This window comes from Chiloscyllium punctatum, chromosome 10, assembly GCF_047496795.1.
Source record: "Chiloscyllium punctatum isolate Juve2018m chromosome 10, sChiPun1.3, whole genome shotgun sequence".
In the NCBI taxonomy this organism is placed as follows: domain Eukaryota; kingdom Metazoa; phylum Chordata; class Chondrichthyes; order Orectolobiformes; family Hemiscylliidae; genus Chiloscyllium; species Chiloscyllium punctatum.
In genome coordinates, this window is record NC_092748.1 from 37,559,780 (window position 1) to 38,050,237 (window position 490,458).

Sequence of the window (490,458 nt, forward strand, 5' to 3'; positions counted from 1 at the left end):
CATTCTCTTCAATGGTAAAGGACAAACATCATATCTAAAATGTTTTTGTGATGGTTTATTGGGTAATCCAGGAATATTTTATACATTATTCTTTTATTCAACAATTTTTCTTTTTCTTTAGCTTTCCTGAAACATGTTTTTGTTTCACCATGCAATCTCTACATCCAGAGAAACTGGACATTAGTTTAAAAAGCTGCTTTGCTGAATATTTCTATCTACAAGAGCAACTTGAACTTCCTGTAACTGGCCACTTGTTAATTCTCCATTCCACTTTGACTCTGGTTCTGAACTATCTATACTTTACTCAAAGCTCAGCAACTCATCTCTCCATTCAACCATTCTATTTCCTTCATTCGCTTTAGACTCTAATTTGAAAGCAATTACTGGTCAAATGAAGATGATTTTCATCACACGTAGGGAAGAGACAGGGAGCAGATTGGTTATTGAGATGCTGATTCTAATTTGGTACAATGTTAGCAGGGGACCAAGGCATCTGATCTTGACCTGTCATTTTTTTTTCCACAATCCCTTGGCCTACTGGAGTCTATTCTCTGTTTCCAACCTAAGGGAACTTGCTTTAATTATTCACATTGATGTCGTGTTTCATATAAATCTTTCATTTCTCTAATGTATCTTCTCATGCCTCCTGCTACTATTTGCTGTTTTTACTTTAAATCACTTTAAAACTGCTCAATCATTTTTCTGCTCTTGTGTTTTCATTATCAAGCCCAAGTTGCCTTCAGACTCAACTATTTCAATGCTTGCCTGGCCAGTCTCCCATATTCTACCCTTTGTAAACTTGAATTGATCTCAAACTCAACTCTCAGACCCAAATCCTGATCACCCATCAACTCTGTTAGCTGACTAATATCAGCTTTGGGCTACATCCTTGTATTAATACCAATTACCTAACCCTACTCTATCATTGTTATCTGCTCCAGCCAGATAAACTTTTATGATCTCTGTGCACCTTCAGTTATGGCTTCCTGCACATCCTTGATACTCATGCCTAACAATTGATGGTGTGCCTACAATGGATAGTCCCCATTCTCTGAAATTCTCTCCAACGTCTTTCTTGATCTTTACCTTTCTTACATCACTTGTTAATATCTTAATTACTTTAAAGAAACATTTACAGTTACCCTAAAATCTCTCTCTGGTTCAGTGTCTTATTTTAATTATTAACTCATACAATAGTTTAGGAATTTTTGTGACATCAAAACACTATGTTATTGCAAATAGTTATTCTGTTTCTCTTCCTGATTTGCCTTGCTTTATTTCTCCTCAGTAATTTATTTGTAACATCTTCGAGTTCTGATGATGGGTTATGCTTGAAACATTGTCTTTGATTTTTTTTATCATGGCTACAAAGATTTCAGCAAACTATACCAATGGTCTTCTCCTTCCCAAATACACACAGTATTTGTGTAGATGATTTGCTTGGATGAAAATATCAAGTAAATAACTTATGACTGAGATGGCAGAATAGTATTCTGAAATGCAATGTGATGCATGTGTGGCAAAAATATATGGACAGTATCTAGTGATCTATACCATAATGTGCAACATATTTGAAGAGTATACCAGTTATGAGCTGGATATAATCTTAAAAATTTTAAAATTAAGATGAAAGATTGTTACAATACAGAAAAGTGAAACTGATGTGAGCACCAGAGGGAGCAACTGTGCAAAACTGTTAATAGTACAAGGATTATGCATCTAATTCGCTGTACAAAGACTGCATTGTATCACTGTTTATGCATGAAACATGCTCTGCATCTGACACTGAACCAATAACTTTGCATGTTCATATTTCTGCTGATCTTTTATAATCTGCCACTATGGATTGCATCTTGATGTGGTGAAAAAGCTGGGTTGCTTTGATGGTACTGAGCTGTGTTGTCATCAATCTCCTGGATCTCCTGGTGAGGAATTGTATCATGGGACAAACCCTGAGGTAAGTTTATTTTGGACTTGGAAACTTAAGCACCAATGAGGATAATTTTGGTCTTCTGAGACACTAAATAATGAATTGACTGGTGATTTCTAAGTCCAAAGCGAAATGCTAGAAATGTTTCACATGCTGGAAATCTAAAAAAAAATGTTAAAAACTATGAAAGTACTCAACAGGTCTGGCATGACCTACCTGAAGCATCAACTTAATATCACTCAGTAAAACAGAAGATGTTGAAATAGTCAACAGGTCAAACTTCATGTGCAGAGAGTGATACTGACTTGATGTTTCACATTGATGATACCAGACCTGTTGAGTATTTTGACATCTTCTGTTTTATTTCTGATAACCTATGAATCCTATTGTAACTGTGTTTTGTTTCTGTATTGGTCCTGTATTTACAGAGAATCTACCAACCATGCATTGTGATCCATTATGTACTGTGTCTGTGTGTAACTGATAATCACAGGATTCACCTCCTATGGTGATTGGTTCATGATGATCATTAATTATGTCTTAAAGTTATCTTCTAAGGGTGTTCAACCCATAAGAAGTATTATAGAGTCAGTGGGTGAATGGTTATAGCAATAACATTAGATTAGATTAGACTTACAGTGTGGAAACAGGCCCTTCGGCCCAACAAGTCCACACCGACCCGCCAAAGCGCAGCCCACCCATTCCCCTACATTTACCCCTTACCTAACACTACGGGCAATTTAGCATGGCCAATTCACCTGACCCTGCACATCTTTTGGACTGTGGGAGGAAACCGGAGCACCTGGAGGAAACCCACGGAGACACGGGGAGAACGTGCAAACTCCACACAGTCAGTCGCCTGAGGCGGGAACTGAACCCGGGTCTCTGACGCTGTGAGGCAGCAGTGCTAACCACTGTGCCACCGTGCCGCCCTAAAGTATTCTTTTTTGTGTGTGGATGTTGGCATGCAGTGCTGAACATAAGACACAAATAAATTATCTTAACAATGATTAGATGAGGGGAATCCAAGATGGCGGCGTCCTGTTAGGAATGCGTTTAGAGTCATAGAGTCATAGAGATGTACAGCATGGAAACAGACCCTTCGGTCCAACCTGTCCATGCTGACCAGATATCCAAACCCAATCTAGTCCCACCTGGCAGCATCCGGCCCATATCCCTCCAAACCCTTCCTATTCATATACCCATCCAAATGCCTCTTAAATCTTGCAATTGTACCAGCCTCCACCACATCCCCTGGCAGCTCATTCCATACACATATCACCCTCTGCGTGAAAAAGCTGCCTCTTAGGTCCCTTTTATATCTTTCCCCTCTCACCCTAAACCTATGCCCTCTAGTTCTGGACTCTATGACCCCAGGGAAAAGACTTTGTCTATTTATTCTATCCATGCCCCTCAAAATTTTGTAAACCTCTATCAGGTCACCCCTTAGCCTCCGATGCTCCAGGGAAAACAGCCCCAGCCTGTTCAGCCTCTCCCCAATGCTCAAATCCTCCAACCCTGACAACATCCTTGTAAATCGTTTCTGAACCCTTTCAAGTTTCACAACATATTTCCAATAGAAAGGAGACTAGAATTGCACTCATTATTCCAACAGTGGCCTAACCAATGTCCTGTACAGCCGCAACATGACCTCCCAACTCCTGTACTCAATACTCTGACCAATAAAGGAAAGCATACCAAACGCCTTCTTCACTATCCTATCTACCTGCGACTCTACTTTCAAGGAGCTATGAACCTGCACTCCAAGGTCTCTTTGTTCAGCATCACTCCCTAGGACCTTACCATTAAGTGTATAAGTCCTGCTAAGATTTGCTTTCCCAAAATTCAGCACCTCGCATTTATCCATCTGCCACTTCTCAGCCCATTGGCCCATCTGGTCCAGATCCTGTTGTAATCTGAGGTAACCCTCTTCACTGTCCACTACACCTCCAATTTTGGTGTCATCTGCAAACTTACTACCTGTAGCTCTTATGCTCGCATCCAAATCATTTATGTAAATGACAAAAAGTAGAGGGCCCAGCACCGATCCTTGTGGCACTCCACTGGTCACAGGCCTCTAGTCGGAAAAACAACCCTCCACCACCACCCTCTGTCTTCTACTTTTGAGCCAGTTCAGTATCCAAATGGCTAGTTCTCCCTGTATTCCGTGAGATCTAACCTTGCTAATCAGTCTCCCATGGGGAACCTTGTCGAATGCCTTACTGAAGTCCATATCGATCACATCTACTGCTCTGCCCTCATCAATCGTCTTTGTTACTTCTTTGAAAAACTCAATTAAGTTTGTGAGACATGATTTCCCACGCACAAAGCCATGTTGACTATCCCGAATCAGGCCTTGCCTTTCCAAATACATGTACATCCTCTTCCTCAGAATTCCCTCCAACAACTTGCCCACCACCGAGGTCAGGCTCACTGGTCTATAGTTTCCTGGCTTTTCTTTACTGCCCTTCTTAAACAGTGGCACCACGTTTGCCAACCTCCAGTCTTCCGGCACCTCACCTGTGACTATCGATGATACAAATATCTCAGCAAGAGGCCTAGCAATCACTTCTCTAGCTTCCCACAGAGTTCTCGGGTACACCTGATTAGGTCCTGGGGATTTATCCACCATTAACCTTTCCAAGACATCCAGCACTTCCTTCTTTGTAATCTGGACATTTTGCAAGATGTCACCATCTATTTCCCTACAGTCTATATCTTCCATATCCTTTTCCGCAGTAAATACTGATGCAAAATATTCATTTAGTATCTCCCCTTGCTGATCTTTGAGGAGCCATATTCTCTCCCTAGTTACCCTTTTGTCCTTAATATATTTGTAAAAACCCTTTGGATTCTTCTTAATTCTATTTGCTAAAGCTACCTCATGTCCCAGTTTTGCCCTCCTGATTTCCCTCTTAAGTATACTTCTACTTTCTTTATACTCTTCTAAGGATTCACTCGATCTATCCTGTCTCTACCTGACATATGCTTCCTTCTTTTTCTTAACCAAACCCTCAATTTCTTTAGTCATCCAACATTCCCTATACCTACCAGCCTTCCCTTTCACCCTGACAGGAATATACTTTCTCTGGATTCTTGCTCTCTCATCTCTGAAGGCTTCCCGTTTTCCAGCCATCCCTTTACCTGTGAACATCTGCCTCCAATCAGCTTTCAAAAGTTCTTGCTTAATACCATCAAAATTGGCCTTTCTTCAATTTAGGACTTCAACTTTTAGATCTGGTCTATCCTTTTCCATCACTATTTTAAAATGAATAGAATTATGGTCGCTGGTCCCAAAGTGCTCCGCCACTGACACCTCAGTCACCTGCCCTGCCTTATTTACTAAGAGTAGCTCAAGTTTTGCACCTTCTCTAGTAGGTATATCCACATACTGAATCAGAAAATTGTCTTGTACATACTTAAGAAATTCCTCTCCGTCTAAACCTTTAACACTATGGCAGTCCCAGTTGATGTTTGGAAAGTTAAAATCCCCTACCATACCTATTATTCTTACAGATAGCTGAGATCTCTTTACAAGTTTGTTTCTCAATTGCTGGGCGCCACGCTACAACACCGACCCAACATAGCTAGAATCTGTCCCATACACTTTACTGTGAATAAAAATACAGTAAAGGAGCTAGAAACCCCTCCAAAATTGACTTATCTCTGCCCTTGCAGCTGGAGAATGCTGAAAAAAGGAGAAAGCTTGCCCAGGACTGGGGCCACGGTGCAGCCCACTGAAGCAGCCGGATTGCTTACTCACCAGACCTTGGTTGAAGAGGTGGCCAAATCTTGTGAGGTCCTGGGGAAACGGATCGAGGAAAAAATTGAAGAGAAGCTGGCTCCTGTGTCTGCTATGCTACAAAACCTGGGAAAAGTGACCGATGAACTCGAGCACCGTGCTGCAGAGGTAGAGACAGAGACTGACTCCTCAAACAGTCGGATTGAAGCCCTGCGAACACAGGTCTGTGGTCTGTTGGATTTGGTAGACAATCTTGAAAACAGGGGCAGAAGAAAGAACCTGCGCGTTGTTGGCATACTGGAGGGGACGGAAGGTGAGCGGCCGGTGGAGTTCTTTGAGAAGTGGTTCCCCGAATCCCTTGGTTCGGAGGCTGAGAAGGGAAGAATAACAATTGAAAGAGCCCATTGGATTGGGCACAAAAGCCAGACATGGATCAGAACCCATGCCTGTCCTGGTGAGGTTCCATCATTATAAAGACAAGCAGAGGGTTTTGGAAGCCTCAAGAGCCCAGGGAAGGGACCCAAGGGTGTTGGTATGTTTTTTTCAAGACTTCTCGGCAGCATTGGTCTGGAAAAGGAAGTTAGGACGATAGCGTCAAGAAGAGATTGAGAGAGCTTGGGATCCAGTATTCTCTGAGGTATCCAGCATTGCTTTCAGGGCTAATCATAATGGATCCATACATTCGTCCGACTCACCAGAAAAAGTGAAGAACTTTGTGGACATGTTGACTTAGGTTGAACAGCCAAATAGGCACAGAGGACAGAGCAGTTCGGGTTTGTTCTTCATTAACAAGGACTTGCTGGAGTCTCCTGTTTGTAATAAGTTGTGTGAAATGATGTCCATGATGGATAGAGTATTTATCTTTAATCTCTAAGTTATGTTAAGGGATGGGTGACATACTTATTTTTAGTTGACTTGTTTATAGTACTAACCTTGCTCTTGGTGATTTTTTTCTCTACCAGGTGGTCAGTGTATGTGGCGTGAGCCTGGCTGGTATGGGGTTGAGAGGGCGGTTGGGTTGGTTAGTAGGGTTGTAGGATATGTAGGTGTCCCCCTTGAATGGGGGTAACTTCGTCCAATCAATGCCTTTGGTGATTTTTTTTGTTTTTCTGTTTTTGCTATATATTGTTTTGATAAGTTTTGTAGATTTGTTGGTTGTAGTTATTTTAGTCTGTGTTGATTTTGGGTTTTGTGGATTATTTTGTACTAAAGCTCAGCAATCTGTAGTTTGGGTTCTTCCTGTCTGGAGTCGAAATGGTGCTGCGGAAGGTTATGGCTAAGGATGTGTTTAAGTGATGGACCTGGAATATTAAGGGGAGTCATTCGTCTGTCAAGAGGAAGAAGGTACTTTCCAGCCTTAAAAGGGAGAGGGTGGATGTTGCCTTATTACAAGAAACACACTTAGATTATGCGGAGCATTTGAAGCTGCAATAGAATGGGTCTGACTGGGTTCATTTTTCATCTTTCAATATGAGGGGTGGAGGGGCGGCCAGTTTAGTTCAAAAGAATCCCCCATTTAAGTTATTAGAGGGTATTAAAGGCACACAGGAGATTTGTAATCCTTAAAGCTTTGATACATGGGGAAGAATACAAGATTTTAAATGTTCACTGTCCCTGGCCCACCCACTTAAATTCTAGACAAACGCACTTTCTAGACTGGTTAACCTTGCATCTCGACATATTATCAGAGAAGAGGATTTCAATTGTCTCATAGTCCCTATGGTAGACAGATTGCCCAATGATATCTTCTTTGTGATCTAAACATTTAAGAGATTTGTGTGCTGAATTGGGGTTGGTAGAAGTTTGGAGACAACTTCACCCTATTGACAGGGATTTCACCTTCTTCTCGAACCCACATAAATGCCATACCAGGATTGATCTTTTTCTGACCCCCACAGAACATTCAGGCTCGGTGGCATCGTGTACAATTGGCAAGTCACTATTTTTGATCATGCCCCAGTGTATTTAATGGTTAAGAGTTAGGATACTGTGGTAGGCTCGAGGCACTGGTGACTAGACCCTTTCATCCTCAAGGATAGCAGGTTTATTGAATTTTTTTCTACTGAGTTCAGGGACTTTTTAGATATTAATTCAGGCTTGGCCAGTAGCCCATCCAGTCTATGGGAAACACCTAAAGCTTATGCTAGGGGGTTGCTTATTTCCTATTCAGCCAGTAAGAAGCGACGGACGGATGAGAGCAGCAACGCTTGCTCAAGACACATTTGAACTTTGCTGAAAAGGCATATTTTGACAGGCCCTCACTGGTTAAACTGCAGAGAATCACGGCGCTTCAGTCTATGTTGAACTCCATGATCACACGGACCGTAAAGAGGGAGCTTACATTTGCAAGTCAAAGGCTGTTTGAGCATGGGGATAAGCTGGGCAAGTACTTCGTGTACTTTGCTAGGTAAAGGAATGCCCCCTCAAGCCATTACCTTGATCAGAGAGAACACTGGAAATGTAACCTACAATTCTAAAAAGATTAATGCAACATTTCAGAAAGTTTACTCTGAATTATACTAATCTGAAAGCTGTGGGAGTATGCAGTTTAGGATAGAGTCTTTTTTTAAGAACTTGGACCTTCCGGGAGTGATCCCTCAACAAGAGTCTTTCCTCAATGCCCCACTGCCAGAGCAAGAGGTGCAGAAGGCTGTGAGGCAGCTCCAGAATGGAAAGGCTCTAGGTCCTGATGGGCTCCCTAGTAAGTTCTATAAGGAACTTAAAAGTATGTTGTCAGGGCCAATGTTTAGTATGCTTAATGACTCACATAAACATGGCCTTCTCCCACCATCTCTAAGAGCGGTGAATATCTCTCTCATTGTTAAAAAAGGAAGGCTCCAGAGGACTGTGCTTCCTATAGACCCATTACACTCCTGAATGTTGACTTCAAAATCTTATCCAAGACTCTGACATGAAGGTTAGAATCTGTACTGCCCTCCATCAAAAGGTCACAGATCGATGATAATGTCAGGAAATTACTTAACATGATCCAAGTATGTCAACAGCAATCGGTACAGGGATTGGTGATCTCCTTAGATGTGGAAAAGGTATTTGACAGGGTTGAGTGCCCATAATGCTTTCATACTTTGAAGCGGTTTGGCCTGGGAGAGACCTTCATCAGGTGGGTGGAGGTTTTGTATAGTGATCCTCTTGCCGCAGTCCTCACCAATGATGTATGGTCAAACCATTTTAATATTTGTAGGGGCAGTTGACAGGGCTGTCCCTTGTCACCATTGCTTTTCACATTGATGATCGAATCCACGGCAGAGGCAATACGCTGGGATCTCAATATAACTGTTTCAGGGTGAGGATGAAGTGACATAAGGTTGCATTGTATGTGGATGACATTCTTGTCTTCTTATCAAACTCAATAGTGTCAGTGCCACATCTGATACAATGCATCAATTTATTTGGTGGCTTCTCTGGTTATAAGATCAATTTTGTGAAATCAGAGGCCATGCCTATGGGTGGTCACCTCAGAGTGCCTGATCCTGAGGGTAGATCTCGGTTCTCCTTTAGATGGTCACAGGAGGGCTTTCCCTATTTAGGTATATTTATTATTCCCATTTTTGATCGGCTATTTAAAGCCAATTTTTCCCATTTATTCGACAGAATCAAGCAGGACCTTTGTAGATGGGAAGCACTTATGATCTCTTGGTTAGGTCGGATAGCTCTCATTAAAATGATCATTCTGCCCTGCCTGTTGTATCCTATGCGAACGCTTTCTCTACTTGTTACTAAGCAAATATTTAGAAGACTGAACAGCTGGTTTAGTTCTTTTATCTGGTCCCGCAAGCAGTCCCTAATTAAATTGACATAAATTGCAGCTACCTTACAGACTGGGAGGAGTGGGCCTCCCAGATATCAAAAACTATCAGTTAAACTTGTTGCTATCTTACTTGAATGATTGGGCCCAGAGGGACTCACTCACTTTGGTTGGACATCAAAGCATCTCAGGCAAGATAACCCCTTATTAGTCTGCTGTTCTTAGACAAACTTAGAACAGTTAAGGAATATTATCATAGCTCAATAGTCATCAATACTGTCAAAGTGTGGAGGGCAATGCGTCAGGAGGAGGGCAATATTGCGAAAACATCATATTTGACACCCATAGTTGGTATTGCTGGTCTTTCAGGATGATGGACTCTGGGTTTAAACTATGGGCAGCTAGGATTGTGCCATCCTGAGTGATTTAATTGAAGGGGACATATTGATGGGTCTTTTGACCAGTTGGCTCGGAAGTATGAATTGCCCAGTAGGGACCTCTTTCATTTCCTTCAATTAGAAATTTCATAGAAAAAGAGACCACATTTCTAACTGATGCTTATAAGTCTGACATTGAGGAGAGGGTGTTGAGTGCTGAGGATATATTATCTGTCAGCAACGCTTGTCATCTATTGGGATAGGGTCCCTCGGACAAGACCAAACGGCTGTGTAAAGTATAGGAGAGGGAACAGGACGTTGAGATCTCTTCTGAAATATGGGAGGATATCTGGGAAAATGCATGAAGGATCTCGATTTGCAAGAGGACCCGTGCCTTGCAATTCAAGATTCTTCACAGGGTCCATTTAGCCCAGACTGCCTCGCTAGACTTAAAGCAGGAGCATCTCCAAAGTGTCCTAAATGTAAAGTGAGCATGGGCACGCTTACTCATTGTCTTTGGTCCAGCCACAGACTGCGGGCATACAGGAGCGCTATGGTTGGCGAAATAGAGAAGGCCTTGAGGATGGAGGTGGAAATGGATCAGATATCTCTTCTTCTTGGCTTTGTTAATTCACTTTCATTAGATGTACACAAAAAAAAGGCTTTTCAGTATCCTCACTTTTTGTGCAAGAAAGAACATTCTATTAGGGTGGGTGTCGGAAAATCCCCCAGGGCTGGTGTAAGCTAGTCATGGAGTACATCCCCTTGGAGTTTCTTATGGTGCACCATACTGAGAATTTCTTTAATACGTGCAGCCTTTTTTGGACTACCTGGATACAGATTTGTCCACCATATTAATAAGATCCTTTATGTAGCCATGGCAATTCTATGAAATGAATTTGGTATCCACAGAGGGGGATCTACGAACATATGAATATATAAACTTCTGCGCTCCATGATTGAGGGCTATTGCTTTGTTTTGCTGAGTTGTGTTATGGTTATTATTGTTAAGATTTTTCTTCTTTAGCTTAGTTATTCATTATTATTTATTTATGTAATTAGTGGGTTTGTTTTTTAACATTGGTTTGAATTGCTTGGTTTTCTATTTGTTGTAATATTCAAAAGAAAAAAATCCCTTTTTAAAATAAAAATATATTTTAAAAATTGTTAGTTTTTTTATGGGAAGCACATAAATATATTTGCATTGCTTGACTTATCTGGTTGGAAATTGTGTGTTCAGTTAGAAAGTTCTTTGCATGCCTGGACATTAGTTTGTGCATGAGTATAACTCTCAATTTGTAAAATCGAATATTTAGAAGCAATTTGAATTAAGAAACTTTAAAGTGAAGCCTTAATCAGGGAAGATAGATGATTAGTGTCTTCCGTAATTACAGGAAGTGTAGTTTCCAAAGCGCTTTACATTTGATTGATTTTACTTCAAAGATATTCAATGCTTTTATGTATGTAATCATGATCATGCTTTTCTCAGCAAAAATACAATTAATATCTTGGGCAGCTTAGAATGTTGTGAATTAGGTTGCAGTCCTGGACCTCCAGCCAGTTCAGAATCAGTACAAAGGTGCAATCTCTCTGCAACTATGCTGAACGTCATTTAATGATGTGTTGTTTTGAAACATGGTCTAACGTTACCGAACAATTAGCTTAATTAAAATAAAACAAAGAACTGTGGATGCTGGAAATCTGAAACAATAATAGAAATTGCAGGAGAAACTCAAGCAGGTCTGACAACATCTGTGGGGAGGGAACAGTTAATGTTTTGAGTTCAATGACCCTTCTTGGAGAATCACAGTCCTTCTTGTTGAGTTTCTCCAGCAATTTCTGCTGTTGTATTTTAAGAATTAACGTAGTTTTCTTGCACGGATGCCAACTTCTAGCTAACCGTTTGACTGATAATGTTAGTTTACTCATAACAAAATAAAATCTTGAATTTGAAATTTGAACTCTTGTTTTTCATGTTCCCATTATCAGTTGCAGTGAATATTATTTGTTATGCCAGAATTGGCCAGTTTTTTTTATTACAATGGGAAGAATGTTGGCAAAGGCAAAACACGAAGAGTCACAATTTATTTCCCTTGCAGTATCTTAATTTCCTTCCATCCTTCAACATTTTAAAAGCAGCGAATGGTCCAATCAAATGGGTTGCTCTGGAACTACAGCCATTCAACTGTGATTACCAGGAATCTAAAAGCAGATCACTGTTTCGTGTCTCTTTTCCTGCGAAAATGTGATGTATGTCTTTTCAGAGTCCTTCAAATGACTCTAAAGTCGTACAAAAGCTTTTGTCATTTAAAATAAACCTATTTGCCAACATTTGCTCAGGGACTTCACTCGACACACGAAAGATTGTTCCTCTTGGAGTGAAGAAGACCGAGGGGATATTTTTGTCTTCAAAATAAATGTTTCAATAAAGAAAGCAAGGAGAACCCACGTCAACTGGTAGGAGGGCAAGGAACTACAGGAAGATTCACAATAAAGGTTTTTGGTACAGAGAGCGAGGAAAAATTACGAATTTAACCACAATGAGTTGTTCTAATCTAGACAGCATGACCTAGGTGGTGGAAACAGATTCAATTGTAACTTTCAAAAGGGTGTTACACGTTTGGAACAGGAAACTTGCAGTACGATGGGGAAAGAGTAGGGGAGTGGGAATAATTTCATAGAGCCTGCATAGGCACGACAGGCCGAATGGTCTGATCACGTGCAATCTGACTCCAAAAGTTTTTTTAAAAATTGTCTATGTCGGTGCCATTAAGATAATGTACTGCAGCTCGTCCGACTCCCTCCACGAACAGTCCCCCACCCCCCCCAGCCAATATCTGTTGTACTGTCAGCCTTTAGGGCGCTTTGTTTGCAGCCCGTGCATTTTAAGAGATGCAGCTCGGACGGGCTGCCTGCCGGCCGGGATCCTTCAAAGCGGATTGCGGGGGAAGGGATGGGGACAAGAGACAGAGGAATGCGCGGAGCCCGCAAACAACTGAATGGGCAAGGGCTTAGCAAGAACCAAGGTCTGGACCAGCAGCTAGTCCCACACAACGCAGCCCCGCGCCGCCGGGTGCAGGGACCAAAGGGGTAGCAGCGCTCGCGTTCGGATGACATCAGCTGATGGAATCCTATCGGGTCTGGACTGCTCGCGCGACTTCCGCTCGAGGTGGGGTAGGGAGGGGGGGGAGGAGGCAAGAACGAGCGGCGCGCGCTGGGGGCGGGCGCGCGGGCGGCCGTTACTTCGCTGTCGGGGTATTTTCTTTTTTGAAACCGTGTTTTTTTTCTCTCTCTCTCTTGACCGTCCGCCGGGGAGGGATAGAAGTAAATCGAGAGAGAGAGAAAAAAATTTACAAAATCCACAACCGTCAGCGGAGCAGCTGCGGGTGGATTGGTACATATTATATATATATAATATATAATATATATGTGAACGGCGGAGGAATGGGTGCCCTCAAGCTGACGGAGCAGGTAAGAAACACCCGGGGGGGGGGGGGGAAAGACTAGGGGAAGATGGAGGGGAGTGAAGGAGGAATGAGGGAGAGGAGGAGGAGAGGGAAGGGGAAGGGGAAGGGGGGGGCATTGACCCGAGAGGGAATTTTGGGAGGTTCCAGCCGGCCTCTGGAACGGTGCTGCCAGAAGGAGCTGTGTTGACTGTCGTGCTTTAAAACTAAAATCTGCTCCAGAGCTGGGCTGGCCGGTGGAACAAGCTTAGCCAGTGATGGGGTTTTTTTTCCCTTCTGCATTTTTAAAATATTTATAATTTTAATGTGGAGCAATGCTGTGTTTTTTTTTCCCTCTTGCAAGGGGCAGGAGTCCGTCAATGTTGCTGTTTTGAGAACTGCACGGACCCGCTGGGGAATATTTAAAAATACTTTTCACGTATTTTTTTTTCATTTTATGTTCATCACCTAGACTGGAACAATATCGTAAGATTATGCTTTTGCAGCAGTTAAGTTAGATTTTTTTATCTCTCTGTCATAAAAGCTTCACAAGAAATCAGATGTTGAATCCGAAAGATGGGGGCGATGGAGGATGTAGGCAACATGAGTTGATTATGTTTTTTCTTGATTATTATGTCTGATTAAAAATGTTTTCCGTGATATAATTGCATTCTGAGGCATGGCAATATCAGGTGCTTTTCAGAGTTTGGGAGAAGGCAATTAGGAAAAAACTTGAAGATTTCAAGCCCCCTTTGTCTTACTATAAAATGTCAGTTACGTGTTGGATAAAGCTTGTACAGTAATTTACTTAATCTTGACTTCCTCTTTTGAAACGTTGAGAAGAGTGAGATGCATAGTTTAGTGTTTCAGTCCAGGCAAGCGGAAGGAACTGCAAGTAGGGGATTATAGAATTGAGACATAATTTAAAACGATTTATACATATTTCAGTTTTTTTGAAATTTATTTTAAACTGGTATTACGTTTTACTTTAAGTCTTTGCAAAATGACTGGAATTGCAAAGACTCAAGTAATGTACTTCTAATTTGATATTTTCGCTGTTAGAACGGTATGGATTGTTTTATTTTGGTAGCAAATTGCAGGAGATTTCTTATGAAAATAAGTAGTATTCTGCAAACTATTTTCTGTATTACATTCTTGCAGTTGAAGCAGATTATGCTGAAGAAAATACTATAGAACAAGAATATTTTGTGAGCAGAAATGTAAAATTTATTTTAGCAAAGTTGAAGTATATTGTTTAAAAATGTATCACCACAAAAATGCTGTTCATTTTTGGAAAAATTCTAAACATTAACACCTCATGATTTGAATGACACAATGACTATGATAGAGATGGAAAAAAACTGCAGATGCTGATATACAAAGAGCAGGAGGCTGGAAGTGCACAGGATTCCTGAAGAAAGGTTATACCTGAAAGGTTTGATTTCTCCACCTCCTGATGCTGCCTGGCTTGCTCTGCTCTCTCAGCCTCCTTGTCTATATTGATTATAATATAAAATTTGAACAATTTGTACTTGTTTTGCCCTTGTACAATACTCTGTGGCGCGAAGTGCATGGATTAATGTTTTGGATGTGAATGAATGAAAAAATCTTTTTGTGAAGGGTCCACTTCTGTGATATTAACCTCCTCTCTTTCCCTACAGAATGTTTAATCTAAGTGTTTCCACTACATTATTTGTTTCCGTTTTGGTATAGACATAAAGTAGATATCTGCAAGCTATCTCTCATACCATTAAAGGAAAAAAATGCATTTAAAGAACAATTTTCTGTATCCCAGCATGTGCCAAAGAGCTTCACAATCAATGAAGTACTTTGAAGCATAGCCATTATTTTACTGCATGGAACTGTGGCAGCAGGTTATGCAAAACAAGGTTCTACAAACAGCAATGAGATGTGTCCGGATCACACTTTTTAGGAACAGGTTTATTAGTTTTGACTCTTCTGTTTTAGCTACTTGCCTATTCATATAATTGAATATAGTAGCATGTAGTCTGCCTTCTAAAGTCAGTCTTTTGAAAATGATGACATGATTTCTGATAGCTTTTAGTATTCCACGTTTTGCATGGTAAATTCAAATTGCACGTATTCCAAAATTTCATGTTATAAATTACTTCATATTTCCTCAATTCACTTCTGTAGGCTTCTCTAATTCAACTAAGGGGATGCAGAATGATCAATTCTCGATTACACTTACTGAGATGAACTATGTTGATTTTGCAGTTGTCTATTAAACCTGCCCCATATAAGTACTTTATTCGCGGTTGCTTTTATTGTTAGTAAGGGTATCTTTCTGATATAACTTTGGGATGGGAATCCAAAACTCCAGAAGATTAAGTAATCCGAAGTAGAGTTGCCACTTTGGCACAATTGGCAATCCAAATGCAAATTGCCCTAACTTTATTAATCAAGTTTGAGTTAAGCATTTTAACTTAAGTTACCAGTTAGTGCTGTTGGTTGGAGTAAGTGCAGGCTTAGGTGAACACTGGGCTCCAGTGAGTAAGGCAAGCAAATTAAGATTATTTTATCTTTTTGTGTAAAGGGGCAGAGATGGTGTTCAGGGCAGTGGTGAGCTCTCCCCAGATATGAGAGATAAAGGAACAGTCTACCGTCCCTAATGACTCTGTCTGCAGGAAGTGTGGCCGGAGACTTCAACTGTATTATTGATGCAGTTGGACGATCCGGCGGGGGGGGGAGAACAGTAAACTAGACACCAATCCAGGGTGCTGATGGAAATGGTCAAAGATGCCAAGCTGCACGATGTCTTCAGCACCCCTGCAGACGGAGCGCAGCATAGATACACCTGGTCACAGGCAGACAGGTCTATCCGCTCAAGGATAGATTACCTGTTTGTGTCCCGAACGTTCTCGTTCAGATCCACCGACGTCAAGCCGGTGTTCTTTTCTGACCTATGCCTCCTGTTGGCCGACTGTCACCTATAGGACGAGCAACGGGCTGGCAAGGGAATGTGGAAGCTGAACACCAAGCTGTTGACCCCGGGAAACATTGAGGAGCTCAAGAGGGATTATGCAGGTTGGAGAACTGAGAAGCCCCTGTTTGAGACTCCAGCAGACTGGTGGGAAACAGTAAAAGGGAACATCAAGAGGTTCTTCACCCTCAAAGGTGTTCAGGAGGCGAGAGGCGGGGAAAACTGCCCCAACTCCAGGAAAGTCGCAGAGCCTGCTCCTGCTGCAACGATGAGAGTCGATGTCATGGCGGACCTCCAGTAGGTGAAGGGCCAGCAAGCCTCGCTCTTTGCCTCTGAGGCCTCCAAGATAATCTTCTGTTCTAGGGTCCGCTCTGTGGAGCAGGATGAGACATTCTCACGTTTCTTCTTCCAGAAGGTGCACAAAGAGAGCTCTGTGCTCAGCAGCCTGAAGGAAGAAGATAGCTCGATAACGTCATCTCAGGCTGATGTCATGAGGATCAGCAAATCCTTCTATGCCAGTCTGTAAGACGCAAAGCCAACTGAGAGTGCGGCTTCCCAGTTGTTCCTGTCCTCTATCACGGAGGTCTTAGATGACAGAACACTGGAGAGGCTGGACCAGCCACTATCTTTGGATGAGCTGACCAAGGCCCTCGAGTCCTTCAAAAAGAATAAAACTCCCGGAAGCGATGGCTTACCGGTCAAGCTCTATTCTGCTCTGTGTGAATCGATTGGCCTGGACCTGCTGGAGGTGTATGTCAGTATGCTTCTGGCAGGTACCATGAGTGAATCCATGAGGAAAGGCATCATCACCCTCATCTACAAGCAGAAGGGGGCGAGGGAGGAAATCAGAAATTGGAGACCAATCTCACTATTGAATGCAGATTACAAAATCTTGGCAAAGGTCATCGCCAATTGGGCCAGGCCTGCGCTGGGATCAGTGATCAACCGTGACCAAACCTGTGCTGTTCCAGGCAGGAAGATCACTGAAAGTCTCGCACTCCTCAGGGATATGTGCAGGTTAGGGGGTTAGGCACCTGCCTCATCAGCCTGGACCAGGAGAAAGCCTTTGACAGGATATCACGTATGCATATGAGAGATGTTCTCTCCAAAATGGGCTTTTGGGAGGGCATCTGCAATTGGATCAGACTGCTCTACACCAACATTCAATGCAGTCTCCATCAATGGGTGGGAATCAGATAGCTTCCCAGTCAGATCTGGAATCAGGCAGGGCTGCGCGCTCTCTCCTGCCTTGTTTGTGTGCTGCATAGAGCCATTTGACGAGTCCATTAGGAAGGATGTCAGCCTGAGAGGGGTGACTACTCCTGGCAGCGGGGGCCTGCAGGTTAAGGCCTCCCTGTACATGGATGATGTTGCTGTTTTCCGCTCTGATCCGTTGTCTCTTGTGCATATGTGACCAGTTCGAGCAGACCTTGGGGGCCAAGGTCAACCGAGGTAAGTACGAGGCCATGCTCTTCGGGAACTGAGCCGACTGATCCTTCATCCCCTTCACAGTCAGGACTGACCACCTGAAGGTGCTGGGTATTTGGTTCAGAGGGGCTGGGGCGTGTGCCATGACTTGGAGGGAGTGTATCAAGAAAGTGAGGCAAAAACTGGGCAGATGGAAGCTACGGTCACTCTCCATCGCGGGTAGAAAAAACCTGGTCATCAGGTGTGAGGCACTGTCCGTGTTGTTATATGCGGCACAGGTCTGGCCTATTCCCAGAACCTGTGCAGTCGCAGTCATCTGGGCCATCCTCCATTTTATATGGAGCTCAAAGATGGCCAGGGTCCGAAGGGACTCTATGTACAAAGCTCTGTGCAACGGGTGAAAAAACACCGAATGCCACCCTCCCCCTGATGGCCACCTTTGTGTGTGGCTGCATCAAGCTGTGCGTGGATCCCTAGTATGCAAACACCAAGTGTCACTACGTACTTAGGTTCTACCTGTCCCAGGTGTTGCGAAGGATGGGCCTGGCCTTGCTGCCGAGGAACGCTCCGAGTAGTTGGACCGTTCCGTATCATCTGTCCTTTGTGGAGAAATTTATGAAGAAAAACACCTTTGACCACAAGTCCATCAGGAAGTGGTCAGCATGTAGTGTCCTTGAGACCCTTTGGGAAAAGGAGAGGGCGGATCCTGTTGAGCGGTTCCCTAAGCAGACTGTCAAAGTCATTTGGCAGAATGCCTTATTACCAGAACTTTCCAACAAGCACCAAGACATGGCTTGGTTGGTGGTGAGAAGGCCTCTGCCTGTGAGATCCTTTATGCAGGCCCGGACTCTCTGCTGCACCACATGCTGTCCTTGAGGCTGCTGCGTAGGGGACGAGACTGTCACGCACCTCCTTCTGGAATGTGCCTACACAAAAGAAGTCTGGAGACAAATGCAGTGGTGTTTGTAGAAGTTTATTCTGGCTATTGAGGGAGTGCAGCGTAGGTTCACGAGGTCAATTCCTGGAATGGCAGGATTGCCTTACACGGAAAGACTGAAGCGACTGGGCTTGTATACCCTTGAGTTTAGAAGACTGAGAGGGGATCTGATTGAAACGTATAGGCTTATGAAAGGATTGGACACTCTGGCAGGAGGGAACATATTTCCGTTGATGGGGGAGTGCCGAACCAGAGGACACAACTTAAAAATACGGGGTAGACCATTTAGGACAGAGATGAGGAGAAACTACTTCACCCAGAGAGTGGTGGCTGTGTGGAATGCTCTGCCCCAGAGGGCAGTGGAGGCCCAGTCTCTGGATTCTTTTAAGAAAGAATTGGATAGAGCTCTTAAAGATAGTGGAGTCAAGGGGTACGGAGATAAGGCTGGAACAGGATACTAATTAGGAATGATCAGCCATGATCATATTGAATGGCGGTGCAGGCTCGAAGGGCAGAATGGCCTACTCCTGCATCTATTGTCTATTGTCTATTGTCTATTGTCTATTTGTCCCGAGCAGCTCCGTGACGTGGGACTCTGTGCTGTATGGTCTGTTCCCTGGGACGCACACTGAGACGGAAATCAACTGTGCCTGGAGGATCATCAATTCAGTGAAAGATGCTCTTTGGTCTGAAACCTGTTGCTCTTCCAGCTGAAGGGGCTGACCCTGACTGAATGTTGCGGACTAGCACATTCCAAGGTCCAGGACTGTGTGTTGAGGGATGCATTAAAGCTTGGGGCAGCTGTCGCCAAGGCGCGGTGGGGAAAGACCACTGTGTAATGTCTGCCTGCCAAAGAACAGGGGGCCCACACAGTAAGTGGGCTCCACTGATGCCTCAGCTAAACATATGGATATATGATTGGTAAATGAACAGACTGTATATATAAATAATAAATTCTGATCTCTGTATGCAAAGAAATGGAATGTTTACGTATGTATGGCATGACCAATTGTACAGATCATCATAATATTTCATGAATAAAGTATATTTTTGAAGTAAAAAAAAGTCTGCAAGAAGTGTGACTGGCTGCAGCTCCTCACAGACCACATTGTTTGGTTGTAGCGGCAGTTAGCCATACTGAGGAGCATTCAGGGAGCAGAGTGTATGGTAGACATTAGTTACAGGGAGCTGGTCATACCACAGGATCAATCAGGTAGATGGGTGACTGCCAAGAGAGGCAGGCAGGTGGTGCAGGGTTCTCCTGTGGCCATTCCCCTCTCTAACAGGTATACAGTTTTGGATATTGTTGCAGTTTGGCAGTGGAATAATCTCTCAGGGGAATATAACAGCAGCAGCCACGTGTGTAGCACCAAAACTGGCTCTGCTGTAAAGAAGGTTTGGCCAAGATCCAAGCTTACAATACTGACAGAAGACTTGCTAGTTAGGGACAAAGACAGGCATTTTTGTGGATACGTTCGAGACTCCAGGATGGGGTGCTGCCTCCCTGGTCAAGGACGTCTGAGTGTTTGCACGAAATTCTTAAGGGCTAGGGTGAGTAGCCGGAGGTTGTTGTGCACATTGGTACCAATGATATAAGTAGAAAGAGGAATGAGATCCTGCGGAGTACATGGAGTTAGGAAAGAGGCTGAAAAGCATGATCTTGAGGTAGTAATCTCTATTACTACCAGTGCTACATGTTAACGAGGCATGGCATAAAAAAAAAGGACAGATGAATGCGTGGCTAAGGAGCTGGTGCAAGGGGCAAGGTTTCAGGTTCATCAATCATTGGGACCTCTTCTGGGACAGGGGTTACCTGTACAAGAGGGATGGGTTGCAACTAAACTGGAGGGGAAGCAATATCCTTGCAGAGAGCTTTACTAGTGCTATAAACTAGAGTGGCAGGGGGCTGGGAACAAGAGCAGCAGGTCAGCAAGCGAATGGATTGGGGGAAGCTACATGTTAGGACCATAAGTCGGAAAAAAAGGACAGGTAGTGACAGGTAAATGAACAATATGGTACTTGTGGGCTGAAGTGTGTTTATTTCAATGCAAGGAGTATTATTGGTAAGGCAGATGAACTAAGAGCCTGGATTAGTACGTAGGACTATGATGTTGTGGCCATTTCAGAGACTTGGTTGAGAGTGTGACAAGGCTGGCTGCTCAACATTCCAGGGTTTTGTTGTTTTAGATGAGATGGAGAGGAAGGTAAAAGAGGTGGAGGAGTTGCATTACTAATTGGGGAGAATGTTACATCTGCACTCAGAAGGGATATACTAGTGGATGAGTCCTCTAGTATGTCCCTTCTGAGGCAATATGGGTAGAGCTCCAAAATAAGATGGGTGCAATTACTCTAAGTTTAAACTATAGACCCCTCAACAGCCACTGAGTCATATGAGGAACAAATATGTAGGCAGATGCAATAAAAACAGTTGTCATAATGAGTGACTTTAACTTCCCCCATATTGACTGGGACTCCTTTCGAGCAAGAGGCTTAGACAGGGCAGAATTTAAATGCATCCAAGAGGGTTTCCTGAAACGGTGGATAGTGTAGAGAAGGGGCCATACTGGACCTTGTACTGGCTAATGAGCATGGCCAGGTGACTGACTTTTCAGTGGGAGAGCATTTTGGAGACTGATTGCAACAACTTAAGTTTTAAGACAACTGTGAATAAGGATAAATCAGGACCTTGTGGCAAGGTACTCCAATAGGGGAGGGCAAATTATGTCAGTATTAGGCAGGAGCTAGGGAGTGTTAATTGAAAGAAGCTGTTATCAGACAACTCCACATTTGACATATGGGAATTGTTTAAAGATCTGCTGAGGTCAGGACTGGTATGTTCCGGAAGGAGGAAAGACAAAAATGGCAAGGTGAGGGACTCTTTGAGAATGAGAGGTGTTATGAATTTCGTCAAAAGTAAAAAAGAAGTGCATATAAGTTTGAGGATCTGTCCAATTTTAGCACCTTTTGAGGAATATGAAGAAAACAGGAATGAACTTGAGCAGGCAATTAGAGTAAGAAGGGGCCATGAAAGGACTTTGGCAAGGAGAGTTAAATAGAATGTCTTGGGATTCTATCTAGAAATTTTAAAAAACCAGAGAACAATTAGGAAGAAGATAGGGTCAGTCAAGGGTAAAGAAGGGAACTTGGAGGCAGAGGATGTGGGTGATATCCTAAATGAGTACTTTGCATCAGCATTGACTCAGGAGAGTGAGATTTGTGTGGAGCATGCTAATATGCTAAGGCATTTTGAGATCAAGTAAGTAAGTTTACCCAGAGGATAATGATGCATGGGATCCACAGTGACCTGGCTGCACCTCACACTTACCCGTGTTAAAGCATGAGAAGTAATTTCCCTTCTACTGTTTTCCCAGGCAGCATATTCCAGATCATCACAACTGTCTGGGTAAATAATGTCTCCCTTTCCCACCCCCACCCCAAACAAACCTTCTGCCCTTCACCTTAAACGGCGTCCCCTTGTGACTGATCCATTAACTAAACGGAACAGCTGCTACTTATCCACTCTGTCTGTGCCTATTCTAATCTTGTACACTTGGAAGGAGTAATTTGACAAGAAGTGATTCCATGAAAGGCATGATACTAGGAAGCTGTGTGGAACAGAGATCACATCGCCCCTCAGTCATCTCTACTCAAAATAAAATCCCACAGCTATCCAACCTTTCCTCAAACTTTTAAGTTTTCCATCCCGGGCAGCATCCTGGTGAAACTGGTGTGCATGCCCTCCAGTGCAACCAAATCTTTCCAGTAATGTGACCAGAACTGCAGATGGTACTCTGTAGGTTTCACCAAAGTCCTATACAGCTCCAACATGACTTCCTGCTTTTGTAATCTGCACCTTTTTAGTTGATAAAAGCAAATGTCCCATGTACCTTTTTTCACCACTACACTGACGTGTCCTTCTGAGATCTATAGACAGATACGCCCAGTTCCCTTTGTTCCACTGAGCTTCCTTGTATCATGCTTTTTAATTGAGTAATTTCTTGTCAAATTACTCCTTTCATGTGTAATGCCCCTCACTTTTCAGGGTTAAATTCCATTTGCCACTTATCTGTCCATTTGACCTATCTTTTAGCCCAAAGACAATCAACCTCACTGTTAACTACTTGAACAATTTTTGTCATCTGGCAATTTATTAATCCCTCCCTGCTAACACACATTTATATAAATGACCCATCACTGATTTGTGTGTTACATCACTGCATGTTGGCCTCTAGTCACTAAAGCAGCTTTTGTTATCACCCTTTGTCTCCTACAACTGAGCCAATTTTGAATCCATTTTATCAAATTATCCGGTATCCCATGTGCACTTGGCTTCTTGATAAGCCTCCTATGTGGGACCTTGTCATAGGCTTTGCTGAAATCCATATAAACTATATCAACTGCACTACCTTCGTCTACACACCTGGTCACCTCAAAAAAATTCAATCAAATTTGTTGGGGCATAACATTCCTCTGACTTTCCCTGATCAATCCTTGCCTCTCCAAGTGGGGATAGATGCTTTCCTTCAGAATTTTCACGAGTTTCCCTACTGCTTACTGGTCTGTAACTATCTGGCTTATTTCTACAATCACTCATTGGCTGTTCTTCAGTCCTCTGGTACCTCCCCCTTGGCCAGAGGGGAATTAAAAGTTTGGCTTCGTGCCCCTGCAATCTCCTCCCTTAACTCCCACAGGAACTGGGGACGTAATTAATCTGGATCAGGACATTTGTCCACTTTCAAACCTGCCACAACCTCCAATGCCATGTTCTTCCCTCTGTCAATTTGCTTAAGTAACTTGCAGCGCAGATTCCATAACTTCATCCTCATTCGCTTGGTTGAAAACAGATGAAAAGTATTATCCTTATGTTCTCAGTGTAATATTTTGATTTTCCTGTGAAGTGCCTTTGATGTTTTCTTATATTAAAAGTGAAATATTCAAAATAAGTTACTTTTAAGACCATACTTAAGGGCCAACAAATAGTTGAAATTAGCATAAACTGCCTATAATTATTTTTAATTTATGGTTGAGTTCAGTTTTGTTGCCAGGACCACCTTCCAGTGTAACTTTTTTTTTAACCCAGTGCTAAAGTTTGTAGTAATTTACTTTGTGCTATGTAGAATTAACACTTGAAATTCCTAGGTCTTTCACACTTGTTTAGCTAATGTCTCTTGACTTCTACTGAAAAGAAAACCTAGATGAAACTATAAAAGTGCTGAGAGAGCTCTGCTAGGTTCATGGTATAGAATCCTGACAGCGTGGAAGCAGACCATTTGACCCATCGAGTCCACACTAACCCTCCGAAGAGCCAGACATCTTTTCTCCCCCACCCCCTGCAACCTAACCCCTGTAACCCTCTTTCCCATGGCTGACCCACCTAACCTGCACATTCCCTGGACACTATGGGCAATTTAGCATGGCCATTCCCAGCGAACCTGCACATCTTCAGACAATGGGAGGAAACTGGAGTACCTGGAGGGAAAAGTGGGTGTAGACATGGGGAGAATGTGCAATTCCACACAGTTGTTGCCCAAGGGTAGAATTGAACCTGGGCCCCTGGTGCTGTGAGGCAGGAGTGTTAGCCACTGTAGTGCCATATTTCTACGAGAAATTAGGCTGAAGTTCTGTTTAACCCTGCTAATGTAAACAATAAAAGATGCTGCAGCACTATTGGACGAGTGGGGCTCTTCTTTCAATATATTGGTCAAAACGTAACTCCAAATCAGCATCGTTGAACTAGAATATCTGCTCACTTCATGGTTGCTTGTGGAGGTTCCATATTCAAACTGGCTATGAAGTTTCCTTACATTGGAGCAGCAAGACCATTTAAAAGTACTTCATTGGCAGAAGAAAGATCTCTTGAAGTTATGAAAGGAACTATGTAAATAGAGTTTAATAATGAAAGTAATTAACATTATTAAACACTGTTTTAGCAAAATACTCGGGTGATGTATGAAAATAAATGAAGTCTTGTTCTGACCTATGATCATTATTAATTTGATTTATATTTCCTTAGGGCTGTTAGACACTGAAAGATGCATACATATAAAATACAGAAATCAATAACAAAGCACCAACTCATTTTAAAAAATCACCAGTCAATGCTACAAAATATTGGATTCCCTATGTCTCCCTATTCTCGAACCATGACAGAATTGCAACAATGTCAAATGGTGTATTCCACTTTTTCCAATCCTCTGGGTTCACTTGCCAGAATTTGGATAATCCCCTAGTTCTTACTATGCAGCAAAGACAAATTCGGAGACTTTTTATTCTCCTCGCCTCTCCATTTTGACAGTCCCAGGCCTTTTAAGTTTCTTTTTAAACAAAAATTGCTTGCATTTAAACATTGGCCATTTGGAAAACATTGCACTGCAATATATGAATTCTGGACTGGTGTTTTTAGAGCAGATATCCTTGGTTGTGTCGTGAATAGGCTATCCAAGCATTTAACCAGTGTCTTTTCCAATTGCTGTACATGGGTTGAGTTTTCAAAATTAGGGTTATTGAAGTACTAACTAAGTGATTTAAGTACTAATACTTTTCATCCTTTTTCCTTCTCATCTGTCCCAAATAAAAACTCAATTCCTTTAAAATCAGAAACTCAGACCTTTCCCCATTCCTACCTTGCTCCAAGGAAATCCTTCACACCTTTGGGGATCAGTGCTGAAGGAGGGTGGACTATTTTTTTTCCTCCAACAGCCAAGCTTGAATTGGTATTCCTTCAAAATAATCTATTTTATAGCTCAATGATCCTATGTGGACTTAATTAGCCAAGTGCTGCAATTTGTCTCAATTATCAAAATTGTTTCATAGTAATGTATGAATTGCTCCAAGAATTGAGAGTGAGGCTGTTGAAAAGAAAATGATTGCTAAAAATTGTTCTGTACCCTTGAAATGTTTATATGCATTCTACACAGAAGCAATTTACAAATGTGGTTAGAATTTGTATGGTATAACTAGATTTCCTCATTCTACTGAATGTGTAAATTTTCAGTTTTATTTTCCTTTTATTTAGAAGCAATCTGTTCCAATTTTTCATGTTCAGTGAAGCTAGTGTCTGACATTTACAATAAAGCCTTCCTCTTGTGCCAGACACTGATCAAACCATGTGGCTATAGTGGTAAAAGCAAACTAGATATTTAATTGTGGTTTAAAAGTTTTCTTGTCAGTTGAGAAAAATGTATGCATTCTAATATTCTTAATTGTTTTGTTCATGCTTTTAAAAAAATGGGAAGCAGATAGGCTTCAGGGGGTTCCATCACAATGCATAATAATTCATGATAAATTTGAGTATATATGTTAAGAATCTGGATTTTAAAAAGCTATTGGTATGCAACATTTCCATTGGCACCTGAAAAGAAGGAAGACATTGGCCTGGATTTTAACATAAGTAATAGCTGAGACTAACTGTCCTTGTTGTAGGAATGGATGAAATCTGGCATCTAAACTCTGTGTTGCATACAGAAATATGATAGTTGCTTTTAGAGATGCTCTGCTCTTCCACAGGATATTGTATAACAGTCCTCATCAATAATTTCAGTGTGGAGCTCAATGTGAAGGTGGGTTCTTCACTCTACCCCACTAAAAGTGCCAAAAAACAAGTTAGGGTGGCACATTTGAGGAGTATTAACATTTTTAACGAAACAGTACTCGATGATAACTGCCTAACGATGTTGCCCTTGTAAACTTTTCAAGGCTATTGTGTTTCATTTCTTCTGTGCATTATTAGTGGGAATTTAGTAAAAATTTAATTCGATTTTGAACTTCGACCTTGCAAGCCTAGCTGTCACCATCTTTTCTCTATACTTCTTACTCTTGTACTTACTCTATCAATCTCTGTCTGCAAAAGCTTCCCCATACTGCCACCCACTCCAACCTCTGACATCTGTAATTCCACATGCCCTCAACTCTATTGGTTTGCCTCCCTGTCAAAAATAACAGCTTGTCACCCACTTTCATCTCCCTTTAACGCCTGCTTCTCTCTCATTCCAGAATGGAGAAAGTCCACAGTAAGTCAGAAAGAGTGGACAAGCAACATTCAACTTGTTCCCTTAATGAAGAGAGGATCCTGCCTCTGAAAACATATACTTGATTTTTCAAATAACAAAGCTGTCTTGCATGTGCTTTACAATAGAATGCTGAATATGCTGATAGATTATTGATTGGAACGCAATTTTCAACTGACTGCTTCGTTCAAATGTGAGCTGAGTGTGTCTTTGACCTGTACCTGTCACATTGTCATCATCCTAGTGCTCAAGCCAATGTGTTACTCTATGACTCAGAATTAATGTTTTGATTTTAATCATTTCACACTTACAACAATTTGAATTTATATTGGACATTTAATGTAATAAAAGGTTCACCAGTGTTTCACAGGAATATTATAAAGCAAAATATGACAAATTGGTATTGGGGCTGATGATGAAAAACTTGCTCCAAGCTTGAAGGAGTCTGTTTTGGATAAACAAAAGGGGTGGCAAAGCATTTGGCGGGAATTTTTAAGTTTAAGGCTTAGGCACCTGAAAGCCCAGCTACTAAAAATACAACACTTAAAGCTTGGAATCCTTGAGGCCTGAATTAGATCAGGATACATATTTCATCGTTGTGTGGAGCTGGCTGGGGATTATGGATATCACGGAGAGATCGAGATTTTCAAATCTCAGTCTTGGTCGTGTGTTGCCTGAGAGTGGGCAGATTATGGTCAGTGACTACAAATGTGAGTTGCGCAGAATTGGTTAAAGTAAGGACATGTATAGAAGTGTTTGGACGGTCTCAAACATAGAGGGTGAGGCTAGCCAAATATGTGTAACAAATCACTCTGTATGTGAGTCTGGAAGTAACAAAGGCGTGACTGACTGACTGTTTCAGCAGTGGATGAGTACAGGGTGAACTGAGGTGGGCACAGGCAATTTGATGATGGTTTTGGATTGGTGGTGCTGGAAGAACACAGCAGTTCAGGCAGCATCCGAGGAGGAGCAGTAAAATCGACGTTTCGGGCAAAAGCCCTTCATCAGGAATAAAGGCAGAGAGCCTGAAGTGTGGAGAGATAAGCTAGAGGAGGGTGAGGGTGTGGAGAAAGTAGCATGGAGTACAATAGGTGAGTAGGGGAGGGGATGAAGGTGATAGGTCAGGGAGGAGAGTGGAGCGGATAGGTGGAAAAGGAGATAGGCAGGTAGGACAAGTCATGGGGACAGTGCTGAGCTGGAAGTTTGGAACTAGCTCATGACTCCACCCCCATTACCCCCACCATCACACCCACTCCAGTTACTGGCTCCGCCCCCACTCCCAGCTCCACACCCACACCAGATCCCAGCTCCCAGCCCTGCCGAGTTTTCACCATCCCTCCAGACCTTCCCCTCACTGAGGACGAACGATCAGTCCTCAGCAAAGGACTCGCCTTCATCCCCCTCCGTCCACGCATCAATGAATTTAATATACGCTGTGACGTCGAACACTTCCTCCGCCTCCAAGCTTACTTTCACAATCAGGACTCCCGCCCACCTTCCGAGGATCCCTTCGCCCACCTCCAATACACTGCATCCACCTGGACACCCCGCGCTGGCCTATTACCCGCCCTCGACCTCTTCATTTCCAACTGGCACCAGGACATTAACCACCTCAACCTGTCTACCCCCCTCCCCCACTCCAACCGCTCATCCTCACAACGCGCAGCCCTCGAATCCATCTGCTCCAATCCCAACCTCGCCGTCAAGCTAGCAGATAAAGGGGGTGCAGTGGTAGTCTGGCGCACTGACCTCTACACCGCTGAAGCCAAACGCCAACTCGAGGACACCTCTTCCTACCGCCCCCTTGACCATGACCCCACCCCCCATCACCAAACCATCATCTCCCAGACCATACAGAGCCTCATCACCTCAGGAGATCTCCCACCCATAGCTTCCAACCTCATAGTCCGGGAACCCCGCATTGCCCGGTTCTACCCCCTTCCCAAGATCCACAAGCCTGATCACCCTGGCGGACCCATTGTCTCAGCATGCTCCTGCCCCATTGAACTCATCTCTACCGACCTCGACACTGTCCTATCCCCCCAGACCAGGAACTCCCCACATATGTTTGAAACACCACCCATGCCCTCCACCTCCTCCAAGACTTCCGTTTCCCCAGCCCCCAACGCCTCATCTTTACCTGGATATCCAATTCCTCTACACCTCTATCCGCCATGACCAAGGCCTCCAAGCCCTCCGTTTTTTTCCTCTCCCGACGTCCCCAACAGTACCCTTCCACCGACACTCTCATTCGTTTGGCCAAACTGGTCCTCACCCTTAACATTTCTCCTTCGAATCCTTCCACTTCCTCCAGACCAAAGGGGTAGCAATGGGCACCCGTATGGGCCCCAGCTATGCCTGTCTCTTTGTTGGCTACATAAAACAGTTGATCTTCCGTAATTACACCGGCACCACTCCCCACCTTTTCTTCCGCTACATACTGCATTGGTGCCACCTCATGCTCCTGCGAAGAGGTTAAGCAATTCATCAACTTCACCAACACATTCTACCCTGACCTTTAAATTTACCTGGACCATCTCTGACACCTCCCTCCCCTTCCTAGACCCCTCCATCTCCATTAATGATGACCGACTTGACACTGACATTTTTTACAAACCCACCGACTCCCACAGCTACCTGGATTACACCTCTTCCCACCCTATCTCTTGCAAAAATGCCATCCTGTATTCCCAATTCCTCCGTCTCCGCCGTATCTGCTCCCAGGAGGACCAGTTCCACCACAGAACACACCAGGTGGCCTCCTTCTTTAGAGACCGCAATTTCCCTTCCCACATGGTTAAAGATGCCCTCCAACACATCTCGTCCACATCCTGCACCTCCGCCCTCAGACCCCACCCCTCCAACCGTAACAAGGACAGAACGCCCTGGTGCTCACCTTCCACCCTACCAACCTTTGCATAAACCAAATCATCTGCGGATATTTCCGCCACCTCCAAAAAGACCCTACCACCAGGGATATAATTCCCTCCCAACCCTTTCCACCTTCCGCAAAGACCATTCCCTCCGTGACTACCTGGTCAGGTCCATGCCCCCCCTACAACCCACCCTCCCATCCTGGCACCTTCCCCTGCCACTGCAGGAACTGCAAAACCTGTGCCCACACCACCTCCCTCACCTCCATCCAAGGCCCTAAAGGAGTCTTCCACATCCATCAAAGTTTTACCTGCACATGCACTAATATCATTTATTGTATCCGTTGCTCCCGATGCGGTCTCCTCTACATTTGGGAGACTAGATGCCTCCTAGCAGAGCGCTTTAGGGAGCATCTCCGGGGCACCTGCACCAATCAACCGCACTGCCCTGTGGCCCAACATTTCAACTTCCCCTCCCATTCTGCCGAGCACATGGAGGTCCTGGGCCTCCTTCACCGCTGCTCCCTCACCACCAGATGCCTGGAGGAAGAACTGCCTCATCTTCCGCCTTGGAACACTTCAACCCCAGGGCAAAAATGTGGACTTCAAAAGTTTCCTCATTTCCCCTTCCCCCACCTCACCCTAGATCCAAACTTCCAGCTCAGCACTGTCTCCATGACTTGTCCTACCTGCCTGTCTTTTTTTCCACCTATCCACTTCACCCTTTACCCCCCCGACCTATCACCTTCACCCCCTCCCCCACTCACCTATTGTACTCTATACTACTTTCTCCCCACCCCCACCCTCCTCTAACTTATCTCTCCACGCTTCAGGCTCTCTGCCTGTATTCCTGATGAAGGGCTTTTGCCCGCAATGTCGATTTTGCTGCTCCTCGGATGCTGCCTGACCTGCTGTACTCTTTCAGCACCACCAATCCAAAATCTGGTTTCCAGCATCTGCAGTCATTGTTTTTACCCAATTTGATGATGGTGTAGGCCTGAACTTGGGAATACCTCTGTCACAGCTGACAAAGGTTGTAAAAACATCTACTCTGAAGAGGATAGAGTTAATATATGAGGAATTGATTTTGGAATAGAACTGAAGAAAGTAAATTAACTGTTTTTTTTCCCCCGATATTTAATTTGAGGAAATTTCTGCACCTATATTACTGAATATGAATAAGCAGTATCACCATTACACATGCATTGTTGCTTAATGTAATAACCACATCTTAAAACAAAATGAAGTCCAAAGATCACCTGTGTGTTTTGGGAATCATAAGTTCCTGTTCTGATGTTTCTCCATTTTGTTTGGTTTGCTAAAATGATAGGTCTCCTTAAAACCTGTCATCAAATTTATAGTTAAGTTGGGTGAAAACAAAGTTCAGGGCCGATTCTTTTTTTTTAATGGACATTTTCAAAGTATTAACTTGCATTCTTGAGCACATTGCATCAAATACTGGCGCAGGAATGTTTGTTTACCTGATTTGTCAATTTGCCAATGCCACACTTCTATATTGCACTTTCACACATTTTGTCTCATATTGACTCTGTTGTGGCCTCCTTCATATATTGACCATGTGTTCATGGAATGTTCTGCTCATGATGAATCTGATGCAAAAATCATGTGGCCTAAAACGTTGCACACTTCACTCACCCGGCTATTTCCAATCACAAGATTTAGCGAGCAATAAACTTGATTTGCTAAAGGATTTTGTTTCCCTTATGAAAAGATCTAGAGAAGGAGGAAGTGGTTCCTGAATTGAATGAAGTCTTGCAAGCAGCAAAGATGCAAAAGCTTCCTGTTGTTGAGCCTTGTGGTTCATTGCTGATGCTGAACGAAACTGATGTCTCATAACCTATAGGAACCCGAAGAAGGCATTTCATTTTAAAATAGATCACGATAAGAATCTTTTTTTTGTTCCTTTTTTACATAATAAATTTTCTTTAATTTTGTGAAGGGCAACTTTTAGGCATAAGGTTTTAAATTTGTTTAATGTGCTCTTAAATATTTATAATTTTTTTCTTTTTAGAATCCTTTATTGGCTATTTGGAGTTTTGGTAACTCAGGAAAAGTAGTGGTCTCATTGCAGGAAATGTTTGCTATATTCAGTATGTTGTGCAGTATATCTATGTTAATAATTGCAGAGGTATACTTGAGAGGGAAATCAGGAGGGCAAGAAGAGGACATGAGATAGCTTTCGCCAATAGGGTTAAGGAGAATCCGAAGGGGTTTTTACAAATACACAAAGGACAGAAGGGTAAATAGGGAGAGAATAGGGCCCTTCAGAGATCAAGGTAAAAACAATGACTGCAGATGCTGAAAACCAAATACTGGATTAGTGGTGCTGGAAGAGCACAGCAGTTCAGGCAGCATCCACCGAGCAGCGAAATCGACGTTTCGGGCAAAAGTCCTTCATCAGGAATAAAGGCAGTGAGCCTGAAGCGTGGAGAGATAAGCTAGAGGAGGGTGGGGGTGGGGAGAAAGTAGCATAGAGTACAATGGGTGAGTGGGGGAGGAGATGAAGGTGATAGGTCAAGGAGGAGAGGGTGGAGTGGATAGGTGGAAAAGAAGATAGGCAGGTCGGACAAGTACGGACAAGTCAAGGAGACAGTTACTGAGCTGGAAGTTTGAAACTAGGATGAGGTGGGGGAAGGGGAAATGAGGAAGCTGTTGAAGTCCACATTGATGCCCTGGGGTTGAAGTGTTCCGAGGCGGAAGATGAGGCGTTCTTCCTCCAGGCGTCTGGTGGTGAGGGAGCGGTGGTGAAGAAGGCCCAGGACCTCCATGTCCTCGGCAGAGTGGGAGGGGGAGTTGAAATGTTGGGCCACGGGGCGGTTTGGTTGATTGGTGCGGGTGTCTCGGAGATGTTCCCTAAAGCGCTCTGCTAGGAGGCGCCCAGTCTCCCTTCAGAGATCAGCAAGGCGGCCTTTTTGTAGAGCTGCAGGAGATGGAGGAGATATGAAGTAAGTATTTTGCATCAGTGTTTACTGTGGAGAAGGACATGGAAGATGTAGAATGTAGGGAATAGATGGTGACATCTTGAAGAATGTCAATATTACCAAGGAGGAAGTGCTGGATATCTTGAAACGCGTAAAAGGGGATAATTCCCCAGGTCCTGATCAAGTGTACCCTAGAGCTCTGGGAAGCTAGGGAAGTGATTGCTGGCCCACTTGCTGAGATTTGTTTCATTGATAGTCACAGGTGAGGTGCTGGAAGACTGGAGGTTGGCTAACGTGGTGCCACTGTTTAAGAAAGATGGTAAGGACAAGCCAGGGAACAATAGACCAGTGAGCCTGACATCGGTGGTGGGCAAGTTGTTGGAGGGAATCCTGAGGGTAAGGATGTACATGTATTTGGAAAGGCAAGGACTATTAGGGATAGTCAACATGGCTTTGTGCATGGGAAATCATGTCTCACGAACTTGATTGAGTTTTTTGAAGAAGTGACAAAGAAGATTGATGAGGGCAGAGCAGTAGACTATGATCTACATGGACTTCAGTAAGTCATTCAATAAGGTTCCCCACGGGAGACTGGTTAGCAAGGTTAAATGTCATGGAATACAGGGAGAACTAGCCATTTGGAATCAAAACTGTCTTAAAGGTGGAAGAGAGGGTGGAGATGGAGAGTTGTTTTTCAGACTGGAGGCCTGTGACCAGTGGAGTGCCACAAGGATTGGTGCTGGGTCCATTACTTTCCGTCATTTATATAAATGACTTGGATGTGTGTAAAAGAGGTACGTTTGCAGATGACACCAAAATTGGAGATGTAGTGGACAGCGAAGGTGGTTATGTCCGATTACAACTTGACCTTGATCAGATGGGCCAGTGGGCTGAGGAGTGTCAGATGGAGTTTAATTTTAGATAAATGTGAGGTGCTGCATTTTGGGAAAGCAAATCTCCGCTGGACTTCTACACTTAATGGTAAGGTCCTAGGGAGTGTTGCTGTGCAGAGAGACCTTGGAGTGCATAGCTCCTTGAAAGTGGAGTTGCAGGTAGATAGGATGGTGAAGCAGGTATTTGGTATGCTTTCCTTTATTGGTCAGAGCATTGAGTACAGGAGTTGGGTCATGCTATGGCTGTACAGGACATTGGTCAGGCCAGTTTTGGAATGTTGCTTGCAGGAAGGTTTTAGGAGAATTAGTAAGGAGATCATGGATTATGATAAGGCCATTTAACCCATCAGGTTTGATCCACCATTTGATCATGGCTGATTATGTTTCTCAACCCCATTTTGCTGCCTTCTCCCAGCAACCCTTGATCCCATTAATAATTAAGAACCCCTCTATCTTTGTCTTAAAGACACTCAATGACTTGACCACCACAGCCTTCAACTACAGAGTCCCACCGATTGACCATCCTCTGGATGCAGAAATTCCTCTGCATCTATAAAATACAATCAGACCACTACCACCTCACCTCCACCCCCACCCCCCCCAAACCCCTTCTAAACTCCATAGATTATTCTTAACTGCTCATCCCCTTCATCCCCAGGACTAGGAAACAAGGGGACTGCAGCATCTGCAGATTTAATTCCCCCCCCAAATTTTTACATCTTCATCCAGTCCTGAAGAAGGGTCCTGCCCAAAATGTGGATGCCCTTGTTCCTCGGATGCTGCCTGACCACCTATGCTTTTTCAGTGCCATTGGTTCATCAACTCTACCTCCTTTGGGCCCACTGCAATCCCAACATATCATTGCTTCAGTATGGGCCCCAAAATTGCTTTCAGTATTCCAAATGCAGTCTGAGTGGAGTCTTACACAGCCTCAGCAGGTTCATCCTTGCTCTTGTATTCGAACCCTCTTGAAATGAATGCTGACGTTGCATTTGCCTTCCTATCTGCCAGCTGAACATGCATGTTAACCTTAAGTGAATCCTGAACTAGGACTCCCTCGTCCCTTTTATGCTCCAAGTTTCTGCAACCTTTCCCATTTAGAAAATAGTCTACACCTCAATACTTACTATCAAAGTACACAGCCTGACTTTCCCACACCATATTCACTCTGCAAAGAAGCTTCTGTAACCTCCCACTTTCTCATTATTACCTGTCCCTCCACCTACCTTTGTCTCATCTGTTAACTTAGCAACAATGCCCTCAGTTCCTTTGCCCATGTCATTAATGTACTGCGTGAATAGTTGTAGTCCCAACACTGACCTGAGCTCAACTACTCAGCAGCTCCCATTCTGAAAAAGACCCCTTTTGACACCACTCTGTTTTCTGCCAGTCAGCCCATCCTTTTATCCATACTAGTACTTTGCTCCTAACACCACAGGCTCTTATATTATTTAATACCCTGTTGTGTGGCACCATGTCAAAGGCCTTTTGGAAATCCAAGTATATCACATTCACTGATTCTCTGTTGTCTAACTTGCTCATTAGCTTAGAATTCTAAAAGATTTATCAGGCATGACCTGCTCTTGAAGTCATACTGACTCAGCCCTATTTACCACGCACTTCCACAGTCTCAACTTTGGACTTTAATATCATACCAATTATCAAAGCCAGGCTAACTGGCCTATAATTTCCTGATGTCTGCCTCCTGCGCTCCTTTTTTAACAGGGGTACTGTATTACATTAGTCATTTACAATCCTCTGGAGCCCTCCCTGGCTCCAGTGGGTCCTGAATGATCGCTGCCATTCCTTAATAATTGTCTTGACTATCTCCTTCAAAGCTCTGCAGAGAGATCCATCTGATCCAGGTGACCTATCCACTTTCAGCTTCCTAAGCACCTTCTCATTAGTGATAGCCACTATACTAACCTCTACTCCCTGACTCTGTTGAAGTTCTGATATGCTACTGGTGTCATCTGCCCTGAAGATTGATGCAAAGTACCTCTTCAGTTCCTCTGCCATTTCTTTGTTCCCTATTATTACTTCTCTAGCCTAAATTTGATTTTTTTTAATATAATCTAAAAAAAACCCTTAGAATGTTCTTTACTGATACTAGCTAGTTTACCTCATACATCATTTTGTTCCCTCCTAGTTAGTAAGTTTGCAGATGACACCAAAATTGGAGGTGTGGTGGACAGCGAAGAGGGTTACCTCTGATTACAACAGGATCTTGTCCAGATGGGCCAATGGGCTGAGAAGTGGCAGATGAAGTTTAATTCTGGTAAATGCGAGGTGCTGCATTTCGGGAAAGCAAATCTTAGCAGGACTTATACACTTAATGGTAAGGTCCTCGGGAGTGTTGCTGAATAAAGAGACCTTGGAGTGCAGGTTCATAGCTCCTTGAAAGTGGAGTTGCAGGTAGATAGGATAGTGAAGAAGGCGTTTGGAATGCTTTCCTTTATTGGTCAGATTATTGAGTACAGGAGTTGGGAGGTCATGTTACGGCTGTACAGGACATTGGTTAGGCCACTGTTGAAATATTGCTTGCAGTTCTGGTCACCTTCCTATCGGAAAGATGCTGTGAAACTTGAAAGGGTTCAGAAAAGACTTACAAGGATGTTGCCAGGGTTGGAGGATTTGAGCTACAGGGAGAGGCTGAACATGCTCAGGCTGTTTTCCCTGGAGCGTCGGAGGCTGAGGGGTGACCTTATAGAGGTTTACAAAATTATGAGGGGCATGGATAGGATAAATAGACAAAGTCTTTTCCCTGGGGTGGGGGAGTCCAGAACTAGAGGGCATAGGTTTAGGGTGAGAGGGGAAAGATATAAAAGGGACCTAAGGGGCAACATTTTCACGCAGAGGGTGGTATGTGTATGGAATGAGTTGCCAGAGGAAGTGGTGGAGGCTGGTACAATTGCAAGATTTAAGAGGCATTTGGATGGGTATATGAATAGGAAGGATTTGGAGGGATATGGGCCGGATGCTGGCAGGTGGACTAGATTGGGTTGGGATATCTGGTCGGCATGAACGGGTTGGACCGAAGGGTCTTTTCCATGCTGTACATCTCTATGACTCTAATCTTCACCACATTGTACACGTTTCCTTTGTACTTATGTTGTCTCTGACCTGCCTTGTCAGTCATGGGTGCTTGGTCCACTCTCTTAATACGTTGCTTCTTGCTTGGGTTGAATTTCTGTTGTGCCTCCCAAATTACCTCTCAGAAACACCTGCCAAGACTCCACTGTCTTCCCTGCTCGGCTCCCCTTCCAAGCAACTCTGCCCAGTTTGCCCCTCATCATTGCTGTTAACTTCACTCAATAGTGATACTGTTGTAAAGGTAAAACCCCGTGGCCCAACATTTCAACTCTTTTCCCCCCCCCACTCTGCCGAGGACATGGAGGTCCTGGGCCTCCTTCACCGCTGCTCCCTCACCACCAGACGCCTGGAGGAAGAACGCCTCATCTTCCGCCTCGGAACACTTCAACCCCAGGGCATCTATGTGGACTTCAACAGCTTCCTCATTTTCCCTTCCCCCACCTCATCCTAGTTTCGGACTTCCAGCTCAGTAATTGTCTCCTTGACTTGTTCGTACTTGTCCGACCTGCCTATCTTCTTTTCCACCTATCCACTCCACCCTCTCCTCCTTGACCTATCACTTCATCTCCTCCTCCACTCACCCATTGTATTCTATGCTACTCTCTCCCCACCCTCACCCTCCTTTAGCTTATCTCTCCACGCTTCAGACTCACTGCCTTTATTCCTGATGAAGGGCTTTTGCCCGAAACGTCGATTTCGCTGCTCGGTGGATGCTGCCTGAACTGCTGTGCTCTTCCAGCACCACTAATCCAGTGATACTGTTGTGTCTGATTCCATTTCTTCCTTTCAAGTTGCTGGGTGAGTTCTATCATATTGTGGTCACTGCCACTTAAGCTTCCTAATCAAGTCTGCCCTGTTATGCATCAAAATCCAGAATTGCCTGTTCCTTATTGGGCTCTGCCACAAGCTACTCTCCTAAGATATCTCAAATGTTCCACAGATTCCTTTTTTTGGGATCTACTACTAACCTGATGTTCCTAATCTACCTGCATATTGACGTGCCTTTTCTGTCTGCTGATTTACTTTTTTTCCCCCACATTCTGACTACAGCTCAAAGGCCTGTATCTCACTCCCATCAGTGTTGTCTTTTCTTTTGAGATTCCTCAACTCTGCCCACACATATTCTGTGTCGTCTGACTCTATTTATTTCTTGTTCGTAATTAATTTAGTTTCTTACAAACGAGGCAACTTGTTCGCCTTTGCCCATTTGCTTGTCCTTTTGATTGAATGTTTAGTTCAGGCACAGTCTGCTTGCAGGCATGTCTCTGTGATGTCCACGCATTGTACTGCTAGTTTCAATCTGCTACAGGCTTATTTACCTTGTCTCATATACTTTATGCATTTAAGTACAACAATCTGAGTCCTGCATTGGCTACTCCAACACTCCCCATAGTTGTCCCCTTTATCTGCTGTGCTTGAAGTTAGATTCCTATCCTATTTTTTTTTCTGGAGACGCTAATAATCTCTGCTAAGCAGCCCCTTAATTTTTTTGCATAATTTTCCATGCAACTGACCCTACCTCCACTGTTTAGATTAAAGCCATGTTCACAGCCCTCTTTAAGCAATTTGCCAGGACCCTGGTCCCAGTGTGATTTAATAGGTCATGAAAGCACAGATAAGAATTTTAAAGGTGAGCTGCTGAGAATCTATGAAAATGAAGATTTGTGAATATGGGAGATGTGTGAGCAGGTTCGGTCATGGAACACAGAAATTTGAATGACTCAATTTACAGAGAGTAGAATGTGGAAGATCATTGAGGATTGCACTGGAACAGAGACATGAGAGGAGATTTCAAAGTGGTGGTATGTTGGCTGAGTGGGTAGCACTGCTGCCTCACAGTGCCAGGGACCCTGGTTTCATTCCATCCTTGGTAATGGTCTGTGTGGAGTTTGCATGTAGTCCTTTTGTCTGTGGGTTTCCTCTAGGTGCCCTGGTTTCCTTTTCACAGTCCAAAAGTGTGCAGGTTATGTGGATTGGCTATGCTAAATTACCCATAGTGTTCAGGGATGTGCCGTTTAGGTGGGTTAGCCATGAGAAATGCAGGGTTACAGGGATAAGGTAGAGGCATGAGTCTGAGTGGGTGTTATGGACCAGGCCAGACCCCTGAACATTTTAAGAAGGTAGTTCAGACCTGAACCTTTAGACAGGTATAAAGTGGATCTTTGAGGATTGATGCAACTAGTCAAACCACTCAACTTCAAACAAAACAAAATTATTTCATCATTATGGATGCAACACTAACACAAAAGAAAACAGAATTCAGAATAACTTATTATTGGGTTATCAGATATTGCAATTTCACAAAGCTGTTCCAATCCCTGAAATGTCCCATAAACGCACCCCTTGGCAAAAAGTAAATTCAAACACAGGTTGATGTAGGCCGGAGTTTTCAGAGACAAAGTTCAGGCAAGACCTCTTGAAACATGGAACCTCTTTTCACTGTAGCTGCTTCTCTTGGTTCCCAGCAGTTTTCTGACTCCCTGCTAAAACCTAAACCAAACTAGAAAAAAAAAATCTGAACTGCCACTCCCCTGCTATTGTTTTTAAAGTAGATTCTTCTAGACCTGTCGGAACCTCTGCCTTTAGGACTTCTCTTGGGGAGAAAAAAAACAACGATAACATAACCTTATTAAAAGAGCAGTATTGTCATAGTAGCATGCTCTTCGGAGGATTGATGTGGACTTGATGGGCCAAATGGCCTGCTTATACATTGTAGGCATTCTAATAAGACAGTTGGATATAGATATTCTTACTGGTGGCATGGATGTCCAGTACAAAGCTCTTGGGTCAAGTCTGAAGCCAAGGTTACAAACTGTGACAACCAAAGAATTGTTCAGCCCTGCATAGTTGCCAGCGAGAAGGATGGAGTCAGTAGATAGGAAATTGAGTTCTGACAGTGACTCAAAGCTCCTTTTTTTCCCCAGTTTTTTTTTCCCAAAGAATCCCTTCAGTGTTGCAACAGCATGGCTAATCCACCTAGCTTCACATCTTTGGAAATGTCTTCTCATCAAACATTGGATATCAGACAGATAGTCTTTGTGAAGACAGAAGTAGTAAAGAAAGGTGAGGAAAAGTAGACTTTGATATTAGCATATGGATATGGAAACTGACACCCATGAATTAAGATCAGCTTGTTGGTGAGGAGTATTCTAAGGATGTATTCCAGGGCAATCCCAGAAGTAAACCCAAGTGAGAATAGTAGCCATTTTAACAGATTGTTTGTTGCAAAACTGTCATAAGTAGACATTGTCATGAATGGTGAAGGTAATGAAAGAACTGACAGGAAGGAATTTGGTAAAAATTACCATCTTTTAATAGCAAAACTGAAATCATGAGTACAAAACACAAGCCTGAAAAAGTTTCCAATTATCTTCAGCCAGAAATGCTGAGCGTATGTCAGCCTTTATCCAGCTTTATTCACTTTGTGTTGCATCAAGAAATGGCTGAAGGCAGTGGATGTAGCAAAGGATTTGGGCCTGACACTGCCCCAAGACAAACTGTTCTGGTATTTTAACACTGCGGAAAGTTGCCCAGATATAAGTGGTCTACAAAGAAACAAGACATCCACTTTGGCTAATCACTATCTCTTCAGTCTAGTCTCAAGTATCAGCAAGGTTATGATAGCACTGTTAATGACATTATCTATCAAGTAGCATTTAATCACCGGTAGCCTACTCATGCACTGTTTTGAGTCCTCAGTGCCACATCCCTTCAGAACTCATTAGTGTTGGATGAAAAAGAGCTGATTTGTCGATGTGATGTGAGAATTACTGGCTTTGACATCAAGATTAACATTTAACCCAGTATGCCATCTTCACCTTCAACAACAAAACCTATAGACAAACCAATGAAACACCCATGGGATCTCTGATATCAGGGTTCTTAGAGGCAGTAATGCAGAGACTTGAACAAACAGCTCTGCCAACCATCCGACCCAAACTTTGGGTCCGCTATGTGGGTGACACCTTTGTCATCACTAAATGAAACAAATTAGAGGAAACCTTCAAGACCTTACTGGCATAAACTTCACTGAAGAGGAGGAAAACAACAACAAACTGCAATCCCTAGATCTCTCAGTAGAGCGAACAGCCAATGGGGAACTTCAAACCAGCGTCAATATTTGGTCCGTATATGTTGTTTTCCTATTGACGCTGGTTCTGTAGTTCTGAAGCAATCACCCCAACATCCACAAACGAAGCTACATCAGAACATTATTTCAATGAGCCAACACACTGCTGCCTAGAGGAACTATGCAGAGCAGAGGAAAATCACCTATACAGAGTATTCAAAAAGAATGGGTACCCAATGAACACAGTCTGCTGATTTCTCAGCAACAAACCCAAACAAGCAGACAAAACACGTCCAGAAACCCTAGCCACTCTCCCCTATATCAGACATCTTAGAAATGACTATCAGACTACTCCGACCCCTTGGTATCATGGCAGCCCACAAACCCACCAAGAAACTGAAACAGCAGCTAATGAACTTGAAAGACCCTATACAGACGACAAGTAAAACTGTCATTTACAAAATACCGTGCAAGAACTGTAACAAGCACTACATTGGACAAACAGGCAGAAAACTAGTGACCAGGATACATGAACATCAACTAGCTGCAAAATGATGTAACCTTCTCTCACTAGTATCCTTACATACAGATAAGGAAGGACACCACTTCGACTGGGACAACACATCCATCCTAGGACAAGCCAAACAGAGAGAGACACGCGAATTCCTAGAAGCATGGCATTCCAACCAAAACTCTATCAACAAATACATCAAGTTAGACCCCATCTACCACCCCCTGAGAAAAAGGATGGAGAGTTACATCGCCAACCCGAAGAAACCCAAACACACAAATAGAAAGCAGGAATCATCAGTGTTTTGCTGGGAGGCCCACTGAAGATGTTACCTAGTAGGGTGATGAAATGTTTGGAAATGAGCCTTCAAGCTCAGCGAGCAAACCTACATCCAAAATTGCCCTTGTTAGAAGCCCATTATCAAGATTATTATTGCATGAGTTCTTCAGGCAAGTTTCCTGTGATCAAATAATTTAAACTCCTTTTATCAAATACCATTCTTGCATAAAATCAGGTAACTGCATCTTTTCAGTTCCATTCATGCATCTGATACTGAAAAGATTTGTGCCTGTGCAAGTGAACCTTTGGACAACATTTTGGGCTAAGCCTGATAAATGCCAAGTCACATTTGTACTGAAGTACTAGGCAAAGATCATCTCCAATTAGAAAGATATTAAATGTCTTTGCTTAACATTCAGCAGAATTATCATGGCCTTAACTATCCATTATAATTTGCTAGAAACTTAGAGCTAGAGCAGGAGCGTAAATAGTGCGACTGCAATGGCAGATTGGAGGCTAGTAATTATGCAGCTAGTTACTGCATCCTGACTCCATAAATTCTGCCACCCTGTCAGCACAGTACATCAGTGTGGTAGCCTACATCCCACTTGCTTGGATGATGCAGCTGCAACAATACTTGAACTCAACCATCCAGAAGAACCATACAATCCTGTCACGATAGGCGCTGCAAGACGTGTCAGAGTGTGGACATGGATACCACTATTACACATGGGGACACCTCTCACCTTGAACGTGGTAGGTCCTCATGTGACGCAGCAAACGTTGTCTGTCTTATACGTTGCAGGCAAGGATGCCCTGAGGCATGGTACATTGGGGAAACCAAGCAAAGGCTACAGCAACGGATGAATGGACACCGCACAACAATCAACAGACAGGAGTGTTCCCTCCCAGTCAGGGAACACTTCAGCGGTCCAGAACATTTGACCTCGGACCTTCGGATGACCATCCTCCAAGGTGGACTTCGAGACAGGCAGCAGCGTAAAGTGGCCAAGCAGAGACTGACAGCTAAGATCCATACCCATAAGGAGAGCCTCAACTGGGACCTTGGGTTCATGTCACACTACAAGTGACCACCATTGCACTATATATATACGCCCACACACACTCCCATCCTCACTTTCTCCCTTGCACCCCCTAAGACACTCTACACTCATTCCACACACATCTCTCTCACACTCACAACCCCGAACCCAGACAGACACAGACACAAAGACCCACATATGCGCACTCATTTTGTGGGGTGAATTTGTACTTGCAGAGTTACATTGTACTTTGCTCAAAAACTGCATGAATTCATATAAAACTCTTGATATCTCACTTTTTAGATTCGAATCAATCTAAACATCATGGCATAGACAGAGAACACAGTTGGCTAACACCTTCAACATATTGTCTAGCTAACACCAATTGTTGCAGCTAACCTGAGAATGCAACTTTTTAAAAAAAATGTTTTTGTGATTTACACATGAAAAAAGTGAAACTATCATGGTATTCAAACAGATGAAAGACTCAAACCAAGAAGGTATTTTCCAATGCATAATTTCAGTTACATCACACTGTAAATTTTTGCTATAAATTCTGTGCCTTACAATTGTGTCCTCCACAATCACCTGATGAAGGAGTGGCACTCCGAAAGCTCGTGTGCTTCCAATTAAACCTGTTGGACTATAACCTGGTGTTGTGATTTTTTTTTAACTTTGTGCACCCCAGTCCAACACTGGCATCTCCAAATCAGCAGATTGGCATCAGGCAGGGATGCATCAGGGCCAAATAACTGGTGCCTAGGTGTCATAGAGATGTATAGCACAGAAAGAGGCACTTTGGTACAATTCGTCCGTGCCGACCAGATATCCTAAAATAACCTAGTTCATTTGCCAGCACTTGCCCATATCTCCCTCAACTCTTCCTATTCATGCACCCATCCAGATGCCTTTTAAATGCTGTAATTATACCTATCTCCACCACTTCCTCTGGCAGCTCATTCAATACATGCACCACCCTCTATGTGAAAAGGTTGCCTCTTAGGCCCCTTTTACATCTTTCCCCCCTCACCCCAAACCTATGCCACGTAGTTTTGTACTCTCTCATCCTAAGTAAAAGACCTTGTCTATTTACCCGATTCCACGCCCATCATGATTTTATAAACTTCTACAAGGTGATCCCTCTGCCTCCGATGCTCCAGGGAAAATAGCCCTAGCTCATTCAGCCAGTCCCTATAGCTCAAACCCTCCAACACTGGTAACATTCTTTTCTGAACCCTTTTAAGTTTCACAACATCCTTCCTATAGTAGGGAGAGCTATTGCGCACAATATTCCAAAAGTGGCCGAACCAATGTTCTGAACAGCTGCAACATGACCTCCCAATGCAAGCGTTCTGGTGTTTTGGTCAGAACAGGCACAGAGTCAATGATTTTTGAGCCTGTCCCGATCTTATTATCAAATTTGTTTATTCATTCATGGGGCATGGATGTCACTGGATCAGACAGAATTTATTGCCTGTGCTAAGTTGCTCTCCAGAAGATGGTGATAAGCTGTGCCTTGAATTGCTACAGTCCATTCACTGTAGTTACATACTCAATGCTGTTATGGAGGGAGTTGCAGAACTTTTGAACCAAAAACACTGAAGTAATAGCAATATATTTCCAAATCAGGATGATGAGTGGCTTGTCAGGAAATTTGCGGGTGGTGATGTTTCCACATATCTGACGTCCTTGTCCTTCTATATGGTAATTGTGAGTTTGTAAGGTGCTGTCTAAGCAGGCTTGGTGAATTTGTAGATGGTAAACTTAGCTGCTACCGAACATCAGTGGTGGAGGGAGTGGATGTGGCAATCAGCAGGCTGCTTTGTCCTGGGTGATAAGCTTCTTGAGTATTGTTGGATCTAAATTCATCCTGGCAAGTATTCCATCACACACGTGATTTCTGCCTTGTAGATGGGAGACCAGCTTTGCGGAGTCAGGAAGTAAGTTATTCATACTCACTGACCTGCATATTTAGCCGCTGTATTTACATGGCTAGTCTAGTTCAGTTTCTGGTCAGTGTTAGTCCCAGGATGTTGATAATGGGGGGGGGGGATTCAGTGATAGTAACACTACTGAATGTCAAGAGGTGTGTTAAATTTGTTTCTATTTGTGATGATCATTGCCTGGCATTTATGGGACATGAATATTACTTGTTAGCCCAAGCATGGATGTTGTCAGTTTGGAAATCCACTTTGTTGGGTATTTTATGGTTGAAGATGCATATCTTTTTGTGCTCCTGTAATTCACCAAAACCCTTTGGCAATACCTTGCAAACCCATGCAAACGATCAGGAGGAATATATCCCGGATACACCATCCCTTGCAAATTCTCCTCCTAATTCTACACCATTCAGTGTTAGAAATATTCAGTGTTAGAAACTTCTCTTCATTAAGGAGTTAAAATCCTGGATCTCAGCCTAGTAGCAATGTGCAGTTAAACCTCCATCATACAGTCTGCAGAGGCTTAGAAAGGTGAATCTCTACCATCTTCCAAAGTGAAATTTGAATGATCGATAAATGTTGACCTTGGTAAAGAGGCTTAGCCTTTATGAAAAGTTAAGGGGAAGTTAAGTCATCAGTAGTTGGAGAAGAAAGCGAGGTGGTGTTGGGCCCCATAAATTAAAGCTTGGAGACATCATGAGCAGGAGTTGGGAGACAATCTAGAGCAGGGTACAAATTGAAGTTCTGATTGTCAAGATAAACTGGTTACATGGGTATTATTTGGTTTGATTGTGCAAGGGTTTCACTCTGTTGTTGCACCTTGGCCTCTAGTAATTTCCTGAGGTGACCATTTTGCATTCATGGACCCCCTGAATACTGGTGGGCTGATTTTGAGCATTGCAGCTGTGATTAATTATTTGTTCATGTCATCATATATGCAGTAATGCGATCAGCACTGGTTTCCTGGCTGACTTTCATTTTCTGTCCCCCCCGCTCCCTTTTATGGTCAAGAACAGAGAGCAATTATAGTGAAGGTCATATTTTAGGATTTTAATCCGTAACAACATATATTTAAAAAATGAGGGATTTTTGTTAAATAGAAGTAGGAGTTTTCAATTAAAGTGGTAGTATTATGAATTTGTGATGAGATGCTAAATTGCATTGATTAAATTTCAATTACACTTAATCTGGATTTACTTGATGTAAAACAAAGCATCTTAATTATTATCAAACATTAACTCAACAACTAATCTATTTGCAGCAGGAGTGAAGAAATATCAAAGATGTGGATATTTGGTTTGGGTCACAACGGAATATGATTCAGATTTAAAGGAACAACTGCTGTTAGTAAACCCTTTTTGGGTATACAAAGTTTAAAAATCACAACACCAGTTTTATTGTACAAAAGGTTTATTTGGAAGCACTAGCTTTCAGAGTGCTCCCAAACAAATCTTTTGGACTATAACCTGGTGTTATGATTTTTAACTTTGTACACCCCAATCCAACACTGGCATCTCTAAATCTAGAGGGTATGGTAGACTTGAATGCTACCTTGGGTAAACTGAGCCAGGTTGGAACAGGCCATGACTTTTGAAACATTTTTCGTGACAGCTGTCTTTGGATTTTGAATTCTTCTTTTGTCATTCATTTCATCTCTCCAACTCTCACCACCTTAAAAATACTTCATTTCTTCTTTATCAGTGGGTCAAAATCCTGGAACTCACTTCCAAACCTCTGTCTTGGAATGTCATCACTGCACAGATTGCAGCAGTACCAAGTAGTTGCTCAACTTTACATGCTTGAGCAGAATAAGGAACAAGCAACAAATGTTGACCTTCCTGATCACCTCCAATGTTCCCTCTAAATTTTGTGATGCCTGTGCAGGTTTCTGTCTAGTCTGATTGGTATGTTTGAATCTGAGCATTCAACTAGCGGAAGTCATATGGCAATTCTTTTGCAGTGCATTTATTAGCATGCATGGAGGGTGATGTGGTTGTGTGTGGATTATTTTTTTAACCTACTGCATCTCATCATTGAGCAATTTTCGAAAAATGTAATCACCACTAGCAGTTGGCATGCATCGTTGTTAAAATCTTTACCGTTGCCATTAAGATTGGCCAGTTTGTTTTGATTCCCATTTACTGGTAAATGCTTTGTGTCAAGTGTTGAGTTCAGTTAAGCTAGTGATGGCTGTTTCAGTTTCACTTGAGAATGTATGTTTTGCATAGGGATGGTTGCCAGCCTTATAATTCCAAGGATAACTATGCCAGTTGCATGAATATTTAATAGAGTTTAAGTCTCAATGTAAGGATGCATTGGAAACTTATTCCTGAGAGTTTCAACTTAATTTTTAAAATAATGAATTAGTCAGCAGTTAAATTATTATTCCTTTCTGAAATATTTGAAATGTGAAAGTAAAGACTAGGAGACCTTAGTTTGAATTGCAAATTGTTTTGAGACCAGGCACAAACATCCTGATAGCTGTGAAAATACAGTAAACTGAAAACATAATGGCATCCAGTTGCTGTAATACATACAATGAAATAGTTACATGACTGGTATAAGGTGCAAGTATCACTCATCCTAGTGGTACTGAAACTTAAATATATTTGGTTATATTTGTCATATTTGTGTATTAATTAAAAAAAAATGTATAAAGCTCACCTGCATTTCCTGTCTAATTTGTTACCTTCCACTTCAGATGCAAGTAATACCTTCTATTTCTATCCCCCACAAAAATTACTTTTCTAATTGTAAAATGTACTTATTTTGACTTCTCTGCCTGTCCTCTTTAGACTTGAAGCCCAAAACAAAATTGATATGTGCAGTTGTTAATTTACTAGTGAGGAGTATTTTGTTAAGTGGGTCATTTGACATGATTCCTGGCTGACTAACTGATTCTGGCTGCATTATCTGAATTCGGTATTTATGATATTTATGCTCCTAAATATTGGTTGTTTCCATTTGGTTCTGGTACCAACATTAGACACTTCTTTTTGTGCCCAAAAGGTAGCCATTTCAAACTACATGTATCAGTTGCTGTTCATATCTCTGTTATTTGTAAACTTTCTGCCTGACACATGATGAATGCTGTCACATTTGTACTCTGAAATTCTGGCAGTTTGAGTGAGTGTTGAGCATACGTTCTTTCTACCTTTATCATTTTTGATAGTTAAGGAAAAGCTGCTAATCATCAAGAGCTATTAGGAAATATAAAACATCTTGTTAATACAAATGATCAATTTACACTCACTCATTACAAAAAAATCATTATAAATACTAATTATAAAAAAAATCAACTCCCATTCAGGTTGAGTATCCTTAATTTTGTCTTTTTGGTATCATTTCAAATTTGAGGCATGTTCAACACTCAGCTTTGATGTTTCTAATGTTCTCGTCTCCCTCACATTATTTCTATTTACTGCTATCAACTTGCATCCAATATGCGTTACCCCTCTGATTCTTAGCTTCCTAGCATGCTAGTTGGAACCAACTCTGACAGCACTAGGAAATTTCTTTGCAAAGAAAGATTGTTAAGATATTAGTCATCCAACTTGCACAGGACCCACATGCCTCAGAAATCTGAGCATCTCTCCAACATCCTGAGATTACTGTACTTCAGATACTCCTTTTTTAAATTCCTTACTAATTCCAAGTTCTGATTTCGGGACCATATCCTCTTCAATCTATAGTGAACCATGACTTCTGGCAGTTCCCACTGCTCCCTGGCAGGTGCTCTACAATCACTCCATGACATACTTAGAAACAACTTTCTAATAAATCTAATCCTAATTCCTTGACTATAAGAGTCCTCTATCACTATTGCCTAATATTATTCTTTGTGCAAGTACCTGCACTCCCCTGCTCCCCCCATCCCACCACCCCACCACCATGTACAGTTGAGACATCCTTGGTGCTATGGACTTGCCTCTGGCTTGCATTTCCCTGAAGAACCATCGCCTTCACTAGTTTCCAAAATAAAGTACTGATTGGCAGTCTAGAGGGACTCATGCCCTATCTGCCTGGTTTTCTTAAGCGCCTCGTTGTCAGCCATTCCCAACTCTGCCTGTATGCTTTTTACTAGAGGGAAGAGATCTCATAGAGTCCTATGTTTAGTAGAACAAATCAACCTTTATTCTGAGGTCTTTGCCATGCTGCATGGCAAAGATTCCTCTCGAACACTCTCTGGTTCCTTCAACTAAGTGCGCATTTTTATACATTTCCACATTAAAACAATTACATGCAGCATTGATGTTGTTATTGGCCACATCCCCCTAACCTCTACATCTAAACTTGTAAACGTACAAACAATGATGGGCAATTCTATGGACAGCCCTAGCTTCTCCCATAATTTTATGATATTTACCATAAAACTCCATCTGTTTTTGGGATCTTACAAATGTATCTGACAATTATACTCCTCCTCAGACATTTGCCAGATGTATCACATTAATTGCTAATACTTATCATTTAAGAACTCTTCCAAATTCCCTAAAAACCTTACAGTAAATAGTACAAAAGGATAGAATCATAGTTCAGTGTTGGGCAAATGTTATTTTTGTATTATTTGAAGTAACTGCCATTCAATGAGATCTGATATTCTACTTTCCTGCCTTTTTTTCCCCATTTCATTTAATTCTCTTACTGATTAAAAATTTATCTATCGTCCCAGGCTTTTCAGTTCTCTGTGGTAAAGAATTCCACAGGTGCATAACAACAGTCTGAGAGAAAAGAGCTCTTCCTCATGCCCAAATTAAAATCCATTATTCTGAGACCATGCCTTTGATCCTAGACAAGTGGAAGCAACTTTTCCACATACCCTGAAGAATCTTATCTGTTTCAATAAGGTTGCTTCTCATTCTTCTAAACTCCAGTAACAACAGGCCTAACCTACTCAACCTCAGATAAGGCATTCTCTCTGTAGCCAGAATCAACCTTCTGAGCCTGTCCTGGATTGCCTCCAACGTCAGTACATCTTTGCTTAAATAAGGGGCCCAAAACTGTTCACAGTATTTCTGCTGTGGTCTGACTAGTGCCTTGAACAGTTTTGGTAAGTCCTCCCTATTTTTATGCTCCGTTCCCTTTGTAATAAAGTCCAATATTTCACTTACATTCTATTTGATCTGCTGAACTTGGAAGCTAGTTTTTTTGTGATTTATACATGAGAACTCCAAAATCTCTGTGCCTTGGCTTTCTGCAGTTTTGCTCTATTTAAGTAATATTTAATTTTTCTATTCTTCCTGCCAAAATGCATAACCTCAAATTTTCACATTACATTCCACCTGGCAAATTTTTCCCCCACCTGCTCAATCTATCAATAGCCCTTGCAAACTCTCTGTCATCACCACATACCATTCTATCTCAGTGTCATCTGCCAACTTGGCTGTATTAATACACATCTCTCGTCTCAGAAATTAATATATGTTGTAAATTATTGTGGGACCAACATTGATATATGTTGTACCCCATTACTTAAAGGTTGCAGTGCTGAAAATGTTTCCCTTATCCTGATTCTCTGCCTTCTATTAGTTAGCCAATTCTCTCTCCATGCTAATACTCTGCATCAAATGCTCTTACCTCAGTAGCCTAAATTGCCACATGCCTTCTGAAGACCCAAATATGTTTTCCCCTGGATTTATCCTTGTTAATTCCTTCCACTCAGACATGGTTAAGACAGTGTAAATCAGTTTGGATAAAAGTGAGAATCTCTTAGATGAGGTATTTTAGGTGTTGGAGGTGATTTCCTCGAATTCCAGGAACAGCAATTACTGTTGCATTGTTTTGGAACTTTGGGAAAAAGTAAGTCAAAACAACAGCAGTTTTAAAAAGGGAGAAGGACAGACAAAGGAAGCACATGGTGAGGTCTGTGCAGGAGAGAGAGAAATAAACCCACATTGCTGACTGACAGAGTTAGCAGTTACTGCCTTTGCTGTTGAATTCATGTATTGCTGGACATCGGAGTGCATCTGGGAAAGTTTTTTAAAAAAGTGAAATTTACAACTGATCTTGGAGGAACCTGTTGGGAGATGTCACACCACAGAAACATAAGTAGATGTTTTAAGCGTGGCCTTGAAATAAGTCTGCAGCATTGAGTAGAATGGGTTCTTTCTTGATCATATATTTTATTGAGCTATGTCTCTTGACTAAATTTAAAATATAAGCCATAAGTATTAATTTAACCTGGAGCAGTGTTTGTGGAAGAATAAGACAGAGCTATTTTCTGGTTCTGTAGATTGAAAGAAGCAAAAATGGCCTTTACTACATGCTCCTCTTGTCAGATGTGGGAGTTTAGGGAGAGTTTATGGGTTACTGAGGAGTATATCTGCAATAAATGCTGTTGGTTGCAAATCCCATCAGATCAAATGGATCAGTTGGAGAGACAGGCAATGGAGAATTTACAAGAGCAAAGGGATGTGATGGATGACAGAGGGGGGTAATGTCTCAGATACAGTCACATAGATGGGTTAACTCTAGGTAAGAGTGGTAGGCACGTAGTGCAGGAGTCTTCTGTGGCTAAATCCATTTCAAACAAGTATGCTGTTTTGGAAAATGTAGCACGAACGGCCAAGTTTCTGATATTGAGACTGGCTCTAATGTAATGAGAGGTACGTCAGGTTCCAAGCGATCGATTGTCTTAGGGGACTCACTAGTCTGATGTACAGAATGACGTTTCTGTGGCCAGCAGTGAAAAATTAGAATGGTGTTGTTTCCCTGGTGCCAGTATCAAGGAAGTCTCAGAGAGGGTGCAGAATGTTCTCAAAGGAGAGAGGGGCCAGCAGGAGGCCATTGTACACATTGGAACCAACTACATAAGGGAAAAGGTTGAGATTTTGAAGGGTGATTACAGAGAGTTAGGCAGGAATTTAAAAAGGAGATCCTCGAGAGTAGTAATATATGGATTATTGCTGGTGCTACGAGCTCATGAGGGTAGGAATAGAAAAATAGAGCAGATGAATGCATGGCTGAGGAGCTGGTGTATGGGAGAAGGATTCACATTTTTGGATCATTAGAAGCTGTTCTGGATAGAAATGACCTGTACAAGAAGAACGGATTGCACCTAAATTGGAAGGGGACTCATATACTGGCAGGGAGATTTGCTAGAGCTGCTTGGGAGGATTTAAACTAGTAAGGTGGGGGGGGGGGCTGGGACCCAGGGAGATGGTGAGGAAAGCTTTCATCTGAGACTGGTACAGTTGGGGAAAAATGAGCGAGTCAAACAGTCAGGGCAGGCAGGAACAAAGCAGAGAGAACAAGGTAGGACTGATCATTTAAACTGCGTTTATTTCAATGCAAGAGGCCGAACAGGGAAGACAGATGAACTCGGTACATGGTTAGGAACATGGGACTGGGATATCATTGCAATTACAGAAACGTGGCTCAGTGATGGACAGGACTGGTAGCTTAATGTTCCAGGATACAAATGCTACAGGAAGGATAGAAAGGGAGGCGAGAGAGGAGGGTGAGTGGCATTTTTGATATGGGATAGCATTACAGCTGTACTGAGGGAGGATATTGCCTGACATACATCCAGGGAAGTTATTTGGGTTGAACGGAGAAATAAGGAAGGGATGATTACCTGATTTGGATTGTATTATAAACTCCCTAATAGTCAGGGAAATTGAGATCTGTTATTTGTAGGAATAATAGGGTGGTTATGGTAGGGATTTTAACTTCTCAAGCATAAACTGGGACTGCCATAGTGTTAAGGGTTTAGATGGAGAGTGTGTACAAGAAAATTTTCTGATTCAGTATGTGGATGTACCTACCACAGAAGGTGCAAAACTTGACCTACTCTTGGGAAATAAGGCAGGGCAGGTGACTGAGGTGTCAATGGGTGAGCGCTTTTGGGGCCAGCGACCATAATTCTATTCGTTTTAAAATAGTGATGGAAAAGGATAGACTAGATCAAAAAGTTGAAGTTCCAAATTGGAGGAAGGCAAATTTTGACTGTGTTAGGCAAAAACTTTCAAAAGCTGATGTTCGCAGGTAAAGGGGCAGTTGGAAAATGGGAAGCCTTCAGAAATGAGATAATGAGAGTTCAGACAAAGTATATTCCTGTTAGGGAGAAAGGAAACGCTGGTAGGTACAGGGAAAACTGGATGACGAAAGAAATTGAGGTTTTGGTTAAGAAAAAGAAGGCGGCACATGTCAGTTATAGACAGGATAGATCGAGTGAATCCTTAGAGTATAAAGGCAGGAGGAGTATACGTAAGGGAGAAATCAGGAGGGCAAAAAGAGGACATGAGATAACTTTGGCAAATAGAGTTAAGGAGAATGCACAGGGTTTATACAAGTTTATTAAGGACAAAAGGGTAACTAGGGAGAGAATAGGGCCCCTCAAAGATAGGCAAGGTGACCTTTGTGTGGAGCCGCAAGAGATGTGGGAAGATACTAAACGACTATTTTGCATCAGTATTTACTGTGTCAAAGGACATAGAAGCTATAGAATGTAGGGAAATAGATGGTGACATCTTGAAAAAATGTTCATATTACAGAGGAGGAAGTGCATGATGTCTTAAAATGCATAAAAGTGGATAAATCCCCAGGGCCTGATCAGGTGTACCCTGGAACTCTGTGGGAAGCTAGGGAAGTGATTGCTGGGCCTCTTCCTGAGATATTTGTATCATCGATAGTCACAGGTGAGGTGGCGGAAGACTGGAGGTTGGCTAATATGGTGCCACTGTTTAAGAAAGGTGGTAAGGACATGCCAGGGAACTATAGACCAGTGAGCCTGATGTCGTTGGTGGGCAAGTTGTTGGAGGGAATCCTGAGGGGCTGGGTGTACATGTATTTGGAAAGGCAAGGACTGATTAGGAATAGTCAACATGGCTTTGTGCGTCAAAACTCATGTCTCATAAACTTGATTGAGTTTTTTGAAGAAGTAACAAAAAGGATTGATGAGGGCAGAATGGTGGTCGTGATCTATAAGGACTTCAGTAACGTGTTCAACGAGGTTCCCTATGGGAGACTGGTTAGCAAGGTTAGATGTCAAGGAATATAGAGAGAACTAGCCATTTTGATACACAACTGGCTGAAAAGGTAGAAGACGGAGGGTGGTGGTGGAGGGTTGTTTTTCAGACTGGAGGCCTGTGGTCAGTGGGGTGCCACAAGGATCGGTGCTGGGTCCATTACTTTTCATCACTTAGATAAGTGATTTGGATGTGAGCATCAGAGGTATAATTAGTAAGTTTACAGATGATACCAAAATGGGAGGTGTAGTTGACAGAGAAGAAGGTTACCTCTGATTACAATGGGATCTTGGTCAGATGGGCCAATGGGCAGGGAAGTGGCAGATGGAGTTTAATTTAGATAAATGCAAGGTGCTGCATTTTGGAAAGCAAATCTTAGCAGGACTTATACTCTTAATAGTAAGGTCCTAGGGAGTGTTGCTGAACAAAAAGACCGTGGAGTGCAGGTTCATAGTTCCTTGAAAGTGGAGTTGCTGGTAGATAGGATAGTGAAGAAGGCGTTTGGTATGGTTTCCTTTATTGGTCAGAGTATTGAGTACAGGAGTTGGGAGGTCATGTTGCGGCTGTACAGGATATTGGTTAGGCCACTGTTGGAATGTTGCATGCAATTCTGGTCGTCTTCCTGTCAGAAAGATTTGTGAAACTTGAAAGGGTTCAGAAAAGATTTACAAGGATATCTGGTTGGCATGGTCGAGTTGGACCGAAGGGTCTGTTTCCGTGCTGTACATCTCTGACTCATGGGTAACATTTGTGCTGGATCTTCCTTTTTGATTGGAGGGTGCTTTTAATAGGCACACAATCGATTCTGCTGTAAAGTATGTTTCTTTAATGCAGTTGAACAATTTAGATCATTATTTGTGGAATGTGAGCTTTCCTTACCTGTGTTGGCTGTAAATGGTGTAGCCATTGCGTGATTTTCATATAACACAAGATTGCGTGAGAATTGGAATATCTATTATTTTTAACCCTCTGCTGTTTCCTTGATCATGGTTTAACTAGATTATCTGCAGCTTTTTGTAACTGCTCAACTGTAGGATAGCATGTTTTCATGCCATAGAATGTGCACTTAACCTATTTTTCTTGGTATATTTCTCCATTTTGAGTTGTTCTGAACTGTCAAAGGTTTGTTCCACCAACCCTGGTTTGCATGATGATTGGTTTCAGACAACCTTTCTTCTGAGTAACCATTTTCTGTTATAATATCAGCTGGTTGATGTCATTGTTCTTTCTGGTATTGAGCTGTAGCTTCAAATTTATGGTTGTGCACTTATTTTCACTATCTTCCTCATTTGAACAAATATCTTGGACTGTATTTGCAAACTGCCACATCTGGAGATTTCATTGACATCTTTCAGGAAATGGATATTTTGGTTTTATTTCTTTCTGGTTTGCCCTGTTGGTCTGGTAACTCATTTACCATCACCTTTCTTTGCTCTACCCGTCTTTTGTCAGTGAACTTTCTACAGATTCGGTAATTTGATCAAACTGGTAACTATGATTGGTAGCTGCACTGGTGTTGTTTGTCATTGATACAGTTGGGAATACTTATCCGTAACTATGGTACACATCTTTATTCAGTTCTCATTTTGTTGCATTATTTTATTGACTATTGAATTTTACATCAGATTTATTCTATGCCTAAATTAATGTGCACTAAAGTACAAAGCCCCTTTGCTGCAATTTTGACAGGACATTTCTTAAGATATAAAAGAATGGAGTGCAAAAAATGGAGTGTGTTGTGCATCCACACCTGGCTGAGCATGCAGGAAAACTAGCGACCTGTTGTATCTCGGGATTGAAAGATATTAGTGTATATCTTGCAGTGTAACTATGCAAATTAAAGTTACGGTGTGTGTACCTATGATCCTCCAATCTGTATTAAAGCAGATATAGTTTTAGTGCATAGAAGTCTTGTGCTCCGAAAGAGTACTGCTGTGGGTAAGTGGTAGAGTGTGCATTAGGGCCATTATTGTTGTGTGTCAGAATTGTATTACTAATTTGTATCCAGAATTGTTCCAGCATTCAGCTCCTTTATTATTTTTTTTCTACAGTACTTAAATCATTCTTGTTGTATTATTTCATCACCTGTTAACCTGATTCTTGAACCACAGTAACTGACTGTAGTTGGTCGGTTTATTTACTGAGACTGTCATCTTAAATTGGCAATCAATTTTCAACAAAAGGGAAAAATCACTAATCCAGGGAACCAGAGACCAGATTCCTGTTGCAAAGAATGGAACTCTTTGTAGAAGATGATCAAAATTTGTGGGCACAGTGGTTAGCACTGCTACCTCACAGCACCAGAGACCCGGGTTCATTTCCCTGCTCAGGCAACTGACTGTGTGGAGTTTGCACCTGTTTCCCGTGTCTGCGTGGGTTTCCTCCGGGTGCTCCGGTTTCCTCCCACAGTCCAAAGATGTGCAGGTCAGGTGAATTGGCCATGCTAAACTGCCCGTAGTGTTAGGTAAGGGGTAAATGTAGGGGTACGGGTGGGTTGTGCTTCGGCGGGGCGGTGTGGACTTGTTGGGCCAAAGGGCCTGTTTCCACACTGTAAGTAATCTAATCTAATCTAAAAATTTATTTAGGAGGCAAATATATGACATTAAACTGACAATAAATATGTTATGCAGAAACCTAAAACCTAGGCATTGGAGTAGGCCATTCAACCCATCGAATCTTCTCCACCACTCAATATGATCATGGTTGATTATCCAACTCAGTATTCTATTCCCACTTTATCCCAATAGCGTTTGATCCCTTTAGCCCTAAGAACAATATCTAACTTTCTTGAAAACATGCAATGTTTTGATCTCAGCTAATTTCTGTGGTGCAGAATTCTACAGGCTCGCTACTGTCTGGGGGAAGAAATTTCTTCTCATCTCAGTCCTAAATAGCCTCTCCCTTATCTGTAAACAGTGACTCAGGCTCTGGATTTGCCAGTAATCAGGAACAACCTTTATGCATTTGCTCTGTGTTGCTGTGTTAGAATTGGATTCATTTGTATGATATAATAGAGAAATTACACAAAATGCAAATAAATAGGAGGCAGTTAAAAAAATTGGCATCAGTCAGGATAAAACAAAAATGTCACCTGAAATCAAGGGGAGTAGTGGTGGAAATTGCACTGGTTTTGACCACAACCTGTCTTAAATATTAGGTGATGCTAAAGGTAAGAACTGCACCTTTTTCTTTTGAGGTATTTCAGGTGTTGGAAGTGATTTCCTTGAATTCCAGGAGCAGCAGTTACTGTTTTATATGCTGTTACATTGCTTTGGAACTTTGGGAAAAAAAGTCAAAACAACAGCAGTTTAAAAGGGAGAAGAGCAGACAAAGGAAGCACATGGTGAGGACCATGCAGAAGAGAGAGAGAGAACCTGTACAGTTACTGCCTTTGCTGTTGTATTCATGTATCGCTGGACATCGGAGTGCATCTGGGAAAATTAATAAACAGTGAAATTCACAACTAATCTTGGAGGAACTGTTGGGCGAAGTTCACAGCACAGAATCAGAGAAATTAATTGTTTAAGTCTGTCCAAGAGAGAGGCTGCAGTAGTGAGTATAGTGGATTCTTTCTTGGTTATATGTTTTTGGAGATAATTTAAGTTTAATCAAGAGACTTAATAGCTATGGCTTATATTTTAACCTGGGGCAGTGTTTGTAGATGAATAAGACGGTGTTATTTTCTGGGTCTGTAGATTGTGAAGGAGCAAAAATGGCCTTTGCAGTGAGATGTACTTCTTGTCAGATGTGGGAGTTTAACGAGAGTTTGAGTTACTGCGGATTATATCTGCCATAATGCTATTGGATGCGAATCTTATCAGATAGAGTGGATCAGTTGGAGAGACAGGTAGAAGCGATGAGGAATTTGCAACAGCAACGGGATGTGATGGATGGCAGTTATAGGAAGAGGTGGGGGGGGGGGGTGGGGGGGAGTCTCAAATACAGTCACACAGGTGGGTTAACTCCAGGAAGGGTAAGAGAGGTAGGCAGCTAGTGCAGGAGTCTTTTGTGGATATACCCATTTCAAACAGGTATGCTGTTTTGGAAAATGTAAGGGGTGATGGATTCTCAGGGGAACGTAGCACTAACAGCCAAGTTTCTGGTATTGAGACTGGCTCTAATGCAATAAGGGGTATGTCAACTTCCAAGAGATCAATTGTGATAGGGGATTCTGTAGTCAGAGGTACAGACAGATTTTTCTGTGGCCAGCAGAGAAAAAGCAGAATGGTGTGTTGTTTCCCTGGTGCCAGGATCAAGGATGTCTGAGAGGGTGCAGAATGTTCTCATGGAGGAGGGACCAGCAGGAAGTCATTGTCCGCATTGGAACTAACAACATTGGAAGGGAAAATGTTGAGACTCTGAAGGGAGATTACAGAGAGTTAGGCAGAAATTTAAAAAGGAGGTCCTCAAGGGTAGTAATATCTGGATTACTCCCAGTGCTACGAGCTAGTGAGGGCAGGAATAGGAGGTTGGAGCTGATGAATGCATGGCTGAGGAACTGGTGTATGAAAGAAGGATTCACATTTTTGGATCATTGGAATCTCTTTTAGGGTAGAAGTGACCTGTACAAGAAGGACGGATTGCACCTAAATTGGAAGGGGACTGATATACCGGCAGGGAGATTTGCTAGAACTGCTTGGGAGGATTTAAACTAGTAAGGTGGGGGTATGGGACCAAGGGAGATAGCGAGGAAAGAGATAGATCGATCTGAGATGGGTACAGCTGAAAACACAAGTGAGTCTAACAGTCAGGGACAAGGTAGGACTAATAAATTAAACTGCATTTATTTCAATGCAAGGGGCCTAACAGGGAAGGCAGATGAACTCAGGGCATGGTTAGGAACATGGGACTGGGATATCATAGCACTTACGGAAACATGGCTCAGAGATGGGCAGGACTGGCAGCTTAATGTTCCAGGATACAAATGCTACAGGAAGGATAGAAAGGGAGGCGAGAGAGGAGGGTGAGTGGCATTTTTGCTAAGGGATAGCATTATAGCTGTGCTGAGGGAGGATATTCCCAGAAATACATCCAGGGAAGTTATTTGGGTGGAACTGAGAAATAAGAAAGGGACGATCACCTTATTAGGATTCATTATAGACCCCCGAATAGTCAGAGGGAAATTGAGAAACAAACTTGTAAGGAGATCTCAACTATCTGTAAGAATAATAGGGTCGTTATGGTAGGGGATTTTAACTTTCTAAACATTGACTGGGGCTGCCAGAGTGTTAAAGGTTTACATGGAGAGGAATTTGTGAAGTGTGTACAAGAAAATTTTCTGATTCAGTATGTGGATGTATCTACTAGAGAAGGTGCAAAACTTGACCTGCTCTTGGGAAATAAGGCAGGGCAGGTGACTGAGTTGTCAGTGGGGGAGCACTTTTGGGGCCAGTGACCATAATTCTATTCGTTTTAAAATAGTGACGGAAAACGATAGACCAGATCTAAAAGTTGAAGTTCTAAATTGGAGAAAGGCCGATTTTGACGGTGTTAGGCAAGAACCTTTTGAAAGCTGATTGGAGGCAGATGTTTACAGGTAAAGGGACGGCTGGAAAATGGGAAGCCTTCAGAAATGAGAGAACAAGAATCCAGAGAAAGTATATTCCTGTCAGGGTGAAAGGGAAAGCTGGTAGGTATAGGGAATGTTGGATGACTAAAGAAATTGATGGTTTGGTTAAGAAAAAGAAGGAAGCATATGTCAGGTAGAGACAGGATAGATCGAGTGAATCCTTAGAGTATAAAGAAAGTAGGAGTATACTTAAGAGGGAAATCAGGAGGGCAAAACGGGGACGTGAGGTAGCTTTGGCAAATAAAATTAAGGAGAATCCAAAGTGATTTTACAAATATATTAAGGACAAAAGGGTAACTAGGGAGAGAATAGGGCCCCTCAAAGATCAGCAAAGCGGCCTTTGTGTGAGGCCACAGAAAATGGGGGAGATACTAAATGAATGTTTTGCATCAGTATTTACTGTGGAAAAAGATATGGAAGGTATAGACTGTAGGGAAATAGATGGTGACATCTTGCAAAATGTCCAGATTACAGAGGGGGAAGTGCTGGATGTCTTGAAATGTTTAAAGGTGGATAAATCCCCAGGACCTGATCAGGTATACCCTGGAACTCTGTGAGAAGCTAGAGAACTGATTGTTGGGCCTCTTGCTGAGATATTTGTATCATCGATAGTCACAGGTGAGGTGCTGGAAGACTGAAGGTTGGCAAACATGGTACCACTATTTAAGAAGGGCGGTAAAGACAAGCCAGGGAACTATAGACCAGTGAGCCTGACCTTGGTGCTACGCAAGTTGTTGGAGAGAATCCTGAGGGATAGGATGTGCATGAATTTGGAAGGCAAGGACTGACTAGGGATAGTCAACATGGCTTTGTGTGTGGGAAACCATGTCTCACAAACTTGATTGAGTTTATTGAAGAAGTAACAAAGAATATTGAAGAGGGCAGAGCGGTAGATGTGATCTATAAGGACTTCAGTAAGGCGTTCGACAAGGTTCCCATGGGAGACTGATTAGCAAGGTTAGACCTCGTGGAATACAGGGAGAACTAGCCACTTGGATACAGAACTGGCTCAAAGGTAGAAGACAGAGGGTGGTGGTGGAGGGTTGTTTTTCAGACTGGAGGCCTGTGACCAGTGGAGTGCCACAAGGATCAGTGTTGGGTCCTCTACTTTTTGTCATTTACATAAATGATTTGTATGCAAGCATAAGAGGTACAGTTAGTAAGTTTGCAGATGACACCAAAATTGCAGGTGTAGTGGATGGCGAAGAGGGTTACCTCAGATTACAACAGGATCTGGACCAGATGAGCCAATGGGCTGAGAAATGGCAGATGGAGTTTAATTCAGATAAATGCCAGATGCTGCATTTTGGGAAAGCAAATCTTATCAGGACTTATGCTTAATGAAGTAGGAGAAAGTGAGGACTGCAGATGCTGAAGATCAGAGCTGAAAAATGTGTTGCTGGAAAAGCTCAGCATCCAAGGAGCAGGAGAATCGACGTTTCGGGCAGCCCGAAACGTCGATTCTCCTGCTCCTTGGATGCTGCCTAACCTGCTGTGCTTTTCCAGTAACACATTTTTCATCTCTTATACACTTAATGGTAAGGTCCTAGGGAGTGTTGCTGAACAAAGAGACCTTGGAGTATAGGTTCATAGCTCCTTGAAAGTGGAGTTGCAGGTAGATAGGATAGTGAAGAAGGCATTTGGTATGGTTTCTTTTATTGGTCAGAGTTTTGAGTACAGGAGTTGGGAGGTCATGTTACGGCTCTACAGGATATTCGTTAGGCCACTGTTGAAATATTGTGCCATTCTGTTCTCCTTCCTATCGGAACGATGTTGTGAAACTTGAAAGGGTTCAGAAAAGATTTACAAGGATGCTGCCAGGATTGGAGGATCTGAGCTACAGGGAGAGGCTGAACAGGCTGGGGCTGTTTTCCCTGGAGCGTCGGAGGCTGAGGGGTGACCTTCCAGAGGTTTGCAAAATTTATGAGGGGCACAGATAGGGTAAATAGGCAAAGTCTTTTTCCCTGTGGCCAGGGAGTCCAGAACTAGAGAGCATGGGTTTAGAGTGAGAGGGGAAAGATATAAAAGAGAGTTAAGGGGCAACGTTTTCAGCAGAGGGTGGTACGTGAATGGAATGAACTGCTGGGGATGTGGTGGAGGCTGGTACCATTACAAGATTTAAGAGGCATTTGGATGGGTATATGAATAGCAAGGGTTTGGAGGGATATGGGCTGGGTGCTGGCAGGTGGGACTAGATTGGGTTGGGATATCTGGGCAGGTTGGACAGAAGAGTCTGTTTCCATACTGTACATCTCTATGACTCTTTGACTCTATGATTAGAGGATTGAAATTGTCCCATCTCTGTTTAGAGAAGAAATAAACCTACCACCTACATTCAGTTATTGTGGTTTATATGTCAAATGCTCAATCAGTTTAGAAAATCTGATCAGCATGGATAAGTTAGATTAAAGGGTCTGTTTCTATGCTGTATGACTCTGACTGATAGTCCATGCAGTTGGCCACCCTTTGAATAAGCATTGAGGGCCAAAGGGCCTGTACTGTGCAGTAATGTTCTGATGACATCAATATGGCGGAAATATTGCACGTAGAGTATAGGAATGTAAGTGGAGGAGCAGCCTTGAGTCATTAGCCCATCGAGTCAGTTCTGCCATTCACTCATGGCTGATGTTTCTCGGCCCAATTCTCCTGCATTCTCCCTATAAACTGATTTCCCCCAACCAATCAAGCACCTATCTTTCTCTGTCTTAAACACACTCAATGGCTTGGTCTCCACAGCTCTCTGCAGCAATGGCTTCCACAGATTCACTATCCTCTGGCTGAAGCTTTTCCTCAATCTCAGTTCCCAAGGGTTTTCCCATTACTATCAGGCTGTGTCCTCTGGTCCTAGTCTCTCCTACAAGTGGACACATCATCTCCACGTCCACTCCATCTAGACCTCTCACATCTGTAAATTCTTGATCAGATTTCCTCTCCTTGTCCATCTGAACTCCAACTAGTACAGACCTAAGATCCCTCAACTGCCTCTTGAAATGACGAGACCTTCATCTGGGCATCATTCTTGTAAACTTCTTTTGGATCCTCTCCAAGGCAGCACATCCATCCTTCGATTAGGAGCCTAAAAACTGCTCTCAATATTCCAAATGCAGTCTGACCAGAGCTTTTATGTAGCCTCAGCAGGTCATCCCTGCTCTTGTATTCTAGCCCTCTTGAAGTGAATGCTTCCTATCTGTCAACTGAACCTGCATGTTAACCTTGGGAGAATCCTGAAATCAGACTCCAAAGTCTCTTTTTACTTCAGATTTTGCAGCTGTCCCTGTTTTGAAAATAGTCCTGCCAAAATGCTTAACCTTGCATTTTCCCATGTTGTGTTCCGTCTGCCACTTCTTTGTCCACTTCCTAGCCTAGACAAATTCTTCTGCAGCCTCTCACTTCCTCAACATTACTTGGGATGTCGCCAGGGTTGGAGGGTTTGAAGTATAGGGAGAGGCAGAATAAGCTCGGGCTGTTTTCCCTGGAGCATTGGAGACTGAGGGTTGACCTTATAGAGGTTTATAAAATAATGAGAGGTGTGGATAGGGTAAATAGACAAGGTCTTTTCTCTGTGGTGCTGGAGTCTAGAAATAAAGGGCATAGGTTTAGGGTGAAAGGGGAAAGATATAAAAGGGACCTAAGGGGCAGCCATTTAAGGCAGAAGGTAGTGTGTGTTTGGAATGAGCTGCCTGAGAAAGTAGTGGAGGTTAGTGCAGTTACAACATTTAACAGGCATCTGGATGGGTAAAGGAATAGGAAGGGTTTAGAGGGATATGGGCCAAGTGTTGGCAAACAGGCCTAGATCTGGTTAGCATTAACTTGGACTGACTGGTCTGTCTCTGTGTTGTACATCTGACTGACTCTTTGTTTCAACTGGAAACTTTGCTATAATGTCTTCAGTTCCTTTGTCCAGATAGTTAATGTATAATCTAAATCGTTGTGGTCCCAACATAGAACTCCATTGTTTACATCCTGAAGCAGGCACCTTTTTATCTTGTTTACACACATTTGTAAGGCGTGACCTCCCATGGACAAAGGCAGAAGTAGGTACTGCAGATGCTGGAGATCAGAGTCAAGATTAGAGTGATGCTGGAAAAGCACAGCAGGTCAGGCAGCATCTGAGGAGCAGGAAACTCGACGTTTCGGGCAAAAGCCCTTCATCATGAATCTTTTGCCCGAAACTTTGATTTTTCTGCTCCACGGATGCTGCCTGACCTGTGCTTTTCCAGCAGCGCTCTAATCTTGACTCCCATGGACAAAGCCATGCTGACTCAGCCCTGTTTTATACAGCATTTCCAATTACTCTGCAATCTCATCCTTAATCATGGATTCTAAAATCTTGGCAATGCCTGGCTAATCGGCCTATAATTTCCTGTCTTCTGCCACTTCTGGGGTGCTACCTGACTCTGTTTCCTAAGGATCAGAACCATTGCCTCCGATCTCCTCAGTTGTACCTTTCAGAACTCAGGTGTAGTCCATCTGGGCTGGTTGGTTGATCTACCTTCAGGCTTTGCAGCTTCCCTACCAACAGTTCCTTAGTGATGGACACTATACTCCCCTCTACCTCTGCCTCCCTTCCACTGTGAAGACTGATGCAAAGTACTTATTTACTTCCTCTGCCATTTGTTTATTCCTCATTCTGACTTCTGCAGCCTAATTTTCCAACTGTCCAATATCCACTCTTTCCTCCTTTTTTTTTAATATCCAAAAACTTTTGCTATTTTTGAAAAAAACCATTACTAGCTACATTACCCTTATATTCCATCTTCGCCCTCACTACTGCTATTTTAGTTGTTTACTGGTTTTTAAAAGCTTCTCAATCCTTTTGCAAAGCAAATCTGGAGAGAGATGCAGTGATTTTTGTTGAGGTTCTTCCTGAGCAGCTCCCTGATGCAAGACGCTGTAGTCTATGGGCTATTCCTCATGGTCTACACAGTGATAAACATTGACTGTGCTTGGAAGACATTAACTCGATGAAAGATGCTCTTTGGTCTGACCAAAACTTGTTGGTCTTCCAGTGTAAAGAATTGACCTTGAAGTGTTGCAGACTTGCACATTCCATGGTCCTTGATTACATGCTGAGGGACCATTACATGCTGGGGCAGCTGCCACCAAGGCCCAGTGTGGAAGGTCTACTGTCTAAGGTTTTTCTGCCAAAGTATAATGAAGGTCCGTTCAGTTATCAGACCCTCTTGTTGCCTTAAAATTAATGTAAATAGTTTCCTGCATGAGTAGAAATTGCCTTTTTTTCAACTGCAGGGAAAGTGAGGGAAATAAAACAAAACACTGGAATTGTGACATTTTTCAAAGACTGTATAGACTGTACAAATTCTTTGGATGTACTTTGCTCCCTGCCTAGACTGACCTTGACATACAATGGATGATTTTATGAATTAAGTATATTTTTGCAATAGAAATTACAAACAAACTTTGCTGAATACTTTCTGTATTTGCCTCCAGCTTGTATGATGCATTCTCCTCCAGCTGAGTAGTGCTTGGAGTGTTTTATGTTTTCTGACGCAACTTCCACTGTTGTTCATGCCTTCAGCTGCTCTTGTCTGCATATATTTGGTGCCTCTGACATGAGAAGGCAGTAGTCCTTTAGCTGAACACCAACTGTTTTTCGAAAGAAGGCATTTTTGGTTTTCGGATACATTTACCTTGCTGCCCAACCTCTAATCCTACCACAGTCAAAAACGAAATACTAATTTTAATTTGAGCTCATTGTACCCTAGTCTGTTGGGGGATGTGGTCAAATGATCACAAATTGAATGTTGTTTTTAATTTTTAGAAGTTCCCTGTACTACTATTTATTCTTAGTCTCTATTTGTTGCTGCACTTACTATTTAAGATCATTCATGTTTGTTAGGGTCCGTTTGCTTTTAGTTTTGTTTGGGTCAAATGTTTCCGAAGGACCTGAACTCACTGTGTATGAGCATCTGTTTGGGTCTGCTTTTCTAAAAACCGAAGGTCTATGTGTCCTTTTGGTTTTTGGACACAACTAAAGGATATGTTCCCTGTAATAATGCAACTTATTTGCCTTGCTGGTCCCACTGAAATGACAGTAACTGACACAATGTATTATCTTTAGTGCGAGCCCTATGATGGTGCATCCTAAAAGAGGTTGACCTCCTCTAATAGGTTAGCAGTGATGTCTGTGACAGTCACCTGGGATTACAACCAATGCACACATTCATTTCACCTGGGAGATGAATGAGAAAAGATTGGAAAATAATTTTTTTCAATCAACCAGTTGAGAGATGATGTTACAGGCTTCTGGAACAGGTGGGACTTGAGCTCCAATCTCCTGGCTCAGAGGTAGGGATGCTATCATTGTGCCACAAGATCCCCATATGAATGAGTATTGTCCTGGTAATTTTTAAAGTTAATAGGAATTATTGTTTTGTATCAATATGACTGGGCATTGTGGATATTTGATAATAATTCTATGATTAGGCAGCTGAGAGATTCCTGTTAAATGGCCAGACAAATTGAGGTTCTCCTGATTATTGGCATCTGCTTCTCAGCATTTGTTAGATGGCTGGAGGGTCATAGCTTGTTTTCAGTGTCTCCAGTTTATTTTGCCTTGAACAGTTGCTGGAAGCTTTTGATTTTTAATTAGTAAGTTAGAAACCTTTTTATAAATACTAAGGGTTGTGTGTCTTGCAAACTGGTGAAAGCCGCTTTCCTGTCTCTGTGTAAAAGGAGTAGTTTGTAAGGGGATAAGGATTTTAATTAAGTTATATGTGGATAGTTCATTACTGTTTATCTGTAGCTGGTGTATTTTTTTTTGTTTCTGATAAGTAGTATCCCTTGTTAAGGGCACGAACCTCGTCTGTGCTTTATGAACCTGGGTCTGAAAGTCAGGTAAGTTAGGGAGTTCTTGCATAAGTTTAAAAATCTTTGATGTTTTTGACTCTGGGAATAACAGGGTTTGATTCTTTTTATCAGGCTTCAGAGAGGTGTAACAGTAAACCCTGAAATGCTGCTTTTTTAAAAAAAACAAACTGGACGAAAATGTAAAATCTCTAATTACAGGGTGCAAAAATATGATGAGTAGACTAGCCACTCAAGCAGAAATTGCTGTTCACTGCTGTGTTATGGATGGTCTCCAGCCTAACTTTTATTACATACTGCATATCCTTTCTATTTAGTTAATAAAAACCTAATTTAAAATTTAATGAATTTTTACTGCATTACTTGCCATTTAAGCATGAATATTCCAAACTTCTCCCATCCTTCTTATGCAGACATGTTTCCCAGTTTCACTGCTGAAAGGTCAGATTTTAATTTTTGAGGCTGAATTGCCTGGTCCTAAATTCTGCAAGTAGAAATAGCTTATCTTCTAGCTTTTAATTACTCTCAAAATACTGTGTTCTATCTTGATCAAATTTAAAATATTCCAGAAGAGTTGTGAAGCATAATTTCCCTTTCGTAAACCCATGCTGACTCTATTCGATCCTGTCGCTGTTTCCCATGTGCTCTGCTATTAACTCTTTTGTAATGGACTCTAACATTATCCCCACTATCAGCGTCATGTTAACCAATCTATAATTCCCTTTTTTCTCTCTACCTCCTCGTTTAAAATAATGTGTTTACAGTAACTACTGTCTAATCCATAGGAACTGTCCCAGAGTCGACTGAACATTGAGAGAAGACCACCAATGCATGTACTATTTAAGATCATAATAAATTAGAGCAGGAGTCTGTTGTTCAGTCCTTGAGCTTGCTCCACCATTCAATAGAATAATGATTGATATAACATTCCTCATGTCCACTTTTCTGCCCCTTTCCTGTAACTCTTGATTCCCCTACTGCTCAAGAATCTATCCTCCTTGTCTTCCCAAAAGGACTGTGTCCCCACAGCTCTCTGTGGCAAGAAGTTCCAAAGAGACACAACCTTCTGAGAGAAGAAACTCCTCATCTCAGTTTTAAATTGGCACCCCTTTATTCTGAGACTGTGCCCTCTGATCATAGACTATCCCACGAGGGGAAACATTCTCTCAGCATTTACCCTGTCAAACCATTAAGAATCTGTATGCTTCAATAAGATCACCTCTCATTCTTCTAAACTCCTAGTGAGTAGAGTTGCTACCTATTTAGTCTTTTTCTGAATTGCCTCCAAATGACATCTTTCCTGAAATAAGGGGACCAAAACAGCCCGTGGTGCTCCAGAGGTAGACTCACCAACACCTTGGACATGACTTCTCTGCTCTTATACTCTAAGCCCATTGAAATAAGGGCTAGCGTTCCATTAGCCTCCTTGACTATCTGCTGCATCTGTGTGCTAGCTTTTTGTGTTTTATGTACAAATGCCCCCAAGTCCCTTTTTTTTTATGTTTCAGCTTTCTGCAGTGTTTCTCCATTTAAACAATACTTCGTTCTGCTGTGCTCCCTTCCAAAATGAGCAACTTCACATTTTCCTACATTATACTTTATTTGTCAAAGTTTTTTACACGTTTATTTAACCTATCAATATTTCACTATAAACTGTTCGTATCCCTTTTTCAACCTGCCTTTCCACCTGCTTTTTTTTTTTCTGTTGTCTGTTTCTAGGGCTACTTCCTGAAATATTTTGGCATGGTTAAATTACCAGGTCTTGAGGATTTATCTGCCTTTGGTGTCATGAATTTCCCGAACATTCTTTCCATATAAATACTGATTTCCTTCAGTTTCTCCCTCTCATGAGAACTGCGTTCCCCAACATTTTTGGGATGTTATTTCTGTGCTCCTTTGTGAAAATATGTACATAATTGGTTTTCCATCTCTTTATTCCCTATTATAGTTCCCCCGTTTCTGATTGTAAGGGACCTATATGTGACTTCACAAACTTATCTCTTCAGATGTGTGTCCACGGTTTGACAATCAGTTTGTCCTCTATAAGCTTACACTCGTACTTTCTTGATCAAATGTCTTTGTCGTCCTTTTGCTGAAATGTAAACTGTTCAGGTCTGCTTTTTTGGGGCCAATTTGTATGTCCCTTTTATGGGTGTTTAAAATATTGTTTTACAACTGCATTGTATAACTAGATAACTTCCTTTGTGTTTTTTGTTTTGTGTAATAAATGTCTGTTCTGTTAAAGAAACAGCAACCTCATAGAATTATACTTCAGTGAATGACCACCATGTTAAATGATTTATTAGGCTCAACTATATTCTGGTATTTGACTTGCACAGGACTACAGTTAACAGGATTGTAACACCATCTGCTCCAAATATCTCTATGGCTTGGTGTCAAATTTTGTTTGATGCTGTTAGAAATGCATCCCGAGGGACTTCCTATGTTAAATGCATTGGATCAGATTTTCCAGTGAGTGGGAAAAAGGTTACTAATCCAACCTCCCCTTTTTAACAAGGGAGCTTTGCATTTCTCAGGGGAGGTTCTGCTCAGGGCTCCCTCAAAAATGCTAAGGCATACATCCATTCTGATAGTTCTTTCATAGTGTGGAACTGTCAGAGGATGGCGGGCTATGCCCCCTTTCACAGGCGTCAGCTTCTGTGTTCTGAAATTTATTGGTCCTGACAGCACTTTGACAGCTCTTGTCAAAAAATAAGTACGTAAGATAAGTGATTGGATGCTAGGAGGATTGAGTTGCCAGATCTGTTTGGGGGTGGTGGGTGCTGGCTAAAGATGAGTTAGGAGGCCTGATATGGAGAAGTAGGGGTAAGTAAGTATGTTGTGAACTAGATAGGCTGCCAACTGGGGAAGAGGTAGAATGACAACTAGGTAGGTACAAGAGAGCAATTAAGTATTTACATAAGTCAGAATGGTTTGGAGGAGAAAGGTTTTGAGTCTGGGGATGGTTGGCTCAGCAGTGGGAGTCATTTGCATCAGCACTGGTGGGTTGTAGGCGTTCAGGTCGAGGCCAGCCTGGGCAGAGAGCAATGGGTGATTGGTTGAGCTGAGTGGGGGGGAAGAGGACTGAATGTCAGTCCAGTTGCAGTGGCATGGGATTTTTGGAGTTCTGTGGTTCTGGCGACCATTGAAGAGGTTGGGGATCAGGTTCATTATGTGGGAGGGGTTTGAGAGAGGGGTTCTAGTAATCTCCTCCAGTGTGATGGTTATGGGGGTTTGAGTTGCAAATTGGGTGAGGTCGTCACCCGAGGGGGTGTAAAAGATCTGTGGGTTGTGACTGAGATATGTGTGAGGTCAGTTTTTTTTTAAGTTACTCAGGAGTTAGGTCAACTCATTAAATATATAGTCTTTTTCCTAAGTAACTATTTAATTTAGTTGGGACCTTCCAAAGTGTCTGCTCTTAATGGAGACTTCCATAGCGTTCTAGATTTTAGGAATTGGCCAGGGGAACATTCAATTTGTGGGCAATTCCTTCAGAAATAGCTACAGTGGGATCTTTATTGGGTCCCCATTCACAACTACAAATTATGCCCACACAATGACTGTCTTGAAAAATCTGTCTCTTCTTTCAAGAGTCACTGGAGTCAGGAAAGGTCCCGGACGATTGGAAGATGGCTGTAGTAACCCCCTTGTTCAAGAAAGGATCAAGGCAAAAGATGGAAAATTATAGGCCAATCAGCTTAACCTCGGTTGTTGGTAAAATTCTAGAATCCATCATTAAGGATGAGGTTTCTAAATTCTTGGAAGAGCAGAGTCTGATTAGAACAAGTCAACATGGATTTAGTAAAGGGAGGTCATGCCTGACAAACCTGTTGGAATTTTTTGAAGAGGTAACAAGTAGGTTAGACCAGGGGAACCCAGTGGATGTGGTCTATCTGGACTTTCAAAAGGCCTTTGATAAGGTGCCACACGGGAGACTGCTGAGCAAGGTGAGGGCCCATGGTGTTCGAGGTGAGCTGCTGGGATGGATTGAGGATTGGCTATCTAACAGAAGGCAGAGAGTTGGGATAAAAGGTTCTTTTTCAGAATGGCAGCCGGTGACGAGCGGTGTCCCGCAGGGTTCGGTGCTGGGGCCACAGCTGTTCGCATTATATATTAATGATTTGGATGAGGGAACCGGGGGCATTCTAGCGAAGTTTGCCGATGATACAAAGTTAGGTAGACAGGCAGGTAGTACTGAGGAAGTGGGGAGGCTACAGAAGGATCTAGACAGGTTGGGAGAGTGGTCCAGGAAATGGCTGATGGAATTTAACGTGAGCAAGTGCGAGGTCTTGCACTTTGGCAAAAAGAATATAGGAATGGACTACTTTCTAAATGGTGAGAAACTTAATAAAGCCAAAGCACAAAGGGATCTGGGAGTGCTAGTCGAGGATTCTCTAAAGGTAAACATGCAGGTTGAGTCTGTGATTAAGAAAGCGAATGCAATGTTGTCTCTTATCTCAAGAGGGTTGGAATATAAAAGCAGAGATGTACTACTAAGACTTTATAAAGCTCTGGTTAGGCCCCATTTGGAGTACTGTGTCCAGTTTTGGTCCCCACACCTCAGGAAGGACATACTGGCACTGGAACGTGTCCAGCGGAGATTCACACGGATGATCCCTGGAATGACAGGTCTAGCATATGAGGAACGGCTGAGGATACTGGGGTTGTATTCGTTGGAGTTTAGAAGATTAAGGGGAGATCTAATAGAGACGTACAAAATAATACATGGCTTTGAAAAGGTGGATGCTAGAAAATTGTTTCTGTTAGGCGAGGAGACTAGGACCCGTGGACACAGCCTTAGAATTAGAGGGGGTCATTTCAGAACGGAAATGCGGAGACATTTCTTCAGCCAGAGAGTGGTGGGCCTGTGGAATTCATTGCCACGGAGTGCAGTGGAAGCCGGGACGCTAAATGTCTTCAAGGCCGAGATTGATAGGTTCTTGTTGTCTAGAGGAATTAAGGGCTACGGGGAGAACGCTGGCAAGTGGAGCTGAAATGCGCATCAGCCATGATTGAATGGCGGAGTGGACTCGATGGGCCGAATGGCCTTACTTCCACTCCAATGTCTTATGGTCTTATGGTCCTATTATAAGTTGTTGTGGAAGGCATTGAATAGTACCAGATTATTTCCATGAAAACAATGCAGTACTTCACCCATAGAAGATGCCAATTTTCCCAAATACTAATTGTATTCCAGTGGGTTTGTTCTAACCACACTATTTTTTTGAACTTCATCCGACCATGTTGATTTCACTAGTTCTGCATTACTTTTATTATTTTGATGCCTCGGTTGTTTTTTAGGCTTTGAAACTGAAGATCAAATACTTTACATGACCGTTCTCTTTTAAAAGAAAAATAACATTTTACTAATTGTGAAGTGATAGCAATCCATTTATTATGGGAAATGAAATATCTTTACATTAGCAGTGATTTTGGAATAGCTGGTTGAGTTAATTATGTTTGTTGTTGTCCATTCTTCTTCTTTTGGTATTGAATTTCCTCCATGTTTGATTCTGAATGTTGTAATTAACAGGACATTGCTGGGTTCAATATTCATTGTTTTACCGCTTCTAATTTTTATTTTGAAAACAAATCAGGATGGAGAGATCACGTTCAAAATATCCTAATGATTTCAGATGTGGCATAATATCTAGGGATTGTGAAAGTTTGTTTTGCCGATATTTGCTTTTATAATCCATAAAGTTCCCTTGTAAATTGAAGGCACCAAAAGTCTACGTTAATTTACTGTTTTCCTGATTGTTTATGATTTACATGAAAAGCTTGTGTTCAAATTAATATGGTAAACCCCTAAAATATATAAAGTTCACTTTACCAAAAAGACGTTCCATTAATGTATGGGAAAAATGATTCAGACCACTGTGCTCATACAATATCAACTTATTACATTTTGAATTTTGTCTTGCTGTAACTGAGGATTGATAATGACTTGTTATTTTAAACATGTTACTTGGCTAACTAAGAATGTAGTTCATTGGGGCACAGGCTGCACATAGATAAATCCCAACAATTTAAGTGAGTGGGCCACAAGATGACAAAGTATAGAAAGTGTGAAATTATTCGCTTGGGTATTAAGCATAGCGAAGCAGAATTTTTTCAAGTTCGAAGCTTGAAGTATTGATCAGAAACTTGTGTGATCATACCAAGCAATGTGACAAGTTGGCAGGTGGGTAAGGAGAAATTAGGGAGGTATTTGGCCTTTAATCGCAGTGATTAGAGTACAGTGATTTAGAAAGTCTAGCTACAATTGTACAGTATTTTGATAACAGCATGGTATTGGCCAAACACAGACAAATGGGACTATTTTAGTTTGGGAAACTTGTTCAGCCTGGAATGAGTTGGACCAAACGATCTGTTTTTGTGCAGTATGACTCTGACTGTATAATTCTGTGTGCAATTTTGGTCTCCCTATTTAAAAGATGTACAGTTTTAACTGGTCCCATATCAGTCAGCATTCTTGGTAAACTGGTGAAAATTAGCTACCTCAAATACTGTGATCTACTATGATGCCCAAGTAGTTATGCTATAAGTAAGGTATAATAGTGATGTATATACCCCCATGTTACACTTCTATTACTTGCTGCGTGATTTTAGATGGCGTTGATGTTTTTACGTAAATGATTTGAGGGATTTTGATGTCTCAAAGCTTCACTTGGTTAGGGTTTACTGCAGTTATGTGTACCTTTTTTATTATCTGGAATGTGTCATCAATCGGCGCACTCGTGGTCTTTTAGGTGATGATTAATAAAACGTTTTTTTGTATTTACATTGGAGTTGTGCAATGAGGATTTTGTAAATTGGCTGCCTAAATTCTGAAGGGAAAGGCAAAGTCGAAATCATGATTCACAAAGGGGCCAACAACAGGTAGAAAGGAGGATGAAGTCCTGCAATAAGAATATAGTGAGCTAAGTAGCAGATTGAAAAGCAGGATTTTAAAGGTTTTAATATTTAAGTTATTCCCAGTGCCACGTGCTAGTTGGTATGGGACTAGCTGGATAGAACTGATGCATGTGGCAGTAGAGCTGGAGCAAAAAGGAGGGCTTCAGATTTCTGAATTACTGGGCTCATTTCTGGGGAAGGTAGGACCCGTGCAAGCCCAATAAGTTGCAACCGAATTGGAACAGGGCTAACATCCTAGTGGGGAGGTTTGCTAATGTCGTTGGTCGGATTTTAAACTAATTTGGCAGGGGATGAACGACAGAATAGAAGTATAGCAAGTGATGATGTACAGACATGTATAGAAGAACCACCAATAATGTTGAGAAGGCAGTGGGAACATAGTCAAGTCAATGCACAAGGGAACATGGCAAAGCTGGATGACATTCATTTTTACGTAAGGAGTCTTGCAGGTTAGGCAGACGAGTTGAGGATATTGATTTAATGCATGGGGATGTCATATAATTTCTATCATGGAGACATAGTTGAGGGAGTGTCAGGAGTAGAGGCTCAATATTCTGGGTTTAAAATCTTTTGGTGAAATGGCATTGCAGTATTGATCAAGGAGTCAAGCAGTAAGGAGCAAATATATCTTTCGTTCCTCAAATGAAGCCATGTGTAGAATTTAAGAATAAAATTGGATCAATTATTTTGGGAGACCCCCAAACAGTTGGGATGAAACAGTAAAACAGTATGCAAATCTCAGAAGTGTACAAATAATAGGGTAATAGTGTGGGAGTTTCACCTTCCATAATACTAAACTGGAATAGACCAAGTGTGAAAGTCTAAAGGAGGGGAAAGGGATTGAGAAAATATTCTTAATGTGTACAGGAGAAAGTCCTACAAGAGATGGGGTGGTGCTGATGTTTAAATTTAAAGAGATGAGGCTGAACAAATGGTAAATGTGGCAGTGCGGGCTGCATTTTGTTAGTGACTGTTATTCAGTAAGATTTAAAGTAATTATGGATGAGGACAAGGATGAACCTTAAAGAATTGGAGGTAGGCTGATCTTTAATAATGTAAGACCGGATCTGGCCAAAGTTTGCTGGAAAGAGCAAATTGTAAGTAAATCCACATTAGAGTAGTGGGAGAAATTTTAAAGGGAAATAATGCCGGTTTAACTTCTACCTGTAAAGGTGAAGAGTGGGATCAACAAGAGAACCTTGGATGTCAAAGAACATACAGGACTGGATAATGTTGGAACCCTCACTAATTTTACATGTCAATTTTTCTGTTTTAGCATTTTTGGTTTGGAGTTGTGAGCTAAGCTGAGAGCTGAAGATGCCCTTTGGCATGTGAGCAGCAGCTCCTGTTTAATTAAAAGAAAACAATACACTTTTATAATTGCTTGTGAGGCCAGGTCTAAACGTTAATTGTCGGTAGTTTCTTGTTTAGATGTGTCATAGCGTCATTCAGAGAGAAACCTTTTGGCCCAACTCATCTATACTGACCCAGTTTTCTAAACTAAACCAGTTCCATTTGCCTGTTTGACCCATATCCGTGTAAGCCTTCCTATCCACGTACCTATCTAAATGTCTTTTAAAAGTTGCAGCTCATTCCATATATGTACCACCCTCTTTGGAAAAACGTTGTCCTTTCAGAGGCAATGATAATGGGAGCAAGAATTAGAGGATTGAGTTTAAATTTTGGACTCTCCACAGCCAGTTGCACAAAGCAGGAGTGATGATCACTGTGCTGCCCCTACTGGTCCTGTGTCTCTCTGTCAGCCCAGATAAGATGTATCCCAGGCTGCTACAGGATGCAAGGGAAGAGATTGAAAGAGCCGCGACATTAATTTTCAAACTTCACTGGCCACAAAAAGGAAGCCAGAACCCTGGAGGACAGCAGACTTGGTACCATAATTCAAAGTTGAGATAAACCTGGAAATTGCAGGCCAGTACATCTAACATGTGTGATTAGGAAACTGTTGTTTAAAAACAAAATTCCGAGGAGCAGTATTGGAGAGCTGAGGATAGTCAGCGGACTTTGTAAGGGGAAGATCGGATCGAACAAATTTGATTGAATTTTTCAAAGAGGTGACAGGATATGTAGATGAGGGTAATACAGTTAATATAGTTGTGCTTTTGACAAGGTCTCACATGGCAAACTGGTTAAGAAACTCTGAACCCACAGAATCCAGGGCAGTTTGGTAAATTGCATCCAGATTTGAGTGGCAGAAACAGAGGGTCATGGTCACTAGCTGTTTTGTGACTGGAACCCCTTTTGTCCAGTGGTGTTCCACAGGGTTTGGTGCTGTTTCTCTCGCTGCATGTTGTGAACATTAATGATCAAGACATGAATGTAAGAGATATGGTCAGAGAGTTTGCAAATAACGAAGAATGCCTTCGACTATGGGACAATATGAACATAGAGAATGCTGGAAAAACTCTGGCAGCATCTGAGGATTGACCTACTCTTGGAAAATAAGGCAAGGCTAGTGACTGAGGTGTCGGGGGGTGGGGAAGTAATTTGGGGCCAGCGACTATAATTCTATTAGATTTAAAATAGTAATGGAAAAGGATAGACCAGATCTAAAAATTGAAGTTCTAAATTGGAGGAAGGCCAATTTTGACAGTATTAGACAAGAACTTTCAAAAGCTGAGTGGGTGCAGATGTTTGCAGGTAAAGGGATGGCTGAAAGATGGGAAGCCTTCAGAAATTAAATAACTAGAGTTCAGACCAAGTATAGTTCTGTTAGGATGAAAGGAAACGCTGGTAGGGATAGGGAAAGCTGGATGACTAAAGAAGTTGAAGTTTTGTTTAAGAAAAAGAAGGAAGCATATGTCAGGTATAGATAGGATAGATCGAGTGAATCCTTAGAGTATAAAGGAAGTAGGAGTATACTTAAATCAGGAGGGCAAAAAGGGGACATGAGATAGCTTTGCCAAAGTTGAATTATGGAGAATGTAAAAGATTTTTACAAGTATATTAAGCACAAAACGGAGAGAATAGGGCCCCTCTAAGATCAGCAAAGGTGTTTGTGTGGAGCTGCAGGAGATGGGGGAGATACTAAACTAGTATTTTGCATCAGTATTTACTGTGGAAAAGGACATGGAAGATATAGAATATAGGGAAATAAATGGTGACATCTTGAAAAAATGTTCATATTACAGAGGAGGAAGTGTATGATGTCTTAATGCATAAAAGTGGATAATTCCATATAACCTGATCAGGTGTACCCTAGACCTCTGTGGGAAGCTAGGAAAGTGATTGCTGGGCTTCCTGCTGAGATATTTGTATCATAGTCACAGATGAGGTGCCGGAAGACTAGAGGTTGGGTAACGTGGTGCCACTGTTTAAGAAAGGTAGTAAGGACAAGCCAGGGAACTATAGATGAGTGAGCCTGTCATCAGTGGTGGGCAAGTTGTTGGAGAGAATCCTGAGGGATAGGATGTGCATGAATTTGGAAGGCAAGGACTGACTAGGGATAGTCAACATGGCTTTGTGTGTGGGAAACCATGTCTCACAAACTTGATTGAGTTTATTGAAGAAGTAACAAAGAATATTGAAGAGGGCAGAGCGGTAGATGTGATCTATAAGGACTTCAGTAAGGCGTTCGACAAGGTTCCCATGGGAGACTGATTAGCAAGGTTAGACCTCGTGGAATACAGGGAGAACTAGCCATTTGGATACAGAACTGGCTCAAAGGTGGTGGTGGAGGGTTGTTTTTCAGACTGGAGGCCTGTGACCAGTGGAGTGCCACAAGGATCAGTGTTGGGTCCTCTACTTTTTGTCATTTATATAAATGATTTGGACATGAGCATCAGAGATATAGTTAGTAAGTTTGCAGATGACAACAAAATTGGAGGTGTAGTGGACAGAGAAGAAGGTTACCTCAGATTACAACAGGATCTTGGTCAGATGGGCCAATGGGCTGAGAAGTGGCAGATGGCTTTTTAGATAAATGCCAGGTGCTGCATTTTGGGAAAGCAAATCTTAGAAGAAATTATACACTTGATGGTAAGGTCCTAGGGAATGTTGCTGAACAAAGAGACCTTGTAGTGCAAGTTTATATCTCCTCGAAAGGTAGATAGGATCGTGAAGAAGACATTTGGTATGGTTTCCTTTCTTGGTCACAGTATTGAGTACAGGAGTTTGGGAGGTCATGTTGCGGCTGTACAGGACATTGGTTAGGCCATGTTTGGAATATTGCGTGCAATTCTAGTCTCCTTCTATCGGAAACATGTTGTGAAATTTGAAAGGGTTCAGAAAAGGTTTACAAGGATGTTGCCAGGGTTGGAGGATTTGAGCATTGGGGAGGCTGAACAGGCTGGGGCTGTTTTCCCTGGAGCGTCGGAGGCTGAGGGGTGACCTTATAGAGGTTTACAAAATTGAAGGGCATAGATAGGGTAAATAGGCAAAGTCTTTTCCCTCTGGTGAGGAATCCAGAACGAGAGGGTATAGGTTTAGGAGAAAAGATATAAAAGGGACCGAAGGGGCAACTTTTTCGTGCAGAAGGTGGTATGTGTATGGAGTGAGCTGCCAGAGTAAGTGGTGGAGGCTGGTACAGTTGCAACATTTAAAAGGCATCTGGATGGGTATATGAATAGGAAGGGTTTGGAGGGATATGGGCCGGGTGCTTGAAGGTGTGACTAGATTGGGTTCCAATATCTGGTTGGCATGGACAAGTTGGACCGCAGGTTCTGATCTGTACTGTACATCTCTGACTCTAACTGGTGAGCTGTGTAGAATTCTGGTCACCACACTCTTGAAAGGATGTGAGGGGGCAGAAGAAATTCATCAGATTTTACCTCAGCTGAAGTGATTCATCTAAGAGGATCGAATTATTTTCCCTATGGCAGGGAAGGTAGAGCTGTTAGGATGAAATATTTCCCATTAGTAGAGGGAATCAGTAACGAGGGAACACCGTTTTGAGATGAGCAGGAGGTTTAGAAGGGATTTGCAGAGAAGTTTATACATTCAAAGGATTATTGGTATCTGGAAGACTCTGCCTGAAAGGATAGTAGAAATGGGAATCCTCTGACATTTAAGAACTATTTAGATGAAAACTTTAAACACTATAGCTTACAAGACTAAGGGCCAAATGCTGAAAAATGAGGTTAGAATTTGTGGATATTTGATGGCCAGCACAGACATGATAGGCTGAAGGGCCTCTTTCCATGCTGTAAACATTCTATGTATCTCAGTGGCCTCTAGGATAGCCAAGGTGTCCTTTGAGTGTATAAATTGGTCTGATATTCTCTGGAGGTTAGAATGACTTCACGCAAAAGTTTATTGAATCTTTGGAATTCTGTAGCCCAGGGCTGTGGATGCTCCATCATTGAATAAATTTTAAAGCTTGAATTGACAGATTTTTGCTATCTCTGGGAATTTGATACAGGGAACAGGTGGGCAGGCAGGTTTGAAGCCCAAGATTGCTATGATGATGTTGAATGATGGCATGGGTTCAATGAGTCATATAGTCTTCTTCTGCTCCTACTACTTGTGTTCTTTTAAGGAAGAAAGTAATTGTGTAATCACAGAAAAAATTTATTACCGTTGAATTATTTGCTTTGGTAGTTTACCTTTTATCTCTACTGTTTTGATTTTGCATTAACAGATTTTGCAGTATTTATCGGCACCGTATTGACTTTCTTAGTTTTCTTTCAGACTGTTGAGGTACTTTTTTAATTACTATAAATGGGGAAGAAAGGGCTGTTATTGAGAAGCTTGCTGAAATTTGAAATGTGTTGTATTAGTTTAATGCTGAAATGTGTGTTGTCGTTTTCTGAGCTTTTTTTTATTCATACGAACCTGCCTACATATTTTTAAAATTCTGTAAAATGATCAACACAAGAAATTATTTTCTTTCTCTCCTAGCCTCCATTGGTCCAGGCAATATTTAACGGAGATCCTGATGAGGTGCGAATATTGATTTATAAAACCGAAGATGTCAATGCTTTGGTAGGTTATTGTTTTTAGTAAGCAAGAAATTTGTTTCCAGAACATTTATTTTTAACTGATTAGTTTGCAAAACTGAACAGTCATAGCTGGATTGTTCTGCTGCATAATGCTCAACTTCAATTGACTGGAGACTAAAGTGAAGTGTTTCAGTTTGTGTCCAAGAGCGTGTTGCCAAGACGAGGATGTTTTTCAGTACTTCTCTTTATCTGACATTCATAAGAAAATACCATTGAAAGTGTATTCCTTTCTAGACTGAAAGAGGCTTTCAGTTTGAAATCCAGTAGAAACTTAAAAGCATTGAATATAGTAGCAGGATTAGGCCATTTACCCTTCGAATCTGCTCTACCTTTCAATATGATTATGACTGAACTTCCAACTCAGTAAGGTAAAAACAATAACTGCAGATGCTGGAAACCAAATTCTGGATTAGTGGTGCTGGAAGAGCACAGCAGTTCAGGCAGCATCCAACGAGCAGTGAAATCGACGTTTCGGGCAAGAGCCCTTATTCCTGATGAAGGGCTCTTGCCTGAAACATCGATTTCGTTGCTCGTTGGATGCTGCCTGAACTGCTGTGCTCTTCCAGCACCACTAATCCAGAATTCCAACTCAGTACACTGTTCCCATTATTTTCCCATACCCTTTGATCCCTTTAGTCCTAAGAACTACACCATATCTTTCTTGATAGTCTTCAGTATATTGGCCTCAATACTTTCTGTGGCAGAGAATTCCACAGTCTCACCGTTCTCTATATGGAGAAATTTCTCCTCTTCTCTGTCGTAAAAGGTCCACCTCTTGACCTTTAGATTACAACCCTTGGTTCTGGACTCCATGATAATCGAGAACATCCTTCCTGTGTCTATCTTGTTTGAATTTGACAGCTCCCCACCCCCCAATCTATTGTCATTCGTATAATTATCTGCCTGCTGGTTTTGCTACCAAAGTGGATAGGCTCACATTTATCCAGATTGTACTGCATCTGTCATGTATTTGCCTACGTTCTTTACTTGTCCATATCACACTGAAGCTTCTATGCATTCTCCTCACCGCATACTCTCCTGTCGAGGTTGGTGTCATCTGCAAATTTGAAGATAGGACAAGTGGTTCCCTCATTTAAATCATTAATAGTGTTATGTTAAAAATAACTGAGGTACAAGCATCAATCCCTGTGGTACTCCAATAGAGACTGCCTGCCACAATACAATATTTGTAGTTTTGTTTCCTGTTTGTCAGTCAATTCTCAATCCATTTCAGTACACTATCTCCAGTCTCATGTGCTTCAACCTTCCATGCTAATCTCTTACTGGGACCTCATCAAAAGCCTCAGAGTCCAAGTAAACAGGATCCACTGGCTTCCCCGTATCCACTGTATTAGTAACATCTTCAAAAAATTCCAGATTTGTCAAGCACAGCTTCCCCTTCATACATCCATGCTGATTGTCCAATTCTGTCATTAATTTCCAAGTGTTCCGTTGTTGCATTCTTGTATAATGAGCTTTAGAACTTTTCTGACTACAAATCTCAAGCTAATCAGTCTGTAATTAACTCTTTTCTATCTGCCTCCCTTAAAAAAAATGAGGTTACATTAGCTACTGTCCAATCCCTAGGGACTGTTTCAAAGTCTATAGAGATTTAGAAAATGACCAGCACCTTTGCTACTTCTTGGGCTTGTTCCTTTACATACTGAGATGAAGCTTATCCGGCCCTGGGAATGTATCGAATTTTAATCCATCTGGTTTGCCCAGCAGCATTTCCCTGCAGTGTTTGTTTTTTTGTTTGCATGGAGGAGAGCAAGCCCCTACTTTCAGTGGTGAACATGGGACTCCGGAATCGGCAGTGTCAGTGAGGTAGGCCAGTGGCAAAAGATGGCACCTGAGGGTTGTTGATTTCATCGTTGGTTTGGCCTGGTGACAGTGAAGCAGTGGTGCAAGGGCATCACAGTGACATCGACAAGGTGAGCCTTGGCAAGAGACGTGATTTGAAGTTGGTCCTGCGCAGGTGGCAACGAGGTGGTAGTGGTTCTAAGCTGGCTCAGAATTTCGGTGGACTTCTCTTTAAGCTATACCTTTTCATGTTCGTCTTGTTCTTAAAACTATCGCGATGGTGCCATAATGTTGAGACAAATAAAAGTTTTTCTCTATTTATTGTATTTTGCAATGCAATATTTTGCAATACAGTATTTTGAAACTGTAAAATACATGTGGCAATAAAATCATTTTTTCATTTGTCGAGCGTCCTGGTCACACGGCATGGAAACAGACCCTTTGGTCCAAGTTGACCATGTTGGCCTAGTTTCTCAACCTAAACTAGTCCCACTTGCCTGTGTTTGGCCCATATCCTTCTAACTCTTTCCTATTCATGTACCTGTCCAAATGTATCTTAAATGTTGTAGCTGTATCTGCGTCAATCACTTCCTCTAATTTATTCTGCATATGAACCACCCTCTGTGTGGGGGAAAAAGTTGGCCCTTGGGTCCCTTTTTAAATCTTTCTCTTTCAACCGTAACAGTATGCGCCGTAGGGTGTGGGTAGCAATTGAAACTAAGCAAAAGGCATTTGCTATTCACCTTATCTATGCCCCTCATGATTTTATAAACCTCTAAGGTCACACTGAACTTAATGAAAGCACCACTAACTCCAGTCCAGCTAAGACCAATGCTCAAACCTAAAATCTGGCTCAGTGATACATTATAGAACAAGGGAATCAGGTGGTTTGATGGCTGGTTTGTGTTGCAGTAATGCCAATAGTGTGGGTTAATTTCCTTTACCAGATGATGTTACTGTGAAGGACTCTCCTTCGCAACTTCTCCCTTGTCTGAGGTGTGGCAACCCTCAGGTTAACCACCACCACTCTTCTCGCTAATGAGAAGAGAGCAGCCCCATAGTCTGAGGGGACTCTGGCGACTTTACCTTTTATTTACACCAACCACATGAACTGCAGCAATTCAAGAATGCAGCTCACAGTAACCACCTGAAGAGCAGTAAGGAATGGGCATTAGAAATATAAGACATAGGAGTATAATTTGTAGATTGGAGATTAAAGTGTGAAGTGCAAGATGAAAGGAAAGGAATTTGAAATGCTTTGTTAACAAAGTCAGGCTTGGAATTGAGAGAACTTAACCAGTGCACAACCTATCTATTAAGCTTGAGATTAGAGCCAGCAGGTCTACCCTTATCTCATTAAAATGTTTCAATTATTTATGTAATTCTCAGGTGAAAAACAAAAATCAGCTTGTCAGCAACAGAATTCTATGGTGATATCATCAAATTTGCCAAAAGGTTTGTTAACTTCATTAGAAAGAGAAATAGGTCAGCTCATCAAAAGGGTGTTTTCATGTGCAGCAACAATCATATTTCCTAAAACTATGAAATCTTGTGATTCTTTTAGTTAAATACTGGTTGTTTGGACTTAACTTTTAAGTGTTTGTTGTCTCTGGGAATCTTAACACAGCCTAAAAACACCAAATGCAGAACAATACTGTATAGTACAATTCCAGATTGATCAGTGCGTATTTACTTTGGAGTCTAATAAGAATTTTTAGTTTGATAATACAAACATAAATTAGTTTCATAGAATATTAAGTCTGTATGTCAAAGTTTGCTGGAAGACATGAAATACAGAATACTTATGTATTTATTTCCTCTTTTTATGGAAATGAATAAAGTTGTTCCTAGTGTTTGAACAAATGGTGTCGGAGAATTGAGTGATTTAATGCACTTTGTGTTGTAAATTGATCGTTCCCTGGCAATCTTTAATGAGTCATTTGACCCTGTTGGCTCACATGTCTAGTCAATGATTGGCATGGTCAGTTTTTAATCCATACTATTCATCTTCACATTCAAATTTAATTCACTAATGACACGGAGAATAGATTATTTATGTATATCGTTTTAACATGCTCAATTATGATTTTTTTTCAAAAGGATCCTGAAAAGCGGACACCACTACATGCAGCTGCCTTTCTTGGAGATGCTGAAATCATCGAGCTTCTTATCTTGTCAGGTAAGTCCAGCGCTGACATTCCTGTTTTGTGCTAGTTAATTCTGAACAGAAAAGATTGGCATTAAGTTTTTGCTTTAATTTTTTTATCTGTGATGATACAGACAAGATTTTGTGGAATTAAACATTGTGTTCGTTAAACATTCAGGAAATCTTTATTTGATTCACAATGTAGTTCACACTACTTTATTTCTCCCCTTTTAATAGAGACTTAAAACAAAATATGACACCAGGAGATATGAGGGTTGATTTAACAAAAGCTTCATCGAAGAGTTAGGTCTTAGAGTGCCTGAGAAGAGCAAGATGAGGTACAGTTACAAAGCCTGGCACATAGGTAGTTGAAGGAGCAGGTACTAATTGTGGAGCCATCAAGAAACTGGAATGAGGAGTGCAATTAACTTGAAACTGGAATGAGGAGTGCAATTAACTTGACCTAGAGGAAATTAGAGTTAGGGAAAAGCCAAATCATACAAGAATTGAAAGCAAGAATGACAACTTGAAAATCTAGGCGCTGTTTAATCAGGAGTCGTGTAGGTCGACAACTATAGAATTAATAGGCCAAAAGTATTTCCTTAAGTTTAGATGCAGGCAATCAGAGTTTTGGGCAATCTCATGTTTATAGGGTGCAGAATATGGGAGACCATTCAGATGTATGTCAGAACAGAAAAGCCTAGAGATAACATGAATGAAAGTTTCAGCAGCAGAAGAGCTGAGGCAGAGATTGTCCAGGAAATGATCGAGATTTAAGTAAGCAATATCCATCTGTGTGATCACAAAGCTAATTTTGGTACCAAATATGATGCTAAATCCGCAGTTTGATTCAGCCTCTGACACTTGCCAGTGAGAGGAATGGAAGACAATAGCTTCAATCTTCCTATTTAATTGTAGAAATGGTTGCTCAACCAATGCTGGATGTCAGACAAGAAATCTGACACATGAGTGATACTATGGGGTAGTTTGTTAAAGATGGATGCCATCACTGTACATGATGTATTTTCTGATGATGTTGAGGGCAGCTTGTAAATCAAAAATAGCAATCCAAGTTTAGAACTTTGGGCGATGCCAAACCAACTATCTAGAGTACAACGAGAGGCCAATAATGGTGATTATATAAATGATCATAGAAGCATGAGACTGTAGTGTCTCCCAGCTGGGAAACTGTGGGGAAGCATAGGAGCAAGACTGAGTGATCAGCTATGTCCAAGGCTGCAGATGGGTTGTAAAGCTGAAGGGAGACCATTTGCCTTCCTCATTGTCATGTGGGAAACCATTTATGGTTTGGGCTAAAATTGTTTGGATTAACACAGAAGGGTATTTAACTATGGACTTCTGGAAAAATGGGCACTGATGTGCAAGGCAAAAATGAAAAACTTGAGAGAAGAAGGATATTATTAAATCAGAGCAAGTTTAGAAACTATTTACCAGGATATTGCTAAGAATTGAAGGTTTGCCTTATAAAAATCAGGTGGACAAGCTGGGACCTTTTTCCATTGGAGTGTAGGAGGTTGAGCAGTGACCTTAGAGGTTTGTAAAATAATGAGGGGCATACATAAGGTGAATAGCAAGGGTCTTTTCCCTAAGGTGTGGGAGTTCAAAACTAGTGGGCATATTTTCATGGTGAGAGGAGAAAGTTTTTAGAAAGGACATGAGGGGCTGCATTTTTACACAGTGGTTTATGTGTGGAATGAACTACCAGAGGAAGTGGTGGATGTAGGCAAGTTACAAAATTTAAAAGACATTTGGATAAGTTCATGAATAGGAAAGGTTTGGAGGGATATGGGCCAAACATAGGCAAGTCGGACGCGTTTATTTGGGAACATTGTCAGTGTGGACTAGTTGGACCAAAAGGTTTGTGTCCATGCTGTATAATTCTGACTCTAGGAAAATGAGTATTGTGTTGTACTTCTGCTGTTTTCAGAGGAGCCTTTAGACCAGGACCCACCTGTCTCCTTGGGTGGAAATGCAAGATCTGATGACACTTTATCTTGGCCAGCATTTATCTTTGTTCAAGCATTAGTGAAAATAAGTTATCCGGTCATTTCCCTTTTTTGTGGACGTTCACTGTTGTATTTGTTTACATTTTTACAATTGATTACACTTCTAAAGTATTTAATTGGGTGTAAACTAGTTTTCGATATCCCAAAGGAAATGAAAGGTGCTTCTGAAGTTTCTGAAAGGCAACTTGTACCTCGTTCAGGAATCTTAGCCATTCATCTCCTTGTTTCCATATAATAACTTTGTGCTCATCTTGGTAGATTAAGAATTCAATTAGAAATTTCCACATCAATTCAAACAAATCTCCCTGCTAGAATATGCAGGCAGTCAGGAAGGCAAATGGAACGTAAGACCCTATTTCAAGATGTTTGGAATAAGTAGGGGAGTCTTACTGCATCTCTAAAGGTGCCTTATTTGGAATACTGTGAGCAGTTTTAGTCCCATTAGTTAAAGAAAAATAAACATGGAGGCAGTTCAGAGAAAGTTCACTAGGATGATCCCTGATATGAAGGGAATTTCTTATGAGTAAAGGCTTTTGGTAGTGGTGACTCTACTCACTGGAGGTCAGGGTAATGCAAGGTAACTTATTAAAACTTAAAGGATTCTTAAGGGGCTTGACAGGGTAAACACTGAGAGGATGTTTCCCCTTATGGCATAGAATTGGGTCAGAGGGCATAGTGTTAAAATAAAGGGGTATCAATTTTACAGAGAGATGAGGGCTAGTTTCTTCTGAGGGTTGACTGCCTTTGGCACTGTCCCACAGAGCTGTGTGCAGAGTCATTGCATATATTTAAGACTGTGATAGACAGATTCTTGATCAGTAGGGGAGTAAAGGATTATGGGGCAAAGGCAGAAAACGTGGACGTGAGGAATTTCAGGTCAACCATGATCCTATTAAATGGCAGAGCAGGGTCGAGGTGCTAAACCGCCTATTCCTGTTCTTGCCCCTTATGGTCATAGTCATATAGCACCGTTTAACACTGAACAAAACTTGTATTTGCATGTAGGGACATTCACTCAAAAGCTCTACTATACTGATCGGTTATAAGTAATAATGTGAGAGGTGGAGAAGGTGAAGAAACTGAGGGCTTCAGGGAGGGAAGGCACAGTCGGCAATCATAGAATAAAAAGAAATCGGGAATGAGCTAAAGACCACAATTGGAGAAATGCAGGCCAAAGGGGAGGAAGATCCTGGTGGGATTTGAAAATAATGATGAGAATTCTAAAATTTGAGGCTGACCAGGGCCACTTTGGAATAATTTTTGAAGAGGTTGTCTGATCATTACAGATTGTATACGATCCTCAACAATGATAAATTGGTTTAGTGATAGCATTTTGTAACTTGCATTTGTACCAATTTGAATTATGTATTTATGAACCCATGTTGCTACTTGCTCAACTTAAGTAACTTCAAAATGTTTTACGTTGCGGTATCCTTAATCTGAGGTACTAAAGAAGACTCTATTGCATGTTTATTTTCAATGCACAGGGCACAATTACTCTATTTGTGATTTTTATTTTACAGGTGCACGTGTCAATGCTAAAGATAATATGTGGTTAACCCCACTTCATCGTGCCATTGCTTCTCGGAGTGATGTAAGTTTGCCAACCTGGTTCTTTGGAATTGATTGATCTATTGTCGCTTGTACCGCGATACAATGAAAAGTATTGCTTTGCCTGCTATTCAGGCAGGTTGTAACATACAAAATGCAAAATACAGTTTACATCTGCAGGAAGGTGCAGAGAGAGATCAGAATTAACATTTGAGAGATCTGTTCAAAAGTTCAATAATAGCACGGAAGAAGCTGTTCTTGAATCTATTCATATGTGCATTCAAACTTGTATATCTTCTGCCTGAAGGAAGATGGTGGAGGAGAGTAACTGGGGTGGAAGGTGTCCTTGATTATGTTGGTTGCATTCTCGAGGCAGTAGGAATTATAGATGGAGCCAGTGGATGGAAGGCTGCTTTGTGTGATGGATTGGGCTGTATTTACGACACTCCGTAATTTCTTGCAGTCTAGAGAAGACCAGTTGCTGTACCATCCTGTGATGTATCCAGATAGGATGCTTTTTTTTTTGGTAAATATATTTATTAGCAAATGTTTAACTTTACAAACATATAAAATTATTGAAAAATGCAATCAATAACAAATATCAGTATAATAAAAACACAAATTACAATACAACTACTGCCTACTAACTACTAACCTACCCTATAATACAACACAAACCCTAACACTGTGCAAAGCAACACCAATACATAAGTAAATAACTAATAGATCAAAAAAAAGAAAAGCAAAGAGATCACAAAATACAGAACAGCTGTGCTCGGCGCAAAGCTCCCAAACAAAGGAACGGAAGCATTGTATATTTACCCATATTAACTCAGGAGACCCCCTCCAGGGCCCAGGGCTTGACAAACCTAACTGTCCAATTGACAAATCTATATCCAAATAACTCAAGGAGGGCTGCCATGTCTTATAAAAATGGTCTGTTGTGTGGTGCACCATGTTTGTAAAAATGTCCAAAGGAATGTGCTCCATAATTAATTTCTGCCATCCCAGCAAGCCTGGAGGGTTCTCAGACTCCCAGGTCATCAGAATATTCTTTCGTGCACAGTGTGCAAGAATATTAAATAGTTTCTTCCCATGTCCGTCTAAAGATGGTAAATTCGGTAGACCTAAAAGGAGAGATATCTGGTCTACTTTGACTTCAGTCCTCAATACCCTCCCTATCTCTCCCCCCACAGCGCTTCAATAAACACGGAGCCTGTGGCATGTCCAGAAGCAATGGGTAAGAGTATCTACACTTATTTTACATTTGGGGTACACTGAAGATGCCCCTTTTTTAAACTTTGCCAGATGGTCTGGTGCCCGATGAGCCCTGTGCAGAAATTTTAACTACGAAGCGCATGTCCTATTACAGATTAAGATCTTTTGAGCATTCTCCCCTATGTTCTCTCATGTTTCAGAAGAGATCTCCACTCCTTGCTTCCAGACCCCTCATAACCGGTTAATATCCTGCCAGGCCCTGCCACCCAGCAGCTGATAGAGGGCACTAACTGAAAGGGTGTTTGTCGAACGTTGAAACAACCTCTCTGTATCGGGCTTATAGGGCTTAGTGAGAAGCATAGTCTTCTTCTGGATGAAATCCCTAACCTGAAAAAACAGAAAAGATCTCTGCTAAACAACCCGCATTTGCGGCTCAGTTGCTCAAAAGACATCATAACCTCACCCTCAAATGAGTCTCCCAAGCTAGAAACTCCTCATGCCCATAGTTTGAACCCTGAGTCCATCATCCCTGGTCGGAACCCTGGCATGCCAACTATAGGCGTGGGTGACGAAGTCTTGGAGAAGCAACCCTCACTCTGATGCATCGCACTCTATGCCTTGACTGTACTCATGACAACAGGATTCTGGCAGTGGTCCATAACTACCCTCATCTTATCCATGCACAACAGGTTAATAAGAGGGCACTTTGCCTGGGAGGCCTCAATATCCAGCCATATTGAGCTTGGATCGTTACCTACCCAAGCACAAAGGACAGCAGGGAACTCAATTGGTCCTTCCTGATGTCTGGGAAATCAACTCCTCCCCCTCCTTGAGGCAACTGCAATTTAGTAAGTTTGATGAGGGGCCACCCACGATGCCAGACAAAGGAACCAAACCATCCCATAAGCTTCCGCAGCGTTGACCTGGGAAATATTGTAGGGAGCATACTCATGGGATAAAGCAAACAAGTTGGAACAAATAAATTGGAAGAGCCTCCCATCTCTGGAGATCTCGCCTAATATTGTTGACCAAAGTGAGCAAATTTAGTCCAAAATAACAGATCAAACTTGGGTAATAAAAATGTCTAGGTATTGGAACCCTGCCCGTTACCACTTAAAAGGGAACTTGGGGCCACCTTCAACTTCTGGCACATCCTTAAGGTTCCCCAAAGGCATAGCCTCGATTTTGCAAAATTAATCTTATATCCTGAAGTAACCCCAAATGAATTGATACATTGTATCAAATGAGGTATGGAGGTCATCAGGTTTGATTAAAAACAGATGGACATCATTCGCATACAGTGTAATCTTGTGTGCCCTCAATCCCACTTCCGGAGCGGTTATGTGGAAGGTCTGATGAAAGAGCCGCTGGCAGAGGCCAATCACCAACGCAAACAACAATCCTAAAATTCCCAGACTTCACCCAGTTGGTAACGACTGTGGCGCCAGAGGGTGGCGATATAAAACCTCCACCCACCTAGCAAAGACCCACCCAACCCAAACTGTTCTAAGACATAAAATAGATATGGCCATTCCACCCAGTTAAATGCTTTTCCTGCATCTAAGGAAATCACCAACCCCGAATCGATTGTTGCTGACAAACTTGGACCATATTCAGCAACCTTCTAATATTATTAGAGGACCTATAGCCCCTTATAAAGCCTGCCTGGTCCTCTTTAACAATATGGGGCAACATCTTTTCCAATCTCAGTGCCAGAATCTTGGACAGAATATTGAAATCTGAATTTAATAGAGAGATGGGCCTGAATGAGGCACAATCCTCAGGAACCTTCCCCTTCTTAAGAATTCAGGAAATATTAGCTTCTCTCAAAGATGGTGATAGGCATTCATGCATATTAGGAGTGATTGTACATCTCCAACATCGGCCCTCAGAATCCCTATAAACTCCTTATAAAACTCACTCGGGAGACCATCAGGGCCAGGAGCTTTCCCACTCTGAAGTTGCCTAGCTGCCTTCCGTATTTCCTGAATTGTCAAGGGGGTATTAAGGAGAGAGGCCTGTTCCAAGGTTACCTCCTGCGAGGTCCAGGTTCTTAAAAAAATGTCTCCATTTTAGCCCTCCTGTCCTCGTAACTTTCAGACCAATACAATTCAGAGTAAAAGCTTGAAAAAGCCTAATTAATCTTTTTAGCATCGTATGTAAGGACCCCAGCGCTGTCTCTGATTGCAGTAATGGATTGGGGTGTACACTTTTTCCGAGTCAGGTATGCTAAATACTTCCCTGGCCTATCCCCATATTTTAACAGCCATTGTCTAGCAAAAGCAAGTTCTTCCTTTGCGTTTTGTGTCGGTATTGAATTCAAGGCAGCCGGGAGGGCAGTGACCCACTGTAGCTTAGTCACCGAAGGCCACGCAAAATATGCCACCTTGGCGGCTTTCAACCGGATCTCAAGTAGATGCTGCTGTTCCTTCTTCTGTCTTTTCCGGCTAGCCAAATAGGAAATAGTTAATCCCCTAGCAAAGGCCTTAGCAGTCTCCCTTGGCCTAGACGGGCTACTAGCCATGCCTGAGTTGATAGTCAAGAATTCATGAAACTCCTTCAAAAAGTATTTCACAAATTTGGAATCCTGAAGGAGAAAAGGGTCCAAACGCCTGTGCCGCAAACCTAGCCCTTTACTCTTTGCCTTAACCTCCAAATATACTGCTGCGTGATCAGAGATAGCTATATTCTCAATTTTACAACCCATAATCGAATCCAGAAGGGCTGAGGGAGCCAGGAAGAGGTCAATCCTCGTGTGACATTCATGTGGGTTTGAAAAAAAGGTGAAGTCCCTGCTGGTAGGGTGAAGACCTCTCCAAATATCCACCAGCTCCAACTCCTCGTATAAGTCAATCACCTTGGCCTGCGAAGAAATAGTTGGGGGCCCACAAGGCATCCTGTCCACTGTCAGACCCAAAAGACAATAAAACTTCCTCCCCCCCCCTTATAATAATGTGCCGTGTTCTAAAAGCACTCAACTTAGAGAAAGCACTAATCAAAATTTGAGGGGATGCGCCGGAGGACAGTAGACATTTAAAATGCCATATTCCTCCCCCATGTATCAGGGCTTTAAGTATCACAAACTGTCCCTGGTCATCTTTCACCTGCTCTAATAATGTGAACGGAAGATTTTTCTGGATAAGTACCACCACTTCCCTACTTTTAGTAGTAAAGGATGTAAAAAATCCCAGTCAGAGCCCACCTCCCCCCCGTTGTAATTTCAGGTGCTCCCCATCATCAAGATGGGTTTCCTGCAACAAAGTAATATCAACCCTTTCCCTGTTAGTGCTAGAAAGCACTTTTTTCCTTTTAACAGGCAAATGACTTCCCTTAATGTTCTAGGTGCATCATTTAAGAAGACACTTCGCCATATCTCCTTTCAGAGACCCTTGAAGAAGGGAGGAAGAACCCTGCTTACAAAGCGCTGAACACAAGTAAATAAAGACTCAGAGTTAAAGAACTATAGATACAAAACTACTCTATCATAACTATAAACAACTATTACAACAAAAAAAACTACAAAGAAAACCAACTATAAAACCTTGAATGGAAGACACTTCCCCCTGCCCATAGGGGGCTCTCACCCTACCCATCCCCTCCTTCACAGCTCCCTCAAACCTGGACTGTGCCCCAGCCTTAGGCCAGAAAAAAAACAAGGCAATGATCCTTAAATCAACAGAAAAAAGACAAATTCAGGATGAGAACTCCACCCATCCTGGCTGCTTGTCACCCCTACTTGTGACTAAAAGATAAACAGCACAAGCACAAAAAAGAGGAGGGGGGGGGGGGGACACAACAAAGAACAGCCACAAAATTTCCTTTCAGAAAATCCAGTTATTTAAAAAAAATACCTTTTTCCAAGGCTTTCCCCCCCTTTCCAAAAAAGAAATTATTAGGGAGAAAGAAAGGAATAAAAAAAACAGGGAAAACATGCGGAAAGAAGGAAAAGAGAACAAACATTAACTATATTGTTCAGGCCAATTTATCTATTTTAAAGTGTCTACAAAGTTTTTAGCTTTATCCGCTGAGTCAGATGTATAAACTGAGTCCTTGTGGCTGAAATGGGCCACTGCGGGATATCTCATGGCGTACTGGATACCCAGGTTCCTCAGCCTCTCTTTAACTTCATCGAAGGACTTCCTCTTACAAATTAAAGCTGCAGAGAATTCCAGGAAAAACGTTATTTTTGACCCCTTGTACAGCAGTGCCTGTGGATCATTTCCCAGTAATCTGGGAGCTCCAATGACTTTTTGCTTGTCCTTGTATGAGTGGAAGTGCACTAGGACCGAGTGGAGGCACTGTACCGGCCCTAACCTGTGCACTGTAACCTGATAAGCCCCTTCAATCTGCAGCCTGCTGGACTCGATGTGAAGGCCCAAAAACTTCGGCAGCCAGCTTTCAAAGAAGCTGACTGGTTGCTCACCTTCAAGGAGCCTGACAATTCGAAGATTTATCCTCCGACCTCAATTTTTGAAGTCGTCAATATGGTCTCGCAAGGCCTGCACCTCACTCCAGCACCTGGATCTGACTGGATGAGGACTCCATCGCAGCTTCCGAGGCCTTAGTTTGACCCTCCACCTCCTCTAGCTGCTCCCCGAGGCCCTGGATCTCCTGCTCGTGCTTCTGCAGCATGGATGTGATAGGTTGGACCTGGGTACAAGTCTCCCCACTGATCTCCTCAATTGCAGCCCCAACTTTCGAGGTAAGTCTCTCCATCACCACAGCCAATTCCTGTGAGTCTGTCAGGTCCCCAGGGGATTCAGGAGAGGCAGCTGTTGCTGCTGTCTCTAGTATGCCTGGTACTGCAGTGGAGTGTCCTCCCTGCTAACTGCTTGCTTGCTCCTTTGCCCTTTGGCATCCTTCCCACTCCCAAATGTTAACAAATATGTGTTCTGTAAGGCTTTAAACTAATAATTCCACCACATAAGTTTGCCAGGGATGGCAAAAAGCACAAGTTTACCTTGGCTGTTAGGCAGAGCTATCCAGAGCTATTGACAGAATCGCCGCCATCTTGCTGAGTCAGATCGGATGCTTTTTATGATGCATTAGTAAAAGTTTGTGCAAGTCCTTGTGGAAATTCCCAATTTTGTTAGCCTCCTAAGGAAGTAGGGACAATGATGTGCTTTTTTTGACAGTTGCAACAATGTGGTGGACCAGGGCAGATTGTTGGTGGTCATCACTCCCAAGAACTTGATGCTGTTGACCATCTCCACCTCAGCACCTTTGATACAGACAGGTGCGTGCCCACCACTCCACTTCCTGAAGTCAATGACCAACTGCTTCATTTTGCTGATGATGGAGAGATTGTTGTGTTTGCACCATGCTGCTAAGCACTCAATTTCTTTGCTGTACTCTGTTTCCTACAGCAATGGTGTCATCAGCAAATTTGTAAATGGTGTTGGGGTGGAATTCGGGAGTACATAAGGAGTGTAGTAGGGAGCTGAGTGCGCAACCTCGCAGGGTGCTGGTGTTGAGGATTATGAACTGTTATCCCCTATTCTTAGACAGTCTATGATTGCTGTCTATGGGTCAGTAAGTTGAGGATCCGGTTTCGGAGTGGAGAGCTGAGACCTAGGTCTCTGAGTTCAGAGATGAGTTTGTTTGGAATAATGGTGTTGAAAGCGGAACTGTAGTCAATAAGTAGGAGCCTGACGTAGGTATCCTTTCTATCCAGAATACTGTTTGGAGAATATTTTGGAAGCACGTGTTAGGGACTCTTTTTAAAAATATCAAATTAAACAAATTTAAATCATGGAACTTTGGTTGCTATGATTGCACACTGCTTTACCATATCAACTAAAACCATTTACTTTTCTCTTGCTCTACTCCTGATATGTTTAAAAACTTCAAATAAACTAATTCATGCAGTTACAAGTTAATTAGTTTGGACTCTCCTTTATACACCTGAGAGCCAAACCAGGAAAAAGCCTCTTGTTCTGATGTCTCACACAGGTGAATGCAAACTGAATAATTGATATAATTTACCTTTTGCTTTAAAGCTGGAAACAATTCAACTGAAGCATGAGGGGATATGCTTCATATTTGCAGGAAATATTCCAACTACAATTTGTTTTATATTGACATGATACCATCTAGAAAATATATTTCTATTAAAAAAATAACATTTTCTGAAGCTATATAAGGATCTACTCCCATTAGCGTCTCCTTTTGTTTTGACGTTCCCTGTAATGCAATCATCAAGGTCGATTTCAAATTGGAGTTGTTTATTCTGCTACTGCAAATACAAGTTCCATAATGCTGCAATATAATTCCATCTGCCATGTATCTTCGTATTTCACAATTCCTCCAAGTTTTGTGTCTTTGTATGTTTTTAAATTGTGCCCTGCACTCTGAAGTCTAGATCATTAGTATAGATCAGTAATTCTGTTGCAGTGATTAACCCTTTGGAAACCCCCCATGATTTCTCTTGCCCCAGTCTAAAATAAATAAAATTCTCACAATTATTCTCTGCTTCCTATCACTCAGCCAACTTTGTTTTTGCCACTGTCCATTTTATTCTGTAAGCTTTAACTTTATTGATAAAACTATTACAAGGCAATTTATCAAATTATCTTTTCAAATTTCTAAACCAGTTTATAATTGTTGAGGATCTTTTTCGATCTGTTATGATCAGATGACCTCTTCAAAGATGATTCTGAAGCACTCCTGGTCGGCCTCTCACTATTGACCCTGTGTGATACTGAGCTCATCTGAAATGCTGTTACTTGTATAATAACATGTAAAGTATCACCCACTAATGAAGTCTGTGCTTGCTGGCCTACATTGATTCCCAGACAAATAACACCTCAATTTTAGAATTCTCATCCTTATTTTCAAATCCCACTAAGACCTTAGCCCTTCTTTCTGGCCTGCATTACTTCAAGTCTGGCCTCTTGCTTATTCCTGATTTCTTTTGTTCTATGATTGCTGACTGTACCTTTTTTGTCCCATACATGAAATCAACCATATTACCTTCACCAATCCTCTATTACTTCACCAACTTGTTTTCAAACACTTTCCCTTCACCCACGTTAGATTATCTAACCTGTCTTGCCCTCTTATTCTTTTTTCAAAGATGTCACATTTGCTGCTGTTCATCTCACTGACACGACAGTGCTTAAGGAAGATTGGAGGATTATGGTCTGTGCCTACACTACAATTTTTATCCTCTTCTCTCTCCCCAATTATCCTGTTCTGGTGGTTTTGTAATCTTTAAGTAGAGCCATAATTTTTATAATATCTCTATTATTTTTGACTTGTCCAGTGACTTTAGTACTCCCCTTTCAGAGGGCCACAATGGATATGATTTTCACCATGACAGCTGCAGGAGAAATGTAGATAAAAGAACCTGTCCCCGTGCAAGGCCACCTTTGACGCCATCAATTGGGAAGCATTATGGAGTGTTCTTCTCCGATTTGGTTGAACCATGAAGTTTGTCATCATCCTTTGTCTGCTCCATGATGCCATGGAAGTCATGGTAATGGCACCACCATTGATACTTTCCCCATTTGGACACATGTCAAGCAGGACTGCGTCATTGCCCCAATACTGTTCTCAATCTACGTCCCTGCAGTGCTTAACTTCATCGCTGACAAGCTCCCCACTGGAATGGAGCAAACTTAGACAACCTGTGGGGAAACTATTCAACCTCCACTGCCTTCAATCCAAAACCAAAGTCACCCCAACCGGTGTCATCGAGCTGCAATATGCAGATGATACTTGTGTATGTGCAATCTCAGGATGTGCTCCAGATCATCAGCACTTTTATGGAGACAAGCAGGAGTCTGGAAGAACACAGTAAGCCAGGCAGCATCAGGATGTGGAAAAGCCAACATTTTGGATGTAACCCTTCTTTAGGATCCTCCTGAGGCTGCCTGGCTTGCTGTGTTCTTCCAACCTCCTGCCTGCCTCCTTCTCTACCAGAGAGCATTCTGGACTTGAGCAATTACCTTTGCTTAAGGATAGAATTGGTCCAAGTGGACTAGGCAAGAAGACTAAAACATAGAATAGTTGATGAAAAGTGGCAGGTGTTTAAGGAGATGCTTAATTGCTTCCAGCTAAATTTATATTCCAGAATGGAAGAAAGATTTGGAAGCACTAGCTTTCAGAGCGCTGCTCCTTCATCAGGTAATTGTGGAGAATAAGATTGTAAGACACAGAATTTATAGCAAAAGTTTCCAGTGTGATGTAACTGAAATTATGTATTGAAAAAGACCTGAGTTGTTAAGCCGCTCATCTTTTAGAATGACCATGCTGGTTTCAGTTCTTTAATATGTATATCGCAAAACTTTTTAAAAGTTACATTCTCAAGTGAACTTTAGCAATTGGAGTCATGTCGGCCCAGGTAATGTATTGAAGGTGTGAGCTTCCCTCTGAGGTTGTCTGTGCTACAATGGTCAGACCGATTCTAATCTAAAAAAATGGATTTACAGAATCTTAGATGGATTTATGCAGTTTTTGAGCAAAGTAAAATGTAATTCTGCAAGTAGAAATTCACCCACAAATTTATATATGCACGTATGCAAGTGGGTGTGCGCGTGTGTGTGTGCATGTGTGTAAAGTGGTATAAGTCTGTGAGAGGGTATGTGGGAATGCATGTGAACATGTATGAGAGAGGGTCTGCGTGAGTGTGTGTAGGAGTGACAATTTAGAGAGATATTATTAATAGATTAAGTCATCGCACACAGCCAATGTATGACTGATATGAGAAGGAATTTCTTCTCTCAGAATATTGAGAATTTTTGGACCACTGTCCGTTAGGCCGAGAAGGATGGATTCTTATGCTTGAAAGTCGTAACTTGGAATGTCTGAATAGCCACACAGATGATTCTGGTATAATGGGGGTTGCGTTGACACTAATTGGCTGTAATGCAATTGATGAATTGGGGATGTTGTTTGGATAAAGTGAACTTTCTACTGAACAGTATTATGAAGTTGAATACATGTATGGTCACTTTCTATTTGAGTGTTTTTCTGAATTTAAAGTACAGCTACAACTGCCAGCTAAAGGCTGGGCTGTTCAAAATGTAACAATTGGCTGTTAAATGGATAACTGAGTTTTGATCGTTTTGATGACAATTCAAATTTAACCAATTATTTTAAATTCCTACCAGAAGCCAATGGAATTTGCATTTTATTATTCTTGACACCTGGAAACCAATCAAGTTATAAGAATTTAATGTGTCATGGGGGTCTATATAAACTTGGTATTTTGAAATGAGAGAGAGAGAGCAACTGCCATTGAACAGCAGAGCAACTGCTGGAGAGCTAGCAGCCCAACTAAAATATTGCTCTGAAACAAATTAGAAAATGCACTCTATCAAAGGTATTTTTTTCATGTAAAACATGCTTGCACCAAAAAGAAGATAGACGACCCAGGGAGATCAGAAGATTGAAGACAGACACTTTGTGGTCTTGAGATTAAATTAGTGTAATGTTTAATAATTGTGTTATTGGAACAGCGTATTTTTTATAGAGTTGGTGTCAGATAGTAAGTAGTTAAGAAAAGGGGGGCTTACCTTTGTGAATCGTGTTGTTTAGTGTTCGTCATTAGAATTTGGAAATTTTTTAAAAATACTGTAAGTTATGAGTTCTGTCACTCACTCACATTTGAATAGATGGCGAGGCAAGCTTTTCTGGATGTTTGGTTTTAACTAACAGAGGGGTTTTACCTCTGTTGTAACAATGGGTATAGTGATTTTCTATAGCCACCTCCTACAGTGAGATTTTTCTGAAGCACAAGGTCGCAGAGAAACACCACTGTTGCATTATACAGAACAACCTGTCAACCTTGAGCAGGCTCGAGGAACCAAGCAGCCCAATCTCGTTCCTATTTTCGTATGGTCTTATAACATATATGTATTTACTGAATTATTCTTAAATTGCTAAAATGCAATGTTATGGTACGAGCTTTGAAAAGAATAGCCTGCATTTTAATTTCCCTGGTCTACTGAAAATGATTTCCTCTTGACATGTAATTTTTTTTGCCAAGTACTTGTTCCTTACCATACTGCAAGTTCATTGAAGTGAATTGATAAATTGATCACAATTCTTTGTTTATCTAGTCACATGTGTTTCCTGGTTGAGTTGCTGGGTAGGGAGTGAAACATGAATATACACCTATTAATGTCTTGGTTGAGGTGAGCGAGCACAGCACTGAGAGCAGTTTTCTGAATTTTGCTTTGATTCAATTCGAGTCATAGTGTCAGAGAGATGTACACCACGGAAACAGACCCTTCTGTCCAACTCATCCATGCTGACCAGATATCTCTACCCAATCTAGTCCCACCTGTCAGCATCCAGCCCATATACCTCCAAACCCTTCCTATTCATATACCTATCCAGATGCCTTTTAAATGTTGCAATTATACTAGCCTCCACCACGTCCTCTGGCAGCTCATTCCATACACGTACCACCCTCTGCGTGAAAACGTTGCCCCTTAGGTCTCTTTTATATCTTCCCCTCTCACATTAAACGTATGCCCTCTAACTCTGGACTCCCCCACCTCAGGGGAAAAAAAACTTTGTCTATTTATCATATCCATACCCCTCATGATTTTGTAAACCTCTATAAGCTCACCTCTCAAAGCGAAACAGCCCTAGCCTATTCAACCTCTCCCTATAGCTCAAATCCTCCAACCCTGGCAACATCTTTGTAAATCTTTTCTGAACCCTTTCAAGTTTCACAACATCTTTCTGATAGCAAGGAGATCCGAATCCTATGCAATATTCCAACAGTGGCCTAACCAATGTCCTGTACAGGCACAACATAACCTCCCAACTCCTGTACTCAAAACTCTGACAATTAAACAAAATTGAAATTAATTATGTAATATTGTCTATTGATGCTTCGAATTGCCCTTGACCTCACTGGCTCCAATGACCTTAAGTGCCCTAAGGGTGTGTGGCATTGTTATATCACTAGATCATAATTCAAAAGTATTGATAGTCAGCAAACATGAGTTGAAGTTCTGTTTGTTAAGTAAGTGTGGAATAAAGAAGCCGGTATCATTAATGGCAACCATTAAACTTGCAGATTATTCTAAAGATTCGCCTAGTTCACTGGTATCCTTGTCGTACAAAATCCTCTGTCGATACCTGTTTGTCCTGTATTTGACTTGAGAACTATGCGAAGGTGTTTGGTTCTAAATTGTATTTTGAAATTACTTGACAGTTTACTATAATTCAGTGATTGGCTACTACGAAAGTGTGCTGAGAACAAAACTAGGACTGTCACCTAGCATTTGATTCAGGCTCCAGACAGGAAATATGCATGCCAGGCCAAGGTGACTTTGCTAAGTCCCCTTGACTGACATCTGAGTACTTGTGCCAAGCATTGGGAGAGTGGCCACACAGTCACTTCATTATTCCTTTTAGCTAACGTTTCCACTCCTATATCACTATCTCTGGGTATGTCCCTTTCCATCAGTATGATAGACACTCAAAGGTGGCAGCAAAGTGATAGGTTGTCTAGAAAGATGACCCAGGAGCTTCTGAATGTTGATTCTAGACATTATAAAATCTCATGGTGTCAGATCAAGAATAGGGAAGGAAAACTACTACTGATTGTGACCCATTATGTTAAAGAAACGGTACTTCTTTTGAATATCGTTTGGAAGAAACACAGAGGGTGGTAAAAGTTAAATGTAACTACCCATTTTTCTTAATTCAATCATCATCAATATAGTGGTAAGTATTATCAACAATGCTGTCAAGCAGTACCTACCTGTTCACCAAAGCTCATTTTGGGTTATATAAGGATCACTTTGCTCCAGTCCTCACTAGATTTTTAGTCCAAATGTGGTCAAAAATGTTGAATTCAAGAAATGAGGTAAGGTCAACTGTCCTTTACATCAAAGCAACATTTGCAAGAGTATGACATCAAGAAGACCTATAAAATGGAACACAATTGGAGCTGTTCACTGATTAAAACTATACCTAGCACAAAGAAGAATGGCTGTTCAGTAATGTGTATATGGACTTCCGTAAGGCTTTCGACAAGGTTCCCTATGGGAGACTAGTTAGCCAGATTAGATCTCAAGTACAAGGAGAACTAGTCATTTGTATACAGAACTAGCTCAAAGGTAGAGTGTGGTGGTGGAGGGTTGCTTTTCAGACGGGAGGCCTATGACCAGTGGAGTGCCACAAGGATCGGTGCTGGATCTGTTACTTTACGTCATTTATATAAATGACTTGGCTGTGAGCATAAGAGGTGTGGTTGGCAAGTTTGCAGATGAGACCAAAATCGGAGGTATAGTGGACAGCAAAGAAGGTTACCTCTGAGTACCACAGGATCTTGATCAGATGGGCCAATGGGCTGAGGAGTGGCAGATGGAGTTTAATTTAGATATATGTGAGGTGCTGCATTTTGGGAAAGCAAATCAGAGTAGGACTTATACACTTAATGGTAAGGTCCTCGGGAGTGTTGCTGAACAAAGAGACCTTGGAATGCAAGTTTATATCTCTTTGAAAGTGGAGTTGCAGGTAGATAGGATAGTGAAGGTGGTATTTAATATGCTTTCCTTTACTGGTCAGAGTATTAAGTACAGGAGTTGAGTCATGTTGCGGTTGTACAGGACATTAGACCACGTTTGGAATATTGCGTGCAATTCTAGTCTCCTTCCTATTGGAAAGATGTCGTGAAACTTGAAAGGGTTCAGGAAATATTTACAAGGATGTTGCCAGGGTTGAAGAATTTGAGCTATAGGCCGAAGTTGGACAGGCTGGGGCTGTTTTCCCTGGAACGTTGGAAGCTGAGGGGTGACCTTATAGAGGTTTATGAAATCATGAGGGGTGTGGATAGGATAAATAGGCAAAGTCTTTTCCCTGGGGTGGGGGAGCCCAGAACTAGAGGGGACAAGTTTAGGGTAAGAGGGGAAAGATATAAATAGACCTAAACGGCAACTTTTTCACACAGAGGGTGGTGCATATATGGAATGAGCTGCCAGACGAAGTGGTGAAGGCTAGTACAATTGCAATGTTTAAAAGGCATTTGGATGGGTATATGAATAGGAAGGGTTTGGAGGAATATGGGCCGGGTGTTGGCAGGTGGGACTAGATTGGGTTGGGATATCTGGTCAGCATGGACAAGTTGGACCGAAGGGTCTGTTTTTGTGCTGTATATCTCTGATTATGACACTTTGTCTCCCCCAGGAAATTGCTGCTGGAGTCTTCAGTCCAATGTCTGAGACCCTCAAAGCATCTTTGGCTTCTTCATCAAAGCCATGCTATCCATCATTAGGTCAGAAGTAGGGCCATTTGCTGTTAATTGCATAATGTTAAGTTCAGTTTTGCCACTCGTAATATAAAATAGTAGTCTGTGATCAAGGAAAGCAGGACAAATAACAAGTACCACTGACTAAATGCCAGACTTTGACATTTGCCAACAAATGAGTCTAAACACCTCCTCATGACTTTGAGTAATATAGTTTGTAATTTTCTGCCATCAATATTTACAGAGTTACCATTGAGCAGAACATGAACAGGACAAAGTATATAAATAATTTGGTAAGAAACTTACTACCTGACTGCCCAGCGTCTCTGCAGCAGTTAGAAAATACATCAGGAGTGTGATGGGACATTTTCAATTTGCTTGGAAAGGTGCAGCTTTTTATACTCAATACATTAACACTCTGGAAGTTTGACGTCATCCGGAATAAAGGAGTCAGCATGACTTATCATAGAGTCATAGAGATGTACAGCATGGAAACAGACCCTTCGGTCCAACCTGTCCATGCCGACCAGATATCCCAACCCAATCTAGTCCCACCTGCCAGCACCCGGCCCATTTCCCTCCAAACCCTTCCTATTCATATACCCATCCAAATGCCTCTTAAATGTTGCAATTGTACCAGCCTCCACCACATCCTCTGGCAGCTCATTCCATACACATACCATCTTCTGTATGAAAAAGTTGCCCCTTAGGTCTCTCTCATATCTTTCCCCCCCTCACCCTAAACCTCAGCCCTCTAGTTATGGACTCCCTGACCACAGGGAAAAAAACTTTGTCTATTTATCCTATTCATGCCTCTCATAATTTTGTAAGCCTCTATAAGGTCACCCCTCAGCCTTTGATGGTCCAGGGAAAACAGCCCCAACCTGTTCAGCCTTTCCACAATGCTTAAATCCTCCAACCCGGGCAACATCCTTGTAAATCTTTTCTCAACCGTTTCAAGTTTCACAACATCTTTCCAATAGGAAGGAGACCAGAACTGCATGCAATATTCCAACAGTGTAAAAACAATGACTGCAGATGCTGAAAATCAAATACTGGATTAGTGGTGCTGGAAGAGCACAGCAGTTCAGGCAGCATCCAACGAGCAGCGAAATCAACGTTTCGGGCAAAAGCCCTTCATCAGGAATAAAGGCAGTGAGCCTGAAGCATGGAGAGATAAGCTAGAGGAGGATGGGGGTGGGGAGAGAGTAGCATAGAGTACAATGGGTGAGTGGGGGAGGAGATGAAGGTGATAGGTCAAGGAGGAGAGGGTGGAGTGGATAGGTGGAAAAGAAGATAGGCAGGTCGGACAAGTCAAGGAGACAGTAACTGAGCTGGAAGTTTGAAACTAGGATGAGGTGGGGGAAGGGGAAATGAGGAAGCTGTTGAAGTCCACATTGATGCCCTGGGGTTGAAGTGTTCCGAGGCGGAAGATGAGGCGTTCTTCCTCCAGGCGTCTGGTGGTGAGGGAGCGGCGGTGAAGGGGGCCCAGGACCTCCATGTCCTCGGCAGAGTGGGAGGGGGAGTTGAAATGTTGGGCCACGGGGCGGTGTGGTTGATTGGTGCGGGTGTCTCGGAGATGTTCCCTAAAGCGCTCTGCTAGGAGGCGCCCAGTCTCCCCAATGTAGAGGAGACCACATCGGGAGCAACGGATACAATAAATGATATTGGTGGATGTGCAGGTGAAACTATGGATGTGGAAGGCTCCTTTAGGGCCTTGGATAGAGGTGAGGGAGGAGGTGTGGGCACAGGTTTTACAGTTCCTGCGGTGGCAGGGGAAAGTGCCAGAATGGGAGGGTGGGTCGTAGGGCGGTGTGGACCTGACCAGGTAGTCACGGAGGGAACGGTCTTTGCGGAAGGCGGAAAGGGGTGGGGAGGGAAATATATCCCTGGTGGTGGGGTCTTTTTGGAGGTGGCGGAAATGTCGGCGGATGATTTGGTTGATGCGAAGGTTTGTAGGGTGGAAGGTGAGCACCGGGGCGTTCTGTCCTTGTTAAGGTTGGAGGGGTGGGGTCTGAGGGCGAAGGTGCGGGATGTGTACGAGATGCGTTGGAGGGCATCTTTAACCACGTGGGAAGGGAAATTGAGGTCTCTAAAGAAGGAGGCCATCTGGTGTGTCCTATGGTGGAACTGGTCCTCCTGGGAGCAGATACGGCGGAGGCGGAGAAATTGGGAATACGGGATGGCATTTTTGCAAGAGATAGGGTGGGAAGAGGTGTAATCCAGGTAGCTATGGGAGTCAGTGGGTTTGTAAAAAATGTCAGTGTCAAGTCGGTCGTCACTAATGGAGATGGAGAGGTCCAGGAAGGGGAGCGAGGTGTCAGAGATAGTCCAGGTAAATTTAAGGTCAGGGTGGAATGTGTTGGTGAAGTTGATGAATTGCTCAACCTCCTCGCGGGAGCATGAGGTGGCGCCAATGCAGTCATCAATGTAGCGGAGGAAGAGGTGGGGAGTGGTTTCAAACTTCCAGCTCAGTTACTGTCTCCTTGACTTGTCCGACCTGCCTATCTTCTTTTCCACCTATCCACTCCACCCTCTCCTCCTTGACCTATCACCTTCATCTCCTCCCCCACTCACCCATTGTACTCTATGCTACTCTCTCCCCACCCCCACCCTCCTCTAGCTTATCTCTCCACGCTTCAGGCTCACTGCCTTTATTCCTGATGAAGGGCTTTTGCCAGAAACGTTGATTTCGCTGCTCGTTGGATGCTGCCTGAACTGCTGTGCTCTTCCAGCACCACTAATCCAGTATATATTCCAACAGTGGCCTAACCAATGTCCTGTACAGCCATAACATGACCTCCCAAATCCTGTACTCAATACTCTGACCAATAAAGGAAAGCATACCAAACGCCGCCTTCACTATCCTATCTACCTGCGACTCTACTTTCAAGGAGTTATGAACCTGCACTTCTGAAGGTCTCCTTGCCATTAGTGTATAAGTCCTGCTAAGATTTGCTTTCCCAAAATGCAGCACCTCTCATTTATCTGAATTAAACTCCATCGGCCCATTGGCCCATCTGATCAAGATCCTGTTTTTGTTGCCTCATTTGCAACCTACATCACTCATGCACTCCATCACCATACCGTGGCTGCAGGACAAACTACTTTCAATGGTGCCCTTCAAGTGTACAAGAGTCAAGTTTTTCAAATGTTTTCTTATAACTCATCCTTTGACATAATTAACCTGCCCCATAACTCTTCTCTATATTGCTTCTGAGTGTGTATGTTGTGCTTTAACTTGTTTGTGTGATCTCACTACTAGTTGAGGAGAAAGCAAAGTCAAGGGCTGTCTTCAGCCTTTAACTTAACAAATGGTATTATTTTTATACATTACCATGAATTGCAGTATTTAGTATTAATTTTAGATGAGCCAGGCTCTGACTTGGTTACAATAATCAGTGAGTAATCTATGCATGTGTTCATAATCTATTAGCTCTCTGTTTCTTCCAGAGAGCAGAATGTTCTGACGTAGTCTGGTCTCATGTTCTTCCAGGGAGTTCATTCTCATCTCAAACTTCCTGCAGTCTTTGTAGTCTGTTCTAACTTTGCCACACTGTGACAATTATACACAGTGGTATGTAGCTTTGTGACTTCATGGTAAGTTTGCTCCAGGGTCCTAATTTCCTTACACAACAGTGACTTTAACTAAATGTTGCATTTAGAGGTCGCCTGACAAAAATATCAAATAATTCATTGTGCCAATGCGATTTCAATTCTCCTGAATTGGTATTAGTACATTTCTGAAAGTACAGCAGCTATAGTTGCACTTCCCAATCCTCAATTTTTTTTCTTCTAAGCAAAAATGATCTGAAGGTGATAGAAGTACAGTACAAAGTAAAATCTAAATGATCATGCTAATATATTAAAATTGAGTCCATACTTGTTAATAGGACTGAAGATTGATTTGTACAGGAGGAAAATTACCAAGTTTGGAGATTGAGAAAACTGCTTTAGATCTTTTAGCCCTTCGTTGCAGCCTTCTAAAAGCTATGATATTTCCGTTTTACTTGGATTTAGTTTTCATTTGAGAGCCTTCACCAATGAACAGGTGAATTTATTTAATAACATGAGTGCACTTAAAGCTGAAGTGGCTTTGTGATATCCTTCATATACGTGTTGAAAACTGATAATATTTTGAATTGGTCGTGGCTTTTGAATATAAATTTTACTTCCATAATTTTTGCCTTGTGTCTGCATCACCAATGATGACTTCAGAACTAATTTAAATTGACTTTTAAAACTCCCTGATCCAAAAGGTGTTTTTTATGTAGTATCTGGTTAGAGATTATGCTTAACATTAATTTGAGAATAATGTAGGAGCAGGTGTTGATCAGTTAGCCCCTTTAGCCATTTCTGCTTTCTTACAAGTTCTTATGCAGTAGTAGTTTATCTTCCTTTTGGACCAGGTGAGTTCAAGTCCAGGTTGATTAAAAAAATATCTATTACGCTATACCAAGCTGTTTTAACTAATCTCTGACCTAACTATCTTTTGTCCCTTGATTTTTTTTTAAATCAAAAGTATTAATCTCAGATTTAAGTTAACATTGATCTCTCAACAATTGCATTTCTAAGTGTTCCAAACTTTGACTACCCTTTTGCATTATCCTTTCCAGGAGCAAAATTAAAAACTTTTAGACTCTAGTGTTGAACACCCAACCTGAGAAATCTTTCTCTATCTATTCATCTGTTTCCCATAAGCTTTGATCGAGACCTTTCTTAAACATTTCAGTTACAAGAAATATTCAGTTTGTGGAATCTCTTTTAATTTAACCCTTAGAATTCAGTTTGTTCTGGAAAATCTACACTGTACTCCAGCCGACTTTATATATATTCTTTCAAAGGGGTGGTAGCCAGAATGGGTCATGTTATCCTGGTGATCCAACTAGCACATTGGATGATGTAATGCAAGGCTACCTGCATCTCAATACAACCAGCATTTATTGCCTATAACTAGTTGTTCTTGAGAAGGTGAACTACCTCTTGAACTGCTGCAGTTCATTTAATGTAGGTAGTCGCGCAATGTCATTCGAAAGTTAACCCAGCAGCCCAGAGGTAATGGTGACATATTTCTAAGTCAGGATGGTGAATGGTTTGTTGGTAAACCTGCAGGTGGTGATGGTTCATGAATCTGCTGCTCTGTTCCTTCTAGATGGTAATGGTTACACGTTTGAAAGGTGTTTTCTAAGGAGTCTTGATGAATTTCTGCAGTGTGTCTTGTAGATGGTAAACATTACTGTAACTGAGCATCAGTGGAGTGAGTTAAGGATTGTGGGTGAGGTGTCAATTAGGCAAGCTGTTTTGTCCTGGATGGGGTCAAGCTTCTTAAATGTTGTTGGAGTTGCACCCATGTATAATATTCCATTAGACTCTTGACAGTCCCTTGTAGGTGATGGACAGGCTTTGGGGAGACATGAAATGCAGTTATTTGCTGGAGGATTTGTAGTCTCTGACCCGTTCTTGTAGTCATAATGTTTATATGGTTGGTCTAGTTTGGCTTCTGGTCTGCTCAGAGTACTCTACTCTCTGTGGCATAGCTTAGTTTTTATACAGTTACATTATAACCTCCCTGTGTGTGAAGCCTGAGGATGTGGTCTTAAATGAATACAGAAGAACCTCCAATTATTTGGGAATTTTGGACTATCCGAAGAAGATCCAGTCTGGCTGCCCCAGAGAGGGAGTGGGGGGTGGGGTGGCGGTGTGGTTGGATGGTGGCGGGGTTGGACGGGGAGTGTTGGGGGTGCAGGGGAGGTGCTTCAGCAATGCTGCAGGTCCCTTACACACAAGTATGTCTGTTCAGAAACCCTGAGACAGAGGGAGCAAGGCAGATAGAGCAAGGAAAAAGGAAACTTCAATTAACCAAATAATCAATTACTTGAACGAAGTAATGCCTGCCCATCTCGTTCTGATAATCAAGGTTCCTCTGTACTTCACATCTGTATTCAATGAAAGACAAGCTAGCTGGGAATTTCAGTGGGATGGTTAAGGTTTGAGAGAATGTCAAGATTAATGAGGAAGTATTAGATATTTTAGCAGGCATAAAGGTGCATAAATTCTGAGGGTTTGATGAGATGGATTTCAAGCTGCTGTGAGAGACCAGGGAGGAGATAGTTGGTGCCATGTCAGAGCTATTTAATATTTTGGCCACAGGTAAAATGCAAGATGACTGGAGGATAGCTAATGTGGTTCCTTTGTTCAAGAAGGGTAACATGGATAGACTCCCTAATTACACACCAGTTGGTCTGATCTCAATGATAGGGAAATTGCTCGAAAAAAAAATCTGATTTATCAACACTTGGAAAGGCAGGGTTTGATCAGGAGTAGCATGGATTTGTAAAGGGGAGATCCTGTCTGACAAATTTAATTGAGTTTTTTTTGGAAGGGTGACTATATATTAATAAAACCTTTATATAGATAGATAGATAAAGGTAGAGCAGTTAATGTGGTTTACCTGGTCTTCAGTATGGCATTCCTTCAAGGTCTCACATGGGAGGTTGATCCAAAATCTAACAGCCCACGGGATCCAATGTAAATTGTCAAACTGGATTCAAAATTGGTTTGCAAATAGGAGGCAAATGATGGTGGAGGAATGCTTTTGGTAATTGGAATTCTGTGACTAGTGGTGTACTACAGGAGTCAGGGCTGTGTCCTTGATGATGTTTATGTAAACTTATGGCTTGGTTGTGAATATAGAAGGTTTAATCACTGGGTGCCACAAAAATTGGTCATTATGTTGACAGTATGGAGGAAGGTTTCAGTCTGTAGTCTGATACTGATCAACAGATAAATTGGGCACAGCAGTGCTAAATGGAACTTAATCCTGATATGTGGTAGGTGTTGCATTTTGGGCGATCCAGGAAAGGAAGGATATACACAATGGTTGGTCCCTAGTGAGTGCTGAAGAGGAAAGAGACCTTTAGTATACAAATCCACAGATACTTGAAGGTGTTGACACAGGTAGATAGGTTGGTGAAGAAGGCATATGAGATGCTTGCCTTCATCAGCCAGGGCAAAGAATGAAGTAGCATGGAAATCTTGTTCCATCTTCACAAAACATCAGAACACAGATGGAATACCGGTGCAGTTCTGGTTGCCACACTATCAGAAGGATGTAATTGTACTGGAGAGGGTGCAGAGGAGATTTACCAGAATGTTGCTTGGGATGAAAAGTCAGTTATGAGGAGTGATTAGATCGTCTATCTTTTTTCTTGGAGCAGAGGAGACTGAGGGATGCTCCAACTGAGGTATACAAAATTGAGAGGCAAAGACAGTGTGAGAATCTTTTTCCCATGGCAGACATGTCTTTAGCCAAGAAGGCATAAGTTTAAGATGAGCAGTAAATGGTCTAAAGGAGATCTGTGCTAAATCCCCTTGACACCTTTGAAAAGAAAATTCATGGCACTTTTCTGTACAATTCTTATATATTCCTTTTAAATCACAGTAATCTATAATTGAACATTTTGATGAAGAATGTGTATTAAAAACATCCAGGTTAGAAAGTGTTGTTCAAAGGGGAAGTTCTCAGACTGTGCTAGCATAGTTCTAACTAGTTGCAGAAGACATATTCATAAAATATATCATGACTTGAATTAGAAGGGGTTGTAGAAATATGGAACCTATGGCCTGAGAGGGTAGTGGAGACAGGTACTCCTGCAACATTAAAGAAGTGTTTCAATGCCAGGGCATAATAGGCTATGGCCAAGTGCAGGTACATGGGATTAGTGTAGTTTGGTGTCTATTGATTGGCATAGAATGGTGGGCTGAAAGACCTGTTTCTGCATTGTATGATTTTATGACTGTATAAGGACAATGCATTTGTCATTATCAGTTTGGACCAATGCTTTTGATAAGGTCCTGCATGGGTGACTGATAGCAAGGTTGTGCCTTTTAGATTTAAGAAAATTTGGCTAATTAGATCCAGAATTGACCTTGGATCATCAGGAGGGAAATGCTTGAATTGATTGGTGAACCTTGGGATAAATCAACACTTGGTTGACAATGATCTGATTGGGAATAATTGGCATGGATTTGTACATGGTAAATCATGACAAACTTGTAGTTTTTGAAGATGATCCCAACAAAATTGATAGAGAACCACAAATAGATGTAGTATACTTAAATTTCAGAACGCTTTTGATACAGACCATCAGAGGAAGCTGGTTAGAGAAATTAAAGCACGTGAGAAAGGAGGTAACGTTTATGACTGGATGAATGATAGTCCAACTGACAGAAAACCGAGAATAGGAATAAATGGATCATAGTTTAGTTGGCAGGCTGCGACTATTGGGGTACTACACGGATCAGTATTTGGGGCCACACCTGTTCACAAATATATCAGTGATTTGGAGATGTTGTCCAAATGTAATCTTTCCAAATTTGCAGATGATAGAAAGCTAAGTGGAAATGTACATTGTGAGGAGCATCTTAAGTGGCTTCAGCAGGATTTAGACAGACTTAGTGAATAGACTAGAAAATGGAAGATGGGATATAATAATGATCTGTGAACAAAGTATTTGTTAAATGGTAAGAATTTGAAAAGAATAGATGTACAAAATGACCTATGTGTCCTTGTTGCTAAGTCACGGAAAGCTTAATGCATACGTAGCCAGCTATCAGAAAGGCTAATGGAATGTTAGCCTTAATTGCAAGAGGACTTGAGTCTCTTTCTTTCAGGAAAGATATTTTTGTCATAGAGGGAGTACAGTGAAGGTTTACCAGTCTTGTTCTGGGATGATAGGACTGTCCAGTGAAGAGATATTTAGCAAACTGGGCTTATATTCTTCATAGTTTTGAAGAAAGAGGTGGTCATATTTAAACTTTATAAAATATTTAAATGGTAAACAAGGTAGATGTAGGTAAGATGTTTCTTCTGGTCAAAGTGCCTCGACTCAAGGGGCACAATTTAATAAAGGGGAGATCGAGCATGGATTTGTGATGAGAATTTCTTTTTCCTCGAGGGTTGTAAACCTTTGGAATTCTGTACAACAGAGGGCTGTGGCAGCTCAGTTTTAGAATATGTTTAAATTAGAGATTGATTGATAGATTTCTGATTACCATTGGTGTATAGTGTTATGAAAGGGATTCGAAGTATCGATCAGTCATGATAGTACTGAATTGTGGCATAAGCTCAATGGACTGAATGGCCTACTCCTGTTCCTATGTTCCCTAAGCCAGTACCGCTTGATAGTGCTGTTAATTTCACCTTCCATCACCTTACGGTTGATTGTAGATTGGGGCATTTGGCTGGTTAGATTCAACCTTTTTTTTGTATGGGATACACTTTGGCAAATTTTTACTAGTGGTGAGATGAATATTGTAGCTGAAGTAGAACATCTTTGGCAAGTCCAGGAGTGCACTTTTCAGTTTAATTGCTAAATGTTACAGGACCATTAAATTTTGCTATTTAATATTCAGTGCCTCCTGCTTGATGTGTGGATTGAATTCAGTTCGCTAAAGACTGGCATCTTTGATGCTGGGGACCTCTGCAGGAGTCTAGGATGGATCCAGTTTGCTGGGTGAAGATTGTTATTAGTGCTTTGACCTTCTGTTTTGCACTGTTGTGGTGAGCTTCCCTGTTAATAAGAGTGATATTTGTGGAACTTCATCCTCTTCAGGTATTTACCTGTCCACCACTGTTAATGACTGGATGTGGCAGGACTGCAGAGCTTGGGTCTGATCCATTGGTTGTGGTGTTGCTTAGCGCTGTCAACCACTTGCTATTTATGCTGTTCAGCAAGCTAGTCGTCCTGTTATGTACCTTCACCACACTGATACCTCCGTTTTGGATGCTGCTCCTGGCACGTCATCCTGCAGTTTTTATTGAGGGTTGATCCCTTGACTATAATTGTATCAGTATATCGGAATGGGGAATTGTTCGGCCATGAGGTTGCAGGTTGTGAATTGGAGGAGTTACTGATTTATCAGCTGGGGTTTGGAGGATGGCAGAAGTGGTAATCAGCAGGAGATTTCCTTGCCAATATTTCATCTGACATGATGAGGCTTCATGGAATCCAGAATCAATGTTGAGGACTGTAATGATATTATTCTGTGTGTAAGATATTATTCTGAGAATCTGGCTTTTGCTTGACCAGTCTGAGATTTTAGAACAAGCCCCAGATGTTGATGAGGAATTTGAAGGGTTGACAGGTCTCTGTTTGTCTTAGCCAATGAAAACTACATCAGCAATGTCAGCTGGCACCTCCTAGTTTTATTACTTTTGAGATTTCATAAACAGTTGATACAATTAGATTTATTATTGTCACATGCACGGAGACACTGAAAAGTATTGTTTTGCGTGCTATCCAGGAAAATCATACCTTACATAAGGACATCAGGGTAATAAAACAGAACGTAGGATATATGTTACAGCTGCAGAGAAGGTGCAAGGAAAGATCAACTTTAATGTAAGAGAGATCTGTTCAGAAGTCTAATAAGTGGGGAAGAATCTCCTGGTACGCGTTTTCAAATTTTTGTTTCGTCTGCCTGATACAAGATGATGGAAAAGAATGTAACTGATGTGAAGGGTGTTTGATTATGTTAGCTGCTTTCCCGAGGCAGCAGGAAGTATAGATAGTTAATGGATGGGAAACTGGTTTGCATGATGGACTGGACTGTATTCAAAATTCTAATTTCTTGCAGTCTTGGGCAGAGCAGTTGCCATACTGAGTGAATTACGTGCAGTTATGAGTCAACCATATTTCTGTTGGTCTGGAGTCACATGTAAGGATGGTCATTTTACTTCCGTAAAGGACATCAGTGAACCAGATGGGTTGTTGCAACAATTGACTACGGTTTTATGGTCACTATTAATTTTTTAATTTCAGATTTTTATTAAATTTAAATTCCACTATTTGCTGTGATGAGATTCAAATCTAGGTTTCCAGAACATTTCTTGGGTTTTTGGATTATTATTCCAGGAACAATACCATTAGGTATCATGTCTGATCTCTTTGCATGTGGCATGTCATAATCCTGAGGTACATAAACCTAAGGACCTGTTTTTTACTTCAGTTCCTGATTCTTTGTATTTGCTGAACAGTGCTTTCAGAGGAGTCTTGATAATTTGACTGGAGCATCGCTGTTGCAGTCACAAAAAGAACTGATCCCATAGTGCTAAGATTTGTTTAAATTTTATGTAAAACCTATTGAAAGTATTGCATAGTCCTAAAACCTGTCATAGTTCTATGAAATGCATTTTCTGTTCAGTTTTCTTGTTTTGTTTTAACCTGGTGAAAGTCCTTTTTCTATGTGGAGGTGAGTTGCAAATGCTGGCTCTTAGTGGTATTAAATCTTTGGCTGCAATTCAGTCACCAGTTGACAATTAATATTCTGGAAGAAGAAGTCTTTTACATACATAGTTTTGTCGTCTTTTTAATGTCATGTGTCTTAAACTAGTTAACCCAAGTTTTTACCAACAATCCTTTTACTTTTTTGTTTGAATAACTGATTATGATGGATGAAAAAGAAAAAAGAAACAATGAGCACTGCTATTGATACTCAACGTGTCTGGCAGCATCTATGAAGAGAGAAACAGAATTTACACTGCAGATCAATGGTTCTTTTCAGAACTGGGAGTACTTGGCATTGAATCAGTTTGTAGGTTTTAAAACAAGGTAAGACAAGAAGTGGACAGGTGGTTAAGATGTTCAGAACGATAAATGGAAAGCTGGATAATAGGGTGTAAAGCAGAACAGTGTAAATGACAAAAGGAAAGGCAAAATGTGATCATGGGACAAGTAATGAAGCAAAGGTGTATCTCAATGAACAAAGGTGAAAAGCAGAATAAGACCAGAGCTACCATCCAACAACAAAGGGGCAAAAATATAAAATTACATTCAATCTTGAATCCAGAATGTTTCAGTGCTGCTTTTATTTTCAAAGTCTCATTCCTATTAAGTGTTTCCACGTCCCCGATTCTGATGCCAGTAATCTTGTCTAGCTCCACAACCCTCTGAGATATCTGCGTTCCTTTAATTTTGGCCGCTGGAGAATCCCAGCTTTAATCATGATTGGTGGGCATGCCTTCAATTGATTAGGACCTGTACTGCTTCGCTTCTTTGCACATTTCTTTCTTTTAAGATACTCAGTGATACCTGCTGATTTGGCCAAGGTTTTAATCATCTGTCTCCTTTTATGTGAAATAACTCCACAAAAAGGGTTTTTACAAATACATTTAGGGCAAAAGGGTAACTAGGGAGAGAAAAGGTCCCCTCAAAGATCAGCAAGGTGGCCTTTGTGTGGAGCCACAGAAAATGGGGGAGGTACTAAATGAATATTTTGTGTCAGTATTTACTGTGGAAAAGGATATGGAAGATATAGAGAGTAACAAAGTGGATGGTGACACCTTGCAAAATGTCCATATTACAGAGGAGGAAGTGCTGGATGTCTTGAAACGCACAAAGGTGAATAAATCCCTAGGACCTGATCAGGTGTACCCGAGAACTCTGGGAAGCTAGAGATGTGATTGCTGGGCCTCTTGCTGAGATATTTGTATCATCGATAGTCACAGATGAGGTGCCGGAAGACTGGAGGTTGGCTGACGTGGTGCCACTCTTTAAGATGGGTATGAAGGGCAAACCAGGGAACTATAGACTGGTGAGCCTGACCTTGGTGGTGGGCAAGTTGTTGGAGGGAATCCTGAGGGACAGGATGTACATGTATTTGGAAAGGCAAGGACTGATTCGGGATAGTCAACATGGCTTTGTACATGGGAAATCATGTCTCACAAACTTAATTGAGTTTTTTGGGGAAGTAACAAAGAGGATTGATGAGGGCAGAGCGGTAGTTGTGACCTATATGGACTTCAGTAAAGCGTTCGACAAGGTTCCCCATGGGGAACTAGTTAGCAAGGTTAGATCTCACTGAATACAGGGAGAACTAGCCATTTGGATACAGAACTGGCTCAAAGGTAGAAGACAGAGGGTGGTGGTGGAGGGTTGTTTTTCAGATTGGAGGCGTATGACCAGTGGAGTGCCATAAGGCTCGGTGCTGGGCCCTCTACTTTTTGTCATTTACATAAATGATTTGGATGCAAACATAAGAGGTACAGTTAGTAAGTTTGCAGATGACACTAAAATTGGAGTTGTAGTGGACAGCGAAGGTTACCTCCGGTTACAAGAGGATCTTGATCAGATGGGCCAATGGGCGGAGAAGTGGCAAATGGAGTTTAATTCAGATAATGCGAGGTGCTGCATTTTGGGAAAGCAAGTCTTAGCAGGACTTACACATTTAATGGTAAGGTCCTAGGGAGCGTTGCTGAATAAAGAGACCTTGGAATGCAGGTTCATAGCTCCTTGAAAGTGGAGTCGCAGTTAGGTAGGATAGTGAAGAAGGCGTTTGGTATGCTTTCTTTTATTGGTCAGAGTATTGAGTACAGGAATTGGGAGGTCATGTTGCGGCTGTACAGGACATTGGTTAGGCCACTGTTGGAATAATGCGTGCAATTCTGGTCTCCTTTCTATTGGAAATATGTTGTGAAACTTGAAAGGGTTCAGAAAAGATTTACAAGGATGTTTTCAGGGTTGGAGGATTTGAGCATTGGGGAGAGGCTGAACAGGCTCAGGCTGTTTTCCCTGGAGCGTCAGAGGCTGAGGGGTGACCTTAGAGGTTTACAAAATTGAGGAGCATGGATAGGATAAATAGACAGTCTTTTCCCTGTGGTCGGGGAATCCAGAACTAGAGGGCATAGGTTTAGAGTGAGAGGGGAAAGATATAAAAGAGACCCAAGGGGACTAGCTGCCAGAGGAAGTGGTGGAGACTGGTACATTTGCAAGATTTCAGAGGCATTTGGATGGATATATGAATAGGAAGGGTTGAGAGGGATATGGGCCAGGTGCTGGCAGGTGGGACTAGATTGGGTTGGGATATCTGTTCGGGTTGGACTGAAGGGTCTGTTTCCATACTGTATATCTCTATGACTCTAAAAGCTGATATCCTGTCACCAAGTCACCCTTTATTTATATAGTTAAAAATCTCACAACACCGGGTTATAGTCCAACAGGTTTAATTGTAAGCACACTAGCTTTCGGAGCAACGCTCCTTCATCAGATGGTAGTCTATTTACATATGCATAGTACATGACACTGACCCAGCTAGCACAGAGCTGGCTCCTAGAGTGAGCAGAACTTATTTTTTTTTCTTTTGTCCAGCTCCCTCAGAGCCAGCTTTCAGTGAACAGAACCTCTGATACTCTTGTTTTATTTTGAACCTCTGACTCTCCTGTTTATTAATATTTTTTTTTTGTTTTTTTATTCATTACCCCCACACTACACCAAACTGCGGTAGTGCTTATTTTTTCCCCCAGCACCCATATTGTGTGTGTGCAGGTGTGAGGCACAGTGAGCGACACAAGGTGCACAAATCTTTATTCAATTTCCACCAACAGGAAGAAAAGAAACACCCGAGTGGCCAGTGACAAGCAGTGTCCTTAATATCAAAGGGCAATGCTGCGTGATCAAACAGTGAAGGGGAGGGCAGGGATTAAATCAAAATAGAATTAGAGAGGGAAATAATGCAATGCATTCCACTCCACTCCACTCCACTCCCTGTGGCGCCACCTCTCCCTGAACAGCTCAAGGGTGTTGGTGGGCACCACGTGCTCCTTCTCCAGAGACACCCGGGCTTGAATGTAACTGCGGAAGAGGGGCAGGTAGTCGGCCCTAACGACCCCCTCTACGGCCCGCTGCCTTGACCTGGTTATGGCCAGTTTGGCCAGGCTCAGAACTTGTTTTTCTTTTTTATTAAAGCAAACCCACACTTTTTTTTAGTTTTGAACTTAAATACACCAGTGTTTAACACGCTGCAGCATTGCAGTTGACCACAGAAATGATGGCAGTGGGATTCGATGTCTCGCCTCATTAGAAAGTGGAAGCTGGCTCCCACGCCTTTGACACTCGGCCACTCTTCCAATCAGGGAACTCATTCTGAGAGATCCACCTGGCTGACCTGTTCCAATCACTGCAATATGACTCTGGTTTTGTAAAATGGCTTGAGATCTTGTACTAAATGAAATGTGTTATATTAATATGTAACCTATTGAATTGAAGGAGTACGTATCTTAATACTGAGATATTTGTTTGTGTTTCTAGCATCTCTGGTACATAGGTCTTGAAAAAGATGTAAAATTAGATTTGCTGAATTAGTGCAGTAACTTGTATTTTAACAACTTTGTGTCTTCAACACTGATTCTTTCAGGAAGCAGTTCACGTTTTGATCAAACACTCAGCAGATGTCAATGCTCGTGACAAAAACTGGCAGACCCCATTGCATGTAGCTGCTGCTAACAAGGCAGTGAAGTGTGCAGAAGCAATCATTCCATTGCTTAGCAGTGTCAACGTTTCTGATCGAGGAGGCAGGACAGCCTTGCATCATGCTGCACTCAATGGGCATATAGAGGTAAGAGGTACATAAAATATTCCTGCTATTGTACGTGTTTGCAGATTTGTGCTTTGACCTAAGTGTATGCTACAATCAATAAAACAGGTTTTCAACTCCGTTGCAGATAAAATGCTGACCGCTTTGTCAACTCTTAAGGATCAGTGTAGTTAGCTAAGAATGAAGGGTGCACTGGTTGATGCTATTGCAGTGTAAATTGAAAATCCAGTTGCATGGAGGATTACACTAACAATGGCATTAGAAGAAGGGAATGGGGAAAAATAGTAATGAATAAGAAACTAAGCGCAAAAGTCTTTACAATTTTGAAAATGAAAGAAAAGTCAGTTGTAGGTTCAACTATAATGAATAATCTGCAATTTGTTACGGTAAATCCGTAATTAATTACAATTGCCAATGACTTGTACCTTAATTTCCTGATTTACACTATGCCCAACATTAGCATTACTGATTGGCAACCTATAAGGATTTCCACCGATATTTGCTACCTCTTGCCATTTCTTAGCTTCATCTGAACTGATTCTACATCATGATCCTGCAATCTAGGATTCTCTTTCACGAGCATATTGATTTCATCCCTTATTAGCAGTGCCACACATCACTTCCTTTTTGCCAGTCCTTGCGAAATGACAAAAATCCTTGAATGTTCAGTTCCCAGTCTTAATCATGCTGTAACCACATCTTTATAATGCCAATTAAACGATGCCCATTTACTTTTTTGTGCCTTCAAACCATTTACCTTGTAAATGCTGTGTTCGCTCAGATGAAGTGCCCTTCACTTTGTCCTTCTAAGATTATTCCATGTTATGATCCTATTTAATACTTACCTTATATTGTTTGCCTTCTAATTTTGCTTGCTACTTTTCTATTTTTAATTACTTCTGTCCAATGTGAGTTCCCTGTCAGATTCCCACCCACCTATTAGTTTAGCTCAAACTCTCCCAACTACTGTGCACACTGGCATATTGTGCTTGTAGTAATCTTGAAATTACTACTTCAAGGTCACACTTTTTGATCTCTTTGATAACTCTGTCAAATCTGCTTTCAGGACCTCATTCCTTTTCCTTACTATATTATTGGTTCCAGTGTGGGCCATGCTTTCTGGATGTTGTCTCTTCCCAGAAGAATGTCCTACAGTTGATCTGTGATATTCTTGATCCTGGCCCACAGAGGCAACACCCTAGGGTCCTGTCTACAGTTGCAGAAATGTTTACATTAGCTGAAGGATTATGAATCCCCTATCACTGTTGTTCTTCCATTTTCCTCTCTCCTTCCTCCCTCTCCTGTGCATTTCGACCTACTGTGGTGCCATAGACTTGACTCTGGCTGTGCTGCTCTAAGGAACCCATGCTGGTATCCAATAAAAAGTTAGGTAGCAAGATCATCACAGGGGGCATCGACATCACCTTAATGGTGCTTGTTGACTACCTGCTGGTTACCTATTTCCCTTCTGGTAATTTTGTAACAAAAGGTAGCCCTGGAGAAAATCTCTGAGCCCTTCGAGACAATGGACAGATACTTGATTGACAGGATGTGATTAGTGGTACCCTGCAAACATCTTGGGGCTTGAGATGTTCAATGTATTTACTAATAACTGAAATGATCAGTTAAAAAGCCACATATTCAGATTTCCTGGTGGAACAAAGGTTTGGTGTTGTAAGCAGTGTAAACAAACGCATAAAATTATGAACTGATATTGGTAAATTAAGTGATAAAAAATGTTTAAAAATGAATTTTATTGTTGGCAAATGTATTGCCATTTGAAATTAATAGTACAAATTACAATGAACTGAGCAAAAGCTTACAATGATTGCTATCCAACGATGCTTTTAGGTTTCCACATAGATCATTAAACTGTCATGGGCAAATACAGAAAGTAATCAAAAGTGAAAACTAGTTTCTATATCTGGTTGTATTTCCTGAAATTTAGAAGATTAAGATGTTCTATTAATACGTAAGCTGTTGAATTAAAGGAGTACCCTATGTCAATACTCTCAGAAGTATTTGTTTGTATTTCTAGTGTCTCTGGTACTTCAGTCTTGAAAGAGATGTAAAATTAGATTTGACTTAAGGTGTCAGGGTGTTATTGCGAACAGTATAGATTGGAAGAAACTATTTCTTCTGCTTGCTGTGTCTGGGTGCAATAGCTGAATGTCGCTGAACTTCTCACTGCTTAGTGTGTTGCTAGTTGTCATTAAGCTATGTGACCAAAATAATGCACACATATTTTGCATACAAAATTCTGCTGCTGATAAACCACTGAAAATAGAGTAGTTAAATAATATTTAATTAAATCCTTTGCATATAGTTTTGCATTGATATATTAATTTGTGTTAATGCATCATGTGTGCCATTTTGGAGGAAAATTTTGTAGAAGTTGATAGTTTTGTAGCATTGAGGTTGTGATGCAAATCATGGTACAGTGGCATTTCCACGTTTTCACTTTCTGCATTTTCATAATATTTCACACTTGCAGTGAATTCTTTTTTATCCTCATTCCCCTTTCAAATTTGAACTGTCTATTGTGCCAGTTGTTACTTTGAAAAGTTTCTGTTCATTAGATCAACGTTGTGCTGATATTTAGATCTATGTGATGAATGAATTTTGAATTTTTATGGAGCACTTATTTTCCTTCCTCTCCCCTTTCCCCTTCAAGATGGTAAATCTTCTATTAGCAAAAGGGGCCAATATTAATGCTTTTGATAAGAAGGACAGAAGGGCCTTGCACTGGGCAGCTTACATGGGTAAGTCACATTACGCTCCTAGTTTCTCATTGAATGGTTAGATTGATTATACAATACTTCTCCTACAAATGGGTTGATAATGTAATATCATCTGTCGGTCAAAGATATAAATACTTTCTGATCTGGTTTGATGCCTTCCCATTAAATTTTGTCCTTTTATGAATGTTTCCATGAATTCTGTTTTTTGTTTGACTATCTGGATTGAAGTGCAGTAATGTGAAGCACATTTCCAGAATTGTATTTCGTTTTCAGGGGAGGCACATATTTAAAATATAACTTAAGTAATTGTGATGTTTATATAAATATTCAAATGTGTTTTATGTCATGTGCAGAACTTCACTTGGAACGTTAAGTCTTGTTAAATATTCCTTTTCACAATACATGATTAACAGCCTAAATAATATGACATCATGCATTTGCTTATTGTAATCTATAGCAGTGGTTCCCAACTGTTTTTTGGGCACGGCCCCCAGGAATTCTTCTCAGGTTGCAGGGCTTTCCCTTACAAACAAGGATACAACATGAACAGATAGTCAGAAAATCATTTATTATTGAACACCAAGAAAACTTTGAATGTTCCGCCATGCTAGACGAACTTTTAAAAAAAAACTGTATGAAATTAAACCTCTATTAGGCCTTTAGCTTGGTGCTTTTCTGCATGTTTCGTGATATCGAGCTCAAAATTAGGTTAGTGTTGGGTATTTCATCAGTTCAGTTACCAGGGCCCCCATAAACCTTTGGGGCTCCCCTTCTCTCAGTTTTCAGTCTGTGGCCCCCTTCAAATGTGCCAGGGCTCCTGAGGGGGCCTATGGCCACCCCCCCTTAAAAATGGCTGATCTATAGTCACAATTCTTAACAGTATTGTGGGAATGAATTGACTCCTGATTTCAAAAGCCATACTACTAACTTTTTAAACCTGAAATGCACAATTCGGGGCTATAATGGCACGCTCGCCATCACATAGATGGATGTACACCCAGCTACATGAACAAGCAACTCGACACCAGTTGGGATTAAGCAGTTCACTTAATCAACACCTTCATCCTTTTGCCTAAACATTTCACCTTCAGAGCTCGTGTACCATGATTACCAGGTGAATTATCTCTCATTATCATGCACCAACACAATTTGCTTTGGATTTGGGAGGTTGAAAATATCCTAAGCCTTCACATTAGAATGACCAGGGCAAAACATCACCTCCAATTGCCAGACAATTTTGGTATGCTTATGTTCAGTCATTGATCAAGGGATCAAAATTCTGAAACTCCCTCCCTGATAAAATTATCAACTTGTCTACACCCATGGGCTGCAGTAATTCTTCAAACTCCTTTACTGTTTACTAAGGCCAGTTATGGATGCTAGAAGTACCAGAAGTACCAAAACTGACTGTCTCCAAAAATTATCAAAATGAAACAAAAACTAATACTTCATCTTTGTATCCAATGGATTTGATTTATAGTTCAAAAAGGGGAGTAGAGACAAACCCTGGTAATTATAGACCAGTGAGCCTTCCTTCAGTTGTCGGTGAAGTGTTGGAAAGGATTAGAAGAGAATTTCTAATCATCTGGAAAGGAATAAGTTGATTGGGGATAGACAACATGATTTTGTGAAGGGTAGATCGTGCCTCATAAATCTGATTGAGTTCTTTTGAGGAGGTGACCAAATAGGTGGATGAAGGTAAAGCGGTTGATGTGATGTATATAAATTTCAGGAGAGTGTTTGATAAAGTACCCCGCGGTAGGCTATTGCAGAAAATATAGAGGTATGGGATTGAGGGCGATTGAGCAGTTTGGATCAGAAAGTGGCTAGCTGAAAGAAGACAGGTGATGTTGGTTAATGGGAATGTTCTTCCTGGAGTTCAGTTACGAGTGGTGTACCCCAAGGATCTGCTTTGGGGCCACTGCTGTTTGTCATTTTTACAGATGACCTGGATGAGGGCATAGATAAATGGGTTAGTAAATTTGCGAGTAACATTAAGGTCAGTGGAGTTGTGGACAGTGCCGAAAGATGATGTAGGTTACAAAGTGGCATAGATAAGCTGCAGAGCTGGGCAAAAAGTTGGCAGGTGGAGTTTAACGCAGAAAAGTGTGAAGTGATTCATTTTGGAAAGAGTTACAGGAATACAGAGTACTGGGCTAATAGTAAGATTCTTAGCAGTTGGATGAGCGGAGAGATTTAAGTGTCCTTGTACATAGATCACTGAGAGTTGCCACCCAGATTGATAGAGTTGATAAGAATGCACACGATGTGTTAGCTTTTATTTGTAGAGGGATTGAGTTTTGGAGCCATGAGGTCATGTTGCAGCCGGACAAAACTCTGGCTGCACTTGGAATATTGCATGCATTTCTGGTCCTCACATTTTAGGAAGGATGTGGAAGCTTTGGAAAGTGTGCAAAGGTGATTTACTAGGATGTAATCTGGTATGGAGGGAAAGTCTTATAAGGAAAGGCTGAGGGACTTGAGGCTGTTCTCATTAAAGAGAAGGTTGAGAGGTGACTTGGAGACAAATTAAATAATTGGAGGAGTGGATAGGGGGGACAGTGAGAGCCATTTTCCTCTAATGGCAATGGCTAGCACGAGGGGACGTAGCTTTAAATTGAGGGATGATAGATATAGGACAGATATCAGACATAGTTTCTTTACTCAGAGTAATAGGGGTGTGGAATGCACTGCCTGCAACAGTAGTAGACTCTCCAACTTTAAGGGCATTTAAATGGTCATTGGATAACAAGATGGATGAAAATAGAATAGTTTAGATTAGCTGAGCTTCAGATTGGTATCACCGGTCGGTGCAACATTAAGGGTCGCTGGGCCTGTACTGTACTGTAATATTCTATGTTCTCTATATGTAAAATCAAAAATTCAAAATAAAACTGATGTTGGAAAGGCTTGACTACTTAATGGGTGTTGAGGGTTCACCATATTATTTATTCTCCATCTAAAAGCTACATGTTAATATTATGTATTTCAATCAACATATAATGTTGGATTTTTTTTTATTGTAGGTCATGTTGAAGTAGTTTCTTTGTTGTTGAGTCATGGAGCAGAAGTTAGTTCCAAGGATAAGAAAGGTTATACCTCACTCCATGCAGCTGCCTCTAATGGACAAATTAATGTGGTGAAACTACTGATTAGTCTTGCTGTAGAGGTAAGTGTTGCTTTCTTGCAAAATGAATGAAGAAAATATGGTTTTTTTCTCCTCAAATAGTTTAAAAAAATGTACATTTCAAACAGGTCAGGAGCCAACAGGTGAACGCAAACCGAAGATGACATACATTTCTAGTTCTGGTATACGTTTTATTTCCAAAAACATTCTAGAGCCGTAGAGATGTACGGCATGGAAACAGACCCTTTAGTCCAACACATCTATGCTGACCAGGTATCTTAACCTAATCTACTCTCACCTGCTAGCACGTGGCCCATATCCCTTTAAACCCTTCCTATTCATATCCCTTCCAAAAGCATTAGCATGGTTCAGTGGTAATAAATTGAGAAGTGTATTGGTTTGGAGGTTTGAGCAAAAGATCCTGACTTAAATTTCAGTATAGTGTTGAAGAAGCGTTGCCTGACCAGAAGTGTTGTCTTTGGCATGAGTTGTTAAACTGAGGGTCCCACTTTCCTGTTTCGATGGATGCAAACAAAAATATCTGGTACTATTGGAGAAACAACAGTGATGTTGTCTCATGTCTATTCTAATAGTTATCTGTAAACCAGAATTAGTATCTTACCACCGTGTGAAATTGTTTGCCAAATGCAGAGAATGAACTTCAAAAGTAAATAAGTGTCTGTGGAGCACTTTGATAGGTCCTGAGGATATGGAAAGGTCTCCATAATTTCTTTTATAAAAAGCCTTTTAAACTAGTTTATTGTTGTAGAACTGTAGTTACAGTTTTTCAGTGAATGAAGTAAAATCAAACTGATGTGCCATTCAGAAGAAGCATTGTCATATGTCATGACTTACTGGAGTAGAGTGTTAGAAATCTTAAGATTAAGATTGACAGAATGCACAGATTAGGCTTTTGTACTGAACAAGAATAACTAATTGTTACAGTTAAATAGACTGTAGCTACATATAAGCGTTTATAAAGTTGGTATATAACGCTTCTGATTTTAAAATGCTAATCCCCTTGTGAACTCCCCCCACCCCATACATAGACCGGTGTACAAACGTAAAAATGCACAAGGATGAATGGAAAAATAAACTAGAAAGACTGTAATTTTTGTCCACCAATTCTATTGAGCTGGTTCTTGCAGACCTGAAACACTCTCTGGTTCCCATTTCTAAATGTTTCTACTGGTTTGCAAGTTGCTCAGAGTGACTGGGTTCTGATGTGTCAATTAAAAGTCAAAGCTTGCAGCGATTGCTGAAACGAAGATGACCTGGTTTTCTTCAGATTTAAGGTGAGTTTTGGCTGCATGGGACAGTAAGACATCATGTGAAGTCATGGAGATCAAAAGCCCTTTTTATCTTGTTCCCTGCTCCATGCTGTTCACTTGCCTGATAACCAGTCACATATGGGTTATGAGAACCTCCCCATGGGTTCTTTTGTCATTGATAACTAGTCGCTTGTCCATATATCAATCAACTTCTAATTGCCAACCAGAGCTTCATCTGAATACAGAGCCTCTTGGCTCCTGTTAGTCTACAGCCACTTCAGTTACTGCTTGTTTACTGAGGAACCTCAATTATCCGAACGAGATGGATGGGCAGTATTTCGTTTGGATAATTGATTATTAAGTTAATTGATTTCCTCTGGGGCTCTGTTTTTTGTGAAGTCTGCTACCCGTTCAGGACACTAGACAGCAGCATGCTGCTCATGAGACCGTGCCCTCCCATCTGCTCCCAACCCCGTCCGCCCCGACCCCGCACCCCCCCACACACCCCGGGGCAGCCAGACTGGATACCAACAGTAAGACTTCTGCTGCCTTTGCGGGGTGAGTCTCCAAATAGCACGTGTGCCCATTTTGACAGGTTCCGCCTTTGTCCTGTACAGGACAGTGTTGGAGAGATTATCTGGGGAAGGGGGGGGTGGAATTTAGGGTTGACGGTTCACCAATGTGTAGAACTCCAGGGAAAGTGTGGGGACAGAGAAAGGGCAGGAGGTTATTTAGAGACTGTTCTCAGCAGCATTTCACTGAGCAGAGTTTGTTTTTCATCATTGTATCTGTAAACAAAAGATGCGATCAGGATTGAAGCAGTTCTTTGATGTAACGTTTCTATCGGGATCTTGATCACCTTTGGATAACCTGTTAATTGGATAATTGAGGTTCCTCTCTACGTTGCTTGCCATGGGTCTCCAGTTACTTGCTTTGCACAGCATGCAGCTATCCTTTCAGAACACTGGTATTAAAACAGTTTTTCCTGTTTTCAGTCCACAACTTTGAAACAGTAATGCAAAAATGCAGTGTCATATTCTTAAACATACAAATAAGATGGTATTGAAAGTGGAAAATTAACCGCAATGGATCTGGAAGATGCTGTTGCCTACTCTTTATTCATCTGGCTCCCAGTGATGAATTTGACACACACTAATATGAATTTAAAATCACATGTTCACAACTTCAGTGAAGATATTTCATTCATGCATATTAAGAACCCTTATTATCTTGGTCATAATTAATCATCAAAAAAAAGACCCTAGCTGAAAATGAAAATTTTGTTGAGGGACTAAATATTTTTCAAAATATCTGGCAGCGATTTCACATTCCGGTCTTCGAAACTGGCTGTTTTTAAATCTTTCAGTCATTGTGGTTCAGGTTTGGGAATGTTCATAAAACTTTGAGCTATTGATAATGAGTACTTTTAGAGGTAAAATAATTGGTTAGTTTTACATCATTAGTTTCCTAGTGATGATATTAGGGTTACCCACTTTTTTTATTGTTGTCAATAAAGACACAAGGTAGTAACAACTTATTTTAACAAAAACACCCCACAGATTTAAAAAAATCTAATTAGTGAACCTGATTTTAAATATTGATTCACTAATAGGTTGCGCACATCAAAGATAAATAACCATCTGTGTCTGAAGGAAAACATTTATGTAAAAATAAGTTTGAGTTGCAGTTGTACAATTTCAAGTTGTCTTCCTTTTAATGTGCCATTATGTTAAAATAAATCAAGACCTGGTCTGAATCTAATCAGGCGTACTATCAATACCACATTGTGACTATTTACTGAGTGGCAAAATTAATATTGTGACTTATTTCTTTATTATTCATTGATATTGTCTTGGATGTTAATTTCAACTTATGCATATTGAGCTATTTCTCCAAATTAGACATTTTGTATAAATGTAAAGTTAATTTAAGATTTAAAATGCCACATCATTTCTGTTTGAGACAATTATGGTTTAGATTTATTGTACATACAATGCCAAACCTATTTTTCACATTTGTGTCCAATTCACTTTCCATGGCAGATTGATGAACCGAATTTATATGGGAATACAGCTCTTCACATTGCATGTTACAATGGACAAGATACTGTAGTCAATGAACTTATTGACTATGGTGCTAATGTGAATCAACCCAACAACAAGGGATTTACACCTTTGCACTTTGCTGCTGCTTCAACCCATGGTGCTTTGTGTCTTGAACTATTAGTAAATAATGGAGCTGATGTCAACTTCCAGGTAAATGTCACTTTTTATAACTTTTAAAGGGAATAATTTAAAAATGATATTTACTTATAGGGATAAATAAAATTGTCCCATAGAGAGACAGTCTGTTAATCACTTAATACTCGTAATAACTCCCACCCTAACCTATCGTGGCTCCTATATGTCTCCGCCAGTTGTTGAAGACTGATAATTACACAACACTACATACTCATGAAGACTGGTGCTCTCCTTTACATAGTGGTATTTACAAAGAACTTTGAGTGTATTTGAATTTTGTTTTAACTTTTCTCAAAAGAACTATAATTTACAAGACTGTATTGATGTCTTAGTTGGTCAAGTCTGTATGTAGCTGAGTTGTACAGACTAGGTTTGCTTCTCCATGAATTAATTCAGTTGACCTCTACATCATGCCTAATTTTACTTTTGATGTTTTGATATGGTTAGGGACAATTAACATTCCAAGAGGAATTCAAAAACTTCATTGTAAATAGTTATGCCATTTATTTTAAACAAAACACAAATTTTTCATATATATATAAAGAAATTAACTAAAACATCCAGTATTAACTTTATCAAGTTTATAACACCCCTGGTTTACTACTTCTCCTAAGAATTCGCTTAAATTTTTTTTGACATGTTATGACATACCTCAGTTACAGGCAGGACTTGAACCTGACTCTACTGATTAAGAGGAAGGGACAAGCCCTCTGTACCACAAGACCCTCAGAATTCTCTCATAAGGTGAACAAATCATAGTAATGTTTTTCTTTCGGGATCACCCACAATATTGTCACAGATTTCTGGAAGATTTTCCTCAGCTTCATTACTTGCAGAGGATAAATTTTCATATGCCATCTTATTGTGGATGCCTCAATGTCTTTTTCTGCTTAGAGTCACTGCCTTTGAAATTAAGACCAAATTTGACCAAGTGTGCCATTAAGGAGCTCTTTCGGAACTGAAGCCAATGTGAATTGTGAAAAACTCTGTTCTGGTTGGAGTCATACCTGACACAAAGGGAGTTCCTCAGGTAATATCCCAGGCTCAACTATCTTCAGTTGCTTTATCAATGACCTTCCCTCCGTCCTAAGGTCAGGGGAGGATGTTCGCTGATTGCGCAATGTTCAGCACCATTTGTAAGTCCTCAAATACTAAAACCATGCCCAAATACAGCAAGACCAAGACAATATCCAGGTTTGGGCTGACAACTGGCAAGTAATATTGAGGTCACAATCATCCACAACAAAAGAGAATTTAACCATTTGCCTATTGACATTCAGTGGCATTGCCATCACTAAATCCCCTGCTGTTGCCACCCTGGCATTACCATTTACCAGAAACTGAAATGGACTTGTCATGTGACTACAAGTGGAGGTCAGAGGCAAGGAGTCTTGCACCAAGTAACTTAACTCGTGTTACCCCAAAATCTGTCCACTCTTTATCAGACACAAATCAGGAATCTGATGAAATACTCCCCAGTTGCCTGAATGAATGAAGCTGCACAACACTCAAGAAACTTGACACCATCCAGGACAAAGTAACTGGCTTGATTGTTACCTTGCCTTCAAAATCCACTCATTCCATCATCAACGCTCTGTCGCCTCCGTACGTACCATCTATAAGATGCCATGCAGAAATTCACGAAGGCGGTTTCCAAGCCATGACCTCAACTATCTAGAAGGATAAAGGCAGCAGATGCATGAAAAAAATCTCCATCTGCAAGTTTATCTCTAAGCCATCAAGACTTGGAAATATATCGCTAGTATTGTAGGGTCAAAATACCCAAGCTCTCCCTCCAACAGCATTGTGAGTTTACTGACAGGAGAAGACCTGCAGCAGTTCAAGGAGCTATTCATCACCTTGTTTTAAAGGGCGACTAGGCAATAAATGCTTGCCCAACCAGCTTTGTCAGCAAGAATGAACAGAGAAGAAGTGTCCGAGCTAACTTGTTTGTTACTTTATTTATCATAAATTCTGTGGAGGCACACCATAGATTCTTCCACTCTTTTCAAACTGGACAACATTCCAGCTTCCGTTCCCTCCCCAAAATTAAATTGAGATTAAGTCTCATGTGCAAATTAACTGTTAACACAACATTATTTTTCAGCACAAGCTTTAAGCTGTTGTTTATTTTGGCTATCTCTTGATGAGCTACAAACCACACCAACTCGAGATTGCTATTAACTCTCAGCAAATAATCAGATAAATTGAGTCAGTTTTACAGTATGGTAAGAGGCCCTGCAGTCCATTTTCTCTGCACCAGTCATCAAGCTCCTTTAAGCACTTGGCCAATAGTCTTGTGCTATGGTGCTTCAAGTGATTGTCCAAATACTTTTTAAATGTTGTGATGGTTCCTGGCTTTATCACCTCTTCCAGATATCCAGAATTCCCTGACAATAAAATTTGTTCCAATATCTGTCACCCTCTGGGTGAAAAAAATCTTGGTTAAATTCTTCTGAACTTCCTGCACTTTACCTTCAATCAATGTCCCCAGTTGTTGATCTCTTTTCTAAGGGGGAACATTTCTCTTGTCTGTCTATGCTGCTCAATTTTCCATATGTTGCCTTAACTTTATCTACTGGTTCTGTTGTTTTCAAGGATCTGTAGGGATGCGCACCATTTCTGTGGTGGTGTAACCTGCTTCTGGGCTGTCTTCTCACCAGCCTTTTTGATTACATAATCTGAATCCATTGATGAAAGCCTTGGTGCAAGATTGGAGAACTTGAACTCTTTGATAAACCTTTTTGTTTTGCGGGTATCCTGTGTGACAACTGATGAGTTCTTGAACTGAATTAGCAGCTTCCTGAAGAGAAGCAAGAATCAGGCTGAAGGAGAGTCCCTCATGGAAGGGTGACTTGTCCCCATTTTGTTTCTAACCAATGTTTTATCATTTCAAATTCTATGAAGCTGCACTTTCTAACTAAGACAAGAGCATTTTTGTATTTGCGCATGGTGTTTATCAGGTTATCTGTGATCAGGTTCAGTAATATGATTACTGTGAAAAGTTGATGAAATATATTCTTTGTTATCTTTCAGAGTAAAGATGGCAAGAATCCATTGCATATGACTGCTGTCCATGGTCGATTCACACGATCACAAACACTCATTCAAAATGGTATGCTTAATTTTCTCTCATTGATTTATGGAAGTTCTAAAACCTTGTGCGTGTGTGACTTTTTTTGACTAAAATACAAATTTGAATATTGAATCTTGGAATTGTTTTCATTCTTTTTATTTTTGGAGGGAAACAAATTGTGATTTTAAATTGTTATACACAGCATTTGAGGACAGCAATGTTCTCTTATTTACAGCTTATATCTTAGAACATTATGAACAACAAAATTCAATTTTTTTTGCTCTATATATAAATTTTCAGTAGGGATAAACATTTATCACTACGCATACTTTGGAGTTTTCATTATTCCAAAGTAAAAAGCATGTATAATGGTGACCAAAATATGTTGAAGAATATCCCAAAGAGAAGTTCTCAAACAGATCAAAAACCACTTTATGCTATTGAGTGTAGTGTCCCAAAAATAAGGTATATGGTTAAGACTGTTCACACATGCAAGGCAGATAATAAATTTGTGTTTGGAAAACAAAATTTATGGTTAGAAAACTACATTTCTGTTGTGTTCGTGTCTTTGGCTTGACATTCTGACTAGAAAAATAATCATTAAGATTTCATTACAACCTATTACTGGACTACGAGCCCAAACCTTCCAATGTGGGTAGAAGCCTCCAGTACAGTTCCCCCTCCCATGCCCAAAAAAAAATGTTTTGACAGCACAGTTCAATTTTGATACCATTGATAAATTTGCAGTGTCCTCATTGGTGTTGCTATTATTTGTTTCATGCAGATACTGAGCACATGCAGCCTATTTCTAAAACAACTGCCACTACTCTATTTCCATTACATATTTGCACATGCTGCTTTCCTCTCTGAACCTTATGCTTGCTACCTGTACTGAATGTCGCCAAATGCCTTTCTCCTCTTATGTCTCCTATTCACCCTGCCATTCTTTCACAATCCCCTCCCCTATTATTCGGGAGGGGGGAATAGTGAGTGGGAGGATTGGGGGGTGAGGTAGCAAGGTGGATGTAAATTGAAAGGATTAGTACTGTAATTTATTAAGAGTTGAGAGAATTTTTGGGATCATTAGATTGAAGGCAGTGAACAGGTTTTTCATGTAAAAGTTTCCATCAGCATCATTACTCACCTGTATTTTGTTAAATAGGAAAGGAATTTTTGTTTGCCTTCTTTGTTCGGCATGTTTTTTGAGGGACATGTTCAGTATGCTAAAAATGTATGTTTGCGTACTTACGTGAAATTTGAAAGTGTTCAAGATTATTCTAGTGAAATAATCTTCCAGAAAACAACCAACTCATAGCTGGAGAGAATGCACTTGTATCTAACAAATAGAATCACCTTTGGTTGACTGCTATTGCAGTGGTAGAAGTTCCTATCCCTTTCAATTGTTGATCAACTTTAGGGTATACTGAGTTTAGATTAGGTTCACCTGACCACTTTTTTTTGAGGAATGACTAAAACTACCTTGTCTCATTTCAAGGTCTCTGGAGGCTGATTGGAACAGGGAAAGATGAAAAATTTTCAATCATTTTTGACAGTATTGGTAGGAACTTTCAAAAGCTGATTGGGGCAGATGTTTGCAGGTAAAGGACGGCTGGAAAATGGGAACCTTCAAAAATGAGATAACTGAGTCCACAGACAGTGTATTTCTGTTTGGATGAAAGGCAAGGCTGGTAGGTGCAGGGAAAGCTGGATGACTGGAGAAATTGAGTTTTTAGTTAAGAAAAAGAAGGAAGCATATGTCAGGTATAGACAGCAGAGATCAAGTGAATCCTTATAGTATAAAGGCAGTAGGAGTATTCGCGATGTTTGAGAAGATTTGTAGTTCTGGTTGAGGTTCTGGGTGTAGGTTTGCTCGCTGAGCTGGAAGGTTCATTTTCAGATGTTTTGTCACCATACAAGATAACATCAGTGAGCCTCCGGATGAAACACTGGTGGTATGGCCCACTTTCTATTTGTGTTTGGGTTTTCTTGGGTTGGTGACATAATTTCCCGTGCTTTTTCTCAGGGGGTGGTAAATGGAATCCAAGTCAGTGTGTTGTTGGTAAGTTCCAGTTGGAATGCCTTGCTCCTAAGAATTCTTATGCGTGTCTCTATTTGGCTTATCCTAGGATGGATGTGTTGTCCCATTCAAAGTGGTGCCCTTCCACATTTGTATGTAGAGGTACTAATGAGAGTAGGTCATGTCTTTTTGTGGCTAGTTGATGTTCGTGTATCCTGGTGACTAGTTTTCTGCCTGTTTGTCCAATGTAGTGTTTGTTTACAGTTCTTGCAAGGTATTTTGTAAATGACATTAGTTTTGCTTATTGTCTGTATAGGGTCTGACAAGTTCATTAGCTGCTGTTTTAGTGTATTGGTGGGTTTGTGGGCTACCATGATGCTAAGAGACCTGAGTAGTCTGACAGTCATTCCCAAGACATTTTTGTAGGGGGGAGAGTGGCTAGAGTTTGTCTGTTTCACTAACCCAAGGAAACCCAAACAAATAAATAGAAAACATACCATACCACCAGTGCTTCATGTGGAGGCTCACTGATGTTACCTTGTATAGTGTCGAAATGTCTGAAAACAAACCTTCCAGCTCAGTGAGCAAATCTACATCCAGCAGTAGGAGTATAATTAAGAGGGAAATCAGGAGGGCAAAAAGGGGACAATAAGATAGCTTTGGCAAATAGGGTGAAGGAGAATCCAAAGGGATTTTATAAATACATGAAGGACAAAATGATAACAATGGAGAGAATAGACTGCCTTGCTGATCTTTGAAGGGCCTGATGTGTGGAGCTGGGGGAAGATACTTAATGAGTATTTTGCATCACTGCTGAGGGTGGAGAAGGACATATAGAATGTGGGAAATAGATAATGATATCTTGAAAAATGCCCATATTACAGAGGAGGTGGTGTTGGTTGTCTTGAAACACACAAAAATGGATAAATCTCCAGGACTTGATCAGGTCTACTCTAGGAACTCTGTGGGAAGCTGGGGAGGAGATTGTTGCATCCCTTGCTGAGATACTTGTATCATCGATAGTCACAGGTGAGGTGCCAGAAGACTGGAGGTTGACTAATGTGGTGCCACAATTTAAGAAGGGTGGTAAGGACAGGTCAGGGACTTGTAGACTGGTGAGCCTGACGTCGGTGAAGGGCATGTTGAGGGAATTCTGACGGACAAGAATCTCATCCTTTTATTTTCCGATGTCGTTAGTTCCAATGTGTACAATGACCTCCTGCTGGTCTCTCTCCTCTTTTGAGAATATTCTGCATCCTCTGTGATATCCTTGATCCTGGCACCAGGGAGGCAACATACCATTCTGATTTTTTTCACTACTGGCTGCAGCAACCTCTCTCTCCAAAATCGGTGATGTAGTGGACAGCAAAGAGGGTTACCTCTGATTACAACAGGATCTTTACCAATGGGCCAGTGGGCTGAGGGGTGGCAGATGGAGTTTAATTCAGATAAATGCGAGGTGCTGCATTTTGGGAAAGCAAATCTTAGCAGGACTTATACACTTAATGGTAAGGTCCTAGGGAGTGTTGCTGAACAAAGAGACCTTGGAGTGCAGGTTCATAGCTCCTTGAAAGTGGACTTGCAGGTAGATAGGATAGTGAAGAAGGCGTTTGGAATGCTTTCCTTTATTGGTCAGAGTATTGGGTACAGGAGTTGGGAGGTCATGTTGGAATATTGTGACCACTGTTGTGTGCAATTCTGGTCTCCTTCCTATTGGAAAGATGTTGTGAAACTTGAAAGGGTTGAGAAAAGATTTACAAGGGTGTTGCCAGGATTGGAGGATTTGAGCTATAGGGAGAGGCTGAACAGGTTGGGGCTGTTTTCTCTGGAGCGTCAGAGGCTGAGGGGTGACCTTATAGAGGTTTACAAAATTATGAGGGGCATGGATAGGATAAATAGACAAAGTCTTTTCCCTGGGGTGGGGGAATCCAGAACTAGAGGGCATATGTTTAGGGTGAGAGGGGAAAGATATAAAAGAGATCTAAGAGGCAACTTTTTCTCGCAGAGGGCAGTATGTGTATGGAATGAGCTACCAGAGGAAGTGGTGGAGGCTGGTACCATTACAAGATTTAAGAGGCATTTGGATGGGTATATGAATAGGAAGCGTTTGGAGGGATATGGGCCGGGTGCTGGCAGGTGGGACTAGATTGGGTTGGGATATCTGGTCAGCATAGACGGGTTGGACTGAAGCTGTACTTCTCTATGATTCTCTGACTCTATGACTCTGCCTCTGACTTGAGAGTACCCTATCACACTCGATTGCTTGGAACCTGATATACCCCTCATTACATTAGAGCCTGTCTGATACCAGAAACTTGGCTGTTCGTGCTACATTCCCTTGAGAGTCTATCACCCCTTCCATTTTCCAAAACAGCGTACATGTTTGAAATGGGGATAGTCATAGAAGACTTCTGCACTGCCTGCCTTCACTTACCTTTCCTGTCGTTAACCCATTTCCCTGACTCTATCTGTAGCTTTTCTCCCTTCCTATTACTGCCATTCATCACACCCCTGAACTCTTGTAAATTTCTCATTGCCTCTAACTGCTGATCCAACTGATCCATTTGATCTGATTTGATTTGCAACCAAAGACACTTCCTGCAGACATAATCGCAATAATATGGAAACTGTACGTAAACTCCCACATCCAACAGGAAGAGCATATCACTCTATTAAAGGCCATCTTTGCTCCCTCGCAATCTACAGACCTAGAAAATAGCACCATCCTTTTGCTTTTAAAAAGTGCTCCAGGCTAACTTAGTTCTTATGGTTTATATTTTTAAAATTTAATTGAGTCAGATCTCAATAAAACATTTCAAGAAAGAACCCACTGTACTCACTCCTATAGATTTACAGCAAGGTTACACTTAGACTATGTACTTATCTGTTCTTGTGCTGTGAGCTCACCCACATTGGTTCCTCCAAGATCAGCTGTGAATTTCGCTGTTTGGTAATTTTTCCTAGACACACTTAGATGTCCAGAGATACATGAACTCAAGCAACAAAGGCAGTAACTGTGCAGATTCACTGCTGTCAGTTAGCAGTGTACGTTTCTCTCTCTCTGTCGCTCTCTCTGTCTCTTTCTCTCTGTGATCATGTGGTCACTGCCTTTTGTCTGTCTTCCTCCTTTTAACAAGGCTGTTGTTTTGACAACACAGCAGCTTATAAAACAGTAATTGCTGCTCCTGGAATGAGGAAATCACCTCTAACACCTAAATTACCTCAAAAAAAGGAGCGGCTTTTACAGCCACAATTTTTTCCTGTCAAACTGTTCTTGTGCCAAGAATCTGAGCAGCATTCTCTCAGTTGACACAGTTTCCTGTGATTAATCTGATATGCCAGTGTGAGTTTTTTTCCCCCTTCAGCTGCTCTCTGGGGATTCAGTAGTTTTCCCCGAGAATTATTCCTCACCCCAGGTACAGTTCAAGTATGATATGGAATAGAGTGCATTTGAACATGAGGGAGAGGCAGCAAGGCAGTGAAGGTTGGATATAAATTTTTGTTTTCATGGTATATTGATTATAGGTCTCAACTATTTGTTGAGGAAAGTGGGGATATGTTGTGGGTCAGAACTAAAAAATTGGAGGGGCTTGCTATAATAAAACAATGAGTCAGATTTACTGAGGTAGAGGGATAGGGCGACGGATGAATTTGAAAATGAGAACCGGCATTTCTACATTAACACAGTTGAGAAAAGATAACCATTGGAGGTTGTCATGTGTACAGATGCAGGATTAACTGCACTGAAAATTACATGGAAACAGTGAACCTAGAAATTATCGAGCTATAGATGGCGGTAATGGAATGAATATTAGCAGGTGATCTTTGCAAGAGGGAAGACGTTCATTTTAAAATAACCTGTATAATGGTACAGTACCAATACATTTGGTGCAGGTTATCTATATAATGTGCAAATTACATCTTTTTTTTAATTATTTTTTTCCCCTTGAAGGTGGTGAGATAGATTGTGTTGATAAAGATGGCAATACCCCTTTGCATGTGGCTGCCAGATATGGACATGAACTTTTGATTAATACCTTGATAACCAGTGGAGCCAAAACTGCGAAGTAAGTTTATGAATGGTTGATTGCATTCCTCTTCAGATTGCTGTTAATATCTCAATATTAACAACTGGTCATCATTTTTCTGCTTGTTAACTTGGCATGTATGTTTACTGCAGTATCAACCTCAAAAAAAAAGTGCCAGTTTATTTCTCTCCCCAACTCTCAAGTAAGTCATCATTGTTAGAATTATAAGACTTAAAGACTATATTGTTTCTTTTTGCCTGATTTTGTTTTCTTGAGAGAAAGCAACTTTCGCTTTTGTCCAAAATCATATAATTATTTGATTCAGGAAGTTCACATAAGCTTCATGAAGTATTTCAATTTAATTTGACGCACCCATATACCAAATTCACTCCATTATTTTTTGCTACCAGGATCTATCTATCTTTTGAATGAAGAGTTAAGTATATTTTCATTGAGACCTGAAATATGAAATAGTCTGTAGTTTTGTAGCTGTGGGTATGTTTGCCAATTTGGGAAGTTGATTTGCAGCTGTTTTGTCCCCTGTCTAGGTAACGTATTCGGTGCTTTGGAGCCTCATGTGAAACGCTACTGTACAATCTCCTCTTCAGTTTATTTGGTTCATTTCCTGCTGCTTCTGGTTGTCAGTTCCAGTTGTTCATTATAGTGGCTGTGTATTGGGTCTAGATCTGTGCTTGTTGATTGGAGTCTGTGGATAAGTGCCATGCTTCTAGAAATTCTCTGGCTATCCTCTGTTTGACTTGTCCTATGATTGTTGTGTTGTCCTTGTCATCTGTGTGTGCTGTTACTAGGGACAGCTGGTCATAGTGTTTAGTGGCTAATTGGTGTTTGTGGATGTGGATTGTTAGTTGTCTGCCTGTTTCTCCTGTATTGTGTTGCATGCAGTCTTTGCATGGAATCTTGTAAATTTACTTTTGTCTTGCACATGATAGGTATAGAGCCTTTTGTCCTGGTGAGTTGTTGTCTGAGTGTGGCTGCCATGAATCCCAGTGGCTGCAGAAGTCTGGCAGTCAGTTTAGAGATGAAAATGTGTTGCTGGAAAAGTGCAGCAGGTCAGGCAGCATCCAAGAAACAGGAGAATCGACGTTTCGGGCATAAGCCCTTCTTCAGGAATGAGGAAAGTGTGTCCAGCAGGCTAAGATAAAAGGTAGGGAGGAGGGACTTGGGGGAGGAGCGTTGGGAATGCGATAGGTGGAGGGAGGTCAAGGTGAGGGTGATAGGCCGGAGTGGGGTGGGGACAGAGAGGTCAGGAAGAAGATTGCAGGTTAGGAAGGCGGTGCTGAGTTCGAGGGATTTGACTGAGACAAGGTAGGGGGAGGGGAAATGAGGAAACTGGAGAAATCTGAGTTCATCACTTGTGGTTGGAGGGTTCCCAGGCGGAAGATGAGGCGCTCTTTTTCCAACCGTCATGTTGCCATGGTCTGGCGATGGAGGAGTCCAAGGACCTGCATGTCCTTGGTGGAGTGGGAGGGGGAGTTGAAGTGTTGGGCTGGTTGGTTGAAGTGTTGGGCTCTTCGAGGAGAAAGTGAGGACTGCAGATGCTGGTTGCGGAACGTTTTAGAGAACACCTCTGGGACACCCGGACCAACCAACCCAACCACCCCGTAGCCCAACACTTCAACTCCCCCTCCCACTCCACCAAGGACTCCTCCATCGCTGGTTGGAGAAAGAGCGCCTCATCTTCCGCCTGGGAACCCTCCAACCACAAGGGATGAACTCAGATTTCTCCAGTTTCCTCATTTCCCCTCCCCCCACCTTGTCTCAGTCAAATCCCTCTAACTCAGCACCTTCTTCCTGACCTCTCCACCCCCACCCCACTCTGGCCTATCACCCTCACCTTGACCTCCCTCTACCTATCGTATTCCCAACGCCCCTCCCCCAAGTCCCTCCTCCCTACCTTTTATCTTAGCCTGCTGGACACACTTTCCTCATTCCTGAGGAAGGGCTTATGCCTGAAACGTCGATTCTCCTGTTCTTTGGATGCTGCCTGACCTGCGCTTTTCCAGCAACACATTTTCAGCTCTGATCTCCAGCATCTGCAGTCCTCACCTTCTCCTGTCAGTTCAGAGATGTTTTTAATGTAAGGTAGCATGGCTAGTGAGTTAGTTTGTGGCATGTCCTCATCATGTTGTTTGTCTGTTTGGCATCTGCAGATGAAGTTGTGGGGATATCCGTTCTTTGTTAATACTCTGGAGGGGTGTTCTTCTTCCCTTCGCAGGTTGGCAGTGCTCCAGTGTATTGTAGCCCTTTTGAACAGAGGCCCAAAGCAGCTTCTCTTGTGTGTGTTCGGTTGATTGCTATTGTGATTCAGGATCTGGTTGGTATGTGTTTTTCCTGTTCACTTTGCATTCAGCATTCTGTGTCCTTTCCACCATCACATCTAGGAATGGGAGTTGAATTGTTGGTTTCCTCCTCTCGTAAATCTGATCCCCATGAGTACTGTGTTGGTAATTTGGTGTGCGTTCTCTTAACAATCACAAGAGTGTCATCTATGTATCTGATCCAGAGTTTGGGTTGGATTTGTGGGGAGGGCTGTTTGTTCCAGTCTCTGCATCACTTCTGCCATGAGCCCATAGGTGTTCCATCGATCCGTTCATCTATTCGGTTGTTGAATGTGAAGTGTGTTGTCAGGCACAGGTCTAGTAGTTTGAGTATGCAGTTCTTGTTGATCGGTTCCCCATTGTGTTGTCTGTTTTGTTTGTCCAGGAGGTTAGCTATTGTCTCTCTGGCTAGACTTTTGTCAATTGAAGTGAACAGTGTTGTTACATGAAATGAGCCCATCGCTTTGTCGTTGTCTGTGAAATATATGAACAAATCAATAGGATACCTATAGGCTTACCCTTCTCTGGGCTCATAGCAGAAGCAGTGATACAAAGACTGGAACAAACAGCCCTCCCCACAAATCCAACCCAAAGTCTGGATCAAATACATGGCTGACACCTTTGTTATAATTGAGAACAGAAATTGAGATCACACACTGGATTATCAATACCGAGCTCTCAGGGATGAGATTTACAAGAGGAAGAAACCAACAATTCAACTCCATTTCCTAAATGTGTTGGCAGAAAGAACCGAATGCACCACAAAAGTGTACAGGATAGCCCCACACACTAACCAGGTCCTGGACTACAACAGCAATCACCTGAACTCTCGGTAAAGAAGCTGCATTAGAACCCTGCTTAAAAGGGCTACAACACACTGCAGCACTCCTGACCCAAAAAGGGAAGAAGAAGAACACCTCTCTAGAGAATGGATATCCCCACAACTTCACCTGCAGATGCCTAACAGACAACACGACAAAGACATGCCACAACCTAACTTGTTCGCCACATTAAAACAAATCTCTGAACTGACAGCCAGATCTCTCTGACTGGGATTCATGACAACCACGCTCAGACGGAACTCTCCAGGACACAAGACACTATACTCTCCATTTGCAAGACAAATGTAATTTACAAAATTCCATGCAAAGACAGCACAACTCTATATTGGACGAACAGGCAGACAATTAGCAATCCGCATCCACGAACACCAACTAGCCACTAAGTGCCACGACCAGCTGTCCCCAGTAGTCCAACACACATGACTAGGACCAAAAATTCAACTGGGGCAATGTAATGATCATATATCAAGCCAAACAGAGGACAGCCAGCGAATTTCTAGATGTATGGCACTCATCCACTGACTCCATTAATAAGCATGTAGACTTATTATATATATTGGGCACTGCAACAAGCAACCGGAAGCAGTAGAAACAGAACAAAATAAATTCCAGAAGAGACAATACAGCAGCAGCGCTTCATAAAAGGCTCCAAAGCACCTAGACTGGGAACAAAATGTCTGCAAATCAACTTCCCAGCTCAGCAGTAGTTTTAAAGCAATATTCATTCTAGCTAAAAGTTGTTCCATTTAATGGATTCTTAGAAGAAACCTGGTTGTGTCAAAATATTTTACTGGTAGGCATTCTCTGAAATGTAAATGTATGAATTCTCCCATTTTCTCCCTATGTTTTCTGGTGAAGAGCATTCTCAGTTCAAAATTGGCACAAGATTGTTGGCAAAATGAAGTTTAAATGCTATAATTTTGTATTATTTATGTAATTAGTAAAATACTAACAACAATTGGCAACATAAATTGAAATGAATTGTTTGCTGGCCTGTTTGCAATTTAAATGGTGATTTCAGCAATTTTCTGTGGGACTCATCCAGGGTGCAGCAGTTTGATTGAGTTGAATAACCTTTTCAATGATGTTAGCATCCATGGGGTAAGCTCAGTTTGTGTGATGAACAATGGTATCATATTTGTATGACTCTTTTTATTTTAAATTACTATGGGAAATATAAATCCATACTACAATAGTACCTGAAAAGTGACTGTACATCATATTTGGTATTCATTTAAGATTTAGATGTTATCATTTCCACTTTGGCTAGTTTATATTGTGGGTTGAACAAACTCCTGTTTAGATTAACATTATATCCTGAACAGGATTTTAACCTTTCACTATACTTTTATGGGAGATGTTTTCATTGTCTTGTCTATTTTGGGTATTCTGAAAGTTCGATGAAATGTGACTTGCTTACATGAGAAATGATGAATATAAACTTGTATTTTTGTTGAGGATCAAACTTATTTTCCTACTAATATTGATGTTGAACTTTGTAGTAATGGATCACCATGGGATATTTTGACGAATTGAACTTACTTAAATTGTATGTTTGATATAAGTTGTGGCATATGTTGAACTGTTAGCAAATGTTGTGAAACATTTGTCCCATTTCATTGACTTCTTTTTGGTATACAGAGAAACCTCTATTATCCAAACAAGATGGGTGTGCAATATTTCATTTGGCTAATTGATTATTTGGTTAATTTATTCCTCTGGGGCTTGGAGTTTTCTATGAAGTCTGCTCCCCATTCAGGAGACGAGGGAAAAGCGCACTGCACACGAGCCCCCGCCTGCCCCCAACCCCCTCCGCTCCCATCCGCCCTCAACACTGTGCCCCAATCCTGGTCCCCCAACCCCGCAACCCTGTCCATCCCACAGCCATAGTCCGTGCCTCCACCCCCCTCAGGGGTAGCCGGACTGTACACCAGCAGTAACACTGCTGCTGCCTTTGTGGGGTAAGTCTCCAAATAGCATGCACACGCGCACCTTTTCGACAGGTTCTACTGTACCAGACAATGTTAGAGAGAATATCTGGGAAAGTTGCGTTTAGGGTTCACCTCTGTGTAGAACTCCAGGGAAAGTGTGGGCGAGGGGGTGTTGTTGGGGATGGGGGAAGAGGGCAGGAGGACAGTCATTTAGAGATTCTGCCTGGTCTGTTCAGGACTGTTCTTTGTGCAGCATTTTAGTGAGCAGAGTTCATTTTTAATCATTGTGCCTGTGAACAAAAGACTCGATCAGGGTTGAAACAGCTCTTTGACGTAACGTTTCTATCGGCACCTAGAGATTCCCTTCAGATAATTGATATTCAGATAATCAAGGTTCCTCTGTATTCCGTCTTCTCAAGAAAATTAAATGTATTGTGATACTCTTCGAAAATCAACTTTAGTCCTTATTTAAAGTTCCCAGACTTTAAAAATAAATTTTAGATATAGCATATGATCGTAATTTATTTGTTTTATTGTTCAAAATGATTGAATATATTGTTTTAGCATGCTTTATTGCTCACTTAGCAAATTTATGTGGATGTCTTGTTGAAGTTTGTGCATTTAACAGGAGCACCTAGAAACTTAACAAAACCTAAAAATATTTTCAGTTATATGACACAACTGTGATGTTTGTTTCTTAGATGTGGCATCCATGGTATGTTTCCCTTGCATTTAGCAGCATTAAACGCACATGCAGACTGCTGCCGGAAGTTATTGTCGTCAGGCAAGTATATTAAAAACAATTTAGGAACACTTAAATTTTATCAGTGATTGTAGTTTTGTTCACTTGGTTTACTGTTCAATGACTTCCTGTTCTCTTCATTCTTTAATAATTGTCTCATTATGATTGTAATCTTGTGTAACATACAGTTTTCCTGAGTGGTAGTGTCATTACTTGGATATCCTGTATTGTTTTAGAAATCAATGGCTCATTTGTTTATCTTGGCACATGTTGAAACAATGCTAAATACTGGTAGCTGGCAATATCAGTTTCCAAATGATACTTAAAAAGCAACTTTTGTGCTCATGATTAATTGCGAGTTGACTGACTCAAATACATAAATAAAGCATTTTGCTAATCACGCATTAATTTCATAAGTAATATGTACTGCTATTCCATCTAACTCTAGTCAAGGAGCAGGAAATCTAGCCTGTCACTAAATATGACAGGATTTTTAGCCACACTTCTCCTTGGAGCCAGAAAAACTGATTATGTACTTTCACTATGAAATGTTTATGTTCCTAATACATGTAGCATGGAGCAGGAATTGAATACAAATAATTGAAATTTAATTATATGCATCCAAATTATTTAATACTTCAATTTTTTTCCTGGTGTAACATCTTGGCTTTGAGGTTTAGGATCCTTTTTTGAAGGAACCGTTTGCTTGGGTAGCTTATAAACCGTTGCCTATGCTAATTGATTTCTGTCTTTGCAACATTTCTTGCGGTCTACTAGGACAAAAATATAGCATAGTGTCATCATTTAATAACGAGCACGTGCTGTCTGCAGGCTTTGAGATAGACACCCCTGATAATTTTGGAAGGACTTGCCTTCATGCTGCTGCTGCAGGAGGGTGAGTTTGAACAAGCATGCATTCCTCAAGTGTAATTTAATATTCTTTTTTGTCATTGTTTTATTCAATATACATTTAAATCCCAAATGTAATTTATATATTTTTTCATGGAATTTCTCAGATCTTTGAAGTAGTTAATTTTACTATTTATAGCTGTTTTACTAAACCTTCTTCCAGCTCAAGTAATGTTTGTTCCCATTATCTTGCTGGTTAGTTTGTAATTTAGTTTGGATTTTGACCTTATTGAAAGAATGGTTTGTTGTACACCATCACACTCTAACATACCATATATTTCATCTCACAGCAATGTTGATTGCATAAAACTGCTACTGAGTAGTGGAGCGGATTTCAATAACAAGGACAAATGTGGGAGGTGTGTAACTTATGCTCAACTTTTGTATTAAGTCCAGCGAATACAGTTAATGTTAGTTTATGGCTGTGCTGAGCACAGAAGCCAGCAACATAATTTTTTTTACTCGTTTGCTTTCTCAACTCTTTAAAAGGTTTCTATAGAGGAGCATTTCAAAAACTGAATTTGAAAGTCAAGGATACGCACATACATGTATGTTAATGATTCGCTGACAGCAAATCATTAATGTGATCAAGTCTGAATGTTGCAACTGAGATGTTTCATTCTATTTCCAATGTTCCTGCAAAAGCAGATTGATATGCTTAGGTCACAGTATATATTTATAAAAAACAATTCTTGTGGTTTGGGCATTCCTGAAATTGTCAAAAATGCATATTTCTGATGTTTTGCAGGACTCCATTGCACTATGCAGCTGCGAATTGTAACTACCAGTCTATTATGACGCTGGTGTCAACAGGGGCCAATATTAATGAAACAGATGAACGAGGTTGCACAGCTTTGCACTATGCTGCAGCATCTGATGTGGACAGAAAGTAAGAACATCTCATGTGGTCTGGAATTGAATTTATAACTATAGTGCTCGTGATTTCTGCACTGTTGTCATGACAAATTAAGACTTTAGTTGTTGCTTAACAGTCATGAACTGACTTTGAAAGCCTATTAGTTTTTACATTTCATGGATGCCAGAAAAGCCCTTGTGATAAATTTTCAAAGTAAAATGCGGCACGGTGGCACAGTGGTTAGCACTGCTGCCTCACAGTGCCAGAGACCTGGGTTCAATTCCCGACTCAGGCGACTGACTGTGTGGAGTTTGCATGTTCTCCTTGTGTCTGCGTGGATTTCCTCTGGGTGCTCCGGTTTCCTCCCACAGTCCAAAAATGTGCCGGTTAGGTGAATTGGCCTTGCTAAATTGCCCGTAGTGTTAGGTGAAAGGGTAAATGTAGGGGAATGGGTCTAGGTGGGTTGTGCTTCAGCGGGTCAGTGTGGACTTGTTGGGCCAAAGCGCCTGTTTCCACACTGTAGGTAATCTAATCTAAAAAAAAATTACTTAATTTGTTCAATTAGGTTTTGATATTTTATGATAATTATGGAATTGATTTGTAAAGATCAAATATTATGAGTAGACTAAGGAATTGCAATTGAAAACACTTTAGAAATCCTCAAAAATCTTTTTCTAACAACAGAAAAAGTAAGTTAACAATGGCTTTATTTTGAAATTTTGTTCATTAAGTAATCCAAATCTCCCTGAATGTTTGATTCCTTCACCAAGGAGAAAAAGTATCTTGGCGAATTCAGATGCAAATAGTGAAGAACCTGATGACTCAAATGAGAAAAAAGAGAAAGAGGCCTCCTTGTAAGTTGAAATTTTCCAGACATAAAAGATGAACTAAAATTTCTAAGATAGTTCTTACTGCTTCTTTGGCCTTCAGTGCTACAAGTTTTAGTTTTTAACTAGCACCTGCTGTAAATCGGAATGGAATAGTTTGCTTTGAACTTTAACAGTGAAAGGTTTCCTTTGTATCTGAAATGTTCTATGCTGTGATAATCTGCTGGTTGCTCATGTTTATCCGAAATGGGTGCACTGCCAAATTGAGCAGGTTTATAAAGTTACTGCAGTAAATACTGACTTAAGTTTGACTCATTTACCATTATTTTGTTTAAAAACATTTAAGTGAAACAGTGATATATTTATTGTGTTGAGTTTCAGTTGAACGTTGTTTGTCAGACTTGTTCCCTGGCTAACCAGTTTTCAAGTCCTTGCCTTCTGCCCTCACATTCTGGACAGTTGGCCCTCAGTCTGTTTGTGCACTGCCCCTCGTTCCTCTTTTCCATGTTCATCCCATTCATGCCCGAATTTGTTACCTTTTGAAGTTTCTGGTGTCTTTCTGTTCTGCTTCATATTTTGCCTTCTGTACTGACTTCCGGGCTGCACCTAGTGACAGAAGCCACCTGCTCCAACCAAATTCTGTCACTAGATGGAGCCTGGTCAATTCAAACTTCATGGGGTGAGTAGAATTTTAACATGTAGTTGAATTTACAATACCTGTACTTGCCTTTCATATTGTATTTTGTCTTTATTTTTGAATGTATTTTATTTTAGACGTTATCTTATTTACAATGCAAGTATTTAAGAATTTAGATTAGATTACTTCGTGTGGAAACAGGCCCTTCGGCCCAACAAGTCCACACCGCCCTGCCGAAGCGCAACACCCATACCCCGACATCTACCCCTTACCTAACACTACCGGCAATTTAGCATAGCCAATTCACCTGACCTGCACATCTTTGGACTGTGGGAGGAAACCAGAGCACCCGGAGGAAACCCACGCAGACACTGGGAGAATGTGCAAACTCCACACAGTCAATCGACTGAGGTGGGAATTGAACCCGGGTCTCTGGCATTGTGAGGCAGCAGTGCTAGCCACCGTGCCGCCCACCATTTAAGTTTAATGTTAAGTTGTTTCTTACAGAGATCTTGAACTACGTAACTACATAGCAGTATGCAGGTTGAAAGACAGTACCATGTTTGTGCATTCGCTGAAATAACAAATCAAATCACAAAATGTAACCAAAACACATTTTGTGATTTAGTTTGTTATTTCAGCTAGGAGTATACACATATGGTCCTGTGTCTTTCAACCTATGTGCTATTTCCAAACAAAAAAACATCTACAGGAATCTAACTCGGGCTTGAACATTACTTCCTCTAAGAAAGCATGCTTCATTCAAAGTTATGATTTTTATTAGTGCAAGCATGACTTTGTGAGGACTTGCTGTACCTTTTAATTGCCTCATTTTAGATTTTTTAAAACATTTTAAGTGAGGATACCTTTAGATGCATTCGTGTATCCATGCACACAGTATTATTGGTTAAAATACAGCTTTTCTTCTTTTTAAATTGAGTTCAGTGAAAATAACAGGAGTCTTCCTGCATCTGACTTAAAGTGATTGACCATTTACCCTTCTGTAATATTAAACGATTCCTTTCTGACCACTACTCATCTGCTGAAATGTTCATTGATACCTTTCTTTATTCCTCCTTTACTATTTTAATACAGTTGTGTCTGGCCTCCCAAATTCTCTCTCTATTAATGAAGTTATCCAAAACTCTGTTGTCCGCATTCTAATTTGTAGCAATTTGCCTCAGATTTCAAATTCTCATCCTTACTTTAAGATCTGTTTATGCCCTGGCCCATCATTATCTGTAACCACCTGCAGCTCTATATTCCTCCAAAATAATTGCACTCTAATTCTGGCCTACGAATGTCTCCAGTTTTAATTGTTTTATAATTGGTCACATCTTTGGCTGTCTAAACCCTAACTTCTGGAATTTCTTCCTAAAATCCCTCTGCCTTTCTACCTGGCTTTCCTGTACCTTGGAGAATAGCTGGAATGCTGAGGGGAAAATCACGTAACTTCTAAAGGTTTGCGGGATACTTTCTGATTAGTTCCAGAAGGAGTAAGTGAATCTTCAAGAGCCTTTGAACAAATAAGGGAGTTCTTTAGGGAGGATGTTTGTAATTCTTTTGAGTTGATTGTTTATTTGGATTTCTCCTGAAATGTTTTATCTTTTTGGTAGGGGTCATTAAGGTGGTGTTAAGTGAAACAAATAATGTGCAGACTAAACTTTTCTTGGTTATGGAGCTGCCCATATTTGGGAGACAAAATGGCTGACAAGTGATTGAACAGAATTAAAACCTTGTTCTAGCATTTAAGTCAGACAGTGGTACCTTTAAGAAAGGATTATGCCGAGGTAAAAGAGAGCATTAAGTGAACGACAGCTGCAAGAACTGTTGGTAGAGGTGGTCCTGATAAGAAAGGTTCAAGGATAGACTGTTTGAAGATTTGCAAAAAATTGAGGGTAGGTTGTGGCTGTTTTTTTTAAAAACAAACTGAAGGATCAAACCAGTTCATTAAGCTCATCATGCAGCTGTGAAAATAGCAGCTGAAGTTATTTTGTAATAATGCTTTTTAAAATTAATCTCAATATTAAGAACTAGGATCTAGTTAAAATTTTTTCAGATAATCATCGATTCCAAAGTAATTATTGATATAATTATACAGCAAATTAAATTGTTAACTAAAAATTATTAAGGGAAAGATTCAAACGTAGATGTGAAAGTTAGTCTCACCTGGCATATCCTGTAAGAAACAAGTTGCTTGCAACTCATTAGCGAAAGAGTGCTAACAGTAGAGATAATTATAATACTTTAAATGTAACTGATTTCATAATAGAAATTAACATTATGAATGTTATAATTATTTTGGTCAGTGGGAAAATGATGAGTAATGGAATTTGTTAGAGATAGTAAAAGGAATACAGCAAATGAATTTAAGCAGTCCTTAGAGATGAGCAAGATTGTGGCATGACTGTAGTAGTACAGCCAGTAACTTTGGAATGTAAATTAATAAGATGCATAGAAAAATTCCAAAACCTGGAGATTACAATGTCTGTTAAACACAATGCGATCATGGGAAGGAGTGTCCATCATTGATTAGGTGTTTCAATAGATTGGATGTACAGAATAAGGGGAAAGGCACAGTAACCACATTGTATGTGATTAATGTAGCACAAGTTATATAAAAATGTTGGTATTTCACTGGAAAAACCAGAACATTAATCTTTCTTCCAAACTGAACCAAAGGTTAAGGGAACAATTGAGCCCTCATGTCAAGCTAGATACAGAGGGGGGAAATCTTTAGCCCTCTCCCTGCATGATCTGGTTATTGCTTGAATAAGAATAAAGACTGCCCACATGCCTGAATTCTGCCTGCCTCCTGAGTCTTTGTCTTTAGTTGGGGATTTCAATCCTACAATGGGTTCAGAGCATTTAACTAATGGGATTGCACTATGTTGGAAATTAAAAATTTCCATCGATGTAATACAGGTACCATTCTAATGTTTCAGTTGGCTGGACAGCTGTTTTGCAATGCAGAGCGATGCCAACAGCTTGTGTTCAATTCTTGCACTGGCTGAGGTTACCATAAAGGTCCCACCTCCTCAACCTCCCCCTCAAGGCCTGGTTATCCTCAGGTTGAACCACCATTAGTCATCTCTCCCTAATGAGACAGTAGCCCCTAATGAGATTATGGTGATGTTACATTACTGATCTGATATTGGAAGTTAGGGTGTGTTGGAAAATGGTACTCTGGAACTTCTTGGTCATTTTGTATTTGCATGGAAATTTGTGCTGATGGCATGGATTACAAAGTGTGCAACAGAACTAACTTCCCTTGCCATTACCATGGTCCAAAGTGTCTATTTCCAACGTTAAATATGGGAAAAGAACAGTATAATTTCATATGAACATCTGAGCAGGCAAAATACAAGCCCATATTGACACTTTATCAAGAAACCCATTCCCATTGATTCTTGAATCCAATCATCCACAGTCATCCTCAAAGCAAAAAGAACAAATCAGACATAATTGAAGTCATCACTTGAAATTATTTAGTTGCATGCACTCTAAAGGCTCTGAATATTTGCTGACAGCCTGCTTTAAAACAACTTGTTGCACTTTGTTCTCTCAGTTCAAACCCTGACTTTATTATGAAACCTGCTGACAAGAATGGTGCTGTTGCTGTCTGTGGTATGCCTTGCAGAAGCTGAGCACTCGCTTTCAGACACTTCCTCCTACTGGATTATGACCATCAAGCTACTGCTTCTCATAGTGTCTCTGACCTGACCTCCTCTGGAAATCTCTCCTCCACAGCTTCCTATCTCAGCCACCCTCTCCAAGCTCCCTTCTATCTTCTTCCCAAGTATCTACAAATAAAATTATTCTAAAAGACCTATCATTTCTGTTTGTTGCTGCCCATTAAAATTTATTTATTCCTACGTTAACTCAATTTTGTATATGAGGAGAAATTTACTGAAATTTTCTGATTTTCTGGCTAGTTCCATAATTCCCAGTTTTCTGGTTTCATTCGCCATCACTTCACCATGGACATTCAATTCCCCTGCATGTGCTCCTCCTCCAGGATGGTATGACAATCCTGTTTCTTCATTGGAAAAAGGCCTGAACCGTTCCCATCCATCACTATCCTCCTTCACCTGCACTTTGAGCAGTTCCTTCTTTGATTCAAATGTGAAATACCGCAGATAAGAGTCATAGAGATAAACAATATGGAAACAGAGCCTTCAGTCTAACTCGTCCACGCCGACCAGATATCCCAACCCAATCTAGTCCCACCTGCCAGCACCTGGCCTATATACCTCCAAACCCTTCCTATTCATATATCCATCCAGATGCCTTTTAAATGTTGCAATTGTACTAGCCTCCACCACTTCCTCTGGCAGCTCATTCCATACACGTACCACCCAATGAGTGAAAAAGTTGCCTCTTAAGTCTCTTTTATATCTATCCTCTCTCACCCTAAACCAATGTCCTCTAGTTCTGGACTCCCCAACCCAGGGAAAAGAATTTGTTTATTTATCCTATCAATGCCCCTCATGATTTTATAAACCTCTATAAGATCACCCCTCAGCCTCTGACTCTCCAGGGAAAGCAGCCCTGTCCTATTGAACTTGTCCCAATAGCTCCAACCCTGGCAACATCCTTGTAAATCTTTTCTGAACCCTGTCAAGTTTCGCAGCATCTTTCCGATAGAAAGGAGACCAGAATTGCACGCAATGTTCCAACAGTGGCCTAGCCAATGTCCTGTACAGCCGCAACATGACCTCCCAACTCCTGTACTCCATACTCTGACCAATAAAGGAAAACATACCAAATGCCTTCTTCACTATCCTATCTACCTGCGACTCTACTTTCAAGCAGCTATGAACCTACATTCCAAGGTCTCTTTGTTCAGCAACACTCCCGAGGACCTTACCATTAAGTGTATAAGTCCTGCTAATAGCTTTCTCAAAATGCAGCACCTCGCATTTATCTAACTTCATCTGCCACTTCTCAGCCCGTTGGCCCATCTCATCAAGATGTTGGAAATCTGAAACAAAGTGCTGGAGAATTCAAGTCTGGCATTTGTGGAGAGAGGGGTTCTGAAGAAGTGTCATGTCAGGCTTGAAATGTTAATTCTGTTTCTCTGGCATTTTGTTTTTCTCCTCTTTAACTTGCTCCACTTTTTCCAAGTTATGTGTGACTGTCTCTTTGAGAGTTATATGGAACATTCTTAACTTGCTTCATTTCAGTGCCTCAATTTCTGAGGATAGGCTGTTCTCTAATATTCATTACTGACTCCCACAACTGCCTTGAGTACTTTTCCTCATGCACTGTTTCCTGTAAGGACTCCATTCCACCTTCCTAGTTTTGTCATCTCTGTTGCATCTGTTTGCACATGCAGTTCTTTCTTTCCTGTAGTAGGAGCTGGAGAAATGGATAACAACTTATTGACTGACAGGTGGCTACTTTATACTTTAGTTTTGTCATAAGAAAGCTCAACTCTTTGTCTCAAAATTTTTCTTTTGCCCTTTCATCATAATCATTTAAAGTTAATTCATAAAATGTGCACTTTAGTCTGTTAATGCTTTTTAGTTTAAACAATCCACAAGTTGTTATTACATGAGAGTTGCAATGTCATTTTGGAATAGCACATTGCATGCCAATTCAATAATGACTTTCGAGGGTTTGGTCACCTGAACTTGGCTGACGTCCCGCCTGAATAAACTGGACTTTAGCACCACTACCATGATATGGGATGAATGTTGGTGAGGATAGATAGGTCAGATGGATCTGTTTACTGAATTTTTGCAATACAGCCAGGTCTTCAGAAAATATTAGCTTAGGCTGGAAGAGGTGAATGTATCTGCCAATTGGAAATTGTATTAATGTTGAGCAGGAGTGATGCGGTAAAGTGTGGATGGAAGAAGGGATGGGATAAGAGAGGGAAAAATAGAACACTGCTTAATTCTAAATCTTTTGTCAAATGTGTTACAGCTGTTTGCAATATTTACTTCACAATGATGCCAATCCAGCAATACGAGACAAGCAAGGTTATAATGCAGTTCACTATGCAGCTGCATATGGGCATAAGCAATGTCTGGAACTGGTAAGTGATACAATTCATATCCCATGTAGTCTCTTCATCAAAAGAATTATGAAATTTATTGCAACCTGAAATTATCATTTTGCTAAAGTTATTATGGATTGTTTGACGAAGTTAACAGCAATGCAATGCATTTATGATGGATACAAATAAATGTGTGATGTTTATCTATAATTTCAAATTGAAGCTTCTTTCAATGAGTTTTTTAAAACATTTCTCAAGAACAATTGCTATCAAAGCATTTTGGGGCAAGTGATCATAATTCTATTAATTTTAAAATAGTTATGAAGTGGGATAGAATTGATCAAAAGGTTAAAGCTCTAAGTTGGAGTAAGGCCAATTTTGATGCTATTAGGCAGAAACTTTTAAAAGTTGATTTGGAGCATGCTATTTGCAGGTAAAGGAAGATTTTGGAAATGGGAGGTCTTTAAAAATGATATAACAAAAGTTCAGAGACAGTATATTCCTGTTCGCGTAAAGGGCAAGGCTAATGGGTATGGGGAATGCTGGTTGAGTGGAGAATTTGAGGCTCTTGTCAAGAAAAATAGAGGCATGTGTCAGGTATAGATGATTGGCATAAAGTGAATCCCTACGGGAGTATAAGGGCAGTAGGACCAAACAGAAGATGTAAATCAGGATGGCAAATAGTAAATGTAGATAGCTTTAGCAAACAGAGTTAAGGATACTGCAAAGAGGTTCTATGACTGTATTAAAGGCAAAAGGGTAACTAAGGAGAGAATAGGGCCCCTGAAAGATTGACGTGGCCATCTATGTATGGTATCACAGGAGATGGGTGGGATACTAACCACATATTTTGCATCAGTACTGAATGTGGAGACCCACATGGAAACTAGGATACTTGGGGAAGTAAATAATGATGTCTTGAAAAAGTTCATATAACAAGAGGTGGTGCTTGAGGTCTTAAAACATAAAGGGAGGTAGATCCCCAGGACCTGATTACATGTTTGCCAGGACTTTGTGGGAAGCTCAAGAAGAGATTGCTTTGCCTCTTGCTGAGATAGGGTTGGCTAATATGGTACCATTACTTCAGAGAGGCTGTAAGGAAAAGCCAAAGAACTATAGATTGTTGAGCCTTAAATCAGTGGTGGGTAAGTTGTTTTGGGGGGGTGGGGAGTTTCCTGAAGGACAAGATTTACATGCATTTGGAAAGACCAGGACTGATTAAGGATAGTAAACATGGCCTTGTGCATGAGAAGTAGAATCTCACTAACTTGATTATGTTTTTTGAAGAGATTACAAAGAAGATTGAAGGTAGAATGATAGACATCTATACAGTCCTCATTAAAGTGTTTGACAAAGTTCCTCATGGCAGACTGATTACTAAGGTTAGGATTTAGGGGGAGCTAGCCAATTGGATACAAAATTGGCTTGAAGTTAGGAGACAGAGGGTGATGGTGGATGGATGCTTTCTGGACTAGAGGCCTGTGACCAGCGCTGTGCCACAAGGTTCGTTGCTGGGTGCACTGCTTTTCATTTCTATAAATGATTTGGATATGAATAAAGGAAGTATAGTTAGTAAGTCTGCAAATGATGCCAAAATAGGTCATGTAGTGGACAGTAAAGAATATTATCTCACTATGGGACCTTGATCAGATGGACTGGTGGCCCGAGGTGTTGTATTTTGGTAAGACAAGCCAGAATAGGATTTATACAGTTGATAGTAGGGCCTGAGGGAGTATTGCCAGTGAGAGGTTTGGTAGTGCAGGTTCGTAGTTCCTTGAAAGTGGGGGTCACAGGTTGGCAAGGTGGTGAAGGCAGAATTTGGCATCCTAGCCTTCGTTGATCAGAACACGGAGTATAGGAGTGGGATGTTCAGGGCATTGGTGAGGCCACTTCTAGAATACTGCGTACAATTCTAGTCACCCTTCTATATGAAAGATGTTAAATTTGAAGGTGTGCAGGCAAGATTTACAAGGATATTGCTGGGACTGGAGAGTTTGAGTTGTAGGGTGGAGCATTGGAGCTGAAGGGTGACCATATAGAAGTTTATAAAATCTTGAGGGGTATGGGTAGTGAATAGCCTGGCTTTTTCTTTCCTAGGATAAGGGAGTCCAAAACTAGAGAGCATAGGTTTAAGGTGAGAGTGTTCAGATTTAAAAGGGACCTGAGGGGTAACTTATTCATGCAATGGGTGGTGTGTATGGAATGAGCTGCCAGAGGGAATAGTGGAGGTGGGGTACAATTACAACATTTTAAAAGGTATTTGGATGGGTATATGAATAGAAAAGGTTGAGGGATATGAACCAAATGCTGACAAATGAGACTTGGTCAGATTAGGATTTCTGGTTGGTGTGGATGAGTTGGACCAAAGGGTCTGTTTTTGAATTGTATGACTCCATAAAATCAAACCATTAGTCTACATTATACGCTTGATATTGCTTCATTTCATTGTCATAGCTGAGATTTTTTATTTAAACTTTATTTTTCTTGAACTGGTCAAAGTTTGCCAAGGACAAAGGAGGAATATATGTTTATTTTTAATGTGCAAATATGGTCCACTGGCCATTAACTTACAATAATCATATTAATCATTGGTTACACGTTACCAATTTCTCATGAAATGTAAAGTCTTCCTTTTAACTAGTGATTCAAGATTTTAAAGTTTTAAAAATTCTCTTAACAAGTAAAACATCTAAAAATGCTTTTGATTAGCACTTTTCAAAGTGTTAAAAATTACATTGTGTGTCTTCTCTTGATCTTCCCAAATGCCACAGAAGTTAGTTCATAAGAAAATCTCTCAACCACAAAAATGTTTTTTAAATTTGTTAGGCACCTTCACTCACCCCAAAAAGGATCAGTAAAATTAACCATTTTTGTAGAAACCCTTGTTATCCCCTGCATTGCTATCTTTTGAGAAACAATGACATATAATTGACAAATAGAGAATGTGCACATTTTGTCAGGGTATATTGAAAATTTTATATTTCAAAGCTTAGATATTTGATAAATTCTCAATCTCAGCCATTTCATGTTGATCATGTGCATTCTTGCCATATGTTGCAGTTACAAAAGTACTGAATTGAAATTCAATTGAGCTCTTCTGTGAGCCTGATTTGAAAACGCTCAACTATTCAGCAATATTCAGAGAGCAATAAAAGTTCCAGATTTCTTGTGTGTGAGTTTCTCTTTTTAGAACCTGCTGCAACTTGATTTAAAAATATAGTAAAGGAGCTAATTCAATACATTGTAGGTGTGTAAAGTTATTTGGCATTCTGCGGTTGAGAAATTCATGTGGAACTATGTATGGAATGGAATACAAGATTAGCTTTTATATTTTGCACTGCTGAACAGCTGAAAAACAGCTGTTAGTAGCAGGAGTATATTGGAAATTAATACATAGTTCTTAATAACTCCGTATCAAATTGCACAGCAATCCTTGCCAAGAATGCATGAAGAGCAATATGCAGTATCTGTACACTACTTTGTTCTATTCTAAACAAATCAATGAATGTTTGTATTATTAAAATGCATTTTTTGTGTATTACCACATGGAATTAACTTTATTATAAATGTCTGGAATGCACATTTTAAGATTTTTATAATTGCTAAAGGTACCTTGTAAATATTACATGGAATTGACTCTTTCGTATCAAGCTTGTCTTTCGAAAATTCCATGACCTGTTTGAACTGAAGAACATGACTCCTGAAACTGTTGGATTCCCAGAGAGATTTAAGAAAAGCCATGATTATACTCACTCATAATGTCAACAACCCACTGTTGTAGGGAACTCCAAAGTACTACTCCGCTCTGACTGAAGAGATGTTTCATCAGAGAAACACAATTGAGAGCAAGAGAAGGCCATTCAGCCCTTCAAGCTCCACCTTTCGATATGATCATGGCTGATTCAATTTAGTATCCTATTCCCATTCTTGCCTCACCACCTTTGATCCTTTTTAGCCCCAAGAACTACATCTAGCACCTTGAAAACATTTCAGTGTATTGACCTCAACCGCTTTTTTTTTTGTGCAGAGAATTCCACAGGCTTACCATTCTTTGTTTCTCAGCTCTGTTGTAAATGGCTGACTCCATAACCTTAAACTGTGACCCTAGTTCTGGACTCCCCTGATTCAGTGTGAATCCCTCCCTGTGTGAATGTGCAGGCCTAGTTACCTGTTAACAGCCACATATAGGTGGAGGATGGTGAGATGGGGGTAGGAGGTTGTCTCTATATAACGTCATTGTGAATTTAATAAGAGCTGTTTTGGTAGGATAGTGTACTAAAGGTGTGGAACCCACTTTGGAGATATTCAGGTACGATGTTCATGGAAAGATGAGTACAGATTTGGCTCATGTCAACATATTAAAGGACAATATAAAGGAACGAGGTTAGGAATGGGGCAGTAATTTGCAAGGAGTTGAGGGTTGTTGTTTGACAAGAGGTGTACTGACAAAATTAGGAACTTGGGGACAGGAATAGACAAATTAGCTTGTTACATCTTTCAACATGCAGTGAGACAGTGTACCAAAATTCCAAAACCTACCTTTGTCCCTTATCCTTTATATGTTTGGTGAACAAAAATCTTGTCAAGTCTGTTTTAAACTTAATAGATCTTGTATGAAATATGTTTGTGGATGAGAATTCCAAACGTTTCCCACACTTTGAATGAAGAATTTTTCCTAATTACACAATGTTTTATACAATGTTGTCCAGTCCTGGACTTTCCAACTGGACAAAATGGTGTCTTTCAATCTACCCCATCTATTCCACTTAAAATCTTGGGGAAAAAAAAATCAACTCTAACCCTTGTAAAATCCAGGGAATGCAATCCAGATCAGGATTATGCATCCAGATTTTTCTCTGTGGGGTGACTTTGGAAGCCCTTTAAAAAGGGCAGGCAGGTCCTGGTTGTGGGATTCTCAACCCCATTCCTGATTTTCAGGTATGCTTTTTAAGAGTAGGGATTGGCGTGGATAGCAAGAATCCCTTGCTGACTCCATTTTGAGGATGGTTGTGCCTTAGTCCTCTTCAATTTTCTTTGAGTCAGATCTGCTTTTAAAGAATTTGTGGTTCATGGCAGCTCAAAGCTGTGACGAACCATAATTTGTTTGCAGAAACCTTTTTGAAAGGTAAATTCAAATGTTTCTTCAAATTTTAGTCTATTTCCTTGCCCCCACCTCTTATGCCTACCCCAAGCTAAACATTCCCATTCACGTGTACTGAATAAAAGTTTAGGAACTATGGTGACAATGTTTTCAAAATAAAAACATTAGAACTCAATAAGTAAAAAGCTTTTAAATGTTTTTAAAACTTTTTCCACAAGTCAATATCAATCACCTAAATTCTTTGTAGTATCAATAGAGTACCAGCTCTTGAAGTCTCTTAACCTTGAGTAAGTAAACATTGTGAAAAGTAAAGCAGAAGAGGAGTCCATAGAATGCTTTTGGAATAGTTTCTTGCGGCAGCATGTTTTAGAGCGGATCTGGAAGCGTGCTCCATCAGACCTGGTTTTTCTCAAGAATGAACTAATAGCCTCTTAGTGAAAGAGTTAGGTGGCAATAGTCATAATATGATTGGAATTTAGAGAATGGGTAAAAAGGTTGGCTTGGGAGAATGAATAGCTGCTAATGTGAACCGTTTGCTGATGGTGGAGTGTTTGTGGTAGCAGCCAATGTGATGACAGTGTCTAGTGGATGGGGGTTGGGTAAGGACATGGGAAAAGATGCTCAGACCCTAAAATTATTGAACTCAGTATTGAATGCAGAAGGTTGCAGGGTTCTCAAGTGGAAAATGAGATGTTGTTCTTCCAATTTGCCCTGAGTTTTGTCCTGGAACACTGCAACAGGCCCAAGACAGATGTTAGCCAGGAATCACCGGTGGTGTGTTGAAATGGCAGGCAACGAGAAGCTCTGGGCCAATTTTACAGACAGAATGCAAGTGTTCTGCATAGCAGTTGGCCTGTCTGCGCTTCACCTTTCCAATGTAGAGAAAATGCATTGTAAGCAGCTAATGCAGTAGACTAGGTAAAGTGAAATTGCTGTTTCAACTGGAAGGTGTGTCTGCGGTCTTGGATAGTGAGGAGAGAGAAAGTAAGTGGCAGGTATTAACAGCTTTTGCAATTGCGTAGGGTGGTGCCGTGGTTTGTGAGGGGGGACGTTGACAGTGGAGGAACTGGACCAAGGTGTCCTGGAAGGAACGGTCTGTGTGGAAGGCTCACCATGGAGGGGAGGGGAATCAGCAATTCCCAGGTAAGGCCATGCTTGACTGGCAAGTGGGAGCCTTTCAAAAGTGAGATAATGAGAATTCAGAGACAGTATGATCCTGTTAGTGTGAAGGGCAAGGCCGGTAGGAGTTAAGGAACACTAAGTAGAGATATTGAGGCTCTGGTCAAGAAGGAGGAGTGCAGACAGGTATAAACAACTGGGATCAAGTGAATCCTTTGAGAAGTATAAGGGGAGTAGAAATACGCTTAAGAGAGAAATCAAGAGGGCATAAAGAGGACACGAGAGCTTTGGCAGATAAGGTTAAGGAGAATCCAAAGGCATTCTACAAGTATATTAAGGACAAAAGAGTAACTAGGGAGAGAATAGGGCTACATAAAGACCAATGTAGCTGTCTATGTGTGAAACCACAAGAGATGGGTGAGATGCTAAACAAATATTTTGCGTCTGTCTTTACTGTGGAGAAAGACATGGAAGCTGGGGAACTTGGTAAATACATAGTGATGCCTTGAAAAGGATCCACATTACGAAGAGGAGATGCGAGAGTTCTTAAAACGCATAAAGTTAGATAAATCCCAGGGCCTGATCAGGTGAATCCCTGGACATTGTGGGAAGCTAGTTAAGATATTGCACGGCTCCTAGCAGAAATATTTTTTTCATCGACAGCCACAGGTGAGGTGTTGGAAGACGTGGAGTTTGGTTAATGTGCCATTATTTAAGAAAGGTCGCAAGGAAAAGTGAAGAAACTGTAGACCATAGAGCCTGATGTCAGTGGTGGGTAAGTTGTTGGAGGGGTTTCTGAGAGACAGGATTTGCATGCATTTGGAGAGGCAAGGGATAGTCAGCATGGTTTTGTGGGTGGGAAGTCATGTCTCAAACTTGTTTGAATTTTTTGAAGAGCTGATCAAAAAGATAGATGAAGGCAAAGTGGTAGATGTTATCTGTTGTCTACAGGGACTTTAGCAAGGCCTTTGACAAGGTTCTGCATGGTTGACTGGTAAGGTTAATTCCTATGGGATCCAGGGAGAACTAGTCAATTGGATACAAAATTGACTTAAAGGTAGGAGACAGAAGTGATAGTCGAGGATTGTTGTTTGGACTGGAAGTCTATGACCAGCAATGTGCCGCAAGGATCGGGCCTGAGTCCTCTGTTGATTGGCATTTATATAAAACAATTTGGGTGAGACTATAGGAAGCATGGTTAGTAAGTTTGCAGATGACACCAAAATATAGTGGATGGTGAAGAAGGTTATGTAATAGTATAATGAAATCGTAATCAGCCGAGTCAATGGGCTAAGGAGTGGCAGATGGAGTTTAAATTAGGTTATTATGGGGTGTTACATTTTGATAAGACAAACCAGAGCAGGACTTGCCCAGTGAATGGTAGAGCCTGGGAAGTTGTTGAACAGAGAGACTTAAGGGTTCAGGTACATAGTTCCTTGAAAGTGACGTCTCGGGTAGACTATGCTGAAGGTGGTGTTTGGCATGCTTGCTATCACTAGTCAGAACGTTGAGTATGAGAGTTTGATATCATGTTGTGGTTGTACAAGGCATTGTTGATGCCACATTTGGAGTATTACATAAAATTCTGGTCACCCTGCTATAGGAAGGATTTTATTAAACTAGAAAAGGTACAGAAAAATTTACAAATATGTTACAAAAACTGGATGGTTTGAATTATGAGGAGGTGCTGGGATAGGCTGGGATTTCTTTCCCTGGAGTGAAGGAGTCTGAAGGTTGACTTTACAGATGTTTATAAAAATCATGAGAAGCATAGGTGAGGTAAATAGCCAAGGTTTTTTCCTCAAAGGAAATAACGGCACAGTATTCAATCATATTCCTAATTTGTGCAGTGTGAAAGTAGTTTGGAGAGGCAGGAATTCAATTACTTATTGCAGAATAGCCAGTGTTTGACTGACTGCTGTACCTATAAACAAATGTGCTCAGTACAGATTATTTTCTGCTCAGTGTTAACCCTGCAGGGTAACAATGGTGCAGGATTTCATGATGATAATGCCATTGAGTGCCGAGAGGATACAGTTAGATTATGTTGAGTTGCAAATTGTCATTGTCTGGTATATGGACTTGAATGTTATTTACCACTTGTTTGCCCCAGCCTAATTATTGCCTCGGTTTTGTTGCATGTAGAAATTGACTCCTTCAGTATCTGAGGAATTGTGGGTTGCACTAAACATTATACAATCATCAGCTAAACTACAAGAAGAGAATGGTGGATAAGCCACAAATGACAAAAATATAGTTTAGAAAAAAAGTCGACAAAGGAAGACCTGGAAAATGTGCGCAATCTATTGAAGCTTGTATGGCATAAATTATCAATAAAGCATAGTGTGCACTGAGTTTCATACACAGTGAGATAAAATGCAAACAAAAGTAAGATGAATCTTTGTTAAACATAAGTTGAATCTTAACATGAGTGTTCAATTTTGGACACTACATATTGGGAGTATGTCGAGTGTTCAGAGGGTACAGAAATTATTTGTGAGAATTTTTCTAAGAATGGGAGACTTTAGTTGCATGTTCAGAATCATTAGTCTGGACAGAGCAAATGGTGAATTCGCCCCTAACAGAAAAGGGGATTGAGTACTAAAGGACACCAATTTAAGTTGAATAATAAAATAATTGACAGTGACATGTGGAAAAGCTGTTAATGCGCTTTGTGGTTACAATCTTGAATATACCGCCTGAACGTAATTTTCGTAAATTTTTAATTGTGGCTTTCAAAAATAAATTTAAACCACGTGGAGAGAAAATTTATAGGGCTGCGAAGAAAAAAATGGAAATTACATGAAATAGTTGCTGTTTCAATTAGTGTGGACACAAAGGACCAGATGCACTTTTTTTGTAAAGATTGCATTTTATTGTGTGCGACTGAGGTAATCTTGGCCTTTGATGTGAAGACCCACTTGGTGTTAACATGTACGTATTGATTTCAATGCTGCTTCCAAGTTTTATGTTCAACTTCGAGAAGGGTTTTCAGGCCAATTTGATTACAGCGAACAGATACTGCCTCAGGCAAAAGGTTTTCAAGTTTCTAAAAATAAACACTTTGTACAATGAAAAGACAGTGGCCAATTCTCCCAGCTCAGCTTTTCTCTGGTTTAATTTTGGTTTTTTGGCAGTCTGGCTATTCACTGAAAGCAGTCAGGCAGTTAGTGAGGTTGCTGATCCAAGAAACAGCGACATGAAAGAAGCAGATCCGTGTTGATCCCTCTCTCTGATTTCTCACCTGTAAGACCTTGTGTTTGATTTTACCTTTTTATGCCAAAGGGTATTTGTGGGGATTGTTGTAAGTATTTGGAACAGCATCGTTAACAGTATTCTGTTCTCTTTTGTCTGTGTTTTATTTATTAATCTTGTAAATAAATTCTGTTTTGTTTAAAACTACATGGTTTGACCAATTGCATCCTTCCTGGAATATCCACGTTACACCTGCTTAAAATAACTACTGAAGTTAGGATCTGGGCTCCTTTCTTGAAATGTTTTGAAGGAGTCTGGCTTGGTCCATAACAATGGGGGTAAAGATTTTGCCCTGTGACAGAACGTAAAAAAATGGTATTTCTGACAGTTCTGTAGTGCAGTTCATAATCCGGTCCATAATTGCTCTGATTTAGAATATAACACTTCTGAGAATTAAAGTTTTAATTAAAGGTAAATGGAGTTGTCTAGGTGAGAGACTGGTCAACGTAACTCTGATGTAAGTGCACTTCAGAAAAGCCAGGTAATCGGCTTATTCAGTAAGGGTGGAGTTAACCATGCGAACACTGGAAGCAATGTATGACCTGTGATTGTTGTAGAGCTGGATGCTTTCCACTTGATTCAAGAAAATATTTAAATATGTATGGTTCCCAAATGAAAAGAGTTGACCAGCAAGTGGGTTCACTGGTAACTGAAATTCTGGCAAAAGATACATAAACTCCACGAGCAATTTAAAAAGAAATTATATTGGTTTGCTTAGATTTTTGTTCAAAACATCCAAAAGTGTGCCAGATTGTCTTAGGAATGGATCATGTATGAATAAGGTTCTTTTTATCTAGGTGTTTGCTCAAGAAAAGCAGGCAATTGTGATGATGTATTGATGAAAACTACATTTCACTGGATTGAGTGAGCCAATAGGAAATGACCATTAGTCAAGTTTGCACTTCAAGCAGAAAAAGTGTAAACATTATCACTTAGTCCACCCAGTTTTTGTATGCTGAAACTTCACAAGGGCAAAAGAAGCTGAAAGATTTTTCCAGCCAGCAGTTAAAGGAAGAAAGCTACACTGTCCTCAGACAGTTGGATAGCAGTCAGCAGACTTAGTTTAAAAGCTGTGAGAAGACAGATGACTTATATCAGTTGGGAACCAGAGCAAAGAGTAGACGTAGCACAATCATGAAATATTAAAAAAAAGTGTAGCTTACCTTAAATTCCCAAAAAAATAACTGAAACGCTACAGAGAATTAAAGTAAATGCCTTATGGCATATCTTGGATTAGTCAGTACAGAAATTAATGTTTTTTTGTGTAAGAGAATGCTTTGAAATAAAAGGTAGAACTATATTCATTCTTACTGTGAAATCTAATGACCATTCTGGAAAAAGATAATAGTTGGTTGTTTTTGACCAGAGTGGATACATTGGCTGAAGGGTCATTTTCTATGCCTAATATCTCTGATTCTTAATAATTTTATCCACTTTTCATATTTGAAAATTGGCACTGATTGTTGAACTTAGAATGTTATAATGTGAAACCAACTATCATTTGGTACTGTTCTAATTTAGTTGGAGGTTGCACTAGCCTAACTTTAATGCAGTAGTCACATGATTAAAGATGTGATGAGTAATTTGAGGAAGAATTGTTATTGTATGTTTAAAGAACATTTTTCAAAATAGTTCATGGTTTTATGTAAGGACACAGACAGCCAAATCAAATTGGCTTCACTATCCCCGTAACTTTAAAATTACCTTCAAACTTGATCCCAGTCATTCCTAACCAGACTTTTTGAATAGCCAGTACCAGATTTTGTGAATAGCCAATATCAGACACCAGATTTATAGCTTCAACAAAAGATTTAATTTACTAAATTACAGTATAGTCAGTTCTGATACAACACGACATTCTGCTCCTGTGCGATCCGGTGTTAGAAGACAATCGTGTAATAGCATCGCCATTTCAACAAATGGGGTCAGAATTGTGTTGTAGCCAATACAGCTAAGTTCTAAATGGTCTAAATTCTTCAGTCATGTTAATGCCAATCTGAGTTGAAGAAACACGTGTTATAGCAGAACCAACTGCACCTTTAGCAGAGCAAAGCTAAACTGTAAGGTAATCTAGTAAATGTGTATGATTTAAATCCAAATTTCTGTGTCTCCAGATCCTCAGAAATGTGGTTGACTTTTAATTGTCATTAGGAAAAGCCTTGCAAGCCACTCAGTTCAAAGGTAATTGGGGATGCATAACAAATTGCCTTGCAAGCATCACCCACATCCCATGAAAGAATAAATTAGCCAAGCATCTCACTTGAAATTGTTTGCATGGCTCATGTGCATTGGTTGGATAAATTTACACAGGCTAGTGTTCCTATTCATTTTAGAGAACATTCAAAGATGGTTGCAATCTCAAGGTTAATTCAATTTCCGAAGACCAGTTATGGTAATTGCTGTTCACTCTTGTTAATCATCTTTCAGCAGAAATAGTAGGACTAATGTAAATTCCATTTAGTTTAATATCAAAAATAAGACTGACCTGGAAATCTTTTGCTTTGCTTTTTTAAAAAAGATCCTAGCTGAAAGTGCTAATTAAAGTCAATGACTTGCAGAGGTAATATTTTTATTGTTCAAACTGATGAGCTGAAATTCATTTCCATACTGTCATTGTCACTTTTTAATGTATGTTATCACATATTAACATTTACTTTTTTAATTAGATTGCCAGCAAAAACTCCTTGGAGTTTGTAAGTAATTGTTAAGTGACTGCATGATGCTTTTACTCTATTTTTCATGAGAATGAATTTAATCATTCGTGGAACATCTTCTATGCAGTTTTCATGCAGTTCACAATGCATGCTGTGATTTTCTGCTGCATTAAGCTACTAAACCTCAAATTTCATAAGTGTTTTGAGTGTAATTCCTTCATTTTCTTTTTCTCTTGAAGAATAGTGTAGACAAAACTGCAAAAACTAAACAGATTTTCAGCATTCCCACAGATGTTTTTGTTACATGTAATTCTGACACCAAGACAATAATATCATATATAGAATTCTTGTAATTTGCTGCAAAAGGAATAGACATTGGTGGTAAATTTAACACAGTGCTTCACTTCCTGCAAATAATTAAATTTTAAAAAGTACCAATTGGAGATGGTCTACGATGTTGTAACTGCAACTCATGCACTCTGAACATGGCTGCCTGCAGTGTGAAAGAATACATTATTTGTAGCAGGATAAGTGAACTAGTTCCAGAAAATGTTGAATGTACTTCTTTAAATGATACCATTAGGTTTTTATACAAAAAAGCAAAATATGACATTTACAAATGTTGGTGCAATTTAGTTCCGATAAAATTGACATTAATGTCTGTTACAATTAAGTATTTGGAATTAAAGTTTATTTTTTTTTAAAATTGAGATTCATGTTTTGGACAGTTCTTTATTAAATCTGAATGTATATCTGTTTTTTAGTGTTTACTTCCAACAAGAATTTTCCAAAAATGTTACTTTGATACACTGCAATATTGGTGATATTATCACAGGTCATTTTTTTATGATTTGGAGGTGCCAGATTTGGACTGGGTGTGCAAAGTTAAAAATCACACAACACCAGGTTATAGTCCAGAGGTTTATTTGGAAGTACTAGCTTTCGGAGTGCTGCCCCTTCATCAGGTGGTTGTGCATTTTCTTATTGCATTCATTTAGATTCCATAACATGTTCAAATATCCGTAGATTCTGTTTGAACAGTAGAAGCACTACCTTAAATGTTTGATTGGACATGTCTAAAATTGCTCAACTTCCTAAGAAACTTAGTGGCAGCAATCAAGTAACCTGCAATTTCAAGATTTTTTCCCATGTCTGCATTGACAATTTTTCTGCTTTTTAGATTATCTAATTAAACTGAGCTTCCAAATTTCTATTGTTTTGCATGATTATATATTTCTGGGTTTAAATTAACTATTAAGTTTTCTCTAGGCATTAATATTGATGTATTAGTGATGTGAGCAAATCATTTACATGAGGAATTTCACGAGCATATGAAGAACTGTAATTTTTAAATGCTATTTTTCGTTGAGTTCAGCAATCTGTATGCCCTTGCAGGAATGTCAACTGTCTATTTTTATGTAATGCCTTTATTGTGTTTGAATCTTTAAAAAAAATCAGAAACGTGTGTTATTGGTGTGGTAGTTTGTTTTAGCAAGACCATTTTTATTTTACAGCTTATAGAGGCTACTGGACACAATTTTGATGACTCTGAATCAGCAACTCCAAAGAGCCCTTTGCATTTGGCTGTAAGTTTATTATTGTGATTTTGTGGACATTGTAAAACATGGGTGTTCAGTATGATATATTACTCCACTTGAAAATTGTTCAATTATGTTTTTTCTCTGCTTTTGATTTATTTTTTTCTTAGGCCTACAACGGTCATCACCAAGCGCTTGAAGTACTTACTCATTCCATTATTGACCTTGATGTAAAAGACGCAAATGGACGGACAGCCTTAGATTTATCTTCCTTCAGAGGTCACACTGAATGTGTGGAAGCCCTTATTAACCAAGGTGCATCTATCTTAGTGAAAGACAATGTGGCTAAGAGAACCCCACTTCATGCAGCAGGTACATCTGATAACTTGTAGCCTCTGCCATCTTCGCTGCTTGCTTTCTAACCTATTTTTGTGTCATCCAGAAACTTGACTCCTCCAAGTCATTAATATATATTGTAAATAATTGTGACCCCAGCATTGAGCCCTGTGGCACTCTACTGCTTATAGGTTGCCATCTTGAAAATAACCCCTTATCCCAACTCTGTCTTCTATAGCTGGCTGATTCTCTATCTGACCAACACTTTTCTTAGCTAAGAGATCATATAGCTCTGCTGGAGAAAGAAAATCACAGAACAGTGGTAATTTATAAATTTGGACAGATTCTGGAATTTAGCTTCGTCATCTTTGAGTGACATCGGGAAAGAATTGATATTTATGAACATTGGTTATTAGATGATTTTGAGGTGGTTTAAATTTCTTAGCTGTTCTGGATTAATTCTGGCACTTTACTGTTGTGCAAATGTTATGCTAGGAATTGGTCTTGGAACCAGTCATGAGACTTTGTGGATTTGAGAGAGGTAAGCTGGGAATAAACACCTAGATCTTACTGTTTTCGTATTTCAGGGTAGAAAAGTTTTATCTTGGCACGATTACAGCACGAAAATATTGAAAATTATATTAGGTCAAACATTGTCTTGGCAGGATATGATCAGTGATCCCACAAGGATCTGTGTTAGGGCCATGTTTATATTGTTTATTAACAACTTGGATAATGGCATAGAAAGTCATAACTAAATTTTCTGAAGACACAAAGTTTGCAGGTAGTGTTGATAGTCTATCAATGTTCCTTTGTAATTTTATGCTGCGTGTGGGCAAAACTGCTGCAGATAGCATTTGATGTAAGCGAGTGTGAGGTCCATTTTCAGTCGCTAAAGTATGGATCAGGGTACTTTTTTTAATTGATCAAGATTTTTATTCTTTACAAAATTATAAAATTACTAAAAAAAACAATCTGATCGTATAACAATTAACCACTACACTACAAGACACATTTAAAAAACTACTCATACTGCAATTCAATAAATAATTAAAATAAATTAAATTGCACCACTCAGCGCAACCCTACCAGAGCCCTCCATCATCGAGGGCATCAGTTAGCATGCCCGTATTTATTCGGGAATCTTCCTCTCGGGGCACCTGGCCCATCAGATCCAGGTCTCGTGGCTAATTAAAGGTCCTAGTTAATATAGCTGACAAGTCTGTTTCTACATGGTTCAGAAAGGGTGCCACATATTACAAAAAAGTTTCATTTTCTGGTGCACCATACTTGTCAGGAAGTCTCGGGGGATATGTTCCGTAACTAACCTATACCATCCCAATAGGCCCAAAGGATTTGCTGAAATACAACTCATCAGAATGTTCTTCCTCATGCAATAAGTAAGAATATTAAACAGCTTCTTCTCATGCTCATGTAAAGAATGCAGATTTGGTAGGCCTAAGAGGAGAGATACCGGATCTACTTTGACTTTAGTCCCCAGGACCCTCTCCAGTACACTTGCTATAGCACCCCAGTACTGCAGAGCTTGTGGCATGAACACAAACAATAGATAAGAGTGCCAATACCTACTTTGAACTTGGGGCACATTGGAAATGCTCCCTTTTTAAATTTCACAGTGTGTTCTGGGGCTCAGTAGACCCTGTGAAGAACCTTCAGCTGCATAGCCTGTGTTCTATTACAAATAGAGATCTTTCTCTCATTATTCCAAATGTCATCCTCCTATACCTCTGAAGAGATCTCCACTCCAATTCTTGCACCCAGATCCCACAGAACCATTCAATATCTTTTGAGGTGCCACCTCCCAGTAAGGGTAAAAGGTGCTAATAGAGAGAGAGAGTACCTGTAGTTTGAAGCACTGTCCTCTCTGCATCAAACCTAATAAGGATCAACTAACAGTGTGTTCTTTTTTTCCTGATCTGAAAATAATGAAAGAGGCCCCTACTGGGCAATTCATATTACGGATTCAGTTGATCAAGGTACTTTCTAAATGATACAACATGAAATACAGTGGATGTCAAAGAGACTTGGGGGACCAGGTGCACAGATCTTTCAAATGTCACAAGCAGATGCAGAAAATAATCAGAAAACTAATGCAGTGGTGGACGTGATATCAAGAGAACTGAAGTACAAGGATGTAGAAGTTATCCTGCAAATATTACAAAAGCCTGGTCATATCCTGCTAAGAGTACTGTGAGCAGATCTGGGAACCCCACCTTAGGAAGGATGTATTGAACTTGAAGGGAGTATAATATAGGTAAATAAGAGTGAAACTGGGACTTATGGGGTTAATTTATGAGCAGTGTTTACACAACCTAGGCCTGTTTTCTCTGGAATTTAGAAGCTTAAAGGATGATATGATCCAAATTTTTAAGATATTAACAGATAAAGACAGGGTGTTTTTTTTAAAAAAAAACTTTCCTGTGATCAGAAATTCTAAAACTTGGGAGCATAGGCTAAAAGTTAGAGCTAGATTGTTAAGAGATATTAGTGAGCACTTCTACACCTAAAGGGTGGTAAAGATTTGGAACTTTCTTCTACAAACAGCAATTCATGCTACATTGGGTGTTAGTTTTAAATCTGAGATAAATTTTTATTAAGCAAAAGTATTGAGGAATGTCAGTCAAAGACAAGTACATCATCTTATTGAATGGCAGAACAAGCTTATAGGGCAGAATGGGCTGCGCCTCTTCCTATGAAAATGATTCAATCTCAAGTAAGTTACTAATTTGTATGTAACTGGTTTGAAAGATCTGTGCACCTGATCCCTCAAGTCTCTTTGCACATCCACTGTATTTCATGTTGTATCATTTAGAAAGTACCTTGATCAACTGAGTCGTAAATATGAATTGCCCAGTAGGGACCTCCTTTCATTATTTTCAGATCAGGATATTGTGCATGTATTGAGCCTCCTATGATTTTGAATAACTTTGAGTTGTCCACTAAATGTTACATATCAAATATTTAGTGTATGCAGTATACCATTGTTGATTCATTTACATCTTTTTTTTCATCCCTTCATAATTAACAGTTAGAGACCAGAATTCGCACTAGTTTGGCAGCTTCAAATGACTCAAATATCAGTCAATTTGCATAAACTTAAATGGTAGTTTCGCAAATATTTCGGGTGTGTATAAAATCAATAAAACATTCAATGTTTACTTGGATTTAAATTTTATTTCTTACCAAAATGTTGCGATATGCTCCATTGTTACCATCCATGTTGATGCTTGCATTTAAGGTTAAGCAAGAATAAAATGGTGAATAGGTTGTCATGACTTGGGTATCAAATTCCCTGGCTAAGTGATTAGACTATTTAGTAAATGGAAGGAGTAGACTGATGTTTGTGGAAAGAGTCTTGTAAAACATGACTCTTGTAATATGCTACTGCACTATTCATCTTTTAGCCATTGTTTTCTCAAACTCTGATGCATTCATGCTGTTTACATTGGTGTGAACAGATTGGCATAGCAAAGGGTGATATTTGTCACTTTTGTTTGTTGTATAGTTTCCAATGGTCATACGACATGCCTGCGCATGTTAATAGAAGCTGCAGGTGGCTTGGATGCAGTTGATGTGACAGATGGCAATGGACAGTAAGTAGATATAATTTTATTTGAAATGATTTTGTGTAACACTTTGAAGCCATTTAGTTCTTGAAAAAATTTTTCAATAATGTTTAACATAACTGGGATTTCTCCTGTCCTCCTTCAGAACTTCCATTTGCCCATTGAACCTGTGCTAGGTCCTTTGAAGAGTAATCCAATTCATCCCACTTTCCTGCTCTTTCCCTGGATCCCTGCAATTATTTTCTCCTTTAGTACAGCATATTTTTTTTGAGACCTTTGTTTTAGGCCAGAAGTCATGGGGCGCCTTTGTATTTTCAAGAGATTTAGCTTCAACTGAAAGAGAATTGAGAGGCCATTGCTGTGATGAATGGAAACACCTGATCAGCACGCTCGTTTGGGTATGGACAGCCCCAAATAGTGGAACTTGCTATTGTTCTCAAATGTGATGCCAGGTCTCAGGGCTTAATTGATCCATGGAGATAATTTTTTCTCATCCAATGAACTTTAATCTGGACAAGGAGCTTCCAATCATTCAGGCAGCATGGCACTCATTCCCAGACTGTTCCACTTTTGTTGTGCTCATCAGATGTTAAGTGTAATGACCACACAACATGGTGTCCCACCAAAATCCCATATGAATATCAAGCTCAGTCCCAATCCTTGATAGGTTTTCATCTGGCTGTTCTTCAAATTTCCCACGGCCCAGGAGAGATCAATCCCCAGCTATCATGGGACCGTAATAGGAAAACAAAATACTGTAAATACTGTAAATCTTTAAAAAAACTTGGAAAACTCAGCTCAGGAAACCTCAATGAGACAATAATAGTTAATATTTTGGGTCAATAACACAGTCATTGTTAAGGTTGCTGAGTTTTTTCCAAGGTGGTGTATTTATTTCATGTAACTGTAAACCTTTATTCTTAGAATCATTCCAGAAAATGTCTCTGTAACCATCCCAAAGCTTTTGCACTTATTCCTCAAGTATGGTACCCAGAATCAGACATAAACTTTCGCAGAACTGAACTAATAATCAGCATAACTTTTGGCATTGTTTGTAAATTTTGGGATCCAATCTGCTTTATTACCTACTTGATTAATCTGTCCAGCTGTCTTAAAGGACTCATGTACAAAAACCTAAGGTGTCTCTTCTCTTCCACCCTCTTAGAAATTGTACCATTTTGTGTAAGTATTGTGTCTCTCCATTCTTCCTAACAAAATCAGTCACTTCAAACTTCTCTGTTAAATTTCATATTTGTCCAAGCATTTCACCAGCCTATATCCTCTTGAAACCAATTACTATTTTCCTCACATTGACAAACAAGTTTAGTGTAATCTACAAATTTTGAAGTGTAGCCCTGTATCTCCAGCTTCAAATCAGTAATGTATATCAGAAGTAGCAGTGGTCATAGTACCTGATCTTGGGTAATTCTACTCCTCTTTCCTCAAATCTGAAAAGAGCATTCATTACAACTTCCTTTCTATCCCTTATTGATCCTTTATCCCCAAGGGTTCAATCTGTCAAACATTTTTGCAAAATGCATATTGGCAGCATCAACAGTGCTGCTTTTATTTACCTTCATTAATTTCATTAAGCTCAAATCAAGTGAGCCAAATGTGATTTGTCCCTAACAAGTCTGGCTCTATTTTGTCAATTAATAAATGTCCAAATGGTTGCTAATTTTTTTTCAGATTCCTTTTCTAAACATCAATGGCATGCAAGCAAATGTCTGTAGCCATCTAGCAAATGGCAAGGAGGTAATTAATCTAATGGGTAGTTCTTCTGCAACACAATGGTTGCATTCTTATTCAACCCTGCATTATAGAAAATTTGTGCTTTGCTAACACTAAGCCCTGTTTCTAATGTAATCACGTTACAGCTAACACACTTTTTAAAACGTTTGCACTTTAGAAACAGTGTCCCCCATTCATCAATTGTGTTACAGTGAATTCGAGTTAATGAAACTTGTTATGGCAGAACTAGCTATGTCTTTGCAGTGCTTTTGATAGAGCTGTAGATAAAGCAGATGGGTGAATCTTCCAAGCTTTCCTAAACAGTGTGAATTTGTAAAATCTCAGATATTGAATTTGGTTGGATGTGTCCGTATGACGATCTGCTCTGTGAAGCTTTGCAACTCATAATGCAATCAAAATTCAGTTGATTTCACAGAAGTCGTTTGTGCGTCATGTAGAACTGCATATGTGCAGGTAGCTCCAAGTCGTTATTCCTGAATTGGGAGCACTTTTTTTTCTAAAAGCTTCCTATCACTGATTTGGAGATGCTGGTGTTGGACTGGAGTGTACAAAGTTAAAAATGACACAACACAGGTTATAGTCTAACAGGTTTAATTGGAAGCACACTGGCTTTTAACCTCCTATCACTGAGGCTAACTTGACTTGTAATTGCCAGGTTTATCCTTTTTTGTTTGGAGCAAGGATGTAGCGTTTGCAATTGTGACAATGCTCCTCCTTTAACAAGGTTATGTTGTCTTTTTGTTTCAAAGGGGGTTGTAAAAGGCAGAGGTTTCAATTTGATTGGGCCACTTCGATTGTTGCCTCAGGCTGTATCGGTTAGCCATAATCGGGGAAAAAGGCTTTTAGGTTTCTTTTAAAAACATTTGTACAGTGAAAGGGATGTGGCCAGTTCCCCCACTTCAGGGATTTTTCTAGGTTGCTTTAGTTTTTAGGTGCGGGCCCAAAAAAACAGCTACAGTGAAAAGAGGTGCCATGCTGATTCTCTGACATCTCTCTTGTGCGTTTATGGGGATGTTGTAGGAAATTGGAACAGCGTCATTAAGTTGCACTTGAGTCAGTTGGGTTTTCAGATAGGTTAGGTTATTCCGAATTCTCTTTTATTCGTGTTTCATTGAGTAGTTAGTAAATAAATTGTTTCGTTTAAAACTGAGTGGAGGGAGCGGTTTGACCAGCTGAATCACTCCTGGAATATCCACCTTAAAACAACTAGGAAGGTAGGGTCTGGGCTACCTTATTGAAATGTTTTGAGCGGATCTGGCCTGGTCCGTAACACAAACCTCTAGTTTTTTTGGCACCATATCTTTCATCTTAAGGAGGATTCTAATATCATGACCAGCATACCTTGTAATTTCTGTTTTTATTTGCAACAGATGCACGTTTCATCCAGATCCATACACTTCATGTATTACCAGCTGCCTTGGTGCCACTAATTATTATTGTAGCTCATCAATTATCACCGTTGTCAAATTTTGGTTACTATTTCAGTTTCTATATATTAACTCTTTTGACGTACTGCTGTAACTTCAATGTTATGCAATTGCATGTTAACTTGTTTCATAATAATCTTCACTAGGACTCCAATGATGCTTGCAGTTGCTAATGGACACATTGATGCTGTCATTCTATTACTTGAAAAAGGTGCAAATATAGATGCAGCAGATAAACGAGGCTGTACAGCCTTGCATCGTGGGGTGAGGCATGCATTCAAAACTTAAATACAGAATGTTAATTAAACTTAACTGTATTTCAAAATGCATATTCGCTTGCAGATTTTTCAAACGTAAATCTACTCCAAATCTGAAGAGCTAAAGGAAATTAAAATTCTCATCTTACTTCCTCATATTTTTTTTTGCATTAAAATTGTTTTCATTGGTTTTAAATGTGCATATTTTCAATGTCACTGGAAACATATTATTTGATTCTTTGATGATTGATTGTTATTAGATGTAAAATAGTTTAACTTCTGAATTGTGAACATTTCTGTTGGGATGGCTCTAGTATGTCTTCCATTTCAGAACAAATTTCATAGTGGCACTCATCCTTGCAGCAAGATTTTAATATGTTCTGTGTGGATTTTGGTAGAAGTGGGATTGTGGAAAGTGGAGCTGGGAAAATAGTAGAAATTGCTATAGGGTCGCTATCCTGATTTCTTCTTGCCGCCTCCAGTTTTCCTAGGGGCAGGTTGAAACTGAAGTTGGAAATTTTGTGGCTGAAGTGACCATCCAATGAATGCAACTAATTCTGCAGTCAAAAGCCAACTCTCACTTGCCCTGCCTCTTTCCCAATGGTACATGTGCCACATTCTGCACTGGTGTTTGGAAGATCAGAGCAGGCAAGTGCACATGAGGAAAAAGTGAGGCTTGAAACCAAAGTTAATTCCCAAGTATAAAGGTGGAAAGTGGCAAGCTTTAGTCCAGCAAACAATTCATGGGAATTTCTATCAGCGTGTCTGCAAGAGGAGCAATTCTGTTGACATGAACTTTGGTGAACTGTATAACCAGGACCATGCAAATGTGATAGATTCCATTGTTTCTGTTTGCAATTTGTGCTTTAAGTCAGTACACAGTGAATATTGCAACTTTTTAGGCTGGAATTGCTTCCAAGGGATTTTACTGTTGAGTTCTGGTTAACAATAGTTCTGGCCTCTTGTGATAGGTCGCTCAAAACATTTCAAGGATTACTCAGCACATCAGAGATTATAGGCAGTTAGTTGAGGACAGAGACTCCATGCAAAAAATACATGAAGTGCTGAAATGGTAGCTGAACTAAATTTTCTAGCGATTCATTGAGAGTTTGAGAACAGTTGAATCTGTCTGTACTTTTAGAATATAGGGTCATAGAGTTATACAGCATGGCAACAGACCATTTGATATAACTCATCCATGTTGACCAGGCTTCCCAAATGCCTGTCATTTGGGAAGCCTGTGTTCACCCATAATTATATAAACCTTTCTTATTCATGTACCTGTCTAAATGTCTTTAAAATGTTGTAACTGTACTTGCCGCTACCGCTCCCTCTGTTAAAGCCAAAAAACTACAGATGCTGGAATCCAAAGTAGACAAGCAGGAGGCTGGAAGAACACAGCAAGCCAGGCAGCATCAGGAGGTGGAGAAGTTGAAGATTTGGTATAACTCTCCTTCAGGAATGATTCTTGAAGGGTTATATCCGAAACGTCAGCTTCTCCACCTCCCAATGCTGCCTGACTTGTTGTGTTCTTCTAACTTGCTGCTTGTCTGCTTGTCTACTCCACCACTCCCTCTGGCAATTCATTCCATTAACACAGTGAAACAGTTGCCCCTCACATCCCTTTTAAATCTTAAATCTCACCTTAAACCTGTGCCCCTGGTTCTGAACTCTGCAGTTAGTTTTGCATTGTCTCCCTTTTCTGAAACTATTTGCTTTTTCAGTAAGGATGCAATAACTCTGTTCTCTTTCATTCAATTTTTTTTCCCAAGAAATCACATTAACCAACCCAGTAACATCCAAACAGTTCAATTTTCCAATTCTCATGATCCATAACAATATGTGCTTCTAATATGCCTTCCATGTTTGGGAAAATGAAATGTCATTTCAACTGTGATTCATTACAATGTAAACATGACGCAAGTAACAAAATGCAAATAAAGTTACATTTATTCATCCTCGTTCACTCTTTACTTAGGTTTTATTCAACTTGTGATTCACCCTTTGTGAATCTTGAAACTATTTAGGCATCTTTATATTCTTGATAGTGTGCCTGCAGTTCAATCAACGTGTCCAGTGATATGTCTCTAGTTGTTCAGTGCTGCAGAAAGTCGGGGTTGAAAACTCACAATCAGTAATTGCTTGATGCAGCTGAACCATATTAGTGCTCAGGAAAAGCCTTCAGTGATGCAATGGTTGTGTCCTTAACCCTGGAACAAGAGCCCAGGTTTGAGTCTGAGGTACGTAATTACATGTATGAATGGGTTGATTATAAGAATAGATTATTTTCTTTTAAAAAATCAGGGGGCAGTAATCACATTGTGAAGCTAGCTGTTTGTGAAAAGCTAAAGTTGTGCCTGACAGTAAGTGAAGTGAAGTGCCCAAGAATTCAGGGGCGCATAGTCCCAGGAAAGGAACGTGGACCACCAGAATGTGAACAGTCCATGATGTAGTGGCTTTTGCAGGAGTTGCGTAGATAGGCCTTAAAAAGAAAGGTAATTGTAGTCTCTTGTAAAGTTTTCATGGCCCACAACAATTAATATCAGGATGGAGTTTGCTGAGAAATCCGTGGGATCTGTTATGACTGCACTTACTAACTTTTTTTCTTTCTCAAATAATTATTGTTTCCTAGCCAGAACCTTACCAAACATTTGGTGACTTGATTCAGATCATCATAACAGGTTAGGGAATGGTTTGGAAAAGACAAGACATTAGTTCATTGATTTGGGTAAAGACCACGAGAGTGGGACAGGAAGGAACAGAGATATTTAATGGTGGTAGTACAATCAGATGAAGTAAAGGCACAAATAGTGATAAGTTGTTTAGATCTACTTTAAGCTTTAGAGACCAGGGGTTCCATTAAAGGGCAGCAAAGTTTGGGAAATAAGTGTTACAATGTACCCAACATTTCAAAGTTAGGCACAATGGAAAAGGAGGGGTGATAGGTAGGGGGTAAAGGATGATGTAAGGGCACTACTGAGAAAGCATTTTGGCTCAAAAGTCAGGAAGTAGAATCAGTATGGGTGGGGATTAGGAATTCCAAAAGTCAGAAAATACTGGCATTTTTACATGCCAAAAATGGAAAATACCCAGTATAGTGATTGTAATGAGGTCAGCCAGGCACTCTAACCACCACCCCTTGACATTCAACGGTATCACCTTTACTGAACCCCCACTGTTAACATCCTTGGGGTTACCATTGACCAGAAGCTCAACTGGAGTGGCTACAGGAGCAGGTCAGAGACTACGGATACTGTGGCAAGTAACTCACCTCCTGACACCCAAAGTCTGTCCATCATCTACAAGGCGCAAGTCAGAAGTGTGATGGAATACTCCACACTTGTCTGGATAGGTGCAGCTCCAACAACATTAAAGAAGGTTGACACCACCTCGGACAAAACAACCTGCTAGATTGGCATCACATCTACAATCTCTCCACCACCAGTGCTCAGTAGCAGCAGTGTATACTATCTACAAGATGCACTGCAGAAATTCACCAAAGATCTTTAGCACCTTCAGAACCCACAACCACTTCCATCCAGAAGGACAAGGGCAGCAGGTACTTGGGAATATCATCACCTACAAGTTCCCTTCCAAGTCACTCACCACCCTGACTTGGAAATATATCTCCGTCCCTTCACAGTCATTGGGTCAAAACACTGGAATTCCCTCCCTCACTGCAAGTGGACTACAGCGATTCAAGAAGGCAGCTCACCACCTTCTCAAGGCAAATAGGGATGGGCTATCAATGCTAGCCAGCCAGCGATGCCCAAGACCCACAAAAGAATTTTTTAAAAAGTGCCATGCACATGTAAACAAAGTGACAGGATACTGGCCTCATGATTCGGCAATTATGATGCGATAAGGCAAGATTTAGGATGCATAAGATGGGGAAGAAAACTGCAGGGACTGGGCACAATTGAAATGTGGAGATTATTCAAGTAACAGCTACTGCATGTCCTTTGATAAGTATGTACCTATCAGGCAGGGAGGAAGTGGTCGAGCAAGGGAGCCATGGTTTACTAAAGGAGTTGAATCTCTTGTCAAGAGGAAGAAGGAGGCTTATGTTAGGATGAGATGTGAAGGCTCAGTTCGGGTGCTTGAGAATTGCAAGTTAGCCAAGAAAGACCCAAAAAGAGAGCTAAGAGGAGCCAGGAGGAGACTTGAAAAGTCATTGGCACCTATGATCAAAGAATACCCTAAAGCTTTTTATAGGTATACCAGGAATAAAAGAATGATTAGAGAAAAATAGGGCCAATCAAGGGCAGTAGTGGGAAGTTGTGCGTGGAGTCTGAGGAGATAGGGAAAGTGCTAAATAGATATTTTTCATCAGTATTCACACTGGATAAAGACCATATTGTCAAGGAGAATACTGAGAAACAGGCTACTAGACTAGACGGGATTGAGGTTCACTAGGAGGACGTGTTAGCAATCTGAAAAGTGTGAAAATAGTTAAGTCCCCTGATCTGGATAGGATTTATCCTAGGGTTCTTTGGGAAGTCAGGGAGGAGATTGCAGAGCCCTTTGCTTTGATCTTTATGTCATCATTATCTACAGGAGTAGTGGCAGAAGACTGGAGGATAGCAAAGGTTGTTCAAGAAGGGGAGTAGAGACAACCCTGATAATTGTAGACAAGTGAGGCTTACTTCCACTGTGGATAAAGTGTTGGAAAAGCTTATGAGACAGGATTTTTAATGATCTAGAGAGGAATAAGTTGATTAGGAATAGTCAACATGGTTTTGTGAAGGGTAGGTTGTGCCTCAAGACCTTATTGAGTTCCTTTTGAGATGGTGGCCAAACAGGTGGATGAGGGCAATGCAGTTGATGTGATGTATATGGATTTTAGTAAGGTGTTTGATAAGGTTCCCCACGGTAGGCTATTGCACAAAATATGGAGGCATGGGATTGAGGATGAATTAGCGCTTTGCATAAGAAATTGGCTAGCTGAAAGAAGACAGAGGGTGGTGGTTGACGGGAAATATTCATCCTGGAGTTGACTATTGGTGCACCGAAAGATCTGTTTTGGGGCCACTGCTGTTGGTAATTTTTTTATAGTGAGGCCATAGAAGGATGGGTTAGTAAATTTGCAGATGACACTAAGGTCAGTGGAAGTGCGGATGCTTCTGAAGGCTGTTGCAGGTTACAGAGGGACATAGATAAGCTGTAGAGCTGGGCTGAGAGGTGGCAAATGGAGTTTAATGTGGAAAATCTGAGGTGATTCACTTTGGAAGGAGTAACAGGAATAAAGTGTGCTGGGCTAATGGTAGGATTCTCGGTAGTGTGGATGAACAGAGATTTTGGTGTCCAAGTACATAGATCCCTGAAAGTTACCACCCAGGCTGATAGGCTTGTAAAGAACTGAAAATGTGTTGCTGATAAAGCGCAGCAGGTCAGGCAGTATCCAAGGAACAGGAGAATCGACGTTTCGGGCATAAGCCCTTCTTCAGGAATGAGGAAAGTGTGTCCAGCAGGCTAAGATAAAAGGTAAGGGGGAGGGACGTTGGGAATGCGATAGGTGGAGGGAGGTCAAGGTGAGGGTGATAGGCCGGAGTGGGGTGGGGGCAGAGAGGTCAGGAAGAAGATTGCAGGTTAGGAAGGCGGTGCTGAGTTTGAGGGATTTGACTGAGACAAGGTGGGGGGAGGGGAAATGAGGAAACTGGAGAAATCTGAGTTCATCCCTTGTGGTTGGAGGGTTCCCAGGCAGAAGTTGAGGCGCTCTTCATCCAACCGTCATGTTGCCATGGTCTGGCGATGGAGGAGTCCAAGGACCTGCATGTCCTTGGTAGAGTGGGTGGGGAGTTGAGGTGTTGGGCTACGGGATGGTTGGGTTGGTTGGTCCAGGTGTCCCAGAGGTGTTCTCTGAAACGTTCCGCAAGTAAGCGGCCTGTCTCCCCAATATAGAGGAGGCCACATCGGGTCCAGCGGATGCAATAGATAATGTGTGTGGAGGTGCAGGTGAATTTGTGGCGGATATGGAAGTGTCCCTTGGGGCCTTGGAGGGAAGTAAGGGGGGAGGTGTGGGCGCAAATTTTGCATTTCTTGCGGTTGCAGGGGAAGGTGCCGGGAGTGGGGGTTGGGTTGGTGGGGGGTGTGGACTTGACGAGGGAGTCACGGAGGGAGTGGTTTTTTCGGAACGCTGATAGGTGAGGGGAGGGAAATATGTCCCTGGTGGTGGGGTCCGTTTGGAGGTGGGGGAAATGATGGCGGATGATACGCTGGACATGGAGGTTGGTGGGGTGGTAGGTGAGGACCAGTGGGGTTCTGTCCTGGTGGCGGTTGGAGGGGCGGAGCTCAAGGGCGGAGGAGCGGGAAGTGGAAGAGATGCAGTGGAGGGTATCGTTGACTACGTCTGGGTGGAAATTGCGGTCCTTGAAGAAGGAGGCCATCTGGGTGGTACGGTTTTGGGCTGGTCCTCCTGGGAGCAGATGCGGTGGAGACTAAGGAATTGGGAATATGGGATGGCGTTTTTACAGGGGGCAGGGTGGGAGCAGGTGTAGTCTAGGTAGCTGTGGGAGTCGGTCGGTTTATAGTAAATCTCTGTGTCGATTCGGTCACCCGAGATAGAAATGGAAAGGTCTAGGAAGGGGAGGGAGGAGTCTGAGACGGTCCAGGTGAATTTGAGGTCGGGGTGAAAAGTGTTGGTAAAGTGGATGAACTGTTCAACCTCCTCATGGGAGCACGAGGCAGCGCCGATACAGTCATCTATGTAGCGGAGGAAAAGGTGGGGGGTGGTGCCAGTGTAGCTGCGGAAGATGGACTGTTCCACATATCCTACGAAGAGGCAGGCATAGCTGGGGCCCATGCGGGTGCCCATGGCTACTCCTTTGGTTTGGAGGAAGTGGGAGGATTGGAAAGAGAAGTTGTTCAGGGTGAGGACCAGTTCAGTCAGTCGAAGGAGGGTGTCGGTGGAAGGGTACTGGTTGGTACGGCGGGAAAGGAAGAAGCAGAGGGCTTTAAGTCCTTTGTGATGGGGGATGGAGGTGTACAGGGACTGGATGTCCACGGTGAAGATAAGGCGTTGGGGACCGGGGAAGCAAATCATGGCGAAGGTGGAAGGCGTGGGTGGTGTCCTGAACGTAGGTGGGGAGTTCTTGGACGAAGGGGGACAGGACCGTGTCAAGGTATGCAGAGATGAGTTCGGTGGAGCAGGAGCAGGCTGAGACAATAGGTCGACCGGGGCAGTCAGGTTTGTGGATTTTGGGCAGTAGGTAGAAACGGGCGGTGCGGGGTTGTGGGACTATGAGGTTGGAGGCGGTGGATGGGAGATCCCCTGTGGTGATGAGGTTCTGGATGGTCTGGGAGATGATGGTTTGGTGGTGGGAGGTGGGGTCATGGTCAAGGGGGCAGTAGGAGGAGGTGTCTGCGAGCTGGTGTTTAGCCTCAGCGGTGTAAAGGTCGGTGCACCAAACTACTACCGCGCCTCCCTTGTCTGCTAGTTTGATGGTGAGGTTGGGGTTGGAGTGGAGGGCTGTGCATTCCGAGGGTGAGAGGTTGGAGTGGGTGAGAGGGGTGGAGAGGTTGAGGCAGTTAATGTCGCAGCGGCATTTGGCTATGAAGCGATCGAGGGCGGGTAAGAGGCCAGCACGGGGTGTCCAGGTGGATGGGGTGTGTTGGAGGTGGGAGAAAGGGTCGTCAGAGGGTGGGCGAGAATCTTGGTTGGAGAAGTAGGCACGGAGGCGAAGGCGGCGGAAGAATTGTTCGATGTCACGCCGCGTGTTGAACCTGTTAATCCGAGAGCGTAGGGGAATGAAGGTGAGGCCTCTGCTGAGGACTGATCTTTCATCCTCAGAGAGGGGTGGATCTGGAGGGATGGTGAAAACACGGCACGGCTGGGAGCTAGGACCTTGTGTGGGATCTCCAGCATCTGCAGTCCTCACTTTCTCCTCAAAGGCTTGTTAAGAAGGCATATGGTGTGTTAGCTTTTATTGGGAGAGGATTTGAGTTTCAGAGCCACGAGATCATGCTGTAGCCGTACAAACTCTAGTGCTGCTGCTTTCGGAGTAAGTTCTGGCACTGCATTATAGGAAGGATGTGGAAGCTTTGGAAACTGTTCAGAGAAGATTTACTAGGATGTTGCCTGGTATGGAGGGAAGGTCACATGAGGAAAGGCTGAGGAACTTTGAGACTGTATCATTAGAAAGAAGAAAGTTGAGAGGTGACTTAATTGAAACGTAAGATAATCGGACGATTAGATAGGGTGAACAGTGAGACCCTTTTTCCTCACATGGTGAATGCTAACATGAGGGGGCATAGCTTTAAATTGAGGGGTGATAGATGTAGGACAGATGTCAGAGGTAGTTTCTTTACGTAGAGTAGTAGGGGTGTGGAATGTCCTGTCTGCAACAATAGTAGACTCGCCAACTTTAAGGGCATTTAAACGGTCATTGGATAAACATATGGGTGAAAATGGAATAGTTCAGGTTGGATGGGCTTCAGATTGGTTCCACATGTTGGCGCAACATTGAGGGCTGAAGGGCCTGTACTGCCCTGATACGTTCTATGAGAGTTATTGAACCCAGATACTAAAAAGTTAGCAAATTTTTTAAAAAATCAGCAGACAAGAGCCAGTGGAGAAACTTGAGGGACTAAAACCCAATAAATCCCCAGAAGCAGAAGGTCTACATCCTAGTGTTATATTCTTTAAAAAGACAGCTGCTACTGAGAGTGCTGCTGGTGTCCCTTCAAAGACAGATCTTTTGTGTTTATGTACTTCATTTTGCTTGCTTACCCTCATTGGACAGAAATCTCTGAAGCAGGATGCCATCCAGTTTTAAGAGTATCTGGAAGATCAATTACTCAAAAGATTTGGTTTCTGACCCAAAAATGGTCCCACAATAAATCAGTTGGGTTTTGCCCTTACACTTTGTTTTCAGTCAACACCTTTGTCTGAAGGTACAATGAGTTGTATCTGGTGGCTTCATATCACTGTTACTTAAGATATTTGCACGTGGTTTCAAAACTTCACAGTTGTATTTATGTTAGTGCTGCAAGATACTGGATTTATTATTGTGAGCCTGGCAGAGTCAAACTCGGAACATGTGTTTACTTTGTTTTAGACTTCTATGGAAATACACTATTAAAATGTTGGTTCTTTTTTTATATAGGTTGTTACTGGCCACGAAGAATGCGTGGAAACATTATTGGACCATGATGCATTTATTTTGTGTCGTGATTCCAAAGGAAGGACCCCGTTGCATTTTGCAGCAGCTTGTGGTCATGCAACATTATTGTGCAATTTATTGCCGTCAGCACTTTCTATAAGTTCCCTCTCAAATCTTGTAGATAATTATGGCTATACACCATTGCACTGGGCTTGTTATAATGGTAAATAACCAAATATTTATTATAATAAATGTGAGCTTCAACTTTTCATAAAACACTTCAGTAATTTTGAAACTCTCTTGTAATGCACAACACATTTCACCTAAAATGTAGACTAGCCGATTAAATTTAATGGTGAAGTATTTGCCATGGAGGAACAAGATAATGTCCATTTAATTCTCCAAAAATGATTTTTGTATTCTGGCCATGTCATCGTATAGGACCAGAAAGTGAAGTTTAGGACTTTGTCAGAGGGAAGAATGGAGACATTGAAGGGACACTGATCCTCAGCATTTCAATAATGCTTGGTGATTGTCAATGAAAAGGCATTCGCTAAGTTAAAGGAGCAATTTGGCTCCTCCTGTCCCAGCATAAATCTCATGCAGTGTAAGGAATGTCCAAAAATAGAAAATAAATGGTTTGCCAAAACATCATAGTAGAAAAATGGAGAGTAATTAAATTGCGTTTTTAAATTGCTTTTCAAGAAGAAAATTTACAACTGTATCTCTCAGAACCCTGAATAATCTGGGAGTGATTTACCAGTTTGCTAGCTAATCTTGGAGTTCAAGTGCTGAATTTCACAATTAGGTTCAAACCTTTTATTCTCTTATCTATTATTTTATAGGTATTAAAGTAATACAAATTGCATGCAGGTATCAAAAATGTTTGACTTAAAAGTTGGTTTTGTTAATGATCCTTGATCACATTTTTGAGCAAAAATGTCAAATTCCGAGGATACTGATGTGATATTGAAGGATGCACCTGCGACAGGTTTATCTGAAAATAGTTTGCATTATTTTGCTGAGAAGATCCTCAGTAAATACTATACTTTAATTCTGGAAATCATTTTGTCATACAGTTTTTACAATTCAGAAATCTTTGTTTTGTTAGGTCATGAAACCTGTTTGGAGGTCCTACTGGAACAAAAAGAATTTATCAAATTTGGGGGTGCTCCTTTTACTCCTTTGCATTGTGCAATGTAAGTCAATTGTGAGGCAGTTTATTCTCAGTAAAACAAATGTAAATATTTGAAAGTTTTCTGGAGAAAGTAAATCCTATTCCAGAGTTAAGTAGCAAATGCATCAAAATGCATTTCTGACCAAATCCTCTAATATTCTCATGTTTGAATAATCAAGACCCATTGTTAAATCTTTAAACAAGCGTACAATCCAATTAACGTATATTCTGTTGAACACATTGTTCTACAATATGTTTGCGACCTTAGTGAAGAGAATGGTACAGAGACCTTAAGGGGAGAGAACAAGTTGAATGGTCATTAGTTTGAACCAGTATTCCACAGCTGGAGTTCTGTTGAAACAATACTTAGCAACATCATTATATGTTACAGATTTAGATGGTCTAGTGGATCATTTCCTGTTTGACCATTATTTTGTGTATTCCTGAATCAGTCTTGAACTTTACAAGGATGTCGCCAGCGTTGAAGGATTTGAGCTACAGGGAGAGGCCGAATTGGCTGGGGCTGTTTCCCTGGAGTGTCGGAGGCTGAGTGGAGACCTTAAAGAGGTTTATAAAATCATGATCGGCCTAGATAGGGTAAATAGACAAGGTTCTTCCCCAAGGGTGGTGCATGTAGGGTAAATAGACGAGGTTCTTCCCCAGGGGTGGGGCAGTCCAGAACCAGAGGACATAAGTCCCTTTTAAATCTTTTCCCTCTCACAGTTAGTGTTTAATACATGGTCTAACTCGTGAGTAACTATTCAACACACCTCATACTTATCTACACCTCCCCCAGACAAGTGTTAATTAAATCTCCCTGTTCTCACTCTCCTATACATCTTTTGTGAATGCATTTTGTTTCTATCTTTCATTACCTTTGTGAGGTTCAAAGGGATCTGTTACAGAACTTCAAAGCATCTTGACTTTGTATTTCTAATGCATTTGTTTTTCTAACATGTTTGGATTAAGCCATGTAATGTATTATTCTTTTGAAATTTTATTTTGAATGAGGGTCAGTCTGACTGCAAAGTCTTGCAAGTTATCTGTTGGTTGTAAGATTTGGTGATAAAGTAAATTTGAACAAAATACAATAACAAAAAATTGTCTGAAATTCGCACACTGATTCCAGATTTCACAAAGACATTAACTCAGTTGTTCTGTAAGTATTCGTTGCTGTCATTCGTTTTTAAACTGCTAGCAATGACATCCGATATTTGAGCAAAAAGAAATTCTTAAACTGTCTTCCATGCGTAGAGGAGATTTTAACTATTTAAAGTATGTAGAATTAGAGCCATATGGAAATACATCCGTGCCAAAACACATGAGACATCTGGCACCATCCATCTATATTGGGATTGATCCTTGTTGGTAAATAACTTTTTCCCCTCAAATGCTAAATCTCAAAATTAATTTCAGAGATCTTCAGTCATTTCTGTGTGAAGGAAGTTCTCCTCCCTATCCTAATTCTCATGATTTTAACTTTATATCTCTGGCTTCATTCTGATACACTAAGCGACTGCATGGCATTTGTTTCGATCTACCCAGTCCCTTTTTATAATTAAGGATGATGTTGATCTTTAGATGTTTCTTGTTTCACGTGATTATGTGGCATTTGAAAAAAAACTGTTAATATGGTCAGTCAGCTACATTTTATTCCGGAGAGCAGCATAAGACACTGATTAAAGTTGTTCAGCAACAGAATTTTGCAGTTTGTGGTTAATTACACAAAATGAGTTCAGTACATTATTACGTGACTGTAATACTGAATTGTTTTAGCCTAACATTGACACTACATTAAATCGTTTGCTTTTCAGTGGTCTAAATATTAAAAATTTGCACAATAAAATTGTTACACTTCAGGTTTCCTTTTTCCTTCCATTGTGTAGGCATGTGTAATTTTATTTTACAGTTATTGTTTTGTTGTAGAATGCCCCCTCATGGTGATTCAAAAATTAGTTTTTCCAGATGAGTTTATTCTTTCTAAAAATAAACTTAAGTGCTGATATAAATCACCTTTGTAATTCTGAATCTTGCATCTGTTACATGCCAGTACCCCACAGAAAAGTATTTGATGCATTTGTAGAATGTGAGAAATGCTACTTCATCTCAGATTTCATATCCACCTAAAAAAGCTGTTGATCTAACGTGTACTGATCTACTGGCTGCATTATTTACGGGGACGGAGAGATGCAATGAAGCTGAGAAGGGCTAACAGTTGCATTGAATTTGGGCTGCAGAGGTCTTGGTGCATTTCATATCTGGACTTCACCACATATCTGTTTTTGTGGTTTTCAACTTCTCAGCATTTCCCAATTAGGGGCAACCCTGCCAACTCTGAAGGAGTGAGAGATCAGTACTTGACTGGAGTGGGTCAAGACCAGCCCCAGTTGTGGCATATACCAGACATAGGTATTTTAGGATGCAGATGGAAAGAAAGTGCTTATGATCAGGATACAGAATGCCAAAGGTCCATTTGACTGATTGGGGGAGCATTCCAACTTTTCCTATGTGAACTGTTGTAAAATCCTTGCCTTCTGGATGTCCCCTCCACAAAAGAAACAACGGGGACATACATATCAGGTTAGGGATGCAGTACCCATTTTAAATTTGAAATAAGAGATCTTGTTGCATGTTTTGAGGAAAGGTGATTAAATAGCAAGATTATTGAACACTTGATTTGTTCATTTTTGAGAAGTACAACATTTCCAAGTCATTTCAGTGGATATCTTCACTCTAGTCCATGCTCCTAAAGACCCTAATATGCAAAGTTGAACAGAGAGACCGAGGCATTCAGGCACATTGTTCTTTGAAAGTCAACAGGATGGTGAAGATGGTGTTTAACACACTTCCCTTCATTGCACAGACCATTGAGTATAGGGGTTGGGATGTCATGTTGAGCTTGAAGAAGACATTGGTGAGGCCACTTTTGGAGTACTGTGTACAGTTCTGGTTGCCCTTCTGTAGGAAGGATATTTTTAATTTGGAAAAGATTTACCAAGATGTTGCTGGGACTGGAGGCTTTGACTTATATGGAGAGGCTGGATAAGTTGGGACTTTTTTCACTGGTGCATAGGAGGTTGAGGGGTGACTTTATAGGAGGGGTATAAAATGAGGACAATTATGTTCTGTCCCTCCAGCATTAGTCAGGAGAGGCAAAATTATGGGGGTGGGGGGGGTGGGTGGTTGTGGGAATTGTGGGCATGAACAATGAATAGGGGATGCAGGCTTGAGGTTCCAGAGGGTTTGGGGGAGGTGGGAGGTGGGTGGGACTGTAAAAGATGGGTGAGGTGAATTTTTTTTCTACAAAGCGTAGTGAGTGACTGGACCGTGCTGCTGGAAGAGGTGCTCGAAGCAGATACAATAGCAGCATTCAGCAAAAACCTGGATAAATACATGAATAGGAAGGAATGGAAGGATACGGATTCTGTAAGTGAAGACTGTTTGAGTATAGCAGGACAAAATAACTGCGCAGGCTTGGAGAGCTGAAGGTCCTATATCTGTGCTGTATTGTTCTTTGTTCATCAGGGGCATAACTAAGGTGAATAGCCAAGTTTTTTCCCTAGGGTGGGGAGTTGAAAACCAGGGGGCATATTTTTAAGGTGAGAGAAGAAAGATTTGAAAGGGACCTGAGGGGCAAGTTTTTTCAGAGTGGATTGTATGTGGAATGAGCTGCCAAAGGAAGTGGTACATGCAGGTTTAGTTATTTATGAATTTTTCCATGAAAAGGAAAGGTTTAGAGGGAAATGGGCCGGCCAACGCAAGCGAGTGGTTTAGTTTGGGAAACTTTGTCAGCGTGGACAAGTTGGATGGAAGTATCTGTTTCTATGTTGTGACTTTATGAATAATTAATAATTAAATCTTTCTGAATTGATTTCACACTCAAAGCTTCCAAAAATGTTATTTTGCCAAGAGCCAACTTGACTCCACAACCATTTATTCCCTTCATTCCATGCCTGTTTTTAATTCTCTCCCACTCAAATGTTTATTCTTTATCTGTAACCTAGTTAGTCCTGAAGGTTGCACGTAGTCTTGACAGTCTCTGTGTAGCATTGAATTGACTGGCAACTAATATTTACTGGGTTATTCTCTCATAATTGTAGATACATTTGTTCTGAATTGCTAATTTGCTAAATTAACATGATCTTATTTAATTCCAATCTTTATTTGAGCAGAAACAGCTTACATTTGTGTTTTCTTGACCATGGTATTCAACGTTGAAACCGATAAATAGGTGCAGATGACCTCAGTTAGTGACAATATCATCTTGCAATGTCCTCTCAGGAAGAAATCTTTTACACATGTTTGGACTAACTTGTCAACTGCATTAGAAATATAAAGAGGGATTTTCAAAGTATAGTTGGATGTTGTGACGAACAGTAAAGTATGAGTAAGATGAGATTTGATAGACCAAGAGCTTTTGCTCTTCCTGCATGACCCAAGACTTTTCCTTTGCTTACAGAATAAATGACCATGAAAATTGTGCAGAAATGTTAATTGAAGCTTTAGGTGCTAAAGTTGTTGATTCCAGAGATGCCCAAGGAAGGTATGAAAATTTTTTTTATTTAATCATTGCACAACCCTGCTTGGGGGCGAAAAAAAAAGTGTTTCAAAAATTGCTTGTATTTTTGCTTGAGATGTTAAAGTCAAATTGAAACTTAATGTGCTGCTCGAAAGATGTTACTTAAGCTATTACATCACACAATTGGAACTCCATTCCTTAATTATTATGGAATTCTTTTGTGATCTTGACAGTTAAGATTATAAAGGTACAGACTTCTGGGAGAAAGAGGGAACTTCACTTAGTGGATTTTTTTATACCTTAAACAAATTTTGCCTTCTCAATATAAATATGACTTAAAAAGGTGATATTCATCTTTATTTCTTGTCATTGTGCTGTTCAGCTATGTAATTTTCTTTTGGGAATATGGAATATTTTTGAATGTTGCTTTTGAAATTGTGATTTGTACTGTAACTCTGTTCTGGTGTTTCCAAGCATCGATCTAAACCTCTGAAAATGACGTAAAAGCTTTGAGATGGGAACTGGGTAGCATTAATCTTGTACCTGTAGAATTTGATGCTGAAGCAGTCCAGACCAATGGGCAATATCTTCTGTTTTCTAGCAAAAGAGTTATTTCTAAAATGAGTTTGAGTTTCAGTCAAGTTCCTTGTGGGCATTACCACAACAAATAAGCCAATTCAAGCAAAGAACCCTTCGATTGATGTTAGCGATAAGAAAAACGTTGTCATCCTGCTGTGGTAAATGTTACTACTTAGGTAAGTTTGCAGCTGAGGCATCTTGTAGGTCCAGGTCAGAAGTTTTATATTACATCTGTCTGAGATATCCATAGCTTTAGATTGATTAACGCTGACATTGTGTCTTAAACTAGTAATCTCTCTTATTAACTGCTTTTTTAAGTGAAATGAACAATTGTGAGGAAAAAGTCTGGTCAATTATAAAATTGAGAAGTGAATGACGATGGTGTCAGTTTTCAGCCTTCAGTCCAGGCAAACTGACATTGTCCAAAACATTAACTGACATATAAGTTTGGATAAGATGAAGTCTGTCTGGCACTTTGTGTGATTCAGTAAATTATTTTGTGCATTGGTACTTTTGGAGTTAAATAACTTGGTCTTAAATTGTATTTTTAGAACTCCTCTTCATGCAGCTGCTTTTACAGACCATGTAGAGTGTTTGCAATTGCTGCTAAGTCATGGTGCGCAAGTGAATCCTGTTGATAAGTCAGGGAAAACTCCATTAATGATGGCAGCTGAAAATGGACAATGTGGAGCTGTAGGTATGTAGCCTTGAATTTTGTTTGCTTTCCAAACCAGTTTCACTGGTAAAGCAGAAAATAGTTATTTTTCCCTTCTCTCAAAACACTTGTAGCCAAATATTTTCTTGAATAGTCAGGACTGCAATTATGTTCCATAGTCCAAGTAAGTTGCAGGTTTCTGCCAAGTCAAGACACATGAGTTGCAGGTTGTTCTGCTATAACACGGCAGTTGTGTTCCTCTGCAACCTCGTGTTATAGAAAAATGGAACTGTGGAAAACTGTAATAGAGAATCGTGCCTATTGAAGATTGCTAATAGAAAATCACTGTACCCCTTCAGTAGGAAGTTCATGTTATCCAAACAACGACCACAATTCATCAATTGCATTTTCGCCAATTCACGCAGACGAAACATATGTTATAGCAGAACAACCTGTAGTGTACACGAAGTCAGCATTTTGTTAAGCTTTTCTTCTCTATCTTTTTGTAAGAAAATGTTGACACTATGTAAGATTTTATTTAAAATCAAATGTTATACTATCCACTGTGTGTTGTCTTTTTCAAACTACTTGTTATCATATTATTTATGCATAAATAATGTATTATTTTTAGTGATTAGTTCCAATTGCTTTAAAATATGACATGGATTCGGTATGGATTTTTGATCCTTATCTCATATTAAGATGGGTTGCGAACTGAAGATAAAATGTTCCCCAAAATGAGGAAAAGAAAATTTTAAGCTGTGGTAAGAGTGACATTGAATGAAGATGTGGAATGCTGTGTATTGTGCAGAGTGGAAAACAAATGTCCTGATCAGATATTTTAAAAATGTCAGCAATAAAAATAGAATATTCTCAAACCACTCGGGTCAGTTAGTATCTATGAAGGGAGGAAGCAACAGGCTGAAATTTTACCTACCATGGTGATCTGGTATTACTGCATTTGGCAGGTTAAAGAAGCTACATTGTGCCTCGGGAAGCTGATTGGAGCCTAGCAACATTGGCAGCTAAGTAATTTGCATATGTTAGCATATAGGAAGCCTCAAGAGTCAGGCAGGTCTGCAATTTTACATATTAGATTAGATTCCCTAGATTAGATTAGATTCCCTACAGCGTGGAAACAGGCCCTTCGGCCCAACGAGTCCACACCGACCCTCTGAAGAGCAACCCACCCAGACCCATTCCTCTACATTTACCCGTTCACCTAACACTACGGGCAATTTTTGGACTGTGGGAGGAAACCGGAGCACCTGGAGGAGAATGTGCAAACTCCACACAGACAGTTGCCTGAGGCAGGAATTGAACCCGTGTCTCTGGCGCTGTGAGGCAGCAGTGCTAACCACTGTGCCACCGTGCCACCCTAAGAGGTAATTAATTGCATCTTCAACCCTTATTTCTGGCATTAATTGTCTGAACGCAGGATAGGGTTGAAAGTGAGCGTGTGAAGGTTGATGGACTGGCATTTACTATTGTTCATTTAAATGAAAAGCTTTGCTCACACAGCTTGTTCTGAGACTGTACTTTAACTGCTTCAGATAGGACTTCCCAAACTTTGCTACCTTTTTCCTCCGCTATCTACATTTCACAGGACAAAGGGATAAACTCAGAATTCTAGCTCACAGGCGCCAATGCCCCCAATAAAGGGTATAAAGGCAGAAGGTGAGCTTCCTGGTCATGGGAATCACTAGTTTGTAACCAAATCTCAGCCTGTATGTCAGGTCATTGCTGACACTTTCAGTCTGGAACAATACCTGCCTAGAGACCAGTTGGGCTTGAATCTTGGTAGTCAAGGTCACTGCAATCCTGAATTTCTTAACCTTCATCTCCTTCTAGAGATTTGTTAGTAACATCTGCAGAGTCTTACAATCTTCTATATATAAGTGCTCATCTAAGATGGCCGATACCAATGGCAGTGGCAATCATTGGCTAATGCGTACAGTTTTCCACCTAGGAAATTCCACGTCCCTGGTCATACGTTCTATGGATCCAAAGATGCCAATGAACCCAATTCTCGAGCCACATCTCTGACCACTTGTGACAGATATTTCTGGGAGATGGAAATAGTTCTTGGCCTTAGGATAATTGGTATTCTGTTTTTATGTTTCTTTTCTGTACTTCCTCTTGCTGACAGGAGTTCTAGAAGAATTATGTCCCCTCATGCAGGAGTTTCCTTGAGCTCAGTTTCTTCTAAGTGATGGTTGCCACACGTTGACATCTATGTTGCATATCTTAAGGGAAGCCTCCAGGAGACTTTTGAAATGGTTCTTTTGTCTTCCTCTTGATCAAGTGCCTTCCTTGATGATTCGAGTTGGCATTCGGAACTCTGGCATCCTAAGCACGTGGCCAGCTCATTGGAGTGGGTCTCGGATGGTTGTGGCCTCAATGCTGAAATTTAGTGCATCAAGGGTACTGATGTTAGTACACCTCCATCCCAGCTGATGTGGAGAACTCATCTTAAACATCATTGACAACACTTCTCCAGGGTCTCAGATGGCATCTATATGTAGTCCAATACTGTTTGAGTCACCATGTATGTGCATTTTGCTTCTGATGAGGTCGTTGCGGAGGAATGATTACTCAGATTTTCTGCTTTGACTGGATTGCCAAATTGCAGGGAGCTATAAAGTGCACACATTTGACACTAGTGGCACCATCAATTCAACCAAATGTATTTCTTGGTACAAAGGGGTTTCACTCCACTAACATTCAGCTACGATGTAATCACTGCAGTATTATTATACATTTCGACTCAAGACACCGAGGAATGCTTTCATTGTGCAGTTGTCATTTCTGTCTTTGAACTTTGTGTTTACAGTTGCATTTAAAAGAGAGGAAGGCTCAGCAGAGGTCATTAAAGCTTCCAGAACAAATAAAATTTGTGCGCGCCAAGGTGGCACAGTGGTTAGCACTGCTGCCTCACAGCGTCAGAGACCAGGGTTCAATTCCCACCTCAGGCGACTGACTGTGTGGAGTTTGCACATTCTCCCCGTGTCTGCGTGGCCCCCCTCCGGGTGCTCCGGTTTCCTCCTACAATCAAAAAATGTGCAGGTTAGGTGAATTGGCCATGCTAAATTGCCCGTAGTGTTCAATGCAGGGGTAAATGTAGGGTAATAGGTACAGGTGGGCGCGCTTCAGCGGGTCAGTATGGACTTGTTGGGCTGAAGGGCATGTTTCCACATTGTAAGTAATCTGTAAATCTGTAAAAGGGCAGAGTTTGGAAATGGTCAGAAATCGAACTTCTGGTTTTCTCAAGCAGATGAGGGAACAACTATGCAAAGGGGGGGCAGTCAATGTGAGTAAGAATGTTAAATACGTGCATTATACAAAATAGGGTAACTAAGTTTGTAGCACAGATGGAAATTGGCTGGTATGATGTTATGGGTATCACAGAGCTGCCAGGGGATCAGGGCAGGGAATTAAATACCCAAGAGTACACATCCTTTCGAAAAGGTGGGCAGAGGCGGCCAAGTTATCTTGTTAGTAAGAGCTTAAATTGATAGTAAGAAGTGATTGAGTTGGAAGGCGTAGAATCTGCAATGGTGGAGTTGAGGAACTGTAAAGGAAGGGAAACCCTAAGAAGAGTTAAGAACCCTAAATCAGGAGATAGAAAGGCATGTAAGAAAGGCACTATTACAGAAATGGTGCATGCTTTCAATATTTAAGAGTGCTGGGAAAGTCAGGTTGGTCAGGGATTTCAAAGGATTTAATTTGTGGAATATCTAAGAGATGGGTTTTTTTGTGAACAGCTTGCAGTAGAGCCCACTGGATTCTGTGATGTGTGTATTGAGGAAGATATTATGGTCACTGTCCCCGAGGGGTTCTTCCTCCTTAAGCTCATTTTGAAGAATTCATCCTGCAGTTTGAGAGGGGGAAGTGGGAATCAAATGAAACAATATTACAGCTAAGGAAGGGTAACTACAAAGACATGAGGGAGGAGTTGGCTAGAGTTGTTTAGAAAGAGAGCCTTGCAGTGAAGATGGTAGAGCAGCAATGGCAAAAGTTTTTTTGCGGTAATTTGGGAGGCACAGCAGAAATTCTTAAGAAAGAAGAAACATTAGGGAAGGCAAGGCAACCACAGCTGACAAGGGAGGTCAGGGACAGCATAAAAGCAAAAGAGAAAGCATACAGGTGGTGATGATTAGTGGGAAGCCAGAAGATTGGGAAGCCTTTAAATACTAGCACAGAATAACTAAAAAGCAATAAGTGGAGAGAAGATGCAGTCTGAGAGTGAGCTAGCTAATAATAAGATTTCAAGATTTTTTAAATGTCTGAAAGATGCCAGGAAGGTAAGAGTGGACTTTGGACTGTTGGCAAATGAAGCTGGGGTAGTAATGGGGAGCAAAGAATAGCAGAGAAACTGAATAGGCATTTTGCATCAATCTTCACAGTGGAAAAAACCTGTAGCAGACCAGAACTCAACAATTGTGGGGCAGACGTGAGTGTAGTGGCCAACACCAAATAGAATGTGCTGGGGAAGCTGAAAGGCTGAAGGTGGATAAAACACGTGACCAGATGGACTCACCCCAGGGTTCTGCACAAAGTGGCTGAATGTACTATAATTATTTTTTTTGTTGTATGGTGCCCATGATTTGAAGATGCTATAATCTCTGTAAAGACCAATAACTACCAAAAAGTTTCAGATTTCCATTTAATAGCTGAATGGGTGACACACAAAGATTTCATTGTTTTAAGATGTCTACTATAACAAAGACTAAATGAACCATAGAACATCAGTTTTAACAAAACTGAAAAAAAACTTCTCATATGCATTATATAATACTTAAATAGACATTTCAGTTCTTCCAGAAGCTGTCAAAAATGATTCTTGACTCCTGGAGGTTGACTTTATTTACTCAATCTGGTAATCTTCAACCCTGGAACTGACTTTCATGGTGAGCATTTTAGTGGAGATCCACCAGCAAAAGCTAGTTGAATTTCTTGGTTTTAATTCAGATTCTTATGTATTTGGTCTTTTCAATTTGAGCATGAGCTCAAAATGGCACATACTGGCATGATGGACCATGAATATTTTTAATCTTCAGCTGCACACTTTTTTTGGACCCTGGGCGACTAACTAACCTATACTTGGTATATTTTAGGAAAGCTTGTCAATCAGGCTTTACAATGGCTTCCATTGTACCCTTCCCATCTCAAAGCCCATCAGTACAATGTGAATCACATGGACTTTGTATTCTTGTCAAGTTACTAATTTAGCTATTCTTGACAGCCCAATGGGAACTTAATGGGCATTTTAAGGTATAGTTCTTTACAAGCTGACATCTGTAACTCTCCTGATTCTCTGGATAGTTTGTCTGTACACTATTAGCACATGGCTGTTATCATGATTTCTAGGGGGAAAAGAATTACACCTCATTTCTCAAAACACTCTGGGCCCCTTTAATCTCTACAACCACAAAAAAAACTGGCTTGCTATCTGGCAGATTTCAGAACTGATCATTTGGCACCCTTGCTTTAGGTTAACCTAATGAGACAGCCACAAAGCAATGGGACATATGAATCAGAGCCACTTAGCCCACTGAGCCTTCCCCACCATTCAATATGATATGGCTGATCAGACATTTTAGTGCCTTTTTACTCATCACTTCCCCATAACCACGTACGCCACTGGTAATCAGAAATCTATCAACCTTATCTTAAACAATCTTTAACTCAAAGAGTCAGCATCCATAGACCTCTATGGTGAAGAACTCCAAAGGTTCACAATCCTTTTGAGTAAAATAACTCCTCCTCTTTTCAGACTGAAGTGGCATTCCCCCTTATTTTTAGATTGTGTCCCCCCCAGTTCTAGACTCCTTAACTGGGGAAACCTCCTGCCTATAATTACCCTGCTCACCCCTTCAAATATTTCATGAGTTTCAATAAAATGACCACTCATTCTTTGAAACTGTTCAGAATGCACACTTTATTTGTCCAATATCTCCCTTCAAAGGACAGTCTCACTATCCCGAGATGACCATACCACCTGCAAATTTAGTAATGTTATATTTGATCCCCATCTTCAAAACATTCATTATAAACTGCTGTTGGAGAAATTTGCCCAATAGATTAGAGATCACAAAACACAGCTCAGTGAAATTGACAAAACAGTTTAGTGCAAGTGATATCGCTGGAAGAGAAAACAGGCCAGCTACCACAGAACTGACAGTCTGTACAAGTAGATCAGATTTCTCCTCCCAGAGCTGAGGATGAGAACAGTTTTATAGTAATACTGCGCAATGACACTGATTAAAAAATGGGAAATTACAATGTATCTGGAAATGGAGTAATCTAGTTACAAGGATGCTAATTGGAAAACAAATATCGGATGAATGTCCTGTTCCTTCACACAATGCAACATCCTAACTACCAACGGTTCCATTCCTCTTCACAGGTAGGTGTTAATGTCTCTTCTGAAGTGGTGAGGTGCTTCCATTGTCCTGTGCCTGGAGCATGTTCTTGCTGGTGCCTCTCTGTCTGACCTACTCTTTGTGTGGCTTTGGTATTGCTGGGTTGTGTAACTGCCCTTGGGGCTTTGAGATATCTGTGGTGCTCTGTCATTGTCCATGGGAGCTTAGTGTTTCCCTTGTCTGCGTGCTGTCTGATTTGGCTTGAGTTGCTTGGGAATTCTGGGTGTTCTGGTACAGTTTGGTCAATCTTGCTTTTGTGGGCCTATTGTGGGTTAGCAAATCTTTTCCCACAGACTCCAAGTACTAATCCTTGTAGGACTCCACTCGTCACAGCCTGGTGACTGACTCAGAAACAGAAAACAGTCATGAATCCTTGTCAGTACGTTACCTCTGATCCCATGTGTTTCAATCTTTCTGATCAGCCTCCTGTGGAGATTTTATCAGCAACTTTCCGAAAGTGACTGTATGCTCTGCTCACTGCCTCCTTAATCAGTTTGGCTCATGGCATGTTTAAAAAAAAAATTCAAACTATTCAATGTGACTACCCACTCCTAAATCATGCTCATTTAGATCACTATCAGTCAGGTATTTGTCTATCCCATTCTTTATATTAGATTCTAGTATTTTCTCTCCTGATGCAAGGTTAGTGGGTCTATCATTCCTTGTTTTCTCTCTCGCTTTTTTCTTGACTAGTGGGGTGACATCTGCTACTTTCCAATCCATAGGAATAATTCCAGTATCTACAGAATTTTCAAAGATAGCCACCAATGCATCAACTATCTTTACAACCACCTTCCTCAACTGTCTGGGCCTTTTCAACTTTCACTGTTAATTTCTCCAGTACAATCATCTTACTAATTAATGCTAATTTCCTTCAAGTCCTCATTCTCCCTAGCTACATAGATCTCTACTTTAGGGATATTTCTTGTATTTTCTTCAGAAAAAGCCAACACAAAGTAATAAGTTGGCTTCTCTGCCATTTGTGTATATCTAATTATGAATTTTCCTGACTCTGCCTTTGATGGACTCACATTTGTTTTGGCCAACTACTTCATTTTTCTGCACCTGTAGAAACATTTAGTCTATTTTTGTTTTTGCTAGATTATATTGATATCTGTTTTGTTGTCCTCTGTTGTATTCTATAAACCTCCCAATTCTCAGAATTAAGTGCTATTTCTAGCAACTCTTGGCCATTTCAAATTAACGCACTCCTGAACTTACTTTATTTGCCAGGTTGGCCATTTTTGATTTTTGCATTTTGAATATACTTCCTGAGAGTCATGAAATAGACAATGGACAGCTTTTTAAAAAAACTGTGTAGTCGCACCTTTTAATGTATCCTCCCAATCCACCTCAGTCCAGTTGTACCTCATGCCTTCATAATTTCCTTTATTCAAACGTAACACTCTTGCTTCAGAATGAACTACCTCACTTTCAAACATAATGCAAAATTCAAACATGTTGTGGTCACTCATCCCTGAAGTTTGTTGCATCAAGATGGTTAATTAGCCTTTTTAAATGACACAATACTACATTTAAAAAAAAACACATCCTCTGCTTGGTTTCTTAATATACTGCTCTGGAAAACCATTTGGAATGCATTGCTGAAATTAGTCATCCACAGATCTTGTGCTCAATTGGTTTCTCTAATCCATATGCAGATTTAAGTCACAGCTGATAACTGTGTTGCCCATGCTACATTCTTCTCTCACCTCTAGATTAATACCATACCATCACTATTTGATGGTCTGTAAATAAGTTTAACCAATGTCTGCTGCCTCTTGTTTCTTAGCTCTGGCCAATCAGATTCCACATTGTTCTTTCAGTCTGAGGTCTCCATTACTAATGTACTGATTCCATTTCTTATAATCAGTGCAACTCCAGTGATTTCCTTATCGTCCGTCTGTTCATCAAGTATCCTTAAATATTCAGTTTCTGGACTTGGTCACTGTGTGGCCATATTTCGGTAATGACCATTGTATCATGGAAAGATAGAAACTAAGAACAGGAGTATGCCATTTGGTCCTTCAAGGCTGCTCCACAAGGCTGTTCAGTATGATCATGGCTAATCATCTAACACTACTATGTTTCCTCTTTCACCCCATATCCTTTGATTAACTCTAAAACTTTATTTACCTCCTCTTTGTAAACACTAGATGTTTTGGCCTCAACCACTTTGTGTCACAATGGATGAAGAAATTGATCCTCATCTTAGTCTTAAATGTACACTCCATATGTTTAAACAATTACTCCTGTTTCTGGACTTTCTGGTCTTTGAAACATGCTGTGCTTACTTTGTCTAGTCCTGTTAGAATTTCAAACGTTTCTATCTTTATTTGTGCCTTTAGATCTTCTGCATTGTTGGGAATGCTGTGTGTAGTCAGTACTGTGCCTTTTTGACATCATTTCGATTTCAAAACATCAGTCTCATTTGTAACAAGAGCTATCCCATGTTCTTGCTAGATAGAAATAGTGTGCAAGGATGTGGGGAAAAGGCTGGCAATTGGAACTAGGTAATGATTGTTTGAAGAGCTGGTGCAGGCCTTAGGCTGCATGGCCTCCTTTTGCTCGGTAATTCTATTCTCTACCCTAGTTTTTCTGCACTCTTATTCTGTAAGGAGGTAAAGATTTAACTGTCAGAAATGGAATGTGTTAAGACAATGCAGTGCAAGCGTTTGATGATTATTGTGAGATATGAGGTAGCATTAAGTTGAAGATGACTGTCGAAAGTGGCTGACGTGATGGGATATTGGAGTTGCCTTCAGAGAGGAATGATACTTGTTGGTCTGAGAAGTGACGTGCAGTAGGAGACTGAAGAACTCAGTGAGTACTTAATGTGGTTTTCTGGTCACCCTTCCTGTCTTGAAAACTTATTTAACTTATTTGGCACGGTATCTAATATAACTAACCACTTACAGCTCTGCACCACAGCCATGTTGATTTGGTTTCAGAGCCAGGATTTTCTGTAGTCTGCTGGATCAGTGTTATCTGCAGGCCTTATAAGCCACTGTGTCAGAGATGTTTCAGAGAACACAGGAGACTGACTTCTGTCCTTGAGACTGCATCACCCCAGTTGTGTCTCAGTTACCACCTTGTAGTTTGTTTGCATTCAGCCCCACATCAGAATCCTCTCAACTATTTGGATTTGGACCGTCCACCAGCAGATGGGTTTCTGATTACTGCTAAGCAAACTCACTACAAACTAGTCTAGATACTAAAATTCTATCGAGAATTTCTGGACATTTATCATTTTTGGTGGTGTGTATGCTGATGAAATGCTGTTTGGGAGCTTTAAATTACAGCCGATATGTATTTAAATTAAATTTGTAATCTTTTCATGTTTAAACAATTAAGAGATAACAATTATAAAGAATAGTGATTATATTCTGGTGCAATGAGAAATTCATATAATGAGGAAATATAGTATGAGATCTGATGACAAGTTTGTTAATCATATTTTATAAATTCCAACAATTTTAAGTTCAAACTCCGCATGTGCAATCAATTTTGTGACTGGATTTTTATCAATTCATCCTTATGTGCAGACAACTGCACTTTTTTGAGCCAAATGTACTCTTAAATATTTCATGTCAGTGGTGAATAGGAACAGCAGAAAAAAGCAATAGCTTGTTTCTATTATAAGTTGATGAAGCACAGTACTTGCAGATATTAAGAAAAAGTGTGGAGTTACAAAAGTTTTAAAAAGGTAACATTGCCATTGTAGAAATTTATTTTCGGCTGGAGAAAGGCTTGTCATGGGACTCCCCTGAAGTTTGTAATAGGACCCTTCATTTTCCTTTTTCCAAAAGGACATTAAAAAGTTGAATGGTTGGATAGATGGCAGTTGAGTGAGATGATGCACTTTGTCTTTCAAGATTCTTCCAACCAATGTAGGGGACATAATTGTCACAAGAATACAAGTTGTTTCTGTCCATAAAAGAAAAAAGAATGAAAGGGCATAAGTCTAAAGTGATGTGCAAATGAAGCAAGGGTGATGTAAGAATAATTAGTTGGATTATGTAATGCACTACCAGGAAACATGTTGGAAGCAGGTTCATTTGAGATATTCAAGAGTACATTGATGATTACTTGGATAGAAATTATATTAAGGGATATGAAGAAAAGGCAGGGGATTGGCATTAGGTAATAAATCGGTGCAGGTCAAGGGAGATGCAGATGAGTTCTTTGGTTGAGCGGGGATGTGGGCAGCGGGGGAGAGAGAGTTGGAGACTGCAGACTGATGGGGACATTCGTGCCTGTGTAGAATGAAGCGCGCGAACCGATCCCCATGGAATCGCGCTATTGCCAACGGAGGTAAACGTTTCTCAAAAATACCATTCTCTAATTCTTCAGCGATGTTATAGCCAAATCATGCTACCATTATCCCAGACCTACATGTCATCTGAAAAGCCCACACATGGGATGCAGGATGAAAAGCCAAATTCTGAGAAGTCTTGGAAAATCCAGGTTGTCTGGTCACCCTGGAGGAGTCTGCTTCTTGCCTATCTGATTCCCTGTCAATTAGGTCAGGGGTTGAGAAGGTTAAGATCTGTCTTCTCACTCATAGATGAATTGAGGCCCTTGAGACATCCAATAACAGGTCAACAATTAACTGGTCAAGCACTCCCTGCTTCACAGATGTCCACAACAGCAGCACGGTGGCACAGTGGTTAGCACTGCTGCCTCACAGCGCCAGAGACCCGGGTTCAATTCCTGCCTCAGGCGACTGACTCTGTGGAGTTTACACGTTCTCCCCGTGTCTGTGTGGGTTTCCTCCGGGTGCTCCGGTTTCCTCCCACAGTCCAAAGATGTGCAGGTCAGGTGAATTGGCCATACTAAATTGCCCGTAGTGTTAGGTAAGGGGTAAATGTAGGGGTATGGATGGGTTGCGCTTCGGCGGGTCAGTGTGGACTTGTTGGTCTGAAGGGCCTGTTTCCACACTGTAATGTAATGTAATCTAATCTAATCTAAAAAAAATCCTGCCAGTGAAAACTCCCTCCCCCAGATTAATCTGCATCAAATCAAAGCAAATAAAGGATTCTCACAAGCTTGACCACAGATGTTGAACGGATGATTCCTCTTGTGTTGGAATCTGGAACAGCAGCAGGAAGAGGATGGGTTTGTTCTCAGTGGGTCCATTAGTCCTTGGAATTTTGTTGTAAAGTGCACTGGATATCAAGCTCCATGAATTGACAAGTTGTCTCAAATGTGTAAAAGACCATTCCATCACCAAGGTTAATTTGTTTGACTTTGTTCGCTATCTGACATGAAGCTCACACCAGATTTCATCAACAAGCTTATGTGATGTAAAAAAATGTATCTGTTAGTAAAGGCAAAACCGTTTGTTAGGGACTAATATGCAAACTTAAACTAAAAGCCCTTTAAATCCAAATGTGCACGTTGATTCATAAGTAGGGCAGGTAAGACTGACAGAGTTTTGCAGATATCAGAGGTAGGGGACATAGCCAATAAAAGGAAGAATTCCGTTGATCAGAAGTCCAGACCACAAAGGTAGAATAAGGTGATGTTTACGTAGTTCTTTTTTTTTGTCTTATGTCACATTATTGTTGATTTTGAACCATAATTTGGTAGCTGATCAGTTGAACCTGTTTTTGTTAGTGATAAAATTGTTTTTTTAAATCTTTTTACTGAGAAACTTTTTCTTTACAAAATAAAAATATAACAATTTAAAATTGTAACAACAATTACAATGAACCAACTACTACCCTACTCTAAAAACAAATCGAAAGTACACTCACTACAAATCTATAAACAAATAACACCACTCAGTGCAGCTACACCAAAGCTCCCAACCTTGGGGAGCATTAATTATTACACCCATATTTTTTGGGATTCTTCCTCCCAGGCACAAGGCTCACTAAACCTAACCATCATAGCTAAACAAATGCCCTAAGTAAAATGGCAGACAAATCTGCTTCCAGATAAATCAAAAAGGGCTGCTGTCTCTTACAAAAATGTTCTGTTTTCTGGTCCACCATGTTTATGAGGAAATCCAAAAGGATGTGTTCCATAATTAACCTAAGCCACCCCAACAGGCCTGGAGGGTGTTCAGACACCCAGCTCATCAAAATGTTCTTCCTCGCACAGTAAGTGACAAGGTTAAATAGCTTTTTCCCATGTATGTCTAAGGAAGATAAATCCAGCAAGCCCAAGAGAAGAGAGATTGGGTCTACCTTAACTTTGATCCCCAGGGTCGCCTCTATTACTCCTGCCACAGCACTGTGGTACCTATGAAGGTTGTGGCGTGACCACAAACAATGAGTGAGGCTACCAATGCTTATTTTGCACTAGGGCGCATTGGAGATGCTCCCTTTTTGAATTTCGCAAAATGATCTGGGGCCAAATGAATCCCATGAAGAGCCTTGAACTACATGGTGTGTTCTGTTACATGATTTGGAGATGCTGGTGTTGGACTGGGGTGTACAAAGTTAAAAATCACACAACACCAGGTTATAATCCAACAGGTTTAATCGGAAGCACACTAGCTTCCTGATGAAGGAGCGGTGCTCCGAAAGCTAGTGTGCTTCCAATTAAACCTGTTGGACTATAACCTGGTCTTGTGTGATTTTTAACTTTGTTCTGTTACAGAGTGAGATCTATCTTGTGTTTACCCAAATGTCCTCCCATGTCTCTGAAGGGATCTCTACTCCCAACTCTTGCTCTCAGACCTCTCTCAATTATTCAATATCATTCGAGGCACAGCACCCAGTAGGTGGTAGTGAGTACTAACTGACAGAGTGCTTGCAGCATGAAGGGCTCGCTTCTCTGTATCAGACCAATAGGGGTTGGTCAAAAGTGAAGTCTTTATTTTCTGGTGAGGGAATTTATACATAATGAAAAAGATCCCTGCTAGGCAATCCATACTTGTAGTTCATTTCGTCGAAGGACATCATGACATCTCCCAAATAGGACACTCCCCTAGTTGCCCACATTTTGAATCCATGGTGCATCATTCCTGGCCGGAATCCTGGCATACCAACTATCTGGGAAAGAAAGGAGGTTTTAGATAAACTGCTCTTGCTCTGTCGCATTACTGTCCCTGCTTTGACCGTATTAATAATAATTGAATTCCGACAGTATTCCATAACTGTACTCACCTTATCCATAAACAGAGCTGAAAATGTGTTGCTGGAAAGGCGCAGCAGGTCAGGCAGCATCCATTGAGCAGGAGAATCGATGTTTCGGGCATAAGCCCTTCTTCAGGGACACACCATGTAGTTCAAGGCTTTTCATGGAATTCATTTGGCCCCAGATCATTTTGTGAAATTCCTGAAGAAGGGCTCATGCCTGAAGTGTCGATTCTCCTGCTTCTTGGATGCTGCCTGACCTACTGCGCTTTTCCAGCAACACATTTTCAGCTCTGATCTCCAGCATCTGCAGTCCTCACTTTCTCCTTATCCATAAACAACAGACTAGTAAGGGGGCATTTTGCCTGAGAGGCCTCAAAATCCAACCATCTTGATCTCGGGTCCTCACAACCCCAGTCACTCACTCAGAACAGAAGGGAGCCTAGTTGGTATCACTTACTATCTGGAAAGTCTATTCTCCCCAACCCTTGGGGTAACTGTAATTTGGTAAGCTTAATGTGGGGCTGCCTGTGACACTAAACAAAAGAACTCAGCCAACCAGTGAGTCTCCACAACGTTTGCCTGGAAAACATCAGAGGGAGAATTTGCATGGAATATAACAGATGAGGAAGGGCATTCATTTTGATAAGGGCTATTCAACCTAACCAGGAGATTGGAAGGGCCTCCCATCTTTGAAAGTCTCGTCTAATCTTGTCAAGGAAATTAGCAAAATTAGCCTTAAATAACTGATCAAAGGTGAGAGTAACAAAAGTAAAGAAAACCACCCTGTGACCATTTAAAGGGAAATCTTACTTCACCTTTGATATCAGGAATCCCCTTAAGATCTCTCCTCCTCCACCCCCCCCCCCCCCCCCCCCCTCAAACAGGCTAAGCCTCTAACTTTGCAAAATCGATCATATCCTGAAAAAGAGCCAAATAAATTGTATTAAATGGGGTATAGAAACTGCTGGGTTTGATAAGAAGAGAACATCATCTGTATATAATGTAACCTTACACGCCCTTGATCCCACTTCTGGGGCAATTATGTTAGGATCCTTATGGATAGCTTCTGCCAGCGGCTCAATGACCAGCATGAACAGTAGTGGTGAGGGGGACAACCTTGCCAACTGCCCCTACCAATACTGAAATTACTGGATCTGACAGTATTGGTGAGAAACACAGCCAGAGGGTCACTATACAGGATCTCCATCCATCTGATAAAGACCTTACCTAGACCAAACTTTTCCAGAGTATAAGTAAGATATGGCCACATCACCTGATCGAATGCTTCCTCTGCATTTAAAGAGGTCAGCAAACCCTCAACTGATTGTTGCTGACACTTGGACCATATTCAATAATCTTCTAATATTATTGGAGGACCTGTGGCCCTTTATAAAACCCGTCTAGTCCTCCTTAACAGTATAGGGCAACACCTTCTCCAATCTCAACGCAAGTGTCTTGGATAAAATGTTAAAGTTCAAATTTAACAACGAGATGGACTTTTATGAAGCACAGTCATCTGGGGTCTTCCTTTTCTTGAGAATGAGAGAGATCTTAACCCCTCTCAGGGATGGCGTGATGCACTCATGACTGTACGAGTACATGTCTGGAATGGCCACGACAGGATATTTATAAATTCTTTATAGAATTCACTTGGGAGACCATCAGAGCCGGGCGCCTTCCCACTTGGAGCTGGCTTACTGCCTCCTGTATCTCTTGCACTGTCAAAGGGCCATTAAGAAGAGATGTCTGTTCCGAAGTCACACCTGGAAGGTCCAGTTTCTTTTTTTAAAAAAGAGACTCCATCTTAGCCCATCTATCCTCACAGCATTCTGACTGATATAGTTCAGAGTAAAAGCTCCAAAATGCCACATTGATCTTTTTGAGTCACATGTAAGAATCCCATTACCTTCTCTGAGTGATGTAATGGATTGGAGGGTGTTTTTTTTACTGGCCAGATATGCCAAGTATTTGTCGAGCCTGCTGTCATACTCAAACAATTTTTGTTTCGTGAAAGAGTTTTCTCTTCGCTGTCTGAGTGAGTGTAGAGTTCAAAGCGACGTGGAGAGCCGTGACCCGCTGCGATTTAGTCACAGGCCTCTCAAAATATGCTGTCTCAGCTGCCTTTAACCATGCCACGAGCAAACGTTGCTGCTCTCCCTTCTGTTGCTTCCAGCTGGCCGAATAAACGATAACTATCCCCCTAGCATAGGCATTAGCAGTCTCCCAGAGTACAGACGGGTTGCTCGCTGTGTTCGAATTGATAGCCAAGAACACTTTAAACTCACTCGAAGTACTCGACAAATTTACTGTCCTTAAAGATAAAAGGATCCATTCGCCAATGCCACAAACTTCTTCCATTGCCCTTAATGTCAACCTCCAAATACACTGCCGCATGGTCGGAAATGGCTCTGTTTTCAATTTTACAGAACATCACTGACTCCACAAAGACAGTGGGAGCTTAAAAAAGGTCAATCCTGGTATGACACTTGTGTGGATCAGAGAAAGAGGTGAAGTTCCTACCCATAGAGTGGAGACATCTCCACCAGCCCCAATTCTATGTATAAGTCAACCAGTCGCTTGGATTGCGGAGAGATATTTGGGGAACTTTTGAGCATTCTATCCAGTGTGGGGTCCATGAGGTGATTAGAATCTCCCCTATGATAGTGTGTTGCGTTCTGAGGGCAATTAACTTAGTGCATCAATCAGCAATTTGAGGGGGTGTGCCACAGTACAGTAAAGATTTAGGATGCCATACTCCTCTTCACCATGTATTAAAGCTTTAAGGATTAAAAACTGCCCATATTCACCATTAAGTTGCTCGAAGAACTTAAATGGGAGACTCTTCTGGGCAAGTATGGCCACTCCCCTGCTCTTAGTGTTAAACGACAAAAAAACACCCAATCAAACCCATCTTTCTGTACCTTTTAAGTGCTCCTTATCATCAAGATGAGTTTCTTGCAAAAGGGCCATATCAACCATCTCCTTCCTGAGACTTATAGGTACTTTTTTTCCCTCTTGACTGGCAAGTGACTTCCCTTAATATTCCAAGTGCACCATTAAAGCAGACACTTAGCCATATCCCTCTCGAACTGCCCTTGAACCTCTGAGAGGAAGAACCCTACTCACAATGTGCCACGTGTAAACAAATGGAGATTCATGGAGTCTTAAAATATACACACACCAAAACTACATTAACAAAACTTTCAAAAACGACCTTGGCTAAAAACCAACAAACTAAAGCAATTACAACATACAAAAAAAACACTTGATGGGAGACCCACCCTGCCTGCAGGCTCGCTTAACACTTCTCGCATACACCCCCATAACTCCTCCTGGCTTGAGTGTGTCCCACACTCCGAAGGATTAAAAGAAAGGTATCATGGACAAAGAAATCAAAAGTGGGCACTTCACCCTTCCCCAACCCACATTGACCTCCATTATCACCAGGAAGAAAAAATCAACAATGCTTTCTGAAACAAAATAATAAAGAAAAAGAGGTACACGAGGTAGAGGGGAAAAAAAAAGGGAAAAGGAAAGCGACCATTATTGTCCATGTTCTTTGGACCATCTAGTCAATTTCATAGTGTCTAGAAAGTCATTTGCTTTTTCTGACGAGTCAAATGCATGCATGGACCCTTTGTGGTTAAAATGGAGCATTGTCGGACACCTGATAGAATATTGAATATCCAGATCCCTCGGTCTCCTCTTTACCTCATCAAAGGATCATGGCTGTAGAGCAGTCTTGGAAAACATAATCATTGATCCTTCATAAATCAGGGCCTGTGGATCCTTTCCCAGCAACCTGGAGCCTTCCATTACCTTTTGTTTGTCCCTATTGGACTGGAATCACAGTAGGACTGGGAGGGGGCGCCGGTCCATATTGGGCCTGCACACCACCACCTGGTGAACTCTTTCAATTCACATCCAGCCTGCCTCTGCTTCACAGCCTAAAAATCACAGCTGCCATTCTTCGAAAAACTGGCTGGCTGCTCGCCTTACACTCACTCCAGCAGGCCGACCACATGGATGTTTTTCCTTTGGCTTTGAACCTCCAGGTCATTGATCTGTTCTCCTAAGGCCTGTTCCTGCAGAGCCTGATACGTCCCATCGAGAACTCAACTGCGGTCTCTGACGTCGCGGTCCACCGGTCAACCTCCTCCACTTGCTTCCTAAGACTCTGTAGCTCCTGCTTATCCTTTTACAGCATGGTGCAATTCTCTTCAATCGATGCTGTGATCTTCTTCTGGAGTTTCACGAACACTCCAGCCAGGCCTTGAGCAGGTGACTCCATCAGGATTTTGGGGGAGGCAGTAGCTGCGGCTGCGGGCATGTCTGATGCTGCAGGGGAGTGTCCCGTCTGTTGCGATTTGTTTGGTCCTTTGCCTTTAGTCATCGTCCCTTGCTAAAAAAAGATGTGTAGCAATTCTACTGATATTAAACTATCTATTTTTCTTCAAAATAGCTAGACGAGGAGGGTAAAAGCACTCCTTTGCCTGAGTTATGATGCAGAGCTCAGCAATACAGACCTGTTAGATTGCTGTCATCTTGGAACGCCCCACAAGTTGTTTTTAAAGTGTTTGCAATTTTTTTTGCCACTATCAGAAGAGAGAGATGGACCTGTCTTGGATTTCTAAGAAACGTGAAAGCAAAGTGCAACTGCCTCTTCTGAGGTCTGTGCCAAACTACAGATTACCTATTGATGTTGTCAGGTATTTTTTAAAAGTATATTTTTATTTGAAAAAAGGACTTTTTGGATATTACAACAAATACAAAGCAATACAAAGAAACCCACTCGTTACATAATTAATAAAAACTAACAACTAATGAATCATGACACTAATAATAATAATACAGCTCAATGAAACAAAGTAATAGCCCTTGACCATCGAGAGCATACATTCATACACATGTTCATAATTTCTTGTCTCTGAATATCCGATTCATTAAACAGAATCATCATGGCTATATAAAGGCCCTTATTAATATAGCAGACAAATCTGTATCCAAGTAGCCTTAAAAAGGGTTGCCACGTCTTATTAATATTCTCAGTTTTATGGTGCACCATACATGTAAGAAAGTCCAAAGGGATGTGTTCTATGACGAGTTTACAACAGCCCAACAGTCCGGGGAGGTTTTCTCTATGCATAGCAGAATGTTATTTTTGTACAAAAAAGTACTGAAAACCTTATTTTTTTATGCGCATCTAATGGAAGTGGGTTATCAAGGCCAAGAAGAAGAGATACAGGGTCTATCTCCACCTCTATCCCCAAGACCCCTTCTATTTCTCATATCACAATGCTCCAGTATGCCCGCAGCCTGCGGCAGGGTCAGAGACAATGAATGAGCATACCCATACTCCTTTTGCATTTATGACACATTAGAGATACCCACACTTCAATTTTCAAAGGCAGTCTGGAGCCAAGCGGACTCTGTGGAGAATATTCAATTGCAAGGCATGGGTCCTATTGCAAATCGAGATCTTTCTTGCATTTTCCCAGATATCCTCCCATATTTCAGAAGAGATCTCAATGTTCAGCTGTCTCTCCCATAACTTCCAGAGCCATTTCGACTTGTCCAAGGGGCCCCCTTGCAATATGTGATAGACATTGCTGACAGCAAGTGTGTTCTCAGCACTCGGCACTCTCTTCTCCGTGTCAGATTTATAAGAATCCGTTAGATGTGTGGTGTCTTTTTGTATGAATTTCTAATTTGGAAAAAAAAGGAAAAGGTCAGGTCCCTCATCAGGTCCACACCCCCCCACCAACCCAACCTCCACTCCCGGCACCTTCCCCTGCAACTGCAAGAAATGCAAAACTTGCGCCACACCTCCCCCCTTACTTCCCTCCAAGGCCCCAAGGGATACTTCCATATCTGCCACAAATTCACCTGCACCTCCACACACATCATCTATTGCATCCGCTGCACCCGATGTGGCCTCCTGTATATTGGGGAGACAGGCTGCCTACTTGCGGAACGTTTCAGAGAACACCTCTGGGACACCCAGACCAACCAACACAACCACCCCGTAGCTCAACACTTCAACTCCCCCTCCCACTCCACCAAGGACATGCAGGTCCTTGGACCCCTCCATCGCCAGACCATAGCAACACGATGGTTGGAGGAAGGGCGCCTCATCTTCCGCCTAGGAACCCTCCAACCACAATGGATGAACTCAGATTTCTCCAGTTTCCTCATTTCCCCTCCCCTCACCTTGTCTCAGTCAAATCCCTCGAACTCAGCACCGCCTTCCTAACCTTGACTCTTCTTCCTGACCTCTCCGCCCCCACCCCACTCCGGCCTATCACCCTCACCTTGACCTCCTTCCACCAATCGCATTTCCACCGCCACTCCCCCAAGTCCCTCCTCCCTATCTTTTATCTTAGTCTGCTGGACACACTTTCCTCATTCCTGAAGAAGGGCTTATGCCCGAAACGTTGATTCTCCTGTTCCTTGGATGCTGCCTGACCTGCTGCGCTTTTCCAGCAACACATTTTCAGCTCATATTTACGAGCCAACTGGTGAACAGATGTTAGTATATCCCCTTCGAATAAGTCACCCAGGCAAGACACACCCATGGCTGCCCATAGTTTAAACCCCGAGTCCATCGATCCCAGCTGAAAACCCAACATACCAACTATCGATATAAAAAAATGACGTTTTGGCAATGTTGCCCTCACTCTGATGCATTGTCCTCCATGCTTTAACATTGCCATAATCCAATAGCTATTAACAATGTTCCTTAACTGTCCTCATTTTGTCCAAGAACAGCAAACTAGTAAGGGGGCATCTTGTCTGAGATGCTTCAATGTTCAACTATAGTGAGTGAGGGTCCTGCCAGGCCCAGTCATTCACATAAAATAGCAACGAGCTTAACTGATAGTTTTTGATATCTGGGAGGTCTATTTCTCCCAGAGTGGGGTAGCTGCAGCTTAGTTTAATAAGCAATCGCTTGCGATACAAGATAAAGGAACTGAACCAGCAATTCAGTCTTCTAAATGTTTGCTTAGTGAAAAAAACAGAGGAAACATTTGTATTGGATACGCAAGGCAGGGGAGAATGCTCAGTTTAATGAGGGCTATCCGACCTAGCCAAGAAATCGGGAGTGTCTCCAATCTTCGAAGATCTTGTTTGATTCTGTCGAATAAATGGGCAAAATTGGTTTTAAATAGCCAATCAAAGACTGGAGTAATAGAACATAGAAGAACATAGAACAGTACAGCACAGAACAGGCCCTTCAGCCCACAATGTTGTGCCGACCATTGATCCTCATGTAAGGTAAACCTAATGTACGAACCCTCAAATTTCTGTGACCATATGCATGTCCAGCAGTGTCTTAAATATCCCCAATGACCTCGCTTCCACAACTGCTGCTGCCAACGCATTCCATGCTCTCGCAACTCTGTGTAAAGAACCCGCCTCTGACATCCCCTCTATACTTTCCGCGAAACAGCTTAAAACAATGACCCCTCGTGTTAACAATTTCTGCCCTGGGAAAAAGTTTCTGGCTATCAACTCTATCTATGCCTCTCATTATCTTGTACACCTCAATTAGGTCTCCTCTCTTCCTTCCTTTTTCCAATGAAAAAAGGCCAAGCTCAGTCAACATCTCTTTGTAAGATAAGCCCTCAATTCCAGGTAGCATCCTGGTAAACCTCCTCTGAACCCTCTCCAAAGCTTTCACATCTTGCCTATAATAGGGCGACCAGAACTGGACACAGTATTCTAAGTGTGGTCTAACCAAAGTTTTATAGAGCTGCAACAAGATCTCACGGCTCTTAAACTCAATCCCCCTGTTAATGAAAGCCAAAACACCATATGCTTTCTTAACAACCCTATTCACTTGGGTGGCAATTTTAAGGGATCTATGTACCTGCACACCAAGATCCCGCTGTTCCTCCACACTGCCAAGAATCCTGTCTTTAATCCTGTACTCAAATTTCAAGTTCGACCTTCCAAAATGCATCACTTCGCATTTATCCATCTGCCACCTCTCAGCCCATCTCTGCATCCTATCAATGTCACGCTGCAGCCTACAACAGTCCTCTATACTGTCAATGACACCTCCAACCTTTGTGTCATCTGCAAACTGCTAACCCATCCTTCAATCTCCTCATCCAAGTCATTAATAAAAATTACAGAGTAGAGGCCCAAGAACAGAGCCTTGTGGAACACCACTCACCACTGACTTCCAGGCAGAATACTTTCCTTCCACTACCACTCGCTGTCTTCTGTCGACCAGCCAATTCTGTATCCAGACAGCTAAATTTCCCTGTATCCCATTCCTCCAGACCTTCTGAACGAGCCTACCATGGGGAACCTTATCAAATGCCTTGCTGAAGTACATCTACACCACATCCACCACTCGACCCTCATCAACCTGTCTAGTAACATCCTCAAAGAACTCAATAAGATTTGTCAGGCATGACCTGCCCCCCTCAAAGCTGTGCTGACTGCATTTAATCAAGCCATGCTCTTCCAGATGGTCATAAATCCTATCCTTCAGAATCCTTTCTAACACCTTGCAGACGACAGACGTGAGACTGACTGACTGGTTTGTAATTGCCGGGGATTTTCCCTATATCCTTGCTTGAAGAGAGGAACTACATTTGCCTCCCTCCAGTCCTCAGGTACGACTCCGGTGGAGAGCGAGAATGCAAAGCTCTTGCAATCACTTTTCTCGCTTCCCAAAGCAGCCGAGGACAAATCTGGTCTGGCCCTGGTGACTTGTCAATCTTAATGTTTGTCAAAATTTTCAGCACATCAGTTTCCTCAATCTCTATCTGTTCCAGTATGCTTACCTGGTTTCCTCAATGGTTTCATTCACTACAAGGTCCTTTTCTTTAGTAAAGACAGAAGCAAAAAACTCATTTAGGGCTTCCCCTACCACCTCAGACTCTATACGCAAGTTCCCTATCCATCCCTGATCGGCCCTACTTTTTCTTTGATCACTCTCTTATTCCTCACATACGTGTAAAATGCCTTTGGATTCTCCCTAATCCTTCCTGCCAAGTCTTTTTCGTGCCCCCTCCTGGCTCTCCTCAGACCATTTTTGAGCTCCTTCCTCGCCTGCCTGTAATCCTGTAGAGCTGAGCAAGACCCTTGCTTCCTCCACCTTACGTAAGCTGCCTTCTTTCTTTTGACGAGAAGCTCCTCCGCTCTTGTCATCCAAGGTTCCTTTATCTTACCCCTTCTTGTCTGTCTCAGGGGAACACATTTATGCATCATTCACAACAACTGTTCCTTAAACAGCCTCCACATGTCTATAGTGCCCTTTCCATGGAACAATTGCTCCCAGTCCATGCTTCCCAACTCACATCTGATAGCATCATAGTTTCCTTTTCCCCAATTAAATATTCTCCCATTGTGCCTGTTTCTCTCCTTCCCCATAGCTATGTAGAATGTGAGGCAATTGTGGTCACTATCACCAAAATGCTGTCCCACTGCAAGATCTGACACTTGCCCCGGCTCATTGCCGAGCACCAAATCCAAAATGGCCTCTCCCCTCGTCGGCCTGTCAACGTACTGAGTTAGGAAACCCTCCTAAACACACCTTACAAAAACAGCTCCTTCCAAACCGTCTGCTCGAAGGAGGTTCCAATCAATATTGGGAAAGTTAAAGTCAAAGTTAAAGTCACCCATTACAACAACTCGACTACATTCACACTTTTCCAAAATCTGCCAACCTATGCTTTCTTCAGCATCCCTGCTACTACTGGGGGACCTGTAGTAAACCCCTAATGAGGTGACTGCTCCCATCCAGCAACCATTCCTGCCCCTGAGAAACCCACGTCTCTGTTATGGCCACAACATCATAGCACCAGCTACTGATCCATGCTCTAAGCTCATCACTTTTATTCCTGATGCTCCTTGCATTAAAGCAAACACACTTTTTAACCGATCTCTTGGTTCCTTTCCAGGAAATTCCTTCCCACTGGCTGCGCTACCTCTTGCTATTGCCTCATCTCCATCAACTCTCACCACCGGTATATAGCTCAGGTTCCCACCCCCTGCCATACTGGTTTAAACCCTCCTGAACCACTTGAGCAAACCTTCCACCCAGGACATTGGTCCTCTTCCAGTTCAGGTGAAACCCGTCCTTCATGTACAGATCCCACCTTCCACAGAAGGCATCCCAATTATCTACATATCTGAAGCCCTCCCTCCTACACCAGCTGTGCAGCCACGTGTTAAGCTGCGCATGCTCCCTGTTCCTTGCCTCTCTGTCTCGTGGCACCGGTAATAAACCCGAGAACACTACTCTGTTCGTCCTGCTCTGCAGCTTCCACCCTAACTCCCTGAAATCACCTTTTATATCCTCGCTTCTTTTCCTGGTTATATCATTGGTGCCAATATGTAACACGCTTTCTGGCTGTTCGCCCTCCCCTTTCAGAATCTTATAGACCTGATCGGAGACGTCACGGACCCTGGCACCAGGGAGGCAACATATCTTCCGGGAATCCCAATCCTGACTACAAAATCTCCTGTCAATTCTAACAATCGAGTCTCCTACCTCTAGCGTTTTCTATTCTGCTGCCTTCCCTTCTGGGCCACAGTGTCAGGCTCCGTGCTAGAGAACTGACCACTATGGCTTTCCTCTGGTAGGTCATCCCCCCCCCCCAGCAGTATCCAAAACGATACACTTATTGCTGAGGGGAATGTCCACAGGTGATCTCTGCACTGTCTGTCTGTCCCCTTTCCTCCCCCTGACTGTAACCCATCTATCATTATCCTGAGCCTCAGGAGTGACCAACTGCCGGTAACTCCTCTCAATTACCCCCGCAGCCTCCGGAATGATCCGCAGTTCATCTAGCTCCAGCTCCAATTCCCTAACACGGTTTTCAAGGACCTGGAGTTGGGTGCATTTCCCACAGATGCAGCCAACGGAGATGTGTCATGTCTCTCACCTGCCACATTCTGCAGGAGGAGCAAGCAACTGTCCTAGCATCCATACCCCACTTATCTGAACGCCCACACAATACTAAACAAGAAAGCTTAATTCAATTGCTATAAAATCCTGCAATAAACTTATATTCAATAAAGGAAGTTTAGAAATGAACCGTACCTTATTAACTTGTTTAGAGGAGGAGGGGAGACACTACAGTTGTAGTGCCTCGGGTTTAGCTATATACCTAAGAAGAGAGAGCCCTCCTGTGACCATTTAAAGGGAAATCAAGATTTGTCCTCAGGCATTTTCAGGAGACCACGCATGGGCATGGCCTCTGATTTTGCAAAGTTGATCTTGTAACCCGAAAAGCCGACAAACAAATTAATGCACTGTATCAGATAAACCACTGAAACTGTTGATAAAAAGGCAAGAACATCATCTGCATACATTGCAATTTTATATAAATTTGTTTGCACTTCTGGAGCAGATTTATTGGGATCCCGACCTATTGTCTCACCAATGTGAAAAGCAGCAGTGATAAGGGACAGTCCTGTCGACTGCCCCTAAGAATATTGAAATTGCTTGATCGCACACCATTGGTGAGAACCGTGTCAAGAGGCTTACTATACAAAGCCTTTACCCATCTGATAAAGACCTTGCCCAGGCCAAACCACTTTAAAGTAGAAAAAAGGTATGGCCACTCGACCCAGTCAAATGTTGTCTCGAGAGATTACTAATCCCTGTACCAGTGGTGGTTGACATACTTGGATCATAGGAGAAAGTGAGGACTGCAGGTGCTGGAGATCAGAGCTGAAAATGTGTTGCTGGAATAGCGCAGCAGGTCAGGCAGCATCCAAGGAGCAGGAGAATTGACGTTTCGGGCATGAGCCCTTCTTCAGGAGTCTTCTTTCTTGAAGAAGGGCTCATGCCAGAAACATCGATTCTTCTGCTCCTTGGATGCTGCCTGACCCGCTGCGCTTTTCCAGCAACACATTTTCAGCATACTTGGATCATATTAAGTAATCACCTGACATTATTCAATTATAAAATCTGCCTGATCTTCCTCAATGATGGCAGGCAGCACAGTTTCTAGACTTAGTGCAAGAGTCTTAGGATTTTGAAATTGACATTAGAAGTGAGATGGGCCTATAGGAAGCAAAGTCCTCCAGGACTCTCCCTTTTTAAGGATAAGAGAAATGTTTGCCTTTCTCAAAGATGGCAGGAGGAGGCCACGATTATGTGAATCATTAAACATGCTAAACATATGTCCTGACAATGTATTTATAAATTCCTTATAAAACTCACTGGGAAGTCCATCAGGACCAGGCGCTTTTCCATCCTGAAGCTGCCTCATCGCCTCCTGCACCTCTTGCAATGACAGTGCGGTGTTAAGGAGAAACACTTGCTCAGGGGTCACTCCTAGGAGGTCCAAATTCTTCCAAAAAGACTCCATCCTAGCCCACTCATCCTCTCAACTTTCAGACTGGTATAGTTCGGAGTAAAATTTCCAAAATGCACCATTAATCCTTGAGGAACCATGGGTTAAATTTCCAGTATCTTCTCTGATTGAAGTAATGGCTTGGGGAGCACTCCTTTTCCTGGTAAAATATGCTGAGTACTTGCCCGGTTTATCCCCATGCTCAAACAACCTTTGTTTTGCAAATGTAAGCTCCCTCTTCGCTGTCTGTGTGAGCATGGAGTTTGATGTGGATCAAAGCACTGTGTGATCCTCTGTAGTTTAGCCAGTGAAGGCCTATCAAAGTATGCCTTTTCAGCTGTCTTCAGACATGTCTCGAGCAAGCGTTGCTGCTCATCCCTCTGCCATTTCTTACTGGCAAAATAGGAAATAACTAACCCCTTAGCATAGGCTTTAGCAGTTTCCCAGAGAACGGATCGATTACTGGCCAAACCTGAATTAATGTCTAAAAAAGCCCTGAATTCATAGAAAAGAATTCTGTATATGTGCTATCCTTAAGGATGAAGGGATTCAATTGCCACTGCCTCAAACCTACCATAATATCCTCAATCTTGACCATTAAATGCACTGGAGCATGATCAGAAGCAGTGATGTTTCCAATTGTACATGACACCACCGAGCCCAAATGTGCTACAGAGGTCAAAAAGAGATCAATCCTGGTATAGCATTTGTGCAGATTCAAGAAAAACATAAAATCCCTAACAGTAGGGTAAAGGTGCCTACAAACTTCTACCAATCTTAGTTCAACACACAAATCCCTTAATTGCTTAGATTCCGAAGAATATATCAGGGTGGGGGGGGGCCCTTTGGGCAATCTGTGTATAGTAGGATCTATTAAAATCCCCCCACAATAATATGTTGAGATGCGAGGTTAACTAGTTTAGAAAGTGCATATATCAAGAACCTGAAGGGGTGGGCTGGGGAACAATGAACATTTAAGATCCCGCAATCTTACCCATTTATCAAATCTTTACGGATTACCAATCTCCTGTGTGTGTCTTTAATACACTGTAACAACTTAAGTGGCAGATTCTTCCTAACAAGTATACCCCCCACCTCCACCCCCAACTCCTAGTTTTGACAGATCAGAATTAAACTTGGTCATGCCCACTCTGTTGCAGTTTCAAATATTCTGCATCATCTTGCAATAAGGCAACTTCCACCCCCTCCCTTTAAGACTGGAGCCTACCTTCTTCCTCATGACCTGTGAGTGACTCCCCTTAATGTTCCAGGTACATCACTTGAACACATCCTTGGCCATAACCTTCTATAACACAATTTCGATTCCAGAGAGGAAGAACTTGAATTGCGAATCGTCGAGTTTCAGTACAAGAAAGTCCACAAAACAAAAGCTATAACCAACAAACCTACAAAACTTGCAAAAGCTATGTACACCAAAAAACAGAAAAGCAATAAAAAGTGCCTAAGGTACTGATTAGAGGAATTTACCCACCATTCAAAGGAAGCACCTACACATCCCAAAATCCTATTAACCATCCCAATCGTCCTCTTAACTCCTACTTGTTAGAATTGCACCACAAACATAGGCAATGCAGGATAAAATAGCAAAAAAAGTAAGAAAAAAATATTAGTAATATACACAAGTAAGTTAAAAGTAAATACGTCACCCATCCCTTGATATAGCTTAACTTAGAAAGGAAAGGTAAATACTCTATCCATTTGGAGCATAATTTAATTTAATTGTCAACAAAAGGAGACTCCACCAAGTCCTATCTGAAGAAGGACAAACCCAAATTACTGTTACCTGTGCCTATTCAATCATCTGGCTTAGGTCAGCGTGTCCGTAAAGTTCCTCATTTTGTCTGGCGAGTCAAATAAATGTACCATCCATTATGATTAATCCAAAGCGGCGCTAGATATCTTTGAGTACTGGATCCCAAGTTCTCTCAAATCTCTTCTTGATGCTGTTGTAGGACTTCCTCTTCTGGATCACATCCGCTGAAAAGTCTTGGAAAACCATAATCCTGGAGTCCTCGCACACCAACTCCCTCTGATCCCTCCCCTGGTTTCTGGAAGCTTCCATGAGTCTGTTTGTCTTTATAATGATGGAACAGGGCGAGGGAGCCTGTCCATTTCTGGCCTCAGTGGCGCGACCCAGTGGGCGCTCTCGATCTTTATCCTTCCCCTTTCCGCCTCCCTTCCCCCTTTGAGCCTGTTCCCAAAGAATTCCACTGGCTGCTCACCTTTCATCCCCTCTGGCAAGCCAACAACGCACAGATTCTTCTGCCCCTGTTTTCAAGGTCATCCAGCAAACTATGGACCTGTGTTTCTAGGGCTTCAGTCTGACTCTTGGATGAATCAGCCTCTGCTTCCACCCCTGTGACCCAGCATTCGGGGGCATCAGTCCTTTTCCCCAGGTCTTCCAGCTGCTGTTCGTGCTTTTGCAGCATGGCAGAGCCAGCTTTTCCTCTTTTTTTTTTCTTTTCCCTTTAATCTGCTTCCCCAGGACGTCTTGAGATTTGGTGAGCTCCTCAACCAAAGCCTGGTGAGTAAGCAAGCCCGCCACCTCAGTGGATTGAACTGCAGCCATGGCTCCAGGTGAACTCCCTCCTTTCTTTGTTTTTGCTGCAGGAGAATGCCAAAGGTAAATGAAATTTTCAGGTTCTGTAGCTCTTTTACTGTTTTTCATTTTTTTGTTCACAGTGACATGGATGGGACTATTTCTAGTTGTGTCTAGCAATGTGATCCTTCTAGGTTGCCGCTGTCTTGGATTCCCCCATCGGACATTATTTTAACCCAAAGATGTATGGTACAAGCATGTCTCTCAAATCAGTTTCTCTGAATGTTAGAGGTCCTCATATAACAAAGAAATTTATGTCACACAGTTCCACACTTCTTTTGAATTGTTTAAAACGAACTAATTCATTCCTTATAACACAGTATCTAAAACTCCATTTTTTATAGTTTATATTTCCAAAATGAAAGGCTGCCTTTACAATATACTCATGGCTGGGTTAGATTTTCAGACTTCAAGGAAGCCTAGGATAAAGGGGAATAAACATGAGAGAAAGTAGAGTTAAGGACAAGAGGCCAAATAGTTGATTTCTCCTGTTTCTATTCTCCTGGAAACAGCCATGATGGCATTGTCACTGGCTGTCCAGCTGGTGGACAAGGCTGCTGCCTCAGTCACTAACTTCAACCTATTGCCTTTTATCAAACAAAATCACAATTTTTCTTGAAGGAAAATGTCATTATAAACACCATCTGTGGCATGTATTCTTTTGAGCACCTTTTGTGCGTTTACTTGTTAAAAACAAATTCTCAATGTCCATAGTTTATACTAAGCAGTGACTAGTGAACCAAAGAGTTAGTGAGGCATCTGACAAATGTATTATTAATATTGTTTCACATATTACAATAATAGACAAATTTTTGGTTGATACTGAAACCAAAAAAGGACATGGGTGTCTTGAATACTGGTTCCATTGACCTAAGCAGCTTAATGTGAAAATAATGCAGCAATTGGACTTTGATCATTCCTTTGAAAATCATTTTTTAAAAATATTTTTTCATTTCAGAGATCTTGGTAAACAGTGCGAACGCTGACTTAACTTCCAAAGACACCAACAAGAATACAGCTCTTCACTTGGCATGTAGCAAAGTAAGAACAAAAAAAAGACTATTTGATAGTATATCCAAACTTTAATATGGATTATATCCAGAACATTTCATCTTCAGAGGTGGGAAACCACTATAAAACGTCCAAGTGAATTATTTTCTTCCTAAACCCAGTGTATTGATTAGTAAAAATCTACAATGTGTATATGCATCACTATGATCCATGCTATTTAAAACTGATGTCTTTGCATTCCACAGATTACACTTCTGTGGCCCAGTGTAATAGCATTCATTGTATTGCAAATCATTTGGCTATCTCTATTATTGTTGTTCACACTGAATTTTTCAAATCATTCTTGAGTGGACACTACTATGATGATTAAGGAAGAACAGTGATGCATGTTTCATTAATCTGATCTCTGAAATACACTTCCAATGGGAAGTTTATGTTCAGTTTAGCTAGCTTAGAGGGATGGAGTTTAAAAGTAAGGAAATACACAGGTCCTTATTGAGTGCACACCAAGAGAATTGTGTGCAGTTTTTGTGGTCTCATTTAAGCAGGGATATACTTTCATTGGAGGTAGTTTCGAGAAGGTACATTAGTTTGATTCTTCAAATGAATGGATTTTCTCAGTGGTTAGCACTGCTGCCTGACAATGCCGGGGACCCGGGCTTGATTCCAGCCTTGGGTGAATGCCTTTATGGAGTCATAGAGTCATAGAAATGTACACCTTTCGGTTTAACTCATCCATAAGGACCAGATATGTCAAACTAATCTAATCCCATTTGCCAGCATTTGGCACATAACGCTCTAAACCCTTCCTATTCATGTACCCATCCAGATGCTTTTAAAATGTTGTAATTGTGCCAGCCTCCTCCACCACCTTTGGTAGCTTATTCCATACCCGCACCACACTCTATGTGGAAAAAATTGACCCTCCAGTCCCTTTTAAATCTTTCTCTTCTCACCTTAAGCATGGAGTTTGCACATTCTCTCTATCTCTGTGGGTTTCCTCCGGATGCTCCAGTTTCTTCCCATACTCCAAAGATATGCGGGTTAAGTGAATTGGCCATGTCAAACTGTCCCATTGTGTCCAAGGATGCAGGGTAGGTGAATTAGTGGGATTATGGGGATAGGGTTGGGGACTAGATCTAGATTGGATGCTCTTCAGAGGGTTAGTGCAGACTTGATGAGCTGAATGGCCTCTTTCCACAGGTTTGACTTTTTCTTCTAAACTCCAAAGTGGATGAGAGATGACCTTACTGAGTCAAATAAAATACTGAAGGGCTTGACAGACTAGATGGTTTGAGGATCTCCTTTCTCATGAAGAAGGTGCAAAAGTTATGGAAGACCATGATAGAATGCAATCATAAAAAAGGTTTAAAATGATCAAATCACATGAACTATGGAGCTAAATTGTCATCTTGGGCCAAATGTACAGATTCATTCCACCACCTGAATTTGCATAAACTGTGAAAGTGTTGGCAAAACCCAGCAGGACCGGAAGCTTCTGTGAAGAGAGAAATGGAGTTGATGTTTTGAGTTCCATGACTCCTCTTTGGAACTCTTTATGGAAGAGTATCAAATCTTTTTCTCCACAAAGGCTGCCTGACCTTTTGTGTTTCTTCAGCACTTACATTTCTTTCAGATCTTCTTCATCTTTGTTTTTATTTTAAGAATTTACATAACTATTATCATCTGTCAGAAATAGAGGCCAACCTGTCATTTTACTCCTATTTTAGATTAGATTACTTAGTGTGGAAACAGGCCCTTTGGCCCAACAAGTCCCCACCAACCCGCCGAAGCACAACCCACCCAAACCCATTACCCTACATTTTACCCTTCACCTAACACTATGGGCAATTTAGCATGGCCAATCCACCTAATCTGCACCTTTTTTTGGACTGTGGAAGGAAACCGGAGCACCCGGAGGAAACCCACGCAGACATGGGGAGAATGTGCAAACTCCACACAGTCAGTCGCCAGAGGTGGGAATTGAACCTGGGTCTCTGGAGCTGTGAGGCAGCAGTGCTAACCACTGTGCCACCCACAAAATCAATCTACATTTGTCATTGAATTATTTTATCTGTTTACACCAATCTGGTTCACTAATGCCCTATAGGGAAGGAAACTGCCATCCTTATCTCGTCTACCTGTGAAGTAATTTTATCAAATCTCCATGCGAATGAGGGCCTAGATTTGTATTCATGACATCCTAAAGCAAATGACACTACCAGGACCAGGAAGAATCCCACTTTTGTCTGTGAAGAATTATGTACAATGAAACAAGTTCTGGATAAACTGTATTCAGCCATAATTAATCAAAATAAACTGCACAGGGCGGGGTACCACTATTTCAGAAAGGTGGTAAGGAAAAGCCTGGGAACTATAGACCAGGTGAGCCTGACATTGGTGGGCAAGTTGTTTGAGAGAATCCTGAAGGACAGGATTTACATCAATTTGGAAAGGCAAGGGCGGATTAGTGCTTGTGCGTGGGAAATCGTGTCTAACAAACTTGATTACGTTTTTCGAAGAAGAACAAAGAGGATTGATGAGGGCAGAGTGGTGGATGTGATCTATATGTGCCCATCTAGATGCCTTTAAAATGTTGCAATTGTGCCAGCCTTCACCACCACCTCTGGCTGAACAGAGAGATCTTGGAGTGCAGGTTCATAGTTCCTTGAAAGTGGAGTCTCAGGTAGATAGGATAGTGAAGAGGTTGTTTGGTATGCTTTCCTTTATTGGTAAGAGCTGGGAGGTCCTGTTGCAGCTGTACAGGCCACAATTGGAATACTGCATGCAATTTTTTAATGTTAGATTCCCTACAGTATGGAAACAGGCCCTTCGGCTGGTCTCCCTGTTATAGAAAGAATGTGTGAAACTGGAAAGGGTTTAGAAAAGACTTAGAGTCATAGAGATGCATAGCATGGAAACTTCGATCCAACCCGTCCATGCCGACCAGATATCCCAACCCAATCTAGTTCCACCTGATAGCACCCGGCCTATATCGCTCCAAACCCTTCCTATTCATATACCCATTCAAATACCTCTTAAATGTTGCAATTGTACCAGCCTCCTCCACTTTCTCTGGCAGCTCGTTCCATACACATACCACCCTCTGCGTGAAAAAGTTGCCCCTTAGATCCCTTTTATATCTTTTCCCCTCTCACCCTGAACCTATACCCTCCTAGATCTGTACTCACCCACCCCAGGGAAAAGACTTTTGTCTATTTATCCTATCCATGCCCCTCAATTTTGTAAACCTCTATAGGGTCACCCCATAACCTCCGACGCTCTAGGGAAAACAGCCCCAGCCTGTTCAGCATCTCCCTATAGCTCAAATCCTCCAACCCTGGCAACATCCTTGTAAATCTTTTCTGAACCCTTTCAAGTTTCACAACCTCTTTCTGAAAGGAAGGAGACCAGAATTGCACGCAGTATTCCAACAGTGGCCTAACTAATGTCCTGTACAGCCGCAACATGACCTCCCAACTCCTGTACACAATACTCTGACCAATAAAGGAAAGCATACCAAACATAGTCTTCACTATCTATCTACCTGCGACTCCACTTTCAAGGAGCTATGAACCTGCACTCCAAGGTCTCTTTGTTCAGCAACACTCACTAGGACCTGACCATTAAGTGTATAAGTCCTGCTAAGGTTTGCTTTCCCAAAATGCAGCACCTCGCAATTATCTGAATTAAACTCCATCTACCATTTCTCAGCCCATTGGCCCATATGATCAAGATCCTGTTGTAATCTGAGATAACCTTCTTCGCTATCAATGCATCTCCAATTTTGGTGCCATCTGCAAACTTACTAACTGTACCTCTTATGCTCTCATCCAAATCATTTATGTAAATTACAAAAGGTGGATGACCCAGCACTGATCCTTGTGGCACTCCACTGGTCACAGGCCTCCAGTCTGTAAAACAACCCTCCACCACCACCTCTGTCTTCTACCTTCAAGCGAGTTCTATATCCAAATGGCTAGTTCTCCCTGTATTCCATGAGGTCTAACCTTGCTAACCAGTCCCCCATGGGGAACCTTGTTGAATGCCTTACTGAAGTCCATATAGATCACACCTGCTCTGCCCTCATCAATCCTCTTTGTTACTTCCGCAAAAAACTCAATCAAGTTTGTGAGACATGATTTCTCACGCACAAAACCATGTTGACTATCCCTAATCAGTCCTTGTCTTTCCAAATACATGTACATCCTGCCCCTCAGGATTACAAGGATATTGTAGTTTTGGAGGATTTGAGCTATAGGTAGAGGCTGACTAGACTGGAGCTACTTTCTGTGGAGGCTGAGGTGTGACCTTAGAGGTTTACAAAATCATGAATGGCACAGATAGGGTGAATAGCCAAGGTCTTTTCCCTGGGGAGGGAAGTCCAAAACTAGAGGGCATAGGTTCAAAGTGAGAGGGAAAATATTTAAAAGGGACCGAAGGGGCAACCTTTCCTCTGGCAACTCATTGCATACATGCACCGCCCTCTGCCTGAACGTGGTGGAGTCTGATAGAATTACTACATTTAAAAGGCATCTGAATGGATATATGAATAAGAAGGGTTTAGTGGGATGACAACCAAATACTGGTAAATGGGGCTAGATTTATTCGGGGTATCTGGTCAGCATGGACAAGTTGGACCCAAGGGTTTGTTTCTATGCTATATATCTCTATGACTCAAAAAATGATTTTTTATATATTGCAAAAATATCTAGCATTCTATCTTTATTTTACTCTAGAATATCATAGCTTCTCCTTATCTTCAATATTTTTATCCTTGCATATTTCTTCTAAATGTGTTCCTTCATCATGTGATGAGTTATAGGACAATTGTATTCTGCAGTTTCTTACCAAAAATGTACTTTATTCATGTCTGAATTTGAATAGAGAGTTGAGTTTGACTTTGACTGAATAATGGCCAAGTCTGATCTTTTCCTCTCCAATTTCCAAACACACAATTGTTAGCCAGAGTCACTATTGAGAAGGTTTAATGGCAATCTATCTGACTTTGTGCTTTTCAAGAGGAGGAGTGTGGATGTAATGCCCACAAATACTGTCCCTGTCAAAAATCAGCTGATTCTCTATATACATTGATTCCAGAGCTTTCTAGTGCTAGATATTGCGGCTTTTGGGAGAGTATTGACTATCTTAATTGCTACTCCTGTGGGAAATAAAATATTAGATGTAATGGCTGGTGCATACAAGAAATAATTTGTTAGCAGGGCTATGTTATATCAAATTTTGTTTTCTGGTCTGGTGGAGTTTCAAAGCTTTTGATTCAACTGTAATTTGAACTGCATCATAAGAACTGAACATCTGGAACTGGAATTTATTTGGGATGTGGAACAGGAAGAGAACAGACAGTTCAAAACCAACAAATAAGTGGGGAAAAAACTTTAAGTGAATAAAGCTTAAATGCATGATTATGGTGCACGCAGAGTTTGTATAGCTTAATGTTATGAATTGTGTTTGTTTCTGGCAGGGTCATGAAAAATGTGCCTTGTTCATTCTTGAGAAGATGGATAGTGCAAGCCTTATTAATGCAACAAACAATGCATTGCAAACGTAAGTCAGAATATTTCAGTAAGTCTTTGAAAAAATATTTCAAAGTGATTGTTTTCGAGGGAAAGTACTTTATTGGGTCGAGGGACCAGGATGGTTTTCAGAATGCAGGTAAGTGTTTAAAGCATGTGGGAAATCTTCCACGTTCGACAAAGTTAACAAGAAAGTGGCAATCTTACAGCTATTTTTAATTGGTCTGTTGAGTGATGATATCGTACACCTCTGGAGCAAGTGCAACTTGTACCTGTGCCTTCTGACCCAGAGGTGGAGACACTACTGCTGTGCCACAAGAGCATGAAGTGCCAAGTTCTGGACTGTAAGATTTGCACACCCCATGAGGCAGATTTTCCACTGGCCAGCGTAGATTGAGGGTGCACATTGGGATCCTGCAGGATGTCCTTCTCAGCAGAAACTGAAGAAATTGCTTGGGAAATTGAATAGCCGTCTGGGTAATTCCTCTCTGTCGCGATCCTTCTGAAAGGAGTCCTAAAAATTGGACGCTTCAATTAATTCTCTGAAATTAAGTAAAATGGTTACTTTGGCAAAACTGGAGTATTAAATAAGTAGTCTAAATCCTGAATAATTATTAAACTGACCCCTTACTTCACCTGACCCCCAATTACATCACCTTTACATCCCCTTGACCCTGACATCACGCGCACCTAATTATCCTCCAAATCGAAAAACATCAATTCCCCCTCTAACCTTCTCAGCCTTTCTACCTCTTTTCCCTCCTTTTAATATATTTCTTACTACTTAAAACCAAGCTAATGGTCTTACCTAGCCCAGTGTCCAACTTTATTTAACTATATTCCCATGAAGCGCTTTGGGACATTTTCCTACATTGAAGGTACTGTATTCATAAAAGTTGTTTGCTAATTTTCTGGTAAATGAATTTCTTTCTTTTAGAACATTGTTGCCTTTTATAGGTTTTTTTGAAAAATTTTCATCAGGCTATTGTAAATATGGAGATTGAGAATGAGGTGAAAAACAAAATCATTGTGCAGTGATGATATTGATTTGAATGCCGCAGTTTAAAAAAAATTGATTTTCAGCACATTGTGTTGATGGCACAGTCAGCATTTCATGTTCATCTATAATTCCCCTGAAAAAGTGGTGAAGACCCACATTCTTAAATTGTTAACTATTTAGGCGAAAGGGATTCCCAATTTCTCTGCGACATCTGCTCCCAGAAGGACCAGTTCCACCACAGAACATATATGATGGTCTCCTTCATTAAAGACTGCAATTTCTCCTTCCACGTAGTTGAGGATGCCCTCCCGTGCATCTCATATGTTTCCCGCACCTCTGCCCTCGAGTCCTACCCCTCCTATCGCAACAAGGACAGAACCCCCTTGGTCCTCACCTTCCATTCCACCAACGTCCATGTACATCACATCATCCTTTGCCATTTCCGCCACCCAAGAATGGATCCCACCACCTTTTCCTTCCCCACCCTATCTGCTTTCTGTAAAGACCATTCCCTCCATGACTCCCTTGTTAGGTCCATGTTCCCAACCAACTCATCCTCCCCTCTCGGCACCTTCACCTGCCACCACAGGAATTGCAAAGCCTGCACCCATAAGTCCCCCCTCCTCCCCTCCGTCCAAGGCCTCAAAGGAGCCTTCCATGCCCATCAGAGTTTTTCCTGCACTTCCATACACGTCATTTACTGTATCCATTGCTCCCGATGCGGTCTCCTCTATCTTGGGGAGACAGGATTCCTACTTGCAGAGTGCTTCAGGGAACATCTCTGGGATGCGTGCACCAACCAACCCCACCTTCCTGTGGCCGAACACTTCAACTCCCCCTCCCATATCGCCAAGGACATGCAGGTCCTAGGCCACCTCAATTGCCACTCCCTAACCAACCAACGCCTTGGGACCCTCCAACTACAAAGGATTTCACCAGTTCCCTCATTTCCCCAGCCCCCAACTTATTCCAGATCCAACCTTCCAACTTGGCACTACCCTCATGACCTGTCCTACATGTCCATCTTCCTTCCCACCTATCACCATTACCCCACCCCCATCTATCTATCGCACTCTCAGCTATCTTCTCCACAGCCCCACCCCCCTCCCATTTATGTCTCCACCTCCTCGGTACTCAGCCTCATTCCTGATGAAGGCTTCTACCCGAAACGTCGATTCATCTGCTCCTCGGATGCTGCCTGACCTGCTTTTTTTTTCCCAGCACCACACACTCGACTGTTAAGTTTGTCTGGTGAAGTTGTATCCATATTGCTGTTTCTGGAAAGTCTCAGGACATCAACACACAGCTGAAGAAAGAATGGTGAAATAGGTTCAAATCAGGATAGTGGGTGGAGAGGAAACATGGATAGTGATAGGGTTACTATGTATTGGCTGCCATTGTCCTTCTAAGAGGTAGAGGTTATGATATTTTGAACTCTGGAAGAAGCCTTAAAATCCTGGAAATGATATGTAATGCATTCAAGTTGATAGTGAAGAAGGCTACTATTTAATGTGGTGTATGAATTACTGATTAAGTTTATTAATTTGACCTGAATGGTGATGAGCTTGAATGTTGTTGCCTGGGAATACCACAATCTGTAAGTTGTCCTCCAAGTTGCACACAATTCTGACTTGGAGCTGTGTTGCATCTCCTCTGTTATCGTTCGCTAAGTCAAAACTGGAACCACTTCCCAAACAGGACTGCGGGTGCACTTAGCCATCGCATTAACTGTGATGGTTCAAGAATATGGCTGTCATTCACTTTCTTGGGAGTAATTCAAGAAGATCTATACATGTTGGTCTGGCCGGGAATGCCACATCTTCAAAATAATATTTGAAAAGTTGGAGAACTTTGCAAGTTCACTCTGTTGGATGTCATGCACTGATTCGCTGTCGGCTCGAAGGGGCAAATGGCCCACTTCCACATGAGAGATTTAATGATTCTAAGTAGGCTTTTGTGCAGTGGTGGTGTGCCTTACCACTCCTACAGGAGGCCTGGATTCAAGTTCCACTTGCTTCAAAGATGTGTAATAAAGTTTGTAATCTGTTTACCAACACCATCTATTAGAGACTGAAACCCTGTGAAACATCATTCCTAGCTCATCATTTTAAATTCTTTACTTATGCTTTCCAGCTTCTTTTCCTTGGACTGTCAAGACCTTTTTTTTTTAACAACATTTTTTTCTGAATCAGCTGGTATGAACATCCTAATTTTCATCATATATTTGCTCAGTTCTAACAACTTGCAGATTTGTCTGAGCTTTCCCAGTTTGGAAACTCTAGAGACGAGAAGCTGTTTCAGCTAGGATGTCTGACTACCCTGAACTGAACTTGGTTCTCCTACTCAATTTTATTGTTGCTTTGCTGATCAAGGTTGTTTAAATGCACATTTTTACCCAAATTCATCTGTGGGTTGACATGGCACTTAAATAAGCGATTATCTGAACCTTTTGTTAAATCAAATGTGGCTTTTTATCACTGTGATATGAGCACCACCCAGCTATGAGGTTGGATAAATATAAAGTTGGCCACTCCTTATTGGTAACTCTGTTAATTTTTGAGTCAATGGTAACTTGTATTTTAAATGTGTACTTTCAGACCACTTCACATAGCCGCACGGAATGGACTTAAAAAGGTTGTGCATAATTTGCTAAGCAAAGGTGCAAGTGTTCTTGCTGTGGATGAAAATGGTATGTATCAGTTACTGCTCTCGGTTTATTCAATACCCTACCAGAAGTAACAATTGAATACCACAATACTTCTAAAAGTCTAACTAAAAGCACTCAACTTTGGCATGACTTAAACAATAGAAACATATCTTTTGAAAAGAACTGTCTTAACTCCTTTTTTGTTTCTGCAAAAGACTCATATACTAACCATTCCCTTGTCTGCTTTTGTGCCCAGGTCACACCCCAGCCTTGGCTTGTGCTCCTAACAAAGATGTGGCTGACTGTCTGGCACTCATTTTGGCTACCATGATGCCTTTCTGTCCTACCAGCACAATGACGTCCTTCAGCATCAGTCTAACAAAAAATGATAGTCTGAACACCCCTCTATCCTATGATTCCCCTAATACGGGTAGCAACATAAATTCTTTCAACAAACAGTTGTATAACTGTGTAGGAAAAATGGATAGAGGTCAGGAAGATGATGAAAATGATTCTGACTCTGAGACATTCTGATTGATTTTAGAAAGCTTGACATCCACAGGAAAAGTCTTAATTTGTTGTTCAATAGAAGATTACAGATGATCACTCAATCACTGCTTATTCAAAAAGCACTTATTTGAAGGCACTTTTCTTACAGGATTTAAGAGGAAAGCAGAATCTTGGAGTATTGATTCATTGAGGACTATTGAGTAGGGCACATGATTTGCTAATGCTCAAATCTGCCAGAGGTTGGCATTTTCACGGTCTCTGGGACATTGTATGCAAATTTGTGGTACATGCAGTACCTGTGGAAATTTTTGGGCTTTGTCATGACTATGTTGTTCCATGCCAAATTGCTTGCCCTACAATGAGATAGTATAACTTTGACAAATTAGCACAAGCATGCATTTTGCACTTCCAGTTTAAAAACTTGTGATAAGAGTTGTTAGAAATAAACCAGACACCTGAGCCATTAACTACTGATAAACTATGAATGACCTGTCCAAGGTTGCAGTGTCGAGTATTCATAAGTTAGAAGAAAACTTGATGGCACCCTTTTATTTTAAATGTACCGGTGATTTTAGGTGACTGTTCTGATAGCAGAAATGTAGTATTTCATACCTTTTTTTATACAGCCTCCTTTGGCAGCCTTTAAAAATGTATAGCAATTTTGTTTAAATCTACCCATCTGTAGGATGAAGAGAGTAACTGCCACAAAGAACATTTCTGATGAAATCTGCTTCATCTGCCAAAGCTTAATATGTTAAATGGACACGTTCTTTTACCTGTGACAGGAACACAGCAGGTGGAATGACAAGTTCTTTTTGTGTCTGGCCAGTGATGTCAAATGGACCAAACATGCTACAGATTGGGACTGACTGTTTTCATTCTTTTAAACTTAAAAGCCTTTTTTTCGTCATAATATTTTCACAGCTACATTGAAGTAGCCTGTTTCAGTAAACAATGCAGTATTCGAAATACAAAAAATGCATTTCACTTAAGTGAGATCAGATATTGTTCAATTAGAAATCAGCAAAATAAAGCTTCAGAAATTACAAAACCTCATTTGAAAACAATTACATTGCTCTATGAGGTGGCTGAGCATTTAATGCAACCTTGCTATTTTGACTAAAAGCACTGAAAAACTTATAAGAAACCTAAATTGTCTTGTTACAGTAGTACTGTATATAACTGTCCATGCAGATAAATTTCAAGAGACCTCTGATATGAAATTGCTTTAACGCAATTAAGTACCATATCATATTAAAGCACTGAAATTGAAGGAAAATGCCAAAAGTGATAGCCATGTCTCGAGAAGACTGGTGTTTTGTTAACTAACTTTAGTAAAAGCTTACAGCCACAGTATCATTTTTGAACCCATCTGCTTCTCTATTTTATTTACTGAAATGAAATCAGCTGGTGACTTCTGTACTGTGGTTGTTTTATAAATATATTTTTGTTTGTGTATTTCGAGTTGACTTGTTTGAATCAGTGGGATATAAAATTAATACATTTTTAAGTGCACAATTTGAGCAATTAATTATGTACTTTTGAACTTTTTATAGTTTTTAATATAAACATAGAAAAAGACCTGACAAAATAAATACTGGAACTTTGAGATCCATTACATTGTGATTGGCAATCTTTGTAGCAAATGCTTTCACTTGAGTTGATATCAAATACTATTTTGTTTTTGTTGCTTTATAAAATAGTCAGTGCCTTTCTCCCCATGAGTACTTTCCAGATGGTTTCCAAATAACTTCTAGAACTTTGCTAATTAATATCCAAGCAATAATGTTAATTAAATTTTGAATTTACAATGAATGTAAAATTTTCTTTTTAAAGGTTCAAAACATCTGAATGAAGAGTGCTTTGTTCATTAAACCATCATGGATTGTTTTTGCAGTGTTGTAGATTGCTTGTAGGTCTTGCTGAAGACTTAGCTTCTAAATTGATTCTATTTGGAAAAGGGCATTTACAAATTTGACCATCTGTGTATTTTAAAACCATAAAAACAATTATTTTGGGAAGCTGATGCAGTGGTCCATCCATTTAAAGCACCTATAATCTTCCATTTGGTAATCTTGTTGACTTATATGCTTTAGCATGTGCAATATGTCTTGTTATGGTATAGTATGGTATCATGATACAGTGACAGTGTTATATTTTGTTTTATGCAGTGAATGTGTAACAATCTAGTGAAAATGAAAATGTATGGTGGAAGCAGCTGTCTATGGAAATTTTATGTATTTGGTCATATTTCTACAGTATAGAGGGTATAAATTTAAATTTTTTTTTGATGTACTTAAAGACTGTCAAAGTGTACGAAGTAAATCCAAATCAATTTAAATCCAGCCTGGACCTCAAGCATACTTTGATTTTAGACTTTTGTGAACTACTGAATGCTTCAGTGATGTATAGAAGTACTTAATTGTAAACTACTTTTTTTTTTAATTAAAAGCATTCAGATGCTGTATATTTTTGTGAAAATAAAGGGTACAGATGCTGATGCAGCAAGTTGATTTACTTTCTTTCTTGATATGCTTTCTGCATTTAACACCTGAATAATTATAAACTGCAATGTTTAATAATTGATCCTTTCTCCATTTCATTGAGAAGCATGCTGAGACTGTCTTAACATTAATTTCTATTTAGTGCTTATTAATTTAAAAATAAATTATTTGGGGTCAATTTTGGTTCTCTTACCAATGTTAATGGGGTGGTAATAGCTTTTAAGTGAGGTCATGCCTTACCCAGTCTCATCACCAGTGATTCCTGTTGATATAAAAATTAGGACTTTTTGACATGAGTCTGGTATCTAACTTCAGTTAGACCCGTGGGTGAAGAATAAGTTTGCTAACAATGAGTCTTGATTTTTTTTTTGTGGGTCCTAGAAAAGAGAGTCCTCCCGGCCCATAGGAATAATCTGAGCCCCTGCTGTCTGGAGGCCCATGATTGTGAATCCTTTGTTGGTGAGCTGCATCGTGACACCTGTTCTATCTTGCAGCTTGAGTAGAAAATGTAAGTAAGGTTGAATCATAATCTTACAACCAATTTGCTGCCAGAATGAATGATTCAACATAGGTTGAATCTACATTTTTTTTATTTTAACTGTCTGAGTCCATGTTTTTCCTTTACTTTGAAGAGAAAACGTTATTGCACTAAACACTTTCTTCTCTCCTGAAAGTGATTTATGTTAAAGTGTCATGAGAGCCAATAACCTGAGTAGTGAGTGTAAGGAAACTCTGTTTGGATTCAGAGTTGATTAGGTTTAAACAGCAAGTTTCGTGAAACAGACTAATGTTTGCACTACATTAAATAGTAAGCAATTAATACAATGTACATTTCCATTGTCATGTTCAAGTTGATCAAGCTTGAAATCTTTCACACATGAACTTTCAACTAGCCTGACAGCTTGTTCGTATGTCAAATAAAACAGAGACTCTAGAGACAATTTTGGCTCTATAGTGGGGGGCACAGTGACTCAGCAGTTAACACTGATATCTCTCAGCGCCTGGGACTTGGGATCAATTCCCGGTGCTCCTAGTTCCTCCTACAGTCCAAAAATGTGTAGGAAAGGTGAATTGACCATGGGAAATGCGGGTTACAGGGATGGAGTAAGGGTCTGGGTCTGGTTGGGGGTAATCTTCAGAGGGTCGGTGTGGGCTGAATGGCCTGCTTTCACATTGTAGGGATTCTATGCATATTAGGTAATAAAGATGTATCTTAAGTAAACAACTCTAGATGGAGGTTTGAAGAGGATTTTTGAAATATATTAGAAAACTTTGGACCACTGCTATTTATTCCAGAAGGTCTCTGAGGACTTTATCTAAAAACAGTAGGGAAATGATGCTCCACCTTTTTGAGCATGATATATTAGATTAGATTAGATTAGATTACTTACAGTGTGGAAACAGGCCCTTCGGCCCAACAAGTCCACACCGACCCGCCGAAGCGCACCCACCCCAAACCCATTCCCCTACATTTAACACTACGGACAATTTAGATTAGATTAGATTAGATTAGATTACTTACAGTGTGGAAACAGGCCCTTCGGCCCAACAAGTCCACACCACCCCGCCGAAGCGCAACCCACCCATACCCCTACATCTACCCCTTACCTAACACTACGGGCAATTTAGCATGGCCAATTCACCTAACCTGCACACTTTTGGACTGTGGGAGGAAACTGGGGCACCCGGAGGAAACCCACGCAGACACGGGAAGAATGTGCAAACTCCACACAGTCAGTCGCCTGAGGTAGGAATTGAACCCGGGTCATATGCAAAATACAAAGTCTGGAATTGAGTCAAATGATAACATGAAACTTGTCAATCGTTGCAAAAACCCTCATCTGGTTCACTAATGCCCTGTGGGGAACAATACTACTGTCTTTATTTGGTCTAGTCTACGTGGTCCAGACCCACAAAACTGTGGTTGAATTTTAACTGCCCTCTGAAAAAAGGGATGGGCAATAAATGGTGAACAGCCCATGAATAAATGAATAAATAAACGTTGCCAGGAGAAAGGGAGGGTTTTGTCATATGCATCTTTCCATGGGTCCCTCTTTGTAGGATGGATGGCAGGTTAAAATATGACCAGGCAGAATAGCACTACCTGCTGCAGATGATGAGCAAGAAGGGCAATACGGACTTCTTTCTGTTTGCAAGTAAAGGAAATCTTTTCTGTGGATCTCTTCCATCAGATCCCTCCAAGGCCATGTCTTATAACCTTTACATTCAAATCCAAATTATAATAATTGGTAATTAGGATAAAAATTTTTCTCTAAAACTAGACTTTCAAACAGACCTTTCTCATTAGCACAGCACTCATTTAGTATCTGTTTCTCCCCTTTCCACCAAAACATTATTCAATTTAAGTTTATAAGAAGAAACCAGAGAGATGTTTGAAGAGAAGGAATATAAAATGAACCGTCTGCTATTCACCATCCCATTTTGACTTAGGAAGTCGAAGTATTTTGACATCGTCCAACCCAATCCAATGCCAGCACCTCCACACCAAGATTCCAGTTAGAGTTATCGCCTTCATGTGGATCAGATGTGTAAATCAACATCTGAGGTGTTTGAAAGAGGAGGCTGTATGTATTATGATGTAGAGACTGGGGACATTCCTACTTTGTGAAGTGGTGGGGCTTTTTGGATATTGTTCAAGTGAATTATAGAACAATGACATTCAAGGTGGTGTTATGATTTTGTTAAGAGACCATATGGTTCGCTGTCTAAGCCAAATTACACTAAAGCATAAATATGAATACACTTTTTAATGGAAGTTACTTTACAAGATAAAGTAAACTTAACATTGTTGCCTATATTTTAAATTGAGCTTCTTAAATTTCCTCCTTCTCCCAAGTACTCCACCTTCTCAAAAAACTCAGAAATTTAACAATTTGGGAGATTAACAACTTGGTCTGAATACTGTTTCAAAGATTCATAACCAAAATTGAGAATCTTGGATGTTCTAATTACTTAAAGTTGTCCCATCACACCTCTATCAACTATCTCCCAATTAAAACTGTCACTAGCATCTGAAGTGCAGTCATTCAAATTTGGTCTTGCAGTTTCCATCAATCTAGTTCTCATCACTTCGTGCCCACCCCTTCCCTATCTTTACTCCCTCCCTCCTGTCATCTCTCCCTGCCACCTTCTCCTGTCCATACCTTTTCTCCCTCTACTTTCTTTACGTCAGTCCTGCTTTCTTTAAGATGTTTACAGCACAGAAGGAGGCCACTCAGCCCCTCATGTTCATTTTGGTAACAAAGATCTGGTACACAAATACCATTTTCCACCTCATGGCCCAAAGCCCTGGAGCAATAGCAATGCAATATCAAAAAGCTGCTTAAGTATTCTAAGTAATTTTGACAAAATCACCCAGATGGGCAGAGTTCCAGATTCCTATCACTTTCTGGGTGAAAACATTTCTCCTTGACTCATGTCTTTAGCCTTCCAGCTCTTTAAATTTATGGTTCCTGGTCACTGATCCCTCTCCTAATGGAAAAAGTGCCTTCCTAACCACCTTAACTACGTCCCTCATAATCCTCCACATTTCCAGCTTTCACCACTGCAGAGATCACAAACAATACAATCTTTCCTCCTGGAGCAGTCCCTTCAGCCCACTCAGCATCCTAGAAAATCTATGATAATTTGACCTGAACTGTAGCAGTTCTCCAGTTGTGGCCGAGCCACAACTATTCCAGCATAATTACCCTGCTCTTCTACGTCTTAGCTAATAAAAGCAAGTTTTCTATATGCCACCTTAATCACCTTATCTACCTATCCTACTACAATGATCTATGAATACGCACATCAAGGCTGCTCTGACTTTAGTCCTTTCCAGGGTCTTACCATTCACTGTGTAATCTTGCTTTGATGGCTGTCTTTAATTGCATTACCTCACACTTTTATCTATTTTCCATTTTAGAATTCCCTTTGCAACTGCTCTGCCCACCTGACCAGTCTATTGATATCCTTATGTAGTGTACAGCTATTCTAATAATTTTTGTGTCATCTATAATTGTCTTGATCATCCCCCAAAATTTAAGTTCCAATCATTAGTGTCCACCATAAATAGCAAAGCACCAGCACTGCGCCCTGTGGAAACCAACTAGAAAAAGACATTGTCACACAAATGTTCATCTACCATCACCCTCTGCTTTCAGCCCTCTAGTCAATTTTGGATCCCATGGTCCCTTACTTTTTAACCAGTCTGTCATAAGGGATGTAATCTAAAGCCTTGCTGAAGTCTAGGTAGACCACATAAAAGCATTATTCTAATCACACTTTTGGATACCTTAAAAACAAACCCAAATTTGTCACGCACAACGTTAACAAATCCATCTTGACCACCCCAATTAATCCATGCCTTGCTGCGTGTGGATATATTCTCCTGTCAAAATTCTTGCTAATAACCTTCTTACTACTGTACTGAGGTTAGACTGACTTGCCTATAATCGTCTAATGTATCCTTCGCTTTTTTAAAAAATAATTGGCAGCATTAGCAGTTTATACAGTCCTCTGGCAGACACCTGTGGCCAGACAGGATTTGAGAAATACTGCCAGCAACCCCCAAATTCCCTCATGTTATCTCCTCCCTTGTCTTCCTCAGTAGCCTGAGGATACATCTCGACTCGGTCTATCGGTTTATCCACTTAAAACTGTGGAACCCACTAGTTGCTCCTCTCTGTTAATTTACTCTAATATTTTACAGACCTCCACTCTGATGTCTGTACCTGTGTTGCCCTCTTGAAGACTGATGCTAAGTATTCATTGAGGACAGTGCTCACATCTTCCAGGTTCTCTCTGTCATTACTTCTATGGTCCCTAAGAGACCTTACTCTCATTTTTTATGTATCTAAATCTCCCCTTTTGGGTTTCCTTTTATTCAATCTGCCATGCTTTCTCATGTATTCTCTTAACTAAATTAATTTACTTTTTAAGACACTGCATTTTACATTGCAAGAAACTCTATGCATTGAGCCCTCAGAATCTGCAATACCTGAGGGCTTTCTCGCGCCCCTCCCCCTCGTTTTCTCTCTCTCTCTCTTGCACGCGCATGCGCAGACACCTCTCTCTCTCTAGATGACTCTTCATCAGAGCTGATGTGAAGTGTGGTGGTGGCAACATTTATGCAATGGTGGGGGGTTGGAGTGCTGGGGGAGAAAGGATGTTGATTGTATATATGTGGAGGTGCCACTGTTGGACTGGGGTGGACAAAGTTAAAAATCACACAACACCAGGTTATAGTTCCTGATGAAGGGCTTTTGCCCAAAACATTGATTTTCCTGCTCCTCGGATGCTGCCTGACCTGCTGTGCTTTTCCAGTACCACTAATCCAAAAGATGACAGTGCAACAGGCCAGTTGCTCTGTACAAAATAATTGCCAGCACCACTCTAATCTAGACTATAGTCCAACAGGTTTATTTGGAAGTATGAGCTTTCAGAGCGCTGCTCCTTCATCAGGTAACTAATGGGGCAGGATCATTACCTGATGAAGGAATAGGGAGAGAGGACATGGTGACAGAAAATGTAACAAGTAAAGCTAAAAGAAAGGAAGGAATGGAAGTGGTTTCACAATATGAAAGTGTTGAACTCTGTATTAAGTCCAGAAGGTTGTAAAGTGCCTACCTGAAGATGGGCTGTTGATCCTTCAATTTGCACTGTGATTTGTTGGAGCATTGCAGCATGCTGAGAACAGACAAGTGAGCATGCGAGCAGGATGCTGTGATAAAGTGACCAGCAACAGGAAGATCGGGATCATGCTTGCACATGGGCTGGAGGTGTTCTGCAAAATGGTCACCCAGTCTGCATTTGGTTTTTCCAATGTAGAATAGGCTACATTGCAGCAAATGTAATACACAAGGTTACAGAATGTACAGATGAAATGTTGCTTCACCTGGAAAGACTGATGATAAGCAGGAAAGACATGAAGGGGCAGATGTTGCGGTGGTGTTCTGCTGGAGTTGTCTGAAATAGGAGAGAATGATCCTTTGAATGTGGAGGCTGGTGGGGTGAAAAGTGAGGACAAGGGGGACCTGATCGTGCTGTTGTGAATGATGGGAAAGGGTAAAGCCGGAAGTACGGGTGATAGGTCGGATGTGGTTTGAGGGTCTTGTTAACCACAGTGGGCAGGAAATCTCTGTTACAGAAGAAGGAAGCTGTGTCAGCGGCACTGTTTTGGGAGGAGGCATCATCTGAATAAACACAACATAAATGAAGGAACTGGAAGAATGGAATGGAATCCTCAAAGGATGTGGGGTGTGAAGAGCTGTAGTGAAGGTAGTGACGGGAGTCAGTGGTTTTGTCGTGGTTGACAGTGGAAAGTTTATTCTCCACAAAATGGAGACTTAGAGGTCAAGATAAGAAAGGCAAATGTCAGAGGTGGACCATGTGAAAGTTGTAGAGGGGTAGAAATTGGAAGCAAAACAAACAAATTTTTCAAGGTCCTTTCCAGGGAGGAAAGGATATGGTGGGAAATTTGTTTACCCATTTCCAGGCATATTTGACTGGATTACATAAAGCAGTATTGGGTCCTGCTCTCTGTCCTGAGATTGCACACTATTCCAGGATGATCCTGGAATGCAGAGATATCTCTTAGTTATTTATTTTCCATTGAAATAATCAGAATAAAACTGTTTCCTGTCCCATCCACCCTCCTCTCCAAACATAATTGCAAGAAACTCATGGACCTCTTCATCTCTAAGATTGGAAACATTTGACTATCTGCCTCTGTAGTATCTTCCTTTCCAATAGCTCAGAGGAGTTTAGCCTGCTAACGTTTCTTCTGCTTAAGTTCTGAACACCCGTCTTTGCCTAATTTCTCTATCTTCACTCATGCTCTTTCTGAATTTATCCATGAGATTCACCTCCTATTCCATTGCCCCTAATCCTATTAAACTGCCAATCAACCAACTCCTGGTCTGCAAGTTACATGTTTCCCTGAAGGGGTACTGTCTTTCTCCTTTAAATCTGCTGGCAGCACTTCAAGCCATGGTCCTACTGTCTCTGGAAACTACCACCCAAGCTGTTGCCTCCCAAATCTATTCCAATCTTTTCTCGAATTCCACGTTTGAATCGAAATTGAACTTACCAAGTATTAATGACGTCCTTTATGACTGACCAATGTAAGGTTCCTCTCCTCATCCTTCTTGATCATCTGTAGCCTTTGACATGGTTGACAACACCCAACGTGGTCAACTGTTCTGTTTTTACAGGGTTGTTCTGCAATTTTGCTCATTGTTTCAAGTCCCATATTGCTTATTCCTGTGGACTATGTTTTTCATAAATTGCGCAGGCACACTATTCATATTGACCACTAAGGTGATGGTGAATTCTCTTTGTAGCAGACAATATGGAGACCAGTACGTGCATGGCTCCCAACTTTAAAAGGGGTAGTGTTCAGTAGGGCACATATCCAGCCATTCTGGATCAGGAAACTGATCTAAGGGCCTTCAGTGGGTTTTCTGTCATGCTGTCATACAGTACAGACACAGACCCTTCGATCCAACCAGTCCATGGTAAACATAATCCCAAACTAAACTAGTCCCACGTGCCTGGTCCTGTTCCAATGTAAACTCCCTGGTATCAACTCTGTGCATCACATTCTTATCCACTTTATCTATGTGGCCTGCTACATTAAGTGACCAATGGATACGCACTGTAAGATCCCTCTAATCCTTGCCTATGCACTCATCTGCTGCAGCCAAAGTGTCCCTTATAGGAGTTGCTCGTCCTGCTGTAGCATTTCCAGATAGGGCAAACAGAATATAAGTTTAGCTTATCAGGTGGTTGTAAACTTATCTATGGCACAGAAGGACAGGGGGGTTATCTCCTATGTCTTGGACAATATTTTAATCCATCATTGAGTCATAGAGATGCACAACACCTTTAGTCCAACTTGTCTATGTTGACCAGATATCCTAACCTAATCTAGTCCCATTTGCCAGCATTTGGCCCATATCCCTTTAACCCCTTCCTGTTCATAGAATTCTAGAATCCCTACACTGTGTTGAGAGTAGTCCATGGTGAGTTTGATGGTGGGATGAAACTTGTTAATATCACTGTGTCGTTTTATCAGTGACTCCTTGCCATGGGTCCAGAGGAAGAAAATGTCGTCAATGTACCTGGTGTATAATGTTGGTTAGACGTCCTGTGGAGAGAAGAAGTCTTGTTCGAATCTTTGCATGAAGATGTTGGCATATTAGTGTGCAAATTTGGTCCCCATAGCTGTTCCAAGTGTCTGGATGAAAAACTGGTTGTCCACCCAAAACATATTAAAACAGCCGTCCCCTATGGACAAGCCCTACGCATACACCAGATCTGTTTGGATGAGGAGGAACATGACTGGCACCTGGAAGTACTCAGGGATGCCCTCAGGAGAACGGGGTACGATGCTCATCATCGACCGCCAGTTCCACGTGCCACAGCAAGGAACCATAATGACCTCCTCAGGAGACAGACACGTGCTGCAACCAACAGGGTACCCTTCATTGTTCAGTACTTCCCAGGAGCTGAAAAACTATGCCATGTTCTTTGTGACCTGCAACACATTATCAATGAGGATGAGCACCTCGCCAAGACCTTCCCCATAATACTCCACTGCTTGCCATTAAACAACCGCCAAATCTCAAACAAATCATTGTTCGTAGCAAGCTGCCCAGCTTTCAGGACCACTCCATACAACCCTGTCACGGTAGGCGCTGCACGATGTGTCAGAGTGTGGACATGGAAACCACCATTACATGTGGGGACACCTCCCACCATGTACGTGGCAGGTACTCATGTGACTCAGCCAACATTGTCTATCTTAAACATTGCAAGCAAGGATGCCCTGAGACCTGGTATATTGAGGAACACTTCAGCGGTTGAGGACATTCGACCTCGGACCTTCGGGTGACCATCCTCCAAGACAGACTTCGGGACAGGCAGCTGCGAAAAGTGGTCGAGCAGAGGCTGATAGCTAAGTTCCGTACCCATAGGGAGGGCCTCAACCAGGACTTTGGATTCATGTCACACTATACAGGTGACCACCATTGCACTATATCCGCGCACACAGGCAACCCTAAACACACACACACATATGTATACACACTCGCACACACTGCCACACTCAAACATGCATCCTCTCACAGACGTAGACCACTCTACACTCTCACACACACACATACACACACTCTCACAGACACTCAACCCCCCCCACCCCAGACATACACACACTACTGCAGACACACACGCTCCCACACTAACACATGCACCCCCTAACAGACTTAGACAATCTACACAAATACACTCCCTCACACTCCCAACCCTCACCCACACCAGACAGAGAGAGAGAGACACACACACATATATATATATGTTTGTGGGGTGAATTTGTACTTGAAGAATTACATTGTAGTTTGCTCAAAAACTGCATGAATTCATGTAAGACTGTGTTATCTCACTTTTTAGATTAGAATCAGACTAAACATTATGGCACAGACAGAACACAGGGGGCTAACACCTTCAACATATTAGGTAAAAACAATGACTGCAGATGCTGAAAACCAAATACTAGATTAGTGGTGCTGGAAGAGCACAGCAGTTCAGGCAGCATCCAACGAGCAGCGAAATCGACGTTTCGGGCAAAAGCCCTTCATCAGGAATAAAGGCAGTGAGCCTGAAGCGTGGAGAGATAAGCTAGAGGAGGGTGGGGGTGGGGAGAGAGTAGCATAGAGTACAATGGGTGAGTGGGGGAGGAGATGAAGGTGATAGGTCAAGGAGGAGAGGGTGGAGTGGATAGGTGGAAAAGAAGATGGGCAGGTCGGACAAGTCCGGGCAAGTCAAGGTGACAGTTACTGAGCTGAAAGTTTAGAACTAGGGTGAGGTGGGGGAAGGGGAAATGAGGAAGCTGTTGAAGTCGACATTGATGCCCTGGGGTTGAAGTGTTCCGAGGCGGAAGATGAGGCGTTCTTCCTCCAGGCGTCTGGTGGTGAGGGAGCGGCGGTGAAGGAGGCCCAGGACCTCCAAGTCCTCGGCAGAGTGGGAGGGGGAGTTGAAATGTTGGGCCACGGGGCGGTTTGGTTGATTGGTGCGGGTGTCTCGGAGATGTTCCCTAAAGCGCTCTGCTAGGAGGCACCCAGTCTCCCCAATGTAGAGGAGACCGCATCGGGAGCAACGGATACAATAAATGATATTGGTGGATGTGCAGGTGAAACTTTGATGGATGTGGAAGGCCCTTTAGGGCCTTGGATAGAGGTGAGGGAGGAGGTGTGGGCACAGGTTTTACAGTTCCTGCGGTGGCAGGGGAAAGTGCCAGAATGGGAGGGTGGGTTGTAGGGGGGCGTGGACCTGACCAGGTAGTCACGGAGGGAACGGTCTTTGCAGAAGGCGGAAAGGGGTGGGGAGGGAAATATATCCCTGGTGGTGGGGTCTTTTTGGAGGTGGCGGAAATGTCGGCGGATGATTTGGTTGATGCGAAGGTTTGTAGGGTGGAAGGTGAGCACCAGGGGCGTTCTGTCCTTGTTACGGTTGGAGGGGTGGGGTCTGAGGGCGGAGGTGCAGGATGTGGACGAGATGCGTTGGAGGGCATCTTTAACCACGTGGGAAGGGAAATTGCGGTCTCTAAAGAAGGAGGCCATCTTGTGTGTCCTATGGTGGAACTGGTCCTCCTGGGAGCAGATACGGCGGAGGTGGAGAAATTGGAAATACGGGAATTGCAAAGGCGCCGTCACCTAACCTCTCTCCAGTCAGCCCTGCCTCAGCTGAGGGCCACACTCTCAGAATTGCAAAGGATTCCAGCACCTTCAACATATTGTCTGGCTAACAGCAATTGTTACAGCTAACCTGAGAATGTAACTTTGTTTAAAAGTTTTGTGATTTACATATTAAAGAAGTGAAACTAACATGGCAACAGATGAAAGACTTAACAAACAATCAAGGTATTTTTCAATGTATAATTTCAGTTACATCACACTGTAAACTTTTGCTATAAATTCTGTGTCTGACAATTGTGTCCTTCACAACCACCTGATGAAGGAGCAGCAAGTGCTTCCAATTAAACCTGTTGGACTATAACCTGGTGTTGTGTGATTTTTAACTTTGAACTGCACATGAACAGTGTTAGTCGATTAAGGCACACTGTCAAATCTTCAAACACACATTCGTGTTATCAATGCCAAAGCCATCTGATTGGTTAAATTTGAGGCAGTATAACACTTGTCGGAAATCCCATCACGTTAACCCCTCGAAACCAGCAGCGAACTGAACAAAACAACTGCCCAAAGGGATGGGTCATGCCCTCTCTGACGTCACGACGCCCATGACGTCTTCACGCCGTCCTGTGAAGTCAACCTAGCGTGATAACCGTCTCCGTCTCCGTCTCCTGATTCGGCGCCGCGCACCTGATTGACAGTACCTTTCGCCAATCAGCCGAGGCGCCGGCGGGCAGTGCGGTCAGCAGGTTAGGTCGCCCCGGCGGTGTCGGGAGCGCGGCGATGGCGGGCGCGAGGATGCGATGGTTGTCTGCAATACTTCAGGGCTTTCTATTGGCTTTAGTGGGTCTCGGAATATGGGACGTGTTGTTTGTGTACGAAGAGAACAGGTGCAGCATGACCTACATGTTCGAGTACCCAGAATATATTGTAAGTTACTCCAGCCCCGATATTCGGGTGAACGAGGCTGGAGACTCCCAGTCTGTACAGAGAATAAACATGCAAGTAGTTGCCTTGACTGACAGTGCAACAGGCCACTGCTTGTGTAAGTTTGCTCTGTACAAAATAACTGCCAAAGCTTTTATTATTTTGATAATATTTCGAGAGCGGAATCTAATAAACTTTATGCTTTGATTGTGCTTTTTTAGAAAGTCAACCATAAAATTCAGTGTTACCTATGCCCAGGTTCTGTTTGACACTTGGCCACATTTGCTAGGATCATTCAAGAATAATCTTTTCCACAATGCCACTTTGATGTGATTGATACAATTGAAATCATGGACATTTACAGCAGATGAATGGACCAATTGGATCATCAGCCGGTCTGGCTTCCTTTTTTCCATACCCATCTAAATACTATTGTAGATTTTATTTCCACCATACCGTTTTTGAAGGGTTGCCCATATCCCACCAGATCAGCATTTGAAGCAAACGAAAATGTATTTTTGTCTTTTGATGATTTTCTACGTTTTAGATTATCTTACACATTGTCCAATTTGCAACATCTTTCATCAGGTATTATCTTAATTTGTTTCAATGAAATTAGCGCTATTTTCTCTTTTTCTGCCAATTTTAAAATATTGCATTCCTGGCATTTTACTGAGTTTCTTCTATGTGATCTCCATGCCCTTAATGTTCTCCCTAAACTGATAGCTTCAGCTTATCAAAATACGACCTCTCGTCTTGCTAACCATTTCCGTCAATTTTTACTATTGTAACTGGTCTATTTTCTCTAAAACCTAGGGCCCTATATCTGAAGTGAGCTGCTGTCTCGCATCTAAGAAAGAATTAATTTTTTTGTGTTGCACCTTTCATCTAAGGGAATCTAAGGGAAGCCCAAAGTAATACTCTGCCTATTAAGCACTTTTAAGCTGGAACACTTGAAGGAAATATGGCTGGCCATTTGTGCAGAGGATGCTCTCACGAATAGCATTTGATAGTGACCAAATGATCTGTTTTTAACTTGTCGATTTAGTCACTTTGGGTAGTTTCCTTGATCTTCTCAAAATAGTGCCATGGGATTCGTTATGTCAATTTTAAAGATGCAACAACTAAACTAATAATTCTTTCTTTGGTTTCTTCCTTTTAATGAGCTGAACTGGGTCAGGATTTGATCACAATTGGAGTTCTGATGATTGCTAATGAATATTAACAATTAATGCCTCTACTATATGCAAGAATAAAAAAAAGCTTTCTTATTTATAAATCACATCTTTAATATTATACTATATTTTCATTTTTAAGAGCCCCTTCAAATTTGGATTGGTTTGTCAAAACTGAAACCAACAGTGCAGATTCAATTCTTGTAGCAACTGTGGTCGTTCAAAAAAGCCTACCTCCTCGCCTCCTGCTTGATGCTAACTGATGCACTTCAAGGTGTAGGTTTTAGAAGCAAGATGAGACCATTTTGACCTTTGAGCCTGTTCCATCATTCAGTAAAATCATTGCTGATCTACATAACTTGTCTCTCTTTCTTTCAACAGCCTATTGTTCCTCCTGGACTGCAACTAATAATGTATTTATTAAAATATGAATGGCAATCTAGTCCGAAATTGAAACCTATTTATTTCCCTTTATGAGGAAAAAAACTTTGAATCAATATGCCAGACCTAGTTTTCTCTAGTGTAGCAGATGTCTTCAGATGTTACCTTTCTACATAACACAAGAATATATACCCTATATATAATGCAAGAAGGAAAATGGAGAAACTGAGACGGTTAACATGAATATAAATATGCAACATTTTAAGAAGGTTTATGATGGGAAAATAATTATTTCAATTGAGTGAAAAATTAACTCACACCAAAAGAAGGAAATTTAGAATTTTTACCAGTGATACGTATTGAAGGCATATAGATCACTATCTTTGAGAGGAAAAATATAACTATTTGAAGCAGGAGGAAAATGGAGTTGGGTTATTGACATGTAACATACAACTAACAATTGGCACAGATGGTCAACTAAACAAACTGGTTAAAGGTAACATTTCATTGTTGGTGTTCATAGTTCAAGTGATTGTGTCCTTTCTTCGTTCTCATTCATGGTCCATTTACTTCAGTCAAAGTTGAAGGAAAAAATGTGCCAGTGGGAGCAGGATCAGGAAAGACTGAATTTCATATTAATAGCACATTTTTGTGTAGTATATCTTTCAAATAACACATTTAAAAGTCAACCCCCAGTCAATTTTAACATGCATTTTCCTTCAGCCAAGCCCTTCAAATGTATTGTCACTTTTTAATCCTCTTAAGGCGGCTTTAATTCATCAAATGAAAATTAAAGACTGTGATATTGAAAGCGGGAGAAGCACAGAAAGGCTGGCTTAAGGCTATAGGGAGACAGATTGGAAAGTGTAGCAGCTGGTTTGTGAATGATCTCTGATAGATCATCCATTGTTCTTGACTTAATCATGAACTCAAAGGGAATATTATTACAGTTTGTTTGTAAGACAAAGTATGAGAATGTGATGTACTAGCTGCATGGGACAGGATGGATTTAAAGAGAATTGGCAGTTTTTTGTCATGCACAATTAAACACATACTGAAATAAATACATTCTGGAAAAAGTAAAGACAAAATGACAGCGCTAATTAGTAACATTCTCTGCAGAGTGGAGAAACGGCAGGTTCTGGTTCTAACTCTTTTCCTATTTGTCCAGAAGGTTCCTGCTACTTTTCCCCTTGTGGGAGATTTTGGGGAAAGGCTGGGAACCACTTATTTTGGGACACTCTTTTGGCATGGTAATAGTGTCCCTACTCCTGGACCAAGAGGCCCGAGTTCAAATCTCATGTGCACCAGAAGTGTGTAGTAATATCTCTGAAGAAGTTAGTTAGAAAAGAAAAGGTAAAATAAACAAAAAGGCAAAAATTTCATCTGTAACAGAGGCAAGTGAAATTCAGGATTTACATAGTATTGGATACAAAATAAGGTAATTCCTAAATCTTATAAATTAGTATATTACAGTTGAAGTAGATTGTAAGTTTATGGTTACGGGTTATTTTAAAAATATTGAAGATGTTAAAAGCTGCAGGACGAGGAACTTAGGAAATTTATTTGTGTTCAGTGGAGCTGAAAAGGTTAATGGGAATATAGATGTTGAAATTATGGGATGTGAGAGAAAGATTGATTATTTCCATTAATAATTAGGCCTAAATTTAGGATTAGTATCAAAATGGAGAAATCTGGTCTTGTTTGCAGTGATATTTAATGAAACCAGTGGATCATAATCTTTGAGAGGGGAAAACATGAATAATTGAAGGGGGCGGGAGTGGAGTGGAAATGATACATAAAATATGCAGTTAGCAGCTAGCAAATGCACAATGGACCACACAACCTGTGCTAACGTAAATCAACAACTTGCAATTACATCGAGCCTTTAATGTGGTAAAACATTGCAAGATGGTTCATAGGAGTGTTATTAAGCAAAACTATGACACTGAGCCATAACAAGAAATTAGGTCACATAACTAAAGTCATGGTCAAAGACATAGGTTTTAAGGAGTGTCTTAAAGGAGGAAAGAAAGATTACAAGAAGGAACAACAGTGGGAAGGAATCCTGGAGTTTAAGTCCAAAAGCAGCTGAATGCATAGTCACCAGTGATGGAATGATTAAAATGCACAAGAAATCAGAATTATAGAAGCCAAGGGTTGAAGTGCTGAAGGGTAAACAGGTGATAGAAGGGAAAGGCTATGGAGGAATTTGAAAGCAAGAATAAACATTTTAAAATTGTATTTTACTCTCGGACCTAAAGTCGGTTAGTGGGCATAAAGATACTAGGTGATCGGGACTTAAACACAATTAATCTGTATAGGATAAAACACTCTGAATTTAAATTTTACGCTGATTGTGAATTAAATTTCTACTTCAGATGATAAGATCATCACTTCTTGGGCATAAAATTACAATCTACTTTTCTTCAAACAATTGATTAGAAGGTTTTGATTCTCATAGAATCCCTACAGTATGGAAACAAGCCATTTGGCCCAACAATTCCACACAGACCCTCCAAAGAGTATCCCACCCAGACACATTCCCCTGACTAATGCACCTAGCCTACTCATCCTTGAACATTACGGGCACTTCAGCATGGCCAATTCACCTAACCTGCATATCTTTGAATTGTGAGAGGAAACCGGAGTGTCCGGAGAAAATCCACGCAGACACAGGCACAATGTGCAAACTCCACACAGATAGTTACCTGAGGCTGGAATTGAACCCAGGTCCCTGGCGCTAAGAGGCAGACGTGCTAACTTCTGAGCCATCGTTTCTTGAATTTACTGCATTAGTGTGCTTGAAGTTCAAATTAACTGTTTTGGATTGGCCATTTATTGCATTTTCTCCTCTCATCAATATGCAGAAAACAAAGCATTTAACCGATTATGTTTACTGTGATATGAATTCATCATTTGTCATCAGTCCTATCACTCTGTTCAATCTTGCTTAGTGAAGGAAGCTGATTCAACCTTGTCTATGTAAAAATGTAAACATTTTGTTTAGATGTTCCATGTCCCTGTCATGATTAATTTCACTTAATCACTTTTTAAAAATCAACAGATCTACCAGACAGTGAATAGTTTTGCTAATGTGTTATTTCAAGCAATAACAATAATAATAATGCAGTAATATAGCTTGAAGATTATGTCAGGCTTCTTATCACATTTGCATTCCCAATCTTTTACCTGCTTTTATCAAGGCCTTAATACAATTGTATTTAAAGTAATATTTTTGTTTCTGCAGTTGGGTTAGTATCTCCGAGAAAATTTATCAGAATTTCAGATTCTAACTGTGATTCATTACTGAAACTGCATTCAAATGTGGATATCTATTGAAAGTCAGATCAGGCTTGCCTTGGTGGTGCCTGTAATTTATTGACAGTCTTCATGTGAGCATTTAAAACTGACGAGTATCAGAGATCTTATTGAGTTATTTAATTCAATAGAAGATGTTAAGTGTAGAAACAAATCTTGCTTCTGCTGATTGTCAGCAGACCACCCATTTATTAACTTAATTCAGTTTAAATATTGTATTTATAATGTAAATGTTGCATATTGCAGCTTTTTAGTATTGCAGAAAAACATTCTATTTAATTTCTGCGTGGCTATTTTATGTCCGCCTGAGATGAATCCTTAAACTGTTGATATTTTCATTCTTGTGATATTGACTTTTGTGTTGCATATGTTTATATGGATATGGCAAAAAATTTGGTTACTAAACTTTGAAATTATTGTTGTTTGAAGAAATGTAACATTCCTGGAAAAGAAGAGGTATTATCACAGTTAATATTTGTCTCTTTTGTGTGAACAGAAGATCAAGCTTCCATATAAAGTTTCCAGTAAGTACCAAAATTATGACCTGTATCTTTATGGAGAGGGGGACTCTGCTGAAGCACACAATCTGAAAACCACAGGAATCCCTGTTCTATTTCTTCCTGGAAATGCTGGAAGTTACAGACAAGGTACTTTTTACACTTGTTAAAGTTGTTTTTAATCATTCCTATCCTGGTGATTGGCACTCAAGGAAGGTTCAAAGATCAATTTTGAAGAAGAGTCAATGGACTTGAAATGTTAGCTTTGTTTTTCCCTCTGTGGATCAACTAGATCTGTTGAGTTTCTCCAGCATTTTGTTTATTAGAGTCATAGAGATGTACAGCATGGAAACAGACCCTTTGATCCAACCCATCCATGCCGATCAGACATCCCAACCCAATCTAGTCCCACCTGCCAGTACCCGGCCCATATCCTTCCAAATCCTTCCTATTCATATACCCATCCAAATGCCTCTTAAATGTTGCAATTGTACCAGTCTCCACCACATCCTCTGGCAGCTCATTCCATTGCAAGGTTTGTGAAGGTTTGTACACGTATCATTCCATACACGTACCACCCTCTGCATGAAAAAGTTGCCCCTTAGCTCTCTTTTATATCTTTCCCCTCTCACCCTAAACCTATGCCCTCTCGTTCTGGACTCCCAACCCCAGGGAAAAGACTTTGTCTATTTATTCTATCCATGCCCCTCATAATTTTGTATACCTCTATAAGGTCACCCTCAGCCTTCGACGCTCCAGGGAAAACAGCCCCAACCAGTTCAGCCTCTCCCTGATCCTCCAACCCTGGCAACATCCTTGTAAATCTTTTCTGAACCCTTTCAAGTTTCACAACATCTTTCCAATAGGAAGGAGACCAGAATTGCACGCAGTATTCCAACAGTGGCCTAACCAATGTCCTATACAGCTGCAACATGACCTCCCAACTCCTGTACTCAATACTCTGACCAATAAAGGAAAGCATACCAAATGCCGCCTTCACTATCCTATCTACCTGTGACTCCACTTTCAAGAAACTATGAACCTGCACTCCAAGGTCTCTTTGTTCAGCAACACTCCCTAGGACCTTACCATTAACTGTATAAGTCCTGCTAAGATTTGCTTTCCCAAAATGCAGCACCTCGCATTTATCTGAATTAAACTCCATCTGCCACTTCTCAGCCCATTGGCCCATCTGATCCAGATCCTGTTGTAATCTGAGGTAACCCTCTTCGCTGTCCACTACACCTCCAATTTTGGTGTCATCTGCAAACTTACTAACTGTACCTCTTATGCTGGCATCCAAATCATTTATGTAAATGACAAAAAGTAGAGAGCCCAGCACCGATCCTTGTGGCACTCCACTGGTCACAGGCCTTCAGTCGGAAAAACAACCCTCTACCACCACCCTCTGTCTTCTACCTTTGAGCCAGTTCAGTATCCAAATGGCTAGTTCTCCCTGTATTCCGTGACATCTAACCTTGCTAATCAGTCTCCCACGGGGAACCTTGTCGAACGCCCTACTGAAGTCCATATAGATCACATCTACAACTCTGCCCTCATCAATCATCTTTGTTACTTCTTCAAAAAATTCAATCAAGTTTGTGAGAAATGATTTCCCACACACAAAGCCATGTTGACTATCCCGAATCAGTCCCTGCCTTTCCAAATACATGTACATCCTGTCCCTCAGGATTCCCTCCAACAACTTGCCCACCACCGAGGTCAGGCTCACCGGTCTATAGTTCCATGGCTTGTCTTTATCGCTCTTCTTAAACAGTGGCACCATGTTTTCCAACCTCCAGTCTTCTGGCACCTCACCTGTGACTATCGATGATACAAATATCTCAGCAAGAGGCCCAGCAATCGCTTCTCTAGCTAACCGTTTCAAGACATCCAGCACTTTCTCCTCTGTAATCTGGACATTTTGCAAGATGTCATCATCTATTTCCCTACTGTCTATATCTTCCATATCCTTTTCCACAGTAAATACTGTTGCAAAATATTCATTTAGTATCTCCCCCATTTTCTGTGGCTCCACACAAAAGCCACCTTGCTGATCTTTGAGGAGCCCTATTCTCTTCCTAGTTACCCTTTTGTCCTTAATATATTTGTAAAAACTCTTTGGATTCTCCTTAATTCTATTTGCCAAAGCTATCTCATGTCCCAGTTTTGCCCTCCTGATTTCCCTCTTAAGTATACTTCTACTTTCTTTATACTCTTCTAAGGATTCACTCGATCTATCCTGTCTATACCTGACATATGCTTCCTTCTTTTTCTTAACCAAACCCTCAATTTCGTTAGTCATCCAGCATTCCCTATACCTACCAGCCTTCCCTTTCACCCTGACAGGAATATACTTTCTCTGGATTCTTGTTATCTCATTTCTGAAGGCTTCCCATTTTCCAGCCGTCCCTTTACCTGTGAACATCTGCCTCCAATCAGCTTTCGAAAGTTCTTGCCTAATACCGTCAAAATTGGCCTTTCTCCAATTTAGGACTTCAACTTTTAGATCTGGTCTATCCTTTTCCATCACTATTTTAAAGCAAATGGGATTATGGTCGCTGGCCCCAAAGTGCTCCCCCACTGACAACTCAGTCACCTGCCCTGCCTTACTTCCCAAGATTAGGTCAAGTTTTGCACCTTCTCTAGTAGGTACCTCCACATACTGAATCAGAAAATTGTCTTGTACACACTTAAGAAATTCCTCTCCTTTGATAAGTTCTTTATTTTGTCTGAATATTTACAAATCCTTTTGATTTGGTCTTGTGTTTCAGTTCGCTCCCTGGGCTCTGTTGCACTAAGGAAAGCTGAGAACATACATAACAAATTCCACTTCGATTTTTTTAGCATTGATTTTAATGAGGAGCTTGTTGCACTTTATGGTGGAAGCCTTGAAAAGCAAACGAAGTTTGTACATGCATGTATAAAAGTAATTCTTAAACTTTACAAGGTAAGATCTGAACAAGCTATTTTCTTTCAAAAATCCTTGCTGATAAAAAAAACTAAACTGTTTTGGCATTACTCAATGTGAAACTTACTTCTAACTTGTTCTTACTCAAAATGCTAGTGTTAAATAAAATCATACAGCATAGAAACAGACCCTTTATCAGATGCTATCAGGTGCATGTGAATGTTTTCTTCACATGAACTACCAGACCTAAACTCATTCCTCTGACACTTCCAAGCTATTTAATATTTGTCATTTTCAATGAGCAATTTAATTGTCTTTTAAAGAATTAAAACTGTACTGATTCTTCTTCAACAAAATTTGGAACAGAGAATTCACATCCTCATCACTCATTATAAAATAAGATGGCAGTAAAATGGATCAATGCCAGAAATGCAAGACAGACTGACAGGAATCAGCATTTAGTGTAAAGAAAATCAAACTCATTGTAAAGTAGGCTGTTAGTTCGTGACAAATCTGTTTAGCTATACTGACCTTGACAGATTGCATTCCCTTTGCTTTCAACGCTTTTCTCTAAGCCTTTTTGTGATTTTCTTAAATTTGTGCATGTTTGCCACCTTCTTATTGACCAATTGAAACAGTCTGTCACTATTAGAACTCTAATCTTGGAGATTTCCATCAGTTCAGGTTTTTCTTCTCACATTCGAGGGAAGTGGCAGTGGCAACATTTATTATCCATCCTGAGTTATGTTGAGGCCAATAAAAATCAGCCACTTTTGGTGGGCAGAGTCACAATTTGACCAGATAAGTTCCAGGTGGTATGTTCCCTCTCCTGAAGGACATACGTGAAACTCTTGGGGTGCAATTTCTTCTCCCTAGAGGTAGCAAGAAGGGTACCTAATTGGGTGAGTAGGCCCTGGAGAGGCATTCATCCCCTTCATACCACCTCAGTATTTAAGTCCTAATCATAAGATGCACTGTTGACTTTCTTCACTAGAAAGCAATTAAAACCCTTAAATTGTCAATTCATGGCCATTTAAGCGTCTCAACTTACTATTGATGCCATTATTTGCCTTCCCAGCAGTGAAAAAAGTAGCTGAAACCAGAGTGACCTGCTACCAGATTTCAACGGAAGGGGGTGCCATTTACTCTAACTTGGAGCCAACTGGGACAAGGGATGGCTGCAGAGGGGGCAGCTGACCTCCTCTCACTATGACCCCTACACCGCAGTACCTGAAGAAATAAATCTTTCTTCTTTTAGTTGCCCTGAAGTTCTGGGCCATCAGTACTGATCTGTGGGTGCAAGAAGATATTTGCTTCTGATTGACTGTTAGGACTTCACCATTGAGGCCTGTAATCATGAAGCTCATTGGTCAGCTGTTAACTGGCTGAGGAAGCTCAATCCTGTGAGCTTTCTCCATGGAGGCAGAGAGTCAGTCATTACTAAACACATGTTCCCATGTGTCTACCTAAATTTAAGATTTTTTTTCTACTTTGCTCGACGTAATTGCTTCACATTTTGTTGCGCTGCACTACACTACATCTGCCACCTTACTGTCCATTCTGCTAGCCTGCCTGTGCACTGCAAACCTTAGTCCTTATCACAACGAACAAATGTCATCAATAAACAAATGCCATTCTTGCTCCCTCAATTCTAAATCTGAGTTACTTATTATAGGTTTGAAAAGCACAGAGTGTCTCAGTGGAATATCAAACCACACTTTTTGAGTCTGAGAAATGTATTTTTATTTTAAGCCTTTTTCTGCCATCTAATTCTTCAATCTGTGTGATCATATTCCATAAAATACTGCACATCTTGTGATACTGTGTCTATGAATGCTTTTTAAAAGTTGTGTAAAATGCAGTTGGATTATCTATTGTAACCACCATCATTATCCCTGGATATGACCTGTCCCACCAACAGGACAGATCCAACATAGGGGGCAGCATAGTGCTGTACACTCAGGAGGAGCTGCTGAAGGAGCTCTCAACATTGTCTCTGGACTCCATGAAGTCTCATGGCATCAGGTTAAATGTGGGCAAGGAAGCTTCCTGCTGGTTACCATATGCTAGCCCCAGTTAATTTGATTAATCAGTACTCCTCTATGTTGAATACCAGTTGGAGGAAGTGCTGAGAGTGGAAAGAGTGCAGCATGTACTATGGGGAGGCGATTTTCAATGTTATTGACCAGGAGTAGCTTGGTGACACCACTACTGATCATGTTGCTCAAGTCCTAAAGGACAAAGCGGTTAGACTGGGTCTGCAACATTTGGTGAGGATAAAACATACTCAATCTTGCCTTCACCAATCTGCTTGCTACAGCTGCATCTGTCTGTGACAGTATCCATAACAGTGACAGCACATGGACCTTGTGGAGACATAGTTCTGTGTTCATACTGTGGATATCCATCTTGTGTTGTGGCATTATCACCATACTAAATTGAACAGATCTAGCAACTCAGGACTGGGCATCCCTGAAGTACTGTAGGCCATCAGCAGCACAATTGTACTCAAACATGATCTGTGACCAAATAGCCCAGCTTGTTCCTCACTTTAACATTACCATCAAACTGAGGAGTCAATTCTAGCTCAATAAAAAGTGAGGAAAGGCATGCTAGGAGCAGCACAAAAATGAGGTGGCACCTGAAACCACAGCATAGAATTACTTAAATGCTAAATAGTATAGGCAGTGAATGATAAACAGAGTTAAGCAATTCTACAACTAACTGATTAGATCTAAGCTCTCCAATCCTGCCACAAGGGTGGCACGGTGGCACAGTGGTTAGCATTGCTGCCTCACAGCACCAGAGACCCGGGTTCAATTCCCGCCTCAGGCAACTGTCTCTATGGAGTTTGCACATTCTCCCCGTGTCTGCGTGGGTTTCCTCCGGGTGCTCCGGTTTCCTCCCACAGTCCAAAAATGTGCAGGTTAGGTGAATTGGCTGTGCTAAGTTGCCCATAGTGTTAGGTGAAAGGGTAAATGTAGGGGAATGGGTCTGGGTGGGTTGATCTTCAGAGGGTCTGTGTGGACTTGTTGGGCCGAAGGGCCTATTTCCACACTGTAAGTAATCTAATCTAATCAAATCTAATCTAATCCAGTGTTGGATAGCGGTGAACAATTAAATAACTCACTAGAGGAAGAGACTCCACTGGAGGAGCCCTGCACTATAGAGTGAAATATGAGGCTGAGTAGATGCTTCACTTCAGCCTTCATCAGAGGTAGCATCACAAATGCTTGTCTTGGCCAATTTGATTCATCCACCTGATATTAAAAACTGACTAAAGACACTGGATACTCCAAAGACTGTGGGCCCTTTCAATATTTCAACAATAGTACTGTAGAGTTGTGGTCCAGAAATTGCTTAACCTGTATTCAAGCTGTTCCAGCACATCTGCAACACTGGCAACCGGTGCCCAACAAAGTGGAAAATTGCTCAAATATGTCGAAACCACAAAAAAATGGGAGAAATCCAACTTGGCCAATAATTGCCCGATCAATTTACCCTCAGTCATCAATAAAGTGATGATGTTGGTCATCAAAAGTGCTGTCATGCTGAACTTGGTTCGCAATAATATGCACACTGATAGTCAGGGCTTCTCAGCGCTTGATTTTGTTATAGCCTTGGTTGAAATATTGACACAAGAGATGACCTCGAGAGGAAAGGTGAGAGTGACTGTCTGTGATATCAAGGTCATATTTGACCATGTTTGTCATCACGAACCTGAGCAAAATTAGAGTCAAGGGAAATTGGATGGAAACATTGCTGTTCGGAGTCAAGTCAAGATGGTGTTAGTTATAGGATGAGACAAAAAAAACTGCAGCTGCTGGAATCCAAGGTAGACAAGCAGGAGGCAAGAAGAACACAGCAAGCCAGGCAGCATCAGGAGGTGGGGAAGTCAACGTTTCAGGTGTAACCCTTCTTCAGATATAGGATGTCCACCATCTCAGCAGCAGGATTTCATCATTGCTGTGTCCTATGTCCAACCTTCTTCAACTGAACTTTCCTGTATTGAAATCAGAAGTGGGGGTGTTTGCTGATTACTGTAGTGTTCAGTACTAATTATGATGCCTGAGATATTGAAGCAAGTATTGTTAATCAGGCCTGAAGTCAGAAGTGGCAAGTGTCACGCAAGTGCCCAGGTAAAGGCCGTCTCCAACAAGAGTGAATCTGATCATCACCTCTTGAACTTCAGTGGCATTCGCATCACTGACTATCCTTCTATCGATAACCTGGGGGTACCATTGCCCAGAAACTGAACTGGACTTGCTGCATAAATACTGCAGCTATAAGAACAGGTCAGAGGCCAGGAATCCTGCAGTGAGTAATTCCCCTCAGTGCTCTCTAAAGCCTGTTTACCATGTGCAAGGCAAAAGTCAAGTGTGTGAAGGAATACTCCTCACTTGCCTGGAGAGTGCAAATCCAACTACACTCGAGAAGCTTGATATCTCCTCAGTTGGTCAAAACAATACAAAATAATTGGGGACTGTTAAACTTAATGAGGACTGCATATGCTGGAGGTCAGAGTCGAGGGTGGTGCTGGAAAAGCACAGCAGGTCGGGCAGCATTCAAGGAGCAGGAGAATTGACATTTTGGGCATAAACCTAATTTCTGATGAAGGGCTTATGCCCCGAAACATCAATTCTCCTGCTCCTTGGATGCTGCCTGACCTGCTGTGCTTTTCCAGCACCACAATCTCGACCCCAAATGTTAAACTTAAGTATGACATGGCCAAATTTCACTCATTTTTTGATTTACATAGGTTCTAGTTGGCATATCTTAAAACTTTCTTTCATACCAAATAGTATTCAATTTGTTAAGAAAACGAACACCAAATTAAACTGTTGAAAGCTCATGTCGTTTATTTTAAGTAATTTTCAGAGATTTAAATTCAAGTTAAAGTTTACATTAAGTTGATTGAGATGGCTCACTTAAAGTAATTTTACTGATTTCATAATACTGATTCACCAACAAATCTTCCTTATGTTGTCCTATGTAACTTGTAGCATATTGTTAATACTAACTGTTTCTTTTAGAGGTACTTGATTGAAATAGTAAGTTTTGTAATGTTTTATATTGCACAAAATCAACTTTTTACTCATCTGCTTGATTGTAAGTTTACCAAAACTACAATGATCTTTGCTTGTGACAGCTAATCTGTTTGTTGTATTGTAGACCACAAAATAGTTTCCACTAGGCCTCTTAGTTTGTTATTAATTAGCTGAATTGCAGTTGATTTCTCCAAGCTGGAATAATATGCATATATGTGACATTGAAAGTATAGCATGTGCCACATATCTAGATTTCAGATGATGTAATAATTTTACTGGGTGTGGACTATTCCACTTACCAACCATTCCTGACAACATTGCTATCTACCTTTGATTGTTTGGCCAAACAGTGTTGTTGACACTGAAAGGCTTGGTGACTTGGGCAAAAATTGGGAGAGCAAACATCCTGACATAATCATAATCAAAGAGTCAAACCTAATGTGTCACATCACATGCGTGCCTTACATTTGGACATAGCCATCACCATCCCTGGGATACGTCCGTTTCCCCCAGAAGGACAAATCTACCATAAGTAATTGCCCAGTGGTATACAGTCAGGAGGGAGTTGTGGTTGACTCTAGACTCCACAAAGTCTCAGTTTGTTGTAAAACGTCTATGTCTCATCCCATTAACATCAGCCTTATCTGAATCTAGAACTCTAGTAGATGATTCATGCTTTTTACTTTCAAATGCTTTATTGAACCTGATCATGTTATGGTCATTATTTCATAAAGTATCATGCTTAATGAGGTCACTAATTAAATCTGGCTTACTACGCATTACTAAATGCAATTTTGCTTGTCCTCTTGCTGCATCCAGGACATCCTCCACCTTTCTGACACATGCTTGGCTGCTTCTCCCAATCTATTTTAACGTTAAAATCCCCCGTGAATGCTGCTCTGGCTTTGCTATACACTTGCCTAATTTCTGCATTTATACAATCTAGCAGTTAAGAGTTGCGCCTGGGAGGTCTCTACACAACACTTATTACAGATTTAGGTCGTTTACTGCTCCTCAGTTCCACCCATGTGGCCTCAACTGAATGCTTTCCCCTCATCATATCCTCCCTCACCATTGAAGCAATTTTGTTCCTAATCAGTAAGTCTACTGCACCCCCTCTGCCATTATCCCTGTCTGACCTATAAACCTTATAATCCAGCACATCCAGCAGCTATGTCTCAGTCCAATTTGGATTTGTGCTTGCAGCTCATTTAATTGATTCCTTATGCTCTGTGCATTGCTATAGAGAACTCTTATTTGGGTCACACACTCTAACCTGACCTTGAGTATTGATGATTTATACACCTGTTTATTATTTCTCTCCAGGTTTAATCAACACATTATCGTTTTGCCATTATCTGCCATACCTGAAAAAAGTAGGGTTCCTGGCTGTTTATGTATTCTCTGTCCTGTTATTGATTTTGAAACTGTATTGATTTCCCCTTCCCTCTCTCTAATCTCTCCCTCTTTCTTCGCCCCCTCCTTTCCGCATTGATCACTGCACAGTGTAGAAAAGAAATTATGTCTTCACATTGAGGACACCTTCGAGTGTTTTGTGTGATGCTGTCATTTACATTTGCATGGACATTTAAGCAACTAACAGAGGAAGTTATGTAAATTTCCCATTGTCCAGAAATTGTTCCAGCAATACAAATACACTTGACTAAAGCAACAGTTCATAGTCTAGGAATTCTGCGTTGACTATTGTTACAAAGTTGAAAGCATGTATGTTCAGTTTAAAATAGAAAGTGTTTTCTGAATTTTGAAGAAAACTTAAAGTGCAGGCTCAGCTGCCCAAATGGAAAGGCTGGGAGATGAGCTTTCCCAAACTGGAAACATGTAACAAATGGCTGTTAAATGGATACCTGAGATTTGGTTGTTGTTTTGACAACAATTTGAATTTAACCAATTAGTCTAAATTATACCCAGGATACTAAAACCTAAGTTTGAATTTATTGTTTTGACAACGTTGGACCAATGCAACAATACAATGCTGAGGGGATATAAAAATGCAGGCATTTTGAAAATTGATCAGAGAGCAACTGCCACCGATCAGCCGAGCAACTGTTATAGAGCTGGAGAGCTAACTGCCTATCTAACATCATGCTCTCAAAGAAATTAGAAAACACTCTTTATCAAAGGTACCTTTTCATGTAAAACATACTTGCAGCAAAAAGGAGACCCAGGAAGATCAGCAGACAGAAGATTGAGGACCGCAGAGAAGACAAAGACTATGTGGTCTTGAGACTAAGTTAATATAATGTTTAATAAGTATTATTGGAACAGCATTTTTTATAGAGTTGGGGTCAGACAGTAAGTAGTTAAGGACAAGGTAGGCTTGGATTTGTTAGTAGTTAGTATTTAGTACTCACTATTTGAATTCAGAAAATAACTTGTTATTTTTTCCAAATAGTGGAAATTAGGAGTTCTTTTTACTCACATTTGAACAGATTATGAGGCGAGGTGAGCTTTTCTGGGTGTTTGGCTTAATTAACAGAGGGGTTTGACCTCCACGTCGTAATGGTATTTATGGGCAGCATGGTAGCTAAGTGATTAGCACTGCTGCTTCACAGTGCCAGGAACCTGGGTTCAATTCCACCCTTGGGTGACTATCTCCCCGTATCTGTGTTGATTTCCTCCAGGTGCTCCAGTTTTCTACCACAGACTAAAGATGTACAGATTAGGTGGATAGGCCATGCTAAATTGCCCGTAGCATTCAGGGATGTATAGCTAAGGTGGATTAGCCATCGGAAATGCAGCGTTGCAGGGATAGAATAGGAGGCTGGGCTCAATGGGCTAATGGCTTGCTTACACACTGTAGGGATTTCATGATTCTATCTCACCCCTTGTCTTTCCAATAACTGACCTCCATCTGCAAGGCACAAGATGGGATAGTTCTGGAACACTGCCCATTTGCCAGGATGTGTGCAGCTCCAAGAACACACAAGAAGTTTGACACAATTCGGAACACAGCATCCCACTTGATTTGAACCTTCTCTGCCACCTTCATTGTTTACTTCCAACACCAGTGTGCACCATTGATAAATGCAATAAATTAATTGACTAAGCTTTTTTTGACAGAACCTTTCAAAGTTGCCTTCTTTAACTGCTGTAGTCTCTGAAGTACAGGGACACCTAATTTACTGTTAAGGAAGGGAGCTCTATGACAGTGAAGCGATGATGATATAGTTCAAATTCAGAAGTGCAAGAGCAGCAGATGCATTTTTAAAAAAAGCATTTTCTCTAAACCACTTATCGTCCCAAATTTGAACTATAGCATCATTGCTTCACTGTCATAGGGCTCCCTTCCTAACAGTAAATTAGGTGTCCCTGTACTTCAGAGACTACAGCAGTTAAAGAAGGCAACTCATCACCTTCTCCTTCTCTTAGGGCAATAAATGATGGCCAAACCAGTAATGTGCATATCCCATGAGTAAATTTTGAAAAAAGGAAGAATTTTAGAAAAAGTACTTGCTAACAGAAAGAAGCCAATTATTTCCTGACATGTTCCATCTCTACATGTTTTCTGAAAAGATTGCTGAAGTAACAAATAAAGGAACTTGGCAAATTTAATCGAGAAAATTTTGCACAGCAATAATTAGTCTATAATTATCAAAGGGCTATTTGGATCATGCCCCAACAGGGGATACACAAGCAATGCCCATAATGGACAACATTAAGTTTGCAGCCAAATGTTAAACCCAGGTTGCAAACTTCAGTCTCCTCAGGGGCAATATATTAAACATTATAATCTGTTTACTAAAACAATAGCTCAGTATATTGTACTGATACACATGCAAAGCAATTAGAAAAAGCTGCAGCCCAAAACTACATGATTCAATTAGTAAGGTTTCCTACTTGCCAGTTAAACGGAGTGTCTGTGTTTATCTTGTATGCAATATTTCTGTCTTTAAAATGCAGAGATCAGTTTAAACCAAATTTCTCCAAAGCAGTAGAAAAATAAATTGTGTTCATACATAAACACAGCATGTTTTCTGATTTACCGTGAGCTTTGCTAATATATATGTGAAACAATATTGCATGCCCAGTGCCACATCTTAAATGTTCTTATGTAAATAACAGCACACTTTCCTTAATGATCCAGATTTCTCTTGTTTACCAATCAAGAAACACTTATATTTCTGATTTTCTACTTCTTTCCCTTTCAATCCGTCACTCTCGAACTATTTCCTTATGAGCACCATCATAGGAAATCCACCAGTTCCCGTACAAATGTGTAGCAGAATATTTAAAGAATATAATCTGAAATAAGCGTGGAAACAATCTTCAGAGATCAAAATATGTGTGCTTCTGTTTTCTTGTTAGCTTTGTAGTAATTGTCTTTTTATTTGCATTTCTGCAGTTTTAGCATTATTCTAAATGTTCAAAAATCAAGAGGCCAATAATAAGCTAGTTACAATCAGCAGTATTGAGCAGTAAACCTACTCCTCCCCATCCCCACTTTAAATGTAAACTTTTAAATTTTTGTGTGGGTTCCAGAAAGTTGGCTTGCAAAAAACAGATTTTATATATTAACTTGTGCCTGAACAATTGTTGAAACAGTGAAATGTCAGATATCCATCACACTAGAATGTGCTTAATCTATTTAATGTCATTGCTTTCAGCTTTCTCAAAACCATTTACTCAAAATATTTACTAGCAATTTAACTTTGATTTGTTTGTATTCATAGGATCAAAAGGATGCACCCTGCAGTGTCGCCATTGTGGGCCATTCAATGGGTGGCATTATTGCTAGAGCACTATTCACTTTACCCAACTTCAAACCAACACTGATAAGTCTTATTATAACTCAAGCAACACCTCATGTTGCACCAGTCCTACCAGTGGACAGCTACCTCATAGGTATGTCCAGCGTTATCTCGTTAATAAAGTTTTTGTTGTTTCACATTGATTTCATTTATTCCAGGGCTCCCCTGCAACAAACCTGGGCATGGAGGGTTTATTGAATCAGTTTCTCTTTGATTGTCTTGCTAAGTAAAGAGATATGTTGTCGAAGCTTTCCATCTTATCAGGACAGAATTGTAAGGATATCAGTTATCAAAGGACATAACAACTTGTGCGACATAAGAGGTTGCTGATTGGTTGACAGTTGGACTGTGGTCAAGGTATTGCCATGGAGAATGCAGTGGAATTATTAACTGCAAAGCTTCTATTTAAATTCAAGCCAGGCAATTTGACCCTGATTCGTCATGACACAAATGAGTACTTTGCTACTTGATTTTTGGTACTAATGTAATGCCAGGTATGGAGCTGTACAGCTCAGGGACTGATGGATCATATGCAACAACACATCTCTTGGGTTGTATCAGTTCCACAGTGAAGATAGATGTTTCAGCAAAGCTAAACTGGCTAAACTCTGGATTTCTCAGATCATAAACCTTTCTCAGCTGCACCAAGCAATATTGCTTTTGGTCTTCCTGACCTCCGCTCTCAACTCCTGTCAACTATCAGCTGGACCCATGCTTTCTGTTAGCCCTAACCTCACGGAGTTAACAGCAGCAGTTTAGCTGCAGAGAGCCTCTTTCTTTGTTCCTGATTAAAACTAGCTGATTCTTGACTACTATTCTCTTACCCTTGAACTGGACTGAATGACCTATTAAAAACCTTTCAAAAAGCCTCACCATTGTTCCTAGGTAGGATCAAATGTAAAAACTATTGGGACACTTTCTGTCTTGAATGATGCAACATCATAGATGCCAGATTTCACAGCATATTGGAATACAAAACAAAATAGATGTTATTACATACTTAAGATTTGGTATTCTTGTAGTTGTTTCTTAATGACTGCAAGCTTAAAATGCAACTCAATTTTCAGCTCTACATAAATTCTATGCTATCAAGTGACTATTTAGTCTTGTTTGGTTACAACATTATTTATGTTATGTATTCATTATGTACAAATAATAATAGACATAGTGAGTTTTAGTTATATTAAATGACTGGAGTTGTGCTAATTTGCTGAATCAGCACTTGACAGTTACCTGGTTTAGATGGGATGGAGTAGACATGCTACAGATGCTAGACTTGCTGTATGTCAGGAATCTGCTTTTGATATCTCAATTAATAGCTGGCTGGCGGCCAAAAGTAGATATGTATTAACCTGAGGCAGCAAGTGCAATTCTGATCTCCCTATCAGAAGGATGTTGTGAAACTTGAAAGGGTTCACAAGGATGTTGCTATGGTTGGAGGATTTGAGCTATAGAGGCTGAATAGGCTGGGGCTGTTTTCCCTGGAGCATCAGAGGTTGAGGGGTTTTATAAACCTTATAAAGGTTTATAAAATCATGAGGGGCATGGATAGGGTAAATAGGTAAGGTCTTTTCCCTGGGTTGGAAGAATCCAGAACTAGAGGGCACAAGTTTAGGGTGAGAGGAAAAAAATTTAAAAGGGACATTAGGGGCAACGTTTTCACACAGAGGGTGATGCAATGAGCTGCCAGAGGTAGTGGTGGAGGGTGGTACAATTACAGCATTTAAAAGGCATCTGGATGGATATATGAATAGGAAGGGTTTAGAGGGGTATGAGCCGAGTGCTGGCCAATGGGATGAGATTAGGTTTGAATATCTGGTCAGCACGGACGAGTTGGATCGAAGGGTTTGTGTCCGTGCTGTACGTCTCTATGACTAATCGTCTTCAGTGCTCCCATCGAGTGCATGATCATAAATTGCTTTATTACAGCTTCTGAGCAATATAACATTAACTGCGATCGTTGAAATGAAAGCAGATGCAAAGTAAGATAGCAATCATAGTTTTGATAATCTTGAATTGTTATTCTGTATGCAAATAAATTACTTTCTGGAAATGTTAATGATTCCATTATTTTCAGCCATTTTGTTGTTGTGATTTCCCTCCTAGATATCAAGAAAAACAAATGAGCAAAAATAGAAGATAAATACTATAATAGAACATGAGCCATTGTTACTTGTAGTAAAAACAAAACATAGTTTTCTACATATTTGCAAAACTTATGCCAGTCAAATTTGTTTAATTAGTGCTAACACCCACGTTTATACAGGATAATAAATATAGACAAAATATGTAGGCAAATTTGCTTTCAGAATGTTTATGAATACAATTCTATGTATTTTTTGGTTTTAACTTGCAAAACAATATGTTTATTAATACATTCAGGCCTGTAATTTTTTTTTGTAAATATGTTTATTAGCAATTTTTAAAAATTTTACAAACGTATAAAATTATTGAAAAAACAATCAAACACAAATATCAGTATAATAAAAAGAAAAAAACACAAATTACAATACAACTACTATCTACTAAATTACTCTATAATACAAAACAAACCTTAACACTGTAAAGCAACACCAAAAAAAAGCAAAGAAAAACAAAAAAACCCACAAAATATAGAACAGCTGTGCTCGGCGCAAGGTTCCCAAACAAAGGAACAGGAGCATTGTATACATACCCGTATTAACTCGGGAGACCCCCTCCAGGGCCCAGGGCTTGACAAATCTAATCATCCTCATTAAACAAATGCCCTAGTTAAGATAACTGATAAATCTATATCCAAATAACTCAAGTAGGGCTGCTATGTCTTATAAAAATTGTCTGTTGTGTGGTGCACCATGTTTGTGAAAAAGTCCAAGGGAATGTGCTCCATAATTAATTTCTGCCATTCCAGCAAGCCCGGCGGGTTCTCAGACCCCCAATTCATCAGAATATTCTTCCATGCACAGTATGCAAGAATATTAAATAGTTTCTTCCCATGCCCGTCTAAAGATGGTAAATTCGGTAGACCTAAGAGGAGCAATATTGAGTCTACTTTAACTTCAGTTCTCAATACCCTCCCTATCTCTCCCGCCACAGCGCTCCAATAAACACGGAGCCTGTGGCATGTCCAGAAGCAATGGGTAAGAGTACCTGCACTTATTTTACATTTGGAGCACACTGAAGATGCCCCTTTTTTAAACTTCGCCAGACGGTCTGGTGCCAGATGAGCACTGTGCAGAACTTTTAACTGCATAGCGCATGTCTGTTTCGGATTGAGATCTTTTGAATATTCTCCCATATGTTCTCCCATGTTTCAGAAGAGATCTCCACTCCCAGCTCTTGCTCCCAGACCTCACATAACCGGTTAACATCCTGCCAGGCCCTGCCACCCAGCAGGCGATAGAGGGCATGAACCGAAAGGGTGCATGTGGAGCGTAGCAACAACCTCTCTGTATCGGGCTTATAGGGCTTAGTGAGAAGTGTAGTCTTCTTCTGGATGAAATCCCTAACCTGAAAATAAAACAGAAAAGCTCTGTGCTGGACAACCGTATTTGCTCAAAAGACATCATAACTTCCCCCTCAAACAAGTCTCCCAAACTAGAAACTCCTCCCACTGCCCATAGTTTGAACCCTGAGTCCATCATCCCTAGTCGGAACCCTGGCATGCCAAGGCCTGTTATTGTTTAAAGTAGCAATGCTACATGGCTGTAGGATTAGGAGAGAAAATGTTGAATAAGAAGTCAGAGAGAAAGGGAGTACTTGTGGATTTTGACTGAATAGGATGTAGAGTACAAAGTAACCATGTGAAGTAGAGCAGGTAACAAGGAAGAACTTGCATTGACAAAATTCATGACCGCTGTATGCTCCATATTGTTTCAGTGAATTATCTTCAAAATGTAGCTCAACGATGAAACTCTTACATCTGAGTCTCAGGGACATGGGTTCAAGGTCCATTCCAGAAAATGGTCATGTTATGCACACTGACCCTTCCATACAGTAATCCAGGTGTGTGTTATTAACGGTGAAATGAAATGAAACATTAAACTGGGGCCCAGTGTGCCCACAGAATGGATCCTTTAATGAAACCCCCCTCCCCACCCCCGTCCTCAGAGTTTACAACATTCAAGAGTATCTTGGAATAGACAATATTTACAGGTATTGTACAATAGCAACAACATGTCTAAGTTAACCAATATTAGCACACAGAATCCTAAATTAAGAGTCCTAGGATATAGTTAATTGTGGAATTAAGCGTGAGGCAACTTCTATATATATTTATGAATTTTTGTTACCGGAATCAATTCTGGGTTACATTATAATATTAAGCACCATATCACAGAGTATATAGTAAATTAAAAATAGTCAATTAGCTTATGTACAGACTGACTATTATAATATTCCAAGCTATCTCCTTAAAAGGAGCATCAACTATAGGGTCAATCAAAGTTGGATTTTACATAACAATTTAACTTTAAATTTACATACATTTTTAAAAGTAGCCTTAAGAAATTGAATATTCAAACAAATTTATTTATGTTATACTTAAATGCCAGTATAATTTTTTAAGAGGACAAAATGTCTTCATCCCAGTTTTCTTTAAGAGCAGTTTACATACAAATTAGGAGCAGGGAAAGTGGCGGGACCATAAGACATGGGAGCAGAAATTAGGCCATTCAGCCCATTGAGTCTGCACTGCCATTCAAACATGGCTGATAGATTTCTCAACCCCATGCTCCCGCTTTCTCCCCGTAACCCTTGATCCCCAAGAATCTATCTATCTCTGCCCATCGAGTCAAAGAAGAGATCCATAATGACTTTTTCAAGAGCTCTAGCTTTGCCCACAAGTTGTCTGAGTAGTTCTTTATCAAATTCTTTTTAGTTTTCCATATACAGTATATGAACTCAATTTATCTGATCCAAAAATCTAATCAGGTTAGTTAAGTATGATTTTGTTTAACATATATGCTGGCTTTTCTCACTTAACCTGCATTTGTCCAAGCATCTGTTAATTTTGTCCTAAATTATCATCTCGAAAAGCTTTCCCATCATCGAGGTTAAACTGGCTGATCTCTAGTTGTTTGGTGGAAGGAAGTTCTTTTTGCTGATTTGTAGAATTTGCTATTTTGTGTGTCAATTATTGTTTCGCTGTTTATTTTGTGATTTATTATGGATTAAATGTAGAATCAATATTGAGCTTTGGATGTCACAAATCACTAGTTAGCATGCTGCCTTTTCCAAAGGTAATACTGCACCTCTAAAAACCTCAGGTACAGTATCATGTAACCTTGTTAAGGAAAAATGTATCAAGTGCTTTAAGTAGACATTTAATTAATTAAACCATTTATTCTTGTAGACTTTTACAATACTGTGAACAACTACTGGATTCTCAAGGAAAAAGACTTAAGAAATATCACTGTTCTCTCGATGGGCGGTGGTTTCCGTGATTATCAAGTCCGGTCTGGTCTAACAATTTTGCCAAGTCTGGGCCTTTACAATAATACTCTAAATGTTGTGGTAATGTACATATTTTTTTTAAAAAGTTCTATATTGGTTGCTGTTGGTAACAGTAATATATTCATATTTATGTCATGTGCATCTATGTCTGAGCAATCCGTTTACAACAATCTAGGTTACACTAACAATGCTACGTTGACTTATAAGGAAAATGCAAATTTTGAGTAGCAGTCAGTATTCTTACTGTTACTTTACATTGATGTGTGTATTTCAGTTCTGCACTCATTTGAATGTGCTGTTGCTCAAAATTATATGTTGCTTTGCTGTAAATATGATAAGTTTACGTATGTATCTTTCTTCAAGCACAACATTAGAAATTAATCTAAAATTATCACAGTAAAGTTAAATTTCATCATCTTTGGGCTTTTTGAGCATATTTTCTAATAATAGTGAGCAAAAGCAATTCTTGTCGGGTAAGTAGAAGAGATTCATATCTGCATAAAATATTTGAAAAGCCAACCAGTAATACTTTGGAGATGACTGAAGGATCTGAATAGGAGTGAGTTTGTTTCTTTTCTTTAATCCCCATTGTCCTCAAAGGATGTTGTTTTGTGGAAAATATAGAACACTGTAGAGTTTAGTATTAAGTCTAGTCACCAATAGTCCTTTTCAAACCCATTGAAAAGAAGTTATTGGCAAATTCTACATCTTTCTAACAATGTGTTCTGTGTTTGACTTAACAAAGCTCTTCTAAACTTTCCTGGTTAGAAGTTCTCCTTATGACATCTAGCTTAGTAGATTTCCCATGTTATTTTGGCATTGTCCCCATTTGAATTTCACCAATTTATCACAGACTGGCGAGTTGGAGCAATTTTATCTTAATGGGTTTTATTTTACAATTCCAGTGCATTTATTGAATTTTGTTTCTATTGATCTAATTTCTACTTTCTGTATATAACCATGATCAACTTATTTTCCTAAATTCTGGAAGTGTGTTCTGATCTAATTTTAAGACTTACAACTCCCCTATCAAAGAACAGAAACTAAGGAAGTCTCTGGTTTATTGTTGATCAGGTAAATACAAAGAATTTTATTTTTCAAGGGTGATAGGACTTTTAAAATTTCATACATTCATACAAAGTGGGCATCACTGGCTAGACCACCATTCATTGTCTATCCTTAATTGCCCAGAGGACATTCCAGAAACAACCACATTGTTGTTGGTCTGGAGTCACACACAGGCCAGACCAAGTAAGAATAGCAGATTTCCTTCCTCAAGTGACATTAGTGAACCACATGTGCTTTTATAACAATCAGCAGTGGTTACATTAGGCTAGCTTTTTATATAAGCTTTTTTCTGAATTCACATTTTATCATTTGTCGTGGTGGGATTTGAACCCATATTCCCAGAACTCGATCCTTGGACTCTAAATTACTATTCCGCGGTCTCCCTCTACCCTAAATATATATTGAAGCAGAAATTAGGGCATCATTAGAAAAAGAATTGAAGTAGTCTGTAAGCGAATACAGAGAAAGGGCATAGGAAAATGAGATTCATGTCAGTGATTGATGTTGAAGATCTAACAGTTTCTGTACTGTATCTTGTTTTGATGATACAGTCAACTATTTTAGCTGTGATCGACTGGAGATATGGTTCTCTGACAGAAGGTAATTTCATTTTAAAATCCAGAAACTTGAGAAAGTATGTGAAGGCTTGCACATTCTAAACGGCATGTTTGCGGTTTTGACACAAGTCATGAGTTCCATTATTTTGACTAACTGAAATAAGCAAGTTTTTTTGAAGCATCTGAGATGAGTTTCTTTCTACAAGTTAGGATTATGTTCACTCATGGAGAGAGATCCGTCTGTTAGCAGTGTCACTTTTTTAGTAGTCTGAAGATGTCTGGACTGAAAATATAAAAAATGTTTGTGTTTTGGGAAGGGTTTCTACAAACCATTTTTCCATTGGAAGGTAGAACAGTCTTTTTAGTTTCACACAGTACTTTAAAAATGGGAGCTGTTTTGGCTAGGGCTGTATGATCCAAGCAAATGTTTAGGCACTACTACATCATCATCCTTCCATAAGCACATTGATTGTAATGGGAGATTGAAGGGAGACTTCTAACTGATTTTGTGCACAAGTAAAGTAATGTAGACTTCAATTATATTGATTTCTGACTGCCAGTAATGTGCGTTAGGGTAAAGGTTTACTGCTGGTGTTACTTGAGAATAACTAAACTGGACTTTGGCTATATATTAGCTTGAGCCTGTTGCTTACTATTATTAAAATGCTACAGTGTAGTACGATGTTGCATTTTCCTTTCCGACAATATAGTTTCTTGAGCTTAGCTTTGCTATCAGGAGAACGCTCCAAATGAATGTTTGGTATTACTTTAGGGCAATTGTATGTATGCTTTTGTTAAAGTCTTCAAATATGCCCTGAATAAACTTGCCAATGCTTTTTACTTCATAGACATCAGCGGTCCCAAGAGCATGGCTCTCAACTGATCACCTTTGCATAGTTTGGTAAGTATAAAAGAAAGACCATCTATCGGCAAAGTTTTTATTATATATAGAATGTATAATATTGTATGTTATTATATATAGAAAGAAAGGTTACAAGCAATCCAAGTATATCACTCCAGCCAGTATTAAGGTTATAGTATGATTGCTAGCAGCATCCTTCCATGTATGTAAGAAGATGGACATGCAACAAATCCATTGGGAATGGATTAGCTTCATACGGTACACTTTCGTTGATGATTGAGGCAACCATCCATGAAAGGTAGTTTCTGCTACAAATAGCATATATGAAGTATTTGTCAGCTGCTTTTTGGAGGTGTTGTTTTTGGTGTTAGTGTCTTTGCTAAGTCACTGCAACCACTGATGGTCATGGTGTTGCATACTGGACCAAAGCTGATGTCACTGTTATCAACATTGTTGGTAATGCCAACAATTAATGTTTAAGGCCTACAAATCGCACAGTGTCAAAAGCGTTTTTGCAATGTAGAAAAAGGCCCTTTGGTCTATTGTGTTCAGGACAGTCATCAAGCATCTATCATTATCTTTGAAGTGGCTAAACATTCTTGAAATGGACCTTTGGGTTTTCGACATGTCTTTTGATTTAGTTAACTCGCCATGCAAAAATCCTTCAGTATGTCACCAGCTTTTATCCTGCAAATGTGATTGAGCTAGCAAAGACACTTTGCTCGATGAATGCCAACAAACTGGGAAATATAATGAGGGGATTACATTACTCATGGGTATGTCCTTCCATGAGATTCTTATAATGGGCCACAAACAGTTAAGATGGAATTTGTTGGTCTTGCTTTATTGATAACTGAAAATAATCAATTTATCATAACCATATATCAAGGTGCTAAAAAGACAAATTTCACAGAACAACGATGTGGCCTAAGAATCAGTCTGATATTTTTCTGTGTATGTTGTGAATCATCCCAAGGTGGTGGCTGCTTTGTTTATGCATTCCCATTTCCCTCACCTGGAGAAAATTTGTCTGTCGCCATGAATACAATGTGGCAGGATTGTAAACCACTTTAAGCAAGATTATTCATTGTGACCATAGGCAGAGATAAGCTGCCCTGAACAATAACTAGGGATTTGTTGTACTTGCGTATAGTCAGGGAAAGCAAGTTACAGGCACTGGTTAGATGATCCACGAATATTTGTAGCCGAGTTTCTGCGTGAATAGTTGGTATAGCATTGACAGAGTACAGGAGTCTCTTTATTGAGGTGTGCTGTACTTTTGTCTTCACTTTTAGTCTGGACAAATTATGGAGCTTGTTGTCTGGTTTAGTATGCAAGTAAACTCCTTCCATATTGGCAGAGTGGCCGAGGTCAGGGACATTGAGCCTGTAAGCATGGCCCTGGTGAAGGCCTTCCTTGTGATAATAAAGAGTGAAGTGTCCCTGTAGTTGTCTCCCCCTCTCTGCTGCCTTTACTTTGTATCACACATTTCGTGTGGAACCAATCTGATCTTCAGAAGAAGGAGGAGATCATGAAGGTAGGGCATCAGATAAAACTTCTTGTGCTTGAGCAGTTTGGATGGAAATCCAGCCATGCCGTGTGTATTTCTGCTTGCTAAGCAATCAGTGACCTTTTTGAGCTCACAGCAGTACCCAACTCAAGAAGGCATCAGTTTGCTTCTAAGATTCCTTTAGCCCTATTGATTTTTTGAGCAACTTTAGTGATGGTAGGTGCCCTCTTGTTCCATCATACATAATGTGTAGGTTCTGTTGTTACAGGCAGTTTGGATTTCTTGACACAAGTGAATCCAGTAGTTATTTGCCTTGTATCTGGGCAAATAACCACTGGATCAGCTATGTCTTCTGCACAACCATCCTGGATAATTTCGAGTGATGCAGTTTCTAGCTGATGAATGTCGTGTATGGCATGCTTATCTTCAATGAGTATAGGAGTTTGGATGTCATTTTGCAGTTGTATAGGACATTGCTGAGGCCACATTCAGAATATTGCATTCGATTCTGGTCTCTCTGCTGTAGGAAAGATATTGTTAAATTTGAAAGATTCAGAAAAGATTTACAAGGATGTTGCCAGGATTGGAGGGTTTGGGCTATGGGGAAAGGCTGAATAGGGTGGGGCTGGTTTCCCTGGAGTATCGGAGGCTAAGGGGTGACCTTATAGGTGTTTATAAAATCATGAGGAGCATGTGTAGGATGAATAGCCAAGGTCTTTTTCCCTGGATAGTGAAATCCAAACTAGAGGGTATAGGGTATGGGTGAGAAGGGAAAGTTTTAAAAGGGACCTAAGGGACAACTTTTTCACACAGAGGGTGATGCATGTTGTAGAGAAAGTGGTGGACGATGGTACAATTACATTATTTAAAAGGCACCAGGATGCATATAGGAATAGAAAGGGTTTAGAGGGATATGGGCCACATGCTGGAAAATGGGACCAGATCAGTTTAGGATATCTGGTTGGCATGGACATGTTGGACCTAAGGGGATGTTTCCGTGCTGTATAACTCTATGACTCTATACTTTGATTTTATTGTATCAGGTAGTCTTTGATTTTTTGTTTCGTTGATGAACATCATCACTGCCCAATAAGTCTCAAATCAGTCCTTGTTTGATTTCCACTTTTATCAAATCTTGCTACCGCAGTCAGAAATCATTGAACTCATGACTCCCAAGCTTCTTCACTATCAACATTGGCATTTTGCTGGCCCTTGAATCAGCATCTCAAAGGTCAACTCCATCACTTGCTGCATGATATTCTGAGGCACATTGTAAATAGGTATATATTACTCATCCTGCATGATTTCCATGTAATGGTTAGGCAGAATTTGATGCTTTGATCATTATGAAGTGTTTGAGGTCAATGACAACATACAAATTCTTTTTGAGCTGTATGCCCTGAATGAGCTTCACCAGCACTTTTCTTTAGAATTTGCTATAAGGTATCAAGGTCTGGCCATCATTATCAACTTGACCAGATTATCAACAGATGGTACAACCTGCCTGGCTTCTTCCAAATCTGCACCCTCTACATCACTAATTGTAGCATCTAATCCCTGAGCATTAGTATGAAGGTGTCACCCAAAGGTTTCACAGCTCCAAATTCAGTGGCCTACTAATTCAGTACTAATTTCTGCCAAATACTAGTAATTGTAACAGAAGAAATAAAATTTTAAGGAAAATTAATTTAAGAAAAGCTGTGGAAAATTCTTTATCACCCAGCTAATGTTGCAAGTGTGCACCGGCAAGCCAGAAGGTGGTTTGAAGTGTGTCTACTTCAATGCCAGGAGCATTCGGAATAAGATAGCTGAACATGCAGCATGGATTGGTACCTGGGACTTCGATGTTGTGGCCATTTTGGAAACATGGATAGAGCAGGGACAGGAATGGTTGTTACAGGCTCTAGGGTTTAGATGTTTCAGTAAGAACAGAGATGGTGGTAAAAGAGGGGGAGTGTGGCATTGTTCGTCAAGGACAATATTATGGTGGCAGAAAGGATGTTGAAAGACTTATTTACTGAGGTAATATGGGCTGAGGTTAGAAACAGGAAAGCAGAAGTTATCCTGTTGGGAGTTTTCTACAAGCTTCTGAATAGATGTAGAGGAAAGGATAGCAAAGATGATTCTTGATAGGAGCGATAGTAACAGGGTAGTTGTTATGGGGTATTTGAACTTTCCAAATATTGACTGGAAATACTATATTTTGAGTATTTTATATGGTTCAGTTTTTGTCCAATGTGTGCAGGAGGGTTTCCCGACACAGTATGTCGACAGGCCAACAAGGGGCGAGGCCACATTGGATTTAGTATTGGGTAATCAACCAGGCTAGGTGTTAAATTTGGAGGTAGGTGAGCACTTTGGTGATAGTGGCCACAATTCAGTTATATTTACTTTAGTGATGGAAAGGGATCAGTATGTAACGCAGGGCCAGACGCATAGCTGGGAGAAAGGCAATTATGATGCAATTAGGCAAGATTTAGGATGCATAAGATGGGAAGGAAACTGCAAGGGATGGGCACGATTGAAATGTGGAGTCTATTCAAGGAACAGCTACTGCATGTCCATGATAAGTATGTACCTGTCAGGCAGGGAGGAAGTGATCGAGAAAGGGAGTCATGGTTTACTAAAGAAGTTGAATCTTGTGTCAAGAGGAAGAAGAAGGCTTATGTAAGGACGAGATGTGAAGGCTCGGTTAAGGCACTTGAGAGGTACAAGTTAGCCAGAAAGGATCCAAAGAGAGAGCTAAGAAGAGCCAGGAGAGTACGAGAAGTCATTGGCAGCTAAGATCAGGGAATACCCTAAAGCTTTCTATAGGTATGTCAGGAATAAAAGAATGACGACAGTACGATTAAGGCCAATGAATGACAGTATGGGAAATTATATGTGGAGTCAGAGGAAATAGGCGAGGTACTAAATGAATATTTTTCATTAGTATTCACACTGGAAAAAGACATTTTTGTTGAGAAGAATACTGAGATACAGGCTACTAGACTAGACGACGTTGAGTTCACAAAGAGGAAGTGTTAGCAATTCTGGAAGGTGTGAATATAGATAAGTTTCCTGGGCTGAATGGGATTTATCCTAGTATTCTCTGGGAAGCCAGGGAGGCGATTGCAGAGACTTTGGCTTTAATCTTTATGTTGTCATTGTCTACAGGAATAGTGCCAGAAGACTGGAGGATAGCAAATGTTGCCCCATTGTTCAAGAAGAGGGGGTAGAGACATCCCTGGCCAATTGTAGACTAGTGAGCTTTACTTTGGTTGTGGGTAAAGTGTTGGAAAAGGTTATAGGAGATAGGATTTATAATTATCTAGACATGAATAAGTTGTTGTGGTTCTGTTTGCCGAGTTGGGAATTTGTGTTGCAGATGTTTTGTCCCCTGTCTAGGTGACATCCTCAGTGCTTGGGATCCTCCTGTGAAGCGCTTCTGTGATGTTTCCTCCGGCACCCGAGCTACAAATCTTCTCCCAAACTTTGAAGGAATAAGTTGATTAGGGATAGTCAGTGTAGTTTTGTGAAGGGTTGGTCATGCCTCACAAACCTTCCTGAGTTCTTTGAGAAGGTGAACAAACATGTGGATGAGGGTAAAGCAATTAATGTGGCGTAGATGGCTTTCAGTAAGGCATTTGATAAGGTTCCCCATGGTAGCTATTGCACAAAATAGGAGGCATGGGATTGAGGGTGATTTAGCGGTTTGGATCAGAAATTGACTAGCTGGAAGAAGACAGAGGGTGGCAGTAGATGGGAAATGTTCATCCTGGAGTTCAGATGCTAGTGGTGTACTGCAAGGATCTGTTTTGGGGCCATTGCTGTTTGTCAAAATTTATAAATTACCTGGATGAGGGCTTTGAAGAATGGATTAGTAAATTTGTGGATGACACTAAGGTTGGTGGAGTTGTGGATAGTGCCAAAGGATGTTGAGGTTACAGAGAGACATAGATAAGCTGCAGAGCTGGGTTGAGAGGTGGCAAATGAGTTTAATGTGGAAAAGTGTGAGGTGATTCACTTTGGAAGGAGCAACAGGAATAAAGAGTGCTGGGCTAATGGTAAGATTCTTGGTAGTGTAGATGAACAGAGAAATTTTGGTGTCCATGTACACAGATCCTTGAAAGTTGTCACCCAGGTTGATAAGGTTGTTAAGAAGGCATATGGTGTATTAGCTTTTATTGATAGAGGGATTAAATTTTGGAAGCATGAGGTCATGTTACAGCAGTACAAAACTCTGATGCACTTGGAGTGTTGTGTGCAGTTCTGGTCACCACATCATAGAAAAGATGTGGAAGCTTTGGAAAAGGTTTAGAGGAGATTTACTAGGACATTGCCTGGTATGGAGGGAAGGTCTTATGAAGAAAGGCTGAGGGATTTGAGGCTGTTTTCATTACAGAGAAAGTTGAGAGGTGACTTAATTGAGACATATAATCGGAGGGTTAGATAGGATGGACAGTGAGAGACCTTTTCCTCGGATGGTGATGGCCAATATGAGGGGGCATAGCTTCAAATTGAGGGTTGAGAGATATAGGACAAATGTCAGAGGTTGTTTCTTTACTCAGAGTATTAGGGGTGTGGAAGGCCCTGCCTGCGATAGACTCACCAACTTTAAGAGCATTTAATGATCATTGGATAAACATTTGGATGAAAATGGAATAGTTTAGGTTGGTTAGACTTCAGATTGGTTACAAAGGACTGCACAATATTGAGGCCGTGTAATGCTCTGTGTTATCAAGGTGTCGGTATTGCCATAAGGCTGATAATGTAAGGATTAATCTGAACTTAGTTGACTCCTGTATTGCCCCACACTGTTGGAGAAATAACATGACTACAGAGTTGCAATTCTCTATGATCTAATCAAAACTGACAACTGAGTTTTATGTTCATACATTGCTTGGTTTAAACTATCAAATTTTAAAAACATATTTTCTTCCTTTTGTAAGGCAAAATAAGTGATAAAAAAGATCTATACATCACTAAGTGAATCCACTTTGAATATTTAATCTTATTTTAGATTGTTCACCTTTTGTCTATAAATGTACAGATATTCTGTACTGTAAGTCTTTTTAGGATAATGAGAGTGACTCTAGTTAGAGTTCTAAGTATAGCACAATACTTAACTGCATTTTCTTGTTTTCTCAGGTGTAAAGAGCTGGTCCTAGCCACTGTTAGAGCTTTTTTTGATCTTGTTGATCATCAGACCAATCAGGTAGACTTAATTTTGTGTATTTTTTCATTATTAATAATTGTAGCATGAATTTTATTGGTAAATTTCATAGCTCTGGATAATTACTGTTATGGTATAAATAGAGCCATTTAAAACTTCTTATTTAGTGCTCCATACTATGTTAAAAATTGTTTGTTAAGGTATTTGTTACCATGTATTTTATTTAAAGGCAATGCCTATGTTTTTACTGGAGGATTTTGTATTTTGCCATTTTGTTTGTGGGTAAATTCCTAGCCTTCATATTGGATTTTTCAAGAAGAATGTTCATAATGAATAAAGAGTCATGAAACTGAGAGTCAACAGATTTTGATTCTTCTATTTGAGGGAGCAAAACTAACAGAATTTCCTTCCTTTTGAATACTGTCAAGTCATTATTAAATGTTATTTAAAGGACTGTAACAAAATGGCAAAGCTTTGGTTTAACTGATACAATGGTAGACAAGTCCTTGGTTTGATCTTGCATCAAAAGACAGGGCATCATACTTAGAATTGCGGAATAAAGTTGTAAGTAATTTACTGGAAGTGAGAAGAAGTGTAATATTGATATGAGCTTTTGCAGCAGAGAAAATAGTATGTTTTGTATTCCCATAATTTTGCTGTTAGTGGTATACCTGAGAAAAGAGAAGCCTGAAGTTTCAGTTGCCCATGGTGGCATGTTTGGAGGTAAGGTGACCCGCAAACAATACAGAATCCAGTCCAGCTGCCTCCATTGCACATTCCCACCTCCATGGGATTCTGAAAGAGAAAGATTAATGATGGGAATAATTATGTGTAAGAGTGCAGTGAGTAACCAATTAAGTACCTTAAAAGCTTAATTAATGACATTCTTCTGACATTGACTGAATTTTTGATTATGGATGCAGAACACTTATGGTGTTAAGAATGCTGTCATGAAACTCTGATGACCTCTCAGCTCCAGAGCATACAACAATTAAAGCCAGAGACTCCAATCTGTTTGGATCTTTTAGCCACAACTGCAACAGTGCTAATTATTTTGGTGGGATTGTCCTCATTATTCCCGTAAGCCCTCACCTTGCTGGTCGTGTAACATTCCTGATTTGTAGCCAGCAACTGGGTGCCTATGTCCTTGCATGCTTCAGCCTGCCTATTTTTGCAGTAGATCTTTGAATGCTGCAAGACCTGCTGTTCACCCTCTAAACTGAGTTCTTGGAAGCAACCACTTAATTAGCCATTTCCTTAAAAATCAGCCCCTGGGCCAGCATGTATGGCTTCCCAACCTGCATATCATATGGACTGTGGAAGTCGGAAGAAAAATTCAGTTCCCAGTATCTCTGTTATTGTTTCCTGATATCTAATGCCATTTAATAGGTTAAGAGCGGTTAGTTTATAGTGTTAAAGTATTCGTGAAGAATTCTTTAGTTTTAATTCATAGTAATTGTGATGATATTATTCATGGAAATTCAGGTGGTTAAAAGTTTTTTTTAAGAAGTGTAATTAGCCTCATGGGAAGGATCACAGAATTAGCTCAGCATGTAAAGATTCTCTTTTCTTCAAAAGATAATTTCTTGCTCTAACTGCCAGTTCAATAATAAAAGAGCTTCCTCTGCAGGCAAACTGTAAACTTTACCAGGGCTGTGTGTAGTGTCTATAGTAGACTGGGACCCTTTTGCAAAATCTTGTACCTTCCATGATTTTCCTCGAGTGATTGTCTGGATGAGGTTCACCTTGACTGGTGTTAATGGAACTAGGCTGTAGAATTGATATTGATATAAGCCACAGTTACTATTCATTCAGCTGATATCAGCCACCTATCCGATGCCTGGAACCATGCGATACATGTAGTTAGAGAGCCAACATCTCCTCATAGATCAACAGAGATCCCTAGCTTTGAAATCTTTCAAAGACAGTGAACAGTGCTCAACCAAATCCATATTAGATATAAATAATGAAGCCGTCTGCTCTATAATTTGAAGATGAGCAGCAAAACTAGGTGCAATTGTGATCGTGTGTCCCAGATCATAGATCTGATCACATCAATCTGCTCACAAAAGTCAGATACCTTATTTCTCCATTCTGCATGCCAGGCAGCCATTGATTTATTCTGCAAATTAGATGCACCTGTCATATAAAAGTAGTTGTAGGGTCTTGAGAGTGTGAGGTGTGATTCTTGTGTAGCCTTTGATAGAATATTTGCACAATAAAGTAAGGTCTTACAATTGATCTGACATTTGAAAATAATGTAAACTATGGATTTACTAGGATTTTGTTACTTCAGTAACAAATGAATTTTAAATATGCTACTCTTCATGCCTATGGAGCTGACATTATAAGATTATACTGCATTATTGTAGATCAAAGTCAAAATTCAGATTTTTCAAAAACTTAGTTGGGCCTTATTGATGGTTTGTTTTTAAGATAACATCAGATCTAGAGAAGAGGATATCTGTTCTCCATCATCATTTTGTCAACTATTCAGAAAAGTACTCTGAGGATAATCTTGAGTCTTCAGTCGAATTCTCAGGTTTGAAGTGGTACATTGTTTAAAATCAGTAATTTAGCTAAATGTGTATATTATGTTTAACATATGTGTTTATTTTAGATTCATCTGCAACATGGAGTGTAATTAACACATACACTTGGACTTATAGCAGTCCAGAGGTACTATCTTTATAAAACTTTTAAGCTGCTGCCAATATAAACTTTCTTCATATATTCTGAATGAACTTTCAATTTTGAAATTATATATTTGCCAAAAATATCTTTCAGTTTTCTGCATGGGAACCCAAGGCAGCATATTTTCTTTTACCGCTTCCAAGTGAGGGGGAACCCCACAATAATTTATATTGTCGAACTACTAATTTGGTAAGGAAACACTCCTTTATAGTCGTAATATTGCAGTTGTAACAACTTTTACTTAAGCATTTATTACCATACATAGTAAATCACATTAATATTTTTAGATATATTATTGGAAAGGAACAATGGGTGGCCTATGCATCACAAATGGAAAGATCTGCACCATTGAGAAACAATTTCCATAAGACCGTAAGATACAGGAGCAGATTTAGGACATTTAGCCTTCTGAGTCCACTCCACCATTCAATCAATGACTGAAATGTTTCTTAATCCCATTTTCTGTCCCTAACTCTTGATCAACTATCTAACTGTCTTAAAGATACTCAATGATTTGGCCTCCACAGCTTTCTGTGGAAATGAGTTCCACCATTTAACCATCATCCGGGTGAAGAAATTCCTCTTCGTCTCAGTTCCATAGGGCCATCCTTTCACTCTGAGGCCATGCCTTTGGGTCCTCGTCTCTCCCAGGAGTGGAAACATCTTTTCCATGTCAGTTCTATCCAGGCCACTTGATGTTCTGTTTCAATGAGATCCCCCCCCTCATCTTTCTAAACTCCATTGAGTACAGACCAAGAGTCCTCAGCTTCTATATGACAAGACCTTCATCCCCAGAATCATTCTAGTAAACCCTTCCAATATTAGCAAATCCTTCCTTAGATATGGAGCCCAAAACTGCTCCCAATATTACAAATGCGGTTTAACTAGAGCATTATATAGATCAGCAGCGCATCCCTGCTTTTGAGGTCTAGTCACGCAATGAATAAATGCAAATATTGCATTTGCCTTCTTAACTGCCAACTGATCCTGTATGTTAACTAGAAGAGAATCCTCAACTAAACATTTTGTGCTTCAGATTTCCAAAATTATTTCCTATTTAGAAAATAGATTGTGCCTCTATCCTTCCTACCAAAGTACATAACCTCACACTTTCCAATCTGTCACATTTTTGCCCATTGTCTTATCTTGTCCAAGACCATCTGCAGCCTCCCCACTTCCTCAACGTTACCTGTTCTTCCACCTCTCTTTGTGTCATCTGTCAACTTAGCAATAATGTCCTTAGTTCCTTCATTCAGATCATTAATGTATAATATGAATAATTGTTGTCACAACACTGATCCCTGCGGAAGAAGATCCCTTTATCCCCACTCTCTATAAGTCAGCCAAACCTCTATCTATGCCAAGTACCTTGCCTTTAACACAATGGGCTCTTGTCTTATTTAGCAGCCTCTTGTGTGGCACCTTGTTGAAGGCCTTCTGAAAATCCAAATAGATTACATCCCCTGACTCTCTTTTGTCTAACTTGCATGTTACCTCCTCAATGTGTTCTAACAGATTTATCTGGCATGCTGTCCCTTTGACAAAGCTATGCTAATTCCACCCTTTTTTGCCTTGCTCTTCCAAGTACTCCACAATCTCATCCCACAAATAAACTCTAAAATCTTACCAACGACTGGGGTCTAGCTAACGGGCCTTAAATTTCCTGTCTTCTGCCACCCTCCTTTCTGAAACAGGTGTTATATTAATCATTTTCCAAGCTTCTGGGATTATCACTGATTGCTGTATTTACTGAAAGATCACCTGCAATGCCTCCACAATCTCCACATCTGTCTCCTTCAGAACTTCCTCTGGTCTGGGTGATTTATCCACCTTCAGACTTTTCAGCTTCTCTATCACCTTCTCCTTAATGATGACCACAATACCTACCTTTGTCCCTTGACTCCCTTGAAACTCCCTTGAAGTTCTGGAATGCTGCTAATATTTTCTATTTTAATACAGATATAAAGTATCACTACTCTGGTTCCTCCACTTTTTCTTTGTTCCCTGTTACTACTAGCCTCATTTTCCAGTGGTCCAATGTCCACTCTTGCCTCTCTCTTACTTTTTAGATATGTTAAAAAAAACGTTTGCAATATTCTTTCGACTAGCTTACTCACCTCATATTTCAGCTTCTCCCTTTCTTTATTGCTCTTTTCGTTGTCCTCTGCTGGTTTTTAAAAGGCTTTCCAATCCTCTTTCCCTCACTAATCTTCTCTACATATGCTGTCCCTGACTTCTCTTATCAACCACAGTTGCCTTATCCTCCTTAGCATGTTTCTTTTTCGTTGGGATGAATTTCTGCTTTGCCTCCCAAATTACCCCAGAAACTCCTGCTAGTGCTGCTCAGCTTTCTTCCCTGTTAGGCTCCCCTTCCGATCAACTTTGGACAACAACTCTCTCATGTCCTTGTAGTCATTTTTTACTAAATTGTAATATTGTTACATCTGATTCTCAAATTGCAGGTGAATTCTAACATATTGTGGTCACTGCCATCAAGGGTTCCTTCTCATAGCTCCCTAATAAACACTGTCTTATTAAACAGTGGCACCGTGGCTCAGTGGTTAGCACTGCTGCCTCACATTGCTTGGGACCTGCGTTCGTTTCCAGCCTCAGGTGACTTTCTGTGTGAAGTTTGCACATTCTCCCTGTGTCTGTGTGGGTTTCCTACCACAATCCAAAGATGTGCAGGTTAGGTGAACTGGCCATGCTAAATTGCCCATAGTGTTCAGGGATGTGTAGCATGGGTGCATTAGTCAGAGGTGAATGTAGAGTAATAGGGTAGGGGAATGAGTCTGCGTGGGTTACTCTTTGGAGGGTCAGTGTGGACTCATTGGGCCAAATGGCCTGTTTCCACAATACGGGATTCTATGATTGTATACACATCATCAAATTCAAAATTGCCTGTTCTGTAGTGAGCTCTATCACAAATGGCTTGCAAAAAACCATCTCATAAACATTCCAGAAATTGCTTTCCTTGGGATCTGCTACCAATCTGATTTTCCCAGTCCACCTGTATATTGAAGTCCCCCTTGGTTATTGTAACAGTGCTATCCTTACATATCTTTTCTATTTCCTGCTTTATTATCTACCCCAAATCCTGACTGCTGCAAGGAGACCTATACATAACTCCCAGCAGGGTCTTTTTTACCTTTGCATTCTACTTGATTGTTTACAAACCAATCTTAACATTCTTTTACAACAAAACAAAATATACTTCTTTGACTGGCCTAGTTGTACGCTTGTGTCTCGGTTCACTAACTCACACCTCAGTTTGCATTTTGAATTACTTTGACACAACCTCAAATGCATCTGGATTTTTGAATTGACAGGAGCCAAGTACTTGGATCTATGGCTGTATGAAGGTTGACCAGTCTGTTTGGTAAGTTATTCTTAACAACTGTTATTTCTTTGTGAAACTGTGGACACAATTATGTTAAGATACTAGTACATTTTTTGGTGTTTATAAAAAAGAGTTGAGAACTTTAGATGGATAGGATCCTATGTTGTTACTTTTACGGTTTCTTCTTGAATAGCTTGCATTATAGGAAACATTTTCAGTCAGAACCTCATGCTTGGCAAATGTCACCTAGTTGGCATGTTACTAGTATAAAAATGGTTTTGTCTGTATGTACAGGTCTTTTGTGACTAATAAGTTGCATCTCAATGGAATGAATGAGATCTGGATACTGCTAAGTACTAACATCAGATTCTGACAAGCCCACAAGCTGATAGTTGTGTAAGCTTTAGGCTGATGTGTGATAAAACTGAAGAGAAACAAATGTTGTGGCAGTGAGACTAATCAAAGACTGCAGCATTAATTCATACCTGAAATATATATGCTAAAATCAAATTTTGAATAGAAACAAAAATGTTTAATAATTGTGCTCACAATTTTGTTGCATTTTTAAACTTCCATGCAAGATTTTGTATTGCAGTCTGTGTTGTTGACTGCTCTTGTTTAACGAGATACGTGTAGTGAACATAGCCAGGGGCTATGATGGGGAGTCTGTGGCAGGGATGAAGGCTGTTTTTTTCTTCTATTTTTTTAAGAGCTGCCATGAAGGATCATGACATCAAGACAGGCTTTTTAAACCAGCTTATCTCAGCACTTGGCAGCCACTCTGCCTCCAAACTATTTCCAGAGGTGACAAATGCAATTCCAATCACTACCTGCCCCCCAACTGTTTGACACACTTTCTCCTGAATTGGGTTTGCAGATCCGGATGTTTTACCACCTGTGCATGTTTGACTATGGAGTGGACGTTCAGGCCTAGATTCTTGTTTGCTGTGTGATAGTCTACTATTCTGGAGCGTTCGGACTACATTTGTGTCCCCAATTGTTCCAGTTTGAGTTATTTTTGCATCCAAAAAATACATCTCGAGGTTCTTGATGATATCACAGATCAGAAGGAGCTGAGATGTATTTGAATTATTTATTTAAAACCTAGCTATTCAAAGGCTGCAGATTAAATTAGATTACTTGCAGTGTGGAAACAGGCCCTTCGGCCCAACAAGTTCACACTGACCCTCCGAAGAGCAACCCACCCAGACCCATTCCCCTACATTTACCGCTTCACCTAACACTAAGGGCAATTTAGCATGGCCAATTCACCTAACCTGCACATTTTTGGACTGTGGGAAGAAACCGGAGCACCCAGAGGAAACCCATGCAGACATGGGGAGAATGTGCAAATTCCATAGAGACAGTTGTCTGAGGCGGGATTGAACCTGGGTCTCTGCCGCTGTGAGGTAGCAGTGCTAACCACTGTGCCACCGTGCTGCCCAGTAATGTGTGCCACAAGAATACAACCACCAAATATTTACGTAATGTATGAGATAACCATTGAACAGTTTGAACACTTGAAAGACTTGTTAGACAAGGTGCTAACAGTAGTAATATGAAAATGGCAGAAATCAACATCAGTTTTCCAAGCTTTTCAGAATAACATTTTGTAAATATACTTGTTTAGACATGTGATGATGCACCTCCATTGGTCAGTGGGAACTGGAACCTGGGCCCACTGGCCCAAAGGTAGAGACACAACGATTGTGCTACAAGATCCCCCCCTTTTTAGAATAAGTTTGTGGCTTGACCTGGGATGTGGACATCAGCCAGTCTTAGCTCAATATCGTCTGCATCTGTAGCAATCTCTATTGGAAGCATTTTCGATTATCTGGGTGGTGTGACAAACAAAAACAAAACTACAGATAATCTGTAATTGCAGAAACACTATTTCGTCAAACTTGGTCATCCATTTTTTCCTCTCCTTAAAAAAAACTCACCTCCTCCATGCCTTCCCAGGAAATGATAGGTAAGTAAATACATCCATGACAACATTTTAAATTGTACTTCATTTGAGTTTACGAACACCAATTCAAATCCGATTGTGATAATCAGTGCCATTTTCATCAGGAAACTGTGAAGTATATTGAGGATATCTACTTTCCCTCACTTATTGTGTTACATACTGTTAAAGTATTCAGAATTGAAAAAGATACCAATATTTGCATGCATTTCCATAGTTTCCTTTTATAGTCAATATGGATCATGTTTTCATCAAGCTAATTGCATAGTCAGTAAAGTATTAAACTAACCAGCAGACTTACAAATTTTACATTTGGTAACCTTTCAGTTTTAGTAAATGTAAAAGTTATTTTCCAAGCCTTTCAGAATAAAGTTTTGTAAATCTACTTGTTCAGACAAGTAGGTTTACAAAAATTTACAAATAATTTGAAAATATTGGATTAGATCTATGCAATTAAAGACCAGATTTGTTATGCTGGATTGTCCTGTGATACCCAGTGCCATTTATTCGTTTTAGGTCAGTAGCAAATATGAGGATTTCTCCTTACCCTTGAATGATTGGTATAGATTTAAGAAAAAGTGCAAGAAAATGCCTCCAGAGGGCAGTGTATAGTAGTGCCTGACTTGACAAAGCTACAATATGCTGAGAGGAATGTTCTCTCCCTTCATTTTCCTGGATAGAGTTTTTGGTTTCAGTTAATTTGTTTTTAGGGCTGCTGTCCCTAAAGACACAAGATGTTGAGCCTCAATAAGCCGGAGATGTTCCTAGCAATATATGAAGGAGTGACCTGAGTAGTACTTTGTGATCAAGTTGCTTTTGTGCTAATTCTGATGTTTTTATAATACCTTTTTTGTACTCTAGTCTGAGGAAAATGACCTGGTGCTGCTCTACCCTTTATTTATTACAACTTTATTCCAGGCTGTACCAGGACCAGTTCAAGTATAGGATTGAAAATGTAAGAGTTGCTATTTCTAGTTATGCTGAAGGATCAATAATGTCAATTGAATATCCTGAAATTGAATATGATGAATGATTCATATGCTGATTAATTTCATTATGGTCTGAACTGGTGCCTCCCCTTAGGTTTTCTTCAGCCATTTTATTCATATTGAGCATCTGCTTTTCTAGTGTCGATTTGTTCAGTTATAGATTTTTTAAGACACTGCCTTGGTCACTTCTTCAATGCAGAGTACTGTAATGCATGAAGTTCAGTCTGCTAAATTAATTTAACACAGGAGGCAAGATTGTTGCCCAAAGGTTGGGCATGTTAAATTTTTCCATGGTGGCAAGTGCACTGAGAGTCAGTCCCTCTGTCAATCTTGTTGCATCTTGACCTAGTTTTGTTTTGAAAGGTAAACCCTTGGTATTACTAAATTGCTATCTACACTGAAAAGATCAGTGGGGGAGCTGGTTGTTTAGTAAATTGAAACAATCGCAGCAGAAACTCTCTCTGTGTTGGTCTCAAAGAAGGGATGGCATAGTTGGCAGTGAAGAAGTTTTTCTAAAATTACAAAGGAATCTTTATCAAATGAGTCAATTGGTTGAAAATGGCAGATGGAGTTCCAACTGGATAAATGCAAGTTATTGCATTTTGGTACAAAAACAAGGGTGGGGCTTATTAATTAATGGTAGGGCTCTGGGTGGTGTTGTATAACAGAGGGACCTAGGGGTGCAGGTACATAATTCTTTAAAGTTTGTGTCACATAGACAGGATGGTTAAAAAGGCATTTGGCATGCTTGCCTTCATTGCTCAGTCCTTTGAGTATAGGAGTTGGGATGTTATGTTGAAGTTGTATAGGACTTTGTGAGGCTTCTCTGTGTCCACTTCTGGTTGCCCAGTTATAGGAAGGATATTATCAACCTGGAGAGGGTTCAGAAGAGATTTACCAGGAAGTTGCCAGGTATGGAAAGTTTTGAGTTATAAAGAAAGGTGAGGTAGACTGGGACTTTTTTCACAGGAGGGTGCAAGGTTGAGAGGTGACCTGATAATGGTTTATAAAGTAATGAGAGGTATAGATAGAGTCAATGGCAGTTGTCTTTTCTAAGATAGGGTGTTTTAAGACCACGGGCACATTTTTAAGGTGAGAAGAGGGAGATTAAAAAAAGACATACAATGCAACTTTTTTACACAGAGGGTGGCTCAAGTGTGGAATGAACTTCCTGAGGAAGTGGTGGATGGGGATACAATTACAACATTTAAAAGAGATTTAGATGGATACATGAATAAGAAACATTTGGAGGGATATGGGCCAGGAGCAGATAGTTGGGACTAGTTTAGTTTGGGATTATTGTTTGGCGTGGACTGGTTAGACCGAAGGGTCTATTTCCACACTTTATAACTATAAAAGCAATTCCATATTGGCTAGTCAAGTCTTTTGGACATCTCCAAGTGTTTTTCAGCAATTTAGGTTAATCGTTATATGTTGGGAACGTGTTAACCAATTTGCCCACAAGATCACAATGTGATCATGACCAGATAACTTGTTTTAATGATAGTGGTTAAGGAATAAATGTTAGCCAGGACCCTAGAAAAGATAGCACTGCTGTTGTCCAAATAATGGGATTGAATCTTTTATATGCCCATGGATGTTTAGTTATGGTTCATTAGCCATGGAAAATGCAGGGTTACAGGGATAGGGTAAGACTGCTGGGTGGGCTGCTCTTCAAAGGCTTTGTGTGGACTCAATGGGCTAAATGGCCTGCTTCCACATTGTAGGAATTCTATGATTTTATGTGTAATTGAGAGGGAAGACCATGCTTCAGTTTAGTATTGCATCCAGTATAGTTGCCCTGTTACTGGATGCAGCCTGGATTTTGTGCAAGAGTCTCTGAAATGGAACTTAAACACAAACTTCTGATTGAGAACCAGTAGTGCTATCACTGAGACCATAGATGTGTTTAGATATTCCCAAATGTAATTGAAGGGAAGAAATCCAAATTTTGCCTTTTGTTGACTTCTATATTTTCAGTTAAAGAATGTGCAAATCAGATATAATTTACCAAATAAGAACACAAGGCAGAAATAAAAGCAAAAGTGAGGACTGCAGATGCTGGAGATCAGAGCTGAAAAATGTGTTGCTGGAAAAGTGCAGCTGGTCAGGCAGCATCCAAGGAGCAGGAGAATCGATGTTTCAGGCATGATTTTAACCTACTGCGAATCCTCTTTTTTCCTGTCTCCTCTCAGTCTCTACTTCTTTTGACCTCCTGGGCTTTGTCATCTCATGACTTTCATCTGGCATTATTTGGCCTAACTTTTCGTGTCTGATCCCTGAAGAAGGGCTTATGCCCGAAACGTCGATTCTCCTGCTCCTTGGATGCTGCCTGACCTGCTGTGCTTTTCCAGCAACACATTTTCAGCAGAAATAAAAGTGCCAACATTTAATTGTTATAGAAATGTTTACAAAAGACTAATTTGTATTAGGACTAGTTTGTTGCATGTGTGTTAAATAGAATCTTGGTATCCCAAGGATGACTGTGATCTATTGACTTGTTTTTCTTTTCTCCATATTTTTCATTGGAATCCTGTGAGCAGATATTTAATTTATACATGGAAAGAGCAGAATCAGAATTGATGGTACTAAGAAGAAGGAATATTTCCATGTTATGACCTTTTGATGTAGTTATTATGGAATTTAAGGTACCTCCATAACTGTTGGCACCTGTCAGTAAGGCTCGCACTCAGTGTAATCCTTGTTATTTTCTGACTTATATTTTGTTTGTTTTCTTTATGATAGTGCTGGGAAATGGAATCCTTTCCCTTTTTATGCTCTCAGTCACCACTTGAAGTACTTCACTGTTAGGTATGACATGGACTGGTTGCATTGCAGGTTTTGTGCCTGTGTTTCTCATGTAGATGATTCCTGATGCCAGAAAGGCACCCCTACTTGCACCAGTGCATGTTCAACACAGTGTAAACTCCTTCCTTTTCTTTTCTCTTCTCCCTTCCAACCCTAATTTTACATATGACTGAAATCAGAGATTTGCAATAATGCACCATTGGAAGATTTTTAAGCATGTAATTTTTTTGATTGCCCTTGTGCACTTGTAGATGTGATGATGCTTCCAATTATCTATACAGTTTTTAAAAACTGGTCTATGCTATGTTTTTCAGGACTATCATTTTAAATTTTCAAGAAGTTCTCAAGTGTTAAATTTGCATTATACATATTCATACATATTTTCTTAATGCCACTTATTTCTGATACTCTTCAAATTTAATGAAAATCTGAGTGGGAAGGGCATATTTAGAATGCAAGCATAATTCTTTTAGATGACAACAGATCTATTAGAAAAACAGATTCATGATGTGGCTGGATACTTTAAATTGCCTTGAGATAATGCTAGTTTCTGTCAGGATTACTGAGGGTGAAAGAAATGTTGCATATCTCACCCAGTTAATAACCATTGTCAATGTGAAAAATTGTTGCCTTGTTGAGTCACTGTGTTAGACTATCATCTATAATGGCTTTGTTTTCTTGCTGCTTGGTTGTGTCACCTGAGCCATGTGGCATGTATAACAAGTGAATCACAGTGGGATAGTTTTATGTATCTTGTGATCAGCCTGAAAAATATAATGTCAATAGCTGGAAGCAAGTCACTTGCCTACATTGCAAGTGGCTATTTGGTGCAAAGGCCGAAATATCCCGAGATCTAGATACAAAGAAACCTTAAAAACTGAGTGAAAGAAAATACAGCAATTTATTTTAACAAGTGTTGTAAATTTGAAAGTTGGAAAATTAGACTTTGAAGTGGTGAAAGTAATAGTCCTTAATTAAAGAATTAGTCTCTATTGAACATGCCAAGTTCAAAATGCTACTTCTGAATGTAATTTGCAATTGTATTCCCTTCGAAGTTAGTTGCAATAACTCTTCCTGAAAGCAGAGAGGAATAAGAAAAGCCTGCACTGCTGATGTAATGTCACCAATTTCTGGAAAAGATACATGGATATTCAACAGTTCCTCCCAGCAAGAATAATGTGAATTGGGATGGAGGGAATCCTAATTTGTAATCAGAATGTTATGTAGATACTTAAGAAAAGCTTCTATGATCTGTCTCTAAATAACTTGCGAGTTGAAATAAGTGATATATAAATAAATTGGGAATGAGAAGATTGAGTTCAAAGTACAGAATTAAGGAAAGCTGTTCCCACTTTGTTGTAACTGACACTTAGCACTTAAGAAGGAATAACAATATGAGAAACGAAATTAATTTGAAGGAACTAGCATTTTAGCTTATTGGGTCAAAGTAATTAATTGAATGATTCAGCCCCTGCTTTACTTGAATTAATCAAAATGTTTGATACTAATTCATATAATGTGGTGTATTTGTAAGGAAGATCAAAGAATATCATTGCAAAATCATAAATGATTGCTAAATTACATTTGCTCTTTCTTTATAAGCCTATTGTCATTTTGGTCCTGTACTTATAAATTATTGGCTAAATGCACCGGACTTGTTTTTACATCTTATGATTGATGGTATTTTTTATGTAAGATGGTTGTTCAGGTTTAACATTTTTTTGCAGTTTATCTTCATTGTTGTTACAGATTGGCAGTAAGTCTAGTTTTACCAAGCACACGTTCTTGAAGTATCTCCCCCACCATCAGGATATCATGGCACTTTTCTCATTGTACAGTATATTAGTGATTTTTTTTGTTATTCATGGGAAAAGTTAACCATGGCCAATGCGCGCACTGAAATATTTCCCCTATAGTCTAGTGAAATAAAGGCACTGATAAGGTTCAAAAACCAGTAGAAAGTGGAAAGTTTGATTGATTTTCTGAAGATTAGAAAAGATACATAATTTCAGACTGATCAGGTTAATTTGATATGGTTGTCTGCAACTAGATTAAAAACATAATCATCATTCATGGCCAGAAATTAATTATATTTTCAAAGGCTACAGAAATTGGCTGAGATAAAGGCAGAATAGGTACCAAGAAGTAATGAATTCAAGAATTCATGATTTAGAAAAATAGAAGTAATGTTCAAGCTCTTTTTATGTTCCATTTACATTCTTAATCTTTGTGTAGTGCACTCTCTTTCTTTATGTTTGACATTTAATCTTGATGTGAATGTAGTGAATTATATAATGTGCATGATTATGGTTGGCTTTGGCTACCCTCTTCTTTGCAATTTGCATATTTTTAAAGATTACTTTACCTTTTAATATTTGCTTGGGAATGTGGCATGAGTTCTTTGATCCACTGCAGTGAATGTCAACAGTTTCTAATTTTGATTTTATCATAAACACTTGGCCTGCAATTCAATTTTTCATGCAGCCAGGAAGGCATTGACTTGACTGGGGAAGCAGAATTGTTGAAAATGTACAAGGTAAGATTAGAATTTCCATTCTAATGGTACTGCATACAGTTCTGAAGCTATTTTGCCTGATTAGAACTCTTGTTTTTTTTTGGCTTTCCTGTCCAGACTGTTATCCTTCATTATGTTGTCTGCATACATGTTTCAGTTCACTTTGGTTTTCCCACTGGTTCAATCAAACATGACTATCTTCCCACGTAATCTATAAAAGTAAATTACTCTTGGTGAAGCATTATGATTTTAGGATGAAGGTTAAACATATGTATGGATTGCTAATGGCAATTCAAGCATGCAGTGTAAGTAGTATGTTCAGTCTATGTGTATCTTACTTAAGCATAGAAGGAGACAACAGCATTGTTTGAAGAGTGGAGATTCTGACCAAAGAACCATCTTGGAGTTTGGAACAGCATTGTTTTGATTCTCTGTACCCAGATTATTCTGTCCTTCTAATTCTGAAGTATCATTATAAATATATGACCAAAGTTTAAGCCTAAAAATATTTCAGTATTTGAATTTAAAACTTTTGTGTTAATTTACAAATATGAGAGTTCTATTTGTCAGAAGTATCAGTTGGAATACAATTTTAATTATTTTTCTATCAACTATTAGAATACATTGATATCCAGCACCAGTTTCTGTGAGTTAATTATCTGGTCAATGAATCAGGACTAATCGTTTAATTAATTGGCAGTACCTTCAACTACGATTATCATCCTGGATTTTCTAAGATTGCTAGTTTAATTTAGTACATATTTTCTAAATCCTAATCTGCTGTTTGTTTTTCAGATAGTAAACTTCAATCTGGATGATTACCGTTCTTTCTCTCATTTTATCATTCATATATCTAAGGCTAATGTCAATAAACGGGTAAGTGAAAACACAATATGACATTCACACAGTCCTATCTGCTTCCATTTACAAAATATTCTATTTTACCTCCTCCTCTGCTGAAATATTTGCAATTATTGCTTTTTATTTATAATTAGTGATAAACGCATGTATTTGTATAAAAGGAACAAAGAACTAACTCTGGCACTAGAGAGTTGAACATTAATTTAATACATCAGATTTCAGATCCCATCTCTGTTAGTCTTATCCAGATTATCTGGGGGAGGGAAAGTGTTTCGGGAGCATTTGCCTCCCACTTGCTTAAAATGAGGTTCTCAACATTTTAAGAAGCCAGTGATATTGATACCAACTGCACTTTGAAAAGTTCATAATATTTAGCTTTGATTGTCTTATCTGAAAAACTATCCTAGATATAGCTGTTTACCTGAAGCTAATACTTTCTAATATCTATTTGAAAAATGTATATTGCTATTATAAATTTTTGTTGGGCTAGTCCAACTAACTTGTTTGACCCTTAAGTAATATTCTGCTTTTACCCTATCCAAACTATTTACTACTTTGTATGTCTTAATGAAGACTGCATTTACTTCCTGTTGACTGCAGTATACCTGCTGGATTGGCTACAACTGTTAAACTTATTTCTTCCATTGCTGGAAGAACTTAATCTGTTTTTTGAATCATGGCTTACTTTAAAATCTAACAAATCTTTTAACACTGCTGGACTCAGCTTTACGTGGTGTAGAGCATGATGAGAGGCTAGCTATATCTTTATATCTTGGACAGGTGTCCCTGTTACCATTAGGTGCTGAATTCACATTGATACCTTCTGTATGACTATACCGTAATGTTTGTGAATTCACAGACTTTCTACTAATATATAGTTCTATTAAACTTGGTTATCTTTTGGTCCTTTCCGAGTAGTGACCATTTGTTATATGGGAACCTAGCCAGTGAATGACAGCAGGCTATTAAATTGTGTGGAGCATCTTATCAGATTCAATTCAGTCCTTGCCAGTGCTAGCTTATGCACACTTCCAGCAACAGTTGCTGGAGCAGGAGATGGCTGACACAATTTTGAGAACAGGAGTAGACTATTCAGCTCTTGAACCAGTTCTAAATTCCAACTATATTATAGTTGATCTTTACCTTAACTTGACCTACCCATCTGGTTCCATAGTCTTAAATACCCTTGTTTAAATAGTGCATAGTTGAGTCAGGTGTGTTGTCGTCACCACTAACTCTGTACCGACTGACTGAGAGAGAAACATCTTGTCTGTGTGGATCATTTACTTACTACGTAAATTTGCTGATTCGTAGGGATACTTCATGGCATTTTTCTTTCAGCTGAACTGAAAATGAAATTTGAATATTTAATTTGGTGTATAATGTGTCATAATCTTTTGACAGTTTTATTTCTATTTCATTGAACAAAAACAAGTAACAAAGACCACAACTGTCCTCATAAGGCATAATTTGCAGAATCCTCAATTCACGAGTCCTAAAGAGAAATAAATAAACTTATACAGTAAAATTGTCAGGCACTTCATTCGTTATTTTTGTTGCTGCTGTTGAGGAAAAAGATATTGTACTAAAAATTGACAGATGCAAAACAATATAAAATTTTGATGTGGCATGTTGCTAAAAATCTTTGAACCTGTGTGTATTTAATTCATGAGACTTGTCATTATTGAAGCAGGTATTGGATCATGTTAGGGTTGTCACGAGTTGGTAAAAAAATTATATATGCCGAATCAACAGTTTATACTGCAAAACAACGACATGTTATCCTTATTTTAACCTGTGTCTTATTTCAAGAATAGAAGTCCTAGAACAAATGCCCTGATTGTTTAGTAAATTTTCCAAAGGTGGCCTTTGATTTCTGTTTATGTAAGATCTCTGGGTATTCATACTAGTCAAAAGAGCTTGACCTTAAACTGAGTTTTTTTTAATCCCCATATTGCAAAGGTGAACCATATTATTTTTATATGTTGTTGTATAAATATAAAAGCAGTAAAGGTGCTTCACATAGAGTTTGAATGGTTACATTTCTACTTTGTTCTGCAACGGCAAAAGGAACAACTACAATTTAAAGAATAGTTTTGAATAATGTAATTTTATCATGAAGTAGTTAAATTGCTAACTATTTATTTGTTATATGTACCACATATCCCGTTATTTAGTACTTTGGGACCGGCTGGAAAAGTGTTTCATATAACCCTCTGCAATTAAAGGGCTGATTCCTGGAACCTTCAGCATAGGTCTCCCCCACCCACACTGACACTTCAGGGAACCCCTAACCCTCATATTATTTTTCTGATTGCCAGTCACTGATGTCAGATTGAGGGAAGTCAGACTGCTAGCCAAACTAGTCTCACTTGATGTACATGTTGTGGCCAGGATTTCGCTTCTTTATCCTGGGGCTTTGATCATGATAGCGGCAGTGTAGGTGGAGCAGAATCCTATAGCCACTCACTGTCTTTCTTGCACATTTTGCATGTGTCTAGCTTAGATGGCAAAGCCAAGGGGTTAATCAGGAGCCTAACATTCAAACTTGCGTCACCACCATTGCATCTGGAGCTACTGAGGCTCACGAAGAGTTTGATGGCCTCCAACACAATGCAGAAGGAAAAGGTTGGGGCTGCGAAATTGCCTAATAACAGAACAAGTATCCAAGATCAGAATGCTTTCTAACAGTTGATACAATTCTTTCATACTATGGTCAGCCCCAGGGCTGTGACCGGAGGCCTTTTCAGGGTCAGTTCATTGTGAACAGAGTTTCAATTTTGGCATGTTATAGAGCATGAAAACAAAGCCTGTTCTCTTTGGCTCTTTATTCCAAGATCATGGCTTACCACTCCAAAGGGGCACCTTGGCTATCCAAACAAATTTGTAGAGTTCAGATCTGTTTTTAACTAGGTCTAATCTGTATACCATCTATTACATTCCAAATGTACCAACATCCCATTTCATTGGAGGCAGCTGATGATTTAAGTGACCAGCTACTGCTGCAAAACATGCATTTGTGAAACATGCTGCACCCCCAATTGCACCCCGGTGAAGATGGGAATTATCATGTTCAGGATTTTTAGTTTTTGTACAGTTCTCTGATTTTCATCAGAAGGGTCTCCATTGTGTTAAAAACCTGGGCCTGAAATTGTCCTTTAAGAATAGTTTGAGAAAGTTTCTATTAGACACAAAGAGGTAAAAGTATGAAGACATTCTAATTTGTAAATACACAAGTAAGCTTATAAATTCTGTAACTATCCTGTTACATATTCTTTCACAGTTCAACATAGAATGTGAATTCTTGAGGGCAGAGTCCAGAATGATGACCACCCAAGTGACAAATATCCTGTCTTTTGGTACACAAATTTTTTTCCTCATCTTTTACATTTATTACAGAAAGCCTAATTAATTAGCTATGCTCATAAATTGCTTTGAGAAATTAAATTTATTCCTTCTGTTTAGGTACCTCTAGCAACAGAGTTGTTATAAACTCTGCTGGTCTGATTCACAAAGTGAAGCTTCAGAACTTTAATCAGGTACACTGCTATGTTACAGGTGGACTTGTATAGCATTAAAACTTACTTCAACGAGAGATTAACAAGCTTTTACAATTCTATTATTTGTCTCTGTTCCATTTAGATATATCAGGCTTTTAAAATCCATGTAAGGAGTAACTGCCAGTTTACCCATGGTAAGTTATCATTTTAAAACAAGGTGTTTCAGCATGTATCCTTGTTACTTCTTTTTAAAACAAAGTCATACTGAGGCCCTTTGGCCCATCATCTTCACACCATTCATCAAGCAACTATCTACCCTGCCTATTTTCCAGCACTTGACATGAAGCTTTGTGTGCTATGGTATTTAACCAGTTACCATTGTGCAGCATCTGAGACAGGAAAAGTTATGTATTCAGCCAAAGGCCATTTGAAATAGGGTCATAAAGATCCAAGTGCTGCTCCTGGAACACTTAAACATCATCTCAACTCAGAAGGCATTCTACATGTGCCCAGCTAAGCTGTCTTTTACAGATAATGATTAAAATTGGAGACTACTCTGAGCATTTCCTTACTTCAGTTTTGGGTCTAACATTACACCATTGTATACATGGAACCTTTTGAATAGAATAGAAAGATATCTGGTATCAAGGACACATGGTTTCCTTTCTTGTCAGATTTTCATACTTCGCATTTCAGAGCAAACTAGAAGAGTAGAGAACATATTTTCACTGAAGAAACCAAACTTTTGTTTTCATGGAGATCTTCTTACTGTTTCATATAATTTTTGAAAATATTTTCAGTTGGTTAAAGGCTGATGATACTTTATCTATTCTCAATTGAGGCATTTGTCTGTTTCTCCCTGCATATGTACAGATAAGTGAAGTCCTCTTTTGAAGTCAACATTATTTTGATGGATTTATGTGTTTCCTTGTTAATAATGCCACTGATAATCTCCCTTCTTCTGGAATTATAGCTGGGTTGAAGTCTTCCTTTAAAATTCTTTTTGCAACAAGGTGGTATGTTTTCAAGCAGCAAACAGGACTCAAAGCTTTTAAAAGAAATTCGAGAGAGAAAGGTGGGTAGGCTGTTGCACCCGAAGTCCTTTACCAGTTTCTGCCTGCAAGTTTGGGCCACGTGATCTCTCCAACCATTCATTACATTTTTATCTTGCTGAGAGAGGAAGGAGTCATACCATGCATCCAGAAGGCCTTTATTTCCATAGAAGTCTCCATCTCAATGCCAAGGAGATATATGTAGCCATGAAATGAAATAAATTAGTTTGTGTCCATCTTAGGTTTCAATATCCTTTTGTTTCAGGTAAAAACTGCTATTTTAAAAGCCTAACATATGGAAAGAGCTGATGCAATTCATAGAATCATGCAGTACAGATGAGGCCTTTTGGCCTATCAGGTCTTTGCCACCAAACAAAGCTGCCACCTACACTTTCCCACACGAGGCACATAACTCTGAATGTGATGACACTTCAGATGCAGATGCAAATACCTTTTTAAAGATTGTGAAGTTTCCTGCCTTAACTCTCCTCCTGGGCAGTGCATTCCAGACCTCTCATCACTCTCTGGGTGAAAAGGTTTAACCTCAAATCTGCTCTAAAATTTCTGCCTTCCACTTTGAAATTATGTCCCTTTTTAATTGACCCTTCAACTAGGAAGAACAGCTGTTTTCTATTCACGGTGGCTCAGTGGTTAGCACCGCTGTATCACAGTTCCAGGAACTCCGGTTCGATTCCACTCTCAGGTGACCATCTGTCTGGAGTTTGCACATTCTCACTGTGTCTGTGTGGGTTTTCTCTGGGTGCACCGGTTTCCTCCCACAATTCAAAGATGTGCAGGTTAGGTGAATTAGCCATGCTAACTTGCCCATAGTATGCAGGGATGTGTACGTTAGGTGCATTAGTCAGGGGTAAATGTAGACTAAAGGGGAATGGGTTTGGTGGGATACTCTTCGGAGGGTCAGTGTGGACTTGTTGGGCTGAAGGGCCTGTTTCCACACCAAAGGGATTCTATGATTCATCCTGTCTAACTGTAAGGATTCTATGCTTCATTCTGTCTATGCCCCTCATAATTTTATACGTCTCTATCAGGTGCCCCCTTCCCCTTACACTTCACTGATGCAAAAAAAAGAACTTATTCAGCCTCACTTCATAGTTGAAATGCACCATCCTAAGCAACATCCCAGTGGATCTCCCTTGCATCCTTTCCACCTCAATCACATCCTTCTTATAGTGTGGTGATGAGAACTGCATGCAGTGCTACAACTATGGTCAAACCTAAGGTCAGTACAGCTCTGCATGACCTCCCTGCTCTTATAATCTGTGCTGTGACTGATAAAGGCAAGCATTCCATATACCTTAACTACCCTGTTCACCTGTCCTGCAACCTTCAGGGATCTGTGAACAAGCACCCCAAGATCCCTCTGAGGTTTCTAGTGTCTTACCATTCCTTGATTACTCCTTTGTCTTGTTCCTTCCAAAATGCATTGCTTCACATTTAGAAGAGTTAAATTGCATCTGCTCATCTGATCAATCTACTTATATCCTCCTGTAACTTAACACGTTCTTTCTCACTAGACAAAAAAAACCCCAAAGAATTGCGGATGCTGGGAATGAGAAACAAAATGCTGGAAAAACTCAGGAGGTGTGGCAGAATCCGTGCTGGGACAGCAGAATTAATATTTCAGGTCCAGTGACCCTGCTCCGGACCTCCTCGCTGTCAATCACGTGTCATCCACAAACTTATTCAAACCCCCATCCTCAGTATTTTCATCTACATCATTTATGAATATCACAAACAATAAGGGACTCGGAGCTGATCTCTACGGCATGCCACTGCACACTGGGCTGCAGTCACACAAACAGCCTCCAACCACTAACCTCTGTCTCCTGTCACCAAGCCAATTTTGGATCTATTTTGTCAAGTTCCCCTGGATCCCATGTCCTTTATCAGTTTCCCATGTGGGACCTTGTCATAGGCCTTGCTGAAATCCAGAAACTGTACTAACTACCGTACCCAAACACTTGGTCACTCCTTGAAAAATTCCACCAGATTCGTAAGGCATGATCTCCCTTTGACAAAGCCATTCTGACTATCCCTGATCAAATCTTGCCTCACTAAATGGAGATGAACTTTCTCCTTCACTATTGTAGTTTAGCATTTGAAATTGCATTTTCGGAACAAGCATCATTTAATATCTGGACTGTAAACTTTTATTTTCAAACAGAACTATAAACAATCATCTAGTCGCACTGAAGTTGAATTTAAATCCTAAATCTGCTGCGTGATGACATCGGTGGCTATTTTCACTGTTTTGTTCCCACTGTTGTTCACAGAATTTTTTGAATGATTTCAGTTTTGATTTTAAAATCACTGACACTTTGATAAAGCACTCTTTTACATTTTCATCCATGAACAGTTTTCTTGTAACAAAGCCTCTTGAACTGCTATAAAACTATCAGAAGTTGAGTTTTCTTGGTGATCCCACCCGCAACATATTCCTGGGTTTCTCTGTCTTTTCATTTCTTTCACCCCTTTCTTTGTGTTGCTCCAGTGGGATAGCTTTCAGCTAAGCCGCTGTGCTTTTGATATTTCTGTTGGCAAATTTCTCGTTGTAAATGAGACATAGGGAGGCCAGACAAATTTGGGATCAATCAAAAATAAATTAGTCCATTCATCTTCGAATTCCCGATTTTTAATTCTTTTCTTTTTTGCACCCATTTTCAAAGTCGCTTCAATACAAGAGCCAAATTTTGTTTTCTTCAGTGATATGTCTGCTTTCACGTGACACGTGTTCACCATCACAGCTTAAAAATGTGTTGCTGGAAAAGTGCAGCAGGTCAGGCAGCATCAAAGGAGAAGGCGAATCGACGTTTCAGGCATAAGCCCTTCTTCAGGAATGAGCAGGGTGTGCCAAGCAGGCTAAGATAAAAGGTAGGGAGGAGGGACTTGGGGGAGAGGCGTTGGGGGAGAGGGTTCCTAGGCGGAAGATGAGTCACTTTTCCTCCAGTGGTCGTGTTGCCATAGTCTGGCGATGAAGGAGGCCAAGGACCTGCATGCCCTTGGCTGAGTGGGAGGGGGAGTTAAAGTGTTCAGCCACGGGGCGGTTGAGTTGGTTGGTGCGGGTGTCCCAGAGGTGTTCTCTGAAACTTTCCGCAAGTAGGCGGCCTGTCTCCCCAATTTTTAGGAGGCCACATCGGGTGCAGTGGATGCAGTAAATGATGTGTGTGGAGGTGCAGGTGAATTTCTGATGGATATTGAAGGATTCTTGGGCCCTTGGACGGAAGTGAGGGGGGAGGTGTGGGCGCAAGTTTTGCATTTTTTGCGGTTGCAGGGGAAGGCGCCGGGAGTGGAGGTTGGGTTAGTGGGGGGGTGTGGATCTGACAAGGGAGTCGCGGAGGGAATAGGTCCTGGTGGCGATTGAAGGGGCGGGGTTCAAGGGTGGAGGAGCGGGAAGTGGAGGAGATGCGGTGGAGAGCATCGGCAATTGGAGGGGCGGGGTTCTAGGGCGGAGGAGCGGGAAGTGGAGGAGATGCGGTGGAGAGCATCGTCAACCACGTCTGAGGGGAAATTCCCTCCAATCGCCTCCCCACCCCTATCAGCGTTCCGGAAAGACCACTCCCTCCGCGACCCCCTTGTCAGATCCACGCCCCCCCCCACCAACCCAACCTCCACTCCCGGCACCTTCCCCTGCAACCGCAAAAAATGCAAAACTTGCAACCACACCTCTCCCCTCACTTCCCTCCAAGGCACCAAGGGATCCTTCAGTATCCATCAGAAATTCACCTGCACCTCCACACACGTCATTTACTGCATCCGCTGCACCCGATGTGACCTCCTATACATTGGGGAGACAGGCCGCCTACTTGCGGAAAGTTTCAGAGAACACCTCTGGGACACCCGCACCAACCAACCCAACCGCCCCGTGGCTGAACACTTTAACTCCCCCTCCCACTCTGCCAAGGACATGCAGGTCCTTGGCCTCCTCCATCGCCAGACCATGGCAACACGACACCTGGAGGAAGAGCGACTCATCTTCCGCCTAGGAACCCTCCAGCCGCAGGGGATGAATGCAGATTTCTCCAGTTTCCTCATTTCCCCTCCTCCCACCTTTTCTCAGTCCCAGCCCTCAGACTCAGCACCGCCTTCTTGACCTGCAATCTTCTTCCCAACCTCTCCGCCCCCACCCCCTCTCCGCCCTATCACCTTCACCTTAACCTCCTTCCACCTATCACATTCCCAACGCCCCTCCCACAAGTTCCTCCTCCCTACCTTTTATCTTAGCCTGCTTGGCACGCCCTGCTCATTCCTGAAGAAGGGCTTATGCCTGAAACGTCGATTCTCCTTCTCCTTTGATGCTGCCTGACCTGCTGCGCTTTTCCAGCAACACATTTTTAAGCTCTGATCTCCAGCATCTACAGTCCTCACTTTCTCCTATTTCATCATCACAGCATCAGCACCAGGGCTAGAGTGAGTGCATTTATTGATTTAAAGTCTTCAAGCATGTGAACAGCATCAAGGGTACTCTGATGTGCTAAACTAATCAACTTCCAGCTCAGTCCTGTCCCCATGACTTGTCCTACCTGCCTATCTTCTTTTCCATCTATCCACTCCACCCTCCTTCCTGACCTATCACCTTCATCCCCTCCCCCACTCACCTATTGTACTCCATGCTACTTTCTCCCCACCCTCACCCTCCTCTAGTTTATCTCTCCACGTTTCAGGCTCTCTGCCTTTATTTCTGATGAAGGGCTTTTGCCCGAAATGTCAATTTTGCTGCTCCTCGGCTGCTGCCTGAACTGCTGTGCTCTTCCAGCACCACTCATCCAAAATCCATAAACTAATCAACGCCCTACTTCTGCATCTACCTAATTTTAGTGCACTTATTCATTCATACCAATCAATTAGCTTTTGATTGCAGCAATTAATCAGTTTACATAATTTTTGGCCAACGTTTCAGTGCAGCCAGAGTGAATGCAATATTTTATTGATTAAGTCCTTTTCACAACTCTTGATTAGATGTGGGCGAAGTGCAGGCTGCCATTTTTCCTGGTGAAGCATTCAACACATAATTTTTTTACAGCTGCTTTTTTAAAAAAAGTTTTCAATGGCAGCACGTTGTCGGAGGAAGTCACGGAAAACTGAAAGCATTTAAAATTTGATAGATGCCAGTTTGGTGGCTGCATGGTCCTGGCCCCATCCTGAGCCTAGAACTATGAAACTTGCAATGTAGATATGTGTTTCACAGCACCTCCCTCAACCCACTCCCATTTCTGGAAAAAGGTGTTTAGCTGCAGCTGAAATGGCACCTTGTTGAAAATCCATGATCTTCCAAAAGTAGATCTCTTTGTTTTCACAACTACTTCCATGCTGAGGTATCAAAAAACTTTTTTTTAATAAGTTAACACAAGATAGGCCACTTTCTTCCATACTTACTGTAATTTGGTAGCAAAGTTTGATCCCTGAGCAAAATGACAATACCATAAGGTAAGTCTTCTAAAAGTGGGAAGGAAACAAAAACACTACGGTAGAGCTGTGGTTGTTCATGAGGGACTTCAGAAAATCATTGGATATTTGAGTACTCAGCATTCAATTCTAAGTTTTAATACCACCACTCCTATGTAATGATGTTAATTTTAATGACTTGAGGGACAGCTGATTAAAAAGTCCTGAAGAGATTTAATTTTTTCAACTTTGAATAGTTTTCACTATTTTTAAGGTGTTATTTTACCAAGTAACATCTTCAAACTGGTTATTGTTAATGTTCAAGGTCAATGTAAATGCTTCCTTAATGTGTTAGTTACATAAGTCTCTTTTTTAATTTGACAGGGAAGACAGAGGATGTGTACAGGTTTCATGTACCATGGTCACATGAAGATTTTGTTGTGACAACAAGGCCAGTATTTTATAACTTGATAGACTTGACTATCTTAAAGTTTAATCTTCATGTTTTCATATGTAATATTTATGACAATCTGGTTTTACTTTCATTCCTTCTCCTTTTTCTCTGTTACTTTTTGTACTATTTTTGTCCCTTCCTATCCAAGGAGAATTGGAACCAAGTGGACTCTGACCTTCTGACTGTGGGAGAAATTGTCTTAATACCTCTGTCTGCATGCAAAAGAGGAAATAGAGTTCAGGGTGGGAGGGAAAGCAGATTTAAGCAGGGGCTCACTTTGGGACAAATCAATGAGTGCCAGGGCATCAGAATTAAAAAGGGCAAGAATCTGAGATCTGGTTTAGGTGAAAGAGCAGAGTCTCAGCAAAAGACAAAGGGATGAGTATCTGAGTTTTGTTAAACCTCTCCCTTAGACAGAATGGATGTCTTACTGATGCAAATGCATTTATTTCGGAGTTCCAGCCAAGCCAGAACGGTGTTCCCAGAGTTAACTACAAAGTGTACAAATAAGAAAGAAAATCTAAGGGCCTTAATTGGGAAGGCCATGACCTTGATAGTTTTGAGAGGAAGAAATGATAAAACAGTGAAGTCTAGAGGAGGAGTTGAAGGATTTGACAAGACAGAGTGTGAATGCTGGGGTAGGAAAGTCAGAATTGGTGTCAGTTAATAGTAGGAATGACCGCGTGTCAACAATCTCAAGTTCAGCATGGACAAGTCATTGGTGAGATTTGGCTTGCACTGATTAATAAGTTTCTGAACACATATAACTAATAATCAATGTCAGATACTTTACACACATCGAAGTGTAACATTAAGTAGATTAATACAGCATTTTAGATATAGAATCATAGAGATATACAGCATGGAAAGAGATCCTTTGGTCCAACTTATTCATGCCGACCAGATATTCTCAATGAACGTAGTCCCATTTGACAGCATTTGGCCCAAATCTCTTTTAAACCCTTCCTATTCATTTAACCAACCAAATGCCTTTTAAATGTTGTAATTGTACCAGCCTTCACCACTTCCTCTGGCAGCTCATTCCTTATATGCATCACCCCCTGCATGAAAAGTTGCCCCTTAGGTCTGTTTTAAATCTTTCTCCTCTCACCTTAAATGTATGACTTCGAGTTTTGGACTCCCCACCCCAGGGAAAAGACTTAGTCTATTTACCCTACCCATGTCCTTATGATTGTATAAACCTCTATAAGGTCACCTCTCGGCCTCTGAAATTCTGGGAAAATAGTCCCAGCCTATTCATCCTCTTCCTTAGCTCAAGCCCTCCAACCCTGGCAACATCCTTGTCAATTTTTTCTGAACCCTTTCACATTTCACAACATCCTTCCTATAGTAGCGAGACCAGAATTTCACACAGTATTCCAAAAGTGGCCAAACTATTGACCTGTACAGCTGCAACATGGCCTCCCAACTCCTCCCCTTACTCAATGCACTGACCAATAAAAGAAAGCATACCAAACAACTTCTTCACTATCCTATCTACCTGTGACTCCATTTTCAAGGAACTATGAACCTGCACTCCAAGGTTTCTTTGTTCAGCAACACTCCCCAGGAGCTTACCAGTAAGTGTATAAGTCCTGCTAAGATTTGCTTTCCCCAAATGCAGCACCTCACATTTATCTAAGTTAAATTCTATCTGCTCGGCCCATTGGCCCATCTGATCAAGATACCATGAGCATGCTAAAATCTGAATTTTTCTCATAAGGTACAAAACTAAATATTAAGTCTTCTGTGTGATAATATCATTTCTTGTGGGCATTACTGATTTTAAAATAATCAAGCAATATACATGTAATGATGCAATTGCATTTGATCACTTTCTAAAAATATCCAAGTGACCATTATATAACAAGGTGGAACAAAAGCTCACAATTAGTGTATGATTTTCTGTCACTGACCTTCTAAACATTTCAACTTGATTTTATTGACAGTGTTGCAGAATGAAGGGGTGTAAAGTACTTACATGGCATATCTATAGATTTTTTTTTGCCAACTAAGAAGGTGGAGAGCAGTTGTTTTGAGTTAATGATGATGACTGATGCAGCAGGAATTTGGCATTTATCGATCTTGACAGCCTGTAAAATGGAATGTATGGGCGAATCACTTGGACCTAATTGGGACTGAAAGTGTGGGAAGTCAAGTTTGCTAAGCTTTCAAACAGTTCCTAGACTGCTGTTTGTGTTTGAGAGAGATTGGTGAACCAATTTCATCTGTTTTTGTTTTTGCTAAGATTGTTTATTTGAAGACACCCCACATTGACATGCATCTGAATCATATTTAAAGCAGTTTTGTTCAGTATGATTTCGATGCTCATTAAACTTGTAGCGATCAGATCATCATAATCCCCACATGATCTAAAACACGTATGATTTAACAAAGCAGAAGCACAATCTATTGACAATATATTTTAGTTTTTAAACCATCAGCAACATCAGGATAAGAGCTACGAAAGGGTTTTACAAACTAACTATTGGCAAAGCAGATTCTGCTGTACACACTCTCAAAGACTGGTGCTACTCTGTTATCTGAAACAGTATATCCTGACCATCTGCTCCTGTTTATTTTTTAAAAACTCTTCAGAAGTACTTTTTTCTAAATTTGTACATTTTGAGATTTGGGGAGGTCAGAATCAGAAGTCAAAATAGAATTGAATCAGTATATCTGTCTGCAGTAATTTCTGCACTCTAACTCTTGCTTTGCTATGTTCAGTCGCCTGCTATTTCAACAGTGTCTGTCATTTAATATGCCCTTTGCTCACATTTGACTTGCTGTAATCTTACCTTTTTGACTCAGTGGTATCCCGTTCCTGTCAATCGCTCATTTCAACAGAGTTGTTAAGATGAAGGTTGGATGCATTGAATTGGTGCTGCATCATCCATTTTGCCAAAATTATACTTGGCAACCTTCGGTGGCAGTCATTCAGCACTCTCTGTTGCTCACACACCTCAACTGTTTTGAGAAAACTGCCAACTACCATTTAAAGCAAACCATATTCATAAAGTAGCATCCCCAGTTTCATTAATTTCCCTTGTTTATGGTTTGGTGATAATAGAATTTTTCAGTTGCAGACTTAATGAATTTGGAGAATCATTGGCTTCCTCAGTGTCGGCTGGGTACTGATGGCTAGCATGATGAGAATGCTGATAATCCATTGTTTAATCCAACGTGCTGAAAAGTAACAACTGCAGACCTGAGAGAATGTTCACCAGGAACAACCCCTCATCATGGCTTGTTGACCCTTATTTGATGTCCCATAGTGACAGGATCCTTTTTAGCCATTTAGGAACTGCCCAAGGCCCCTCTCAGCTCTCAACATAAATGGATCATCAAGATCGTCTAGGCTACAACTAAGGTGTAGTCCAAACAATGACTATGTAATGCTAAACAAAATAACTAGACTCCCCAGTAAAACTTATAGAGCAGTCACACTGCTGTTCTTCCAAAGGCTGGCCCTGCTTTCAGTGTTTCATACATACTCATTTACAAGCAGCCACTGAGAACAGGCAGAAAAAAGATAATGGATGGCAGCTTGCATGACACTAGAAACCTGACAACTGAACTAGATTATGATTAGTGAATTCTGGTCTGACCAATATACAATTCCTGTCTAACAGCAACATGGTTGATTTGTGCTTGCTCAGTTAGGGATGGGCAACAAATAACAGCTGAGTAAGTGAGATCCAAACTCATAACTCATCATTGCAACTTTAACTCAATTTAGTATTATGTGGCATCAGTTCCTTACACATGGGATATGACACAATACTGGTTTAAAAAATTTCTTTCCCTTGTATACATAAAGCAATACTTCATCACTTTAAAAGGAGCTTTATAATTTGGATAAAAAGTGATCGACCAGAAACCGTGCAATGAATTTTCCTATTGGATCATAATCCCAATATGAGGCTCAGTTCTGGGTCTGGAACCTAGAAGCTGCTACAGCAGGAGGTTCCTTGCACTCTTCCCACATGTCCTTTGTGCTCTTCCCACACATAACCAATTAAGATCTGTCTCTTGCAGCCAAATTCAATTAAGGACTGCATTTGGCCCAGTAAAGTGGGAGGCCCAATCAGAAGACCTTTTGCCATGTATAAAATGGAAATATTCTTAACCATATTGTTAAAAAATGAAGAACTTCTCATGACCTCAGCTATCAGGCCACTGCTGTGGAGAGGGGTTCCGTTTGCTTACATCCCAGTGGAGTATTGGTATGATGGAAATAAGATATTTCCTGGAAGGCTGCATTAAGCTCATTTCTCGGCTTTGGCCTCTACAGGAACGTTGCAGTAGGGTTGGCATCTTTCCTCTAATTGGCCAAATAATGGACCTATTTGGCTACCCGCTGTTGCTAGGCAGATAACCACAGCCAAGCCCAGTCTCTTCCAGCAACACCATTCGGAATCAGGAACATATTGACTAGTCTATTCAATTTATTCTTTCCTACTTTTGTTCCAATTCCTGCCTGTTAATATTGCTTTCAGAGGTGCAACTAGACTTGCTGAGTGTTTTCAGAATTATCTGTTCATATTTCAGATTTCTATTATCTGTGGATTCATACTTTTTAAAATGTGCCTCATCAGATTCTGTTTCTGTTTCAAAGAGCACACAGATCCATATTTACTGTGTAGGAAGCTCTAATATTGACAAGATGCTGTTATGTCTCCAGTGATTTGAAAGTTACTAATGGAATAGTGTCTGAGGCAAAGTATTGGTTCTTAGCAATAGATAAAGTTGCTGCAGAATTTATTTTAGTTAAATTGGTTTGCTGTATTGAATTCTAATATTCTGATATTTTAATTTCAGTGTGCCTTCTTCTACTGTGATCTTTGCTAAACTTCACAGTGCAAGACCTGAAAATGATAGCTCTGTACCAGAGTTGCAACTTCACACGGCTAGAAGTTGTCAATATGAGGTAGATCACAGTCTTGTTTACTCTTCTGTAAATAATTTTGCCCATCTAGCACGATAATTTGTATCAGAGTTGAGAGTGAGTGCTAGAGAAGCACAGTATGTCAGGCAGCATCCGAGGAGCAGGAGAATCAGCGTTTCGGGCATAAACCCTTCAACAGGAATCCTGATCCAGCACTACACCCTCGACTCTGAGCTCCAGCAGATTAAAGAGGCTGCATAAATGAGTCAATGTTGACCGTGAGCATGGTTATATGAGTTCTTGTGTATGGGACCAATAACTTATCTATGAATCTCAAGCATGTGCTTTCATCTCCGGTGCATTAAATTTTCCTTGTTGATTTCAAATTTTAAGATTTATGTCTCCAAGTTAAACATATTTCCTAAGATTCCCAAGAACACAATCTGAACATACAACAACTTCAGGTCAAACAGATTTTTAGTAATTAAAAATGTTGCTAAAAATTGAGGCTTTTCACCTTCCACTCATCAGCTTAAATTCAGAAATGCTAAATTTCAAACTATTATAAGAATTCATACTACAAAAAAAGGTTATAATTGGTTGGCAGGTTGAATGTTATTGGCTGGGGCTTTGTCATGGAGAAAACAATATGGGCTTGTAGGCTGTTCAGGCTCCCAGGCAATTCAATAATCTTCCCATTGCTTGCCTTCATTGGTCAGTGCATTGAGTGTAGGAGTTAAGCTGTCATGTTGCGGCTGTACAAGAAATTGATGAGGTCACTTCTAGAATAATGCGTTCAATTCTTGTCTCCCTGCTACAGGAAAGATGTCATTAAACTTGAAAGAGTTCAGAAAAGATTTATAAGGATGTTCCCGGGATTGGTGTGTTTGAGCTATGGGGAGAGGCTAATTAGGCTGTGGCATTTTTCCCTGGAGCATCAGACTGAGGGCTGATCTTACTGATGTTTTCAAGGTTTGTGAGAAGGTTTGTAGCTCAGGTGCTCGTTGTTGTGGTTCTGTTCGCTGAGCTGGGAATTTGTGTTACAGACGTTTCGCCCCCTGTCTAGGTGACATCCTCAGTGCTTGGGAGCCTCCTGTGAAGCGCTCCTGTGAAGAGCCTCCGGCATTTATAGTGGTTTGTCTCTGCTGCTTCCGGTTGTCAGTTCCAGCTGTCCGCTGCAGTGGTCGGTATATTGGGTCCAGGTCGATGTGCTTATTGATTGAATCTGTGGATGACTGCCATGCCTCTAGGAATTCCCTGGCTGTTCTCTGTTTGGCTTGTCCTATAATAGTAGTGTTATCCCAGTCGAACTCATGTTGCTTATCATCTGCGTGTGTGGCTACTAAGGATAGCTGGTCGTGCCGTTTCGTGGCTAGTTGGTGTTCATGGATACGGATCATTAGCTGTCTTCCTGTTTGTGCTATGTAGTGTTTTGTGCAGTCCTTGCATGGGATTTTGTACACTACATTGGTTTTGCTCATGCTGGGTATCGGGTCCTTCGTTCTGGTGAGTTGTGGCAAATATGACTAGATCAGTTTAGGTCAGCATGGACAAGTTGGACCGGAGTGTCTGTTTCTGTGCTGTATACCTCTATGATTTGATTTGATTCAATTTATTATTGTCACATATACCTAGGAACAGTGAACAGTTTTGTTTTTCATGCAGATCATACCATACAAAGTGCAGTAGAGTAATAGAACAAAGTGAAAAATACAATGTTACAGCTGCAGAGAGAAGTTGCACAGAGAGTGAGATCCGCATTAAAATTTGAGAAGTCCATTCGGAAGTCTAATAATAATGGGAAAGAAGCTGTTCTTGAAACTATTCATACATGTATACAAACTTTTATATGTTCTGCCCGATGGAAGAGGAGGGATGAAATTATAACCAGGGTGGGAGGGATGTATGATTATGTTGGTTGCTTTCCCAAGGCAGTGGGAAGTAAAGATGGCTCTGACTCAAAGTCTTGAACACATTCCTTTGTTTGCAGAGAATGGGTCCCTACATAAGAATGTATGTCACTTCTAGCAACTTTAATTTGGTTGTTATGCTTCTTACTAGGGTAGTTTATTCTGTAAGTGCCCCATCACCAAATCGTATCTAACAATGGATGATTTGTTTTACGTTTTATGAGTGCAGGCTGCTTGAGTACAGTCTGTATCATGCTTACTACAAAGTACCAAAAAGTCATGATGCCATTTAATTCCATCAGCCAATTGCTGAAGCATACCTGGCATTACAGCAGTGCTGAAATTCATATGCAACATTGCTCAATTGTGTGACAGGCCAAATGTCCTTTTGAACTGATGGCAACATTTTCTTCCTGGAAAATACCACTTATGCAGTCACTGCATTTTGCAGGATGAAACAGCTTGCTTAACCTGTTGTTCAAGTGTTTACTTAGAAATGAATTTCAGTTTCAATGTGATGTCATTATGGTGGCACATTGGCTCAGTGGTTAGCACTGCTGCCTCACAGCACCAGGGATCCGGGTTTGATTCCAGCCTCGGGCAACTGTCTGTGTGGAGTTTGCACGTTCTCCCCATGTCTGCGTGGGTTTCCTCCGGGTGCTCCAGTTTCCTCCCACAATCCAAAGATGTGCAGGTGAGGTGAAATGGCCAAATTAAATTGCCTATAGTTTCAGGCCTGTGTAGATTAGGTGAATTGTTCAGGGTAAAAAAAGATGAATTGGGAATGTGTTTGGGTGGGATACTGTTCGGAGGGTCGGTGTGGATTTGTTGGGCCGAAGGGCCTGTTTCCACACTAAGGATTCTAATCACAGATGTACACTGTATGGCTCTAAAGGGTACCTCACTGGTCATAGACTGCCATTTGGAAAAAGACTGATTTATTCCAACTCATTGTTTCCTGTCTGCCTACTAGTTTTCTATCTGTTTCAATATATTACCCCCAATCCCATGTGCTTTAATTTTACATGTTAATCTCTTATGCGGGATTGTGTTGAAAGTTTTCTAAAATAAACCATATCGACTGATTTACTTTCATCATTTCTACTGGTTACATTTCTCAATTCCAGTAGATGTATCAAGTATGAGTTTCCTTTCATAAATCCATTTTAAGGTCCCCCACCCAGAGTTAATTCTCTGCTCTGCCACCCTCAGTACTTCCTCCCTTTTGAATTAGAAACCCATTTTTCATCACTTTTTAGTCAGTTTTCCATGGATATCACTGTCTCATACTTCTGACATTCTATTTGTGCAACTGAAATCAATTGTTTCCTCCTCATTTCAATTTCTCGTTACATCAGTCAGATAATGTTGAGTGTTAGCAAAAGATATCCCCACTTTGGCATCTTCATCTGGTGTTGTAGATTATTGAGCTACTTTGAAAGGGAATGAGTATTGGACGTTAAAGAAATTATCTCACTTTTTCTGATGAGAAAAATCTATTCCATAAGATTCAAAATATTTGTTGAATCAAACGATGCTGTATGAAGGCATACTAAAACATTACATTAACTTTACCCTATGTTTGAAATTTTTGGTATTATCCAAACAGAAATATCCAATATTGGTATTTTGCTGAATATCCTATAAAATAGTTTTAAATCCAGTCAGACGAGAGGAAATATTTGAACTCAAAATCTAAACTGTTGCTTCACCTCTGGCAAAAGTATATACCCACTTTGACAAATGGAGGGGGGGTGGGTTCCTAGATTAGTTTTGCCTATTGAATCTACTTGTCAGATCCAAAGGATTTATTAAGATGGAGTTTTAAGGAAGATGAATGCAAATCTTTTGTACTGCAATGACAATTAAATTAATTACTGAAGATTAGGGACTTCAGCAAATAATGCATATTTCTATTTATACCAAACACGCAGGAATTGAAAGGGAGAGGATAGGAGTTGATATTTCAGTTCATTTAGTTCTGCTGCAATTAGTTAATGGTTTAATGAGAGCTATTACGGCATTAGGTTATAATTGAGCAACTCGAGATTATGTTCACAGATGGTGAAACCTTTGCAGTGTGCACTTGCCTTCATTGTATTTTGCTGAGCATTTCTGTTGGAATCAACATTACCCCTATCCATTAAAATTTTTTCAGCAGTGGTGTTTCTCATTTTCTTGTTAAAACCTTTATTGGAGTGAAGCTAATGATTTTACTGGTCATGAATTTGTACATTGTGTAGATGACCATAACATAATTGCTGTTTATGCTCTACATCAGTTCTTTCTTAAAAGCAAGATCTTGTGGAAATTGATAAAGCCCTTCAGGGCTTTAATTAAATAATTCTAGCAGAATCAAATGACTAAACAAATTATTTTGAAAGACTGTTCAGTTGTGCTCCTTTTATTAACTGAAATATACAGCATTTAATAAAGGCTCTTATTATAGTCATTTTAAATGTACAAAACATACATTTTTGTCTTTCCTAAAATTATGTCTTCTTGGATTGGTCCACAGAACTTCATGTGAGTGAGTAACATAGGAGTGAAGTAGCGTTATTCAGTCTCTTCAGCCTGCTCAGCTAATCAGATAGATCATGGCTGATTGTCTACTGCATTGCTATTTTCCCATGCTATCCCCATGTCCCTTGATGTCATTAGTATCTCGGAATCTAATCTTCTCTGTTAAGCTTTGAGCTTTCAAACCTCCTGGAGTAATGAGTTCTAAGGATTCCATTTCCTCTGAGTGAAAAAAATTCCTCCTCATCTCACCTCATAAATGGTATGTCTCTTATTCTGAGACTGTGTCCCCTGGTTCTACACCCGCCAAGCCTGGGGACATATCTTTTCTGCATCTACGTTCTCTAGCCCTTTAAGATTTTTTAAAGTTTCAATTAGATCACCTTTAATTTTTCTAAACTCTGAAGGATACAGGCTCAGTTTCCTCATGGGAATTCCAATCATCCCAGTAATTAATCTGCTCAACCTCCATGCCAATCCTTCTCTGGTATGTAAATCCTTTCTTGGGTCAGGGGAGTAAACCTGCACATAATACTCCAGGTGTGTTCTCACTAAAGTTGTATACAATTGAAGCAAGTCATCTTCACTTCATACTTAAATCCTCATGTGATGAAGACAAACATTCCATTTGTCTTCCTAACTCTTGCACCCGAATGCTTTCTCTTAGTGACTTAAAAGCAGGGACATGAATCCCTTTGCATCTGAGACTTGCCAGTTTCTCATAATTGAAGAAATACAGTACACCTTCAATTCCTCCTCACAATTAACAACTTTAAATTTTATAAGCCATGTTCTTGCCCACTTATTGGAACTGTCCAAATCCCCTTGAAACCCCTTACAATATACATTCTCACCTAGTTTTACGTTAACTGCAAATTTGGAAATATTATGTTTGATCCCAAAGCCAAAGCATTCTTGATAGATTGGGCCTCAAGCATTGATCCTTGAAGTTCTCCAGTAGTCATAGCCTACCACTCTGAGAATGACCTGGTTATCCCTGCTGTCTGTTTTCTTTCTGTTAATCAGTCCTTAATCCATGTCAGTAAATATCCCTATCCCACGCGCTTTAAATTACTTTGGACAATAAGTAGTTATTTTAAGCCAGTCTGCTGAATAGTGTTACAGATAAACATAATTATTTCAGAGATGGATAAAGAGGAAACGTTGTCGTCAATCGTTCATCTTTTAAGTTCTTTTTAGAAGAATCCTAATTAGTAAGATAGATATTTAGATAGAGTTTTCCAGTTTTCACTGCAGTCTGTGGTTCAAGAATTCTGTTAAATTATAATAACTACGAACACAGCTGCACGACATTCTTTGGAAATGAATGTGTGTTGACTGATAGCTGAATCCCATTAAATATTAACATTAAACAGCAACTGAGAGACCTACTCCGTGCTTAAAGTATGAATAAAACCATGAACATTTTGAATAAAAGTAATTTCTACAGGTACTAAATCATTTTAAAAATAGTGACATTACTTTATGTCTTGTTATGTCAGAAATTCTTTTTCATTTCTACAACAGGGCCAGCATAGTGACTCAGTTGTTAGCACGGCTACCTCACAGCACCAGGGACCCAGGTTCGATTCCGGTCTCAGGCGACTCTTTGTGTGGCATTTGCACATTCTCCCCATGTCTCTGTGGGTTTCTTCCAGGTACTCCAGTTTCCTCCCACAGCCCAAAGATGTGCAGGTTAGGTGGATTGGCCATGGTAGATGTGAGTTTAAGGGATACGATGACGGTCTGGGTCTGGATGGGATGCTCTTCAGAGGGTTTGAGTGGACTCGATGGGCTGAATAGCCTCTTTCTGCACAGTAGGGATTCGATGATTCTATCTAAAATCAGAATTTTGTATGCTTTGTTTCAGATAACCATCAGGACTTCTTTCCTTGAAGTACTTGGGCAGGTAAAGTGAATCTGTTTTAATTTACATTTTGTCTGTTTCTTTAGGGCATTGCAAACACCACTTGAATAATTAGGAATCTTTAATGTTCAACATTTGTGAAAAATCTCAGCTTCTCTATCATTTTCCTCCACACTTGTCCTGAATAATATTGCTGCAGAGTTTGTTGAATGGCTAGTCAGTTATATTTAATCCTGCTGGACGTAAATTTCGTGCGAATAAATCCTATAGACCTGTGCAGGCAGCTATCAAGGACTGGATTTTCATGGAAGAGTGAGAAACATGTACAGCAAAGTTGCTAACTCCACAAACCCATCTCTGATAAGGAGGCTCCCACTGGCTAAACTTTCATTCTAGGATGGCAACAGCAGGTTGGGATTTGGCTAGCTGTCTCCAGTAGGCCTGAGATGGTAGCACAGGCTATTAGCTGTATAAATAACAAGGTAAAAGCCCTGCTCCTGTTGACTAGAAAATTAGTAAGTTGTAATCATGACTGTCAGGAATTCAGGCCCTAGGTATGCCTCAAGCACTCTCATTTCTGCAGACTCTTTCCACTGCTCCCATGTTCCTTGCATGCCAAGATACCATTTTCATTGCCCACATGACCCCACGTAAAATCTTGCACATTCATTTTCCCAATATGCAATATGTTCAGAACTAGTAACTCATTAGCAAATCTTTGATAGACCTTGAAACTGATGGTGTAAGTGGAGGTTTTGACAAAGCTAGGTGGGATGCTGATAGGTGGGCAAAGGTAGGAGGTGATTGTCATAGGTCAGTGGGAAGTGTGGAATGGATACCTGGGAAGGAAGATGGACATCTGGGTCAGGTTAAGAGGGTTATGCCGAGTCGGAGGGTTGGATCTTGGATGGGGGTGGGGGAATAGAGATTTGGAAGCTGGTGAATTCAATGTTGAGGGTGTGTGGTTGTAGGCTCCTGAGGTGGAAAATGAGGTGTTCTTCCTTCAGTTTGTGGGTGGCCTTATTTAGGCAATGAAGGAGGCTCAGAATGGGAATATTATCAGGGAGTTGAAATAGATGGCCATAGGAAGGTGGGGTTGGTTGGTGCATATAGACCAGAGATATTCCCTGAATCCTTCCATGAATTTACACTCGGTCTCCCCGATGTAGAAGAGATCACATTGAGAGCAACTGGTGCAATTGGAATGATCCTTTGGAGCCCTGGATGGAGGTGGGGAAAGAGGTGTGGGTGTAAGTTTGCACCTCTTACGGCAGCAAAGGAAGGTGCCAGGTGTGGAGAGGGGTTAGTGGGGAGTGTGGACCTAACAAAGGAGTAAGAGAGATAATGGTCCCTACAGAACACTGATAGAAGTGGGATGGGAAATATATTTTTGGTGGTGGGGTCTGTCTGTAGGTGGCGGAGAATGATGCAGTGGATTTCACGATTAGTGCGGTGGAAGGTGAGGACTGGGGGATTCTATCTTTGTGATTAGGGGAGGTGGGGTTCGAGAGCAGAGGTGTGGGAAATGGAGGAGATGCAAATGAGGGTATTGTTGATCACAGGAGAGGGAAGTTATGGTCCTTGAAGTAGGACAACATCTGGGATGTCCTGGAGTGGAATTGCTCATTGTGGGAGCAAATACAATGGAGGCAGAGGAATTAGGAGTAAGGGATCATATCTTTACAGGAGGTGTGAGACGAGATATAGTCAAGGTATCTGTCTGAGTCGATGAATTTGGAATAGATGTCAGAGACGGACAAGGCCAGTAAGGGGAGGGAGGTGTCAGAGATGGTCTAGCTGAATCTGAGGTCTGGGTCGAAGGTTTTGATGTAGTGGATGAACTGTTCAAACTCCTCATGGGAGCATGAGGCAATGTCGATGCAGTCATTGATGTCGCAGAGGAAAATGTGGGAATGATGCCAGTGTAGCCATGGAAGCAAGCAGGGCTGCCAAGATTAGAACATCTGGTGAGAGACCATGTGGGTTTGGGGGCAGACTATTGTAAGGGCAGGAAATGTGAGTGGTGAAGCCAGAGCCTGGAGTGACAAGCAGTCAGAGTTAGCAGGGATTGGTCGGAGATGGTCTTGCTTGGGAAGGGGGCTGAGCCTAGGGGTCATTGGGAGACAAACCTGGAAGTAGAGGAAAAGACAGACTATTAATGGGAGAAAGAAGAGCTCCAAAGCATGGAGAGGGGCTGCAAAGGGGAGAGAATAACTACAAATGAGAAAGAGCAGATTTAAGTCTTTCAGCAATGGAATACTCAGCTGAGAAGCAGGAAAATTTGAAGACATCAAGATAATGAATTTCTTGAAAATGAATGTGTCTGTAGCTTAAGGCTGCAAGAGGTGCTGGAGCTAATATATGTGGGAAAGCTATATTTGCTGAAATTGGAATGAACACTATCAATTGGATAATTTAGTACTGAGCAGCTTTACTTAATGAAGGTTTGCAATAACATTGTATTGGTTCTCAAAGTATCTTGCATCCTGTGAATTATTTAATACATTGACTGCGTTAGCTTCAAATAAGCGCAGGGGGTGGGGGTTATAAAAATGGAGAAGTCTAGCAACAGTGTTGCAGGATATTAGTCAGACCAGTTGACAGTTTGATCCTGACTTAAGTGGAAAGTTTTGAGGTTCATTCAAACAAGGAACAAGAATAAATGACTTGGCCCTTTGAGCCTGCTTTGCCATTTAACATGATCATGGCTGATCTGATTTTAACCTCAACTATACATTATTCTATACCCTGATAATCTTTCATCCTCTTGGCAATTTAAGAATCTATCTACTTTTACTTTAAAAATATTTAAAGATTCTGTATCCACTGCCTTTTGAGGAAGGGAATTCCAAAAACATGAACTGTCTGAAAGAGAGAAAAAGATATTCATATCTGTCTTAAATGGGTGACCTCTTCTATTTAACCTATGACCCCTGGTTCTGGATTGTCCCACAGAAGGAAACATCTTTTCCATATCCACCTAGCCAAGATTCTCTCAGGATCTGAAATACTTCACCTCCCTCTTCTACACTCCAGAGCCTGGCTGGCCCTTATAAGGCAATGTACTTATTCACTTAAATTGTAAGATCTAAGTCAGTTACAATTATCAGCTGAGTTGAGAGGGCCAGTTTACTGGTCCTGATTATTTGCAAGACCATTTCAGATACAAAAATGTTTTCATAAATACTCAATCAATGGTTTTCAGTTGATCTACTTTTAGGACATTACCTCTGTCTGACTGGGCACATACATTTTTTCTGCTCTGTTGACTGAAGCTGTCTTTCTGTCTTTGGTCTGAGTGATGGTCAGCTTGCTTATCTTACTTCCCACTATCTCTTGATTTTATCCTAAAAATGGTAATCACGTGCCTTTTATGACAGTTTGTTCTTCTTAAGATTGCTAATTTCACAGATCTTTACCAAGACAATGTGGCATCGGTAATTTATGAGCCTGCATAGAGTATATAAATGCACCCCCTCCCCCCGCCCCGGTGGTTTATTATTATCCCAAGTAATGCATTTTAAATGTTTCACCATTCTGAAAAGTTCCAAAGCCTATCAATATCTTGTAACGAAAAGAACCACATTTGACTCCACAATAACTGTTGATGCGTGAAACATGTTCAAGCTGAAAATAGCCATACAAAAGGCGAGCATTTATCTTACCAGCAGCATCATTTTAAACTAGCTTGTACATACAAACATCTCCCCAAGCTGTAAATTGGCTGCTGTGTTTGCCTGAATTGCAATAACAAGGACATTTCAAAGGTTGGCTGTGAGACGTATGGTGATGGGCTAAAAATATGAAAGACATTGTTTAAATGTATTACAAAGCATACTATATTTTGGATTGTGCCTACTTTCCCTTTGTGAAGAGCCAGAGTAGGGGTGAAGGGTATATTTTGCTATGTTAAATCCACTTTATAAGAGAAGGTTATTCTCTTGAAAAATCTGTAAATGCCGAGTGTCTATTCTCTGCCTGATTGCTGTGAATTATTTAAAATTATAAACTTGACTAATCAATGACCAGAAATTTCTGATGGTTAACATGCTCAGAGTTCTTTTGTAGATGGGCCAATCCCAGGTTACAATTTTTATTTCAAGTAGTCATTTCAATCCACATCAAGGCTACCTTCATGATGATAATATCTGCATTTATATGGCAGCTGCTAGACCTGGACTCAACTCCAGATTTGTTTCTGCCAGGTTTTACTCTATTTATATTGCTCAGCTACTATCTGAGTGGAATTTCAGTTATGCTGCCTGGATTGTCGTCTTTGCATTTGTGTAAACAAATGTGCTTAAGCCTTCTTTTCGCATTGAAATGCAAGTACTGAGGGAGGAATCCCCAATCGTAAAGCTTTTAAATTGATCTTAGGTTAGTTTAAAAGTGTTCACCAAGTTTATTGAGATCTGGACAAACCATTTATTAGGACAAAACACTGTATGCTTTACTATTTTTTTTCTCAAGCAGCCAAAACCACATTTGCAATTTAGCATTGTTCCTAACAACACTAAAAACTTCAACAAACCAGTAGAAACTGGGTTGTAAATAACATAGTCAGTCATTGTTATAGTTCTGGGATGGTGACTTACAATTAGATTTAAGAGCTGGAATCTATAGCAGATCAGTAGAAAGAATGTTTTGATTGTATTTTCTTTAAAGTGTAAATCTTTCATGAATGGGTTTTTGTCCAGCTGAAGTACAGTTAGTTGTATTTAAAATAGCAGCTACATAAAATGCTGTAGCACATAATATGTAAATAGAAGCATTGTTTCTGAAGTAAACTCATGTTCTGAATGTGTAGTTCTGCTACTTTGTATGGTTGTATTAATTTGCATTTCTTTCAGTTCTGAACTTATAAATTATTTTTACTGTTAACACTTTACAATATAATCATCCTTTTAATACTTTTGGCAGTAACTTAACACACTTAAGTTTAATTAGTTTATTTAAAAAAGAAAGTGATTGAAATACTGGATCCTAGCCCTGCGATACTTTAAATAAAACTAATACTTGGTGTAGAGTTAAAGAGTAAGCAATGGCGATTAGCTACTGTTTTAAATTGTGGGAGTGTATGGCTCAGAATAGCTTTTCCAGATTGGTTGGTTTTCTGTTTGTAAATGCACAACGTTGGACTAATGATTTAAAAGGGTTTTGTCAACAATAGTTCACAGCGTAACCAAGACTGCAGCTGGTTCATTCTGACATTTGTGGTATTCATTACTGGCTGAGATTTTGAAGTGTGAAAATTCCCTTTCCTCAATAAATGAACGATAATACTTTGTGGAAGAGATGGCTTTGCATGACGCGGCACACATCTTTTCTGAAGAAAATGTACAGAAGCACACAGCATTGTTCCAGGAACAGGACTACCAGTGCAATCGATTTATCAAAGAAAGCATAATGCCAAGGGAAAAGTGCTGCAGGTATCTTACACCTTTGAAATTGCTGGAGATAGAAATGTGGAAACTCACTGTGATCGCAGAAAATGAGGTGGCATTGATGAGAACAAAAGTCCCTAAGTATAAAATGGCAAGAGAGCTGATATCAAAGGAGACTTCTGAATTTCATATCTCTCCTGTGCATGCATGGCCAGGTGAAAGGAATCGGAGTATCATGTTTCAAGAGGACAAACATACGAGTTTACATGAAGATAACTCTAAGCAACTTAAAACCTCTTTAACAGCATCTGGTTTGCCACTACAATTACCAAAGGTGCCATTCTTGTCCCAGAGGAAAAAATACACTGTTTCTTCATGCATTATCCAGAGCATATTAGAAAATCGATTTTATAAAGTTGGCAATTGCAGCTCTTGTCTGCGAAAATCCTTTTGCATACCGGTAAAAAGTGATGTCTCTTTACCTGAAATACCCAGGCAAATGAGAATGCCTTATTCTGCATCTACAATGAAGTAGCTTGTAACATAATTCCTAGAAATTCCTAAATACAAACTTAGACCTCGAATAGTGTGATCCAAATGTTTTGATGTTCAATTTTCAAGTTCATTAAATGTTTTCTTTATAATATTAGCTGTACTTAGTTCAAGAAAGTAAGATTGCTCATTTGAAAATGTGTTGTTTTTGCAATGTATATGATCTTTTAATAGTTTTTTGGAACTGCACTCAATAGTTGTTGGAACTGCACTCATCCGCACAAGTTGGGAGTATTCCTTCACATTCCTGACCTGTGCCTTGTAGATGGTGGATAAGGTTTAGGGAGTCAGGAGGTGAATTATCTGCAGCAATAATTTTTTTTGACTTTTAAATTTGACTTTTATATATTGTGGCAATAAACTGCAGCATTCCAAGGTTGGAGTTTCTTGAGTTTTCATTGAACATGAGAGTCCACAATTACATTTGTTCTAAACATTTGAGCCAAAATTAAGCTTGGGACTGCATTTTGCTGTTGACTAAATTTTTATTTTTTCCTGTTAATATTTCACATCCTGCCAGTGAATTTTCAATTTTATAGAAAACGGTTTTACAGTTCTGACTGCTTATAGATTTTTTTTATTCTCTTGTGGACCATGGGCATCACTGACTAGCCAGCATTTATTGCCTATCTTGAGATGTCCTTGAGAAGGTGATGGTGAACTGCCTTCTTGAACCACAGCAGTCCATATCCTTTAGGTACACCCGCAATACCCTTAGGAGGGGAGTTCCAGCATTTTGACTCAACAGCACTGAAGGAACCATGATTTCTTTCCAAGTCAGGATGGGTAGCTTGGAGGGGAACATACAGGTGACAACATTCCCAAGTATCTGCTTTCCTTAACCACCTTCATGAAAGTCGTTGTGGGTTTGGAAGGTGCTCTATGCGGATCTTTGGTGAATTTCTGCCGTGCATTTTGTAGATAATACACACAGCTGCTGCTGAGCATCGGTGGTGGAACGAGTAGATGTTTGTGGTTTTGATGCCAAACAAGCGGGCTGCTTTGTCCTGGATGTGAGTGTTGTTGGAACTGCACTCATCCACACAAGTTGGGAGTATTCCTTCACATTCCTGACCTGTGCCTTGTAGATGGTGGACAGGGTTTGGGGAGTCAGGAGGTGAATTATCTGCAGCAATATTCTAGTCTCTGACCTGATCTTGTAGCCATTCTGTTTGTATGGTGAGTCCAGTTGAGTTACTGTTCAATTGTGACCCCCAGGATGTTGATTGTGAGGGATTCAGTGATGGTAGCACCATTGAATGTCAAGGGCAGTGGTTATAGTGTCTTTTATTAGAGATCGTCATTGCCTGATGTTTGTATGACACAAATGTTACTTGGCAGCGCAGATCTTGTTGCATTTGGACTGCTTCAGTATCTGATGAGTTGCAAATGGTGCTGAATATTGGTAGACATCCCCATTTCTGACCTTATGATGAAGGGAAGATCATTGATGAAGCAGCTGAAGATGGTTGGACCTAGCCCCCTAGGACATTACCCTGAGGAACTCCTCAAGCTGAGATGACTGCCATAACCATATTCCTGAGTGTCAGGTATGACTCCAACCAGCAGAAAGTTTGCTCTCTTGGTCAAATGCGGGCATGATGTCAAGGGCTGTCACAGTTATCTCACCTTTGGAATTCAGATCTTTTGTCCATGTTTGAACCAAGGCTGGAATGAAGTTAGGAGCTGAATGGCTCTGGCAGAACCCAAACAGGATGTCACTGAGCAGGTTGTTGCTGAACAGGTGCGACTTGATAGCACTGTTGATGACACCTTCCATCCATTTTATTGATGTTCGAGAGTAGACTGATTGGACAGTAATTGGTCAAGTTGAATTTGTTCTGCTTTTTGTGTCCTGGACATGCCTAGGCAATTTTCTGCTTTGTCAGGTAGGTGCCAATGTTGTACCCATGCTAGAAGAGCTTGGCTAGGGGAACAGCAAGTTCTAGAGCACAGGTCTTCAGTACAATTGCTTGAATGTTGTCATGACCTTTTGGCTTTTGCACTATCTATTGCCTCCAACCATTTCTTGACTCCACATTTAGTGAAGTGAATTGGCTGAAGATTGGCATCTGTGAACTATTGGAGGAGGCCAAGGTGGATCATCCACATGGCACTTTTGGCTGAAGATTGTTGCAAATGCTTCAGTCTTATCTTTTGCACTGATGTATTGGACTCTTCCACCATGGAGGATGAGAATATTTGTGAAGCCTTCTCCTCCAGTGAGTTGTTTAATTGTCACCATCATGCATGTGGATGTCGCAGGACCACAGAGCTTAGATCTGATCTGTTAGTTGTGGGAACGCTCAGCTCTGTGTATCGCAAGCTGCTTCTGTAGTTTGACATGCAAACTGTCCTGTTTGCTAGATTCACCAGGTTGACATCTCATTTTTAGGGATGGCAAATACTGCTATTGCACTCTCCATTGAGCCAGAGTTGATCCCCGAGCCTGATGATAGTTGAATGGGGGATGTGCAGGGTCAAGAGGTTACAGGTTATGCTGGAGTACAATTCTGCTGCTGTTGATGACCCACAGCATCTCATGGATGCTCAGTCTTGAGTTAGGAGATCTATTTGAAGTATTTAGCACAGTAGCCAACTGCCACACTAGAGGATATTCCTAATATGAAAGCAGGACGTCATCTCCACAAAGACTGTGCAGTGGTCAGTCTTACTGATGAATAGATGCATCTGTAGCTGGCAAATTGGTAAGGATGTGGTCAAGAATGTTTTTCCCTCTTGCTGATTTCCACAACACCTGCCACAGACTCAGGCTAACATCTATGTCCTTTAGGACCTGACCAGCTCAATCACTAGTGCTGCTGCCGAGCCAATCTCACTGGAGGACATTAAAATCACCCACCCGGAGTACATTTTGTGCCCTTATGACCTTCATTTCCTCCTCCAAGTATTGCTCAACACGGAGGAGTGTTAATTCATCAGCCGAGGGAGGATGGTACATAGCAATCAAGGAAGTTTCCTTGCCCATGTTTAACATGAGGCCATAAAGCATCATGAGTCCAGAGTCAATGTTGAGGATGGGAGTCAGCTCCCTCCCAATTGTGTACCACCATGCTACCACCTCTGCAAGCTCTATCCAGTTGGCTGGGATGGAACATATCTAAGGACAGTGGTGGTATGTGGGATATTGTCTGTAAGTTATGATTCTGTGAGTGTAACTATGTCAGGCTATTGTTTGACTAGTCTTTGAGATGGCTCTCCCAAATTTGATACAAGGCTCCAGACGTTTGTAAGGAGAATTTTGTTGTTTTTTCCACTGCCAAAGTCAATGCTAGGTTCTGGTGCCTAGGTCAATACCAAGGGGTTAGTCTGCTTTCATTTTTTTGTTGATACTTTGAAGCAATTGGTACAACCAAACAGCTTGCTAGGCCATTTCAGAGGGAAGTTGAGGGCACTTTGTTGTGGCTGTGGAGTCATTGTAGGCCAGACCAGGTGAGGATGGCAGATTTCCTTCCCTGAAGGACATTCGTTAGCCAGATGGGTTTTTCTGGCAATCAACAATGAATAAAAATTGCTGGAACAAAAACAGAACAGAACTGTTTGTGATTTCCTCGTCTACAGTTATTTGGACAATTAGTTTATGGTCATCAGTAAGTTTCTTAATGCCAGATTTTTTTTTTATTGAATCCAAATTCCACTATCTGCTGTAGTGAGGGTGGAACCCAGGTCCCGAGAGCACTTGCTGAGTTTCTGGGTTAATATTCTAGCAATAATACCACTAGGTCATCACCTTCCCCAAGTTAGTGGTGATGATCATGTGAGTGTGATTTGTCATTTTAGAAGGGAGATCTAAAGAAAAGAATATTATTTAAATGGAGAAAAAATGCAGATAGCTGCACACAAACATACTTATTGTACTTGTGCACAAAACACAGAAAGCCAGCAGACAGGTGTAGCAAGTTACATAACTATACTTCCTGTGGTATAGTATTGAGTAGTAGAATTGCCTCAGTAGATAAACAGTTGAGCAAATCACGAGACTGGTTAAATTTCAATTCTGTAATTCACAGAATTCACCAAAATGTAATTGGATATACTCTGTGTGTATTTGAAATACAATACCAGAATCACTGTGGATAGGAGAGATGATTCATGCAATTGTCAGACACTCTATTACAACAGCTTCGACCCAGAATAAACATTATACGTAGGATACTACAATCTGCGATAGATGTTCAAGCAAAAACGTGTTTATTATCACCTATTGGAGATACAAGTAACATCCGGTTGTAAACATGGATGTTCTTAAATGATGAGTCTTCATCAAATGGAGTAAGCAAATAAGTAGACTAGGTTAAGTGTCAGGATATTATTATGTGGAAACATGAAGACAGTGAGACTGGCCTGAATATCTGTATCTGAGGCAAAAGAGTCTGCATTCAGTCACTTTGGCTTGCAGTCTTGATGTTAATATCAAGTATTAGGATTAAAAGGGACACAGCTGATTAATAAACTTATTTTTCTAATCAACTTGTTTAGAAATGTTATTACATGTCTCTGGCCCAGGGATAAGGACACTACCACTGTACCACAAGAGGGCCCCTAGATGATTAATTCATTCCTTGTATAAAAATGGACACAGGTGGGACTGGGTGTTGAACTGTGAAACTTGGAATTAAGACCATAAGACATAGGAGTGGAAGTAAGGCCATTCGGCCCATTGAGTCCACTCAGCCATTCAATCATGGCTGATGGGCATTTCAACTCCACTTATCCGCATTCTCCCCGTAGCCCTTAATTCCTCGAGACAACAAGCATCTATCAATCTCTGCCTTGAAGACATTTAGCGTCCCAGCCTCCACTGCACTCTGCGGCAATGAATTCCACAGGCCCACCACTCTCTGGCTGAAGAACTGTCTTTGCATCTCTGTTCTGAATTGACCCCCTCTAATTTTAAGGCTGTGTCCACGGGTCCTAGTCTCCTCACCTAACAGAAACAATTTCCTAGCGTCCACCCTTTCCAAGCCATGTATTATCTTGTACGTCTCTATTAAGTCTCCCCTTAATCTTCTAAACTCCAATGAATACAACTCCAATGAATTAGTCAATAATTAGTCCAGGAGAAGTCCTATGCTTTTGTTTCTAATTTACCGACAAACTTGTGTAAAACTGGAGTGTGAGTTAGAAACACAAAGAGGCTTTTTTGTACGGTTCTGAACTGAACTGCACCTGGGTCACAGCACAGAGGAAAGTACAACTTGAGGATTGTGGTAGTGTTACAGTCAGGGAGATAGATAGCCAAAATTCATAAGAGTTTGAGAGTGTTTGCTCAGGGTGTCCCTGAGGAAAAAAAATCAAAATATAGTCAGTACCTGTGAGAACTTGGATAAAAATTGCAGGAAACAGTAACAACACAGAACAAAGCACTGTGGCTTAGAAGGCTAAGAGGAGTCTGGAAAAGCTAGGATGTGATGTTGACGTAGTGAACATGGACTTTCAAAAGGCGATTGATAAAGTGTCATACAACATGGGTTAAAGCTCATAGAATAAATGGGGCAGTAGCAACCTGGATACAAAATTGACAGAGGGATTGGAAACAAAGTAAAATTTATGAGGGCAGACGTGGAGGTCTGTAGTGGAGTTCTCCAGGGTTCGTTTTGGGACCCTTGCTTTTCCTAATGTATATCAACTATCTCGATCTTGATATGCTGTGAATTGTCTTTATGTTTCCAGATGATATAAAACTTGGAAGCATTTAGAGGAGAGAAAGTGAAACTACAAAAGGACATTGATAAGTTGGTGGAGTAGGCAAATGAAGTGAGGTGATACATTCTGGCAGAAATAACATGGACATGCAGTACAAAATAAAAGGGTGCAATCTCTATGCAGGAGCAGAGAGACCTCAGTGTACATGTGCGTGAGCCATCACAGCTGGTAGACTAAGCAGTTATATGAGATGCATATCAATAGGATTTATTAATAAGAGCATAGAGTTCAGAAACAAGGAAATTATGCTGAACATGTCTAAACACTAGTTGGACATCAGCTAGAGTACTGTGCCTATTTCTGGGTACCACACTTTAGAAAGCATATGAATGCATTGGACAGAGTGTAGAAGAGATTGAGAAGAATGGTTTCGGATTTCAGTTACAAAGGTAGATTGGAGAATTTGGGTTTGTTTTCTGTCATCATCTGCTAGGATTTGGGAGGCATACCTGAGACCAAATGGAACTAGGAAACAGTTGAATCTTCTATGTCAATTAAGGTATAATTGGGTGAGCACTTGACTGCATACAGAGGGCTCTGATAGTGTCTTTATGTCTGAGTCACAAAGACCTGGGTTCAAGTCCCACCTGCTCCAGAGGTGTGTCATAACATCCCTGGACAGGTTGGTTGATAATACTCGGGGGAAAACAATCAGTGTGGCTGGAGTTGTGTTATGTGAGTATGGGCCCCAGCTATGCCAGTCTCTTTGTTGGCTACGTAGCACAGTTGATCTTCCGTAATTACACCGGCACCACTCCCCACCTCTTCCTCCGCTACATTGATGACTGCATTGGCGCCACCTCGTGCTCCCGCGAGGAGGTTGAGCAATTCATCAACTTCACCAACACATTCCACCCTGACCTTAAATTTACCTGGACCATCTCTGACACCTCCCTCCCCTTCCTGGACCTCTCCATCTCCATTAATGACGACCGACTTGACACTGACATTTTTTACAAACCCACCGACTCCCACAGCTACCTGGATTACACCTCTTCCCACCCTACCTCTTGCAAAAATGCCATCCCGTATTCCCAATTCTTCCGCCTCAGCCGGATCTGCTCCCAGGAGGACCAGTTCCACCACAGAAGACACCAGATGGCCTCCTTCTTTAGAGACCTCAATTTCCCTTCCCACGTGGTTAAAGATGCCCTCCAACGCATCTCGTCTACATCCCGCACCTCTGCCCTCAGACCCTACCCCTCCAACCGTAACAAGGACAGAATGCCCCTGGTGCTCACCTTCCATCCTACCAACCTTCGCATAAATCCACCAACATTTCCGCCACCTCCAAACAGACCCCACTACCAGGGATATATTTCCCTCTCCACCCCTTTCCGTCTTCTGCAAAGACCATTCCCTCCGCGACTACCTGATCAGGTCCATGCCCCCAAACAACCCAACCTCCAATCCTGGCACTTTCCCCTGCCACCGCAGGAACTGTAAAACCTGCACCCACACCTCCTCCCTCACCTCTATCCAAGGCCCTAAAGGAGCCTTCCACATCCATCAAAGTTTTACTTGCACATCCACTAATATCATTTATTGTATCAGTTGCTCCCGATGCGGTCTCCTCTACATTGGGGAGACTGGGCGTCTCCTAGCAGAGCGCTTTAGGGAACATCTCCGGGACACCCGCACCAATCAACCACACCGCCCCGTGGCCCAACATTTCAACTCCCCCTCCCACTCTGCAGAGGACATGGAGGTCCTGGGCCTCCTTCACCGCCGCTCCCTCACCACCAGACGCCTGGAGGAAGAACGCCTCATCTTCCGCCTCGGAACACTTCAACCCCAGGGCATCAATGTGGACTTCAACAGTTTCCTCATTTCCCCTTCCCCTACCTCACCCTAGTTCTAAACTCCCAGCTCAGTAACTGTCCCCATGACATGTCCGGACTTGTCCTACCTGCCTATCTTCTTTTCCACCTATCCACTCCACCCTCTGCTCCTTGACCTATCACCTTCATCCCCTCCCCCACTCACCCATTGTACTCTATGCTACTTTCTCCCCACCCCCACCCTCCTCTAGCTTATCTCTCCACGCTTCAGGCTCACTGCCTTTATTCCTGATGAAGGGCTTTTGCCCGAAACGTTGATTTCGAAGCTGCCTGAACTGCTGTGTTCTTCCAGCACCACTAATCCAGAATAAGAAAAGCGTATGCCTGGACTCAGTCCAATCTGCAGTTAACTCTGGTGTTGAATTTTTTTTTCTCAAAGGAGAGAAGAAGGCCAAGAGGATATTGGATAGGAGTTTTCAAAAGCATGAGGGTCTGTGCAGAATAGATAGGGAGAAACCATTCCACCTCTCAGCAAGCCACAAATATTGGAGATCTCAGCAGGGCCGACAGCATCCGTGGAGAAAGAGTGAGCTAACATTTCGAGTTAAATGAGTCTTCATCAGAGCTGAAGTGAAGTGTGGAGGTGGTAGCATTTATGCTATATTTTGGCGGAGGGTGGTCGTAGGATATAGAGTGCTGGTGGATAAAAGATGTTGATCGTTCAGATTATGTAATCGCAAAGTGAGAATGACAGAACAATGGCATGTCTAACTGCCAGACTTGAAAGAGCATACAGTCTTCAGACCAGGCACTTTACAGCCTTCTGGACTTGAGTTCAACACCTTCAACTTGTGAACCGATTCCCATTTCATCCTTTCTTTTAGATTGTTACATTCCCTGTCACCCTGTCATCTCTGCCCTCCCCCCACTCCAGTGGGACTGTCTGCTGTCTTTCAAAGTCTGGCAGTTGACACACCATCATTCTGCCTTTCTCACATTCTGATCACATAATCTGAACTATCAACATCTTTTCTCCACCAACGCTGTACGTTCATGACCCCCAACCCCCTACTATAACAGAAATGTTGCCCACTCCACTTCAATTTTGATGAAGAGTCATGTGGACTTGAAATGTTAGCTTGCTTCCTGTCCATGGGTGCTGTCTGACCAGCTGTGATCTCCAGCATTTTTTTTCAGTGCAGATTCCAACATCTGCAGTAATTTGCTCTCACAGAAGTTTGGAAAGCAAGATATAAGGTAATTTGCAAAAGAAGGAAATGTGATGTAAGAAAACACTTTTTCGTTAAGTGGGTGGTTCAAATAGGAACACGTTGCTTGGTGGAGACATGTTCAATTGCAGTATTCAAAGAGCATTATATGATTATTTAAATAGAAACAAGTTTCAGAATAATGGAAAAATTGCTGTTCTCCTGCCTAAGACATAATGGTTATTCAGGGACATGATTGGCCATATGACCTCTTTCTGTACCATAACAATTCTGTGATTCTCTGAATCCAGTTGTCCTGTTTCATGTTTGAGGTGAAAGGGAATGTGACTATTTTGGAGCCAAATGAAAAGCATGACCTCAAGAGTAATGATCTGTGGATTAACATCAAAATTATGTGCAAATTGACATAGAGGTAGATAAGTCAGAAGCATTAGGCTGATGTGGATAAGAAGAATTATTTTTTGGAGAACATAAGTACAGTAGCAGGATAGGAAGGAACTAGACTTGAATGGAATTAAGACCAGTGTCAAAAGGATGTAAAACTAGGAGCTGGAGTAGGCAATTCACTCCCACAAGCCTGCCCTGCCATTTAATATGACCATAGCTAATCTCATATCAGCCTGAACTCCACTTTCATCTCCCTTTAACCCATTACTAATTAATAATCTGTCTGCCTCCTCAAATTCAGTCAGTGTCCTCACATCCACCACACTCTTGGGGTAGTGAATTCCACAGATTCAGAACCTTTTCAGAGAAGTAATCCCTCCTTTTTGTCACCTTTACACCGAAAACTTTGAGTTCTCATTCTAGATTGCCCAGAGGGAAATATCTCTTCTACATCTACTTTGCCAATCCCGATAGAATCATATATACCTTAATTAGATCTCCTCTTATCTTCTGAACCCTAGCAAATATAGGCCTGAACTTTCCTCATAAAATGAGCATTTCTCCTCTAGAATTAATCACATGAACCTTCCCTGAACTGCCTCCAATGCAATTACATCCTTCCTCAAGTAAGGGGACCAAAACTGTATGCTGTACTTCAGATATGATTTCACTAGTGCCTTTGTACATTTGTAACAACACTTCCCTACTTTCATACTCCATTCCTTCAGCAATAAATGCTAAAATTCCATTTATTATTATTCTTGCTACTCTTTCTGTGAATGAGCTTTCTGACGTTCTGCAATTTGCAAGTTTCCCAACAGGAAGTATATTTAGAGAGGTGGCAAAGGCTTCAAACGGTTAAGACCATGGTAGGTGAAATCTGTAAGAGATGAAATGTCTGACTAGGTGGGCCTTGAATAGTGTGAATTGATAGACATAAGTGACCAGGTATTACAGACCAGTTATAGAAATGTGAAAGCGTTAGTTAAAAATAAACTGAAAAAAACTGCAATTAAAAATAATTTAAACTATCTGTATTGCAGTACACCCAAGATCCCTAATAATACAGAAGAACTGAAGATAGTTTGATGTGAAGTTCCAGATATAGTCGTCATTACTGAGAAATGGCACGAAAAATCAAGACTGGATATTAATCATTGTAGATTATCCTTTATTTAGAAAAGGTAAAGAGAGGTCAGCAGGTAGGAGGAGTAGCTGTATAATGGCAGTGGAATAACCAGACAACTTGAGGTAGAAATAGAATCTATGTAAATAGAGATTAAAAAAGAAATCAATTACACTAATCAGGATACTTATAGTGGAAGAGAGGAGGCAGATGAAATATGCAAACAAATTAGGAAAATAAATAAAAGGATATGAGCAATAACCTTGGTAAATTTGTTAATTGGTCAGTTGAGTTGGAAAAAGGAAATAAGGAAGGGAGTTCCTTCGATGTGTACAGGGCTGATTTTAACCTGTGATGTAAAAAGTCAAACAAGGCAGGATCTACTACTGAATCAAGTAAAAACGAAAGAACTAGAGAAGATAAAAAAAATGGAACATTGAGTAATAATGGCTGTAATACTCTACAATTTATGATCATTGAGAAGAATATGACCAAGTTTAAGGAATTAAAATGAAGAAAAACTAATTTTATGAAGCTGAAGGAGCAGTGCAGGAGTATAACAAAGGAGACGACGGAGGGAACCTAAAAGAACTACAGATGCAGTAACTCAGAAACATAAACAGAAATTGGTGCGAAAGCTCAGCAGGTGTGGCAACATTTGTGGAGAAAATTCAGAGTTAATGTTCCAGTTCCGAGGAAGGGTCATTCGACCCAGAATTTCTGTTCATGTTTCTGAGAATACAAAGAGATTAGGAGTGTGGAACTCGCACCAAAGGGAATGGTGTTGATGGATTTAAGGGGAGACCAGAAAAGCATGTGAGAGGGAATTAAAGAAAGAGAGTTTATGATGATAGAGTAGGACAAACAAGGTTGAGGAAGACATATATGAACCATAAACTTGACTGCTGGGCCAAATGGCCTGTTTTTATAGTTGCATGTTCTACTTTGATTAGGCCATAACTTGACTACTATGTTCATTTTTGATCAGGCAATGTTTCAAGACAAAATTGCACACAAAGGGAACAGGTACAGTGTTTTCAAAGTAAATTCAGAACTAATATAAGGTGACAGTTCATGCAGAGTGATTAACATTTGGTGCAGTCTTCTGGATAAGATATTGGAGGCAAAGTTTCTGGGTGTGTTGAAGACTGAATTTGATGATATGGTAAAGATACTGTAATTTAGTTGGAAAGGATAAATTTACAACATTTAAGAGGCATCTGGATAGACAACTGAATAGGAAGGTTTTAGAGGATATGGGCCAAATGCTGGTGAATGCAACTAATTCAGTATAGGATAGCTGGTCAGTGTGGACGAGTTGCGCTGCAGGGTCTGTTTCCATGCTCTGGAGCTCTATGACTTGATGAGCTCTATGATAGACGAAGTATGTTTCTTATCAGGGTGATGCATGCCTTGCATTCACTGCCCAAAAGGGTGGCAGAAGAGGGAACCCTCAAGACATTAATGAAGTATTTAGATGAACACTCGAAATGCTGTAACATACAAGGGTGTGGGGCAAGTGTTGGAAAATGGGATTAGAATGAGTGTATGCTTGATGACTGGTGTGGACACAATGAGCCAAAGGGCCATTTTCTATGCTGCAAAAGCTCTTTGACTCAATGTACTGACCTTTGCGATATATACCATACTATTCTCAGATTTAGTAATTATTTAATAGCAAGATTGTGTTAGCACCGAAGCCATTTTGCTTTGTGAAAGTTGCTATTTAAATGCAATCTATCAATTAGTTTTGTTTCTTCGCTTAAAGAATCCTTCTGAATTTGTAAGATTGGTGACACCTCAAAATCACTGCCTGTTTAAAGTATTTCACTCATGAAGTTACAACAAATACAGCACTACATAATATTTTTTGAGCATATATTGTTGAAACCAGCTATAAAATATTTGTGAGGCTCAATTGACTGCTGTGATCAAATGTAACAATAATACAAATACTTCCCAGTAAGCTTACAAATGGTAGGATCTCATGCACTTCCCGAGAAACAAAGCAATGAGGTAGTATGAGTGAGAAGGAGAAATGACAGTTTCCTCATGGCAGATTGAAAATAAGGAAGCAAATTGGTAGTTCTTGATGTCGAGCAGCGAGAGCTACAATTATTGCATTAACATGTATACTTATTAAACCACTTGTTGACCAGATAATTTATAACTTTATGGTGAGATCGAGAGCAAGTGAAAACCATGTGGCTTCAGATTCATGACTAGCTAAAGATAGCGTGCAACAGGCAGGATAATAGTCTTCCTGATTTATTTGGAGTGAATAGGAGCTGCTTTTCTTGCAGAGGGAAATTTATTGGACCCTGGATGAAGAGACTGAGCAGTTGATTTGAGCTCATGTGGTTACTGAAAAGAGGGTTAAGATCAACTAGGAGAAAGTGAGGACTGCAGATGCTGGAGACCAGAGCTGAAAAATGTGATGCTGGAAAGAGGGACTGTGTGTAGCTATTCATGGGAGGGGTGGGAGGGCAGGTGACAGAGCAGGTGACAGATATTTAGAAATTAGGGGCGTGGTTTTGTGAGAAAGAAGGTTGGAAGAATTTGAAAAGTCCTGGCTGCCCTAAGAAGGGTTGCAGGGAGCAGAGAGGGAGGGAATGAATATGAATAGCAGAGGCAAAAGAAACTTGAACAAAGCTATTCCATTGTTTCATTTTAGCATTTCATCCACAGAAGAAGTTTTAATTTCTCTCAGGATATGCTTGGAACCATTTTGAAAATTTTGAACTGTAACTTACGATGGATTTCATTGTTTTAAAAGTACTTAAAAATAATTGCACTCAGGAACAGAAGTGAAGCTGCTATCTTTCTACTTTGTGAAAAACAGTAATTAGTTACGTAATTCCAGTGGTTGTTTAAATTTTTGCTTACAAGGCTAATTTCACAATTTTACTTCAGCTGATGTTTATTGGTGTTCTGCACTGCTCCAAGCCCGTGCTTCAATAATACGCGTGGCTTGTGTGAATAACAACATTCATTGATCTGCTGTGCCAAGAGGTCAGGAGCAGTGATCAACATCCTACCATCTTAAAGTTCAGCTCTATTTTTACAAAGAATATTTGATTTATGAGCCAGTCTCACATCGAATCAAAAAATTGTCTCTCCAAAAATGTATTTATTTTGCAGGAGGAGAATATGAAACAACAATGTATTCCATCCACTTCAATGTGTATGGAGCCTTGTTTAAATGTATATTGGCTTCAAAAATATGTAACTGTGTTCTTTTTTTCTGTTGGACCCATCAATTTTAAATGCATTTTTATAAAGAACTGGGTTAAATGATTCATAAAATGATACAATGCAGAAGGAAGCCATTCAATCCAATTCAGACAAGACATGTTGGTTGCAGGGTGGTAGTTTTTGGCATGAATACTGACAATGTCTTTGGCAAATCTCATTGCTAAAAGACCCACCTTTTTAAAGTGCCTCGTAAATGGGTTGAATGGATGACCAATGAAGATGATCCATATCTCTATAAAAGATTAACATGGTCACTGATGTCTTCTCAGGGCATGGTACCTGAGGTGAGAGAGAGCTTTGCACAATCTCAAACTCTTCACTCAGCATCCTGCCTGCAGAAGGAATCAGTGCATGTTATCCCACATGATGATCCTTACCCCCATTTTCAGACCTTGTGCAATTTCTTACATTCCATATCCACCTGATAACGATTCAGCACTTACTCAGCCACAGTGTACTGCATTTACTGAAGTATACAAAACTGCCATTGTGAAGTGCAATAATAAGATTCAAACTCTGCTCGAGTTTAACACCTCAATTTTTCTATTTTCTGTCACCAGCTCCTTTTACATACACCTCCCAACAAGAGAATCAGCAATCACATGATTATGTTTGAAAATAGCTCTGCTGAAGGTTAACATGTCCTTTGAGACATTTTCAGTATTCATGTCAAAATCCACCACTGAAACCAACCTGTCTTTTCTGAATTGCTTTGCTGATTGTCCAACATTCACTTCATTGTGCTTATTTAATGCACAAAGCTAGTATTTTGTTCAGGACCTGAACAAGGCAATATTGGCACATTACAAAATCACAGGTATAATCTTTTCCAGAGGACCATGTTTTCTGTTGTGACTGAAGTCCTTGCACGGTAAAAATTGCATCTTTATATTTTTGTCCTTTTTAGAACTGTTGTCTGAAATGTAAAAGAACTGTTTTAAAACCAGTGACCTCGAAGGGTAGCTACATCTTTTGAATGCAAGGAATTTGATACTTATTTTAAATCCTGTTTGTATAGCTGTGAGTAGTAATGTGCAGATAAACTGGAACAGAGAGGTTATTTATGAATGAAGCTTTTAAGTGTGAACCAGGGGCCAGTTATCAATGGTAAAGATCCTCTGTCTGCCAACAACTATGTGATTCGTTGTCTTGTAGAGTTTACTTAATTTAGTTTGAACCTAATTACCTGTAATAAGTGTTAAGTACAGACACCGTCCCTACTTTCTATCAGTCAAAATCAGAAACTCAGGTTGAGGGGGGATTTTGCATTTTTCTTTTCAGAGTTTTAACTATTGAGGTATCTCCAGGAATAGCAGGGCTTGATTTCCAGTAAGTTACCCCATTAAATCAAGATTGTACACTCAGTTAGAAAGTGGAGATGGATACTATTATTTGCTGTGGTATGACAAGCAACTAGCATTCCAATTGTACTATGGCTTATTTTTGGTAGGTTGTTGGTGTTGTCTCCTGATGTACAGGCCCATGGCACCATATATCAAAACATGTTTAATTGGTGAGAGGTGATTTCCTTGTGCTCGTGAATCAATTAGTGCCTGAACAATGAACACTGCATTGGAATGCTAGCCACTCATCTTTTATCTCCATTTTTCACATGTAGCAATGCCCTTAAGTTTTCTGCTTGTTTGCTCTGGTTTTTCACATGCTTGTATGTAAAAAAAAGAGGCAACAAAACAAATTTCATGAAAATAAACATAGGCATCTTCTCCATATGCGTTTTCTGCTGCATAAAAATGCCAGGTTAAGCTCAAATGTAGAGTATTCTCAGAAAAACCTGGTGTTTCTGCTGCTTGGATACTGAGGCCAGACTCAAAGGACAGGGAAGAGTATTTTTATTAGGGCTTTCTTCTTTTTGGCTTGTTAATAAAATATGTTTTACAACTTGAGGTTATTGGCCAATGTGCAATAATCATTTCTGTCACAGATAACCATGGTGACAGAGGAGTGCCAGTGAGTGTTGCGTATTTGGATTTCAAAGAGGCATTTAATAAATATTACATAAAAGCTTAATGCACAGAATAGGAGCTCCTGGTTTGGAGATGATAACATACCACGAATAAAGAATTGGCTAAATAATAGGAAATAGAGATGCGATAGATGGACTATTTTCAGGTTTGCAACCTGTACTAAGTGGATTTCAACAAGAATTGGGTGTGGCCTCTGCTGTTTATGATCTGTATTAATGATTTGGATGAAGGGACTCAAAGTATAGAGTCCAAGTTTGCAGATGATTCAGATGAATAGAGAGGAGTTAGAAAACAATTTGTGAGGAAGATACAAAGTGTTTGCAAAGGGATATAGGTTATGCAATTGGACAAAAAGAAACTGGCAGGTGGGGTATAGTATATGGGAAAATGTGAGGTTGTCCATTTTGATAGGAAGAATAGAAAATAATATTATTAAAATGGAGAGAAACTTCTGAATGCAGAGTTGATAGAAATCTCACAAATATTCTCGCAAATGAATCACAAAAAGTTAGTACAGTAGTCCCCCCGTACTCACGGGGGATACAGTCCAGGACCTACTGCAGAAAGGAGCGGCCCCATTCATTTCAATGGGAAATGTACCTTCCTGGCAGCCGCCTAATCCTTGGTTCCCTGTAATATATTTGAGGCGCGATAATCATTTTCCATGGATATGGCGGAGGGGGTGGAGTCGTCCTGTATTATGATGGAAGATGTTACATACATCCATATATATTAATTTATTTTTGAAATTAGATTTTGCACCGGTGGAATTTGGATTTAGTCTATGTATGTGAAGTGTTTATGATTAACTTGTAATTATTTCTGTAGCCATGATAATTTCTGATATAAAACAGCGTTACAGCGAGAGATTTGCAAAGTCGTAACGGGAGTTTATTTACATTGGGAGAGTTTATAAGTGAACAAAGCATACAGTATACTGCGTTAAACTAGGAGATTTTAGAGTGGCTTTTCAGCTTGGGGAAAACACCCATAACTTGACAAAAAGCCTTTGAGTCCCAATAGGCAGTTTACAGAAGTCTTACTGAAGCTGAATAAGTGCCCCTGAGAGAGAGAAGTGGTTTAGGGACAGTTTAAGAAAGTATTTACCTTAGTGTAGTGAATTTAATTTGAAATTTCAAGGCCCAGAAATGTGTGATTAAAACCCTGAAGGGGTTACATAAAACTAAGAAAATCTTAGCTCAGTCACATGACACACCAAAGTAAAATCTATCTGATTCTCATGACTGGAAATTCAAACCACAATTAAGTCAAATCCTATGTGGGAAAGAGAACATAACTCTGTCTGGTGGTGTGTACTATAATAGTGTTTTTCAACTGGTGTGTTATGGCATACTAAGTGAAAAGTATGCCTTGAAATTTTTGGGAAGCAGTACCACTTGAGTGTTGAGGTTGCGTCCATGTTTCCGATCTCCTCCACAGTTTCAGTGTCTATTATTGAAGGCAATATCAGCTGACACCAGGTGCCCCCATCAAATATGGCTGCGCAAGCCTCCAGAGCCACACACGCATAGACTTCTGATACCGGAAACAAATTAGGTATGCCATGGAATTGTTTACGTCATTGAAGTATACCTTACTGCTGTAAAGGTTGGGAACTACTACTCTAATAGGATCCTGTTGGGAATAATGGGATTAAGATTTTACCATATGTATGGAAATGTTTAAACACATGTGTAAACAATTTGATTTATTTTCTCTTAGTTTATTTTACATAATAAACTTTTGTTTTATTGTTAAAACCAAATCTGCTGCATTGCATGCTTGTGTTTCACTGAAGGACTCTTAAAAACAAAACAAGACCTATCAAGCCAGGTTTCAGTTTAGGATCAGATATGTTGAGTAATAACATTAACTGCAATCATAACATCATGCAGTTGCAGCAAGTAATTAGGATGACAAATGGAATGTTGGCCTTTATTGTGAGCAGAATAGTTGAGAATTCTTGCTATAGCAGTACAGGACATTGGTGAGATGACGCCAAGAGTATTGTATGACATTTTAACTCCTTATTTAAAGAAGGTTATGTTTGCATTGGAAGCAGTTCAGAGAAAGTTCACTAGACAGGTTCCTAAGATGGAAAGGTTGTCTTGTAAAGAAAATTTGAATGGCTTGGGCCTACTTATACTTCATGGAATTTTTAAAAATGAAAGGTGATCATATTGCAACATTTAGCTATCTCAGAATGCTTGGCAATGCAGATGTTGGGAGAATGTTTCCCCTCAAGAGGGAATTTACAACAAGGAACACAATTTAAAAATACATCAGATAGGTATAAGAGCAGGAATTTCTTCTCAGAGTCAATAATCTTTAGAATTCTATTCCCAGAAAGCAGTGGAAGCTGAGTTAGACAGATGTTTGATCAACAGAGAAGTCCAGAATTATTGGATATCAGGGCAGCAGGAAGCAAAGTGCAGTTGGGGCACAATCAGATCAGCCATGATTTGATTGAGTGGCAGAGTAAGTTTTTATGGGGTGAAATGTTCCAGTCATGCTCCTAATTCTTATGTGGGGTGTGTTTGATAGGGTGGTTGGTTCTTGTGTCAGATGGCTTATTTCAGAACATATGAGAAACAATAACCCTAGTTACACATTGCATGCACCATTGTAGAATAGCAGTGAAATACTATGATTTCCACTTCAGCTCTCATTGAAGATTCAATTAAACTGCAGGTCATATGATTGTTGCTCCATACCCTTGAGTCAGTATCAGTTAGATTTGATGATATATAAACTATATTGGTGTTGTCATGATGCAGATCCTGATGATATCCTGTTATCAATTTTTAGCTACAGCATCTTTGCTGGAACTCTGCTCTCTCTTTCCTCTCTTGCACCTCCCATGTATATAATCATCCGTTGTACCTCCTAATAACTTAAAACAAAAATGTTATAATCAAGTGGACAATAAAGTTTGAAGATTTGAGACATGTTTGAACTGTTATGTTATGAGCATCAAGCCTGGCAGAAAAGCCATATTTTAATATTAATAATGGAAAGGTACTAGTGTACTTGTTTTTATGTTGGCAGATTGCAAAGCTAACGCACAACAACAGAACCTGAACTCATGAAGCTATTAGGAAGATGAGGGGGCCTTTTAGCACTTTGTGTCTGTCCCTACAAGTAACCCTTGACTTATCTGTTCTTCATTTCATTCACTATTACTGACTTTGATATGCATCTGTTAACACCCAGCAAAAACCTACTGACTTCAGACTTCAAAGTTTTAATTGAGCAAACATGCATATTCTTTTTGGAGGCAAGCGTAGTAGATTTTCACCATTGTTTGGATGTAAAATATTAAATGTTGCCAGTTCAGAACTTTCTGTGCTTTATGTTGTCGCTGATTATTGGAACCAACTTCATAATGAGATTGTAAGTAGATCTAAGTGATGGTAAACTTTTAGCAGTAATTGTTTTGAAAAGTTCAACTGTTTATAATAATAGGTTATTTACATGTTTGGGGGGAAGGTTTTTTTCAGATATTGAATATGCGTAAAGAAGTTACAGCAGTCGTATTTAGAGTCATAGAGATGTACAGCACGGAAACACACCCTTCGGTCCAACCCGTCCATGCCGACCAGATATCCCAACCCAATCTAGTCCCACCTGCCAGCACTCAGCCCATATCCCTCCAAACCCTTCCTATTCGTATACCCATTCAGATGCCTTTTAAATGTTGCAATTGTACCAGCCTCCACCACTTTCTCTGGCACCCCATTCCACACACACACCACCCTCTGCATGAAAAAGTTGCCCCTTATTTATCTTTCCCCTCTCAGCCTAAACCTATGCCCTCTAGTTCTCGTCTGCCCCACCTCAGGAAAATGACCTTGTCTGTTTACCCTATCAATGTCCCTCATGATTGTATACACCTTGATAAGGTCACTCCTCAGCCTCTGATGCTCTGGGGAAAACAACCCTAGCCTATTCAACCTCTCCCTATAACTCAAATCCTCCAACCCTGGCACCATTCTTGTAAATCTTTTCTGAACCCTTTCAAGTTTCACAGCATCCTTCTGATAGGAAGGAGACCAGAATTACATGCAGTATTTCAAACGTGGCCTAACCAATGTCCTGTACAGCCGCAACATGACCTCCCAACTCCTGTACTCAATACTCTGACCAATAAAGGAAAGCATACCAAACACCACCTTCACTATCCTATCTACCTATGACTCTACTTTCAAGGAGCTATGAACCTGCACTCCAAGGTCTCTTTGTTCAGCAACACTCCCTAGGACTTTATCATTAAGTGTATAAGCCCTGCTAAGATTTGTTTTCCGAAAATGCAGCACTTCGCATTTATCTAAATTAAATTCCATCTGCCACTCCTCAGCCCATTGGCTCATCTGATCAAGATCCCGTTGTACTCTGAAGTAACCTTCTTCGCTGTCCACTACACCTCCAATTTTGGTGTAATCTGCAAACTTACTAACTGTGTACCTCTTATGCTCACACCCAAATCGTTTATATAAAAAACGGAAAGTAGTGGACCTAACACTGATCCTTGTGGCACTCCAGTCTGCAAAACCACCCGACACCACAACCCTGTGTCTTCTACCTTTGAACCAGTTCTGTATCCAAGTGGCTAGTTCTCCCTGTATTCCATGAATTCTAACCTTGCTAACCAATCTCCCATGGGGAACCTTGTCGAATGCCTTACTGAAGTCACGAGATCAGATACAATATTAGGATATTCTAAACAAAGCATGTGTACGTCATTTCAAAGAAAGCATAAGTTTCAAAACAGTCACATTTGCTCATATCTCGTTCATGAGGTTTTTAAGTGAGATTTCATTTGCATATATTAACTCTAAATCTCCGCTCTCCCTATGAAATCTCTTCCTCAAAAGGCAAGGGAATTAGAATCTTTAAATACCTTTAAGGTAGATATCGATGGCTTCTTAATGAGCAAGGGGTTAAAATACTTTCAACTGTGAGAGGGACTGGTAGCCTAATCAGCTTAGTCATGATCTTATTGAATGACGGAGCAGCTAACAGAGACAAGAAATAAATGCTGCCAGCCAGTGACCCACAAGTGAATCAATTTTTTAAAATGGCTCAGGGGACTAATGACCTACTCCTGTTTCTAATTTGTGTTCCTCTGCTCGTTCAAGAACTATAGGTTATTTTGGATATTAGCAAGAAATTTGAAAATTTTGAGAACCTCATAGAACATACTATTGTTTAAAGTAATGGTTCTGAAGGAGTTATTCATGTTACCTTGGCTCCACCCATCCTACTGACATCACACAAAGTCTGCAAGTGGAAATGACAGGGAGCAGATGGATTTGTTTCAACTCTGTTAGATCCTGCATACTCTGGTCTCAATATATGACCAAATGAAGTTGAAACATTTGCTGTCCATGATCTCTCTGCTGCTGTGTCCAGGTCACTGACAGGGTTATTCATGATTGCTTCCTGATATAACTTATCATTGCTTACTTCTGAAACTAGGTTGGAAATTAAAATCAAATAAGTTATTTAATAATGCAATAAACCTTCTCGTCATCTAAGGATAGTGCTTCTATTTATTGCCAGTTCTCTAAGGTGGTGCATCCTCTATCATTGACACTATAGGCAAAGACAAACTGAAGACCAAGGAAGGTTGATGCCAAGGTATCTCAGGCAACCCTTATCCTGTACCACATACTGCTAGAAGTAGCAAATAGTACAAGCTACCAGGTATGATCACCTTGGAGAATGTCACTGGTGACTTACCTTTAAAAACTTTCTTGTTTCTTCTCCCAAATCCTGACTACCTTCTCCAGCTTATTTTCCTTTTATTACTTTGTTTCTCAACCTTGTTGATTTTAATCTTTTCACCTCTCTTTAAGTAATACTGGACAAATTTATGCTCTCTTGCCCTCCTCACATTTCTGCCAACAGAGAAACTATTTTAAGCACATCACAATAACCCCAACAATCTTAACCACTTCCTTGATCTCTGTACAGTTGTGTCTAGATCACTGACAAGGTCATCCACAATTGCTTCCTGATATAACTCAGTATTGCTCGCTCATCACTGCTTCTGTCTGAAACTAGGCTGGAAATTAAAATCAATGAAGTTATTTAACAATGCAGTTCAGTCCATGTAGCACAACTTGTATGCCATTTACAAGTTCACTGATGGCACCACCATAGTTGGTCAAATCTCAAATGGCGATGAAACAGACTACAGGTGGGAGGTGAAAGATCTGGAAAAATGGTCCACTGAGAACAACTTGCTTTCAATGCCGGCAAAACCAAGGAACTCATTATTGACTTTCGGCGGGATGTTACTCATGTCTCCCTGCACATCAACAGCACAGAGGTGGAACGAATGGAGAGTGGTCATTCACAGCAAGTTTCCTTGGACTCTTCATGTGGATGCACTGGTTACAACGGCCCAGCAACATCTCTTCTTCCTCAGGCAGCTGAGGAAATTTGGCATGACGGCAAATACACTTGCCAACTTTTATAGGTGCGCCATTGAGAGTATTCTTTCTGCATGTGTCACAACCTGGTATGGCAACTGTACCATTTAAGATCAGAGATGGTTACGGAGAATGGTGAACTTGGCCTGGAGAATCACAAAGGCCAACCTCCCGTCTATAGAATCCATCTGCCAGGCCCACTGTCAAGGAAAGGCTGCCAGTATGTTCAAAGATCCATCCCACCCTGGCAATGTTTTTCTAGAACCAAGGAGAAGGTTCAGAAGCCTGAACAAATGCACCAGCCAATTTCGAAACAGTTTCTACCCTACTGTTGTTAGAATACTGAATGGACTCACAAAAACTTAACATTCACCTGTACATGTGTTTTTGTTTTTGCCGCTGTTTACCTATAATTTACTTATGTATGCTACTTAATTATTTGATCTGCCTGTATTGCTTGCAAGACAAAGCTTTTCATTGTGCCTCGGTACATGTGACAATAAATTCAATTCAATTCAACTTCATAGTTTATGACAACACTTTCGTTATTGTTCAAAATGTTGACGGAGGTTATGAACTCTTAGTTCACTACACAGTCTATTTAATAAAGGCTTTGGAAACCTATACTTATAGATAAGTAGTTCAAGCATTGTACTGTACTTTGGCACAAACTGTAAGGTACTTTGAACAAGGGGACAGAATACCATTTTTGAACATTTTATATTGTTAATCAAGCCACAGCTGCCCATATTGTGAAATAATCACATACGCTGACAAATTGCAGTCCCAGCAGCAAGCCTAGGCATTAGACTTGCTTTTTTTTTCAGATTTTCCTCTTTGAATATCTTGACTTTGGTCTATATGGATAGATTTAGATAAAGAATATATTTATTTTAAGAAATTTACTCACTGAGATTTCTTGGCCATAGCTATGTCTTTATCATCAGCTATAAACCACAGTGACCCCTTTCTGGGAAGGGCATTGAAAAGAAGTTTCAGGTAATGATCTGAGTTCCACTATAATGTCACAATGACACCTGGACTAAGGCCCATCAATATAAAGCTTTGCATCACTGCAGTTCCAACAAAACTGAGCTTTTAAACAAGTAAGCAAAGGAAACGGTTTACTCGGAAATCACAAAGTAGACTCTGCTTATACTCTGATGCTCCCTCTTTCCCAAACATTCTGTTGATGGTCCCAGAGTATCACCAGACATTTTTGTTTCTAAAAATCATTCATCAACTATTCTCAAAACTACAGGAGAGTCTCATTCCTCATGAGAATCAGACTGTTCGATAATAGAACTCCGACATTTGAGACAGAAAGTTGTGGGTTCAAGTCATGGAGAGTACAGAATCTAGGCAGGGATTACAGCTTGTTAGCAAGAGAATGCTGCACTGTTGTGGCGATATTGTTCTTTGACATCCATAATTAAACATAGTCCATGAGGGGCTGTAGGCATCTTCTCTGTTCACTACAATTCTGCATACCACTGTCATGCCTCCTGTCTGATGTTGTTCACCTAGCCATTTTCCAACCTGGCCAGTCCTTTCCTCATGGTCAAACTTCCACAACATGTGACAACATTTAGCCCACTTGGTCCAAAGGTTGTACTTACTTAATTTCTTGCCTCCAGCTAAAATCCTGAAAGATATTGGGATTCTGATTTCCCAAGGACAGATTCCTTGGTTCTTCACTCTGGTCAGCTGAATCTAAAAGCCAGAGCCACATTTCAGTACCTGCAATCCACTTCTCATCAGCCTTATTCAAGATCCAGTTCTCACACTCACTCATTTTAATGACCCACACCAGGATTTTACAAATTGCTTTTTCAAGTCCACGTGCACTTTGAACAAGTTGTTAACTTATCTACTCAACTGGATGTGGCACATTCTGTCGCACTATTTTCAGCAAGAGCAGAGGCCTTCATTTTGTTGCCATGCCAATATTATCCCCAACAGTCATTTCTAAAATAGATTAGCTGGTAATTATTTTGTTGCAATTGGTTAGAGCTTTCTCTACACAAATTGAACAGTGGCTTGAAATTGGCAATAAAGTGCTTTTGGACATCATGAGCATGTAAAAAAACACTGTATAGATACAGTTTCTTTGATTTTTTTGATCTATGGTTTTTCATTAGAAGTTGCTGTTTTCTTCTATTGTTCTTGCTGCTGCTGCTTTAGTATTATTATAACTACTACATTTTCAGGTAAGTACAAATTTCAAGGCACTGGTTCAAAGCCACTTTTTAGTGTTATTTTAGCAACTTAAGTGTTTGCTTTGTGCTTTATGCCAGTTCAGGACAGTTGTTTCCTGAAGCTATTTGAGTACTCACATTCACCTAAACTAACCACCAATTTAAGATAATGAGTTGAACTCATAGCATGGCTCATTTACCTTTGTTAGAATCTACATGTATTTGTGCACAAGGATCTATTCTGTGCAAACAAAAGGAATATTTTCAAGCTGCGTGTCTGTTTTGAGTTACCCAGCAACTTAGGGGGGCCTATAGTTCTGTGTTTTCTCCATGGTAATGTCTCAGCCAATCATAGTCAACATGCCAACCAATCAGTACCCTTTTCTCCGGCGTATAAATTGTGATGGTTTGAATCTTGATGTTCTTGCATTTGCCCTTATCAGTGCAAGACTGACAGCTTTGACAATATCTTTTCTCAATGATATTCAAGTTCAGAAAACTGCATGAGCTAATTTCTTAGTTTTCTGCTGTTTGCTTAAAAATAAAAATGATTTTAAGTTTTGTGAACTTAATTTAGCTAACCAGTTTTTTTTTGCTCTTTGCACTCATTTTTTAAATGCATGGAAGATGGATTGTCTGATTTTGGAGATATTTTGAAATACTGCAATCTGAAAATATCTAACATTGTCAGGAACTATATTTTACTAAATCATTGAAAAAGATGCTTTTTTTGAAACAAATGGTTTTACAATTATTACAATTATCCGTCAAGTATCTGCATGATTGCTATGAATATTCTTTTAGTATTTAATCTATATTCAGGCTTGATTATCAATCTCCCAGAGATTTACATGGGATCAAGAGTATGACAGCTTTCAAAACCCTTGTGGATATGTACATTTGGTTCCTGGCTGCTTTCTTCCCTCAGCCACTACACAGTGCCACTCTCATCCACAAAGCTGTCAACCTCCAGCTCAATTCATCACCCTCTCTGTTCTGCGTTCATTGTCCTCTCCCTTAGTCTCTCCCTCTATTTAAACTGCTTAATCCATATTCAAAGCCACCTTCTTAGTGTTGCCATTTTATGTGACTTAGCTAGTCCAATATTTGTTTTTGTCACAAAACAGAAATTGCTGGAAAAGCTCAGCAGGTCTGTGGAGTTAATGTTTTGAATTGAGTAACCCTTCCTCAGAACTCATCAGGAATATCCTTCTTGTGTCTAAGCTGTCAAGTCCTTCTGACAATTTTAGAAGTTTCTATCTGATTGCACACTCCCCCCATATCCAACTGTTCTACAATCCAGTGAATACAATGCTAACCAACTCAATAGCACCTCATATGTCACTTCTGCCATTCAAGGAATCAACTTAGTAAACTTTCTTCTCACACACTAAATTGCAAGAAGAACCTTCCTCAGATAAGGAGGCTAAAACCGTGTGCACTATTCCAGGTGTGGTCTCAGCAGTGCCTCATATTTTAATAATTTCCTTGTATCACTCTTCATCCACATCTCCTTTCCACCTCCAATCTTACTTCCTTCTGTCTCCATCCCTGAAGAAAACTATCTCACAATTTTTTTAAAATCCCCTACTATGTAGCCTTTAGTCTTCACAATGTTTTGGCAATATGATTTGCTCTATGTGATTCTCACCTCCACCTCTGATCAGAAGCATTCAGGGATATTTGACGTTTCGGATAGACAGGAAGGAAGAAAAAAGTTTTGGGATGGCGCTGTTAATAAGAGGTGAAATGAGTACAGTTGTGAGAGATGATCTAGGCTCAGATGATGTATGGAGTAAATTATAGAAACATAGAATCATAGCAAATAAGACTAGGAGGAGGCCATTTGACCCTTTGAATCTGGTATGCCATTTTCAAGATCATGGCTGATCATCCAACTCAATAGCCTAATCCTGCTTTCTCCCCATAACTTTAAATCCCATTTGCCCCAAGTGCTATATCTAGCCACCCCCTGAATACATTCAATGTTTTGGCATAAACTACAACCTGAGGTAATGAATTTCACAGGCTCTGGGTGAAGGAACCTCTCCTCATCTCCATCCTAAATGGTCTACCCGGAATCCTCAGATTATGATCTTTGGTTCTGGACATACCCATCATCAGGAATATCCTCCCTGTGTCTAGTCCTGTTAGAATTTTATAAGTCTATATGAGATCCCCTCCATTCATCTGAACTCCAGTGAAAACAATCCGAACCTCATTGATCTCTCCTCCTACGTCAGTTTAAAAAAAAGCAAGAGAAAGAGGGAGTAGTGTATCGAGCACTAAATGGTAACTATACTCTAAGAAAGGGTATAAATCAACAATTAATTGGAGCATGTAGAAAGATTAGATAATTATGGATAACTTTAATCTTGTTGATTGGGTCAATCAATTTTGAAAGGTTAGCTACAACAATGAATTCATACAATGCATTAGGGATAGTTTCCTAGAGTAGTGTGTCGTGGAGCCAATCATGAGCAGGCTCTCTTGGAGCTGGTAATGGGTGATGAGGCAATAGGATCTAATAAATGACCTGACTCAAAGATTCTTGACAAGTTAATGATCATATATGATAGAATTTAATATTCTGTTTGAGAGTGAGAAACAACCATATTTAACTTAAATATAGGGAATTGCAACAGAATAAGGTCAGAGTTTGCTTAAAGTGGACGGGGCAGACAGATTAGCAGGAAAGAGGAAGCCAGCAGTAGCAGACATTTAAGAAGGTAGTTAATGATCCTTAGCAAAAATATATCCCAATAAAGAGAAAAGATTCTTAGAGAGGAATAAACCAATCATGGTTACCCAGGGAAGTTAAGGAAAGAAAAAGCGTATAAGGAGGCTAAAGTCAGTGATAGTCCCGAAGTCTGGGATAAAATCAGAATCAACCAAAGGAGGACTAAAAGATGATAAAGAGAGGAAATAACCTACACATTTTTGGGCGGTGGGAGAAAACCCATGGAGACAGAGGTGGCACAGTGGCTCAGTGGTTACCACTGCTGCCTCTTAGTTCCAGGAACACAGGTTCAGTTTCAGCCTTGGGTGACTGTATGTGTGGAGTGTGCATGTCCTCCCCACGTCTACATGAGTGTCTTCTGGGGGCTCTGGTTTTCTCTCAGAGTCCAAAGATGTGCAAGTTAGTTGAATTGGCCATGCTAACTTGCCCATATTGTCCAGGGATATGCAGGTTAGCCATGGGAAATGCAGGGTTATAGGGATAACTTGGTGGGGTGGGTCTGGGTGGGATGCTTTTTAGAGGGTCAGTGCTGATTCAATGGGCCAAATGGCCTGCTTTCACATTGTAGGGATTCTATGATAACTATATAAAAAGGAAGTGTGGGCCCCTTAGAAAATGAACGTGGGGGGATAGATTTAGAGACAAGGAAATGGCAGAGGAGTAAACAGATATTTTGCATCATTCTTTATGTTGAAAGATACTTCAAATAATACAAAAGAATACAGGAGGCAGAAGTAAGTACCATCACCGAGAGTAGAGAAGTAATATTAAACAAATTAATGGGATTAAAAACAGATAAGTCACTTGGGTCTAATGGCTTGCAACCTAGTATCCTAAATGAAGTAGCTACAGTGATAATGGATGTGGTGATTGTAGTTTTCCAAAAATCATTGAATTTAAGGAAGTCACAGAGTATTGGAAAACTGCCAATGTGACACCTCTGTTCAAAAGAGAGGGAGGCAAAAAGTGGGTAATTATAGGTTGATTAGCCTAATACCTATTCGAAAGATGTTGGAATAATTATTAAGTAAGTAATAGCAGCACATATGAAAAATCACAATCTAAAGAAGGACAGTCAGCATGGCTCATGAAAGGGAAACCATGCCTCAACCAGAGAGGATAGATGTGTTATATTTGAATTTCTGAAAAGTGTTCATAGGATACCTCACAAAAGGTGAGAGCCCATGGTGTTGAAGATATTATATTGGCATGGATAGAGAGTTGGCTAATGGGCAGGAAACAACAGATTGGTGTAAGGGTTCTTTTTCAGATTGAAGACTTGTAATCAGTGGGATCCCACAGGATCAGTGCTATGACCCCAACTGTGTACAGTAGATATTAATAACTTGAAAGAAGGAAGCAAATGTACTGTAGCCAGATTTGTAAATGAAACAATAAGTGGGAAGACAAATTATGAGAGGGATGCAAACAGTTTGCAGAGAGATATTGATAGGTTAAAGAAATGGGGAAAATATTAGCAAACAGAGTATAATTTGGAAAAATCTGGAATTATTCATTTCAGAAGGGAGAGCAAAAGAACAGTATTATTTAAATGGTGAAAAAACTTCAGAAAGCTGCAACACAAAGGGACTTGGAGATACTTGTGCATGAAATGCCGGAAGTTAGCACACAGGTGAAGCAGGTAATCAGAAAGGTTAATGGAATGTGGCATTTATTTCAACAGAGTTGGAATATAAGAGTAGAGAAGTCTTAAGTATTGTGAGTAGGTTTGGTCCCCATATTTTATTTCAGTAGAGACAGTTCAGAGAAGATCCACTAGGATAATCACTGGCATGGAGGGATTATCTTTTGTGAAATAGTTGAGCAGGTTGTGACTACTTATTTAGAAGAATGAGAAGTGATCTCTTTGAAAAATATCGGATTCTTAATGGGTTTGACAGGGTAAATGCTGAGGGGATATTTCCCCTCATGGAGAGTCTAGGAATTAGGGGGTGAGAAGTTAACTCACAGACTCTCCTGGACCAGTGGCATTGTCTCTACCACTGAACCAGGAGGCCTGGTTTCTAGCCCCACTTTCTTCAGAATTATGTAATTGCATCTCTGAACAGGTGGTTAGAAATTATCTCAGAAGCTCATAATTTTCCTCATTAACATTGAGACCATTCAGTTGATTGTTTTGGCCACTTTGTCCCTTTGCCATCAGCCAAGATGACCTTATGGTCTTGCTTTAAGGAACTACTGTCCTTAAACTAAAACTTTATGATGATTTGCTCCAAACTTCCCTCATTTCTAGTCTGAATTCATTGTGTTCGTGATCTGCATCCTGCTTCTTTGTCCTCATTTTTAGTAAATAGCTGACAATCCAGCATCCTTTGCCTGGCCTCCATGCTAGTTAATATTATTAATGGTCCTTCAGATATTGTTCCTATCTCCTTTAAAACTGCAGAGGTCACCCCTGTCCTTAAGAAAAAACAAGCAGCCCTTGACCCAACATCTTTGTAAAGTACTACACTATCTCCAGCACCCAGTTTTCTTTATTAGGTCATTGAGTATGTTGGTGGTTCCCAAATCCTTGCTAGTTTTTTCCAAAAACTCAACTTTGAGTCTCTTTGATTTCCACTATGTCACAATACCAAAATGTTTCTTATTCAAGTCTCAAATGATACCCTGTCTGACTGTGACAAAGGTAAATTATCCTTCCTCATATTTTACAGTTTTTGAACTTAGCTTTTTCCATTCTCACCTAATCACAGGCAGAATATAAGCTGCATTGACTTATTTTCTTGCTCCCATGCTATTAACCTTGAGGGGTCCCTTGAGAATGTTTCCTCTGCCCCCTTCAGTTTCGCAACTGCACACTGACCCTTGATGGTATCCAAAAACAGCTAGTTTCCACATATACATGATTGACAACTAGCAGAACCTTGCTTCCACCTCCACTGTCATTAAAAATAATAAATTGTTTATCCAATATGCAATACTAAATAAGCAGAAATTCCCATCAGTTAATTTATGGGAATACTAAATACATTGATGTTGGACCCACTATAAATTCCATTCCTAGTTATTGATTCCAGCCCTCTCCCTGGCAACTGTCTGAAAGTGAACCAGACTGTTCACAACTTTGGTATCAAATTTGATCCTGAGATGGACTTTTTATCACCTATTCACATCATCATGAAGATTGCCTATTTCTACCTCGAGAACACTTGCTTGAATCTATCTCTCCGTCAGCCTATCTGCTACTAAACCCTTCACCCCCATGCCTTTGTTACCTCAACTTTTGACTATTGGAGCATAATCCTGAACACCAAACTACCTTCTACTCTCCAAAAAAATGGTGATCTAATATTCTACTTTCCATGTTCTTTCTTGCACCAGGTCCCATTCACCCATTTAACCCTCTGCTTACTCTCCTGCACAAGCTTCAGATATGGTTATGTCTCAATTTTGAAACCACTTCATTATTGCTTTAAATCCATATCCTTGCCCATCCACATCTCTGTGTACTCTTCCAGCCCCACAATTCTGCAGGATGAAAGTACATTCATCAAATTTTGCAGTACAATTTTAATAGATTCACCACTGGTGGCCATATCTTCAACCGCATGGGCTCCAAAACCTTAAACTTGCTCTGTAAACTTCTCCAAATCTCTAGCCTTCTTTCCTCCTTTAAGATGCTCTTTATAACAACATTTTTAGTCAAGTGCCATCATTTTACCTTATGTGTCTCAATGTCAAAATTTAATTTATTGTTCGCCCTTGAAAGCACCTTGGGGTGTTTTATTTTGTTAGGTATTTTGTGTATATAAATTGTGGTTAGTAGAAGCTTAAATTTAACAAACAAGTTTCTAATGGGCCATGTTCTGGTAATCTGGATATGTGATTACTTAACCATTTAAAAACCTGTGTATATAAGGGCAGTGTGTCTGCTTATTTTGTATTTGTTAATTGCTTAAGTGTAGCTTCTGTGCTCAAGTATAATCTTGAACAAGCATATTTGTGAATTGTTACCTTTTTCCCCCCAGCTGATCAGATTCCATGGTATACATCTGCCTACATATGTTGTTGTGAACATTCTATTAGCATTTGGAAGACAATTAATCCATCTTTATTCTGAAGGTAACAAACAAATAAATACCTGTACTGTAATAAAAACAAAAATTGCTGGAGAAACACAGCAGGTCTTGCTGCATCTGTGGGAAGAAAACAGAGTTAATATTTTGAATCTGGTGGCACTTTATGAGAACTGATAGCAGCTAGGAAAAGGTGATATCTTGCTTTTGTTATGAGAGGGCAGAGGTGTGGAAAAAGATAGAGAGGATGTATTCTGATCACTTTAGCAATAGATTGCTTAATTCTGAAACAGAATGCTGGGAGTTAAGCCCATGTTAGCAACTCTGTTTGGCACACCTAGTTCCAAGTAACTGTCTAGAAATTCAAGAACTAATCAGCCCTGTTTTCTAAAAACATAGTGAACAGGAAATCTACTTCTTTAGTGGACAAGGAAATGCATGAGGATTGAACGAAGAGTATGTGAAAGGAAAGTATACATATTTTAAAAGTGTAGTCATGACACAAATTTGTCAATTGTACAAAACTCTTACATCCAAGCTGCAGTTATCTTTCAAGATATGGTTCATCCTCTTTCAGCCAGAAGTTGAAGAGTTTCATAATATTTTTATTAGTTGTTCCTATTCTGGGTTGCTTTTTCATTGCTTGACTGGTTAGTTCCATATGGCCATATGAAAGCAGAATCTTTCAGTTCAGGTAAGAGAAATAGTGTAAATTCTACCTGAATAGTGTCTCATAGTGTAGTGTTTCTCCATCAGTGGGATATGAAGGTCATCTAGTTGGGACCGCCAAGATTTACATGTTTACCAATGAAATGCAACCATAGGCTTCTCACTGATTATTAAATCATTGTCTAATTTTTTTTAACAACTTAGCGATAAAACATATTCTAGTGAAAATCATTGCAATTTTAATGCCCTACAAATTTCCATTCATGGTTAATACAATACTAAACTGCTTGTAAATATAAACGCACACTCCTTGGAAAAAATAGTGTTTTGTTTTTATCGTGGTGGGACCAGGGTTTTTTGACAAAATAGTTGCACGGAGGATGCAAAGGGCTGAGAATCAATATCCTAGTGGACAACCAAACGAACAGTAATATAGCCTTTGATATGACCTGTGTTCCACTTTGAGGTTGGAGTTGGGAAAATCATGAAAAACATAGGCTTGAGTGGGACATTCATGCTAGTTTTGACTGACTGGCTTGATGTATATTCTATGCGATACTATGCATTATAATGACATGGCAGTGTTTGAATTACTTGCCTCTGTTTAATAATGGGCTGGATGTTGTGGCAGTAGAACTTGCTGCTGACCTTGAAGAAAGCTGTCCATAAAGATCTAGTGATATCTGGCAAGGATTTCCTTTTTCTTAATGACAGTTTAAATATGTTCAAGTAAAGGTGATTTCTAGGCATCTGGCAGAAATGGTACCAACATTCAAGGTAAATAACCAAAGACGTTTAAGTATTTTCACAGATAGCAAATCAGAAAATTAAAAGGACTGATTATTCTTCACATTTAATTTAAATTTTCAGACAGCGAAATAAATGATTAGGATTCAAGTAGAGGTTAAGATGTGAAAAAGTTTAATTTAATAAAGAAACTATTTTCCAAGTACGTGGAGTTGTTTTCATCAAGGAGAAATGTAATATTTCATACATTGAAAGCTAGATTTTTATTTGGCTGGTGAGGATGATGAAATTTGTACACTGCTAAAAATTTGATTACACCTTAGTCAACAAGGTGTAATTTTTTAATGGATTTTTACAGCTAGGCTAACCACATAAAACTTGAAGTTAGTGTTACTTCAGCACTCATGAGTTTCACTGTGAGCTAGCTTTAATAAGCACCAGTTAGAGAAGCATAGAATCACTGGTGGTAGCTTTTAGATTTCTGTTATTCTGCATTTAGAATATATTTACGTTCTGTTTGCAGGTCACTGTTTGGACTTCAATAGTGCCTTAAATGCTGCATCAAAACCATATATAGTTATTCCATTTATCAATTTGGCAGTTTTTCTTTTAAGGTAAGCATTTGAAATTCAGTTTAATGCAAAATATTTAAAAATTGTTTTGTACTTTTTTTTCATAAATTCTCCATTTCAAGTGTGTTTTCCTACTTAGTAACTGGGATCAAGGAGCATGTTTTTCTTACAGATATGACTGGTTTAAGGAGACATGGTCTAATCTCATGTTGCCTGACATTGATGTCCTTCCTTCAAATGAGCAAGGAATCGCCTACCCAATGATATCTATTCTCCTTTTCCTATTTGGAACAGCTATTGCCTATTGGAATGGAATTTTCTTGCGTGTATTACTTAGGCAGCTTTCCTTCTTGTGGTCAATCTTTCAAAGGTAAGGCATCTCTTAATGTGTGCACTCGGTGAGGACTAAGGGGGAATCTCTTGTTTGTGGCTCCACATACATGACCATCATTAAGTGTAGCATGTGTTCATCATTTTCTGGGAAGATGGCTCCTCAGCCCTCCTTGATTAAGATATTTACTCACATCTCAACTTTAGTACTATGTTCTTTAGCATGCATCCTACACACACTGTAGGTATGATTCGGAGATGCTGGTGTTGGACTGGGGTGTACGCACCGAAAGCTAGTGTGCTTCCAATTAAACCTGTTGGACTATAACCTGGTGTTGTGTGATTTTTAACACTGTAGGTATGTCTCAATACCACAGCAAACATATCCAGTGGCCAGGAATAGAATTTTCAAAAAGAGACTTCCGTCCTTTGAGGTGCCCAATGACCCATATATGTCAACCTTAACCAACACTGAGAAACAGATTGTTTGTGATGATATTGCAGTTTGTAGGATCTCGCTATGAACAAATTAACCATTGAGTTTCCTGCATTCCAGCAGTGATTCCACTTAATTATCTACAAAGTGATTTGGGCTGCTATGAAGTGATGAAAGATGCTATACAAATGCAAGTTCTTTCATACTAGTTGTCAGTACAGCTGAAATTTGAATCAAAATAAGATGATAAGATCATAAGACAGAGGAGTGGAAGTAAGGCCATTTGGCCCATCGAGTCCACTCAGCCATTCAATCATGGCTGATGGGCATTTCAACTCCACTTACCCGCACTCCCTGTTGTTCTTAATTCCTTGCGAGATCAAGAATTTATCAATCTCTGCCTTGAAGACAATCAATATCCCGGGCCTCCACTGCGCTCTGTGCCATTGATTTCCACAGGCCCACCACTCTCTGGCTGAAGAAATGTCTCCTTATTTCCATTCTAAATTGACCCCATCTAATTCTAAGGCTGTGCCCATGGGTCCTAGTCTCCTCGCCTAACGGAAACAAATTCCCAGCGTCCACCCTTTCTAAGCCGCACATTAACTTGTAAGCTTCTATTAGATCTCCCCTCAATCTTCTAAACGCTAATGAATACAATCCCAGGATCCTCAGCCGATCATCATGTGTTAAGCCTACCATTCCAGGGATCATCCATATGAATCTCCGCTTGACACGCTCCAGTGCCAGTATGTCCTTCCTGAGGTGAGGGGCCCAAAACTGGACACAGTACTCCAAATGGGGCCTAACCAGAGCTTTATAAAATCTCAGTAGCACATCGCTGCTTTTATATTCCAACCCTCTTGAGATAAATGATAACATTACATTTGCTTTCTTAATCACGGACTCAACCTGCAAGTCAACCTTTAGAGAATCCTATACTAGCATTCCCAGATCCCTTGTACTTTCACGTTATGAATTTTCTCACCGTTTATAAAATAATCCATGCCTGTATTATTTTTCCCAAAATGCAAGACCTCGCATTTGCTCACATTGAATTTCATCAGCCATTTCCTGGACCACTCTCCTAAACTGTCTAAATATTTCTGCAGCCTCCCCACCTCTTCAGAACTACCTGCCTGTCTATCCAACTTTGTATCATTGGCGAACTTCACCAGAATGCCCCAGTCCCTTCATCCAGATCATTACTATATAAAATCAATCCTTACCCATGATACAATCATTCAGCTTTGTAGTACCGGCATTAAAATGAACTGTTTAAACATCTTTTAGAGGCAGCTATCAACATTTCCAACTGTAATTATGGTCCTGGCTGCATGTTATAACCAAGCAATGAGTGACAGTAAATGTATTTGCACAACAACAGCACATCGAGCCAAGAAATTTCCAAGACACTTATCAAATTTAACCCATCTTGACACGTAATTGCAAAGCTATCGTGCCTCTGTGATCTTAACCTCTTCTTTTCGGCTCCTCATTGCTCCCTTACAAGCTCAAGGGCTCAGTTTCATGATCTCAGCAGCAATATTAATTTTTGTCCAGAACTTGAGGTCCTGGTTTCAAGTTTCACTGCAGGCTTCATTGAGAGGCCAAATTAATTTTTGATTTTTAGCGTCCACAGTACTTTGTGTGTTTTTTTTTAAATTATACATTCTTTACACTGTCACAAACCCTGTCCCAGTGTCTCCAGCCAATTAAGTGGTGTCAGCTAGGTCAGAAATTGACAATTACAGCTGACCCCAGAATTGGGAAAGGGAATTATTCCTTCTTTCCTGGAATGTTGGACGAATTGCATCCAGCTTTCGTTAGCTCGTTTGATGCCCACTGTCTCCTTTCCCACTAAGCTGACAAGTGGATTCTCACACAAGGTACAAGCCCAGGGCCAAGGAGAGACTGGAGACTCTTTGGATTGTTCCTCTAGGAGCAGGGAACGTTCAGGGGGAGATTGAAATTGAGGCATTTGGAGTCAGGAAGTGTGGGTCAATAAGGAAGAAGCTGTTCTCAGCAGCAGGACGGTTGGCCACTAGAGAGACATGGGTTAAAGAGAATCAGGAAAAGAACCTGAGGGAGGAAGGGGAGAGATGAGGAGGATGTCTTTTTTTGAGGCAGTGAGTTGGTGTGATCTGGAATGCAGTATCTGAAATGGCAGTGGGAGCAGATTCAACATGAACTTTCAGAAGGTGGGGGAAATCAGGAAGTACTGGAAGAGGGGGACTTTATGGAGGGCTGATGGGGGGGGGGGGGGGGGTGGGAGGTAGGTCTGGAGAGTGTTGCTGTCACTGGACCTTTCAAAGAGCTGCCCCAGACAAATTGGCTGAATGGCCTCCTCTGCAGTACTCACCAATAAAGAAATACATCCATTAAAGGGTGGCACAGTGACTCCGTGCTTAGCACTGCCCTCTCACAGCACCAGGGGCCCAGGTTCAATTCCAGCCTTGGGTGACCGTGTGGAAATTGCATGTTTTCCCTGTGTCTTGTGTGGGTTTCCTCCAGGTGCTCCAATTTCCTTCTACAGTCCAAAACTGTGTGGGTTAGATGGATTGGCAATGCTAAATTTCGCATAGCATCCGGGGATGTTACGGGGATAGGGTCTGCGTTGGATGTCCTTCGGAGGGCTGGTGAAAACTGAATGGGCCAAATGGCCTCTTTCCACTCTGTCGGGATATTACTACTATAATGTTTTTAAGGGTTTGAAAGACAACCTAGGAAGAAAAGATAACCATCGTTGATTCATGAAACACTTTTATCTTCATAAAGACTGGGAAAAGCAGATTGGCAAAAATAGTCTGGAGAATAAATTTCTAGAATATTTTCATATTTTCCTGGTGCAACATATTGTGGAACCAACCAGAGATAAGCTGTATTGGACTGATATTGTGTAATGAGGCAGGTTAAGTAGTAAACTCATGTTAAAGGAATCTTTCAGGGATAAAGTGATCATAAAACATTTGAATTCCTTATTAAGTTTTAAAGGGATGCCATCTCTAACAAGAGTCTTGAACTTAAAGCTAATTACACAGGTATAAGGGGAAAGCTGATTAGGTTGATGAGACAAATGAACAGTGGGAAATATTTAAAGAATACATTCAGATTATTTAAGAAAATAAACAAATACTCAGTAAGAACGTTCCATCTGTGGCTTACTCAGAAAGTTAAAGGTCGTGCTAAGTTTTTAAAAAAAAATTTGTATTGTTCCGACGGTAATATTAAGCCTGCAGATTAGGAGTGCTTTAGAAAGTAGTGAAAGGGCAAGAAAAAAATGATAAATATGTAAAACAAATAAGAGGTTCAACTAGCCATTCAGAAATATTTTACAGATTGTAAGAAGTTTCACAAGTGTACAAAGTGGAAAGTATCAAAAATAAGGTGATCTCTTCATGACAGAGAAATTATTATGGAGGACAAGGAAACAGTGACATGAACAAATATTTTGACTATGTCTTCACAGGCAAAGGCACAAACTGCATACTTAAATAGAGGGGAACCAAGGGGCTAATAAGACTCAGGAACATAAGGTAATAAGTACCAACAGAACAAAGGTGTAAGAGAAACCTAGCCATCTGTCTTAATTATCTAGTCAAAGAGACCAAAAGTAATGTATCTAAGTTTGCTGATAATACAAAACTAGGTGGGAATATAAGCTATTAAAAGGTGAACAAGAAGCTGTAAAAATATCCAAACAGATTAAATGGATGATCAACAAGATAGCAGGTGGGGTTTAATTTCCAGAAGTGTGAGGTTATTTATTTGATAGGAAGAACAGAAAAGCAGATTTTCATAAAAACAGAATGCCCTTTGAAATACTGATGTTCAGAGAGAGTTGGGTGCACTCTGTTTAAACAACAGAGAGTTAGCATGTACCTACAGCAAACAAATACAAAGCTAGATGGCATGTTGACCTTTGTTCTTCATTCCAGAGTAATTGGAGTTCAGTAATAAAGAAGTCTTGCTAAATTGTACAAGGCTTTGGTGAACCCACACCTGGGATTTTTGGTCTCCATATTAAAGGAAGCATATTGCATTGGAGGCAGTACAGGAAAGGTTCCATAAGTCGGTTTCTGAGATGAGAGAGTTGTCCTGTGATGTAAGGCTGAGTGGATTGGGCCTTCTTTATAGTTTCAATATATGAGAAATTACTTCATTGAAACATTTAAGATTCCAAAGGGGTCTTGCTCGGGTAGACATTATAATATTGATTCTCCTGGCTTAGGAATCTAGAATGCTCTGTAGAATCTCAGGTTAAGAGGTTGATTATTTAACATTGAGGTAAGGAGAAACTTCTTCACTCAAAGGATTGCAGATCTTTGGAATCCTTTCCTCCACACGCTTGTGGATATTCCACTGATAGGATATTTAAGATTGAGATAGTCAGGCTTTTCATACTGAAGCTGCCAACCCTCCCCAAAGAATTCTTGGTAATAAACCTACATCTAAGTAGAGTTGCCTTGCGACATTATTTTCATACACAAATGCTCTAACTGAGCTTGCACATGACACCCAATTAGAGATGCCAAACACTCAAATGCCATTAAGAACTGCCTGCCATTGAAGAAGAGACAGGAGCTGCAAGACCAAATGACAGTCAGTTTAGGAACAGTTGCTTTCTTGTCAATTAAAGCAGGCACCTCATCAAGATGGAACACAGTGCAAAACAGCCATGAGTGAGCAGGGTCGGGGCATGCGTATTGCCAGCAGTCATTTGACCCACAGACTAAACTTAAGAAGTTCTGCAAAGCTGTTACCAGGGCTGCGTGGTGAACCTGTCAGTTGTGCACAAATCCTGCACAAGGCTGCTCCATTCTGTCGTGGGGAAGTTCCTAAACAATCACTTTATTAAACTTTAGGGACCATTAATGGTTGTCGAGTGTGCTTCGCATTCAGCTTCTTTGAAAGTTGTCCCAGGAAAGGCAGGACCCAAGTTGACTGTCAGGAATGGGGATTTGCACTCTTGTCTACATCATGTTTTCAGGGAGAAAATGAGGACTGCAGATGCTGGAGATCAGAGTTGAGAGTGTGGTGCTGGAAAAGCACAGCAGGTCAGGCAGCATCCGAGGAGCAGGAGAATTGGCATTTTGGGCATAAGCCCTTCATCAGGAATGAGGCTTGTGGGCCGGGGAGCTAAGAGATAAATGGGAGAGGGATAGGGCTTGGCGGGGGGAAGGTAGCTGGGAATGTGTTAGGTAGATGAAGGTGGGGATGGAAGTGATAGGTTGGAGAGGAAGGTGGAGTAGATAGGTGGGAAAGAAGATGGACTGGTCAAGAGGGAGGGGTGCTAAGTTGGAGGCTCGGGACTGGGATAAGGTGGGGGGAGGGGCAACAAGGAAACGCCCCCCCCACCCCCACCCCCCCCCCCCCCCCCCCCACTCCACCTTATCCCAATCCCAATCCCATGCCTCCAACTCTGTTCTGCCATTTTGTCCTGTCCATCTCCCTTTCCACCTATCTGCTCCACCCTCATCTCTGACCTATCACTTTCACCCCCACTTTCATCTACCTATCACATTGTCAGCTACACAACCCTCCCCTCTTCCCCCTCCCTGCACCCCACCCACCCACCCCACCACCACCACAAGCTTCATTCCTGATGAAGTTCCAAGCCTGAATCATTGATTCTCCCACTTCTTGGATGCTGCCTGGCCTGCTGTGCTTTTGTAGCACCACACTCTCGACCTCATGACGTTTTCACCCTGACTGGCAATCAGTCCAGCCCTTGGTCATCCAGGGAATGAAGGGATATGGGGACCAAATGAAAAGGTGGAGTTGAGGCAGAAGATTATCAATAATCGTACAGAATGACTGGGCAGGCTTGATGGGCCCAATGGTCTGACCTTGCTCCTGTTTCTTATGCTCTTCATTGTAAATTGATAAATGGGGAAGAGTTGACAATGGCAAATTAAAAAAAGTAAAGGCCTGTATAGTATAGAAAATATATAACAATAAAGGCAGCATATACAGAGAAAGGGGAAGACAAAAACAAAAGGAGAAAGTAAGATGCATTTTTATGAACAATGCTATGTGAGTTCAACCAGTCATGGGTCAGGTCAGCTGCATTCAGTTTGTGTGAATGAGGTTTAAACCTTTGCGTTTGTCATGTTTACTGCAATAATGGAAGAATCATACAGGATAAAGGCGTTGGACCATCAATATTTTATATTAATTAATCATACTGAAATTTTTCACTATCTAGGTGTGTTTTCCTCTCTGAATAAAGCTGTCAGTTTTGTGGGATGACTGAAGGATAGAGTTGTTATGGGAAGTCCTTTGCTGTTGTTCAGTAGATTGCAGTGGGTTCTTTATTTCCTACCATATTACTGTCAACTGTTGGTAATGCGCCCTATATAAAGCTCAAGGATATTTTAGCACACCATAAATCAGTAAATTAGGTGGAAGAGACCGAATACAAACTATTTACAGTTCTTCATTTTTTTTTACTGGAGTCTCATGTTAGAGCTCACATTGGAGTACATCTCTCTCAATATTGAATAATTCCAACTTTTAGGATGTTGTTTAGATACAGAGAGAAGTAGATAACTTTGACATGAATTTTAATTGGAACACTTCAATTTAAGATTCCATAGAAACCATGACAGAAAATAAGACCAAAGATTTGCTTATTTTGTTTAGCCAATGTATAGATCAATTGTGAAAATTTCTATTCTCCGACTGAATTATTTCTATCAAATGCTGTAGTGTACAGAACAAAATAATATGTTCTGTTGTGTCACAGACTGGGATAAAATAAACCAAGAGCTAACTTGTTAGAATTATTGAGTTTCTAAAAGGGATGTTAATAGCAAGACTTGCTTTGCAGGAAACAAAATTATTGTAAATATTCCAAGGGATAAATAAGAATTTCATTTACACTTAATTTTTACAGCTGAACACTGCTCTAGTGCATCTCATTGTTCCCATCTTGCAGGCCACGTGTCATTCAAAAGGAATATAAGAAATTAAATTTTCGAAGTTCAAGTATTATGATTTTCCTGCTCTTTATCATCTGGACCACCTGTGGTGCAGCGGCTCTTATACTTGGTTACATTCTTTATCTTGTTAAGGTAAAATGTGTTTATTGATTAGCTAGTTCATCAAATTAGACAATTTAATGTCCATGTGGTAAAACTGGTGTCTAAGATAATTATCATCTCCTTACAATGAAATCTTGTGATACCATGTCATTTAGACAATATTTAGTAAATATTTCTGAAAATACAACATTAATGCATTTCTTAACCAAATATTTCAAAGTGTAATACTGAAGCAAAGCATCACTTTATTCTTGTTTATGTAGCTATAAAACATGATTAATGAAGACAACTGACTAAATCCTCATATTTTCGTTTAGCAAATTATTTGTCCCCTTTTTGTAAAGTGTCCAATGCAAATTTTGTCAGATGTTAGGCTGTGGATCAATGTCCAGGCATCTCCCAACCTTGATTTGATGAGAATTGCCCCATCAGTGTTTTGACCATTCAAAATTGAGATTGGCATCAATAAAATAATTTACGGCTGTGCATCTGCATGTGACCTAGCCGTAAACAAGATTGACTGCAGCACGGTCTGCAATCTATAAGTATTGAAATGTGGCCTGTGGTAAAAACGATGGCACTTTTCAACTCCTGTTCACTGACTGGCATGGACACAATAGGCTGAATGGCCTCCTTCTGTGCTATAAATATTTTATCAATACATAAAGCTTTACCATGGTCTCCCAATAATTTTGTGGTGCTGCATCAAGTTCCGGAAGTCTGAAAAGGAGTGAAAATGCATTATATTATTACATTGCCTCATTTTTCATCTTGATTTCTGCAGGTCAATTGAAGTGTAACCATCTTAAAGTATTGATTAAGAGTGGGTTGACTTGCACATCATTTTGTTGTGTTTAGAATATCACATAAAAATTAGGTCATGTGCAATGAAAGCTTTCAGGATTATTAGGTGACAGTATGGTTATGAAAAGGCCACAGTGGTGGTATTTCTCTTGTTACTAACTGGTCATCATTTTGTTCACTTCATTCTGCTTTGGCTCTTGTGAGCCTTTGTGCCAGCTATGAATGAACTTTAAGGTTCAGTGTTTGTGGATTTAAATGTGGAAATCCCTCTAAATAAAGTGTTTGCGAAAAGAAGAGCAGCAATAAGGAAGTGCCAGGCTTAGCTGCTCAACAATTGTTTTATATCCATAATCCATATTTGTGCACTTTTATTTGCAGATAGAGGTGAAAATGCCTCACTTTGGGACACAGTTTAGACAACCTGGTAGATGTGAAAAATAAGCAGTACTATTGTCATGGGTACATAAATTCTATCTGAAATTGCATGAAGGAAACATTACCAAATGATGGAAATGCAAAGGATTGCTTAATGGGTATTCTTGGTAAACAAGAAAGAAGTTCTGAGCAGTTTGATGGGAGATCATTTCAAAAGACTAAATGTTAGTTATGTTTCACAATGACGTGCTCTTTGGTGTATGCCTGACTCCTCATCCTCAGGCAAATCAAGTAGTCACTCAGCAGCTTTCCTACACTGTTGTGCCGTGAATGTACAGCATTGTTGTGTGTGTACTGACTACCCTAGGCATCCACTTCTATTGTCTCTGTCAAGGTCCATCATCCTGACATTATTAACTGTACTCTCTCCTACTTCCAGTCAGCATTTTGCCCAAGCAGAATTTCTAGATTTTCTGTCTTTGAGCTGTATTCATGTATATATTGTTATAAAGTTTATTTTAAGTGAAATCTGAGCCATCCTTCACTTCGGGACAATACTTCACATTAGATATTATACTTAGGGATGGTAGCCTTCTATCACCTTGCCTAAGAGATCATTTGCAGCCTATTTTTTTCCCTTTTAAGCAGTAATGTTGCAAAATGTCCTGATGAACGCAAGATGAAAAGTTTCTCAATATTTGTTCTTTTTCAGCAATGCTCAATTTATGCTTTTCCTCAGTGCTCCTCCTTTACTACTACTTTTTTACTGTGGTTATCTTTTTTTTAAAATTTGTTATCGTTGATTGGTAGCCTGATCATTTCATATTATTTGAATGTTCCTTTTTAACAGTCCCGCACTTTGAAACTTAGTTCTGCCAGGTGATGCTTTTTCTCAGTCAAGTAGCCACCTGTTTATATCTTCCACTTCCTTTTCAAGTCACATGGCTACTTCTACCATGCCAGGTGTCAGACCTCTCAGTGGGAGAGCATTTTGGTAAAAGTGATCACAATTCCATGACCTTTACTATACTCATGGAGAGGGATAGGAACAGACATTATGGGAAAGTATTTAAGTGGGGGAGGGGGAATTACATTGCTATTAGGCAGGAACTGGGGTGCCTAGATGTTTTCTGGGAAATGCACAACAGAAATGTGGAGGTTGTTTAGGAAGCACCTGATGATAGTGCTGGACAGGTTTGTCCCACTGAGGCAAGGAAGGTCTGGTAAGTTGAAAGAGTCTGGGGTGACAAGAGATGAGGAACGTCTAGTCAAGAGGAAGAAGGAAGCTTACTTAAGGTTGAGGATGCAAGGATCAGACAGGGCTTTAGAGAGTTACAAGGTAGCCAGGAAGGAACTGAAGAATGGACTCAGGAGAGCTAGAAGGGGCATGATTAAGGAAAACCCTAAGGCATTCTACACTTATGTGAGGAACAAGAGGATGGCCAGAGTGAGGATAGGGCTGATCAGGGATAGTGGAGGGACCTTGCAACTGGAGTCAGAGGAAGCAGGTAGAGTAGAGTAGATTTTATTTGTTATTTCTATCATATACAACCGATGCAGTAAAAACGAGACAGCGTTCCTCCAGGACCAAGGTGCTACATGGACAAACTATATGATCATGCAAAGGGCGGCATAAAATGCACAAGTGCAAAACACGCAAATTATATTTTAATAAAAGAATGATAACTAATAGACATTGTTCTAGCAGCAATTCAAAGTCGTGCAAAGAATTTCAATGGAAAAGAGTCCGATCATAGTGTTAAGGAGCCTGATGGCTTGTGGGAAGAAACTGTTGCACAGTCTGGCCATGAGGGACTGAATGCTCTGATATTTTTTTGTCAGATGGCAGGAAGGAGAAGAGTTTGAGTGAGGAGTGGGTGGAGTCTTCCACAATGCACCGTGTGGAGTAAATGTCCGTAATGGAGGGGGAAGAGACCCCGATGGTCTTCTCAGCTGTCCTCACTATCCGTTGTAGGGTCTTACGATCCGAGACAGTGCAATTCCCGAACCAGGCAGTGGTGCTGCAGCTCAGGATACTCTCAATAACCATCTGTAGAATGTGGTGAGGGTGGTGGTGGTGGTGGTGGTGGGTGGGGGGGAAGGGAGTTGGCTTTCCTCAGTCTATGCAACAAGTAGAGATGCTGCTGGGCTTTCTCGGCTGTGGAGCTGGTGTTGAGGGACCAGGTGAGATTTTCTGCCAGGTGGACGCCAAGAAATTTGGTGCTCTTCATGATCTCCACGGGGGAGCAGTCAATGTCCAGTGGAGAGTGGTCGTTCCATGCCCTCCTGAAGTCAACAACCATCTTTTTTGTTTTGTCCACGTTCAGAGACAGGTTGTTGGCTCTGCACCAGCCCGTTAGCTGCTGCAACTCCTCTGTGATTGCTGACTAGTCGTTCTTGCTAATGAGACCCACTACAGTTGTGTCATCAGTAAACTTGATGATGTGATTCAATCTTTGCATCACTGCACAGTCATGTGCAAGGGAGGTCCTTAATGAATACATTGCTTCAGAATTTACTATTGAGAAGGACCTTGATGTTTCTGATGACAGCGTGAAACAGACTGATATGCTAGAACAGGTTGATGTTAGGAAGGAGGATGTGCTGTAAAGGATAGATAAATCCCCTGGGCTCAACGGGATATAGCCTAGGTTACTACAGGATTACTGCGCCTTTGGCAATGATCTTCGCATCTTCACTGTCCACTGAAGTAGTGCCAGATGGTTGGAGGGTGACAAATGTTTATTTACTTGTTCAAGAATGGGAATAGGGATAATCCTGGGAATTACAGACCGGTTAGTCTTATGTCTGTAGTATGCAAAGTATTGGAGAGGATTCTGAGAGACAGAATTTATGATTACTTGGAAGACCATAGTTTGATTAGAGATAGCTAACGTGGATTTGTGAGAGGCAGATCATGCCTCACAAACCTTAGTGAATTCTTTGAGGATGTGGCAAAACATATTGATGAATCTTAGACCAGTGGATGTGGTGAACATGGATTTTAGCAAGGCGTTTAGAAAGGCTCCCCATGGTAGGCTCATTCAGAAAGTAAGGAGGCATAGGATACAGGGAATCCTGTCTGTCTGGATACAGAATTGGCTGGCCCATAGAAGACAGAGGGTGGTGGTAAACAGAAAGTGTTCAGTCTGGAGCTCAGTGATCAGTGGAGTTTCGCAGGGATTGGTTCTGGGACCTCTGCTTTCTGTGATCTTTATAAATGACATGGATGAGGAAGTGGAAGGGTGGGTTAGTAAGTTGCCGATGACATGAAAGTTGGTGGAGTTGTGGATAGTGTGGAGGGCTGTTGTAGGTTGCAATGAGACATTGACAGGCTGCAGAACTGGGCTGATAAGTGGCAGATGGAGTTCAACCTGGAAAAAGTGTGAAGTGATTCACTTTGGAAGGTTGAAATTGAATACAGAATACAGGGTTAAAGGCAGGATTCTTGGCAGTGTGGAGGAACAGAGGGATCTCGGGGTCCGTGTCCATAGGTCCCTCAAAGTTGCCATCCAGGTTGGTAGGGTACTTAAGAAGGCATATGATGTGTTGACTTTCATTAGCAGGGGGAATTGAGTTTAAGAGCTGTAAGGTCATGCTGCAGCTCTGTAGAATCCTGGTTAAACCACACTTGGAATATTGTGTTCAGTTCTGGTCACCTCATTATAGGATGTGAAAGGTTTAGAGAGGGTGCAGAGATTTACCATGATGCTGCCTGGACTGGAGGTCATGTCATGGGGAAAAAAGGTTGAAGGAGCTAGGGCTATTCTCATTGGGGCGAAGAAGGTTGAGAGGTGACTTGATAGAGGTGTTCAAGATGTTGAGGGGCATAGATAGAGTGGATAGCCAGAGACTTTTTTCCATGGCGGAAATGTCAATCACAAGGGGGCATAATTTTAAGGTGATTGGAGGAAGGTTTAGGGTAGATTCTTTACTCAGAGAGTGGAGGGTGCTTGGAATGCACTGCCAGTGGTGGTGGTAGAGTCAGCTACATTAGGGACTTTTAAGAGACTCTTGGATGGGCACATGGAAATTAGTACAATGAAAGGTATTTAGGTTAGTGTGACCTCTAAGTAGAATAGAAGGCCGGCACAACATTGAGGGCCGAATGGTCTGTATTGTGCTGTATTCTTCTGTGTTCTGTGTGCTTTCTGCTGTTTCAAAGTGCTGAATTTTCCTAGTCCCAAACAAAATGCAAACTGGCACTAGAGTTGGGAAAATATGGCAAGATCAGAAAAATGTGATTCTTGAAGTCAAGATAAAGGTCTGTGAATCATGTTAGTGAGTGGTGAGAGAACAATTGCATGCGTTCATATGTCATTATTACTTATTCTCACCAAATTTAAATGCAGTTTACAATTCTCCCACATGGTGGAAATAAACCAGACAATGTTAGTTCCCAACGTGAAGGTCAGAGCAGGTCCAGCTCACTGTTTGCTCGTCCAGACTTCCATCACCAACAGCCTGCAACATATCAAGGCATGTTGCTTAGGCACTGACCACCTGCATCCCCATCCACAGAGGTTAGCATTGGTTAGCATCGCAACAGCTTCCCCACATCATTATGGCACATCTCCAACTCATTGACAATAGTTATCCAATTTGATACTGGAGTTTGGAGTGCACAGATATCTTTCATTAAAATATTGCTGCCAAACAGTTTCAGCCAAATGGCCATGTCTGTCAGTCTAAGGGGAATAATTCTTGTTCGAGTTCAAGGGGACTGTCATGAGTCAAGGGATCCTGCCATCGTCAATCAAGTCCAGTACGTAACTTCAATCAAGGTGCTTGGACCAGATCAGTCAGCTAGTCTGGGGAGTTGGCCTCAATCCTGCAGGTCCAGTCTAGTCCGATTTGCCAGCACTTGGCCCATATCCCTCGAACCCCTTCCTATTCATATACTCATCCAAATGCCTTTTAAATGTTGTAATTGTATCAGCCTCCCCCATTTCCTCTGGCAGTTCATTCCACACACACACCACCCTCTGTGTGAGAAAGTTGCCTCTTAGGTTCCTTTCAATCTTTCCCCTCTCACCTTCAACTTATGCTCTCCAGTTTTGGACACTATACCCCCAATTTTGGTGTCAACTGTAAACTTACCATACCTCCCATGTTCACATCTAAATCATTTATATAAATGTATGTTAGGTAGGGAGCTGCTCATCAATCCTTCAAGGCTGGTCAGTCATTGGTCAAGGTTGCCCTTTCCATTCATTTGAGGGTAGACCATGGTCAGTCCTGAACAAGGACGAGATGTTATCCTATCCTATGTTAGGAAAAGGGCAGCATCAGGGTGTTTAATATAGTCTGGTATTAAAGATGGGCAGCTTGTGTAATTTGATTCTTGTCATGAGAGTTACCCTGGCAGTCAGTCAGACAGGTGATGCATAAGATGGTAATACACTAATGGATTTGAGTTTCTATGTACAATGCAACGATGCCTCTGCCACTTATGTGTCCTTAAAACCTTTCTTGTTGCCCTCCCACAGTTAGACTTTGAAAGGCTATTCATGGCTAGCAGCTTGGTAGAAAGCTGAGATTTAAGTACCGATGTATGAATCCCAGAGTGGCCTATTCTACGAGAGTGGTGCCAAAGAGGTGTGATGCATAATGCTGTAATCAGTGTTAAAATGTGGGAGAGAAACTCTACATGAAACTCCCTAAAATTGACAGCCAAATCTCAGTGAAATTCAGCCTTAGGATTCTGGAGGTTTAATAAATGTTCAAGTTTTGCAACTTCTCATTTAATAGTTTTTGTTATTTTTGCCTTTAAAAAAACAGCTTCTGGAGGAAAATTTGCTCTTCCTTAGTTCTTTTGCCTTTTTTTGAGTGCTTCAATTTCTGTGTGCAGTAATGCTGCTACACTGCTTTAGACAATTGTGAGAACCTTCCCAGGAACAGAATACTCAAATAGAAGAGAAAAATTCAACCTATAAAGGGCACAATTTAAAGAAATCCCTGCACATCTCCAGTTACTTTAGTCAACATTTTCTTTCAGCCAGTGCCACTCAGTATTTGGTCACATCTCGTTATTGTTCACAGGTTGATTTCTGTGATGTATGTGAACTTGATGGTTATTGCATTCCAAAAATAGCACTTTGAGTAAAACCTTTGAGATGTTTAAATATAATGCATATATAAATGACAATTTTATTTGCATTTTGTTATATGATTAGTCACAATTATTGACATACATTTAAAACTATGCGTTTAAGATTTTTACTTGTATTTTACATGAAGCAATTTTACATTATTATTGTATCGACTATTTATAGATAGCAAAATTTTAGTTATAACTCAGACATTAAATATTTAACTTGTATTTTACCCTAGGTCCTAAGCCTGCAAGCTTCAGTACGCACAATGAAAAGCATTCTTAATTTGGTATGGCCAGATTTTATTTTTGGTATTTTATTTGTGTTAATGTATAGTTTGTAAGCTTTGCCTTTATCTGAGGTGATTTATTCATTTTCTGATGAAAAATGAATGTTTTATCAGGGTCTCTGATATTTTTCTTTAATGTTTTGACAGGGAAATAAGGATATTCCATTTTTCACTAACTAATATGTCAGTAGTATGTCAGTTAGGAGTGAGATGAGGAGAAATTTCTTTACTCAGAGTTTTTAGAATTTGAAATGAACTGCCTGGGAGAATGGTGGAGATGGATTCCATAGGAGGTTTCAAAACAGAGCTGGATATATATTTGAAAGTGAAGAATTTAGAGGGCTATGGAGATAGCATGGAGAATGGGACTAGCTTGGTAGTTCATTCGGGAGCCAGTACATACACAGTGGGCCACCCTCTGTATTGTAAAATTCTATAAGCTATAAGAAAATTTGTAGTGGAAAAAGCAGCAGCAGCAGCTGTTAATACATAGAGTCATAGAGATGTACAGCATGGAAACAGACCCTTCAGTCCAACCCGTCCATGCTGACCAGATAGCCCAACCCAATCTAGTCCCAATTGCCAGCACCTGGCCCATATCCCTCCAAACCTTTCCTATTCATATACCCATCCAAATGCCTCTTAAATGTTGCAATTGTACCAGCCTCCACCACATCTCCTGGCAGCTCATTCCATACACGTACCACCCTCTGCGTGAAAAAGTTGCCCCTTAGGTCTCTTTTATATCTTTCCCCTCTCACCCTAAACCTATGCGTTCTAGTTCTGGACTCCCCGACCCCAGGGAAAAGACTTTGCCTATTTATCCTATCCATGCCCCTCATAATTTTGTAAACCTCTATACAACCATAAGACATAGGAGTGGAAGTAAGGCCATTCGGCCCATTGAGTCCACTCCGCCATTCAATCATGGCTGATGGGCATTTCAACTCCACTTACCCGCATTCTCCCCGTAGCCCTTAATTCCCCGAGACAACAAGAATCTATCAATCTCTGCCTTGAAGACATTTAGCGTCCCAGTCTCCACTGCACTCTGCGGCAATGAATTCCACAGGCCCACCACTCTCTGGATGAAGAAATGTCTCCGCATTTCTGTTCTGAATTTACCCCCTCTAATTCTAAGGCTGTGTCCACGGGTCCTAGTCTCCTCACCTAACGGAAACAATTTCCTAGCATCCACCCTTTCCAAGCCATGTATTATCTTGTACGTCTCTATTAAGTCTCCCCTTAATCTTCTAAACTCCAATGAATACAAGCCCAGGATCCTCAGCCGTTCCTTATATGTTAGTCCTACCATTCCAGGGATCATCCCTGTGAATCTCCACTGGACATGTTCCAGTGCCAGTATGTCCTTCCTGAGGTGTGGGGACCAAAACTGGACACAGTACTCCAAATGGGGCCTAACCAGAGCTTTATAAAGTCTCAGTAGCACAGTGGTGCTTTTATATTCCAACCCTCTTGAGATAAGTGACAACATTGCATTCGCTTTCTTAATCACAGACTCGACCTGCATGTTGACCTTTAGAGAACCCTCGACTAGCACTCCCAGATCCCTTTGTACTTTGGCTTTACGAATTTTCTCACTGTTTAGAAAGTAGTCTGTGCTTTTATTCTTTTTGCCAAAGTGCAAGACCTCGCATTTGTTCAGGTTGAACTCCATCAGCCATTTCCTGGACCACTCTCCCAAACTGTCTAGATCCTTCTGCAGCCTCCCCACTTCCTCAGTACTACCTGCCTGTCCACCTAACTTCGTATCATCTGCAAACTTTGCTAGAATTTCCCCAGTACCTTCATCCAGATCATTAATATATAATGCGAACAGCTGTGGCCCCAACACTGAACCCTGCAGGACACCACTCGTCACCGGCTGCCATTCTGAAAAAGAACATCTTATCCCAACTCTCTGCCTTCTGTCCGACAGCCAATCCTCAATCCATCCCAGTAGCTCACCTCGAACACCATGGGCCCTCACCTTGCTCAGCAGCCTCCCGTGTGGCATCTTATCAAAGGCCTTTTGGAAGTCTAGGTAGACCACATCCACTGGGTTTCCCTGGTCTAACCTACTTGTCACCTCTTCAAAGAATACCAACAGGTTTGTCAGGCACGACCTCCCCTTACTAAATCCATGTTGACTTGTTCTAATCAGACTCTGCTCTTCTAAGAATTTAGAAACCTCATCCTTAAAGATGGATTCTAGAATTTTACCAACAACCGAGGTTAGGCTAATTGGCCTATAATTTTCCATCTTTTGTCTTGATCCTTTCTTAAACAATGGGGTTACAACAGCGATCTTCCAATCATCCGGGACTTTCTGTGACTCCAGTGACTCTTGAAAGATCTCAACCAATGCCTCCGCTATTTCCTCAGCCACCTCTCTCAGAACTCCAGGATGTATCCCATCGGGGCCAGGAGATTTATAAATTTTAAGACTTTTTAGCTTTTCTAGCACTATCTCTTTTGTAATGACAACCATACTCAACTCAGACCCCTGACTCCCTTTAATTGTTGGGATATTACTCATGTCTTCCACTGTGAAAACTGATGCAAAGTACTTATTAAGTTCTCCTGCTATTTCCTTATCTCCCATCACTAGGCTTCCAGCATCAGTTTGAAGTGGCCCAATGTCTACTTTTGTCTGTCGTTTGTTTCTTATGTATTGAAAGAAACTTTTACTATCATTTCTAATATTACTGGCTAGCCTACCTTCATATTTGATCCTCTCCTCTCTTATTACTTTTTGTTATCCTCTGTTTGTTTTTGTAGCCTTCCCAATCTTCTGATTTTCCAGTGCTCTTGGCCACTTTATAGGATCTCTCTTTTTCTTTAATACATTTCCTGACTTCCTTTATCAGCCATGACTGTCTAATCCCTCCCTGGATAATCTTTCTTTTCTTGGGGATGAACCTCTGTACAGTGTCCTCAATTATACCCACAAACTCCTGCCATTTTTGCTCTACTGTCTTCCCTGCTAGGCTCTGCTTCCACTCTATTTTTGTCAGTTCCGCTCTCATGCCCTCATAATTACCTTTATTTAACTGTAACACCACTACATCTGATTTTGCCTTCTCTCTTTCAAACTGCAGACTGAACTCTACCATATTATGATCGCTGCTTCCTAAGGGTTCCCTTACTTTAAGATCTTTTATAAAGTCTGGTTCATTGCAAAGCACTAAGTCCAGAATAGCATGCTCCCTTGTGGGCTCCATGACAAGCTGTTCCAAAAAGCCATCCTGTAAGCATTCCATGAATTCCCTTTCTTTGGATCCACTGGCAACATTATTTACCCAGTCCACCTGCATATTGAAGTCTCCCATGATCACTGTGACCTTGCCTTTCTGACATGCCTTCTCTATTTCCCGGTACATGTTGCGTCCCTGGTCCTGACCACTGCTGGGAGATCTGTACACAACTCCCACTATGGTTTTTTTGCCTTTGTGGTTCCTCAATTCCACCCACACAGACTCCACATCATCAGACACTATGTCATTTAGTGCCATAGATTTAATATTGTTCTTAACTAACAAGGCAACCCCACCCCCCTGCCGACCTCCCTGTCTTTTCGATAAATTGAAAATCCTTGGAGGTTTAACTGCCAGTCCTGACCCCCCTGTAACCAAGTCTCTGTGATGCCTACCACATCATAATCATTCACTATGATCTGTGCCATTAGTTCATCTGCTTTGTTATGAATGCTACGAGCATTCAGGTAAAGTGCCTTAATTAAGATTAGAGATATTGGAAGTCATATGATGTCCTAAGTTATTCTTGCTTTTTTCTGCATTCCCAGTCTGCCTCAATTTTAAATCCGCCTGGACACATGCTATCCTGCTGCTTGTCTTTTCATTTAACACCATACTCCCTGTTGCTTTCACTTTCCCTTCCCCCCAACTCAGAAGTTTAAAGTCCTACTGACCACCCTATTTATCCTCTTCGCTAGAACATTGGTACCTGATTGGTTCAGGTGGAGACCGTCCCAACGGTACAGATCCCCCCATTCCAAAACTGATGCCAATGCCCCATGAAGTGGAATCCCTCTTTCCCACACCAATCCCTTAGCCACGTGTTTACTTGCCTAATTTTCTTGTCCCTATGCCAATTGGCACGTGGCTCGGGCAGTAATCCGGAGATTATGACCCTTGAGGACCTGTGCTTCAATTTCCTGCCTAGTGCTTCGTAATCCCCAAACAGGTCCTCCACCCTAGTCTTGCCTATGTTGTTAGTACCAACGTGGACCACAACAACTGGATCCTCCCCCTCCCGCTCCAATATCCTTTCAAGCCGGTCGGAGATGTCCCGCACCCTGGCACCGGGCAGGCAACACACCATGCGAGACTCCCGATCCGGCTTGCAAAGGATACTATCTGTCCCCCTAACTATAGAATCCCCTATAACCACTACTTGTCTATTAACTCCCCCCTCTTGAATGGCCTTCTGCACCATGGTGCCTTGGTCAGTTGGCTCATCCTGTCCAGAGCCCTTTTCCTCATCCGAACAGGGAGCAAGAATCTCATACCTGTTGGACAAGGTCAAGGGCTGAGGCTCCTCCACTCCTGAACTCAGGTTCCCCCCTACCTGCCTCCACTTACAGTCACACTCTGATGAGCCTGACCACTAGCTGAATGTGAATTACTTAATCTCCCAGGTGTGACTGCCTCCTGAAACAAAGCGTCCAGGTAACTCTCCCCCTCCCGGATGTGCCCCAGTGTTTGAAGCTCAGATTCCAGATCATCAACTCTGATCCGAAGTTCTTCCAGCAACCAACACTTGCTGCAGATGTGGTCACTGCCATTCACAATGGGATCAGCCAGCTCCCACATCATACAGCTACAGCACATCACCTGCCCAGCCAACTCTGCTTAGTTAATTAATCACTTAGTTACTTTATACAAGTTTGATTTAGAATACTTTCTGATACCTTTCTGTTATAATCTTTCCCTAAAAAAGAATTAATATATATACACACACAAAAAATTAGTAAATTTTTAACCAGTCACTGGTAAAGAAATAGAAAATCCTTTCCTTAAAAAAAAAAGTGTAGTTAAGGAGGTTAGAGGAGGAGAGTGGGTGGGAGATACTACAGGTGTAGAATCTCGGGTTTAGCCGCCTTCCTGATTTATATACTCACTGCTTTCCTTCCCGGCTGCCCCTCTGGTAGACATCACTTCACCTGCTTCTCCCGCTCTTTCTGTGAAGAGAGAGGAAAAAAAACACCGCTGCCCGCTACAGGTAAGTAATTTTAAAACACACTGTCTTACCTAAGCTGTAGTCTTCCAGGTTCGTTTTTACTCAGCTGCTGCTCCCACTCAAATGACCGTTGGTGTCGAAGGGTGAGTATTTATACTCACTGTTTTCCTTCCCGGCTGCCCCTCTGGTAGACATCACTTCCCCTGCTGCTCCTGCTCTTTCTGTGAAGAGAGAGGAAAAAAAAACACCGCTGCCCGCTACAGGTAAGTAATTTTAAAACAAACTGTCACCCCTCAGCCTCCGCTCCAGGGAAAACAGCCCCAGTCTATTCAGCCTCTCCCTGTAGCTGAGATCCTCCAACCCTGGCAACATCCTTGTAAATCTTTTCTGAACCCTTTCAAGTTTCACAATATCTTTCCAATAGGAAGGAGACCAGAATTGCACGCAGTATTCCAACAGTGGCCTAACCAATGTCCTGTACAGCCGCAACATGACCTCCCAACTCCTGTACTCAATACTCTGACCATTAAAGGAAAGCATACCAAACGCCTTCTTCACTATCCTATCTTCCTGCAACTCCACTTTCAAGGAGCTATGAACCTGCACTCCAATGTCTCTTTGTTCAGCAACACTCCCTAGGACCTTACCATTAACTGTATAAGTCCTGCTAAGATTTGCTTTCTCAAAATGCAGCACCTCGCATTTATCTGAATTAAACTCCATCTGCCACTTCTCAGCCCATTGGCCCATCTGGTCCAGATCCCATTGTAATCTGAGGTAGCCCTCTTCTCTGTCCACTACACCTCCAATTTTGGTGTCATCTGCAAACTTACTAACTGTACCTCTTATGCTTGCATCCAAATCATTTAGGTAAATGACAAAAAGTAGAGGGCCCAGCACCGATCCTTGTGGCACTCCACTGGCCACAGGCCTCCAGTCTGAAAAACAACCCTCCACCACTACCCTGTGTCTTCTACCTTTGTGCCAGTTCTGTATCCAAATGGCTAGTTCTCCCTGTATTCCATGAGATCTAACCTTGCTACTCGGTCTCCCATGGGGAATCTTGTCGAACGCCCTACTGAAGTCCATATAGATCACATCTACTGCTCTGCCCTCATCAATCCTCTTTGTTACTTCTTCAAAAAAAACTCAATCAAGTTTGTGAGACATGATTTCCCACACACAAAGCCATGTTGACGATCCCGAGTCAGTCCTTGCCTTTCCAAATACATGTAAATCCTGTCCCTCAGTATTCCCTCCAACAACTTGCCCACCACCGAGGTCAGGCTCACTGGTCTACATTTCCCTGGCTTGTCTTTACCGCTCTTCTTAAACAGTGGCACCATGTTTTCCAACCTCCAGTCTTCCGGCACCGCACCTGTGACTATCGATGATACAAATATCTCAGCAAGAGGCCCAGCAATCACTTCTCTAGCTTCCCACAGAGTTCTTGGGTACACCTGATCAGTTCCTGGGGATTTATCCACTTTTAACCGTTTCAAGACATCCAGCACTTCCTCCTCTGTAATCTGGACATTTTGCAAGATGTCACCATCTATTTCCCTACAGTCTATGTCTTCCATATCCTTTTCCACAGTAAATACTGATGCAAAATATTCATTTAGTATCTCTCCCATTTTCTGTGGCTCCACACAAAGGCCGCCTTGCTGATCTTTGAGGGGCCCTATTCTCTCCCTAGTTACCTTTTTGTCCTTAATATATTTGTAAAATCCCTTTGAATTCTCCTTAATTCTATTTGCCAAAGCTATCTCATTTCCTCGTTTTGCCCTCCTGATTTCCCTCTTAAGTATACTCCTACTTTCTTTATATTCTTCTGAGGATTCACTCAATCTATCCTGTCAGTCTCAGATACAGTCACATAGATGGGTCAACTCCAGGAAGGGTGAGAGAGGTCGGGACCTAGGGCAGGAGTCTTTTGTGGATATACCCATTTCAAACAGGTATGCTGTTTTGGAAAATGTATTGGGTGATGAATTCTCAGGGGGACGTAGCACGAACTGCCAGGTTTCTGGTACTGAGACTGGCTCTAATGCAACGAGGGGTATGTCGGCTGCCAAGAGATCAATTGTGTTAGGGGAATCTGTAGTCAGAGGTACAGGTAGACAATTCTGTGGCCAGCAGAGGAAAAGCAGAATGGTGTGTTGTTTCCCTGGTGCCAAGATCAAGGATGCCTCAGAGAGGCTGCAGAATGTTCTCACGGGGGAAAGGGGCCAGCAGGAGGTCATTGTCCACATTGGAACCAACGACATTGGAAGGGAAAAGGTTGAGACTCTGAAGGGAGATGACAGCGAGTTAGGCAGAAATTTAAAAAGGAGGTCCTCAAGGGTAATATCTGGATTACTCCCAGTGCTATGAGCTAGTGAGGGCAGGAACAGGAGGATAGAGCAGATGAATGCATGGCTGAGGAGCTGGTGTATGGGAGAAGGATTCATATTTTTGGATCAATGGAATCTCTTTTGGGGTAGAAATGACCTGTACAAGAAGGACGGATTGCACCTAAATTGAAAGGGGACTAATATACTGGCAGGGAGATTTGCTAGAACTGCTTGGGAGGATTTAAACCAGTAAGGTGGGGGTGTGGGACCCAGGGCGATAGTGAGGAAAGAGATCGATCTGTGATGGGTACAGCTGAGAACAGAAGTGAGTCAAACAGTCAGGCAGGCAGGGACAAAGTAGGACTAATAAATTAAACTGCATTTATTTCAATGCAAGGGGCCTAACAGGGAAGGCAGATGAACTCAGGGCGTAGTTAGGAACATGGGACTGGGGTATCGTAGCAATTTTGGAAACATGGCTCAGGGATGGACAGGACTGGCAGCTTAATGTTCCAGGATACAAATGCAACAGGAAGGATAGAAAGGGAGGCAAGAGAGGAGAGTGAGTGGCATTTTTGATAAGGGATAGCATTACAGTTGTGCTGAGAGAGGATATTCCCAGAAATACATCCAGGGAAGTTATCTGGCTGCAACTGAGAAATAAGAAAAGGATGATCACCTTATTGGGATTGTATTATAGACCCCCCCAATAGCCAGAGGGAAATTGAGAAACAAGCTTGTAAGGAGATCTCAGTTATCTGTAAGAATAATAGGGTAGTTATGGTAGGGGATTTTAACTTTCCAAACATTGACTGGGACTGCCATAGTGTTAAAGGTTTAGATGGAGAGGAATTTCTTAAGTGTGTACAAGATAATTTTCTGATTCAGTATGTGGATGTACCTACTGGAGAAGGTGCAAACTTGATATGTATGGAAATGAAATACACTAATGTTCTCAGTCACGTAAGGAATAGGGAATGAAAATTAGTTGCATGTAATCGGGATTGTAAGAAAAGTTTTGACACACGTTATGGGAAGGGACAAAGTTGACAAATTTGACCTTCACTTGGAAGGTTCACTAATGAAGGAAATCACCTAACCGTTGTATATCCTGCCCGATTTTAATTTTCATTCAGTGAAAATGAAGATCAAGTAAATTCTGCAAAAGGAGGGTGATCCACTCTGCTTGTTTAACACCAAGGAGCGAACGTGAAAACTGCCTCCTTTAAGTTTGTCAGCTTCTATCAGGTCACTCCATTTCCGTCATTTTTTGCAGAATTATGTATTGACGAATTTCAGGTTCTTTTTTTCAGGACTATTTCTTCTAATCATGACTATTTTGTATTCCTCCTCACTTGTGATGCGCCAGCTTCTGGGTGCCCAGTTGAAATCAAGGACTTAAAATGTAGAGAATTGCTGGAGGCCTTGGAGGGAGACTTCAGCTCTTTATTATGAAATGGAGTACAAGCAACACATCGATATGGTTTGCCATATTTGTCCACTCTCTCAGTTAGCTCAGTTGGCTGCGTTCAATTCCCACATAGGTTGAAGTTGCCGTGGTGACCCTCAGGTTCAACTCACCACTAGTCGTCTGTCCCTCTCTCTCTCTTTCTCTCTCTAATGTGAGAGCAGCCCAATGGTCTTCTGAGACTATAATGTCTACTGCATTTTGCCAACTCATGCCTACTGTAATTAATAATACTTCAGCAATATCACTACTGTAAAAAAACAGGTTGTGAGATTTATCGATTTGATTGTTAAAAATATAATTGTAGAAGCTAAAGCTTGTAAATGCAAGCCAAAAATTCAAAATTTCCATGGAAGATTCTTGAGAAGTTTTATGTTCAACAAAACCAGTGACTCTGCTTAAAAATTAAATTTTATTTCAACTTATGGTAACCAATGACAGTACAGATATATATAGCATTGGAAAATTCAGGTCTTAAAATTCAATTTCAAAACAACATCTCACCCACGCCATTCTTTTTATCATGGCAATCACCTTTTTGACAATTCTGAGTAGTGCTGCTAATTTAATGCCAATTTGTGCCAACATATAGGCAGATTTTTGTTCTTGGATAGTGCCTGTAGGAGCCTGGGTCAAGACTTCCCAAATTCATTTTATACAAGATCTTACAGCTGATTAAAGCAGCTTTGCTTCCCATTAGGCTGGATTCAAACTCAGCTTCTCGAAATAAAAGGACACAGCACTATTCTATTGCTGCAACTAGTTGGGGTTACTGGAACTTGTTTTAACAAATACACTTTGCACAAATGTTACTGGCAAGTAACTTAATTTAATGTAAGTTTTATGTAGCTTTTAAAAGGTAAATTGTTTGAATGGATAAATTATTGTCTATTATCCTCAACTCCAAGAAAGATATGTCAAAATTCTCTGGTGTACTATATTAATTTACTTAGCACAGGACAGAATATTAATCAATGTGAAGATAATGCTGTTTACCTTAAGATATTTTGTTCAAGCCAAACCTGCCTCTAGAAAGGTAGACTTCTAGCCTATCATCCTGAACTTAATTCCTGAGGTGGTGGAAATAGGATAGGTATCAAACCATCTGGATGGGAGGATTGATACCCACTGAACTTTACAGGCACACTAGTGTCAAATGTGCTATCCAAAATGCTATGTGAGCAGGATGCATACCTTGTCTAACCTTACTCTTATATGTTTAGAAAGCAATGATTCCTTGACCATGTGTTTATCAACGCATAGTTAAATGTTTCACCTAAAACAAAACAACCAAACAACATTAACAGGATTTCAACAGTAGCTGCACTGCTAATTTGTCTTCATTCTTATTTCGCATCTGGAATCACTTTACAGTAAATTTAGGGAGAAGGAGGTGATGATTAGTTTATATTGGATGGTACAAAGTTGTCATTAGAGTTTTGATGGCAATCATGAAGCAAAGTTTAAACTCCATTCCATTCTTCTTGTTAAAAGAAAATTTGTGGAAGCCTAGGCCCTGCAAGGAATATTCATTGAGCACAAATTCAGAAGTAAATCACTAGAAATAGTTTCGGTGGTCACTGACAATTTTTACTTTGTAAGGTAGATATCGTGACAAGAACAGATGCCTCGCCAGTTTGTTCTTGTGTCTCTGACAGATGGGCCTTTAACAAATTACAGTTGCATCAAATAAATGTAAAGTATCATTTTTGAAAGGAGATATTATTCACTGCAGACTTTCTTTAAAGGATAATTTTGTGGGGAATGTTTGATCTCACTCTCTCCAACCATGTAGCATATTTCTAATTTAAAAGCAAGACAACACAATATTTCACACACTTAGGCTGGGAATTTCCCCTCCCTAGAGGTGGCAGAAAGGGCAAATAATCTGTTGGGTGGCACCGGGGAGGTACCTACCCCCCCCTTACCAACACCTCGGAAATTCAGTCCTGGGTAGAAGATCGTAAGAACAGGAGGCGGCCATTCGGCCCCAGAGCCTGGACCATCATTCATTGAGATTGGGGCTGATCTGTGACCTCATTCCTTATACCTGCCTTTGTTTAACAAAATTCTATCTATCTCAGATTTAAAACTAATACTGATCCTGCATCTGCTGCCATTTATGGAACAGAGTTCAAAACCAGAGGTCTATCTTTCTAACCTGTCACCAACTGAGGCCCTTAAGTGGTCAGTTAACAAATACCTAAAGGCCTCATCCTTCAGCCAACTTGTTCAACTGTAATCCTTCCCCACTCCGGGGGATAATTACTGGTACAAATGGGGTGGTGGGGGTGGCCAGTAAAATTTACCTCTTCGTCTTTGTCTCTGCTCCCCACTATCTCCATTCAAATAAACACTACCAGCGGTTCCTGGTCTTGCTGTACAGTTATTAGCCTGAAAGTTGTGTGCAATGGCAGCATTTCTACCTGTGAAGTAGGAGGCCTGGGTTCAAGTTCGATCTGCTCTACAAATGTGTCATAACATCTCTGAACAGGTTGATTAGAAAATACCTACAGTTATCAGCCTGAACCTCAAAAGGAGTGCTGCTGCTATCAGTTTGCCAGCCTATGGCCACCAGCTTCAGGTGGGGCAGAGCATCATTGTCCCAAGAAGTGATTCCCTGAGAAGGCCCATGTGATCATGTAAGTGTCTGGTTGGCATTTACTTGTTGGGTTTTCTCATTGATGGGTGTTATCTCACTCATAAAGATGCCCATTCCACACGTTAATTAAAAATGCCAACCTTAGCCCTTAGAAGCAGGACTTTGATGTACTGTTAGTAGCAGTGCAGTATTTAATTAGAGAGAACATCAAATGTGCTGATTACATAGTTAACTGCCAAAGATGGAAGATCAACAGATCAAACTAGATTGTCACCCACAACTAATCATCATCTAATAATTCTAGCATGTTACTAACCTTTTTATTATTTTTGTTTGCTACTCAGAATTCATCTTTAGTTGTATACAATAACTCATAAATATTGAAAAACAAGTCTAACTTCTCAGCAACTAACCATTGATCATTGCTTATGTTTAGCATTTTTGTTATATTTCCTTGTATAATATTTTGGGCTTTTTTTTTTAGCAAACACATAACACATGAATGTTCCTTCTAATTTGCAGGCACCAAAACAGGAAATTATAAAGAAAGGTGCATTTGCTTGTAGTGCAAAAGAAGGCGACAAGTCTAGAACAAAAGAGCCAGAACAACTGAGTCCAGACAACAATAAATTGCTGTCAGTTTCAGATGTAGATGATGCAGTGGATACTCTTCAGATTCATACTACAATTCTACATTTATTGAATTGGGTTATTCTATTTAGTGCACCTTCATTTATTTACTGGTTTAAAAATCTCAGGTAAGATCATTTTGCTAACAATTTGAATAACCACTGAATCTTTCTTGTTCCAAAGTTAGTCAACATTTGGGATTAATATCTGTTAAACTTAATGTATCATCACATTACATTAACCATGTATTACTGTGAAATTACTGCCCACTATTTTTGTCAATCATCAACACTCACATCCAATCTGACACTAACATATGAAGTTAGATTTTTTTAAAAATTTGATTGCCAGTCATTCATATGTCAATATTTTATCATACGAGAGGATTTTACTCAAATTATTGCACTTATGGTGTGATCTGTACACTGTATCATCATTGTGCATCAATGCCAGGCAAACTCATTTTGTGTTTAGAAACAAATTTGGCATATTTTTGAAGCGGTAAAATCACAATAAAAGGAAGAACCTGCAGAAACCTACATTTGTGATGTCCATGTCTGCTCCCTTTATGTAACTATAACTTAACGTGTCTCTTTACCTGCTTTTAACAACAGTTAAACATTATTTCCCACAAAAGTTTCCTTATAAGAGCAATTATGTGGCTAAGGTAGAAAATACAATCTGATTGTTTATTCCTCTTTTATGTGCAGTGGATTTATTGGTTTGATTTGTCCGTTTTTTTCCTTTGTCCTAGTTCTCATATATTAGTCATGTAATATTTTGTTCCATTAAACAGGTATTCTAGAAGACTTGATCCTGACCCCTGTGGTTCTGTTGCAATTATCCTTGTGTTCTCGATGGGACTTCTCATTAATTCACATTCAACTTCAGTTAAGAGAAGGTAATTTTATGCTACTCTTGCATTTCTATACCTTGGTGAGTTTTATACTGATCTTTCCATGGGTTCCTGCTGTTCATTAAATATATTGATGAAGGATAACAACCCCTGGGCAACTCTTCAAAAATTGTGAATGTATTAAATTTGACAGCTAGGCAGTGATGTGGGAGTGTAGTAACATCTATCTAACAGTCATTTAGCAAGAGTCATTAATAACGACAACACTATTGTAGTATTCCCTTTGTATATAATTTGTGTCTCAGACTAAATTTCTCAGTGTAATATAGCAGTAAATAAGTGAGAGATTTAATGATGTGGATGTTGTAATTTTTACCAGTTAGCTCCACAATTAAAAGTGTAGTTGTGAACATGAAAGGTAATTTTTTCATTTTTTCCCAAAAAAGTATTTAAGATTATCTTCCAAGAATATTGCAAAAGAATTTCATCAGAGACAAAATTGGGCAAGATTTAAAATTAGGCTAACTATGCAATAATGCAGTACAATGACTCTCAAACTCTTTTAATTGATGTAACCCTCTACAACTGGATTGATAATCGTGGATCACCCCTTCTAAATTATAATAATATAATAATCTTAATATAAGACCATAAGACCATAAGACATAGGAGTGGAAGTAAGGCTATTCGGCCCATCGAGTCCACTCCGCCATTCAATCATGGCTGATGCGCATTTCAGCTCCACTTGCCAGCGTTCTCCCCGTAGCCCTTAATTCCTCTAGACAACAAGAACCTATCAATCTCGGCCTTGAAGACATTTAGCGTCCCGGCTTCCACTGCACTCCGTGGCAATGAATTCCACAGGCCCACCACTCTCTGGCTGAAGAAATGTCTCCGCATTTCCGTTCTGAAATGACCCCCTCTAATTCTAAGGCTGTGTCCACGGGTCCTAGTCTCCTCGCCTAACAGAAACAATTTTCTAGCATCCACCTTTTCAAAGCCATGTATTATTTTGTACGTCTCTATTAGATCTCCCCTTAATCTTCTAAACTCCAACGAATACAACCCCAGTATCCTCAGCCGTTCCTCATATGCTAGACCTGTCATTCCAGGGATCATCCGTGTGAATCTCCGCTGGACACGTTCCAGTGCCAGTATGTCCTTCCTGAGGTGTGGGGACCAAAACTGGACACAGTACTCCAAATGGGGCCTAACCAGAGCTTTATAAAGTCTTAGTAGTACATCTCTGCTTTTATATTCCAACCCTCTTGAGATAAGAGACAACATTGCATTCGCTTTCTTAATCACAGACTCAACCTGCATGTTTACCTTTAGAGAATCCTCGACTAGCACTCCCAGATCCCTTTGTGCTTTGGCTTTATTAAGTTTCTCACCATTTAGAAAGTAGTCCATTCCTATATTCTTTTTGCCAAAGTGCAAGACCTCGCACTTGCTCACGTTAAATTCCATCAGCCATTTCCTGGACCACTCTCCCAACCTGTCTAGATCCTTCTGTAGCCTCCCCACTTCCTCAGTACTACCTGCCTGTCTACCTAACTTTGTATCATCGGCAAACTTCGCTAGAATGCCCCCGGTTCCCTCATCCAAATCATTAATATATAATGCGAACAGCTGTGGCCCCAGCACCGAACCCTGCGGGACACCGCTCGTCACCGGCTGCCATTCTGAAAAAGAACCTTTTATCCCAACTCTCTGCCTTCTGTTAGATAGCCAATCCTCAATCCATCCCAGCAGCTCACCTCGAACACCATGGGCCCTCACCTTGCTCAGCAGTCTCCCGTGTGGCACCTTATCAAAGGCCTTTTGAAAGTCCAGATAGACCACATCCACTGGGTTCCCCTGGTCTAACCTACTTGTTACCTCTTCAAAAAATTCCAACAGGTTTGTCAGGCATGACCTCCCTTTACTAAATCCATGTTGACTTGTTCTAATCAGACTCTGCTCTTCCAAGAATTTAGAAACCTCATCCTTAATGATGGATTCTAGAATTTTACCAACAACCGAGGTTAAGCTGATTGGCCTATATGAAAGTGCTGCATGAAATACTCTTGGGAAAACAGGTATTACTTGAAGCTCACTTCAAAGTCTGTAATCCTTGGCAGGAGCTTGCAGAGGGTAGAACACAGTGGAAGTACGAGAGCAGCAGTACTAGTATAAGAGCAGTACAAAATAAGCAAACCACATTTGTGGCTTTTGCTCACTTGCTTACTCTTCACCTCAGTATTCTGAATGTTCACCCATTTTGCTACCTAAAAGGGTGGCCCTACATCATGGACCACTTGAAAGGTTTCTGGGTTCCTTTTGATAGCCACTATTTTACGTTCATTCTGAAGCACTTATGCAAGTAGCATCATGTTCAAATACTGTATCCCAACACTATCCCAAGATGATTGCAACTCATTTTAGGGATGCAAAATAAAATAACTGATCATTAAAAAGCGTTTTGAAGCAAGTAAAAACAGTGTTATTTCAGCACATTTATTTATTTTGCAGTTTGCCATCAAAATCTGACTTGTAATGGAGTTTTTTTTAAAGTAGAGGACATTTTTGCTATATGAATCTTGTGATCTGGGCCATTCATAAATAGGAAAATATTATTCAGATCAAGATGATGAAAAGGTTTTGGGGACTACAGAGGGTCATCAGTCACTGCAGAATACCTATCCTTTGACCTATTATTTGAGCCACTATGGTTAAGCAGCTCGTCCTTTGAAGGTTTTGGTCAATGATGAATCTTCTAAATATTGATTGTGAAGTATTTGGCGATGGTAATTCAGTTGAACGTTAAGGCTGAGTGGGGAGACTGTCTTTTGGAGATTGTCATCATCTGGCATTTGTGTGGCACATACATTACTCGTTAGTTATCAACCCAAAGCTAGATCTTGTCCAGGTCTTGCAGAATACTGACACAGATTGCATTATCTTCAGGAGTTATGAATTGAACTGAAGATTGTTAAGCCCTGAATGTCCTGAAAAACACTAGTCCTCTTTGCACTTGGCTAATTGCTGCTTTGACATCAAGGGCAGTCACTCCCGCCTCATTTCAGTTCTGAAATTAAGCTCTTTTTAATGTATGTTTGGACAAAGGCTCTGATGAGGTCTTGAGCCGCAAACCCAAACTGAGCATCAGTGGCTAAATTATTTGTGAGGGTATGTGCCACTTGATTACGACAGCTTCCATCACTTTGATGCTTGAAAGCAGACTAAAGGGGCAGAATTTAGGAGCAGTAATTGGTGGGATCCTGCGCTACTCGGAGCTAAGACTTGGAGTCAGGCCTCTCATTGAATTAAGGCCCCGATAGGATCAAAATCCTATGCCTGAGAGCTAGTGACCAGTTCATTAATGGCAGAATCACTTGGTTCTGCATAAGACATGATGCTTCCACGGTTTAACATAAATGTAGTCCTGTATTATAGCTTCACCAGATTGGCACCTGCTCCTGTTCCATGTTTGTTTTCCTTCACTGATCATTAAATCAGGGTTTTATTCCTCGTTTGATGTTAAGGGGAGAATCTGGGACATCCTGGGTGTTGCAAAGTGGAGGAATAATATTCTGCTGCTGATAACCCACAGTACTTCATAGATATCCATTTCTGAGGTGCTGATTTTTTGTTTTCCCTCATATTGTATTGCTAACCACCACACACAGACTGGTAACTGCTTGCTCAGGATTTAGCTCTTTCAGTCAGTACTGGTGCTATTGAGCCATTGAAGACTTCCAGTTTGCCTTTGCTACCTTTAATGCATATTCTTATTGATATTCAACATGAATAATGATTCATCAGGTGAGGCAGCAAGGTAAGTAGGAGGTAATCAACAGGAAAACTCCCTTGCCCCTGTTTGATCTGACCGGTCCAAAGTCAATGTTGAAATCTTCCAAGGTTGCTCCCTCCCAGGTATACACCATTGTAATACCATTTCTGGATCAATCCTGAGTATGACAGGACTAAAAATATAGTTCTGAATTTTTTTTTATTCACTCGTGTGATGTAGGCATCACTGACTGGCCACCATTTATTGCCTGTCTTCAGTTGCCCTTGAGAAGGTGGTGGTGAGCTGTTTTGAACTGCTGCAGTTCATGTACTGTAGATAGACCCACAATGCCCTTGGAGAGGGAATTCCAGGATTTTGACTGAGCAACACTGAACTAACAGCGATATATTTTCAAGTCAGGATGGTGACTTGCAGGGGAACATGTAGGTAGAGGTGTTCCAAAATGTATCTGCTGTCCTTTTCCTTATAGATGGAAGTGATCCTAGGTTTGGAAGGTGCTGTCTAAGGATCTTTGGTGAATTTCTGCATTCCATTTGTAGATAATATGCACAGCTGGTACAGAATGTCAGTGGTGAAGGGAGTGGATGCTTATGGATGTGGTGCCAATCATGTGGGCTGCTTTGGCCTGGATGGTGTCCAGCTTCTTGAGTATTGTTGGAGCTGCAACCATCCAGGCAAGTAGGGAGTATTCCATCACATTTTTGACTTGTACCTTGTAGATGGCGGATATGTTTTGAGGAGTTGGGAGATGAGTTACTCACAGCAGTATTCCTAGCCTCTGAGCTGATTTTGTAGCCACTGTGTTTAAATGGTGAGTCCAGTTGAGTTTCTGGTCAATGGTAACCACCAGAATGTTGACAGTGAGAGATTCAGTGATGGTACCACCATTTAATGACATGGGGTTGTGTTGAGGTTGTCTCTTATTGGAGATGGTCATTGCCTGGCATGTGTTGTGCGAATGTTACTTGCCACTTGGCAGAGCAAGCCTGGATATGGTGCAGGTGAAAGTGAGTACTGCAGATGCTGTAAATCAGAGTTAAGATTAGAGTGGTGCTGGAAAAACACAGCAAGTTAGGCAGCATCCGAGGAGAAGGAAAATTGACATTTTGGGCAAAGGCCCTCCATCAGCCATTCCTGATGAAGGAGTCGTGAGTGGTGCTGAACATTATGCAATCATCAGTGAACATCCCCACTTGTGGCCTAATGATGGAGAGAAGGTCATTGATGAAGGAACTGAAGATGGTTGGGCCTAGGAGACTACCCTGAGGAACTCCCACAGAGATGTCCTGGAGCTGAAATGATTGACCTCCAATAGCCACAACCACCTTTCTACATGCCAGGTGTGATTCCAAACAGCAGAGAGTTTGCCGCTAGTGCACATTGATTGCAGTTTTTCTAGGCTTCCTTGATGCCACACTCAGACAAATACAACTTTGTCAAGGGCTATCCTCTGAAATTCATCTCTTTTGTCCATGTTTAAACCAAGGCTGTAATGAGGTCTGGAGCTGAATGGCCCTGGCAGGAAGCACAGCACTGTTATGACACCTTCCATCTTTTTACTGATGATCAAGAGTGGCATGATGGCTTGGTAATTGGTCAGGTTGCATTTGTCCTGCTTTTTGTGTACAGGACATACCTGAGTAATTTTCCATCGTCAAAAGTGAAGTGTCCTAACTTATTTCCAATGCTACTTCACTTTAGTCATTGTGGATTAATCCAATAAAATCAAGTCCTGTCATCCATAATTGCACTTCATAATTCGACACAGTAAGGTGTTATATGTACAATGCTAGTCACAATTTTTGACTATGTGAACAGATGCGCAATATGTAATAATAATGATACAGGGAGCTGGCACTTGAATTCAAAGACTCCAAGACTCCGGTTTTATATTCTGCAAATAGTTTTCAACTAACATTTAATCAGGAAGATGTGGAGCGGGGCATTGTTGGTCAGAGAAATATTGTTGGAAAAACTACCCAGGCATCGATTCTTCATATATTCAGTGCTGTTTGAGGGCTTTGAGCAGAACTGAGTAACCTTCCATGTGAATGGACAACGAGGTTGTGAGTCTTTGGAACTTCTTGCTACAGAGAGCTGTGGGGCAGAGTTCTTGTGCATAGGTAAGGCTGAGATAGATTCTTGATTGGTAGGGGAATCAAGGGTTATAGAAAAATGCAGAAAAGTGTATATGATGAATGGTGGATCAGTTGTGATCTCACTAAATGGTGGAGTAGGCTTGAGGGGCCGAATGGCTGATTCCTGCTCCTGTTTCTTACGTTCTTATCAGACTGTGGGTCAACCTCCATTGTTCTTTCAGCCACAGTCTGTACTTGGCAGACATCTCTAAAAACACGATTTGATTTAAATGCACAATATGTGATGTTTAATTCTCTCCATAACTAATTTGTTTTTCTTTTCATGTTAGCAAGCTCCTGAAACACACAGCAAGACTACAGCTCCTCTTAGCCATTGCCTCAGCAGCCTTCGGATTGGAACACTTGTACAGGGTTCCTTATTTTGTTACATTCTCATTGGTTTTATATTCACTTGGTTGCCTGGTGTAAATGACTGTGTAACATGTTGACTTATCAACTTAATTCATCATACATACAGCTTCTCTCAATGTACATTTTGTAATTTTTCTTAAACATAATGGTGCTACATCATTGTACTTTGTTATTATTGGCATGCCTTCACTGAATTATTGCATAATGTAACTTGTTAGAACTTCCTAGGTTTTGGAATATTTAAAAAGGTACTACTTTATGTACACTGTCGAATTTTAATTTTCTTGCTATAAATGAAAATCCAGAGTATTATGTCTTTTAAGTCTTCTTTAGCACGTTGCTTTGAATTAGATAACTTTCAAGACACATTGCAGATTGTCTTGTGTGGGAACCTTTTTTAAACAGACCATTTCAGGGCTTTTATACATAATACCTTTGACCGTGTTCAGGCATCTCCAAAGAGACTTGAATATGATTTGGTTGCTGACAATAATTTCAGCTTAAGAGGTCCCAGAAGTGATTATAAGTTTGTTTGGGATTCTCACTTTAACCACTCAGTGAAGGGAATTAATGAGAACAAAAGCCTAAGACTGCAGATGCTTGAAATCTACAATCTAAACAGAAAATGCAGAGTTAGGTACCATCTGTGGAGAGAGAAATGTTTCAAGTTAATGACCTTTCATTAGCACTGGCAAAGATGATATATATAACAGGTTTTTAGCAAGGTGTAGAGATAGGGAGCGTGAATGAAAATGATAAAATGGGAAGTCTGAAGAAGTTAAAAGATTAAACATCAAAAGGAATAATGGTGTAAGGCAAAAACATGATAATGGGTCAAGTGAAGAAACAAAAGATTGATCAAAAGAAATGGCAACAGCAGAATCATTAATAATTGCATTTCAAAAAAGAAATAGTGGTTATGATCTGAAACACTTGAATGGAGTCTGGCAGACTATAAATTGTCTAAATTAAAGACTGCTGTTCTTATAGCTTCCACTGATCTTCATTGTAACAGTTTGGGAAGCCAAGCTCAGAGTGCAAGTGGGATGAAAACGTAAAATGGCAAGTGACCAGAAGTTCACTATCACAATTGTTTGAATGGAGGTGTTCAACAAAGCAACCACCCAATCTACAGTTGGACTCCTCAATGCAGGGTATATCATGGTAATATCCTCACTTAAAATTATGAATGCATTCCTAAAAATCATTAATTTAAGAGCCATGATATTTTGTGGTGTGGTTTCCCAAAGGAATCCGTGGTAAAACCAGAGTTGAGTTCCTGTGGACATTAATTAGTAGAACCATTGTACAAACAAATACACATTTTTGACTGAAATAACTCATTAAATAAATCATTAAATATTGAATAAGTACCATATTAATTGAAGGGAAAAAATGTACAGTTCACATGGGTTTTAAAATGTGCATTTCTGGTAACTCTGTGGGCAGCTTTTCTAATATTGCAACATATCTAAAATACAAAGTGGGTGGTATTTATGACACCGTAAATTGCAATCATAGCTTAAACTGTAATTCCATAAAAATAGTATTAAGGGTCCAGTTCCACAGTAAAAAAAATGAGATGGAAGAGCTAAACATGATGCAAGTTATACGTTTTGGATGAATTGTGCAAATTTTGTCTCATTTTCTGGCAGTGCCTTTTTTTGTGCTCTGCTTTGTATCTGATGCTTAGCAGAAACCCACGTGTGGGAAAATAAGGAAGCTGTGCATCTTCTGTGTCTTTTGCTGCCTCCCTGGTGCCTGCTGCTTTATGGTGCAGAGTTTCAGAGACGGCAGGGGAAGGGAGCTGTGAAACCAAGACAGCATGGCCACAGTGGTGCCAGGTGCCCAAACTGCTTGGAGGCACCGCCATTCTCGCCTATGCTGCTCCTCCTCCTCCCAATCCCAATCCCAATACACTCTGCTATCCAAGATCAGTGTAACTGGACTAAACCAGGAATGGCCTGAATATGCTAACTCTTGCCTACCACTAAAAAGGAGAATGTTTGGCCCATGGGCTATATGCTGATCCGTAATAACAATGCAAGCACTGAAGCACAATTTCAGCATTGATGCACAACATGTACAAGAAAATGTTATGGAAATGAAAACAACAACACAAAAACAGGCCCCCATAGAATAGTGTACTTTAAAACAAAATTATGTTCAGCATGGAAACTAAAAGTAATGGCTTTGTTTTAAATTAAAGTAAGTATGAATTTGTCAATGTTTCACCAGAATGGTTTGTTTGGGTGCAATAACAAAGGAAGTAAAATTGCTTTTGATGTACTCCTGGTGCTTGCACAGGAAGCTGAAATGGTAAGGGGATGACTGTATGACTGTCATCATTGAAGCTTGAAGAATAGCACTTTGTTTCTATTCAGTATGTAATAACCATAGAATCGTAGAGATATACAGCACAGAAACAGACCCTTTGATCCAACTCATCCATGCCGACCAGATATCCCAACCCAATCTAGTCCCAGCCCATATCCCTCCAAACCCTTCCTATTCATATACCCAGATGCCTTTTAAATGTTGCAATTGTACTAACCTCTACCACTTCCTCTGGTAGCTCATTCCATACACGTACCACTCTCTGTGTGAAAAAGTTGCCCTTTAGGTCTCTTTTATATCTTTCCCCTCTCATCCTAAACCTATGCCCTTGAGTTCTGGACTTCGCCACCCCAGGGAAAAGAGTCTGTATATTTATCCTATCCATGCCCCTCTTGATTTTATAAACTCTATAAGGTGACCCCTCAACCTCCGATGCTCCACGGAAAACGGCCCCAGCCTCTCCGTACAGCTCAAATCCTCCAACCCTGGCAACATCCTTGTAAATCTTTAGTCCTCAATTTCAGTTCAGCGATTTCTCATTGTTTAATTTAGGCAGAGGTTTGTTGTTGGTTCCATTGTTGCCATTTATTGCTCCTCTGGAACCATGTTTTCTTTCTTGTCTTTTACCTTGCAGCATTATCCTTTTTATTAGTTAATCTCTCCTCACTCCCATTCTATCACAGAGCTTCCCTTTTGTCTACCTTACTCCTTTCCCTGTGTCAGTACCCCCTTAAAGCCTGTAATGTCTCTAACTTTTGACAGTTCTGATGAAAGGTCATTGATCTGAAATGCTAACTATCTTTTTCTGCCCAGATGCTGTCTGAGCTGCTTTCTGGAGAATCTCAATTGCAGGCTATAGTTTAGCTGTGATGATAGTTTAACTAAGCCCACAACTTCAACTCCCTTCTTGTAATGTTAATCTAATTTGTAGCTCAGCCTCCTAATGGTGCATTATATATTAGAAAAATATGGTGGGACCCTTTTAGGTCTGAGCAAAGGTGGGGAGGAAATTCTGTAAACTAAAAAGTATCTTTACTTGACAGAGGAAAATAGCAAAAGCCAAATATTAATAAAGGAATCACAAGGCTTTAAAATGATGCCATGAGATTCTAGTGTGCAAAAATGTGAAATGTTCTTCTTAAATTCTTCTTTCTATTATTTTATCATTATGTTAAACTTTTTAATGCATTCACTAAAATAAGAGAAAAGGAGAATGTAATATTACTGTATTTAGATTTTAAATGCCATCACCCAGTGACATAAATCTAGGACTTCAGTATCCTAAAACTGGAGTCATGACTTGGACTGGGGTGTACAAAGTTAAAAATCACACAACACCAGGTTATAGTCCAATAGGTTTATTTGGAACCATCTGATGAAGGAGCAGTGCTCCAAAAGCCAGTGCTTCCAACTAAACCTGTTGGACTATAACCTGGTATTGTGTGATTTTTAACTAAAACTGGAGAGTATTGTTGGAGAGTTTTAGTTAGTTTGGACATCAATTGAATCACAAAATTGGAAGATTTTCTCCAAATCCAACACTAACAGGGTACTTTGTGCACAATAAAGCCAAGCTAGCCAGATAGAGTTTGACTGATATTTACTGTTTTGGAGGGCAAAATTCTAAAGAAAATATTGATGTACATAAAAATATCAAAATTTGACATACATCTGATGACCTGTTTGAAAGTTTTATTATTAATTGAATGTTTTAGTGTATTATGTTAACTCAATTTTTTTTAAAAGTGTTTTTTAGTGGTTCGGATTTCCATGCTTTCTTGAGAGTTATTTATTTGCCCCTGGTGGCAAGGATGCACAGTAGCCTATTCCCTGATTCCATTCATCCTTCTCAGTAAATATTTAGAGACTGTGAGAGGCATAGAATTACACCCTCTTCCTCTCTTCTACAGTAATGTCTCTAACCATATACTCGCGTGCAGTTAACAGTTAAAATTCAGCTATTTTGGGAAATTATATAGTGTCAAAAGCTGTAGATTTATTAAAACAATAAAACCAATAAACAATGTTAATATCATGACATAGCATGCACATTTCATAATACCGCAGATATTTACATTGCAAAAGACATCTAAAAATGGAAATCATTGAAATTCCTGTTCCCTGAAAGTTGGACTGGGAAATTTCATTTAACTCATGGTTTCATCAAGCTGAGTTAGTTGTGCTCTATTTACAGCTCTCATTATGTTTGGGAACTTATTGTGCTGAGAATCTCAGGTTGTTCAGCAAGTCCAATAACTCCATGCTACATGATAGTATCCTAACTAGTATGCCATTAGTGCCACCCTCTATTTTCTCTTGTGATTTTTTTTTTTCAAAATAGACTGAATACGTTCCACAAGGAGAAAGTGAGGACTGAAGATGGTGGGGATCAGAGTCAAAAAGTGTGGCACTAGAAAGGTATAGCAGGTCAGGCAGCATCTGAGGAGCAGTAGAGTTGACGTTTCAGGCATGATGAAGGGCTTCTGCCCGAAACATCGATTTTCCTGCTTCTCAGATGCCTGCCTGACCTGCTGTGCTTTTCCAGTGCCACAATTTTTGAATATGTACCACTGCCTAAAAAATGTGGTGACATTCCTAAAATAGACAGTTCCTAGAAAAACAGGCAAAAGTACATTATGAAAGTTTTGAACTTTAATTGCACAACTTGTTTAGAAAATGGCAGCTTCATTTTTAGATGAAATAAAGTCATTGACACATGAATTTCTATCTATTTTGCTCCAATAGCCAGTCAGGAGAAAATAGTGACCTTGTTGTTACGACCTGCAGCTAACCCTTGCACCTAAGTTATCAACCAACTGGCCAAGCATTTGCAGGTTTAAAAGTTAGTGCTTCAGTTTGTATGCCTTGACCGTAATATCACTGTTGTGACTTACTAAGATACAGATTTGCAATGGAACCGCTTTCCTGTGCTTTAATAATTTGAAAAGGATATTTGTGAAACTAGTGATGCAAAACATTTTTGTAATCTAGTGATGTAAAACTGTTAATTTTGGAATAAAGTTGTATCAGTAATGTTTGCAAGGTTTATACAGTCTGATGATGTACAGTTTCTAACTGTGAAATAGTGTGTGAACAATCAGTTGTAGTATTAGTATATACTTAATTTTTAAGAATTAAACCTAATTTGAAAATATCAGCTACTGAGGTGTGTTTTGTACCTTTACATTTGACTTGCAAATTAGAAGATGTTTCAATAGTATATCATTTCATGAAAAATGTCAATTATTTGGATTTCTTTTGTAGCATATCCATTAAGCTAGTAGGGTTAACTATGACTTCGCTCAGCAGGTCCAAACACTAAGTCAACTGAATGTAGATACTATGATGCAACAAATACACAAACACACAAGGGAGTATGTTTTGTCCATCTTTTTCCTCATGAATTAATTTCTTGGCTGTTAAACAAAAATGATAACCTTTTCTCGTGGTCAACAGTGAAAGGTCTGCACCCCCTTGCAGCTTGCAAAGATTTAAGAGTATCAGTTTCACCTAATGTAACTTTCAATCTGGCGCCATCTATAGGGAACTTGTGGCATCCAGCAATAGCGAGTGATCTCAAAGGCTGAGTAACCAATCAGATTAAAGAATTTTACAGCAAACCAGAATGCAAAAACATGGAGTATTTTTTAAAAACGTGACAAACATACAAATAAGGAACAGGAGTGGGTCAGCCACTCAAGCATGGTCTGCATTTAATAAGATCATAGTTGATCTGATTGTAACCACCAATCCATATTCCCACTTATCTCTGATCTTCTTTCAACCCCTACTTGCAAAAGGTCTATCTACTTCTTTCTTAAAAATATTCATCTACTCTACTTCACTGCCTAAACGGGAAGGGAATTCCAAAGATGATACTCAAGGGAAAACAAAAATCATCCACCCCTTATTTTTAAAGCAGTGAACGAGTCCTAGATTCTCCCATAAGAGAAAACATCTCCTCCACAGCTACCCAAGTCAAGTTGTGTATTATTCTACTAAACTGCAGCAGACAGGTCCAGTCTATATTACCTTTCCTTCTAAAAAAAAAGCCATACTTTCCAGGAATTAGCCTGGCAAACTACTGGAATTTCTAATGCTTGCAATTCATTTACAACCTTCCTTAAATAAGGCAATCAATACTTATACAATATTCCAGATGTGATGTCACCAGTGCTCAGTAAAACTGTAGCATAACGTCCCTTTTTTTATTCCATTCTCTGATTGATAATGGATCATTTATTCATTTTTCTATTTATTTGCTGCATCTGCATACCAGCCTTTTGCAATTCATGCACTGGGACATGTATCTTGGAACTCTGATCTGTCATCATTTAGATAACTTTTTTAATTGCTCCTACAAGAAAAACTGGATAATTTTACATTTTCCCATATTGTACTTCATGTGCCCATTCACTTAACTCATCAGTATCTTTTTGTAGTCTCTATATGTTCTTTTTGCAATTTATTTTCCTACATATCTTCATGTCATCAGCAATTTTGGCAACATACTTTCCTTCTCTTCATGCAATCACCTGGCTGAAGGAATTCTGCCTCATCTCTAAAGTTCTAAATGGCTGTCCCTTCACTTGGAGACTGTGCCCTCAGAACCTAGTCTCACCTACTAGCAGGAACAAATTTTCCATGCCCAGTGTATCCAGGTCTCTCAATACTCTGTAAGTTTCAATCAAATTCCCCCTCCCCTTACCCAGTTCTCCTAAACTCCATCGAGTACAGACCTAGGGTGTTCAACCGCTCCTCATACGACAACACCTTCATTCCTGGGATCATTAATTGATCTTATTGCAAGTTATTAGGCGTAGTATAGACTGTTCTCTGGTATGCTCAACAACCTGCCATTCTAAGAAGCCATCCAGACAATTTGAACTCTTCATTTTAAACATCTTTTGGCCATCTGACTTTTCCAACCTATATGTAGATTACAATCTCCCATGATTTACACTATGCCTTTCTAACAAGCTCCCATTATTTCTTCCTTTATGCTGCACTCTCTGGGGTCATGGGGGCTATACACCATTTCTACAAATTTCTTATCTTGTCTCTACCCAAACTAGTCTTGTATCCACGTATCATGAACATAGATCATTTTTCTCAAATACTAAAACCATTATTTACTGGATCACCCCTCCACCTTTTCATAGTTTCCTGTAATTCCTAAATGTCCTGGATACTTTAATATTCAGGAACCAATCCATGTCACTGTGCAACTATGTCTTTGTACTGTATTGCAATCAGATTGTACTTATTTATTTCCATTTGCAATCTCAGTTCGGTCTTTGGTTTTATCATGTTATTCCTGATAAAAAGAATATTTAGTTGTTATTCTTTTTGGAACCTTTAGCCTTATCTGTTGATTTACACTTAGATTCACATTTAAGTCACTTATCTCAGTTTATCATTTACCATATTAACACCTCTTTGGCTTTGTCCCTACTCTTTGGTTTACCCCATCTTCCCAAATTAGATCCTTTACCCCTGCTAGTTGTTTTAAAATCCTCTGTACTTCCCTATTTACATGGCTTCGAAGAACACTAACAAAAGAACAGTTTAGGTGGCTATTTCCCCAATGGTACAGATCCCACTTTTCCCAATACTGCTGCCTGTGCCCCACAAATGGAACTCATTTTTCCAACACCTGACTTTGAGACACACATTCATCTCTAATCTGAATTGTCCCATACGGATTTACAATTTTCAGGCAGTAAGCTAGAGATAGTGACCCTGAGATTCTGCTTCTTAGGTTGGCACCTACCTCTCAATACTGACGAGGCAGAATCATCTTATATGACCTGCATACATTGTTAGTATCTACATGGGACATTATAAATGAAACCTACTGCAAAGGTTCAGCAAGGTAGCCTAACACCATCACCTCCAGGGGAACGAACAATGGACAATAAATATTGACCTCACCAGAGTCCACATCCCTTGACTGAATATAAAAAGTTTTGGCTAGTTTTACGTGTTCCTAATGCAAAAGACCTATCTAACCCAGCTGTACAGGAACTGGTTTCAGCTGCTTTCATTCATTGAGCTCAACTGCTCTTCTAACAGACTGCTTGTTATAATGATGCTCAGGACTGACCTTTAGTATTTAAACTGAAGGTATTTGTGGTGCAGTGGTAAAGTCCATCTCTCTGAACCAGAGGTATGTTATAAAAAAAATTGAAATTTAAACTTTAGATTAAATGCTAACTAAAACAATACTACGAAGTCAAATTTGTCCAAAAGGTTTAAAGCTCTTTTACCCACTAAGTGTCAACATTCATAAATACATAGATAAAGCAAATAAAAGTTGTGATAGACATGACAGTAGGAAGTGAAGTAACATTATAATTAAACTGCTTAAAATCCAAATTTTTATTATGAGCTGAACAAAATGTCACTCCATATTTGTAAAATTAGATGTACAGGGGAAGGCAGATAGATTTTTTAGTAAGTACTACTGAGTGTTGTTAACAACTCAGTTGCACCTCACTCAAGAAAAAGAATTTTCAATAATGAGCTCGGTGCATTAAAAAAAGTTTAAAATCACGCCAACTCATTGAGAGTGTTATTTGCAACAATAAAAACTGCAAAAACACAACCATCAAGGAAGGCATGATATCCCTGACAGAAACATGAGGATTTCCCCTTTTCCTGTGAATGTGCAGATGATGTCAGAAGTTGCTGTCAATTTTATACAGTAAAGAAAGTGAGTTAAGTTTTGCTGTCACTACCTTTGCAAACTCAAGGCGTTTGTCTCTTTGACTTATATGTTTTACCAACTCCTGAATTGAATCACTGCTGACATATATATTGAACTACTCAATGGACAACAAATGTTATCTTACCTTTGATGCTCATGATGAAACTTGTCATTCTGTGTGTTTCAAGTTGCAAAGTTGGTTTTGATTACAAATGTTTGGCTCCTCAGATTTGCAGTTTGGAAGCTAAGATTATGGAAATTAGAAGCAATTTAACAAAAGAAAAATATTGCTTTTATATGAAGTCATACATTGATATTATGCCCCTCACACTCCTGAAAGACTTTACAAATTTAAAGCATTTTGATGTGTATTTTTTTATATATGGATGAAATTCAGGAACCAATTTATATATAAGGTTTTACAAACACCAATGTGAAAATGACAAGTTAAAGTATTTAATAAAACTGAAACAGGAAATACTAGAGAAACCCAAATCTGGCAGCATCAGTGGAGAGAAAGAGTTAACAGTTTGGGTCCAGTGACTCGTCCTCAGAACTGATAATGGCCAGGAAAAATTGTATACGTGTATTTAATTACTTTAATCTAGGGATTATTATTGGCCAGGACAAGATTAGATCAGATTAGATTACTTACAGTGTGGCCCAACAAATCCACGCCAACCCACCGGAGCGTAACCCACCCAGACCCATTCCCCTACATTTACCCATTCACCTAACATTATGGGCAATTTAAAATGGCCAATTCACCTAACCTGCACATTTTTGGATTGTGGGAGGAAACCGGAGCACCCGGAGAAAACCCACGCAGACACAGGGAGAATGTGCAAACTCCACACAGAGAGTCGCCTGAGGCGGGAATTGAACCCGGGTCTCTGGTACTGTGAGGCAGCAGTGCTAACCACCGTGCTGCCCAAAATAGGGAGAAACCTTCTGATCTTAAAAATAGTGTGATAGAATCTTTTATTAGCATCTAATGTTAGGGGCCCTTTGGGGTCTGATAACATCCAAAGGACTTTTCTCAAGTATCAGTCTAGATTTTGTCTTTGAATTCCAGGAGTGGAAGATGGATCAACAAACTTTCAACCCAGTAAAAGTGCTCCCAGGCTGACACCCAAATAATCAAAGTATTCTTTTGCTGCCCCAAACTGGGGTAGTGTAAACATGCAATATAATTGGCTCTAAACATTGAAACAAAGAACAATGTTAATTTAACTTTATATTAAGCAAATATCCAATGTTGAAAACTCATGCTATATCTACACTTTTAATAAGAGTGTGTTTGTTTCTGTTGTGACTCACTTGGTATCTGTTCAGAGAACCAAGTCATGTGGTTTGACCACTAGCTTCCTTTGAAATTGGAGTACAAATTAGCAGACTGGGGAATTGTTTGGAGAAACCGGTATTGGGCTGGGGTGTACAAAGTTAAAAATCACACAGCACCAGGCTATAGTCCAACAGGTTTAATTGGAAGCACACTAGCTTTTGGAGTGCCGCTCCTTCGTCAGATGGTTGTGGTTGACAACCACCTGATGAAGGAGCGACGCTCCGAAAGCTAGTGTGCTTCCAATTAAACCTGTTGGACTATAACCTGGTGGTGTGTGATTTTTAACTTGGGGAATTGTTAGTTTTACTATTTACATAAATTAATCCTTGAGAGGGATCTAGCTAATGTATCTGGCTTCCACAAAAACAAAAGTTGGCGGAGAAGCCATAGCATAAGTGGCTTGATTTTAGCTCAGGTTTCAGTCTCTGGTCATTTAAACTCTAACATTGAGATAATGTTCTAACCTGCATTTGGACACCAAAGCATATTCATGCAAAATACTTTCCATTTGTAGGAGTACAGTCCAAAGATACTTTTATTTCTGTGTACATGGTCAAATATGGGCATCATCACAGATTCATATTTCCAAAGGATGGAGATGTCTCCTTTTTAAAATACATTGATGCACTGCATAATTGAATAGGATTGATACATTTTGCTTGAAATATAAAGTAAACACAGATACCACTGCAGGTGTTAGATTTTTGCCACTGTTAAAGTTCTGCTCTATTGTGATATTTCATAAGTTAATAAAATTTATAGTTTCAAAACAGTCCTGTATAGATGTTATTTATAGACTTTTGGGTGTTGTGTGCAATTTTGGGCATCCTCAAAGAAAATAACAAGGGAAGTCATTTAATTTTCTTGTTGCTAACTCTGCAAAGTGTACATCCATTCATTGGAAATCTGTTTAAAAGGCAGCATGTTCTCCTGCATTGATCATTAAAGAACTGTGCATCGATTGGCTTTTCCAAGAAGAAATTATGAAATAAAAATAGAACTGCAGAGAAATTATCTACTTTCCAAATATCTGCATGCTGAAGTTCGAGTGGCAAACTTACAATAAACAGTGATAAAAGGAAATCTTTGGATTAAATAAATGTTAGGATATTATTTTCTATTGAATAGAGTTAAAATACATGGGCAGCACACCTTAGATAGAATGTTTTTTGTTCTGGATGGAGTTCAAAGTAGGTTTACAAGAATGATACTTGGACTTTAGGTGTCAATGAGGAGAGATTAGACATATTTGGCCTTTATTCTCTTGAATTTAGAAGGTTAAAAGATAATCTAATTAAGGTTCTTAGGATATTAACAGGGAAAGACAGGTAGGATAAAGATAAACTATTTCCATTGGTTGAAGATCCTAGAACCAGCTAGCATAGACTAAGGATTAAGGCCAGGCCTTTCAGCAGGGATGTTAGAAAACATTTCTAGAAGCAAAGTGTAGTGGAGGTTTAGAATGCGCTTCCCTAAAATGTGGTTGTTACTAAATCAGTTGTTAAATGTAAATCTGAGATGCATTTTTTCAAGAAAGGGTATCAGGGATGCGATCCAAGGCGGGCATATGGAGTTAGGCCACAGATCAGCTGTGATCTTATTAAATGGTGGAGCAGGCTTGAGTAGCTGAATGACCTACTCTTGTTGCTAATATGTTTGCCGTGACTCAGATTGAAGGAATCCACAGTAGTTTGCTTCTTTCTGCCAGGTAGACATGCATTGATAGTGGCCATCACTGGAGGCTAGCCACCTCACCTGCCAGTTGTGTGTGTGCTGGGTTAAGCATCCCTCTCGTATATCAAAAAGGGTGCATCTCTGTACTAAACTTGCTTTACTGGCATCCATTCACTTACATCCATTACAGCATCTCTACTATGCCTTACCTTTTTGTGTATTGCCACTGCATTGTGCATTGATCAGTTGAGGGAGTGGTCATGTTGCTGTGTGTCATTGTGCTACGTCAATTTGATATCTACACCTTGTGCCAGCACCTGATACAGCAAACACAGTACGTGCTTCAACCAAGTGGTCATGTCTTAACATGAATTCTTTTCTCTCACTATAGATTCTGCCAGATCTGCTGAGTTTCTCCAGCATTTTCTATTTTTATGATGAATACATATATCAATAATAAAAATGTTTCAAACCTAAACATCAGAAATATTTACTCAAGAATTGTAATTTATTTCACAGAATTATTTGTTGCTAATACATAATTTCTCAAAATTGCCAAGTGCGTATTTGTCAATGAATTAAATGAATGTCTCTGTGAACATGGTTTACAGAATAAAGTAGACTGAAGTGCCATGCAATGATTAAAAAAAATGTAGCTTAGAGCCTCTGGGGCTTTCTAAAGAAGGATAATTACTGTTTTGGTAAAGACAATTTGGAGTTCTCAATGTTATTAAAATAAAATATTTGAAATGATTCTGCTCAATAGTGTCACAACATCAGCTCTCTATTAAGGTTTTGCTTGGAGTTTGAACTAATAAAGTATTTAATAGCTTGTTCAAGTGGCAAGGAACAATGTTTGTTAATCTGAAGATAGAGCTTGAGTTATCTAAGGAGTTGTGTTTAATGAAATGCTCAAATTAACTGATTACCCTTATAATGCAAATACACATTCTGGGTATTCTTGTAAAACAAAGATAGACAAACTTTTCTTTTGCCATGTGAATAAACACATTAATTACAGCTTGGATAAGAGACTTGCCAAGTAGAATGATAGAGAAAACAAGTATCTTTGATCATAGACACAAAACTCTTAATAATACATGTCTTTCCAAGCATTATATAACTATTGGGAGTTCAATAAACACATCTTTAACTGTCTATGCACCAAGATTATTTAAAAATATAGCTCAGGTATTCCCAACTCTGCAAAGTAATTTGATGCAATAGTACTTGAAAGTCTAATCCTGTGGCATCATTCCTGGGGAAAAAGGCCTTCCAAATAACCTTAGGCTTAAAATTATGATGTATGCCATTCCAACAGCAATCCTCAACAAAGATTTATGCATTCTTAGAAATTCCAACACTATGTCTGAGTCTATCAATCTGGAAGGACAACTACAGCACATTAAAAATATTACTGGTTTTGTCTGCCTCCTTCCCTCTTTAGTGCAACGATGATCTGCCTGAGCATTTCTGTGCTGGTATTAGGCATTATGTGGCATAAATGTGCAGCTTGCCTAATCCACATCCATCACTTCAACCAACTTCCCACTGTGTTCTGCAAAAGCTAATTCAAGCTGCCCACTAGAGATGACTCTTTGCACTGCTGAATGGTTATAAAAGGACATTTCAAACTGCACAGATATCCCAGCATTCGAACAATGATTTATTGGTTCATTGAAATTGAATTTGAAACTTTAGTGGTTAATGAAGGGCTGCTCACATTGAAGTGCCTTGTTGATTAATAACTTATGAATCAGCACAAGATCTCAAAGTCACAAAAGCACAATGTGATGCATTGTAGAAAGAGACCATTCAGCATATTATAGGTTTCTCACTGAGTTTTCCAACCAGTCCCATTTCCCAATTCTCTCCTAAAACCTCAAAATTCTTCCCCTTTTGAGTATTTAACCAAATTTCCTTTTGAAATTTATTATTAAATCTGTTTCAACCTTCTTTCATGCAGTGATTGTCAGATCACATCAAATCCGTGTGTAAAAAACATGGTTTTTCACTTAAAAGTGTGACATCTCATTAGTATCCTGATTGACACTGGAAACCATTTCTCTTTATTTATTCAATTACAACCATGAATGATTTTTAACACCTCTGGCATATCTCCTTTTATCTTTTTATTGCTCTTAAGTAGAACGATCCTGGCGGCTCCAATCTGTCAAGGTAATTCAAGTACCTCATACCTTGCTCTATTCCAGTAAGTTTCTTCTGCACCCCCTTTAAGGCCTTGAGAACGTTTGCATGGGACTTCCCATTGGTTCCAGCTGAGGGCTAGCTAACTGCGGATGTGTTTAGGAATTTAACATAACTTCTTTGCTTTTGTACTTCATGTCATTGTTAGTAAAGTGAAAGATCTTAATTTGTCATGAACTTGCAATTGATTTATGTACATACATATCTCAATATTTCTGCATTTCCTTTAAAATTGTTTTGTTTAGTTTACATTACAGTGCCTTTCCTAAATCTTGCTATCAAAGCATATCAATTCACACTTATCTCCATTAAATTTCATCTGCCATGTATCTGTCCATTTTGTCTATGTCCTTCTGAATTCTGTAATTATCCCCATGTTTTATCGATTTTAGGTTTTGTCATCTGCAGACTTTTAAATTATGCCTTGTTTACCCACATTAATGTCGATGGAGCAGTCATCCTTATCCTGACCCTTGGAAAACACCACTTGTATACTTTCTGTACAATTGTATAATTGCTTGTGAGGACAGAATACAAACACTGCTTAAAAAAAGAAAGAGATAAAAGCAAAAGCTTTTCAACTCATTCATCAGGACTAATATGCAAGAAACCAAATTTAGAAAAGGAACATAAATTTATATTGCACAAGAGGGTGCTCAGTGGTTGACATGCAGCACGAACTGTTAACTTTACTCTTAGCTGACAAAACTCAGGTCAGGCCAAGAGGCACAAAGTGATCAGGACATTGCTGTGGGATCTGCAGTATAGATTAGCAGTCTTCAAGACCTTTTTCTCAATGAAAAGGTTGCAATGTATGAACAAATTCCTTTTTCTCACAAAAAAAGGTCTTTTTTTATATACATAGCTTCTAGCACATGCAAATGAATCACATTGTGAGCCTACCTAATAATTTTAAATTGATTTCCAGTTCACTGTGCATTTATCGCAAGATAATTTTAAAAAGTTATCTTGGTTTACATGCAATATTTTCTCCTGATCAGCTGAATTTAAATTTGAATCAGTATAAAAAGAGTCAGACATTGTGTTATGCAAATTCACTGCCACATTTGTTTACACAGATGTGATAGTGTTTCAAAAAGTAATAATTGTTAATGAAACATTGAAAAACACTTTGAACGTGTCATTTGGCATAATAAATGCACACTTTGATGCTAGTTCTTGACTTAGCACTTCCTTCAAGTAGCATAAATACTTTATTTAGTACTATTCACCTCTATTTTCATTAGAGGCAAAATTACAGCTCAGATTTAATATTTAGAGTGAATAAGTTTTAAACCGGATTTTAAAATCATTCTGATTTTTTACATGCTGCACTGAAATATTTTCAGGAATGAAGAGGACCCAGATAAATCACCTTTGCGTCTGATACTCATAAAATATTCAGTTAACTCTTGCCTTTGAATTTGAGGCATTTGAAACTTCCTACCAAATATACTCTTAGAAATGTATTTGTTGCAACTCAAGTTATTAGTGACATTCCCTAAGTCTGACATGATATTCTTCCATTTTACCCATTCATTTCTCCAGTGAAATGTATTATTTTCCATAACATTACTCCCATCCAATTGGAGTTCTCAAACCGGATTGACACACATTAAGTGTTAATGTTATAAAGAATTTTGAAGAGTTCCATGCAAAAATTACATGTATAGGAAGATTGCTTTAAAAGTAAAAGACATGTTGGAAACGTTTGCTGTCTTGCATTTATCAGGACAGATTCGCAAGAATTTCAAATTTCAAAAGGGAACAGAATTTACATTGCATGACAATAGGGTGCTGATTGGCAAATAGACTGGTAAATCCAATGTTCTGCATTTTGCAAGCAGATGCTGGGTGAAAATAATCAGTTTTTTTTATTGTAAACAGCCAAAAAGACATGCTGTTTGAGATGATCCATCAGTCATTAGCACATATGGCTTACTTACCTAGCATCATGCAGGTACTGAAATTCATGTACCACGTTACTCTGTTGATGGCAGCCAGGACATCTTTTGGGTTGGCAGCAGCATCTTGTTAGTGGAGTATGCCACTCCAGTTGATACTGGACATAGCAGCATCAAACTTTCAGTTTGCCATTGCAGTGTCCAGCATGTAGCCTGCACATCCCAATAATTGGTGGAATGTACTAAACAGCATGCCCCTTTGGCTGTTCACAACAGAGTACTCAAAGTGGAATCATGCCCAACATTAGATTTGATTTCATGACTGGGCAACACTTACTAAACAATCCTGAGTCTGTGAAGAATTACACTGGCTTGCCATTGTTGTTTTTGAGTTCATAGGTATATGCTAAGTGCTCTATTTCTTTTCAATTGCTTTCTAGTGGTTTTTGATATGACTGAGTAACACACTAGGCCACTTCCAACAGTATTTAAGAGTTAGCCACATTGCTCTGGAGTCATATACCAGCAAGACGAAATAAGGATAAAATATTTCCTTCTTAAAGGACATTAATGAACCAGATGGAGTTTTATAACAATCATGGTTGCCATGCCACCTTTTAATTCAAGAGATTTAATAATTGAATTCAAATGTCACCAACTGCTGTGTGGGATTTGAACTCATTTCCAGAGCGTTAGCCTGGAGTATATGGATAATGGTTCCAGTGACAATGCTGCTACGTCATCAGTTCCCCTTAAGAGCAGCATGTCTCTTTTATTCAGCAAAACTATAGAAAAAATTACTTTTTCTTTTTGCTGTTCAAAAGTGACAATATGTATTGTATTTCTTTACAAGCATTCATAAATTCAACTACTACTCTCATTTTTGTTAGATATGCTGTTATGAAATTAATTCATAGGATGCATTCAAGGTCAGCATTAATTTTCTATCCATAGTTGCCCTTGAGAAGGTGTTGGTGAGTCACCTTCTTGAATCACAACAGTACATGTAGTGAAGGTACTCCCACAGTAGTTAGCCGAGAGTTCCTTAGCTTAACCTGGGAACGGTGAAAGACTGATGATATATGTCCAGGTCAGGATGGTGATTGACTTGGAGATGAATATACAGGTATTGGCGATTCCATATGCTCACTGCACTTGTTCTACAGGATATATAAGTTGCAAGATTCAAAAGTATTGGTGCACAATCCTTGTTGAGTTGCTGAATGTATCTTCTAAATAGTGCGCGTTCCAGATACAATGAGTTGGTAGTGGGATGCTTAGGGTGCCAAGCAAACTAGTTAGTTTGTTCTGGATAATGTTGAGCTGCTTCAATGTTGTTGGAGTTGCATTTGTCCAGGCAAGTGGATCATATTCCTGACTTGTGCCTCTTTTGTCTACAGAGAGGCTTTGAGGAGTTAAGGAATGAGTGACTTGTTGGAAAATTCCCAATCTTTGACTTAATCTTGCAGCCACAGTACTTGTGTATTACCCAGAATGTGATAATGATGAGGGATACTGCAATGATCCTGGCTTTGACTGCTGAACAGAAACAGCAAGCACTGAAATATCAATACCTTGTGTGTAACCCAGTTCTTAATTGAACTTGAAGGCGTTAATTGGTTGTCTGGGGGAACTAACGCCGTGTCAGAGTGCTGAGTGACAAGTCCAATACTGCGGTGTGTTACAAGCACAAAGCTCTGTGGGCACTGAGAATCTGCGTTAGAAACAAAAAGTGCCAGAATGTTTAGCAAATTAGGCAGTAACTGTTGAGAGGGAGTGTTAATGTTTCACATGGATGATTTTCCAGTGATAAGAAAGCTTGAAATTCTTTGTCGTGCATTGCGCCGCCTGTCGGGACACAATAGACAATAGACAAGAGGTGCAGGAGTAGGCCATTCTGCCCTTTGAGCCTGCACCACCATTCAATATGACCATGGCTGATCATCCTTAATCAGTATTCTGTTCCTGCCTTATCTCCATAACCCTTGATTCCACTATCCATGAGAGCTCTATCCAACTCTTTCTTAAATGAATCCAGAGACTGGGCCTCCACTGCCCTCTGGGGCAGAGCATTCCACACAGCCACCACTCTCTGGGTGAAGAAGTTTCTCCTCATCTCTGTCCTAATTGGTCTACCCCGTATTTTTAAGTTGTGTCCTGCCTCCAGGACACATGTTTCCTGCCTTCAGAGTTTCCAATCCTTTAATAATCTTATATGTCTCAATCAGATCCCCTCTCAGTTTTCTAAACTCAAGGGTATACAAGCCCAGTCGCTCCAGTCTTTCAGTGTAAGGTAGTCCCGCCATTCCAGGAATTGACCTCGTGAACCTACGCTGCACTCCCTCAATAGCCAGAATGTCTTTCTTCAAATTTGGAGACAAGAACTGCACACAATACTCCAGGTGTTGTCTCACCAGGGCCCTGTACAGCTGCAGAAGGACCGCTTTGCTTCTATATTCAATCCCTCTTGTTATGAAGGCCAGCATGCTATTAGCCTTCTTCACTACCTGCTGTATCTGCATGCTTACCTTCATTGACTGGTGTACAAGAACACCCAGATCTCTTTGTACTGCCTCTTTACCTAAATTGATTCCATTTAGGTAGTAATCTGTCTTCCTGTTCTTGCCACCAAAGTGGATAATCCACATTAAACTGCATCTGCCATGCATCTGACCACTCACCACTCACCCAACCTGTCCAGGTCACCCTGTAATCTCCTAACATCTTCCTCACATTTCACCCTGCCACCCAGCTTAGTATCATCAGCAAATTTGCTAATGTTATTACTAATACCATCTTCTATATCATTAATGTATATTGTAAAAAGCTGCGGTCCCAGCACTGATCACTGCGGTACCCCACTGGTCATTGCCTGCCATTCTGAAAGGGAGCCATTTATCACTACTCTTTGTTTCCTGTCAGCCAACTAACTTTCAATCCAAGGTAGTACTTTGCCCCCAATACCATGCACCCTAATTTTGCTCACTAACCTCCTATGTGGGACTTTATCAAAAGCTTTCTGAAAGTCCAGGTACACTACATCTACTGGATCTCCCTTGTCCATCTTCAGAGTTACATCCTCAAAAAATTCCAGAAGATTAGTCAAGCATGATCTCCCCTTCATAAATCCATGCTGACTCTGTCCTATCCTGTTACTACTATCCATATGTGTCGTAATTTCATCCTTTATAATAGACTCCAGCATCTTTCTCACCACTGAGGTCAGACTAACTGGTCTATAATTTCCTGCTTTCTCTCTTCCACCTTTCTTAAAAAGTGGTACAACATTAGCCACCCTCCAATCCACAGGAACTGATCCCGAATCAATCAAACTCTGGAAAATAATCACCAATGCAACCACGATTTCTTGAGCCACATCTTTCAGTACCCTGGGATGTAGACCATCAGGACCCGGGGACTTATCAACCTTCAGACCTAACAGTCTTTCCAACACAAGGGCACATTGTTCAGATGTGACTCTTCGCGATTTCTCAGCTTACTTTGCAGCACCTACTGCTCATAACAACCGCCAGAGATCAGAGAGAACCCCGAGTGGGAGTGGGTTCATGAACCTGTGAATGAGACCTGTCCATTAACCTGATGTTAACGTTCTAGGTATCTGTGAGATAGTTCTGACAGTAACGGAGTACATTGGCCAACTGGAAGCAAGCAATCCTACCGGATAAGATTAGCGTGGTATTGTGATCAAGTGCTCCTTTTCTGATTTTCAAAATAAAAAGTCACACAAGTGTGTTTTGATTTTAAGGAATGCGGGCTCGAGCGATTCCACACCCACCCACATCGAGCTTATTTCGAGAATTGTTTTGGTGTGATTTCCATTGTGATGTTTAACGGCGTCTTCCATTGAGCTGGTGCTGTCCCTGGTGCTGAAAAGCAACCTTGGGCATAGACTTCGTTTAAAGACTGGCCCAGACACAGTGTTCAGATTCCCAGCAGCATATTTCTAACTGGGGCTTGAAGCACAGCTTATGAAACGACCTCACATTGATCTCCAATCCAGCTATTCCTGCCAGGTCTCCGTCTCTAAAACGCTTTAAACAGTGGAATCAATTTATCATCAGAACAGAAATTGCTGGGGAGACTCAGCAGGTCTGGCAGCATGTGTGGGGCGAGAAAGCGGAGTTAATGTTTCCAGTTCTGTGGTCGACACTGATGAAGGGTCACCGATCTCGAAACGTTTACGCTGCTTTCTCCTTACTTACACATGTTGCCAGACCTGCTGAATTTCTCCAACAATGTTTTGTTTCAAATCTCCAGCATCCGCCATCCTTTGATTTAGTTTAAAATCAACTTATCACCCGCGAAAGTTTGTGTCCATCAGAATGAACGACAGTGCTCACCCAAATACATAGTGTGTGTTAGTGATATGTTCTATCTTGGCGCTTACCCGTCGAAAGATCCTATCACCCTCTTGGTGTCAGTCAGAGACTGAACCATTCACTGAGTGCGAGGATGAACTGAAAAACAGGAGGGCTGTTGGTGTCAGCACATTAACATAAAACATATTCATTGTTCTGTTCCCCAGCACGTTTGCAGCGACGGTTAATATCGGATTTCCCACTCGTGTATTTATTCACCCAAACTCTAACCAAGTGAACCACTTCAAGAGCGCTGCAGAAATTGTTAGGGTATAACGTGGCATTTGTAGTTTTAACACATCTCGAAATTATCTTTATATTCCTGACCGACTATCATTGATGCAAATGAAACAGGTGAAAATAAAATAACTTCATAATGTGGAAAAATGCCACACGTACACACGCACTCTCTCTCTCACACTCTCTCACGCACACACTCTCACACTCTCTATCTCACACATATACACACACACACACTATCTCTCTCACACACACTCTATCTCACACACTCTCTCACACACTCTCACACTATCTCACACATATACACTCACACACACACTCTATCTCTCTCTCACACACACACTCTATCTCACACTCTATCTCACACATACACTCTCTCTCACACACACACTTACACATTCTTACACACACTCTCTCTCACGCACACACACTCACACACACATAATGACTGAATATCTTCCAAAAATGACATGCCATTTTGCTCAAGTACATTTTTTAACAACTCCCATGGACAATGAAGAGCTCCTGAAATCTTCATTTCCACTTTATCTCTTTAAATCACTGATCGCAACTAAATCATGCCTTACCTCTATTCGAGTGACCTTAAATAAACTCACAGTAAATCTAAATTACTCCCCAGCACATATATACGGCATTACTTTCTGATTGATGTTGTGCACTGCTGTTACTTTTCATTGGTGAATGAAAAAATCAAACTTGTTTGAGAATTGCCTCTAGATTACAGTGCTGTCCTTGGGACGTGGAGCGTTTCTGTAATCGCCCTGGCAAATATAACTTACGGGAGAAAGTGAGGACTGCGGATGCTGGAGGGTCAGCGTCGAAAAGTGTGGCGCTGGAAAAACACAGTAGGTCAGACAGCATCCGAGGAGCAGGAGAGTCGGCGTTTCGGGTCTGAGCTCTTCTTCAGGAATGAAGGGCTTATGCCCGAAAAGTCGATTCGCCTGCTCCTCAGATGCTGCCGGACCTGCTGTGATTTCCCAGCGCCACACTTCTCCACAGCGCACACCAGCCACAATTTTCCAACTGAATGGGGAAGGGGGTGAGGTGGGAGTGACACTGTGGGTTGCTCCGATAATAAGAGGGAGACTTCTCCGGTCGGAGGGAAAGGCTCGCTCTGCTCTATCACCAACGATCAGCGTTGGTGCCCACCCAACAGAGCAGTTGCCAATATTGGTGCCAATACACATGTAGTTTGGTTATTTTTCCCTCCAGGTCTTAGAAAATGGTAACACAAGGTCTAGCTTTAATTGGGATACGTGTCGCTTTAGGAAGAATGCCAACTTTGTAAAGGGTGATATGAATTGATAGTCCTCCCGGCGATAGAGTTGGGTTTGGAGATGCTCATTTTCACAACATGTCAATGTGGAGACGAAGTAAACATGTCAGGAAAGCGATCAGTAACCAATCACACACGGTTTCCAAAGCTCAAACCACTCACTGTTTCACTTCAATGTGACTGCATTTGGATTTCCAGTTGTGAAGCCGGGTTGGGTATACAGCTGGGCGAAGCGACTATGCCACTTGGATATCTGCCCAGGCCACTCCAGGACAGGGGGTGCGAGGTCTCCTTTCGGGAGCTCTCTCCCATCCGCACGACAAACCCAGCCTGCAAAACCTCCAACTCACCCGTCTGTGTGCAACCTAAGGATTTTGTTAACTCTTAAGTGGGGCTTCCCTCAGAACTCCAAACTCAAAAACTCAAGGTTTGAAGTTCTCGGGCTTTTTAAAAAAAAATGTGCATTTACAAAGTGCGTTTCGAATTTTCAGACAATCAGTTCCTCCTCTACACATAGTCTTTTTTTTTAAACAGTTAGTAGGAGATTCATTTGTTTTCGTGGTGCTGTTTGGAAAATAAATGACGTCCTTTTGGACAAGCTATTGAATCATTGCATTTCATCCTAACACATTGAAAATGTCTAAGGTCTTATACCTCCACTACTCAGTCCACCGGTGTATTGTGTTTATAACAGCCTCAATTATATATTCATGCCTTGCTCAGACTTGATTGTAACTTGAAAGGAGGGACTGCTATTCCCGGTTAAGCCAGTGCAACCTTCAGACTTTGGCAAAATGTAATAAAGGTTTGGAAATAACTATCAAATAGACACTAAATTTCAGGGTCGAGAATCTCTTGTCTGGATTAATATAGCTGTTTTATGCGGATATGTAATTATTTCCGCTTTGCGTGAATTTTGAGTTTATTCCCTTGAGTTTATCAAACCCATTGAAAGATCATTACTCTGGTACACTCTGCTAACGTCACTGACACCCACACAAAATACCACCGGTATAAAATAGAATAGCTGCAGCACTGTCAGAGGCTTTTCAAGCTGCACAGCAGTTAGGAGCGCGAACTCCATTTCAGTCTTCAAGTGCAAAGGCATTGGGTGAGTATTACGCTTTTTCCAGTTTCGTAGGCACCTATTTTGTTTGAAATGTGTGTGATATGATCCTCCTGATTTTCTTTCCAGTAACACCCACGCTCCATCATGCTCAAAGTGCAGGTTTTTACTTTGTGCCTCGCTGTCTCCCTCGTCACTTTAGTCCATGCAATTCCCCTGGAGTCTAAAGATGCTTGGAAGTCTTTGGAAAACCCAAGAAACAGAGAGCTGGTAAGAGTTTTCCATTCATTCGATCAAACTGAATCTCTGTGTACTCGTAACGCGCCAGTTCGGTTTGTTTATCCTCTTGTAGTTGACTTCATGTTAGTTTGTCTGCTGAATTAAAAAGACTTGTTAAAAATATAAAAATTGTTCATACATTGTCCGACAGAACTAAATTATTGCCGAATAATTTTTAAGATTAATTTATTAGTTAGCTGAATTGGCTTTAAATAAAGGGCACCTATCAGTATTGTCATGGAAATAAATGCGAGTACTTGTCTCACACATACACAGAGGTATTTACACTGTTAGCCCGCGGTGTCAGTGTGGAAGATTCTTCATCATCTGATGAAGTGTCTCCCAACTAAAGGGGAGAAGCTGAACTTTAAGTTTGTGGAAGCCAGTGTACGCCATATAGATTTATTGATTCAATTATCCCAACAGGACTGAAGACTAATTGGCCCAATTGATAGTTTGTCAGAGGGAATATATTTCTGTTACAATACGATTGTGACTTCGTTTTTTTTCCAAGCAAGTCATCCACCCAATTTAAAGTTACCAAGTTAAAGGTAGTAACGAAATGTTGAAAACAATCGTACAGTACCCCGCGTTCACATAAACCCAATACAAAGACACCACAATCCATCTCCCACCTAATTTCAGCTACACTGCCTTGCACAAGTCTTGAGAAAACTGCAATTACAAAATAAAAGAATTGTAAACCCATCCCTTGCAGGACACAGGTTGAAACTGTTTGGTTTCAGTGCACGCTGTTCTTACAGAGTCATCCTGCACGGAAACAGGCCTTTTGGTCCAACTCCAGGCTCCCATACTAAACCAGTCCCACTTTCTGCATTTGGTCCATTTCCCTCTAAACCTTTCCTATTCATGTAAATGTCCAAATGTCTTTTAAATGTTGTAACTGCCTGCATCTACCACATCCTCTGGCAGTACATTCCACACAGGAACCACCCTCTGTGTGAAAAAGTTGCCCTTGGTGTCCTTTTTAAATCTGTCTCATCTCACCTAAAAAAATGCCCCCTAATTTTGAACTCCTCCACCTAGGGAAAAGACCTTTGCTATTCACCTTATGTATGCCCCTCATCAGTTTATAAACCTCGATTTAAAAAAAAAACACCCCTCAACCTCCTGTTCTCCAGTGAAAAAAGTCCCAGCATATTGAACCACTCCTTAGAACTCAAAACCCTCGAATCCCATCAACATTCTGGTAAATCTTTTCTGAACACTCTCCAATTTAATAATATCCTTTATATAGCAGGGTGAGCAGCACTATACACAGTACTCCAAAAGTGGCCTCACCAGTGTCCTGGAGAACCGCAACATGATGTCCCACCTCCTATAACTCAATGGGCTGAGCAATGAAGGCAAGCATGCTCAATGTCTTCTTAACCATCCTGTCTACTTCCAATGCAACTTTCAAAGAATGATGTACCTGTACCCCTAGGTCTCTGTTCAACATCACTATCCAGGGCCCTAGCATTAACTGTATTAAGTCCTGTTTTGTTTGTTTTACCAAAATGCAATATCTTGCATTGATCCAAATTGAACTCTATCTGCAACTCCTTGTCCCACTGGCCCAATTGATTAAGATCCCTTTGTAATCTTAGGCAAACTTCATCACTATCCACTATCCTACCAATTTTGGTATCATCTGCAAACTTACTAACCATTCCTCCTAAATTCTCAAAAATAGTTTATCAAAACAAGCCTCTATCTCCTACCATCAAACCAATTTTGTATCCAGTTGACAAGCTCTCCCTTAATCCCATGTGATCTAAGTTTACTGATCAGTCTACCAAGTAGAACCTAGTCAAAGGCTTTACTAAAGTCCACGTAGACAATGTTTACCACTCAACCCTCTATTTGGTTACTTCCTCAAAAAACTGAATCAAGTTTATGAAACACGATTTCCCATGCAGAACACCATGCTGATTATCCCTAATCAGCCTGTGCTTCTCCTAATGCTTGTAAATCCACTCACTCAGAAACCCCTCCAACAACTTATCCATCACTGATGTCAGACTTAGCAATCTATAATTCCCAGGCTTCTCCTTACAGCCTTTCTTAAATAAAGACACGACATGAGCCATCCTCCAGTCCTCTGGCACCTCACCGGGACAGTAGATGATAAAAATGTCTCTACTAAGGGACCCTGTAATTTCTTCCTTAATTTCCCACAAATGCCAGGAGATATTTGATCAGGTACCTGCCATTTATCCATCTCTATGTTTGTTAAGACCTCCAGCATCATATCTTCTGTAATGTGGAACTGTTTTCAAATCATTAATATTTATTTCAGAGTTCCCTAGCTTCCATATTTTTTTCCAAATCTAAACCTGATGTGAAATATTCATTTACTATCTCTCGCAGCTCTTGTAGTTCCAGGCAGATGACCTCTATCTTTAAACGGTGCCATATTCTCTCCTAGTTGCTCTTAATGTACTTGCAGAATCCCTTTGAATTATCCTTAGCCTTATCTGTTAAGGCTATCTCATATCCCCTTTTTGCCCTCTTAAGAATGCCCCACACCCCTTATACCCTTCTAAACTTAAAATTTGAATGAGGAAAAATAGGAAAAATGTACGATAACCAGCGTGAGCAAGAGAACAATAGGGTAAGATTCTGTTGGAACTTACATTTGAATAGTTTCTTTGAATAGGTATATTGTAGTCATGCTATGTCAGTCTACACTCCTTTCATAGATCTCAATCACAAACCCATGATTTTTTTGTTTTAAACTTTATAAATGCCTTCATTACCTCTGCTACCCTCTCTCGCCTCCTATTAGAATCATTAGTTTCCATTTAATTTCTCTTCCCTGTGTTCAAACTCCTTTATGATCTGGTTCCTCCCTATCTCTGCAAACTCCTCCAACTCTAAAATCCTCAAGAGACCTCTGTACTCCCTAATTCTGGACTGTAGCCTCTCTCATCATTGGTAACCAGGCCTCCAGCTGCCCATACCTAATTTCACACATTCCCTCCAGAAATTTCTGTCTCTTTTTCTCATGAAATAGGCTCTTTTCAACCTCCCTCAGTGAAATTTCCAATAGGAGAAGCCAACACTATTGAATAATTAAGAGTCATAGAATCAAGTTCACATGGGAGGAGGCCATTCAGCCCATTGAGTACTTGTTTGCTCTGAGTCGAACAATGCTGTAATTCTTATTCCTCTGCTTGATCCCTGTGGCTCTACAATTTCTATCTCCTTCAAGCGCTAACGCTGTCTCTACTTCCACCATCTTTGCTGGCAGAAGGTTCTGGATCATTCCCACATAGCCATACACTACAGTTCTTTCTCATGCCCTACCCATGTGTCTTGCTCAGAATATTAAATCTATTTGCCAGAGGCAAATTCACTTTCTGAATGATAGCTAGAAATATATAAAAAGGCAAGAGTTTCTATAAATACTTAAAGCAGTAAAGAGTTAACAAATGAGTGCTTCCCGTAGAAGGTCAGACTGGAGAATAAATAATGGAAAGTAAGGAAATGGAAGAGGAATTGAACAGATGTTTTGCAAATGCTTCACTATAGAGGGTGCCATTCCAGAAGCAACAAATGAATCAAGAAATGGAAGAGCTTGAAGTGTTCCAGTTGAATAGAAGAGTCAATATTTTCTATTGTAACTTTGCAATTGTGTAAACGTCAGAGTGAATAAGTAAACAGCTTGCAAACAAAGTAATAAATTAATTGGCTTCAACTGGAGCTTTGATTCTTTTCCTCTTCAGTTTTTCCGAACGCTGCAAGCTTATTTTTCTGGGAGAGGAGTTGATGTTGGGAAGATCTCTAAATCTTTCAGGATGGACAACAGGAAACCATTCATAGCAGCCGCTCTTTACCCGGACCACATTGCCTCTGCCTTTTCAGACTATGAAGGCCAGAAGGATTCTTTTGCAGCGTTCTTGAAAGGATGACTATAATGACATCAAAATCATCTGATTAGATCAGCAGCAGAGAATTAATCATGATTGCAGTTCAGTCAAAGCCTCCTTCACGTGACCCTTCAATCTTCTGTTTGAGTTGTCTTTTCCTTTAGTTTGAATTGCTTTCTAGAAATGATCTTACTGCTTTATGAAGTATTTGATCGTCCTTATCTACCAAGTATTTCATTAGATGTTATGTTGCTTTGATTCATGCCTTTTTTTCCTTCATACGCCCACATGATGCAAAGTTTGCATCCTCTCATTGTGACATTTTAATGCGGCTGTAAATAAATGTTGAGCAAAGGCAGGTGATGTAAATAAATATATAAAATCATACTAAGATTGTCCTTTGTCCTTTCTTGGCCTTCTTTATTTCCTCGCATCTGCATGGAAGTTTGTTGACATAAACCACGTGCAGCATATTGGTATCATGCCCAAGCCATTAAAATATCTCAGCAGGGAATTTAGTGATGGTAACAATCCTTTTGAGAGATTAAACAGTAATTTTAGAACAGGTTCAACTATCAAAGGACCGATAAAGGAGGCATTCAGGGTAAAAACAACTATGAGCCTCTTGGATGATGTAATGCTGGATAAACTCCCAGAATCATTTAAGAACCAAATGGATTTTCAAAGGAAGCTGGGGCCTTTAACATCTGGATGCAAAAATACAAAATGTTTCTTTTATTGTGGTTTTACCAGTGTTTTCTACAAACCCATCATTACTTCCTTAGACTTCCACTCTATTCTATTTATTACAATCAGCCAGTATTGGCCTTATAATGGCTTTATTTTCTGCACTCATTCTTTATCTCTTGTGTTGTTCTATTTTATATGGGCTTACTGCAATGCTGGTTGAGCACCCTTCACCATCTCTTCCTGACAGTCACGCGTTCCTCTTCCAATTCTACTAATTTTGATTCTCTCAGCACCACATCTTGGGCCTTCTTCACCTGCTTCCTGGGAAATCATCTGCACTGCTCACCTCACCATGTTATCTTTCCTGACTATATCAGAGTATTTCAATATCTTCTTGACTGTTTTTTTCAATGCTCCTAAAATATTCACAGAACACCTGATGATTTTCGTGTGATAAAAAGATATTTAACATTATCAATTAAAGTTCAGATTTTTAAAATAAGAGGCAGATAAGACCATAAGATGTAGAAGCCGAAGTGGGCCATTCAGCCCACTGACCAGGAGAAAGTGAGGATTGCAGATGCTGGAGATCGGAGTCGCAAAAGGTGTAGTGCTGGAAAAGCACGGCAAGTCAGGCAGCATCCTCATAATTTTCCAGAAAGCATGTGATTTAATTAAATTCCTAGCAGGATACCTGTACTGTTAATTGATGAAATGTTTTTACTGCTGTGTTTACAACAGACAGAAAACACAGACCAGGGTTGTTTAGTTTGACTTTAGTTCAGAAGCATTTTAGATCAGGAGAACAATCACTGTAGCAGAAGGTATTTGGTTGTGAATTTTCCAATCTGTGAGAATTTGTACACATTTAAGCTGTCAGAACCGAAAGGGAGTTGTAAATCTGTTTCAGTAATTCTAGAAGGAAAACTGAAAAGAGAGTCAGTGAAGTAAAATATTTAAGAATTAAAACGGGAATGATATTTCTCTTGAACTTGAATCTGTATCTGTCAAGGATATTGCTGGGATAGAGTTTGAAGTTTCATTTTATTGTTTGTTAGGATCTTTATAAACTCTCATATTTAGTGTGTTTTTGTTTTCTTTTGTGCAATAAACTTTTGTTATATTGTTAAGGAATATCAGCAGTTTTACATGAATATGTTTAGTGAAATAACTAACCATTCACAAACGAAACTTAGGAAATGTTCAGTCAGGATTCACTACTGGATCTGACTTGTACAGTATTACCAACAGCTGGGATCACAAAGTTACCATTGACAAAGGCTGAACCAGAAGAGATAAGATTTTATTGAACTAGAAATCTGCATTTACTGTTTACATTTACAGAGGATGGGATGGATAAATGTTTTGCTTCATTTGAAAAGGTATCTAGAAAGATGGGGTGATAAAAATTGTTTGGCTCTTAATGTTACAGAGATTCTTGACAAGTACAGATATGAACATGTATGCCAGTTGTCAGAAGAATAATCTTGAGATTATGAAACTGTTAAAAGAGCAATACTGAATGCTCATGAACTTATCCCTAAAGCTTATCATTTAAAGTTCAAGACTTTAAAAAAAGCTTATTCAAACATATGTCAAATTTATAAGAGAAAAATATTGAGATCAGTAGTTTCAACCACTGATGTTAGAGAAATAAAATTGAGAACATGAGGGAAATCATGACTATGGAAGAATTCCAAAAATAGAATGCCAGTAAATCTAAATATAGATGACAGTTGAGTATTAAAGATTCAAGAAGCTGGAACTCTGGCAGATATTTATGAAATCTCAGACAGTTGCACACAGGGATATGGTCAAATGGGAATCAAAGAAATTGGAAGAATATAAAGTCTGGAGATGGAGCAGGTATTAGTTTTAGGGATAGAAGGATACCAATATAATACAAAGATTAGAAACTAAAAGTGATATAAACTAAATACTATGCATCCGTTTTAATAAAACCAGATGTACTAAAGCTAATTGTTGGAAATTAATGGGAAACCTATTTCAGTAGTAAGAATAACTACATTTAGCATTCAAAACAAATTCCTTGTCTTCTGTCAATTGACAAAATTTCTATTTGTACTGCTGGAATTTCTTTTATACCTTAATCCCGAAGTAGAACTAGCTTCTTATGAAGCAATTAAAACACCTTCTGTATATATACTGCATTGTACTCTTTTGTGAAGAGCTTGTTGCACTCAACTAAAGAACAAAGAGAACAAAGATAATTTACAGCCCAGGAACAGGCCTTTCAGCCCTCCAAGTCTGAGCCAATCCAAATCCACTGTCTAATCCTGTTGCCCAATTCCTAAGCATCTGTATCCCTCTGCTCCCCACCTACTCATGTATCTGTCCAGACACATCTTAAATGAATCTACTGTGCCTGCCTCTACCACTTCTGCTGGCAATGTGTTCCAGGCACCTACCACCCTCTGTAAAGTACTTGTATCCCCCTTAAACATTTCACCCCTCACCTTAAAGGGTGACCTCTCATTATAGAATCCTTCACCCTGGGAAAAGGCTTATTTCTATCTACCCTGTCTATACCCTTCATGATTTTGTAAACCTCAATCAGGGCCCCCCTCAAATCTCCTTTTTGATCATAAAAACAATCCTAACCTACTCAACCTCTATTCATAGCTAATACCTTCCATACCAGGCAACATCCTCATGAATCCTTTCTGCACCCTCTCCAAAGCATCCACATCCTTTTGGTAATGTGGTGACCAGAACTGTACACAGTATTCTAAATGCGGCTGAACCAATGCCTTGCACAATTTTAACATAACCTGCCAGCTCTTATGCTCAATACCCCATCTGATGAAGGCAAGCATACCATTTGCCTTCTTGACCACTCTATCCACCTGTGCAGCAACCTTCAGGGTACAATGAACCTGAACTGCCAGATCTGTCTACTCAACTTTTCCTAAGGCTCTTCCGTTTACTATATAATTCACTCTAGAATTAGACTTCCCAAAATGCATCACCTCACATTTGCCTGGATTGAACTCCATCTACCACTTCTCTGCCCAACTCTCCAGCCTATCTATATTCTCCTGTATTCTTTGACAGTCCCCTGTGCTTTCTTCTACTCCAATCTTCAGGCCATCTGCAAACTCGCTGATCATACCAACAGTGCCCTCTTCCAGATCATTTATGTATATCACAAACAGTGTCCCCAACACTGATCTCTGTGGAATGCCACTGGTCACCTTTCTCCATTTCGAGAAACTCCCTTCAACTAGTACTCTGTCTCCTGTTGCTCAACCAGTTCTTTATCCACCGAGGTAGAACACCCTGCACACTACGTGACTTCACTTTCTCCATTAGTTTACCATGGGAAACCTTATCATATGCTTTACTAAAATCAATGTATATGACATCTACAGCCTTTCCTTCATCTATCAACTTGGTCACTTCCTCAAAGAACTCTATTAAGTTGGTAAGGCATGATCTCCCTCCCACAAAACCATGTTGCCTATCACTGATAGGCCCATTCCTTTCCAAATATAAATAGATCCTATCCCTCAGTACCTTCTCCAGCAACTTTCCCACCATTGACATCAGGCTTACTGGTCTGTAGTTACCTGGAATATCCCTTCTACCCTTCTTGTACAGGGGGACAAGATGAGCAACCCTCCAGTCCTCCGGCACCTCACCTGGGTTTAAGGATGCAACAAAGATATCTGTCAGGGCCCCAAATATTTCCTCTCTCACCTCCCTCAGAAACCTGGGACAGATCCCATCCAGTCCTGGGAATTTGTCCACCTTAATAAACTTTAGCTAACCTAACACATCTTCCCTACTTATGTCAACATGATCCAGACTAATCAAACTTCTATCTCTAATCTCAAGATTCATCATGTTCCTCTCCCCAGGGAACATTGATGCAAAGTAATCATTCATAATCTCACCCATTCTCTCAGGTTCAACACACAGCCTTCCTTTATTATCCTTCAGTGGACCAATCCTTTTTCTTGTTAACTGCTTGCTTCTTATAGAAAAGGCTTTCGGATTCTCCTTAATTCTGCTCGCTAACACTATTTCATGACCCCTTTTAACCCGCTTGATTCCTTGTTTAAGACTTGTCCTACTCTTCCAATATTCCTGCAGGGCCTGTTCTGTTCTTAGCTGCCTGGACCTTTTCCTCTTGGCTAGTTGTACAATTTCTCCTGTCATCCACGGTTCACAAATCTTGCCCTTCCTATCCTTTGCCTTCAACGGGACATGTCTATCTTTGAAAGCCTCCCACTTCTCAAATGTGCACTTCCCTTCAAATAGCTGTGTCCAATTCACATTTCCAAGCTCCTGCCTAATTTTGATATAATTGGTCATGGCCCAGTTTAGTACTCTTCCCTTCGGACCTCTCTCATCTTTGTCTACGAGTATTCTAAAACTTACAGAATTGTGGTCACTGTTCCCAAAGAAATCCCCCACCGCAACTTCTACCACCTGGCCTGGCTTATTCCCCAACACCAGGTCCAATATGGCCCCTTCCCTCATCGGACTTGTTACAAATTCTGCCCCATCCAGACCTCTGACACTAAGTATATCCCAGTCAATATTGGGAAAATTAAAACCTCCCATCACCATCACCCTGTTGCCTTGACAGCTTCCCATAATCTGTTTACCTATTTGTTCTTCTACCTCACGCTCACTGTTGGGAGGCCTGTAATACTGCCCCAACAATGTAACTGCACCCTTTTTATTTCTCAGTGTCACTCATAATGCCTCACTACTCAACTCCTCCATAGTGTCCTCCTTTAGCACAGCCGTGATATCATCCCTGACCAGCAATGCAACTCCTTCCCCCCTTTTACTTCCCTCCCTGTCCTGTCTGAAGCATCCATATCCTGGAACATTTAGTTGCCAATCATGCCCTTCCTTCAACCAAGTCTGTGATTGCAATAACATCATCATATTCTCAGGCACCAATCCAAGCCCTAATTTCATCTGTCTTACCCACTATACTTCTTGCATTAAAGTATATGCACTTCAGACCACCAGTTCTTTTGTGTTCATCTGCTCTCTGCCTATTCTTCCCCTTATTAATGCTAACTTCATGATTCTTACAGGCTCTAGTTTCTACCTCACTGTCTACTTGTATTGTCTTCTGGTTCCCAGCCCCCTGCCACATTAGTTTAAACCCTCCCCAACAGCAGTAGCAAAAACTCACCCAGAGACATTAGTTCCAGTCTGGTTCATTTGTAGACTATCCAATTTGTAATAGTCTCACCTTCCCCAGAAACAGTCCCAATGTCCCACAAATCTGAACACCTCCCACCTACACCATCTCTCAAATCACGTGTTCATCCTGCCTATTCTTTTTTTCTTTGCTGGCTAGCACGTGGCACTGGTGGTAATCCCGAGATCACTACCTTTGAGGTCCTCCTTTTTAACATCTCTCCTAGCTCCCTGAATTCTGCTTTCAGGACCTCATCTCGGTTTTACTTATATCATTGGTGTCTGTATGCATTAATAAGTAACAAACAATTTTTCTCAAAACATGTTTTGTACTTATACTTTTGTACATGGGTTATGCAAACTTAAATTGTTATTATACGAATTTTAACTATTTTTACATTTATGTAGCTCACAGTTAGCCATAGGAAATTAGAATTAGAACCTGAATCCTGACAGTGTGGAAACAGACCCTTCAGCCCAAAATGTCCATACCGACCCTCTGAAGAGCAACCCACCCAGACCCATTCTCCTAACTTATATTTACCCCGGACTTAAACCCAGACTATGGGCAATTTAGCATGGCCAATTCACCTAACCTGCACATCTTTGAATTGTGGGAGGAAACCGGAGAACCTGGAGGAAATCTACACAGACACTACACAGACACTGGGAGAATTTGCAAACTCCACACAGACAGTTTCCCGAAGCTGGAATTGAACCTGGGTCCCTAGCTCTGAGGCAGCAGTGCTAAAAACTGAGCCACTATGCCGCCCATTGTACAAGTTTTAGTTGTATCATAGAATCCCTACAGTGTGGAAACAGGCCATTTGGCCCAACATGTCCACACTGACCCTCCAAAGAGTAACCCACCCAGACCCATTCCTCTGCCCTCTTACTCTACATTTACCCCTGACTAATACACCTAACCTACACATCCCTGAATTATGGGCAATTTAGCATGGTCAAATTTACCTAACCTGCACATCTTTGGATTCTGGGAGGAAACTGGAGCACCTGGAGGAAACCCATGCTGACAGTGGGAGAATATGTTTGGTGTAATAGGCTGAGGGGGACAGTTACAGCCCAATCTTAAACAAAAAGAATCCACTGACTTCAATGCACTGTGGATGGGATATTGTTAATACAAGGATTTCAATAAATTCTGCTGAATCCTCTACAGCTCTGTTTTTAGTAAAGCTGTAGGTTACTACACTTCAAGTGCATATCCAAGTACTTTTTAAATGTGACGAGAATTTGTGCTTCTACCATTTTTACAGTCAATGATTTATTTGAAAGGAGTCACAATAGTGACAAAATATGGACTATTGTTTTTCAAAATCCATCATCTTACTTTATCCCTGGGATGTGCATGGTCTGGGATGGTTTAAAAAAGGAAACAAAATCTGGATTAGAATGATCACAGCAACACCTGGACAAATCATGAAAACAAGAGAAACAAAGACATGACATAAACAAAGACAAAATTACCCTTTTATCAAAAGGCAATTAAACCAGTCAATCTAGTTAAGCGTGAACAAGAGTTCCTTGTCTCCAACTCTGAATTACACTTCAGGCAAATTCTCACATATTGGAGATGGAACCTTATGTTTAATTTGGCAAAGCTAAAGAATCATAACTCCTACAGATGAAATACACATAAAAAAAGCTTGTATTTTAAGGAACTGTTTTTTTTGGCAAAGATATGGATTTGTTGCTACAGTTAGAGAAGGTGCTATTTTAGCCTCTTATGATGGAAAAGTGCCTAGTGACAGACAGATTAAAAACATTACAACAATCAAGGATATGAAGGACAATGGCAAAACTCACCATTGCTCAACATTGAAGACGTCAGATGGACAACTATTGTCTCAGGTCTAAACCTGGTGCCTCAAGGAGGCTTGAAGAAGTTTAAACGGTATGTTCTTTTCATCTTGCTTTTGTACTGGACAGTATCCCTTTTTAGCTTTTTAGTGTGTGTATGGTTGTACTACCATTATTTTTCCTGGGTTAGCAGATAATAAAATTACTCTTTCTTTCAATGTATGAAACTTTGTAATTGGCTCCTAACTACAGAGGACATTAAGCATCTATTTAACTGGAGAAATCTATACCCTTGTACTGGAAAATAATTTGGAATATTTGTAGTGGCTAACTGGGGAGATTTAAAAAGGGAGTCAATTCAACCTTCCTCATCTGGTCATACTTGAAGGAAATAGTCTTTTTATTTGAAATCTATGTGTTGTGCCAATATGCGTGTAATTATAGTATTACCTCTGAAATTTGCAGAGTAACAGCAATTCTTTTAAGTGAGTGTTTTTTCCACAAGGAGCACGAGGAAAAATGGTAAATAATAAGCATTATTTTTACAATGAGAGGGTATCCATAGATTGGAAGTATTACAGAATAATCTAGTGATTTCTCCATTAACTGAATGCTGGAATTAGAAAAGTACACTTAGAGGCAATAACACCTGACAGTCAATTTCCTTCAGCTTTGCATTTAACTAAAAAAAATCATGAATTTTTCACATGTAATGGGATGTGAGTCAGAGGATAATTGGATCAGGAATCATAAATATAGTTCAGTTTACAGATTAAAGTCTTAAATGATGTCCCTGTTTGTATTTAATACTTTGATATTATGAAAGACTGAACTATATTTATGAATATTTTATTTAAATAGAGTATTGGAGTTCATTACAGCTTGGAATTCCAGTAAAGGTCAAGGGGCTTGGAATTGGTACAGTGATGTGACTGGAGTTAAGGAGATAAGTGACAATGGACAATGAAACTGATACAATTACATAGAACGTGTAGTGCAGACACAGGATTTTCAGCCCAACTGCTTCATGGTGACATTTGTGCTCCACATAGACTTCTTCCCATTTTGCTATCCAATTTCATTAGCTTACACAGCTCTTTTCTCCCTTACTTGTCTATCTAGTTTCATGTTACCCACTCTCCTGTCACTTCTCTGCTACCCTGTCATAGAGTCATACAGCACAGAAACAGACCCATCAGTCCAACCAGTTCATGCCAAACACAATCCCAAACTAAGCTAGTCCCACCTACCTGCTTCTGGCCCATATCCCTCCAAACCTTTCCCATTCATGTATCCACCCAAATGTCTTTTAAATGTTGTAATTGTACCTGCATCCACCACTTCTTCAGGAAGTTCATGCCACACTCAAACCACACTAAAAAAAATTTGCCTCACATCTTTAAAGTCTCTCTCCTCTCAACTTAAAAATGTGCCCCCTCATCTTAAAACTCCCCATCTTAGGGAAAATGCAACTACCATTGACTCTACCTGTACCTCTCATTATTTTATAAACCATATCAGGTCACCTCTGAACCTCCTACACTCCAGTGAAAAAAGTTCCAGCCTATCTAGCTTTTTTCATAACGCACATCTTCCATACTTGGCACCATCCTGGTAAACCTCTTCTGAACCCTCTCCAGGTTGATAATATCCTTCCTACAACGAGGCAACCAGAACTGGGCAGAGAGAGAGGCCTCACTAATGTCCTGTACAACTTTAACATAACAGCCCAACTTCTATACTCAAAGTACTGAGCAATGAAGGCAAGTGTGCCAAATGCCTTTTTAACCACACGTTGCCTATTGCAATAAGAACTGCTATAAGATTTTGGATTTCGAGGCTACACATTAGAAATGCAGTAGATGCAAAATTGTCTTGTATAGTACAGTTTGTAATGGCGCACTGGATAACTTGTACCACTCTACCAACCTGCCCTCTGTGGATAGCTGGTACTTGCCTGAGCTTTGTGACATTGCTGGATTAAAAAGTGGGGGGCATGCTTGGCCCAAACAGTGCACCCAAATAGACTGTATCCTGCTGTGATGCAGCCCAGCTGCCTCTTGTAATACATTGACTCCATGCAGGCAGCTCTTTATTGTTTACTCTGCAAAAAGCATCCTTTCAGGGGCAAAATTTCTTTAAATGGCAGGGTATTCAATTTAAAGACAAAAGGTAATTAATCATAAAAGTTTTATTTTCTATTGCAAAGTATTTGGATGTACTCTGCATTATTTTTGGAGGTATTGTTGTTGAGGTACTGGAATTCAGAGATTATTTCAACGTTCTCTCTGGGGTGGGGGAACAAGGAATAGGTAAGCTGTCCACAGAGACTACAACAGGCTTGCGGAATGCAGTAACATTCAAGGAAATTTAGGCTTTAAAAATCCAGCTCTTTCCAGTATATTCTGTACAGTATGGAACTCGTAACTGTTGTGGCTGCATTGATTTTTCTCTTTCTGCAAAGACATTAGTATTTCTAGACAGGGATAAAGGGAAAAAGTGAGGACTGCAGATGCTGGAGATCAGAGTCAAGAGTGTGGTACTGGAAACACACAGCAGGTCAGGCAGCATCCGAGGAGCAGGACATTGATGTTTCGGGCATAAGCGCTTCATTAGGAAGGAATCCTGATTCCAATGAAGAACTCATGCCTGAACCGTCGATTCTCCTGCTCCTCAGATGCTGCCTGACTTGCTGTGCTTTCCCCGCACCACACTCTCGAGACAGAGATAAAGTCCCAGCACTCAGATCATTATCTGAATGTCAGGGGAGTTGACTGACATCCCATGTACCATTTAACATGCAGATGTTTAGAAAGAACAAAAGAATGCTCTCAAATAGGGGGATGGACAGAGTGTGAAGTAACCATCCTGACTTCTTGGGTACTTGTCCTATATTCATTGGATAGAAGTGTTTGAATATGCAATTGACACAAAGCAAATTACCAGGCCCTAGAAATAAATTATATGAAAATGCCCTCAAAAAGGGGCAGTTTTCTGCAGATGGCTTCCGGAAAGCTGCCATCTTTGGATCGGTGAAACAGGAAAGATGAAGGAAGACTCTAATAGTTCTGGTACAGAGCAGTTACTGAAGAGCTACAGAAATCAACACATCTATTCATGCTCTCATATCAGTGAACCATTTTGACTGTCACAGGTTGCCTGCTTTCACTGTCTATTCAGTTTATCACATCTATTTTGTTGCTTCTTTATAACGTTAACGAACTATCTGAAAATGACTTACGAAAAGTTCTCTCTTTACCTTAGGAATGTGTAGCCCCCAAATCCAAAATATTATAGTAGTTCCCCTGGTAGACAACATGACAGGGAAATGGAAAAATGGCTGCAGAGTGGGCAAGCTCTACATGATGTCAACTTGGCATTGAGAATCCAATGTTCCTGAACATTGACAGAAGACTGTCTGGTTGGCCAGCCAGTGCATACTGAACTTAAACTGCATGCCCCACGGTGTTCTGTAAGTGCCACCCCATCTTAGGTTCTCACTAAAGTCCTTTACAGTCATGCTTGTCTGCCACCGTAACCCTCTTAGGAAGCTGGCAAACAAATCATCCTTTAATCACTTTCCGGTCTGCAGTGCATTTTTAGGGCTGGGTTTGAGTGGGAAGCCAGAGCTCAACATCCACACCAATTGCAAATCACTCATTGTTCCAGATAGAAGGATCATGGTGTGCTACAAGTTGAGAGGGGGGTGCTACATATAAGGCAGAAATATATCATCATCTTCAATAGTCTCAATGATTCTAGGTTGAAAATGTGTTGCTGGAAAAGCGCAGCAAGTCAGGCAGCATCCAAGGAGCAGGAGAATCGACGTTTCGGGCATGAGCCCTTCTTCAGGAATGAAAAGAGTGTGCCAAGCAGGCTAAGATAAAAAGGTAGGGAGGAGGGACTTGGGGGAGGGGCGTTGGAAATGCGATAGGTGGAAGGAGGTTAAAGTGAGGGTGATAGGCGGGAGTGGGGGTGGAGGCGGAGAGGTCAGGGAGAAGATTGCAGGTTAGGAAGGTGGTGCTGAGTTTGAGGGTTGGGACTGAGGCAAGGTGGGGGGGGAGGGGAAATGAGGAAACTGGAGAAATCTGCATTCATCCCTTGTTGTTGGAGGGTTCCTAGGCAGAAGATGAGGCACTCTTCCTCTAGCCGTCGTGTTGCTATGGTCTGGCGATGGAGGAGTCCAAGAACCTGCATGTCCTTGGTGGAGTGGGAGAGGGAGTTGAAGTGTTGAGCCACTGGGTGCTTGGGTTGTTGGTCTGGGTGTCCCAGAGGTGTTCGCTGAAACATTCTGCAAGTAGGCGGCCTGTCTCCCCAATATAGAGGAGGCCACATTGGGTGCAGTAAATGATGTGTGTGGAGATGCAGGTGAATTTGTGGCGGATATGGAAGGATCCCTTGGGGCCTTGGAGGGAAGTAAGGGCGGGGGGGGGGGGGGGGGGGCGGGAAAGGTGTGGGTGCAAGTTTTGCATTTCTTGCAGTTGCAGGGGAAGGTGCAGGGAGTGGAGGTTGGGTTGGTGGGGGGTGTGCAGGGGAACGTGCCAGAAGTGGAGGTTGGGTTTCATACCCCCCACCAACCCAACCTCCACTCCCGGCACCTTCCCCTGCAACCGCAAGAAATGCAAAACTTGCGCCCACACCTCCCCCCTTACTTCCCTCCAAAGCCCCAAGGGATCCTTCCATATCCGCCACAAATTCACCTGCACCTCCACACACATCATTTACTGCACCCAATGTGGCCTCCTCTATATTGGGGAGACAGGCCGCCTACTTGCGGAATGTTTCAGAAAACACCTCTGGGACACCCGGACCAACCAACCCAACCACCCCGTGGCTCAACACTTCAACCCCTCCTCCCACTCCACCAAGGACATGCAGGTCCTTGGACTCCTCCATCGCCAGACCATGGCAACACGACGCCTGGAGGAAAAGCACCTCATCTTCTGCCTAGGAACCCTCCAACCACAAGGGATGAACTCAGATTTCTCCAGTTTCCTCATTTCCCCTCCCCCCACCTTGCCTCAGTCCCAACCCTCAAACTCAGCACCACCTTCCTAACCTGCAATCTTCTTCCTGACCTCTCCGGCCCCACCCCCACTCCAGCCTAACACCCTCACCTTAACTTCCTTCCACCTATCGCATTTCCAATGCCCGTCCCCCAAGTCCCTCCTCCCTACCTTTTATCTTAGCCTGCTTGGCACACCCTCCTCATTCCTGAAGAAGGGCTCATGCCTGAAACATCGATACTCCTGCTCCTTGGATGATGCCTGACCTGCTGCGCTTTTCCAGCAACACATTTTCAGCTCTGATCTCCAGCATCTGCAGTCCTTACTTTCTCCTCAATGATTCTAGGTGCCAAGTGGTCTCCCAGTGATGTTAAAAGCAAACTTCTTTGCAGGATTCAAAGATGCAGGTGTCCATATCCTTATCAATTCTGCTCTGCTTCTTTCTATTAAGGCAACATGGTGGCTCAGTGGTTAGCACTGCTACCTCACAGTATCAGAGACCCAGGTTCAATTCCAGCCTTGGGTGACTGTCTGTGTGGAGTTTGCACATTCTCTCCTTGTCTGTGTAGGTTTCCTCTGGGTGCTCCGGTTTCCTCCCACAGTCCAAAGATGTGCAGGTTAGGTGAATTGGCCATGCTAGATTGCCTATAGTGTTAGGCGAAGGGGTAAATGTAGGGGAATGGGTCTGGGTGGATTGCTCTGCGGAGGGTCGATGTGAACTTGTTAGGCTGAAGAGGCTGTTTCCACACTGTAAGTAATCTAATAAATTGCCCATAGTGTTAGGTGCATTAGTCAGAGAGGAAATGGGTCTGGGTGGATTACTCTTCAGAGGATCGATGTGGACTTGTTGGGCCAAAGGGCCTGTTTGCACACTGTAGGGAATCTAATCTATTGCATTCCACTACTACCTACAGGAGGTAAGGTAGAATAGCACTGTGTTTGGATGATGCCATAGCTGACCAGTTAGAGGCAGTGAAAGGCATGTTTGATACTGATACATGCACAAGCCTGAGGTAGAGTACATGAGTGTTAGGTTTCAAGCATCTGGGAGTGCTGCTAGTTAGTGATGGGTGTGTGATGCATCAAGTAGTATGGAGATAAGGACTGTAGATTTCTTACACTAAAGAATGAGAACACCATCAACTCCATGACTCCTTCCAATTTATATGTCAACCAAATTTGGACATATGTTGGCACTACTTTAGAATCACAGTGGGATTGCCCTTCCAGGATCTCTTGCAGATGAACCAACAAAAACCAGAGATTTGAGGCACAGATCTTAACCTTCATCTTCTTCAGGTTGAATCGTGAAAAAGGTCATCTGACACAATTGGTGGTGCATCAACACCATCTGAACTGTAGTGGCTCCAGAAGGTCTAATGCTACCTTTTTAGCTGAGGCATTAAACTAGGCATCATCTGCCCTCATACATGAATGTAAAAGATGCTGTAAAAAAAAAGGAAAACAGTCAAAATGCAATATTGAACTGGCACTTCAAGCAGAGTCATTTATTTAATTGCTATTTATGGTGGTAAATGTATGGTGTGCAGACTAGATAATGGCACAAGTTTTTCAGCACCTATATTGTTGGGAGATGCATGACAGAAACCAGTGGAGGTTCTGATGTACTCATGTGCAATATTCACGGTAGGACAGGCAAGTGTCAAGTAACATCTACACCATACAACTGCCAGATAATGACCATCTCCACAAGAGAATCTAACCATCACATTCAATGGAATCATCATTGAAACTCCACTATCAATAGGCTGCAGCTAACATTGACAAAAACTGTACCTGGATCAGTAATACAAGTATATGTCTACAACAGCAGGTCAGAAGCTAGGAATCATACAGTGTCCTAACTCTCCAGAACCTAACCACCATCTACAAGGCACAAATCAGGAGTCTGACAGAATACTTCCCACTTGCCTGGATGAGTGCAGATCAAAAAACATTGAAGAAGCTTGACACCATCCAGGAAAAAAACATTCACTTGACTGGCACCACGTCCATAAATACATTTAGTCTCTCCACCACTGCCACTCGGTAGCAGTAGTGTGTACTATCCACAAGATATTCAGGAGAAATTCATCAAGCTTTCTTAGACATCACTATCCAAATCCAAATCTACTATCTCAAAGGACAAAGGCAGCATGGGAATACCACTATCTGCAAGTATCCCTATAAAAAGGTACTCACTGTCCAGATTTGGAATTATATCACTGTTCCTTCAATGATACTGAATCAAAATCGTGGAACTCCCTAACAGCATTCTTTACCTGCACCAATTGGACAGCAGCAGTTTAAGAAGGTAGCTCACCACCATGACCTTCTCAGGGGCATTTAGAGATGGACAATAAACACTGGCCTGAGCAGTGATACTCACATTGCATGCACACAAAAGAAAATATGCTGAAACTGCACACCCAGGCAATCAATATTGCATTGGCCACATCAACTTGACGTACAACTGAAGAACAAAAAACCAAAACAAAACTAAAAATTGTGTCTCTTTAACTGCATCTCCATTTCACGCCCAGAATCAAAGTCCGTTAAAGAAATGATTTCCTCCACTTCATTTGTTTAAAACAGACTTCAGTTTTACATTTGAAGTCTGTCAGTTTGAAGAAATTTCATAATAAATTACAAAATCATGTCAACTACTTGAACTAGGCTTTGGTCACAATAAGTTGCCAATGAAAACAGTGGAACAATGAGGAGATAATTTATAAAGTTCTGTATGAAAGCAGTTGAAAATCGAAGCAAGGCAAGGACCAAAGGGACCAGAAAATCAGGCCTTTTTAAAGGAGGGGGAATGGAAAGCCCGGAACAAACATAGGGTCTCCGCGTTCCACCGGACGGTACAGGCTGAAAGCACCGAGAGATGAGTGTCACAGTGTAATCTGTCCGGGTCGAAAATGTCTGGCTTTAGCCCCGAGCTGATCGACTACTTGGAAGGAAAGATCACATTTGAGGAATTTGAACGGCTCCGAGAGGAGAGGAAAGCCACAGAAAAGGTGAGAGACTCGAACAGTTCTCTCTCCCCCCCACAAACCCATTGTCCTTTACAACAACATCTTTTATCCATCATCCCAGAGGACGGGCCAAATCTAGATACACGTCTAATCGCACCTTTCAGTGTTAAACAGTCCCTCAGTACTTCACCCAAGTGTCAGATTGCGTTAAGGCCCAGATATTTCCGTCTTCAGACGGTCGGAGATTATTAATTGGTTATTACTGGGACATTTAAGCTTCTGATGGATAATTGCCCGGCATCAACAAACCTCTGCTTTAGAGCTGGAGACTTGATGGTTCCGACTTAGCTTCATTGATGTTGGGGATAAGGGGAGCACGACTTGCTGTCACTCCTAGTCTGCTGTAAAAATGATACCCCCACTGCAAATCACTCACATTGATGCCCCGCCTCTGAACCCTTGTGGAATACACTGGTCAGATACAAACTCTGACCTGGTACATCCAAATCCCACCCACACTTACTCGCTACCCTACATAGAGTCACTGAGATGCACAGCATGGAAACGGTCCCTTCGGTTCCAATCGTCTGCACTGATCAGATATCCTAACCTAATCTAGTCCCATCTTCCAGCACTTGGCCCATATCCCTCTAAACCCAATCTATTCATACACACATTCAGATGCCTTTTAAATATTGTAATTGTACCAGCCTCCACCACTTCCTCTGGCAGCCCATTCCATACAAGCACCACCTGTGTGACTAAGTTACCCCTTAGGCTCCTTTTAAATTTTTCCCCTCTCACTCTAAACCTATGCCCTCTAGTTCTGGACTAGTTACAAGATAATACATGGCTTGGAAAGGGTGGATGCTAGGAAATTGTTTTCGTTAGGTGAGGAGACTAGGACCTGCGGACACAGCCTTAGAATTAGAGGGGGTAAATTCAGAACAGAAATGCGGAGACATTTCTTCAGCCAGAGAGTGGTGGGCCTGTGGAATTCATTGCCGCAGAGTGCAGTGGAGGCTAGGATGCTAAATGTCTTCAAGGTAGAGATTGATAAATTCTTGATGTCACAAGGAATTAAGGGCTATGGGGAGAATGTGGGTAAGTGGAGTTGAAATGCCCATCAGCCATGATTGAATGGTGGAGTGGACTCGATGGGCCAAATGGCCTTACTTCCACTCCTAGGTCTTATGGACTCACCCCATGTGGGGGAAAAGTCATTAACCATATGGTATTATACTCTTTTACCCACCTACCATTATAGCCTGTTACCACCCCCCACCCCGGCACCCAATAATGTTTGTGCTGGAAATGATTGCCACTTGGCAGAAGCTTCAGCCTTCTATATTTAAATTATTGCAGTGGGGCTTGAACTCACAACAGTTTGATTCAGAGGTGAATATGTTGTTACTCAGAGCCACCAGCCACAAAAATATCCTTCTTATCATAATCATCTTTGGTGTGCATTATGTATAGCCCCTTTTCCTTGGCCCTGAGCAGAATGCATACATCTCCTTTACTAAGAGTGTTAGCTCAATGCAGTCCTTCCTCAAACTGATCATTTTCTTCTTGATAAATTGAGTAAAATACATTTGTGCATGCATATATCAGAAAGACAGGTAGCTAACATTCATAAACAGTGTGACTGTAAGACCTCGGGCATATATTCACTATGTCTAACTGCCAGATGTTCACAAATTAATTAATTAGCTTGGTGTACTAAATTCTCTAATGTTACAACCTTAACAAGGAGATTTACTGACTTAACTTTTTTCACATTGATACCATGGGCAAGCTGCGTGTAAAGAGGTATTAGTAGAAATTCAGAGAAGCCAAATTAGAAATAGGAGCCTTTGCTTTCTCATAATGAACTCTCTGCTTGGAGGCAGGTCTGATCTACACCAGCTGTTCAGCAATCTGAACCAACTGGATCCTCTCTTCTCCCTCAGAAAAAGTACAGTTTGTTGTGGCAGCATAAACTTTATGTGCATGTTGGAGCCCAAAACATTACATGACTGACCAGGAGTATTTCCCACTCTTACTGTGTGCCATTGGCATATGTTGGAAAGATTTGAAAATTGATACTAACCTGTTTTGCCATCAAGTCATAGAGTGGCACATGAAAACTTCTGACTCAGGCGGGTATGCTCTCAGGAACAAAAACAGAAATTGCTGGAAAATCTCAGCAGGTCTGGCAGCAACTGTGCGGAGAAATCAGAGTTAATGTTTTGAATCCAGTGACCATTCTTTTGAACCAATTGTAGTTAGAGAAGAGTAGTTTTTATGCAGAAGATAGTGGGGAAGGCCACCTGAATAAATGATAGGTCAATAGAGCCCAATGAGAAGAACAGTTGGACAAACAAAGGAATGGATAACAGCCTAGGAGAATGAATAATAGCTAATGGGGTCTATTAGTAGCTAACGATGGGTAGTGTGTAATCGCAGACTATGTGATATCAAGGCCTGGTGTGTGGGGTTAGGGTAAGGACATGTTGAACTTGATATTGAGTCCAGAAGGTTGCACAGTTCCCAAGCGGAAAATGAGGTGCTATTCTTCCAGCTTGTGCTGAGTTTTGCTGGAGCACTGCAGCAAGCCTGAGACAGTGATGTTGGCCAGGGAACAAAGTGATGTGTTCAAATGGCAGGCAACAGGAAGTTCATGGTCTTTTTTTTTTTGCAGATAGAACGTGTTCTGCGAAGCATGATGTGGAGGAGCCAGTGTTGGACTGGGGTGGACTAAGTTTAAAAATCACACAACACCAGGTTATCGTCCAACAGATTTATTTGGGCAATTGAGGTTTGTTAAGTATATAATTTTACTTGAATGACACTGTAATTTTTTGCTATAAATTCTGTGCCTTGTGGTCCTACCCCACAACCACCTGAACAAGGAGTGGCACTCTGAGAGCTTCCAAATAAACCTGTTGGAGTATAACCTGGTGTTGTGATTTTTAACTTCCTGCAAAGCAGTTACCCAGTCCAAGCTTTGTTTCCCCAAAGCACAGCTTCACCTGGAAGTAGTGTTAGGGCCTTTGGATACTGAAGAAGGAGGAAGTATATGGACAGTATTACACCTTCTGTGGTTGCGTGGAGAATGCCATGGGGGCTGTGTGGGGTGGTATTGGGACTGAAAGAGTGGACCAGGGAACAGGTGGGAACAGTGACAAGAGAGGGGAGGAAATATATGTCTAGTAGTGGCATCCTGCTGGGGTGGCAGAAATAGTGGCTAATGATCTTCTACCTGTGGATGCTGGTGAGATGGTAGGTGAGGACAAGGAGCCCCACTATCGCTATGGTGGGAAGGATGAGAGAGTGTGGAAGCTAACATGTGGGAGATGGGTCAGACTTGGCTGAGGGCCCTGTCAACTATGGTGCTGGGGAATGCTTGGTTGAGTAAGAAGGTGGACATTTCGGCATTAGCACCATCAGAACAGATGCGACAGAAACAGAGGAACTGGGACAATGGAATGGAGTCTTTACTGGAAGTAGTATGTGAGCATGCATAGTCAAGGTAACTGTGAGAGACAGTGGTTTGTAGTGGATATTTGTGGCCAGCCTATCTCCAGAAATGGAAACACATGTTGACAATGAGAAGGGAAGATCAGAGATGGTGAGAGCAGGCTGGAAATTGGAATTACATTTATAGACATAGGGATACTGTCACTATGCCACAAGTTCTTTGACCTCTACTGCACAGGTAATGTTGTACTATAATCTGGAAGTATTAGAATCTAATGACTGACAGTGAAAGGAATATGCAGATAATTCATATATTTTATGTAAAATACACCAATGGTTAGTTTGAAGTTCTAATTGCCTCAAGAGCATGTTTTTGGATGATTTTCCAGTGAGTGAATTGATTTTGTTTTAGATAGCTGTTTTCTTAAACCACTGCAATTCTTGTGATGTAGGCCCATCCATTTGGATGTTGATGAATGAGTTGCAGAATTTTAACTGGGTGACCGTAAAGGATATTTTTCTGAGTTAAGATGGTGTCTGACTGGAAATGAAATTTGCCTTTGTGATATTTCAAAGTTCCGTATAAGTAGTAAATGTTCTCAACATTCTCAGCGTATTATTGCAGAGAATCATTTTTTTCTCAAATGAGGAAATATCTTGTATTTTGGATGGGAGTACGAGATGGATCAACAGTTTGATGTAAAGATTTTAGGAATTAGAATAAAACTTGTTTTTCATGGAGGAGAAGCATTTAGTGCTAAATGAGAATTGAAATTGACTGTTAATGACACGGTAAATGTAAATTTTGTTCACAATTGCCTGAATTGAGCATTTTGAAGTGTGAGCTCACTGTACTTATATTGTAAGTGTGTTAATTTTATAATTGGTTAAAAAACAAGAAAATATGAAATGCATGCATGATTTTAACATTTTTCCATCTATGATATGTGTTTGCTTTGAATATGATATAGAGTCATAGTGATGGAAACAGACCCTTCGGTCCAACCCGTCCATGCCGACCAGATATCCCAACCCAATCTAGTCCCACCTGCCAGCACCCAGCCCATATCCCTCCAAACCCTTCCTATTCATATACCCATCCAAATGCCTCTTAAATATTGCAATTGTACCAGCCTCTACCACATCCTCTGGCAGCTTATTCCATACACGTACCACCCTCTGCGTGAAAAGGTTGCCCCTTAGGTTTCTTTTATATCTTTCCCCTCTCACCCTAAACCTATGCCCTCTAGTTCTGGACTCCCCGACCCCAGGGAAAAGACTTTGCCTATTTATCCTATCCATGCCCCTCATAATTTTGTAAACCTCTATAAGGTCACTCCTCAGCCTCCGACGCTCCGGGAAAAACAGCCCCACCTGTTCATCCTCTCCCTGTAGCTTAGATCCTCCAACCCTGGCAACATCCTTGTAAATCTTTTCTGAACCTTTTCAAGTTTCACAACATCTTTCCAATAGGAAGGAGACCAGAATTGCACACAATATTCCAACAGTGGCCTAACCAATGTCCCATATGATAAGTGTTTTTTGTTTAGGAAGCCGTTGGTGATGGAGTGACTGAAGATGAAGCAGAAATCACTGCAGTTGAAGATCAAGTTGGCCCTTCCAGGGCCTCTCACAGCCGAAACAAGCAAAAACCAAATGATTTAGGTACATCTTTAATCTAATTTAGAAAAGCTTGTCAGTGCCACTTTTCAAGCAAGAAATTATAGATGTTGCTATGGTATACAGAAAATTAAAACATAAAAATTATTTTGGTTTATTCAATTAAATGATACCATTTTACACATTGTAAATTTCTAATTGGTAAAGCATTTGGCAAGCTAGATAACATAGATTTCGCAGGGTCTGCTCCTACTGTGATGTGGGTTACATCCTACTTGACGTCTTGCGTTTTAAAACAGTAACTTTCATCAATATAGTGCCTTGAGCACAGTCAACTAACTTATTTGGTAGAATGATTTTTTTGAAACTACTTTTTAAACTCATTGACTTTCTGATATCTTTAAAAAAAATGCACATCAAACTCTGTCACAAACAGTAAGTGAAATTCATTTTCCTTCATTTTCAAAGCCAAGTTTCCAAGTAACAATAATCTTTGTTAAAAGCTGATCTTTGCTGAAGCAGTGAGAACTGCTTTCTGATATGTAATTGTCTTAATCTGTCGAAGATAAAAAAAAAACAACCTGGTATTTAAATAGTGCTTTTTGCTACAACTATTTGTCTCCTAGCATATACAGCCAATAAAATACATTTTGAAGTGCAGTCCCTGTTGTAAGGTAGGAAACATAAGGACAAGTATTGTGCTCATTTCTCCATGACTTGTGATCTTGTGCTTTCCTCTCTGATAGGAGTCTTTCATGTTTAACACCAATGAGCAATTAATTTGAAAAAAAATTGCATCACTTAGTTTCCCGTTGCTTTCCTCATGTACTTAAAGGAAGCGCACTTCCTGATGGATAAGTAGCCAGTGTTTCCCAAAGGTGTCACCATCACCACCAAATATCGATGCTTCATAATTCTGAGAATGGGACCATCACAAGGGATTCTGGAGATTTGTAAATGTGCAGGAATGACCACTCCCTACGTCTCAAATGACTTTGATATCCTTCACGTGTGAAGAAGTTTCCATTTAAACACCATGTGTGTAATCTCTAGAATTCAACTGGAGATGAGAGAAAATTGAAGGTTCCTCAACTTTATATAATGTTTGCTTGAACTTGCCACTCTTTGTCTTGTTCAGGCAGACCTTGTGTAATTTTTTATATCTGACTCATCATAAAGCGTTACAGCACAAAAGGAGATCACATGTTCAGTTGTTGTCATCCCAGTTGTATGAAAGACTTTTGGCTTACATTTTTCCCATTAACCCTGAAAGTTAGTTCTATTTAAATACTTGTCTGCTTGCCCTTTGAAATTACTGTGAATCTGATTTCATCACTCTTTCAGATAATGTGTTCCACATCATAACAACTGTTGGTGTGAATTAGTTTTTTTCCTTATTTCCTTTCTTTTGTAAATTTTTAAAAATCTGTGACCTCTCATTATTGACACACTTGTGATCTTAATTTATAGGAGTCTCCCATGTTTAAAATCCATGAGCAATTAAATTTGAAAAAAAATTGCATCAGTTAGTTTCCAGTTGTTTCCTCATGTACTTAAAGGAAGCACACTTCCTGATGGATAAGCAGCCAGTGTTTCTCCCTACTTGAATTATCACAGCCATTTCTGATTTGATTGCATCTGTTAGGTCTTCCTATAACCTTCTATGGTCCAAAGAGGAAAAAAAAATCTTGTCCAAGTAACTGAAGTCTCCAATATTCCATGTATAAATGCCCATAAATTCCATAAATCCCCACTATTCAATGCTCCTATTCACAAAGTTATGTGTCCAAAATATTTACCTAACCATCCTGGCAACTTCCTTGCCACCTTTGAAGACTTATGAAAATGTGCTTCCAGATTCCTCTGCTTTTGCACCCATCTCAAAATAATACCATTTCGATTATAGAGTCATAGAGCTGTACAACATGGAAACTGACCCTTCAGTCAAACTCAATCATGACAACTGGATATCCTAAATTAATCTAGTCCCATTTGGCCCATTTTCCTCTGAACCTTTTCTATTCATATACCCAACTCGATGCCTTTTAAATGTTGTAATTGTATCAGCCTCCTCTGGCAGTTCATTCCATACATGCATCACCCTATGTGTGAAAAAATTGCTCCTTAGGTGTCTTTAAAATCTTTCCCCTCTCACCTTCAACCTTCAACCTATACCTCCTTGTTTTGGACTCCCCTAGCCTGAGGAAAGGACCTTGGCTATTCATCCTATCCATGCCCTTTATGATTTTATAAATCTCTATAACATCACCTCTTAACCTCCAACACACAAGGCAAAATAGCCCCAGCATATTTAGCTTCTCCCTATAGTTTAAACCCTTCAACCCTGACAACATCCTTGTAAATCGTTTATGCACTCTTTTCAAGTTGAACATCTTTCCTATAGCAGGGAGTCTGGAATTGAATGCATTATTCCAAAAGTGGCCTAGCCAATTTCCTTTACAGCCACAAAATGACATCCCAACTCCCCACTCAAAACACTGACCAATTAAGGCAAGCATACCAAATGCCTTCTTCACTACCCTGGTACCTGCGACTCCACTTTAAGAAACTATGAAGCTGCACCTCAAGATCTCTTTGCTCGGCAACACTCCCCAGGGCCCTGTCATTAAGTGTATCAGTCCTGCTCTATTTGCCTTACCAAAATGCAACACTTCAGACTTCTCTAAATTAAACTCCATCTGCCATTCCTTGGCCCATTGGCCTATCTGATCAAGGTCCTGTTGTACTCTGAGATAACCTTCTCTGTCCACTACATAACTCCTTCATGTTGTTTCTTTTCAAGTATACACTCTATCCATACTTATATTGAATTGTATCTTCAATGTGTCCACCCATTTCAATATTCGGTCTGTGTTCCTGAAAATTGGCATGCTTCTGCTTTCTGTTTACTAAATTGCCAAGTTGTGTACCATCTTCAAAGTAGGAAACTGTATTTCCTATAATCAAATCCATATCATTTCTATATAATGATGACCAAAGCTCCTAATACTAGCTTTAGGGCATGCCACTCCATGTCTTTCTCAAGTTGCAGGAATGTCCATTCACCTCTATTTTCTGCCTCCTGGCACATGGCCAATTACATTCTTATAATAACATATTTTATCTTCTAAAGAATTCTTTTATGTGGTATTACCAAATATGTTTTGAAAATGTAAATATACCCATTGGACTACCTTCATCAATTCACTCTGTTACTTCATTAAAGTGTTCAATAAGAAAGTTTAGTCAGAAATGACTGATCTTTATTGTATCCATGTTGGTTGTCCCTTACTGTACGACTCAGATGGCTGATGGTGATTTGTGATGAGGAGTGATGCTAACAGCTTGGGTTTAATTCCTGTACCAGCTGAGGTCACCATGAAGGTCCTGTTTTCTCAACTTCAGCCCTTGCCTTAGGGGTGATGACCCACTGGCTAAACTCACCACCAGTCATCTCTCGGCAGCCCTGGGGTCCTCTGGAACAATGGTGACTTGAGTTTACTTAATTTTCACTGGGGAATCATAATTAATTCTGTCCTGAGAATAATTAATTCTTTAACTGTTATTAGACTGATACATCTGTAGTCGTCAGATTTATACTTCTCTCCTTGTTTTGAACAGGTCTTTAACAGTTGCAATCCTCCAGTAGTCTGGCAATGCTCCTATATCCAAGGAGAGTTGAAAGATTATGGTTTGAGCCCCTGGTATCTCCAAACTAACTTCCCTCAGAAATCCTGATGAATCCCGTCAAAATTTAAATCAAGTGGTTTAAATGGGTTTTACACTGTGCGTAAATGTACTTTGAGCTACTCCATTTCAATGCCCTAGTTTGCATTGAAAATGTTGTTTTGGTGTAGAAACATCTGTATCTCATAGTACAACATGACCTTGATCAGAGAGGCCAATGGGCCAAGGAATGGAAGATGGAGTTTAATTTAGAGAAGTCTGAAGTGTTGCATTTTGGTAAGGCAAATAGAGCAGGACTGATACACTTAATTTGATATATTCACTCCCATGTGTGGCTGGGAACACATACTTGGATCAGTTTACAAACAGCACACAGCTGTGTTCAATGGTTTTGTTTGCAGTTTGCAATAATGCATTAGTAATAGAATATTTGATAGTAACTAATGTTTTTAATATTAAATCTCCATTTGAGTGAAGGAAAGATTTCATTCATATGCCACCTCTCACATCATCAGCTATTCAAAAGCACTTCGCAGTTTGAATTATTTTGACATGTACTAACAAGTGTCAGCCTGATGGAAAAGGTTATCCTAAGCCAAATTTTACGGTTTCTCCAACTTGTTCTGGGTGCAGGGCACACATTAAAAAGAACCTTTGTAAATTAGTATAGTGTAACTATTTATGATATAATGATTTTATGATATAAAGGCAAACCATGCAAGAGACTCAAAAAGATCTATCCGCATTCGTAGAGAGAGAAAAATAGAGTTAACGTTTCAAATCCAATAGTACTCTCCTTTTGGATGATTTTATGATCCCGAATTAAGTCTGATACTGGAAGATGATAAAAAATAAAGAGACTACATTTCCTAAAACACGTAAAGAGTGAAAATCCTATTATTATAAAATATACAGTGAATTGTTAACTGTCTTGTTTTTATTTCAACTTTAGTTGTGAATATTTAACTTCTTCTAAACAAGCACAAATTCAAAATTAGCAATTGTTTATTCTGCAGAAGAAACTTCTGATGGTGTTAGCAAGTCTGTCCATCGGGTTTTTGCTTCAATGTTTGGTGATCATGTAAGTGATGATGATGATGAGGAACAGGAACAAAGTGAACAGCTCTCTGCTGGAGAAGTTTTTGCCTTAGAAATGGAGCTACACCGGGAACATAAGAAAATGCAAAGGGTGAGCAAATTGCAACACTCAGCACATAGAAAATGCTACATTGAAATTAATTGAGTGTAAAAACCACTTTCTGAGGAAAAAACCCTTTAGTAATGCCAATGAGTATAAAAATGTAATCTCATATACTTTTAAACACAGTAGATACTATAATTTGAAACTTTACGTTTAAATTTTGAAATTAATAAACTTTTAACAATAATCTGAAATTGCTGTTTGAATTACTACTTATGAATCTTTCCAGGTAGAATTGTCCATAATTTGTATAGTTTGAATCCCAGAAAAATTAGGAAATGCGAGACCTTTTGGGTCATTACAAATATATTACAGTATGTCAGATTATTTATGATAAATTCTCAATATGGTGAGGCCATTTCTGAAGGGTAATGGTGTAAAGGAGAATCAAAATAATTTTTTTTCAATGGCTTCATTTTGATTTTCAGGGACTTCGTTTGCATTTTCAATAACTCTTTTGCGAGGTTTGGCATTCATATCAGAACATTAACGACTGTATTTGTGCTGATGTATGGGGTGTTTGGATCTCACACACAAGCAGAATTAGAAGAATTCATTGGGATCCTCAAAAGACGTCACCACTCCATTAAGATTAAAATCACAAACTCAAGGGAAGCATTAATTTTCTAGAGACCACAGCACTTAAATTAGTAGATGACAATATTTGTTTACTTCAAGCATACTTGTCTCTAATTATTTTCAAGTCTGTTATCATGTTTTTTTCCTGAAACTTCTTTATTCCACTAATATAAGTGAGGATGGGGACACAGTGTGCAATGGCATAAGTTAGCAACAAATGTTTTCTTGAAATAAAGGTGCTTAAAGTAAGCAAATAGTTAACTCCCAGGAAAGACAATTGATTCCCGTTCAATTGAGACTTTTAGCTGGGAATTGGATTAGAATCTGTTGAGAAGGAGACTTGAGAGTTATGAACATATTAACATTATTTTTCATATTTTCAGAGGAGATAAGCAGATGAAGCCTATTCTTCTTAATGTATGGTTTGTGATGAGAACATAAGAACTAGGAGCAGAAGTAGGCCAGCCGGCCCTTCGAGTCTGGTCCACCATTCAATAAGATTATGGCTGATCTTTTCATGGCCTCAGCTCCACGTACCCGCCCTCTCCACGTACCCACTGTAACCCTTAATTCATTTATTGTTTAAAAAAATCTATCTTAGCTTTAAAAACGTTTACTGAAGTACTGTCAACTATTCCACTGGGCAGGGAATTCCATAAATTCACAACCCTCTGGGTGAAGAAATTCCTTCTCAATTCAGTCCTAAATCTGTTCCCGTAATTTTGAGGCGATGCCTTCTTGTCCTAGTTTCACCTGCCAGTGGAAACATCCTCTCTAAGTCTATCTTATCTATTCCCTTCATAATTTCTTGTATTTCTATAAGATTCCCCTCATTCTCTAAATTCCAATAAATATAATCCAAGTCTACTCAGTCTCGCCTCATAAGCCAACTTCCTCAACTCCAGAATCAATCTAGTAAACCTCCTCTGCACCCCCTCTAGTGCAAGAACATCCTTTCTCAAGTAAGGAGACCAAAATTGCACACAGTACTCCAGGTGTGGCCTCACCAGCATCTTATACAGGTGCAACATAACTTCCCTGCTTTTAAACTCAACCCCTTTAGCAACGAAGGGCAAAATTCCATTTGCCTTCCTAATTACGTGTTGTACCTACAGACGAGTTTTCTGTGATTCATGCACAAGGACACCTAAGTCTTTCTGCATAGCAGCATGCTGTAACTTTTTACCATTCAAAGAACGAAGAAAATTTACAGCCCAGGAATAGGCTCTTTGACCCCTCCAAGCCTGAGCCAATCCAAATGTACTGTCTAAACCTGTTGGTCAATTCCTAAGCATTTGTATCCCTCTGCTCCCCACTTACTCATGCATCTGTTCAGATGCATCTTAAATGAATCTACCGTGCCTGCCTCTACCGCCTCTGCTGGCAACGCGTTCCAAACGCCCACCACCCTCTGTGTGAAGTACTTACTGTGTGTATCCCCCTTAAACGTTCCACCTTTCACCTTGAAAGTGTGACCTCTCGTTAGTGAATCCGTCACCCTGGGAAAAAGCTTGTCTCTATCCACCCTGTCTTTTCAGGTTCCCCCCTCAATCCTCAATAAACCAAACCTACTCAACCTCTCTTCATAGCTAGCACCTTCCATACCAGTCAACATCCTTGTAAACCTTCTCTGCACCCTCTCCAAAGCATCCACATCCTTTTGGTAATGTGGCACCCAGAACTGTACACAGTATTCTAAATGCGGCCGAACCAACATCTTGGACAATTTTAAAATGACTTGCCAGCTCTTGTACTCAATACCCCAGCTAATGAAGGCAAGCATATCAAGTAATAGTCCTTTTCACTGTTGCTCCTACCAAAAATGGATGACTTCACATTTATTAACATTGTACTCCATCTGCCAGACCTTTGCTCACTCACTTAAAGTATCTATCATTCTGCAAAGTTTCACAGTCCACTACACATTTTGCTTTGCCATTCATCTTAGTGTAATCTGCAAACTTTGACACAGTACACTATTTGTACCCTTGATTCCATATATGTTCAAATTGTTGAAAAGTTACAGTCATAAGTAGAATGTAGAAGCTTGAGTTTGTCGATATGTTACCGTTGAAGGCTTGGGAATTTAACTTTTAATCTTTTTGTTTTTCTCTCTGCCCTCATCGCCTCAAACATTTTAGGAGAGGCGTCCTCGGAGTAAACTCCCTAAAGCTTTGAGAGGTCTCATGGGAGAAGCTAATATTAGGTTTGCACGAGGAGACAGAGAAGAAGCAGTGATGATGTGTATGGAAATCATTAGACAAGGTACAAACATTATTGGTTTATATGCTGTTTGAAGGTCAGACCATCATCTGCAAAATTATCGATCTCCAAACTCAGTGAAGTCACTTTGAAAAATATACTCAGGTATTAATTCAGAATTTCTTTTTATATTCATTCATGGGAATTTCCACATTTAGTAGTTTTCTGAAATCTCAGAAATGTGCCATCTGTATGTTCTGATGTCCGGTCCTAGTGCAACACAGGCTATAAAAGAATTGCAGTTCCCTGTCAGTGAGAAAGTGAACTCACATTTAATTTTTGATTGAAGGAGCAATGAATGTTGGAAAGACGGAGCTGCTTCTGTTCAATCACAGATTCTGGTTCTTCAAGACTTCACTTCCTCTAACACAGGTTCCCTCCTCCAGTTCTTGCTGCTCCTCCGACAGTTTCTCCAGCACTATACTTTTTATTTATTTCTTGCTGTTACTGTTCATAAATCTCTCTTTACTATGAGGGTAATTGGCTTTGCATGACCCAGAGTTTTGACAACCTTGCTGACATATTTGATACCAGAGTGAACCTCTCACCACATCTGCCTTAACTCTAAGCCTGTTCACTTTAACCTCCATAATACAACCAACTTTTCTCCTCATTCATCATGTCTACTGCGAAAACCTTTGTCCATGCCTTTATTAATGTTAGACCAGACTATTCAAATGCAGACCTGACCAACTTATTATTTACTAAACTATATGAGCAAGAGCTGATCCAGAACACTTCAGCTTGTAACCTATCTCCCATTCATCCATCAGTCCTATGCTTCTTATCTATGTTACATATACTGGTTATTTTATTATGGTCTTTCAAATATCATTTGCACTGAGATTGATTACATTTTCTGTCATTTAAAGAGTAGGAATGTAATATGTTTTGTGATATTGTGAACAGTTTACTGCAATAAGCCACTTAGCACAGACAGCGAAGTAACTTAATGTATTGTTCAAAACATTCTCACTTTTGACACACTGTGCATAACTTTTTCTTTTGTCTAGCTCCTCTTGCCTATGAGCCCTTTTCCACTCTTGCAATGATTTATGAAGATCAAGGAGATATGGAAAAATCACTGCAGTTTGGACTAATTGCAGCTCATCTGAATCCAAGTGACCCAGAGGAGTGGGTAAAGTTGGCTGAAATGTCCCTTGAACAAGACAATATCAAACAAGCTATTTTCTGTTATTCAAAAGGTACGGTAAATTTATCCCTGATTTAGAAATTCTAACTTGAGTGCATGTTACAACCGATGTGTTTGGTTTTAGTACCAAATTTATGTCCGAATCATACCAGGCAATCCATAAAGTAAGGCATGGCTTCAGTGCAGCTACTCCACAGGCTGCTAGGCAATGAAGGCATTGTGACGTGGGTAGAGTTAGGGATATTGCAGTAACAGATCAGAGCAAACCTTTGTGGCTGTACCACTTGCAGTTGTGAGTAGTGGGGAACAACTGAGCAAGTATTTTGTGGAGGTAGGACAGAAATCACTAGACTCTGTGCTGCTTTGGACTCCCTCAGGTCCTGGGCTGAGCACAGCAACCCCCCCCCCCCCCAAGAAAAAAAGAGACCTTAGGGCTCCAGTTAGAGGGCCATGAGTTATCCCCTCTCCCAGTCCATGGATATGGCTTTGGGAAGGAATATGCTCATTTTCAATCACATAAAGCTTAACAATTGACTGTAGGAGATGACATTGATGTATTGGAATGTTTCTTCAGTTAAAAGTGCCAAGTAGATAATTTTGCACAACCTCCTGAGGTCCCCATTTGTCACAGCTAGTAGAACAAAGTATTATTGCAGTTAAAAATGGTCAAGAGTTTTACAGTTTCACAGTAGCTGACTGTGTACATTACCTAAATTTTCAGCATTTGAGCTAGCACTTTTTCTTTAATATTCCAAGACTAGTTGTAAAAATACAATCATTTTGGATATTCAAAAATATAAGTTTTTTAAAAATACTAATGTGCTGAAATAGAATCATAGAGTCATACTGAAAATGTGTTGCTGGAAAAGCGCAGCAGGTCAGGCAGCATCCAAGGAACAGGAGAATCGACGTTTCGGACATAAGCCCTTCTTCAGGAATTCCTGTTCCTTGGATGCTGCCTGACTTGCTGCGCTTTTCCAGCAACACATTTTCAGCTCTGATCTCCAGCATCTGCAGTCCTCACTTTCTCCTCATAGAGTCATACAACATGGAAACAAACCCTTCAATCCAACTTGTCTGTGCTGACCAGACATTACAATCTGACCTAGTCCCATTTGCCAGCATTTGGCCCATATTCCTCTAAACCCTTCCTATTCATATATCCATTCAGATGCCTTTTAAATGTTGTAACTGTACCAGCCTCCACCACTTCCTCTGCTAGCACCCTTCATTCACTCTCTGTGTGAAAAAGGTACCGCTCAGGTCTTTTCTAAATTTTTTCCCCTCTCACTTTAAACCTATGTCCTCTAGTTTTGGACTCACCCATCCCAGGAAAAGAAACTTGGCTAGTTACCCTATCCATGCCCCTCATGATTTTAGAAACCTCTAAAAGGTCACCTCTCAGTCTCCTATGCTCCAGGGGAAAAAAATCCCCAGCCTATTCTGACTCTCCCTATAGCTCAAACACTCCAATTCTGGCAACAACATTGTAAATCTTTTTTCAAGTTTAACAGTGCCCTTCTTATAGAAGGGCGACCAGAATTGTACACAACATTCCGAAAGTGGCCTCGCCAATGTCCTGTACAACAGCATCGTGACATCCCAACTCCTATACTCAGTGTTATGACCAATGAAAACAAGTGTGTCAAATCTGTACTTTACTCTGTCTACCTGCAACTCCACTTTCAAGGAATTATGCACCTGCATCCCTAGGTCTATTTGTTCAGCATTATTCCCAGGTCCTACGTTTAAATATTTAAGTCCTTCCCTCGTTTGCCTTACCAAAATGCAACACCTCACATTAAATTCCATCTGCCACCATTTGGCCCATTTGATCAAGGTCCCTTTGTACTCTGAGATAATCATCTTCACTGTCCACCAAACTACCTATTTTGGTGTCAACTGCTAACTTACCAACCACACCTTCTATATTCACATTCAAATAATTTATATAAATGGCAAAAAAGCAGTGGACCCAGCATCAATCCTTTGGCACACCACTGGTCACGGGCCTCCAGTCTGAAATACATCCCTCCACCAACACCCTCTATCTCCTATCTTCAAGACAATTCTGTACCCATTGGCTTGCTCCCCATGGATCCCATGTGATCCAACCTTACTAACCAGTTTCGCCAATTGTTTACATATATTGGTAGAGGGGTACTGGGCTAATAACTGACAGATGGAATCCAACCTGGAAAAGTGTGAAGTGATTCATTTTGGAAGATAGAAATTGAATGCAGAATACCGGGTTAAAGGCAGGATTCTTGGCAGTGTGAAGGAATGGAAGGATCTTGGGGTCCATGTCCATAGATCCCTCTAAGTTGCCACCTTAGTTTGATAGGGTGGATAAGAAGGTGTATGGTGTGTTGGCTTTCATTAGCAGGGGAATTGAGTTTAAGAGCCATGAAGTTATGCTGCAGCTGTGGAGAGCCCTGGTTAGACCACACTTGGAATATTGTGTTCATTTCTGGTTGCCTCATTATAGGAAGGATGTGAAAGCTTTAGAGAGGGTGCAGAGGAGATTTACCGGGATTCTGCCTGGACTGGTTGGCTTGTCCTATGAAGGAAGGTTGAGGGAGCTAAGGCTTTTCTCATTGGCGCAAAGAAGGGTGAGAGGTGACTTGACAATGATGCACAAGATGATGAGAGGTATAGATAGAGTGAATAATCATAGACTTTTCCCTAGGACAGAAATGGCTATCACAAGGGGGTATAATTTTAAGGTAATTGGAGGAAGGTTTAGGAGACATGTCACAAATCAATTCTTTATACTGAGAGTGGTGGGTGCATGGAATGCGCTGGCAGAGGAGGTAGTAGAGTCAGATACATTAGGGACACTTAAGCGACTCTTGGATAGGCACATGGATGATAGTAAAATGAAGGATACATAGGTTAGTTTGATCTTGGAGTAGGATAAAACACAACATCAAGGGCCGAAGGGCCTGTACTGTGCTGGGTAAAAACAATGACTGCAGATGCTGGAAACCAGAGTCTAGATTAGAGTGGTGCTGGAAAAGCACAGCAGTTCAGGCAGCATTCGAGGAGCAATAAAATCGACATTTTGGGCAAAAGCCCTTCATCAGGAATATAGGCAGAGTGCCTGAAGGGTGGAAAGATGTGCTGTACTATTCTCTGTTCTATGTTCTAATCAGTCTACCATGTGCAACCTTGTCAAACGCTTTGACATATATATAGACAATGTATACTGCTCTGCCTTCATCAATCTCAACTGTCACCTCTTAAAGAAATTCAATCCAATTAGTAAGACATGATTTCCCATGTACAAAGCCATGCTGACTATCTTCAAGCAGACCTTGCCTTTCTATGTGAATCCTGTCCCTCTGAATGCCTCCAACAACTTGCCCATCAGTGGCAGAAGGCTCACTGGTCTGTAGTTCCCTGGCTTTTCCTTATCGCCTTTCTTTAAAAAATGGCACCATACTGGCTAACCTCTAGTCTTCTGGCAGCTTAACCGATGGGTATTGATGATACAATATCTCAGCAAGAGGCCCAGCAATCTCATTCTTAGCTTCCCTCAAAGTTCAGGAAAACACCTGATCAGGTCCCTTGCATTTATCTACCTTTATGTGTTTTAAGATTTCTTGCACTTCTTAAGACTTCTGTAATATGGACACTTTTCAAGATATCACTATTTATTTCTCCAAGTTCTCTAGCTTTCATGACACTCCCTAAAGTAAATACAGACATGAAATACTCATTTAGTATCTCTCCTATCTCCTGTGATTCCACACATAAATGGCCATGTTGATGTTAAGGGGCTCTATATTATCCCTAGATACTCTTTCGTTCTTAATGTATTTATAGAATGCCTTTGGATTCTCCTTAACTGTATTTGCCAAAGCTATCTCATGTCCCTTTTTTTATCCTCCTGATTCCCCTCTTAATTATACCCCTACTGCCCTTATACATTTCTAGGGAATTCACTCAATCCCAGTTGTCTGTACATGATAAATGCCTCCTTTTGCTTGGCCAGAGTCTTAGTTTTTCTAGTCATCCAGTATTCCCTACACATACCAGGCTTGCCCACCACACTAACTGGAACATACTATCTCTGATCTCGCATAATAGGCGGCACAGTGGCTTAGTGGTTGGCACTGCTGCCTGACAGCGCCAGGAGTGGAGTTTGTACATACTGTCTGTGTGTCTGCGTGGGTTTCCTCCGGGTGCTCCAGTTTTCTCCCACAATCCAAATATGTGCAAGTTAGGTGAGTTAGCCATGTTAAATTGCCTGTAGTGTTCAGGGATGTGTAGGCGAGGTGCATTAGTCAGAAGAAATAGAGAGTAATAGGTGTCGGGGAATGGATCTGGGTGGGATACTATTCAGAGGGTCAGTGTGGACTGTTCAGCCACATGGCCTGTTTCCACACTGTAGGGATTCTAATTATCTCCATTTTAAAGGCCTACCACTTCTCAACTGTCCCTTTATCTGTGAAAAGCCTCCCTGAATCAACGTCTGAAAATTCCTGTCTAATGCCATCAAAACGGGCTTTACTCCAATTTTTGATCAGTTCTATCCCTTTCCTTAGCTATTTTAAAACTAATAGAATTATGATCACTTGCACCAAAGTGCTCCCTTGCTGACACGTTAGTCACTTGCCCTGCCTTATTTCCCAACAGAAGGTCAAGTATTGTTCCTGGTCTCATAGGTACATCTGCATTTTGAATAACAATATTTTCTTGTATACCCTTAACAAATTCTTCCCCATCCAAGCCCTTAGCCCTATGACAGTCCTCGTCTATGTTTGCAAAGTTAAAATATCCTACTATTATAACCCCATTTTTCTTATAGATATCTAAGATCTCTTGACGTATTTGCTTCTCAATTTCCTGCTGATTATTGGGGGGTCTGAAATACAATTCCAACAAAGTGGTCATCCCTTTCTTAAGTTCCACACATAACTTCACTGGATCTCCAAGGAATATCCTCCCTAAGTAAAGCTGTAATGTTCTCCCTAACCGAAAACAGTACTCCCCTTTCCTCTCTTGTCTTCCTTTCTATCCCAGAATCATCTATACCCCAAAACATTGAGCTGCCAGTCCTGTCCATTCCTGAGCCACATTTATGTAATATCTGTGATATCTCACTCCCATTTTCCCAACCATGCCTTAAGTTCATCTGCGTTTCCTGTCTGGCCTCTTGCACTGATGTCAATGTAGTTTAATTTATCAGTCTTACCTCGTTCTCTGCTGAGCTTTCGTTTACGTTGACTACTTGACTTGCTCCCCTTATCAACTGTACCAGCTTCAGCCTTTTCTCTTTTCCCACATAGCTTTTTTCCAGCCAACATGTATGCACGCATAAATACGTACACACACACACATACACACACCTCCAGGTTTAAAGGTTCCCGAATAAAACTAGCAGATTTCCTCTTCCAATTTAGATTGAACATGCCCTTATACAGGTAATTTCTACCCCCGAAGAGATCCCAATGGTCCACAAATGTGAACCCTTGCCCCTTTGCACCAGCTCCTCAGCCACGCATTTATTTGCTTTTTCCTACTCTCACGAGCATGTGCACTGGTAGTAGTCCAGATATTACAACTCTTGGGAACCTACTTTTTAAGTTTCCTGTGTCTCTCGACAGCACCTCACCCCTTTCCTTACGTATGTCTTTGGTACCAATATGCACAATTGCCTCCTGTAGGTCACTCTCCCCTTTCAGAATATTCTGCACTGTGTCTGAGACATTCTTGACCCTAGCACCAGAGAGGCAATACACCATCCTAACATCTCACTGATGAGCACAGAAACATCTGTCTGTGCCCCAGACTATAGAGTCCCCTATTACAATTGCTCGCTTGGAACCTGACACACTCCATATTCCAGCAGAACCAATCATGGTATCAGAATCCTGGCTGTCAGTGCTGTACACCCCTCCGAGTCCATCAACCCCTACAATATACAAAATAGCATACCTGTTTGAGATGGTGATAACACAAGAGGCTCCTTCACTACCTGGCTACCTCTCCTACCATTCCAATCTGACTGTATCTTTGTTGTATCCACCTTCCTGAAACTGGTATCCATCACACCCCATTGCTCTTGTAAGCTCCTATTGCCACTAACTGCTGCTCCAAATGATCCATGTGAGATTTGCAACTAAACACACTTCTTGCAGACATTGTTTCCAGGAACATTCAAATTCTCCCTGATCTCCCACATCTGACAGGAAGAGTACAGCACCCTATGAAAAACAATTTCTGCCTGTGTAACACCCAGAAATTACCTAAAAACAAATACAACACACTTTGCTTAAAATGCAGCGTTAGTACAGTCATACTGCTCTGGGATAACAATTTTTAATAGTAAAAGTCAATCACGAGATAGGTTTTAGTATATCTTAAATACCCTAATCTTACTCACCATTAACAATTTAAAAATGAAGATTTAGAAGTTTTATAAGTCTTAAAAATCAAATACTTAGCTCATCAGGCTCAAAAACCAAAGGTTGTCCTCTTCTGTAGTTTCAGGCAGTGATTTTTTTTTTCTAAATCAATATAACCTCTGCAGAGCTGAGATCTACCATGTCAGTGACGAAACCTTACTGCTTGTTTGTTATTTTAGTGTAAACCCATCTCCAGAGCCCTTGTGCAATTTCTCAGACTGACAGCTGTGAAACTACACTTGTTGTCTAAGTTACTTTTGGGTGCTGGCTTTCATCCTAGCTTTCAATATCAATCAAATGTCAATCAAATTTCAGATCCTCTGTCTTCTGAAGTATTTGGCTTTATTAAATGTAGAAAATCCTGGCAGAATTATTGCTGCACTGTGTTTGACCTTTACTGTAATTCTACAAGCCTATCCTTTTGAAACTGGAATTGCTTGAAAATTAGCAATTTTTTTTCCTGTTGCATGATAGAATGGTTAAGTTATACAACAGTAATTTGAAGGGTGAGACAGCCATAAGCTGTAGGAGTATAAGTAGACCATTCAGCCATAAAAGCAATACAGTTAATTTCTGCTGGAATTGACTAAAAGTATTTGTAGTATGTGTCTGTGCAACTCTTTAAACTTGTGGAAAAATTATTGGACAACTTCAGTGGGAAAAATACATGGAATAAAATTGAGCTAAAAACTTATCACACAATTCCTAATTATTTATAATTCACAATTTGAAGGTTGCGTGGACACAAGGAGTATACTTGTAATATGTAACCTTGAACTGTAAAAATGACTTATTATACACAAAGCTGATTTGTTTTTAAAATGTAGCCATAAAATATGACACAACAAACGTACGGTACCTGTGGGAGCGTTGCAGTCTCTATGAACAATTGGGTGAACACAAACTAGCTATGGATGGATATAGGCGCATCCTGAACATTCTGCCACCTACTGACGGGGAGCATTTTATGCAGTTGGCCAGAGATATGGCAAAGTAAGTTTTCACAGGCCAACAGCTTTTCTCTTTTTTTTTACATTAAAAAGCACACTGCTCTACCTGAATAAATAATTTATACTTTGATTAATAAATTTTCAAACATTATATCGGCTGACTTGCTTTATTCAGTTCATGGGATGTGGTGTCGCTGGTTGGGCCAGCATTTATTTCCCATCCCTGATTGTCCAGGAGAAGGTGGTGGTGAGTGTTTTCTCCATTTTATGCATTCACTAAAACTACATGAGAATGTGAACAAGTAAATGTATTTTTGACAGTGCAAAATTCACTTTTAGATTTTTGCTTTCAATACATTTTAAAAAAATCACTTAAAAGATCCTTATGAAAAACAATACCAGCATTTGTTTGTACACAGCACAATTTCTTTATGCTTTAATGGAATATGAGTGTTATGTCACCATTTGTTACCTATCTGTAATTGGGTGAATTAAGTGGCTTGCTAGGGCATTTCAGTGGGCATTAACGTGGCAGTGACATTGTGAGTCTGGCATTGCATTCCTAATCTAAGTGTAGGTGCTGTCTAGGTAGCAGCATTCACTTAATTCCTTTCTACATAATGATTGAACTGCACATAATTAACAATCGCAATGAAGTTATGTAACTGTGTTCTATTGGTAACATATATCTTTAGTAAGGTTACTGCCACTTGTTGAACAAAAATATACCAATTTGTGTATTAAATTATGTATTAGAACATATTTTGTATATTCTGATTAAAATATATTTTTGTGTTCAGCAACACAAAGTCTATTTGCTTATGAATTACACACGTACAAATTTTCTCCATACAATATTGTATACAGATGTAAATTGTAGAGAAAGCATCATAGAGGAGCATGTTTTTCTAGATAGCAATATCCCTTAATTTTATTTAAGAAAGTACATTATTAAGCTTAAATCCGTGTCAAAATGTAATTTTTTGATTTCCCATTTTGTGCTGCTTTGCTGTATTAATGTACAAGAAAATCATCTAGTTTGAGTACTTCCCTTGTGGAGTGGGGATGCAGGGAGATGTGTATTGTTTTATATAACATTGTTTGCAGCATATCAATGATGGTCAGAAAGGAGAACTTAGAGGTCCTGATGTACCCATAACATTGCACTTTTGTTCTTCTGATTTATGACTCTCCCTCTTTTATTCTGTCTCTTTGCACCCTCAGATCCTACTCAGGAGCTCTGTCTCCCTGCATCCTCCTGTAGTGTCTTTTTTTAACCCCGCAATGTCTGACTTCCTGGCCTGTTTAACATTGATCCACATATCCCTTCTCCTCACTTGCTGTTATTACATTCTATAATTTCTTCCTACTGCTTATTTGCTTCATGGTGTTGATTCTCTTACTGGCCCTTCAATCATTATCCTCCCATCATTCTTCTATTTCCTGCATGATGTTGATCTCATATCCTCTTTTGTTAAATACGTACATTCTTTTCCTGTCAACTGCTTCCCTATTGCCTTGTGACTAAAGCTGCAGTTACCCTCCACTGACTGGACACGCACCTATTAGGTTTCACACTCTGCTTAGAGTCTGGCTTCTAACCCTTGCTTTGAGTCTGTCACCTTATGTCTGTGGTCAGCAAAGATTTGGCAAGAATTCTGAGGGATAGGATTTATGACTATTTGGCAAAGCACAGTGTGATTAAAGGCAGTCACATGGATTTGTGAGGGGTAGGTCATGCCTCACAAATCTTACTGAGTTCTTTGAGGAGGTGATAAGACAGGTCGATGAAGGTCAAGCAGTGGATGTGGTGTATGTGGACTTCAGCAAGGCATTTGATAAGGTTTCCCATGGTAGGCTCATTCATAAAGTCAGGGAAGTATGGGATACAGGGAGATTTGGCTATCTGGATTCAGAATTGGCTGGCTGACAGAAGGCAGAGAGTGGTTGTAGATGGAAATTATTCTGCCTGGAGGTCAGTGTTGAGTGAGGTCCCGCAGGGCTCTGTTCTTGGGCCTCAGCTCTTTGTAGTTTTTATAAATAACTTGGATGAGGAGGTTGAGGGGTGGGTTAGTAAATTTGCAGATGACACAAAGGTTGGAGGTACTGTCAATAGTATAGAGGGCTACTGCAGGCTGCAACGTGACATAGACAGGATGCAGAGCTGGGCTGAGAAATGGCAGATGGAGTTCAACCTGGATAAATGTGAAGTGATGCATTTTGGAAGATTGAACTCAAATGCTGAATATAGGATTAAAGACAGGATTCTTGGCAGTGTGGAGGAACAGAGGGATCTGGATGTGCAACTACATAGATCCCTCAAAGTTGCCACCCAAATGGATAGGGTTGTTAAGAAAGCATATGGTGTTTTGGCTTTCATTAACAGGGGGATCGAGCTTAACAGCCACAAGGTTTTGCTACAGCTCTACAAGTCCCTGGTGAGACTACACTTGGAATATTGTGTCCAGGTCTGGTTGCCCTTCTATAGGAAAGATACAGAAGCTTTGGAGAGGGTGCAAAGAAGGTTTAACAGGATACTGCCTGGACTGGAGGGCTTGTCTTATGAAGAAAGGTTGAATGAGGTTGGACTTTTCTCTCTGGAGAGGAGGAGGAAGAGAGGAGACCTGATCGAGGTATACAAGATAATGAGTCGGATAGATAGATTCAATAGCCAGGGCAGGATTGACTGGTATGAGGAGTCTTAGTTTGAAGATATTAGGAGGAAGGTGTAAAGGACACATCAGAGGTAGGTTCTTTATGCAGAGAGTTGTGAATGCATGGAATGCGTTGCCAGCTGTGGTGGTGGAAGCAGTCATTGGGTCATTTAAGCGACTGCTGGACATGCATATGGATAGCAGTGAGTTGAGGGGTGCGTAGGTTAAGTTATTGTATTTTACATTAGGATTAAATTTCAGCCCAACATCGTGGGCCAAAAGGCCTGTTCTGTGCTGTACTTTTCTAGGTTCTATGTGCCTCCTCACCTAAATCTAGCTTTCCTGTATTAGGCTGGAAAGTAGCAAGTTAGAGAAAAGATTTCTAGCAATAACATTTACTTAGTCTTATCAAAACTTTGCAGCTTAGGGCTGAGAATGCATTTCATTGTGATTTAAATGATTCTGAGTTTTGACCTGACCAGAATCTCTTTCCGCATCTTTCTTTCTGGAGTTGAAGGAAATGTTTGACTGCAATCCGAAAGGAGCTAGTTTTATGATTTATAAATAAAACTATAAAATGTAACCCTTTTCAGAAGCTATTATGAAACCAATGATATTACGTCAGCAATTGGTGTGATGGAAGAGGCTCTCAGCAAACATCAGAACCTGGTTTCTGCTGAGGATGTTAACATGGCAGCTGAATTGTATCTGTCCAGCAAGCAATATGATAAAACTTTGGAGGTAAGGCATGTATGAACAAAAAAAAGTGATGAAAATCTTTTTCCATCTATTGTACCCCAGAGCAATAACCCTACTGAGTCAGACACCCAGATAACCAGAACATAGCGATATTTGATTCATCATTCACGTGTATTAGAATATAACTTTTAGAATTAGCAATTAAAATTTTAACTGGAGAAAATGCACCTCTGAAGTGAAAGCAATTAAAACAAACTTGGAGTCAATTACACTAAAAAGGCTGAGACCATGTTGACTTAAGAGAAAAACTGCGAGAAAAGTAAGATCAAAAAAACAGCAGATGGGTTTATTTCATTAAACAAGTCGATGTATGATGTCAGCAATGCTTGCAGCAAGGGCAGTCCAGAAAAATAGTTTTGTTTTTGGGTTAAAGTTAAATTAGTTTAAAAGTATTCTGTTAACCATGTAGTGTTGTAAAATCAATTTCTTCTATCAGAAGTAAAGAAGCCATTTTAAAATGAGAGATACTTAATCTAAATGTCTGTTCAAGGACATTCCAGTGTGTGCTGTGTCATCGTGAAGATGGGTTGAACTCTGAGAGGTTCCCTGACTTCAAGTTATCTGGATTGTTGCTAAGAGAGCTAATTGCAGATTGGACCTATTGTGTGCAATTTGCACTTCACCAAGTGAAGACAGCCAAAGTATGGAATGCAGAGAGAAAGTTCACGTCATCATTTGTCACATGGAGTGGGGAGGATTTAATCTTAGTTTTGATTTCATGAGGGGGAAAAAATCTAGAAGATTGCCTTTTTTGAAACTCGTGGAAAAATCTGTGGATGTTTCTGCAGAGTCTTGTGGCAAATGAAAGCACTTAGCAGATTAGCTTGCAAGTGATGAGAAGGCAACCATAATAAGGGTTTGAGGCATTCATTAAAGAAGTGGCAAATGAAAGTTTTACCTCTGAGAATAGCTCGTGTTGATGAAATTTAAAGTTGCTTCCAGAGGGCTACAGGGTACATTTGAGTGGTCCTGACAGATGTAGGTAACTTTAAAGCTATTATTAAGAAAAAGTATTAAGAAGTATATAAGTATTAAAAAATCCAAGAAAATTAAAATAAATAATTCATATAAGAAAAGACAAGTCCACATAATCATTGATTTGAAGCACAGATAATAATGCCATTTCATTGTAAAAATAAATAGGACTGTGAGAGAAAAAGAACTTTAAACTTTGTGGTCTGGACTTCTGATTGACAGAATTTTGTTTGTGTTTTATCTGTAGTATATGTGTTAAACCCCCATTTCTCTTTTATCTGCCTTAATATTGATTAAGTGTATGTGTGTGTTTGGGGTTTTGAAGGGGTTTTGAAGTTTTAAGTTGCATAAATTAGATCACTTCAACAGTGAAAAGAAAAGTTAAGTGTGCTACAATAAATAGAGCTATTTTTACTGTTTCTGAAGAAACCTGGTGTGAAATGCTTTTGCCCTGGATAGCATAAAGTATCTGTTAAATAAGTCACTTTGCATTTTGAAAACTTTGAGTCACCTAGTCAGAAATTGTTCTCACCAATACAGAGCCTGCTCTATTTGTCTTTCTATAAATGCTGCTAGATCTGCTAGGTTTCTCCAGTACTTTGTTTTCAGATTCCAGTATCTGCAGTACATTACTTGTATCTTTGTCTGTTCTACCTGGGAAGTCTTCACCGGCTAAGATTTGTCCAAGTGTGCATTGTATTCCATTCTCCCTTTTCTTTTGCATGCAAGCTACTTTTCAGGCAATTACTCCCATACCTTTTGAATTATCCCTTTAATGTTTTCTTCCATCTGCTTAAAAACATACCTGCCTCCTTCTCCCTTTTATTAAAGGAAGAATGAATTTTCTTTTCTGGTCCAACTGTTTTGCTGCTGACAAATTCTTGCATGTTAGAAGTGAGATATGAATAAACGTAACTTGAAGATGTTTGTCACTCCTTTTGAGTTTCATTTGTTTTCATTGTTACAGTTCTAATTTTCTTTGCTTTGTAGATTATAACTAAGTTTACTGAGGTTGTGGTTGAAAAGGTCGCCATCAAACAAGATCTTTTGGAGGAAACTGCAGAAGGTAAATGTCTTTTCCCACTTATGGTAGATTTTGACCATTGTAGGTTCATAGATGAAATAGTTGTGAACCAGATTAAGACTGAGAAGGTTAGATTCCCAATAGTGGGGGAACAGGCCCTTTGGCCCAACAAGTCCACACCGACCCTCTGAATAGCAACCCACCCAGACTCATTCCCCTATATTTACCCCTGCACCTAACAATATGGGCAATTTAGCATGGCCAGTTCACCTGACCTGCACATCTTTGGACTGTGGGAGGAAACCGGAGCACCCAGAAGAAACCCATGCAAACTCCGCACAGACAGTTGCCCAAGACGGGAATTGAACCAGGGTCCCTGGTGCGGTGAGGCAGCAGTACTAACTACTGAGCCACCATGCTGCCCCACGGTGGAGAAGTCTGAAGGTCATTTTGTTCCCCTTGCCAACCTCCATTCCCTAGCTATCAACTCCCTAACAACATTCTGAAACTAAACGAGTCAGTTCGCAATCTTGGTGCCATATTGACCTCCAGTTGAGTTTCCAACTACATATTTGCATCATCATTAAGACCAGCTACTTCCATTTCTGTGACATCGTTTGACTTTGATCCTCTGGTTAGCTCATCTGTTGCTGAAACCTTATTCATGCTTCTGTTGCCTTTCGTCTTGACTATTCTAATTCACTTCCTGCTGGTTCCTAACACATTGCCTTCTGTAAACTTGAGGTCTTCCAATACTTTTCTGCATGTATCCTAACTTGCATTAGGTTGCTCACTTATGACTCCTGTGCTTGTGGTCTCTGATGCCTTATGAAAATGTTTACTCATCATATGATGTGGCTTTCTTTCAGTGCTTCTATTGCACAGCATTTTTGGCACACAAAAGCAATACTTTTTAGAATGGTACATTTTTGTAAAAGGCAGTGTTTTGTGTACGACTGATTCTTATGTAAAATTGTACATATTTCTCGTATTTACACATTGATAATTGCTTCTTTGTGAAGCACTACATGAGTTAATTAATGTACTTGTTCTGCATTTTTACTTGTATAGAAAATACCAAACATTCTGGTACAATTTTTAACCTGAAATTCACGAGCAGTTCTTCTGAAATTGGAGATAAAGTGGAGAGAAAACTAGTTGCTCCTTAAGCTTCTAAAATAATAGTGCATTTTAAGTGGCTTGGAGAGCCAAACAAAAAACTTGCTGAGAGTTGAGCACAATTTCAATTTGCATAGCATCCTTAATGTAGAAAAACAGCTGAAAGCACTTTACAGAAGGAAAAAGAGGATTGAAAGGAACAGATATCAAGCAGTGGAAGTATTGGGAATGATAAGATACTTCAGGATATAATGATGTGCCAGTGAACTGAAGCACAATTGATTGGTATGTCTTAAGGTTCCAGTTTTGGCTAAACTGCTGATAATTAATAGGGTATTAAAGGGTAAGTTGCTTGTGACTATTTGCAAAAAACAAGTGGACACAGTGTTATCAATGGTATGGAAATACCTTGATTCTCTGGTGGTAAATTTGCTCGCTGAGCTGTTAGATTTGTTCTCAGACGTTTCATTACCATGCTAGGTAACATCATCAGTGAGCCTCTGGTGAAGTGTTGGTGTTCTGTGCGTTTCTTCTCATATATTGCGTTTCGCGATGACAAAGGTATCATCCATGTAGTAGACCCAAAGCTTGGACTGGATCTTGGGTGTGCTGCTTGTTCTAATCTCTGCATAACTGCTTCTGCTAAGTGTCCTGATACTGGTGATCCCATAGGTGTCCCATTGATTTGTTTGTAGATCTTGTCATTGAAGGTGAAGTGGGTTGTGAGGCACAGGTCTGCTAGTTTGAGGATGCTGTCCTTGCTGATGGAGTTGGTGCTGTCAGGCGTTTGTGTCCTTGGTTCGTCTAGCAGTGAGGCCAGTGTTTCTTCGGCTAGGGTAATGTAAATAAACATTAGGGCCATCACCTCAAAGAAAACGCTGATCTTGTCGTCCTCTACCTTGCTGTCTTTGGTAATGTTAGGGAGTTCCTGGGTGGAGTAGGTTGAGTCTTCTACTAGGTGTTTCAGTTTGTGGTGCTGTTCCTTTGGTAGTCTGTATGTCTGCGTACCGTCAAGTGAGACTATGGGCCTGATTCTCTAGTTTAGCAAGGTAAAAACAATGACTGCAGATGCTGGAAACCAGATATTGGATTAGTGGTGCTGGAAGAGCACAGCAGTTCAGGCAGCATCCGAGGAGCAGTAAAATCGACGTTTCAGGCAAAAGCCCTTCATCAGGAATAAAGGCAGAGAGCCTGAAGGGTGAAGAGATAAGTGAGAGGGGGGTGGGGGTGAAGAGAAAGTAGCATAGAGTAAAATAGGCGAGTGGGGGAGGGGATGAAGGTGATAGGTCAGGGGGGAGGGTGGAGTGGATAGGTGGAAAAGAAGATAGGCAGGTAGGACAAGTCATGGGGACAGTGCTGAGCTGGAAGTTTGGAACTGGGGTGAGGTGGGGGATGGGGAAATGAGGAAACTGTGCAAGTCCACATTGATGCCCTGGGGTTGAAGTGTTCCGAGGCGGAAGATGAGGTGTTCTTCCTTCAGGCGTCTGGTGGTGAGGGAGTGGCGGTGAGTGAGGCCTAGGACCTCCATGTCCTCGGCAGAGTGGGAGGGGGAGTTGAAATGTTGGGCCATGGGGCGGTGTGGTTGATTGGTGCAGGTGTCCCGGAGATGTTCCATAAAGCACTCTGCTGGGAGGCATCCAGTCTCCCCAGTGTAGAGGAGACCGCATTGGGAGCAACGGATACAATAAATGATATTGGTGGATGTGCAGGTAAAACTTTGATGGATGTGGAAGGCTCCTTTAGGGCCTTGAATGGAGGTGTGGGTGCAGGTTTTGCAATTCCAGCGGTGGCAGGGGAAGGTGCCCGGATGGGAGGGTGGGTTGTAGGGGGCGTGGACCTGACCAGGTAGTCATGGAGGGAACGGTCTTTGCGGAAGGTGGAAAGGGGTGGGGAGGGAAATATATCCCTGGTGGTGGGGTCTCTCTGGAGGTGGCGGAAATGTCGACAGATGATTTGGTTTATGCGAAGATTGGTAGGGTGGAAGGTGAGCACCAGGGGCGTTGTGTCCTTGTTACGGTTGGAGGGCTGGGGTCTGAGGGCGGAGGTGTGGGATGTGGACGAGATGCGTTGGAGGGCATCGTTAACCACGTGGGAAGGGAAATTGCGGTCTCTAAAGAAGGAGGCCATCTGCTGTTTTCTGTGGTGGAACTGGTCCTCCTGGGAGCAGATACGGCGGAGGAGTTGAGAATATGGGATGGCATTTTTGCAGGAGGTAGGGTGGGAAGAGGTGTAATCCAGGTGGCTGTGGGAGTCGGTGAGTTTGTAAAAAATGTCAGTGTCAAGTCGGTCGTCATTAATGGAGATGGAGTGGTCCAGGAAGGGGAGGGAGGTGTCAGAGATGGTCCAGGTAAATTTAAGGTCAGGGTGGAATGTGTTGATGAATTACTCAACCTCCTCGCAGGAGCACGAGGTGGCGTCAATGCAGTCATCAATGTAGTGGAGGAAGAGGTGGGGAGTGGTGCCGGTGTAATTATGGAAGATCGACTGTTCTACGTAGCCAATAAAGAGACAGGCATAGCTGGGGCCCATACGTGTGCCCATGGCTACCCCTTTGGTCTGGAGGAAGTGGGAGGATTCGAAGGAGAAATTGTTACGGGTGAGGACCAGTTCGGCCAAACGAATGAGAGTGTCGGTGGAAGGGTACTGTTGGGACATCGGGAGAGGAAGAAATGGAGGGCTTGGAGGCCCTGGTGATGGCGGATGGAGGTGTAGAGGGATTGGATATCCATAGTGAAGGTGAGGCGTTGGGGGCTGGGGAAACGGAAGTCTTGGAGGAGGTGGAGGGCGGTGTCTCGAATGTATGGGGAGTTCCTGGACTAGGGGGGATAGGACATTGTTGAGGTAGTTAGAAATGATTTCTCTGGGGTAGGAGCATGCTGAGACAATGGGTCGGCCAGGATGGTCAGGCTTGTGGCTCTTGGGAAGGAGGTAGAACCGGGCAGTGCGGGGATCCTGGACTATGAGGTTGGAAGCTGTGGGTGGCCTTGCCCTTATCTGGTGTCTGCTACTTAGGGACTTGAAATAGGAAGAAAGTAGTGAAAAATAAAATATGTAGGAGAAATGAAACTGTCAAAAGGTATCTCATTTTCTTTTCTCTGCTTTAATGGATTATAGATGTTACTTACAAATGTCAGATCCCAGAAGCGGTCCCCATAGACATCCGAGTCAAGCTGATAGTGTGTTTGATCCATCTTCATATCCTCAAGCCTCTTGATGTAAGTTTCAATTCAACAAGATTTTTAGAATAATTTATGAAGAACTAGATCAAAAAGACATAAATAGACTTAAGATTTTTTCAGTGAGAGTAACGTCCAAAAATCTCAAGTCAGGTGAGACCTAATTCTAGATGTGAAAGGCCAGTCTTTTAACATTCTGTCACACATAGTTCTCCTTTCCTGCTGCAGTTTTTTGAATATCTTTAAAATGAAATTCTTCCAGTAAAAGTGTACAGCATTTTCTAATAAAGATAATTTTGTTACATGATTCTTTAATTATGTAACAAGCTTATAATTTTTACTGATATGTTTGCGTATATTCTCATCACTAATGTGGACAAAAGACCTACTGCCATTTTTTTTTCAGAGAACAAAATAATTTTGTTTAATGAAGAGATTCAGAGTTTTGATTTGGATGTTAGATTGTAATTTTAAATGTTTTACTTTCTCAAGGATTTTAGCTTACTGTATTGAAATAAACGCAAATGTATTTACACATCATATGAAGTTGCAGAATAATTCTAATTTCCATTGTTTCTACCTAAGTAAATTTGCATTGTGCTCTTAAATTCACTAAAAAGACAGTTTTAAAGTTCAGTGAGGACAAAATTTCATTTATATTTACAACATAAGGAAATAATTCTTTGAGCTATAGTATTTAACTATTTAAATCAAATGTTTTTGCATCTTTAGCTTTTGATGACAAACTTAATGGAACAGAACCCTGAAGACATGGGAGATCTTTATTTAGATGTGGCTGAAGCTTTTCTAGAGATTGGTGAATATAACTCTGCATTACCCCTTTTGAGTGCCCTCGTATGTTCAGAACGGTACAACCTTGCAGTTGTTTGGCTTCGTCATGCAGGTAACTACATTCAAAAACTCTCAATCTAAATCTTGTTACTTCAAATAAATACTTTTAAATTCTAAGGAAATGTATAGAATGGTCCATTAACGTAAATCAGTAGTCTTCAATAAACTTGTGTTCAATGAAGAATATTCATTAGGGTGGCACGGTGGCACAGTGGTTAGCACTGCTGCCTCACAGCGCCAGAGACCTGGGTTCAATTCCCGACTCAGGCAACTGACTGTGTGGAGTTTGCACATTCTCCCTGTGTCTGCGTGGGTGTCCTCCGGGTGCTCCGGTTTCCTCCCACAGTCCAAAGATGTGCAGGTCAGGTGAATTGGCCATGCCGAATTACACTGTAGTGTTAGGTAAGGGGTAAATGTAGGGGTATGGGTGGGTTGCGGGTCGGTGTGGACTTGTTGGGCCGAAGGGCCTGTTTCCACACTGTAATCTAATCTAATTCTGCATGTTAGAGAATGAGATTTATCCATTTTCAATGAATAAGAGTTCTATGTTTACTTGTTTTTATATTCAATGGTAGCTTGCCCAGATACAATCTAGGGTGAAATTCTAATTCACACTGCAAGGCTGCTGCAATGTCACATGATGCCTTTCTGATGAGATGAGTAACTGAATACTATGGTTAAATAGATGTTTGAGACACTGTTTCATGGATTTTGACTTTCTTTATTCTGACTAACATTCACCCTCAACCACCATAACAAATTGCTTATTCATTTCCTTACTACTCGAAATGCAATGTGCAGAATAGCTTAACCAAAAACAAAGAACTGTGGGATGTGGGAAATCTGAAACAAAATCAGAACTGAAGAAGAGTCAGTTATTGGTAAGGCCCTGGGGAGTGTTGTCGAACAGAGAGACCGAGGAGTGCAGGTACATTGTTCCTTTGAAAGTGACATCACAGGTAGACAGGGTGGTAAAGAAGACGTTTGGCACACTTGTCTTCATCAGTCAGAGCATTGAGTACAGGAGTTAGAATGTCATGTTATGGCTGTACAAAACATTGGCAAGGCAGCATTTGGATAATTCTGGTCATCCTGCTATAAAAACAATGTTATTAAACTGGAAATGGTGCAAAAAAGATTGACAATGATGTTACTGAGCCTGGAATGTTTGCATTCTTAAGGAGATGCTGGATAGGCTGGGACTTTTTTTTTCGCTGGAGAATAGGAGGCTGAGGGGTGACATTATAGAGGTTTATAAAATCATAGGGGGCATAGATAAGGTTAATAGCCATGGTCTTTTCCCCAGGGTAGAGGAGTCCAAAACTAGAGGGCAAAGGTTTTAGGTGAGAGGAGAAAGATTTAAAAAGGATCTGAGGGGCAACGTTTTCACACAGACCATATGGAATGAGTGCCAGAGGAAGTGGTAGAAACAAATACAAGGACAACATTTATGAGATGTTTGGACAGGTACATGGATCGGAAAGGTTTAGAGGGAGATGGGCCAACCACAGGCACATGGGGCTAGTTCAGTTTAGGAAACCTGGTTGGCATAGATGTGTTGGGCCGAAGGGTCTATTTACTTGCTGTATGACTCTATGACTTTAAGGGTCACTGGCCCTTAAGCACCAACTCTGCTTTCTGTCCACAGATGCTACTGAGTTTCTCTGGCAATTTCTGTTTTTGTGTAAAATAACTTTATTGTTTGACTGCACTTTCAAAATTGTTTATTCTTTCTAAAGTGATGTAGATGTTTCTGAGATATATATTTTTATATATATATATAAAATAGAAGGCATTATGTATTTTGAAAACTGTTTAACATCAGATTAGAAAAAACATAATCAACTATTTACATTTGAAGGAATAGTAACTGCACCAAAATAGTGCTGATGATCTAGCTGTTCAGCTGTGGAACAGCATATTTCTCATGCTGTGGACAGTTTCCCTTCCCTGTAACGTATGTAGCTAAGCTAGCCTTGTGAAAGACATTGCAGTTAGTTTCCTGTGGAACATAAACATCAATTGACGCATTTACTGTATTGTATGCTATTAATATTTTCCTTATTTGTGCTCTTGATCTTTTTAATTGTAATGGTATGTGTAATGCTACAATTGGAAAGTGAAATGAAAAGAATGAGGAACAATTTTGAGAATGGAAGTGTGCAATACTCAATTCTAATTCTCTAACTTAAGAGTGTTTGAAAGCCTTGGGACATATGGAGCTTGCAGCAGAGAGTTACACCAAAGTGGTGGCAATGGCACCTTTGCACCTGGATGCACGTATTTCCCTATCGACATTACAACAACAATTAGGGCGACCAGAGAAAGCTCTTGAGGCTCTGGAATCAATGCATGATCCTGAAACACTAGCACATGATGCAAATGCAGCTCAACAGGTATGAAATATAATAACTGACTAATTATTACCACAAGACCTGTATTTCAATGTAGCTCGTACTGGCAACATAATTAATGTATTAAAATGACAGCAAATATTTGGTTTTGCCCCTATAAGAAACTTTACAGCACAGAAGGAGAATATTCAGTCTATACTAAATGGGGCTCATGACACTCAGTTGGTATTTGATCATTCATCCTCTTGCAAGTGCCTCTTGGTTTCTAAGGTTTTAATCAAATTCACTGCTGCTGACTTACGCCTCCTCTAGAAATGTAGAGGCTATTGATGAATAATGGCTTAATTAAAATGACTATTAATCACACTGTTGAATAAATGACTCATATCCAAAAGGTTGTTGTGACATGTCTGCCTGGCAACTTGGATGTTTGTTAGTTGGTGAGATTTGCAGTTTTGTAGGGCTGCTAAATTAAGCACAATCTGCAATTGAGGTATCCAAATCTAAAGAAAACAAGGAAGGAGAGAGCGACATTACCCTTAGAAATTGATAAGCTTTTAATAGGTTACAGTCAGAATATTCATGAGGAAAATGTTAAAACATCTACAGAATGTTTTGGTGGAGAACAGTGCAAATAATGTACTTTTAACAACTGGCACTTACTCTGTAGACTAACTAATGCTTGGTATAAACTCTGGAATAAAAGATTGTCATTTGTAGACCCTATTCTGCATGAAAATTGTACTGTTGTTTTATTTTTATCTCTTGTCCAATTGTCCGGTTATTTAAATCTCAGGTTATGTCTTGTGTATCATTCAGGAACTGAAGCTGTTACTGCATCGCTCTACCTTATTGTATTCCCAGAAGAAGTTGCCAGATTACGTGGATGCTTTACTTGCAATGCTAGCAATGCTTTTAAAGGTGAGTTGGAATCTTTACAACCAAAAAGAAAATTGATATACAACTTGTAATATCAGAGTGAAGTAGCTTCTTCTTCCATGTATGCTCATGTTCCTCTCCATATTGCAGCTGTTCAAGTCTGCGAAAATTGTGGATATGTTGAAAAGGCTTGATTTTTAGAATGATATGAAAACTAGCAAAGGTTTGTATCAGGTGAATGGCCTAGTGATGTTAACACTAGACTGTTTATCCAGAGACTTGGGTTCGAATTCCACCAGGTTAAATAGTGAAGTTTGAATTCACTAAAAATCTGGAATTAGAAATCTAACAATGACAATGAAAGCATTGTCAAATATTGAGAATAACCCATCCGGTTCACTAATTTCCTTTCGGGAAGAAAGTGTTATCTTCACCTGCTCAGGCCTACATGTGTGACTCTAGACCCTACATGAGGTTGACAGTTAACTGCCCTCTAGTCAGCAATACCCACAGCCTATGAGTGAAGTTTTAAAAACCACACACACACTGCTGAATACAATGATGCCTTTAAAACTTGTTGCTTTTTGTCATTATCACTCACTGTTTTAGAATTAAGTAAACTTCCAAAACTGTCACTCAGAAAAGCCAATAATCTGTATTTTATTGTTTAAATTATGCATGTTGCCATTCTATGTTTAAGGAGAACATTTGGAGTAGAGGCTACATCACCTTGGGCTATTAGCAGTTATTGTTTAAAACTGATTTACAAAAAGAAAATTGTGCCTCAGCAAAGAGCAAATGAAACTAATTTTTCTTGTAGGTGGCAATGAGCAGAGCTCAGGTTTCATTGGTTTCAAGTTCCAAAAGTGGGGAGAAGCACCTATATCTTGTAAAGGAGTTAAGAGATAAAGTTAGTGATATCGATGATCAGGAAGCTGCATATTTGGATGTTAAAGGTAAGGAATGAAACTTGAAAGTGTTATGACTTAAAAACTCAGACTGATCTGGTGCCATTCTACAATGAGATCCAAGACTAAACTGATTCCTGATGAAGGGCTTTTGCCTGAAACGTCGATTTTGCTGCTCCTCTGATGCTGCCTGAACTTCTGTGCTCTTCCAGCACCACTAATCCAAAGTCTGGTTTTCAGCATCTGCAGTCATTGTTTTTACCTACCTGATATGATCATCTGTATGTCGGTGTATCATACGGATTGAGAAAGTCTACAACTGTATGTGTTTGACTATAACAGTACTCTGTCCTCTATAAACCTTGATATGACATTTCCATTTTTGTCTCTTCAACCTTAAGAACGTTATCTGAATTATGCCACTTAAACTGATGGGTAGTAATTCAGAATTCACACTGCCTATATCTGCCACAATCCTCTTTGCAAACTCCTACCCGGATATCACTTGACGATGTTGGGTGTAATCTTCCTTGAGGAATCAGGCAGCTGCTTACCATTATGACATAATTTGCCAAGAGTTTTTTTGATACTTTTTGAATACCCTGAAAATTACAAAATCCCATGGTGAGTGCATATTTTGCATTGTATTCACATAATAAAACAAGCCTCTCAAATTCTGTTTCTTGTCATCTATTTCTTCAGTGATCAATCTTCTAACTGCATCATTAAAGGGAGAAATGATATTCTTCTCTTTATAAACAAACAAAAACCACTGAAGGTACAGTAAAGGAAGCTACAGTAAAAAAGCTTTTTGGAAGCTTTTGAAGAAGAGAAATAACAACATAGAGATTAGGGAGGTTATGTGTTAGGGTAACACAGCTGAAAATTTTGCTAACTTAAGATGGACTGAAAATGTAGATGCCAGTGGGCAGATATTAGCACAGGAGAGAAGGAAGTTGCAGACGTGGGAGTTAAAATGTTATGATAAACTTATAAATAAGATTTGTTGGAGAATAGGACAGTAATTGAGTTAGACAAGGATATGGTTGACCAAGGAGCAGAATGTAGCCAACAGAGAAGAATGGAAATTGGGGAGATGGTGTGGAGACCTTGGAATATTATGGTGAAATTGACAAAGATGTGAAGGTGCTTTTCAGCACTGTATGTAATGCAAGTGCAATGATGGGAAATATGACAGAATATGGGCTGTGAATTTCAATTTAGGTTGACCAAGAGGACACCAAGATTACCTATCATTGTAAGACAGGGTGTCAGAACTGTGAGTTAGTGTGTAAAATTCTTTGTGGGAGTCAGGTAAGATTTATATCTTAATTTCAAATATATTTCTAAGTTCTTGGAGTAATGAAATTGGTGATTAAATGGTAAAACCTAAAGAAAATGATTCAAATTGCATATAAAATACAACAAACATGAATCTGATCATTATTAGTTTACAATTGTACTGTAGAAATGCTTTAAATGTTAGCAAAAGTAAAGGCTTTATCTGTTTTTTTTATGATGTGGAGGTGCCGGTGTTGGACTGGGTTGGACAAAGTCAAACATCACATGCACCAGGTTATAGTCCAACAGGTTTATTTCAAAACACTAGCTTTTGGAGTGACTATAACTGAGTGTCTTGTGATTTTTGATCTTTTTTTAGATCTACCAGCCATTTATAACTTTATTTATTGCAGTTCACTTTAAAAAAAAATGAATTCCAGTAGATTAATTTGGGGTAGCTGTGACCCCAATATGGTATGTCTAGAGATAATGCATTAAAACCCTAATGATCCTTGTGGCTAATTCAGTATCTAAGCCAACAGATATGGATTTTTGCATCTAATCAATCAACCAACCTGCCTGATAAATAGGACATTGAAAGTTAGGACTATCATTAGCAGCTTGATTACTTGCCATTTGACCCAGATACCTTGCAAGTCAATGCTTTAGTTGGTGATGTAGAGCAAAAATTGGCAGAAATCTGCAGGCTATGGTGTAGTTTTTGGCTTAGACAGCTGTACAATAACCTCAGCTTAGTGATGCAGTCACCTTCCTGCCACCCCCACCCTAAACAAACACCAGATCATATGAAATCTGAATATGAAATCTGACATTTTAAAATGTCAGACCTCTTTATAAGAACATCATTTTGTTGTATAAAAAAGGGACTGCTTTATACAACAATACTTTTATGTACACTTTTTTTCTCATATTAAATGTTATCTTTTTTAATAGGGGATGTATAATTTGCTTACATTGATGCATCTTGATTTATTTCAGTTCTGCAAATAATAAACAATCTTTTTTTCTGGTCTCATATTTGAACAGGTAATTAAACACATCCATATAATTTTTTTACCCAGGGAAAACTAGTGTACTGAATAAGGATGACTGGTGGAATTTATTGCTAAAAGCTATTTACACATTATGTGACCTCAAACGTTTCAAAGAAGCTGAACTCTTGGTTGATTCTTCCTTGGAATACTACTCATTTTATGATGATCGGCAGAAGCGGAAAGAGTTGGAATACTTTGGCCTCTCTGCTGCTGTTCTTGATAACAACTTCAGAAAAGCATATAATTATATCAGGTACTTCAGATCAATCCATTCCTAATGTTAGAATTTGGTGAATTTAAATTAGGCAAAAAGGGCTTTATTTCCATTAAATACACATTAGCCATGGCTGTGTATGTGTCAGGTGTCACTGAATTGACATCATTTATACCTCTGATTTAGAAGGTTCTGGATTCAAGTTGTTCTCCAGGACTTGAGCACTGAAATCAAAGCTGAAACTACATTATAACTGAGGGGGTACTGCATTGATGGAAGTTGATAGGAAGGTAAAAACAGAAACCCTATCTGCCGCCTCAGGTGGATATAAAAGATGCCACAGCACTACTTTGAAGCAGAGCAGGTGAGTTATCCCTGGTGTCCTGGCCAATCAACATCTCATAAATAGATTCTCTGATCATTATCCCATTACTGTTCATGGGAGCTTGTTATGTACATATTGACTGCCTCCACTTCCTATATTGCAGAACTGACTGCATATCAAAAATAATTCCTGGTTACAGATAGGAAAGGGAGGTGACTTTTTTCTTAAAAAAAATGGTAATAGGGTCAAAACAAAAATTGCTGTACTGGACCCAAACATTAACTCTGATTTCTGTCCACACATGCTGCCGTACCTGCTAACGTTTTCCAGCAATTTCTGTTTTTGTTTCCAATTTCCAAAATCCACAGTTCTTTCAGTTTTTATTAATGGTAATAGGCTGTTGCATATTAATTTAAAAAGCTAGAAAAGTTGTAAAGTGGGACAATTTTTTAGATTGATTATCAAATTAGGCCATTTGGTTTGAACTGAAGAACAAAAAAGGGAAGTCACTGCTGGAAATACACTGCAGACCTCTAAACCGTCAGAGCAAGATATATGTGTAGGTACTTTGTTGAGAAGTAGAGAAACAATATGAGCAATAATGCTGGAATGTTTCAACAACTCGAATATTAACTGACGTAAAAGGTAAAGAAGGCATAAAATAGACTTAGGAGGGCTTTCAATCTCGTATGTGTAGGCCCAATAAGATAAAGGCAGCTCTGCATGTCGTTTTAGGGAATAAAGTTCTGAAGGTAGACAGAATATCAGTGAGGATGAGCACTTTTTGATGGTTGTGATCATACTATTCTGCAATTCTGTGAAACTATTTTAACAGTCTAGAAGAAGACTATTCAATCTGTCTTATCTGGAACTGTTGTATAAGTTAGTAGTCATGAAAGAGTTAATGTTTGGGCTATACTGAAACCCTCCACAGTCTGATATTAACACCTCCCCTAGGCAGAGACTTGGGCAGTTAGGAGTTAGTTGGATTTGAGTATGATCTCCTGATGGAGACACACATGTCGTGGCTACCTGAATTATTACTGTAATGTAACAAATTACATTTTGCTATCCAGGACAAGAAGCATTTCCACTGAGTATTCATGTTCCATTCTTTATTACTGACTTCTGAACAACCTTTTTGTTTGTTTAGCCTATGAAACAAGAGTGATGTCTTGGATCTGAGTTACTTGACCTCCAACAACCACGTGTTACCTGTTGAGCTAGATGTGACTCCAGCCAGCAAGGATGGAAGGATACTTTACCTTACTAGCCAAGGCATAGAATACAAGAGAATGTAACTTAGGCTAGAGCTGTAAAACAAAAAAATTAATTAAGCCAAGCTGGAGTACTGCATAGAGTTCTGCAATATGGAAAATAAATTACTGTACTAGAGGGTGTACATTTATAAAATGTTGTCAGGACAGGAAGATGTTATCTTTGAGAAAATATTGGATAAGCTGGAATTGTTATCTTGGGAACCGAGGAGATTGTTGGAAAATTATAGATGTTGATTTGAATAAAATTTCTTCCCTAAGCAGAGACGTTAATAGCCAGGGAGCTTTAAAGTAAGTGAACGAGGATCAGAGGAAACTGAGAAATGTTTCTCCCAGAAAGTGGTGGAGATCTGAAATTCACTCCCTGTGAAGGAGGGATGGGCAGAAATATTCATCACATTCAAATAAAATACTTGGATAGGCACTTGAAGTGATCAGGCTGGATATTTGTTTTTCAGTTGGCACAGAAATGAGGTGCCAAATAGCCTATTTCAGCCTGTAACCTTTCTGGCTACTATTATTTTTTTGTTTGCTTTGTCTTCTCCCTTGCTGTTCATGTTCCATGTAGTTTCTGTTTTTACTAACGAGTGAAATAAATGCTTTTGAAATAATAGAGTCTAAGGAGTCACAAGTAGACAGGGTGGTGAAGAAGCCCTTATTGGTCAGGGCATTGAGTATAGGAGTTGGGGGGTCATGTTGTGGTTAGGCAACCTTTGGAATCAGGTAAGAGAGAAAGGTATAAAAGGGACCAAAGGGGCAATTTTTTTTCAGGCAGAGGGTGGTGCGTGTATGGAATGAGCTGCCAGAGGAATTGGTGGAGGCTGGTACAATTACAACATTTAAAAGGTGTCTGTACTGGTCCATGAATAGGAAGGGTTTGGAGGGATATGAGCAAATGCTGGCAAATGGGACTATTAATTTTAGGATATCTAGTCGATATGGACAAGATGGACCAAAAGGTCTGTATCTGTACTGTACAACTCTGATTCTAAATCACTATATCCAGTAGAGGGCTGACTTGCACAACTTTGATAGGATTTTTTGAGGCTTGTTGAAGTCCGTGCAATATACTGTTTATCTACATAGTTTGTGGTGTTATGATTTTTTTTGTGCAGTACCTTTAAATGTTGCAAATTCTTCCTTTTTTTTAATATAGATATTTTTATTGAAAATTTAATATTTTTACAAGTTTACAAAATAAAAAACCCAAGCATCAACATTAATATACAATTAAATCTTAAAATTTGGTTATTATTTATTTAACAAAAGAAAAATACAGAGAGAAAAAAAACCCAAAACTTAACTAACTACTAATCTAATCTACAACTAACCAGAGTGTATAATTAAGTCTCTTACATTATTCAAATAAGATTTTTTAAAAAATTGACGGATAACACAGAAATTGGGTAGTGAGATACATGCTCGGAATGTATTAACATAAAATGTAACAAAACCCGTATTCGTGCATGATTCCTCTCCCAAGGGGCCCCGGACCAGCCAGGTTCACCATCTCAATTAAATAAAAGCCCTTGTTAGGATGGCCAAAATATCTGTATTTGTGTAATTCAAGAAGGGCTGCCATATTTTATGGAATAATGCGGTCTTTTGGTGCACCATATTTGTAAGGAAGTTAAGGGGAATACATTCCATAATTAATCTGTGCCAATTTGAAATTCCAGGGTGGCCCTCAGCCACCCAGTTTACCAAAATATTTTTCCTTGCACAGAAAGAGAATAGAAACTAATCTCTTCCCATGCATATCCAGGGAGGGTAAGTTCAAAAAGTCCAAAAGGAGAGATACAGGGTTCACTCTAATTTCCGTTCCTAAGATTTCTGTCAGAGCACTTGCAACTTTAGTAAGATCTACGGATCTTATGACAGGTCCATAAGCAATGCACAAGAGTACCCACCTCTATTTTACATTTGGGACACATTGGAGATGCTCCTGCCTTAAACGTTGCCAATCGATCTGATGCTATATGGGCCCTATGAAGTATCTTCAGCTGAATGGCCTGAGTTCTGTTGCAGATGGTGATTCTTCTGGCGTTTTCTCAAATGTCATTCCACGTTTTTATAGAGATTTCAAGTCCCAAATCCTGATCCCATGTTTTTAGCAGATTGTCCATACCTCCTGATATTTCATCATGTAATAAATGATAAATAGTACTGACGGAAGATACTCCCAATGGCCATAGCACTCTACGTTCTCTATCTGATTTATAAAGACTATCTAATAATGTAGTCTTCTTCTGTATGTAATCTCGAATTTGGAAGTATCGAAAGAGGTCTCCATTAGGCAATCCAAATTTCTGAAACAGCTGTTCAAAAGACATCAGGACCCCTTCCTTAAACAGATCCCCAAAACAGGAGATACCCCTGGATCTCCAGAGTTTGAAAGTGGCATCTGTAAACCCCGGTTGAAATCCCGATGCTCCCACTATTGGAGCATAGGGGGATGTTTTATGTGAGTTGCTCTCATTTTGCCGCATTATATTCCAAGCTTTAATTAGTCTTTAGTATTATAGGGTTTTTACAGTGCTCCGTAATGATTTTCCTCTTGTCTGAAAATAAAAGGTTAATAAGTGGGCATTTTACTTGAGAAGCCTCGATATCCAGCCAGATTGATTGTGAGTCAGACAAGACCCAATCAGCTATGTAACTCAATAGGGAACTTAACTGATATTTCCTAAAATCTGGAAAATCCAATCCTCCCCTTGCCTGTGGAAGCTATGGCTTCTTCAGCTTAATAAGGGGCCATCTATGATTCCAGATAAAGGAACCCAACCAGCCATATAATTTGCGTAGTGCCAACCTCAGCAGCATCACCGGAAGCATTCTCATAGGGTATAGGAGACTGGGCAGGACATTCATTTTAATTAGTGCTATTCTGCCGAACCAGGAAATTGGAAGGTCTCCCCATCGCTGGAGGTCCTGCCTTATCCTTTCCAATATATGCACAAAGTTAGCCTTGTATAACTCACCAAATACTGGGGTAATAAAAATGCCTAAATATAAAAAACCCTCCAGGGACCACCGAAAGGGAAAGTGGGATCCGTCCAATAAGTGGGGTATACTAGCAAGGCCACCCATTGGCATAGCCTCCGATTTTGAGAAATTAATTTTATAGCCTGAAAATACACTAAATGTATTAATAACGTGGATTAAGCGAGGCACAGACATCAGGGGATTACTGAGAAATAGGAGAACATAATCTACATAAAGGGTAATTTAATGTTTACCTATACCAATCCTCGGGGCCGTTATATTAGGGTCAGCCCATATAGCTTCTGCTGGTGGCTCAATTATTAGCGTAAAAAGCACTGGCGAGAGAGGACATCCCTGACGGCTGCACCTACCCACACTGAAGCTATCCAAACCTAATCCATTGGTAATCACAACTGCCTTGAGATCACTATACAGTGTTGAGACCCATTTGGTAAACATCATTCCAACGCCAAACCTTTCCAATGTGTAAAACAAATATGACCATTCAACCCTATCGAATGCCTTTTCCGCGTCTAATGAGACGACTACGCCTGGTATCTTTCCCTGATGGCAGGCTTGAATCACATTCAAAACCCTACTATCATTATTGGATGATCTACGGCCCTTGATAAACCATGTCTGATCCTCCTTTATAATATGTGGCAATACCCTTCCTAGCCTCAATGCTAACATTTTAGAGAGAATTTAAAAATCTACATTTAGCAAGGATATTGGTCTGTATGACGCGCAATCTTCTGGGTCCTTTCCTTTTTTAAGGGTAAGAGAGATATTTGCCTCTTTCAGCGAAGGCGGGAGACAGCCCTGACTGTATGAATAGTTATACATGTCCATAAGTGGACCAGCCAATATTCCTGTAAATTCTTTATAGAATTCAGCTTGAAAGCCATCTGGGCCCGGTGCCTTACCGCTCTGAAGTTGCCTGATTGCGTCAAGTATTTCTTGGATTGTTAGGGGAACATTCAAGACCGATATCTGATACGGAGTTATGTCCGGAAAGGTCAGGTTTTTTCAAAAAATGACTGCATTCTCCTAGTCCTGTCTTCGCAATCCTGCGATTTATATAAATCAGAATAAAATTTTCTAAATATTGCGTTAATCCTTTTATGATCATAAGTCAAAATACCCGCACTTTCCTTGATAGGCATGATAGTTTGAGGGGCCTTCTTTTTCTTTGCAAGAAATGCTAAGTATCTACCGAGTTTATTGCCAAATTCATATAACCTTTGTTTTGCAAATAATATTTCCATCTTAGCCATTTGGGTAAGCATGGTGTTTAGAGCTGCCCTAAGGGCCGTTACCCTTTGCAATTTGGTAATAGAAGGTCTGTCAGCATATGCATATGCTGTTTCAGCTGCTTTTAAGCGAGCTTCGAGCAGATGCTGTTGTTCTCCCTGAGTGTGAGATGATCAAACCTCGCATGTAAGCTTTGATGGTCTCCCACATCATTGATGGGTTGCTAGCCGTACCTGAATTAATTTCTAAAAAAGTTTTAAATTCTTGAGAGAAGTACTTTACAAATTTACTATCTTTCATCAGGAAGGGGTCCATACGCCAATGCCGAGGGGATGTCCCATTGTTCCTCACCTTGATTTCCATATATACAGCAGCGTGATCGGAAATTGCTATACTACCAATTTTACAGGAAGATATGGAATTTTAAAAAATCGAGGGGGCAAAAAATTATCGATTCTGGTGTGACATTTGTGTGGATTGGAGTAAAAAGGAAAATCTCTGCCCTGTGGATGAAGACATCTCCATACATCTACTAATCCTAATTCTTTGTTCAAACCCACCAATTGTCTAGATCTGAGAGATACTCCTGCAGTACTCTTGGGAATCCTATCTATTTCCGGATCCATAATACAGTTAAAATCTCCCCCTATAATTGTATGACGAGCACTGAGAGCCATCAGTTTTGAGAAGGCTTCCGTTATAAGTTTAAAAGGATGTGCCGGGGGGTAATACAAATTTAAAATCCCATACACCTCTCCATTTATAAGGGCTCTAATCAGAATATATCATCCAGATTCGTCTTTTATCTGATTTAGGTTTTTGAAAGGGAAATTCTTCTGAATAAGAATAACAACTCCCCTGCTTTTTGAGCTAAAAGAAGAAAAAAAGGCCTGATTAAATCCACCCTGTCGTAATTTCAAGTGTTCTTTATCTAATAAGTATGTCTCCTGCAGGAGAGCTATATCAACCCTTTCTTTCTTGAGGTTTATAATATTTTCTTCCTTTTGACTGGTGAATTACTCCCCTTGACATTCCAGGTGCACCACTTAACCGACTGATCAACCATAATCGTCTGGGCAGATCCAAGACCCCCCAGGAGGGGAAACCCTATCCAGAACATCCCGAGCATAGAGCATATAAAATTCACAAAAGTAAAGGCTCTCTAATACACTCACAACAGTATAATAAAAAACTATTTCTAAATAAAAAAAATATAAAACTTATTTAAATGGAGATTTTCCCACTTTTTCCCGGGGGTATCACTTCCTTTCCAAAGGTCCATCGTATCCTCTCCCAACCAGTGCCCCACCTTGACCCAGGCGCTCCTTAATAGGATGAAGAAAATTCAAATATACTACAGAGCTAGAATTAACAGTGAGCACCCTACCCCCCCCCCAACCCACACCAACACCTGGATATATTTGGTAATGTTAATACCATGTATAAACATATAACTATAAAATTACAGCCTCAACAAGTTATAATTAAATATAATAATACAAAATAACAAGGGAAAAACAACCCCGCTCCTGGAGATAGAGATAAAATAGGATAAGGTAATCACCTCCCCCACCAACATTAACTAGACCCCCCAGCCTATATATGTATATAAGAATAAAAAAAAGGGAGAGAGAAAATTGTTAAGTAGAGAACAAATAAATAAATCCCTCTCCCCACCCCCCAAGATAATATTAAACAGTAAGGTAAAAAAAAGGGATTAATATATACAAAAAGGGGGGGTGTAATCCAGAGTGGGGGCAAAGCAAACCAACATCAATTAACTCTTATAATTTATCTAAGAGAGTCTAAAAATTCCTTTGCCTTTTCCAGTGATCTGAAGTTATACACAGACCCTTCATGGTTAAAGCGTAGCGTCGCTGGGTAGTGCAAGGAGTACTGAATATTTAAGTCCCTTAAACACTTCTTCACCTCATCAAATGCCTTCCTCTTTCGGACCAGAGCTGGGGTAAAATGTCCTGGAATAATATGATCCTGGATCCTTTATAGATCATTGCTTGGGGATCTTTTCCAAGATTTCTGGAGGGTTCTAAGAGCATCTGCCTCTCCTTGTAGCTCTGCAGCCGGAACAGGACCGGGCGGGGGCGCTGGTTTGAGCCGAGCCCGCATATTGCAACTCGGTAGGCCCATTCCATTCTTACCTGGCCTGATCCAGCCTCTAGATTTAAAAGCTGTGGAAGCCACTGTTCAAGGAACACTTTTTTTCGGGAAGGCCCAGCAAACTAATATTTTTTCGACGACCTCGATTCTCAAGGTCATCAGTGTGATTCTCTAAGGTCCGGACTTGCTGTTTGAGAGATCTTGCAGCATATGGATATTGAATACTTCATTACCTGAGGTGTTACAAATGTTGCTGAACATTGTGTCATCATCATCAGCAAACATCACCACCTTTGACCTTATGATGGAGGGAAAGTAATCGATCGAGCAGGTGAAGATGGTTGGGCCGAGGACACTACCCTGAGGAACTCCAGGAGCTGAGACTGTTGATCTCTAACAATCCCAAGCATCTTAAATAAGAACCAAAAGATCTGCAGATGCTGTAAATCAGAGGCAAAAATAGAAATTGCTGGAAAAGCTCAGCAGGTTTGGCAGCATCTGTGGAGAGAAATGTTTTCAATTAAGTGACCCTTCCTCAGAATGGTTGTAATGAGGTCAAGGAACTTGAGGCTATAAAGAATGGCCCTGGCAAAATCTGAAGTGAGTGTCAGTGAGCAGGTTATTTCTTTGCATTACACTGCCGATGATCCTGGAGATTGGCGGCTCGTGCGTAATCTGACAGCGGTAATTGGCTGGGTGCAAAATGTCCTGCTTTTTATCCTGCACAGGCCATAAACCTGGTCAAGTTTCCATATTGTCAGGTCAATGCCAGTGTTGTAGGTGTAATGGAACAGCTTCGCAGCAAATGCTGGAGCAGAAGTGCATTTGCTGGAATGTTGTCAGGGCCCATAGTCTTTGCAGTTATCAGTGCTTCCAACTGTTTCTTGATATCATATTGGTTGAAGACTAACATCTGTGATGCTGGAGATTTCTGGAAGAGGCTGTCATGGATGACCCACTTGGTGATCGCTTGTCAATTACTTCAGCTTCGTCTTTTGCAGTAAAGTGCTGGGCTCCCCCATCATTGAAGTTGGGAATATCTATGGTGCTTAGATAATGCAAGTACTGTTGAATATCTCTGCTCTTCATTTTGCAGTAAATGTTTCCTTTCAATACAATTTGTTAATGGCTTGAGCCTGATATTTTGGAGCATCTAAAATCATTATGATTAATTAATTTAAAAAATGCAATTCAAAGATCTTTGTTAATGTGGCAATGTTTTTTTTTTGCTTTAAACCAAGGAATCTGACATTTTACTTGTAGCAGATAAATATCTCTAAATTATCAACTTAACTGCTTTGAATAAAATGGCAGACTATTTGGAGCACTATTAAAATTTTCCTTTAAGTTTTAAAACTTAAGTAAGCCAAGCTATCTTCAATTCACCTGAATATCTTCGCCATTTGTAACAAAATAACAAGGAAATCAGTAAGCTCATATCCATCCACTGTTAATGGATTTCTATTCCTGGAAAGTGCAACTTATAATACTGGTTCCTTTTACACATTTAAAATTTGAGGATTATCGACTATCTTGTTTCAAATATAGGCATAGAGATGTACAGCATGGAAACAGACCCTTTGGTCCAATCCGTCCATGCTGACCAGATATCCCAACCCAATCTAGTTCCACCTGCCAGGACCCGGCCCATATCCCTCCAAACCCTTTCTATTCCTATACCCATCCAAATGTAAAGTAATGATTACTGCTATTGCCTCACTAATTAGGTTACTGAGTGTAGTGTAGTGCTGGGTATATACACTGATTAGAAACTACTGTTCGAATGTTGAACAAACTCAAACATGGACATCTATCAATGACCAAATTTTGTTTGGTTCCTTTAGTGCATTGTGATTTAACAGGACACACAAAGACAGTGTAAGGAACATTAACTGTCCTGAGAACGTTTCACAAAAGGAGATAAATTGGAAACTATCAAATTTCCCAAATTGCTATTGAATGATGTAATAGACAGCTACACTATCGTTATGCTGTTTTGAGTAGATACAGGTCTTAAATCTTTTAAGTCTTAATCCTCACTCTGCCATAAAATTGATCAGTTGAGTTGAAATGTGTTTTGATAACAATTTTCACTAAATATTTTGCTTGATAGAAACAACATTCCATGTGTCTCCTGAAGAATTGACTTTATTTTTTGCTATTCTCTCAAGGGTCATGGTGATGGAAAATGTGAACAGACCTCAACTGTGGAATATCTTTAACCAAGTTACTATGCACTCTCAAGATTTGAGGCACCATCGCTTTTGCCTGCGACTAATGCTGAAACACCCAGATAACCATGCACTCTGTGTACTTAATGGACACAATGCTTTTGTGGCTGGAAGCTTCAAGCATGCTTTAGGTAGTAGACAATGATCATTTTGTAATATTGTAATTCCATATATTTGTTGGTAAAAAGACATCAATCTGAATGCATTTTGCAAATGCATTACAATTATTCAGCTTCCTATATGGACATCACTGTGCAGAAGTGATGCTGAGTTTCATTACTGATTACACAAGATTGGGATACAGCCATGAGCGTGATTTTGATAATGCTGATGTGTGTCTTTCTTGGGCTTCGGATGATTTTTATGAACAGCTGAAGCTTTGCATCTAACTTTAGTTAATAATGATTCAAAAACTGTTGCTCACCATCTTTTCATTTCCAAAACCTCATTCGCATCATTTTGACTATTTTGCCATTTGACTAAATCACTGGATGAAGTAAGAACAGCAGCAGCCTTACAATTCTTTGATATACTACAATCCCAACTTGTGGATAAAGTAAGAATAGCATACATGACTCTTATTGTAGCATTATTTTAAGTTGCTGTATTTCTATATTTAGTTTCTCTTTATTTATCTCTGTGTCTTTTTGTTTAATATGTACATCAATATTACTTAGTATCCTGTAGCATTTCACAAGGTGTTAAAATCAAGTATAGTCTTTCAGTGCAGTACAGTTAATGGGCACAGGGTGCAGATATAGGAAATTATAAAATCCATATATTCAGTCCCCCTTTCAAACTCATGTTTTGTCCTTGCTTTTATCTATAATTTTCTGTGATTCTTCATAGCTTTTAATTTTGTGTTCCCTGTCCATATTTACAATGGAACCTGTTTATGTGGACTTGTCAAACTTAAATTCCATGAGAACAAAAGGAAAACACAGTTGATCCTGAAAATCGAATCTAAAAACAGGAGATAATAGAGAAACATTTCCTTTGGAGTTTTTGATAAAATGTCAATAATTGGCTGTCACAATATGTCATGACTATTGGTACTGCTTCAATAGAAATTCTCATAGTAAATTAAGCAGTGCCATATGACAACAATATATGATCAGATTTGGTACGGGTTGAGAGTGTGTGCTGGAAAAGCACAGCAGGTCAGGCAGCATCCAAGGAGTGGGAAAATCGATGTTTCGAGCCAGAGCCCTTCTTCAGGAATCTTCCTGAAGAAGGGCTCTGGCCTGAAACGTTGATTTTTCTGCTCCTTGGATACTGCCTGACCTGCTGTGCTTTTCCACACACGCTCTCAACTCTGATCTCCAGCATCTGCAGACCTCATTGTCTCCATCAGATTTGGTACTGCAACATTGAACTGTAAAGCTTGTGACTTTTGAATACTTCACCCCCAACAGCTATCACAACATTTCAGCCAGTCTGCCAGACTGGAGATGAGGATACAAGTACAGAATGGCATGGGTTCTTTTACCCTAATATCAGCCATATTGGGAGATTCATGTCTATTGCGTGTCCCAATAATTCTGCAACTTCCAGGGTACCCACTTTTACACATCTGCAAGTTACAATGTGTCTGGATGGGGTTTGTAGGAATTCATGCTGGAACAGGTCAGTGCAAAGCCTTGGACTGATTGCCTAGACTTGCGTAGTACCACTTTTAATTGATAGGTGTGTTCCCATTCTTTTGGCACTCCTGGTTCCTCTTTCCCCTTGCACTCTGAAATATCCCTGACCTTGCCTGAATATCCATGGCCCCATTGCACCTGAAGAGCGAGTTCCCACTGCAGCAAAGAGAAAGGTAAGGACATAGTTTTGCACAGTCAGCAGACTGTGCCTTTGTTTTGCTGCTGGCTGCAAGATCTGAATCAATAGTTCTTATTTACACTTGGCAGCAGTGTATAACGTTTTTTCATATTTTATCTGGCTCATATTTCCCATCACCTCCATTCCCTAAGGTGTCTTCATTTTCACACGTCCTACCCCACTGTCACGCTCCCCTCTTTTTTTTTATTATTTCATGTATTGGCTTCAGGTTCTGCTGTTGGCTCCTTACTACTCTTTCAATCTAACAGCTGCTTCTGTATTGTAGTAATTTGGTTGTCCTCACCTTCTGTTTATTTCTCTGCTTGGTACACCTTGCTCCTGGCTCATACGAGAACTTTTTAATGCCGGAAAATTTAATTCCATTGCTACCTTCTACAAAGTTATTATTCAAATCTAGTAACCTATTTGGATGTCAAGTGAAATTTTCATCCTTTAGAGAAACAAAATCTATCTCTACGCCTTTCCAAATCATTTTGAGTGTACTATCTTTGTAAATGTGGAAGTACCTTTAAACTCCATTTCCTACCCTTCAATAATTTGAGCACACCCATTAATTCTATTGCTTTGTTTCTTGCTTGTCAATCAGTTGTCAATGCTTCCTTCTCAAACCATATTCCTGAATTTTTGTAACACAGTTCTTGAGCGATATAAATCACATTGACTGCATTAAATCATGGTGATAATTGATATAGTTAATACTTTCAAGGTGGTAGAGTAATGGTTCCTAAAAGCAATTATATAATCACATTGTGTTTCTTTTGATTTTAAATTTCAGGTCAGTATGTTCAGGCTTTCAGGATTCAGCCTAATGAACCCCTGTACAGTCTTTGTGTGGGCCTAACCTTTATTCATATGGCATCTCAGAAGTTTGTTTTAAAACGGCACCCTCTTCTGGTACAGGTTTGTCAAAGACCTTGAATCCAGAGTTAAAATTGTTTTCTCAGTGAAAATCTATCTGTTGAACTATTTCAATTTGCTATGTTATAGTTAGGATTTGCTTTCATCTAATGTAAAATTCCTTTTGTCAAAACTTTAAATTTTCCAAGTTCTAAATGTGATGAATTGTTGATTTGATTCTTCATAATCTCAATGTGTTGTCTAACAATATATAGGAGATATAAAAATGTAGTGAAAATGTGATTTTTATTATTTATTTTTGTATTTTAAGATTTACCACATTATATTTGTTTTGGTTGTGAGTATTTCATATTTGGACATGAAAAGTGTACTTTCAAATGAAAAATCCATTAAAGAAAGTTCACTTTGCATGAGAGTAGGGAAGAAGCAGTAATATTTAATGAAGGAGAGCATTAAGGGAATGTGGTAAAATTTAAGACTAGGAATAGTTTAGTTTCTTGCTTGAAATGTTTCATCAAACAAATTACTTCAACATTAAAACAAGAATGCATTAGAAACAAGTGTTCTGCACTCTTGAGTAATGTTGCATCAGACATGCTGGTCCTGTTAGTGTTGTGATGCGGGTTTGGAGTTGTATTTAAAATTAATGATTAATATAGTAACTAAAACTTACAAAGATTTTTAAGATGTTGAAAAACTGTAGAATGTGGTGAGAAAGTTTCATTATGCAGAATTGAGGCAGTTGAAAAGTTCTGCCTTCTGTGGATTGGCAAAGGTGATGGAATCAAAGTAACAGAATATGGGAGAGACACAAGGCTGGAGAGGTTTGGAGAATGAGTTGGGAAGACTTTGAATTTGTTGTTTTGGAAGAAATTTGTGAGCAAGATAGGAAAACAATTAAACTAGCCCTATAGTTACCCTGCTGTTTTTATTAGATCTGCATTCTTTATTTTATTTTAGGGATTCTCCTTTCTAACACGATATATGGAACTTCGAGGGCCCTGTCAAGAAGTATATTATAACATAGGACGTGCATTACATCAACTGGGTCTTATGCATTTTGCAATTCATTATTATGAGAAAGCATTGGAACTCCCAGCTCTTCAATTAGAGGTATGAAGCATGTTAGAAATCTAAATAGATAAAACATTTTTTTTGTCATACTCAACATTGATATGCAGGGTAGAAGATACAGTGGACAAACAGAGGAATTCACTAGTTTGCTGACACCATCTCCACTTCAGGAATAACTTTGTTTTAGATCTTTTAGATTACTTACAGTGTGGAAACAGGCCCTTCGGCTCAACAAGTCCACACTGACCTGCCGAAGCGTAACCCACCCAGACCCATTTCCCCTACATTTACCCCTTCACCTAACACTACAGGCAATTTAGCTTCTACATACTTAACAAATCATTAAATTATCTGATCATGTGCTGCCTCGTGCAGTGATAGTTTATGCTAGATTTAGAGCTAAATGAATTGATTATTTTTTTCCTCCTTGTTCCTACGTTCCTAATTGATTCTATAATTTTAACTTTAGTTTTGGCAGTAATTTAGTACCTTGAAAAGTTCTGTTGGTAAACTTAATATCTAACTGGTGTGATTTCCTCCTGGTGAAGGGCTTTTGCCCGAAATGTCGATTTTCCTGCTCCTCTGATTCTGCCTGACCTGCTGTACTTTTCCAGTACCACTCTAATGTTGACTGTAATCTCCAGTATCTGCAGTACCCACTTCTGCCTTGTTTAATTTCCCACCTGGTCTTTGCGTGGTTAGCTAAACTCAATTGGGCAGCAATGTAGGCTTCATAATCCAATCTTCTTCCTGACCTCTCCGCCCCCACCCCCACTCCGGCCTATCACCCTCACCTTATCACGCTCATCTTAACTTCCTTCCACCTATCGCATTTCCAACGCCCCTCCCCCAAGTCCCTCCTCCCTACCTTTTATCTTAACCTGGTTGGCACACTTTCCTCATTCCTGAAGAAGGGCTCAGGCGCGAAACGTCGATTATCCTGCTCCTTGGATGCTGCCTGACCTGCTACGCTTTTCCACCAACTCATTTTCATAATCCATGCCTATATCTGGGAAGACGCAGCAAATGTTTGCTATATTATGATATAGAATCATAGAATTCTGACAGTGTGGAAAGAGGCCTTTTGGCTGAACGAGTCTGAATGGATCTTCCAGACCATTCCCCCCTATCTCTATTATACCACATTTTCCATAGCTGTTCCACCTAACCTACACATCCCTGCACAGTATGGGGCATTTTAGCATGACTAATCCACTGAACCTGCACATCTTTGGACTGTGGGAGGAAACTGGAGCACCCAGAGGAAACCCATGCAGACATTGGGAGAATGTGCAAACTCCACACAGAGAGTCACCCTAGCCTGGAATCAAATCCAGGTCTCTGACGTTGTGAGGTAGCAGTGCTAACCACTGAGTCATCTTGCCACCCGAAAAGCCCTTGCCATTACTCAATGGAGGTTTTGTTGTTTTCTAACCATAAAATTTTACTATAAGGTGAACTAGGCTACATCAGCTTCATTAAAGTATTGAGATGGAAATAAGGCACAGTTGGAAATTTGAATTCAGGATCTCCTGTTTACTAGACACGTGTTTCAACCCACTAAGCTTTGGTGCTACCCATTGTACAGATAATAGCCCAATGTACCAGCCAGTGTCATAACTCCTGCTGCAAGTTATGTGTTTAGAAGTTTGCTGAGGATAGAATTTGCTACTTTGTACAAACAGCAAGTAAACATTCAGCTGAAGGCTGGTTTCTTGGGAAAATAGTTCGAATTGTTACCTGTGGAACCCAAGCAAGAGTCGGTGTCACGGAGAGAGTTTTTTCGTTCTAATAGTCGTACTATTATTCTGAATTTTCTTTGCATTTTTGTGCTTCACACAAGGTCTTGGGGGTAAAGTGCCTTAGGAAATGTGACATTCTAAAGGGCACTATCTGAAAGATAGTTGAAATGTTAATAAGCTGAGTTTTGTTGTAGTATTGCCAAAGACTATGAGTGATTCACATAAAGTCAGAGAGTCATGGACATGTACAGCACAGAAACAGATCCTTCAGTCCAACTCGTCCATGCCAACCAGATATCCCAACCCAATCTAGTCCCACCCGGCCCATATCCCTCCAAATCCTTCCAATTCATATACCCATTCAGATGCCTTTTAAATGTTGCAATCGTATGGCTGCCTTGGTCATCAAATACATAATTTGCAATATATTCGTGGGCTGCTGGTTCTGTGTGCGCTCAACTGCAATGGACTAGCATAGACTCTGCCCATGTTCTGAACAAAAGAAGGTTAAAATAAAATGGAAACACACAATTATGTGAGTAAATACAGTAGGCAGATGAACAATGTACATCTCGTCTTGCTTTACCTTCTAAAACGTTGAACTAGTATATATGAGGGCACCTTGGAAAGACACAATATCCAGTTCACTTATCAAGGTGTGATGCATTGTTATATTCCCTGAGTTGCACCATCTATTTTTCTTATAATAATGGGTGTCATGTCTGGAAAGTAAATGGTATGCTATACACTTGCCAAACTGTCTGGTGTTACTAAACCCAAGAAGGTAACTGTGGCAGACTAAAATTTGACTTCTATCCAAGTTATTATCAGCAGTACTGATCATTAGAATCTTAAAAGCCATGATCCTGTGTAGTCATCACACAAAGCACTAAGTTAGTTGGTATTAGAAAACAATAGTGTCATTGACCAGAGTTATTTGAAAGAATGAATTATATTCCATTGATCAAAATTGCTTCGAAACCTTTGTTGATTTTGCACTTTTTGCTTAATTGTTTCAATCCTTGTGTTTGTACATTAATTCACAAAATGTTCAGATATCTGGTGGCCCTGCCAATCAGGGTTTTGTGAAGAAAATTAATTAAGATAATGTAACTATTAACCACCATGCAATAAGATTCAAAATTGTAAAATTATCATAAAATGGATTGTATTTTACAGATGATAGACAGTTTACACTTAATGTGCTTACTGCCTTTAGAAGGTATGACAAAGTGCATGTCCTGGGAAAATCATCAGCACAGATTTTGTTCTTTTCCATGTCATAGCACGCTAAAGACACTCTCTACTTTCCAACTACACCTTAACATTTTGTGAAAAATGTTAAATATTTTTGATAATTGCTTTGTCTAAGTCTAACAAAAGTTAATATGTATCTTTTGTTGTAAAAATAAAGTAATTTTAAAGTGACTTCATTTAAATAAGTATATTTTTTGTTTCAGGGAATAGACGATGATCAAGTTGATCTAAGACGAGACATTGCTTATAATCTCTCATTAATTTATCAGAACAGTGGAAACCTTGATATGGCTCGAAAACTTATATATACACATTGTGTTGTATAACGACTGAAACTCCATGTTGAATTGTTCACGGCAAATTGAGGAAATGTTTAAAGAGTAAAAATTAACTTGCTCATTTCTTTATTATCTATAAGTGAACTTGCATCATTTTATGTAAATAAAGATCTCCGCTGTTTTTTTAAATTTAAAACCATTAAAATATTTTCAGAAACGTTGAAGTTGATGTGCCTGAATTTTCTCTGAAGTAAATTTTAAATGAGTTTTTAAATTAGGCATTTTTGCTGCAAATAAACATTTTGATAAAAATGGGAAAACAAGAAATGAAGCATACTCATACACTTCTGTGAAAAGTTTACCTGTGAACTGGGAATGATGATTTGTGTTTGAGCACAAACAGAACCAAAAATGTAATAATGTAACTTAGTACTACACACCATTCATTAATTTTAAAAATTCATTTATGGGACATGGACATCATAGGCTAGGCCAGGATTTACTGCCTATTCCTAATTGCCCAGAGGCAATCAACCACATTGCTGTGGCTGTGGAGTCACATGTAGGCCAGACCAGATAAAGACAGCAGTTTCCTTTCCTAAAGGACATTAGTGAACCAAATGGATTTTTCCAACAACCAACAATGGTCATCACTAATAATTTGGATTTGTTACAAATTTCAAATTATACTTTCTGTATTGGCAGGATTCAAACCTGGGCTCTCAGAACATTACCTGGATGTCGACATTAACAGTCTGGTTAAAATACAACTAGGCCATCACTACCCTGTAAACAAACAACATTTATACCTCTGTGACTACCTGATTAAATAGTACCTGGAATCCTATAGAAATATACAGCACAGAAACAGACCCTTTTGGTCCAACTTATCCATGTCGATCAGACATCCTATATAAATAGAGTTCTATTTTCCAGCATTTGGGCCATATCCCTCTGAACCCTTCCAATTCAGAAACCCATCCAGATGCCTTTTAAGCATTGTAATGGAACTAGCCTCCACCACTTCCTCTGGCAGCTCATTCCATACATGCACCACCCTCAGTGAAAAAGTCGCCCCTTAGGTCCCTTTTATGTCTTTCTTTCACTTACCTTAAACCTATGCCCTCTACTTCTGGGCTTCCTGACCCTGGAGAAGAAATCTTGCCTATTTTCCCTATCTCTGCCCCTCATGATTTTATAAACCTCTAATGTGGTCACCCATCAGTCTCCGATGCTCCAAGGAAAATAACCTCAGTCTATTCAGCCTCTCCCCAAAGCTCAAACCCTCCAACCCTGGCAACATTCTTGTAAATCTTTTCTGAACCCTTCACAATATCCTTCCAATTGGAGGGAGACTAGAACTGCACGCAATACTCCAAAAGTGGCTGAACCAATGTCCTGTATAGCACAACATGATCTCCCAACTCCTATACTCAATGCATTGATGAATAAAGACAAGCATACCAAATGTCTCCTTCATTATTCCTTTCAAGGAACTATGAACTTGCACTTGAAGGTTTCTACATCATAGAAGTTTATAAAATGAGAGTATAGATAGAGATGATGGATGCTGTCTTTTCTCTGGGATGGGGAATTTCAAGACTAGGGGGCACATTTTTAGGTGAGAGGAAAGATATTTTAAAAAGACATGAGAGGCATTTTTTTTAACCAAGAGTGTGGTTTGCGTGAGGAATGAACTTCCATGGGAAGTGGTGGATGCAGGTACAATTACAACATTCAAAAGACATTTGGATAGATACATGAATTGGAAAGGTTTGGAGGGATGTGGGCCAGGAGCAGGCAGATGGGACTAGTTTGGACTTATGTTTGGTATGGACTGGTTGAACTGAAGGGTCTTGTTTCTGTGCTGTATGACTCTATATATCATTCTCCTACAAAAGTAACGTTCCTGGAGTCTGCATTCATAAATGCAACAAATTGATAAATTAAGATTCAGAAGTAACTGCTCTTGTTTCATCTGGCATATCTGGTGCTATTTACTCCAGGCAGTAGAAAATTGGGCAACTTGCTTTTATTTTGTATATTTGCAGTGTAGTTACTAGCATGTGAGAATATCACCACCTGCTAGTTTTCTGCTAGGTCATTCACGATCCTTACTTGGAAATATAACATCTTTCCTTCACTCTTGCTGGGCCAAAATCCTGGAACTCCTTACCTTGCAGCATTGTGTATGCACCTACGTGCAAGGTTTTAGGAAAGCAACTCCGCAATACCCAGTATCATCTTAAGGGCATTAGAGTGCCAGCATCCTCTGAATAAGTAGAACAAAATCATGGCCAAGTCACATGACATGAAGTGTCCCAGGTTTGATGTGCATACATATGTACTGCATCATGTTAGTTCACTGCAAAATTTGTGTTGAGACAAACATTTTTGTCCCATTTAATGTTTAAAAACATAGTACAGTTGGGTACAGTGTGTGCTTAATAGCTGGTGTCAGTTCAATCGTTACCTCAGCATGGCAGTTCTAGGAGCATACCTCTTTTATTTTACTCCATCACGATATCATGGCTATGATTAGTAAACCTTTGACCACCAAAAGCATTACATGAAGAGAGAAAGCATATAAACAGTTGTTTTTCAGTACTGTTTTTGCAGTTTTCTTTACCCTCCATTGAATGAGCAGCTCTTTTTCTGATCAGTCCCTCGTGCCACCTTTATTGGTCCAATCAAAACCTGGCAAAAACCTATCTCTTGCATGCCTCTTGAAACTTACCCATGCTCAGTTTTCTTCCTTCTTTGGCAGAGACCACAAGTTGAACACAGTTTTAGAATCAAAACCGGGAGTTTGTGCATAGGCCAACTAAATCCCGTGTTTACCAACTGGGTGCCAATAATGTCATTCATTATTTTGCACGTAGCTTTTAAAATTAAAATCACATTAAAATCTCTCACTTTGTTCTAAAGCTTTACAGGAGATATTAATTCTTGTTCACTTGATACTTAATGTGAAGTCCAAAAATGAGTTCAATGAGTCTTGCTGTTAACCATTGTCTGCCTTTTTTTGTGTGATTTAATGAATGCAGCAAGTCTGAATGCTATATTTCCTTCCAAGTCTGCCAATACTGCTGACTTCTATTTCAATGGACATCCTCATTAAATTCATTATATTCATTAAAAATTCATTAAAAATCTCATGCACCTTATTCTTATTAGTTAATTCTTCAAAATACATTTTATTTTCCATTCTGATCCTTTTATATTTTCTCCTATGACTATTTTCCTGAACATCAGAAAAACTTGCATTGACTTGTACCCTTCCTCAACTGTCTATTTGTAATGTGTAAAAGTGATGTAATCTGAATTTTGTTCACTCTCTCTGATGCTTGTCCCATTTCAGTGTAGTCTAGTTTCACATCTACGTGACGGTTCTTAACTGAAATTAATACTCAATATATGCAGAATGTCTGACACAACACATTGTTCACCAACCGGACTGCTAAACTAAGCTTTAGAGGAACAGCATTAAGATAGTAATATCATCAGGGATGAAAAGTTACTTTATTTTAAAGTTTGAATATGTGTCCTAGGTTTTTAAATAGTAACTTTGATCATTTCTTCACCCACAATTAACAATTTCACAAGAACTTTAACTTCTTCTGTTGGTTCCTATAACTCGTAGGCAATTTGATCTCTAGGAGCACATTGCTTTCTGCACAATTTGCTGAGTTAGTTCGGTGAAATGCTGTTCTAAAGAACTTATGATCAATATATATTTGGATCTGGATTCAAGATGGTGCTGACCCAAGTTAACTCTTTGTGAGCTCTCTAAGCAGATCTTATTCTTTCAATTCTTACAATGGTTCTGCACTTGTAAAGTTCAATTCTAGGTGTTAAAATTACTAACAATATCTCTCAAATTTCACATCTAATGTTGATCTTGCTTTTTGTGCACCTTCTTTCCAGCCATAACTTTCTATTCCTCAGTCTGTTCTATCGCCCTATGATCTTTGTATGGTATGATCTGCCTGTACTGCACATAAAACAAAACTTTTCACTGTACCTTGGTACTTAAATCAAATCAAATCAAATATATTTAATTAAATTCATAGCAAATCAACTGCAATTTTGTAAGGTATATGTGAAAAGCAAAATACTGCAGATGCTTATAATTTGAAATTATAATAGAAAAAGTTGAAAGTATTCAGTAAGAACAGAGGAGAGAAAGAAAGAGAAAATGTTTCATGCAAATGACCTAAAATCAGAACTTATAGCACTGATGGCTATTCTGCCAAGAAAATTGTACCGGTAATTATTTTTCTACAGCAAACTATTATTATAGTAAGCAATTCTGATGTATTTGAAGATGGCTATGGCAAAGGGTCTATTGGACTCAAAACTTTAACTTTGTTTTTCTCTCCAGAGATGCTACCAAACCTGCTGAGTTTCTTCAGACTTTTCTTGTTTTCAGATTTCCAGCATCAGCAGTTCTTTGTATTACATTACTGATAAAGTTGAAGAAGAGTTATTTACTACGCATGTTTCTCATATGGATGTAAACTATTGATCCCTCTTGTTTGGTAGAAATGAGGTGGCTGTGATTTTAATTGACATATTTAAAATTGAGATTCATTTTTGAGAATCTCAATTTTTGGGGTAAACACGATTTAGTAACAGAATTTGGGATTCGGCGTGTGACTACCACCACCACCACACGTACGTGCGTACCCCAGTCAATATCAACAGGTCGTTCTCAGGTTGCTGCTGTTGACTCCCCAGCCTTCCTACAGATATGGCATCTTTCCTAAACCTTAACTTCCTCAAACATTGGGGTTTTCTGGGCTGCACGGCATTTGATACTTGGTCACAATTTGCTGGTACAATGCAGTGAAGGTTCAGTCATCAAAACAGACTGGACCTCTCTGTTAGATCTTTAGGCAGTTGACTGGGACTTTCTTCCAACCAGATGCCCTGGGAGAAAATCAACCTCCAGAGACCGAGGTAGCCTTTATGTGGAGAGACAAGAGAATGCATGGAAAATTGGATGTAGTATATGAAATTGTAATTCCTATTTAAGCTACCCTCCATCCCTATATTTATATAATGTGGTAACATTTTCCATGATACACACATACCTAAGCCTACAATTATAATGGAAACTTTCTGGGTAAAGTTGTCATACTGCAATTATACACACCATCTTGGAGCCACTGCAATGTCATCACTGTTAGGAGAATGTAATTAGTGTGAAAATGTACATTGGCAGTTTCCATAGAAATTTATGAAGGAAATTTGCAAAGGAAAAGATAGAATTTATCAGACCAGGGTGCCCAGATTCAATTACCCCTTCAATGGATGGGGGAGCTATATGGAATATTCCAAATATCGGCTTTGAAGATAAACGCATTATGTGAGATACAATTGTGTAATGGGGGTCCCGTAGAATCTTTTTGTGTGGATGAGCCAAGATTAGCTGAATGATCTTTATTCTTCATATTTATTTTGTGATTGGAAGGTGTTATTAGCTTGAGGCTTTCTCTCCTCCATCAATAACAAATAACATTCCATTACCATGAGGTGCTCTGTTAAGTGTTATTATAGTTAAGAATTAATGAGTAGTTTCATAAAATGAGCTGAGCTGCTGTGACTGCTAATGCTGGAATACAGACCCAACTGCTTTACTTCGGAGTACAACTCTGCACTGCTGTTGTACTGTGTTTGTTTTGAAGATGCATCTTAACACTAATAGCAACTAATTGTAGTTATACAGCACCCAAAATGTTCCGAGATACTTCATCGGAGCACTACCAAACAACAAAATTGACATCGAGCCACACATGGTAATGTTGGGACAATGACTAACATTTTAAAGAATTGTCTTAAAAAAGAAAGACAGCTAGAGAGACAGTAAGGTTTGAGAAGGGAATTCCAGAGATTAGGGCTTTGGTATGACTGCAAATTGTGAAGCGATTACATTCAGGAATGATCAAAAGACCAGAATTGGAAGAATGGAGATTTTAGGGCTGGGGGAGATTCCTTTTTTATGGAGAGGTGAGATCATGGATAGATTTGAGAACAAGGATGAGAATCTTAAAATTAAGGCATTGCTTAACTGGGAGCCAGTGTGATTCAGAGAGTACAGAGATGATGGGTGAAGAGGAATAGGTTTGAGCTAAGATATGGACAGCAGAGCTGTCTATGAGTTCAAGTTTACAGACAGTAGAATATGGGAGGCCAATTAGGAATGTGCTGGAATGATCCAGTCTCGAAGTCACAAAGATATGGGTGAGAACTGAGCAGCAGGTGAGCTGAACCATAGACAGAGTCAGGCGATGTTGTGGAGCTGAAAGTCTGTGGGCTTAGCAACCATGGATATGTGGTTGTAACCATATCTCAGGTTCAAATATCATGTCAAGGTTACAAACAGCCTGTTTCAACTTCAGATGGTTGCCAGGTAAAGGGCTGGAGTCAATGGCTAGGAAGCTGGGTTGTGCCAAGTACTGAAATTAATGGCACTATCCGTTCTACTAATGAAGGAAATTTCCACTTACACTATTATCATCCTTCCAGTACAGAATGGCAATGGGGTGTGTGTGGAATCTTGCCTGAGGCTCATCCGCTCCCATTTGGTTTCCTTCTTTGTTTTTCTTTTACTCCTGCGTTGTATTGCTTTCGCTTTATTTTCCTTTCTCTTTGTGTTTTTTTCTTCTTTTCCGTGGCGGATAGATTGGTAGCAAAAGCAGGTCTTGTGCAGACCGGCAGTGAGGTCATTCTCTCAGCGTCGGGAATAGTAGCAACAGCAAAGCTCCTTCGGTGTTTGGGGTGGCTGTGCACTCTCCAAGATGGTGGCACTAGCAAGGCAACATCTGGAGCAGAAGCGAGACTTGTGGCTTGATGGTAGCCTGGCCTACCAGCAGAATCAGGGCTTCTTGGTTGCAGGATGAGAGTGGGTTCAGTGGCATCAGCAAAGAGATGGCACCTAAAGTGGGGCGGATCCCACGTTCGTGGATTCAGCGCAGGCAGTGGAGGTCTCCCTTGAATCTAGGGACCAGCACTGACTGGATGGAAAGACAGATATTCTGAAATTTTTATTTCTTTTCTAATTTTATTTTCTTTCCTTAGAATTTGATCTTAAGTACCTGCACCTAGGTGCCTTTGTACCTAAGATGGTGCTGTAATCTGGTGACTGTAAATCTTTCACTGTACCCATTTGAATATGTTTGACAATAAAGCTAATTCAATTGATTCTATTAGTAATTGGACAAATGGTTTGATAATTTAGAGTCATTGGAGGGGCCAGATAAATGATTATGATGTAATACTGGGAGTCATTAGCAAACATATGGAAACGGACTCTGAATTTGGCTATGTCTCCAGACAGCTGAGAAAAGAACGGGACTTTTATCTGGTCCAAACTCAAAGAAATTCTTGTCCGAATGTGAAGTAGAAGTCTTGTTAATTTCTTTCCTGTTTATGTTAAATAAAGAGGTTGTTACAGTTGAAATTATGTTAAAGTTGACACACACTTTAGTCAGCAGTTACCAATCTTACTTGGAAATCAAACTCTTAGTACAGTTGTTAAGCATTTTTTCTCAGGTTAGCGCATGCAGGTGTTAATTAAATATTATTTTCCTTTTTCTTTGTAAATGTGGATCCTCTTGAAACATTAAAGTATTACTTAATTACTTTTTCTTTTCGTTCGGCAATAATTTTTACTTTCCAGATTTTAAAAAGGAGTACAGTGAAAGCAACTAGTAGACATTTCCTTCTCAACATTCAGAAACAGACATCCTTGTAGTGAATCAACTTTTGTAGTCACATAAATAAACAAAGATTTTGACTTAAAGAATTAAACTATTAATACTCAATGACCTTACTTCGCTGCATTTTGGGGAAGAGAAAATAACCCTCTGAGAAAAACAATTCTCATCTCTGTCTTTGAATAGAAGAATCTTTATTATAAACTGTTTCCCCTCATTCTGGTACGTCTCATCTTACTAGCATCCACCCTGTCAAGTTCCCTCAGGATCTTAACCAATTCAATAAAATAATCTGTTATTCTTCTGTACTCCAATGGATACAGAACCCAATCTAACATTTCCTTAAGACCATAATATACATAGGAACAAAATTATGCTCTGACATTTGATCATGCCTGACATGTTTCTCAATCCCATTCTCCTGCCTTGTCCCTGTGACCTTTGATTGCTTAACTAATTAAGAATCTATCTCTCTTTGTCTTAAATATTGTTGATGACTTGGTCTTCACAGCCTTCTGTGGCAATCAGTTCCACACATTCACCACCCTCTATCTGAAGAAATTCCTCCTCATCTCAGTTCTAAATGGTTGTCCCTCTCACTTCGAAAGGGGTTTTAGTCTCTCCTACTATTGGAACACCTTCTCCTTATTCACTCTATCCAAGCACCTCAGTATTCTATAAGTTTCACCCCCCCAATCCTTCTAGACTCTATTGAGTACAGATCCAGAGTCTTCAACCACTCCTCAGGGTTAACCCCTTTGTCCCTGGGCTCATTCTTGTAAACCTCCTCTGGTTCCTTTTAATGCCAGCATATCCTTCCTTAGATATGACACCCAAAACCGCTCACAATATTCCAAATATGGTTTGATCAGAATCAGCCTCAGCAGTATACTCCTGCTCTTGTATTCTAGCCCTCTAAAACTTAATGCTAATAATGTTGCATTTGCCTTGCTAATAGCCAACTGAACTTGCATGTTAATCTGAAGAAAATCAAGTCCCTCCATGCTTCAGATTTCCAAAGTCTTTCCCCATTTCGAAAGTATGTCTCTAAACTTCCTGCCAAAGTGCATAACATCACACTTTGTTATATTGCATTCCATCTGCTACTTCTTTGCCCACTCTCCTAGCTTGTCCCAGCCCTACTGCAATCTTCCC

At 40.4% G+C, this 490,458-nt stretch overlaps 3 protein-coding genes across 10 annotated transcripts; all 3 read left to right on the forward strand.

Annotated features, from left to right (window-relative positions):
• The first annotated feature begins 12,799 nt into the window (after positions 1–12,799).
• ankrd44 (ankyrin repeat domain 44) lies at positions 12,800–237,431 on the forward strand. 7 transcript variants are annotated; one of them, XM_072578952.1, is made up of 30 exons: positions 13,033–13,286; positions 78,357–78,440; positions 82,361–82,439; positions 85,957–86,027; positions 115,608–115,808; positions 118,462–118,549; positions 121,555–121,697; positions 124,969–125,181; positions 128,203–128,281; positions 134,212–134,326; positions 140,101–140,183; positions 140,919–141,036; positions 141,341–141,409; positions 141,799–141,939; positions 142,677–142,760; positions 149,302–149,413; positions 161,516–161,542; positions 163,018–163,089; positions 163,212–163,413; positions 166,904–166,991; positions 170,290–170,407; positions 179,505–179,724; positions 180,613–180,700; positions 185,138–185,221; positions 186,328–186,473; positions 215,849–215,931; positions 221,384–221,466; positions 225,033–225,124; positions 228,478–228,604; positions 236,174–237,431. In XM_072578952.1, the coding sequence occupies exons 1-29, from the start codon at positions 13,260–13,262 to the stop codon at positions 228,597–228,599; spliced, it is 3,132 nt and encodes a 1,043-aa protein (XP_072435053.1). In that variant the 5' UTR covers positions 13,033–13,259; the 3' UTR covers positions 228,600–228,604; positions 236,174–237,431. The 7 variants fall into 7 exon arrangements, with proteins under 7 accessions (XP_072435049.1, XP_072435053.1, XP_072435048.1 ...); XM_072578948.1 differs by lacking the exons at positions 13,033–13,286; positions 228,478–228,604; positions 236,174–237,431 and adding exons at positions 12,800–12,841; positions 225,339–228,096; XM_072578947.1 differs by lacking the exons at positions 228,478–228,604; positions 236,174–237,431 and adding an exon at positions 225,339–228,096.
• A 2,132-nt stretch (positions 237,432–239,563) lies between these two features.
• pgap1 (post-GPI attachment to proteins inositol deacylase 1) lies at positions 239,564–410,438 on the forward strand. The gene is made up of 29 exons (XM_072578291.1): positions 239,564–239,717; positions 245,088–245,238; positions 247,863–248,038; positions 257,739–257,910; positions 263,149–263,309; positions 265,723–265,775; positions 272,377–272,443; positions 274,838–274,943; positions 275,022–275,080; positions 275,189–275,284; positions 278,425–278,474; positions 286,683–286,734; positions 287,509–287,589; positions 290,858–290,933; positions 291,040–291,113; positions 291,217–291,268; positions 297,914–297,980; positions 302,805–302,913; positions 309,172–309,210; positions 345,959–346,052; positions 347,946–348,036; positions 348,167–348,364; positions 355,701–355,836; positions 363,319–363,369; positions 375,500–375,735; positions 376,404–376,508; positions 382,688–382,822; positions 406,060–406,198; positions 409,939–410,438. Exons 1-29 carry the CDS (start codon positions 239,571–239,573, stop codon positions 410,122–410,124), a joined length of 3,159 nt encoding a protein of 1,052 aa, XP_072434392.1. The 5' UTR covers positions 239,564–239,570; the 3' UTR covers positions 410,125–410,438.
• A 15,226-nt stretch (positions 410,439–425,664) lies between these two features.
• gtf3c3 (general transcription factor IIIC, polypeptide 3) lies at positions 425,665–481,787 on the forward strand. 2 transcript variants are annotated; one of them, XM_072578955.1, is made up of 18 exons: positions 425,665–425,806; positions 430,777–430,891; positions 435,550–435,722; positions 438,455–438,578; positions 439,589–439,780; positions 446,969–447,134; positions 450,339–450,486; positions 452,470–452,545; positions 456,737–456,837; positions 457,531–457,702; positions 459,844–460,046; positions 460,824–460,925; positions 461,704–461,839; positions 464,155–464,380; positions 474,472–474,662; positions 477,149–477,273; positions 478,192–478,344; positions 481,508–481,787. In XM_072578955.1, exons 1-18 carry the CDS (start codon positions 425,708–425,710, stop codon positions 481,628–481,630), a joined length of 2,625 nt encoding a protein of 874 aa, XP_072435056.1. In that variant the 5' UTR covers positions 425,665–425,707; the 3' UTR covers positions 481,631–481,787. The 2 variants fall into 2 exon arrangements, with proteins under 2 accessions (XP_072435056.1, XP_072435057.1); XM_072578956.1 differs by lacking the exons at positions 464,155–464,380; positions 477,149–477,273; positions 478,192–478,344; positions 481,508–481,787 and having other exon boundaries at positions 474,472–474,635.
• The last annotated feature ends 8,671 nt before the right edge of the window (positions 481,788–490,458 follow it).

Coding starts and splice junctions, on each gene's coding strand:
- ankrd44 (XM_072578948.1), top strand. CDS start 12,815: ATGGGCAAGGGCTTAGCAAGAACCAAG. Junction 185,222..186,327: donor TCCAGAGATGCCCAAGGAAG/GTATGAAAATTT, acceptor TTGTATTTTTAG/AACTCCTCTTCATGCAGCTG. Junction 221,467..225,032: donor ACAAACAATGCATTGCAAAC/GTAAGTCAGAAT, acceptor GTGTACTTTCAG/ACCACTTCACATAGCCGCAC.
- pgap1 (XM_072578291.1), top strand. CDS start 239,571: ATGGCGGGCGCGAGGATGCGATGGTTGTCTGCAATACTTCAGGGCTTT. Junction 272,444..274,837: donor TTGATCATCAGACCAATCAG/GTAGACTTAATT, acceptor TTTGTTTTTAAG/ATAACATCAGATCTAGAGAA. Junction 275,081..275,188: donor GGACTTATAGCAGTCCAGAG/GTACTATCTTTA, acceptor AATATCTTTCAG/TTTTCTGCATGGGAACCCAA.
- gtf3c3 (XM_072578955.1), top strand. CDS start 425,708: ATGTCTGGCTTTAGCCCCGAGCTGATCGACTACTTGGAAGGAAAGATC. Junction 425,807..430,776: donor AGAGGAAAGCCACAGAAAAG/GTGAGAGACTCG, acceptor TTTTTTGTTTAG/GAAGCCGTTGGTGATGGAGT. Junction 464,381..474,471: donor AAAGCATATAATTATATCAG/GTACTTCAGATC, acceptor TATTCTCTCAAG/GGTCATGGTGATGGAAAATG.